General features: G+C 49.4%; 1 protein-coding gene across 4 annotated transcripts; it reads right to left on the bottom strand.

The window, feature by feature from the left end:
* Nucleotides 1–98,635: 98,635 nt before the first annotated feature.
* Nucleotides 98,636–442,027, bottom strand: c16h10orf90 (chromosome 16 C10orf90 homolog). Of its 4 annotated transcripts, none has more exons than XM_072479205.1 (10): nt 441,880–442,027; nt 430,344–431,100; nt 420,374–420,467; nt 251,578–251,657; nt 238,088–239,249; nt 216,303–216,511; nt 177,535–177,739; nt 111,662–111,725; nt 100,506–100,605; nt 98,636–100,422 (listed from the first exon to the last, which is right to left on the bottom strand). In XM_072479205.1, the coding sequence occupies exons 2-10, from the start codon at nt 430,956–430,958 to the stop codon at nt 100,366–100,368; spliced, it is 2,586 nt and encodes an 861-aa protein (XP_072335306.1). In that variant the 5' UTR covers nt 430,959–431,100; nt 441,880–442,027; the 3' UTR covers nt 98,636–100,365. The 4 variants fall into 4 exon arrangements, with proteins under 4 accessions (XP_072335306.1, XP_072335309.1, XP_072335310.1 ...); XM_072479208.1 differs by having other exon boundaries at nt 238,088–239,246; XM_072479209.1 differs by having other exon boundaries at nt 430,359–431,100.
* Between the last annotated feature and the right edge of the window lie 134,689 nt (nt 442,028–576,716).

The raw sequence follows: 576,716 nt of genomic DNA, 5'->3' as shown, positions 1-576,716 counted from the left end.
AAGTAAGGTGACTCTGCAGGGTGTGTCATTATTGTTTAGATCAAAGATAGGTTGTCCATCTGATTTCATTCCTTTTGAGCTCTTTGTCACGATTTAGTGAGTTGTTCAGCCATTTCAGGGGGCAGTTAAGAGGTGGGTTTGGAGTCATCTGTAGGCCAAACCAGGCAAGAATAGCAGTATTCCTTCCCGAAGCAGGCATTAGCGAACCAAATGGGTTTTTCTTGTTACACCAGTAAAGTAGCAATAATGACAATCAATGATGATAGATTCATTACGGAGATCAGTTTTCAATTCCAGGTTAATTGATTGAATTCAAATTCCACCAACTACTATTTGGGATTTGAAGCCTTGTTCCTAGAGTACTAATCTCTGGATTGCTAGTCAAGTGATATTACTAGTCTGCCATCTTGTTGGCAGTGATGATTTAACCTCGATGAAATCATCTTTATGGCTGGATAATATCTTTTTCAAACCACATCCAACTGCCTCCCAAATTGTGACTCAACGCTGACCTGGCGAGACTCCAATTAACACAACACGAGCTTGGATTTGTTGCATCATTTTTCTGAAGGTTCAAATATTTGAAATGTTGTATTATACAGCAGTTGTCTACAGTACTATATATGTAACTTTATAGATTCAAACAGTTTAACAGAAAATTGAAAGACCGATTAAAAATCCCAAAAGATGCCTTGTTGGCAGTGAGAGATCAGATGTAAGCAGCATTTGGACGGCGGCAATATCCTGCAATTGAAATGTGGCACCAATTCAGAAAAACCTGTAAATGGACTGTCAAAATTTCACAATTGCCCCTGTGGCACCTAATCAGCTGTCTGGAAAAGTTAATATCCAATATTAGTTGGATTTATACCTTTAAATATTTGCCTAAAAATGAAATGAGCAGAAATAACTTTCTACAAAACTCAGTTTTGCATTGCTGATGTTATTGTTTAACATCCATGGACATATACACAGAAGCAGATGGTTTCCAATACTCCCTTTTCTCAAACCTAAAAAATAGTCACAGTGGGAGATGGAATCTGGAAATTGTGGCTATAATAATCCTGACATGTAAAGAGAACATATTCCAAGGTAAATATTCAAATGAAAGCCAAGAGGAATTAGCTGGGAAACTCAAAGCCAGGTTTTGACAGGCTGTTGCCTGTAGCACAGCTGTTAACAACTCATAATGGTGTGACTAATGCAGCAGGACTTCAGACATGTGACTTAAACTGAAGTAGCAAGATTATTGGCCATGTAATCTGGTACTTAAGCCATAGTTGTTTTCAAGCTGCTTTTAATATGGGGGGGGGGGGGGGAAGAGAGTAAATTCAGAACTATTCTGCCTTAGTGTTTAAATGAAGTTCAGGACAATATCTGGTATTTATGAAGCGGGTTGTGTGATGTTACCAGTGGTAACCAACTGGGTTGCACAATTAGGAAGATCAATGGGGGAGCCTGAGGCTTTGGGTGACTGGCAGCCCTCTTGGGAGTCGTGGGCATTTCCCACACAGGTGGAAGACCACGAGGGGGCTTTAATGTGGACGAGCCCCCTGAATACTTCAAAAGAAAGTTAAATAGACTGTGACCATAGCTGCTGCTATGCATCATTGTGGAACCAACGAGCAGCAATGGCCCTCCTGGGAGTTCACTTTGAGTCACCTATTGGGCTTTGTGCTCAACAGGGGGTGCTATATGCCATGAGTAAGAGCCTGGTGGTGTTGCCACTTTGAGCTGAGGTGGGCAGCTAATTGCACATAGTTACCTGCCACTGACGAACAAATGGCTGTGTCTTATACCATTTTGCCTCTAGTATGATCACTCAGAGGTGTGATTGCATTGGGTAGAGGTTGGGCCTGCACAATAGTACAGTGGTTAACACTGCCTCACAGTGCCAGACACCCGGGTTCAATTCCAGCCTTGGGTACATGTTCGTGTGGTGTTTGAACGTTCTCCCCGTGTGTGCGTGGGTTTCCTCCAGATGCTCTGGTTTCTTCCCACAGTCCAAAGATGTGCAGGTTAGGTGGATTCACCATGCTAAATTGCCCCTTAGTGTTCAAAGATATGTAGATTAGGTGGGGTTAGGTTACAGGGATAGGGTGGAGGACTGGGCCTAGGTTGGGTGCTCTTTCAGAGGGTCAGTGCAGACCCGATGAGTCAAATGGTTTCTCTCTGCACTGTAGGAATTCTAAGACCTAATGTGCATGTTTCAAAAGCTCTCCAGCCTCTGACCCCTGCTGAACTGATAATATTCTGTCCAATATTTCAGAGTGAACGATCAAATTATGGAACAGAATCTCCAGGTAGACAGTGGAAACAGCCACTATTGATTCATCTACAAGTAAGATCTATAGACATCAATTGCCCACTGGTGCTGTCATCCGTGACCTTAATTAATGTACATCCCTTGACAGTGTGTTTCAGTACACTACTCAACGAATGAGCATTGCACCAAAACACAGGCCTGTCTTTGCACAACACATGTGTACGTCCTATGGAGATCAAGAGAAATAACTGACTGCCCAGATCCTTAACTGACTGGTCCAGACCCTGAACTGACTGGTCCAGACCTTGAACTGACTGGTCCAGACCCTGAACTGACTGTTCCAGGCCCTGAACTGACTGGTCCAGGCCCTGAACTGACTGGTCCAGGCCCGGAACTGACTGGTCCAGGCCCGGAACTGACTGGTCCAGGCCCGGAACTGACTGGTTGTAGCCACCTAGGTTGGCCAAGTCCCGACGTAAAATGGAGAACAGCAAAGGCTGAAGGGAAATTCAGCCAACACAGGCAGAAACTAGCAGGTGCAAGTTTACTGAGTATTAAACTCTGCAAAAGCCAGACAGCATCGATACAAGCAGCCTTCTGCATAATAATGTAGCAGCCATCTACATACTAATGAGCAATCCCCGGGAACAATCAAAACATTTGGGATAAACAAAGCCAAGCCAGACTCCTCGGCACCAGCAGGAGCCAACACAAAAGAGGTTAACGGACACCTCAAGACCGCCCATCGATCAGGGAGCCGCTCCAGTATTGGAGAAATCGAACCAAGCGATTGCAACAAAGTCCAATCACTTGGAACCAGGTACAGGGTCCGCCCCGAAAGACGGGAAGCCCCTGGGGACTATAAAGTTAAGCCCCCAAGTTCAAATATTCCTTCTTGACTGGGTCACTCAGCAACGCGAACCAACCCTTGACAGTGACTGGTTCAGCTGCCGTCCAGGCCCGAAACTGACTGGTCCAGACCCTGAACTGACTGGTCCAGGCCCTGAACTGACTGGTCCAGGCCCTGAACTGACTGGTCCAGGCCCTGAACTGACTGGTCCAGGCCCTGAACTGACTGGTCCAGGCCCTGAACTGACTGGTCCAGGCCCTGAACTGACTGGTCCAGGCCCTGAACTGACTGGTCCAGGCCCTGAACTGACTGGTCCAGACCCTGAACTGACTGGTCCAGACCCTGAACTGACTGTTCCAGACCCTGAACTGACTGGTCCAGGCCCTGAACTGACTGGTCCAGACCCTGAACTGACTGGTCCAGGCCCTGAACTGACTGGTCCAGGCCCTGAACTGACTGGTCCAGACCCTGAACTGACTGGTCCAGACCCTGAACTGACTGGTCCAGGCCCTGAACTGACTGGTCCAGACCCTGAACTGACTGGTCCAGGCCCTGAACTGACTGGTCCAGACCCTGAACTGACTGGTCCAGACCCTGAACTGACTGGTCCAGACCCTGAACTGACTGGTCCAGGCCCTGAACTGACTGGTCCAGACCCTGAACTGACTGGTCCAGACCCTGAACTGACTGGTCCAGGCCCTGAACTGACTGGTCCAGGCCCTGAACTGACTGGTCCAGGCCCGGAACTGACTGGTCCAGGCCCGGAACTGACAGGCCCAGACCCTGAACTGACTGGTCCAGCCCCTTAAGTTAGCAGAGAGTCAATCTCACGGAGAACTGTGCTAACTGTGCTATTAGTTCAATAAACCTGATTGATCTAACTTCAAGGTCTGGAGTATCTTTTGATCTAAGCTGCATGCAGTTTCAGCCAGTGTTAGACCAGTGTACCTTTTCTTTAAAATATATTTAATCAAATTTTTCAACAAATTTTCAACAAAACCCTCCCCCAACAAAAAGAAAGAAACAAGAACACAACAATCAGAAGTTATACATTGGATTTCTCCCATATACAATAACCCCCCATATAACATTTAAAAACACAAATAGGGAGACCCCCCCCACCTTCACCCAAACGGCACCCCAAAAGAACCCCCCCCCCGCCCCTGGGCTGCTGCTGCTGCTGACCTCCTAATGCTCCGCGAGATAGTCTAGGAACGGTTGCCACTGCCTGAGGAACCCCTGCACAGACCCTCGCAAGGCAAACTTTATCCTCTCCAGCTTGATGAACCCTGCCATGTCATTGATCCAAGCTTCCACACGAGGGGGCTTCTCATTTTTCCATAGTAGCAAAATCCTCCGCCAGGCTACCAGGGACGCAAAGGCCAGAATACTGGCCTCTTTCGCTTCCTGCACTCCCGGCTCGTCCGATACCCCAAATAATACCAATCCCCAGCTCGGCTTGACCCGGGCATTCACCACCTTGGACATAGTCCTCACAAAACCCCTCCAAAACCCATCCAGCGCCGGGCACGACCAGAACATATGGACGTGATTTGCCGGGCTCCCCGAGCACCTGCACCCCAAAGAACCTACTCAACCTCGCCCCTGTCATATGCGCTCTGTGAGTAACTTTGAACTGTATTAGGCTGAGCCTGGCGCAAGAGGAGGAAGAATTAACCCTACTCAGGGCATCAGCCCACAGACCCTCATTTATCTCCTTCCCAAGCTCCTCCTCCCACTTGTCCTTTATCTCCTCCACTGAGGCCTCCTCCTCTTCCTTCAGCTCCTGGTAAATTGCCAAAACCTTGCCTTCTCCAACCCATACACCCGAAATCACCCTGTCCTGAATCCCACGTGCCGGAAGCAGCGGGAATTCCCTCACCTGCCGCCTCACAAACGCCCTCACTTGCATGTACCTTAAAGCGTTTCCTGGGGGTAGCCCAAACATCTCCTCCAGTGCCCCTAGGCTCGTAAACGTCATATCGATGAACAGGTCCCCCATTCTTCTAATCCCTGCCTGATGCCAGCTCCGAAACCCCCCATCCATCCTTCCTGAGATGAACCGATGATTCTCCCGAATCGGGGACCAAATCGAGGCTCCCACCTTGCCCCTGTGTAGCCTCCACTGCCCCCAGATCTTCAGCGTCGCCGCCACCACCCGACTCATGGTGTACCTTGTCGGCGAGAGCGGCAGCGGTGCCGTCACCAGTGCCCTCAAGCTCGTGCCCACACAGGACGCCATCTCTAGCCTCTTCCATGCCGTCCCCTCTCCCTCCATTACCCACTTACGGATCATCGACACATTGGCTGCCCATTAATAGCCACACAAATTCAGCAGCGCCAGCACCCCCCGTCCCTGCTACGCTCCAGAAACACTCTTTACCCTCGGGGTCTTATTCGCCCACACAAATCCCACGATGCTCCTCCTTACTCGTTTGAAAAAGGCCTTGTGAATCATAATGGGAAGGCACTGGAACACAAAGAGAAACCTCGGGAGGACCGGCATTTTGACCGACTGCACCCTACCCGCGAGTGAGAGTGGCAGCATATCCCATCTTTTAAAATCCGCCTCCATCTGCTCCACCAACCGCGTCAGATTGAGCTTGTGCAGGGCCCCCCCAACTCCTAGCTACTTGGATCCCAAGGTACCGAAAGCTACCGAGGGCATCATAATCACATTGGGGAGCCTCCGCATATTTGTGTTTAGCTGCCTATCCTTCACAATTCCCGTCTGGTTTCATGAATCACCCCGGGTACACAGTCCTCAATTCTCGTAGCCAGCACCTTCGCCAGCAACTTACCGTCAACATTGAGGAACGAGATCGGTCTATACGACCCACATTGCATTGGATCCTTGTCCCGCTTCAAGATCAAAGAAATCAGTGCCCTAGACATTGTCGGGGGCATGGTCCCCTCCTCCCTCGCCTTATTAAAGGTCCTTACTAGCAACGGGCCCAGCAGGTCCATGTATTTCCTGTAGAATTCAACCGAGAACCCATCCGGCCCCGGGGCCTTCCCCGCCTGCATGCTCCCCAATCCTTTAACCAGCTCCTCCAGCCCAATCGGCGCTACCAAACCAGCCACCTCCTCCTCCTCCAACCTCGGGAACCTCAGCTGATCTAGGAATCGTCGCATCCCCTCCTCCCCCGCTGGGGGCTCAGACCTGTACAGATCCCCATAGAAGTCCCTAAATTTAGGGCAGCACGGTAGCATTGTGGATAGCACAATTGCTTCACAGCTCCAGGGTCCCAGGCTCGATTCCCGGCTTGGGTCACTGTCTGTGCGGAGTCTGCACATCCTCCCCGTGTGTGCGTGGGTTTCCTCCGGGTGCTCCGGTTTCCTCCCACAGTCCAAAGATGTGCAGGTTAGGTGGATTGGCCATGATAAATTGCCCTTAGTGTCCAAAATTGCCCTTAGTGTTGGGTGGGGTTGCTGGGTTATGGGGATAGGGTGGCGGTGTTGACCTTGGGTAGGGTGCTCTTTCCAAGAGCCGGTGCAGACTCGATGGGCCGAATGGCCTCCTTCTGCACTGTAAATTCTATGATATCTTCTATGATATCTATGATATCTAATACCTCGTTTATTCTCACCGCACTCCGCACCGTATTCCCCCCTCTATCCTTAACTCCACCAATCTCCCTCGCTGTCTCCCTCTTACGAAGCTGATGTGCCAGCATCCGACTAGCCTTCTCCCCATACTCATACGTCACCCCATGCGCTTTCCTCCACTGTGCCTCTGCTTTCCCCGTGGTCAACAGGTCGAATTCCGTCTGGAGGTTCCTTTGCTCCCCAAGTAGCCCCTCCACGGGGGCCTCTGCATACCTCCTGTCTACCCTTAGAATCTCCCCCACCAACCTCCCCCTCTCCCTCCCTCTCTCTTCTCCCTGTGGGCCCTAATGGAGATTAGCTCTCCCCGATCCCCGCCTTCAATGCCTCCCAGACTACTCCCACCTGCACCTCCCCATTGTCGTTGGCCTCCAAATATCTTTCAATACACCCCCGCACCTGCCCGCAACCCCCCTTAGCCGCCAACAGTCCCACATCGAGGCGCCACAGCGGGCGCTGGTCCCTCTCCTCCCCCAACTCCAGCTCCACCCAATGCGGGATGTGGTCCGAGTTGGCTATGACTGAATATTCCGTTCCCTCCACTTTCGGGATTCGCGCCCTACTTACAATGAAAAAATCTATCCGGGAGTAGGCTCTATGGACGTGGGAAAAGAAGGAAAATTCCCTGGCCAGTGGCCTGGCACACCTCCATGGATCCACTCCCCCCATCTGGTCCATAAACCCCGAGCACCTTGGCCGCAGCCGGCCTCTTACCCATCCTGGACCTAGAACGGTCCAGTGCTGGGTCCAGCACCGTGTTGAAGTCTCCCCCCATTATCAAGCTTCCTACCTCCAGATCCGGAATCCGACCCAGCATGCGTTTCATAAATCCGGCATCATCCCAATTCAGGGCATATACGTTCAGCAGTAACACCCGCACCCCCTGCAACCTACCACTCACCATCACATATCGACCTCCATTATCCACTACAATATTCAGTGCCTCGAACGACACCCACTTCCCCACCAGTATTGCAACCCCTCTGTTCTTCACATCCAGCCCTGAATGAAAGACCTGCCCTACCCATCCCTTTCTCAGCCTAACCTGATCTGCCACCTTCAGATGTGTCTCCTGGAGCATAACCAAGTCTGCCTTCAGTCCCTTTAAGTGCGCGAACACTCGGGCCCTCTTGACCAGCCCATTCAGGCCCCTCACATTCTAAATTATCAGCCGGATCGGGGGGGGGGGGGGGCTACTCGCGCCCCTCCAGTCCCCCAGGCGGCGGACCCCCACCCCGACTACCTCTCCTACTTCCAGCTCCCTTTTAGCCAATGCAGTAGCAACCCAGTTCCCCCCCACCCCCCACTCCCCCCCGCCCCCCCTCCCCCCCGCTAGATCCTCATCGAGCCATTTTGTTCCCCCCATGACACTCCCGTAAGTCAGCTGACTCGTGCTGACCCCGGCTTCTCCCGCCATTCCATCAACCCCCCAGTGTGAGATTCCCCCCACCCCTTGGCAGTCAGTGTGCACTCCTCTCGTGCACTGCCCCTCCCCCCCCCCCCCCCCCCCCCGGCCCCACCCCCATCCTTCCATAACGCGGGAAAAAACCCACGCTTTCCTGAGCCGGCCCCGCCCCCTCTGGCGCAGCTCCTTTTTGCGGCCTTACCCCAACTCCCATCCCTGGGCCACCAGCCCCCCCTCTTCCTCCGTGGGGCCCTGCCCCTCCAACACCGACGCCCACACTCTCCCACAGCCCCCACATCAAATCCATTTACCCATCCCCACCCAGCACTCAAACAAAAAGAACATTCCCCAAACGCGGTAAACATAGTAAACATCCCCCCACGACAAACTCTCAGTTTGAGTCCAACTTTTCAGTCTGTATAAAGTTCCATGCCTCATCAGGTAATTCAAAATAGCGGTGCCGATCTTGGAACGTGACCCACAATCGCGCTGGCTGCAGCATCCCGAACTTCACCCCCTTCCGATAGAGCACCGCCTTAGCCCGGTTGAAACCAGCCCTCTTCTTAACCACCTCCGCACTCCAGTCCTGATAAATTCAGATCTCAGTGTTCTCCCACCAGCTGCTCCGCTCTTTTTTGGCCCATCTCAGGTTACACTCTCTGTCCATAAAGCGGTGGAACCTCACCACTACAGCCCTTGGCAGCTCATTGGCTTTGGGTCTCCTTGCCAGGACCCGATGAGCCCCATCCAGCTCCAGGGGCCTCGGGAAAGCCCCTGCGCACATCAGCGAATTGAGCATCGTGCTCATATATGCCCCGGTATCGGGCCCCTCCACTCCTTCAGGGAGACCCAGAATGCGAAGATTCTTCCTCCTCGACCTATTCTACAGGTCCTCGAATTTTTCCGCCCACCTCTTGTGCAGCGCCTCATGCGCCTCCACCTTCACCGCCAGGCCCAAGATCTCGTCCTTGTTCTCCGAAGCTTTTTGCTGCACCTCCTGGATCGCCACCCCTTGGTCCTTCTGGGTCTCCACAAGCTTCTCAATCGCCGCCTTCATTGGCGCCAGCATTTCTGTCCTCAGCTCCTCAAAGCAGCGTTTAAGAAACTCCTGCTGCTCCTGCGACCATTGCGCCTACGCTGCTTGGTCTCCACCCGCCGCCATCTTGCTTTTCCTCCCTCGCACTTTTCGCTGCACCAGGATCACTTTTTTAACCGCTCCATTCCTGGTCCAATCCATATGATGTCGGGGGGGACCTTGCTGTCACTTTCCCACACTGGAAGCCGTCGAACAATTGCCGTTGGGGCCCCTCTGAAGAGCCCAAAAGTCCGTTCCCGGCGGGAGCTGCCGAACGTGCGACCTACCTAGGCATAGCAGCAACCAGAAGTCCTTACACCAGTGTACCTAACATGACATGATGCCAGGAGACTACTCATTTAAGGTGGCTTACCTCAGTCCATTCTGTGATGACCAGCAAATGTATTCCGGCACCATGGAGAAGATTCAGGCTCCTCACCAGCTCAGGACCTCCAGCAATCTCAGTGCCAACTGGCAGATATTCAAGTAAAAGTTTCTGCTGTACATCAAAGCTTCAGACCTCGAGGGTGCGTTTGATGCAAGAAAGATCACGATTCTCCTCTCAACAGAAGTGATCAAGCCATCGAACTCTTCAACTCGTTTAACTTCACTGAACTTTGGTGATATTGCTGACTCCATGATCAGAGATCAAATCGTGTTTGGAGTTCACTCTGATCCTCTGAGAGAGCAGTTCTTAAAAATCAAGCATATGACCCTGCCAGTCGCGATTGAAACATGTACAGTGAATGAGCACGCAAAAAATTGGTAATCCCAATAGAAATCGGCTGAAAATGAGAAAGTTGCCTCCCACAAGGCAGAGAGTGTGCAGGCCATCTCCCGGATGTAGTGCCTCAGCATTGAAGACAGCGGCCATCTCGCACGCTGTTCCCGGAGTCCCATGCATGTGCGATGCGAACGGGATAACGAAGTGGCCGGCACCCACACTGTGCAGGTGCAGGCATCTGCCGACTGCACTGCGCATGTGCGACGACGTACAACGCGTCACGACGTCGATGTCATGACGTGCCCTAATTGCAGCAACGCCCACTTAAAGGGGCACTGCCCTGCAAGAGGCAGGCAATGTTTAAACTGCGGGAAGCCTGGACACTATGCAGCCTTGTGCAGGTCTGCACCACCAGTCAGTGGCCAGCAGTCCCAATTCTGATGGTGGCCCGTCCAGAATGGGCAACGATGATTACAGGACTCTGCTCCTGGCAGTACAACGGATCCAGAGGACGAGTACCTGGAGTCCGCCTACCGAGTGGGCATCATTATTACATGTGAACATGCCACACCTAACTCATCTTGCATTCAGTCCATCCTCGCTGTGGATTCGGAGGACGAATGTCGTGCGGTGATGCAGGTCAACCGCTGCTCCATCCAGTTCAAGTTGGACACAGGTGATTCTGCCAACCTCCTTTCACAGGCAGACTTCAAATGCATCAAGAAGTCCCCCAAGGTCCTTCCAGCAGCCTGCCAGCTCCTGGACTATAACGGTAATGCCATCACGGCACTGGGGACCTGCCATCTACTCGTCTCCAACCGGAGCACCCATGCACGGCTAAGGTTTGAAATTGTCAAGCTGGACAGGGAATCCCTACTGGGCGCGCATGCCTGCAAAAAGCTAAACCTGGTGCAGCGGGTCTATTCAACGACATCCTTCAACGTGGATATCCAAGTTGACATTGACGACATCCTCGCTCAGTATCCAGATGTGTTTGATGGGATGGGCACTTTGCCATATCGGTACAAGATCCTACTGCGACCTGATGCCAAGCCAGTGGTCCAGGCACCACGCCGGGTCCCGGCTCCGCTGAAGGAGCGCCTGAAGGAACAGCTCAAGGAGCTGCAGCAGCAGGGGATCATTTCCAGGGGAACTGACTGACTGGGTCAGCTCGATGATGGTGGTTAAAAAACCCTCTGGAGACCTGCGCATCTGCATTGATCCCAAGAATCTCAACCGGGATATAATGCGTGAATACTACCCCATCCCAAAGCTTAAGGAACTCACCAGTGAGATGGCACATGCAAAGTTTTTCACGAAGTTAGATGCGTCACATGGATTCTGGCAAATCCAGCTGGATGAGTCCGGCAGAAGGCTCTGCACCTTCAACACACCGTTTGGCAGGTACTGCCATAACCGTATGCTATTCGGCATCGGAGATATTTCATCACATCATGGAGCAGATGATGGAGGGCATCGAAGGGGTTCGTGTGTACATGGACGACGTCATCATATGGTCCACGACCCCTGAGGAGCATGTTTCCCATCTCCAGCAGGTATTCCGCCGTGTCCACGCCAATGGCCTGAAGCTGAACAGGGCCAAATGTTACTTTGGCATGTCGACACTCAAGTTCCTAGGAGACCAGATCTCTCAGCACGGCGTGCGCTCGGACACAGACAAGGTCAAGGCCATCGCAGCCATGATGGTCCCGGAAGACAAGGCAGTATTGCGCTTCCTGGGCATGGTCAATTTTCTGGGCAAGTTCATCCCAAACATGGCCTCACACACCACGGCCCTACGAAACTTAGTGAAGAAGTCCACTGCCTTTGAGTGGAAGACGGCCAACAGGCAGAGTGGTTGGAGCTGAAAGCCAAGCTCACCACTGCACCCGTATTGTCATTTTTCGACCCAGACAGGGGAACGAAAATCTCGACAGCTGCGAGCCAGGATGGCATCGGTGCGGCCGTGCTGCAACGTGGTGACACTTCATCCTGGGCACCGGTTGCCTACGCATCAAGGGCAATGTCGCCCACCGAACAAAGGTATGCACAAATCGAGAAGGAATGCCTGGGCTGTCTCACTGGCATTCTCAAGTTTCATGAACGGCCTGCCAACATTCACAGTCGAGACGGATCACAGGCCCCTGGTCCACATTTTCCAAAGGACCTTAATGACATGATGCCTTGGTTCCAGCGCATCCTCCTCAAACTCAGAAGGTACGACTTTGACCTGGTCTACATGCCTGGCAAGGAGCTCATCATTGCCGATACACTGTCCCACTCCATCACCGTGCCTAGTGAACCACTGAACATCATCCGGCAAATTGAGTCACAGGTTGAGTCACAGGTGCAGCTGTGTGCTAGCACCCTCCCGGCATCTGATGAGAAGGTGATTCGTGTCTGTGAGGAGACAGCCAAAGACTCCCTCTTGCAGCGTGTTATGCAACACCTCACCAGTGGCTGGCAAAAAGGACAGTGCCCTCAATTTTTCAAAGTAAAGGACGACCTGACGGTGGTTGATGGCATCCTCCTCAAACTGGACCGGATTGTAATTCCACACAGTCTCCAGAGCTTGGTGCTCCGTCAAATCAAACAGCTCTGGAGACTGTGTGGAATTACAATCCGGTCCAGTTTGAGGAGGATGCCATCAACCACCGTCAGGTCGTCCTTTACTTTGAAAAATTGAGGGCACTGTCCTTTTTGCTGCACCTGTGACTCAACCTGTGACTCAATTTGCCGGATGATGTTCAGTGGTTCACTGGGTGTGGAAAAGTGCAGACACAGAGCCAGGCAGGCTGTCTACTGGCCCGGGATCAGCCAGGACATTGAGAACATGGTCCTTAACTGTGCGACCTGTCAATGCTTCCAGCCAGCGCAGAGTAAGGAGACACTTCAGCAGCATGAAATCAAAACCTCTCCATGGTCCAAGGTTGGCATCGACCTCTTTCATGCAAATGTTCGTGATTACCGTGTTAATCATTGATTATTTTTCCAATTACCCTGAAGTCGTGAAGCTCTCAGGCCTCACATCTCGGACCTGTAAGGAGACGTTCTCCAGGCATGGTATCCCACTCACAGTCATGAGTGACAAAGGCCCGTGCTTCAGCAGCCATGAATGGTCTCTGTTTGCCCAGTCCTATCAGTTCAAACGTGTCACTTCCAGCCCACACTATCTGCAGTCAAACGGAAAAGTTGAGAAAGGAGTGCACATAGTGAAGCAGCATCTGCAAGGCCGTGGATTCTGCATCCGACATTCACCTTGCGCTGCTTGCGTACAGGGCGACCCCACTGTCCACTGGCATGTCGCTGGCTCGACTCCTGATGAACAGGGACCTGCGAACGACACTTCCAGCCATACACGTGCCCAACCTGGATCACCTCCTGGTGCTGCAGAAGGTGCAGCAACTCCGAGACTGGCAAAAACAGGGCTATGATGCTCATGCCACCAATTTACCCACGTTATCCCCATCCGACACTGTTCGGGTCAAGATCCCTGATGGAGCCTGGTCAGCTCCAGCTGTCGTTGTTTGACAGGCTGCCCCCCCCGCACGTATGTTGTGCGTCTGGCTGATGGTTCTGTTGTGCGACGAAACAGACGGGCACTGCGCAAAGTTGCCTGCCCGCAACCACATTCTTCTTCATTCCCTTCTGTTGTTTTGCCACCTCCTGATACCTCGACTCACGAGGCCACCAGTCAAGCTTCAATCCCGCCCATCAAGGCGCTGTCGTCCCCACCACCACCTCTCCGGCGGTCAACCAGGATCAGACGCAAGCCACAGAGACTGGACTTATGAACATTTGTTCTGTTTGCTATGTTCTTTGTTCTCGCATTAGACAGCTGTTTTCACATGTACATATGTTCACATCCACTGCATGTATATATGTTAATATTGGCCTATTCTTGTAAATACGTTCACAATGTCATCCAAACATTAAAAAAAGGGGAAATGTCATGATATGCGGACACACACATAATGATATACAGACAAGAAGCTAATGGACACAGAGAACAGGACATGACCAATAAGCAGGCAGGATCTGACTATAAAAGACACGAGGCACTCACACTCCGCCTCTTTCCACTGATGAACATCTAGAGAGTCAGTCAAGGGTGTTGTTACAATCTCACACCCCACCATGTGGCTAAGAGCTAGCCTGGTTCAGTCAGACAGAGTAACCACACTTAAGTTAGCAGAGAGTCGAACTCACAGAGAACAGTACTAACTGTGCTATTAGTTCAATAAACCTGATTGAACTAACTTCAAGGTCTGGAGTATCTTTTGATCTAAGCTGCATCCAGTTGCAGCCAGTGTTATACCAGTGTACCTAACAAGACATGGTCCAGACTCTGAACCGACTGGTCCAGGCTCTAGATTGACTGGTCCAGACCCTGAACTAACTGGTGCAGGCTCTGAATTGACTGGTCCAGGCTACGGAAAAAGCCATACACCCTATGAAGTATATCCTGCAGCTCCTACATGCCCTCCAGATACTGCCATATTTGTCTCTCCATGAGATTGGCCACTCTCTTGTGGGTAGTGTGGAAGACCCAAGACATGGTTGAGCTCATCTACAATTGTCTTCCGCCATCTGCTTACAGATGTGTTTGCCTTGTCCTGTGTGCAACTCCTCCTGCATACTTGTGATGGGTTCCTCACCCAGTGCCACCAATTCTAATATCCCACTTGGACCCACCAAGCTGCACCTGGTGAGTTAGTCTGGTGTGACACTGCTTCCTCAGGCATGTTTCCCTCCTCCTGATGTCCAAGCCTCTCCTTGACTCCTGGAGATGTGCATAGTGCTGGGACCAGTGCGAGGAAGAGAATTTTATGAGAAATAGGCATGGAGTCTCTCGATATTCGTCACTTACTCCACTACACAGCAGTGCTCAGCATGCCATCAAACTGGGTTTTCCTCACAGGTTGAATGGCAGCCTTCCACTTTTCAACCCCTCCACCACACCCCCTAACCATTCCCCGAAGATACATCACAATGACAATGATTTGCACAAATGCCTCTTCCAAGTCAATGTACACCTGGAATGGGAAATTTGCCACTAACAACATGCTCCCATGTTGGGCCTTAGTGATCTCTATGGTCCTCTCCTCTACAGGCATTACTAACCTCTTGTGGGTAAGTTTGCAGACGACACAAAGGTTGGTGGAATTGCGGATAGCGATGAGGACTGTCAGAGGATACAGCAGGATTTAGATTGTTTGGAGACTTGGGCGGAGAGATGGCAGATGGAGTTTAATCCGGACAAATGTGAGGTAATGCATTTTGGAAGGTCTAATGCAGGTAGGGAATATACAGTGAATGGTAGAACCCTCAAGAGTATTGAAAGTCAAAGAGATCTAGGAGTACAGGTCCACAGGTCACTGAAAGGGGCAACACAGGTGGAGAAGGTAGTCAAGAAGGCATACGGCATGCTTGCCTTCATTGGCTGGGGCATTGAGTATAAGAATTGGCAAGTCATGTTGCAGCTGTATAGAACCTTAGTTAGGCCACACTTGGAGTATAGTGTTCAGTTCTGGTCGCCACACTACCAGAAGGATGTGGAGGCTTTAGAGAGGGTGCAGAAGAGATTTACCAGAATGTTGCCTGGCATGGAGGGCATTAGCTATGAGGAGCGGTTGAATAAACTCGGTTTGTTCTCACTGGAACGAAGGAGGTTGAGGGGCGACCTGATAGAGGTCTACAAGATTATGAGGGGCATAGACAGAGTGGATAGTCTGAGGCTTTTCCCCAGGGTAGAGGGATCAATTACTAGGGGGCATAGGTTTAAGGTGAGAGGGGCAAGGTTTAGAGTAGATGTACGAGGCAAGTCTTTTACGCAGAGGGTAGTGGGTGCCTGGAACTCGCTACTGGAGGAGGTGGTGGAAGCAGGGACGATAGTGACATTTAAGGGGCATCTTGACAAATACATGAATAGGATGGGAATAGAGGGATACGGACCCAGGAAGTGTAGAAGATTGTAGTTTAGTCGGGCAGCATGGTCGGCACGGGCTTGGAGGGCCGCAGGGCCTGTTCCTGTGCTGTACATTTCTTTGTTCTTTGTTCTTTGTTCAACATTGGCATCCTAACCCTGCTCCTTTCTTTTCCACAGATGTTATGTGTCCGTTTCCCCTGTGAGGATGAGAACAGCGAGACATAAGGAGGTGCAAAACTGCATCGAGAAGGGAGGTTCCTACATGATTTGAGACATAATTTATTCTTCCACAGCCTTACCCTTGGGCACCAGGTACTGCATCAGTTGCCAGGGATCACTCAGTGTTTGGCCTTCTCTGTTGAGGCCATAAGTAGAAAGGTTGCATGATTTTGGGGTGCAATCCTTAAGCTAAGCTGTTGTGTCCAATTGTACAGATGCAATGTGACCTGCTGCAAATTCATTTGGCAGAATGCAGCCACTTGCAGGGGTGTGCAAAGAAAGAGTAGGCTAACTGATTGCCCGAGCTGGGTCTTCTCAGACAGCAGATCATGGCAGAAACGAATCACACAATGGGTTGGGAATATGCTGAGAGTTCATTCATGGGCCAACCTTTACAGAAGCAAGAAACTATTAGTCAGCAATGACTTTAGCAATGACAGTATATATGCATGAGTCAAATTTCAGCAAGCTGTCCAAACCACAATGGGAAATTTCACTGAAAGCCATCTTTTCCTTGCAGCACAAAGATGGGTGTGTTGGCGGCACTTTATAAATTCTGAGGGAGGTTTGATCAGCCTCTCCATTCTCTTCAATTCCCACCATTGATTCAGGTTTAACACCAGCCTGTTCCGCCTCCCCCGCTGAAAATCAATTTTCAAGTATTCTGATAGGAACAGAAATAATAAAAAATGTTGAAAATATTTTTATTCACGACCTACTCCATTTTACCGCTTGGTGATGACTACCAATTCTTAAAGAAGAAGATAAACAGTCTCCAACTTGAATAGAAGAGTTTAAAAAAGGTAAAGATGTCGTAGTCCCAGATGTCCATAGGCTGCTATTCCCATAGAACCCCCTCTTCCGATCCCCTAATGGCGTTATTAATTTTCTCCAGGTGTAAAAACACCGATAGGCCCTCCCCACCCAAGTGGTCACCGTAGGCAGCTCCAATGCCCACCACCCTACCAGAATCCTCCTCCGGGCTATGAGGGCTAACACATCAACATTTTCCTCCTCCTGCTGCTCCACCTAATCTGATACCCCAAAAATCGCCCTGCACAGGCATGGTGTCATCGTTACCCCCAGAATCTCCAACATAATCTCGAAAAAGGAAGCCCAGAACTTCCCCAATTTAGGTTCGCCGGCCCCCTTGAACAACATCTGCATGTATCTTCCACCCCGGAAAGACTCATCCCTGTCTTAATCATGTGCTTTCTGTGCATCACTTTAAACTGTATCAGGCTCAGTCTCGCACACGAGGAGATAGAGTTTACCCTATGTAGGGCCTCACTCCACACTCCCTCTTAAATACACACCCCAATTCTTCCTCCTAGTTTCACTTTATCTCCTCCAGTGAAGCTCTCTCCCTCTCAACTGCCATATATATATATCAGAGATCTTCCCTTCCCCTATCTCATTCAAAGACACTACCTTATCAATCAGAGAGGGGGCGGCAACCAAGGAAACATGGAAAGCTCCATCCGAACAAAGTCCCTCACAGGTAGATACCTTAACCCACCCCCCCCACCCCCCCCCCCCCCACCCCACCCCCCAGAGGCTGAAACCTTTCCACCAGTTCCTCGAGCCCCCAAACCTACCCTCCACAAACAAATCCCCAAATCTCTCCACTCCATCCTGTTCCGAGACCCTGCACAACTAGTCCAATCCAGCTGGGATAAATCTATGGTTCTTACATATCGGCGCTCGTTACGACAACGGCTTCAACTTAAAATGTTGCCTCAACTGGTTCAACATTCTGAAGGAAACTTTACCACCGGGCTCGTAGATTCTTCATCTTGGGAGTCCCCCAGCATCGTGATGACTTGCTTCCACCTCGAGAAGGTGGGTTATGCAGTGGCTGAATAGTCCGATCCTGGATCCGCAGGCTCTGCCACAGGTTTTGCAGGTGATGCTTGATGAGGTGGGTGGAACGCTCTGGATCGTGTGCTCTCGTTTGGCTGTTTTTGCTTGGCATCCTTGTGCTCCACCCTACAACGCTCGAAGTGATTGGCGACTTTGCGGATGCTTTTTCTCCAGCCTGTGTGTTCGAAGGCAAGCGATTCCCACGTGTCGGTGGGGATGTTGCATTTATTTTGGGAAGCTTTCAGAGTGCCCTGGTAGCGTTTCTTCTGTCCTCCTACTGATCGCTTGCTATTACAGAGCTTGGAGTAGAGCACTTGTTTAAGGAATCTTGAGTCGGGCATGCGGGCAATTTGGTCCGCCCATCGCAGCTGGTCGAGCGTGACCAGTGCCTCGATACTGCGGATATTGGCGTGGGAGAGGACACTCATGTTGGTACGCCTACCCTGTCAGTGGATTTGTTGGGTTTTGCGGAGGCAACATTGCTAATATCTCTCCAAGGATTTGAGGTGTCTGCTGAACATTGTCCATGGTTCTGATGCATTCAGGAGGGTGGGGACCATGACTGTTCTGTAGACTATGAGCTTGGTGCTGAATGAGGTCTTGGTCTTCAAATACTCTGCTCCTCAGGCGTACCAATGCTGCATTGGCTCATTGGAGTCGCTGCTAGATTTCATTGTCAATGTCTGCTCGCATCGAGAGGAGGCTCCCAGGGTATGGGAACTGATCCACATTGTCCAAGTGCGCACCGTGGATCTTGATGGTTGGGGAGGAGGTGCGGGATGGAGTTGTGTGGCAGAAGCGGGCTGGTAGAGAACCTTTGTTTTCCGGATGTTTAGTCTGAGGTCCATTCTCTCATATGCCTCGATGAATGCGTCAACAATGATTTGTGGCTCAGCCTCTGAATATGTGCACACACGGATCGCCTGCACACTGCAGCTCATGCAGGAGCAGGGCCCGTGATGTGGCAGCATTGCCTGGTAACAGCAGCTCAAGTCCGGGATTGGCCACCAGTTTCTCCAGCCCCCAAACGTGCCCTCCACAAACAAATCCCTAAATCTCTCCACCCCATCCTGTTCCTAGACCCTGCACAACGAGTCCAATCCAGCCGGGATAAATCTATTGTTCTTACATAGCGGCACTCTTAACGACATGGGAGGTGGAACTAATCCAGATCCCCACATTGGGTACCATTCATACCATTCCTCCTCGTAAGGGCATCGAGAACTTGGAGGCACATTGTCAAAATAAGGAGAATCCAATCGAAGATGGAGATGAGGAGGAATTGATGAGCAGAGCCAGGAGGATAAAAGAGCAAGTGGAGGAATGAGACTGAGAGCGGAGCCAGTGCAATAAAAGAGCGTGAGAAAGAGCAAGAGTGGAGCCGGAAGGATAAAAGAGCGCGCCATAAACCGAGACTGAGAGAGGAGCCGGGAGAATAAAAGAGCGTGTAAAACGGCACGACTGAGAGCAGAGTTATGAGGCTAAAAGAGAGCAAGAAAGAGTGAGTTTGAGAGTGAAGCCAGGAGGATAAAATAGCATGAGAAAGAGTGAGTTTGAGAGCTCGTATAGTACCTGGTCAGCGAGAATGGAAGAAGAGCCGTCACCAGTGCTCTCTTTTGTTTTAAATTTAGAGTAACCCATTCTTTTTTTTTCCAATTAAGGGGCCATTTAGTGTGGCTAATCCACTTAGCCTGCACATCTTTGGGTTGTGGTGGCGAGACCCACGCAGACAGGGGGAGAATGTGCAAACTCCACACAGACAGTGACCAGGGGTCGGGATGGAATCCGGGTCATCAGCGCCGTGAGGCAGCAGTGCTAACCACTGTGCCACCGTGCCACCCACCAGTGCTCTCTAACTCAACTCTGTGCAAGAGGCCTCCTCCATCCGCCCCAGACCGAACTTTCCTCCACAACCCATCTCTAAGCTTTCTCAATATTCATTGCCCGGTAGTTATTCATTAAATTAGGCAATGCCAACCCTCCTGACTGTCTATCTGTCTGTAGAAATGCTCTCCGGACCCGAGGAGTCTTGTCCACCCATAGAAAGGACAAAATCAGTTTGTTAATCCACCCAATAAATGACTTAAGCAGCAAGATTGAAGGACTCTGAAACATAAATAAAATTTTTGGAAGCACTGTTATTTTCACCGACTGGTCCCTTCTCACCAACAATAACGGGAGGGCATCCCACATTTTCAAATCCCCCTTCACCCCTTCACCAGACAGGCCAAATTGAGTTTATGCAGCAAGGCCCACTCATGAGCCACCAAATATCTAAAGCTCGATCTGGCCAGCCGAAACGCCAATTTCTCCAGGTTCGCCCTCTTTCCCAGAGGATTCACTGGAAATGCCTTACTCTTGCCCACATTGAGTTTATAACCCAAAAAGGAACCAAACTTACTTAATACCTCCAAAATCTTTCTTAAACTAGAGAGAGGGTTCATTACATACAACAGTAAGTCGTCTGCATCAGTGGACAATCTATACTCCATACCTCCCCTCTCTATACCTTTCCTCACAGTTCACAACCTGAGTGCAATAGCCAATGGCTCAATTGCCAATGCAAAAAGTAACAGGGAAAGTGGACACCCCTGCCTTGTTCCCCAAAACAGCCGCAAGTACCCCAAGCTCAGTGCGTCAGTACGTATGCCCACTGTGGGGCACTATACAACAACCTAATCCATGAGATGAATCTAGATCCAAACCAAAACCTCCCCAGTATCTCAAAAAGATAATCCCACTCCACCCAGTCAAAAACCTTCTCCGCATCCATGGAGATTATTACCTCTGGTTTGGCACCTGACGAGGGTGACATCACACATTCAGGAGTCTCCTGACAATTGTCAACCCTTCACAAATCCCGTCTGATCCTCAGAAATTTCCCCCGGTAGATATCCCCCCAAGTGAGTTGCTAGCAGCATCGCCAACGACTTCTCATCATCATTCAACAGAGAGGGCCGATATGACCCACACGCCTCTGGATCTTTATCCTTCTTCCGGGGATAGAGAGATGGAGTGTGGCTGACAGCACCTACTGGGATAGTGAATCCTTGAATATGCCCAGCAGATGCGGCCCCAGTTCTGTCACAAATGTTTGTAAAATTCCACTGGGAATCCGTCCGGGCCCAGTGCTTTCTCAGACTGCATGGAACTAATGCACTTCATAATTTCCTCCAACCTGAACTCGAGCCTGTAGCCCCTGCACTTTCTTCCCTCTCCACCACCTGGAAGACCAACCCATCCAAGAACTGTATCATAGCAGAGTCTCCCCGCGGAGGCTCTGACTTGTACAACCCCCGGTAAAAGGTCTCAGAAGCCCCATTCACATGTTTGTGAGAGTTGCGGGGTAGAAGGGTGGGGTTGGGGGGGGGGGGGTGCGGGGGGGGGGGGGGGGGGGGGGGGGGTGCCTGAAAACCACATTCATATGTTTTAGTCCAGTCCAAAGCTGGAAGGGCATTGGAGGGAGGATTTCAGGGTAACTTCGAAGGTGGTACATGTGAGGCTTGAGCCAGGTCCTCTGGAGGCCACATTCGGGGTGTCAGATTGGCCGGGGTTGGGAGCGGGTGCGGAGGCAGATGTTTTAGCCTTCGCCTCGCTGATCGCCCGATTGCAGATCCTGTTGGGGTGGAAGTCAGTCTCTCCACCCTGTGCCCTGGCGTGGCAGGGGGATCTGTCGGAGTTTTTAACACTCAAGAAGATGAAGTTTGAGTTAAGGGGAAGGATGGAGGGGTTCTACAATTCATGGGCTTTGTTCATTATGCACTTTCAAGAATTGGATGACATCGAATATTAGGGGGGGAGCGTTGGTGGGGGGAATGGTGGGGGGGTTTGACTGTGTATGTTGTTGATGACAATGTATGGGTGGATGTGGATTCCTGATAACTTTTCTTTAATGTTTGTACTTAAAATGTTGGGGGTTGTTTGCGGGTTGGTGGGTGGAAGGGATTGTTGATCAGGGGTTTGACATTATATTTGTTACTGTTGATTGTTTGTTGTTGGGTTTAAATTTGGATGAAAATGTGAAAAAGGAGGAGAATAAAAATATTTTTAAAAAAGAAGGCCCATTCACCCCTTTTGGATCGGAAACCATCCCCCACCCCATCCTCCTTAACTTGAACTATCTCCCGAGAGGCTGTCCGCTATCTCTAGTGGTGAGCCAATAACCAGCTGGCCTTCTCCCCATGCTCATATAACATCGTTCTCACACGTCGTAATTAGTCAACCGCCTTCCCCTTCGATACCAACTCAAACTCCATCTGGAGCTTCTTCCTCTCTGCCAACAACTCCTCATTTGGGGAAACCGAGTATTGCCTGTCCACTGCCTGAATAGCCTTGACCAGCTTTTGCCGCCCCATCCTCCCCATCTTGTCCCTGTGAGCTTTAATTGAGGTCAACCCCCTGTTTTTTTTTTAATATGTTTTATTTAAATTTTTTTCCCAAACAACAATTTTTCCCCTCTTACAAAGCAAACGCAACAATAACAATACAGAAACTTTTAACAATACACAAGTAACAAAACCCCTTTATCTTTGACCTAAACTAAATTAAACCCCCCCCTCCTCCCCCCCCCCCCCTCCCTTCCCCCTGGGTTGCTGCTGCTGGTCATCTGTCTTCCCTCTAACGTTCCCCTAGGTAGTCGAGAAATGGCTGCCACCGCCTGGTGAACCCTTGAGCCGATCCTCTCAGGGCAAACTTTATCTGCTCCAGTTTAATGAACCCCGCCATATCATTTACCCAGGCCTCCAGTCCGGGGGGTTTCGCCTCCTTCCACATGAGTAGGATCCTGCGCCGGGCTACTAGGGACGCAAAGGCCACAACGTCGGCCTCTTTCGCCTCCTGCACTCCCGGCTCTTCCGCAACTCCAAATAAAGCTAACCCCCAGCCTGGTTTGACCCGGGCCTTCACCACCCGCGAAATCACTCCCGTCACTCCCTTCCAATACCCTTCCAGTGCCGGGCACGCCCAAAACATATGTGCGTGGTTTGCTGGGCTCCCGCCACACCTCCCACATTTGTCCTCCACTCCAAAGAACCTGCTCAATCTTGCTCCCGTTATGTGTGCTCTATGTAGCACCTTAAATTGAATCAGGCGCATGAGGAAGAGGAATTTACCCTGCTTAGGGCATCAGCCCACATACCCTCCTCTATCTCCTCCCCTAGTTCTTCTTCCCACTTTCCTTTTAGTTCGCCCACCGACTCCTCCCCCTCTTCCCTCATCTCTCGGTAAATCTCTGACACCTTGCCCTCTCCGACCCACACCCCTGAAAGCACCCTGTGTCGGGAGCAACGGAAATTCCCTCACCTGTTGTCTAGTAAACGCCCTCACCTGCATATATCTCAAGAAATTTCCCCGGGGCAACTTATACTTTTCCTCCAATGCTCCCAAGCTCGCAAAAGTCCCATCTATAAATAAATCTCCCACCCTCCTAATTCCCAACTGGTACCAGCTCTGAAATCCTCCATCCATTCTTCCTGGGGCGAACCTATGGTTGTTCCTGATTGGGGACCCCACCAGGGCTCCCCGCACCCCTCTCTGTCGCCTCCACTGTCCCCAGATATTCAATGTTGCCGCCACCACCGTGTTCGTGGTAAACTTTTTAGGTGAGATCGGTAGCGGCGCCGTCACCAGCGCCTCTAAACTCGTCCCTTTACAGGACTTTCTCTCCAGTCTTTTCCACGCCGCTCCCTCACCCTCCATCATCCATCTACGCATCATTGCCACATTGGCGGCCCAATAGTAATCACCCAAGTTCGGTAGAGCCATTCCTCCTCTATCCCTACTACGCTGAAGGAACCCCCTCCTTACTCTCGGAACTTTCCCTGCCCACACGAAGCTCGTGATGCTCCTGTCTATTTTATTAAAAAAGGTCTTGGTGATTAGTATAGGGAGACATTGAAATACAAATAAGAACCTCGGGAGGACCATCATCTTAATTGCTTGCACCCTGCCCACCAGCGATAGAGGCTGCATGTCCCACCTCTTGAAGTCCTCCTCCATTTGTTCTACCAACCGTGTCAGATTAAGTCTGTGCAAGGTTCCCCAGCTCCGAGCGATCTGAATCCCCAGGTATCGGAAGTTTCTTTCCACTTTCCTTAGAGGCAAGCCTTCCATCTCTCTACTCTGGTCCCCTGGATGTATCACAAATAATTCACTCTTCCCCATGTTTAGCCTATACCCCGAGAAATCCCCGAACCCCCTCAAAATTTGCATAACCTCTATCATCCCCCCCGCTGGGTCCGACACGTATAACAATAGGTCATCCGCGTATAACGAGACTCGGTGTTCTTCTCCCCCTCTAATCACCCCTCTCCATTTCCTGGAGTCTCTCAACGCCATGGCCAGAGGTTCAATTGCCAACGCGAACAACAATGGAGACAGCGGGCATCCCTGTCTTGTTCCCCTATATAGTCGGAAATACTCCGATCTTTGTCGACCTGTAACTACGCTTGCCGTTGGAGCCCCATAAAGAAGTCTAACCCAGCTAATAAACCCGTTCCCAAACCCAAACCTCCTTAACACTTCCCATAAATACTCCCACTCCACCCTATCAAATGCCTTCTCAGCGTCCATTGCCGCCACTATCTCTGCCTCCCCCTCCACTGGGGGCATCATTATCACCCCTAATAGTCATTGCACGTTAACATTCAGTTGTCTCCCTTTTACGAACCCTGTCTGGTCTTCGTGCACCACCCCCGGGACACAGTCTTCTATCCTCGATGCCATTACCTTTGCCAACAATTTGGAGTCCACGTTCAATAATGAAATGGGTCTATAGGACCCGCACTGCAACGGATCTTTATCCCTCTTCAAAATTAACGATATCGTCGCCTCCGACATCGTCGGGGGTAGAGTCCCCCCTTTCCTGGCCTCATTGAACGTCCTCACCATCAACGGGGCCAACAAGTCCACATATTTTCTGTAATACTCCACCGGGAACCCGTCTGGTCCTGGGGCCTTCCCTGCTTCCCAGTCCCTTAATAACCTTGTCCACCCCAATCGGTGCCCCCAGGCCTACCACCCCCCGCTCCTCCACTTTCGGGAACCTTAATTGGTCCAGGAACTGCCGCATCCCCTCCTCTCCTTCTGGGGGTTGAGACCTATACAGTTCCTCATAGAAGGTCTTGAACACCTCATTTATCTTTCCTGCCCTTCGCACCGTGTCTCCCCTTTCGTCTCTAATTCCTCCTATCTCCCTCGCTGCTGCCCTCTTTCGCAATTGATGAGCCAACAGGCGACTAGCCTTTTCACCATATTCATACCTCCTCCCCTGTGCCTTCCTCCACAGTACCTCCGCCTTTCTGGTGGTCAGAAGGTCAAATTCCGTCTGGAGTCGTCTCCTCTCCCTGTACAATTCCTCCTCCGGGGTCTCTGCAAATTCCCTATCCACCCTTAAAATCTCCCCCAGTAATCTTTCCCTTTCCTTGGCCTCTGTTTTCCTTTTGAGGGCCCCAATGGAGATCAGCTCTCCTCTGACCACCGCTTTTAGTGCTTCCCATACCACTCCCACAGGGACCTCGCCGTCGTCATTGACCTCCAGGTATCTCTCAATACACCCCCGCACTCTTGCACACACTCCCTCATCCGCCATCAGTCCCACATCTAATCGCCAGAGTGTTCTCTGCTCCCTTTCCTCTCCTAATTCCAGGTCCACCCAATGTGGGGCATGATCCGAAACCGCTATGGCTGAGTACTCAGCTTCTTCCACCCTAGAGATCAACGACCTTCCCAAAACAAAAAAATGTATCCGGGAGTACACTTTATGGACATGGGAGAAGAAGGAAAACTCCCTAGCCCTAGGTCTAAGAAATCGCCATGGATCCACTCCCCCCATTTGGTCCATAAACCCCTTAAGTATCTTGGCCGCTGCCGGCCTTCTTTTGGTCCTTGAGCTGGATCTATCTAGCCCCGGGTCCAGCACCGTATTAAAGTCCCCTCCTAAAATCAACTTTCCTACCTCCAGTTCCGGTATACGCCCCAGCATCCGTCTCATAAATCCCGCATCGTCCCAGTCTGGGGCATACACATTAACCAACACGACCTCCATTCCCTCCAGCCTGCCACTCACCATTACATATCTACCTCCGCTATCTGCTACGATGTTCTTTGCTTCAAATGCTACCCGTTTCCCCACCAAAATGGCCACCCCTCTATTCTTTCCGTCCAGTCCTGAGTGGAACACCTGTCCCACCCATCCTTTCCTTAGCCTAACTTGGTCCGCCACCTTTAAGTGCGTCTCTTGGAGCATAACCACGTCTGCCCTTAGTCCTTTCAAATGTGCGCGCACTCGGGCCCTTTTTATCGGTCCGTTCAGGCCTCTCACGTTCCACGTGATCAGCCTCATTAGGCTACCTGCCCCCCTCCCGTGTCGACTAGCCATTACCTTCTCTAGGCCAGTCCCATATCCCGCCTCCGCGCTCCCGCTCGCTCCCCCAGCGTCGCACACCATCCCCGCCCACCCACTCTTTAGCCATTTCCTTTTGGATTTCCGCAGCAGCAACCCAGTTGTCCCCCCCCCGCCTCCCTCCCCCCCTCCCCGCTAGATCTCTTTCTAGCATGATTGCTCCCCCCATATTACTTCCGTAAGTCAGCTGACTTCAACTGACCCCGGCTACTCCTGCTCACTCCTCGACCCCCCCGTGTGGGGAACTCCCATCCGCCTTGCGCCTGTCTTCCCGCCTTATTCTTTCTGGCGCGGGAACATCCCTTTACCTGACCCGCCTCTTATGGCGCAGCTCCCTTTCCCCTCCCCCTCCCCTTCCCCATTCTCCAACTATGTCCCGTCTTTCCCCCCTCACCGGCGCCCACATTTCCCCAATGTCTCCCCCCTTCCCAATTTACTTCTCAATTAACTTCAACCATAACATGAACAATAACATTTCCTGCAGCATCAGTCCCTCAGTTCCGATCCAATTTCTCTTCTTTGATGAAGGTCCATGCTTCCTCCGCCGTCTCGAAATAATGGTGTCTCTCCTGATACGTGACCCATAGTCTTGCCGGCTGCAGCATCCCGAACTTCACCTTCCTTTTATGCAACACCCCTTTGGCTCGGTTGAAGCTCGCCCTCCTTCTCGCCACCTCCGCACTCCAATCCTGGTATACCCGTACCACTGCATTCTCCCATCTGCTACTCCGCACCTTTTTAGCCCATCTCAGGACCTCTTCTCTATCCTTAAGGCGGTAAAATCGCACGATTATCGCCCTGGGTGGTTCTCCCGCTTTTGGTCTTCTCGCCGGAATCCGATTTGCCCACTCCACCTCCAAGGGGCCCGTAGGGGCCTCAGCACCCATCAGTGAGCTCAGCATCGTACTTGCGTACGCTCCACAGTCCACTCCTTCCACACCCTCAGGGAGACCCAGTATCCGAAGGTTCTTCCTTCGCGCTCCATTTTCTTGGGCCTCGATCCTTTCAGCACACTTTTTATGAAGTGCCTCGTGCGTCTGAGTCTTAACCGCCAGGCCCAGGATCTCGTCCTCAATATCTGTCACCTTCTGCTCCACCACGCGGAGCTCTGTCTCCTGGGTCTTTAATGTCTCCTTGAGCCCCTCAATTGCCTGTAGCAACGGGGTCAGCACCTCCCTCTTCAGCAGCTCCATGCACCGTCTCACAATTTCATCCTGCTCAGGCCCCCATGTCGCCTGCGCTTTCTCCGCCGCCATTTTGTACTTCTCTCTTTCTGACCCTTTGGTCGACGATTCCTCGCGCTGCAGCCGCCGCCGCCGGTTTTTTCCTCCTTCGTTTGGGGGGGGACTCCCTTCTCACACACCCCACACCGGGTTGCGTCGTCGAAAAATTCCCCATTGGGGCTCTTAAAAAAGCCCGAAGGTCCGTTGGAGCTGGAGCCGCCGAAGCGTGCGGCTAGCTAGGCATCACCACAACCAGAAGTCCCTTCAGTGGCCTTGATGAGGTCTTTTCACAGTTGTTCCCTCTGCTGCTAGAATTCACCTTTGATACAGGCCCTCAGGTCAGCTTGCAGCTTTAAGCTTGCCCTTCCCCCGCCTGCATGCTGGAAGAGGCCCTGTTTATCCTGCAGTTGCAGCCAAATCTTTTACTGTTTCTGCCGTGTCTGGCAACCCAGAGACATACCCTTCCTGGGGGACACTGTTGGGGGAATATTGCAGCCTTCTTCCCACACCGGGAAATGTCAAACAAATGCCGTGGGGGCCCTGTAAAAGAGCCCAAAAGTCCGTTCCAAGCAGGAGCTGCCGAATATGCGACCTAGCTCTGCATAGCCGCACCCGGAAGTCCGTCAACCCCCTGTTAATCACGACCATTTGCACCTCCCAGAATGTGGATGGTGAGACCTCTCCGATCTTGTTAAACTCCACGTATGTCCCAATAGCCGAGGCTGTCCTCTTACACACACCCTTATCTGCAAGCAATGCCATATCCAACCTCCACTGGGGTCGCTGAGCGCTTGCTCTTCTCCAAACACAACTTCACATAGTGTGGAGTGTGGTCAGATATGACGATCACTAGCGGGCACGAGTCTGGAAACTCTGTTAACCGCACCTCTGCCGTTCTCGCCGTCTCGGTACTCCACAAGCCCAGTGGTAGTGACAGCCCTGAGAGTGTGGGAGCAATGGAGGCAGCATATGAGACTGGAGGGAGTGTCGGTGTGGTAACCGATCTGTGACAATCACCGGTTCGCTCCGGGGGGGCTGGACGGGGGCTTTAGGAGTTGGCAGCGGGCAGGGATTGAGAGATTTGGGGACCTTTTCATTGAGGAGAGTTTCCCGAGCCTGGAGGAGCTAGAGAAGGTGTTTGAGTTACCGGGTCGGAAGGGATTTTGGTACCTGAAGTTACGGAACTTTGTCTGGAGGCAGGTTCCAAGCTTCCCTCGCCTCCCCCTGAGGGGACTACAGGATAAGGTAATGTCAAAAACAGGGGTTGGGAAGGGGAGGGTTTCGGAAATATATAAGGAATTGATGGAGTGGAAAGGGGTCCCAATCGGGGAGGTGAAGAGGAAGTGGGAAGACAGGTTGGGGGGGGAATTGGACGTTGGGCTATGGGTGAATGCCCTGAAAAGAATCTATGCATCATCGTGTGCCAGGCTTAGTCTGATCCAGTTCAAAGTGGTCCACAGGGCTCCTATGACTGTGGCCCGGATGAGTAGGTTTTTTGAGGAGGTGGAGGACAGGTGTGGGAGGTGCTGGGGATTTCTGGCGAATCATGTACATATGTTTTGGGTGTGTCCGAAGCTATGGGGATTTTGACAGGGATTCGCAGATGTCGAGGTCCTGGAAGGGAGAGTGACTCCGAGTCCAGAGGTGGCAATATTTGGACTGTCGGAAGATCCGGGAGCTCAGGGGGGGAAGAGAGGCTGACGTTTTGACCTTTGCCTCCTTGGTGGCCCGGAGACGGATTTTGCTGGGGTGGAGGGAGGGACTCGGAGCCTCCAAAGTCGGGGGTGTGGGTCAGCGACATGGCAGAGTTTCTCAGGCTGGAGAAGATCAAGTTCGCCTTCAGGGGTTCAATACAGGGGTTCGCCCAGAGGTGGCAGCCGTTCATCGACCTCTTTAAGGAAAACTGACCGTCAGCAGAAGGGGGTGAGGAATTGGGGGGGAAGGGGAGGCATGGAAGTGGAGAATAAGGACATGGAATCTAATATATGGGTAGCTAGGAGTTAGGGCGGGGGGAAGTTCGGCATGCTCATGTGGAGTTTTTGCGTGTGCCGGACGGTTCTTTATTTAGAATGTTAATATGTTAAAACGTTAAAATTATAAATGCCTCAATAAAATGTTTTCTAAAAAAAAGATATGACGATCGCTGAATATTCTGCCCCACGGAAGCAGTGCCTTACCCACTACAAAAATGTCAATCCGGGAGTAGACCTGATGCACATGTGAAAAGAAGGAGAACTCCTTCTCCCTCAGGTGTCTAAACCACAAGTCCGACCCCACCCCCATTTGCTATATAAGCCTGAGTAGCTCCTTCGCTACGATCGACGTCTTAAGGGATTTGGGGCATGACCTATCTAGCCTAGGATCAAACACATAATTAAAGTCTTTTCTCATGATCAACTGATGTGAGTCCAGATTCAGAGATTGCCGCCAACATTCTCTTAATAAAATCCGTATCTTCCCAATTCGAGATGTACGCATTCACCAAGACCACATGAGCCCCCTCCAATCACTTACCATCACAAATCTCTCCCCAAATCCACCATTATGTTGCCCACCGAGAAGGCTGCCTTCTTATTGAAAAGCACTGCAGCTCCCCTCATCTTCATGTCGAAACTCGAACGGAACACCTGTCCCACACATCCTTTCCTACACCTTGTTTGATCCCTAACTCTCTTATGCATCTCCTGTATAAAATCCACATCCGCCATGGACAAACACCCGAGCTCTTTTAACCGGCCCATTTAACCCCTTTACGCTCCTAATGACCAGTCTGGTCAGGGGCCTCTGGTCCCCCCCCCCCCACCTGAAACAAATTTAAATCTTGCACATCATACCACCCCATCCCCACCCCCACTCCCCCAGCATTCCCAATTGACCCCAACATTGTTTTAAAACATCAATAAGCCCACACCCCAAATACAGAGTTACAAATATTATAGAAAATGCAAAACACATGGGGCAAATCAACGGAAAACAAAAATGAAACACGCAGTGAATCCACCTAATACATTCAAATGTCCACCAGTCCTGTCTCCTTGATAAAGTTATTTTCCTCACTCGGCATGTTGAAATAATGTTTTTTGTCCCCATACTTGACCCATAGGCGAGCCGGGTACGCCACTCCGAATTTTACTTTCCTCGTATAAAGAGCTAACTTGGCCTTATTAAACACCACTTGCCTTTTCGTCAGCCCCGCTCCCAAGTCTTGGGAGTGGCCTTCTCTTCTGCACTCTCCTATTTCCTTCGCCCAGCCTCAGGATCTTTTCTTTGTCTAAGTACCTGTGGAGTCAGACTAAGATCGCTCATGGCGACTCCCCAGATCTGGGCTTCTTCCTCAATGACCGGTGTGTCAGATCCACTTTGGGAGGACATGCAAAGACCCCATTCCCCACCAGCTGCTCGAACATCTTTGCCACATGCTCTGTGATCTTTGCATCTTCTTTGCCTTCAGGCAGCCCGACGATCCTCAAATGTTGTCATCTGGAGTGATTCTCCAGGTTGTCGATCTTGACCTTCATTAGTTTCCCCCTCTGCCAACATCGTCACTTCTGCCTCCAAGGAGGCGATCTGATCATCATGACCCGAGACCGTTTCTTCCACCTTCTGGATCGACAGATTTCCAGGGATGCCCAAATTGGCTCAGTCACTTTTAACAGATCATTCGTGATCGCCTGCCTCTGCCTTCTCAATTCCCCTCATTAAAAACTCCACCAACTTCTCAGTCAGCCACTGAGTGGGCAATGACAACAGATTCAACCATCATATTTTCCCCTCCTGTGTCATGTCTGTCTTCTGAGTCTGATGACACACTGCTCGTTTGGTAACCTTTAGACATCTTGCAGCAGAGGAGGAATCCTTACTCTTCCACTCTATCACTTTTTCATCTGCACAGCACCCGTTAAATAGGCAAAAATAGCCTAAAATCAAATTTATTTCAGGTTTGGGGTTTTAAATTTGATTAGAAAAGCAAAAATTGTACATTTAATATTATGGCCGAGAGACTCCAGCCCCCTGTAGCAATATGTATAGTGTAAGGAATACAAAGGGTTTAGAATTTGATGTTAATATTTCTCACCACCAGATAGAGTTAAGGAGCAGTCATATAAATATCATGTAACTCCTGGGATTCTATGAGAAGGTGTTTAGGCGTGAGAGAAATTAGTTGCATAGTTGAGAGATCTGTAGTTAGAGATATCGTAGTAATTTAATAACTTTAACCTTGGAACTTGTTAGACTCTGATTTAAGTAGTGTAAATAAATCAGCTTCTTTCATTTACTTAGCTTGATGTTCTTTGTTGAACACTACGTTCTCAAGACATCCTGATTTACAAAACAGAGAACATCACGCCCCCCCGGCCACATGTTTCTCAGCAACTCGAGGCAGCCCATCGTGCACTGCTGGCAGGATTCTCTGTTCCTGCCACTGTCAATTGGAATTCCCATTGAAGCTAGCTTCTCTTTCCACCCCCCCCCAATGTCGGGAAACCCATGGGCGGGGGGGGGGTGTTGCAGACGGGACCAGAGAATCCCGCCGCCAACGAACAGCCGGAGAACTCCAGCCTATATTCCACCTCTTCAGAACTAATAGACTCAATATTAACTCTTAATTATGTAGTTCTGGATTGTTTTGTCCCTGTAGATTCCTGTTGACTTTTTAAAAGTGAACAGAGACGAACAATATTCCTTTTCACTTGCAGTTTTCCTGGTGCTCCCAGGAAATCAACTATTCCCTGTGCCTGAGCCAACATAGAGTTACTATTTCAAAAAGTTTTTTTATCAAATGTACTGTGTGATCAATAACAGCAGAGGCGTGTCCAATTCCTCATGGTATGATGTGCAGCCAGTTTCCTAGCAGTGAAAAAGCAATAACTCCTCTGGCATGTTAATAGTATCCATTTCCTTTGAGATCATAGCAAGCCAGTGCAGCTGGGAAAATGCCCGGTAAAACAATTCAGCGGGTTTTCCGATTCTTCTCTTAAGTATTTGCGAAGTTGATTCCAATGATCCAATCTTAAAAACTAGATCCTAACACCTGGTGTATAAGGAACCAAAAGCGTTCATCTTTCCATGATCTGATTTGAGAATAAAAGTGCATTCTCATTAAAAAAACAACCAAGATTTAAATTAAAACAATACGCTTTGATTTCAGGATTTCTATGCAATTATTTTTCATTTGTTCTTATGCATTGGCCAGACCCTTATGTTGTTGAGATCCTGGGCGAAATTCTCCCCCAACGGCGGGATGTCCGCCGACTGGCGCCAAAGACGGCGCCAATCAGACGGGCATCGCGCCGGCCCAAAGGTGCGGAATACTCCGCATCTTTGGGGGCCGAGCCCCAACATTGAGGGGCTAGGCCGACGCCGGAGGGATTTCCGCCCTGCCAGCTGGCGGAAATGGCGTTTGTTGCCCCGCCAGCTGGCGCGGAAATGCGGCGCATGCGCGGGAGCGTCAGCGGCCGCTGCCAGTTTCCCGGCGCATGCGCGGGAGCGCCAGCGGCCGCTGTTAGTTTCCCGCGCATGCGCAGTGGGGAGAGTCTCTTCCGCCTCCGCCATGGTGGAGGCCGTGGCGGAGGCGGAAGGGAAAGAGTGCCCCCACGGCACAGGCCCGCCCGCGGATCGGTGGGCCCCGATCGTGGGCCAGGCCACCGTGGGGGCACCTCCTGGGGTCAGATCGCCCCGCGCCCCCCCCCCCAGGACCCCGGAGCCCGCCCACGCCGCCTGGTCCCGCCGGTAAATACCAGGTTTGATTTACGCCGGCGGGACAGGCAATTTCTGGGCGGGACTTCGGCCCATCCGGGCCGGAGAATCCAGCGGGGGGGGTCCCGCCAACTGCTGCGGCCCGATTCCCGCCCCCGCCCAATCTCCGGTACCGGAGACTTCGGCGGGGGCGGGGGCGGGATTCACGGCGGCTAACGACCATTCTCCGAGCCGGCGGGGGGTCGGAGAATGATGCCCCCTGTTAGGGACCAATAACATTTTGTTTAAAGTAGGTAACGTTTGAGATTTAAGATACTTGCTGATGGAATAAAGCCACAAGATTCCAAACGTTTTTAACAAACATAAATAAATCTTACTGAACGGGGGCAGAAAGACAAAACAATTTAAAATATCTATCTATCTCTAACATTTAGGGGAAGTATGAGGTATATGTGAATTAATAGGCACACTGTGGTCAGACACACTGCACTGCACAACAAATGGACAGATGCAACCTAGACAGATTCCATAAATTTATCAGCAACTCACCTTGATATTAATCATATTGTGAGTTAGCCAATCTCATTGAAACTTCAGATTTCACACAAAGGTTTCGAGACTTCGTCTTCAAAGATCTCGCTTTGGAATTCTCTTCAAACCTCTTTCCAACTCGGACAGTTTAAATGATGGCCCGCATCACTGGGTTTCAATCTCACCTTCCGAGATTCCATTTCCCTGTATTGCCAAGTATTCGCTCAAGCATCAACTTACAAGCACAATTTCAGTTCTTCAGCCATGCCAAGCAGAACACTAATACTCAAAGGGATTCCTTTCCCTAACGACCCGCAGCACGGAGTCACCAACATTGTGCTGCCTTCTTGGATCTTCAGGGCTTCTCTCGAGTCCCCGTCAGACTTGGGTGGCATCAACAACAGCCCACTTTGCAAGGTTCCAATCTTGACTTCAAGTATTCCATTCTCCTGGATTCCGGAGTACATACCCAAGCACCAAATTACAGACACAACAGATCTTTGCTTTTGCTCCAAAGGATACCTTTGCCCTAATGGTCCCCTTTACTTAAAGGAGAACCTTTGTTTAACTTGGAGCCTATTTCTTGGCTCCTCTCTTTTAACTGAACTTAGCTGGGACTTATTTCTAGTCCCGGTCTTTGCCTCTTATCTGAGATTTTCTTTTGGGACCTCCCCTGTCCTCTTTCTGGGACACTTGCAGGCCATTGCACCCAGTCACCTGACCTGGGTTTTTGTATCCTTTTTATTCTGCACAACGCTGGGGTAGTCCTTGGCTTAAAGAATGTAAGAGATGTCTATGTCTGGACAGCCTGTTCTTGGGCTCCACATGTGCAGAAAGTCTCACATTGGATTGGATTTGTTTATTGTCACGTGTACCGAGGTACAGTGAAAAGTATTTTTCTGCGAACAACTCAACAAATCATTAAGTGCATGGAAGAAAAGGGAATAAAAGAAAATACATAATAGGCAACTCAAGGTACACAATGTAACTACATAAGCACCGGCATCGGATGAAGCATACAGGGTGTAGTGTTAATGAGGTCAGCCCATAAGAGGGTCATTTAGGAGCCTGGTAACAGCTGTGTCTGTATGTGCGTGTTCTCAGACTTCTCAGATGGAAGAAGTTGGAAGTGTGAGTAAGCCGGTTGGGAGGGGTCTTTGATTATGCTGCCTGCTTTCCCCGGACAGCAGGAGGTGTAAATGGAGTCAATGGATGGGAGGCAGGTTCGTGTGATGGACTGGGCGGTGTTCACAACTCTCTGAAGTTTCTTGCGGTCCAGGATCGAGCAGTTGCCATACCAGGCTGTGATGCAGCCCGATAGGATGCTTTCTATGGTGCATCTGTAAAAGTTCGTAAGGGTTAATGTGGACATGCCGAATTTCCTTAGTTTCCTGAGGAAGTATAGGCGCTGTTGTGCTTTCTTGGTGGTAGCGTCGACGTGGGTGGACCAGGACAGATTTTTGGAGATGTGCACCCCTAGGAATTTGAAACTGCTAACCATCTCCACCTCGTTGATGCTGACAGGGGTGTGTACAGTACTTTGCTTCCTGAAGTCAATTACCAGCTCTTTAATTTTGCTGGTATTGAGGGAGAGTCGCTGCACCACTAGGTTCTCTATCTCCCTCCTGTATTCTGACTTGTCGTTATTCGAGATCCGGCCCACTATGGTAGTATCGTCAGCAAACGTGGAGATGGAATTGGAATCAAATTTTGCCATGCAGTCGTGTGTGTACAGGGAGTAGAGTAGGGGGCTAAGTACGCAGCCTTGCGGGGTCCCGGTATTGAGGACTATTGTGGAGGAGGTGTTGTTGTTCATTCTTACTGATTGTGGTCTGTTGGTCAGAAAATTGAGGATCCAGTTGCAGAGTGGGGAGCCAAGTCCTAGGTTTTGGAGCTTTGATATGAGCTTGGCTGGGATTATGATATTGAAGGCAGAGCTGTAGTCAATAAATAGGAGTCTGATGTAGGAGTCCTTGTTGTTGAGATGCTCTAGGGATGAGTGCAGAGCCAGGGAAATGGCGTCTGCTGTGGAGCGGTTGCGACGGTATGCGAATTGCAGTGGATCAAGGTATTCTGGAGTATGGAGGTGATGCGCTTCATGATCAACCTCTCGAAGCACTTCATTATGACTGAAGTCAGGGCCACTGGTCGGTAGTCATTGAGGCACGTTGCCTGGTTCGTCTTTGGCACCGGTATGATGGTGTTCTTCTTGAAGTAGGTGGGGACCTTGGAGTGGAGTAAGGACAGGTTAAAGATGTCCGAGAATACCTCTGCCAGCTGGTCCGCGCAGGCTCTGAGTGCACGACCAGGGATCCCGTCCGGGCCCATCGCCTTCCGAGGGTTCACTTTCAGGAAGGTCGATCTGACTTCGGAATCTGTGATGGTGGGTATGGGTGAGTTATGGGCCACTGGGGCACTCGACAGCGAATTGTTGGTTACCTGCTCGAACCGAGCATGGAATGCATTGAGTTCATCGGGGAGGGGTGCGCTGCTGCTGGAGATATTGCTCGGCTTTGCTTTGTAGCCCATTACGTTGTTTAGTCCTTGCCACAATCGCCGCAATCGCATTCACTGGGACCTGAAGTTCCTGACCTTTGCACTCAACAGGTAAGCTTGGGTTTCTTAACAAGTGTGCAAGATCACATTTATTTCCTCTCATTAGTTAGAAAAGTGATGGTGAACCTTCCACACAAACTGCTGCAGTCCTTTTGGTGTTGATGATCTCACAATGGTCTTTTTATAGGGACTTTCAGGATACTAGTCAAATGACAATGAAGTAACATTTATGTACTAGAACAATTGGAAAGCATTAACGGGATTGGACAAAGCCAACATGGGTTTATGACAGGCAAATCATGTCTAACAAATCTATTGTACGTTTTTGAGGCTGTAATTAGTAGAATAGATAAGGGAGAACCAATGGAAATGATGTATTAGGACTTTCAGAAGGTTTTTGATAAGGTCCTTGTAAGAGGTTAGTGGACAAACCTAAGACACATGGGAGAGGTGGTACTATATTGGCATGGATTGAGAATTGATTGGCAGATAGGAAACAGAGAGTGGGAATAAATGGATCTTTTTCTGAGCGGCAGGCAGTGACTAGTGGGGTGCCATAGAGATCAGCTGTTCACGATATATATCTAAATGACTTGGGTGAAGGAACTAAATACAACATTTCCAGGTTTGCTGATGACACAAAACTGGGTGGAATTGTGAGTTGTGAGGAGGATGCAAGAAGGCTTCAAGATGATTCAGACAAGTTGAGTGAGTGAGCAAACACATGGCAGATACAGTAAAACACGGTTCAATATGAAGTTATACACTATGGTGTATAAAAAATAGAAAGGAAGAGTATTATTTAAATGGTGATATATTGGGAAACGTGGATGTACAAAGGGATCTGGGTGTCCTTATACACCCGTCAATTCAAGTGGAGAGGCAGGCGCAACAAGCAATTAGGAAAACAAATGGTATGTTGGCCTTCATTGCAAGAGGATTTTGTGATGTTCTGTTTTCCTGGTAAGGATGGCTTTGATGTGTAGTGTTCAACAAGGAACATCAAACTGCGTTGATTAACAAAGCTAATTTATTATTACTACTTATGACTAGATTTGAAAGTCTTCCAAAGTACAAAGGTTGCGAAATAAATTGAGCTAACTCTATTTACAGAATTCCAGAATACACAACTACTCTCTTTCACACTTAAACACCTTCTCCCAGGATCAAGGGTGATCTACGTGATCACCACGTGATCTACGTGACTGCTCTTGATCACCACCTGGTGGTTAGATGTATTAACATAAAATTGTTAACCCTTCATCTACCAAACAATATCCATAGTGCTACAGATTTGAGTTCAGAAGTAGGGATGTCGTACTGCAGTTATACATGGCCTTGGTGAGACCACACCTGGAGTATTGTGTGCAGTTTTGGTCTCCCTAACTTGCCACAGAGGGAGTACAGCGGTGGTTCACTAGGCTGATACCGGGGTTGGCAGGACTGTCATAGGGGAGAGATTAGTTCAACTGGATCTGCATTCACTAGAATTTAGAAGGATCAGAGGAGATCTGATTGAAATGTCTAAAATTCCAGCAGGTTGGGACAGACTAGATTAAGGGAAGATGTTTTCCCTGATTGGGAAATCTAGAACCAGGGGGGACAGTCTCAGGATATGGGCTAGACCATTGAAGACTGAGATGAAGGAAAATTTCTTCACTTAAAGGATAGTAAACCTGTGGAATTCTCTACCACAGAAGGCTGTGGAGGCCAAGTCACTGAATGTATTCAAGAAAGAGACAGATAGTCTTTTTAATGGCATCATGGGGAGAAAGTGGGGATATGGCATTGAGATAGAGGATCAGCCATGATCATATTGAATGGTGGAGCAAGATCAAAGGGCCGAATGGCCTACTCCTGCTCCGAGTTTCTATGTTCCTATGTACAAGTAAGGATGGTGTGTCACTTGGAGGGCGGCTTGTCTTACCCGTGAGTTATTGCTGCTTTTGTCCTTCTTGATGGTATGGAATGTGGGGAGTGGTGGTGTTGCAGGTGAATTACCGCGGAGCATCTTGTCAATCATATATACTATGACTACAGTGCGCCAATGATGGAGGTGGTGGGTACAATGCCAATAGCTTAGCCAAAATATAAATGACAGAATCAACATTTAATGCAAAAAATTCAATGATGAATCCATGGCCCAGATTATGTGGTTGCACAGACAGTGAAATTGCCAGTTGTCATTACTCTATGAAAGTGACTGCAATCACACTCATAAGTAAGCACCGTTGTAGTCCTCACAGATATAAATCACTATGAAATCACTGAATTGGTGTGAACCTCTGCATCTTATGCTATTATTCTCACTGTAAAAACCCGTAAAAAAGTTATGTTTTGTTGAATGAAGTTTAACAGGGTTTTAACTGGCTTTTTAAAAAATGTTTTTTTATTGGAGTTTTCAATTTTTACAGAAATCAAATCAAACAAAACAAAAAGAATAACCATAGGGGCACGGTGGCATGGTGGTTAGCACTGCTGCCTCACAGCACCAGGAACCTAGGTTCGATTCTGGCCTTGGGTGACTGCCCGTGTGGAGTTTGCACGTACTCCCCGTGTCTGCGTAGATTTCTTTGCGTGCTCCGATTTCATCCCACAGTCCAAATATGTGCAGGTTAGGTGGATCGGCCATGCTAAAATTGCCCCTTTGTGTCCAAAGAGGTGTAGGATTGGTGGGGTTAGGGGGATAATGTGGGGCAGTGGGCCTAGGTAGGATGCTCTTTCAGAGGGTCGGTGCAGACCTCAATGAACAAATGGCCTTCTTCTGCACTGTCGGCATTCTATGGAAAGGGGAGCCAGTGGCATAGTGGTATTGTCACTGGGCTAGTAATCCAGAGACCCAGAGTCATGCTTTAGGGACCCGGATTTGAATCCTGCCACGCAAGATGGCGAGATTTGAATTAAATAGAAATCTGGAATTAAAAAGTCTAATGTTGACCATGAAACTATTGTTGATTGTCGTTAAAATCTCATCTGGTTCACTTTTGATAGCCTTTTGGGAAGGAAATCTGCCGGCCTTATCTGGTCTGGCCTACATGTGACTCCACAAGCACAACAATATCGTTGACTCTCAAAGGAGCTTAGGAATGGGCAATAAATGCTGGCCCAGCTAGCTACGCTCACATGCCATGACAAATTTTGAAAAAGGTACAGTGCACAACAATAGTCGATGCAAGAATGGGAACAAATAAGATTGGATAAATCTCCAACATATTCCCTTCATGGTTACAGGACCCACTGCACTAAAACAGGATATAGTCAACATTACAGGCCTACATCACACCCATAGCTACCACTAAAACAGGATAGAGTCAACATCACAGGCCTACTTCACACCCATAGCTACAAAACAAAATGGTAAAACGAAGGAAGCAATATCCTGAGAACCCCAGAGCTAATGGGGGAAATCATTTAACACTCACAGCGTAAATTAAGTTCTCCTTCAGACCCAGGCCAGAACAGGAAGCCATGATATAACCCCAGGATAAACAGGGAGGACCGGGCACCACCAAGACTCAACTCACAACCCAAGGTCTCCCGTGGAAAATAAAGGGTACACCCATCCAAGGAGCAGCAAGATACTGATCACTGGCTCCAGAGGCCAAAGCTCTTTGATTTGATTTGATTTATTATTGTCACATGTATTAGTATACAGTGAAAAGTATTGTTTCTTGCATGCTGTACAAACAATGCATATCTATATAGGAAGGAAGGAGAGACTGCAGAATATAATGTTACAGTTATAGCAAGGTGTAGAGAAAAGACCAACTTAATACGAGGTAGGTCCATTCAAAAGTCTGATGGCAGCAGGGAAGAAGCTGTTCTTGAGTCGGTTGGTACGTGACCTCAAACTTTAGTATCTTTTTCCTGACGGAAGAAGGTGGAAGAGAGTATGTCCGTGGTGCGTGGGGTCCTTAATTTGCTGGCTGTCTTTCCGAGGTAGCGGGAATTGTAGACAGAGTCAATGGATGGGAGGCTGATTTGCGTGATGGTCTGGGCTACATTCACAACCTTTTGTAGTTTCCTGCGATCTTGGGCAGAGCAGGCTCCATACCAAGCTGTGATACAACCAGAAAGAATGCTTTCTGTGGTGCATCTGTAGAAGTTGGTGAGAGTCGTAGCTGGCATGCCAAATTTCCTTCGTTTTCTGAGAAAGTAGAGTCGTTGGTGGGCTTTCTTAACTATAGTGTCGGCATGGGGGGACCAAGACAGGTTGTTGGTGATCTGTACACCTAAAAACTTGAAGCTCTCGACCCTTTCTACTTCGTTCCCATTGATGTAGACAGGGGCATGTTCTCCACTACGTTTCCTGAAGTCGATGACAAACTCCTTCGTTTTGTTGACATTGAGGGAGAGATTATTGTCGTCGCACCAGTTCACCCTCATTCCTGTACTCTGTCTCGTCATTGTTTGAAATCTGACCCACTACGGTGGTATCATCAGCAAATTTGAAAATCGATTTGGAGGGGAATTTGGCCACACAGTCATAGGTGTATAAGGAGTATAGTAGGGGGCTGAGGACACAGCCTTGTGGGGCACCGGTGTTGAGGATGATCGTGGAGGAGGTGTTGTTTCCTATCCTTACTGATTGTGCCTGTGGGTTAGAAAGTTCAGGATCCTGTCGCAGAGGGAGGAGCCGAGGCCAAGGCCTGGGAGTTTGGAGATGAGTGGGAGACTCAGGAGAACTAAGGAGAACTCACGGTAACTGTGATTACCATCACAGCCAGAAGTCAAAGAGGGATACCCATATCAGGGGAAGCGACTGATTCATCCCTAAAGGGGAGCTATAACAGTCCCAGTCCCCAACAAGATAACTTACCATCCGCCTGGGCCTGAAAAAGGAAAGGCGCTAAACAAAAATAAGAGACTAACTCACACTGGGTGGGACCTTCCTCGAACATAGCGAGGACAGAACTAATCCTACCAACCCCTCCGCTCCACCCCTCAACCCTCTCCAGCTCTGCTCGCCCTCCTACCAAGGATACATTAGGATAAAGAGACAATGCACAATTCCCGAACTCAACATTTAGCAGAACATGATGTAAACTTATTGAATAAGGATAACCAACGGTGCAGGACATCACACCCAAATTATTCACTTTGCTGCAAGAAAATATATTGACAAACTTAACAGAAAACACATAATTATCAGGGAGCAAAGACCAGGATAAGAGTTGTGATATGAGGCCGTTATCAGGATAAAGACTTCTCCACTGGTGCCCGAAAAAAGGACAAGCAGGATCAAAAATGGTGAGCAATCTTCAGGACCTTCTTTGGATTCCAACGATCGAAGTATGAAACCTCATTGCTTCCAACATGCCATCTCACCTGAACCCAGGCGTCAACAACCCAGGCCCCAGCAGGGGAGGAACGACCCAGCTGGGTCAGCCATCTCCAACTCCCTGGACTGACATCAGGAACGGAACAACACAGGACCAGGGGTCGGGAGGCCAATCCTACCCCCGGCATCAAAGTCAGGATTAAATGTGCTCCTTCGACAATGCTCACTCTGCACCAAGAACCTCCTCATGTGCCTTCAATGCTTCACAAAAACACCTTGCAACTCTTGAAATTGGGCTTTGATGACCTACACCACAGTGCCGAGACAGTCAGATGGATTATTATCATCATACGCAACCATTATCCATCAGTAAATACTGCACCATCAAGGTGGGAAACCACCCAAAAGTAGTTGCGACATTGAAGACAAGGCCCCACCCCAACTCCCTCCAGCCACCACAGATCAATGAGGATTTAAGCATTTTGTCTTGACTCAATAGTGTCAAAACACTGACCAACACATCTCGGCATATAGTAAAAAACCATGTGAACCAAGAAAAGGCACAAAGGAAATATGCACATGGATTAAAAAAAGTTAAAAGATGAGCAGAGCTGGAGCTTGCGATAATGCTGCCGCTCCCACACTCACTCCCCTTTAACAGCTTATTAAATCACAAATGCTTTCAAACAACCTCTCTGGTCTGAAAAACTAATTTTAAATTTGTGATATGTCAAATTTCTCCGTCTGGTGATAACATTTCTACACATTTCTAAATAATAAAAATTATTATTTTAAAAATTTATGAATAATATTTCCGGGGGTAGTTGGGGTTTAATCCGCCTTCCAGTTGAGGTAAACTTGGGACCTGATTCCTCACCTTGCCCCACAGTAACATCAAAGCCGAAAACATGGTTCAACAACTCTTGAATATCGAGGATGCCACCTGAAGGAGAAGATTGCTATTTTAGCTTCTACTTTAATTCCTTTCGTATGTACCAATTTATATTTTATAAGTTTATAAAAACCTGCTTGTTACTTCCTGGTTTGTTGACTGTAGAAATTCTTCAATGTGATTGGCTGCTTAGCCTCCTTGATGCCATCACCTTCGTGAGATCCCCTATATCTGGCACCATATTGAAATTAATGTTAGGAAAGTGAAATCCACACCTCAGGCCTTGCTGGATCTTTGTATGCAGGTATCTTTGAGGTCATTAGTGAGTGCAGTCAGTTAAGTAGCTGACGGCAAATGCTGCACCAATATCTTTGGTTCAGCCTAGCTTGGAGGGACTCACGACAAAGTTGCCCTGGCTCTTTGTTGCATAATAACTTGCATTAGAATCGTAGAATCATAGAATTTACAGTGCAGAAGGAGGCCATTTGGCCCATCAAGTCTATACCGGCTCTTGGAAAGAGCACACTGCCCAAGCCCACACCTCCCCCCATCCGCGTAACCCAGTAACCCCACCTAACCTAAGGTCAATTTTAGCATGGCATGGCCAATCCACCTAACCTGCACATCTTTGGACTGTGGGAGGAAACCGGAGCACCCGGAGGAAACCCACGCACACACGGGGAGAACGTGCACACTGCGCACAGACAGTGACCCAAGCTGGGAATCGAACCTGGGACCGTGGAGCTGTGAAGCAACTGTGCTAACCACTGTGCTACTGACGAATGTGATATAAAATAGTTACTTTAGAGATACTAGTTAATGTAATGTAGAAATAAGCCACTTTGATTCTTGCAGTTAGGGACAAAGGAATTTGAGACCGCATGGAAAAAGCAGGAAGAGGTGTGTCTATGAGAGTGATGCTGCATTGATAGGGGCCAGAGAAAGGGATTGGAAGTGAGCCAATCAGAATAGATTAAACAGGTCAGGAAGGACATAGGCTGACCTATGTCCGTCGAGTATGTGAAACTTGATACCATTTGAATTGATTTTGCAGAGATCCCTTTGTCTTTTAGTCAGTCGTTTTTCTGGGATGTAAGAGGCTGGATGTCTTTTACGTTTCTGTAAGATGATTAAGCTTGCAAGCTAAATAAATAACTTCTGTTTACGTGCGAATCCGTCTCAACTTTTATTGAGGCCAGACTGACAGAGTAAGAAATTTGGAGATCAACATTTGGTGCCGAAACCCGGGATTTCTCAGGGCGATCCTGATCCAACTGCGAAATCAGAATTAGACTGATTATGAACAGGAGGACGGGGAACAAAGGGCCCTCAATGTAGAAATGGAAAACGACCAGCATTGATTGTTCCCCTCTTCTTATCGTCTGATTAGTCTGGTCACTCGCGGTTGGCACAGAAAGACCGCCTCGACGAAATCACAGGTCAGTCTGGGGATAAGCACTTTAATTGTGAGTTAATTCGGCTGGGGCAGGCTATATTGTTGATGGAACATTTAAGATAAATGGTTCAACTTTAATTGTGAGTTAATTCGGCTGGGGTAGGCTGTACTGTTGATGGAACATTTAAAATATAAATGGTTCAACTGTATTTGTAAGTTAATTCGGTTGGGTTATGTTATGAGAGGTAGATGTAACATTTGAAATTGAAAAAATGATTCACCTCTATATGTCTGTGTGTTAAAAATATAGTTGATTAAGTTAAAGAATTTTCCTTGGACTGTAGTGGCGGAAAAACGCAGTTCCAAGGACTAGTTGAGATTATGGGAAATTCCTTGGATAGCACAAATGATCCAGGCATGCCACTGCAAATATTATGTGATAAGTATCCGGACAAAGCAAAGGACTTTAGAAAATTGTCAGCACAGTTAAGAACTAAAATGGGAGATGAATGGCCACTAGGGGGAACCAAAGACCTAGAAATGGTTAAGAAAATCCAGGGACAGATATGGAAAAAAAATCAAAGTATGAAAACTAAAGAATTAATTGGATTATGGAGGCAATATTGTCAAGAGGAAAAAGATAAGATTATGTTGTCCAGCTGGCAGGATAACGCCCTTAAAATGGGGATTTCAATTAGTGAACAGGGTAACCTAAAAACATTACAGATCTTGAAAAAGGAATGTGCATTTAAAAAAAGAGCAAATAGAGACAGGAAGGACCCGGGTCACACAAGAGGTGAACTACGTAGTTCAATGGCTGGCCTTGAATTGTCAGAAGAAGAAAAATTCAATAAGTCGGAAAAGTCAGTAGAAATTCCGTCTGCACCCATAGTATGGCCTGCGCTCATTCCAGAACCACCAGAGTACAATAATATATACCCAGCCATTGCTCCCCAGATTTCAAATATGCCAGAAACTCAAGCCCTTTTGGGTGATAGTGTGGGTCCTGATTTACCAACTTCACAACCGAAAGAGCAAAAGGAACTTTGTCCCACAAGCCCAGTTAGCTCTAGGACAAGATCTCGGACAGCAAGAGAGGGGCTTGAAGCTCACCAGAAACAATTAAGCATATCACCTAAGTCTCCCCAAACTAAGGAGAAATCACAAGAGTTGGGAACAAAGAAAGCTGAAACAACTTCGGTTGAAGAGAAAGAACTCCCCCTAGTGACAGGGAGAGACGTTGAAGTCTTGGAACAACCAGGGGAAATAGCTAGAGTGCCCCCTGGTGACATTCGGAGACAGTTACCGATTAGGAAGATGCGAAACCCCGATCCAGGGACTGCGGCTGCAAACCCCACAATAGACGTTTACTTCCCATGGACACCCAGTGAGATGATGGCTATTATGACTACAATCCCAGATAGGAAAAAATCTCCTGCTGCCTTTGTGGATTCATTGAGAACTACTATCTCAATTTATCAAGCTGATTCAAGGGACCTCTGGGCCCTAGTTCAGCAGATTTTAACCCCAGCAGAGTACCGCAATTATCTTAACCACCTGAATTATGCTAGTCATGCCGCACTCCAGCAGGCCTATGCGTTAGACGACGATAGAAGGACACAGATCTTAAATGCGTTGAATAGCACATTTCAAAGGCCCATAAATCTTTCTGTTATCTTAGACCTAAGACCTAAGAAGACTGAAGAGCCAGAGGAATTTCTGGGGCGTTTTAATGAAATCTACCGGGGGCAGTCAGGCGATTTGCTGTATCAAAATGGTCAGAATTCCCCTCAATACTGTGCTATGTTAATGCATTGCCTACCACCTTCTGTGGTTACTGCTGTGAAATGTAATAACATGAATTGGACGGAGAACGACCCTTCCCAGATGGCAAGGGCAGTCAGATTTTACTGGAAGGAGGGTGTAGGCCAAGAAGGAGGCTCAGTTACAAAGGTTAAGACTGAGTATGTAATGAAAAAGGATGATCTGCGACCCCCAACAAGCGGCAGAAATGGTAGTTTACCAGCAGGAGCCCCAATATAGTGACTTTGGGTGGGTGGATCAGCGAAGAGGAGGATACCAAATCCACCCAAAAGGACCCTCACCCCATTTTTATGGTCCACTGAACGAATCAACAGCTCTACAACCGCAGCCCCCTCCGAGGGGCCATTGGTCTACTGGAAGACGAGGCCGGGGCAGAAATAGAGGGAACAATGCATGTTTTAATTGCGGCCGTGTAGATCACTGGCAACAGGAATGCCCCTTTAAAAGACAGGCAGTAGAAGGAGATTATCCGACCCAAAGGAGAGGGTACCCACCAAGGGGAGGACAGATGAGATACACTGACTTCTCCCAGGAAAACCCTTTCCCAACACAGGATTGACTAGCTAATTTAGCCATAAGGACTCTCCAATCCGACAGGGAACCTATTATCTCTCTGCAGATAGGAGATCAACATCACTCATTTGTAATCGACACAGGGGCAGCGATGTCTTCTGTGCAATCAACACTTAAATTACCAATATCCGACCACACGCAGCAATTATCAGGGTTCCAAGGACAGGTGTGCGAGTATCCTATTTCTGAACCTGTGACAGTCACTTACGAGAATACGTTTGCAGAACATCAGTTTGTAGTGACTACTGGATTGGACTGTAACTTGTTGGCCCGAGATTTACTGTGTATCTTCCAGCTACAGCTAGAATGCGGAGATGAGGGGGTAACGGTTACATCATGGAGGATGAGACAACAGTGCTATATTTCTATCACCCCCCAGTGGTGGACGTTAGACATTGAACAGTCACTGCATCACGTTACCCTGGCCTATGACAGAACTGGACGAAACAGGGAGTTGGAGGACAAATACCGGCCATTACTTGAGACCGAATGGCCAGTCAAGGTTACAGCCACAGTCACGGGAAAAGAAGGTACAGCCGATTTTGTTACAATATCACCACATTTATGGCCACAGTCAGCTTCGGTAAGCCCTCATATTACACGTCAGGTCTATGACCAGTACCATGCCAGGGATATGGGACGAATGGTCAGGAGGGCAGTGGATCATTCAGATCCAACAGACTACGCACTTCAAGCCATGCCAGACGGCACTACCATAAAATATTTTGAGGTCCCTGAAACGATTAACACTCGACTGCAGCATCACAGGGGACATGATGTGTTGGAATATGTCAATCCACAGGTCTGGGCGGAATACCCATCACAAGTGGGAAAGACAAATGTTACACCTATCAAGGTAATGATTAAGGATCATGCAAAGCTACCTTCCATTCGGCAATACCCCCTCAAATCTCAAGCTGCTCCATCAATAGATAAATTAATTCAAGAACTGTTGAAACAGGGTATTTTGGTCCCTTGCCAATCAGAATGTAACACCCCCATACTTGCTGTGCCTAAACCAGCCAAACCAGACCAGTACCGATTAGTACAGGATTTACGTTCAATTAATGCCATCGCACAGCCGTTACATGCTCTCGTCCCTAACCCTGCCCACATACTGGCTCAAATTCCAGCACAAGCCCGGGTCTTCGCCGTAATTGACCTTCAGCACGCCTTCTTTGCCCTCCCACTTGCGACTGAAAGTCAATATTTGTTTGCCTTCACTTACAATGGGCAGCAGTATACCTGGACCCGACTGCCACAGGGGTTTGTCAATTCACCTACACTCTTCTCCATATGTTTGCAGACCCAACTCTAGGCCTTGACATTGGAGCATGGTTCCACTCTAGTGCAGTATGTAGATGACATATTGGTGGCAAGTCCTGACGAGCCCAGTAACAGGGATGATGTGATCCAATTACTGAACCACCTATCCTCGTTGGGTTATGTTGTTTCACAAGCAAAGGTCTTGGTGGCTCAGAGAAAAGTTAAGTTCTTAGGAGTTTTACTTACAGCCACAGAAAGAAGTCTCGACCCCAGTAGGATTGAACCAATATGCCAATTCCCCGCTCCTACAATAGCCAAAGAGGTTCGTCATTGGCTGGGTATGGTGAATTATTGTCGGCAGTGGATACCAAACATCGCTGTCTCTACAAAGCTGCTGACACCTTACACGAGTAAAGAGGGAAACTTTACTCTCACCACCGAGGCACTCGAGGCCTTCCGTTGCCTGAAGCAGGCCTTGCTACAAGCACCGGCCCTCGGTAGGCCCCTATACGACCGACCATTCCAGATATACTGTACTGTTCTGGAAGGATGTTCAACAGCGGTACTCACTCAGAAACATGGGGACAAGCACCGGCCCGTAGCATATTACTCTTCCAAACTCGACCCAGTGGCGTTGGGCCACCCTGTTTGCACCCAGATCCTGGCAGCGATATACAATAGTTTGCAGGCTGCTGCCAACATCACTCTACAACAGGATATTATGGTGTATAGCTCCCACTCGGTAATCGCACTATTGGGGCAACTGCAGACTCAGCATCTTACCGCAGCTCATCAGAATAGGTATGAAATATACCTTTTGAACAATCCACGTCTGACATTTAAATATTGTACCACTATCAATCCAGCCTGTTTTCTTAGCGGTCCCCCTGTCCATGAGGATGCGCCTGGTCACGACTGTTTAGCCTTGATTCAGGAAACTACAACAATAAGGGACGATCTGAGTGATATTCCGTTAGAACAACCTGACATGATTATGTATGTTGATGGCAGTGCATTAGTAAGCCCCACTGCCCGGAGACTGTCCGGTTATGCAATCATAGATCAGGATGGTCTGATTTTAGAAGCAGCAGCTTTCCAGACCCCTTACTCAGCACAACAAGCCGAACGTTTTGCCCTCACCCGTGCATGTATACTTGGGGGAGATCGCTGGGTAAATATCTACACTGACTCCCGATATGCTTTCGGGGTAGTTCATGACTTCGGACAACTCTGGAAGAATAGGGGATTCCTTACCTCGGCTGGCACAGAAATATCCAACCGGGGTTTAGTTAATGACCTACTGCAGGCCCTCCTTCTGCCAGCGCAGATTTCCGTTATTAAATGCGCTGCCCACACGAATGGTACAACCCCAGTTGACGTTGGTAATGAACGAGCAGATCGTGCAGCGCGCACAGCCGCACAAATTCAGCAAGTGATGGTGCCTAAAATGTTAAGTCAGACTAAACGATCTACTATGAATGTGTCTGCTTCTGACAAGCCAATGCCAACCATCCAAGACGTCATAAGGTTACAGGAGGACGCTCCTGAGAGTGATAAACAAATGTGGAAACGGTTAGGTTGTACATATGATTCTGTTTCCTCTTTATGGACCACGCCAGCACATCAGACTTGTATGTCTGATGTACTGGCTTTATGGGTCATCGAATGTGTACACTTTGCAACTCATTGTGGGGCTCGAGGGACTAGTGATTTGTTGCTGGACACTTGGTGGCACCCTAAAATGCAGGGGTTGGCCCAAAGTATCAGTAATCGGTGTTTGATTTGTCAGCAATATAACACCGGAAAAGGTATCCCTTGTGGGAAGGGGCAAATCCCGTTGCCCAGTGGTCCCTTTGAGACGCTCCAAATGGATTACATTGAGTTGGAAAGGTGTCAATGTTACAAATATGTTTTGGTCATTGTGGATGTGTTCAGCAGATGGGTCGAGGCGTATCCGACTATCGATAATAAAGCTGCTACTGTGGTTAAAGTCTTGATGAGGGAAATCATTCCCCGGTACGGAATACCAGCTCAGTTAAGTTCTGATAATGGGCCTCATTTTATTGGACAAATTAACAAGGAATTTTGCTCCCAGTTGGGCATACGCCAGCAGTTACACTGTGCTTACAGACCGCAGGCAGCCGGGTTGGTTGAGAGACACAATCAGACCCTCAAAACTAAATTGGCTAAATTAAGAGCAGACACGGGACTGACATGGCTTAAGTTGCTCCCCGTTGCCTTCTTCCAGCTGCGGGTTACACCTGCGGGACCAGCCCGGCTCTCTCCCGCCGAGATTCTCTATGGCAGGCCTCTTAGAACTCCTTGGAGCCTGCAGGTTCCCAGACGGGTTCAGTTTCATCAGATGACTGAAGAAATGACCACCTATGTTCTAGCCCTTACGCAAGTGCTCAAGGAACTCCATGGCCAAGTCCGCGCGGCTCACGAGCCATTGCCCCCAGTACCTAGCTCACTTTCAGTCCAGCCCGGTAGTTATGTCATGGTCAAAAATTGGACTAGGAAGGGGTCGGAGCCGCGATGGGATGGGCCCTTCCAAGTTCTCCTTACCACCCCCACAGCAGTTAAAGTGGAGGGGCGAAGTGCTTGGGTCCACCTACATCACTGTAAATTGAGTCCATCTCCACTACTGTAAAAGGTCGGATACTAACCTGCCTCCCTTCTCCAGTGCTATTTTCCAGGTGTGGAGCATGATGGAGTGGCTACGCATCGTCTGTCTGATATTTGGCCTCACTTCGCTTGGCGTGTTATTGGCGATGGACATGGAAAAGGGGAATATTATGTATCTGTGTAGCCCCAACCAATCTACAAGGATACATCACCTATGCACAGGTGATGTTCTTCACTGCCCCCATATACGAGGACATGGTATCGACTCATGGAAGGTCATCAAAGTTAAGGAGAATGCGGGAGTCATGAAGCAGCTGCACCGGTCCCAGCGATGGGAAGGGAACATTATATGGACATTGCCTTGTTTTTGGAATACATGTAAATTTGATTTTGGATGTGTTAAAAGTGGTACAATAAAGGTAACATCAGGCTGTCAGAAGAGTGTAGGAAGAGACCATGAGAAAGAGAAAGGGACTAGAGAGAGGACGGGGCGTGTGAGAAGGGAAGTACAGCTAGAACGTAGGTTACCGGGAGATGCACTTAAGTTAATTAAAGGCCAAACTGAGGAAAACCCGGGTAGTATGAATCTCTTCTACCAGATTTACCACCGTCTGTATGGCCAGGGACGGGTTGTCTGCTACCCAAACCCCGCAGCGGTGTCTAGGTTATTTTCTGTTTCACCGCTTTGGGGCACTCCCCAAACGGTGGTTCATTGTCAGCGTTCCGAGCCATTGCCCGAGCACGTCACTCTTCCTTACGATCCGGATTCAGCACCACCGGCTATTTGCCTTCCCCTCCCTCGGGATAATTCCCATTCACAGTACGATAGGCTGCGACGGTGGAGGGCGTACATACCTAGCCACTTCACTCCCAATAGGGATTCCCGGTCGTACGAGAATTGCTTCAGCAGTGAAGGATATGGCTGTTTGCTGGTAGAGGTGGACACAAATATAACATGTCTGTTTCCCACCTGTACGGACAGGAGGTGCCATATCACCCAGGCGTCTGGCCAATGCGTTTGTTATAACACCACTTGCGTTCCATTGAACGCTGGCCTCCAGCTCCTTTGTGGCTGGGCGAATGTCTCTCATATCACTGTTGGGAATAGGGCTTTCCGCATTGCTGGGCGGCCCGAATGGGCATTTCAAAATTGGATAAACTGGGCTACTGGGAGGTCCTTACGCAACCGATATGCTGATTGTGATGCTAGTCTCCACACGGAACAAGGATACTACTTTTTATTTAATGGTACGGTGACCAACGTTTTGTCACCCCCATTTCCCTGCCGAATTGCTATAGGGACTCTAGTCCCTACCACAGTCCCCTGCCCTTCGGCGTGGAACCTGCATAATCAGTTAGCACGCCGGGCAGTCTCTGCTGAATTTTGCGAGAACTGGAAAAAACCTCAGGTTCTTGCACCCAACCGGGGCCACTCAGCCGGGTGGGGCATTCTGAGCGTATTGACACTGGGAGGTGTGGGGGGTTCCTTGGCTGTTAGTGATCGGAATTATTTTATTTGCGGCCTTACCATCTTAGGAAATGAAACCTTGGGAGCCCTCGGGGCAATAACTAAGGAGTTGTCTCAGCTACGGTTGTTTGCAATGCAGAACCGGTATGCTCTTGACTATCTTCTGGCCCGTGAGGGTGGGGTATGCGCCATAGTACAGGGCAAGTGTATTATGGGGATTCAGGACTTGACCGCTAACATCACTAAATTTATGGATCGCATACGGGGTCACTTGGACGGGATGCAGGATCCTGGCTCTTGGGGTGACTGGGGATTTGGAGGATGGAAGGACTGGTTGATAAATATGGCCATGTATCTAGTGGTAGCTATCGGCTGCATCTTTGTGGGCCTGGCCATCCTTAAATGTGTGATGGGTAGAATGCGGGGTGCACTAGATCAGATCACCGCCCCAATCACCGAAAAAAAAAAATTTAACTGTTAAAATCCATGAGGGTGAAGCAGATGAAGGGGGGCTAAGACAGGAATTGGAAATGCAGCGACGGATCTTTTTAGATGAGGAACCGTAGCTATAGATTGGATAGTTCGGTTATCATGGAATGATAAAAGGAGGGAATGACGAATGTGATATAAAATAGTTACTTTAGAGATACTAGTTAATGTAATGTAGAAATAAGCCACTTTGATTCTTGCAGTTAGGGACAAAGGAATTTGAGACCGCATGGAAAAAGCAGGAAGAGGTGTGTCTATGAGAGTGATGCTGCATTGATAGGGGCCAGAGAAAGGGATTGGAAGTGAGCCAATCAGAATAGATTAAACAGGTCAGGAGGGACATAGGCTGACCTATGTCCGTCGAGTATGTGAAACTTGATACCATTTGAATTGATTTTGCAGAGATCCCTTTGTCTTTTAGTCAGTCGTTTTTCTGGGATGTAAGAGGCTGGATGTCTTTTACGTTTCTGTAAGATGATTAAGCTTGCAAGCTAAATAAATAACTTCTGTTTACGTGCGAATCCGTCTCAACTTTTATTGAGGCCAGACTGACAGAGTAAGAAATTTGGAGATCAACACTACCCTGCCTCCCTAAATAAAGAAACTGTTGGAGAACACTCCTCCCTGCATGTCATTTCAAATAAATCTCTAATATCAAGTGAACTTTTGATTTTCTGTTTAAAAAAAGTACTGAACTACCTATGGCTGTAGTTGTTGCAAGGAGAACAGTCACTGAATTAATAGGCTAGATCACTCAGAAAAAGGTGGAATTGAAGTCATAGTTGAATAGTGATCACTAAGCAAGAAACAGATAACGAAAGAGAAGGGTTGTCAGAGAATTAATAGAACTTAGAGACCAGCTGAAGTGCAGCTTGGCGGTCAATATGAATATGGATTGAAAACATAAATATGAATTCAAGTTGATTTAATTCTTTGGCAAACTGATGTTAGCCTCAAGTAGCCTACAGTTTGTGAGAAGGCAGAAATTACAAAATAAAGTTAGTTGCATTATTTAAAAAAAAGTAGAAATGCAATCTGCAAAAATTAAAATACTCAAATCAAACACTCATAATCTGTCCGATTATTGCCAGACTGAAAATATAACTTAAGTGTTAAAGATAATCAAAGTGGCGTTTGCATACCCTACATATTCCAGTCCAGGTTGAGCACGGCAGCAAATGATTGCTGTGAGTGAACTAAACACCAACTTAGCCAATTATTAGAGGGTGGGTCCTAATTAAATCATGCAACTGAAACCATATTCCAATCTTTAAAACGACGTACAGGAGTTGGTGCATGGTGGTGTAATGCAGTGTTCTTCAAACTTTTTTTCCGGGGACCCATTTTTACCAACCGGCCAACCTTCAGGACCCAATCCGGCTGACCTTTGGGGCCCAACCCGGCCGACCTTCGTGACTCACGCCGGCCGACCTTGGCGACCCACGCCGGCTGACCTTTGTGACCCACGCCGGCCGACCTGAGTGACCCACCATTTTCTCTGACCTTGTTTGCTGCTGATAAAAATGGAGGAAATGGTTTTGGGTCCCTTTGGCCCTCGTACACTCTCCTCCAATGGATCCTGTTGGATGAAGGTAAAGCCTTCCGGTGTCGGATAGTATGGAGTCTCCATCTGTCCAAAGTTCTGCATTTTTTTCCATAAAATTATATTAAATAAACCCCCCCCCCGAACTTGTAAAAAGATAAAATAAAATGAATAAAATGAATAACCCCCCCGAACTTGTAAAAAAAATGAATAAAATAAATAAAAATTAAATGAATAAAATAAATGAATAAAATGAATAAAACCCCCCCAAACTTGTAAAACAAAAAGCTGCGACTGTTAAAAAATAGCGGCCGCACTGCGCATGTGCGCCCGATCATCGGCGCGCATGCGCATAGTTTTGCGCATGCGTGCCGATGATTGTGCGCACATGTGCAATGCAGAATTTTTTTTACATGTTCGCAGCCATTTTAAAGGCCGCTTGCAGCCGGCGTTATTAAAAGCTGGCTGCTGCGCGGCGATTTGTGCGATCGGGAGCGCCGCGAAGGACTGCTCCACGAACCTCCCGACACCCGTCCGCGACCCACTCGCGGATCGCACCCCCGAGTTTGAAGAAAGCTGGTGTAGTGGTATTGTAACTGGATGGGTAATGCGGGAAGCAGACTAATGCTCTGGTGATCAGGTTTCAAATCCCATCATAGCATGAATCTAATCACAGCTGGGCCAGTTTATAATAACGAAGTCAAAATTATTGAAATGAGACATGCTATACAAGATACCTCATTGTTTGGCTCTACCACCAATTGTCTTGTCTGAAGGGGAGCAGAAGAATTGGAGAATTCTTGCATGGGATTGCACTGACTATTGTGAGTGGGGTGATTGATGTTGCTGTGGCACAGTATATTTGTTTAATACTAGACAGTCAGTCACACAGGGCAAGATTTTACAGGTGGTGGCGTTCCCCCCAAAACCCACCATGAAACCTGTCTCCATTGTGATAGTCTGCCCCGCAGCCATTTAACACTCTGAGGAACATTAAATGGCTTGAGGCAGGCCTACCGCCCATATAAGAACTAGGAGCAGGAGTAGGCCATCTGGCCCCTCGAGCCTGCTCCACCATTCAATGAGATCATGGCTGATCTTTTGTGGACTCAGCTCCACTTTCCGGCCCGAACACCATAACCCTTAATCCCTTTATTCTTCAAAAAACTATCTATCTTTATCTTAAAAACATTTAATGAAGGAGCCTCTACTGCTTCACTGGGCAAGGAATTCTAGAGATTCACAACCCTTTGGGTGAAGAAGTTCCTCCTAAACTCAGTCCTAAATCTACTTCCCCTTATTTTGAGGCTATGCCCCCTAGTTCTGCTTTCACCCGCCAGTGGAAACAACCTGCCCGCATCTATCCTATCTATTCCCTTCATAATCTTATATGTTTCTCTAAGATCCCCCCTCATCCTTCTAAATTCCAACGAGTACAGTCCCAGTCTACTCAACCTCTCCTCGTAATCCAACCCCTTCAGCTCTGGGATTAACCTAGTGAATCTCTTCTGCACACCCTCCAACACCAGTACGTCCTTTCTCAAGTAAGGAGACCAAAACTGAACACAATACTCCAGGTGTGGCCTCACTAACACCTTATACAATTGCAGCATAACCTCCCTAGTCTTAAACTCCATCCCTCTAGCAATGAAGGACAAAATTCCATTTGCCTTCTTAATCACCAGTTGCACCTGTAAACCAACTTTTTGCGACTCATGCACTAGCACACCCAGGTCTCTCTGCACAGCAGCATGTTTTAATATTTTATCATTTAAATAATAATCCCTTTTGCTGTTATTCCTACCAAAATGGATAACCTCACATTTGTCAACATTGTATTCCATCTGCCAGACCCTAGCCCATTTACTTAGCCTATCCAAATCCCTCTGCAGACTTCCGGTATCCTCTGCACTTTTTGCTTTACCACTTATCTTAGTGTTGTCTGCAAACTTGGACACATTGCCCTTGGTCCCCAACTCCAAATCATCTATGTAAATTGTGAACAGTTGTGGGCCCAACACTGATCCCTGAGGGACACCACTAGCTACTGATTGCCAACCAGAGAAACACCCATTAATCCCCACTCTTTGCTTTCTATTAATTAACCAATCCTCTATCCATGCTACTACTTTCCCCTTAATGCCATGCATCTTTATCTTATGCAACAACCTTTTGTGTGGCACCTTGTCAAAGGCTTTCTGGAAATCCAGATATACCACATCCATTGGCTCCCCGTTATCTACCGCACTGTTAATGTCATCAAAAAATGCCACTAAATTAGTTAGGCACGACCTGCCCTTTATGAACCCATGCTGCGTCTGCCCAATGGGACAATTTCCATCCAGATGCCTCGCTATTTCTTCCTTGATGATAGATTCCAGCATCTTCCCTACTACCGAAGATAAGCTCACTGGCCTATAATTACCCGCATTCTGCCTACCTCCTTTTTAAAACAGTGGTGGCACGTTTGCTAATTTCCAATCCGCCGGGACCGCCCCAGAGTCTAGTGAATTTTGGTAAATTATCACGAGTGCATTTGCAATTTCCCTAGCCATCTCTTTTAGCACTCTGGGATGCATTCCATCAGGTCCAGGAGACTTGTCTACCTTTAGCCCCATTAGCTTGCCCATCACTACCTCCTTGGTGATAACAATCCTCTCAAGGTCCTCACCTGTCATAGCCTCATTTCCATCAGTCACTGGCATGTTATTTGTGTCTTCCACTGTGAAGACCGACCCAAAAAACCTGTTCAGTTCCTCAGCCATTTCCTCATCTCCCATTATTAAATCTCCCTTCTCATCCTCTAAAGGACCAATATTTACCTGAGCCACTCTTTTTTGTTTTATTTATTTGTAGAAACTTTTACTATCTGTTTTTATATTCTGAGCAAGTTTACTCTCATAATCTATCTTACTCTTCTTTATAGCTTTTTTAGTAGCTTTCTGTTGCCCCCTAAAGATTTCCCAGTCCTCTAGTCTCCCACTGATCTTTGCTACTTTGTATGTTTTTTCCTTCAATTTGATACTCTCCCTTATTTCCTTAGCTATCCATGGTCGATTTTCCCTCTGTTTACCGTCCTTCCTTTTTGTTGGTATAAATCTTTGCTGAGCACTGTGAAAAATCACTTGGAAGGTTCTCCACTGTTCCTCAACTGTTTCACTATAAAGTCTTTGCTCCCAATCTACCTTAGCTAGTTCTTCTCTCATCCCATTGTAATCTCCTTTGTTTAAGCACAAAACACTAGTGCTTGATTTTACCTTCTCACCCTCCATCTGTATTTTAAATTCCACCATATTGTGATCGCTCCTTCTGAGAGGATCCCTAACTATGAGATCCTGAATCAATCCTGTCTCATTACACAGGACCAGATCTAGGACCGCTTGTTCCCTCATAGGTTCCATTACATACTGTTCGAGGAAACTATCGCGGAACTCCTCAAGGCTGCCTTGACCAACCTGGTTAAACCAATCAACATGTAGATTAAAATCCCCCATGATAACTGCTGTACCATTTCTACATGCATCTGTTATTTCTTTGTTTATTGCCTGCCCCACCATAATGTTACTATTTGGTGGCCTATAGATTACTCCTATCAGTGACTTTTTCGCCTTACTATTCCTGATTTCCACCCAAATGAATTCAACCTTATCCTCCATAGCACCGATGTCATCCCTTACTGTTGCCCGGATGTCATCCTTAAATAACAGAGCTACACCACCTCCCTTACCATCCACTCTGTCCTTCCGAAAAGTTTGATAACCTCGGATATTTAACTCCCAGTCGTGACCATCCTTTAACCATGTTTCAGTAATGGCCACTAAATCATAGTCATTCATGATGATTTGCGTCATCAACTCATTTACCTTATTCCGAATGCTACGAGCATTCAGGTAAAGTACACTTATGTTGGCTTTTTTACCTCTGTTCTGAATCTTAACACCTCGATCAGTAACCTCTCCCAAGTTATATTTCCTCTTAACCTTTCTCCTAATTTTCCTTGTCGTTGAACCCATATCTTCATGTAACAACCTGCCGTGTCGCTTACCATTAATGTTTTCACTTCCCGTTTTATTTCTTTTAGTATTCCTGGTCCTATTCACTGAGCTCCCCTCAGTCACTGTATCTTGTACTGTTGCCCTTTTTGATTTTTGACTATGGCTTCTCTGCCTTACACTTTCCCCCTTACTGCCTTTTATTTCTGTCCCTGTTTTACTACCTTCCAACTTCCTGCATCAGTTCCCATCCCCCTGCCACATTAGTTTAAACTCTCCCCAACAGCTCTAGCAAAAAAAAACCTTAGGACATCGGTTCCAGTCCTGCCCAGGTGCAGACCGTCCGGTTTGTACTGGTCCCACCTCCCCCAGAACCGGTTCCAATGTCCCAGGAATATGACTCCCACCCTCTTGCACCATCTCTCGAGCCACACATTCATCCTCTCTATCCTGGCATTCCTACTCTGACTAGCTCGTGGCACTGGTAGCAATCCTGATATTACTACCTTTGAGGTCCTACTTTTTAGTTTAACTCCTAGCTCCCTAAATTCAGCTTGTAGGACCTCGTCCCAATTTGTACCTATATCGTTGGTGCCTATGTGCGCCACGACAGCTGGCTGTTCACCCTCTCCCCCCCCCCCCCCCCTCAGAATGTCCTGCAGCCACTGCGAGACGTCCTTGACCCTTGCACCAGGGAGGCAACATACCATCCTGGAGTCTCGATTGCATCCGCAGAACCGCCTGTCTATTCCCCTTACAATTGAGTCCCCTATCAGTATAGCCCTGCCATTCTTTTTCCTGCCCAGCTGCGCAGCAGAGACAGCCACGGTGCCATGAACCTGACGGCTGCTGCCTTCCCCTGGTGAGCCATCTCCCTCAACAGTATCCAAAGCGGTATATCTGTTTTGCAGGGAGATGACCGCAGAGGACACCTGCTCTGCCTTCCTACTCTTGCTCTGTCTTTTGGTCACCCATTTTCTATCTCCCTCAGTACCTTTCACCTGCGGTGCGACCAACTCGCTAAACGTGCTATCCACGATGTCCTCAGCATCGCGGATGCTCCAAAGTGAGTCCATCCGCAGCTCTAGAGCCGTCAAGCGGTCTAACAGGAGCTGCAACTGGACACACTTCTTGCACGTGAAGGAGCCAGGGACAGTGGACGTGTCCCTGAGCTCCCACATCACACACGAGGAGCATGACACGGGTCTGAGGTCTCCTGCCATGTCTTAAGCCTTCGGTTAACTTCAACAAGTACAATTTTAACAAAAAAAACAACAAAGAAAAAATAAATAAATATATCAATGAAAAGAAACAGAAACACCACTTACCAGGGATAAAAAGCACTTCCTCCCCACCCAGCTTTGAATTCCCACCTAGATTCAAATTCCCAAACTCACTCTTTGCTGTCTCACTCTGTCTTCTCTGGCTCACTGGGAGAACTCACTGGGAGTGAGTTTACAAGTTGCTCTTTTTAAACTGTCCTGAATTGACTCCCCTCCCCCACCTGCTTTTAGATCAAGGTAGATTTAAGTGACTGACACTTACCTGCCAACCAGTTATGTGAGTGGGTGGGGCAGCCCTTGTTAACCCACACTGCACAATACTAGTTTAATTTAAATTAATTTAAACTCCTGAAATTTAAAAGGAGCTGCCTTACTGATTTAATTCAATTCCCACCTAGATTCAAATTCCCAAACTCACTCTTAGCTGCGTCTCACTCCTGGCTCTGTCTTCTCTGGCTCACTGGGAGAACTCACAGGGAGTGAGTTTACAAGTTGCTCTTTTTAAACTATCCTGAATTGACTCCCCTCCCCCACCTGTTTTTAGATCAAGGTAGATTTAAGTGACTGACACTTAACTGCCAACCAGTTATGTGAGTGGGTGGGGCAGCCCTTGTTAACCCACACTGCATATAGAGAGAAAGCCCTGCTTCTGAGAGCTGCTGACCAAATAAATCTGTCCCTTATTGGCCTCAGTCCATTAAATCACAGCCAGGTCAGGGATGAATAAATAGTTGATGGGAAAGACACCATGTCCCTTCAAAGGAACCATAATGTAATAATAATAATAATCACTTATTGTCAAAAGTAGGCTTCAATGAAGTTACTGTGAAAAGCCCCTAATTGCCACATTCCGGCGCCTGTTTGGGGAGGCTGGTACGGGAATTGAACCCGCACTGTGTTTTGTTCTGCTTTACAAACCAGCTATTTAGCCCACTGTGCTAAGGCCCTTCTGCCCATACAACCGGTCCCACATTTAAATGCAGTGTCAGGCACCTTTCATTGGGCGCGATCTTCTGGAAAAATTTCCAAGTGTTTTGGCGAGCGGGATTTGCCAAGAGTTTCCCGGCGCTCGGCCCAGAGAAACCGGCAACGCAATTCAATGTTAATCGATCCACTTAACAAGGCCTCACGGGCTTCTCGCTGCAAATAACGCCTCGCCACCGATTCGCCAGGACCGCGCTTGCCAGCCCCCGCTAACAAGGTCGAGCAGCACTTAAGCTGCAGTTGTTCAGCCAACCCCAGCCAGCTCGCAACAATGGCACCGAGGAGGCCGGCCCCAAGATTCGGCGGCGCTGACCTGGGGAGGCTCCTGCACGCGGTGGAGACCAGGAGGGATGTCCTGTTCCCCCGAGGGTCCTGGAAGTGCTGTCTGGGAGGAGGTAGCAGCAACCGTTAGTTCCAACAGTATGACCAAGAGGACTGGCCCTAGTGCAGGAAAAGGTCAACAACCTTCACCGGGCAGCATGAGTGAGTAGACCCCCCTCCCCACCCCCCGACGAGACAGCAGTTGAAGGCTGCTGGATCCCAGGACCCAGCTGGGTCCCACCCCCCAACTCTCCAAGTGACCCGCAGCCCTCCCTCCCCCTTCCCCCCCAACCCCGCCTTCACACTCCCTCTCCCACCACTGAATCACGCCTGTGGCTAACAATGCTCTCTCTGTGTCTCCTCAGGAAAAGTTCTCCCACAATTGGCAGGAGAGCCCAGACTGGCGGAGGGGTGCCGGACTTGAGAATCCTCACCTCCTTTGAGGAGCAGGCCCCGAAGGTGATCGGCGTGGCCGAGGACAGGGCAGAGACTGGCGGACGCCGCAGAGGTGAGGAAGCACCGGGTTCCACCCAGGGGACCTGTCAAACGTGAGTAGTGGTTGCCTTACTGACTGATCCATCCCTTTCACCGACCACATGTCTATTCTCCCGCAGATCCTCCGCCCGATGGTGCTGGCCCATCCGGGTGGGCCCCTCTCCTGACTCCAAGGAGGTCTCCTCCGAGGATGCCACCATAATAGTCGCAGCATAGCTGTCATCCCCACCCACCACCAGCGCAGATACACACAACTCGGTGGCATATCTTAGTGGTCAGGCTCCTGGGGTACAATCTGGTGAGCACCACATTGCTGCAGGGGAGTCAGGAACCCCCAGACGAGACAACAGTTGAAGGCTGCTGGATCCCAGGACCCAGCTGGGTCCCAGCCTGATGCTGAGCCCCTGGAAGTGGGTTACCCGGAGCTGATGGAGACGATAGTGAGCGGTTGGGACGTTCAGATGACGTTAATCACTCCAGCTGATCCATAGCCGCTGGAAGGAGTCCCAGAGGCTACGGGTGCAGGAGATGGCATCGGCAATGAGTGTCACCGAGGCCAACACTGTGGGACATGTCCTGCTCTCAGATGCGGAGCTTGTCCCAGTCGCAGGTGGGCATGGCTGAGGCGCTGCAGAGCATGCCCCAGTCACTAAGGAGCATCTCTGAGGGTGGCGACACCATGGTGTGGACCAAGGGGAACCGTCAGGGCTGGCAGAGCCAGACGATGCAGGGCAGCCGGGGCTCGAACGAGCTGCCCGTCCGACCCAAGGTGAACCCCAGGCCCTATGGGCACATATCGGGAGGAGGGGGCGCTGGGTGCCAACCCAGACCTGTCCCATGGAGTGGCGATGGGAGCCACCAGCTCCCCCGAGTTCCACCCCTCTGTTGAAGCCACATCTCCGGGGTCAGCACATGGGACAGGGCGGCACGGCTGTGCATGTGCCACCGGCAAGTGAGCCGAGGTCCTCCAGCCCCAGAGCTCCCAGAGGACGCTCACCAGAAGCATTGAGGGCCACGAGACTAGGTAAGCAGCTGGGTGCCTCCACCTCAGATGTGCATCTTGGGGAAACACCAAGACATAGTGGTAGAGCTAGGTGGACCAGGCACGTTGAGCATCACTGAGAGCACCGGGGTAGGAGGGATTTGGTGGTGGGGGTTAGGTAGGGGGTGGGTGGGGATGGGGCTAGGGGCTAGGGTGTAAGGAGGGGCGGCATGATCGGGAATGGGGTATTGTACAGCACATTAACAACCTTTTGCCCAACCATTATGATGCCTCTGTCACCTTCTTCTGCAATGCGGGCTGACGGCCGGACTCATTGCCCACCTCTCCAGGCATCCCCCGCACCCTGCAGCCGTGGACATGTCCCCGGAAATGGATATTTGGATGTTGGCTGCTGCGTGTGTGGTGTTGCCTCCTGCAGTGTCCAGGCATCAAGGTGTAATTGGAATGCTAGGCAATGACTCCCACATGCTACATGGCCATCCTACCCTTGGGAACCCACTTGGCATGTGTCAAGTGCGCATTTAACCACGATTGCCTATTCCCTATTAGCGATAGCCTTCATCCGTGCAGTCAGAGTCCTCAGCGGTCGTGGGGGTTATGGGTAAACAGTGGGGCAGACAAGCAGGGACAAGTGTTGCCCCGAAATGGGGTTGGGGTTCCGATCCGGAGGTTGGCATGGTGATGCCGTGAGCAATTGCCCCCCCCCCCCCCCAGTGCCTCCCCTCCCATTCTCCCATGGCGGCTCACTCCTGCGGAGGGTTCCCCAAGCCCCGTCGGGCACCAGGGTGGCAAGCCCAGCTCACAGAAGCTCTTTGCCTGTGAGCAAAGATTGCTACTCACCTCCTTGGCTCCCCACAGAAGTCCTTCTGCCAGGTTCACGTTTTTCAACAGGAGTACTAACCAGCACCAGCGTGACCACTTGCTGGGGAGGCCAATCAATGACGGGAGGCCATAGGATATGAGGTCGCTCTCGTTGATTGTATGGAAATGGGCTCAAGTGGTGATAATTGGTTTCTTGCCACCCTATGGCGAGTTTACGATTTTCCTACGAAAGCGGGCCGGTTGCATCATAAACTGTTTGGGGCAAGGCATGGATCTCGAGGGCGATTCTCCGAGCCCCGCGGCGGGCCGGAGAAGCAGCGCAATCGCGCCACGACGCCGGCGCACGATTTTCCGAGGCGCGGAGAATCGGCTCCATTTGCGCCGGCGCAGTTGGCGCGCCGCCAGCCGCTGGAATCAGCGGGGCCGCCGATTCTCTGGCCCGGATGGGCTAAGCTGCCGCGCGGATACGACAGAGTCCCGCCGGCGCCATTCACCCCTGGTCTGCTGCCGGCGGGAACTCTGCGCGAACAATCGGGGGGCAGCCTGTGGGGGGGAGAGGGGGCTCCGTCCCCGGGGGGGAGCCTCCGATGGGGTCTGGCCTGCGATCGGGGCCCACCGAACGGCAGGACGGCCTCTCACCCCCGGGCCTACTTTCCTGCGCGGCCGGCCCCTGAACACCTACGCCATGTTGAGTCGGGGCCGGCGTGCTGAAGAAGTCCCCCGCGCATGCGCAGGTTGCTGTGGCCCAACGGCACATGCATGGGTTGGCGCGGCGCCCATTGAACCGCTCCAGCGCCATGCTGGCCCCCTGTGGGGGACAGAATCGGTCGTCCCCGTACCCGTTTTGTTCCGCCATGAAATGCGACGGCGTTCACGACGGCGTGAACACTTGGGCTCCATTTGGGAGAATCGCCCCCCCCCTCGTTTTTGCCCTCTCCCACTATTCACTGGCATCGTTTGAGGGCAAGTGTTTCAAGGCTGGAAGATCGCGGCCATTATGTTGGCATCATTACATTGGATTCAAAGTCATTTCAGATTGTTGTACATGCTGTTGACGATGATACAAAGATATTCTCTCACACCTCTAAATAAAACATTTGACCATACTTCAACCAATTGGATTTCAGATAATGTGCTGCTAAATTGGACAAACCAGAGAGGGGGCAACTTTTTCAAATATTGGAACATTTTGAAACAAATGGGCTCTGACGTCACCGAGGATGATTAACTAAAGGATGGATCAATACCTGTCAAGGACATCATGAACCCTGTGTGCAATTTGTATTACTGCGCCTGGCCATACCGTACACTGATGTAATTTAAATTACCTCATTGCTAATGCATGCCAGAAGGACACATTACATCTTAAAATATGGGTAAGAATGGAAAACTGGACCGGTAATGATTCTTGAAGACTTATGGCATAAACTTTATTATACATTTGAATCCAACCAAAGTTCTATGTATATGTGTCACTGTAATCACTGGAAATTAGAATAAATTGTTGAAAATAAAAGCAAAAGGAGTAACTTCATTGTACTTCAGAAGTCATGGAGGTGCACTTCATGCTTCAGTACAACGGAGATATCAAAGTAATCTTTTATTCACTAGCAAATCTCTCATGGCATAACACACAGTAAATCAGATATGTGAAGGCTGGAGCTTATCACTTCTCTGCTCTTCAATCCACCATTTTCTGCTCATTAATTTTAATGGGTGTAAAGTCACAGGCTACTGAGCACAGAATAGGACAATCTCATAGTCTCTGTTACCAGTATATCATCTTCATGTTGCTGTGTCCCATATCTTTATCTGTACTATTCTGTTGCTGTGTCGTCTCTTTGTTTCAGTGTAATTCTTACGGCCTGTCTCCCTACCCTGTCCAGCATTGTCATAATATTTGTTTCTTTCTTTATAGTTAGGTGCTGGTAGCTAAGTCAGTGAGCGCTGTAAGCCATATTTTATGGTAGTGGACATGATGTAAACATGGAGCGCAATGATCAATGGGTTTCTTTGCACCCCTTGTGCGAGTTCTAGCTGTTGCCACAACGTGGGCACTACAATCTGTTTAGTCTTCTGGCACCATCAAACTCAAGCCTTGTTCTTGTGCTGTGCACTCCTCTGTTGCATCTGTAAATTCTCTCTTACCATGTCTTGCTGCTCCATGCTACATGTACGGCCATGAAAACTCTGCCCAGTAATGTTCTGCTACCACTGTATTTTTATTTAACACAAATAGCCCACTAGCTCTGGCTAATACCCCCAAAACCTTCTCGCTCCTACATTTACAATTATGCACCTTTATGCCCTGTCTCCCAGATACCCGGCCCTTTTATCACATGTTACATTTATCAAATCTGAGGTTAAAGACTTGCACTACATTTTATAGCTGTGAAGAATTTTAGTTTGAGAACTTGCAGTGAAACACCTGGACACAAAGTTTCTTTAAGTTTTATTTCATGGGCAAAATCATATTGTACACTATTAATCTCAGAGTTACCTGTAACTTTAGTCTATCAGTTGTCTCTTCTTGGGATAGGCTCAAATCAAGTCACACACACTTTTACCATTTTAGCTCTACAATTGCATTGGTTTCCCGCTAATGATAACTTAGTATACTTACACACCATGGGATCATACTAGAATGAGAAATAAACAATTCTATTCAAGGGAAAACTAACAAGACAAAACTAAAAACTACCTATGACCAAATCTATAACAACCAGTAGCAGAAGCAAATTATATGAGTTCTTTTAGTTTTGTGGTGAGATTGATCTTGGTATGAGTACAATCATGAAGTTATTATTGTATTCATATGCAGACATTGTGGTTTTATTTGTCTGGCGTATTACTTACTCAGTTTACTGCAAACCATTGTCAATTGTTAACACTTAACAATCACCCTTAAAGCTCCACTGTCCTTAAACCCACCCGATTGGTCATGTCCTCTGATGCTTATTGGAGCTACAGATAATTGTTATTGTCATATGTCTCGCTTTGCTGGGATCCCAGGGTGATAGTGTGGATGCTCAATCACTTCTTAGGTGCTCATTACGATACATTGACCTGTCCATCTCATTCAATGGCGAATGATGAGTGAGTGCCCACTAACTCCATGGTCTGCTCCTCAAAGGTGGGCTGCCAAAAAGACCAATTATACCCAATGCCCGAGACAGCCGAAATGAAAAGTGAGGCTGTTAAAGTGGAGGGGCCAGTCTTTTTGCATTATTTTCTCAAAACCAGGAAGCCTCCTCAATCTCAGTTCCACAGAAATGGAACTATCAGAATGTTTTCTTATCTTTTTGTCAGTATCCCGACAGAGATTCCGTTAAGGGTCACTGGTTAGGTTGCTCAAAACATGGAATAACTGTCTGTTTGATCAGTTTTGCACTGTGGTCTTTTAACCAGTATTAAAGACTCTGATTTGCAAATGGAAGATGCCTTAAGCCTGTTTCCAATCATCTGTTTTCACCTAGAATTTGGAAGCTGCTGCACCTCTGGGGCAAAGGAGTGTGAGCAGGCTTACAGTTTCCTTTTCTTAAAGTTAATGGATGGGAAGACACAGATCAAGGTGTGTGATTTCCCAGCATGTAGGCCCAACCTCACCTGCCTCACAGTGGCAGGGACCCGGGTTTAATTCCGGCCTTGGGCGACTGTCTGTGTGGAATTTGCACGGTCTCTCCATGCCTGCGTGGGTTTCCTCCAGGTGTTCTGGTTTCCTCCCATTGTCCAATGATGTGCAAGTTAGGTGGATTGGCCATGCTAAATTACCCCTTAGTGTTCAAAGATGTGCGGGTTAGGTGGGGTTACAGGGATAGGGCGGGCGAGTGGGCCTGGATGGGCTGCTCTTTCAGCTGGCCAGTGCAGACTTGATGGGTCAAATGGACTCCTTCTGCACTGTAGGGATTCTATGGACCAGAAATGCAATTTGAAAAATGTCACTGCCTTGTCTCCATTTATGATGCTCCTGCTCTTACCAGGTCACCCTTTCTCAGTCCTGCAATTTCCCTGTACAGTTTGATATTTTCTCTCTTCTGGCTGAGGGCTTCAGGAGAAGTGAAGTTGTATGACTGGCCTCGTCATTCATTGCCATATTTGTTTGATCATGTTAAGTTCCACTGAACTTTAGCATCTTTAACCAACTCGTTCCGTTTCTTCAAAATTAATCCTGGAGCGCCAAGAAATCCCGGGCTTCTATTCTGTATGACAACCTCTTTACGTTTCCTCCCTAATCCTTATCTCAAACACCATTTTCACTTCAGAAATGGGAATTGGGAGGCAGGTTCAATTCTGGGCCTCGAACACAATTCCATCACATGCAGCCCACTGGGAAGTGGGATTTTCTAAGGATTAGGCCTTAATGACCGTAGAGACAAGTCTTTCACCCTATTAATATGGATGGATATAAGAACATAAGCACTAGGAGCAGGAGGAAGCAAATCAGCCCCTCGTGCCTGCTCTGCCACTCAATACCATCATGGCTGATCTCATCTCTGCCTCAACCCATTACCTGTCTGTTCTCCAGAACCCTTCAATCCATTACTAATTATAAATCTGCCTATCTCCTCCTTAAATTTATTCAATGTCCCAGCATCCACTCTGGGGTAGTGAATTCCACAGGTTATAGAGAGTCATAGACGTTCACAGCATGGAAACAGGCTGTTCGGCCCAGCTTGTCCATGCCGGCCAGTTTGTATCACTAAGCTAGCCCCACTTGCACGCATTTGGCCCATATGCCTCTTTACCCACCCTGCCCATGTAACTGTCTAACTACATTTTAAAGGAAAAAATTGTACCTGCCTCTACCACTGTCTCTGGCAGATGTATCAGATGCTCACCACCCCCTGTGTGAAAAATTTCCCCTCTGGTCTCTTTTGTATCTCTCCCCTCTCAGCTCAAACCTATTCCCTCTAGTTCTCGACTCCTCTATCTTTGGGTAAAGATGTTGACTCTCTACCTTATCTATGCTCCTCATTATTTTATAGACTTCTATAAGATCACCCCTAAGCCTATTACGCTGCAGGGAAAAAGTCCCAACCTATCCAGCCTCTCCTTATAACTCAGACCTTCAAGTCCTGGTAGCATCCTTGTAAATCTCTTCTGCACTCTTTCTAGTTTAACAATATCCTTCCTATTGTTGCTAATTTTTGGTTGGTTCACTTGACTCTGTTTTATAACCTTTGCTCTCGAGTCGCCAGGTATCTTTATGATACAGCCACGAGGTTCAAGTTCGAATAATGACCAATAACTCAATACACCAATTAGTAAGATTTAAATCAAAGCACATTTATTATACACCGTAATCGCTACTCATGCACAAATTCTATGTCTAAGCTACTTCTACAACTAACAGGCCTATACTTAACTTCGGACTAGCCCACCAGGTCAGGGGAACAAATGGCCTTTCGTTCGGGTTCTGAGTCTGCGGGATTCGAAGTTGGTACGGATTGATAGCTAGGAGCGCCTATCTCGTAGCGAGCGTTGACTTAAGACTTACGATCTCTCGGCGGCCGTTGAACCGGTCACGGTCAATGTTGGTTCGCGTTGCTGGGTGACCCGGTCAAGAAGAACGATTTGAACTTGGGGGCTTAACTTTATAGTCCCCAGGGGCTTCCCGCCTTTCGGGGTGGACCCTGTACCTGGTTCTAGGTGATTGGACTTCGTTCCAATCGCTTGTTCGATTTCTCCAATACTGGAGCGGTTCCCTGACCGATGGGCGGTCTTGAGGTGTCCGTTAACCTCTTTTGTGTTGGCTCCTGCTGGTGCGGGGGAGTCTGGCTCAGTTTTGTTTGTCCCAAATGTTGCTATTGTTCCCGGGGATTGCTTATTAGTATGTAGATGGTTGCTACATTATTATGCAGATGGCTGCTAGTATCGATGCTGTCTGGGCCTTTGCAGAGTTAAATACACATCAAACTTGCACCTGCTGGTTTCTGCCTGTTTTGGCTGAATTTCCCTTCAGCCTTTGCCGTTCGCCATTTTAAATCGGGACTTGACCACCTCAGGTGGCTGCACACCCTCCTTGTGATCCTAATGCGAAGCGTGAAGGATCATATAACTGCGTTGCTTTCCATTCCCTGACCCAGCAAGCACTCTTCAATGGCCTCTACACTGACCATAACTATGCAAGAAAATTTTAACTGACATTCTGAGGGGCGCTATGTCAAACAGGGACATGCATTACAAAACAAGAAAATGGGAACCTCTAACTATCCTTAATAAACTACACTCACTCAAATGTTTCATCACACTAACTTCCTAAACCATACAAACAAAATCATAGCAGTTTTATACACATTTTCCTGGCTTGGCAGTCAAGCTCAGGCTTGGACAATTGCTCATGAACATTTCTTTATTTACAACAAAACGCAAATGAATGCTCTTTATTATAGATCACGGGGGTTGGGGGTCTTGTCGTATCCGAAAATAGGGGATCTTATTCTATATACCGGGGTGCGAGCGTGGTAGGCTCTCTTTCTCCATTTTCTCAGATGAATAGTCTGCACGAGGCAGCAGAGTATCGCCAATACCAATAGGGATTCTATCATGTAGGACAGGGAGTACCAGGTTATAAACCTGTCACACCAAGATGGTGTGGTGTCGCTTGTGACTGGGCTCTGGGTACTGTGGGGAAGTGAATCATTAACGGCTGGGGGAGGTGAGGTCAGGAGGTTCGCGTTCGTGCGCAACCAAATGTCCATTATAACGATGAGCCACGCGGAGGATGTCCTCATGGTTCTTCTTCTTTCACTTCTCTTCCCCGGTCCTGGAGCTTCTAGAGTTCTGTGTGATCAAGCATAGTGTCTATTACTACGTTGTGTTAATATCTCGTACGATAGCCTGTCTGTCCTTTAGTGCCAATTACTCCCTTTATAATTGGTCACTATGTGTGACCCCCTCATTTTTTTTTCAAAAAACGAATTTCAGGACAAGACACACTTACAAATACTGAACCAGTGCGAGCCGTCTCGCAGACTGTGCGGTTTACCATCCCAATGCTTCAGGATGTAAATAGCAGAGGGTTGACAACCTAAGGGTTACCTGAAACAAAACAAAACTTTTTGAACCAAATTTTCCGAAATGAGGTACGTATGGGCCGTGACGGGTAAGAGTTGGATGGAGTCCCCGGGTAGGACGGTGACCAATGCTGTGTGTGCCCTACCCTAGCGTAGCTGACCAGAGGGGGGGGGTTCCCAGGCAAGGGGGGTCCCAATGCCGTTTCTCCACTGCCTGAGCAACCGACAAGAACGGGCAAGAAATGTAGTCATCGTGGAGAGTTGCCATATTGGTTCCTTCCTCGAACCAGAAAGGCAGTTATGAACGGGGCCCTGTGTTTCCGTCGACAGACGAGTTCCGCTGAACTGGCGTCTGGGACCTTAACAAGTCTCTGCGGACAAACGAATTCCTCTGAACTAGCGTCTGGCCAAACTAGTTTCTCTGACTGCCAGTGGGCGTCAGAGGGGTGGTGGCGTGGGGGCGTGGAAATTTTTTTTCTGGTCAAACATACAACATTTAACAAAACACTACAAACAACATAAAACATGCTGCAGGTGCCATCAGAAAGGACACCGTTTTCTCCCAAGCGGTTCCTTTTAAACCATCATCTGGACACCTCAGTTATCGGTTTCGAACAGGGTCGCAAAGGGGTTCTCGTTTTGGGAGTCAGACTCCAAGTCGTCATCTTCTCCCGGATGCCAAACTCTCAAGTGTAACAGGGCTAATAGGGCTGCATGGTGTGATCCGGGATCACTCTCGTCGTTCCGTACGAATTATCTCTGTGCCAATGGGTGGTGTCTAGTTCTGTGGGGACGGAATTGGGGTCGTCATTGTAGGTTGGTGGTGGGGTTTGTTTAGGAAAGTGATCGTGAAGGGATCACTCGAATCGTGCGCAGAATCGCTGGGTGTAGGTCCTGTTGCATGGGGATAGTTGGGAGGTGCGCTGTGGCTATTGTCTGAGTCACAGTCGCTGTCGCTGTTGCTGCAGTCTGTGGGCGTTCCGGGGTGGAGTGTATATTTCGGGGGTGGAGTCGAGGTTGAGTCCGTGGCTGGGCTGGACGCGTTGTGGGATGGTAGGGTTACGTTGGCTGTGGGCGGGGTGTGGTGTGCTGCGTCGAGCATGACATGGTGTGCGTGGTTAGACTGTGTTCCATATGCCTTCAGCTGGTTGATATGGAACCACGCAGTCTTTCCATTGGGGTACTTTATTTTGTACACGGAAGGGCTTACTTTGTCCGCAATGGAGTACGGACCCGAGTACTTTGGTGACAGGAATGTGCTGAGGTTGTATACGTATGACTTGCTGTCCTACACTGAACTCAGTCGCATGCACTGTCTTATCGAAACAGGCCTTGCTCTGTTTCTTTCTTGAGCCCAATTTCACAGCGGCTGCTAGCTGAGCCGTTTTAACATTCGCCACTAATTGTTCTACTGTTTTCTCGTGTGTGAGGGCCGTCACTTCGGGGCTGGTCAAATCTAAACCTAATATAAATTCTGTGCCTTTCATGGGGCTGGGCCCGGTCATGAGGGTGTGTGGGGTGTAACCTGTAGATGTTGAAACTGTATTTCGCAAAAACATCAGCGCAAAAGGGAGGACTGAGTCCCAAGTGGTGTTGATTTGCTGAACCATTTTTCTGATGGTGGATTTTAGGGTCCGATTCATGCGCTCCACGATACCACTTGACTGGGAATGGTATGCAATGTGGAATTTTTGGGTAATGCCAAATATCGTGAGGACGTTTTTTTTAAACAATACAGCGCAGTACAGGCCCTTCGACCCACGATGTTGCACCGAAACAAAAGCCATCTAACCTACACTATGCCATTATCATCCATATGTTTATCCAATAAACTTTTAAATGCCCTCAATGTTGGCGAGTTCACTACTGTTGCAGGTAGGGCATTCCACGGCCTCACTACTCTTTGCGTAAAGAACCTACCTCTGACCTCTGTCCTATATCTATTACCCCTCAGTTTAAAGCTATGTCCCCTCGTGCCAGCCATTTCCATCCACGGGAGAAGGCTCTCACTGTCCACCCTATCCAACCCCCTGATCATTTTGTATGCCTCTATTAAGTCTCCTCTTAACCTTCTTCTCTCTAACCAAAACAACCTCAAGTCCATCAGCCTTTCCTCATAAGATTTTCCCTCCATACCAGGCAACATCCTGGTAAATCTCCTCTGCACCCGCTCCAAAGCCTCCATGTCCTTCCTATAATGCGGTGACCAGAACTGTACGCAATACTCCAAATGCGGCCGTACCAGAGTTTTGTAAAGCTGCAACATGACCTCCTGACTCCGGAACTCAATCCCTCTACCAATAAAGGCCAACACTCCATAGGCCTTCTTCACAACCCTATCAACCTGGGTGGCAACTTTCAGGGATCTATGTACATGGACACCTAGATCCCTCTGCTCATCCACACTTCCAAGAACTTTACCATTAGCCAAATATTCCGCATTCCTGTTATTCCTTCCAAAGTGAATCACCTCACACTTCTCTACATTAAACTCCATTTGCCACCTCTCAGCCCAGCTCTGCAGCTTATCTATATCCCTCTGTAACCTGCTACATCCTTCCACACTGTCGACAACACCACCGACTTTAGTATCGTCTGCAAATTTACTCACCCACCCTTCTGCGCCTTCCTCTAGGTCATTGATAAAAATGACAAACAGCAACGGCCCCAGAACAGATCCTTGTGGTACTCCACTTGTAACTGAACTCCATTCTGAACATTTCCCATCAACCACCACCCTATGTCTTCTTTCAGCTAGCCAATTTCTGATCCACATCTCTAAATCACCCTCAATCCCAGCCTCCGTATTTTCTGCAATAGCCTACCGTGGGGAACCTTATCAAACGCTTTGCTGAAATCCATATACACCACATCAACTGCTCTACCCTCGTCTACCTGTTCAGTCACCTTCTCAAAGAACTCGATAAGGTTTGTGAGGCATGACCTACCCTTCACAAAGCCATGCTGATTATCCCCGATCATATTATTCCTATCTAGATGATTAAAAATCTTGTCTCTTATAATCCCCTCCAAGACTTTACCCACTACAGACGTGAGGCTCACCGGTCTATAGTTGCCGGGGTTGTCCCTGCTCCCCTTTTTGAACAAAGGGACCACATTTGCTATCCTCCAGTCCTCTGGCACTATTCCTGTAGCCAATGATGACATAAAAATCAAAGCCAAAGGTCCAGAAATCTCTTCCCTGGCCTCCCAGAGAATCCTTGGATAAATCCCATCAGGCCCCGGGGACTTATCTATTTTCAGCCTGTCCAGAATTGCCAACACCTCTTCCCTACGTACCACAATGCCTATTCTAATAGCCTGGGTCTCAGCATTCTCCTCCACAACATTATCTTTTTCCTGAGTGAATACTGATGAAAAATATTCATTTAGTATCTCGCCTATCTCTTCAGACTCCACACACAACTTCCCATCCGTGTCCTTGACTGGTCCTACTCTTTCCCTAGTCATTCGCTTATTCCTGACATACCTATAGAAAGCTTTTGGGTTTTCCTTGATCCTACCTGCCAAATACTTCTCATGTCCCCTCCTTGCTCGTCTTAGCTCTCTCTTTAGATCCTTCCTCGCTACCTTGTAACTATCCATCGCCCCAACTGAAACTTCACACCTCATCTTCACATAGGCCTCCTTCTTCCTCTTAACAAGAGATTCCACTTCTTTGGTAAACCACGGTTCCCTCGCTCTACGCCTTCCTCCCTGCCTGACCGGTACATACTTATCAAGAACACGCAGTAGCTGATCCTTAAACAAGCTCCACTTATCCGGTGTGCCCAACACTTGCAGCCTACCTCTCCACCTTATCCCCCCTAAGTCACGTCTAATGGCATCATAATTGCCCTTCCCCCAGCTATAACTCTTGCCCTGCGGTGTATACTTATCCCTTTCCACCATTAACGTAAACGTCACCGAATTGTGGTCACTGTCCCCAAAGTGCTCTCCTACCTCCAAATCCAACACCTGGCCTGGTTCATTACCCAAAACCAAATCCAACGTGGCCTCGCCTCTTGTTGGCCTGTCAACATATTGTGTCAGGAAACCCTCCTGCACACACTGTACAAAAAACGACCCATCTAATGTACTCGAACTATATCTTTTCCAGTCAATATTTGGAAAGTTAAAGTCTCCCATAATAACTACCCTGTGTAGCGCACAAAGACTCCGAGAGACGAATAGAGTGAAGTCGATGAGGCTTTATTAAGCGTGACTGTTCCCCCGCAGTTCAGTAGTAGACTGGCCTGCGGGGGAGGACTCCTGGTTCTCATACTCCGCCTTCAGGGCGGAGCTAGAGGTCAACGGCCAACCAGGACCCGGGATCTGTCAGCCAATGACATCACGGCTTCACAGTCCCACATGACCCCTAATGCATACTACCACATTCACCCCTTGTTAAAAATGAACCCGGCGGGGTGATGCTTTGCATGGTGGTAAGGGTTTACAAGGCTGGTCCTGGGAGGAAAACTTTCGTATGTTATTACAGTATGTACAAGGTTTTTTTTTTGTTTCGAACTATTTACAGTAATCGTCAGGAGAAAAAGACAAAATGTTCTCGTTAAAAGTCCACATATTGTAGTGTTAGATCGACGCCACGAGTCGGTCGGGCGGTCTGGTCGTCCGTGTCGATCGCCTCGGCCCCGGTGGTGGTGGTGGTGCTTGTTACGGTGTTGTCATCTCCGGGAGCCTTACGGTTTCAGCTTGGGCTTCACTCCTGGTCAGGCCTGGGAGGAGGACCGATCCTTCTGGGAAGGGGGCGGTCGCGGGGTGCGGCGGTGGCAGGGAGGGGGTGATTGGTGCCGGGGGGGGTGTGTGTGTTGCCGGCGGGCGCCAGATCTCGCAGGGAGGCCGTGTCCTGTCGGCCGTCGGGGTACTCCACGTAAGCGTACTGCGGGTTCGCGTGAAGGAGGTGAACCCTTTTGACCAACGGGTCCGACTTGTGCGCCCGCACATGTTTTCGGAGCAAGATGGGTCCTGGGGCCGCCAGCCAGGTCGGCAGCGACGTTCCAGAGGAGGACTTCCTGGGAAAGACAAGGAGGCGCTCATGAGGCGTTTGGTTAGTGCTAGTACACAGTAGTGACCGGATGGAGTGGAGGGCGTCCGGGAGGACCTCCTGCCACCGTGAAACTGGGAGGTCCCTGGACTGTAGGGCCAGTAGGACGGTCTTCCAGACCGTGCCGTTCTCCCTCTCTACTTGCCCGTTCCCCCGGGGGTTGTAGCTGGTCGTCCTGCTCGAGGCTATACCGTTGCTGAGCAGGAACTGGCGCAGCTCGTCACTCGTGAAGGAGGACCCCCTGTCGCTGTGGACGTATGCGGGGCAACCGAACAGTGTGAATATGGTGTTCAGGGCTTTAATGACTGTGGCCGCGTCATGTCAGGGCAGGGGATGGCGAATGGGAAGCGGGAGTACTCGTCCACCACATTAAGGAAGTATGTGTTGCGGTCAGTGGAGGGGAGGGGTCAAAGAACAAAGAACAAAGAACAAAGAAATGTACAGCACAGGAACAGGCCCTTCGGCCCTCCAAGCCCGTGCCGACCATACTGCCCGACTAAACTACAATCTTCTACACTTCCTGGGTCCGTATCCTTCTATTCCCATCCTATTCATATATTTGTCAAGATGCCCCTTAAATGTCCCTATCGTCCCTGCCTCCACTACCTCCTCCGGTAGTGAGTTCCAGGCACCCACTACCCTCTGCGTAAAAAACTTGCCTCGTACATCTACTCTAAACTTTGCCCCTCTCACCTTAAACCTATGCCCCCTAGTAATTGACCCCTCTACCCTGGGGAAAAGCCTCTGACTATCCACTCTGTCTATGCCCCTCATAATTTTGTATACCTCTATCAGGTCGCCCCTCAACCTCCTTCGTTCCAGTGAGAACAAACCGAGTTTATTCAATCGCTCCTCATAGCTTATGCCCTCCATACCAGGCAACATTCTGGTAAATCTCTTCTGCACCCTCTCTAAAGCCTCCACATCCTTCTGGTAGTGTGGCGACCAGAATTGAACACTATACTCCAAGTGTGGCCTAACTAAGGTTCTATACAGCTGCAACATGACTTGCCAATTCTTATACTCAATGCCCCGGCCAATGAAGGCAAGCATGCCGTATGCCTTCTTGACTACCTTCTCCACCTGTGTAGCCCCTTTCAGTGATCTGTGGACCTGTACTCCTTTGAAATCCAGACTAAGGCGTTCAAAGGGGCGGGAAGCCTTAATCAGGTGCGCACCATCCGGCCTGAAAAAATGCGGTTTGCACTCTGCGCAGATGTGGCAGTTCCTTGTGACTGTACGGACCTCCTCCAAAGAGTATGGGAGGTTGCGGGACTTAATAAAGTGGTAGAACCGAGTGACCCCCGGGTGGCAGAGGTCCTCGTGGAGTGTTTGGAGGCGGTTAATTTGTGCGTTGGCACATGTGCCGCGGGATAGGGCATCGGACGGCTTGTTCAGCTTTCCGGGACGATACAAGATCTCGTAGTTGAAGGTGGAGAGCTCGATCCTCCACCTTAAGATCTTGTCGTTTTTGATTTTGCCCCGCTGTGCATTATCGAACATGAAGGCTACCGACCGTTGGTCCGTGAGGAGAGTGAATCTCCTGCCGGCCAGGTAATGCCTCCAATGTCGCACCGCTTCCACTATGGCTTGGGCTTCCTTTTCCACTGAGGAGTGGCGGATTTCTGAAGCGTGGAGGGTTCGGGAGAAAAAGGCCACGGGTCTGCCCGCTTGGTTAAGGGTGGCCGCTAGAGCTACGTCGGAGGCGTCGCTCTCGACCTGGAAGGGGAGGGGCTCGTCGATGGCGCGCATCGTGGCCTTTGCGATATCCGCTTTGATGCGGCTGAAGGCCTGGCAAGCCTCTGTCGACAGAGGGAAGGTCGTGGTCTGTATTAGGTGGCGGGCCTTGTCTGCATACTGGGGGACCCATTGGGCGTAGTATGAAAAGAACCCCAGGCAGCGTTTTAGGGCTTTTGAGCAGTGCGGGAGAGAAAATTCCATGAGGGGGCGCATACGTTCGGGGTCGGGGCCTATTATCCCATTGCGCACTACGTAGCCCAGGATGGCTAGCCGGTTGGTGCTAAAAACGCAATTGTCCTCGTTGTACGTGAGGTTCAAGGCTTTAGCGGTCTGGAGGAATTTTTGGAGGTTGGCGTCGTGGTCCTGCTGATCGTGGCCACAGATGGTTACATTGTCGAGATACGGGAACGTGGCCCGCAGCCCGTGTTGATCAACCATTCGGTCCATCTCTCGTTGGAAGACCGAGACCCCGTTTGTGACACCAAATGGGACCCTTAGGAAGTGGTATAATCGCCCGTCTGCCTTGAAGGCTGTGTACTTGCGGTCACTTGGGCGGATGGGGAGCTGATGGTAGGCGGACTTGAGGTCCACGGTGGAGAAGACCTTCCATTGGGCAATCCGATTGACCATGTCGGATATGCGGGGGAGAGGGTACGCGTCTAGTTGTGTGTACTTGTTGATGGTCTGGCTATAGTCTATGACCATCCTTTGCTTCTCCCCTGTCTTTACTACTACCACCTGTGCTCTCCAGGGACTATTGCTGGCCTGGATTATGCCTTCCTTCAGTAGCCGCTGGACTTCGGACTGAATGAAGGTCCAGTCCTGGGCGCTGTACCGTCTGCTCCTAGTGGCGACGGGTTTGCAATCCGGGGTGAGGTTTGCAAACAAGGATGGGGGTTGAACCTTGAGGGTTGCGAGGCCGCAGATAGTGAGTGGGGGTATTGGGCCGCCGAATTTGAAGGTTAGGCTCTGTAGATTGCACTGGAAGTCTAATCCCAGTAATGTGGGGGCGCAGAGTTGGGGAAGGACGTAGAGCCTGTAGTTTTTGAACTCCCTCCCTTGCACCGTTCGGGTAACTATGCAGAAGCCTTTGAATTTACGGAGTGGGATCCTGCAGCTAGGGAAATCTTTTGTGCGCTGGGACGGATGGTCAAAGAACAGCGTCTTACCGTGTCGGGGTGGATAAAGCTCTCCGTGCTCCCGGAGTCGACCAGGCATGGTGTCGCGTGCCCGTTTATCAGCACCGTTGTCGTCGTCGTCTGGAGCATCCGGGGCCGTGCTTGGTCCAGCGTCATTGAAGCCAGACGTGGTCGTAATGGTTGAGCGTCTTCTTCGAACCCCATGGAGCCGTCGACACTGGGGTCCGTTGTTGCCGTCCAAGATGGCATCGGGGGTGAACAAGATGGCTGCCCCCATGCATCGCACATGGCTGGGGGGTCACAAGATGGCGGCGGGGGTGGACAAAATGGCCGCCCCATGCGTCGCACATGTCTGGGGTGGTCCAAGATGGCGGCGCCCCTCCTCCCCTCGTGGTGGCCGGGACCCAAAATGGCGGCGCCTGCGGGTCACACATGGGGCGCTGGGGGGGGTTGGGGAGCGTTAGGAACACGCAGGACTCCCTCTTCTCTGGGGACAGCGGTGGCCGGGACCCAAAGTGGTAGCGCCGGCGGGTCATACATGGGGCGCGGGGGGGGGGGGGGGTTGGGGAGCGTTAGAGACGCGCAGAACTCCCTCTTCTCCGGGGAGGGCGATGGCCGGGGCCCAAAGTGGTTGCGCCTGCGGGTCGTACATGAGGCGCTGGGGGGGTTGGGGAGCGTAAAAGGCGTGCAGGGCTCCCTGTTCTCCTGGGACAGCGGCGACCTCCCGGGACCGGCACACAGCCGCAAAATGGCCCTTTTTCCCGCAGCTCTTACAGATCGCTGCGCGGGCCAGGCAGCGCTGCTGGGGGTGTTTCGCCTGGCCGCAGAAATAGCAGCGGGCTCCCCCGGTGCGACTTGGCGTTTGAACCGCGCAAGCCTGTGGGGTGTCCGGGGGGGGGGTGGGTTTGTCGCGACGGGTGCGTACGGAGCCCAATGGGCTGCCGTGCGGTCGGGGCCGTAGGCGCGGGCGTTTCGCGCGGCCACGTCCAGGGAGGCTGCTAGGGCCCGTGCCTCTGAGAGTCCTAGCGACTCATTTCCTAAAAGTCTTTGGCGGATTTGGGAGGAGTTCATACCTGCCACAAAAGCATTGCGCATTAACATGTCCGTGTGTTCATTTGCGTTCACCGGCGGGCAGCTGCAGGCCCGTCCCAAAATTAGTAGCGCGGCGTAGAATTCATCTATCGATTCTCCGGGACTTTGCCGTCTCGTTGCGAGTTGATAGTGAGCGTAGATCTGGTTTACTGGGCGAACATAGAGACTTTTTAGTGCTGCGAACGCCGTCTGGAAATCCTCTGCGTCTTCGATGAGAGAGAAAATCTCCGTGCTTAACCTCGAGTGCAGGACCTGTAGTTTTTGGTCTTCTGTGACCCGGCCGGGGGCCGTTCTGAGGTAGGCCTCGAAACAAGTCTGCCAGTGCTTGAAAGCTGCTGCTGCGTTCACTGCGTGGGGGCTGATCCTCAGGCATTCCGGGATGATCCTGAGCTCCATAGTCCTTTAGTTACGCTTAATAAATTGTAGCGCACAAAGACTCCGAGAGACGAATAGAGTGAAGTCGATGAGGCTTTATTAAGCGTGACTGTTCCCCCTCAGTTCAGTAGTAGACTGGCCTGTGGGGGAGGACTCCTGGTTCTTATACTCCGCCTTCAGGGCGGAGCTAGAGGTCAACGGCCAACCAGGACCCGGGATCTGTCAGCCAATGACATCACAGCTTCACAGTCCCACATGACCCCTAATGCATACTACCACACCCTGTTACTTTCGCTCTTATCCAGGATCATCCTCGCCATCCTTTCCTCTACATCCCTAGAACTATTTGGAGGCCTATAGAAAACTCCCAACAGGGTGACCTCTCCTTTCCTGTTTCTAACCTCAGCCCATACTACCTCGGAAGATGAGTCCCCGTCTAGCATCCTCTCCGCCACCGTAATACTGCTCTTGACTAGCAGCGCCACACCTCCCCTTCTTTTGCCTCCTTCTCTGAGCTTACTACATGAACGTTCTTCATGGCACGTCCCGTAAAATGGGAACCTTGGTTGGATTCAATGCTGCGGGGGAGTCCCCATCTTGTAAAGATGTGGTGGGTTAAAATCTTGGCTGTGGTTTTTGCCGTGTTAGTTCTGGATGGGAATGCTTCCACCCATTTGGTAAACGTGTCTATCACCACGAGTACATATTTATAACTATTCCTACAAGGAGGCAGTGGTCCTATAAAATCAATCTGGAGGTTAGTCCAGGGGCCATTGACGGGTTGGGTGTGACTGAGTTGAGCTTTTCTGGCATATCTGTCCGGAATATTCTGGGCGCAGATAAGACGATTCTCAATGTAATGATTTACATCGTCTTTTAAACTCGGCCACCAGCAGAGCTGCCTGAGGTGGGCTGTAGTGGGATCGATTCCCTGATGTCCATGACTGTCATGGAATAAACAAATCAGTTGATTCCTGTCCTGTTCAGGAACCACATAAAGGGTGTCTTTTAACACCACACCGTCATGTGTGGTCAGTGCATTTCTAAACCTATCATAGGGGGCTGGATAGTTTCCTTTCAAAATCTCCTTGAGATTGCTGTCCTGCTTCTGGGCCTGCACTCGATCCTCGATCTTAGTCTGCGAGACCTGAACTGCACTCACTGGTGCGCTTTCGGGGGGTGTCCAAAAATACCCATGCCTGGAAACTGCTTTAGCCAATGCGTCAGTTTTTACATTTCCAGGGGGGGAGGAACGATGGTGACTTCGAACTTTGACTATCCCAAAAGTCCTGTTCTGTGCTCTCTCTAAGATGTGATGGAGCAATGGGGCTGAAGGGAGGGGTTTTCCGTCTGCGGAAACAAATCCTCTTGCTTTCCACAGGGGTAGGAATTCCGTAAGGCTGTTTGTGACATAGAGGCTGTCCGAGTATATGTCTGCTGGGCTGGGGAAGGAATCTGGGTGTTCCACTATGTATGCGATGGCCGAAAGCTCTGCCACCTGCGCGCCTAAGTGTCCTGGAAGTTTTATTGCTATTTCTTCTGGGGCGTGTCCCTGCTCGTCCTCGACATGAATACCGCATCCTGTTATGCACATCCCTTCTAATATTGTGGAAGATCCATCCACCTATATCCTTATGGATTCGCATGTGTCTGTGTGCTTGGGGCTCTGGGTTGAACTGCCTATCTTTCTGGGGGGAGTTTTAGCAATAAAGGGGTCTGTGTTGTGGAGATATAAATTCACATTCATGGGGGGTTCCGGGGTACTGTAAGTTGTCGGCTAAAAAAATGTGGGTCTTTATCCTTTTAATAGTGATGTCCCGTCCCTGCAAAAGAAGAGTCCATCTGGCTGCTCTTATCTGACTAACTGTACCGTCCTTGAGTCGTCCGTCCAGTAAAAGTTGGGTGGGGGTGTGTTCCGTGAGGATGGTGATGAGGTTCAGTCCGGTAATGTATGAAAAATACTGTACTGCCCAGAATACTGCGAGCAGGTGCCTTTCACAGGCCGAAAATCCCTGATCCACAGCATCTAAAACTCTGGAGGCGTAAGCCACGAGCCTTAACTGTTCGTGCCGTTCCTGAAGGAGCTCGGCCGAAAGTGTGCGGTCTGTGCTTGCTACCTCTATCGCGTAGGGGGAAAGCGGGTCTGGAACTTGTAGTGCGGGGGCTGCTATGAGTGCTTGCTTCAACGCATCCACAGCATCCGTACGCTGCGGAAGCCATTCCCAGGGGGCTCCTTTATTTATTTTGCTGGCAAAACAGTCAATGTGGTTTCGGCAGTAGCCAACCAGTCCTAAAAACGACCGGAGTGCTGAAACGTTCTGGGGAAGGGGCAATTTGGCAGTCGAGTCAATCCTTTTATGCTCATTCTCGCGTTTACCATGTGTGATAATTGTTCCCAAATATATCACTTTTTCTTCCAAAATCTGGGCCTTTTTGGGGTTAACTTTACAACCAATTGAGTGTAAGAGTTCCAGGAGTTCGGACAGTAGCTCAATGTGCTCTTCCTTGGTGTCTGTCTGCAGTAGTAGGTCGTCTACGTACTGGACCAGACATTTGGGGAGAGAAAATTTTGATAAACCATTTGTCAGCTGTCGGTGGAAAATGGAGGGGGAGTTGTGGAATCCTTGTGGAAGACACGTCCACGTGTACTGTTGGGTTTTAAGGAAAAGGCAAATTTGTACTGGCACGCCTTTGCTAATGGAATGGACCAGAATCCATTACTGATGTCCAAAATCGTAAAGAATCGGCAATTGAGTCCCTGTATTGAGCATGGTCTCGGGACTTGTGGCTACCGTGGGGGCTGCTGCGGGGGTGATTTTGTTGAGTTCCCGGTAATCGATGGTCAGTCGCCATGATCGATCGGGCTTTCTCACTGGCCAAATCGGGGCATTATTAGGGGAGGCTACTGATCTAAGTACGCCCTGGTCTAATCAGCTTTCTATTACTTTTGCGATTTCTCCCTCTGCCTATTGGGGAAATCCATACTGTTTTTGGGGTCTTGGGTCAGGTCCTGTGATTTGTACGGAACCAGCCGTCCGTCCACTGTCGTGTTTGTGGGTCGCGAATGCTGTCCGGTTTTTCTGTAAAACTGCCCTAACCTGCTTGTCCGTGCTAAGCGTGGTCGGGTTGAACCAAAATTTGCCTATTCACCTATGTTGAGCATTGCGGGGGCTCTTGCGGATTTTGCCATCTTCCAGACACACTGGTTGACTGGATCAAATGATAGATTGTGGGAATTCATGAAGTCTACCCCAGAATGTGTTCTGCTGTGTAGGGCAGGTCAACTAAAACTACGGGGTGCTTGGTGGTGATGTTGCCGATTTGAATGGGTACAGGGGCTGTGATGTGTCCCTGCTGTGAGTGGCCTGTAAAGCCGCTGAGGGTGATGGTGGCTGTAGTGGGCCACGTGTCTTTCTGGAACATGGTGGAGGAATTTATTGTGGTGCGGGACCCTCCTGTGTCCCAGAGAAACTCGATGGGCTGTCCCCGTATTTTCGCTGCGACTACCGGTCGTCCGGACCTATCCCAAAGGGTGTCGCAGACCCAACTGGGGGAGCCCGTACACCGTCAGTCCGTTCCGGTCAGGTCCGTCTGATCTGAACGGGTGCTAACACTATGTATGGGCTCTGCCTTATTCTTACTTAGAGTGCCCGTCTGCTGGGCTCTCTGTGGTTTTCGTGGGGCATTGCATTCCCTTGCAAAGTGTCCCAATTGTCCACAGTTGTAACACTCCTGTGACTTTTGTGGGGGTCTGTTCTTTCCTTCATTTACCCATGCGGGGTTCTGGTGTGTTTTTACTGCCTGCATATCTGCATCGGCCTGCTTTTCTTCGGGATTTTTAACTGCGGGTTTGCTTTGTACAGACTGCTCCCAGGTTCGGGACAATCTTTTTACGACCCATTTTTCATTATGAGCTTCCTCTGAGGGATCATAATTCGTGCAAGATTTTTGTCCTGTTTCTGTGGCATGGGAGATAAGGGTGCGGGTCCATTTGGCCATGTTGTCTGGGGACAAATGGGCGCGGTCTAAGTCTCCAAAAACTGCTGCAAAGTGGATCCACAGGCGTCCAGCAAACGCTGTGGGGTGCTTGGTTTTCTTTTGCCTCCATTTATTGAGGCCATCTACGGGGTCACCCCGGTTATACCCGATCGCGTCTAGGGCTGCGGTATGCATTTCTGCAAGGGTGCCTCCTCCTACATTCTGTGGGTCGGGAAGGGCTGCTACGACTGAAGGGTCTAAACTTAAAACTGTGAGCTTTACATGCTCTCGCTCATCCAGACCGTACATGGTCGCCTGCTGCTTTACTCTGGCAAAGAAATGGTGGGGGTCTGAGGTGGGGAGGAACGGTGTGATTTTCTCGCACGCGTCCCGCAATTGGGTCACTGTTAAGGGGTTGGTGTACAGAAATTCCGTATCGTGGGAGGTATCTGCTCTATGGGAGGTTGGGGCGCTTTCCTCTTTTGGGGCTTTCCCTGCGCACATGTTCCCTGAACATATCTCTGCGCTGTTTCATTTAACTCTTCCCAATCAGGGCCGTCTTCCTCATCTAATTTTGCTCCAAAGGTTTCCTGAAATCCTTTTTGGACTGAAAGCAGAGATTGCAGTTCTGCAATCTGCTTCCGGCACTTTGCGTGGTCTAACGAGCTTTGTCTTTGCTCCATGGTGGCAGCATGGAGTGCTGTTAACGCTGCCTTCAGGTCACTACACTCCCTCTGCAATGCTTCTACCTGCTTCTCGGTTTCTTCTCGTACCAGGACTGCACGTTGTGTGTCCTGATAGGTCTTTTCATACTGGGACTGGAAGCTGCTTAAGTGCGCCAGACAAGACTGGTGTGCCCCCTTGGCATCATCCACCTCTCCATCTTTTGCTGCCAACTTCCTCCTCAACTCTAAGTTCTCTCTTTCTACCTCATTTACATCGACCTTACTCATTCGATGTATGCCTTCTACCTCTTTCCGGAGCGTCCTAACGACCTCCTCTGTGCCTCGCAACTGTGCCAAGCAGGACACGTTTGCCATCGGCTTGCGAGCTTTCCCTAAGCTCTTCTTGTGGATCTCGCTCAGGTTCTCCCACCAAGTATGTCCTATACTCCCGGGACCTGTTTCCTCGTTGTTACAGAATTCACTCCAAAGGGGCCATCCTTTCCCTTTGAGGTACTTCCTAATTTCTTCCTCCCATACGGGACACTGTCCTACTCTACTGCTGCTGGTCGCTGCGACCGCAAATTCCTCTGGGTTCATGAGGCGTTGCATTGCCTGCATTGCCATCTTTCTTGGCTGGATGCTTCTTTTAAATTTGGAACAGGGGAGCTGAGGCGGTGCTATAAATACGGATACGGCTTTCGCTAATTTCCAAAGTACAAACTCCCGACAGTTTTGTCGCAACAAAAAAATCTATCAGTTTACCTTATAGCCCTGTTAGTTACGCATGCATTCACACACTTCCGAATTCAGAACTGCTTGAACACTTGTGGTTTTCTGTTCCCAATTGGATCTCTAATTAACATTTTTGGGTTCTCCTGGAGTGGTGAAGCCACTTCTAGTTCGGGTCCCGTCAGAATGTCGCCAGTAATATGTTGCTAACTTTTGGTTGGTTCACTTGGCTCTGTTTTATAACCTTTGCTCTCGAGTCGCCAGGTATCTTTATGATACCGCCACGAGGTTCAAGGTCGAGTAATGACCAATAACTCAATACACCGATTAGTAAGATTTAAATCAAAGCACATTTATTTATACACAGTAATCACTACTCATGCACAAATTCTACGTCTAAGCTACTTCTACGACTAACGGGCCTGTACCTAACTTCGGACTGGCCCACCAGGTCAGGGGAACAAATGGCCTTTCATTCGGGTTCTGAGTCTGCGGGATTCGAAGTTGGTATGGATTGATAGCTAGGAGCGCCTATCTCGTAGCGTGCGTTGACTTAAGACTTACGATCTCTCGGCGGCTGTTGAACTGGTCACGGTCAATGTAGGTTCGTGTTGCTGGGTGACCCGGTCAAGAAGAACGATTTGAACTTGGGGGCTTAACTTTATAGTCCCCAGGGGCTTCCCGCCTTTCGGGGCGGACCCTGTACCTGGTTCTAGGTGATTGGACTTCGTTCCAATCGCTTGGTTCGATTTCTCCAATACTGGAGCGGTTCCCTGATCATTGGGCGGTCTTGAGGTGTCCGTTAACCTGTTTTGTGTTGGCTCCTGCTGGCGCCGGGGAGGCTGGCTTAGTTTTGTTTGTCCCAAATGTTGCTATTGTTCCCGGGGATTGCTTATTAGTATGTAGATGGTTGCTACATTATTATGCAGATGGCTGCTAGTATCGATGCTGTCTGTGCCTTTGTGGAGTTAAATACACATCAAACTTGCACCTGCTGGTTTCTGCCTGTGTTGGCTGAATTTCCCTTCAGCCTTTGCCGTTCGCCATTTTAAATCGGGACTTGGCCAACTCAGGTGGCTGCACTATAATAGGGTAACCAGAACTGAACACAGTATTCCATGTGTGGTCTTACCAATGTCTTGTACAACTTCAACACGACGTCCGAACTCCTGTATTGAATATTCTGACCAATAAAATCTATCATGCTGAATGTCTTCTTCACCACCCTGTCCACCTGCGACTTCACCTTCAAGGAGCTATGAACCCCTACATCTCTTTGTTCTGTAACTCTCCCTAACTCCCTACCATTAACTGAATAGGTCTTGCCCTGATTTGATCTACCAAAATGCATCACCTCACATTTATCCAATTAAACGCGATCTGCCATTCATCGGCCCACTGGCCCAATTGGTCAAAGTCCTGTTGCAATCTTAGATAACCTTCTTCACTATCCACTATGCCACCAACCTTGGTGTCATCTGCAAACTTACTAACCATGCCTCTTACATTCTCATCCAAATCATTAATATATGTAACAAATAATAGTGGACCCAGCACCGACCCCTGAGGCACACCGCTGGTCACAGGCCTCCAGTTTGAAAAACAACTCTCCACAACCACCCTTTGACTTTGGTCGCCAAGCCAATTTTGTGTCCAATTGTCTATCTCACCCTGGATTCTGTGAGATTTAACTTTTTGCAACAACCTACCATGCGGTACCTTGTCAAAGGCCTTGCTAAAGTCCATGTAGACAACGTCGACTGCACTGCCCTCTTCTACCTTCTTGGTTACGCCTTCAAAAAACTCAAACAAATTTGTGAGACATGACTTTCCCCTTATTTTCCCGAATTAGCCCTTGCTTGTCTAAATGCCTGTAGATCCTGTCCCTCAGAATACCTTCTAACAATTTACCCACTACAGAAGTAAGGCTAACCGGTCTGTAGTTTCCAGGCTTATCCCTAAAGCCCTTCTTAAACAAGGGCAAAACATTCGCTACCCTCCAATCCAGGCACCTCTCCTGTGGCTGTCGATGATTCAAATATCTCAGCTAGGGGGCCGGCAATTTCCTCCCTCGCCTCCCACAACATCCTGGGATACATTTCATCAGGTCCCAGGGATTTATCTATCTTGATGAGCTTTAATACCTCCAGCATCTCCTTCTCAAAAATTTACATTACCCAATCTGAGCCAACTCGAAACAACCCTCTCTCCCACCCAGACAGGTCTGACCCAATGCCCCCTGACCTGACCAGCACCCGCCCCCAAACCTACCCACTTACCTTACACACTTACCTTCTCAAAGACATTTAAACCTGGCTGAATCTTTAAACTTAACTGGTTTACCGCATCTAATGCTATAAAAAAGGGGGTGGGGATAACTTACCTTTGATTCTGCAGCCTTTCAATATTAGGCCTTGACGACGCGGTGCACTAACCAGGTCTCGCCCAGTCAGAGTCAGAAGGTCAGGTGGAATAGGATCGCTTGCACTTTAAGGTAAGAAGTTTCGAGCGGAGTGATAATTCGACTCACTTGCCACTCCATTGGGAGCTGTGGCCCAATTTCTTTCACTTTTCCATAATGCTCAACAAGATGCATTGCACCGACTTCCAGTTGCGGCTATGCGGAGCTAAGTCGCACATTCGGCAGCTCCCGCAAAAAACGGACTTTTGGGCTCTTTTCAGGGCCCCAACGGAATTTTTTTCGACGTTTCCCACTGTGGGAAGGAAAGTACAATAATTCCCCGACAGTACATGGCTTTTAGCAGGAGCGGAGTGACTAAAAACGTGGTGGTGGACCCGAAGAAGGTGCGAGGGAAGAACAAAATGGCGGCGGGCGGGGACCAAGCAGCGTGGATGCAGTGGGCGGAGGAGCAGCAGGAGGGTATCCAACGCTGCTTCAGGGAGATTAAAGCGGACCTGCTTGAGCCGATGAAGGCTTCTATCGATAAGCTGCTGGAGACACAGACGGCCCAGGGGGTGGCGATCCGCGAGGCCCGACAAAAGACCTCCGACAACGACGACGAGATCTTAGGCCTGGCGGTAAAGGTGGAGGCGCACGAGGCGCTCCACAAGAAATGGCAGGAGCGGTTCGAGGAGATGGAGAATCGGTTGAGGCGGAAGAACTTGCGGATTCTGGGCCTCCCGGAGAGGCTGGAGGGGCCGGTTGTGGGGGCCTATGTGGTGACCATATTGAAATTGCTGATGGGAGCGGGGTCCTTCCAGGGGCCCCTGGAGCTGGAAGTGGCCCATAGAGTGCTGGCGAGGAGGCCCAAGGCTAACGCGCCTCTGCAGGTGGTGCTGGTGTAATTTCATCGGTTCGCTGATCGGGAGTGTTTACTCAGGTGGGCCAAGAAGGAGAGGAGCAGCAGGTGGGAGAATGCGGAGGTTCGAATATACCAGGACTGGAGTGCGGAGGTGGCGAAGAGGAGGGCCGGGTACAATCGAGCGAAGGCGGTGCTGCAAGGGAAGGGGGTGAAGTTTGGCATGATGCAGCCGGCACGACTGTGGGTCACCTACAAGGACCGGCACCATTATTTTGAGTCTCCGGAGGAGGCGTGGACCTTTGTTCAGGCCGAGAAGTTGGACACATATTAAGGGTCGGGATGGGCGTTTGGGGATCGCGGTTGATATGTTACTTTTTGAGGGGGAGTCCTTTGCTCTAGTTTTTTTTTTTTCTTTCTGGTTCGGTGAGGGTGGTTAGGGCGGGTTGGGCACTGTTTTGGTTGGGTTGGTCGGGGGGGGCTCTTGGAGGGGGGTAAGCAAATGGAACAGGGGTGGATGACCGCCAGTGAGATGAGGCCCCGTGGTGGAGGGTGAGGCCTGAGTCGGGGGTGAGGGACTGGGCCTGTAAAAGGAGCTGCGTCAGAGGTGGCAGGGCCGGGTAGGTGGAAAGCGCGGGCTGCTGCGCACAGTACAGGACAGGGTGCTCTCGGGGGGTGGGTGAGAGTGAGTAAGATCTCAGAAACGTACCAGGTGATGCAGGAGGAGGAGGAGGCCTCGGTGGTGGAGATGAAAGGTAAATGGGAGGAGGAGTTGGGAGAGGAGATCGAGGAAGGGACGTGGGCGATGCCCTACGGAGGGTGAACTCTTCCTCTTCGTGCGCGAGGCTCAGCCTCATACAGTTTAAGGTGCTGCACAGGGCACACATGACCGGGACAAGGATGAGCCGGTTCTTTGGGGGCGAGGACAGGTGTGTTAGGTTCTTGGGGAGCCCAGCGAATCACACCCATATGTTCTGGGCGTGCCCAGCGCTGGAGGAATTTTGGAGGGGTGTAGCGAGGACGGTGTCGGGGATGGTAGGATCCAGTGTCAAGCCGGGCTGGGGGCTCGCAATATTTGGGGTGGCAGAGGAGCCGGGAGTGCAGGAGGCGAAAGAGGCCGGTATTCTGGCCTTTGTGTCCCTGGTAGCCCGGCGGAGGATTCTTCTTCAGTGGAAGGATGCGAGGCCCCCAAGCATGGAATCCTGGATCAACGATATGGCGGGGTTTATTAAGTCGGAGAGGGTGAAATTCACCTTGAGAGGGTCGGTACAAGGGTTCTTTAGGCGGTGGCAACCGTTCTTAGACTTCCTGGCAGAACGGTAGACATTGGTCAATGGCAGCAGCAACTCGGGGGGGGGGGGGGTTACTTTATTTTTGTTTTTGTTTATTTACACTGGGGGGTCTGAGGGGGTGTATACATTTGCTATGTTTGCTTTGTGTTCAGTCGGGGTGTTAATTTATTATTTATGTACAGGGAGGAGGTGGGTAGAGGGTTGTTTGTTTTTGGACTGTGTTTTGTCCTTAACCCTGTTGGGTTCCTTTTTCATTTTGTTACTGATATTCTGTGAAAACCTTAATAAAAAATTTTTTTAAAAAAAGATGAATTGCACCATATCCTTTGAATGCTTTTCCTCTGTCCAACTCGACAGACTGTTCCTGTGTGCAATTTTAAAAATGATTTATTCAAAGATGTGGGCGTCGCTGGCTAGATCAGCATTTATTGTCCATCCCTAATTGCCCTTGAGAAGGTGGTGCTGAGCTGCCTTCTTGAACCGCTGCAGTCTATGTGGTGTCGATACACCCGTGGTGCTGTTAGGGAGGAAGTTCCAGGAATTTGACCCAGCAACATTTAAGAACAGCGATACATTTCCAAGTCAGGATGGTGAGTGACTTGGAGGGTAACTCCTAGTGCTGGCTTTAACTTTTTCCCTGTCCCAAGCCAAAGAACTGAAAAACCCACTTGACTGTATCCTCTTCTGAATTTGCCTTAACTTCTATGTTTGCTGATCAACTCTGGCTTCCTGTCCTTACTATCACCACCCACACCATCCACCACTGCATTAAATTTAAGCTCCTGCCTTCAAATGGTTTGGTTTTGTCTTGTCTTTGCAACATTTCCCAGTTTGATTTAACCACTCACAATCTCAAGACCGTTGATTCTGGGATTGTCTGCAATTTTCCCTTGCCCTCATAGAACATAGAACATAGGACATACAGTGCAGAAGGAGGCCATTCGGTCCATCGCGTCTGCACCAACCCACTTAAGCTCTCACTTCCACCCTATCCCGTAACCCAAAAACCCCTCCTGACCTTTTTGGTCACTAAAGGCAATTTATCATGGCCAATCCACCTAACGTGCACGTCTTTGGACTGTGGGAGGAAACCGGAGCACCCAGAGGAAACCCACGTGGACACGGGGAGAACGTGCAGACTCCGCACAGACAGTGACCCTCACTTACACCTCCCCACAACCCAGCCCATGCTCCCTACTCCTTACTTCGCTCAGTCATTCCCTACCTAAAATTCTGCCTCTCGACTTCCCCCCCACCTTTAAAAAGCTTTTCAGCTAAGCTTTCAGTCAGCTTCCCTAACTCTTCCATCATGTCCCAGATCCTTTATGTCTGCAGTATTGAGTCACAACAACAAGAGATACTACTTGACCCATTTTTAGCTGAAGTGGGAGATTATCAGGCAATGATAGAAAACTGCACAGAGCATTCATACGCCTGGACTAGGGAGAGAAAAATTGCTCTTGAATATCATTCAGCCACATCTGCTGGAAATATGTGTGTTCTTGTCTGGACATTGTATATAGATAGGACTAGAGTGTTGAATAGCTTGCTGACAATGAATGCACACATGGAGAAAGATCACTTGGGTCAGATACCAAAAGGCTGTCAGCACCTGTGGAGCATACCTCATATGATTCAACGCTTTCAAGAAATAAGGGGAGAAAAAGAAAGAGAACACGACTATTGAGAACCTCTGACACAACAGTCAGAGTTATGCAAATACACATTTACTTTTAACAAAGAACAGTCTTGTGAGAATATACGTTGCGTGCCACACAGAGGAAACACCGTATCAAGGGAGAAAGTATAGCGTATGCACTTTTCACAAATGTTTCAGGCACTATGGATACTAAGAGCTGGATTCTCTGTTCCTCAGACTAAGTGTTGACGCAGGGGCAGGATTCGTAGACTTTCACAACATCAAAACTGGCGCTGCCCCTGGACCGACTCAACGACTGTTGAGGGGCCAGCACTGGCGGCATGTGGAACACAATCGACTCCAGTGAGAAAAGGTGCAAGATTTGCCGGATTTGCGCTTGGCACTCAGGAGGTTGACAAGCTGCTGCCGCATATCCACATTTCACTCCACACAAACACCATCCTAGCCAACAAGATGGCGGCAAGGTGAGCGGCAGCCCGTTTCACGGACGCCGAGCTGGAGACCCTCATGGACGCGGTGGAGGAGAGGCGGGCAACGCTGTACCCCAGCCCAGGAAAAAGGCTGCCAGCCGCCACCATTTGCCGTGCCTGGGCGCAGGTGGCAGAGGCGGTCACGCAACGAACAATACCATCTGGACTGGCCTGCAGTGCTATACAAAACTGCACAAACCCCACAGGGCAGCCAGTAGACAACTCACACCTGACCCACACACCTGTAACCCGATCCCAACTCCCCACCCCCACCCATGGACATCCGGACCCCCACACTGCACTACATGGCGTCACCCATCCCGGTCACCATGGCTGGGTGCCCTGGCCACTGAGGCCACCAGCTACCCGTCCCCTGGGCATTCATCAGATTATCTAACAGTGTCATTTCCGGTACTCCCCCACCCGCCCTCCCCCACCCGCCTCCTCCCACCCCTAGGAGAAGGCCGTCCATAATGGCAGGGAGCGGGAAAAGACTGGAGGGGATCACTGGACCTGCGGGCCCTCACTGTGGCTGAGCAGAGGGCCCTGGATGTGGTCAGCAAACCAGAGGAAAGGGTGGTTGCCGGGGTGGAGATCGGCCACGGGCAAGGAAGTGAGACCCTGCTGAGGAGCAACGGTTCCCCATGCCACATGTGTCAAGTCTCCCCAACACCATCCCCACACCACCTCCACCCTCACCCCCACACCACCCTCACCCCCACCCTCACCTTCTCCCCTGGCCCACAATCTAATCATGTGTCTTGTCTTGTTTCTTGCAGGACCTGCTGGAGATAGGGGGTCTATCTGGACTCCCCTTCCCCCAGCCAGTGCCACAGCCAGAGGCTCCACCGTGTGCCGACCTGCGATGAGGACAGCAGCACGGATGGCAGCCCTCGCAAGAGACCAAAGACAGCCCGAATCGAGTCCGGGTATGACACGGATTTCCCGTCACAGCTTTCTCCAACACCCTCCACCATCCCAGAAACACTCACCTCGGTTGGGCACTTCAGTGAAGAGTCTCCTGGGACACTATCTGGTGCGCATCACACAGCTGATCCTGTACAGCAGGTGGAGGTAAGGGGTGGGATTCTCCAATAATGGGGCTATGTCCCCACTCTAGTGGCAAAACACAGGCGAATCACTCTGGACTTTCCTGAAGAAAGTCCAGAGTGATTCTCCTACCAGAAGGGGACTAGTAGGGCCCCGGAGGTGTCCTCGCAGTTCCAGCTGCCGATACGGGGCCCTGCACTTCCGGTCGGGGTCCACGCATACGCATGGCGGCAGCCTGCGTCGGTCGCCCCGCGTGACATGGTGGACCCACACCCCGGACCGGCACCAAAAAGATAGGCCCCCCCCGAGATCACATGCGCCCGCAAATCGGTGGCCCCCGATCGATAGCGTGGCTGTCTGTGAGGACCCCCCTGGTGAAAGATCTCCCAGCCCCCCACCAGGGCGGCCACGGACTGAGTCCTCAGCTGCCACGCCGAGTCCACGACGAGTGAGACCATGACAGACCCACGCCGTCGGGAACTCGGCCTGTTACACTTGGAGAATCGCCACGAGGGCCTCTATCAATGGCCCCCTACCCGCGCAGTGAAGACCGCACTTGGGCGATTTGCGACGATTCTCCGGGGTCCGGATTTTGGCACAGAGGCTCGGAGAATCCCGCCCAGGAACTCCTGAGGGGGCGGATGGTCGGAGGGCAGGCCGACCCTAGGATCTAGCTGCTGTCCAGGCGGGTTCGGGATTCTGGAACGGACAGTCCCATTGATTGTGGAGATGCAGTTGCAGAGCTAGGGACAATATGAAGGGTTGTTGGCGAGCATCCAGTATCTGCATGTGCAGTTGGAGTCCAATAACGTGCAGGAGCAGGAGGTTGTGTCGACCATGCAGGCCAACACAACATGGGTGGCGTCCATGGTGGAGACATTGGGGTGCAGGTTTTGGCTATGGATCAACATGCCCAATGCCTGGTGCGTTCTGCGCAGGTGCTGGTTGAGACACAGGACAGGTTTGCTGCCTCAGTGGCAGCTATGTGCCAGAGCAACCTGAAAATTGCAGTGCTGCTTCTGAGCGTGGCCCAGTCACAGCAGGCTGGGAATGTCAGCAGCATTGCCTGGGCGCTGGCCAACTTGGCACAGACACAGAGGGAGGTGGCCCAGTCCCAGAGGGAGATGGCGCAGTCACTGGCTGTGTGACACAGGCCCAGAAGGTGGCGGCACAGTCAATGGATGATGTGGCATGGTCCCAGACGGTGATGTGTTCCATGGCCGTGAGCATGCAGACTCTGGTTGAGACCAGAGTGGGCCTCCAGGACTGGCAGTGCCAGGTGGTATCGGACCCTCAGGGGATAGCTCCGCTCGCACCTCCGTCCCATGAAGTAGCCTGGGGACCACCGGGCACCCAGATGGAGGAGGAGGAGATGATTGGGCTCATGCCCTGGCCGAATTCCCCCCCCCCCTGGAGGCGATCAGAGTGTCCCATGTGCATTGGCCCTGGTTCACATGTCATGCAGCCTCCCATGCCTACCTGGGCCCCATGTCCTGCCCACCTTTGCCCTCCCCCACATCCTCCTCATCGGCTGAGGACTGGTATTCATCCTCCTCCAGCACGTCACCCCTCTGCTGTGCGATGTTGTGGAGGATGCAGAAGCCTGCCACGATGCGACCCTTGACTTCCAAAAGGCCTTTGATAAGGTGCCTCACGGGAGACTGCTGAGTAAAATAAGGGCCCATGGTATTCGAGGCAAGGTACTAACATGGATTGACGATTGGCTGTCAGGCAGAAGGCAGAGAGTTGGGATAAAAGGTTATTTTTCGGAATGGCAACCGGTGACGAGTGGTGTCCCGCAGGGTTCAGTGTTGGGGCCACAGCTGTTCTCTTTATATATTAACGATTTAGATGACGGGACTGGGGGCATTCTGGCTAAGTTTGCCGATGATACAAAGATAGGTGGAGGGGCAGGTAGTATGGAGGAGGTGGGGAGGCTGCAGAAAGATTTAGACAGTTTAGGAGAGTGGTCCAAGAAATGGCTGATGAAATTCAACGTGGGCAAGTGCGAGGTCTTGCACTTTGGAAAAAAGAAGAGAGGCATGGACTATTTTCTAAACGGTGACAAAATTCATAATGCTGAAGTGCAAAGGGACTTGGGAATCCTAGTCCAGGATTCTCTAAAGGTAAACTTGCAGGTTGAGTCCGTAATTAAGAACGCAAATGCAATGTTGTCATTTATCTCAAGAGCCTTGGAATATAAAAGCAGGGATGTACTTCTGAAGCTTTCTAAAGCATTAGTTAGGCCCCATTTAGAATACTGTGAGCAATTTTGGGCCCCACACCTCAGGAAGGACATACTGGCACTGGAGCAGGTCCAGCGGAGATTCACACGGATGATCCCAGGAATGGTAGGCCTAACATACGATGAACGTCTGAGGATCCTGGGATTATATTCATCGGAGTTTAGGAGGTTGGGGGAGATCTAATAGAAACTTACAAGATAATAAATGGCTTAGATAGGGTGGATGTAGGGAAGTGGTTTCCATTAGCAGGGGAGACTAGGACCCGGGAGCACAGCCTTAGAATAAAAGGGAGTCACTTTAGAACAGAGATGAGGAGACATTTCTTCAGCCAGAGGGTGGTGGGTCTGTGGAATTCATTGCCACAGAGGGCGGTGGAGGCCGGGACGTTGAGTGCCTTTAAGACAGAAGTTGATAAATTCTTGATTTCTCGAGGAATTAAGGGCTATGGAGAGAGAGCGGGTAAATGGAGTTGAAATCAGCCATGATTGAATGGTGGAGTGGACTCGATGGGCCGAATGGCCTTACTTCCGCTCCTACGTCTTATGGTCTTATGGTCTTACGGACCCTCTCAGCGTCATACTGGAGGTCCCTCCAAGTGGTCCAGGCACCTGAACTGCATCTTCCGGAGGTCGAAGCACTCCTCGATCACACCCCTGGTTGCTCTATGGGCGTCATTGTAACGGGTCTCCATGTCGGTCTGCGGCCTCCGGATAGGCGTCATAAGCCACGACCGCAGCCGTTAACCCCTGTCGCCCAGGAGCCAACCCCCCAGCCGGGGTGCACCTCAAAGTGGCTGGGAATCGGTGCCAGATCGAAGGTGTTGTTTACACTGCCCAGGTATCGGGCGCAGACGTGCAAAATGCACATCTTTCTTTTCAATTAAGGGGCAATTTACTGTGGCCAATCCACCTAACCTGCACATCTTTGGGTTGTAGGGGTGAAACTCATGCAGACATGGGGGGAATGTGCAAACTCCACACGGACAGTGACCCAAGGCCGGGATTCGCACCCGGGTCCTCAGCGCCGCAGTCTCAGTGCTAACCACTGCGCCACATGCCGCCCTGTATGGATGGATGGCATAATGCACATCTGATGGTATCAACTGCAGATTCATCACGTGGAACCCCTTTGTGTGGAACGGCCTGCCATCTGCAGGTGCTCGCAGGGGGGCATGCATCCCGTCGATCAACCCCTGGACCCAGGGCATCCCATCGATGGCCCGGGCATTCTGGTGGGCTCAGTCCACATTGAAATGGATGTATTGTGCCGACTGGGTGTATAGGACCTCTGTGATGGCACGGATGCACCTGGGCACCGAGGTCTGTGAGATCCCAGATAGGACTCGCCGCCTGGAAGGAGCCCGTGGTGTTGAAGTTCACCTTGACGATCACCAGGAGCGGGTGTCCTCCCCCATTTCCCCGCGGTGCCAGGTGCGCCATGATCTGGCAGATATGTCGCACTATCTCCTTGCTCAGCCAGAGCCTTCGATGGCATGCTCGTGCGGCACCTCCTTTATGTGGTTATATGCCTGTGGGCTATCTCACAGTTGGATGGTGTGAGACCGCCAACCAGCAGCTGGCGGTATGACACACAACGTGGTCTCAAGACCAAGGTCATGTGACCTGGAGACCTGTATATAAAGTGAGCTCATCCGGCCATCTCCAGAAGAACATGAGGTAGAGGGTAATAAGACGTACATGTAGCAGGTCAGCAGAAGTTGTAAGTTCTAGAGTAGCAAGACTCTATGATAGCGTGCTCAGTATCCTACTGCGCGAATCACAATTAAAGGATCATGGTTGGACAGATCCAAGTTCATCTAAAAGTACAAGGGACCAAACACAACACTTTACACCTCCTCTTCCTCAGGCTGTTGAACAGCCGGTTCTCCATCCTAAGCGGCTGTCTCCTGTTCCATTGCTGTACGGTCCGCTGCTGCATGGTCCGCTGCTGCACGCTCCCCTGCTGCAGCATCCTCCTCCTCGAGCAGCGCCAGCTCGTACAGCTCCAGGGCTGCGACAACTAGCAGGAAGGCCACCATTGTGGTGTACCACAAGGATCTGTTTTGGGGCCACTGCTGTTTGTCATTTTTATAAATGACCTGGAGGAGGGCGTGGAAGGATGGATGAGTAAATTTGCAGATGACACTAAAGTCGGTGGAGTTGTGGACAGTGCGGAAGGATGTTACAAGTTACAGAGGGACATAGATAAGCTGCAGCGCTGGGCTGAGAGGTGGCAAATGGAGTTTAATGCAGAAAAGTGTGAGGTGATTCATTTTGGAAGGAATAACAGGAAGACAGAGTACTGGGCTAATGGTAAGATTCTTGGCAGTGTGGATGAGCAGAGAGATCTCGGTGTCCATGTACATAGATCCCTGGCAGTTGCCACCCAGGTTGAGAGGGTTGTTAAGAAGGCGTACGGTGTGTTAGCTTTTATTGGTAGAGGGATTGAGTTTCGGAGCCATGAACATAGAACATAGAACAATACAGCGCAGTACAGGCCCTTCGGCCCACGATGTTGAGGTCATGTTGCAGCTGTACAAAACTCTGGTGCGGCCGCATTTGGAGTATTGCGTGCAATTCTGGTCGCCACATTATAGGAAGGATGTGGAAGCATTGGAAAGGGTGCAGAGGAGATTTATCAGAATGTTGCCTGGTATGGAGGGATGATCTTATGAGGAAAGGCTGAGGGACTTGAGGCTGTTTTCGTTGGAGAGAAGAAGGTTAAGAGGTGACTTAATTAAGGCATACAAGATGATCAGAGGATTGGGTAGGGTGGACAGTGAGAGCCTTTTTCCTTGGATGTGGATTTCTAGCATGAGGGGACATAGCTTTAAGTTGAGGGGACATAGATATAGGACAGATGTCAGAGGTGAGTTCTTTACTCAGAGAGTAGTAATGGTGTGGAATGCCCTGCCTGCAACAGTAGTGGACTCGCCAACACTAAGGGCATTCAAATGGTCATTGGATAGACATATGGACGATAAGGGAATAGTGTAGATGGGCTTTAGAGTGGTTTCACAGGTCGGCGCAACATTGAGGGCCGAAGGGCCTGTACTGCGCTGTAATGTTCTATGTTCTATTGCTGGTTGAATTCCAATATCCGTTGTCTGCAGGGGGTGAAAGGCCGACGTGTTAGCATAGTGCATATTCCCATGCCCAACCAGATGCACCAGGCTACATGGTGGCCCCGGTTGGCACTGTCGGCTCTGCTCCCGCATGTTCCCCCCTCCCTCAGCCCCGCACCCCTGGTCCCGTCGGTCCTGGCGCCCGTCCCTGCAGCCAGCGGTACTGAGTTTGCCATCGGTGCCCCCATAAGAGCTACAATGGGCATTACCCTGGATTAGCCGCCTGATGCCCCACCGTTGGGTAGTGGCTGGTTTGGTGGTGGGGGTATGACAGAGGGTGGGGGGTAGGATTAAGGGCACCCAAATGGGCGATGTCACTCTGCAGAACCAGGGGCCAAGGTGGGTGGGCGGTGGGTGGGCAGCAAGTTGCCGCAGTGATGGCGGTCTGTGACTGGGCACCGCCCAGTTGCATGGGGGGGGGGTCACCCCGGCCACACTGCTCTTTTCCCCATTACTCCCCCCCTCCCCCCACCCCCCACCCTGGCAGGCTACCCCACCCCAGCCAGGCCAGCCAGTGTCCAGTTCAGCAGCCCACGGCTGTGCCCCTCCATGTCCTTCCTCCTCTCTCTCCCTAATCAGCCAAGACTTTGGTTTCACGATTTTTAAAAGCACAAGTGAACCTCACCGTCGGGAATTCAGCCCATTGGAGGCGGAGAATCACGGCGGCCTCGGAGAAGACCGGGTCGGACCCGCTAATAATATGCAAACGGTGTTTACGCTTCTGGAACGCGTTGACGCTGCTATGGAGGCGACGGAGGATTGCGATCTAGCGTCAAACTGGTGCCTGCCACGATTTTGCCGTCGGAACCGATTCACCGCCCAATCACGTTTCATGATTTCGGCGTCGGCCGATGGAGAATCCAGCATCATATATCTTCACTACATGGAGGAGAAACAATTTTTGCAATTGTATTTGCCCAGAAATGTAGCGTAAGTTCAATTGTGCCATGCCATAATTAGAGCTTTGCCTCGTATTTATAACCTGTAATAGTTTTTATTTAAAAATTACAAATACAGCTGAATAAAATAATGGTTTGTTTAATTGTCAAGTGCATCAGTTCTTTAGCTAAACAATGAGCAGAATTAAAATATGGAGGATGAACTATCCTTGGATATAAAGACAGAGCCAGCCTCAGGGTGTAATATTTATTTTGTCTTTCATAACATGATTTTTTCAAATTGTTCTTCAATTGTATGAAGGCTGTAAGGCAGAAGGGCCATGATATTAAAGCAAAACGCATTACATATTCTTCCTTATCTAAATGAACCAAAAATAGAATCTAGTAATATAATACTTTTCGACAACTGATCCAAACACAGAAAGGAAAAATAAAGGTTAAGTTAATCGAGTTTTAATTCTATTTGGTATGATTAACAAAGGGTAACAGTTTGACCTGGCTGTAGATAGACATTTAAATTCAAACACCCAACTTGATGAACAAAGTGTTGCTTATTTTTGATTAGTTGTGCAATTTTAAACTATCTAATTCGATGAATAAATTTTTCCACATCTCCTGTCAGTTTATATTGTTACAAGGTCTGTGCAATAAATGTAAGCCTTGCTTTGTGACCTATTGCTTGCTACACTAAGCTCTATTCGAACATTATTTATGAACAATTGTTCACCAGAGAATTACAAAACTATATAAAAAAAAACAGTAGCAGCCTTGTTTCAATACATGAATTCAAATGTATATGACTTTAACATGGTTTGGTCTTTTCAGCAAATCAGAAAGCACTTTTCAAAAAGATGAAGCACAGCAAAATTGTAAAGCAGTAAAATAATCAGTGCTCAAGTTGGTACTTGTGCACTAGGGCACATTATTTTTGGAAAGATCGCTCTCTATTCCTTGCGTCATTCCTTTTCCTTTATATAGCCTTGTTTTCAGGCCCTTTCAAGATTACTAAGCTTCATAAATATCACTATCCCTTCCTGATCATTGCTGCAAGGTGTCAGGTCAGAAGGGTATTCTCCACATCCTCGTGTTGTGTTCCTGCATCTATTGATGTGGAAGGCGATTCACGATGTCACAAAGATAATCATAAATTCCACAGGTTGCTGCCTTACTCTGCGTATTCTCATCTATTTGACATATTCCAATCAGAATGAGTGATGTTCGGCCTCTGCCTGTAATTAAGTAAATGCTAAATAATCTGCAGCTATTTCTGGGAGCTCACTCAATATTTCAAATCATGCCTAACAGTGAGACAGTAGACCAACCAGGGGCACGTTAATGCACCTGTACGGGTGTAGAGAAGCTGTGCCATGGATCCCAATCAAATATGGCTGACCGCCAAGGGCCGCCTACAAATCAGTCATATTAAAATTCCATTTCACTATAGTTTGTGATACAATTTGCTTTTATATTAACGCAGTCTTTAAAGTTTCGACAGCCTAATTTCTTCATGCATATCTGTGTTTTAATGGTCAGCGCAGGGAGCAAAGGGGAGTAAAGGGTGTGCCCTGGGGCCTGAGAATTCTTAATCCGAAACTAAGTTAAGAAACAAAATGCATCCAGGATGGCGATCATAACCGTCCAGCGCAGTAGATGGACAAGAAATCTGGTTGAACTGACTCCAATGGATTAAGATTAAATGAAATGCTTGAACTATTAAATACACATTATTCCTGATACGACTGCAGCTCTGACTAATGTACCAAAGGACCCGACTGCTAGTCCTGTGCAATAATAATGAACAATGGCTCCACAAAATATGAATCTCCATGCAAACTCAGGAAAATGTAATTTAAAAACTAATGGGTTCTAACGTGAAGGAGTGGGGATATGAGAAATGAGCATTTTAGCAAACTGCAGTGGCTTCAATTATGACATTTCTCTGGGAGCTTCACGTAACCGTTCTTCATGATGATTCCTGCATACTCTCGTTGTTTCTCTGCAGTATTTGGTCAAGCAATTTCTGGGAGGAAAAAAAAAGATGTTTCAACACCTGGGATATTTTGATGGATGCTGTGACCAGCAAGTCTCTGTTCGTTGCCGTACCTTTTTGAACAGCTCAGCACGTAATCGATTTGTTTGAGAAACAATTTTCTTCTTCTCTTCTTCCTTTTTTCTTTTCACCTCTGGCAGCAGGTTATAAATTCTGTGGTGCAATTTTCACATGAAAGCAGGCGTTAAACGTTATCAGCGTTTACACATTTGTGCATTGGAAAAAATGAGTTTGATGACCATATTTTAAGTTTTACAGGCAGAAAATATTCTGTCACCAGGAAGGGAATTGGCTGTGATTCAGTAGTTCAGTATCATCAAGTTCAGCAGCATCTGACTAAAGGTAACCTCAGGTTATTGAAACCACTGTCATAATCAAAACATTTCTCTGCCCCACCATCACTATGATCTAAATCACCTAATTCAGTATCAACTCATCAGAAGTAACAAACCCACAGCAAACCTGATGCTCACAAATCTCCATTTGAGTTCATCCCATCAAGAACTCCCTCAAATGTTTCTCCTCCTCTGCCCACAACATTTGCCTCTGAATATGTTCAAACTAAAATTCTCCTGTTCTATAACATTAGCTACAAAAGTTTACAATTTGTTTTGCAGATGTCCCTGACCCAACCACAGTGATGGCAACCATATCCCATCATATATTGCAATCTTTTATATTCAAATTTACTTCAACTGTTGAAATGTTTACAGAAGTCAGGATACACAAAGTGAAAAGAAGCTCATTAATAATGTACTGTGACCTGGTTTGGCATGGTGAACACGTGAACAGAAGAACCAGTGGTACCCCAGCCTGACCATCATTCGCCACTTCAGAAAAATACTTCAACTACCTCCATGACACCTCGAAGATTACATGACATGACTCAGGCTACATTTGTCTGCATTGATCTTATGCTGCACATTCACTAAAAGGACATTTTAGACTGCAGCAGGTCAGCCTCGAACATGAGAACTGAGTGCCTCATGCGCAGCTCAATCCAATGTGATGGGTAGTATACCGCTAGCAGGGAATAAGTGCATGCATATCACCTGCCATACTCTTAGGTTCATTCAAATTTCTAAGCCATTCAGTGAGTGGTGTCAAGGCATGGAAGTGTTTTGATATATACCCCATGTACTCCATGAAGGTATCCTGTTGCACTTCTTAACTGGGGCACACAATAACTAGAATGGAAGATAAGAAATTAAAATAAAATGTTGGTTAAAATAAAGTAATTTTATTAAAATTATGGAAAATGAGTTGAAAGACATAGATTACGGGGCTGTTTGCTTGCAGTGTTGCACTGTGACCTGTCCACATTCCAATTGCTCGCCAAAATAATAGAGAACATAAAATTAAATGTTATTCTTCTTTAATCTTAACTGGGGATCTTTGAAATGTAAATTGTTAATTTAAATTGATTTTGATTGATCTGGAAAATAATTGATACCTTGGAGTGATTACAAAGCAGCAAGTTCATCAAAAGGCTTAAGTGATGTGATAAACCACAGGATTGGAGCTATCATGATTTAAAGCCATTACAGTGTAAACCAAGATTAAATTACAGCCCTGGACATCATTTCATGATACCTATTTTCATTTATAATGTCTGCTGCATCAGTTCAATATGACATTCTACTTTTTTAAAAATGCGGTAAACCCTTCTTCTTCTGCATATTTTCTCTTTTGTTTCAGTAAAGTGTTTGATAAGGTTCCCCACGGTAGGCTATTGCAGAAAATACGGAGGCTGGGGATTGAGGGTGATTTAGAGATGTGGATCAGAAATTGGCTAGCTGAAAGAAGACAGAGGGTGGTGGTTGATGGGAAATGTTCAGAATGGAGTTCAGTTACAAGTGGCGTACCACAAGGATCTGTTCTGGGGCCGTTGCTGTTTGTCATTTTTATCAATGACCTAGAGGAGGGCACAGAAGGGTGGGTGAGTAAATTTACAGACGACACTAAAGTCGGTGGTGTTGTCGACAGTGTGGAAGGATGTAGCAGGTTACAGAGGGACAGAGGGACATAGATAAGCTGCAGAGCTGGGCTGAGATGTGGCAAATGGAGTTTAATGTAGAGAAGTGTGAGGTGATTCACTTTGGAAGGAATGCAGAATATTTGGCTAATGGTAAAGTTCTTGGAAGTGTGGATGAGCAGAGGGATCTAGGTGTCCATGTACATAGATCCCTGAAAGTTGCCACCCAGGTTGATAGGGTTGTGAAGAAGGCCTATGGAGTGTTGGCCTTTATTGGTAGAGGGATTGAGTTCCGGAGTCAGGAGGTCATGTTGCAGCTGTACAAAACTCTGGTACGGCCACATTTGGAGTATTGCGTACAGTTCTGGTCACCGCATTATAGGAAGGACGTGGAGGCTTTGGAGCGGGTGCAGAGGAGATTTACCAGGATGTTGCCTGGTATGGAGGGAAAATCTTATGAGGAAAGGCTGATGGACTTGAGGTTGTTTTCGTTGGAGAGAAGAAGGTTAAGAGGAGACTTAATAGAGGCATACAAAATGATCAGGGGGTTAGATAGGGTGGACAGTGAGAGCCTTCTCCCGCGGATGGAAATGGCTGGCATGAGGGGACATGGCTTTAAACTGAGGGGTAATAGATATAGGACAGAGGTCAGAGGTGGGTTCTTTACGCAAAGAGTGGTGAGGCCGTGGAATGCCCTACCTGCAACAGTAGTGAACTCGCCAACATTGAGGGCATTTAAAAGTTTATTGGATAAGCATATGGATGATAATGGCATAGTGTAGGTTAGATGGCTTTTGTTTCGGTGCAACATCGTGGGCCGAAGGGCCTGTGCTGCGCTGTATCGTTCTATGTTCTATGTTCTATGTTTATCAGGTAATCCTTGGACCAAATACTAGCTGTGACTTACGTCTGATTGGTAATGTGCAAAATACTGAGGAACACAATAAAGACCAATTTTTCCTCCCCAAATGGGAAGCATTTGCTCTCTATTCAGTGGCTCCATATATTGGCATAGCTGAAATGAGTAACAAAACAGCCTGGAGGTTAGTGAGGGAAGGAACGTTTCACCATACAGTGTCAGGTTGAATCGATGCTCCAGTCACATGTGGAAACTCGCTCTTATTTTGCCTAGTTTTCATGTACGCGTTGAATGTCTATGAGCAGCCAAGTGTCATGTGCGAATTAACTGTGACAAAGCAGATTGATCAAAAAATAATCCACAGCTAATTCATCAAAATTCTCAAATATATTATGGTGCTCACGCAGTATCTGTATTTCTTGGAGGATTCAGTGGGCTTCATTTAAATTAAATGGATAGGCAGAAGACAGTGTGCCTGTGCCTTCCAGCTATAGGAGGCCTGGTGGTTTCTATGGTCGGATCTTCAGTGAGTTGCCCACCTCAAACAGTTGTCAGAAGTGGGCCAATGCAAAATTGGGTGGAGCGGCTTCCAATGCAGATAACAGGAAGAGAGGCCTGTGGGAAGCAGGCAATCACAATGTTGTGAGGATTGAGAGGCTGTGTGGGAGCCTGGGATGGCAGTGGCCTATATTACTCATGTGGAGCTGATAGGAGTATTCATGCTACTCTTGGCCTCACAGGAATAATTTTTCATGTACCTTTCTGGGATTTCTTCTTATCCACAAACCTGGTACAATTGGGCAAAGTGCTCGGTATGCAATCCCCTTAGTTGTCCTTCAAAATTATCTGATGTACAGTATAGTAACCCAGTTTGAATGTAGTCTTGGGGCTTCTGCACAGTTCAGATTCACCTCTGTCGCCCAGCAGAAGGGTTAGAATCTGGCCAATTGGTCCACCATAGCTATTTTAACTTTGTCACAGCCTCATGTGAGATAAAATCAGCCATAAATCATTTTGTAACTTGTAGATCTTATTCTCTTCAGATATCAGTTATCAAGAATACTTCATTACATGCCAACCTACTTATACTGGCGCAGAATTTGCAATTAGTGGTGAAGGAACAGCTTGCCATTCATCTTGCTCAGAGTTGTCCATGAAGGGAAGAGTAACCATAACATGATGGAATTATTTTTAAAAATGTATTTTTATTAAATTTTTAAATTTACAAGTAACACAACAAGCAACATTTTCAATGCAAAACAGGTACAGTATAGAAGAATAATTATTGCAGAGAATGGCTGTGATACGTGTGATAAGTCAAGGAACGGTTGCCACCGCCGGGAGAACCCCATCAAGGACCCTCTCAAGGCGAACTTTATTCGCTCCAGGCTGAGGAACCCCGCCATATCGCTAACCCAGGTCTCCACACTCGGGGGTTTTGAGTCCCTCCACATTAGCGAGATCCGTCTCCGGGCTACCAGGGAGGCAAAGGCCAGTACCCCGGCCTCTTTCGCTTCCTGCACTCCCGGATCCTCCGACACCCCAAATATCGGTACTGTTGGACTCGCCTTCACCCAAGTGTCCAAAATCCTAGACATCGCCTTTGCAAAACCCTGCCAGAATTCTTTAAGCGCCGGGCATGCCCAAAACATATGGGCATGATTCGCCGGACTCCCCGCACACCTCAGGCACCTGTCCTCCACCCCAAAGAACGTACTCATTCTCGCTGCCGTCATGTGAGCCCGATGCAACACCTTAAACTGAATTAAGCTGAGCCTGGCACATGATGAGGAGGAGTTCACCCTGCCCAGGGCATCGGACCACAGGCCCTCATCCAGCTCCTCGCCCAGCTCCTCCTCCCACTTATCCTTCAACTCCTCCACTGAAGTTTCCTCCGCCTCCTGCAGCTCCTGATATATGTCCCCTCCACTCCCCTACCCAGATGCCAGACACAACCCTGTCCTGGATCTTACGCGGGGGTAGCAGCGGAAATGTCCCCACCTGCTGGAGGTACCTGAACGCATTCCCCGGGGGCAGGCTGAACTTCTCCTCCAGCGCCTGTATGCTGGGGAAAGTCCCGTCTATAAACAGGTCTCCCATTCTCCTAATACCTACCCTATACCAGCTTTGGAACCCCCAATCCATCCTACCCGGAGCAAATCTGTGGTTATTCCGTATCGAGGTCCACACTGAGGCCCCCTCCTCCTGCCTATGTCTCCTCCACTGCCCCCAAATCCTCAGTGACGCAGTCACCACTGGACTTGTGGTGTATCGCGCCGGCGAGAATGGCAGCGGCGCTGTGACTAATGCCCCTAGGCTGGTGCCTTTACATGACGCCGCCTCCAGCAGCCTCCATGCCGCCCCCTCCTCTATCATCCACTTCCTAATCATGGCCACATTGGCCGCCCAATAATAGCTGCAGAAGTTCGTCAGTGCCAGTCCTTCCCCTCCCCGGCTACGCTCCAAGAATGCCCTTTTAACTCGCGGGGTTTTATTCGCCCACACAAATCCCGTAACAATCCTATTCACCCGCTTGAAAAAGGACTTGAGGATAAAATGGGAAGGCACTGAAAGACGAAGAGGAACCTGGGGAGAACCGTCATCTTCACAGTCTGCACCCGTCCCACCAGGGAAAGCGGGAGCATGTTCCACCTTTTAAAATCTCCCTCCATCTGCTCCACAAGCCGGGTTAAGTTGAGCCTGTGCAGGGCATCCCAGTTCCTGGCCACTTGTATCCCCAAGTACCGAAAGCTCCTCTCCACTATCTTGAGCGGGAGCTCCCTCAGTCTCTCCTCCTGGCCACTAGCATGGACCACGAACAGCTCACTCTTTCCCACGTTCAATTTATACCCCGAAAAGCTCCCAAAGTCCCTCAGGATCCGCTTGACCTCCCCATCCCCTCTAGCGGGTCCGGAATGTACTACAACAGGTCATCCGCGTAGAGGGAGACCTGGTGTTCCTCCCCCCCTGCGCACCAGCCCCCTCCAGTCCCTTGAAGTCCTGAGCACAATGGCCAATGGCTCAATTGCCAGGGCAGACAGCAACGGGACAGGGGGCACCCCTGCCTCATCCCCCGGTGCAGCCTGAAATACTCCGACCGTAGCCGGTTCATGGACACACTCGTTACAGGGGCCTGGTACAGCAGCCTGACCCACCCTATGAATCCCTCACCAAATCCAAACCTGCTTAACACTTCCCACAGGTACTCCCACTCCACCCTGTCAAAGGCCTTCTCTGCGTCCATTGCAGCCACCACTTCCGCATTCCCCCCCTCCGAGGGCATCATGATAATGTTCAGGAGCCTCCTCACATTCGTGTCCAGCTGCCTGCCCAAGACGAAACCCGTCTCTCCTCCCCAACCACTCCCAGGACACAGTCCTCTATTCTGGTGGCCAGAAAGTTTACCAGCAGTTTGGCGTCTACATTCAGGGGCGATATCGGCCTGTAGGACCCACACTGAAGCGGATCCTTCTTCTTCTTCAAAATAAGCGAAATCAATGCCCGCGACATCGTCGGAGGGAGCGTTCCTCTCTCCTTTGCCTCATTAAAGGTTCTTAGCAGGAGTGGGCTCAGTAGCTACGAGAACGTCTTCTAAAATTCTACAGGGAAGCCGTCCGGACCCGGGGCCTTGCCTGACTGCATGCTTACCAGCCCCCTAACTACCTCCTCCAACTCAATCGGGGTCCCCAATCCCTCCACCCGCTCCACTTCCACCCTCGGGAACCTCAACCGGTCCATAAAACTGCCTCACCCCTTCCCCTCCCCTCGGGGGTTCCGACTCGTATAACTTCCCGTAGAATTCCCTGAAGACTTCATTGACCCTCTCTGGGCTCAACACCATGTTGCCTTCCTTATCCCGCACTCCTCCGATCTCTCTAGCCGCCTCCCTCCTGTGCAGCTGGTGCGCCAGTTGGTTATTGGCTTTAATATTTACTGCACTGCTGGTAATAATAAATGGTTTGTAAAAAGAAAGGTACATTATAATATGTTCAAGATTTAGGAATATTATAAGATATCAGAAAATGCAATGATTAGTATATATCATAATGTTAAACTGAAAATATTAAACAAATAAAACAATATTACTACAATGTTACCTCGTTGCTTCTTCACTTTCAATTGGTTCAAAAACAATTGTTCTCACCCTCTCCATATTCCATAGTGGCTGGGGCACTCATTCTCACCCGCTCCATATTCAGCTTCACCACCATTAAACTCCTCAGATAGATTTATATCATTATAAAAACTCAACAAAATACAGTCCAGGCATGTTGTAGAGCGTGAACATCAGCTCAGTTTACTGGTCTGCGTAGCGTTGAACTGCTCAAAATGCAGGAGCAGTTTAGATATTTTTTTCCCCCTCAGCCTTCTGAGGGGATCACAAGATTCCATTCCTGCACAGATAGCAGCTTCACAGGTGGATGAAGTTGATAATGTAATCCTGAACTTTGTCACCATTTCAGGGAAGATTTTCCTTTGCCAAGCACCTGGAAAACACTTAATTGCCAGGTTCAAAACAAAGAAATAAAGTAAAGATCCAAGATGGGGGAAGCGATGCCATAACCAGAGATCCAGGGTAATGCTCTGGAACCTGGGTTCAATTCCCACCATGGTAGGCAAAAGAAAAAGAAATCTGGAACTAAAAGTTGAATGATGACTATGAAACCACTGTTGATTGTTGTGGTTAATTCATGGCCTTTAAGGAAGGGAATCTTCTGGTCTACACATGATTCCAGACATACAACAATGTGGCTAAGTCTTTAAAAAGGAATGGGCAATTAAGCCAGCGCTGCCCACCTAAATGAAAAGGCTCGGCAGGTTAGATGCAGGAAGGATGTTTCCCCTGGCTTGGGGAAGGTCTCGAACCAGGGGACACAGAATAACAGGTAAGACATTTAGGACTGAGTTGAGGAGGAATTTCTATGCTCAAAGGGTGGTAATCCCTATCACCGAGAGCTGTGGCGACTCTGTCAAGATGGCGATCAATAGAAAGATATCAATCAGAGGTGGACTTATAATGAAACACACAATGCTGCAACGTGAAGCCTCGGCCAATGGGGGAAGGGTGGGGCCCCATGCTGAAAGGGGTGGGGCCCAATGCTGAAAGGGGTGGGGCCCAATGCTGAAAGGCGTGGGGCCCAATGCTGAAAGGGGTGGGGCCCAATGCTTAAAGGGGTGGGGCCCATGCTGAGCGGTGGCTGGGGCCCCATGCTGAGAGGTGGCTGGGGCTCCATGCTGAGAGGTGGCTGGGGCCCCATGCTGAGAGGTGGCTGGGGCCCCATGCTGAGAGGTGGCTGGGGCCCCATGCTGAGAGGTGACTGGGGCCCCATGCTGAGAGGTGGCTGGGGTCCCATGCTGAGAGGTGGCTGGGGTCCCATGCTGAAAGGGGTGGGGCCCATGCTGAGAGGTGGCTGGGGCTCCATGCTGAGAGGTGGCTGGGGCCCCATGCTGAGAGGTGGCTGGGGCCCCATGCTGAGAGGTGGCTGGCGCCCCATGCTGAGAGGTGGCTGGGGCCCCATGCTGAGAGGTGGCTGGGGCCCCATGCTGAGAGGTGGCTGGGGCCCCATGCTGAGAGGTGGCTGGGGCCCCATGCTGAGAGGTGGCTGGGGCCCCATGCTGAGAGGTGGCTGGGGCTCCATGCTGAGAGGTGGCTGGGGCCCCATGCTGAGAGGTGGCTGGGGCCCCATGCTGAGAGGTGGCTGGGGCCCCATGCTGAGAGGTGGCTGGGGTCCCATGCTGAGAGGTGGCTGGGGTCCCATGCTGAGAGGTGGCTGGGGCCCCATGCTGAGAGGTGGCTGGGGCCCCATGCTGAGAGGTGGCTGGGGCCCCATGCTGAGAGGTGGCTGGGGTCCCATGCTGAGAGGTGGCTGGGGCCCCATGCTGAGAGGTGGCTGGGGCCCCATGCTGAGAGGTGGCTGGGGCCCCATGCTGAGAGGTGGCTGGGGTCCCATGCTGAGAGGTGGCTGGGGTCCCATGCTGAGAGGTGGCTGGGGCCCCATGCTGAGAGGTGGCTGGGGCCCCATGCTGAGAGGTGGCTGGGGCCCCATGCTGAGAGGTGGCTGGGGCCCCATGCTGAGAGGTGGCTGGGGCCCCATGCTGAGAGGTGGCTGGGGTCCCATGCTGAGAGGTGGCTGGGGCCCCATGCTGAGAGGTGGCTGGGGCCCCATGCTGAGAGGTGGCTGGGGCCCCATGCTGAGAGGTGGGTGGGGCCCCATGCTGAGAGGTGGCTGGGGCCCCATGCTGAGAGGTGGCTGGGGCCCCATGCTGAGAGGTGGCTGGGGCCCCATGCTGAGAGGTGGCTGGGGCCCCATGCTGAGAGGTGGCTGGGGCCCCATGCTGAGAGGTGGCTGGGGTCCCATGCTGAGAGGTGGCTGGGGCCCCATGCTGAGAGGTGGCTGGGGCCCCATGCTGAGAGGTGGCTGGGGCCCCATGCTGAGAGGTGGCTGGGGCCCCATGCTGAGAGGTGGCTGAGGCCCCATGCTGAGAGGTGGCTGGGGCTCCATGCTGAGAGGTGGCTGGGGCCCCATGCTGAGAGGTGGCTGGGGCCCCATGCTGAGAGGTGGCTGGGGCCCCATGCTGAGAGGTGGCTGGGGCCCCATGCTGAGAGGTGGCTGGGGCCCCATGCTGAGAGGTGGCTGGGGCCCCATGCTGAGAGGTGGCTGGGGCTCCATGCTGAGAGGTGGCTGGGGCCCCATGCTGAGAGGTGGCTGGGGCCCCATGCTGAGAGGTGGCTAGGGCCCCATGCTGAGAGGTGGCTGGGGCCCCATGCTGAGAGGTGGCTGGGGCCCCATGCTGAGAGGTGGCTGGGGCTCCATGCTGAGAGGTGGCTGGGGCCCCATGCTGAGAGGTGGCTGGGGCCCCATGCTGAGAGGTGGGTGGGGCCCCATGCTGAGAGGTGGCTGGGGCCCCATGCTGAGAGGTGGCTGGGGCCCCATGCTGAGAGGTGGCTGTGTGCCCCCAAAAGTGAAGTCCGCCTCTGCTGCAAAGCCTTCAGCGAGGCTAAGAGAAAGCGCTGGCCAACAGCCATCGAGGGGCGCAGTGGGTCAACGTTCGGCCTCAAGACCAGGGCTGAGAAGGGTGGACGGGTGGGCTGCCGACCAAGAAGAACAGAGGCCACCAGGTCAGATAGCCAGCAGCCGCAGCTGGGCAGTCAGCCAGGAGCACACGCAGTCGTCGAGGCTCAAGGCCTGGCCACCTGGGCAAGAGCTGAGGTGTAAGCAGAGTAGCGGGAGGTGCGAAGAAGGTCAGGCAAGTGTTGGTGCCATATCTTAGGGAATCGGAGAGCATCGGCCATTGGGTGTGGGGTGACTCAACCAGAGCCAGAGGCTAGTCAGGCAACACGGCTAAGAGTGAGTGGACTGGACTGGGCAGCAACCGGACTGGGCAGTGGGGTGCGATTTTGGGTTTCTGTGCCTTGCATTGTGTGAGCGGAGGGTGGACAAGGCCAGGAGAGCATTGTCATCATTGGGGTGGGGCTCAATGTCATTGGGGTCAGGGCTTGGCATCATTGGGTTCAGGCCACCACTTGATCGGGGAGGGGTGTGACGTGGAGCGGGGAAATGAATTTGAAGTCGAAGGTCAACCGTGTCCTAGTTAGATGGCCTACTCCTGCTCCTGTTGCCTATGTCCGTACCTTTTGCCTTCTTCCATTTTTGGACATGGTTATCAATCTGAGAATACGAATGTTCGCAACTAAAGACAGTTTGCTGTCCTTAAGGCTAGGAAGGAGAATGGATAATGTAAGGATTGAAGTAAACAAACAAATATGATGGGGAGTTACTTCTGATAAAGTATAAACGTAATTTTAAAAGGCATACCTTTCACAGAAAAGAAGTGAACAAATTTACATCAAAATAAGAAATATGTTGCTGCGATAGATTGTGAACAGTTTCTTGTCTTCTGAAACACATTATGAATAATTTTAAAGTATGCTCAATCTTCAGAATGTACTGGTGTACAGGTACTGGGTTTGGTTTTGTTTAAAGTTAGGTAGATTATGTTTCACTGCTGATTATTTCTTACATCTTGTGTTGCTGAGCAAAGAAAAACCATTTGGTATAAATTTGTGTAGATTTAACTCTCAGCACAGAGTTTTGTTTGATAAAACTGTCAATTAGAGATCGGGAACAGACGTCAGTTCACCCAAGTCACAAAGCTTCTCATTTTAAACACTAAAATTAATGACGCAAAGTGTGGAATGTGCAAATATGTTGTGTTGTGTTCCCAGTTCTCTAATTCATGCTCTTGTCGAACTAACTCCTGTACCAGAAGTAGAATCACTGGAAGGTTAAACCAATGGGCAATGTCAGCAAGGATTTTGTTTTGAAGGTATCTTTGCAATGTCTAAAACCTGTTTGAAAATGACCTCTCATTACCTTTTGGATCTCATCTGCATTTCTTTCTCTGGAATCATCCTTTCCCTTGGTTTAAATAAATTATCTAAAAAAATTGACAAAGAGACGTATACATGAGAAAATGCCTTACTCATCACATTTTACACATTTTATAAGCAAGTACAATTTGCAAAATGCAACATTTGTAGTTTCATCCCGATAAAAGATGAATTTAAAAAATGTCAGCCAAGCAAATGATAATTGATTGAAGACCCAAGGGTCCCTGTCACTCAACAACCACTTTTACTTCTGTAGCACTTTTAACATGATTACAACAACTTAGATCAGACCACGAGTTGATAGGTCGGCCACAGTTGCGAGCACTGTTGACCACACTGTGAGGGAAACCATGATTAAGGACGAATGAGGAATGTCAGCAGCACCGTTTTGGAAAGTGGCATCATCAGAACTGATGTGAAGGAGGCGAAGGAACTGGGATGGAATCCTTACAGGATGTGGGGTTTGAAGAACTGTAGTTGAGGTAGCTGTGAGATTTTGTGGGTTTGTAATGGACATTTGTGGATAGTCTATCCCCAGAAATTGAGATAGAAAGATTAAGGAAGGGAAGGGAAGTATCGGAGATGAACCATGTGAAGGTGATGGACGGGTGGAAATTGGAAACAAAATTAATTTAAATTTTCCAGGTCCAGACGGGAACATGAAGCAGCACCGAAACAGTCGTCGATGTATCAATAGAAGAGTTATGGGGTGGGGCCGGAATAGGACTGGAACACAGAATGTTCCACATACCCCATAAAGGGACAGGCAAAACTGGGACCCATGCGAGTACACATAGCCACACCTTTGGTTTGGAGGAAATGAGACATGTTAAAGGAGAAATTGTTTAGTGAGAAGACAAGTTCAGCCAGACGGAGGAGAGTGGGGATTGATCAGGGTTCTACTGTCAGACTTGCTGAGATTGTCCAGTATTTTCTGTTTTGTTTCAGATTCCAGCATCTGCAGTAATTTGCTTTTATCTTCTTGGGTAAATAGAAGGTTTGGGAGACAGATACTTGGTGATAATGAAGGCGTCAAAAGTAGAATCTTTGTGAGTAAGTTAACAGAGGTACTCAAGTTTGTGTGCCATTGTGGAAGAATTTTACTGATTATCTGACTCGGATCATGGATAGTTTATCATTCAATCGTTAATCAATCAGTTACTGGGGAGAAAACAGATGGGATTAAATGAGAATATCTCCTTGATCGGTCAATTTAAACATTTTGATAGACTGCAGCATGGAGGCATCTATAACCAAGCTATCTCACAGTCCCAGGTGAATAAAGCTGCACAAAGGCAAACAGTTTGCACAAGAAAATAAAAATAGGACAGCAGGGACCACAAATAAAGTAGGTTTCAAGAACAAAAAAAAATTAAATCATAAATCAAACAGTCAATAATATGCTGAAAGCAGCTTTTGCAAAATTGCTGTCATTTTGATATGAGTGAATTGACCAGAGAAGCAGTAAATATTTTTATAACAACCAATTTTTAAATGGTGTTATCCCAGCACCAATCTGAGAACTGGCAGCTCAACCTCAACCTATAACTGTGTCAGCTCCAATCAATTATACACATCAACCATTCTGGTGAATACATTTCCGTGCCTGAGAATTTATGTAGTTCTAAAGCTTTCACTGGTAATATTCTCCTGATCAAATGCAGAAAACTCTGTTGTGCTAAAGTCTTCAAGGAACTTTAATTTTACATTACAGTTCTATAATTTATGACCTCCCCAGACGATTTAATCTTCATATATGTGCATTAAAATGTATGGACAGCAAATGGAACAGGTGCGGATGGCCGGCGGTGAGATGGGGCCCCGCGGGGGAGGGGGAGGCCCGAGTCAGGGGTGAGGGGACTGGGCCCGTAAAAGGAGCTGCGTCAGAGGTGGCGGGGCCGGGTAGGTGAAAAGCGCGGGCTTTTACCGCGCTGAAGTCTGGAGGGGGCGGGGCCGGGGCGGGGAAGCGAGGGTTGTTAACCGCGCTTAGAATGGGAGGGGGAGGGGGAGAGCCAATGGATGGGGATGGGAGAGGAGGGTGTGTCACACAATGGGAGGAGTCGAAGGAGAGGTGGGAGTGGCCGGGGTCAGCAGGACTTGCGGAAGTGCAATGGGGGGAGTAAACCAGCTAGGATGGGTCCTAGCCCGGGGGGGGGGGGGGGGGGGGGGATCGAGTTGCTGCTGCTTGCTGCTATGGTCAAGGGGGAGCTGCAGCGAGTGGGGGGGGGTCAAGACGGGGGTCTGCCGCCTTGGGGAACGGGCCGGGCATGGGGTGCGGGCGCGTGGCTGGCCGAGGAGGAGTTATGGCTGAAGTGTTGGGTGCTCTGAGACACAGACGAACCAACTCGGTTGCGATTGGTACAACGCAGTTTTATTTCTTTTGACTATTTATATAACAAAACTCGGGTACTCAGCACATGGTGACTGTCTGAGTGTCTGGCATGGAGGTCCTTGCCCTGAGCCATCTCCTGCTGGATTGCCCAGGAAGTGTTGTGTTCCTTGTTTTGTACTGTGTGTGCTCTTGTCTGTGATTGGCTGTCGTGTTGTGTGTGCTAATTGGTCCGTTGATCTGTCCATCATTATGTATGTGTGCATGTGCTGTGATGTTCACTTGAATATCATGACATCCCCCCTTTTTTTACAAGATTATGTGCCTACGTGGTTATAAATAGAGATGTGTACTGAGTGCAGCTAAATGTGTGTGTGTGTAATATTTACAGCATGTACATGGGGCTTAACTATATACAAGGGGCGATGTCGGGTGTGACATAATAACAAGGTTGTACCATAACAAAGAACGTGGAAATGTGGAATGATAAAACAAATTCCTGTAACGATAAGAACATGTTAAATGTTAAAACAGTGGTTGCATGAGTTCAACGTGTAAACAGTCTCATAAGTCCAGTCTAGTAGGTGGGTGACGAATTTGGGTTGACCACCTCAAGGGTGGGTCTGGAACCACCGGCTGAGGTGCGGGCCTGACCACGGGCGGCGACGGAAGGGGCATGGTAGCAGGCAGCTCCACGAAGTCGCTATAAGGAACCACAGGAGGACACGGTGTCAGTGTAAGGTCTCGTTGCGAGCGTGGAAGTAGGCAAAGAGCCCGGCGATTGCGCCTACGCATGGATCCAGCAGGCATGCGAACCAGGAACGAGCAGGGAGCCACGCGTCGGAGAACTTCGGCAGGTGCTGACCAGCCACCTTCTGGTAGGTGGATGCGGACTTCGTCTCCAGGGGCCAGGGCGGGAAGATCAGTTGCCTGTGTGTCATATGACCTCTTCTGGCGACCGCGCTGCAGTTGCATCCTGTGCAGTACCGGAGCATGGTCTATTGTGGGTGCCAGGATGGAAGGCACAGTGGTCCTGAGGGCACGACCCATCAGCAGCTGGGCTGGTGAGAGACCAGTGGCTAGTGGGGCCGAGCGATAGGCCAGCAGAGCGAGGCAGAAGTCCGCCTCGGCAGCAGCAGCCTTGCAGAGGAGCCGCTTGACAATGTGAACGCCCTTCTCCGCCTTTCCATTTGACTGGGGTGCAGAGGGCTGGACGTCACGTGTGTGAAGCCATACGAGGCAGCAAACGATGACCATTCCTGGCTGGCGAAACAGGGCCCATTGTCCGACATGACAGTCATCGGAATGCCGTGGCAAGCAAAGGTGTCTTTGCAAGCCCTGATGACAGCGGACGACGTCAAATCGTGCAGGCGTATGACTTCTGGGTAGTTGGAGAAGTAGTCAACGATGATGACATAGTCCCTGCCGAGCGCGGGAAATAGGTCCACACCCACCTTCGCCCAGGGGGACGTTACCAGCTCATGGGGCAGAAGCGTTTCAGGAGGTTGCGCCGGCTGAAACATTTGGCAGGTGGGACAGTTGAGCACCACGTTGGCAATATCGTCACTGATGCCCGGCCAGTATACCGCCTCTCGGGCCCTCCGTCTGCACTTCTTGACCCTCCGGTGGCCTTCGTGTAGTTGGTCGAGAACCAGTTTGTGCATGCTGTGCGGAATCACAATCCGGTCCAGCTTCAGAAGGACACCATCAATGACGGGCAGGTCGTCTCGGACATTGTAGAACTGCGGGCACTGCCCTTTGAGCCACCCTCCCGTCATGTGGCGCATCACACGTTGTAGAAGGGGGTCGGCCGCAGTCTCTCGGCGAATACGGGCCAGACTGGAGTCGTCAGCTGGCAGATTTGCCAATGTGAAGATCATCTGCGCCTCGACCTGACATACGAACCCCTCCGAATCTGACGGCGTGCTCACTGCTCTGGATAGGGCATCCGCAACGATGAGTTCCTTCCCTGGGGTGTAGACCAGTTGGAAGTCATACCTCCTGAGTTTAAGTAGGATGCGCTGGAGGCGAGGGGTCATCTCGTTCAGGTCCTTGTTTATGATGCTGACCAGGGGGCGGTGGTCAGTTTCGACAGTGAACCGGGGAAGACCATATACATAATCATGGAACTTGTCTAAACCGGTTAGCAAGCCCAGGCACTCCTTTTCGATCTGTGCGTAGCGCTGCTCTGTGGGGGTCATGGCCCGCGATGCATAGGCAACTGGGGCCCATGATGACATGTCATCCCGCTGCAGGAGCACTGCTCCAATGCCGGATTGGCTGGCATCAGTCGAGATTTTGGTGGCACGAGATGTGTCAAAGAACGCCATTACCGGGGCAGTGGTGAGTTTGAGTTTGAGCTCCTCCCATTCCAGCTGGTGTGTGTGTTGCCACTGGAACTCTGTGGATTTTTGGCGCAGAGCCGTCATGTGGGAGGCAAGGTTGGGAATGAACTTCCCCCGGAAGTTGACCATGCCAAGGAAGCGTAGCACTGCTTTCTTGTCTGCCGGCTGCGGCATGGCTGTGATGGCGCTCACCTTGTCTGCATCCGGACGGACCCCTGACCGGGATATGTGACCCCCAGGAACTTCAGCTCGGTTTGGCCAAAGGAACACTTGGCTCGGTTGAGGCTCAGGCCTTTTTCCCGTATGCGGGCAAAAACGCGTTGGAGACGATATAGTGCTCCTGTGGTGTGGTGGATCAGATGATGACGTCATCCACGTATACGTGCACCCCTTCGATGCCTTCCATCATCTGCTCCATGATCCTATGAAAGACCTCGGATGCCGTGATGATGCCAAATGGCATCCGGTTGTAGCAGAACCTGCCGAAAGGGGTATTGAAGGTGCACAGCTTTCGGCTGGACGGATCGAGTTGGATCTGCCAAAACCCCTTAGAGGCATTCAGTTTCGTAAATATTTTCGCCTGGGCCATTTCACTTGTGATCTCCTCCCATTTTGGTATGGGATAATGTTCCCACATGATATTGTTATTGAGGTCTTTTGGGTCAATACATATGCGGAGCTCGCCGGAGGGCTTCTTGACATACACCATGGAGCTGACCCACGGCGTGGGCTCCGTGACCCTGGATAGGACCCCTTGGTCCTGGAGATCCTGCAGCTGCTGCTTGAGGCGGTCTTTGAGTGGCGCAGGGACTCTGCGAGGTGCGTGAATGACCGGGATGGCGTCTGGTTTGAGGCGAATTCGGTAGGTGTATGGCAGTGTTCCCATGCCCTCGAATGCCTCCTGGTTGTGGGCGAGGAGCGATTGGAGCTGTGCGTTGAACTCTGCATCCAGGAAGTCAGATGTGCCATCTGGAGAGAGAGAGTGGACTCGTTGCACGAGGTGGAGAGCCTTGCATGCCTGTGCGCCTAGCAGGGAGTACTTCGATGAGCCGACTATCTCGAACGAGAGTGTGGCCATGTGTGTGTTGTGTATCACCTGGAGCTGTCAGGGTCCCATAGCCGGGTTAATGTTCCCGTTGTAATCAACCATCCTGCACCGGGACGGCCGGATTGGTGGTCTGACCTTCAAGGCGTAGAATGCTGACCATGCTATGAGGTTGGCGGAGGCGCCAGTGACCACGCGGAAAGTGATCGGCGATCGGTTGACCGTCAGGGTGGCGCACCATTGGATTGATTGTGTTGACTCGGTTCCCATCAATGACCGCAACCCGGAAGGCGTCTCGGTCATCTGTGTCATCGGTCTGGATGTCGTAATGTGGAGGCTGAATGGTCCGCATGTTCCTGCGAGGTTGTCGGAGATGTGGAAGATCGACAGGTTGAGCTGCTCGACAGTAAGCAGCGTAGTGGCCCACCTTGCCACAGCGTAGGCATTGTCGGGTTTTTGCGGGACATTGCCCTTTTAAATGTGCAGCTCCTCAGTTGCTGCACGTCGTGATGTCATGGCGTTCGTTGCGCCACTGCGCATGCGCAGTTCAGTTTTGCGTCGAGCGCGCCTGCGCATCACGTCCCTCAGTGTTGCCGTAGGTTTTGACGCGCACAAGCGCGGGAGGCCTCGAAAAGCGCGTGAAACGCCCGCCCTCGTCCGGGCTGCGGGCCGGGAGAAACCCGATCGCCTGGACCCGTTCAGCCTCGTGGGGCACCTGGCTTGCCGATCCGGTCGTGTAGGACCCCCTCCGCGCCGATTCGGTCGCCTGAAATTGGGCATAGCGGCTAGTCGCGTTCTCGAGCAGGACAAAGGCTTCAACTGCAGATGCTAAGGTTAGGCCTTTTATTTTTAAAAGCTGCTGGCGTAGGCTGCCCAAGGCAACCCCAAAAACGATCTGGTCCCGGATCATGGACTCTGAGGTGGTGTCGTAACCGTAGGACTGCGCGAGTATGCGGAGATGCGTCAGGAATGCCTGAAAGAGCTCAACCTTACCTTGCAGGCGCTGCTGGAAGACATACCTCTCAAAGCTCTCGTTGACCTCAACATTGAAGTGTTGGTCGAGCTTGAGGAGGACCGTGTCGTATTTAGATTTGTCCTCGCCTTCCGTGAACACCAAGGAGTTGTAGACATGGATGGCGTGCTGACCTGCGGTGGTGAGGAGGATGGCGATCTTTCTTTTGTCCTAGGCGCTCTGTTTTTCGTTGGCTTCCAAAAAGAGTTCGAAGCGCTATTTGAACAGCGTCCAATTTACGTCAAGGTTCCCAGCGACTTGCAACGGCTGCGGTGTGTTGACGGTGTCCATGGCGCAGGAAGGCAGATTTGTGGGTAGGTTTTAATTTACTTCTGGTCCCATGAAGTGTTGGGCACTCTGAGACACAGACGAACCAACACGGTTGCGATTGGTACAACGCAGTTTTATTTCTTTTCACTATTTATATAACAAACTCTGGTACTCAGCACATGGTGACTGTCTGAGTGTCTCGCATGGAGGTCCTTGCCCTGAGCCGTCTCCTGCTGGACTGCCTAGGAAGTGTCGTGTTCCTTGTTTTGTACTGTGTATGCTCTTGTCTGTGATTGGCTGTCGTGTTGTGTGTGCTAATTGGTCCGTTGATCTGTCCATCATTATGTATGTGTGTATGTGCTGTGATGTTCACTTGAATATCATGACAATGGCTAGTCAGCGGGGGAGGGGGGCGGGTAGCCCCCTGATCCGGCTGATAACCTGGAACGTAAGGAGCTGAACGGGCCGGTTAAGCGGGCCCGGGTGTTCGCACACCTGAAGGGGCTGAAGGCGGATGTGGTCATGCTCCAGGAGACACACCTGAAGGTGGCAGACCAGGTAAGATTGAGGAAAGGGTGGGTCGGTCAGGTGTTTAATTTGGGGCTGGATGCCAAAAATCGAGGGGTGGCGATCTTGGTGGGAAAGAAGGTGTCATTCGAGGTGTCGAGCATTGTGGCAGACAATGGCGGTAGGTACGTAATGGTAAGTCGTAAGCTGCAGGGAGAGAGGGTGGTACTGGCCAATGTGTATGCCCCGAATTGGGATGATGCGGGTTTGATGCGGCGCATGTTGGGTCGGATCCCAGACTTGGAAGTGGGGGGCCTGATAATGGGGGGAAACTTTAACACGGTGCTGGATCCGGCACTGGGCCGTTCCAGGTCTAGGACGGTAGGAAGCCAGCGGTGGCTAGAGTGCTGAGGGGGTTTATGGACCAGATGGGAGGGGTGGACCCTTGAGATTTGCAAGGCTGGGGGCTAGGGAATTTTCATTCTTCTCACATGTCCATAAGGCTTATTCCCGAATCGACTTTTTTATTTTGAGCAGGGCGCTGATAGCGAGAGTAGAGGATACCGAGTATTCGGCGATATCCATTTCGGACCACGCCCCGCATTGGGTGGACTTAGAGCTGGGGGAGGAGAGGGACCAGCACCTGTTGTAGCGCTTGGAGGTGGGGCTGTTGGCGGACGAGGAAGTGAGCGAGCGGGTCCGAGGAAGTGTAGAGAGGTACCTGGAGGTCAACGATAACGGGGAGGTCCGAGTGGGGATGGTATGGGAGGCGCTGAAGGCGGTGGTTAGGGGAGAGCTGATCTCCATTAGGGCCCACAAGGAGAGGAGGGAGCGGGGCAGAGGGAGAGGCTGGTGGGAGAGATGGTGAGGGTAGACAGGAGATATGCAGAGGTGCCCGAGGAAGGATTGTTGAGAAAGAGGCGCAGCCTCCAGGCCGAATTCGACCTGTTGACCACCAGGAAGGCGGAGCTGCAGTGGAGGAAGGCCCAGGGGGCAATTTACGAGTATGGGGAAAAGGCAAGCCGGATACTGGCGCATCAGCTTCGGAAGCGGGACGCAGCTAGGGAGATCGGGGGAGTTAAGGACAGGGGAGGGAGTGTGGTGTGGAGTGGGGTTGGCATCAATGGGGTCTTCAGGGACGTTTATGAGGAATTGTACCGGTCCGAGCCCCCACGGGAGGAGGGAGGAATGGGCCGCTTCCTGGACCAATTGAGGTTTCCAAAGGTGGAGGAGGGACTGGTGGCAGGATTGGGGGCACCGATTGGGCTGGAGGAGCTGACCAAAGGGATAGGAAGCATGCAGGCGGAGAAGGCACCGGGGCCGGACGGTTTCCCAGTCGAATTCTATCAGAAATATATGGACCTGTTGGGCCCGTTGCTAGTTAGGACCTTCAATGAGGCAAGGGAGGGGGGGCTTTGCCCCCGACGATGTCCCGGGCACTGATCTCCTTGATCCTGAAGCGGGACAATGATCCCCTGCAGTGTGGGTCTTACAGACCGATTTCACTGCTAAACGTAGTTGCCAAGTTGCTGGCAAAGGTCTTAGCCACGAGGATTGAGGATTGTGTGCCGCAGATCAACCACGAAGACCAGACGGGGTTCGTGAAGGGGAGCCAGTTGAACGCGAATGTGCGGAGGCTTTTGAACGTTATCATGATGCCGGCGAGGGAGAGGGAGGCGGAGATAGTGGTGGCGATGGACGCTGAGAAAGCCTTCGATCGGGTAGAGTGGGGGTACCTGTGGGAGGTGCTGAAGAGGCTTGGGTTTGGGGAGGGGTTTGTCAGGTGGGTTAGGCTGTTGTATGAGGTCCCGATGGCAAGTGTGGCCACAATCAGGAGGAGGTCCGAGTACTTTCGGTTGCACCGAGGGACGAGGCAGGGGTGTCCCCTGTTCCCCCTGCTCTTCGCACTAGCGATTGATCCCCTGGCTATGGCACTGAGAGAGTCGAGGAACTGGAGGGGGTTGGTGCGGGGTGGGGTGGAGCATAGGGTGTCGCTCCAAGCGGACGACTTGCAGTTATATGTGGCGAACCCGGTGGGGGGAATGCCGGAGGCAATGAGGATCCTTAGGGAATTCGGGGATTTTTCGGGGTACAAACTCAACATGGGGAAGAGCGAGCTGTTCGTGGTTCACCCAGGGGACCAGGAGAGGGGGATTGGCGAGCTCCCACTAAAAAGGGCGGAGTGGAGCTTCAGGTATTTGGGGGTCCAGGTGGCCAGGAGCTGGGGGGCCCTGCATAGGCTTAATTTCACAAGGCTGGTGGAGCAAATGGAGGAGGAGTTCAAGAGGTGGGACGCGTTGCCGCTGTCCTTGGCGGGTAGGGTGCAGTCAGTCAAAATGACGGTGCTCCCAAGGTTTTTGTTCCTGTTCCAGTGCCTCCCCGTGTTTAACCTGAAGGCCTTCTTTAGGCGGGTTAACAGGAGTATTGTGGGGCTTGTGTGGGCGCGAGGGACTCTGAGGGTGAGAAAGGTGTTCCTGGAGCGGAGTAGTGATAGGTGGAGGCTGGCGCTGCCCAACCTCTGTGGGTACTAATGGGTCGCCAATGCGACGATGGTGCACAAGTGGGTGATGGAGGAGGAGGGGGCAGCATGGAAGAGGCTGGAGACGGCGTCTTGTGTTGGTACGAGTCTGGGGGCGCTGGCAACGGCGCCGCTGCCGTTCCCTCCAATGAGGTATACCACAAGCCCGATGGTGGCGGCTGCCCTCAAAATCTGGGGGCAGTGGAGGCGGCACAGGGGGGAAGTTGGGGCCTTGGTGTGGACCACAATACAGGGGAACCACCGGTTCGTCCAGGGAGAACAGATGGAGGGTTTTTGGGGTGGCACAGGGCAGGGATATGAAGGTTGGGGGACCTGTTTGTTGATGGGAAGTTCGTGAGCCTGGGTGAGCTGGAGGATAAGTACGGGCTCCCCCCGGGGAACACCTTCAGGTACTTACAGATAAGGGTGTTTGCCAGGCGGCAGGTGGTGGAATTCCCGCGGCTGCTGCCACACACAGTACAGGACAGGGAGCTCTCGGGGGGGTTGGTGGGAGTGGGGAGGATCTCGGAAACTTATCGGGTGATGCAGGAGGAGGAGTAGGCCTCGGTGGTGGAGGTGAAAGGTAAGTGGGAGGAGGAGTTGGGAGACGAGATTGAGGAAGGGACGTGGGCAGATGCCCTAGGGAGAGTGAACTCTTCCTCATTGTGCGCCAGGCTCAGCCTCATACAATTTAAGGTGCTGCACAGGGCACACATGACCGGGACAAGGATGAGCCATTTTTTGGGGGGTGAGGACAGGTGTGTTAGGTGCTCAGGGAGCCCAGCAAATCACACACATATGGGGCGTCATTCTCCGACCCCCCGCCGGGTCGGAGAATGGCCGTTGGCCGCCGTGAATCCCGCCCCCGCCCCCGCCGAAGTCTCCGCTCCCGGAGATTGGGCGGGGGCGGGAATCCAGCCGCGCCGGTTGGCGGGACCCCCCGCTGGATTCTCCGGCCCGGATGGGCCGAAGTCCCGCCCAGGAATTGCCTGTCCCGCCGACGTAAATCAAACCTGGTATTTACCGGCGGGACCAGGCAGCGTGGGCGGGCTCCGGGGTCCTGGGGGGGGGCGCGGGGCGATCTGACCCCGGGGGGTGCCCCCACGGTGGCCTGGCCCGCGATCGGGGCCCACCGATCCGCGGGCGGGCCTGTGCCGTGGGGGCACTCTTTCCCTTCCGCCTCCGCTACGGCCTCCACCATGGCGGAGGCGGAAGAGACTCTCCCCACTGCGCATGCGCGGGAATCTTTCGGCGGCCGCTGACGCTCCCGCACATGCGCGGGGAAACTGACAGCGGCCGCTGACGCTCCCGCGCATGCGCCGCATTTCCACGCCAGCTGGCGGGGCAACAAACGCCATTTCCGCCAGCTGGCGGGGCGGAAATCCCTCCGGCGTCGGCCTAGCCCCTCAATGTTGGGGCTCGGCCCCCAAAGATGCGGAGACTTCCGCACCTTTTTGCCGGCGCGATGCCCGTCTGATTTGCGCCGGCTTTGGCGCCAGTCGGCGGGCATCCCGCCGTTGGGGGAGAATTTCGCCCATGTTCTGGGCGTGCCCAGCGCTGGAGGAATTTTGGAAGGGCGTAGCGAGGACGGTGTCGACGGCGGTAGGATCCAGGGTCAAACCGGGCTGGGGGCTCACAATATTTGGGGTCGCAGAAGAGCTGGGAGTGCAGGAGGCGAAAGAGGCCGGAATTGTGGCCTTTGAGTCCCTGGTAGCCCAGCGAAGGATTCTTCTTCAGTGGAAGGATGCGAGGCCCCCAAGCATGGAATCCTGGATCAACGATATGGCGGGGTTTATTAAGTTGGCGAGGGTGAAATTCGCCTTGAGAGGGTCGGTACAAGGGTTCTTTAGGCGGTGGCAAATGTTCTTAGACTTCCTGGCGGAACGGTAGACATTGGTCAATGGCAGCAGCAACTCGGGGGGGGGGGGTTACTTTAGTTTTGTTTTTGTTATTTGCACTAGAGGGTCTGAGGGGGTGTAATTCCTGTTGTGTTAAGTCAGGGTGTTAATGGTAATTTATTATTTATGTACGGGGGGAGGGGGGTATGGAGGTATGCTTTTCTAGACTGTGTTTTGTACTTAACCCTGTTGGGTTCCTTTTTCATTTAGTTATTGATATTTTCTGAAAACCTTAATAAAAATTATTTTTCAAAAAAGTATGGACAGGATTTACTGATCACCCCACCGCTTGGTTTGCGACGGCAGAGGCAGCCGGCCAGCGGGATGAACCGGTCCCGCCGTTGTCAATGGGATTTCCCATTGACTGCACCCCTCATTGCCGGGAAACCCTTGCGCAGGCGTGGGACCGGAATTTCCCGCCGTAAACAGCCGGGAAATCCTGCCTGAGATATTGCATTTTACACTATTTATAAAACTTTCTTTAAATAAGGACACGGGGAGTCCACACCGAGGAAAGAAATAGATTTATTTACAATACGGTACATACAGTGCCAGGTCGACCCCCACTGTGCCTGACTGGCTGACCTTTTATACATTGGTTAATTAGAGTTTTCCCGCCCCAAGCAGGGAGCTCATATTCTGCCAGTACCACAGGGAAGATAATCATTCTCACCCCGTAGGTCCCGTGCAGGATATTACACTTTCTTAAAATACTGGTTTGGTATTGTGTCACGTTCCGGGCACCAGACTTCAGGAAGGATATGAATGCTTCAAAGAGGATGCGGAAATGTTTTAAGAGGATACTGCCAGTGATGAAAGTTACATGGAATGTTGGCGAACATGGGAGAGGAGATTTGACAGAAGTGTTCAAAATCATGGGGGGTCTGGAGAAAGTAGGTAGAGAGAAACTGGTCTGTTGGGCCAGGTTTTTAAAGTGTAGTTGGCTGCCCATCGGAGGAGCCATGAACCCTAGTCTGCATGAGGGCACATTTAAAATGCTAAGTTAAAAAGGTCCTCCTCATGCCCCCAAGTCAAATTCTGCCCTTCCACCTACCCCTCATAGCCCCCCATGCGCTCAATGCCAACCAATGACACTTCCATGCCATTGACTCATTATACACTGTATAGAACCACACAGTAGGGTGTGTAAAAAATGGTTTTAGACCAAGTAATTCATTCATAACATTTTCCAATGTTGAAAAAGTCATCTCACTACAAGCTAAGGCCTCAACTGATAACATTTATAATTTATATGAACATAGAGCAGACAGCTTTTCTCACAGCATTGCTGTCCGCGCGCCCTTCATTCGTGATGTTTTCAGCTGCGTAAATGTCATTTCTCCTGAGCAGTTTGTTACCATTAAATTCAGAAAGAGCCCGCTATGTTGCTTCTACATTAGGGAAAGCCAACTGAGTTTTACCTTGTCTGAATAATTTTCCTTGATATAAGCTTGGAAGTGCTTTATTTCTCCAACGAGGTTAACATCAACACCGTCAGGATAATTATTCACCAGAAACATTACACCTTCACACAGTTGCTTTTCTGAGGCAGCAATGTTTTTTCAAACTTTTTTTCCCGGGACCCACTTTTGCCATCCGGCCGACCTTCGCAGCCCACGCCGGCCGACCTTCGCAGCCCACGCCGGCCGACCTTCGCAGCCCACGCCGGCCGACCTTCGCAGCCCACGCCGGCCGACCTTTGCAGCCCACGCCGGCCGACCTTCGCAGCCCACGCCGGCCGACCTTCGCAGCCCACGCCGGCCGACCTTTGCAGCCCACGCCGGCCGACCTTCGCAGCCCACGCCGGCCGACCTTCGCAGCCCACGCCGGCCGACCTTCGCAGCCCACGCCGGCCGACCTTCGCAGCCCACGCCGGCCGACCTTCGCAGCCCACGCCGGCCGACCTTCGCAGCCCACGCCGGCCGACCTTCGCAGCCCACGCCGGCCGACCTTCGCAGCCCACGCCGGCCGACCTTCTATCAAATATCTCTCTCTCTCTCTCATACACACACCCAGACCCACAACCTGTGTAGTAACTCTTTCTTACACAGCTATTCCATCTATTCCACTTGTGTTGGAACTCGTGGGTGAATTCCATACAATGACCAGATCACAATCTTTGTCTGCAAATCAGCTCAGTACAGACTACGAAAATAATAATTCTGACAAAAGGATTTCATTTATCATTGGAAGTGGATGGAAATAAATACATCTCAATTTCTTCAAACTCAAAGCTGATTTTCTGTCAAATTCTGTACATTGCATTTCTGGAGATGTGGCGAGTGAGATCGGTGTTATAATCTGGAGAGGTGTGCATGTACACAAGGGAAGGGATTATATCAACCATTCCGGAATACACTGGTCACCAGCAGACTCATTGGCAACCAGGTCTCACCGGTAACCGGCAAGACCATCCCAAAAATGACACAGAACCCAGTGGCATTTACACAATCAACGTTTGGTTCCACAAAGTGCCTCCAGAGTATGGAGTTAGCTGGAGCTTTGAGGGATCGGATTCAAGCATCATTGTTCCAAAACAGAGTCTGACTTGATTTTGCATCTAAACAGACTGCATTAATTGTGTCCCATTCACTCATGCGATGCTGCTGACTCCAGGATCTGCTGACTGTAATATTCCAACTCCACCTCCTCAGAAACCTGCTTGTCACTTTGACCTCTCATCGCTATTGGGAAATGGGCTGTTCCCCTGTGACCAATGTTCATCTGCGTGATCTTCTGGGGCATCATTGAACCTTTCTCCACCATCATCTGTTCCAGAGTCTAGGCCATGCTCTTCAGTTGGAGCTGCCTCCGGAATAAAATGACAGATAGGTTTAGTCCTTTCAATAGCACTCACTTGAGCTTTTGCTTTTTCCAGAGTTCCATTGGCTAACTCTACTTGATGGTTCAGAACTTTGTCAGGTGTCTGACATTGACAACATGCTGCACAGTCCGGAGGCCCATCCGGCCCTTGCTTTAGTGATGCCAGAAAACTGTCCTGCTCTGGTACATGCTGAATTGAGCCTCCATCATGAGCCATCTTCTGAATTCAGCATGTGAAAGAACAGTAATTGCTTCACGGTGTGAGGATTTGTCGTGCGCCTCTACTCAGGAACAAGAGAGTGATAAGACTGAAGACCGACCCTGGCTTGAATAGTGCAGCTCATTCCATTTTAATAAATATGCTGGTAGCGGACATTGGGTGCTTCTCCCCGGATCAGATCGGGATCACTGCGGGAATGCTGCGATCGATTGCTCAGCGACCCTCCTGACATCCGTCCGTGGGTCATGACCCGCACTTTGAAAAACCCTGATCTAAATCAACTAAAAATGAAAAGTTCTTTGCAACATTTTCACATGTGATTGCTCTTTGCTTCAAGTTGGCTTCCAGAGCATCCATCAGAGGAATAAAGGATTTCACTTGAAACTCGTCTCTTGGAGAAAGCATTTCATCAGCATTTGGTGCATCTCCATCATTGACTCCTTTTTTTCCTGTTTTTTCATCTTATTCACACATTTGTTGTCTGCATTAGGCAGGTTTAATTTTGTATTGAGCTCAATTTCATCAAATCTTTCTCAGGTTTCTTTTAAGAAAAGAGTGTGAGGTATAAAGCTTTGCTTGTGTATGAGGGACTATCTGTGGATTCTGTAGGGCCTTGTTGGTTTGGTGGGATTCATATAACAAACTATTCCAAAGTTCTAACATTAACACAGTCTCTAATTCCTGCATTTTCTCCCTCAGAATGCCAACGTCTCTCTTTGTATCTCGTTTTTCATTGTCATCAGGATGAAGGAAGAGCATCAATAATTGAACCATAACTCTATGCTCTGGCTTAAGTTGCCTTTGTTTGTGCTTCCCACTTAGTGTCAGAGAGATGTTTTAGTACTATGGAATCAAGATCCAAGAATGATTAGAGTATTCTCCAGTGTTTTGTAGAGGTAGAGAAGAATGTGTATATTTTTTACACAACCGTAAAGAAATCTACTGCATCTAGGCAGCAATCAACTGCTGCGCAGCAAGATTCAGTGAAAGTCCGGCACATAGAACAAAGAACAAAGAACAAAGAAAAGCACAGCACAGGAACAGGCCCTTCGGTCCTCCAAGCCTGTGCCGACCATGCTGTCCGTCTAAACTAAAATCTTCTGCACTTCCGGGGTCCGTATCCCTCTATTCCCATCCTATTCATGTATTTCTCAAGTTGTCCCTTAAACGTCACTATCGTCCCTGCTTCCACCACCTCCTCTGGCAGCGAGTTCCAGGCACCCACTACCCTCTGTGTAAAAAACTTGCCTCGTACATCTCCTCTAAAACTTGCCCCTCGCACCTTAAACCTATGCCCCCTAGTAATTGACGCCTCTACCCTGGGAAAAAGCCTCTGACTATCCACTCTGTCTATGCCCCTCATAATTTTGTAGACCTCTATCAGGTCGCCCCTCAACCTCGTTCGTTCCAATGAGAACAAACCGAGTTTATTCAACCTCTCCTCATAGCTAATGTCGTCCATACCAGCCGATATCCTGGTTAATCTCTTCTGCACCCTTTCTAAAGCCTCCACATCCTTCTGGTAGTGTGGCGACCAGAATTGAACACTATACTCCAAGTGTGGCCTAACTAAGGTTCTATACAGCTGCAACATGACTTGCCAATTTTCATACTCAATGCCCCGGCCAATGAAGGCAAGCATGCCGTTTGCCTTCTTGACTACCTTCTCCACCTGTGTTGCCCCTTTCAGTGACCTGTGGACCTGTACACCTAGATCTCTCTGACTGTCAATACTCTTGAGGGTTCTACCATTCACTGTATATTCCCTACCTGCATTAGACCTTCCAAAATGCATTACCTCACATTTGTCTGGATTAAACTCCATCTGCCATTTCTCCGCCCAAGTCTCCAAACAATCTAAATCCTGCTGTATCCTCTGACAGTCCTCATCGCTATCCGCAATTCCACCAAACTTTGTGTCGTCTGCAAACTTACTAATCAGACCAGTTACATTTTCCTCCAAATCATTTATATATACTATGAACAGCAAAGGTCCCAGCACTGATCCCTGCGGAACACCACTCGCCACAGCCCTCCAATCAGAAAAGCACCCTTCCATTGCTACTCTCTGCCTTCTATGACCTAGCCAGTTCTGTATCCATTTGCCAGCTCACCCCTGATCCCGTGTGACTTCACCTTTTGTACCAGTCTGCCATGAGGGACCTTGTCAAAGGCCTTATTGAAGTCCAAATAGACAACTCCACTGCCCTACCTGCATCAATCATCTTTGTGACCTCCTCGAAAAACTCTATCAAGTTAGTGAGACACGACCTCCCCTTCACAAAACTGTGCTGCCTCTCACTAATGCGTCCATTTGCTTCCAGATGGGTGTAGATCCTGTCTCGAAGAATTCTCCCCAGTAATTTCCCTACCACTGATGTAAGGCTCACCGGCCTGTAGTTTCCTGGATTATCCTTGCTACCCTTCTTAAACAAAGGAACAACATCGGCTATTCTCCAGTCCTCCGGGACATCACCTGAAGACGGTGAGGATCCAAAGATTTCTGTCAAGGCCTCAGCAATTTCCTCGCTAGCCTCCTTCGGTATTCTGGGGTAGATCCCATCACCCCTGGGGACATATAGAATCATAGAATTTACAGGCAGTAGGAGGCCATTCGGCCCATCGAGTCTGCACCGGCTCTTGGAAAGAGCACCCTATCCAAGGTCCACACTTCCATCCTATCCCCATAACCCGGTAACCCCACCCAACACTAAGGGCAAATTCTGGACACTAAGGGCAATTCAGCTTGGCCAATCCATCTAACCTGCACATCTTTGGACTGTGGGAGGAAACCGGAGCACCCAGAGGAAACCCACGCACACATGGGGAGACCGTGCAGACTCCGCACAGACAGTGACCCAAGTCTACCTTAATATTTTTCAAGACGCCCAACACCTCGTCTTTTTGGATCTCAATGTGACCCAGGCTATCTACACACCCTTCCCCAGACTCAACATCTACCAATTTCTTCTCTTTGGTGAATACTGATGCAAAGTATTCATTTAGCACCTCACCCATTTCCTCTGGCTGCACACATAGATTTCCCCGCCTGTCCTTCAGTGGGCCCACCTTTTCCCTGGCTACCCTCTTGCTTTTTATGTACGTGTAAAAAGCCTTGGGATTTTCCTTAACCCTATTTACCAATGAATTTTCGTGACCCCTTTTAGCCCTCCTGACTCCTTGCTTAAGTTCCTTCCTACTTTCCTTATATTCCACACAGGCTTTGTCTGTTCTCAGCCTTCTAGCCCTGGCAAATGCCTCCTTTTTCTTTTTGACGAGGCCTACAATATCTCTCGTTATCCAAGGATCACAAAGTTTGCCGTATTTATCCTTCTTCAGGACAGAAACATGCCGGTCCTGAATTCCTTTCAACTGACATTTGAAAGCCTCCCACATGTCAGATGTTGATTTACCCTCAAACATCCACCTCCAATCTAGGTTCTTCAGTTCCTGCCTAATATTATTATAATTAGCCTTCACCCAATTTAGCACATTCACCCTCGGACCACTCTTATCCTTGTCCACCAGCACTTTAAAACTTACTGAATTGTGGTCACTATTCCCAAAATGCTCCCCTACTGAAACTTCTACCACCTGGCCGGGCTCATTCCCCAATACCAGGTCCAGTATAGCCCCTTCCCTAGTTGAACTATCTACATCTTGTTTTAAGAAGGCCTCTTGCATGCTCCTTACAAACTCTGCCCCGCCCAAGCCCCTAGCACTAAATGAGTCCCAGTCAATATTGGGGAAGTTAAAGCCTCCCATCACAACAACCCTGTTGCTTTTACTCCTTTCCAAAATCTGTCTACCTGTCTGCTCCTCTATCTCCTGCTGGCCGTTGGGTGGCCTGTAGTATACCCCCAACATTGTGACTGCACCCTTCTTATTCCTGATCTCTACCCATATAGCCTCGCTGCCCTCTGAGGTGTCCTCCTGCGGTATAGCTGTTATATTCTCCCTATCCAGTAGCGCACTCCTCCACCCCTTTTTTATCCTCCTCTGTCCTGCCTGAAACATCTAAATCCTAGAACGTTTAGCTGCCAATCCTGTCCTTCCCTCAACCAGGTCTCTGTAATTTCAACAACGTCATAGTTCCAAGTACCAATCCAAGGTCTAAGTTCATCTGCCTTCCCTGTTATACTTCTTGCATTAAAACATGTGCACTTCAGGCCACCAGTCACACTGTTTTCAGCAACATCTCTCTGTCTGCTCTTCCTCAGAGCCACACTGGTCCAATTCCCTAGTTCTCCCTCAATTTTTTCACCTTCTGACCTATTGCTCTGTTACCCACCCCCCTGCCATACTAGTTTAAACCCTCCCATGTGACACTAGCAAACCTCGCGACCAGGATATTTATGACTCTCCAGTTTAGATGCAATCCATCCTTCTTATACAGGTCACACCTGCCCCGGAAGAGCTCCCAGTGGTCCAGATAACAGTAACCCTTCTCTCCTACACCAGCTGTTTAGCTGCTCTATCTTCCTATTTCCAGCCTCACTGGCACGTGGCACAGGGCGTAATCCCGAGATTACAACCCTGGAGGTCCTGTCTTTTAACTTTCTGCCTAGCTCCCTGAACTCCTGCTGCAGGACCTCATGCCCCTTCCTGCCTATGTCGTTAGTACCATTATGTACAACGACCTCTGCCTGTTTGCCCTCCCCCTTCAGGATGCCCTCTACCCGTTCGGAGACATCCTGGACCCTGGCACCAGGGAGGCAACATACCACCCTGGAGTCTCTTTCATGTCCACAGAAGCACCTATCTGTGCCCCTGACTATAAAGTCCCCAATGACTATTGCTCTTCTGCGCTTTGACCCTCCCTGCTGAACATCAGAGTCAGCTGTGGTGCCACTGCTCTGGCTGCTGCTGTTTTCTCCTGATAGGATATTCCCCTCAACAGTATCCAAAGTGGTATACCTGTTCGAGAGGGGGACAACCACAGGGGATTCCTGCACTGACTGCCTGCCCCTTCTGGTGGTCACCCATCTCTCTGCCTGCACCTTGGGTGTGACCACATCTCTATAACTCCTATCTATGACACTTTCCACCACCTGCATGCTCCTAAGTGCATCCAATTGCTTCTCTAACCGAACCATGCGGTCTGTGAGGAGCTGCCATTGGTTACACTTACTGCAGATGTAGTCGACCGGAACGCTGGAAGCATCACAGTTCTGCCACATCTCACAGTTGGAGCACTGCATTCCGCTGAGTGACATTCAAGCACTAGTCAAATAATTTAAAATAAACACTTGAATTATTGTTAGATTGAGTCACAATTAACTATATGGCCCTGACACTGGATGATTTTTGCTGTAAAATTAAATGCTAAATACCGATCTCTGCCCTCAGGTTTAGTTACTCCACTATCTAGTTAATCAATTAGATTTCTTTTTGCAATATTATTTTTTTCCCAAATTTAACAGATTCCCAACCCGCCAATCAGGTCACAGCGTTACTGTGATGTCACTTACAGTACCCCCCCCCCCCCCCCACACACACACACACACACACAATTTGAAAAGGTAATAAAAATAAAATAAAAATCACTTACCTTCCCAGGATGCTCTCTGGTTCTCTCCCTGCAGATTAACAGTTACAGGCCAGAAGAAAGAGAACAAAACGGTAGGGAAAAAGCACCTTCTCCCACTCTGCCCAGAATTACCTCAGTGCACCAAATTACCAAGTTCCAATTCCCACGCTGAATGTGTCTCACTCACTCAGGATGTGTCTCCTTCACCTACGCAAATATATATAGATTTCTTAATTTACTCTCGAAGTTTTTGCTGCCATTGTAGCTTCCTCCCATGTTAGCTGCATTGGCATATAACTCGCTTCTGCGCAAAGTCATCTTTGCAGTCATTGCCTAAATAATCCAGCACTATTTGCCATACTTTCACCACTATGGTTTTCACACTCAAGGAAAGTTAGAAAATGTTCAACGGCAACCAACTCCTGAAAGTGCATAATAAATAAACCCCAAGCACCTGGCCGCTCAAACTTCAACTTCTCCAGTGTCAAAACCTCCTGCAAGTCCCCCGCCACACCGAGGCACAGCGCGGAAAAGCTGACCTCCACCCCAATAAGACCAGCCTACGAGCGATCAGTGAGGTGAAGGCTAAAATGTCTGCCCCTGTACCCACCTGCAACTAGGGCCGGTCCGACACCTTGAAATTGGCTTCTAGGGGACGAAGCTCCATATTCATATGCAAAACCCCAAGATAGTGCTAAATACCTCCCGCCAATACCTTTCCAGCTTTGGGCAGGACCAAAACAAATGAACATGGTTTGCGGGGCCCCTCCCACATTACTCACAAACATCCTCCACCACCTCACACAGCTGCTCATCTTTGATTTTGTGAGGTACGTCTTATACACAACCTTCAATTGTATCAGCCCCAACCTCGCGCACGAGGTTGAGGCATTCGCCCTTCGCAGCACCTTACACCGCAGCCCCTCTTCCTCCCACTTCACCTTAACCCCCTCCATGAACACCCTATCCTCCTCCAGAATCCTCATATAAATCGCCAAAACAACCCCGCTTCTCCAAACACTCCCCCTCCCCCGACAGTACCGCGTCCAACAGCACGGACGCCCGTGTTATCGGGAAGGTCAGGAAAATCTTTCTTGCAAAATCTCAAACCTGTCGATACCTAAACCCTTCCCCCTCTGCCAACCCTGCTCGTCCAAGCTCGCAAATCGTCCCCAAGGAGCAGATCCTTCATTTCCTTAATTCCCCTCTCGTCCCAACTCCGAAACCTCACATCCATCCTCCACGGCCCGAACCCATGACTCCCCCTAATCATAGCACCAGATGACTATAGGCCACTTTCCTCTTTGAGGGGGAGAGCTGACTGGTGGTGATTTAACCTGAGGGTCACCACACATCAGGCGAGAGGCAAGGTTGAGAAGGCGGGGCCTTCATAAATAACCTCAACCGGTATGGGAATTGAACCCATGCTGTTGGCCTTGCTCTGCAACACAGTCCAGCTGTCCAGCCAACTGAGCTAAACCACTAGGGGAGGGAAATGCGGTTTGCTGATGACCTAGCAACACCCTCACCACCTGACATCTCCATCGATCTACACTAGGGGGCCAGCACTGAAAAGCCGAGGAATCATTACAAATCTATACTGAACCTTGGTTAAACCATTCTTAGCCAGTGTGCAGTTCTGGTCGCCGTATTATTAAAAAGGATATGGAAGGACTGGAGAGGGTGCAGAGAAGATTTATGAAGTTGACAGAAGAATTGCATGGTTATGCAGATCAGGATAGAATTGACAGGTTACATCTCTTTTCTCTTAAGAAGGCCGAAGGGTGAGTTAAGAGAAGTCTTTAAAACTAAGAAAGGTTTTGACAGACTGGGTTCAGAGAGAATATTTCTTCTTGTTACTTGATGTCACTAATGCAAGAAATTTTATCGGGAATTCAGAAGAATGTGGAACTCGTTTACACAGGGAGTGTTTAAAGTGAATACTCTCGATGCATTTGAAGGGAAATTAATCAAGCATGTGGTTATGCTGGTGGATTTAGATGAAGAAAAGTGGGAGGAGGCTCGAATGGAACATAGACACCAACATGAACTGTTTGGGCTGAATGGTCAGTTTCTGTGCTCTATGTCCTATGTAATCCTATGTCAGGACAATATTTTTTTAAATCTGGCTATTAATTTTACTTTTTAAAATTAAAATCTACAACCAGCAGGAAGGACCACTCACTGTGCTACCGCATCTGAGCTTTAATTTGTGACAACAACTGAAATTAGAAGTAATCAGCATAATTTTAATGATCCGCCCTCTAACTCTGCCAAACATAATTTTATTATTCCACTGCCTGATTAAAATTTGAAATATATGGATCATTTTGCTACTTTTTCAAAAAGCGTTTGCATTATAATTAGCACAACCACAAAAAAACTGGAAAATCTGCTGGAAGTTACTTTATAGCATCTCAAGGAATGGAATTTAGATATAAATGTGCATTTTTAGGAGATTCAAGATGAACAAATTAATGCAAAACTCACAGTGGATTCAATCTTATTTGCTTTCACATTTGAAATAGGCACTGCGGTTCCCAGATGTGTGACAATGTAAGAATGTAATGAGTTTTTTTTTAAAAGGATGGCTGCGTTGGAGGTCATACATTGTCTGACAGTGCATATCTTACAATGCAAGTTGGTATGACTACCATTCAATTTCTTGGGGTCCCCAAATGGTTTTATCACAGCAAATCTACTTTGCTCAGCATTTGTAGTTTCTTGAGGTATCTTGGTGTGCTGCTGTATATTGCCAGTAAAATGCGGTCTGAATTTTACAATCGGCACAAGATAAAATTTGTATGTAGTGAACATCTAAGTATAGGGTGTAGGTCATTGAAATGCTCAGTGAAATACAATACATCCTTTGTAGTGACTCTGGACTGCAGACTTCTGCTGTCATCATTACTTTTCTGGAGGGAAACGGTTACTTTTCTTTATTTGGGTTTGAGTAATGAATGATTGGTTACTGACATCACCCAGGATTAGAATCAAACAGTTTGCAAATACAAGCTGAGATCCCCATTCTGCCCATGTAGGGGAATGGTGGTGTAGTAGTACTGTCACTGAACTAGTCATCCAGAGGGGCAGGCTAATGTTCTGGAGCCATGGGTTCAAATCCCACCATGGCAGTTGGTGGAATTTAAATTCAATCAATAAATCTGGAATATAGAGCTAGTCTCAGTGATGGTAACCATGAAACGTTCATCAAATTATCATTAAAAGTCATCTGTAACTGCCCTCTGTAATGGCCTAGCCAACCATTCAGTTCAAAGGCAATTTGGAATGGGCAACAAATGTGGACCTTGCCGGTAATGTCCACATCCAAATAAAGAAACAAATCAGGATGGCTTTCTTAACATGTAATTTTAAATTGTACACAGCAACTTTCAGATTGTCAAGAAACCAGACTGCTTAAATGTTTTTATTCCCCTTATTCTTTTGGGCTATTTGCTATTTAATTTATCTTGAATCAGAGCTGACATCCCTGCCGCTGCCATTTATACCAATACTGAATTTAGTTTGGATTCTGTCCTGTTCTTGCCAGTACATATTGGTCAACTTGCACACAATAGGAGCTTTATGTTTACTTATTTATTATGACACTTTATGAATGGAACTTTTTGAATTGGAATCTCATCTCAATTTTGTTGATTTGATGTCTTCAACGACTCTGGTAATTGTCGTTTCTTCATAGCAAATAATGATTGGGAGTTTTGTTCTTTGCTTTAAATTTTGGTTGGAATGCGAGTTTCTGGATGAATACCATCGAAGGATTTTAGTAAAGGTGATAATCTTCATACATACACACATGCACACACACACACGACAGGCCTACGGTTTCTTGAATGAATTTGATGCACTGCAGGAGCTCACCAAGGCTCCTTAGACAGCACCTTCCACGACCACTACCATCTAGATGGACAAGGGCAGCAGTTGTATGAAAACAGTACCGCCTGGAAGTTCCCCTCCAAGCCACTCACCATCCTCACATGGAAATATATCGCCATTCCTTCACTTTCACTGGGTCAAAATCCTGGAACTCCCTCCGTACAGAGCTGTGGGTGTACCTATGCCACATGTTTAGGAAGGCCCCGGGGAGTCCAAAGTGAGTAAATGTAATGGACATTTATTTTACAACAGTTATATAAATGAGAACTGGCAGAAGCTCACCAGGTACTCTCTCCTGTCAGTTAGTTCCACACTGGCCGACCTTTTAAATACGTACTTGATACTGTCTGCAGTTCAAATGCCAAAAGTCAGATGATTCGCAGCAGCCATTTAACAGCACGTTTGTGTTCAATTGTTAAAAGTAAGTTCATAATATGACATGCCTGTACCTGTGTGTGACACAGCCTAGATGATCTTGCTCTTAAAGTGAAAGAAAAACTGCAGACTACACTCAGGCTCAATTATTTGAAGTTTTTGATACAAACATTTGTTTATCTGTATATTCCTGTCTTTTCCCTTGGTTCAACATAAGTGATAGAAGGGCAGACCGTGTCTAGTTGCAGGTTTTTGACGATGGATCAAAGAATTACCATCTTATTTGATGTAAATTGTTTTGTCTGATAAAATGTGAATTTTGTTAAACACCTTCACTTCACTTGTTCACAGGCTAACTTCAGTCCCCCTATTTTTTAGAATCCTCCGCTGCTTCATCCCTTCCTCTAGCCCACTGGGCAAACTATTTCTAAAGCTCCCCCTTGTCTGAGCCATGAATTCTCATCTTTCTCCATCCAGCCTCCACACACCCATGAGTTCAGACTGATGTGCTGGGGCCACAATTCGTTACAACATATATTAATGATTTGGACGAGGGAAGTGAATGTAATATTGCCAATTTTATGGATGACACGAAAATAGATGGGAAGGCAAGTGGTGAGGATGATGCAGGGTCTACAGAGGGAGGTTGGCAAGGTAAGTCAGTGGGCAAAAACTTGGCAGACGGAATATAATTCAGGAAAGTGTGAAGTTATGCACTTTGATAGGAAGAATAAAGGAGGCTGAATATTATTTAAATGGAGAAAGGCTGCAGAAAATTGCAGCACAGAGAGATTTGGGGTCCTCTTGCATAAATCACAAAAAGCTAGCATGGAAGTTCAACAGATAATAGGGAAGGCAAATAATGTTGGCCTTTGTGTCAAATGGAATAGAATATAAAACTGGATAAGTCTTGCTGAAACCAAGCAAGGCACTAGTTAGATCACACCTAGAATACTGTGAATAGTTTTGGTCCCCTTATCTGAGGAAATATATGCTGGCATTGCAGGCAGTCCCGAGAAGGTTCACTTAGGTTGATCCTGGGTATGGAGTGGTATCCTTATGAGGAGAGGTTGAATATGTGGGGGCCTTTACTCATTGTAGTTTAGAAGAATGAGAGGCGACCATATTGAGGCATAAAGGATTCTCAGAGGGCTTGGCTCGGTTGATGCTGAGAGGTTAATTAATTAATCAATAATCTTTATTGTCACAAGTAGGCTTACATTAACACTGCAATGAAGTTACTGTGAAAAGACCCTAGTCCCCACATTCCAGCGGCCTGTTCGGGTATAAGAGAATGTCCAAATTACCTACGTCTTTCGGAACTTGTGGGAAGAAACCGGAGCACCCGGAGGAAACCCACGCAGACATGGGAAGAACGTGCAGACTCCGCACAGACAGTGACCCAAGCCGGGAATCGAACCTGGGATGCACTATCAATTACGACGAGATGAGAGTAGAGAGTAATCGAGGCTTTATTTAGCAGAGATGCGTTGCATCCTGCAGCTGCTACCGAAATGGCTGCAGCTCGGTGAGCACACACATTTATACTCTGCCTACTGGGCGGAGCCAGCAGGCAGGGATCTACCCCTGTACCTGTAGTACAGGAGCCTTACCATATTACTTCTTATATACGTAATATATACAAACAGTGGTGACAACCACATTCACCCCCTGTTAAAAAGGAGTCCAGCGGGGGTGGTGGAAAAACTATTTACATGTATGTGAGCATATTTAAAGTGAACAGTTTGGGGAAAGTTCATAAATTTAGCCGGTCAGGTGCCTTGATCCTCCATTGTGAGTGCCGCAGTCCCGGTGGCGATGCAGGCGCCGGCTTGGTCGCTGGTGACTCCGAGAGCATGTAGTCCTCATCTTCATCCCCAGGTGGGACCAAGGGGAGCATGGATCATCCTGGAGCGGGGCTGTGGTGAGGTGCGCTGGGGGGAGGATGGGTGGTGCCGGGGCAATTGGGGGTGGGGTGGGGAACAGCTGGTGCCAGGTCCCTCAGGGAGACTGTCTTGGTGGCCGTCGGGGTACGACACGTAGGCGAACCGCGGATTTGCATGGAGTAGCTGTACCCTCTCGACCAACGGGTCCGCCTTGTGGAGCCGCACGTGCTTGCGGAGGAGAACGGGTCCTGGATCTGCCAGCCACGTTGGGAGCGAAACCCCGGAGGTGGACTTCCTGGGGAAGGCAAGGAGATGTTCATGGGGGGTTGCTTAGTCGCAGTGCAAAGTAGCGATCGGATGGAGTGGAGGGCGTCGGGGAGGACCTTCACCAGGTGTGCTCGGTCTGGCCGGTAGAAGTGCGGTTTGCACTCCGCGCAGACCTGGCAGTCTTTGGTGACCGCCCTGACTTCCGCAATGGAGTAGGGTAGGTTGCGGGCCTTTATGAAGTGAAAGAACCGGGTGACCCCTGGGTGACAAGAGACCATTGTGTAGGGTCCGGAGTCGGTCCACTTGTGCGCTGGCACATGTACCTCGGGATAGGGCATCAAGGGGCTCGTTGAGCTTACTGGGGCGATACAAAATTTCATAATTGTAGGTGGAGAGCTCGATCCTCCACCTCAAGATTTTATCATTTTTGATCTTGCCCCACTGTGTGTTATTGAACATGAAGGTCAGTGAGGAGAGTGAATCTCCTGCCGGCCAGGTAATGCCTCCAATGCTGCACAGCTTCTACGATGGCTTGGGCCTCCTTTTCGACAGAGGAGTGCCGAATTTCAGAGGCGTGAAGGGTGCAGGAAAAGAATGCCACGGGTCTGCCTGCCTGGTTGAGGGTGGCGGCCAGAGCGACGGCTGATGCATCGCTCACGACTTGAAAGGGGATGGTCTCGTCGAAGCAACAGTGCTAATAACCACTGTGCTATTGTGGGTAAATGTTCAGTCCACCATTTGAACAGAGGAGAATCACAAGGCAACATGGATGCACTCCAGTCGTATATAATTACAACAACCTGTACTTATATAGCAGTTTTAATAAATGTCCCAAAGCAATTCACAGGGGCGTTATAAAGTTGAATTTGACACCAGGGCATTTGGCACGGGGCCATAATAATGATCAAAGAGCATAATACTGTGAATGCTGGAGATCGGAAATAAAAAGATAAAGTGCTGGTCTGGCAGCATCTGTGGAGAGAGTTAGCGTTTTGAGTCCAATATGATTCTTCTTTGGAACTGAGTCAATAACAATGTCTCCCTCTCCACAGATGCTGCTAGGCCTGTGGCATAATAGTCAATGGTTTTACAGTGTGTCTTACAGAAGTGAGGCGGAAAGCAAAACAGTAAGTAATTCCAAAACTGACAGTTGAAAGCCTGACCATCAAAAGTGGATTGATTAAAATGAAGGATTCTCAAGAGGCCAGAATTTCAGAAGCACAGACCATGTTGAAGATTGTCGTCAGATCAAGGATGAAGAGAACAGCTTAACGTTATCATGGTCACATTGAATGTAATCCGTGACTCTATGAGCCATGTCGCTACTGTAGCAGCAACTGAACCTTGATTGAAGGATTCAAACATGATATTCTGGAAAAATGGGCACAGTTTTGGCAGGTAACAACATGTTCAAGGCTTTTATTGAGGAAATGGTGGAAGCTTAAAGGTTTTTTTTGACAGGGTGATAACAGAATATTTACAGAAGCGGAGGTTAGTACCTGGAGAGAGAACAATGAACACAATCTTCTATCATGGGAGCCAGGTAGAGAAACTGATTGGTCACGAGTGCACTGGGGAGAGGCGGCATGGTGACACAGTGGTTAGCACTGCTGCCTCATGGCGCCCTGGTCACTGTGTGGAGTTTGCACATTCTCCCCGTGCCTGCGTGGGTCTCACCCCCACAACTCAAAGATGTGTAGGGTGGGTGGATTGGTCACATTAAATTGCCCCTTAATTGGATATTTTTTTAAAAAAAGGAGTACTCTGGGGATAGGATCGAGTGAGCAGGAGGTGGACAGAATGAGATCGTATGAGGCGAGATAGGCGAGAAGCTTGAGAAATATACATATTTCAGGCTAGGGTGGGGATAGCCGAAAGGAAGATTTTCCTGTGGGCCAGGAGAAGGGAGGAAAGCTACAGAGGCAGCTAATCAGATGGATAAAGAAGTCAGTGAGTTCCTTCCACACATTGCTGGAGGTGAAGGTGGAAGAAACTGACAAACTAACTTTAATTTGTATTTCCTATTAACTGACTATTCACTGAACTTAGTTCATTTGTAAATGTTCTCTGTTGGTTATTCTTTTTGTCTACTGATGCGCGATCAATTACAATCACAGACAAAGTAGTAACATAACTGAAGGCTTTAATCGACTAGAACTGTTCCCCAGCAGATTCTTTACAGAAATGAGGGCTGCTGGGACGGCACCGGTTCTTATACCCCGCCTGTCAGGGCGGAGCTACGTACCAACAGCCAATGGTAAACTCCTAGGTTTAACCAATGGTCTTCAGGCTCTTGGGTACTGTAATACTGTAATACCTGATAATACCACATTCACCCCCTGTTAAATAAGAGTCCGGCAGGGGTGGTGGCCAGTGGTTACAATTTCATCTAACATGGTATGATCAGATATGATTACAGAGTTGTCGAGAATATTTACAAGCGTGGACGATATCTACATTCATTGTTCGTTAACAGTTGCAGTCACAGTGAAGCAATCAGTCGGTCAGGTGGCCTGGTCGTCCTCCTGGATCGTCTGGGCTTCGGTGGTGATTCTGGTGGGGGTCCGGGTGTCTGCGACTCCGGGAGCGTGGCTTCTGCCTCCATGGCAGCTTCGTCACCCCTAGACGCTGCTGGTGGGGCAAACGGTTGACATGAGAGAGGGGCGCCTGCAGGGGGTGACGGTGGGTGGGAGGGCCTATATAGGAGTGGCGGGAGGACTGACCCTCCAGTGAGGTGCTGTGGGGGGGAGGGGTAATGGTTCGGGTGCGCGTGGGGTTCCAGCGGGCACCAGGTCCCGAAGGGAGACTGTATCTTGCCGGCCGTCAGGGAACGCCACGTAGCCGTACTGGGGGTTAGCGTGCAGGAGGTGGACCCTCTCGACCAATGGGTCCGACTTGTGCGCCCGCACGTGCTTCCGAAGCAGGATAGGTCCGGGTGTTGCTAGCCAGGTTGGGAGTGAGGTCCCGGAGGACTTCTTGGGGAAGACAAGGAGACATTCATGAGGTGTCTGGTTGGTAGTTGTACAGAGCAGAGACCGTTCTCCCTCTCTACCTGCCCATTTCCCCGGGGGTTGTAACTGATCGTCCTGCTTGAGGCAATGCCCCTGTTGAGCAGGAATTGACGCAGTTCGTCGCTCATAAAGGAGGACCCCCTATCACTGTGTATGTACGCGGGGAAACCGAACAGTGTAAAGATACCCTGGAGGGCCTTGATGACGGTGGATGTGGTCAAGTCTGGGCAGGGGATGGCGAATGGGAACCGGGAATACTCGTCAATCACGTTCAGGAAATACGTGTTGTGGTCGGCGGAGGGGAGGGGGCCTTTGAAGTCCATGCTGAGGCGTTCAAAGGGACGGGAAGCCTTTATCAGGTGCGCCCTCTCTGGCCGGTAGAAGTGCGGTTTGCACTCCGCGCAGATTTGGCAGTCCCTGATGACTGTCCTGACCTCCTCGATGGAGTAGGGCAGGTTGCGGGTCTTAATGGTGGAAAAAATGAGTGACCCTCGGGTGGCAGAGGTTCTCGTGGCGGGCTCGGAGGCGGTCCACTTGTGCAGTGGCACATGTGCCGCGGGACAGGGCATCAGGAGGCTCGTTTAGCTTCCCAGGACGGTACAAGATCTCGTAGTTGTAGGTGGAGAGTTCTATCCTCCACCGCAAGATCTTGTCGTTTTTTATTTTGCCCCGCTGTGCATTATTGAACATGAACGCCACCGACCGTTGGTCAGTGAGGAGAGTGAATCTCCTGCCGGCCAGGTAATGCCTCCAATGTCGCACAGCTTCTACTATGGCTTTTGCCTCATTTCGCCCGAGGAATGGCGAATTTCGGAAGCATGGAGGGTACGGGAGAAGAAGGCCACAGGTCTGCCCGCTTGGTTGAGGGTAGCGGCCAGAGCTACGTCGGACGCATCGCTCTCGACCTGGAAGGGGAGAGACTCGCATCGTGGCCTTTGCAATGTCTGCCTTGATGCGGCTGAAGGCCTGGCGGGCCTCCGTCGACAGGGGGAAGGTTGTGGACTGGATTAGGGGTCAGGCTTTGTCTGCGTAGTTAGGAACCCACTGGGCATAATAACTGAAAAACCCGAGGCAGCGCTTCAGGGCCTTGGAGCAGTGAGGGATGGGGAATTCCATCAGGGGGGGCATGCGTTCAGAGTCGGGGCCTATAACTCCATTTCGCACCACGTAGCCGAAGATGGCTCGGCGGTCGGTGCTAAATACTGTAGCCACCTAAATTGGCCAACTCCCGATTTAAAATGGCGAACGGCAAAGGCTGATGGCAAAGTCAGCCAACATAGACAGAAACCAGCAGGTGAAGGTTTGCTGTGTATTTAACTCTGCAAAAGGCCAGACAACATCGATACCAGCGACCATCAGCATAACAATGTAGCAGCCATCTACATACTGATGAGCAATCCCCGGGAACAATAAGTAACATTTTGGACACACAAAGCAAAGCCAGACTCCCCGGCGCCAGCAGGAGCCAACACAAAGGAGGTGAACGAACACCTCAAGACTGCCCATCGATCAGGGAACCGCTCCAGTATTGGAGAAATTGAACCAAGCGATTGGGACAAAGTCCAATCACTTGGGGCCAGGTACAGGGTCCGCCCCAAAAGGCGGGAAGCCCCTGAGGACTATAAGAGTTAAGCCCCAAGTTCAAATCGCTCTCTTCACCTCGTCGTCCTGCCCGGGTCACCCAGCAACACGAACCAACATTGACCGTGACCGATGCAGTGACCGCCGACAGAAGTAAGTCTTAATTCAACGCACGCTACGAGATAGGCGCTCCTAGCTACCAATCCGTACCAACTTCGAATCCCGCAGACTCAGAACCCGAACGAAAGGCCATTTGTTCCCCTGACCTGGTGGGCCAGTCCGAAGTTAAGTACAGGCCTGTTAGTTGTAGAAGTAGCTTAGACGTAGAATTTGTGCATGAGTAGCGATTACTGTGTATAATAAATGTGCTTTGATTTGAATCTTACCAATCGGTGTATTGGGTCATTGATCATTACTCGGACTTGAACCTCGTGGCGGTATCATAAAGATACCTGGTGACTCGAGAGCAAAGGTAATAAAACAGAGCAATTGAACCAACGGAAAATTAGCAACATTATTTGGCGACTCTGCCGGGACCGAATCTAGAAGTGGCATAACCACTCCGGCAGAACCCAGAATTTGAATTAGAGATCCAATTGGGAACAGAAAACCACAAGCGTTCGAGCAGTTCTGATCAATACTCATAATTCGGAAGTGTGTGCATGCATGCGTAACTAACAGGACGATAAGGTAAAATTGATAGATTTTTTTGTTGCGACAAAACTGTCGGGAGTTTGTATTTCGGAAAGTAGCGAAAGCCGTACCCGTATTTACAGCACCGCCTTAATACCCCTGTCCCAAATTTGAAGAGCAGCATTCGGATAGGAAAGATGGCAATGCAGGCAATGCAAAGCTTCATGAACCCAGAGGAATTTGCTGTCGCAGCGACCAGCAGTAGTAGAGTGGGACAATGTCCCATTTGGGAGGAAGAAATCAGGACGTACCTCAAAGGGAAAGGTTGGCCCCTCTGGAGCGAATTCTGTGACAACGAGGAATCAGGCCCCGGGAGTATAGGACATACTTGGTGGGAGACCCTGAGCGAGATCCACAAAAAGAGCTTAGGGAAAGCTCGCAAGCCGATGGCAATCGTGTCCTGCTTGGCACAATTGCGAGGCACAGAGGAGGTCGATAGGACGCTCCGGAAAGAAGTAGAAGGCATACATCGAATGAGTAAGGTCGATGTAAGCGAGGTAGAAAGAGAGAACTTAAAATTGAGAAGGAAGTTGGCAGCAAAAGACGGAGAGGTGGAGGATGCCAAAAGGGCACACCAGTCTTGTCTGGCGCACTTAAGCAGCTTCCAGTCCCAATATGAAAAGGCCTATCAGGGCATGCGACATGCAGTCATGTTACGTGAAGAAACAGAGAAGCAGGTAGAAGCATTGCAGAGACAGTGTGGTGACCTGAAGGCAGTGTTAAGAGCACTCCATGCTGCCATTACAGAGCAAAGACAAAGCTCACAAGACCACGCAAAGTGCCGGAAGCAGATTGCAGAGCTGCAATCGCTGCTTTCAGTTCAGAAAGGATTCCAGGAAACCTTTGGAGCAAAGTTAGAAGAGGAAGACGGACCTGATTGGGAAGAATTAAACGAGACAGCGCAGAGACATGTTCAGGGAACATGTGCGCACGGAAAGCCACAGAAGAGAAAAGCGCCCCAACCCCCCACACAGCAGATAGTTCAGGCTCCAATGAACCCAGTCACCACCCACCGCACAGCCACATCGGACGATGCGGAATTTCTATACACCACCCCCTTAACAGTGACCCAATTACGGGACGCGTGCAAGAAAATCACACCGTTCCTCCCCAACTCAGACCCCCACCATTTCTTTGCCAGAGTAAAGCAGCAGGCGACCATGTACGGCCTGGATGAGCGAGAGCATGTAAAGCTCACAGTTTTAAGTTTAGACCCTTCAGTCGTAGCAGCCCTTCCCGACCCACAGAATGTAGGAGGAGGCACCCTTGCAGAAATGCAGACCGCGGTCCTAGATGCGATCGGGTATAACTGGGGTGATCCCGTAGATAGCCTCAATAAATGCAGGCAAAAGAAAACCGAGCACCCCACAGCGTTTGCTGGACGCCTGTGGATCCACTTTGCAGCAGTTTTTGGAGAATTAGACCGTGTCCATTTGTCCCCAGACAACATGGCCAAATGGGCCCGCACCCTTATCTCCCATGCCACAGAAACAGGACAGAAAGCTTGCGCGAATTATGATCCCTCAGAGGAGGCTCATAATGAAAAATGGGTAGTGAAAAGATTGTCCCGCGCCTGGGAGCAGTCTGTACAAAACAAACTCGCAGTTAAAAATCCCGAAGAACAGCAGGCAGAAGCACAAAACCAGCAGTTAGGAAACCCGAGGAAGAGCAGGCAGACATGCATCCAGTTAAAACGCACCAGAACCCCGCATGGGTAAATGAAGGAAAGAACAGCCCCCCCCCCCCCCCGCACTGAAACCACCGGAGTGTTACAATTGCGGACAATTAGGACATTACGCTCGAGAATGTCAAGTCCCCCTGAAACAGCAACGGAATCAGCCCACAAATGCCGCCCGAACCGGCAAAGACACCAACAGCCCCGACCCCCCACCCAGGGACCCATACCCAAGGGAACAATGCACCAGAGAGCATGCTCCACCTTATGTGCCCCAGGGGTCATGTTACAACCGTGGGCAGTCAGGACACTTCGCCCGAGATTGCAGGAGACCCCCACCAGCTAGACTTGCCCCCAGATATGAAAGAGAACACCACCCACAGCAGCTACAAGGTCCCAGCTGCCCCATGCAAACTGTGAGCGCTTACCCACCACTTCTCATGACAGGGACACCTCAGCAAGGCCACTTCATTTTTGTTTCACTCCTCCTTCCTCTCTTCTTCGGTCACGCTGCACTCCCTCCACATGCTAGTTACACCCCAGCCCAAATGTGATTTACGATGTCCCGTATTCTGATGGAACCTGCAGCATGCTTTATGTTGTTTGTAGTGTTTTGTTAAATGTTGTAGGTCAGACCGGAATTTTTTTTTCCACCGCCCCACGCCCTTTCGGCCGAAACCTCTAAGAACTTGTCCGCGCGCTCATCAGCAGAAACCTCTGAGGACTTGCCCACAGGGACTTGTTAAGGTCCCAGATGCCAGTTCAGCGGAACTCGTCTGTCGACAGACACCCGTTCGTAACTGCCTTTCTGGTTCGAAGGTAGAACCAATACTGCAACCCCCCACGATGACTACATTTCTTGCCCATTCTTGGCGGTTGCTCAGGCAGTGGAGAAACGGCTTTTAACCTGCCCTGCCTGAGAACCCCCCTCTGGTCAGCTACGCTCGGGTAGGAGAGACACGGCATTGGTCGCCGTCCTACCCGGGGACTCCATCCAACTCTTACCCGTCGCGGCCCATACGCACTTCATTTTGGAAAGTTTTAGTTCAAAAAGTTTTGTTTGTTTCAGGTGACCCTTAGGTTGCCAACCATATGCTATTTACATCCTCAAACATTGGGATGGTAAATCGCACAGTCTGCGAGACGGCTTGCACTGGTTCATTATTTGAAAGTGTGTCTTGTCCTAAAATTCGTTTTTTGGAGAAAAGAAAATGAGGGAGTCACACATAGTGACCATTTATAAAGGGAGTAATTGGCACTAAAGGACAGACGACTATCATACGAGATGTTAAACCAAGATAGTTACAGACACTATGCTTGTTTCCACAGAACTCCATAAGCTCCAGGACTGGAGAAGAGAAGAGAAGAGAAGCGAAGTGAAAAAAGAAGAACCATGAAGACATCCTCCGGATTGTGCATCGTGATAATGGACATTTGGTTGCGCGTGAACGCGAACCCCATGACCTCAAGCCCCCCAGCCGTTAATGATTCACTTCCCCACAGTACCCAGAACCCGGTCACCAGCGACACCACACCATCTTGGTGTGACAGGTTTATAACCTGGTATTCCCTGTCCTACATGATAGAATCCCTATTGGTATTGGCGATACTCTGCTGCATCGTGCAGACTATGCGTCTGAGAAAATAGAGAAGGAGAGCCTACCGCGCTCTCACCCCGGTATATAGGATCAGATCCCCTATTTTTGGATACGACCAGACCCCTGACCCCCGCGATCTATAATAAAGAACATTTGTTTGCGTTTTTGTTGTAAATAAAGAAATGTAAAGAAATGTTCATGAGCAATTGTACGATCCTGAGCTTGACTGCCAAGCCAGGAAAAATGTGTACAAACTGCTATGATTTTGATTGTATGGTTGAGGAAGTTAGAGTGATGAAATGTTTAAGTGAGTGTAGTGTATTAAGGATAGTTAGAGGTTCCCATTTTCTTGTTTTGTAATGCATATCCCTGTTTGACATAGCGCCCCTTAGAATTGTCAGTTAAAACATTTTTGCTTAGTTATGGTCAGTGTAGAGGCCATGAAAGAAGTGCTCACTGGGTCAGGAAATGAAAGCAACGTAGTTATGTGATCCTTCACGCTTCGCGTTAGGATCACAAGGAGGGTGTGTAGCCACCTAAATTGGCCAACTCTCAATTTAAAATGACGAACGGCAATGGCTGATGGGAAAGTCAGGCAACATAGACAGAAACCAGAAGGTGAAGGTTTGCTGTGTATTTAACTCTGCAAAAGGCCAGACAACATCGATACCAGCGACCATCAGTATAACAATGTAGCAGCCATCTACATACTGATGAGCAATCCCCGGGAACAATAAGTAACATTTTGGACACACAAAGCAAAGCCAGACTCCTCGGCGCCAGCAGGAGCCAACACAAAGGAGGTGAACGAACACCTCAAGACCGCCCATCGATCAGGGAACCGCTCCAGTATTGGAGAAATCGAACCAAGCGATTGGGACAAAGTCCAATCACTTGGGACCAGGTACAGGGTCTGCCCCGAAAGGCGGAAAGCCCCTGGGGACTGTGGTGTTGGGTGTTCTAACACACAGAAGAGCCAACACAGTTGCATATGGTACAACACTTGTTTATTTAAACTTGCTATTTACAACTTGGTCTTTGCACTCTGCACGTGGGGGGCTCCCTGCTTGTGGTGTTTCAACAGCTCTTTCATGCTTCCTTCTCCCCAGACCTACTGACCTCCAGGTGTCGTGCTCGTGCTTTTTATGTGGTTGGTGTTCTTGTCTGTGATTGGTTGTGGTGTTGTGTACTCTGATTTGCCTGTTAGTGTGTCCATCATGATGTGTGTGTTTGAATATCATGACATCCCCCCTTTTTACAAAGATATGTGCCTACGTGGTAATAAATATGATCGTGACGTGAGTGCATCTAAGAGTGTGTGTGTGTCGTGTGCAGCATGTGTCTATGACGGAACTATGTACATGGGGCAATGTCGAGTGCGTCACATGAATCCAGTTGTACCATAACATAACAGAAATGCGAACGAGAGAAGAAGAAAAAAAATTTTGAACAGTTGTCCAGTCAGACGACATCTGGAACGATAACCAACAACAGGTTATCATGTAAAATTGTCCAACTTATTAAACATATGAACTGTATTATAAGTCCATTCTAATGGGTTTGCGACGAATTCGGGTTGACCGCCTTAAGGGTGGATCAAGAACCACCGGCTGCTGTGCAGGCATGGCCATGGGTGGCGATGGAAAGGGCGTGATGTGCGGCAGCTCCACAAAGTCATCCTCGGAAGCCTGTTGAGGATCTGGCGTGTTGTGTGGCTGTGAACGTGGAAGTCGGCGAAGGGCGCGCCGATTGCGGCGACGCACGGAACCATCCGGCATGCGAACCAGGAACGAGCGGGGAGCCACTTGTCGGAGGACTTCGGCCGGTGCTGACCAGCCACCATACGGTTGATGGACGCGTACTTTGTCTCCGGAGGACAGGGGGGGCAGGTCCGTCGCTCGTGTGTCGTACCGACCTTTCTGGCGATCACGCTGCAGTTGCATGTCCCGAAGAACCGCCTCATGGTCTGTTGTCGGTGCCAGGACGGAAGGTACCGTCGTCCTGAGGGAGCGACCCATTAGTAGCTGCGCTGGCGAGAGGCCCGTGGATAACGGGGCCGATCGATAGGCCAGCAAGGCAAGGTTAAAGTCCGATCCGGCATCAGCCGCCTTGCACAGGAGCCGCTTTGCGATGTGGACACCCTTTTCAGCCTTCCCGTTCGATTGTGGATGCAGAGGGCTGGATGTCACATGAGTGAAACCATATGCTGCGGCAAAGGACGACCATTCACGGCTGGCAAAACAAGGTCCATTGTCTGACATGACAGTCCTTGGAATGCCATGGCGAGCAAACGTTTCCTTGCAGGCCCCAATGACTGCGGACGACGTCAGATCATGGAGAGGCATGACTTCCGGGTAGTTTGAGAAGTAGTCTATAATAACAATGTAATCTCTGCCGAGCGCGTGAAATAGGTCAACACCCACCTTCGCCCAGGGGGACGTCACCATCTCGTGTGGTAGAAGTGTTTCCGGAGGTTGCGCCGGCTGAAACCTCTGACAGGTTGTGCAGTTGAGCACCATGTTGGCTATGTCTTCATTAATACCCGGCCAATATACCGCCGCCCGGGCCCTTCGTCTGCATTTTTCGACACCCAAGTGGCCTTCGTGTAGTTGACGAAGAATCATCTGGCGCACACTGTGTGGAATGACGATCCTATGCGATTTCATAAGGACCCCGTCTATATTGGTGAGATCATCTCGCACATTGTAAAACTGGGGGCACTGCCCTTTTAGCCACCCTTCCGTCATGTGGCGCATCACTCGCTGCAGCAGAGGGTCAGTCGCCGTCTCTGCGCGTATGTGGGCCAGACAAGGATCATCAGCTGGCATATTTGCTGCTGTCAGAGTCACGTGTGCCTCAATTTGACGCACGAACCCCTCCGCATCTGGTGGTGTGCTCACTGCTCGGGAAAGAGTGTCCGCCACTATGAGTTCCTTCCCCGGAGTGTAGATCAGTTCAAAATCGTACCTCCTGAGTTTGAGTAAGATGCGCTGGAGGCGAGGAGTCATGTCGTTCAGGTCTTTGTTAATGATGTTGACCAGGGGGCGGTGGTCAGTTTCGACCGTGAATCGTGGCAGGCCATACACATAGTCGTGGAACTTGTCCAGTCCAGTTAACAAGCCCAGGCATTCTTTTTCGATTTGCGCGTAGCGCTGTTCGGTAGGGGTCATGGCTCGTGAGGCATACGCAACCGGGGCCCATGATGACGTGCTGTCTTTTTGCAGGAGTACCGCTCCAATACCAGATTGGCTGGCGTCTGTTGAGATCTTTGTAGGGCGAGTCGCGTCAAAGAAGGCCAGCACTGGTGCCGTGACCAGTTTGTGCTTGAGCTCCTCCCATTCCTGCTGATGCGACTGGTGCCAGTTGAATTCCGTCGATTTTTTTACGAGATGGCGCATGTTTGTTGTATGAGAAGCCAGGTTGGGAATGAACTTCCCAAGGAAGTTGACCATGCCCAGGAATCTTAAGACAGCCTTCTTGTCAGCCGGTCGTGGCATGGCTGTGATGGCGCTAACCTTGTCTGCATCGGGACGGACCCCGGACCTTGAGATGTGGTCCCCGAGGAATTTCAGCTCCGTCTGGCCGAAAGCACACTTCGCACGGTTGAGACGCAGGCCATTTTGCCGTATGCGGGTGAAGACACGTCGAAGACGATGCATGTGTTCCTGCGGAGTGGTGGACCAAATGATGATATCGTCCACATATACACGTACCCCTTCGATGCCTTCCATCATCTGCTCCATAATGCGGTGGAATACTTCAGATGCCGAAATGATGCCGAATGGCATCCGGTTGTAGCAGAATCTGCCAAAAGGGGTGTTGAATGTGCATAGTCTTCGGCTGGCCGGGTCCAGTTGGATCTGCCAGAATCCTTTGGACGCATCCAATTTAGTGAATATGTTGGCTCGCGCCATCTCGCTGGTGAGGTCTTCTCGTTTTGGGATGGGATAGTGTTCCCGCATGATGTTGTTGTTCAGATCTTTTGGATCTATACATATACGGAGCTCGCCAGAGGGCTTCTTTACACAGACCATGGAGCTGACCCATGGCGTGGGCTCCGTGACCTTGGATAGGACCCCTTGGTCCTGAAGAATCTGCAGTTGTGCCTTGAGGCGGTCTTTGAGAGGCGCAGGAACCCTGCGAGGTGCGTGAACGACAGGGATGGCGTCCGGTCTGAGTCGAATCTTGTACGTGTGTGGCAATGTCCCCATGCCTTCAAAAACCTCCTGGTTGTGAGCGAGGAGGGAATGGAGATTCGCGTGGAACTCAGCATCCGGGAAGTCGGATATCTCATCTGGAGAGAGAGACATGATGCGCTGTACCAGGTGAAGGACCTTACACGCTTGTGCGCCCAGTAACGAGTCCTTTGATGAGCCCACAACTTCGAAGGGGAGTGTGGCCGTGTACCTCTTGTGAGTCACCTGTAGCTGACAAGATCCTACGGACGGGATAACGTTCCCGTTATAGTCAACCATCTTAAGCCGGGATGGTGTGATGAGTGGTTTGACCTTCATGGCCTGGACTGCAGAGTAAGCAATCAGGTTGGCGGATGCGCCGGTGTCCAGACGGAAGGCGACGCGCGATCGGTTGACCGTCAGGGTGGCACACCACTCATCGTCTGGATTGATGGCATTGACCTTATTGACATCAATGACGGCAACTCTGAAGTCATCCTGGTCATCTGCATCACTTAACTGGAAGTCTTGATGCGTGGGCTGGACGGTCCTGACTCGTGTGCGAGGTTGTCGAGGATGCGCCGGATCCATGGGTTGAGCCGCACGACAGCGGGCTGCGTAGTGGCCTATCATGGCACATCTGTTGCACTGTTGGTATTTTGCAGGACATTGCCCTTTTAAGTGTAGACCTCCACACTTGCTGCACGTCATGACGTCACGGCGTTCGTTGCGCCACTGCGCATGCGCAGTGCGATCTTGCGGTGGGCGCGCCTGCGCAGTGCGTCCCTCGTTGTGGCCGTTATTCTTGGCGCGCACCTGCGCGGGAGACCGCGAAAAGCGCGGGAAGCGGCCGCTGTCGTCCGGGCCGTGGGGCGGGAAGAAATCGACGGCCTGGATGCGTTCAACGTCGTGGGCGGCCTGGCTTGCCGATTCGACGGCTGGGGACCCCCTCCGTGCCAACTCGGACGCCTGAAATCGGGCAAAACGGCAGGTCGCATTTTCATGGAGGACACAGGCTTCCACAGCAGACGCTAAGGTGAGGCTCTTTATTTTAAGAAGCTGCTGGCGTAGGCCACTGGAGGCAACGCCAAAAACAATCTGGTCCCTGATCATGGACTCTGTGGTGGTGCCGTAACCGCAGGACTGCGCTAGAATCCGGAGGTGCGTCAAAAAGGGTTGAAAAAGCTCCTCCTTACCTTGCAGGCGTTGCTGAAAGATGTATCTTTCGAAAGTTTCGTTTACTTCAGTTTGAAAGTGCTGGTCCATTTTGAGGATGACCGTGTCATATTTGGCCTGGTTTTCGCCTTCCTCGAACACCAGTGAATTAAAGACATCATTTGGGTGGGGGCCTGCGTAGAAGAGGAGCATTGCAATCTTCGAATCATCCGAGACATTCTGTTTTTCGGTGGCACGGATGTACAGGTCAAATCGCTGCCTGTAGAGCTTCCAGTTGGTGCCTAGGTTCCCCGTGACTTGCATCGGCTGCGGTTTGCCGGTGTGGTCCATGTCCAGAATGGCAGGTTGGTAGGCAGGTATCGATCCACTCCTGTACCATGTGGTGTTGGGTGTTCTAACACACAGAAGAGCCAACACAGTTGCATATGGTACAACACTTGTTTATTTAAACTTGCTATTTACAACTTGGTCTTTGCACTCTGCACGTGGGGGGCTCCCTGCTTGTGGTGTTTCAACAGCTCTTTCATGCTTCCTTCTCCCCAGACCTACTGACCTCCAGGTGTCGTGCTCGTGCTTTTTATGTGGTTGGTGTTCTTGTCTGTGATTGGTTGTGGTGTTGTGTACTCTGATTTGCCTGTTAGTGTGTCCATCATGATGTGTGTGTTTGAATATCATGACAGGGACTATAAGAGTTAAGCCCCAAGTTCAAATCACTCTCTTCACCTCTTCGTCCTGCCCGGGTCACCCAGCAACACGAACCAACATTGACCGTGACCGGTGCAGTAACTGCCGACAGAAGTAAGTCTTAATTCAACGCTCGCTACGAGATAGGCGCTCCTAGCTACCAATCCGTACCAACTTCGAATCCCGCAGACTCAGAACCCGAACGAAAGGCCATTTGTTCCCCTGACTTGGTGGGCCAGTCCGAAGTTAAGTATAGGCCTGTTAGTTGTAGAAGTAGCTTAGACGTAGAATTTGTGCATGAGTAGCGATTACTGTGTATAATATATGTTCTTTGATTTGAATCTTACCAATCGGTGTATTGGGTCATTGATCATTACTCGGACTTGAACCTCGTGGCGGTATTATAAAGATACCTGGCGACTCGAAAGCAAAGGTAATAAAACAGAGCAATTGAACCAACGGAAAGTTAGCAACAATGCGCATTTATCCTTATTATACGTTAAGTTAAGGATGTTCGTGGTCTGGAGAAATTTTCGGAGGTTGGTGTCGTGGTCCTGCTGGTCATGGCCACAGATGGTGACGTTATCAAGATACAGGAATGTTGCGTGTAAGCCGTACCGGTCAACCATTCGGTCCATCTCTCGCTGGAAGACCGAGACTCCATTAGTGACACCAAAGGGAACTCTTAAAAATTGATAGAGCCGCCCATCTGCTTCGATGGCAGTGTATTTGCGGTCACTAGTACGGAGGGGTAGCTGATGGTAGGCGGACTTGAGATCCACCGTGGAGAAGACCTTGTATTGCGCGATCCTGTTTACCAGGTCGGATATGCGGGGGAGAGGGTACGCATCCAGCTGCGTAAACCTGTTGATGACCATCCTATGTTTCTCCCCGGTCTTTACCACCACTACTTGAGCTCTCCAGGGACTGTTGCTAGCTTCGATGACCCCTTCCCTCAGTAGCCTTTGGACCTCTGACCTGATGAAGGTCCGGTCCTGGGAACTGTACCGTCTGCTCCTGGTGGCGACGGGTTTGCAATCCGGGGTGAGGTTCGCAAACAGGGAAGGCGGGTCGACCTTAAGGGTCGCGAGACCGCAGACAGTAAGGGGGGGTATAGGGCCGCCGAATTTAAAGGTCAGGCTTTGCAAGTTATATTGGAAGTCGAAACCCAGGAGTGTAGCCACGCAGAGGTGCGGCAGGACATCAAGGCGGAACTTGTTGAATTTCCTGCCTTGGACAGTGAGGTTTGCTAGGCTGAACCCCTTTATCTCCACTGAGTGTGACCCGGAGGCCAGGGAGATTCTTTGGTTTACAGGGTGGGTAACAAGTGAACAGCGCCTTACCGTGTCGGGGTGTATAAAGCTTTCCGTGCTCCCAGAGTTGATCAGGCAAAACGTCTCGTGGCCGTTGATGAAGACCGTCGTCGTTGCTATTGCGAGTGTCCTAGGTCGATGTTGGTCCAGAGTCACCGAGGCCAGATGAAGCAATTGCATGTTTTGATCGGGCAGCGTGTAGTCGGCCGTGCTGGGGGCCTGGGGCCCCATCCAAGATGGCGTCTCCCATGGGTTGCCCATGGTGGTCGGGGATGGACAAAATGGCAACGAGGATGGACAAAATGGTGGCGCCCATCTGTCCAGCGTGCTGTCCGAGGGGCAAGACGGCCGCGCCCGTGGGTCGCACGTGGCCCTAGGAGGGGGGTGGCGGTGAGTGCTGGCCACCTGGGGCCCGAAGGGAAGGTTGTCACGGCGGTCCGGAGTCGCTGGAGACCGCAGCCACGGCTCGTGCCTGGCAGACCCCCACAAAATGGCCCTTCTTGCCGCACCCTTTGCAGGTGGAGGTGCGGGCTGGGCAGCGCTGGCGGGGATGCTTCGCCTGCCCACAGAAGAAACAGTGGGGCCCGACGGAGTTAGCGGGCCGTGTTACAACGCAGGCCTGCGGGGACACGGGGAAGGTCTGTGGGGCTGCCGCTGCGGGATGCCATGCTGCCCACGGGGCCGCCACGCGGTCGGGCGCATAGGACTGCGCATTTCTGGAGGCAACATCCATGGACCCTGCCAGGGCCCGTGCCTCTCTAAGTCCCAGGGTGTCTTTTTCTAAAAGTCTTTGGTGGATCTCTGAGGAGTTCATACCTGATACGAAGGCATCCCGGATTAGAAGTTCCGTGTGCTCGCTCCCCAAAACCTGCGGGCAGACACAGTTTCTGCCCAGCACCAGTAGCGCACGATAGGACTCCTCCAACGATTCCCCGGGGGTTTGCCGTCTAGTTGCAAGCAGGTGACATGCGTAGACCTGATTTACAGGGGGAATATAATGTCCTTTTAACAGTTCGACCGCAGCGTCAAAGTCCTCCGCCTCCTCGATGAGGGTGTAGATCCCAGGGCTTACCCTTGAGTGCAGGAGATGCAGTTTCTGTTCTCCTGAGGGGGTGCCTCCGGCTGTCTCGACGTAGCCTTTAAAGTACGCCAGCCAGTGCTTAAATATTGCCGCTGCGTTCTCCGTGCGGGGGCTGAGTTGTAGACACTCCGGTTTGATTCGGAGATCCATCCTTTCAGCTTAAGTCTCGGTTAAATTGATGCACGATCAATTACAATCACAGACGAAGTAGTAACATAACTAAAGGCTTTAATCGACTAGAACTGTTCCCCAGCAGCTTCAGTACAGAAATGAGGGCTGCTGGGACGGCACCGGTTCTTATACCCCGCCTGTCAGGGCGGAGCTACGTACCAACAGCCAATGGTAAACTCCTAGGTTTAACCAATGGTCTTCAGCCTCTTGGGTACTGTAATACTGTACTGCCTGATAATACCACATCTACTATGTACATACTGTGTACGTTTCCTCGGCCGCAGAAAAATACTTTTCACTGTACTTCGGTACATGTGACAATAAATCAAATCAATCAAATCAAATCAACACTTCCCAAACTGTGTGTCATGAACTCTGTTGGAGTCACAAAAACAGTGGATTGGATAGTGGGCTTCAAATCCTCCAAGGATGCCTCAACATTGAGGCCCAGACAGTGGCCAGCCCTACCTTGCCACTTCCTCAATTTCTCTTTGAGGTTTAGCAGAGGAGAGCAATGAATCTGGTGGGTGGCTTCATCAACATATTACGTAGGCAGCAAACCCCGAATAAGAAGCTACCAGTTCTGCATCTGTACCACGTGGGGTGGCAGCTCTGGGGAGAACGTGCAGACTCCGCACAGACAGTGACCCAAGCCGGGAATCGAACCTGGGACCCTGGAGCTGTAAAGTCACAGTGCCACCCAGTGTGCTACCGGGGCAATGTGCAGCTATCCTGAGCCAGGAAGCAAGAGGCAAGGGCCGTCACTGAGTCTTCTGTCACCAGGGAATTTGAAGAACTCGACTGAAACTTACATAAGTACATGAAATAATAAAACTTTAACAACATAGTTTAAAACACAGATTATCATATTTGTATAATGTACTATAACACGCAAACTTTAATTTACTTTTTAAAATAAATTTAGAGTGCCCAATTCATTTTTTCCAATTAAGGGGAAATTTAGCATGGCCAATCCACCTACCCTGCACAACAGGGAGAATGTGCAAACTCCACACGGACAGTGACCCAGGGCGGGGATCGAACCTGGGACCTCGGCGCCATGAGGCAGCAGTCCTAACCATTGCGCACCGTGCTACCCTGCATACTTTAATTACATATTGAATGTTACGATGTTGTTTTTTTGTTTTGTTGGAATTTGGGGTCACACTAATTTTCACATTGGAAAATCATTTGGGAAGCACTCACTTTTAGAGATTCTATATGCCTGTGACTTACCCTATCACACCTATTTCAAGGCTGACATAATCACCCAAATGGAGTTGTGAGCTTGTAGAATATACAACAAGAGTTAGTTTTCAAACAGAGACTATTTCAATGTGTAACAATAGATAGGATTGATGGTTCAATGAACGTGGAATAAAGGGAGACAGGAACAGGCTGGGCACAAAAGATTTGGACTATTCCTCAAGTGAAGGACAACAGCACGGCTCTGTGCTGTCATTTCTATGTAGGTACGAATAAAACTAGATAATTGTTCTGCTTGCCCTGCATCATCCTCTCTGACCTGCCTATGATAATTTTTTAAAATGTCAGTCTGGTATCTGAACAGAACCTTTAAACTATCCGCATTGGTAGAATTTCTGTGCGGCCAACTTACAGTGCACGCTCCCCTTACAGTCAGCCGGTCTACTGGAACCATTTCCGCATCCAGGAAGTTTTGGAATATTCTAACCAATGGATCCATTATCTCTGCTGCTATTTCCTTTAAGATCCTAGGATGTACGCCATCAGGCCCTGGGGACTTGTCTACCTTCAATTTCAAAAGTTTGTTTAGTACTTTTCCCCCTATTGATGATGGACAGTGGTTGCCCACCTAAATATACAGCTTAGTAGTACAGAGCACTGATATTTCCCATTGCTCAAAAATAAGAACCCTTGTCGGGACACTAGTCTTCAAATCACCCAGAATGGAGTAGAAAGAATTCAGTCTGAAATTATAGTTCGATCTCTTTAATGGGCCATGCTGGATGTCAATCTTCAGCAGTGCCCTGAAATGGTAAATCTGTCTGCAGCAGCTATCAAATTTCTTAGCCTGCCACAGATCCAATACCAATTGTCATACTGGAGCCACCTCAAACTCAAGAGACTTTGTATAACATGGAATAATGCAAAGGAAACTCAGAATTGGTGTAAAACAGACCGCCAATCTAATTCTGATAGTTCAGACCTGACCGGAGTTGAAAGTTGCAGCCATCGCTTCGACAAATGTCACCTCTGTTTGCTCGACCTCTTAGGTGAATCATTCCACATCTAAATACAGAATTTACCAGGCCCAATGACAAAATGCACAGTGGCCCTAAATACACAGATATTTGGCTTACTTGTCAAAACGTATAAATTACAGACACCATCCCAGTCATCTCCAATTAGATGAAAGCAGACCAGTGTATTAGTAACTGAATCCAAACAGCACTCTATTGTAACCATCCAAAGCCAGTCACTAGCACTGATCTATACAGCACTTCAACAAAGAGACAACAAAATACAACACGGCAAGGATTATCCAAGTCCTTTCAAGTTACTTTGGATGTAAAAGCTCTGCTCCAGGTCACCATATCAGCAGCTCGCAGGTAAAGTTCACACAAGAATCTCCCAGTAGCATTTCACTCCTCAGCCTGTATTTCGCGTTGTGAGAGTGTGTAGAACCAGAGGACATGATCTCAGAGTAAGGGGCCGTCAATTTAAGGCAGAGATGATGTGGAATTTCTTCTCTCAGAGGGTTCTGAATCTGTGTAATTCTTTATCGCAGAGAACTTTGGGGGCTGGGCCATTAAGTACGCTCAAGGCTGAGATAGATAGATTTTTAATCAGTAAGGGAATCCAAGGTTATGTTGATTAGACGGAAAAGTGGAGTTGAGGATCATCACTTCAGATCACATCATATCAGACCACCAAGGTGGCATGGTGGCACAGTGGTTAGCTTTGCTGCCTCCGAGCGCCAGGGATCCGGGATCAATTCCCACCTCGAGTGACCGTCTGTGTGGAGTCTGCACTTTCTCCCCACATCTGCGTGGATTTCCTCCGGGTGCTCCAGTTTCCTCCCACAGTCCAAAGATGTGCAGGTTAGGTGGATTGGCCATGCTAAATTGCCCCTTAGTATCCAAATGGTGAGGTGGGGTTACGGGGATATGGTGGGGACATGGGCTTAGTTCACGTGCTCTTTCCCAGGGCCGGTGCAGACTCAATGGGCTGAATGGCCTCCTTCTGCACTGTAGAAATTTTATGATGATGATCAGTCATGATCTTGTTGAATGACAGAGTAGTCTTGATTGGCTGAATGGCCTACTTCTGCTCCCATGTCTTATGATTTAATAACATTTATTCCATCGCCTGCTTGGCCAAATCACTGTGGCGATAGTCTGGTCTTTACGACCAAGTCTTGGCTTCCCCCATGATCCATTTGTCCCTTTTTCTCCTTAGAACACCTTGCTTAATACCAACCATCTCACCGCATCTTTCAAATTGTCCTGCTTTATCTTTTCATTTCATTCTTGTGCCCCTCCCTAATTTCTCACTAAGATATTCTTTCACCTTTCCTCCCACAGCTTCTGCACAGAATTATTCCATATTGGCGGTGATTTCTATCTTCATTTCAATTCACTTTACCCTCTCTCTGCTGAACCCACGATCCTCCTGCACTGTCTAAACTTCTCGGAAAGAAAGTGCTTGCATTTATAAATAGTCTCTGTGCCTTTAACACTCACTAAAGCACTTCACAGCCAATGAATTCACTCTGTGACTACTGCAATGTAGCAAAATATATCAGTCAACGCACACACAAGACGTTTTTACAAGCAATGGTGAGAAAAATGATTACATTCTGTTTTTCAAAGTGTTGCTTGAGGGAAGAATATTGACCAGCTCACTAGGAAAACACCCCTGCCCTTCTTCAAATACCATTATCGATCCATAGCATTTACCTGAGACCACGGGCAGGAACTTGATATAATTCAAAAGAGACATTCAAATCTCAACCCAGATGACATGCTCAAGGAAGGTTTTAAAAATTAAGAATAGGCTGTGGGCAGGATTCTGTCATCCATCGGCTAAGTGTTGATGCCGGTGTCAAAACGAGTGTTGCACGCCGGCTTCAACGGTCATTTCGGGGCCCCATTCTCCGGTTCAAACGGGGGCTAGTACGGGCGTGGCTTAAGCACGGGGGCGCAGCCTCAGAGTAGCGTCAGAGACATGGGGCGTCATTCTCCGACCCCCCGCCGGGTCGGAGAATGGCCGTTGGCCGCCGTGAATCCCGCCCCCGCCCCCGCCGAAGTCTCCGGTACCGGAGATTGGGCGGGGGCGGGAATCGAGCTGTGCCGTGGCGAGACCCCCAGTTCAATTCTCCGGCCTGGATGGGCCGAAGTCCCGCCCAGAAATTGCCTGTCCCGCCGGCGTAAATCAAACCTGGTATTTACCGGCGGGACCAGGCGGCGTGGGCAGGCTCCGGGGTCCTGGGGGGGGGGGCGCGGGGCGATCTGACCCCGGGGGGTGCCCCCACGGTGGCCTGGCCCGCGATCGGGGCCCACCGATCCGCGGGCGGGCCTGTGCCGTGGGGGCACTCTTTCCCTTCCGCCTCCGCCACGGCCTCCACCATGGCGGAGGCGGAAGAGACTCTCCCCACTGCGCATGCGCGGGAAACTTTCCGCGGCCGCTGACGCTCCCGCACATGCGCCGGGAAACTGTCAGCGGCCGCTGACACTCCCGCGCATGCGCCGCATTTCCGCGCCAGCTGGCGGGGAAACAAACGCCATTTCCGCCAGCTGGCGGGGCGGAAATCCCTCCGGCGTCGGCCTAGCCCCTCATTGTTGGGGCTCGGCCCCCAAAGATGCGGAGCATTCCGCACCTTTGGGCCGGCGCGATGCCCGTCTGATTGGCGCCGTCTTTGGCGCCAGTCGGCGGACATCGCGCCGTTGGGGGAGAGTTTCGCCCATGGTGCCACGCAATCGACGCGGCACACATAAGGCGTCGCGAGAGCACAGACCGCCGACGGAGCAAGGTGGCACCACGCCGAGCAGTGCCCCGGTTTACGGACCACGACCTAGAGACGCTCCTGGATACCCTCGAGGAGAGGAGGAGGGGCCATCTGTACCCCGGTCCCGGCCAGAGGGTCCCAGCCAACGTGGCCCGGCGTCTGTGGAGGGAGGTGGGCGTGGCCGTCAGTGCCATGGTGGTGAAACCCAGGACTGGCGAGCAGTGTCTCAAAAAGGTGAACAACCTACTCAGGGCAGCCAGGGTAAGTACCCAGCAATGTGCCCATGGCACCAACCCCCCACACATGTGACAACCACCCCCTCCCCAAGGGTACGGTACAACCACAGCCGAGACCCACATGCCTGCAGCCACCCATGTAAGCTGCGTTGGCGGTGTGCCCTGTGCAACCATGCCGACATAGACCTAACTGCCGGGCTGCATGTATCAGACCGCCTAACAATGCTGTTATTTGTGTGCCCCCCCCCCCCCCCCCCGCCCAACCAGGAGATGAGAGCCCAGAACCAACGAGAGCGTTCCCAAACCAGAGGGGGTGAGCTTTACTTGCGGACTCTCACCGTGCACGAACAAGGGCATAGCTTGTGCACCCGAGGACCGGGAGATTGCCAATGTCGAGATCGGGGGCACGCCACCAAGTGAGATCCCCCCTGCCTGGCCCTGTTCCCCTCAGCCCTCTCCCCTCAGCCCTCTCCCCTCAGCCCTCTCCCCTCAGCCCTCTCCCCTCAGCCCTTTCCCCTCAGCCCTCTCCCCTCAGCCCTCTCCCCTCAGCCCTCTCCCCTCAGCCCTCTCCCCTCAGCCCTCTCCCCTCAGCCCTCTCCCCACAGCCCTCTCCCCTCAGCCCTTTCCCCTCAGCCCTCTCCCCCCAGCACTCTCCCCTCAGCCCTCTCCCCCCAGCACTCTCCCCTCAGCCCTCTCCCCTCAGCCTTCTCCCCTCAGCTCTCTCCCCTCAGCCCTCTCCCCTCAGCCCTCTCCCCTCAGCCCTCTCCCCTCAGCCCTTTCCCCTCAGCCCTCTCCCCTCAGCCCTCTCCCCTCAGCCCTCTCCCCTCAGCCCTCCCCCCTCAGCCCTCTCCCCTCAGCCCTCTCCCCTCAGCCCTTTCCCCTCAGCCCTACCCCTCAGCCCTCTCCCCTCAGCCCTCTCCCCTCAGCCCTCTCCCCTCAGCACTTTCCCCTCAGCACTTTCCCCCCCAGCACGTTCCCCTCAGCACTTTCCCCTCAGCCCTCTCCCCTCGGCCCTCTCCCCTCAGCCCTCTCCCCTCAGCCCTCTCCCCTCAGCCCTCTCCCCTCAGCCCTCTCCCCTCAGCCCTCTCCCCTCAGCACTCTCCCCTCACCCCTTACTGCGACCCACACCCTCGTCCACCTGCGTAACCATGATGGTGTATTGTGTCTTGCAGGGCCATGCGGCCACCAACCCGGCACACCGGGCAGACACCACCAGCGCCCAGCGCCTGGCCGGCCAGCTGACGCAGATCAACCGGGCCCACCTGGCAGACACCGCCCGCGGGAAGTGCCTGGGTGGGCAGTTGACGCAGGTCGACCTGGCCCATCAGGCTTACACCGCCCCTGGCCAGCGCCTGTGCGGGCAGCCCACAGGGACTCGAGCAGCGACGGGGAGGGCAGCTCCAACAACAGCCCTCCAGCCCAGTCCAGCGATGCCATGACGACACAGGACACCAGCACACAGGGGACAGACAGACACGACACGACGACACAGGACACCAATGTGGTGATGTGCATCACTGTAAATACATGTAAGCTAGACAGGCACTAGAGGGAGCACCAGGAACATCACACACACACACTCAACCAATAGATAAGTTAGATGGGAGGCGACCAATGGACATTCACGATACACAAGGAGGTGACATGACCACAGGGGGGCATTACACCATTACACCCACCACGTGGAAGACAGCAGATGGTTAGTCAGTTAGGTAGCTACAATAGGATTAGCAGTAGTGTCGAACTCAAGTTACAAAAGTGTACATAGTGTAAATAAATGAGTTGAAGTTATTTACACGTCTCGACCTTCCTTGACAAATGCAACACAAGGAAGCCGCTTATGTTACAAAGGAAACATAACAAAACAAGGTACCAGTAGTGAACTGCTTAAATCCAGATAGCCATACCTCAGCGTACAGTGACAACCAGTAATACCCAGGCAAGATGTACGAGCTCCTGGTTCCGCAGCCGCTCCAGTGCCACAGCGATCTCCGCGAAAACTGGCAGCGATTCCGGCAAACGTTTGAATTCTTCCTGGTGGCAGCCGAACTTTAAGACCTGGCCGATCATGAAAAAATAGATTTCTCCTCCCCATCGCCGGTGCAAGAGCAGAAGAAATCTTTTAAAAATTCAAGTTCTCCAAGGGGCAAAGCAGGTACGACTTCCAGGCAGTCCTGGACAAATTCGACAAATACTGTGAGGAAAACACACTCCAATCAGCAAGGAAAGGTAAGAGAAGCGCCAGTACTCACCTCGAGGCCGAAATCCCGGACCAGAGAGCGATTTGGGTCGAGGTCGGTGGCCATCTTGCTAAAGGGACTACACTAGCGCAGTTGCGCGAGAAGTGCGCAAACGAACCGGGAGGCATGCAAGACGGCGTGCATGCGCAATCAAGAAAACGGCCATCGGTAAAGGAACAGCGATCTGCGCATGCGCAATTGCTTCCTACGTGCTACGTCACGCACGTCATGACGTCAGAGGCCCCAGACTGCACCAATTTAAAGGGGAAACGTCCCAAATCCAATTTAAAGGGGAAATGTCCCAGATCAAAGAAAAAATCTTTTAAAGCTGTAAAACAACCTTCTTTCACCTGGAATGACAGCACAATGCCTCAAATAGAACCAGGAAATGAATTTAACCTCCGAAGAACCCTGCAACAAGCAGTTACCTACGCACAAACCGATGATTCCGACCTTGAATACTTCGATACCGACCTTGACATTTTTTCTGGACCTCGTGAGCCCAATGACAGCTCCATGGTCCTAGACGACTACGACTCGGACGAAACCTTCGTGTTGCACATTGGTTGCCAATGTGCAACACCCCCTCATTGAATCCGACGCAGATGTGGATTCATTTTTCGGATTTGAGGATCTTCAACCCAGCAGATATGACGTCCCAACTCATCAGTGCAGGATGATGCTGCAGCCTGAAACCAAGAGACAGAAAGCGGTACAAGCCCACAGAGAGCGGCCTGCTGCCACACAGAGCGTGGTCCACGCCCCGCTTAGGGTTCCCGACTCTACGAAAGAAGACATGCAAGACTCCACACCGCAGTCCTTGCAGGAACAAGACGTGGCTCCAGTGTCACAAGACTCCACAGCAAGCTTGTGGACAGACTCCACAATTGCAGAAACGCATGAGTCTGATGCGCAGTCCTTGCAGGAACAAGACCATGAGGGTCTAGCAACCTCCTCTGACCAACTAGCAGCAGACTACCACGCTCCACTGCACAGCAGGACGACCATGACGGTCTATCATGCTGCAATGAAGGGCACAGCGCTGATTACTGTTCAAGCCCAAATGAAGACAAGCCAAAGGAATCGCCTCTTCCAAGCCCGAAGAAAAAAGGATTATGCGCTGACCTTCAGGATCATTCTAGCCGAAGAGATATTAATAATGCTGCACAGTCACAGAAGGATGCTGAGGATTTGCGAAATAAATTGCTTGTATGTCTAATTTGCAAGTAGCAGACTGAAAATTGCCATTGCTTTAGTACGGATCGAAAAAATGGACAAGACATTGATCCTCATTTAATGGAAATAACACAACCTGAATCATAGTCCACCCACCTTGTTTGCACCACCAGATGAAAACTCTGACAATTTACCCAACCCTAGTGAACAGCAAGCAGCTACTGAGGATCTACCCACGGTATGTGAAACGAGTGACGACAGCATCCCACTTCCCATGCAAAAGGTGCGAAGTGACAGACCTCAGCTAGTGTGTACAGAGACACTCGACGATCACGGTGAGACCACTGGTGACTCCGGTGACACCACACTACTTCCACCCTCAATTGCTCGAACCTCTCCACTAGTCAATGCATTCCTGCATGTTCCGACTCCAGACGTGCAGCTTCAAGAAATCTCAGCTGACTCCAGTGAACCTGCTAAGACTCCGGACGAGGAGCATCAACAAAAAACAGACCAGACACCAGATGGGGAGCAACCAAATGCCGACTCTGATTCACGTAAGCCAGACTTTACTCCAGACAGGCAGTGTCGCAACCTCCGTGATGGCATGCTCAGGGTGACAGCAGATGACACAACGACAGGAGATGGATCATGTGACAATCACACTGGGTCAGCAATAACAAGCAGCAGCTACAGTCCAAGACGAATACACCAATTTTCACCACAGCTATGTCCACACATTTGTTCCACACCGACAGTGCGGCCAATGACAGCTCATGCTGGACAAACCCAGTATTCAAGCCTGCGGCAGCCAGCAGTCTATGCAGCATATTCTCAAACAGGCCAGCACTACGGATTGCCCACTAATGGAATCAAGACCGAAGGAGGACTACCGCCAGTGCAGTCTGCACTACAGACTGGATGCCTTAGTTACTGCCCAGGATTTGCTGCACCACAGCCTGGCCAGACGGCATATTCCTATCAGTTGCAAGGTTCTAGTTTCACACCATCACCAGACATTGATGCGAGCAGCAATTCTGTCTCCAAATCGACATGCTTCAACGCTTCTCAGCAGAATCACCCTTCCAGCACAGCATGTGGCCAGAACCAGTATGCACAGTCTCATCCGACTTCAACATCTGGTACATCCATGACCTCGAATGATACCTCTTCAATGTCAACGACCTATCAGCTACAAGATGCCATCCGACAGCACCACCACAAACATAAAAAGAAAAAAGAAAAAGACTCCAAATCGGACAGCGCAGTGATTCGACCACTTCTTGGTTCCTGTTGATGGCATTCATAACCAAGAGAGACATTTGACCATGATGATTGATGGTTTATGGACTCACATGAATGATTTGGACTTATTGTTTAATCACCGTTCCCATAACTTGTATATACCTTACCTTCTCTACCTGTTCTTTGTTCAGTTTTTCTTAAAGTGTACAGAAAATATGAACATATAAAAAGGGGAGGATGTGGTGATGTGCATCACTGTAAATACATGTAAGCTAGACAGACACTAGAGGGCGCACCAGGAACATCACACTAACACACTCAACCAATAGATAAGTTACATGGGAGGCGACCAATGGACATTCACGATACACAAGGAGGTGACACGACCACAGGGGGGCATTACACCAAAGAACAAACAAAGAACAAAGAAATGTACAGCACAGGAACAGGCCCTTCGGCCCTCCAAGCCCGTGCCGACCATACTGCCCGACTAAACTACAATCTTCTACACTTCCTGGGTCCGTATCCTTCTATTCCCATCCTATTCATATATTTGTCAAGATGCCCCTTAAATGTCCCTATCGTCCCTGCTTCCACTACCTCCTCCGGTAGTGAGTTCCAGGCACCCACTACCCTCTGCGTAAAAAACTTGCCTCGTACATCTACTCTAAACTTTGCCCCTCTCACCTTAAACCTATGCCCCCTAGTAATTGACCCCTCTACCCTGGGGAAAAGCCTCTGACTATCCACTCTGTCTATGCCCCTCATAATTTTGTATACCTCTATCAGGTCGCCCCTCAACCTCCTTCGTTCCAGTGAGAACAAACCGAGTTTATTCAATCGCTCCTCATAGCTTATGCCCTCCATACCAGGCAACATTCTGGTAAATCTCTTCTGCACCCTCTCTAAAGCCTCCACATCCTTCTGGTAGTGTGGCGACCAGAATTGAACACTATACTCCAAGTGTGGCCTAACTAAGGTTCTATACAGCTGCAACATGACTTGCCAATTCTTATACTCAATGCCCCGGCCAATGAAGGCAAGCATGCCGTATGCCTTCTTGACTACCTTCTCCACCTGTGTAGCCCCTTTCAGTGATCTGTGGACCTGTACTCCTAGATCTCTTTGACTTTCAATACTCTTGAGGGTTCTACCATTCACTGTATATTCCCTACCTGCATTAGCCCTTCCAAAATGCATTACCTCACATTTGTCCAGGTTAAACTCCATCTGCCATCTCTCCGCCCAAGTCTCCAGACAATCTAAATCCTGCTGTATCCTCAGACAGTCCTCATCGCTATCCGCAATTCCACCAACCTTTGTGTCGTCTGCAAACTTACTAATCAGACCAGTTACATTTTCCTCCAAATCATTTATATATACTACAAAGAGCAAAGGTCCCAGCACTGATCCCTGTGGAACACCACTGGTCACAGCCCTCCAATTAGAAAAGCATCCCTCCATTGCTACCCTCTGCCTTCTATGGCCTAGCCAGTTCTGTATCCACCTTGCCAGTTCACCCCTGATCCCGTGTGACTTCACCTTTTGTACTAGTCTACCATGAGGGACCTTGTCAAAGGCCTTACTGAAGTCCATATAGACAACATCTACTGCCCTACCTGCATCAATCATCTTAGTGACCTCCTCGAAAAACTCTATCAAGTTAGTGAGACACGACCTCCCCTTCACAAAACCGTGCTGCCTCTCACTAATACGTCCATTTGCTTCCAAATGGGAGTAGATCCTGTCTCGAAGAATTCTCTCCAGTAATTTCCCTACCACTGAAGTAAGGCTCACCGGCCTATAGTTCCCGGGATTATCCCTGCCACCCTTCTTAAACAGAGGAACAACATTGGCTATTCTCCAGTCCTCCGGGACATCCCCTGAAGACAGCGAGGATCCAAAGATTTCTGTCAAGGCCTCAGCAATTTCCTCTCCAGCCTCCTTCAGTATTCTGGGGTAGATCCCATCCGGCCCTGGGGACTTATCTACCTTAATATTTTTTAAGACACCCAACACCTCGTCTTTTTGGATCATAATGTGACCCAGGCTATCTACACCCCCTTCTCCAGACTCAACATCTACCAATTCCTTCTCTTTGGTGAATACTGATGCAAAGTATTCATTTAGTACCTCGCCCATTTCCTCTGGCTCCACACATAGATTCCCTTGCCTATCCTTCAGTGGGCCAACCCTTTCCCTGGCTACCCTCTTGCTTTTTATGTAAGTGTAAAAAGCCTTGGGATTTTCCTTAACCCTATTTGCCAATGACTTTTCATGACCCCTTCTAGCCCTCCTGACTCCTTGCTTAAGTTCCTTCCTACTTTCCTTATATGCCACACAGGCTTCGTCTGTTCCCAGCCTTTTAGCCCTGACAAATGCCTCCTTTTTCTTTTTGACGAGGCCTACAATATCACTCGTCAACCAAGGTTCCCGAAAATTGCCGTATTTATCTTTCTTCCTCACAGGAACATGCCTGTCCTGTATTCCTTTCAACTGACACTTGAAAGCCTCCCACATGTCAGATGTTGATTTGCCCTCAAACATCCGCCCCCAATCTATGTTCTTCAGTTCCCGCCTAATATTGTTATAATTAGCCTTCCCCCAGTTTAGCACATTCATCCTCGGACCACTCTTATCCTTGTCCACCAGTACTTTAAAACTTACTGAATTGTGGTCACTGTTACCGAAATGCTCCCCTACTGAAACATCTACCACCTGGCCGGGCTCATTCCCCAATACCAGGTCCAGTACCGCCCCTTCCCTAGTTGGACTGTTTACATATTGTTTTAAGAAGCCCTCCTGGATGCTCCTTACAAACTCTGCCCCGTCTAAGCCCCTGGCACTAAGTGAGTCCCAGTCAATATTGGGGAAGTTGAAGTCTCCCATCACCACAACCCTGTTGTTTTTACTCTTTTCCAAAATCTGTCTACCTATCTGCTCCTCTATCTCCCGCTGGCTGTTGGGAGGCCTGTAGTATACCCCCAACATTGTGACTGCACCCTTCTTATTCCTGATCTCTACCCATATAGCCTCACTGCCCTCTGAGGTGTCCTCTCGCTGTATAGCTGTGATACTCTCCTGAACAAGTAGCGCAACTCCGCCTCCCCTTTTACATCCCCCTCTATCCCGCCTGAAACATCTAAATCCTGGAACGTTTAGCTGCCAATCCTGCCCTTCCCTCAACCAGGTCTCTGTAATGGCAACAACATCATAGTTCCAAGTAGTAATCCAAGCTCTAAGTTCATCTGCCTTACCCGTAATGCTCCTTGCATTAAAACATATGCACTTCAGGCCACCAGACCCGCTGTGTTCAGCAACTTCTCCCCGTCTGCGCTGCCTCAGAGCCACACTGTCCCTATTCCCTAGTTCTCCCTCAATGCTCTCACCTTCTGACCTATTGCTCCCGTGCCCACCCCCCTGCCATACTAGTTTAAACCCTCCCGTGTGACACTAGCAAACCTCGCGGCCAGGATATTTATGCCTCTCCGGTTTAGATGCAACCCGTCCATCTTATACAGGTCACACCTGCCCCGGAAGAGCTCCCAGTGGTCCAGATAACAGAAACCCTCCCTCCTACACCAGCTGTTTAGCCACGTGTTTGTCTGCTCTATCTTCCTATTTCTAGCCTCACTGGCACGTGGCACAGGGAGTAATCCCGAGATTACAACCCTCGAGGTCCTGTCTTTTAACTTTCTGCCTAGCTCCCTGAACTCCTGCTGCAGGACCTCATGCCCCTTCCTGCCTATGTCGTTAGTACCAATATGTACAATGACCTCTGCCTGTTTGCCCTCCCCCTTCAGGATTCCCTCTACCCGTTCGGAGACATCCTGGACCCTGGCACCAGGGAGGCAACATACCATCCTGGAGTCTCTTTCACGTCCACAGAAGCGCCTATCTGTGCCCCTGACTATAGAGTCCCCTATAACTATTACTCTTCTGCGCTTTGACCCTCCCTTCTGAACATCAGAGCCAGCCGTGGTGCCACTGCTCTGGCTGCTGCTGTTTTCCCCTGATAGGCTGTCCCCCCCGACAGTATCCAAAGGGGTATATCTGTTCGAGAGGGGGACAACCACAGGGGATTCCTGCACTGACTGCCTGCCCTTTCTGGTGGTCACCCATTTCTCTGCCTGCACCTTGGGTGTGACCACACTTACATAACTGCGATCTATGACGCTTTCCGCCACCTGCATGCTCCTAAGTGCATCCAATTGCTGCTCCAACCGAACCATGCGGTCTGTGAGGAGCTGCAGTTGGGTGCACTTTCTGCAGATGAAGCCATCCGGGACGCTGGAAGCCTCCCGGACCTGCCACATCTCACAGTCAGAGCACAGCACCCCTCTAACTGACATTGCGTCAATTAATTAAAATTAAAATTTGTCTTTTTTTTTTTATAAATACTTTTTTTAAATTTCAAAGTTACTGTCAACTATCTGTTTCCTAGCACTAGATTTCTAATAGAAATGCGATAGCCAACTATAATATTCTCCGATCTCTGGCTTAGATATCCTCTAAATTATAATTAAGTTATTATGTTTAATTAGTTCCCAAATACTCAAAAAAATTTAGGTTAGAATCCCAACCAGCCACTCAGGTCACAGCTTTTCTGTGATGTCACTTCAGTTTCCCCCCGACGCACACAATTTGAAAAACAGGTATAAAAGTAAAAATCACTTGCTTACCTTCTGAGATGTTCTCAGGTTCTCTCGCTGACAGAGACTGCTCCTCCACCTCCAATCCTTGACCTGCACAATGCTAATAATATAATAATATAATATGGCACTTACCTTACACCAATGGGTCTTATTATTAGGTTAGAGGAGGAGGGTGGGTGGGAGACACTACACGTGTAGTGTCTCGGGTTTCCTCTCCACCAGAATTTATTGGTTGGGGGGGGGGGGGGGGGGGGGGGGGCTTGCCAGAGGTCGAACTTCCGGTTCCCGCCGAAATCCAAAGGGCTGCTCCTGTAAAGGTAAGTGCTTTTAAACTAACTACTCACCTCCCAGAAGGCCCCTGCGCACCGCTGCCGCCGAAATCCAAAGGGCTGCTCCTGTAAAGGTAAGTGCTTTTAAATTCACTACTCACCTCCAAGAAGGCCCCTGCGCACCGCTGCCGCCGAAATCCAAAGGGCTGCTCCTGTAAAGGTAAGTGCTTTTAAACTAACTACTCACCTCCCAGAAGGCCCCTGCGCACCGCTGCCGCCGAAATCCAAAGGGCTGCTCCTGTAAAGGTAAGTGCTTTTAAATTCACTACTCACCTCCCAGAAGGCCCCTGCGCACCGCTGCCGCCGAAATCCAAAGGGCTGCTCCTGTAAAGGTAAGTGCTTTTAAACTAACTACTCACCTCCCAGAAGGCCCCTGCGCACCGCTGCCGCCGAAATCCAAAGGGCTGCTCCTGTAAAGGTAAGTGCTTTTAAACTAACTACTCACCTCCCAGAAGGCCCCTGCGCACCGCTGCCGCCGAAATCCAAAGGGCTGCTCCTGTAAAGGTAAGTGCTTTTAAATTCACTACTCACCTCCCAGAAGGCCCCTGCGCACCGCTGCCGCCGAAATCCAACCCATACATAAAGGACACCACACACATGATCAGCCCCTTCGGCCAGTGGAGACAGTCAGTGAGGAGAGGCACAGGTTTGATTCAATATTACACCCACCACGTGGACGACAGCAGATGGTTAGTCAGTTAGGTAGCTGTAATAGGATTAGCAGTAGTGTCGAATTCATGTTATAAAAGTGTACATAGTGTAAATAAATGAGTTGAAGTTATTTACACGTCTCAACCTTCCTTGACAAATGCAACACAAGGAAGCCGGTTATGTTACAAAGGAAACATAACAAAACAACCAGCATGCAGGGGATAGACGGACACGACACAACGACACAGGACACCAGCACACAGGGGATAGACGGACACGACACAACGACACAGGACACCAGCACACAGGGGACAGACAGACATGAAAGAACACAACACCAACATGGAAGGGACGGATAGACAGGACACCGCACCCCAGGGGTTCCCTGACTACAGGTCCGATGAAGACACTGAGGTTGCGTCACAGCTGTCTCCCCACCCTCTGCCTCCGCAGAGACTCTCACCTCGGTTGGCCATTTTAGTTGTGAGGCTTCTGGGACACTAACTGGTGCGCACCACTCAGCCGCTCCGGTACATCAGGTGGAAGTAGGAGCAGCCGAGGGGCCATACGGTCAGAGGGTAGCCCGGCCCTACCAAACAGCTGCCGCCCAGACGGGTCCCGAGTTTCTGGAATTCCTTCACTCACCTATAGACCCGATGCAGTCAGGGACCCAGATACGTGAGAAGGGGTGACGGCCGGTTTCCAGCACTTGCAGACTAAGGTGGAGGAGTGCATCCACGTCCAGGAGCAGGAAATAGTGCCGGTCATGAGTGCCCCACAGGCCAGCACCGCACGGGTGGCATCCGCGGTGGAGGCAATGGTGGCGACGGTGTCGAGCATGGGTCTGAGTTTGCAAGGCCTAGGGCTATCTGTGCATGCGGCCTCCGCGGCCCAGGACAGGGCTGCCCTCTCACAGGCAGCCATGAGCCAGAGCCAGCTGAATATCACAGAGGCGCTCAACAACCTGGCCCGGTCTCAGCAGGCCATCACTGAGAGCATCAGCGTCATTGCCCGGGTGCTAGCTGGTGTTGTACAGAGCCAGACAGGGATGGCCAAATCCCTGAGCTCCAAGGTGGCAAACGTTCAGACCCTGTTTGATACCATCGCGGGCCTCTAGGACTGGCAGCGCCAGGTGACAGGGGGTGCCCCGGGTGCTAGACCCGCTCGCACCCCTGTCCCATGGAAAGCCCTGGGTGCCACTGGGCACCCCAAGGGAGGAGGAGGTGATGCGGCCCATTCCGGGTCCCCCTGCAGGGCGGTGCCAGAGCTCCGCCTCACCTCAGACTCCCCCCTCCCCCCTACTGTCCCTGGTGCATCTGGTGGGCAGCGGGCAGAGCAGGGCGACATTGGTTCAGCCCGGCCCATCCAGGCTGGGCCGCCACAGGAAACAGCCGCCAAAGGGGACCATAGACACAGGGCAGGGTCATAGGAGTCCGCCTCCAGTTCTGCTGTAGCATCTGGGGGAACACCTAGACATAGTAATAGGGCCCGTAAGGCCAGAAAGGTAGACACTGATGAGTAAGTTGGCATGGATGCAGGGCACAGAATAGTTAACTGGGCTAGGGTACATGTACAGGATGTCCATTATTAAACACCTTTCACACCTATGTCGGCTGCCTCTGTGGGCTGTCCGATGCGTGCGGGGGGTGGGGGGGGACTGGATGCCAGTGTGGGTGAGGGGTGCTGTGATGGAGTGTTGTGCTCCGGTGAGTGTGACATGCAGCCCCGCGCCCCCCACGGTTCCCCCACGCCAATCTGCCCCCAGCCATACGACAGGGCCATGAGGTGCTTGCTGGCCCAGATGGTGGCGTCGGGCATTGGTGGAGACGGACAGCATCTCCTGTTGCTGTCCAACCCCCATGTTCCGTGCATTGGCCCCCTCCCTCGCCAACCCCCTCATCTGGAGAGGAGTGCCCCTCGTCCTGGTCCTCACCCTCCAGCACATTGCCCCTCTGCTGGGCTATGTTGGGCAGGAAGGAGCAGGCCACAACGGTGCGGCCGACCCTCACCGATGGGTACTGGAGGGCCCCTCCAGAGCGGTCCCGGCACCTGAAGCGAATCTTGATCAGCCCAAAACACCTCTCGACCACATCCCTGGTCGCTCTATGGGCATCATTGTAGCGGTGCTCCGGGGCGGTCTGTGGCCTCCGTATAAACGTCATCAGCCACGACCGCAACGGATAACCCCTGTCGCCCAGCAACCAGCCCTGCAACCCGGGGGGGGGGGGGGGGGGGGGGGGGGGGGGGGAGGGAAGGGGGGGGTCTCTCGAACATGCCAGGGCTGAACATTGGGCCAATATAAAAGAGTCATGCACACTGCCAGGGTACTTGGTGCAGATGTGCATGATCGTCATCCCGTGGTCACAGACCACCTGCACGTTCATTGAGTACGTACCTTCCTTTTCATGCACCTGGCCCTTTCAGCCGATGTGGGCCGCATGGCGATGTGCACTCCATCGATCGCCCCTGGACCATGGGTATCCGTGCAACAGCGGCGAACCCCGCTGCGCAGGCATCCTGATGGGCGCAGTCCTCAGGGAACTGTATGTTTCGGTCCGCGATAACATACAAGGTGCCAGTGACGGCCGGATACACCTGTGCACCGATGGCTGTGAGGTGCCAGACACGTCACCACTCGGAGACTGGAACGACCCCGTCGCGAAGACGTTGAGGCCGACCGTCACCTTGACGGCCACTGGGAGGGCATGTCCACCCCCAGTCCCACGTGGTGCCAGGTGTGTCATAAGGTGGCATATGTGGGCCACAGTCTCCCGGCTCATCCGGAGTCTCCTCCTGCAACACCCAGTGCGGGAAGTCCTCAAAAGACATGCGGCGCCGGTAAACACGAGGCCTCATTGGACGCCTGTGTGGCCGTGGCACACCCTCCTCCTCAGTATCCTAATGCTGTGGCCCCCCCACGTCGTGGTGCTCCTACTGCACCTCTCAGGCGTTTGGCCCTGCGGCCTGGGTGGCTTGCACGTGCCGCACTGCAGCCCACTCCTCTGCAGCAGCCTACACCACCTCCCTGACACGTCCCTGCTCCAGCTCCCACTGGGCCTCATGCAGGGCAGCGGTCAACAATGCTGGAAGGTGGCTAAACATTGTACAATCTGCAGGGGGTGGGTGTAGACAGGGTTTCATCATTGGCATACCCCCCTCCACAACCAGGTGCCATGGGCTACATGGCCGGACCTGGTTGCCAGCACGCACCCCATCCCTGCCCCCTCGGTGCCCTGACACCTGTCGGCCATTATTCTGTCAGGGCCACCGTCTGGTGGCACAGCCCTCACCGGGGGCTGCCATGTGTGCTACCCTGGACCTACCCGCTGGTGGGTGCCGGCAGCTAGGGAGGGGGGCATAGGAGGTCTGGCACACGTGATGACAGCCAGAACACTTGAGCCGCGGCAGCTAACGGGTTGGGTGGACATCCACGTGTCCGCCGTCATGGCGTCTGGGCCGTGGGATCCGCCCGCAGCCTTTGTCACCCCCACCGCATCTTCGCCAACCCCGCCCCCCCCCCCCCCCCCCGGCAGCTTTTGTGTGGAACCATCCCACCCCCCCCCCCCACCCCCCACCCCCTCCCCACCTCCCTGGGGACCTCCCCCACACCGCCCACAGCCACGGTCGTGCCGCTCCCCCTCCCAGGGTCCCCAACCCCAATGCTGTCAACTACCACCCACCCCACTCCGCCCTCCCCTCCCCTCCGGGGGCCTCCCCCACACCGCCCACAGCCACAGCCGTGCTGCTCCCCCTCCCGGGGTCCCCACCCAACGCCGTCAACCACCCCATCCCGCAGCGTCAGCCAGCACGACCGGTTGATGCTTTTTTAGACCATATTAGAATGGCGCCGGTGTGACATCCGGTAACGCTGGCCGGACTTCAGCCCATCCGGCCCGGAGGATCGCTGGCCCACCGGAGAATCGCCGCTCTTGCCGCGATTCTCCATGCGGCGGGGCGCCATGTGCGCGCGCTCGTTTTTTTCCGCATCGGCATGGCGGGATTCGCGCGGCCCCCCCGGGGATTCTCCGACCCGGCGCGGGCTCGGAGCTTTGCTGGCCTTGTCAGCGATGCCCACACACCAGAGTTTATTTTTAAAATAAAATTGTTCAGTGCAACCCCAGCACGCCATGTGTGCCATTTTCATAGTGTGTCTGTGTTCCAGTTTCAAGAGTTTGGACACCTCATTATAATATTTTACACAGCCCTCCATTCCCCTCCTTCCAAATCCATGCGTTGCGACCACTCCCAGTCTCCTCTCCCTTCCACTTTACAGTCCAACACCCCAACATTCTGCTCTGCAATCTTTCTCAGCCCCACCTCCCTCGTCTGATATATCCCGGTTGCCGGGGGCAGCCCCCAATATTTCCAGCCTCTGGCCTTCTACCTCTCGTTTCCCTGCCTGGCCTCAGAAGATTCAGGCTCTCGTGGTGAGCATGCATTGGTAATGGTCGGGGTCATGCCCGTGCATGCTCACCTGCTCCACTGGAAGATAGTCTGGTTTCAGGAGGCTTAAGATGTCAATAGCAACCTGCCATGAGAGGCTGGTGCTCAGACAGGTCGGGAAAACGGATTCTCTGCCTGCAGATCTTATATTCGGGGGTCCCACTTGTTTTCACTCGATCTCGGTGTTTGTCCGTTTTGAAGGGGCATATGGCTAAGAAGAAGGCTGTTGCTGGTTTTGCTTCTGCTCTGGCCCCTCGTCAGAGGTTTGAAGTGGAGCTGTATGAACTGTTTCCGTGCTGCGATGTGGGCTGGCAGCAAAGAAGTGCAGCTGAAGGCCAGTTAAGTGCTAGATGGGTGAGGGTTGAATGCTAATTCCCTTTGTGAGGTCTGTGTAGTTGCTTTCCAATGATGCACATCTGCTGGTATGATTTACTTGATGCCTATGATATTCCTGCTGCCAATAAAATGACCGTCTCTTTTAATGGAATCTGCAGATTCTCTATGAGCTGTATTTGTGCTGGATTCCCTGTCTACCACCCTTTTTCGCAGACTCAATTCTGGTTGGGAACTGGCAATGTATTTTGAAACACGGACAATCCCAGTAGATTCAATGGGTTTCACAATTTCTGACTTGTGAAAATACAAAACTCACACAGTTCACTGATCCTGCAATCATAATATGGGAATCAAACACTTATTTCTCATTTTTTAAAAATTATACTGTAGCAAAATGAACTTCGTTACTATGACTCAGTCAGAAATGATTATCAGCTTTTATTACACAATAACTGTCTGCAATACATTCAGTTGTGATAAGTTAGTAAGGCACTGCATCGCATGAAATAGACCTGAAAGCAAATCCCATTTTAGATTGGGTGTGCCCAACATAACATTTCCAAAATCCTTCACAAAAATGTTGGCCTGGCTATTGCTGACCTACCTCAAGAAGGCACTCACACAGCAGCCCCAGTAGAATCATTTCCATATTTAAGTATTACTGCGTGCCTGTAGTGGAATGCTAGCTATAGATTCAAGTATTCCATTAAACTTAAGTGCTCTATCTAAATTGTTGGTTGCACAGGAAACTTTGCAGAAAATTGTTGCCCTACAGAGAAAACCAAATGAGATTTACAGACAACTTAGAAATCAAACAAACCAAACCTCTCAGTGTGAAATTTTGATCAAGTGAGGAAAGTATCTAAAGTTGGCCAACTTTTGAAAAAAACAATGGGCAGGAGTCTCCGGTTCCCCAGCAGCGTGTTTCTTGTCGGCGCGCCATTCGCTGGAGGTGGAATCCTTTCTTCCCACCGCTTGTGAGATTTCCACTGTACCCACCCCACACCGCCAGAAACCCCGCAGACGGGGGGTGCGCCGCCAAGAGGGCAGCACGGTAGCATTGTGGATAGCACAATTGCTTCACAGCTCCAGGGTCCCAGGTTCGATTCCGGCTTGGGTCACTGTCTGTGCGGAGTCTGCACATCCTCCCCGTGTGTGCGTGGGTTTCCTCCGGGTGCTCCGGTTTCCTCCCACAGTCCAAAGATGTGCAGGTTAGGTGGATTGGCCATGCTAAATTGCCCTTAGTGTCCAAAATTGCCCTTAGTATTGGGTGGGGTTACTGGGTTATGGGGATAGGGTGGAGGTGTTGACCTTGGGTAGCGTGCTCTTTCCAAAAGCCGGTGCAGACTCGATAGGCCGAATGGCCTCCTTCTGCACTGTAAATTCTATGATTAATCGCAACGCCCAGAGAATTAAGGCCGATATTCTGTTTATTCCCTGTAAGGTATGAGTCAGGTTTGTAATGAGAAAGAACCTACCACTCAAAGGGTCTGGTACAGTGCATTGTCGTTTTTTAATTGGAGAAGGGAATGGCGTATTTTGTACTGGTGCTCCCATTCTTTTTCTTGGCTGCTTCATTGGCTCAACCAGTTGGACTTTCCTCTGCTTTGCCTTAACCTCAAGCTGCTGTAGACGCTTTTGTGACCGAGAGATAAAATCTGGTTTATACATCTCCAGTGCCTCCTGGTGACAAACAAAATAGGAAAAATATAAGTTTTCAGCAATAATTCACACATGGTGGTATCATACACTGCTGAATCTATCACGGTTTTCCTTCAACAATGTTTTTCTGCATATATTAAGAAACAAATGGGTGGACCAGTCAAAAGACTTCTAACATGCACATAATGGGCGGATAGAAGTTTGTATGATTTCATTCAGACTATCACTGATATTGAAATTAAAGTTATCCTCCATTATAAAGAAACTCAAATTAAATGGCGACTACAGGTTTTTCATAGAATTTACAGTGCAGAAGGAGGCCATTTGGCCCATCGAGTCTGCACCGGCTCTTGGAAAGATCACCCTACTTAAGCCCACGCATCCACCCTATCCCCGTAACCCAGTAACCCCACTTAACCTTCTTGGATGCTAAGGGCAATTTATCATGGCCAATCCAACTAACCTGCACATCTTTGGACCGTGGGAGGAAACCGGAGGACCCGGAGGAAACCCACGCAGACATGGGGAAAACGTGCAGACTCTGCACAGACAGAGACCCATGCTAGGAATCGATTCTGGAGCTGCAAAGCAACTGTGCTAACTACTGTGCTACTGTGCCGCCCTTATTTCATTTGATTACTCAATTCTGTGTTCTTTTCTTACATTGCTTTTTGTGAAGTTTCATATAAATATTGCCAACACATTTTGGCTAGTTGGAACGTCTCTTTCTTATTATAAATTACGTTTATTACATTAATAGCATTCCTCACCATTTACCCACCCATTTTGTAAGCTATTTTCTCTCCTTGTAGTTTTGTTGCAATGCCATTCAGTAACATTTGGTGTCTCTCCCAGATCACTCAAAAAAATATTTTTTCAGGATTTGGGCAAGGCCATATTTGGAGAACAATAGGAATTAAGCAAATACAGCATCGAGGAAGATAGTATAAATGTAGTGGGACCTGAATGAACCAATTGGTATTTTACCAGATTTGTTGAATATAATGCCAAAATCCATCATGGTGTATTATTAATTCACAGCCACTGGATTGCTAATTCAATCTATAGTCACTTGACAATCCAACTGTTCTGGGTATTATAAACTGACTCTGTGCAGAATTATTCAAAAAATGTTCCATCTTTCTGCTTGACTACACAGTACACCACTAGTCCATGGGGTGAATTTCTGTGGGGATACCCACTTAACTAGTAATACAATTTGTAACAACAATACCTACTTAGAAAGTGTCAGGAAACAGGTAGTTTTAAGAAACCATTATTTGTATCTGTGGGTATTAGAAATAAGGCATAGCTTTAAGTAAGTTTAAATTTGTGGTTTTGTATTTGAAAGGGTGAATAATTACAGTTTTGTTTAGATGCTTGTATAGTAATGATAGTTTATGATTTGAAAACAAACAGGTTTTAAAGAAAGACCAGGCTGCTGCTCAGCAATCAGCGGACAGCTAGACTTGAAATAACTTTTGAGTTGAGTTTTAAGCTGGACCCAGAAGAAGCTGGACAGGAAAGAGAGCTGCAGGGAGAAGATTTCCCAAAAGAACAAAAGGAATTCCAGAAACCAGGGAGTTGGGACAAAAGAATGTCTCAGGAAGACAGTTAAGTTCAAGGGACAAAGAACAAGAAGTTGAACAAGATCGTGTTGGGCGAAGTTAAAGTAAAAAGCAGAGAAAATACTCTGAGTTAAAAAGTCAACTGCAAGAACCTGATTTAAAGTTAGAAGCCGGACATCTGAGGTAAATCAAAAGTTTGGTGACATTTTAATACAACCTAGAGCACTAGTGCTCTGTTGACAAGGCTGGACACCTGAGAGATGGTGTGGAAGCTTGAATTCATTGGTAATCCAAGGCAGAGGAACACTGGAAGGAGAGCTCAAAATCGTGGAAGTGGATCCTTGATGAAGGCATTTGAGAGAAAGCGTTGTTTGAGAGGAGAACCTAAGGCAGCTTTTTTTGAGCGTGAAGTTTGGAAACACTTGTTTGGAAGTCAGAGTTCTGGTGAAGCCAGTTGGCTGGCAGCACGGTAAGCATCTGGGAAGTGGTGGGGGGGGGGGGGTGCACTGCCTGGAAATGTAATGGAGACAGGTTCAATTGAGACATTCAAGAGGGCATTAGGTGATGAAATAAATAAGAAACAATGTACAGGGTATGGGGAAAAGACAGGGAATGGCACTAAGCCATGATGCTCATTTGGATGAGCCAACGGAAACAGAATGGGCCAAATGGCCTCCTTCTGCGCAGTAACAATTCTATGATTCTGTCATTGAGCCAGGGTTCCATTATGGAACCTGGCTGTCCAGTAGTAACATCAGCTGAGTAACATCAATTAATCCCGTTTCTCTACTCTTATCCCATAGCCATTGAATTTGTTCCCTTCAATTATGGATTCAATTTGGCTTTGAATTCCACTACCCTTTCAGGCAATGCATTCCAGATCACAGCTCACCAAGTAAAACAATGTTTCCTCACATCACCTCAAGTTTGTGTGCCAATCGGCTAAAATTTGTGTCCTCTGGTAAGCCATCTTTCTGATGCTGGAATCGGTTTATCATGTACTCGATCGAAGCTATCCATAATTTTGAACCCCAAATAATTCTCTTAACCTTCTCTGCTCTAGGGAGAACCCAGCTTTTCTGGTCTCTCCACATAAATGAAGTCCCTCATCCTTGGTTTCATTATGGTAAATATCTTCTTCCCCCAATCCAAGCTTAACCTCCTTCTTAAAGTGTCATGTCTAAAGTTTAGTTGTACACACAGAACTGCTGTATAAGTCTCATTAATGTCTGCTTTTATCCAAGTTAATCATATATTTATGGAATTTCATTTTAGTTCTACAATCTGCAATATTTAGGATATAAAGAAGGGCACATTTCCTCTTAATTGTCTGTACCAGCGCTTAGAAAGCACTATCTCATTTCTATTCTTGTCACCATACATGTTTAATTTTTTTCCTTTTCAAATATTTATCCATGTCCTTTAAGAAGATATTCTTAATTCTTCTTCCAAGAAGGTTTCTAATTGCATGTTTTGTGAGTCCTTACCACACTCCTTGTGAAAAAAATGTAATTTGTTTCTTTTGATTATGATTTTTAATTTATGCCTTCTAATTATCCCAACAAGAGAAAGTAGGAACACAGGAACTCAGCAAAGTATAAAATTGGTCTCGAGGGGGTTATTAGATAATATCATACTCACAAAACCTGTCATACCTTTCCCCAATCCTCTCTCCTATTTGCTAATGTAATCTGGCCCACTGTCCCATTTAAGATCTGAAAGAGTAGTCATCAACCTACATCCACTGCACTTCACAAATCAGTACTCGATGCTTGCAAAGAACTTATTAAAATAGCCAGATACAATATGCCTTTTACAAAGGGAAAATATTGTGGATGTTGGAGCTCTGAAATAAAAATAGGAAATGTTGGGAATGTGCAGCAAGTGAGGCAGGATCTGTGGAGAGAGAAATGGGGTCTCAGATCAATGATCTTTCATCAGATTGTTCCTAGATAGTTGCTTCATTTCCTCCTCTTGAAGTATACCAATGTTACTATCATTCGCTTCTTGTTATTAAACTGAGACAAAGTACTCATTTTGCATCCTTGCCAATCCTTCATTCTCCATAAGATTATCTTTTTCATTTGCATGAGATAAATATCTTGCTATTTTACTTTTTATGCTTTGTCAGTCTTTCTTCATCGGGCACCATTCTCTCAAATGGGAACGAAGTCCCTTAGCGAGCGTGCTTAGCCACGTGTTTCCCGGCGCTCCCAGTGTATAAGGGACCTCAACAGGCAACGCACTGCCAAGACCATACATAGCCCCGTTTTGTACAGGAGCGGAGCTCCCAACTTTTAAATAGCATTCCGATCTTTGAGCCCCAAAACGATCCCAACCTCCCCTCCAGCTCAAACACACTATGGGAGGGTTCTCCCGCAAAAACCCACGCAGGGCACACCCAGCCCGATCACACACACAAAAAAAAGCTAGATTGGCACCTTGGCAGTGCCAACCTGGAACCATGGCAGTTTCAGGGTGTCAGGCTGGCACTGCCAGGGTCCCCAGGTAGTGCCAGGGCACAACCCTGCCCAAAGGGCATGCAGCTGGTGCCCTCTGAGCTCAGGGAGATTTCCACAATTGTCGTTCCGTCTGGTCCCCAATTGTGGGAACTAGTGCTGAACGGCACTTGCCTGAGGTGTCTGAGGAAAAGGGGATAAATCCCAAAGCCTCAGGGACCTCAGGAACCTGCATATTAGAGTGAAGCTCCAATATGCAGATTTTGGCCAAAAGTGATCGATTTACATCACAAAGTCTCGCAAGATCGGGTTGGATCTTGTGAGGGATTGCGACGGGGGTCGATCCCGTGAGTGTGGTCTACCAGCTTTCATCGGCCATGCTTCACCGTGGCAAGCTGTGTGCAGTGCAGCGTGTCTGTTGGATCTCGCCCAATGGTCTTTTTAACCATTTTAATCATCACGACACTGTTAATAGAAATAGAGAACTTCCAGTCGTATGATACCTTAAATGATGATAGGATATCCCAAAACATTCTCACAACAAATGAATTGTCAATGAAATGCAGTTGCTTTCTGGGCAAATGTGGCAGTTGTGAGGCCTTAAACATCTGCCCAAACAGGCAGATGGGCCATCAGTTTAATGCTTTATCCAAAGTCAGCACCTCTGACAATCAGTACTGTATTGAAATGTTGGCCTAGACTGTGTTAAGCAACACTGACGGCAGGAGGAAGGTAAAATCAAATTCTCTTTGTACATTAGAAACAATATTAGAAAGGAATATGCCCAAAAACATTACAGGGCATTCTTCAATTTGCCAGGATTAATTACTTTCAAGATTAACATGGTACAAGTGGTGTGATTTTATTCATACATGAGGAGTAGTCTGGGCAAAATCAAACCAACATAATTGGAAGGAAATTGAATCAGCAAAAAGAACATTATTGATGTTCTTCCCTTTACATCTGGGATATGAGTCATCTGCTTATGGCAATGTGCTCTGCAACATAAGTGGCAACTCCCACAGAATTATTTGCTCTGTTACATTATACCACAATGATTAGAACAATACAATTCAGATAACAACAGAAATTAAAGGGCACGTTCAGAAGGGTTTGTACTGAAATATCATGCAGTAGTGAAACTCTCAGCTAGACTTTTCCTAATGGGAATTATGGTTTCAAATGTAACACTCTCTGCTTTAGCAATTTATTTTTCAAAATAACCTATGAGGCAGCAACAGCTGATTTTCCATGAATCGTAGTATATACATATAGCACAAACATTGAAGCATCATTGAGGCATGTTCTAATCACAGAGAAGCTCTCAGAAAATTACAATAGAAAGGGGAAACAGTATTGGTATTGGTTACAAATTATTTATGAAAATTGTTTAAATCAAATTTTTTTAAAAAATCACTGTAATGAATTGCAGAATGATATGACGGGGAACAGAGAAACATTTTTTTTTTCAATTGCTAGTGATTAACATTGAGCATAACTTTTACTTTCACCATGAGGAAGGGATGGTGATTTACTGGAATGGTCCCAGGGATCAAGGACTTGGATTACATGGGGAAGTTGGGAAAGTTGGGGTTGATCTTGAAGAGGTTACGGGAAAATTTAATAGGCATGAAGGGTTTTCTTAGAGTAAATAATGAGGTACTGTTTCTGATAGAAATAGGGTCAGGAACCAAAGAATACGGGTTTAAGATAATTAACAGAGGAGAATTATTTTTACAAAACAGCTTATGATCTGAAATTCATAGTATTTTATAAGCAGATCCAATAGAAACTCATACTTGAAGGGAAGAAAACTGCAGAGCTTTGTGGAACAAACAGGCGAGTGGGATTAATTGAATAGCTCTTTCAAAGAGATGACAGTCATGATGGGTTTGATAGCCTCCTCCTCTCCTTTATGAGTTTATGATAATAATTATTGATGTCAACTTTGACTCAGTTTCTAATTTCTGAGTCAGAATGTTTTAACTCCACTTGTAAGGATCCTCCTGTTTCATCTTTGTTTGCTCCCTGTTTCTCCTCTTAATTTTGTTATTCTTTTGGCTATTACAATTTTCGTCCATGGACGAGTAATGACTTTAAGGCCAAGCAGTTTGCCTTTAATTTCAAACAGAGGGCTCCAGAAGGATGTGCTGTTTTGGTCTGACATTAGTGATGATCCAGACTGACTGACTTGACTGGTGCCCAATGAACTGACCACAAGGACTGGGTCCTGTTCGGGGACAGGCAATGATTGATGCTGCTGTTTCTGAGACTGAGTTTTTCCTTACTTTCGTTTTTGATTTAGAAGCCTGGAGGAAGCAGTCGGATTCTCATTCTGTCTGTCTCTCTCTCTCTCTGAACAGCTACAAAAATCTCATGTGGAAAACTCTGTTCTTTCCTCAGTGAGGCTGGAGAGCATTCTGGTGAAGCTGGAAATAAAGTAAGATTAAAACTCAGGCTGGAGCTGGGCTGAAGTAAGCCAAAGAGCCTTAAGAATTAAACAGGTTTGAGTCTGTTCCTTTGAGTGAAGGCTGAGGTTAAAAAAAGTTAAAGTGACTCTCCAGAGGGAATCTTATTGTCTGGGAGTGCTGACTGAATGCTACTGTCGGGTGGTCATCAATGACTTTGAGCACTCGTCATCTTGGGAGGACAGCCTGCTACAAATACTTCAACATTGGAAGCAAGGATTTATGTCTTTCTTTTTCATCTTAATACCTATTATTTTATCCTTCACTCTCCCTCGGTGTTTGTCTTGTATGTGTGGGTAATAGGTTAGCTGGCCGTTATTCTGTTAAAATTGCTGTACGTTTCAACTTTATTTCTGTTATAAATAAACAGTTATTATGATCAACTTACAAAACTGGTGACTATATATTATAAGGCAGTCAAGGGCCAAAAATGTTGGGAGTTTTACAAGAATTATTGGCTAATTCACTTGTGTTGGGACTCCAGGGCATGTGGGGCTGGAATCGACAGCACACTAGCTTGGGTGTCACAATACATTCCAGAGGCTTCACTATGAAAGACACTATTTTGTGAATGACACAATAAGCTGAGGCCATATATGCCTTCTAAGTTGGATGTGAAATATCCATGCAGTTTTTGAAGAAGAGCAGGGAGAATCTCTTGACTGCCACCATCAAAATGATCTGGTCATTATATGTGTAACCTTGTGAACAAACTGGTCACTCCATTTTCCTAAATCACAACAGTAACTGGACATAAAAAGTACTTTATTGCCGGAAAGTGTTCTTGTGAAAGGTGCTATATAGTTTTTACTTCTTTCACAGTGGCATGGTGGCACAGTGGTTAGCACTGTTACCTCATAGTGCCAGGGTCTCGGGTTCAATCTGGCCTCGGGTGACTGTTTGTGTGGAGTTTGCACTCTCGCCCTGTGTCTGTGTGGATTTTCCAGTTTCCTCCCACAGTCCCACAGGTTAGGTGGATTGGCCATGCTAAATTGCCCCTTAGTGTCCAAAAGGTTAGGTTGGGTTACTGGGTTATAGGGATAGGGTGGAGGTGTGGGCTTGAATAGGGTGCTCGTTCCAAGGATCAGTGCATACTCGATGGGCTGAATGACCTCCTTCTGCATTGTAACTTCTATGATTTAAATTTACTTTTATTTTCTCCCCTTCCCCCCTTTATATTTTGCTGAGTACTGAGCCATCCTGCAGCTGAAGGGGGATACAATTGAAATTGGTCTTACCCATCTGTCAATTGTGTGTTTGAGCTACATATTAGATGCAGCATAAGCATGTTTCAGGGTGCTAGGTGTACAGATTGACTCTCTTCCTTAGCTAACATTTGTTCACTGCCTCACGCTACTGCACAACCAATGCAATGGTTTGACTAGGCAAGCAAAAAAGAACATAAACACACCATTTGACACTGTGTAGCATTAGAAACACAGTTTATGCATGAAATAGGTATTTAGTGTAACATGTCTGATAGCCAGGTGGTGAAAGATGAAACCCGAGCCAGTCTTTACTATGAATAGAATTATTTACAGTGATACAATCTTCATAGAGACCAATAAATTTGAAGTAAGAATCTGAACTTGCAGTTAATATTTTACTGTAACAAAAGACTAAAAGACTATTGACTAAGCAATGGGCGGAATTCTCCCCCCCACGCCGGGTGGGAGAATCACCCGGGCGCCGCGCGAGTCCCGCCACGCCGTCCCAGCGCCCGCACATGATTCTCCCACCCTCCCAAACCGGCGCGCCGCGAATCATGACTGGCCGCTGGGAGAATCGCCGCTTGCCGTTGGTAATGGACGAGCGGTGATTCTCCGGCCCGGATGTGCGGAGCGGTCTGCGCAACACGACAGGTTCCCGCCGGTGCCATCCACACCTAGTTGCTGCCGGCGGGAACAGCGCGGGAACGCTGGGGGGGCAGCCTGTGGGGGGGCGAGGGGGGTTCCTGCACTGAGGGGGGCACAAAAGGGGTCTGGCGCGCGATCGGTGCCCACCGATCAGCGGGCCGGCCTCTCTGAAGGAGGACCTCCTTTCCTCCGCTGCCCCGCAAGATTGATCTGTCATCTTCTTGTTGGGCAGCCGCGGGGAGGACGGCAACCGCGCATGCGCGGGTGACGTCATTTACGCGTCGCTGGTCGCGTCATTTACGCGCCGCCGCTTTTACGTGGCGCCAAGGCCCGGCCCGCGTAAATGACGTGGTGCCACTCCTCGCCCCCCCCCCCCAGGGATGGGAGAATAGGGGGCTGGGAACGGCCTCCGACGCCAGAGTGAAACACTCCGGTTTTCACTGGGGCGTCGGGACTTAGTCTCCCAATGGGAGAATTATGCCCAATATCTTTGTGAACAACATGTATTTTAAATCACAAAACAGAACATTCCCTTATTTTCTTTTAGCACAACTGAAAACAAACTTTACTTAAAGGACAGTATGAAGTATATCTGTAGACATTTTGGGCAAGACATTTCTGTCTCTCCGCGCCACATTTCTTCCTCACTCCGCCGGCGGGATGCTCCGTCACGCTGGCCGGTAGTGGGCTTTCCCATTGTGGGGCTGCCCCACGCTGTCTGGAAACCCCCGGGCTACCTGCAAAATGGAGCATCCCGCCGGCGGAGAATCCCGCCCTCAATTCTCCCAGAACCAGTCCAACGTGATTCTTAGCTCCCATGAGTTTACTTCAGGGGCGTCATTATCTGACCCCCCGCCGGGTCGGAGAATGGCCGTAGGCCGCCGTGAATCCCGCCCCCACCCCCGCCGAAGTCTCCGGTACCGGAGATTGGGCGGGGGCGGGAATCGGGCCGCGCTGGTTGGCGGGACTCCCGCTGGATTCTCCGGCCCGGATGGGCGGAACTCTCGCCCATAAATTGCCTGTCCTGCCGGCGTAAATCAAACCTGGTATTTACCGGTGGGACCAGGCGGTGGGGCCCACCGATCCGCGGGCGTGCCTGTGCCGTGGGTGCACTCTTTCCCTTCCGTCTCCGCTACGGCCTCCACCACGGCGGAGGCGGAAGAGACTCCCCACTGCGCATGCGCGGGAAACTGACAGCGGCCGCTGACGCTCCCGCGCATGCGCCGGGAAACTGTCAGCGGCCGCTGATGCTCCCGCGCATGCGCCGCATTTCCGCGCCAGCTGGCGGGGCAACAAACGCCATTTCCGCCAGCTGGCGGGGCGGAAATCCCTCCGGCGTCGGCCTAGCCCCTCAATGTTGGGGCTAGGCCGCCAAAGATGCGGAGCATTCCGCACCTTTGGGCCGGCGCGATGCCCGTCTGATTGGCGCCGTGTTTGGCGCCAGTCGGCGGACATCACGCCGTTGGGGGAGAATTTCGCCCCTGTTCTTTTCCTTTTATTGCCTCGGAACTTTTAATCTCAGAACTCTCTTTCACAGTGAAGACTTTTCCTCAGAGATCCTAATTGGTCAAGGCAATCTGAACATGCTGTTCGATAGGGCCCACCAGTCTCTGGGAATTACGGCCTACATATCTAGGATCAGACTGGCACTGAGATGCATATATCACATTACTCAACTGTGTTATGCACAAAACATTTTTTTGGCTTGATGGCAGCATTTTATGGTGAATACCACTCAGATTACAGAGTTATGCTGCATCGTAACAGTGTGAAACATCTAGCTTCACCCGTTGTTCAAACATTTGAGGTTCATTACTCTGGAAAGGCAAGTTGAGGTAGACTGGACACTCCTCAGGGTCGAACATGTCAAGCAGCATTTCTCTTCCTCCATAACAAATGAAATACAGACCGTACCCAAGCAGCCGTGTTGCAAAACCTAAAACACACTGTCCAACATTAAATGTGATTCTGTGATTGGACAATTTGCGATTGGACAATATTTGGTAAATAGGCCACAGTGTGCTAAAAAATGAGCTGACAACCAATTTGAGATTGTCAGTCAGGCTTGAAGTGTGGTACATTTGCCTGTACTGGAAGTTACATTTGATAATATACAGGGCCCTGTTCTTTGCAGACAGGAGGAACATAGCCAGCCATTGTGCCTATTTCAGCTAAACAAACTATGCAAAGCATTTTGCTGATTTATTTCTCAGGGCAATGTCAAGCTGCCAGGTTTAAATTTCAAACAATGCTCGGCAGTTAACTTTCAGACACCATCAACTGGTGCATTCTCCATGGTAAAGCTTCCACCAATCAGAGTCCACTTGTCAACAAATCAATACCTTCTTCTCATACATTATTTCATAGAATTTCATAGTATTTACAGTGCAGAAGGAGGCCATTCAGCCCATCGAGTCAGCACCGGCTCTTTGAAAGGGCACCCTACCCAAGCCCACAGCGCCACTCTATCCCCATAACCCAGTAACCCCATCCAACACTAAGAGCAATTTTGGACACTAAGGGAAATTTAGCATGGCCAATCCACCTAACCTACACATCTTTGGACTGTGGGAGGAAACCGGAGCACCCGGAAGAAACCCACGCACACATGGGGAGAAGGTGCAGACTCCGCACAGACAGTGACCCAAGCCGGGAATCAAACCTGGGACCCTGGAGCTGTGAAGCAATTGTGCTAACCACTATGCTACCGTGCTGCCCATGGTAAGTAAAGTTGTTTCCCCCTGACATTATTGTTCTTGCAATTGTCCTCATGAATGCAAGACAAAAAGCTTCAACAACATTTCTTTTTCAGCAATACCCAAATTTTGTACTACCAAACCTTCATTTTACCTTAAATCAAAGACACAGTCCCGAAACGTAATTGTAACAACAGATGGAAGCATTACATGTATGCATCTTCCGATTCTACTGAATCCCTGTGTATAAATGAACTAAGTAACCACCCAATCAATGCCTTCCACCTGTATGTAGTTAACATTAATTGATACAGTTAACATTTAGTGATAGATTTTGCACATAATAATCAAGGAATTCCAATGGTCCAATTGTAATCAATATTTTTGTCAGATTATAATTAAAAGCTTTATGAGATGGTGACTATTTCATAATGTAAGTACACATTTGCACCGTGTACCTATACTGCCTATGTTGGTCATTTAAAAAAAAAGAAAATTGTACTTTGTCTTGAAGAATGAACAAACTACTTCAAAGAATACTGAGAAATCGGGTTGCTCACACAACACCCCAGAAACTGATTTTCTAATCTAAACCATGTCACCTCCGGGCAGCGTTAAATGGAACCTCAGCACTTCCCCACATGGAAAGGAGAAAATAAATCAGATGAGTCATACTGGGCAGCTTTTCCATGTCTCCTGGAGACCAGTTTTAATGCTGCAATCGTTGCGCATCATGCATGTCCAAGGAGACCACAAAGAGGAAAGGAATGAAAAACACCTTTTATGCTCAGCCTCTGAGCAAAATGGTTTTGTTTGTTGCTTGGTGTTGTAGCAGCACTGAAAAACAACAATATTATTTTTAACGGATTTATATTATACCTATTGCTGTTCATATTTCAAATGTATTCATCAACAATTGAAATTTCATCGAACTATTTAATTCCTCTTCCTCACCTCCCATTCTCGAGTAAAATGATATATATTGTTAGAGAAATGTGATTTTAGAGACCTGACCTGCGGCTAAAAGACGTGACAAAATTACTAATGTGCTCAGTTCAGTTCCTTCTTGATTCCCTATAATCCGAGCATAGTGCAGAGCCTGATGATCAAATGTTCCTCTAAGTGGCAAAAGAGCAGTTTTATTTGCTATGCTGAAATGTGAACTCCATTACTGAGCATCACAGGACTAATAATGGATAATTGAGTGTGAGAGTCATTTTCATATACTTGAGCAATTTTATTTTCAATAACAAGAACAGTTAAATAGAAAATAATTGATTTCATTCATGGGAATAATTCTATTTGCTCAATATTTTGCTCAGCTATAACAGGGATATTTCTCAAATTATTTTTCTAGTTAATTAAAAATAAAATGTTATGATTGGAAATTTGGCCTTGTTGATGTTCAAGTGTCTCATTGGGAAGGTGCGAAGTTTAGCAATCAGGATTTTACTTAGTTTTAACGACACACCAAATTTGCAGGATGCAGGTTGAGCTAAGCTAATGGTACGTTTAAATTATGTAATGGTTAAAGATGGATTTTGTTGGCCTTTACCACTGCGGCAAGCTCCAGTTTTGTCCGAGTCATTGAGGAGGTATTCAGCAGGGAGGGATTAACCTTTGTCTCACAGTGAGAGAAGACATGTTTGAGATCCAATTATCATGCTATTCTTGTGCACATAGAGGCTGACACATCCCATGGTGGCCACAAATTCTCGGGAGATGTCAAAAACAGAATTTACAACAGCGTGATTCCGATCGCGATGTTCCCGGGCCCACCCCGATGACATGATCATGTTTCCGTCCAGGAAGGGCGGGAACCCAGATTTTAATGAATTTGAATTCATATTATTAGCGAGGCTATAGTTAAATCTTCAGACTTCATTGAATCTTCCCACCCACCAGCGTGATGGCACAAACCACTGCTGCTTTTTAAAAACGGGAACCAGGCACCATGACCTCGGAGAGGGAGGGTGGAGATGAGGACCTACCTCCACCTTGTACCAGGGAGTACAAGATGGCAATATCTGCTGGGCAGGTGTGGATGGGGCCGATTCAAAGATGTTGTGTGAGGGGGTTGAGGGTAAGAGGGGGTGGTTGGGGTCCTCCTCAGGGATGTGAGTCGCAGCTTGTGTGTGTTGTCCTGAAGCCTTCAGCCTGTCAGTTTTAGTAACTGTGCACAGCCCTGAGTGAGACTCCTACCTGTGTGCTCACTCAGTGAAAATGAGCGTTTAGTTTACAACTGTTCGTGGCATGGGGGATGGGGTGTCTGTGGGTGCAGGGCTCATCAGATGAGGGGATTGGTGCATGGGAAATATTACAACACCCGTTAGGATCTAACAACTGCAACGTTTATTTACATAAAATTACAATGCAGAGGCCTGCAGACTCGTGGTTGCAAGTTAGCTTCCAGGATTGAACTGAGACAGAAAGTCTCACATGCCAGCGTGATACTCCACCACGGTGCCTGATTGGTTACCTGGGTCACATGACCCACTCGGCAGATCACCCCGTGATGGGCGAACAGTAAAACAGCCTGTCAGAACCCCGTGATGTTCACATTAAGGGTGGGAACAACCAGACAGGAGGTCACAGGTGACTCTAAAGGGGCAAGGGTAATGGCCGGTGGTGGTCAAGCAATGAAGGTGAAAGGGCAACCGACATGTGAGTAAGTGCTGGCTGCCAGAGAAGCTGAAGGAATTACACCTTCCAGGACCAGGAGGACAAGGTGTGTGGGGAGGGACTGAACGCAATTGGCTGGAACACCAAGCTGATTGTCTCTCTCTCTCTCTCTCTCATCCCTTGCAGAGGTCAGAGAGATCTCGGGATGGAGCCAGTGCAGCTGGCAATTCCATTAATAACTGTGTTGGAGGAGCACAGACTCTATCAGCTATGAGAAGCTGCACCTTGGGAGAACCCGACACCAGGAGGCCAGGGGGGCGCAGGGCAGGCTCAAGGGCTGGCCACAGTTCGAGCTAAACAGGGGGTTCAAAGGCGAAGACGAAGGGGACTGAGTGTCTTTTACGGAGCTGTCAAAGACTCCGCCTCACGAGAGACAGTTTGACACCTGTGGGTTCAGGATGATACTTTGGGGGTGACGGAAGGGTTGAATGCCAAGGGGAGACAAGGGACACATATCCTTAAAGATTGTAGGAGGTAATTTATGTTTTTCCGCATTGAGCCCCTGATACACCATCAATAACACACGACGAGTGATGAACGTAACTGAGGCTTTAATACACTAAACAGCAAGCCTCCTGCCTCTGGACCCAGGAGCCACAGGCAGAGCCAGCCTGGACAAGCCCAGGCATGCACAAGCATGCACAATAAAATAAAATTCATATAATGCAATAACGTGGTTTACCACATTCACCCCCTGTTTAAAAAAAGAGTCCGACGGGGGTGAAGTGGCCTTAAAGGTCAAGTTTGTCGGGGGCCTTGACCTTCCACCGTGATCGCCTTTGTCCTGGCTGTGGTGTGGGTGCCGGCGTCGAGACCTGCGCGTCCAGGAACGTGCTGTCTTCTTCTTCTTCACCCAGATGTTGAGTCGGCGAAGCGGGGGTGGGGGGGGGGCGGTGTATGAGCGGAGGTGGTGGTGCTTGTTGCTGGTGGGCCTGTGGGTGTCAGCTCATGAGGAAGGTGGGCAGGGGTGAGGGAAGATGGTGTAGGGTGGGGGGTGGTGGTGATGGTCACCGGGGAACCTGCAGGTGCCAAATCCCGAAGGGAGACCATGTCCTGCCGCACGTCCTGGTGTGGCAAGTAGGCATACTGGGGGTTTGCATGGAGGAGCAGGACCTTCTCGACGAGGGGGTCAGTTTTATGGCCCCTCTCATGCTTCTGGAGAAGGATGGGCCCCGGGACTGTCAGCCAGGACGAGAGCGAGACCCCGGAAGTGGACTTCCCTGGGAAGGCAAACATACGTTCATGAGGAGTCTCGTTAGTGGCTGTACATAGGAGCGATCGGATGGAGTGGAGCGCATTGGGAGGACCTCCTGCCACCGGGAGACTGGGAACTTTTCGACCGTTGGGCCAGAAGGACGGCCTTCCAGACTGTTGTGTTCTCCCTCTCCACCTGTCCGTTTCCCCGGGGGTTATAGCTGGTCGTCCTGTTGGAGGCGATGCCTTTTCTGAGCAGGAACTGACGTAACTCCTCGCTCATAAAGGAATGTCGTGTTGGGTTTTCTGGTTCACAAACAAGCCAACAATGCTGGCAGTGGTGTAACGCTATTTTATTAACTGTTCAACTATGCTAACATACTGTAAACGTGGGTATAAGCAATACCAGCTTAACTGTGGACCCTTTCCTATCACCAGCTTTGTAATGTACTGATGTATATTGTGACAAAGAGGAGCCCCGATCACTGTGAATGTAGACGGGGAACCCGAACAGGGTGAAAAGACTGTGCAGGGCCTTGATAACGGAGGCAGAGGTCATGCCAGAGCAGGGGATGGCGAAGGGGAATCTTGAGTACTCATCAACAATGTTGAGGAAGTACACGTTATGGTCAGTGGAGGGAAGGGGCCCTTTGAAGTCCATGGTGAGGCGCTCAAAGGGGTGGGGGCCTGTACCAGATGTGCTCTGTCTGGCCGATAGAAGTGCGGTTTGCACTCCGCGCAGACCTGGCAGTCCCTGGTCACGGACCTGACCTCCTCGATGGAGTAAGGCAGGTTGCGAGCCTTGATGAAGTGGAAAAAACGGGTGACCTCCGGGTGACAGAGATCGTTGTGGTGGGCCCGGAGTCGGTCTAGCTGTGCGCTGGCACATGTACCGCGGGAGAGGGCATCTGGGGGCTCATTGAGCTTCCCTGGTCGATACAAGATATCATAGCTGTAGGTGGAGAACTCGATCCTCCACCTCAGAATCTTGTCATTCTTGATCTGCCCCGCTGTGTGTTATTAAACATGAAGGCAACCGACCGTTGGTCCGTGAGGCGAGTGAATCGCTTGCCGGCCAGGTAATGCCTCCAATGTCTCACAGCTTCTACGATGGCTTGAGCTTCCTTTTCGACAGAGGAGTGTCAAATCTCGGAGGCATGGAGGGTATGGGAGAAGAAAGCCATGGGCCTGCCCGCCTGGTTGAGTGTAGCGGCCAGACAAAGTCCAACGCATCACCCTCCACTTGGAATGGGATGGATTCGTCCACAGCGTGCATCACGGCTTTGGCAATATCTGCCTTGATGCGATTGAAGGCCAGTAGGGCCTCAGCCGTCATTGAAAAATCGTGGATTTGATCAGTAGATGGGCCTTGTCCGCATTGTTGGGGACCCATTGGGCATAGTACAAAGAAGACCCCCAGGCATCTCTTCAGGGCCTTGGGGCAGTGGGGAAGGGGGAGTTCCAGGAGGGGGCGCATGCGGTCGGGGTCGGGCCCTAGGACTCGGTGTTCCATGACGTAGCCGAGGATGGCTAGGCGGGTTGTGCGGAAGACGTATTTCTCTCTATTATAGGTTAGGTTCAGGAGTTTAGCAGTGTGGAGGAAGCGCCGGAGGTTCTCGTCATGGTCCTGCTGGTCATGGCCGCAGAAGGTGACGTTGTCTAGATACAGGAACGTGGCCCGCAGCCCGTACTGGTCAACCATTCGGTCCATTTCCCTTCGGAGGACCCGTTGGTGACGCTGAAAGGGACCCTGAGGAAATGGTAGAGGTGGCCATCTGGCTCGAAGACAGTGTATTGGCGGTCCTCCGGGGGGATAGGGAGCTGGTGGTACGCGGACTTCAAGTCGACTGTAGAGAAGGTTCGATACTGCGCAATCTGATTGACCATGTCAGATATGCAGGGGAGGGGGTACGCATCGAGCTGCGTGTACCGGTTAATGGTCTGGCTGTAATCGATGACCATCCGGTGCGTCTCCCCAGTCTTGACGACCACCACTTGGGCTCTCCAGGGGCTGTTGCTAGCCTCAATGATCCCCTCTCGCAGGAGTCGCTGGACCTCCGACCTGATTAAGGCCCTGTCCTGGGCACTGTAGCGACTGCTTCTGGTAGCGACGGGCTTACAGTCCGGGGTGAGGTTAGTGAAGAGCGAGGGTGGGGCGACCTTAAGGTTCGCGAGGGTACAGATGGTGAGTGGAGGCAGGGATCCGTCGAACTTTAAGGTAGGGCTCTGGAGATGGCACTGGAATTCGAGCCCCAGTAATAGGGCAGCGCAGAGGTGGGGGAGGACGTAGAGCCTAAAGTTAGTGTACTCTACACCTTGTACAGTAAGGGTCGCGACACATTACCTCCGGATTTCTACTGCGTGGGATCCGGAAGCCAGGGAGATTTTCTGGGTCGCGGGTAGGATGGGGAGGGATCAGCGCCTTACCGTATCTGGGTGCATGAAGCTGTCTGTGCTCCTGGAGTCGAAAAGGCAGGCTGCCTCATGCCCGTTGATCCAGATGGTCATCGTGGACTTCACGAGGTGGTGCGGCCGGGACTGGTCGAGTGTGTCGGAAGGCGGTCGGTAGGCCGGTCGGAGGTAGCGGCAGCCAGTGTACGGTCAGGTGAGCTGGGCTCCCGGGAGGCTGCGGAGTGGTCCCAAGATGGCGGCCCCCATGAGTCGCTCGTGGTGGGTGGCATCTGCGATGGCGTCCAAGATGGCGGCCCCCATGGGTCGTGCGTGGCGGGTGTCAGCGGCGATGGCATCCAAGATGGCGGCCCCCGTGGGTCACACGTGTTGGCCAAAATTAAAGATGGCGCCGCCCACGGGTCGCACATGGCGGGTGACGCGGCAGCTGGGGGCGGCCCCGACAGGCAGCAGGCAGTGCTGCTGGGCCTAGAAGATTTAGGGGGGGATCGGGCCTGGCAGGCTTTTGCGAAGTGGCCCTTCTTCCCATATTCGTTACAAATTGCGTTCCATGCCAGGCAGTGTTGTCAGGGGTGATTATGCTGGCCGCAGAAGTAGCACCTCGGGCCTCCGGCGTTGGCGGGCCGCTGCGCGTCGCAGGCTTGTGTCGCACCCGGGTCGGTTGATGGCTGCGCCCACGAGGCCCATGGTCGGAGGTGTAGGCCCCCATGTCCTGGGAGGCCACCTCCAGCGAGTTGGAGAGTTGTACTGTCTCTGGGAGGCCGAGTGTCCCTCCTTCTAGTAATCGCTGGCGGATATAGTTAGAGTTCATGCCTGTGACATAAGCGTCCCTGATCAGCAGCTCCGCGTGCTGGGTAGCCGATATCACCCGGCAGTCACAGTTCCGGCAGAGGATGCGCAAGGCACGCAGGAATTCTGCGAGTGATTCTCCAGGGCTTGCCGTCTCGTGGCGAGGAGGTGCCTGGCATATTCCTGGTTAACGGATTTCACGTATTGTCCTTTTAGCAGCGTTACTGCTTCCGCGTATGAGGGGGCGTCCCTGATGAGGGGAAAGACCCTTGGGATCACCCATGCGTGGAGGACCTGCTTCTTCTGGAGGTCTGTGAGGTCTTCGGTGAAGAATGTGAGGTACACCTCGAAGCAGCTTAGCCAGTGTTCAAACGTTTCTGTAGCGTCGGCTGCCTGTGGGTCCAGCTCCAAGTGATCAGGCTTGAGTGATGAGTTCACCTTTCGGAGTTTAGTGTATTAAATTGATACACCATCAATAACACACAACGAGTGATGAACGTAACTGAGGCTTTAATACACTAAACAGCAAGCCTCCTGCCTCTGGACCCGAACTGGGTCGGAGGCGGAGACTTGCCACCTTTATACATAAGCCCGAGGGAAGGAGCCACAGGCAGAGCCAGCCTGGACAAGCCCAGGCATGCACAAGCATGCACAATACAATACAATACATATAATGCAATAATCTGGTTTACCACAGCCCCCGTCCTCTTGGCCACGCTGCTGGCACTGACCAGTACTGCCACTGTGTCCCAGGCGGGATTGGTGACCTTCCTGGAGGGCCTTCTGCCAACCCGCGGGTAGATTGTGGCCCACCCCTCTTCCATAGCATCCAGTAATTGAGTGAGGGCGGTCTGCGAGTTTCTGGGAGCTGATATCCCAGCTGCCATCCTCCTGGCTTGAATGAGAGCGAGTGCTCTGGAGTTGTTCAAATGCAATATCCCCTGATTGAAGTGTTCAGATAACCCCTGTGGCGGGCGAATGAGATGCTTTGTCTGTGGCGTTCTTCACGTGAGGAATTTTTTTTTCAAGGGACCTAAAGATTGCGATCCGGATCACACTGCCGGGGCTGATGGGAATTGCACCGATTTTCACACCGGAAATGACACTTTGTTATTTTTTGGGAAAACTCCACCCAACAATTATAAATAAGGTTGAAGAAGAACACAACAGGCTACACTAAACAGCAAATGGAAAGAAAATCAAAACTGTCCCTCCGCTGCCTCGGCCTGAGCATATGCCAATACTCCCCATTAGCAGCTCATTTTATCGTTCTATTGTGTACATTAAGCTCCTCACTTTTAGTATTACAATCCAAATTTTTACTTTTTATATAGGTAAAATGAATTGAGACCATATGGATAGGATGTGCAAACATTTGTTTTGATTTAAACTTAATTTTATAAAGGATTGATATGTGGGCTGGAATTTTGTGCTTGTCGTGCACGCGTGATCGGCCAGCCTGTAAATGTCTGCTTCTGCCCACAAATAAAGGAACAACCTAATTTTATGGTGCCTTGCCAATCAAGGGACAGTGGCACTGGGTCCAATGGTGCCCCGGGAAGGGGGGGTTGAAACGGGCCCAGGCAGATCCCTGAAGGCAAAAGGAGTTGTGGAAGAGGAATACAAAACTATAGAGAAGAAAATTCAACACCTGGAGGGCTCAGCAGGTGGGAGGGCAGTGCTGCTGGGCACTGTGCCCCATGATTCTCTGATGACTGTCTGCACGCTCTGGTCGAGGCAGTGAGTGCCCGCTTAGAATAGGAGGAGGTGACAGCGGTTTTGTACGTAGTGAGCACCGTCTGAGGCTATCCCATAACCGTTCAATTGTGAGGCATAGCTGTGTATCCTGACCATTTGACCAGGTGCTAGAGAGACGAGTCTGTGGGCATCGCGATCATAGTGCATTCTGCTCCTCACTCGGCATTCATTACATGAGGGCATCATTCACATTGGTTTCAAGTTTGAGTTGCAGCAGATCCTTATCAGTCGGAATTCTGGTCCCGGTGCACCTGGAAAAGAGTCGTTGTGCTCAGAAGGGCAGGCCCTATCATGCAAGATGTTGCAGGCTGAGGGCTGCACGGTAGTTTCTGCGGTCCCCTGCATATTTCTCTAGATGTTGGGTTGAGCGTACCATCCGTTCCTCCGGATTGTTTAACTCTGGATATAGTGGGCTACTCATGATATGCTCAAAGTCCCTTATGTGTGTTCTAAGTTTTGAAATTCAGTGGAGACAAATGGGCTAGCGTTATCTGTAATGAGTCTCTGAGGGATGCCATGTGAGGCGAAGTGTCTCTTGTGCTTGATCATGACTCGTCACATTTGGCAGGTCATCAAGTTCAAACCACCCGGAATATCAATCAACTAAGACTAAATGTTGTTTTCCATTCCATTTGAATATGTCAGCTGCTGTGACTGGCCATGGGCGGTCTGGGACCTCATGTAAATGCAGTGTTTCTTTTGCTTTACGCGGCTTGAATGCATTATATGGTGCACAGCTGGAAACCTCCTTTTCCATGTCGGCATACATGGAGGGACAGTTTAGTGATTCCTGGCCCTGTATCTGGTTGCTTCCAACCATGGTGCCCCTGATGAAGTTGCTCGGTCTACTACCTCTGAAGACAAGTAGGGATGATGAATCGCTGGCCATGCGGTATCAGTCCATCCTGCATGGTTAGTTCATCTCTGATGGTGAAGAATGTGCGGGGCTGATGGGGAAGCTCCCTTGAGGACTCTGGTGATTATGCTGTGCAGTTTTCTACATGTGATGCCCACTTGGAAGGTACCGTTGAGTTCCTGGATTCTGAGGCGAGCACCTCTATTGTCATAGCATCTATGTCTTTCTCACGATCTGCCTGGTCTGTAGTGGGTAGGAAGGCACTGGAGAACCTTAACACGGTTGCAGATGACACTGAGATTGTCACATTGCAGCTTTGGCATCATGCATTGCAGTCCTGCAGGAGCAGTGTGACGAGGTTTTTTAAGATAGTTATGAGTGGCTAAAGGTCCATTTCAACAGTTGCAGGACCATCATATATGGAGTCATTAAATTTCTGACAGATGAAGGCTAGAGCAAGGTGTTCCTTTTCAATCTGAGCATGAGTCTCGCTGTCAGTTGCAAAGGCTATTGGTCTGTGCCTGGAGTCGTCTGCTGATATAAGTGTGGGTGCTTGAACATCAAAGTATTGTAGCATCGGTGGTGCTGTGAGCACTTGTTTGAGTCTGTTGAAGACCACTTTGTGGTACTCTTACTATCACTATTCAACACCTTGGTGAAGTTGATATGGGATTAACTTAGAAAGATAATTTGCCAGACCAAGGAAGTGCTGTAAAGTGTGATTGTCCACAGGGATGGCCATCTGTCATATAGCTGTTATCTTGTCTGGATCAGGCTTTACAACATCAGCTGTGAGTGGATGGCCCACATAAGGAATTTGGTCGACTCTGAATCTACATTTTTGCAGGTTTACATTTCAGCTGTATGCTGCTGATTCTGTCGAGGGCGAAAAATAACGTGCATCATGTTCTTGGATAGTATGACCCCAAACCGGGATGTCATTTACAATGATCTTGCATGATTGGCTTGCAAAGTGTTTCTCCATACACTGCTGGAAGACCTCGCTGTCAGTGGAGTTCCCATAGGACAGTATTTTTCAAACTTTTTTTCCGGGAATCCATTTTTACCTATCAGCTATCCTTCGGGACTCATGTCGGCCGACCTTCGGACCCACGGCAGCCGACCTTCGAGATCCACCCCACCCGAACGTCTTGACCCATCATTTTTGCTTACCTTTAACGTGACAGGTGAGTCTGCTTGGCCCTCACGGTCTCACATGCTTTGTTATTCAATGTTACATTTCTGTATGAATTGTTAATCAGGAGTCTTGGAGCTCACACCGGAACTGCTTGGTCCTGCCGTGGACTCTCCTGAGAAGCTCACTCCAGCAGATTCAGTTGTGGGATCCTGGCCTGTTTGTATCTCTGGCCTTCTCTTCCTTATTCCAAAATGATCCACCTTCAGTTCTTCACACAGTCTTGTTGCTTGCAGCTACAAAATGGAGGAATCTCTCCTCAGTAATTTTGTGCCCAGAGCACTGACATCAGTGTACGGGGCACGTGACCTGCTCTCTGCCACCACTTCTGGCATGCTGAGGAGGTGGTCTGCACCACTGGGCTCCAGGCCTGCGCACTGCTACATCCGGCTGAGGGAACACGCATGCGCAGCACGGTCGGCATTCTGAAAGTTGGTCACACCGTTGGGAACTTCTTCCTACGATCAGGAATGCTGCGACTGTTCACTCCACGACCCTCCTGACGCCTGCCCGCACCCCGACCACGGGTCGCGACCCTGAGTTTGAAAATGACTGTCATAGGACCTATGGAAAAAGCGATATCTGCCTACCGGGGACTTGATTGTGGCTAGTTTTGAAGATTCATCATCGAATGGGATCTATCAGAAATCTCATTTTGCATCAAGGATGTGAAACACCTTACCATTTGGAATGTCTGCTTTCACCTGTTCCATTGTCTTCATAGGGTGAGGAGATCTGAATAGTGCTTTGTTCCAATGCACTGGTTCAATGCATATCCTGACCATGCCATCTTTCTTCACTGCGGCCACCATTGCTGAAGTCCATTCTGTGACCTTGTCTATTGGAGTTATGACACCTTTTAATGTTGTAATCAGATGCAGCTTATCGATTATTTTCTGCTTCATGGCTACTGGGACTCTTCTCGGATCACAAACTGCTGATGGTATTGAATTATCTAGTATATAACTGGTGGCTTATCAATGGTGTCTTTGGGGAGCACTTTGAATGCTATTATTTCTGGGACCTGGTGTTGTAAAAGATGCACATCTGGGTCAAGTTGAATAAGCCCCAATGCAATGCTGCCTGAAGACCTAACAGTGGTGTGATGAATGTAGGAAATATTTTTACATATTGTATCATGTGTCTGTTGCAGTAATGTTGTTAAAAGAGCCTAGGTTAAGGTAACCAGATTCTGGGCGGGATTCTCCGACCCCCGTCGGGTCGGAGAATCGCCAGGGTGCGGCGTGAATCCCGCCCCCGCCTGCTGCTGAATTCTCCGGCGCCGGGGATTTGGCGGGGGCGGGAATAGCGCTGTGCCGGTCGGCGACCGCTGGCAGCCTGGGCTGGCGGCCCCCCTGGTGATTCTCCAGCCCGCGAGGGGCTGAGTGACCGCCCGTTTTCGGAGGGGTCCCGCCAGCGTATGTTACGACAGTTACTTACCAGTGGGACCTGGCTGCGAGGGCAGCCTCCGGGGTCCTCGGGGGTGCACGGGGGGATCTGGCCCCGGGGGGGGTGCCCCCATGGTGGCCTGGCCCGCGATCGGAGCCCACTGATCCGCGGGCAGGACTGTGCCGTGGGGGCACTCTATTCCTCCGCGCCGTATGGTGTACCGGTCCACGATGGCCGGCGCTGAGATGAACCCCCCTTGCGCTGGGATGATGCCAGCACACACTGGCGCTACCGCGTATGCGCCAACTCGCGGTGGATGGTGGAGGCCCTTCGGCGCTGGTCTGTAGTTAGAATGAAGGGTGAGGTCTTGCATCAAGAATTCAGGGAGCTAGGTAGCAGATTTAAAAAGCAGGACCTCAAAAGACTTTAATCTCTGGATTACTCCCGGTGTTGCATGCTAGCGAGTACAGAAATAGGAGAAGAGGGCAGATGAATGTGTGGCTCGAGTTGGTGCAGGAGAGCGAGTTTTAGATTTCTGGATGTTGGGAATATTTCTTGGAAAGGTGGGACACATACAAGTGGGACGGTCAGCGCCTGAACCAGAATGGGACCAATATCCTTGTGCGTGGGTTTACCAGTCAGTAAGGACCATAAGATTTAGGAGCAGAATTAGGTCACTTCGCCAATTGAGTCTGCTCCGTCATTCAATCATGGCTGATATTTTTCTCATCCCCGTTCTCCTGCCTTTTTAAGACTTTACAGCTTAAAAATTGTAAATAAAGAGGTGTCTCGGTGAGAGCGGGAAAATAATGCAGAGTTTGATCAGAGGAATAGGGAGCTTGGGAGCATCGAGAGCATGGCTGATATTTTTCTTATCCCCATTCTCCTGCCTTCTCCCCATAACCCCTGATCCACTTATTAATCAAGAACCTATCTGTCTCTGTCTTAAAGACACTCAGTGATTTGGCCTCCACAGCCTTCTGCGGCAAAGAGTTCCACAGATTCATCACCCTCCTAAAGGAACCTAGACAGAGTTCAGCCATGTTGAGTTCCAAGGAAGCAAGGTGAAGCTGGATGGCCACTACTTTGGAGCAAGGCATGCACTGTATTGTGATTACTTCTGTTTCCCACCTAATACTGATGGCTGTTTGTAATGTTAACTCTTTCTCTTAGACTATCATGGAATTTACAGTGCAGAAGGAGGCCATTCGGCCCATCGAGTCTGCGCCGGCTCTTGGAAAAAGCACCCTACCCAAGGTCAACATCTCCACCCTATCCCCATAACCCAGTAACCCCACCCAACATTAAGGGCAACTTTGGACACTAAGGGCAATCTATCATGGCTAATCCACCTAACCTGCACATCTTTGGACTGTGGGAGGAAACCGGAGCACTCGGAGGAAACCCACGCACACACGGGGAGGATGTGCAGACTCCGCACAGACAGTGATCCAAGCCGGAATCGAACCTGGGACCCTGGAGCTGTGAAGCAATTGTGCTATCCACAATGCTACCGTGCTGCCCACTAATAATAATCTTTTATTGTCACAAGTATGAAGTTACTGTGAAAAGCCCCTAGTCGCCACATTCCGCTGCCTGAAGCAGCAGCTACTTGGAGACCAGATCGTTGTGGATCCTGCAGACTATTTGATCACTGACTAGCTCATCTGTAAGGGTTGCAAATGCGCATTTCTTTGCCTAGATTTTGGAGGTGGACACATAAGATTGGAATGATTTGTCTGCTCTTTGGTTTGTTGAATGCACGTCTGTCGAGGATTATATTTTTTAATGCACATGTCTCGACCATTTTTAGAATTATTTCTTATTCCTCCTACATCTGAAAAACAAATGGCTCGAATTTCTCGATAGCTTTGAGGCCCTCTAAGGCTGTACCTTTTTGACTTGTCACATAATCCAACACCACAATAAATACGCTACTACTGCTCAAACATTTCACAACTGTCTGCAATGTTTTCATCAAAGACGAGTGGGTTGATGTGGCGAAGTTCTTGTGCCATACTGCCAACTCCTGACACCATGTAAATATGTTGGGTTCCCAAACACTGACAACAAGGGCTTATAACAAACAATAGCATTTCACTAGCTGAGAAGCTGCTTCATCTTTATATTCTGCCCCACGCTCTGGGGAGAAATCTCCCGCTCCCAAAAGGTGACCCTTCTTGTAACCATGTAATCGCGTGACCACTCAGTCTACACTCAGGACATGCCGCTGACCCCAAGGAGCCTCCTTTGCCACCCGAGGGGGAACCGCAGAGCGATGCACCTGCATCACATCCGCTCTCCATACCAAGCCCCAGTACAGATGCAAGCACTTTGGTGGGCTATAGCTCATTGGCTCTGTTTGGAGTGCACTGCAGTGAGGGCACATCACATTCACAGAGGTAGAGTGTACCCAGGGCATCAGTAGTTGGAGGACTGCTGGAGACCAGGACCATGCTGAGTCTGAGGCAGATGACAAGCCTTTGGAGTTGTCCATCAGATTCTGGAAGTCCAGCGGGATGCTCGGGAAGATCTGGCAGAGATCCCTAGTGATCTGCTTGCCCTGGTGATCTGCTTGCCATTGTATCTGTCATGAAGGAGTTCATGAGGAGCTTGAGCATTACATTGATCCGGAGCACCGAGCGCAGTCTCCTCCATTGAGAGAGAGAGAGACGCCTCTCATGGTGACGCAGCTCGAGGAGCAGAATCACGGGTTCCTGGGATGACATTCCGGCCTGCAAGACCTCATATATGCGATGACCTCAGGAGGTTATCGCCAGTGTGAGAGATGGATGAGACTCTCTGCTAGGTGCCTGTCTATCATTGGTGAGCAGGGAGGTCCAGACGTACCTTAAATTGGCAGATGTGCTGCTTGTCATGTCTGTGTACTCCTCTCACAGTGCTCCAGACAAGGGCAGCAGCACCTCCATTCCTCTGCCAGCACCATCTCAGGCAGTGCAAACCTTTTAAAAGATGCATTCACAGATTTGGGCTCTGCTGGCTCGGCCATCATTTATTGACCATCCCTAATTGCCTCTGAGAAGATGGTGGCGAGCTGCCACCTTGAACCATTGCAGTCTCTCGAATCGGTACATCACCAGCTAGGGAGGAAATTCGAGCATTTTCACCCAGCAACAGTAAGGAACAATGATATATTTCCAAGTCAGGATGGTGAATGACTCAGAAGAAAACATCCAGGTGGTGGTGTTCCCACGTATCTTCTACCCTTGACCCTCTAGATGGTAGGGGTCGTGGATGGAAGGTGCTGTGGACGGAGCCTTGGTGAGTTCCTGCAGTGCATCTTGTAGATGGTACACATGGCTGCCACTGTTCGTCAGTGGTGGAGGGGGTGAATGTTTGTGGAAGGGCTGCTTTGTTCTGGATCATGTCGAGCTTCTTGAGACTTATTGTAGCTGCACTCATTCAGGCAAAAGGACAGTATTCCAACACACTCTGATTTGTGCCTTGCCAATGATAGATAGGTTTTGCGGAGTCAGGAGGAGAGTTCCTCGTCACAGGATATCTAGCCTCTGACCTGCTCTTGTCGCAAGAGCATTTATATGTCTTGCCCAGTTCAGCTTCTGGCCAATGGTAACCCCCAAGGATGTTGATAGTGGGGGATTCATCTATGGTACATCCATTGAATGTCAAAGGGCAATGGTTAGATTCTTTTTTGTAGGAGATGGTCATTGCCTGACACTTGTGTGGTGTAAATATTACTTTCCACTTGTCAGCCAAGCCTGATATTGTCCAGGTCTTGCCACATTTAGGCGTGGTCTGCTTCAGTACCTGAAGCGTTGGGAATGTCACTGAATATTGTGCAGTCATCATCAAACATCCCTACTTCTGACCTTAGGATGGAAAGAATGATAAAGCGGCTGAAGATGATTTGTCCGATTTGTCCTGCAGTGATGTCCTGGAACCGGGCTGATTGACCTGCAGCCATCACAACCATATTCCTTTGCGCCGGGTATGACTCCAACCAGCAGAGGATTCCCCCTCCCCCCTCCCCCCTCCCTCCCTCCCCCCAATTCCCATTGACTTGGGTTTTGCTTGGCTCCCTGATGCCATACTCAATCAAATGCTGCTTTGATGTCAAGGGCAGCCACTCTCATCTCACCACTGGAGTTCAAGTCTTTTGTCCATGTTTGAATCAAGGCTGTAATGAGGTCTAGTGCTTTGTGACCCTGGTAGAACCCAAAGTGAGCGTCTGTGAGCAGGTTATAGCTAAGCAAGTGCTGCTTGATAGTGTTGTTGATGACCACTTCCATCACTTTATTGATGATCGAGAGTAGACTGATGGGGTGGTAACTGGTCGAGTTGGATTTGTCCTATTGCTTGTGTATAGGACATACCTGGTCAATTTTCCAACTTGCCAGGTAGATGTCAGTGTTGTAGCTGTACAGGAGCAGCTTGGCTAGGGGTGCGTCAAATTCTGGAGCACATGTCTTCAGTATTATTGCCGGAATATTGTCAGAGCCCATAGCCGTTGCAGTATCCAGTGCCTTCAGCAATTTCTGGATAGCACATGGAGTGAATTGGATTGGTTGAAGACTGACATCTGTGATGTTAGGGATCTCTGGAGGTGGCTGAGATGGATCATCTGCCTGGCACTTCTGGCTGAAAATTATTGCAAATGCAATGTCGCTGATTACATTCTCCCAAGCAGAACCTGCTCAGGCCCCACTGGCTAGTGGACAACCACCAATTTCATCAGGGCCAACATGGCAGCAGAGTCAGCAACCTGCCACCAATGCCGCTGCCAAGGGGGCACTAAGACGTAGCAGTCATGTAAGTTTCGGGCACTGTAAGCACAGGATAGGTTTTCACGGATGACATTTGTTCATTTCATCAAAGTAATGTTTTGTTTCTGTGTAACTTGCCAATCATTTTATTGTCTGTTCCTTCTTTACAAGTCTGTAAAGATATAAATAAGTATTGTGTTGCAATGATCTGTAGGTCCTTCATGATTTTCATAGATGCGTTGGTGGCTTATGATGGACAGTTGGGGCACAAAACATTATTACAGAGGTTGTGAGGTGACATTGGGTCATGGCATTGCCATCTCAGAAATGTATGTGAAGGATGCGGTGTGTTAGGAAAACAAAGATAATTTTAAGGGATTTATATTTTTATTGGTAAACATTAGAAATAAGGTGTACTTTTAAGTGGGTTTAATTTAATGTTTCTATAGTGAGCTTGACAAATGTGTTTGCATATGTGGTGGTTGTCTCAGTTCCAACTGTGCATCTATTCTGCTTAGAGAGGGTGACAACATAAAAAATAAATAATTTTTCAGAAGTATAAGATTGTTGCTTAGCAACTATTTTCCCTTTTAAGGTAGAAAAGTTTTTTGATTGTAGTTTTAGCTGAATTTGTTTGCAGTTGGCTTAGGAAAGCTAGAGAGTGAACATCTCCCTCAGCTTTGCTGGAAGAAAACCATATCATGGAGAAATGGTTAAGAAAAGAGAGCTGAAGTCCAGCTAGTTAAGCAAACTAAAGAACTGAAAATAAGTTTCCAAGAGGCCTGAGGTTTATAGTACTAGAACAGAGAACTGTTCAGTAAAGACACGCAGAGTTGAGAAGAAGATTGAGTTAAAGAGACAGCTGTATTAACCAGATTTAAAGTGGGAAAGTAGACTTCGGATGTAAATCAAATTTTTTTAAAAAGTAAAGCGACCTTATTAACTGCCAAATTTATAGCAAGTAAACAGAGCAACATGACCTATCCCCTTAGAGTGAATTGGTCACCCACCTACCTTCTCAGCTCAGTTACTGTTGGAAGTAGATGGGTGGGGTGGATATGAAGTATGATTTTGATTTTTAAGACTTCAATCCCCCCCCCCCCCACCTGACCCAAACCCAACCACTATTCACGTTAAAGCATTCCCCATTGACAGTGAAACATAAATAGTTAAGCTCAAATTCATATTTAGAATACTTTAGTTATAAAAAATACTGTAAAACATTTAGTTTACTAACCTCAAGAAGGTTAGCTATCAGCAATATGTTGTAAACAAGCTTAGCTCAGTTTTAACTCCAGTTTTCGGTGGGTAGAAACTCATCTGCTCCAGAAATGAGTATTGTATTGCCTGTAAATTTAAATCCCATTCCAGGTGGATGTCACCAGGAAGCAGTGGAACATCCGAGTCTCAGAATCCATCTGGCAACAAGAACCAATCCACAGGGTTCTTGCAGCTGTCGAGATGTGGGGAACATGATTGCAGTAACGGAGGCCTAAATTATCGCATGCGGGGTGCAGAGGAGCATTTTGCTCCCTCAGACCTTACAGGGAAAGCATAGAAAAATATTAAAAACATCTGATTTGTCTTGCTGTGGTGAAAACTTAGTCCGAGAGAAAGTATTTTGGCCATCTTATTTTCTTTAACTACACAAAGAGTCCTGCTGGTTTTGGGCAGATGTCAATGTGTTATGGGCGAGGTGTTTTCAGAACCCCAAAATGTATCATGGAGTTCAACCAACCTCTCCCTTTAATGGATTGCTGCTTTTGAAGCACACGGCCTGTTCCCCAGGTGTGATATTACAATTATGGACACGTGGCTTTTAACACAAAACAATGTTTATTCTATGAACTCAACTTAACCTTTTAAATAAACATTGGATCCCTTAACACCCCTTACTTCAAAGATAATCCCAAAAATAATACATTAAATAATCCCTCAAAATGATCCTTCAAACATCCAAAAGGCTTCAAAACAGTAACACACCAGGTCACAGTTAATACATATTTTCTGTTGGGTGGCAGAGATATATCAGCTTAGTTGACTTCAGCTCCAGCACCTTGCTTTTCTTCCTGCAGCTCTCTGGAAAAACACAGACACACACAAGCTGCTTTTTCAAGCTGGCTTTCTCCCTTCAAGCAGCTCACAGCAAACCAGAACTTCTCAAGCTGCTGTCTCAAACTGCCTTTCTCCTTTTAAGCAGCTCACAGCAAAAACAGCCAGGCACTTTTAAGCTGCTCTCAGCAAAACCAGCCAGGCACTTTTCAGCTGCTCTCAGCAAAACTGAAACCAAAAGCAGAAGTGTGCTCAGCTCCCCCCCAACCTCTGACATCACTTCAGTAATATGATCAACTCCATTCCTTAAAGGTACATTAGTTAAACATCCATTTCTTAAAGGTACTCTCACATGACACCTCCCCATAAGAAAAAAAAATAAACCATCAACTTCAAGATGGTTTCATTTTTCACTTTTGCACCATCCACTAAGAAATGCACACAGTAAAAATACTTTTGTTTCACAAAAAAAAACACACGCAAACAGGCGTAATAATATAGTCCATTTTTCTTTGCTCTTCTTCCTCCAACCGAAATCCTTCTCGATTGACAGTCTCTTTGAACAAAGTCTCTGCACGATCCATCCATTCCTCAACTCCTCGGCATTTTTCTTTAGAATCAGATACTTTAGTTCAATCTGACCACAGAGTCCCTTGCAATTCTCCAATACAGGAACATTGGTGATCACAGCTTTCAGGCAGTCAGATGCCTGTTGAAAGTCTGCTGTCCATTGAAATTTTTGACGTTTCTTTAGCAAGTCCATCAGTGGAGTAATCACGCCACAAAACATTTGCACAAAGGTTCGATCAAATTCATTCATGTTAAGCGATCGCATTGTCTCCCTTCGTCTTGAGGGTATCAGAAACTCCTCAAGGAAAGTGATTCGGGCTTCTCCAAATTCACTTTCGGCTAGGTTCATCACCAAACCCGCCACCTGAAGTCGATCGAAGCACTCCATACGATGTTTTAAATGTTCTTTCCATGTCTGGAAGTTGGAAATAAAAGCAGATTGCCCCACTTTCGCAATGCAATCCTTCAAACGTGGATTAGGATAAGAGTCCGTTTTTGTAACTGCATTCACCTTTCGATAGTCCACACACAACCATTGGATACCGTATGGTTTAGGTACCATCACTATGGGTGAGCTCCATTGGCTGCAACCCACTTCAATTATGCCATTTTTAAGCATACTCTCAATCTCTCTGTTAACCTGTGCCAATTTTAAAGGATTAAGTCTATGTGGATGTTATTTGATAGGAACAGCATTTCCCACATCTACATCATGTATAGCCATTTTAGTACTTCCCAATTTATCTCTACAAACTTGCCCATGTGATATCAATAACTCTTTCAGGTCAGTTCGTTTTTCCTCTGGAAGGTAACTTAACAATTCATCCCAATTTTTAAGAACATTCTCATTTTCCAATTTAATTTGAGGTATGTCAAATTCACAGTCATCTGGATTTGGTTCGTCACTTTGAGTTAGAATCATTAAAACCTCCTTTTTCTCTCCTTCCCTTTCAAAGTACCTTTTAAGCATATTCACATGACACACTCGGTGAGTCTTCCTTCTATCTGGTGTTTTTACCACATAATTCACCTCACTTAATTTCCTTTCAAGCTAGCTTTTAAAGGCTCACCTATCACTGGTAACAACACTAAAACTTTATCCCCCCTGGCAAAACTACGAACTTTGGATTTCTTGTCCGCTACCTGTTTCATCACATTTTGTGCAACTTTCAAATGTTGTCTAGCCAATTCACCTGCTCTATTTAGAACATAGAACATGGAACATAGAATTTACAGTGCAGAAGGAGGCCATTCAGCCCATCGAGTCTGCACCGGCTCTTGGAAAGAGCACCCTACCCAAGGTCAACACCGCCACCCTATCCCCATAACCCAGTAACCCCACCCACCACTAAGGGCAATTTTGGACACTAAGGGCAATTTATCATGGCCAATCCACCTAACCTGCACATCTTTGGACTGTGGGAGGAAACCGGAGCACCCGGAGGAAACCCACGCACACACGGGGAGGATGTGCAGACTCCGCACAGACAGTGACCCAAGCCAGAATCGAACCTGGGACCCTGGCGCTGTGAAGCAATTGTGCTATCCACAAGGCTACCGTGCTGCCCCACGTTCCCTAAACCTTTAATCGTTCCCTAAAATTTGACACATAATCCAATAGTGTAATTTCCGATTTCTCACCTACCAATTTTTCCTTAATCAATTTAAGTGGTCCTCTTACCTCATGACCAAAGATTAGTTCAAAAGAACTAAATTTGGTTGACTCATTAGGTGCATCCTTAATTGCAAACAATACAAATGGGATTCCTTTATCCCAAACCTCTGGATAATCTTGATAATACACCTTCAACATTGTCTTTAATGTCTGATGCCACCTTTCTAACGCTCCCTGCGATTCTGGATGGTACACCGTTGATTTAAATTGTTTTATTCCTAAGCTATCCATAACTTCTTTGAATAACTTTGAAGTAAAATTTGATCCTTGATCCGATTGAATTTCTGTAGGTAGTCTATATCTAGTAAAGAATTTAAGTAAACTCCTCCACAATCCTTTTAGCTGTAATATTACGTACTGGAATGGCCTCTGGAAACCTAGTAGACACATCCATTATAGTCAAAAGATATTGATTCCCACTTTTGTTTTAGAAACCGGTCCTAAACAATCAATTTGGATCCTTGTAAAAGGTTCCTCAAATGCTGGAATGGGTATTAAGGGCGCTGGTTTTATCACTGCTTGAGGTTCCCCTATCACTTGACATGTGTGACATGATTGACAAAATTTAACTATGTCTTTATGTAGTCCAGGCCAATAAAAATGTTTCTGGATTTTAGCTTGAGTTTTCCTAAATGACCTCCCACTGGTACCTCATGTGCAACTCGCAACACCTCCTTTCAATACCCGACCGGCAATACTACTTGATGAACTTCTGCCCACTTTTCATCCGCCTGCATATGTAAAGGTCTCCATTTTCTCATCAAGACATCACTTTTACGGTAATAACACCCTGGTATACTCTCAGATTCCTCTTCCGTATATGCTTTCTGATATATCTGTTTTATTTCTACATCTTTCTGTTGTAACTCCACCAATTTTCCTGAACTAAAAATATCCACCTCATCCTCCACCTGTTCTTGTTCTTTTTCAACCATCTGATCAAAAATCGTTTCTCATAATTGCACTTCAACTTCATATTCACTCTTTGATTTCTCCTCTTGTCTTAACCTGTGACTTTGCGACCTTGTTACTACACAATCCGGAAAAATCCCAGGATATTCATCCTTCAACCCTTCAGTTGCCTGATTTTCCACTGGCGCATCAACCACAGTAGGCATCACTCCCACCTGCGATCCAGCTATATCATTACCCAAGATAAACTGTATTCCTGGACCAAATAGTTTATCTATTACTCTACTACCACTTCACCACTCTTCACTGGACTTACCAACCTTACCTTATATAATGGAACGCTACTCCTCTCACCCTGAATTCCACATATCACCACCTTTTCTGGCAACATTCTTCCCAAACTACTTAATTCCTCATCTCTTACCATTAAATATTGACTAGCCCCTGTATCTCTTAAAATTGTGACTTCTTTACCTGCTCCTCCTGATACACATGAGTAAACTTTACCCACACAAGTAAATTCTTTAAAGACATCTGGCACCTTCTTAACAATCACTTCTTGAACAGGCTGTGCAATCATTTGCACCTCCTTCGTTTCCCTTGGGCTTTCCTTTACTACTCTAATAAATCCCACTGTCTTATCCTGTTTTACCACATCAGCCTTCCCAGTGCTTTTCTTCAACCACCAACACTGTGACTTTACATGGCCTTGTTTATTACAGTGAAAACATTTGAAACTTTTCATCTCTTTTCCACCGTCCTGGATTTCTTTTTTAATCTGAGGTACACTCTCGTTATTGTCTCCCATCAGATCACCCTTCCCTTTACCACTTGAGTTTTTCTCATGTCCCCAGTTTCCATCCCTCACCGGCTGAAACTGATGTTGGAAACCAATCTTTGATTTATGAACTAATTCATAATCATCTGCCATTTCTGCTGCTAACCTCACAGTTTTAACCCTCTGTTCTTCCACATGAGTTCTCACTTCATCAGGAATTGAATTTTTAAACTCCTCCAAAAGTATAATTTCTCTGAGAGCTTCATACATTTGGTCTATTTTGAATGCCCTTATCCACCTATCAAAATTACTCTGAGCCTTTCAAACTCCATGTATGTTTGACCAAATTCTTTCCTCAAATTTCTAAACCTTTGTCTGTAAGCTTCAGGCACTAGCTCATATGCACTTAAGATGGATTTCTTCACCTCCTCATATGTTCCAGAAACCTCCTCCGGTAGTGATGCAAACACTTCACAAGCCCTACCTACCAGCTTTGTTTGAATCAGTAATACCCACATGTCCTGTGGCCATTGCATTTGTTTAGCTACCTTCTCAAATGAAATAAAAAAGGCTTCTACCTCCTTCTCGTCAAACTTTGGCAATGCTTGGACATATTTAAATAGATCCCCACGACGTCTTTGACTATGACGCTCTGTCTCATTATCCTCACCCATCTCCTCCAACTGTACGTGTCCCTTTGCGTCTGCCAATTTTAACTGATTTTCACGTTTCAGAGCCATTGTCTGAAGTTCAAACTCTGTCTCTTTTTCCCTTTCCTCTCTATCTCTTTCTTTGTTTCTTTCTTCTCTCTCCTTTTCTTTTTCCTCTCTATCTCTATCTCTTTCTTTTTCTATCATTGCATATTCAAGCCGCTTTAATTCTTTTTCATGTTCAAGTTGCTTTAATTCTTTTTCCTGTTCAAATTACTTAATCTGCAACTGGAGCGTTGCCATATCTAATGAGTCAGAATGTATCACAGGCAAATGTAAACGCGCAGATACCGCGTTAAGTACCTCATCTTTTTGTATTTTGCTAGGGAGTGTTAACTGCAATGCTTTTGCCAAACCTAACAGCCTGTCTTTACTCTCTGTCCGTAAGGTATCACGTGTTACCGCGTCCACCCCCAAAAACTTCTGAGCCTCTGAAAGAGCCATTGTTCACAACACTCTTAAACTTGTCCACTTAAACTAAAATACCACACCAGAAAAACAACAATCCTTCACTGTCTTTAAGTTCACAAAAGCCAATCCAATAGATAGACTTTTATCCCCCTCGAGCCCCCAATTGTTATGGGCGAGGTGTTTTCAGAACCCCAAAATGTATCATGGAGTTCAACCAACTGCTCCCTTTAATGGATTGCTGCTTTTGATGCACCTGGCTTGTTCCCCAGGTGTGATATTACAATTACGGACATGTGGTTTTTAACACAAAACAATGTTTATTCTATGAACTCAACTTAACCTTTTAAATAAACATTGGATCCCTTAACACTCCTTACTTCAAAGATAATCCCGAACATAATACAACACTAAATAATCCCTGTTCCTTCAAACATCCAAAAGGCTTCAAACCTTCAAAACAGTAACACACCAGGGGCGAAATTCTCCCCCAACGGCGCGATGTCCGCCGACTGGTGCCAAAAACGGCGCCAATCAGACGGGCATCGCGCCGGCCCAAAGGTGCAGAATGCTCCGCATCTTTGGGGGCCGAGCCCCAACATTGAGGGGCTAGGCCGACGCCGGAGGGATTTCCGCCCCACCAGCTGGCGGAAATGGAGTTTGTTGCCCCACCAGCTGGCGCGGAAATGCGGCGCATGCGCGGGAGCGTCAGCGGCCGCTGACAGTTTCCCGGCGCATGCGCGGGAGCGTCAGCAGCCGCTGACAGGTTCCCGCGCATGCGCAGTGGGGAGAGTCACTTCCGCCTCCGCCATGGTGGAGGGCGTGGCGGAGGCGGAAGGGAAAGAGTGCCTCCACAGCACAGGCCCGTCCGCGGATCGGTGGGCCCCGATCGCGGGCCAGGCCACTGTGGGGGCACCCCCCGGGGTCAGATCGCCCCGCGCCCCCCCCCAGGACCCCGGAGCCCGCCCACGCCGCCAGGTCCTGCCGGTAAATACCAGCTTTGATTTACGCCGGCGGGGCAGGCAATTTCTGGGCGGGACTTCGGCCCATCCAGGCCGGAGAATTGAGCGGGGGGTCCCGCCAACCGGCGCGGCACGATTCCCGCCCCCGCCCAATCTCCGGTACCGGGCGGGGGGTCGGAGAATGACGCCCCAGGTCACAGTTAATATATATTTTCTGTTGGGTGGCAGAGATATATCAGCTTGGTTGACTTCAGCTCCAGCACCTTGCTTTTCTTCCTGCAGCTCTCTGGAAACCCACTGATACACACAAGCTGCTTTTTCAAACTGGCTTTCTCCCTTCAAGCAGCTCACAGCAAACCAGAACTTCTCAAGCTGCTGTCTCAAACTGGCTTTCTGCTTTTAAGCAGCTCACAGCAAAAACAGCCAGGCACTTTTAAGCTGCTCTCAGCAAAACTGAAACCAAAAGCAGAAGTGAGTTCAGCTCCTCCCCAACCTCTGACATCACTTCAGTAATATGATCAACTCCATTCCTTAAAGGTACATTAGTTAAACATCCATTTCGTAAAGGTACTCTCACATGACAAATGCCACATGAAATTCTCAACTGGTCATCTCCAGGTGATTCCAGGATAGCCTAAGCAGGTTGGCCAGGTAGGTTGGGTTGGATTGATATACCTTTGTATTTTCCTTTCCAAAGGTTCCTTCAAATGCATATCTTGATGGTCAGTTAATAATAAGAGAATTGGAAACTCGATTAATTTACAGCTCGGGGCACTGAAATCTATTTTTCTACTGAATTCTGAAAATTACAATTAGCTGTCAATTGCTTCAGTGCATTAAATAAAGCAGTTTCAATTCTGGGTGGTCTGTGACAATTCAATCATAAATTATAATTATGTGTATTCTTTTGCGATCATTAAGACTTGCCTAAAGGTTTCATGCAGTTGCCTCCCAAACTCAATTAAATGTTGTAGAGTAGGACAATCGAGTCCCAGCAAAGCAGAAGGAAAGTGTGAGGCCCAAAGTTAAGTTGTGCAGTGAAGCACACTGAAAGCCTGTTGCTAAATATGATTTTCTTTCATGGACGTGTAAACTGAGGTGTGTTTTAATGTGATCAAACTTATTTCATATATCAAAGCCAGCAAAGAGAGGACATTTTCAGACCATCAGTCTGTTATTATCAGACTCCGCTCTCTTAGAGGTCAAACAATTATGTACTAACTTATTGCACGCTCAAGACTTCCATTTCACACCAAATTTCTCCCCTTCCTTCCTCTCTGTAGATGCAGATAATTCCAAAGCATCACACAGCCTCAATATTCGCACTATTATTCCTGTGTGAGCTTTGACAGTGAGTGTTGGAAGAGCATTTGACTATGCTGGGTGAGGGGCATCACAATCTAGTCCATCTGATGAAGGAGCTACGCTCCGAAAGCTCGTCATTTCAAATAAACCTGTTGGACTTTAACCTGGTGTTGTAAGACTTCTTACTATGCCCACCCCAGTCCAACACCGGCATCTCGACATCATAGTCCAATCCAATCCACATGTATGCATTTTGGCTGGGGTCACTGGATAATGATCAAGAGCAATGCCTACTTTTTCTCATTCTAACCTAACGGCACCTGGGCCAATTATACTGCAACTACTACCACCTGCTTCCCTCTTTGTGATCAACAGATTGAAGTGGTTGACTAAACCTGGGGTCTGAAAGTTTCATTTATTCGTTTAATAAACTCACCCTTTCAGTAGGTTTTTAAAAAAATTGGGTGGGATTTTCAGGCGTGTTTTCCTGTGGTGGAGGTGCCTTACCATTGGCCGCTGGCAGGATCTTCCGTTCCCGCCGATGTCTACAGCGTTTTGCATGGTTCGTGCATCCCATCGCCGGGAACCCACCTCGGGATGGAGGTGCGGGGGAGGATGGGGGGGTGGGGGGGTGGGGTGGGGGGAAGGGTTGCCTTCAGCGGGACGGATGAATTCCACTGGCAGGAAGGGTTGGAAAAACCTGGCCACAATGTCCTGGGAAAAACTATGCTCAATTTAAGTGATGACTAAAATATATCTTTGTGGGAGTAGAAAAATTCCAGCTTCATTGTGTGAAACAAGCACGGTGAAGAGCACATAATGCTCCAGCAGTGTGCTTTCTCAATATGCTAATTTAAATAGCTTCTCTCAGGCAAGGGAGAATGTAAACGTTTTGTTTCCCACAGTTGGTGAATATTTTCCTTAACTATACTTGATTTCCAGCTTATTTTCTTTAACTACACACATGGTACTGAGGAACATGGTTTAACATTTTAACATTAAAATATTCCAGTATGTTTTTGTTATTGAACATTGCGCACACCAGTACTGTGTATCATCCTTGAATCGGGTACAGTCTATAATATCAAATCGATTTTTCGATCATATCGCTTTATCCAGTAACAGTAATGGGGTTTGATGCCTCTTACCTGCAATGTGAGCAATTGCAATGCAGTTTTCCCACACACAGTGTTGAGCTCTGATTGATTAATCTCAGTATCTTCACCTTGAGTAACAGTGGGGGATCCTGTTGTGGACTTTGCTATCATGCTGAAGGCGGGTTTTTTTCTTTCCTCTCTCACCGTGTCTTTCAGCTTTCCATTTAATTCAACATAATTGTTGTGGAATGCTATATCAGCTGGAATGAAAATCTCTCATTAATTCAGGCAATTGCTGTCATTGAATCTCTAACGGTGAACTCCAAACTGTTTTACATACAGAATTGTTGGCGTCAGAGGATGCACTTCACCATGGAAAGGAGAATTCAACTTTTCTTTTAATAAATGGTAAATTTCAATATCTTGCTCAGATTTGCCCAGCATTCTAAAAGTGTCACATTTATTTTTCAGATAAACAGCAGCACTTTATCTTTTGCTGGCTGGTTTCACAAGTTTCCTCAAAACTGTTTCTGGGGGGAGAGTTGGGGGGGGGGGCAATGAGGGTGCAGGAGGACACATTGTGGGAATTTTAATTTGAAGGTGCATGTGTGGAGGAGGTTTTAAAACTGGAAAAAATGTCAATACATTGAGATGTTGCCTCCAATCCACCAACTTCCACATTTAACCTGTCTACATTTGGGCTGCTTGGGTTCAACTCCCTTGGGAGTGGAAGGTATGGAATGGTTTTGCTCAGTGGGCTAGACAGCTGGTTTTTAATGCAGAACAAGGCCAGCAGCGCGGGTTGAATTCCAGTACCAACTTACCCGAACAGGCACCGAAATGTGACGACTAGGGACTTTTCACAGTAACTTCATACTTGTGACGATAAAAGATTATTATTATTAAGCTGCCAATAACATTGATAATCACTCAGTTACAGAAATAATTCAATTGACTTTCAAATGTAATGCTGCATCCACGGGTTTCCTGCGTTCCCTGAACACTCAACAGTGAAAGCAAGCTGAGACACCGTGGCAACTGAGGAGGCTGAACAAAACTCAAGGAAATACTGCATTAAATATTCTGCTCTTGCAACTGCTTTCTTGCCTGCTGGTGAGAAAGGGTTTGTTCACAGATGTTTTGCTGAGAAATTACTTTCTACATGCAGCAGGGACTCTGGCAGTAAGTGACAATGGTGGGGGAAGAGCACTGTCAGGGGAACTGGTCCGTCCCTGTGGGCCCCGCTCTAAGGAAGCAATGTTATTGGCAAGTTGAGGGAGAAAGCCAGGTGCCATAAGGCGAGGGAGAAAGCAGCAAGGACCGTCCAGGACTTGTGAGTTGCAATGTGGCAGAAGCCAAGGCTATGAATAGGGTCGATGAAGCCTCTGATGGTGGCAAAAGAACTAAGAAAAGGGGAGCAAGGCAGCAGCAAGGAGCTGGAGCAGCAATTCCCAGACTGGTGAGGCACTGCGTCGAGGAGCCGAGGCCACAAGTAGGATCAATATTTCGAGCATCAGCCATGAATATTCACAGTAAATAATCTGTTCCTTGTGTTAAGCTTTCATTTGAGAATTTATACAGTTTTGATGCCGGTGGAATAACAGATCCCTATATTATGACCTTCATGCAGTCCATGTGCTTAAATCTCACATTACACACTTTGTCAATTTCTCAATTTTTTCAATTTTATCATGGTCTTAGATTGGACCTTAAACAAGGCAGCAGCCCCAGCGCCAGCCTCCTGTTCAGAGGTGTTTCGCTGGACAGCAGAGAAGGAAAGGACAAAAATGGGATTGTTTGCTCAGCATTTTGAACAGAGTACTAACACGCTGCATTTTATTTACCACATGATGTCTTTTGTTGGCTAACTTCATTGTGCATTGGTTTCCTCACACAATTACCTGTGGATGAACACATTGGTCCCAAAACCCAAACCTCATCCAAAACCCATTCACTTAGAGTTACAATCAAGGCCAATTGTAGGAAGTACTTTCAAATCACTCTAGATCAGGGCAGAAGAAAAAATCTTTTAAGCTGGAAATACACTAAGTATGAATGGTTGGAAAAACACAGTTGCTATTCCCGTACTAGTATGCAACCACTCCTGGTATCATGATGTGTTGGGTGTTCTGGATCACGTACAGGTCACCAACACTTGAAGTAGTGCAACACTATTTTATTAAAAGGTTGACTATTTAAACATACTTGAACTGTGGGTAAAAAAGATACTAGCTTTAACTAAAGACCTTTGCCTTGTCCTAACCAGTTGATGCACTCAGCACATGGTGAATGTCTGTGTTGCAGGCTATGAGCTCTGTGCTCCTAGCTAGATGCTACTCGAATGAGTAGGAACTCTGATGCCCCCTGCCTTTATAGTGTGTGTGCTCTCACTGGTGATTGGCTGCGGTGTTGTGTATGTTGATTGGTCCTACTGCGTGTCCATCAGTGTGTGTCTGCTCCATGATATACTGGTGTATATTATGACAAACATAAGGATGAGAATTATAAAATTAAGGTGTTGCTGAACCAAGAGCCAATGTATGGCAGTGAGAACAGGGATGATCAGGAGATGGAACTTGAAAAATCAACATTGTAGGTCTGTGACCTTTTATCAAACCAGAGATTTGAAATGCTATCTCTGGCCGAGGACTGTGCGTGCAAAGTTGGGAGATCCCCTGGGTCAGAGAAGCTAAAGTTTAAAAATGTCCGCTTGCGGGAGGAATGTCGGCGGAGGAGGAGTGTGGGGGGGTGTGAGGGGGTGTGGGGGGGGGGGGGGTGAGGGGGTGGGGGGGGGTGGTCGCAGGCTTAAATTTGAGTCAAATTGTGCAACCCTGGAAATGAAGAGGGTTTGAAGGCAGACTTGGCGCAAGTTCAGCAGCACAGACATGGAATATTTTATTAAGGTATTTGAAATTTTTTATAACATAAACAATGACATCAACATGGTAAAATAAACATTTCCCCCCCCCAGTCCAATCTTCACGCACATCAACCAAACAACAACAACCCCCCCCCCCTTCGGAATACTGCATCTGCTGACATTTTAATTTTCCCCGAGAAAGTTGACGAGCGGCTGCCCCCTCCGGGAGAACCCCAACATTGACCCTCTTAAGGCAAACCACATTTTCTCGAGACTGAGAAGCCCAGCCATGTCACTAACCCAGGTCTCTACACTCGGGGGCTTCGAGTCCCTCCACATTAACAAGATCCGTCTCCAGGCTACCAGGGAAGCAAAGGCCAGAACGTCGGCCTCTTTCGTCCCCTGAACTCCCGGATCTTCCGACATTCCAAAGATCGCTACCTCCGGACTCGGCACCGTCGTGTTTTTAGCACCGTGGACATTGCCTTAGCAAAATCCTGCCAAAACCCTCTAAGCTTGGGCATGCCCAAAACATGTGGACATGATTTGCTGGGCTTCCCGCGCACCTCGCACACCTGTCCTCTACCCCGAAAAACTTACTCATCCTAGTCACTGTCATGTGTGCCCGGTGGACTACCTTAAATTGTATCAGGCTAAGCCTGGCGCATGATGATGAGGTATTAACCCTGCTTAGGACATCCGCCCATAGCCCTGCCTTTATCTCTCCTCCTAGCTCGTCCTCCCACTTGACCTTAAGCTCTTCCACCGGAGTTTCCTCCGCCTCCGAAAGCTCCTGGTAAATATCCGATACCTTCCCCTCTCCCACCCAGGTACTGGAAACTACTCAATCCTGCATCCCCCATGGTAGCAACAGCAGAAAGGCCAGCACCTGTTTTCTCAGGAAGTCTCGCACCTGCAAATACCTAAAACCATTACCTGCTGGCAATTTAAATTTATCCTCCAAAGCTTTCAAGTTGGGAAAGCTCCCGTCTATAAATAGATCCCCCATCCTTATAATTCCTGCCCTTTGCCAACTCCGGAACCTGCCATCTAGCCACCCGGTACAAATCTGTGGTTATTATAAATCGGGGTCCAAATCGATGCTCCCTCCACTCTCATATCTCCTCCATTGCCCCCAGATCCTCAGTGCCGCCACTACCACCGGACTTGTGGAGTATTGGGCCGGCGAGAACCTCTGAGGTGTTGTTACCAATGCTCCCAGACTGGTGTCTTTACATGATGCCACTGTCGTGTTATTCACCCTGGGGTAACACGGACTGCAACAGGATGCAGATGAACAGTAAAGCATACACCAAACGTAGGCGTTGGTTTATTGATTTACATACGATTTATTGTAACAATGCACACAGCTGGCTGTGGGTTGACAGTCTACTACTCTAAGTGTACTAACTCTAACTTACTAGACCAGGTTAGCTCTGATCCACGTGTAGAAGGTGCTGACTGATATATACACCCTGACTGTCACTACAGTTATCACCAGTGGAAAGAGACGGAGTACTGGTGCCTTGTGTGTTTTATAGTTGGAAGCCCCACTCTGGTGTTCTGTCTGGTGATTGGTTGTGTTCTGTCCTGTATGTTGATTGGCTAACCTGGGTGTCTGTCACTGCCTGTTTTTACCTCATGATGTGCATGGGTGCATATTATGACAGCCGCCTCCATCTGCTCCCATGCCTCCCCCTCCCCCACTATCCACTTCCTAATCATGGCTATATTAGCCGCCCAGTAGTAATTGCAGAAGTTCGGCAGCTCCAACCCGCCCTCCCTTCGACTGCGCTCCAGCAACACTTTCTTCACTCGCGGGGTTTTACTCGCCCACACAAAGCCCAAAATAATCTTATTCACCCGCTTGAAAAAGGCCTTAGGGATGAAGATGGGGAGGCACTGAAAGACAAACAGAAATCTGGGGAGGACCGTCATTTTCACGGTCTGTATCCTCCCCGCCAGTGATAGCGGGAGCACGTCCCATCTCTTAAAGTCCCCTTCCATTTGTTCTACCAACCGGGATAGGTTTAACTTGTGTAGTACATCCCATTTCTGGGCCACCTGGATTCCCAGATATCGCAAGCTCTTCCCTACCATTCTAAGCATCAGCTCTCCCAGTCTCTTCTCCTGTCCTCTTGCCTGGATCGCAAACAACTCGCTTTTACCCATATTCAATTTATATCCCTAAAAATTGCCAGATTCCCCAAGATTCGGATAACTTCCCCCATCCCCTCCAACGGGTCCGAAATGTACAAGAGCAGGTCATCTGCATAGAGCGAGACCTGGTGCTCCACCCCTCCCCCGAACCAGCCCTTTCCAGTTCCTAGAAGCTCTTAACGCCATGGCCAATGGCTCTATGGCCAGAGCAAACAGTAACGGGGAGAGGGGACACCCTTGCCTCGTCCCTCGGTGTAGTTCAAAATACCCCGACCTCGTACACACACTCGCTACTGGTACCTCATAGAGCAACCGCACCCAGTCAATAAAGACCTCACCAAACCCAAACCTTCCCAGCGCCTCCCACAGGTAATTCCACTCCACCCAATCAAAAGTCTTCTCCGCATCCATCGCTACCAGCACCTCCATCTCCTCTCCTTCTGAGGGCATCATAATAATATTTAGAAGCCTTAAGTTGTCTGCCCTTAACTATTCCGGTCTGGTCTTCCCCATCACCCCCGGGACACAGTCCTCTATCCTTGTGGCCAGTATCTTAGCCAGCAGTTTGGCATCCACATTCAGTAGAGAAATCGGACTGTGTGACCCGCATTGCTCCGGATCCTTCTCCTGGTTCAGGATCAATGAAATTGAGGCTTGCGACATTGTTGGGGGGAGGACTCCCTTCTCTCTTGCTTTGTTAAATGTCCTCACCAGCAGTGGACTCGATATCTCTGAAAACGTCTTTTAGTATTCCGCCTTGCCCGACTGCATGCCCTCCAGCCCCTTGATTATTTCCTCAATCTCAATTGGAGCTCCCAGCCCCTCTACCAGGTCCTCCTCCACCCTCGGGAACATCAACGGATCCAGAAATTGCCTCATCCCCTCCATCCCAGCCGGGGGTTCCGACTCATATAATTTACTATAAAAGTTTTTAAACACCTCGTTCACCCCCGCTGGGTCCAGGACAGTATTACCATCTCTCCTCTTTACTTTACCTATCTCCCTAGCCGCCTCTCTTTTCCTGAGCTGGTGCGCCAACATTCTGCTTGCCTTTTTCCCCGTACTCATAGATCGCCCCCTTGCCTTCCTCAACTGTTCCACTGCTTTTCCTGTGGTCTACTGCCCAAACTCCACCTGTAGCCACGTGTCCGGGGCCTCTGAGTATCTCCTGTCCACCTGGAGTATCTCCTCCACTAATCTATCCCTCTCAGCCCGTTCCACCTTTTCTCTGTGGGCCCGTATCGAGATTAATTCCCCTCTGATTACTGCCTTCAAAGCTTCCCAGACCGTCGATGCAGAGACCTCCCCCGTATCATTTGCTTCCAGGTAGTTCTGGATAGACTTGTTAATCCGCCCACAGATCGCTTTAGCCGCTAGCAACCATACATCCAGTCTCCACAGTGGGTGTTGCCCTCTCTCCACACTAACCCGTAGATCCACCCAGTGCGGGGCATGATCCAACACTGCAATGGACGAATACTCAGTATCGACCACCTTCGGTATTAGTGCCCTGCTCAGAACACAAAAGTCGATGCGAGAGTATATCTTGTGGACGTGAAAAAAGGAAAACTCCTTCATCCTCGGCCGTGCAAACCTCCATGGGTCAACTCCCCCCGCATCTGTTCCATAAAACCCTTCAATTCCTTTGTCGCAGCCGGCCTCCTCCCTGTCCTGGATTTTGACCGGTTTCCATTGAGCTGGTAACATACAGTCCGGAAAGTCGTAATTTAATAATTCAAGCAGGCTTACATTAACATTGCAATGAAGTTAATGTGAACATTCCCTAGTCGCCACACTACAGCGCCTGTTTGGGTACAAGAGTTCAGAAGGTCAAATTCACCTAATAAGCACATCTTTTGGAACTTGTGGGAGGAAACCGGAGCACCCGGGAATCGAACCTGGGTCTCTGGCACTGCGAAGCAACAGTGCTAACTGTAACAATATGTGTATTGTAAGGAATACACGGGTTACCAATTTTATATTAATACTTCTCACCACCAGATGGAGATAAGTAGCAGTTATATAAATATCATGTGACTGCTCGCATTCTGGGAGAAGGTGTTTAGGCATGAGATAGATTAATTGCATAGTGTAGAGTTCTGTAGATAGAGATATTGTATAGTTTAATTTAGTAACTTGTACCTTGTGACTTGTTCGAATCTTATTTAAGTACTGTAAATAAATCAGCTTTGTTCAGTAACTCAGCTTGATGTTTTTTGTATAACACTACCTTCTCAAGACATCCTGATGGACACAACAGTGAACGTCACACAAACCACTGTGCTACTGTACTGCTCTGTAATTTGATATGGATCTGATGTGATATGATCAATACTAGTAACCATTTGTATCTTATTGTACTGATCTGGTCACGAACAATAAAATACTGTGCATCAATTAAAAAGTGTTAATATGTTTGAACTGGTGCTGGCTTGGTTTGTTGAAACACTGACATATGAGGCCTGAGTTTAACTCACTCAAAACCCATTCTATGTATATGAAGTGAATCCCCTCAGTTCAGTGCAACCAGTTTATTTCAGTTTGTGTTTAGCATTTCCACTTGTGCTCCAAAAGTCTTCAAATTCTAGTTTGTGACATTAGCATTCGAGTACATGACATGCTTGTTTGACTTTCCTCTGCCAGCTATTTTAATTGAAGTACTGACCCATTTCTTCAAATTTGTTAATGCTTCCATTAGAATAGGGAATAGAAATGGTCATTCAACCATGTTGAGCATTGCTATGTGAATAGCACAAGTAATAATTTATACTGCCTGAGTCATTAATCTGATGTATTTGAAGGTTTTGAGCAAAATGAAGCAGCAGACTTTTACTGATGAATAAAATATGACGGGCTGTGGAAGCCAATTCGGCCTGAATTCTGCATTTAAGCAGTTAACTCCCGAGGAATTTTATCATTTCCACAGCCTGCCCACTAACTGCGTGTCAAATTTCCACTGGCTCCATTTGAACATGTTAAAGCGAGAGCCGGCGATGAAGGAGCTCTGGGTTTCTTGGGGTTGGACTGCTGTGGTGCCTAACTAAATTGGACACAGGTCAGCAAGATGTAGTGACTTAAGGGTCAGCTGCCTGAAACACAGATTTCTGCAGGTTACAAATGATTTTTCAAAGTGCTTTGGGATTTAATTTCCCATTCTGCTGACAGCTCTAATTCAGTCTGCTCCTCACTGGACCAAGCCAGAGGCAGGTTCATACCTCCACAACCCCCTTTCATCCTTACCCTCCTGCAGGGTTTCTCAGCAGAAGGTGTGGCATTTCCAATGGGGCTCAGGTTCTTCTGCTTTTTCAGGATGCGGACTGAGGGTCTGAATTATGGGCGGCGATTGACAGTTTATGCTCTACAGAAGGATTATGGAAGAGAGGTGGCCCTCATCTCTTGTCAGCTTGTTCCTTGGCACTTGGTATCATCTCCCATATCCCACTGCAGGGGGCGCTTCGAGGCCTTCCATGTGTTCCTGCCCTCTTTAGTACCACAGAGCTGCGGCTATTGGATGGCTTGGTCCTCATCATCTTTACCATCAACATTATCTTCCTGCTGTGCTGCCCAATGCAATTCTAAATCTGCAGGAAAGAAGATGGGGAGCTACAAATTGGTGAGCATTAATTGGTGGGATAAGGAAACGATTATGGTTGTGGAGTGCTTCATGAGATGTCAGAGCGACAGTTTGAATGCTTAGACAGTAATGTGTGAGTAATTCTAAGTGGGGATTCCCCTGCATTGGCCTGTCTTTAGCAGGCATTGTGTGCCACTGTGTCCTGCAAGAAAACTGAATTCTTCAGGCTAAGGCCAGCAGTTGAGGGGTGTGTGTCACATGGCATGATTGAGTTTAAGTTGGATTTGAAAATGAACAGACTTATGAAACATGCACATATCTCCATTAAGAGATTTTTTTTCATTCTTTCATGGGGTGTGGGCATCGCTGGCTAGGCCAGCATTTATTGCCCAGAGATGGAGGTGGTGAGCTGCCATCTTGAATCGCTGCAGTCCATGTGATGTAGGTACATCCACAATGCTGTTAGGGAGGGAATTCCAGGATTTTGACCCAGTGACAATGAAGGAACGGCGTTATATTTCCAAGTCGGATGGTGTGTGGCTTGGACTGGAACTTGCAGGTGGGGGTGTTCGCTGTATCTGCTGCTCTTGTTCTTCTAGGTTGCATGTTTGGGAGATGCTGTCGAAGGAGCCTTGGTGAGTTGCTGCAATAGAACTTGTAGATGGTACACACTGCTGACATTCTGCAGCGGTGGTGGAGGGAGTGGATGTTGGTGGTTGTGGATGGGATTCCAGCCTAGTGGGCTGCTTTGTCCTGGATGGCATTGAGCTTCTTGAGCTTTGGTGGAGCTGCACTCATCCAGGAAACTGGATAGTATTCCACCACACTCCTGACTCAATGCTTATACGGGCTTTGGGGAGTTAGGAGTGGGTTACTGGCCATAGAATTCCCAGCCTCTGACCTGCTCTTACAGGCACTGTATTTATGTAGCTGATTCATTTCAATTTCTGATCAATGGTAACCCCAAGAATGTTGATATTGGGGGATTCTTGGATGATAATGTCATGATATCAAGGGGAGAGGCATTTTAACAGCCCAAGCCTGAATGTTGTAAATGGGCACAGACTGCCTTAGAATCTTGGGAGTTGCGAATGGTGCTGGAAACTATGCAATCATCTGCATACCATGAGGAAGGTTATTAATAAAGCAGCTGAAGATAGTTGGGCCTAGGATCCTACCCTGACCTGCAGTGATGTCCTGGGATTGAGATGATTTACTTCCAACTATCACAACAATCTTTCTTTGTGCTCGGTATGACTCCAACCAGTGGAAGGTTTCCCCCTTGATTCCCAATTACTTCAGTTTTGTTAGGGCTCCTTGATGCCACACTCAATCAAATACAGTCTCGATAGCAAAGGCAGTCACTCTCACCTCACCTCTTGAGTTCAGCTATTTTGTCCATGTTTGAACGAAGGTTGTAATGTGGTTAGGAGCTGAACGGCCTTGGCAGAACCCAAATTGAGCGTTATTGAGCAATTGTTGCGTACAACACTTTCTTCTTAATTGGTGCAGTATAACAGGAACCTAATTTCAATTTACTTTTCTCACAATTTTCCATCTTTAGTTCTCCTGGAAAAACACCATTTTGATAATAGATTTTTAGGTCAGAATTCCCATTGTGAATTCCTGCCATAACTCCAGCATATGGTATGGAAAATCAGGTGAGGAGCCATTTTGCCAAATCTTCACGTTCCTCTGTTACTTCCTGGATTTTTGTTTGAAAGTGATGTCAAATCTCATATTGCTCCCACAATAAATATTCCTGACATAAAGTCCAACAGAATATCCAGGAAAAACATATTCCAATTAAAGGTTAATGAAAGAAGATTTTCATATTACATACTTTTTGTTATTAATAATGCCATAGCAACACTGAATGCTAGAAATACTGGATCACTCCAGGCATCTAGCATTGTTGTGACGGGTGATTTAAAATTAAGCTGATCATTTATCTGATTGGCTGGTAGAGGGGTCTTACTGGGTGCATATTGGCTGCTGCATTTGCCAACATGCAAGTAATTCATGGGCAGCAGACCACTGAGAATGTGAAATGTTAAATAAAGTTTAAACTCTTCTTTCTTTCTTAATGCCCATGGTAATTTGTTAATTAGATGTTGCTTCATGTAATTTCCATCAAACAAATTATCGGAACAGGGTGGCCCTTTCAACCCTAAGCAGCAACCACAACTTGCATTTAAATATATTCTCTAACGTAGCAAAAAGCCCCGAGCCACTCCACAGGAATGTTATCAAACAAAATGTGACATTGAGTCGCATGAGATATTAGGACAGGTGACTAAAATTTTGGGCAAAGGGATATTTTTAAGCAATGTCAAAGGTTTCTAGTGTACAGCAATGATATTTTGCCAGTATTAAGCATACAAGGTTGCATTTCCATTCATAGGAAGAAAAGAATTGTTTATGGGGTGATCCCTTGTCACTGGCCACAACAGACTGGTCCTGACTGGAAAATCATAAAATTAATATCTTGAAGAGTAACCTTCCAGAGTGAAGCAGCAGAAGTTCAAGTATGGTAAGAATGACATGAGATAAACTGGAGTGGAAATGAAGATGGCAGAGGCCAAAGTGGGGAGATTTGATATGAAGCACTTCACACCCAGATGAGAGAACCATGGGCTCGATACTCCATTTGGGAGACTTTGGGCTGGATTCTCCGATTCTGAGGCTATGTCCCCACGCCGGCGTGGGAACAGTGGCGTTTTACGACTGAATGGCGCACCACGGCCACTGATCCTCTGTTTGGCCGGAGGCTAGCATGCCGGCAGGGTAGAGCACCCGGCTCTAGCTGCCGATACAGCCCGTAGAATTGCCGGGTACGTGGCCGCGTACGCGCATGGCGGCGGCTGTACCATGCTACGTGGCGGAGGTTGCTCGTGGACCCGGCCTGTGAAATAGTGCCCCCGCCCCCCCAGGCCGGCTCGCGTGCCCCGGACTAGATCATAGAATATACAGTGCTTGGCTCAGATATTAGATGCCGGGAGATCCCTCTTCCAGGATGTACCCACCTTGCCACACCTTGCGAGATCTCGCGAGATATTAAAATGTGAATCCCACCCATTGTGGACGGGATCACTTTCTGGCAAATCTGCAGATTAGAATGAGACAGCTAGTCTCACTCTAATATGCATTCCGAAGTGGCAGCATGGTCGCACTGCTGCCTCACGACGGGGAGGACCCGGGGTCAATCCCAGCCCCCAGTGACTGTCTATGTGGAATTTGCACGTTCTCCCTGTGTCTGCATGGGGCTCACCCCCAGAACCCCAAAAGAAGTGCAGGTTAGGTGAATTGACCACACTAAATTGCCCCTTAATTGGAAAAAAAATTGGTTCTCTAAATTTATTTTAAAAATGTGCATTCCCGAGATCTAACCAAGGCATGGGACCTCAGGCAAGTGCAGTTCAATGCTAATCTCCACAAATGGGGACCAGGCAGATCGACACTGGTGGGGCTCTCCCAGGGGATTGGAGGCCCCCCAGGTGTTGCCCTCTGGGCAGATTGGCATGCTGACCCTGCTGATGCCTCCTGGCCACCCTGGCACTACCAAGGTGCCCAGGTGGCATTGCCAGCTGGGAGGAGCACTGCCAGGGTGCTAGCCTGGCACTGCTAAGCTTGCATTTTCTGCACTATGGGGCTCGGGCCCGGGGGTGTCCTGTTGTGGGGGCTTGAGGGCCCCGTTACAGATGAGTTGGGAATTGGGGAGGGGTGGGGGGGTGGATTCGGGGTCTGCGTCATGGAGTCGAGAGATCTGGATGCCATTTAAAAATGGCTTTCTGACCTCTCCTTGCACTGGGCTCCAGCTAACGGTGCTCCTCAGTGCAGAAAACGGGACTAAGTATGGCCTCAGCCTTGCATTCCTCACTGAGTTCCCTGGTCTACCCGAATGGCCGCCGTTCGATAGCGTGGTGTTTCTCAGCTCTCCGAGCACCGGGAAACACCCAGATAATCGCATGCTCAATGAGACTCTGTTCTCATTCGTTAGATCGTGCCCTTGATTTCTGTCTGGACTGCTCTCTAGTTTCCAGGCGATGGTCTCTGTAATGAGGGGGTCTCTGGTGGGGGACTCTCTTATGGGGGATCTCTAGTGAGGGTCCCTGTAATAGGAGGGTCTTTGGTGAGGGTCTCTCTTATGGGGGGGAGGAGGGGGGTTTTGGTGGAGGGGGGCCCCAGATTGACTATGGTGGCAACTCCTGAGGTTAGCAAACATGGGACCTGCAATGGCAAACATTGGTCCAACCAGGGATGTATGCCAGCGATTCTCTTATCTAGAGATCTAGAAAGGCAATGCTGGGGGCCCCCTTGCATGTCCCAGGATATTAGTGCTCACATCTATTAGATTCTCCAGGATGATCTGCTGTTGCAAGGACTCTGGAAGAAAACAGCAGAGCTGATAGCTTACAACGAGTGAATGTCTGTCCAGGTGCATTTAAAATGCTACCAGGACCTTTAACCCCATGAAGTAAGTGCGGGGCGGGTGACTTCCTGCCTTTTCCACCATCAGGTTTGTCAAACTCCTAACTGATGAGTAACTAATGAGCTGAAAAGTGGAAGTTTCAGTTCAGCGAGATCATGCTAACTTTCCCACCTGCCAGCACTGTGTGTCTATTTCTTTTTCCAGTCTGTCTAGGCCCTCCTGAATCTGTTTTTATCCTCCACTCTTTATACTACATTTCTGTGTTTCATGCCATCTGCAACCTTTGAAGTTATGTTTTGTTTTGGTTATTAATATATATTAATCTGGATGCGCAGCCCCTTTAAGGGGGTGGGCCTGGCGGACCACATGACTGGCTCGAGGACAATGTGCGGGAGCCACGAACTTCGGCCAATAGGGAGTTTGTGCTTAGCCCTGGGAGCAGGACCCCGGACAATGTGGATCAGGGAGCCAAAGAGAGAAGACCCAACCTATTGCGTTCTGTGCCTGTTTATACAAGCCTTTCCCTGTCATCAATAAACACCTTTATTACTACTGGAAGCTTCCAGTCTGTTTCTTCAGGCACCATATTAGCAACAAAGTGAAAGGTTCGGTCGCAGGCTGCAGAACTTCATGATTCGACTGGGAAAGGAGAAGCAATTGGAAAGGGAAAGAAGGATAAACGAGAGTCGGGAACCATTAAAATGTGAGTCAAGATTTAACAGGGAACTGGACCCTTTTGACCAAGGGACTGAAGATTGGAAGTACATTGAACAGCTCTGCTATTTTCTTTACCGTGAATGAGATCACAGGGAAAGACAAGCAGAAGGTGATACTTCTAATGGTTTATAGGCCCAAAACGTTTAATCTAATTTGGAATCTCACGTCCCCAGAGACACCTAACTCAAAGACCGTTGATCAGATAGTCAAGTTGGTCAAAGAACACTTTAATTCAAGGACCTTGATTACCTTCCAATGTTATAAACTTAACACCGTGGTTAGGGACCATGAAGAGTCCATTTCAGCCTTCATACCCAGGCTTCATGAGTTCACTGAGAACTGCAAGTTCAGGACTGCATTTAGTGATATTTAGTGCGACCGATTGGTTTGTGGGACCCATGACTTCAATATTCAGAAGAAACCCCTGGCTGAAACTACCATAACATTGGAAAAAGCGATTGAGAGAGCTCAGCTGATGGAGTGCACTGAAATAGCACAACTCAGCTCCACAGCAAGGCTGAAAGAGAGGTCAATCAAGTGTGGGGCGGTATGTCTGCGAGATGCATGGTAGGATCAACAGACACAACAGAGAACTGGACATGGTCCTCAGACTGGACCGGAGTCAAAGAACCCAGAAAAGGACGGGGCAGCAACCCAAGACAGAGGTGGACAGCTATTGTTTGAAGGGGGACCATCCCCAAGAGAGCTGCCATTTTCGGGAATTTGTGTGTTTCTGGTGCAATTGTAGGGATCACATTCAAGCATGTTGCTGCGCAAAGCAAAGCAGGACAATATTTAAAAAAAACAATAGCAGCAGCATCCACAGCGCCAATGAACATACTTCATATGGATGCTAAAGAAATTCAGTATGTCTGCATCGACTCTCTCAAACTTCCACAGAGAGAGTATCCTATCCGGCTGCATTACAGTTTGGTATGGCAACAGCTCGGTCCAAGATCGCAAGAATCTGCAGAGTGTGGTGAACTCAGCCCAATGCATCACTGAAGCTTGCCACCCTCGCATTGATTCTGTATACACCTCCCGCTGCCTCAGGAATTATCAGCATTATCAGAGACCCCTCCCACCCAGGCATTGCCTTCTTCCAGACCTTTTCATCAGGCAGAAGGTACAGAAGACCCATACATCCAGACATAAGAATAGCTTCTTCCCCACGGCTACAAGACTCCTCAACGACTCCCCATTGGACTGATCTATTCCCTGTAAGAACACTATTCACTACGCCTTATGCTGTTCTTGCTCATGTATTTGCTTTGTTTGGACCCTTGTTCCACACTGTAACCAATCACTATTTGTCGATGTACTATTTGTAAATGTTCTCTGTTGATTATTCTTTTTGTCTACTGTGTACGTACTGTGTACGTTCCCTTGGCTGCAGAAAAATACTTTTCACTGTACTTCGGTACATGTGACAATAAAATAAAATAAAATAAAATGAAATCAAAAATCATAGTGGAAAAGACCTCTGAAGAGGACCATGCAATGTATCGTATGAATGCAATTCAGTTGAATAAGACGGCCCCAACTGAAATTGTCCTGAAGGTGAACAGCAAACTTCTGAAAATGGAAGCCGACTAGGGCCTTGGTGACCATTGTGGGGGAACAGACCTTCAAGAATATCCTGATGGGACTCAACCTTTAAGTTTGAGCAGCACCACAGCCAAGCTTCCCAGGAAACCCTGAAAGCCTTTGGGACCACCAGCACACCATGGCTGAAAAGAGCAAGGGGCCCATCTGCTCTTGGTCGTCATGTGAGGGATCAGATGCAGCATCATGGGAAGAGACTGGCGACTAAAGATCAAACTCAATTGGCTGGAAAATGTTGTAATTTCCAACAGTGTCCTTCCAGATGTCCTGAGGACATTTTTCACAGTGAACTAAGCCAGATTAAGGTGCCAAAGCCAAAGTCTATGTCGATCTAGATTTGTCACCCAAGGTCTTTAGATCCAGACCAGTTCCCTGCATCAGAAGTTGATGCTAAGTTTAAGAGGTTAGAAGAGCTGGGTATAAACAGAACGGTTCAGTTTTCTAAGTGGGCATTTCCTATAGCCCCCGTTCTCAACAGATCGTTCAATAAGAATTTGCGGGGGACAACAAACTACCCATAAATCAGGTTGCCCAGATGAATAAGTCCTTGATTCCCTGGATCGAGGACCTCTACGTCAAGTTGATGGGAGGCCTCACCTACTCTAAGTTAGACCTCGACCAAGCATACCCTCAATTAGAATTGGATGAAGAGTTCCAATGTTTGCTACAATAAACACCCACAAGTGCCTATTTCCGTGCACAAGGCTACCATTCAATGTTTGCGCTATTTTCCAGCTTATGATGGAAAACCTCAAAGGAAATCTCACAGTGATGGTTTATCTCAACAACGTTCTAGTCACCTGCCCCACCCCTGAAGTGCACATGTCTAGCCTCGAGGAAGTGTTAAGAAGGTTTTGGGAAGTGGGGATCTGCCTAAATCGCGATGCAGGTACATTTCAGGCCTCAAAAGTGACATCTCAAGGATTTTGCGTTGATGCGATAGGGTTCCATCCGTTGAAGGTGAAAGTGAAGGTGACGTCCGAGCACCCACAAATGTAAGCGAGCTCAAATTTGTCCTTGGCATGGTAAATTATTATGGAAAATTCATTTTGAATTTCGCCACAATTTAGCCAGTCAGGGCCTGTGTCATACGTGGTGAATGGCACCATTAGACCAGCTACTAAAGAAGCATCAGTGGTGACAATGGAGGGAACCCCAAGAAGAAGCTTTTCAAGTGATGAATCAAGCTTTGCAATCCTCAAACCTTTTGGTTCATTCGACCTGAGGAAACTGATCATGCTCATATGTAATGCATCCCCTTACAGTTTAGGGGCAGTATTATCCCACAAGATTGGAGATGGTTATGAGCACCCCATCGCCTTTGCCTCAAGGACTCTTTCAAAAGCTGAGCAGAGCTCTGCCCAAATGGCGAAAGAAGGCTCAGCAGTCACATATGGGTGTGAAGAAATTCCACCAATGTGTGTACGGATGCCGATTTGAGGGAAGATGAGGCAATACCACCAAAAGCCTGGGCTAGGGTGCAATGTTGGGCCTTGCTGCTGGTGGCCTGCAATTATTCTTTCCAGCACTGGCCAAACACACAAATTGTCAATGCAGCTGCATTGTGCCGACTCCCCCTGCCGAAGAACACCCCGCCTCCATCAGTATCCTAGGAGACCGTATTGGTCTTGAATTTCCCAGACACGTTGCCAGTGTCGGTCGGACACATTCATAACTGGACCCAGGGGGACCCCATACTATCAAAGGTAAAGAGGATGATACAGGCCGAGTGGCACAATGAAAAATTGGAACATTTGAGGCCCTATTTTACCCATGATGAATTAACTTAACCTGTGAGGGTGTTGTGATCTACTGGGGACCAAGAGGCATTGTTCCACCACCAGCCAGGGGACTCCTCTTACAGGAGTGGCATAGTGCCCACCCAGGGTAGACAAAGATGGCTGCTGGCACGCAGCTACATCTGGTGGCAAGGCATTGATAAAGCCACTGAAGAATGGGTATAACAGTGTCAGCCCTGTAAAACGCATCAGTCCCTGCCTCCCTTGGGAATGGCCAGGCCGCCCGTGAACCCGGGTCCAAGTTGACTATGTGGGACCTTTCATGGGCAGAAAGTTTTTAGTTTTGGTGGACATCCACTCCAAGTGGCTGCCTATACAGGAGATGGGACCATGACCTCAGTGGCCACGATGGACACCTGGTGCCGAGTATGCACTATTCATGAACTTCCGGAGTCATTCGTATCTAACATTGGCACCCCTTTTACAGGCGATGTCTTCTGGGTTTTTGTTCAAGCTAATGGCATGTGCCACAGTAGGATGGCTCTGTACTACTGAGACTGATGGATTGGCTGGCAGAACCGTTCAGACTTTCAAGAATGCAGTGCAGATACAGTCTCACAAACCGCTATGCCAACAGCTTGCCAATTTCTTGTTGTCTTACAGTTTATCTCTCCCACACATCACGGGGGTCACAGCTGCGAAGTTGCTGATGGGCCGTCACCTCAAAATCCACTTGGACCTCATGTTTCTATCATTGGCAAGGAGAATGGAGGTCTGTCAGGCCTCCCGGAGAAGTCAACGGGCTACGTGGAGGGGCGACAGATCGTTCCAGGTGGGGGACTCATTTTGGTTTGTAACTTTATCTCGGGCCACTTTGGTTAGCTGGACGGATTATGTCCCAGTCAGGGCCTGTGTCATAAGTGATAAATGTAAATAGGAGGACTGTCAAAAAACACATTAACTATTTGAGGAGCGTGGGAGGGCGAGGGGGTGATGACCCCCAATTTGGAGCAAATGAGTCCCACTGGTGTTGTCAACACTCCAGTAAATGTTCCTGACCAGAGGAAACTGAGGACTCTCGAATCCACCTTGTCAGGTGTACTTGTGGAGGCTGGTGAGGCCAGTTCTCTATCATTGAGGCAGTGCCTCCTGAAATTTTACCAGTCATCGATACCTTGACTACCTTGAAGGATGCCAAGCCTGTGGGTGGACTGCGGAGGTCTGGAAGGACGTGAAGGTCCCTAGACTGATTGACTCTTTGACCACTCTCTTTCCTCTGTGGTCCTTTGCCATGTGCATAGTTCTTGTGTAAAATGTTTCAATGGGCTTAAGGGGGAAGGGATGTGGTAATGTGGCCCCTTTAAGAGGGGGAGGCCTGGCAGATCATGTGACAGGCTCGGTGCCAATTGCGCAGGAGCGCATGAACCCTGGCCAATAGGGAGTTTGAGATTAGCCCTGAGAGCAGGACCACAGACAATGTGGACCCTGGATCTCAAGAGACAAGACCCATCCTATTGTGTTCTGTGTCTGTATTGTTACCAGCCTTTGCCTTTCATCAATAAGCCCCTTTGTTATTACTGGAAGCCTTCAGTGTGTTTCTTGAGTCACCACAAATTTTAACTGTGACCAGCTGCCGAGTTGTACAATACAAACTCCACCCTCCCTGTTAACTTCATGAAAGAAAATTCTGCTTGAATGTTCCATGATATTCAAAGGTAATTTTAAAAATTGCTGACTATTCCATATCCTTGCTGATCACCTGCTAACCTTGCTGACACTTCCTTTACCTCCTTTCCAGCCACAAGAGTCATGACACACCAATGGAGTATTTGACCTTCTGAGTCTACAACTATCCCATTCACCTGCAAATCTAGCCCAGCCAGATACTTGTTTAGCACTTTTCTGCATGAGGTAACTGTCCATGTACTACACAAATCCCCTAGTTATGACCACTGTGCTATGCAAAAACTTATCCATGAAGGCAGACAATTTCAAATGCCATTTAAAGTTAGGATTCTAAGTCACAATTATCAAGAAAAAAAGTATATTTTCCGAATGCCGCAGTTCCCAAACTCAATTTCTTTGTCAAAATGTTCTATAAGGGATAATAATAGTTCATATGAAACATTTAAAAGTGTAATTTAAAATTTGAATCACTCCAGTAACCAGACATCATAAAATATTACAGCCTGACTAATTGAAAGTCTGAAACTGTACCCTTCATACTTAACTTTTAGTTTAATTTACATTTCAAATATTACGATTCTAACAGTTCGTAATCATTTTGGTTTCAATTACCAAAATTCATCGATGTTCAGGGGCTAGATTCTCCGCACCCTGACGGCGAAATCACGTCCGGGGCCGGGGCGGAGAATCCCGTTCCAAGCATGGAATCTGGACCGGTGGCGGTGCCTCGATTGTCTGGCCCCGAAAAAGCAGCGTACACGGGGAGTACGCCGAGCCATGTATCTCCCACCTGCGGCCATTGCCAGAGGCCCGCCCCGCTATTCTCCGCCCCTGACCCGCCGAAGTCCCGACGGCGTGGATCTAATCTGGTCCTGCCATTCGGGATACTCGCTTGGTGGCGGCAGACTCAGTCCGCGGCCGCAATGGTCGGGGGCAGGTCGATCAGAGGACAGGGGAGGCCTCATACAGGACCGGGGTATTTTTGAGCGGGCAGTCCGGGTCGGGCATGCGGCCGATCGGGGACACTATTTCTATGGTCCAGGTCTGCGGTCTGAGTCCGCCATGGAGCATGGCGCAGCCACTGGAGGTGCGGGGGGCCATATCTTCAGCTGGAGCTCCGACCTTCACGAAGGCTCATTGCTAGCCCACTGCAAGGCTGTGAATCTGTGGTCATTTGATGCCAGTTTTTCTGGCATAAAAGGCCACAGTTTACATAACAGCGTGGGGACATAGTCACTGAAACAGAGAATCCAGCCCCCGTGCTAAGCTCATAATATCTAGAATGCTTAGTTATACTTCAGATAATTGTTCTCAATTTTGCTTAATGTTTTCATATCAATGCAAAATTGTTCAAATCACAAACCAATGGATATCTAGCACTATTCCTCAAATAACTGAAAATCATAATGTGCAGCAGATCCATCAGCATCTGAAAGAGAAATGACAAGTTAACATTTTGAATGTCAATGATTGGTGGAATGCCAGAATCATTGATTTAACTTTACTCCCATGTTGGCTATGGATGAGCTGTTAGCAATCTCAGCTTGGAGTGGGAAGCTTGTGGGGTTCTGACCCATCTGGGAACTGAGCACAAAAGTCAAGGCTCACATTCCATCGCAGAACTGAGGAAGTTTCACCGTCGAAGGTGCTGTCTTTCGGATGTAAAACTGTTCTCTCAGTTTGATGTAAAATATTCCATGCGACTATTTTCAAAAACATCATAAAACAGATTATTAGGTCATTATCTCATTGCTGTTTGGGGGAGTTGCTGTGCATAAATTAACCATACCATTTCTGACATTACAACAGTTTTAGCAGTGACTACACATCAAAAGTGCTGTAAAGCACTTTGAGATGTCCTGAGGTCATGAAAGACTCTAAAAATGTAAATCTTTCTTTTTTTTCAGATTCTGATGGACCTGAAGTATTTTCACAGCATTGTCTGTTTGTACTTCAGATTTTCAACATTTACAGTCTTCATTCCTTTTACCTCCACCACTACTACTTTCTGTTCTATCCTAATGTCTTCAGAAGCTATGGGCCGGGATTCTCCGAAATCCCGGCCAAGTGTTGACGCCGGCGTCAAAACTGGCGCGAGCGACGCCGACATCAACAGACCTCCAAGCCCAGTCATTCACCCCTTCCTCGGGGGCTAGAAAGACGCCAGAGTGCTGTGCGCTGCTCCGGCACTGAATGCTGCCCCCACACGGCCACCGCGGGTCCACGCATCCGGCCTGGCGTCGGAGCAGTGTGGCGGGATTCGCGCGCCCCCCCCCACAGCGATTCTCCGACCCGGCGCAGGCTCAGAGAATCCCGGCCATGATGTGGGTCGAGTTTCCATTAGTTACATTAGTGCCATCTCTGCAGAATCACTGAACCATGCAAAAGATCTAGGAATTTTAGACAAAGGTGAGTTTCAGCCAAAGTCACTTATATTTCTGTTTCCTGCAATCTTTTTGCCTTGGTTACAGATTCACTTTGCCCAGACCAGACCACTCCCTCAAACCTAATCATGCATCCCTGGTCGAAGCTGTGAATTCTGCCAATTGTGCTGGTTTGGGAAGCCTTATCAAATGTATTCATTTCCTTAGTCATACACAACCACCAGTAAGCATGCTTTAAAGATTTTCATTTTAAAAAAAAAGTAATATACCAAGAAACTGATTAAACTAATTAAACTATGAAATGACTCTGCATTTTTAAAGTCACATTGAATTCATGAAACTAAGAGGTGGAGGCATTGGATTTCTTGAATAAAAATGCATACTTTTTCATGGTGAAGCCATTTTCAGCTGTATTGATAAAACTGCACCAAAATTGCCATTCTTAATTACAAAGAATACTTTTTAATGGAAAAAAGAATTAATTATTCTATTGACACTGTCAGATTGCACTGGTTCATGGAATATTTTACATCTGTGACTATGCAAAATATAATTTGGCAGAAATTTACAAAATAAGCTAAATAGTGTATTTTTACACAACACTTTGGTGCAATTTACCAAGCAGAAACTCTGTCCTCTAATGTACTTTTAGGAAAATAATATATTTTCTGGCACATACCTGATTCCCTAATAATCTCAGAGAATGCACTCTGCACTTTGTGGTGTTGGCATTTGTACTTCGGTTCAGTTGTGTCATAATTGGTTCCTTTATTCATATTTGAAAGAAAAATAAAGAGATGAGCAGACCCTTCAGTTAAACTTGGAGTATCCTTTTTTTCAGAATGTGCATGCCCATTATGTTGGCATTCAGTTGTACAATCTTTCTGAGCAGTTGATATTTGTCCCTGAATGAAGTCATTGGTTCTCAGGGATACATCCACCTGTTTCTTATCCGACATTGTGAAAGCGACTTTTTGCTTTACGTTTCCAATGAATGAAATAAGCTTAACTGTGCCATTGTCACCATCTGCTGATGCTATGGAAGAAGTGCAGTTTAGTTTCAAAGATAGAGCTGCTTTTCGTATTAATCCAGATGAGCTGCTGTTTGTAAGAGAGCAAAGATCAACCAAAAGGGATTTGTCTAAGTAGTAAGTACTCTTAAAACATTGTGCTGGGACTTTGAAATGTGAGAAGGAAACAACGGACTGAACCTGCTGAGCAAGGATACAGGTTTTGCCATCATTGTTGCTGAGCAGCAAAGTTTCAGGAAGCCACCTGTCAATTTTTAAAGAGCTTGGCCTGTCTTCTGTTGAATGTAACACTGAGCGAGGCTCAGAGCACTTTCCTGAAGCAGTACATCCATCACTACGGAACTTGCTGATATTATCTGTGTGGAAATGAATGTGCATAGTATCTTCGCAACTCTTGAAATTTTTCAGGACTTTCACAGATCTGTCATGTGCTGTTGAATTTTTCTCATTTGTAGAAGCACTGACAGTTCTTTTAGAGAGTTTATTAGAAGGGCTTATTATTCTTCGGGCAGTAATTGTGATGGAGGAAAACCCTCTCCTAGATTTAGTCAGGGTTTTACCTTTCCTGCAATGTATAGTCGAGTCCAGAATGCTTTTCTCAACTGGTGTTGTTGTCAGTGCTGCTGTGTGTAATCTATTAATCAGAGATACATTTTGATTGCTTAATGGTTGATGGGAGTGTCCAGCTTGGGCATGCTGTAAACAAATAGATGAAGCAGATGAATGTTCTTTGCTTGCTTCCCCTCCGATTACTGGTGAGATTACAGCTGATGGAGCTGGTGCGTTTGCTTTGCAGGATGTTGTGTACTGCTGAAAAGAGAAAAAAATTGCAAATTAATCTAGAGTACTATGGAGAGCACTGTATAATTAAAGTGCTAAAATCCTTTATTTCACTTTACCATGCATAAATTGCTTAAATATTTTCCAGCTCAATTCCTATTAATTGAATGAAAATGAATATTAAATCTTTAATCCTGTTAAATAAGACAAAACAAAGCATGTATAATTGAAGGCTTGACTTTAATTGCAACATTCAGACAGCAACATTAGTACTCATATATAAACCTGTCGAGGCTCTTTTGGTTCAGCTAGGTGGCATGCATTTACAAGAAATTCACTTCCTATGTATCATATAATATGCTTTCAATTCAATGTGTGCAATGATTAATTTCCAACATGATGGGGGGGGGGCGGGGAGAGGCAGGAGTAGTACCTAAAGTCATGTGTTCATTGCATGTGGTAATGCATATCTTCTACTTAGTAAAGTAAATTAAATGATATTAGAAAACTCCCAATGGTAATAATTGAATATAAATGTCAAAATTTATGATGTTTCACATTATATGCACCACACATATTCAACCATCTACATAATTCAATAGCTTTGTTTGATATAATTTTTAATAAGTTTATTCTTTGAAGGGGAACATAACCTGAAATTAGAATCACAGATATCTGAGAGATAGATTACCATTTTTCTGATTTGATTTGATTTGATTTGGAGATGACTGAGAAAAGCCAATGGCTTCAGAAATTGGGGTGTTTTGCTTTTCTTTTTCAGGTCTTTGGCTAGAATCAGACGCGCAAGATCTTGTCCTTTTGAAATAACTATGAACTGTAGTGATCGTGTAATTAAATCCAATGTTACTTGGCGCTTTAGCAATCATCATTTTTGATTATTTAGAAATTGAAGGGGAATTACACCACAACTTATCAGCCGAACAACACAATTCATGGCCATGTCTCTGCAGAAAAGACACCACAAACTGGAAACATGGGAAAGATCTTCAATGCAGCTAAAATATTGCATCAGCTGATCTTCCCTCTTCCCTTGCATTAACGGTACTTTTATTGCAATGTTAGCAATACTATTTCTGCATTGCAGAACAAGTATTGCTTTTCTCTACAACTTAGCAGCCAGAGGCAGTCGTATTTTGCATCAGGCAATTAACACACATGCAGATCTAAGCGAAATGTTTGAGTAGGGTACAAATTACTTCTAAATTTAAATGCCTCTGGAGTATTTTTTCTGTAATTTTTAAATTGCAGTTTCTGCAGACGGGCCACACAGTAGCTGCAAGGCAGTACAGACAGCCAAATATTGAGGTGTATTTATTTGCGAGCTAGATCTTTGGCAATTGATTCTTCCACTCCCAAATCACCCATATAACGAATAAAAGGCTGAAAATTATCATTATTAATATGCAGCCTCTCGGGTCCAAATGACATTTAAAAAGTATTTAAATGACATCCACAAAAGGATTGTCCACCATATTTCACGGTATAAAATTGAATAGATGTGGGCACAGTGCTCTGACAGGGAAAGTGTAATTGCTTGTTTCAGAACATGTGAAAAATGATGTGTTGGAATTGTTGGTTCTAGATGAAGATTTAAGTTTAGAGTGACATTCTTTAAACATGCTATTTGATGACTTATTTATGAGTTTGCATTTTATGTTAGACACGCAGTTCAAATAAATATGGCATTTTGAGGTCTGTCTGCCCCTGGGTTAACCTTGTGTGAGGAACATGGGGCGTGATCTACCGGTCGTGCTGCGCCCGAAAAGCAGTGCAATGCGACCGGTAGATGCCGGGAGATCCCATTTCTGGGATCTACCCTGCGCGCCACACCTCGCAGTATCTAATGCGATCTCGCGAGATGTCAGGATGCGTATCCTGCTCATTGTGGGCGGGATCACTTTCTGAAAAATCTGCATTTTAGAGTGAGCTAGTTAGTCTCACTCTAATATGCATTCCCGAGATCTAACCAAGGCGTGCGTTCTAACTCTCTCGCCTTGGAGACCTCGGGCGAGCGCCATTCAATGCTGGTCTCCACACATGGGGACGAGACAGAACGGCACTCGTGGGGGACTCCCAGTAGATTGGATGACTCCAGGTGTGTGCCTTCTGTGCAGGGTGGCATCCTGGCAGTGCCACCTGTGTGCCTGCCTGGCACTGCGAAGGTGCCCAGGTGGCACTGCCAGGGTACGAAGCTGCCATTTATTGTGCGGCGGTGAGTGGACCAGGTGCCCTGCACGGGTGTGGAGGGCGGCCTGGGGACCCCCTTATAGTGAGTTGGAGCTCGGGACGGTTCAGAGGTTGCATCGGTGGCTCAAGAGTTTGGGGCACCACTTAAAAATGGCGTCCCAATCTCTCACTGCACTGAGCAGTTCCGGCAAACGGAGCAGGTGGAAAATGGGGCTAAGTGTGGCCTCGTCGGGGAGTTCCCCACTGAGGCCCCGATCTATCCGGATGGGCATTAGATAGCAGGGTGTTTCTCAGCCTCCAAGTGCTGGGAAACACTCGGCTAATGTCACACACTATGATACTCTTCCATTCGGGTAGGATTGCACCAGCCAGAGAGACCTGAAATATCTACAGTAGTCAGTCTGGATGCAATGAAGGTTCTGGCTTCAAATATTGTTCAGTCTTGTCCTGTAATTTAACACTGGCTAAAGCATCCAAATAAATGATCCTAAAATTCTGTTTTACGAGCTCATTAAGTTTTAAAAATGGAATGAATATCCATTCACTTAAGTTGGCTTTTCTTCTGACCCTGGCAGGAATGATCTCGTATTCATCTTCACAAATCTGCTGTGGTTGTTTACATTGTTTTTTGTTGGACACCATCCCTATATTAATAGGAAATTAACCATTATTATCAGTGTTAGCGATTGATGTTAATATCAGGTTGGAGGAAGGCGGAAATATCTGCAGAAATAATAAATAATACCATTTTAAATAAATATGACCAACAAAGTGCATTTCATCGGTATTCAAGCTTAGTTAATGACAAATAAAGGCACATGTGTAACTAACATCCAGGAAAGGTGATCAACTGTCACACAATGACACAAATTGGACTTTTAATATTTCACTAAAAAGACAATCGAACACACGGATGTGAATCGACATCAATCTGGTGACTCTTAGTCAAAAGGATAATTTTTAGGATCAAACTCCAGACAGTCTTCTGTAGGGCAGTGAGTTTATTTCCCAATTCTCAGTATTGCTGGAATTGCTTATTTAGAACCTATCAATTGACTTGAGTTGAACTTCACATTGATGTTCAACTATTTTCAGGTCGTAGCTCAGAATAAGCTGCTGATGCATCACCTTAAGTCTGAGCTGATCCAAATGGGAAACTGAAATCAGACCAAGTTGTATCAGATTCGAAAGCTACTCTGTTATCTGTTTTTATCAAATCATCAGTTCCCTGGGAGTTCTAGAGCAGCTTTTTGTCGATAAATCGGAGACCTGGGGCGTCATTCTCCGACCCCCTGCCGGGTCGGAGAATGGCCGTTGGCCGCCGTGAATCCCGCCCCCGCCCCCGCCGAAGTCTCCGAAGGGAGAAAAGTCGGCGGGGCGTTAATGGCGCCGCTGCCGCGGAGAATGTCACGGGTCTGCGCAAGGCAGCCGATTTTCGGCCTGCCGATATTCTCCCTTCTGGATGGGCCGAAGTCCCGTCGACGTGATGACCGTTCACGTCGACGTCAATCAAACCTCCTTTTCATCGGCGTGACCCGGTGCTCCAGGCTCACGCCGACCAGCGAGGAGGTGAGTGACGGCCTGGGGGGTTGGCTCTGGGCAGGAAATGGCGTGGCCGCAGACTGATTGCGTGAGGAGAGGTGTGTCTCGGCTTGTGTGTGTGTGCGGCGGGGGGGGGGGGGGGGGTGGTTAGAGTAGGCTGGGGGAGTGCCGGGAGGGGGTCCGTGCCGGGATGGAGGTTGGGGGTTGTGGAGGGGGTCCGTGCCGGGGTGGAGGTTGGGGAGGGGGTCCGTGCTGGGGTGGAGGTTGGGGAGGGGGTCCGTGCCGGGGTGGAGGTTGGGGGGGGGGGTCTGTGCTGGGGTGGGGGTTGGGGAGGGGGTCCGTGCCGGGGTGGAGGTTGGGGGGGGTCCGTGCTGGGGTGGAGGTTGGGGGTTGGGGAGGGGGTCCGTGCCGGGGTGGGTGATGGGAGGGCAAATGAGTTGGTCCACCTGGCCAGGTGCCAGCCTCCAACAGTTGGACCCATGCGGTCCATGCCACCTGGCTGGGGGGAGGAGGGGATATGGGCAATGATGACATGTCGTCGTTCCCCTCCCCCCCACCAGGCCGTCACGTTTTCAGACCATCCAGCGATGTTGGCCGCCGTGGTGGCAGCCGCTCATGTCTATGTTGCCCTGGATGAGGAGGAGGAGGAGGAGCGTGCCAGAGAGGCGGCGCAGGCTGCCGCAGAGGGGCAGGCGGCAGCCGCCCAGGCTGGAGGGACACCTGACCGACAGGACGAGGAGGGGGAGGAGGACGTCGTGGCCCCACGGCAACGGAGGCACCCGAGGGCGCCCCGTGTGTACCGGCCCCGGCAGTCATACCAGGACCTCACGGACCGGGAATGCAGGAGGAGAATCCGGATGAGCCGGGAAACTGTGGCACACATCTGCCACCTGCTGGCACACCTGTCACCGCGTGGCACTGGCGGGGGACACCCTCTCCCCGTGTCCGTCAAGGTTACGGTGGCCCTGAACTTTTATGCAACGGGGTCATTCCAGGCACCGAGTGGGGACCTGTCCGGCATATCGCAGACATCGGTGCATCGGTGCATCCGGGCAGTGACAGATGCCCTTTATGCCATGGCGCACCGCTACATCCGCTTCCCCGTGGACCGGGCCAGCCAAGATGCCCGGGCCGTGGGCTTCTCTGCCGTTGTCGGGTTCCCCATGGTCCAGGGCGCGATCGATGGGATGCACGTCGCCGTGCGGCCACCTGCAGGGAACAGGGCAGTGTTCACTAATAGGAAGGGGACCTATTCAATGAACGTACAGGTGGTCTGCGACCACCGCATGATGATCCTGCACGTCTGCGCCCGTCACCCAGGCAGTGTACACGATTCATTCGTGTTGTCGCGGTCATCCATCCCCAGCATGTACGAGGGACGCCAGCCCCGGCTGAGGGGCTGGTTGCTGGGCGACAGGGGCTACCCATTGCGATCGTGGCTGATGACGCCTATACGGAGGCCACGCAATGAGGCGGAGAACCGCTACAATGATGCCCATGTAGCGACAAGGGGAGTGATTGAGAGGTGCTTTGGCGTGCTGAAGATGCGTTTCAGGTGCCTGGACCTCTCTGGGGGCGCCCTCCAGTATCGGTCAGATAGGGTCGGCTGCATCATTGTGGTGTGCTGCGTCCTGCACAACATAGCCCAGCAGAGGGGCGATGTGCCGCAGGCCGAGGAGGGCGGAGTGGAGGAGCAGCAGGAAGAGGCCCAGTCCTCCCCAGATGAGGGGGATGGGGGCAATGGTCAGGGCAGATGGGGTAGACACAGGCGTGTGGCTGTCCACCGTTACCGGCTGGCCCAGCGGGCACGGGACAGACTGATAGACGCCCGCTTCACTGACTAGATGGGCGTGGGAATCGGGTAGTATGGCCACAGACCGCACACCATGACAACAGCCGACCACCCACACCCCCCACCCATCCACCCACCCAGCACCCTCACCCCCCTCCCCAACCCCACACACCCCACCCGCATGCACACCACCCCCCCACCCCCAATTGCCGATCCACCGGCGGCACAACGGGCCGGGCTCACCCAGTTGCGGGTGGACGCGTGTCTATCGCAGGCCATGGAGGATGATGACAACCCGCCTCCGATGAGCTCCTAGCTCTACATCGTTGGACGATGTCTGACCCATGGCCACAGTACCACCATCCACCCGGACCATCCCTGCATGCGGCTGTGACACTGCAGCGCACGGTCCCGTCCTCTGCCCGGGGGATGTTGATGGCGGCCCAGGGGGAAGGGGGCAGACTCACCTGGGGCTGAGGTAAGACCACCCGTCACACACACACTTGCGCTCAACGTACATGACATGCCCGCACACTTTGGACAGAGCACAAAGGCAGCTTCGGTAGGTGTAACATTGACTTTAATAACCAAAGGAGTTCATGCACATGCCCTAGCCCCTAAAACTCATCTGTGCCCTGCACCCGTGCCAACTTACTCAGTGTCTAATTGTTTGGCCTTACGGGCCCTTTGACTACGTCTACGTGGTTCCCCAGACAGTACAGCAGAACTGGAGGTGGACTCCTGTGATTCCTGCCCTCTGACACCGGATCCCTTTGGCGGCCGTTTCCTGAGGCGTCCTGGCCTAGATGGGCCAGGCTGCGGCCCGGGCGACTGGGATGGCGAGCTGCCAGCCTGTCCTGCCCGTTGCCCACCCGATGCACCTGGGACGGAAGGGGGGGAGTCCGAGGTGTCGCGGTGTACCGGGACCTCCCCTACAGAGGGAGCCGGGACGGACCACACCACCTCCTCCTCCCTCGGGGTGCCCGATGGCCCCCAGGCCTCTACATGGGTGGGGGATGCGAACGGACTGGCCATCCGACGCGCCCCCGACATCTGGCGCTGCCAGTCCTGGAGGCCCGTGCTGGTATCGACAGGGGTCTGCAGGTTTGCAGCCATGGAGCCCAGGGGGTTGCCGAACCCTGTCTGCGACAGTGCGACGCCAGCTCGCACATGGCCACTGGCGCCGATGCCCTCAGCGATGGCCTGCTGAGACTGGGCCATGGCCTGCAGAGACTGGGCCATGGCCTGCAGAGACTGGGCTATGGCCTGCTGAGACTGGGCCATGGCCTGCTGAGACTGGGCCATGGCCTGCTGAGACTGGGCTATGGCGTTGAGCGCCTCTGCCATCTGGCGCTGGCACTGGCTCATGGCCTCCTGTGAGAGGGCAGCCATTTCCTGGGCCACAGACGCCGCCTGCACGGAAGGCCCCAGGCCTCGCAAACCGTTCCCCATGTCTGACACCGTCGCACCCATTGCCTCCACCGCGGACGCCACCCGTGCGGTGTCAGCCTGGGTGGCACGCATGACCGGGACCACTCCCAGCTCCTGGACGCGGGTGGACTCCTCCACCTGCGACCGCAGCCGCCGCAAGCCACCCGTCACCCTATTCGCTCGTCTCCGTGTCGGTGGTTGCATCGGATCTATGTGTGTGTGTGGTAACTGCAGGAACCCGGGATCCATCTGGGTGGCAGATGTTCGTTTGGCCTGGGCTGCCCTCCGACCGCCCGGTCCCTCTGCTGCTCCTACCTCCACCTGCTGTACCGGGACGGCTGTGTTGTGCGCACCAGTGAGTGTACCAGACGCCTCATCACTAAAGTGCCCAACTGTGGTGAGTGTTTCTGCGATGGTGGAGGGTGTTGGTGACAGCAGTGGCGTTGTGTCGTGCTCTTCGTCCCACTCTGAGTCCATGGCACTTTGGGGTGGGGGTTCGTCTCCACCCATCCACTCTGAGTCACTGTCCGGTATTTCGTCTTCCCGGGTAGGGGTGTCCTGGGTAGTGCTGTCCCGGGTAGTGCTGTCCCGGGTAGTGCTGTCCCGGGTAGGGGTGTCCTGGGTAGTGGTGTCCCGGGTAGGGGTGTCCTGGATAGTGGTGTCCTGGGTAGTGGTGTCCTGGCTCGGATGTGACGGGGGCCTGTGGCTGCCCCCCTCATCGCTGGGTGGTCGCTCCCGCACGTGACGGGGGTGTCGTCTCCCTGTTGCTCCAGGTCTCTCCGTCTCCCGTGGTGTGCGAGGGGCATCCTGCGGGCGTCGCATGCTGGAGGGTGCGGGTCTCTCCGTCTCCCGTGGTCTCCGAGGGGCATCCTGCGGGCGTCGCATGCTGGAGGGTGCGGGTCTCTCCGTCTCCTGTGGTCTCCGAGGGGCATCCTGCGGGCGTCGCATGCTGGAGGGTGCGGGTCTCTCCGTCTCCCGTGGTCTCCGAGGGGCATCCTGCGGGCGTCGCATGCTGGAGGGTGCGGGTCTCTCCGTCTCCTGTGGTCTCCGAGGGGCATCCTGCGGGCGGTCTGCATCTGCGGGGATGGGTGCCTGGACGTTTGGTCCTGCGATACACAATGAAGCATGCATGGTTAGACATCAGGCAGTGATCAGGTGATACGGGGGAGGGGGATATAGGGGAGGGGGGATATGGGGACGGGCTGTTGGTGGCTCACTTGCTCTTGGGGCCCCGACCTCTGCATCAGCAACCTCCCGGTCCTCAGGTCCGCCAGCCAGTTCCAGGGCCCTTTCCTCGTGTACGGTCAGTGGCCTCTCATCAGCGGGCCCTCCTCCAGTCCTCACATGCTCCCTATTGTTGTGTGCGCGCTTCTCCTGTGGGGGGGGGGGTGGTGGCAGGGGTAAAAGGCAACAGTGTTAGGCAGGTATATGAATGCACGCCATCGGTTGCGCGTGCATTGCAGAGGTTAAGGTTAGGGCTGGATTCACTTGGGGATATGGGGGATATGGGGGAGGGGGGATATGGGGGAGGGGGGGATATGGGGGAGGGGGGATATGGGGGAGGGGGATATGGGGGAGGGGGGATATGGGGAGGGGGGATTTGGGGCGGGGGGATATGGGGGATATGGGGGAGGGGGATATGGGGGAGGGGGGGATATGGGGAGGGGGGATATGGGGAGGGGGGGTATGGGGGAGGGGGGATATGGGGGAGGGGGGATATGGGGGAGGGGGGATATGGGGGATATGGGGGAGGGGGGATATGGGGGAGGGGGGATATGGGGGAGGGGGGATATGGGGGAGGGGGGATATGGGGGATATGGGGGAGGGGGGATATGGGGGAGGGGGGATATGGGGGAGGGGGGATATGGGGATATGGGGGAGGGGGGATATGGGGGAGGGGGGATATGGGGGAGGGGGGATATGGGGGATATGGGGGATATGGGGAGGGGGGATATGGGGGATATGGGGAGGCTCACCCTGCCTGCTCTGACGAGGTCGTTCACCTTCTTGTGGCACTGGGTGCCTGTCCGTGGTGTTAGGGCCACAGCGGTGACGGCCTCTGCCACCTCCCTCCACAGACGCCGGCTGTGGCGTGGGGCAACTCTGCGGCCGTGCCCAGGATACAGGGCGTCCCTCCTCTGCTCCACCGCGTCCAGGAGCGCCTCCACATCGCGTGACTCGAACCTCGGGGCTGAGCGACGGCCAGCCATCAAGTCGGGTGTTGCGGTCGGGTGTTCCGGTCGGGTGGGGGGGAGCTGCGCGGCCTTATGAGCCGTCACGCCGTGCAGCGCGTATGACGCTGCACGGCGTGAACCACTGCGCAAGCGCGGATCCCGTTACGTCGCTGCTAGCCCATTTCGGGCCGCAGACTATCGGCCCATTTTTATGACGTGACGCAAGTGGGATTTGCGCCGTTTTTTGCGCCGATCGGCGGAGTTTCCGCCGATAACGGAGAATTTCGCCCCAGAATAGAGAAATAATAAACTAGAAAGCTGGTCCAGTCTGGAGTCATTTCCAAAAAGAGCAGGTATGATGCATTGCAACAATGCAAGGATGAACACTCGGTTGAAATTGGTCACTCAAATTAGTGTTCCAAATCCACATGAAAACTGACAAATAAAACAATGTGCATGCAAGCAGGGAAAATGCAATCAGGAGCCACCAGGAAATTATTGCATATCTGTTCGTCGTTTTATTAGAATGCCAGAGAACTAAAACAAACAATTTTACCAGGTAACCAGAGATGACTGTGCTGGCAATTCCTGCAGATAGTAATTCACTTCCAATCCACAAAACACAAAAGCATAACCGAGCAGGAACACAATTGGCCCTCTGTGGATCTGCACTGACACTTTCTTAAACCAACAAGTGGATTCGATTTGGACTACAATTTTGAATTTTTCTCAATTTGGATCATGTCAGATTTCTTATTTGGATGTAGTACTGATCCCTACAGATACACCTTACTGGCTCAGTAATAACATTTAATCGCTGATATGGCACTTAAAGATTCCAATGTCTGGTTTTAAAAATCAAATAAATCTGTCTGTTTCACATTACCTGATGTAAGATATGTGTCAAACATCCTTGCATTGCTTCCATTAGGCAAGTAGAAGCTGCTCCCCTTAAAAGAACTTACGTGAACTCCCATGTTGAACTGGCAGCTCCTGGTTTATTGTTCAGCCTTTTGCTGTATTCCCAGGGAAAATGACCCAGAAGGGTCAAAATCAATTTCTGTATCTTTATTTGCTATCACTTTTTAGAATGAGCAGTATTTCCATAAAATATACCTTTGTGGCAATTTTATCAAAGCAAACATAAACACACACACATGCACACCACACACAGTAACTTTATTACTTCCATCTATCAGTATTTCATCCCTTATTTTAGCCCAAATTATTTTTTCCTTTAATACAAAATCAAAACATTGCGGATGCTGGAAATCCCGAATTGTTACAATACAGAAGATGGCCATTCAGCCCATTGTGTTTGCACAGCCTTTGAAATAATACAATAACCTGCTAGAACTACTCTGCAGATCTAGTAACATCTGTCAAGAGAGAAACAGAGTGAACTATTCACCTTTCAGAACTGATGAAAGATCATAACCTGGAATATTAACTCTATTTCTCTCTTCAGTTTCTGCTGGACCTGCTGTGTGTTTGCAGCGTTTTTTGTTTTCGCTTTGGGTGGGACCTCCCAGTCTCCTTGTGCCTAAAAATCAGCGTTGGGATATCCCACTTCCAGGATCTACCCGGTTCACCACGCCTTGCGAGATCTGATGCAATCTTGTGATGTGAATCCCGTTTTTGGCACATCTGCATATTAGAGTGAGGCAGCTAGTCTCACTCTAATATGCGTTCTCGTAATCTACCCAAGGTGTAAGATCTAACTCCTTTGGGTGAGCGTCATTCAGTGGCCCCGAGCCCCCTGAACTATAGTAAGCTGGGGCTTGGGTGAGGTTCAGGGGTCTCTTCAGGGGCTCGAGAGATCGGGATGCCATTTAAAAATAGTGTCCTGACCTCTCACTGCACTGGAGAATTCTGGCGAGTGGAGCTCCTCAGTGCAGAAAATGGGGTTAAGTGCAGCCTCGGCTGTTTTCCCCGCTGAGGCCCCTGATCTACCCCGATGGGTGTTGATAGCGGGGCGCTTCTCAGCGCTCTGAGCACCAGGAAACACCCAGCTAATTGCGGGCACTATGAGACTGTTCCTATTCAGGTAGATCGTGTCCTTTTCTTGCCACACTGTGACTCTATGGTTTTCAAACTAGGAAGAAAGCTCATCGACAGGATAGAAAATGTGAGCTGATCCTATGCCAGTGGGTGGCAGGAATCTGGGAAAGCATTTTGCTGGCAGGCGGAATCACTGTCCAATAGAGAATGGAGGCTCACCCCTCAGAACTGCCAACCCAATTGATGAGTCAGTAACTCAGCATCTGCAGCTGCACCAAAACTAGTGGTAGCCATTGAATGGGGAAGAGTGTACCTCCATGCTGAGGCACCCTTGAAGACAAGGTCAGTTATTTTGAGCAAACTGGGACCATGCAGTCATGCCCTGGTGGTCAGGTGTGAGGGGGACATATTTCAGCAATAGTGCCTTAGCTATGGGAAGCCCCCACCCCCTCTGGGCTATAGAGTGGCCATTAAGGAAGACCCCCGTCCCATGGTTTACCTGACAGTGTGCCGACACAGTAGTGGCTCGTGACAATGCCAGTAAATTGACATCGGGGTGGGACGTGATCCTTAATTTGCATCAATTGGCCACCCGTTACTGGCCGTGCCACTGGCAATGTGGATTACCTTCCCAATGCCTTCCACCCCCATGTTATTAAAAATCCATCCCAATCCATCCAATGATCCCTTCTCTAAAATGTCTGCCCTTAATAGTTACAATTGTTATTCCTGCTCTTTAATATAGCTAACATAGTACATCATCAAAAATATTAGTTGTAATCAATTATCCTTCCATCACACCTAACTACAGATAAAAACCCAGTCATAGCTCTGAGAGCATTTTCATAAGCACTGGTAATAACTATTGTTATCAGGACTTCTCCATATTATTTCCAGTATTTCAGATTGAATTTTGCAGCTTGAATAATAAAAATTATGATCAATTCCTCTGGAGCAACAGATTGCCTCCCTGTAGGTGGATTGAGCAAACATTAAACAAGAACAAAATTCTCTTTGTTGCCAACATCATCTGATCTGACCTGTCCTTTAATAGATTAATGAGGCTTCTGGTGAGAGTGCTGACCAGTTAAATCAAGATTTGCTTGAAAATTGGAACATACAGTTCACCAGAAAGAAGTTGGTAAATGTGTGGTAGCAGGACAAAAATTAAACCCCTTATAATTATAATACTTTCTTATTCATCTTTTACCTCAGATTTTGGTTCTCTGAAGCGAAAATATGGCAGAGAAAAATAACCTTTAGCACTATTGCCAGCTTCTTCAGATAAACCTGAAAGACAGAAAAGGTAAGATATTACAAGCTTTATTTAGAGTACCATTAACAAAATAATCCCCTGTTCCACAAAAATACCTTGAGCATGAAAATAGCACAAGATTACAAGACAATATGTTCTGATAAAACATTAAAAATTAAGAAATATGGATGGGCCTTGAGTCCATATTTTCTCAAATTTGGTTTTTCTTTTGTCTTGGAACCATAGAAAAGTTACAGCACAGAAAGGGGGCTATTTGGTCCATTATGTCTATACCAGCCTGAGGACACCCAGGCGTTCTAATCCCACCATACTGCACACGGTCCATAGCCCTGTAGGTGCAGATCCATGTACTTTTTAAAGAGTTTAGTGCCTCCACCACCAACTTGGGCAGTGAATTCCAGACACCCACTACCCTCTGCGTAAAAAGGTTCGTCCTCATGTCCCTCTTACACCTTCTGCCACCTATCTTGAATCCATGTCCCCTGCTTCTAGAATTCTCTACCAAGGGAAACAATTTTATCCTGTCCACTCTATCCCTTCCCCTCATCATTTTGTACACCTCAATCAAGTCACCCCTCAGCCTTCTTATATCCAAGGAAAATAACCCCAACCTGTCCAATCTCTCCCGGTAGCTTCATTGCTTCTAAAATGTTTTAACTTACTAAATTACTGAACTAGCTTATTCAGAGAATATTGATTAAGTTTAGTGAACTCTAAAAGGACCAAAATGATTTTGAATCCATGTTAATGCAGAATTAATAAAGGTCACAGGCCCATAAATCTGTTTGGTAAATAACCCAATGTTGAGTCAATGTTCATGGATGGACAGAGAGTTTGATAGATATGAGCACAGTAGACTCTTGTTTAGTGGTATGGAAGAATCAAAAATTAAAATTAAAATGATGACCTAATAAACTGTGATGCAACGTCTTGGTATCCTGATGGTGCGGCATGTTGATGTACTGGTGTACTATCTGCATCGATTTCAGACTAATTTGAACTGCCATATGGTGACTGTCAAATTGCAAGAGGCAAGTGAGGAAAGAAACAGGGGTTTACTGACAGCCTTTTCACCCACCTCTTGGTAAACAGCTAAAGAACATATGTGAAACAGAATTAGCCTGCCAGTTTGCTTGAGGGTAAAATCTTCTCATTTTATAAAAACACAGAGAATGTCTATTTCTCCAATCAGTGACTAACTAATGAAATCCCAAAGACAGTTGACTTTGAAACCTGATTTCTGAGAATGTAATTTCATTCGTAGGTTATTAATTACGAGAAAAGGACTTCCGGTTGCGGCTATGCGGAGCTAAGTCGCACATTCGGCGGCTTCCGCTAAAAACGGACTTTTGGGCTCTTTTCAGGGCCCGCAACGGCACTTTTTCGACGTTTCCCGGTGTGGGAAGGAGATTGCAATTGTTCCCCGACAGTGTATGGCTTGGACCAGGAGCGGGGCGACTAAAAAAGTGGTGGTGAACCCAAAGAAGGTGCGAGGGAAAAAGGGCAAGATGGCGGTGGGCGGGGACCAGGCAGCGTGGATGCAGTGGGCGCAGGAGCAGCAGGAGGTTATCCAGCGCTGCTTCAGGGAGATTAAAGCGGACCTGCTGGAGCCGATGGAGGCTTCTATAGACAAGATGCTGGAGACCCAGACGGCCCAGGGGGTGGCGATCCGCGAGGTCCGACAAAAGGTTTCCGACAACGAGGTCGAGATCTTAGGCCTTGCGGTAAAGGTGGAGGCACGAGACGCTCCACAAGAAATGGCAGGAACGGTTCGAGGAAATGGAGAATCGGTCAAGGCGGAAGATTTTGCGGATTCTGGGCCTCCCGGAGGGGCTGGAGGGGTCGGACGTGGGGGCCTATGTGGTCACCATGCTAAACTCGCTGATGGGAGATGGGTCCTTCCAGGGGCCCCTGGAGCTGGAAGGGGCCCATAGAGTGCTGGCGAGGAGGCCCAAGGCTAACGAGCCACCGTGGGCGGTGCTGGTGCGATTCCATCGGTTCGTCGATCGGGAGTGTGTGCTCAGGTGGGCCAAGAAGGAGAGGAGCAGCAGGTGGGAGAACGCGGAGGTTCGGATATACCAGGACTGGAGTGCGGAGGTGGCGAAGAAGAGGGGCGGGTACAATCGGGCGAAGGCGGTGCTGCATAGAAAGGGGGTGAAGTTTGGTATGCTGCAGCCGGTGCGACTGTGGGTCACCTACAAGGACCGGCACCATTACTTCAAGTCTCTGGAGGAGGCGTGGGCCTTTGTTCAGGCCGAGAAACTGGACACAAACTGAGGGTCAGGATGGGTGGTCGGGATTGTTGTTGGGGTGTTATACTTTGAGGGGGGCGTTCTTTGCCCTTATTTCTGTTTGGTTCAATGAGGGTGGTTAGGGTGGGTTGGGCACTGTTTGGTTGAATCTGTCGGCTGGGCTCGGAGGTGGGTAAGTATATGGAGTAGGGGCGGATGGCCGGTAGGGGGGATGGGGCCCCAAGGGGGAGGGGGAGGCCTGAGTCGGGTGTGAGGGGACTGGGCCTGTAAAAGGAGCGGCGACAGGGGTGGCGGGGCCGGGCAGGTGGAAAGCGCGGGCTTTTTCCCGCGCTGAAGGCTGGAGGGGGTGGGGCCAGGGCGGGGAAGCGAGGGTTGTTTCCCGCGCTTGGGATGGAAGGGGGAGGCGGAGAGCCTGTGGATGGGTAATGGAGGAGGAGGATATGTCTCACAATGGGAGGAGTCGAAGGAGAGGCGGGAGTAGCCGGGGTCAGCAGGAGTCAGCTGACTTGCGGGAGTGCAATGGGGAGAGTAAAGCAGCTAGGAGGGATCTTAGCTGGGGCGGGGTGGGGGTTGGGGGGGTGGGAGGGGGTGGGGGTGTGGGGGAGGTGGGGGGAGGCAGGGGTGTGTGGAGGGGGAGGGGGGTGTTGGGGGGGTGGGGGTGTGGGGGGGAACCGGGTTGCTGCTGCTATGGTCAAGGGGGAGCTGGAGCGAGTAGAGGGGGTTGGGACGGGGGTCTGCCGCCGTGGGGAACGGGCCGGGCGTGGGGTGCGGGCGCGTGGCTGGCCAAGGAGGGGTTGTGGCTACTCGGTGGGGAGGGGGCCGGGTAGCCCCCTGATCCGGCTGACAACCTGGAATGTAACGGGACTGAACGGGCCGATCAAGCGGACCCGGGTGTTCGCGCACCTGAAGGAGCTGAAGGCAGATGTGGTCATGCTCCAGGAGACACACCTGAAGGTGGCAGACCAGGTAAAATTGAGGAAGGGGTGGGTAGGTCAGGTGTTTCACTCATGGTTGGATGCCAAAAATCGGGGGGTGGCGATCTTGGTGGGTGTCGTTCGAGGCGTCGAGCATTGTGACAGACAATGGCGGCAGGTACGTAATGGTAAGTGGTAAGCTGCAAGGGGAGAGGGTGGTTCTGGTCTATGTGTACGCCCCGAACTGGGACGATGCGGGTTTTATGCGGTGCATGCTGGGTCGGATCCCGGACTTGGAAGTGGGGGGCATGATAATGGGGGGACTTTAACACGGTGTTGGATCCGGCACTGGATCGCTCCAGGTCTAGGACGGGTAGGAAGTCGGCGGCGGCTAAGGTGCTGAGGGGGTTTATGGACCAGATGGGAGGGGTGGACCCTTCGAGATTTGCAAGGCCGTGGGCTACGGAATTTTCTTTCTTCTCGCATGTCCATAAGGCTTACTCTCGGATCGACTTCTTTATTATGAGTAGGGCGCTGATAGCGAGAGTAGAGGATACCGAGTACTCGGCGATAGCCATTTCGGATCACGTCCCGCGTTGGGTAGACCTTGAGCTGGGGGAGGAGAGGGACCATCGCCCGTTGTGGCGCTTGGAGGTGGGGTTGTTGGCGGACGAGGAGGTGAGTGAGCGGGTCCGAGGAAGTATAGAGAGATACCTGGAGGGCAATGATAACGGGGAGGTCTGAGTGGGGATGGTCTGGGAGGCGCTGAAGGCGGTGGTTAGGGGAGAGCAGGGGCGTCATTCTACCACCCCCCGCCGGGTCGGAGAATGGCCATTGGCCGCCGTGAATCCCGCCCCCGCCCCCGCCGAAGTCTCCGGTACCGGAGATTGGGCGGGGGCGGGAATCGGACCGCGCCGGTTGGCGTGACCCCCCGCTGGATTCTCCGGCCCAGATGGGCTGAAGTCCCGCCCAGACATTGCCTGTCCCGCCGGCGTAAATCAAAGCTGGTATTTACCGGCGGGACCAGGCGGCGTGGGCGGGGTCCGGAGTCCTGTGGGGGGGCGCGGGGCGATCTGACCCCGGGGGGGTGCCCCCACGGTGGCCTGGCCCGCGATCGGGACCCACCGATCCGCGGGCGGGCCTGTGCCGTGGGGGCACTCTTTCCCTTCCGCCTCCGCCACGGCCTCTACCATGGCGGAGTCGGAAGAGGCTCTCTCCACTGCGCATGCGCGGGAAACTGTCAGCGGCCGCTGATGCTCCCGCGCATGCGCCGGGAAACTGTCAGCGGCCGCTGATGCTCCCGCGCATGCGCCGCATTTCCGCGCCAGCTGGCGGGGCAACAAACGCCATTTCCGCCAGCTGGCGGGGCGGAAATCCCTCCGGCGTCGGCCTAGCCCCTCAATGTTGGGGCTCGGCCCCCAAAGATGCGGAGCATTCCGCACCTTTGGGGCGGCGCGACGCCCGTCTGATTGGCGCCGATTTGGGCGCCAGTCGGCGGACATCGCGCCATTGGGGGAGATTTTCGCCCCAGATTTCCATTAGGGCCCACAAGGAGAGGTCAGAGAAAAGGGAGAGGGAGAGGCTGGTGGGGGAGATGGTGAGGGTAGACAGGAGGTATGCAGAGGTGCCGGAGGAGGGACTGCTGAGGAAGAGGCGTGGCCTCCAGGCCGAATTCGACCTGTTGACCACCAGGAAGGCAGAGGTGCAGAGGAGGAAGGCCCTGGGGGCGATTTATAAGTATGGGGAAAACGCAAGCCGGATGCTGGCGCATCAGCTTCGGAAGCGGGACGCAGCTAGGGAGATCGGGGGAGTTAAGGACAGGGGAGGGAGTGAGGTACGGAGTGGGGTTGACATCAATGGGGTCTTCAGGGACTTTTATCAGGAATTGTATCGGTCCGAGCCCCCACGGGAGGAGGGAGGGTTGGGCTGCTTTCTGGACCAAGTGAGGTTTCTGAAGGTGGAGGAGGGACTGATAGCGGGATTGGGGGCCCCGATTGGGCTGGAGGAGCTGGCCAAAGGGATAGGGAGCATGCAGGTGGGGAAGCCACCGGGGTTGACGGTTTCCCGGTCGAATTCTATCAAAAATATATGGACCTGTTGGGCCCGTTGCTAGTTAGGACCTTCAATGAGGCAAGGCGGGGGGGGCTTTGCCCCTGACGATGTCCCGGGCACTGATCTCCTTGATCCTGAAGCGGGACAAGGATCCCCATACAAGCCGATTTCGCTCTTAAATGTAGATGCTAAGGTGCTGGCGAAGGTCTTAGCCACGAGAATTGAGGATTGTGTGCCGCAGGTGATCCACGAAGACCAGACGGGATTCGTGAAGGGGAGGCAGTTGAATGCGAACGTGCGGAGGCTCCTGAACGTGATTATGATGCCGGCAAGGGAGGGGGAGGCGGAGATAGTGGTGGTAATGGACGCTGAGAAAGCCTTCGATAGGGTAGAGAGGGGGTACTTGTGGGAGGTGCTGAAGATGTTCGGGTTTGGGGAGGGGTTTGTCAGGTGGGTTAGGCTGTTGTACGAGGTCCCGATGGCGAGTGTGGCCACGAACTAGAGGAGGTCTGAGTACTTTCAGTTGCATCGAGTGATGAGGCAGGGGTGTCCCCTGTCCCCTCTGCTCTTCGCACTGGCGATTGAACCCCTGGCTATGGCACTGAGGGAGTCGAGGAACTGGAGGGGGTTGGTGCGGGGCGGGGAGCAGCATATGCGGACGACTTGATGCTGTATGTGGCGAACCCGGTGGGGGGAATGCCGGAGGTAATGAGGATCCTCAGGGAGTTCGGGGATTTCTCAGGATACAAGTTCAACATGGGGAAGAGCGAGTTGTTCGTGATTCACCCAGGGGACCAGGAGAGGGGGATTGGAGAGCTCCCACTAACAAGGGCGGAGAGGATCTTCAGGTACTTGGGGGTTCAGGTGGCCAGGAGCTGGGGACCCTGCATAAACTCAATTTCACGAGGCTGGTGGAGCAAATGAAGGAGGAGTTCAAGAGGTGGGTCGCGTTGCCGCTGTCCCTGGCGGGTAGGGTGCAGTCAGGTAAGATGATGGTGCTCCCAAGGATTTTGTTCCTGTTCCAGTGCCTCCCCATTTTTATCCCGAGGGCCTTCTTTGGGCGAGTCAACAGGAGCATAACGGGGTTTGTGTGGGCGCAAGGGACTCTGAGGGTGAGAAGGGTTTTCCTGGAGCAGAGTAGGGATGGGGGGGGGCTGGCCGCTGCCCAACCTCTGTAGGTACTATTGGCCCGCCAATGCGGCGATGGTGCGCAAGTGGGTGATGAAGGGGGAGGGGGCTGCATGGAAGAGGCTGGAGACGGCGTCTTGTGAGGGTACGAGTCTGGAGGCGCTGGCAACGGCGCCGCTGCCGTTCCTTCCACTGAGGTATACCATGAGCCCGGTGGTGGCAGCTACCCTCAAAATCTGGGGGCAGTGGAGGCGGCACAGGGGGGAAGTTGGGGCCTCGGTGTGGACCCCAATATGGGGGAACCACCGGTTTGTCCCAGAGAAAATAGATGGAGGGTTTTCGGGGTGGCACAGGGCAGAGCTAAGAAGGATGGGGGACCTGTTTGTGGATGGGAAGTTTGCGAGCCTGGGTGAACTGGAGGAGAAGTATGGGCTCCCCCCGGGAAACGCCTTCAGATATTTACAGGTGAGGGTGTTTGCCAGGCGACAAGTGGTGGAATTCCCGCTGCTGCCGCCACGCACGGTACAGGACAGGGTGCTCTCGGGGGGGGTGGGTTGGAGTGGGGAAGATCTCGGAAACTTACCAGGTGATGCAGGAGGAGGAGGAGACCTCGGTGGAGGAGTTGAAAGCTAAGTGGGAGGAGGAGTTGGGAGAGGAGATCGAGGAGGGGATGTGGGCAGATGCCCTAGGGAGAGTGAACTCTTCCTCTTCGTGTGCGAGGCTCAGCCTCATACAGTTTAAGGTACTGCACAGGGCACATGACCGGGACAAGGATGGGCCGGTTCTTTGGGGGTGAGGATAGGTGTGTTAGGTGCCCAGGGAGCCCAGCATATCACACCCATATGTTCTGGGCATGCCCAGCACTGGAGGAATTTTAGACGGGCGTGGCGTGGACGGTGGTAGGATCCAGGGTCAAACTGGGCTGGGGGCTCGCAATATTTGGGGTTGCAGGGGAGCCGGGAGTGCAGGAGGCGAAAGAGGCCGGTATTCTGGCCTTTGCATCCCTGGTAGCCCGGCGAACGATTCTTCTTCAGTGGAGGGATGCGAGGCCCCCAAGCGTGGAATCCTGGATCAACAATATGGCGGGGTTCATTAAATTGAAGGGGGTGAAATTCGCCTTAAGGGGATCGGTACAAGGGTTCTTTAGGCGGTGGCAACCGTTCTTGGACTTCCTGGCAGAACGATAGAGAATGGTCAGCAGCAGCAGCAACCCGGGGGGGAGAGGGGGGGAGAGGGGGGAGAGGGGGGAGAGGGGGGGGAGGGGGGTTCAATTTTATTTTTGTTTATTTGCCCTGGGGGATCTGAGGGGGTGTATATATTTGCTAGGTTTGCTTTGTGTTAAACTCGGGCTGGTTAATTTATTATTTATGTATAGGGGGGAGGGGGCACGGGGGTTGTTTTAATTTGTTCTTTATTTAATTTTGGGTTTCTTTCCCATTCTGTTGTTGATATTTTGAGAAAACCCTAATAAAAATGATTTTTAAAAAATAAAAAAAATTAATTACGAGAAAAGCAAGCAATCTCTCATTTTTCATGAAAAGAGGTGTTTCACATTCATTGGCGGAGAAGTAACTGAAAATTGTGATTAAAAGAAAGAGAGGGTAATAATATATGATAATAGGTTACACAAGTGTCATCCCTCAATCAACATCTTTCAGAAATGTCATTTTCTACATTAGCCAGGAAACCTGGGTCTATTCATTAATGTGACAATGTGGTACTTTCAGTATTTTTGTTTGCCTTAACATAAACTTATAGAAAAGAAGGGAAGGTGGAAGGGGATTGAGTGAACATTCAGGTCTGTAGTTTCACCATGATGGACAGTATAAGTGGATTGCCTGACAACCATAAGACCCACCCGGAACACAGTAGTTTCCATTTTCATGGGGAAACTTTGCATTTTCCACTTGCGTGGTTTACGGAGATAGCTGACCATTTAAATCATCAGCTGCGTTCAATGAAGTCGGATTTGGTAGATGAGGGGCGAAATTCTCCGTTATCGGCGGAAACTCCGCCGATCGGCGCAAAAACCGGCGCAAATCCCATTTGCGTCACGTCATAAAAATGGGCCGATAGTCTGCGGCCCGAAATGGGCTAGCAGCGACGTAACGGGATCCGCGCTTGCGCAGTGGTTCACGCCGTGCAGCGTCATACGCGCTGCATGGCGTGACGGCTCATAAGGCCGCGCTGCTCCTCCCCACCCGACCGCAACACCCGACCGCAACACCCGACTTGATGGCTGGCCGTCGCTCAGCCCCGAGGTTCGAGTCACGCGATGTGGAGGCGCTCCTGGACGCGGTGGAGCAGAGGAGGGACGCCCTGTATCCCGTGCACGGCCGCAGAGTTGCCCCACGCCACAGCCGGCGTCTGTGGAGGGAGGTGGCAGAGGCCGTCACCGCTGTGGCCCTAAAACCACGGACAGGCACCCAGTGCCACAAGAAGGTGAACGACCTCGTCAGAGCAGGCAGGGTGAGCCTCCCCCATATCCCCCATATCCCCCCCTCCCCATATCCCCCATACCCCCCTCCCCCATATCCCCCCTCCCCCATATCCCCCCTCCCCCATATCCCCCATATCCCCCCTCCCCCATATCCCCCCTCCCCCATATCCCGCATATTCCCCCCTCCCCCATATCCCCCCTCCCCATATCCCCCATATCCCCGATCCCCCATATCCCCCCTCCCCCATATCCCCCCTCCCCCATATCCCCCCTCCCCATATCCCCCATATCCCCCCCTCCCCCAGATCCCCCCTCCCCCATATCCCCCCTCCCCCATATCCCCCATATCCCCAAGTGAATCCAGCCCTAACCTTAACCTCTGCAATGCACGCGCAACCGATGGCGTGCATTCATATACCTGCCTAACACTGTTGCCTTTTACCCCTGCCACCACCCCCCCCCCCCCACCCCCCCACAGGAGAAGCGCGCACACAACAATAGGGAGCATGTGAGGACTGGAGGAGGGCCCGCTGATGAGAGGCCACTGACCGTACACGAGGAAAGGGCCCTGGAACTGGCTGGCGGACCTGAGGACCGGGAGGTTGCTGATGCAGAGGTCGAGGCCCCACGAGCAAGTGAGCCACCAACAGCCCGTCCCCATATCCCCCCTCCCCTATATCCCCCTCCCCCGTATCACCTGATCACTGCCTGATGTCTAACCATGCATGCTTCATTGTGTATCGCAGGACCAAACGTCCAGGCACCCATCCCCGCAGATGCAGACCGCCCGCAGGATGCCCCTCGGAGACCACAGGAGACGGAGAGACCCGCACCCTCCAGCATGCGACGCCCGCAGGATGCCCCTCGGAGACCACGGGAGACGGAGAGACCCGCACCCTCCAGCATGCGACGCCCGCAGGATGCCCCTCGGAGACCACAGGAGACGGAGAGACCCGCACCCTCCAGCATGCGACGCCCGCAGGATGCCCCTCGGAGACCACGGGAGATGGAGAGACCCGCACCCTCCAGCATGCGACGCCCGCAGGATGCCCCTCGGAGACCACGGGAGACGGAGAGACCCGCACCCTCCAGCATGCGACGCCCGCAGGATGCCCCTCGCACACCACGGGAGACGGAGAGACCTGGAGCAACAGGGAGACGACACCCCCGTCACGTGCGGGAGCGACCACCCAGCGATGAGGGGGGCAGCCACAGGCCCCCGTCACATCCGAGCCAGGACACCACTACCCAGGACACCACTATCCAGGACACCCCTACCCGGGACACCACTACCCAGGACACCCCTACCCGGGACAGCACTACCCGGGACAGCAATACCCGGGACAGCACTACCCAGGACACCCCTACCCGGGAAGACAAAATACCGGACAGTGACTCAGAGTGGATGGGTGGAGATGAACCCCCACCCCAAAGTGCCATGGACTCAGAGTGGGACGAAGAGCACGACACAACGCCACTGCTGTCACCAACACCCTCCACCATCGCAGAAACACTCACCACGGTTGGGCACTTTAGTGATGAGGCGTCTGGTACACTCACTGGTGCGCACAACACAGCCGTCCCGGTACAGCAGGTGGAGGTAGGAGCAGCAGAGGGACCGGGCGGTCGGAGGGCAGCCCAGGCCAAGCGAACAACTGCCGCCCAGATGGATCCCGGGTTCCTGCAGTTACCACACCCACACAAAGATCCGATGCAACCACCGACACGGAGACGAGCGAATAGGGTGACGGGTGGCTTGCGGCGGCTGCGGTCGCAGGTGGAGGAGTCCACCCGCGTCCAGGAGCTGGGAGTGGTCCCGGTCATGCGTGCCACCCAGGCTGACACCGCACGGGTGGCGTCCGCGGTGGAGGCAATGCGTGCGACGGTGTCAGACATGGGGAACGGTTTGCGAGGCCTGGGGCCTTCCGTGCAGGCGGCGTCTGTGGCCCAGGAAATGGCTGCCCTCTCACAGGAGGCCATGAGCCAGTGCCAGCGCCAGATGGCAGAGGCGCTCAACGCCATAGCCCAGTCTCAGCAGGCCATGGCCCAGTCTCAGCAGGCCATAGCCCAGTCTCTGCAGGCCATGGCCCAGTCTCTGCAGGCCATGGCCCAGTCTCAGCAGGCCATCGCTGAGGGCATCGGCGCCAGTGGCCATGTGCGAGCTGGCGTCGCACTGTCGCAGACAGGGTTCGACAACCCCCTGGGCTCCATGGCTGCAAACCTGCAGACCCCTGTCGATACCAGCACGGGCCTCCAGGACTGGCAGCGCCAGATGTCGGGGGCGCGTCGGATGGCCAGTCCGTTCGCATCCCCCACTCATGTAGAGGCCTGGGGGCCATCGGGCACCCCGAGGGAGGAGGAGGTGGTGTGGTCCGTCCCGGCTCCCTCTGTAGGGGAGGTCCCGGTACACCGCGACACCTCGGACTCCCCCCCTTCCGTCCCAGGTGCATCGGGTGGGCAACGGGCAGGACAGGCTGGCAGCTCGCCATCCCAGTCGCCCGGGCCGCAGCCTGGCCCATCTAGGCCAGGACGCCTCAGGAAACGGCCGCCAAAGGGATCCGGTGTCAGAGGGCAGGAATCACAGGAGTCCACCTCCAGTTCTGCTGTACCGTCTGGGGAACCACGTAGACGTAGTCAAAGGGCCCGTAAGGCCAAACAATTAGACACTGAGTAAGTTGGCACGGGTGCAGGGCAAGGATGAGTTTTAGGGGCTAGGGCACGTGCATGAACTCCTTTGGTTATTAAAGTCAATGTTACACCTACCGAAGCTGCCTTTGTGCTCTGTCCAAAGTGTGCGGGCGTGTCATGTACGTTGAGCGCAAGTGTGTGTGTGAGGGGTGGTCTTACCTCAGCCCCAGGTGAGTCTGCCCCCTTCCCCCTGGGCCGCCATCAACATCCCCCGGGCAGAGGACGGGACCGTGCGCTGCAGTGTCACAGCCGCATGCAGGGATGGTCCGGGTGGATGGTGGTACTGTGGCCATGGGTCAGACATAGTCCAACGATGTAGAGCCAGGAGCTCATCGGAGGCGGGTTGTCATCATCCTCCATGGCCTGCGATAGACACGCGTCCACCCGCAACTGGGTGAGCCCGGCCCGTTGTGCCGCCGGTGGATCGGCAATTGGGGGTGGGGGGGTGGTGTGCATGCGGGTGGGGTGTGTGGGGTTGGGGAGGGGGGTGAGGGTGCTGGGTGGGTGGATGGGTGGGGGGTGTGGGTGGTCGGCTGTTGTCATGGTGTGCGGTCTGTGGCCATACTACCCGATTCCCACGCCCATCTAGTCAGTGAAGCGGGCGTCTATCAGTCTGTCCCGTGCCCGCTGGGCCAGCCGGTAACGGTGGACAGCCACCCGCCTGTGTCTACCCCGTCTGCCCTGACCATTGCCCCCATCCCCCTCATCTGGGGAGGACTGGGCCTCTTCCTGCTGCTCCTCCACTCCGCCCTCCTCTGCCTGCGGCACATCGCCCCTCTGCTGGGCTATGTTGTGCAGGACGCAGCACACCACAATGATGCGGCCGACCCTATCTGACCGATACTGGAGGGCGCCCCCAGAGAGGTCCAGGCACCTGAAACGCATCTTCAGCACGCCAAAGCACCTCTCGATCACTCCCCTTGTCGCTACATGGGCATCATTGTAGCGGTTCTCCGCCTCATTGCGTGGCCTCCGTATAGGCGTCATCAGCCACGATCGCAATGGGTAGCCCCTGTCGCCCAGCAACCAGCCCCTCAGCCGGGGATGGCGTCCCTCGTACATGCCGGGGATGGATGACCGCGACAACACGAATGAGTCGTGGACACTGCCTGGTTGACGGGCGCAGACGTGCAGGATCATCATGCGGTGGTCGCAGACCACCTGTACGTTCATTGAATAGGTCCCCTTCCTATTAGTGAACACGGCCCTGTTCTCTGCAGGTGGCCGCACGGCGACGTGCATCCCATCGATCGCGCCCTGGACCATGGGGAACCCGGCAACGGCAGAGAAGCCCACGGCCCGGGCATCTTGGCTGGCCCGGTCCACGGGGAAGCGGATGTAGCGGTGCGCCATGGCATAAAGGGCATCTGTCACTGCCCGGATGCACCGATGCACCGATGTCTGCGATATGCCGGACAGGTCCCCACTCGGTGCCTGGAATGACCCCGTTGCATAAAATTTCAGGGCCACCGTAACCTTGACGGACACGGGGAGAGGGTGTCCCCCGCCAGTGCCACGCGGTGACAGGTGTGCCAGCAGGTGGCAGATGTGTGCCACGGTTTCCCGGCTCATCCGGAGTCTCCTCCTGCATTCCCGGTCCGTGAGGTCCTGGTATGACTGCCGGGGCCGGTACACACGGGGCGCCCTCGGGTGCCTCCGTTGCCGTGGGGCCACGACGTCCTCCTCCCCCTCCTCGTCCTGTCGGTCAGATGTCCCTCCAGCCTGGGCGGCTGCCGCCTGCCCCTCTGCGGCAGCCTGCGCCGCCTCTCTGGCACGCTCCTCCTCCTCCTCCTCCTCCTCCTCATCCAGGGCAACATAGACATGAGCGGCTGCCACGACGGCGGCCAACATCGCTGGATGGTCTGAAAACATGACGGCCTGGTGGGGGGGAGGGGAACGACGACATGTCATCATTGCCCATATCCCCTCCTCCCCCCAGCCAGGTGGCATGGACCGCATGGGTCCAACTGTTGGAGGCTGGCACCTGGCCAGGTGGACCAACTCATTTGCCCTCCCATCACCCGCCCCGGCACGGACCCCCTCCCCAACCCCCAACCTCCATCCCGGCACGGACCCCCTCCCCAACCTCCACCCCGGCACGGACCCCCTCCCCAACCTCCACCCCAGCACGGACCCCCCCCCCCCCCAACCTCCACCCCGGCACGGACCCCCTCCCCAACCTCCACCCCAGCACGGACCCCCACCCCAACCTCCACCCCGGCACGGACCCCCTCCCCAACCCCCAACCTCCACCCCAGCACGGACCCCCCCCCCAACCTCCACCCCGGCACGGACCCCCTCCCCAACCTCCACCCCGGCACGGACCCCCTCCCCAACCTCCACCCCAGCACGGACCCCCCCCCCAACCTCCACCCCGGCACGGACCCCCTCCCCAACCTCCACCCCAGCACGGACCCCCCCCCCAACCTCCACCCCGGCACGGACCCCCTCCCCAACCTCCACCCCAGCACGGACCCCCCTCCAACCTCCACACCGGCACGGACCCCCTCCCCAACCCCCAACCTCCACCCCAGCACGGACCCCCCCCCCCCAACCTCCACCCCGGCACGGACCCCCTCCCCAACCTCCACCCCGGCACGGACCCCCTCCCCAACCTCCACCCCAGCACGGACCCCCCTCCCCAACCTCCACCCCGGCACGGACCCCCTCCCCAACCTCCACCCCAGCACGGACCCCCCCCAACCTCCACCCCGGCACGGACCCCCTCCCCAACCCCCAACCTCCACCCCGGCACGGACCCCCTCCCCAACCTCCACCCCAGCACGGACCCCCCCCCAACCTCCACCCCAGCACGGACCCCCTCCCCAACCTCCACCCCGGCACGGACCCCCTCCCCAACCTCCACCCCAGCACGGACCCCCCCCAACCTCCACCCCGGCACGGCCCCCTCCCCAACCCCCAACCTCCAACCCGGCACGGACCCCCTCCCCAACCTCCACCCCGGCACGGACCCCCTCCCCAACCTCCACCCCAGCACGGACCCCCCCCCCCAACCTCCACCCCGGCACGGACCCCCTCCCCAACCTCCACCCCAGCACGGACCCCCCCCCCAACCTCCACCCCGGCACGGACCCCCTCCCCAACCCCCAACCTCCACCCCAGCACGGACCCCCCCCCAACCTCCACCCCGGCACGGACCCCCTCCACAACCCCCAACCTCCACCCCGGCACGGACCCCCTCCCGGCACTCCCCCGGAGCCTAGCCTACTCTAACCACCCTCCCCCCCCGCCGCACACACACACAAGCCGAGACACACCTCTCCTCACGCAATCAGTCTGCGGCCACGCCATTTCCTGCCCAGAGCCAACCCCCCAGGCCGTCACTCACCTCCTCGCTGGTCGGCGTGAGCCTGGAGCACCGGGTCACGCCGATGAAAAGGAGGTTTGATTCACGTCGATGTGAACGGTCATCACGTCGACGGGACTTCTGCCCATCCGGAAGGGAGAATATCGGCAGGCCGAAAATCGGCTGCCTTGCGCAGACCCGTGACATTCTCCGCGGCAGCGGCGCCATTAACGCCCCGCCGACTTTTCTCCCTTCGGAGACTTCGGCGGGGGCGGGGGCGGGATTCACGGCGGCCACCGGCCATTCTCCGACCCGGCGGGGGGTCGGAAAATGACGCCCGAGGAGTGTGAAACCTGAAATGCATGAGAAACAGATGGTCGGGGGACTGGAAAATCCTGCCCATTGGCTTCAAATTACAGTGAAAAATGCACAGGGTCAGTTTCTCCATCGGCGGGATCCTCTGCTTTGCCAGCAGCGTACTCACACCCGCAGATTTCCTTTAGCGTGGGGGTGCCCAAAATAGGAAAATGCCATTGGTCGGTTGCAGCGACGGAGGATCCCGCTGCCAGCGGGGGGTGGGGGGGTGCTGCACCTGAAAATGGGTGTGGCGGGATGGAGAATCCCACCCATAGTATTTGCTCAGTCACCCATGTAACCTGCTAATTGTTGCTTTCATTGATTGCAATAAGAGAGTGATGCTTATAGGGAGAGGGTTTAAGGGGAGGGGTGGGTAAGAAGAGGGAAGTTTAAGGGCAGGGGAGCTTAAGGGTAGGGGAGTTTAACAGGAGGACTATTTTATTAATGTTACAGACCATGCTGCTCCATCAAGAAGGATTGCATTTTAACTTGCAGGGGCACCAGGGGTTGGGGGGCTTTATGTTAGGGAAATTGATAACACATCATGAAGCTGGGACATGCCAACATTCGCATGATAAAGACAGAAAGTGGTACCATATTAATTAGTTAGAAACTGAAAGAGCAAATACAAGGTGGGGTGGTGGGTGGGCAGGCATGGGGGTGTGTGGGTATGAGCCTCGTCTCCACTTCCACGTCCCCTCTTCACTATCATCCCTCTCATGGCCCTGTTGTACTTCCTGCTGGCAACGAGTTAAAGAACATAATATTGTAGATCAATGAAATGCCCAAGGCTATGGAACCAAGAGCCCTATTTAAAAGTGGCAATTGCGTCAAACTACCACTGCTCAAATGTTCTTACTTTAAAATGTAGCCGATCCTACCTCATAGAACATAGAACATAGAACAATACAGCGCAGTACAGGCCCTTCGGCCCACGATGTTGCACCGAAACAAAAGCCATCTAACCTACACTATGCCATTATCATCCATATGTTTATCCAATAAACTTTTAAATGCCCTCAATGTTGGCGAGTTCACTACTGTCGTAGGTAGGGCATTCCATGGCCTCACTACTCTTTGCGTAAAGAACCTACCTCTGACCTCTGTCCTATATCTATTACCCCTCAGTTTAAAGCTATGTCCCCTCGTGCCAGCCATTTCCATCCGCGGGAGAAGGCTCTCACTGTCCACCCTATCTAACCCCCTGATCATTTTGTATGCCTCTATTAAGTCTCCTCTTAACCTTCTTCTCTCCAACGAAAACAACCTCAAGTCCATCAGCCTTTCCTCATAAGATTTTCCCTCCATACCAGGCAACATCCTGGTAAATCTCCTCTGCACCCGCTCCAAAGCCTCCACGTCCTTCCTATAATGCGGTGACCAGAACTGTACGCAATATTCCAAATGCGGCCGAACCAGAGTTCTGTACAGCTGCAACATGACCTCCCGATTCCGGAACTCAATCCCTCTACCAATAAAGGCCAACACTCCATAGGCCTTCTTCACAACCCTATCAACCTGGGTGGCAACTTTCAGGGATCTATGTACATGGACACCTAGATCCCTCTGCTCATCCACACTTTCAAGAACTTTACCATTAGCCAAATATTCCGCATTCCTGTTATTCCTTCCAAAGTGAATCACCTCAAACTTCTCTACATTAAACTCCATTTGCCACCTCTCAGCCCAGCTCTGCAGCTTATCTATATCCCTCTGTAACCTGCTACATCCTTCCACACTATTGACAACACCACCGACTTTAGTATCGTCTGCAAATTTACTCACCCACCCTTCTGCGCCTTCCTCTAGGTCATTGATAAAAATGACAAACAGCAACGGCCCCAGAACAGATCCTTGTGGTACTCCACTTGTGACTGTACTCCATTCTGAACATTTCCCATCAACCACCACCCTCTGTCTTCTTTCAGCTAGCCAATTTCTGATCCACATCTCTAAATCACCCTCAATCCCCAGCCTCCGTATTTTCTGCAATAGCCTACTGTGGGGAACCTTATCAAACGCTTTGCTGAAGTCCATATACACCACATCAACTGCTCTACCCTCATCTACCTGTTCAGTCACCTTCTCAAAGAACTCAATAAGGTTTGTGAGGCATGACCTACCCTTCACAAAGCCATGCTGACTATCCCTGATCATATTATTCCTATCTAGATGATTATAAATCTTGTCTCTTATAATCCCCTCCAAGACTTTACCCACTACAGACGTGAGGCTCACCGGTCTATAGTTGCCGGGGTTGTCTCTGCTCCCCTTTTTGAACAAAGGCACCACATTCGCTGTCCTCCAGTCCTCTGGCACTATTCCTGTAGCCAATGATGACATAAAAATCAAAGCCAAAGGTCCAGCAATCTCTTCCCTGGCCTCCCAGAGAATCCTAGGATAAATCCCATCAGGTCCTGGGGACTTATCTATTTTCAGCCTGTCCAGAATTGCCAACACCTCTTCCCTACGCACCTCAATGCCATCTATTCTATTAGCCTGCGGCTCAGCATTCTCCTCCACAACATTATCTTTTTCCTGTGTGAATACTGACGAAAAATATTAATTTAGTATCTCGCCTATCTCTTCAGACTCCACACACAATTTCCCATCCCTGTCCTTGACTGGTCCTACTCTTTCCCTAGTCATTCGCTTATTCCTGACATACCTATAGAAAGCTTTTGGGTTTTCCTTGATCCTTCCTGCCAAATACTTCTCATGTCCCCTCCTTGCTCGTCTTAGCTCTCTCTTTAGATCCTTCCTCGCTACCTTGTAACTATCCATCGCCCCAACTGAAACTTCACACCGCATCTTCACATAGGCCTCCTTCTTCCTGTTAACAAGAGATTCCACTTCCTTGGTAAACCACGGTTCCCTCGCTCGACGCCTTCCTCCCTGCCTGACCGGTACATACTTATCAAGAACACGCAGTAGCTGATCCTTGAACAAGCCCCACTTATCCAGTGTGCCCAACACTTGCAGCCTACTTCTCCACCTTATCCCCCCCAAGTCACGTCTAGTGGCATCATAATTGCCCTTCCCCCAGCTATAACTCTTGCCCTGCGGTGTATACTTATCCCTTTCCATCATTAACGTAAACGTCACCGAATTGTGGTCACTGTCCCCAAAGTGCTCTCCTACCTGCAAATCCAACACCTGGCCTGGTTCATTACCCAAAACCAAATCCAATGTGGCCTCGCCTCTTGTTGGCCTGTCAACATATTGTTTCAGGAAACCCTCCTGCACACACTGTACAAAAAACGACCCATCTATTGTACTCAAACTATATCTTGTCCAGTCAATATTTGGAAAGTTAAAGTCTCCCATAATAACTACCCTGTTACTTTCGCTCTTATCCAGAATCATCTTCGCCATCCTTTCCTCTACATCCCTAGAACTATTAGGAGGCCTATAAAAAACTCCCAACAGGGTGACCTCTCCTTTCCTGTTTCTAACTTCAGCCCATACTACCTCGGAAGAAGAGTCCCCATCTAGCATCCTCTCCGCCACCGTAATACTGCTCTTGACTAGCAGCGCCACACCTCCCCCTCTTTTGCCTCCTTCTCTGAGCTTACTAAAACACCTAAACCCCGGAACCTGCAACATCCATTCCTGTCCCTGCTCTATCCATGTCTCCGAAATGGCCACAACATCGAAGTCCCAGGTACCAACCCATGCTGCCAGTTCCCCTACCTTGTTTCGTATACTCCTGGCATTGAAGTAGACACACTTCAAACCACCTACCTGAACACTGGCCCCCTCCTGCGACGTCAAATCTGTGCTCCTGACCTCTATACTCTCATTCTCCCTTACCCTAAAACTACAATCCAGGTTCCCATGCCCCTGCTGCATTAGTTTAAACCTCCCCCAAAGAGCACTAACAAATCTCCCCCCCAGGATATTTGTGCCCCTCAGGTTCAGATGTAGACCATCCTGTCTGTAGAGGTCCCACCTTCCCCAGAAAGAGCCCCAGTTATCCAGAAATCTGAATCCCTCCCGCCTGCACCATCCCTGTAGCCACGTGTTTAAATGCTCTCTCTCCCTATTCCTCATCTCACTATCACGTGGCACGGGCAACAACCCAGAGATAACAACTCTGTTTGTTCTAGTTCTGAGCTTCCATCCTAGCTCCCTGAAAGCCTGCCTGACATCCTTGTCCCCTTTCCTACCTATGTCGTTAGTGCCAATGTGGACCACGACTTGGGGCTGCTCCCCCTCCCCCCTAAGGACCCGGAAAACACGATCCGAGACATCACGTACCCTTGCACCTGGGAGGCAACATACCAAACGTGAGTCTCTCACGCTCCCACAAAATCTCCAATCTGTGCCCCTGACTATAGAGTCCCCAATTACTAATGCTCTGCTCCTCTCCCCCCTTCCCTTCTGAGCAACAGGGACAGACTCCGTGCCAGAGGCCCGTACCCCATGGCTTACCCCTGGTAAGTCCCCCCCCCACAAGTATCCAAAGTGGTATACTTGTTTCTCAGGGGAACGGCCGCAGGGGATCCCTGCACTGACTGCTTTTTCCCAGTCCCTCTTACAGTTACCCACCTATCTCCAATCTTTGGTGTAACTAATTCCCTGAAGCTGCTATCTATGACCCCTTCTGCCTCCCGAATGATCCGAAGTTCTTCCAACTCCAGCTCCAGTTCCCTAACTCGGTCTTGGAGGAGCTGGAGATGGCAGCACTTCCTGCAGGTAAAATCAGCAGGGACACTAACTGCATCCCTCACCTCAAACATCCTGCAGGAGGAACATTGCACTCCCTTCCCTGCCATTCCTCTAACTTTCTACCAAGATCTGGCTAACAACTAAATTAAAATTTTTATAAAAAAACAATAATAATATAATAAAATATGGTACTTACCTCAGACCAATGGGTTTTATTATTAGGTTAGAGGAGGAGGGTGGGTGGGAGACACTACACGTGTAGTGTCTCGGGTTTCCTCTCCACCAGAATTTATTGGTGAGGGTCTTCCCAGACGTCCGCGGGTCGACTTCCTGTTCCCGCCTAAAACACTAATTTAAAAAAAAAAATTCTCAGCTCCTGCTGAAATTGACTAACCAGCCAGCTCCACTCCCGCCGAAATCGACTGGCCTGCCCCTGCAAAGACAAGTGCTTTTAAAGGACACACTTACCTCCCAGCAGCCACTTCCGCACTGCTCCCGCTGAAACTGACTCACCAGCTGATTCTCCCGCCGAAATCGACTGGCCTGCCCCTGCAAAGACAAGTGCTTTTAAAGGACACACTTACCTCCCAGTAGCCACTTCCGCACTGCTCCCGCTGAAACTGACTCACCAGCTGATTCTCCCACCGAAATCGACTGGCCTGCCCCTGCAAAGACAAGTGCTTTTAAAGGACACACTTACCTCCCAGCAGCCATTTCCGCACTGCTCCCGCTGAAACTGACTCACCAGCTGATTCTCCCGCCGAAATCGCCAAACCTTTGACTCAGACTGGATGAAATCTGGGTAGTGCAGTACATCCCGCGCATCAAAGGGTTTTAGAGCAAAAGGTAAGTAAACCTGCCCCTTTTTTAACGGCACTAGTTGCCATAAACCAGGTACATTAAAAGTCCAGCCAAGTTAAAGGTAATTGGCAAGGTAAGTAGGTAGGATTTGGGCTGGGAAGGGGGTCAGGTGAGGTGGGGCAGCGAGGTGTCAGGATAGGCCTTGCGTGGGAGGGGCGGCGTCAGGCCTCAGGACTGGGAGAGGAGCAGGATAGGCCACTCGGGCTCATCGAGCCTGGTCCACCTTTCACTAAGGTCATGATTGATCTAATTTTAACTTAACTTTACTTTCCTGTCTACTCCGATAACCTTTTACTCCCTTGCCTCGTAAGGAACTACCTAGTTCTGCCTTAAAGATATTCAAAGACGTTCCCTCAACCACTTTTTTGAGGGAGAGTATTCCAAAATCTCACAACCCTCAGAGAAAATCTGTCTTAAATTGGGGAACCCCTTACATTTAAACAGTGACCCCTAGTTTTAGATTCTTCCACAAGAGGAAACATCGTCTCCACATTCGACCTGCCAAGTCCCATCAGGACCTTACATGTTTCATTTAAATCGCCTCTTCTGAATTCTAGTGGACAAACATAACCTGTCTTGCCTTTCCTCATCTGGGGCGGAATTCTCCGCAATCGGCGCAATGTCCGCCGACCGGCGCCAAAAACGGCGCGAATCAGTCCGGCATCGCGCCGCCCAAAGGTGCGGAATCCTCCGCATCTTGAGCGGCCGAGCCCTAACCTTGAGGGGCTAGGCCTGCGCCGGACTGATTTCCGCCCGCCACCTGGCGGGAAAGGCCTTTGGTGCCCCGCCAGCTGGCACAAAACTGACTTTGCCGGGCGGCGCCTGCGCGGGAGCGTAAGCGGCCGCTCACGGCATCCCCGCGCATGCACAGTGGAGGGGGTCTCTTCCGCCTCCGCCTTGGTGGAGACCGTGGCAAAGGCGGAAGGAAAAGAGTGCCCCCACGGCACAGGCCCGCCCACGGATCGGTGGGCCCCGATCGCGGGCCAGGCGACCGTGGGGGCACCCCCCGGGGCCAGATCGCCCCGCGCCCCCCAGGACCCCGGAGCCCGCCCGCGCCGTCTTGTCCCACCGGTAAGAGAGGTGGTTTAATCCACGCCGGCGGGACAGGCATTCCAGCAGCGGGACTTCAGCCCATCCGGGCCGGAGAATCGCCGGTGGGGGGGGGCCCGCCAACCGGCGCGGCGTGATTCCCAGCCCGCCGAATATCTGGTGCTGGAGAATTCTGCAACCGGCGGGGGCAGGATTCACGCCAGCCCCCGGCGATTCTCCGACCCGGCGGGGATCGGAAAATCCCACCCCAGATAATCTGGCCATTCCGGATATTAGTCTAGTAAACCTTCTCTGAACTGCTTCCAATGTATTTACTTCTTTCCTTCCTCCTAATTAATCTCTCAGTCATTTATGGCTGTTATTTTACCTTCTGTCCAATCCTCTGACCTGCCACCGATCTTTGCACATGAATACTTTTTTCTTAAGTTTGATACTTCTGAAAACATTTTTTGTTAACCACAGATGGTGGGTACCCACCTTGGAATTTATATTTCTTGGTTGAATATATTTATTTTGTGAATTCTGAAATACCAATTAAATGTCTATTGATCCATGCCTTAACCTAAATTGCTAGTTAGCTCTGCTTTCATGGTTGCCCTTATTTAAGTTTAAAATATTTGTCTTAGACCAACTCTTCTCTCCCTCAAATTGAATGTAAAATCCAATCATATGATCACCTAGGAGTATTTCCACTGTGAGATAATTAACTAATCCCATTTTATTGCACCATACCAGGTCTGGTATAGCGTACTCCCTGGTTGGCTCCAAAATGTGCTGCTCTAAGAAATTATCCCCAAAACATTCTATGAATTCATAATTTATGCTACCTTTGCCCATATAATTCTTTCAGTCTATATGCAGATTAAAATTCTCGGGTGAAATTCTCCGGTATCGGCGCGATGTCCGCCGACTGGCGCCCAAAACGGCGCAAATCAGTCGGGCATCGCGCCGCCCCAAAGGTGCGGAATGCTCCGCATCTTGGGGGGCCGAGCTCCAACCTTAAGGGGCTAGGCCTGCGCCGGACAAATTTCTGCCCCGCCAGCTGGCGGAAAAGGCCTTTGGTGCCCCGCCAGCTGCCGCGGAAATGACATCTCCGGGCGGCGCATGCGCGGGAGCATTAGCGGCCGCTGACGGCATTCCCGCCCATGCGCAGTGGAGGGAGTCTCTTCCGCCTCCGCCATGGTGGAGACCGTGGCGAAGGCAGAAGGAACAGAGTGCCCCCACGGCACAGGCCCGCCCGCGGATCGGTGGGCCCGATCGCGGGCCAGGCCATCGTGGGGGCACCCCCGGGGCCAGATCGCCCCGCGCCCCCCCCCCAGGACCCCGGAGCCTGCCCGCGCCACCTTGTCCCGCCGGTAAGGTAGGTGGTTTAATCTACGCCGGCGGGACAGGCATTTTAGCAGCGGGACTTCGGCCCATCCGGGCCGGAGAATCGCGGAGGGGAGCCCGCCAACCGGCGCGGCGCAATTCCCGCCCCCGCCGAATATCCGGTGCCGGAGAATTCTGCAACCGGCGGGGGCGGGATTCACGCCAGCCCCCGGCGATTCTCCGACCCGGCGGGGGGTCGGAGAATCTCGCCCCTGATGTTAATCAATATCTTTCTGACAAGTTCTTGCTATTCCTTCAGCAACAAAAGCAGAAAATGCTGGGAAATCACAGCAGATCTGGCAGTATCTGTGGAGTGAGGAAATAGAGTTCGCGTTTTGAGTTCTTATGATTCTACTTCTTATCCTGACAGTTCTTTTTTAATAACCCATCCAGCTATGTGGTTACTGTTAAGAGGCCAGTACACCACTCTCACAAGTGACTTCTTGCCTTTATCACGCCTCATCTCCACCTAAACCACTTCTATATTCTGGGGTGCGTTTCTCCGGAAACATTTCCAAGTTCATTGTGGCAGGTTTTTCAGGGAGTTTCCCACCAGCTCTGCCGGTGAGTTCCTCACCTCTATTCAATGACACTTCGTCACTTTTATTGGGCCCTGGGAAGTTTCTCACTGGATCAGACACACATGGGCGCGATTCTCCAGAAAGATTTCTAAGTGCTGTAGCGAGCGGGAATTGCCGTGAGCTTCCCGGTGCTTGGCCCAGCAGTGCCGTCAAGATGATTCAACGTTAATTGGTCCACTTAACGAGGCCTCACGGGCTTCTTGCTGCAAATGAAGGCTCACCAGCTGATTTGCTGGCACCGCGCTCGTCAGGCCCCGCTAACAAGGTCGAGCAGCACTTAAGCTGCACTTGCTCAGCCAACCCCAGCCAGCTCGCAACAATGGTACCGGGGAGACCGGCCCCAAGATTCGGTGACAGACCTGGGGAGGCTACTAGATGCCGTGGAGACCAGGAGGGTCAGCCATAGGGCAGTCAGTGTCACTTGGGATGAGGTGGTGGCAGTTGTGAGTGCCGGGTGTGTGACCAGGACGACTGGCCTCCAGTGCAGAACGAAGGTCAATGACCTACACCAGGCAGCACGAGTGGGTAGACACCAACACCTCCTCCCCCACCGCCCCCTGTTCCCCGCACCCCCCCACCCCAATGGGAGCATCCACCCCGCAACTCTCCATACAATCCCTCAACCCTCCCTCTACCCCCTTCTCCTTCAACCCCACCCACCAACCCTCTCTTCACACACCCCCTCCCACCACTGTGAACCATGCATATGGCTAATGATGCCTTCACTGGGCTCCTCAGGAAAAGCTCTCCCACAATCACTAGAATGGGGCCCAGACTGGCGGAGGAGTGCCAGACATCAGAATCCTCACCAACTTAAAGGCGGGTGCTCTGGAGGTGACCAGTGTGGCCGAGGACAGGACTGTTACCAACGCGGAGGTTGGCGGACACTGCCAAGGTGAGGAACCACTGGGCTCCACCCGGGGGACTGTCAAGCATGAGTTATTATTGCCTTACTGACTGACCCATCCCTCCCACTGACCACGAGTCCATTCCCCCCCAGGTCCTCCAGCTGACGGCTCCCCCACTTAGCCCTCTCCGCTAGATGGAAAATTGAAATCAAGCCCAAAGTCTTAGATGAGGCACTGAAGGAAGCACATATCCTATTGCATCAGATGTCTAAACACCCTTAAACACAAAAAACAAGTAATAAGACAGATCTTGTAACAAAGAACAGTACAGCACAGAAACAGGCCTTTCGGTCCTCGAAGCAATGCGCTAATCACATGCCCTAACTACACAAACCCCTTGTATCCTTCTATACCCCATCTGTGGGCGGCACGGTAGCACAGTGGGTAGCACTGTTGCTTCAAAGCTCCAGGGCCCCAGGTTCAATAGCTTGGGTCACTGTCCGTGTGTAGTCTGCAAGTTCTCCCTATGTCTGCATGGGTTTCCTCCCACAAGTCCCGAAAGACGTGCTGTTAAGTGAATTGATCATTCTGAATTCTCCCTCTGTGTACCCGAACAGGCACCGGAATGTGGCGACTAGGGACTTTTCACAGTAACTTCATTGCAGTGTTAATGTATGCCTACTTTTGACAATAAAGATTATTATTATTATTCATTTGTCTATCCAGATAAGACTTAAAGGTCGCTAACGTATCTGCCTCAACCACCTCACTTGGCAGTGCGTTCCAGGCCACCACCACCCTCTGTGTAAAAAACGTCCCCCGCACATCTCCACTGAACCTTTCCCCCCCTCACCTTGAACTTGTGCCCCCTTGTAATTGTCATTTCCGCCCTGGGAAAAAGCCTCCAACTGTTCACTCTATCTATACCCCTCATAATTTTATATACTTCTATCAAGTCGCCCCTCAGCCTCCTTCTCTCTAGGTAGAACAATCCCAGTTAACTCAATCTTTCCTCATTGCTAATGCCCTCCTAACCAGGCAACATCCTGGTCAACCTTTTCTGTACTCTCTCCAAAACCTCCACATCCTTCTGGTAGTGTGGTAAACAGAATTGGACACAGTATTAGGATCTCTGGACCTGCACACCCAGATCTCTCTGTGTCTCTTTGCTCCTGATGGTTCTGCCATTTATCTTAGAGCTCCCATTTGAATTGGATCTACCATTGGACTTCATCTTTAAAATTAGAAACAAATTAATTACATTGTTCATAACATAAATATATTCCATTAGATTACAGTGCATTACTACGTTTCTGAATCCATTTAACTCAGCAAGTGTTCGACTTGATCTTTTCAACTTCTGAAAAAAAATTCAATGGAATGATAGTGTCAAAACACCTTGGGCTGGATTCTCGGCATTCCGACACCGAAATCGCGTTTGGCGACGGGGCGGAGAATCTAGTTTCCCGCATGAAATCGGCGATTCTCCGCCTCGAAAGGCGGCGTACTCGGGGAGTATGCCGTGCCGATTATCCACCAGCTGAGGCCATTGCCGAATTCACGACGGCGTAGACCACTCATGGTCCCGCCATCCGTGATACCCGCATGGCGGCTGCGGACTCAATCCGGGGCCGCCACAGTCGGGGGTGGGCCGATCGGTGGGTGGGGGGGGAGGGGGCCTCATTCGGGACTGGCGCTTTCTCGTACGGGCGGTCCGGTTCGGCCGAGTGGCCGATCGGAGCCACTATTTCCGTGGTCCAGGAAAGTCCTGAGTCCGGTCTGAGTCCACCATGGAGCGCGGCACGGCCGCTGGAGGCCGCCGGCTTGCACATGCGAGGTCTCTGACCCGGACGTGCGGTGGGGGCTGTATTGGCAGCTGGAACTATGAGCTCCACGACAGCTGCCTGCTAACCCCCTGCAAGGCTGTGAATTTGTGGCCTTTTGACGCCAGTTTTCCTGGCATAAAAGACCACAGTTTTCACGACAGTGTGGGGACATAGTCCCTGAAACAGAGAATCCAGCCCTTTAAATTTAGTGAGTATAAATGTATCTAACGCATAAATAATTTACATTCCAGTATGTAAATGTAAGGTCAAATAGTGAACTTTTTAATCTATTCAAGAAGCTTGAGAATTTTCATCTCTGTGTCTTTCCTGTGGTGAAAGCGTGATTGATTCAGGATGTTTTGGTCTTCTATCTCAGGACTTCATCTGCTGTACTACAAATTTGCTACAACTGATGAAGCTCCAAGATAATGGGCCTATGTAGCATGAATTAATTAAATTTGAGTTCTGAAGGGAAAAGCAGGGTATTTGTAGAGAAAAGAAAAAGGGACAATAAAATAACTGTCTAATACATTACACTGTTACCTTCTTCAGTAGTTTTATGGACATACACATACAGAATATACTTGTAATGTATGCATAGATCATAAAATATATCATTATAATCCCTCTATTTAACATTTTCCTATATAACTATAGCCTAGAGTTATTTAACTGATTGTGGCTTGATTTAGGGTATCCTTCGGCTATGATGCTGTGTCCTATAATGCACATTATTTTTACTGTATCATACAAACTAAAGGGCAGGATTCTACTGTCCTTCAACTGTGTTCTTCTCGCAGGCAGCGGGATTCTCTCTTCCCGATGCTTGTCAGGTATCACAGCCTGGTACGGCAACTGCTCGGCCCAAGACCGCAAGAAACTTCAGAGAGTCATGAATACAGCCCAGTCCATCACACGAACCTACCTCCCATCCATTGACTCTATCTACACCTCCTGCTGCCTGGGGAAAGCGGGCAGCATAATCACCTCCCACCCGGCTTACATTCTTCCAGTTTCTTCCATCGGGCAGGAGATACAAAAGTCTGACAACACGCACCAACAGATTCAAAAACAGCTTCTCCCCCACTGTTACCAGACTCCTAAATGACCCTCTTATGGACTGACCTGATTAATACTACACTCCTGTTTGCTTCACCCAATGCCGGTGTCTATGTATTTACATTGTGGATCTTGTGTTGCCCTTTTATGTTTTTATTTTATTTTATTGTCATGTACTAAATGATCTGTTTGTGCTGCTCACAGAAAAATAGTTTTCACTGTACCCCAGTACACGTGACAATAAACAAGTCCAATCCAAGCCACCCGGCCTTGCTGGGAAACCCGCTGGGAAGCAGGGATGCGCTGCCAGCAGGAAAAGAGAATCCGAATAGCCAGAGAATCCCGGCCAATGTCTGATTCAAATGCCATTCTGTGCAACTAATCATCGAATCAACAGTGCAGAAGGAGGCCATTCGGTCCCTGGAAAGAGAACACGACCGAAGCCGACACCTCCACCCTATCCTCGTAACCCCCCCCCCCTTTTTGGAAACTAAGGGACAGTCTAGCATGGCCAATCCGCCTAACCTACACATCTTTGGACTGTGGGAGGAAACGGGAGCACCTGGAGGAAACCCACGCAGACACGGGGAGAACCTGCAGACTCCGCACAGACAGTGACCAAGGCGGGAATCAAACCTGGGACTCTGGCGCTGTGAAGCAACCTCTATAGATACGCAGTTTGTGGTCATGACAGTAGGAAAATTGTGCTTCAGATCTGCACCTCGAGGCAAGAAGCTTATTTTATTTATAGTTTAAGATCAGCAAATTAACATTCAGTGATGTTACTCATGGACAGTACCATTGGATGCCAGCAATTCTTTAAGGATTGTTAGTCACAGCATAAAATACTTTGAAAAACCTCAGGATGGTGCAGAGGCAGATGGGAGTGCTTCAGTAAAGGGAATTGTTGCAGAGCTTTCCAATATAAAATATATTAAAAAGTAATCAGCATGATACAATTATCTAAAGGAATAGTTGCAAGCAAATAAATACTGGTCTTAAGTCACTCAAGTGAAGCTAAGGACCCACTATACTGGAACTAACCCCATATGGCCACTGTGTGTTGGCAGAATCATTCAAATGCTTCAATTATTAAATGGTCTCCAAATCCGAACAAGATTCCGGGCCCTAAACTTGCAGAGTGCATAGAGGTTGACAGGCTGTGAGACGCACTTATTCAGTCACATTCCAACAATGCACAGGAGGCACTGAGCTAACCTCCATTTTCACTGCTCAACGTTCAGGGGAATTGCTACCTGCTAAGCATCATATTACCAATCCCTATTTGCGCATAATAACATAATGGTATGTCAACAACAGCAACTTAGATTTATGTAGCATCTTTAATGCAATGAAACATTCCAAGAGGTTTCAGAGGAGCATTATAAAATAAAATGCGACACTGGAGACACATGTGGAGATATTCAACAGATGACCAAAAACTTGGGGTGAAATTTTCTGTCTGGCCCGGTTGCCAGAGTAGAAATGAGTGACTTCCACTGGACAGCAGTTGGCTGAAAGTGTGTGATTTTGCGCTGTCCAGCTAATTAATTATGCATCCATGAGGAGTACGCAATATCACGTGGTGAGGCGGGCAGGAAGTGGCCTGTCCCGCTGTTACTTCATAAATCTAAGGGCGCAATTCTCCGGAAAGATTTTTAAGTGTTGTAGTGAGTGGGAATTGCCGTCAGCTTCCCCGCGCTCGGCACAGCAAGGCCGGCAACGATATTCAATGTTAATTGGTCCACTTAAAGAGGCCTCACGGCTTCTCACCGTAAACGAAGGCTCACCAGCTGATTTACCGGCACCACGCCCGCCAGCCCGAAGGCCGAGCAGCACTTAAGCTGCACCTGCTCAGCCAACCCCAGCCAGCTCGCAACAATGGCACCGAGCTGCATCCTCTCCAGCCTCCCAGGAGACCACCTCGGAGGAGAGCTCCGAGGCTGTCACCATAATAGTCGCGGCACAGCTGTCACCTCCACCATCCACCAGCGCAGATGCACAGCTCAGTGGGAAATGTTAGTACTCAGTCTTCTGGGGCATAATCTAGTGAGCACCACACTGCTGCTGATGTACATCAGGTGGAGGCAGGAACCCTGAGGCAAGACAGCAGTCGGAGGATTGCTAGATCCCAGGACCCAGCTGGGTCCCAGCCTGATGCTGAGCCTGTGGAAGAGGTCATCCCGGAGCAGATGGAAACATTAGGGAGCGGCCGGGACATTCAGAGAGAGATGTCAGCATTGCCCCAGCAGATCCATAGACGATTGGAGGAGTCCCAGAGGCTACACGGGCAGGATATGGCACCGGCAATGCGCGGCACTGAGGCCAGCACTACTAGGGTGGCGACCACAGTCTGGTGCACGATGTCAGCACCATGAGTGAAGGTGTCCAAGGCATCGCGCAGTCGGAGACGGTCATGGCTGAGGGTCTTGACAGAATGTCCGCCTCACTGGGGAATGTCACCCAGTACCAAGCTGACCGTGATGAGGTTCTGTGGGACATGTCCTGTTCTCAGATGGGAATGGTCGAGGTGCTGCGGAGCTTGTCCCAGTCGCAAGTGGGCATTGCCGAGGCGCTGCAGAGCATGCCACTGAGGAGCATCGCCGAGGGAGTCGACATGAAAGTGCAGACCATAGGAAACCGCAGGGCTGGCAGAGCCAGATGATGCTTGGGCAGCTGGGGCTCGAACCAGCTGCCCCTCCGTACCAAGGTGAACCCCAAGGCCCTATGGACACCAACTGGGAGGAGGGGGTGCTGAATGTCAACCCAGATCCATGAAGTGGGGATGGTTGATATCAGCTCCCACACGTTTCACCCCTCTGATGAGGCTGCATCTCTCAGTCAGCACACGGGACAGCGGGGGGCACAGCTGTGCATGTGCCGTCGGCAAGTGTGCTGGGGCTCTCCGGACCCAGAGACCCCAGAGGACACCCGCTGGGGGCTTCGAAGGCCACGGAACATGGTAAGCAACTGGCTGCCTCCACCTCAGATGTGGATCCTCGGGACACACCTAGAAGTAGAGCTAGGAGGGAAAAGCACATCGAGGATTAGAGGCCTCAGCAATCAGTGGGGGTTATGGGTGGTTGGTGGGGCAGACAGGCAGGGACAAGTGTTGCCCCAGGAACAGGTACACAAGATCCAGGGGTTGGCATGGTTGTGCCATGAGAAGTTGCACCTCAGTTGCCCCCCAACGCACCCCTCCCGGTCCTCCCATGGAGGTCCACCCCTGTGGATAGTTTCCCACCCTCAGCTGACGGTCCCCCACCGGGTTCTTTGCCTGTGAGCAAAGATGGCTACTCCCCTCCTTGGCTCCCTATAGACGCCATGTTTACGCTTTCAAAAGGAGTGCTAATCGGCGCCAGCGTGACCACTTGCTGGGGAGGTGCTGAATGACAGGGAGTCATTGGATATGGGGTGGCTCTCGTTAATGGTATGGAAATGGGGCTTAAGTGTGTGGTGATTTGCATGTGCACATCAATGTATCAATGTATATAGTTATCATTACGGACTCCGACCAGCATGTGGTGATAGAGATTCAGCAAATGACAGAGAGATTCAACAACTGGTAGTAAGTCGTACTAGAAGACATTTACACAAGATGTAGTTCCAGGAGAATTCACGGAATTCAACCATTAGCCATCACCTGTATTATAGTCTGTTCGTTATCTTTCCACGTGTTAGTTAATAAATCATCTTACTAGTTAAAGAACTAGATGTTCTGTGTACATCATTAGCACAGCCATAATACAGAACGCAACAAAGTGGTGATAATTGGGTTGTCGCCACGCTACGGCGAGATCCCGATTTCAGCGACAGGTTGCATCGCAAACTGGAGCCTGGCGCAGTTCTCGTTTTTGGCCTCTCCCGCTATTCACTGGCCTCGTTTCGCTTGAGCGGGAGGGTAATGAGGCTGGAAAATCGTGCCCTAAATTACACCCGGACCACAATCCATTCTTCCATTTTGCTCCTTGACTAGCACCCTACCCTCACCACCTCACCTTCCCAAAGTCCTGATTCTGTCTCACCCCTTCCCTGTGCCCAGCCGTGGTGCAGCTTGTGCTACAAGCAGCTGATCTCTCTCAGTGAAGTTGTGAAAGACAGTTGAAAGCAGCGTCGACTGCCCTGAAAGTCCAGGAAGAGGGCTACCTCACCAGCTGCATGCCACTTATGTATGGTCATGAAAGTGAGCATTTTAAATTCCTGCTCGCAGACTCTTAACCTGGAAGGAGATCAAGATTCTGGTGTAACAATAACAGAGGAAGCTGGACAAACCCAGCAGGCCTGCCAGCATCAACAGGGGAGAAACAAAGTTAACGGGGGCGAGAGACTAGCGGGAGAGCCCCTAAACAGTGTTTGCACCGGCCACTGAAAGTGTGATGCCCTGGCCCGCGGCACCTGGCACAATCTGGTTCAGGCCTTCGCTGGGCATAAACTATATTATCATTTTAAAATAACTGTTTAAATATGCTTGCTGAGTTTAAAGCCAATTTCTCCAGGCTCCCGGTATTCTTCCCCTCCCTGCCAGTGCAGCAGAGGATGGCAGGAATCACTACTGGCCACCAACATGGGAGATCAGACGGGATGACCATTCTGGAGGGGCTCGGAGACCATTGGAGCCCCCAGGTGGTCAGGGACATGACCGGCACTACTAACCTGGCAGCCAAGTTGGCACTGCCAGGGTGTGAGGTTGGCACTACCAGGGTGCAGTGCCATGGGGCAGGGCCTGAAAGGGGTGGACCTGAAGGGAGTAGGACCATGAAGGAGTGTTTTAGGGGAGGCATGAGGGGGGGAGAGGCACGGCGGAGGCAGAGAATCTAGCATCCCCCAGAGCAGTGTGTCGCTCATCTGTGGGGAGAGGCTTGATGCCGATGAGGATGGTTGGGGGGGTGCTTTTACTATCACTTAAGATCGGGGTGCCATTTAAAAACAGTGCCCTGATCTCTGTGACACTGGGTCCACCGGCATGTTTAGATCCCACCCCTCTTCGTGCCAGTGCAAAATTCGACCCCCTGCAAAACAATCTCTAAGTGTGGGTGGATTGTGATCTGAATCGCATCTTAACCAAGTCCCTCATATCTGCACAATGCCATGGTAAAATAGTGTGATTAAGATGGAGTAAACCAGCTACTTTGGAGTGATAGCCGCTACATCCATGGCACAATGCGTATGTGCAGAACCATTTTCTCCACTTAAGTGTGATGATATGTTGAAAATGGTTAATTCCTTTAAGCACACAAAATGAATGTGAGCACTGTAATCAGAATGGCTCACTTCCACTTTTGCTTTATATTATTAGAATATCACACAGAGGAGCCACTAGGGAAGGGATGGGTCCAGTTGCCCCAAGCTTCTCACATCAGGATCTGCAAGTTTTAACCAAAGATGACAGCTCCAGGGACCTGGGTTCAATTCCCGTCTCGGGTGACTGTCTGTGTGGAGTTTGCACTTCCTCTCCGTGTCTGCTTGGGTTTCCCAAATGCTCCGGTTTTCTCTCTCAGCCCAAGGATGTGAAGGTTAGGTGGATTGGCTACACTAAATTGTCCCTTAGTGTCCAAAAGGTTCGATGGGGTTACTGCGTTACGGAGACACGGTGGAGGTGTGGGCTTAAGTAGGGTGCTCTTTACAACAGCCGGTGTAGACTGGATGGGCCGAATGACCTCCTTCTGCACTGTAAATTCTATGATTCTATGATTAGGAGATTAGTCCTGTATTCTGATGGTCTGCAAAATCCACCAGCCATCACAAAGAAGGCCTGAATTCAAATTGTGGCTGGGGTGAGCATAGCATGAGACCACGAGAGGTCATGGATACAGTGCCCCAAATATTCAATGACCTGCTGCGTTCTGGCATGGTGTATAACTTGGATCATCCTCACAAATTTCCAAGCAAAGGGTCGCATCTGCATGCTGCAGCTAAGGTGCGAAACCTGCACATTCCTGTACAACAATGAAGCTTGTATGTGTAAGCTGCTCATTTAGATGTGCCCTGAACATGTTAATGCGCACTGTGATGCACTGATGCAGTAAAGAGAAACATCCCGGCATGTCCTATATATCAGGCTCACATGAAATCATGTTGTCAATGTTATCGAAGAGGGTGAAGAACATCAAGTGGTGGCCAAGACAGGGGGTGGGTCAACTGGCTGAAACCAATATCTTTCAGTGGAGCACTGACAATGGAAATAACCAGGGTGTCAGAGCAGCTGTCAGTTGGTGATGGTGAATCACTGATAGGAGATGATAAAACCAGTGTTAAGTACACCTTGGCGTATTGTGATAATGGTGAAAGTCATACGTCACTTCACTGAGCAAAAGAGGATGCTGGCGTGAGAGGGAGTGCATCAAAAGGGCAGCACAAATATAGTTATGGCAGTGTCATGCATCAGAGCATGATTTCACAATGAGAAGGGTTATAACTAAATAGCCCATTTCGTCTCTCACACAGGTCGAGCTCTACTCGCTCATTGCCACCCCAGCCAACCACCTCCCTGCACCCCTCCTCACCACTGCCAGTCCCATCCCCACTAGGTCAGATCTTACACAGCAGGAGGAGGAAGTGATGTCCCAGGGTTCAATGTTGTTGAAATTTTTGTCGGATAACCTGATTTATATTATAAGAACACTTGTAGCTAAAGCTATAAATGATTTATTGACATTAACTGTGGGTCAAATATATACAAAACAACAGATGATTAACAGTATAAACATGCACAAGCAAACTCTCTCCTTGCTCCCTAGTCAGTCTGAGGTCATCTGACTCTAACATTCACCTATATACTAATGAGACTCCTAGTGGTCAGTTGGTGAATTACAACACAACCCTGATATCACTACATCCCCTTTCCTTTGAAGGAATAAATTAACATATTATTATCAGTATATTTGCATGTGATATCATTAGCCTGTGAGTCTAACAGTATTATTATTTTTTTAATTTTTAAAATTTGTTTAACAAATATATATATATGAACAGCAAGCATAGTATGTTCAAATCGACCAAATTTACAAATTGAGTCGATCAAGTTTTCTTCTGACTCTGGTTGATCTTCTCAAAGTTTGACCTTGCTGCTCAGAACTTGTAGATTTAATGTTCTCCATGACATTCTCATGTTGAGGAACTGCTGAACTATCTGACACTGCAGCTGACGTTGGTTCGGGTGTAGATTTGTCATCATTGTTGTGAAAGTCTTGTCCAGTTTTCAAGAGTGCGCGACGATTTCTTCTGAAAACCAACCATACCTGACGATTTATTCTTAAAACCAATCCTTCCTCTGTCTGTACATTACAGGAACGAGGTGATACCTCTTCAAGTACAATGGATTTTCTCAACCAATTGCTTGAATCTTCTATTCTCACAATGTCATCACTACTCGTTTGTAAATTTAAGCGTAATAAGCCCAGCAATTGCTTCGGGCCCTGCTGCTGTTTGGAGCATCGCTATCTTACACAAACTTAATTGATCTCCTAAATTTACTGCAGTAAGAAACAGATTAAATTGTTGTTTAAACACAGGCCAGTTGCTGTCCATGTTATCATTAAATCTGAGACTCATTGGAGACTTCAACGACTCCATGTAGTTCCTTCTTGAAGTCTGCAAAATCTTCAAATCTCTGTGGACCTCATGGCAGGCTTCACTTGATGATGTGATAGATTTTTCTCAGTGTTTAATACCATCTAACCTTGGTACCATGTGATGTTCTTGTCGCATGGCCTGATTTATATTACACGAACACTGGTAGCTAAAGCTAGAAATAATTTATTAACATTAACTGTGGGTCAAATGTATACAAAACAACAGAGGAATAGCAGTATGACATGCATAAGCAACCTCTCTCCCAGCTTCTTCGTCAGTCTGAGTTTACCTGACTCTAACATTCACTTATATACTAATGAGACTCCTTTTTTAAAAATATATATTTTATTAAAGTTTTTCGATCAAAAATAATTTTCCATTTTTACAACTTTGTAACATAATGTACATTGACCGCTATTTAAACAATATATTAACTAACAACAAGTGCAGAAAAAGAAATAATAACATTGAAAAAACAACTAGCATGGAAAAGAACAAAAAAAAACCAAGGACCCACATGTACCCTCCCCCCCCCCCGCCCCCCCCCCCCCCCCAACCACCCCAACCCCCCTCCCCCCTGGGTTGCTGCTGCTGTCTTTCCTGTTTTCCCTTATCGCTCTGCGAGATAGTCAAGGAACGGTTGCCACCGCCTGGTGAACCCCTGAGCCAAACCTCATAGTGCGTACTTTATTCGCTCCAGTTTTATGAACCCTGCCATGTCATTTATCCAGGCCTCCACGCCCGGGGGTTTAGCTTCTTTCCACATAAGTAGAATCTTTCGCCGGGCTACTAGGGACGCAAAGGCAAAAACATCGGCCTCTCTCGCCTCCTGCACTCCCGGCTCTTCTGCAACCCCAAATATAGCCAACCCCCAGCCTGGTTCGACCCGGACCCCCACCACCTTTGCGATCACTCTTGCCACACCCACCCAGAACCCATGCAATACCGGACATGACCAAAACATGTGGGTGTGGTTTGCCGGGCTTCCCGTGCACTTCCCGCACCTATCCTCCACTTCAAAAAATCTACTCAGCCTTGCTCCAGTCATATGCGCCCTGTGTAGAACCTTGAATTGAATCAGGCTGAGCCTGGCACACGAGGACGAGGAATTTACCCTACTTAGGGCATCCGCCCACAGCCCCTCTTCAATCTCTTCCCCCAGCTCCTCCTCCCATTTACCCTTTAGCTCCTCTACCATCGTCTCCCCCTCATCTCTCATTTCCCTGTATATATCGGACACTTTACCATCACCGACCCATGCCCCCGAGATCACTCTGTCCCGAATCCCCTGCACCGGGAGCTGCGGAAATTCCCTCACCTGTTGCCTTGCAAATGCCCTCACTTGCATATATCGGAAGGCATTCCCAGGTGGCAACTCGTATTTTTCTACCAGTGCTCCCAGACTCGCGAACGTCCCGTCCAAGAACAAGTCCTTCAATTTCACAATGCCTGCTCGTTGCCAAGATTGGAATCCCCCATCTATCCTTCCCGGGACGAACCTGTGGTTGTTCCTTATCGGGGACCACACCGAGGCACCCGTCACCCCCCTATGTCGTCTCCACTGCCCCAAAATCTTCAAAGTCGCCACCACCACTGGGTTTGTGGTGTATTCTTTCGGGGAAAACGGTAACGGCACCGTCGCCAGTGCTTTTAAACTTGTTCCCCTACAGGACGCCATCTCCAGCCTTTTCCACGCCGCTCCTTCTTCTTCCCTCATCCACTTACATATCATAGACATGTTGGCGGCCCAATAGTAATCACTCAGGCTCGGCAGTGCCAATCCCCCTCTGTCCCTCCTACGTTGCAGGAACCCTCTCTTTGCCCTTGGGGTCTTTCCAGCCCACACAAAGCTCATAATACTCCTATCCACTTTCTTGAAGAAGGCCTTTGTAATCAGTATGGGGAGGCACTGAAACATGAAAAGAAACCTCGGAGGACCACCATTTTGACCGCCTGTACCCTACCCACCAATGACAGGGGCACCATGTCCCACCTTTTAAAGTCCTCCTCCATCTGCTCTACCTGTCGTGTCAAGTTAAGTTTATGCACGGTTCCCCAGTTCCTAGCCACCTGGATCCCTAGATATCAAAAGTCCCTTGCTACTCTCCTCAGCGGCAGATCGTCTATTCCCCTGCCCTGTTCCCCGGGGTGCATCACAAATAGTTCACTCTTTCCCATGTTCAATTTGTATCCCGAGAACTCTCCAAACTCCCTGAGTGTCTGCATTATCTCAGGCATCCCCTCCACTGGGTCCGCCACATATAGCAGCAGATCATCCGCGTATAATGACACCCGATGTTCCTCTCCTCCTCTAAACACCACTCTCCACTTCTTAGAGCCCTTCAGCGCTATGGCCAATGGCTCGATTGCCAACGCGAACAGTAACGGGGACAAGGGACACCCCTGTCTTGTGCCCCTATGTAATCGGAAATAGTCGGATCGTTGCCTGTTTGTAACCACGCTTGCCACCGGGGCCCCGTACAGGAGCTGAACCCATCTGATGAACCCCTCTCTAAATCCAAATCTCTTCAGTACCTCCCACAGGCAGTCCCACTCCACTCTATCGAATGCCTTCTCTGCATCCATCGCCACCACTATCTCCGCCTCCCCCTCCGGTGGGGGCATCATCATTACCCCCAGCAACCTTCGTATGTTGGCATTCAATTGCCTCCCTTTAACAAACCCTGTCTGGCCGTCATGTACCACCCCTGGGACACAGTCCTCTATCCTAGTCGCCATCACCTTGGCCAGTAACTTGGCGTCTACATTTAGGAGGGAGATGGGCCTGTATGATCCGCACTGCAGCGGGTCTTTGTCTCGTTTCAGGAGCAACGATATCGTCACCTCCGACATCGTCGGGGGTAGTATCCCCCTTTCCTTAGCCTCATTGAAGGTTCGCGTCAGGAGTGGGGCCAGTAGGTCCACATATTTCCTGTAAAATTCCACCGGGAACCCATCTGGCCCCGGGGCCTTTCCTGCCTGCATGTTCCCGATTCCTTTTACCACCTCCTCCACCTCAATCTGCACTCCCAGACCTGTCACCTCCTGCTCCTCAACCCTCGGGAACTCCAACTGGTCCAAGAAGTGCATCATTCCCTCTTTCCCCTCCGGGGGTTGGGACTTATACAGCCTCTCATAGAATGACTTAAACACCCTGTTCACCCTCTCCGCCCTCTGTTCCATCCTTCCCTCCCCGTCCCTAATTCCTCCGATCTCTCTCGCCGCCCCCCTCTTCCTAAGTTGTTGGGCCAGCAGTCGGCTCGCCTCTTCCCCATACTCGTATTGTATTCCCTGTGCCTTCCTCCACTGCGTCTCCGCCTTACCCGTGGTCAGCAGGTCAAACTCCGTCTGTAGTCTCCGTCTTTCCCTGTATAACCCTTCATCCGGGGCCTCCGCATATTGCCTATCCACCCTCAGAATCTCCCCGATCAGTCTCTCCCTTTCTTTACCCTCTTCTTTCCCCTTGTGGGCTCTTATGGAAATCAGCTCCCCCCCTAACCACCGCTTTCAGCGCTCCCATACTACTCCCACCTGGACCTCTCCATCATCATTGACCTCTAGGTGCCTTTCAATACATCCCCTCACCCTTCCACATACCCCCTCATCTGCCAACAGTCCCATGTCTAATCTCCAAAGTGGGCGCTGCTCCTTCTCATCTCCTAGATCCAGATCCACCCAGTGTGGGGCGTGATCTGAAACGGCTATAGCCGAATATTCCGTTCCTGCCACTTTCGGGATCAGCGCCCTTCCCAGGACAAAAAAGTCTATCCGGGAGTATACTTTATGGACGTGAGAGAAGAAGGAAAACTCCTTACTCCTCGGTCTAGCAAATCTCCAGGGATCTACTCCACCCATCTGCTCCATAAACCCCTTAAGCACCTTGGCCGCTGCCGGCCTCCTCCCGGTCCTAGATCTGGACCGGTCCAGCCCTGGGTCCAGCACCGTGTTGAAGTCCCCCCAATACCAAATTTCCCATCTCTAGGTCCGGGATGCGCCCCAACATATGCTTCATAAAACCCGCGTCATCCCAGTTCGGGGCATATACGTTCACCAGCACCACCGCCTCACTTTGCAATCTGCCACACACCATCACGTACCTGCCCCCACTGTCCGCCACTATGGTCTTAGCCTCGAACAGTACCCGTTTCCCCACCAGTATTGCCACCCCTCTATTTTTCGCATCTAATCCTGAGTGGAAAACCTGTCCCACCCATCCTTTCCTTAATCTGACCTGATCCGCCACTTTCAGGTGCGTCTCTTGAAGCATAACCACATCCGCCTTCAGCCTCTTTAGGTGCGCAAATACCCTTGCCCTCTTAATCGGCCCGTTCAACCCTCTCACGTTCCACGTGATCAGCCGGGTTGGGGGGCCCTTTACCCCCCCCCCCCATCGTCGACTAGCCATCCCCTTTTTTAAACCAGCTCCTCGCCCGGGTCCCACGCACCCGTTTGTCCCCCAGACGGCGCCCTCCCGTCCTGACCATCCCATCCCATATCAGCTCCCCCTTACCCTCAGCAGCAGCAACCCAGTTAATCCCCCACCCCCCGCTAGATTCCCTTCTAGCTTGATTGCTCCCCCCATATTGCTTCCGGGAGTCAGCAAACTCTGGCTGACCTCGGCTTCCCCCGTTTACCCTTGGCCTCCCTGCATGTGGGGCCCCCTTCCTTCCTGCGCCCACTTTTCCCGCCACAATTTCCGTAGCGCGGGAGAAAAGCCCGCGCTTCCCTCTCGGCCCCGCCCCTGATGGCGCAGTTCCCTCTCCCCTTCCCTGTCCCCTTCCCCACCGGCGCCCACATTTCTTCATGTCCCACCCCTCTAGGGGTGGGGGAGAAAAAATTCTCCCGTCCAACATTTTTACAGATAAGCCCTCCCCCTCTCCCCCCTTTACAATTCCTTGCCACCACCTCGCTACTTCTTTCCAAACATCCATTCCTCAAATCTAGTCTAACTTCTCTTCTTGAATAAATGCCCACGCCTCCTCCGCCGTCTTGAAGTAGTGGTGTTTGCCCTGGTGTGTAACCCACAGTCTTGCCAGCTGCAACATTCCAAATTTCACTTTTTTCCTGTGGAGCACCGCCTTGGCCCGATTGAAACTCGCCCTCCTTCTCGCCACCTCCGCACTCCAATCTTGATACACGCGGATCACCGCGTTCTCCCACCTGCTACTCCGTGTCTTCTTAGCCCATCTCAGGACCATCTCTCTGTCTTTGTAGCGGTGGAACCTCACCACTATTGCTCGCGGTATTTCCCCTGCCTTCGGTCTTCTCACTAGGACCCGGTATGCTCCCTCCACTTCCAGGGGGCCCGTCGGTGCCTCAGCTCCCATTAAAGTATGGAGCATCGTACTCACATACGCCCCAACATCCGCTCCCTCTGACCCTTCGGGAAGACCCAGAATCCTTAAATTCTTCCTCCTTGAGCTGTTTTCCAGGGCTTCCAGCCTTTCTATGCACCTCTTGTGTAGTGCCTCGTGCGTCTTCGTCTTCACCACCAAGCCCTGCATCTCGTCTTCATTCTCGGCTGCCTTTGCCTTCACTCCACGGAGCTCCATCTCCTGGGTCTTTTGCGTCTCCTTCAATCCCTCATTCGCCAGCAACATCGGCGCCAGCACCTCCTTCTTGAGCTCCTCCACACATCGCCGGAGGAACTCCTGCTGTTCCGGGCCCCATACCATCTGGGCTCCCTCAGCCGCCATCTTGCTTCTCCCTTCTCTTCTCTGCCGCTGCTCCAGAGGATCCTCCGCAATCTGGCCACTACTATCGCTTCTTTCCATCCACACCCGGGGGGACTCCTTCCTTTATCGCCTCACACTGAGTTTGGCTATGAAAAATTTCCGTTGGGGCTCCCGTTACGAGCCCAAAAGTCCGTTAAAACGGGAGGTGCCGAAACGTGCGACTCAGCTGGTCATCGCCGCAACCGGAAGTCCTAATGAGACTCCTAATGGTCAGTCAGTGAATTGCAACACAACACAACACAACCATGATATTAGTTACGTGAAATGACCCCACAATCCACCAACCAAGATATCAGCACATTAGAGGGACGTAGAATATGTGTAGAGCCTGTGACAGAGGCTGAAAAGCACCACACCAGAGTGTTGGAGGAGATGTCAGAGTTATCTATGCACAGTCACCTGGGAGGAGGAAGGCAAGGCATGATAATGTTCCAGTGGGCTGCAACATGGAGACTCAGGAGATACCTTTTGTACAAGTATTTGGACAATCTGTGGATACGTGGACATCTGGTGGAGTTCCTTGAGGCAGTGGGAGCTCTTGGACTGTAAATTGAGGAGCCATAACTATTATGAGCTCCATATTGTCCTGTGGGCTCAACCGTATGAACTCCAACCATGGGAGGTTGGCTAGCCTCATGGAGAGACACATGTAGCATTGGTTGGAGTGAATGCAAGAGCAGTGTCTTGGCCAGGAAAAGATGCAACCCTCGCTCAGCAGCCTGGACCAGCCTGCTTAGAATTTAAGTGTGGATATCCATAGAATAGAGGATGCCTGCATGGTTGCTGGAATGGACGACTGCTACACACCAGCAGTCAGCCCCATTAACCCACGAAGGCCAACCAGGGCTCTGGAGGACACTGAGGTGAAATTATCAAGGCCTTCTCAGCACCCTCAATGTTTTCCATCTGCCAAGATTTTCTTTATCTTCCCCACAGGTGCCAATGACCATGGCTGCCCATGCAGAGATGCAGAGGCTGCAGTCTCAAGGGGGTTCAAAATGGATAGCTGCATGATGAGTCTAACCACTGTCCTCATTATCATATAGATTGAGAAGTAAACAGCCTGCCTCCACTATAGGGGTCTTCGCAAGCAAAGGGCGCTGTATCGGCTACAGCACTAACAATAATCTTTATTAGTGTCACAAGTAGGCTTCCATTAACACTGCAATGAAGTTACTGTGAAAATCCCTAATCGCCACACTCTGACGCCTGTTCAGATACACTGAGGGAGAACTCGGAAAATCCAATTCACCTAACAAGCACGTCTTTCAGGACTTGTGGGAGGAAACTGGAGCACCCGGAGGAAACCTACGCAGACAAGGAGAGAACATGCAGACCCCAGACAGACAGTGACCAAGCCGGGAATAGAACCCAGGTCCCTGGAGCTGTGAAGCAACAGAGCTAACCATTGTGCCACCATGCCACCCAACTAATGGGTGGTTACACTTTCATATTGTAAAGATCACATTTGAACACTTTTTCCATATATGTTTATGTACACTCACAGCTAACTCAGTGTGTGTTTGTACACCACATAACTTGAAGGTGGCATGCTGAAGTCCATCTCGCAATGGCATCATCAGGATCAAGGTTGTGACCATATTTGTGAAGCATTGGAAAGCTTCACCCCTCTTTTGTGTAACACATAATAATCCAGTGTTCAAATGGTCAAGAATTACGATGTTTCTTTCTGCATGGGTCTCCTCCGGGTGCCCCGGTTTCCTCCCACAGTCCAAAGATGTGCGGGTTAGGTGGATTGGCCATGCTAAATTGCCCCTTAGTGTCCAAAAAGGTTAGGTGGGGTTACTGGGTTACGGAGAGAGGGTGGAGATGTGGGCTTGGGTAGGATGCTCTTTCCAAGGGCCGGTGCAGACTCGATGGGCCAAATGGCCCCCTTCTGCACTGTAAATTCTCTGGTCCTATGGTTCTTGCTTCTTTCATTGTCCGGTCATGCTTAAATTCACGGGAGGAAACTACGGCACACAGTTTAAAGATTAGGGATTTTCCTTTTAATACTGAGATAAGGAGAATTCTTTTGTCTGAGAAGGTTGTTGATCTGTGGGCCTACCTTCCCCAGAAAGCAGTGGAGGTTGGGTCATTGAATTAATTCAAAGCTGGAGTAGATCAACAAGTAAGATAGGTTAAGACAGTGGTCATAAATTTAGCAGACGGAGTATATTGTGGGAAAATGTGAACTTCTCTATTTTGGCAAGAAGAATAGGAAATCAGCATATTATTTGAATTGAAGGAGACTGCAGAATGCTATGGTTCCGAGGGTTCTTGGTGACCCGATGCATAAATCACAAAACGTTAGTGAACAGGCCCAACAAATAATTAGGAAGGCACATGGATTGTTGACATTTATTGCAAAGGGAATTAAGGATAAAACTGGGAAAGTCATGCTACAGCTATACAGGGCCTTAGTGAGTTGGACCGCATCAGGAATACAGTGTACAGTTTTAGTCTCCTTACTTAAAGAATATAACTGCAATAGAAGCAGTTTAGAGGCGGTTCATTAGGTTGATTCCTGTGATGAAGGTACTGTCATATGAAGGAAGGTTGAGAGTGTTGGCCCCATAAAGAGGTGATCTTATTGATACATAACATCCCGAGGGGATGATTGATCTGATTATGGTCAGAACTCCACTTTCCTGTCTTCCCCATTGCCCTTGACTCACTTGTTGATCAAAAAAGTAACTCAACGAACGACCCACCTCCATTGCTTTCTGGGGATGATAAGTCCACAGCCTAACTACCCTCTGAGAGAAAGTCATTCTCCTCATCTAAGTGTTGAATGGGAGCACCCTAAACTTTAAACAGTGACCCCTCAGTTCTACATCTTCCACAAGAGGAAACAGCCTCTCAGCATCCATTCCATCAATCCCCTCGGGATGTTATGTATCTATAAGATTACCTCTCTATAGGATACAGTATGCTTTATTAACTGTGCTCTCAACCTGTCCCACCACTTTCGATGATTGATGCACATTTACACCTGAGGTCTCTCTTGTGCTTTTGCAACCCCTTAAGAGTTGTATCCTTTATATTGTCTTGTATGTTCTTCCCACCAAAATGAATCAGTACACATTTCTCTGTATTGAACTTTGGGCGGAGAATCGCCGGGGGCTGGCGTGAATCCCACCCCTGCGGATATTCGGCGGGGGCGGGAATCACGCCTCACCAGTCGGCGAGCCCCCCCCTCCCCCCCCCCCCCCCCCGGTGATTCTCCGGCCCGTGATGGGCCGAAGTCCCGCTGCTGGAATGCCTGTCCCACCGGCGAGGATCAAACCACCTCTCTTCCCGGCTGGACTAGGCGGCGCGGGCGAGCTCCGGGGTCCTGGGGTGGCCTGGCCCGCGATCGGGGCCCACCGATCCGGGAGCGGGCCTATGCCGTGGGGGCACTCTTTTCCCTCCGCCTCGGCCACAGTCTTCACCATGGCTGACGCAGAAGAGACACCCCCTCACTGCGCATGCGTGGGGATGACGTCAGCAGCCGCTGACACTCCCACGCATGCGTGGACTTCCGCTGCCCGGTGAAGTCCTTTCGTCCCCAGCTGGCATGGCACCAAAGGTCTTTCCTGCCGGCTGGCAGCGCACCACCCACTCCGGCGCGGGCCCCTCAAGGTGAGGGCTTGGCCCCTAAAGGTGCGGAGAAATCCTCACTTTTGGGGCGGCCCGATGCCGGAGTGGTTCACGCCACTCCATCCCGCCAGGACCCCCCGCCCCGCCGGGTAGGGGAGAATCCCGCCCTTTGTCAGATTTGATGCCGACATTCAGTACAGTAAACTTACCAATCAGCCGGTGCTGGAGTGCAAATAGCCCAGGAATATGAATGAACTACTCACATTCAGTTTAATAATTTTAAACAGAGTTTCTGCTAAATTTACAGTAGCAGATTGAGAAACGGCAGAAAATAAGAAAATTCCCAACAACCTAATTCACAAACACCCTTACCTACATGCACAATATTATTAATCGTCCCTGAGGGAATGAAACAGAAACATTTTGGTAGAATAGTTGGAAACGCACAGAACAAATGAATAGATCAGAAAGCAGACAGGTAACAAATATAGAAGAAAGGACAAAAATGCTGGAAGCAAAAGTAGCTGCTCGAAGCTCAGGGAAAAAACCCCTCTACCATCAGCATTACGTGTCGGAAATATCAATGTTTTAATCAGATTTATAGACTGAAATATAAGCATTTCACCTCCCCTGATGTTTATTCATGTTTGATCAATCTCTCCAATCTATTCAAATACATTATTCTATATTTAACTATATGCAACAAACCTGAAAATCTTATCCTACAAATGCAATCGAGGATTTTATGCCTAATTTTCTTTGCATTTTGTGTTTTATTAACCAAGTGATTGTAATCTATTCATATTATTGGTTGTCTCGACGTCAGTGGTACTAAATAAAAGGTACATTATCCAAATTCTCTTATTCTTGATCACATCTTCAATCAAGACTCTACGACTCATTCCCAGCACCTCACAACTTAAATCCCTGCTCTCTCTACCTTCTTATAAAACACAGATTTGAAATCAATCACTCCTGCCTGATATACTTCAATCTCATTTTGATTTCTTCATCCTCGGTTGCCGCCTTTACGATGGGTCTTGTGGACTTCTCATTAGAAATTCCATTCAAAGATGTCACAAAGTTGACTGAAATGGATAATGGGAATGTAACAGTGGGCAGCTCTGCTGAAGCTAAGAACAGAACCTGACCAATAAACAGCAAAATGTCAGTCCCGGCAAGAAAATACTGAGTTACTTCTCACGGAATCTTACGTCTCTTAAAGAAAAGTTTTTCTCCCCTCAAGAATCTCGCTGCGCTCTTGGTACCCTCCCGCCGTTCCGCTCACCAGCAGTTAACACCCATGCTGCTCGATAGTATGTCAGGACCCGTAGGGTCCAGGCTGCCCTGGGGTTACCCGCAAAAGTGATCTCAGGCAACAGGACATGGAAGGCAGCACACCACCTCAACCATAGCTGGACAGACACCTGGATGTAGAGTGTGGGTGAGAAAGAGTACTACACTGTAGAACCTAGTGGGCATGGGTGAACCTAGGTACTAGTTGAGATAGGCCATCATTGTAAATCGGCACTTGTAATTAAACATCACTTTGCTCACCAACAGATCCTCCACCCTGTCCTTTCATGATGCCATACTCCGCAAAACTCTGTGTACACTCGGTGTCTCATCCCTGTGCAGTCTGAGCGTGGCAATGCTATGTCTCTGCCAACTCCCACACTGCTGACTCAGTGAAGTGGTGCTGCTGCAGGCACCTCCTGACAATAATGTTCAGGCCTCCCATTGCAGCCACTCTTCTCCAGTGATGAGGATACCATGAGCTGAAGTGTAAAGAGGCTGACCCACCCCGGAGGTGAGTTGGAAGAACACACCAGGATCCCGGCCTCAGAGGGGGCTGTCGTAGATGAGAGCTCATCCTGCATCTCTAAACCCCTTGATCAACCCTTTCCTTGACAGGATGCATTCAGCTCTCTGTCAGGCAGATGTCAGACGTTTCACTCAGGAATAGAGGAGCATCGCTCTGTCCTCAATGCAGGTCATCATTTTTCTACAAAGTCCGGCCAATGATATTGGGATCCATCATGGAAATGTACGATTGGCACCACAGTGAGTTTGAGATAGCAGACCCCATGGTTGGAGATATCCTCACCCCTAGCCCTGCTCATCCCCAAACTTAGATGCTACGAGGGTGTCCCTAACCAGATGGCCAAGGGAGCACTGGCCATGGCCCAAGGTCCTTCCTCCTCCTCCTCCGTGGTTTACCCCTCGCCACCCTTCTCTCTCATCTGAGGAGATGTGGCGCTCCTCCAACTCCTCCTGATCCATGTGATCTCCCCTCTGCAGTGGCAAGTTGTAGAGAGTGCAGCAGACCACAATAACGCGGGACCCTGTCTGTACTGGAGGGCACCCCCCGATTGGTCCAGGCACCAAAGCGCAACTTTAACTATCCAATCGGTTGCTCGAGCAGTTTGCACGTTGAAGCATGAGCCTCGTGGTAACGGGTCTCTGCCTCAGTTGTGGCATCCGTACAGGGGCCATCAGCCACCTCCTATAGGGTACCCCTTGTCCCCGAGGGGTCATCCCTCCAGCTGCTGCTCTCCTGCAAACACGTCTGTGAACTGCGAGAGCCCCAAGATGTAACTATCACGAACCCTTACCGGGAAATGGGCACACACCTGCATGATTCACATTGTGTCGTAACAGATGATCTGCATGTTGATGGAATGGAATCACTTGCAGTTCATAAATGGCACCGCATGATGCCATGGAGACCGCAGGGCCACGTGGGTGCAGTCTACCAAACTCTGCACTTTGGGCATGCCTGCTAAACAGGCAAAGCCCATGGCTCAAGGGTCTTGGCTCTTCTGGTCCCTCCAAGTTAATATACACGTATAAATGGCACCTGTCACTTCCTTAATGCATTTGCAGCTGACAGAGAGATGCCACACAGATCACAGGTGCTGCCCTGAAATGAGCCGCTGGCAAAGATGTTCAGTGACTTTATGAGCCATGGGCAGTGGGTGTCCTCACATTCCATATGGTGTCAGCTCTTGGAGGACATGGCAAAACAATGTACACCACTCCCGGGACAGGCACAGTGTTCTCCGGTACTATGACTCCAACATTTATAGAAAGGAAGATCGATGTTGGAAGACCTTGGTCGGCACAATTTCAAATGGGGCTGTTCCCTCTGTGGTGCTACTCCTTGTAAAGTTATGGGCCCAGCCTTCCCCTCCTCAAGAGGGCATTGGTCCTGGCCCCGTGCAACGGCTTGTCTCTGTCTCTGCCACTGAGTAGAAATGCCAACTCAACAGGTTCCATATTCTCCGGAATCATGCATTAAAAAGAGAAGGAAACCAAAGTGAGCGGTGAATATTCCTGAGAAAGGCCTTCCTGTGGAGCTGAGCCCACAAAAGATCAGCCATGATCTCATTGAATGGCGGAGCAGGCTCGAGGGGCCAGATGGCCTACTCCTGCTCCTAGTTCTTATGTTCCTCCCCAACCCTCCACTCCTCTGGGACCTCCAGCATGCACTTCACCCATCAGTGAGTGCCTCTCCATTAAGTCTCACACCCTCTCTCTCTCACACTGGCACACTCTCATCCCGTCCCTCTCAAGTCCACCAGGATAATGGGGCTGTACATTCGAAAGTCTCACTGACACATTTCTCCTGGTAATTCCCAAGCTCCACCCCTCTTTCCACTCTTTGCATTAGGTAATATATCTATTGAGTGGATGCCTGGGACCCACGTCTGCATCACATCTGCCCCCTGTCATGATATCTAAGATAAAGTAAAGTCGCTATAGTCCCAGATGCGGGGAAAGAGCTGACTGGTGGTGATTTACCCTAAGAATCACCAAAGGTGAGGGACAAAGTTGAGAAGACAGGCCTTCATAAATAACCTCAGCCGCTAAGGGAAGTGATGTCATGACATCACGACAGAACTTGTAATGGGGTGAGTGATAATAGACTTCACCATGATGCTTTGCTTTGGGGGTCACATCAATGAATCCTGTGTGATGTAAACTCTTGATTAAGTATTGATGTTCAATGCCTGGGACTCAAATCAGTTGCGTTTCGCTTTAGCTTTAGCTTTGCATATCTCATTGGCACTGTTGCATTGCCAATGAAGAGTAAAATTGTATTCCAATCAATAGAATGCCTCTTGTGACAGATGAGGCATAGCTGATTAGAGTAAAGCCTGCAATGAGCATGACAAGTACACATCTAGAATGCACCCTCATTCTCCCATTTCACAGCCCTACACACTTATTCCGGAGAGACAAACCTCCCAGTCAAATGCAATTGATATTCAATAGAACTCAGGTCCTTGGCCCTCAGAATGCTCCCTGCGTGTGGCGTCCTACACAGAGTTCAATTTGTGTTTCCCCAAGTGTGAGGGTCTTCATTACTCATGAGGCAGCAGTGCAAGCTATTCCTGAGGCACCCACTCTGACCTTGCAGCCTGGCTTCTCATGGGACTCCACCTAGTTACCTCACAGTCGCCCCCAGTTCTGACCCTCAGTATTCATCTCCTGACACCTACATTCTTGATCCCACTAAAGACAATCACTCTCTCAATGGTGACTTAGCCACAAGTCCAGCAAGGAGGACACAAGAAGCTTTGCCTGCAAGCCAGTCTCCAGATCCCCTAAAAACCAAGGGCTGCCCCAAAATGACTGGAAGGTAAGGCCTGCTACCGATCCCCCTCCCACCCCACCCTACCCCCCTGGCCTGAGAATGGGTGACTGACCCTAGCCCCATCCATGTGTTGAACTTAAATCTGTGTTGCACATGTCTTCTCCAGTACACCCTGAACAGTGAAGTGCCTGGCGAATCATGGTTGCCTGAGCGTTTACCTCAAATATCCCTCTTGGAGGTGAAGCCACCAGGTTCATGCTTTGTCGACCTGTTATAAATGATGCCAGCGTGCCCGGTGAATATTCCATGAGGGGTGAAGGTCTTGATACAGTGCTCACTGACAACAGGCCAATGTATTAAAATTAGGTTCCCAGGCTCACACAACGCGATTTGCACCACTCCATTGGTGATCCAAAATCCACCCAGTGCAGGAAATGATCTGAAGTGCACATTCACTCTGTGCCTGCATGGGTCACTACCCAAAAATATGTGCAGGGTATGTGAATTGGCCATGCTAAATTGCCACTTAATAGGGAAAAAAAGAATTGGGTACTCTAAATTTATTTTAAAAATAAAATAAAGTGCGGCCTCAGTGGGTGTTCCCTGCTGGGGTCCAGAATTAAAACAGCGTGTCGTTCGATACCAGGCCTGTACCCGGCGCTTGCCCAGAACACAATCTGTTTTCTTTCAGTTAAATTGCGCTCATTGGCTGACAGAGTTAAAATTGGTCCATAGGCCAGAGGCAAGTTTCTAACATTGGGCTCTCAATGGAGAACTTGAGTATCAATCAAACCTGAAGTTGCAATGTGTATTTTGGCCAAAAAGGCTCCATACTGAGAACACAAAGTCAGGTAAATCTATCCATAGTGGATTTCAATGGTCCTGGCAGGAGCCCCAAAGGCATTAAATCTTAAACTAGGCAGACTGCCAGCTGCTGTTAGCAATAGGTCCCAAGGAGGAGGATCATTGTTGGAAGTTCAGACAGAGATACATGGAGTGAGATGGCCAGGGCTAGTCAGAGAGAACCTGACAAAGTGGTGTTAGGGACTTGGCTAAAGAATGGCAGGCATTGTTGCTGGAAGGCTGTTACTTGCTGCCAGCAGGTCCCTCTGTCCGGCATAGGGGAAGAGTTGGGAAGTCAAGGCTCTTCCCCTTTGGTCTTCCCGCTATATCTTAGCCCATTACAGTCTCCCCGTTCCCGTTGTGGGGCGTGAGGGGTGGCACTGGTACAGGGCGGGGGGGGGGGGGGGCGCTTTAAATTCAGCTCAACATTTCAGTTCAATGATCTTTTATCTGAACCAGAAAAGGTTAGCAATTGAATATGTTTTAGGCAACTGAAAGAGCAATGGATGGTGGGTATAGTCCAAAAAGGAGGGTCTGTGATACGGTGGAAGACAAGAGAAATTAAACAACCAAAGTGTTGGTGGTGTGGGATCAAAGGGAGTGGTAATGGGACAAGTAAGAAATAAAAGATGCGTATACAGCAGGGTCTAGACCCAGGGGTCAGGAAACCCAGCAATGAAAAGGAAAGGCAATCATTCAGTTCCACATTAAGCAACATACTTTGTGGGCCAAGAGCAGCAGGAGTGCTTGAGTAACTTAAAAGGAATGACTAGTGCACAGCCTGCACAGGCACTCTCAGATTGCTCTATCAATGTGTAGCTTAGAGGCAACATTGGTTCGCATTTCCTTTAAAATAGTGGAGAAAGAATTGTCAAAGAAATAAATGAACCATTTGTCCATTAACATCCCCAATTCACATGAGTTACTTATGATTTTATGACAAACATTGCATATGGTTTTTCCTGTATTTGTCCTTCCGAGAATAAAAATGATTTGCCAGACCATTTTTCAGTAAAAAGGTAGCCCTTGAAGTGTATTGGAATGTAACGTTTCCCTTAGTATCTCTAACAAATCATTTAAAATTTTGGCAGATGGTAGACTTGACTGTGCTGCACCCTCAGCGCCCCAAAACAATTCTGGTCTCTGCACTCTCAATGTACAACTTAATGCGTGATATTAAAAATAATCAAAATGGAAATAATAGCTTGAGGACCAGAGCAGCAGTGTATTCTGGGGCGGGATTCTCCGACCCCCCCCGCTGGGTCGGAGAATCGCCGGGGTGCGGCGTGAATCCTGGGCGAAATTCTCCGTTATCGGCGGAAAGTCCGCCGATCGGCGCAAAAAACGGCGCAAATCCGACTTGCGTCACGTCGGAAAAATGGGCTAGCAGCGACGTAACGGGATTCGCGCTTGCGCAGTGGTTCACGCCATGCAGCATCATACGCGCTGCACGGCGTGACGGCTCATGAGACGGCGCTGCTCCCCCCCACCCAACCGGAACACCCGACCGCAACACCCGACTGGATGGCTGGCCGTCGCTCAGCCCCGAGGTTCGAGTCACGGGATGTGGAGGCGCTCCTGGACGCGGTGGAGCAGAGGAGGGACGCCCTGTATCCCGGGCACGCCGCAGAGTTGCCCCACGCCACAGCCGGCGTCTGTGGAGGGAAGTGGCAGAGGCCGTCACCGCTGTGGCCCTGACACCACGGACAGGCACCCAGTGCCACAAGAAGGTGAACGACCTCGTCAGAGCAGGCAGGGTGAGCCTCCCCATATCCCCCCTCCCCCATATCCCCCCTCCCCCATATCCCCCCTCCCCCATATCCCCCTCCCCCATATCCCCCATATCCCCCCTCCCCATATCCCCCCCCTCCCCCATATCCCCCCTCCCCCATATCCCCCATAACCCCCCCTCCCCCATATCCCCCTCCCCATATCCCCCATATCCCCCCTCCCCCATATCCCCCTCCCCCCTCCCCATATCCCCCATATCCCCCCCTCCCTCATATCCCCACCTCCCCATATCCCCCTTCCCCCATATCCCCCATATCCCCCCTCCCCCATATCCCCCTTCCCCCATATCCCCCCTTCCCCCATATCCCCACTCCCACATATCCCCCCTCCCCCATATCCCCCCTCCCCCATATCCCCCATATCCCCCCTCCCCCATATCCCCCATATGCCCCCCTCCCCATATCCCCCCCTCCCCCATATCCCCCCTCCCCCATATGCCCCATATCCCCAAGTGAATCCAGCCCTAACCTTAACCTCTGCAATGCACGCGCAACCGATGGTGTGCATTCATATACCTGCCTAACACTGTTGCCTTTTACCCCTGCCCCCCCACCCACAGGAGAAGCGCGCACACAACAATAGGGAGCATGTGAGGACTGGAGGAGGGCCCGCTGATGAGAGGCCACTGACCGTACACGAGGAAAGGGCCCTGGAACTGGCTGGCGGACCTGAGGACCGGGAGGTTGCTGATGCAGAGGTCGGGGGCGTACTAGCGAGTGAGCCACCGACAGCCCGTCCCCATATCCCCCCTCCCCTATATCCCCCTCCCCCGTATCACCTGATCTCTGCCTGATGTCTAACCATGCATGCTTCATTGTGTATCGCAGGATCAAACGTCCAGGCACCCATCCCCGCAGATGCAGACCGCCCGCAGGATGCCCGTCGGAGACCACGGGAGACGGAGAGACCCGGACCCTCCAGCATGCGAAGCCCGCAGGATGCCCCTCGCACACCACGGGAGACGGAGAGACCTGGAGCAACAGGGAGACGACACCCCCGTCACGTGCGGGAGCGACCACCCAGCGACGAGGGGGGCAGCCACAGGCCCCCGTCACATCCGAGCCAGGACACCTCTACCCAGGACACCACTACCCAGGGCACCACTACCCAGGACACCACTACCCAGGACACCACTATCCAGGACACCCCTACCCGGGACACCCCTACCCGGGACAGCACTACCCAGGACACCCCTACCCGGGACAGCATTACCCAGGAAGACGAAATACCGGACAGTGACTCAGAGTGGATGGGTGGAGACGATCCCCCACCCCAAAGTGCCATGGACTCAGAGTGGGACGAAGAGCACGACACAACGCCACTGCTGTCACCAACACCCTCCACCATCGCAGAAACACTCACCACGGTTGGGCACTTTAGTGATGAGGCGTCTGGTACACTCACTGGTGTGCACAACACAGCCGTCCCGGTACAGCAGGTGGAGGTAGGAGCAGCAGAGGGACCGGGCGGTCGGAGGGCAGCCCAGCCCAAGCGAACATCTGCCGCCCAGATGGATCCCGGGTTCCTGCAGTTACCACACCCACACATAGATCCGATGCAACCACCGACCCGGAGACGAGCGAAGAGGGTGACGGGCGGCTTGCGGCGGCTGCGGTCGCAGGTGGAGGAGTCCACCCGCGTCCAGGAGCTGGGAGTGGTGCCAGTCATGCGTGCCGCCCAGGCTGACACCGCACGGGTGGCGTCCGCGGTGGAGGCAATGGGTGCGACGGTGTCAGACATGGGGAACGGTTTGCGAAGCCTGGGGCCTTCCGTGCAGGCGGCGTCTGTGGCCCAGGAAATGGCTGCCCTCTCACAGGAGGCCATGAGCCAGTGCCAGCGCCAGATGGCAGAGGCGCTCAACGCCATAGCCCAGTCTCAGCAGGCCATGGCCCAGTCTCAGCAGGCCATGGCCCAGTCTCAGCAGGCCATGGCCCAGTCTCTGCAGGCCATGGCCCAGTCTCAGCAGGCCATGGCCCAGTCTCAGCAGGCCATGGCCCAGTCTCTGCAGGCCATCGCTGAGGGCATCGGCGCCAGTGGCCATGTGCGAGCCGGCGTCGCACTGTCACAGACAGGGTTTGCCAACCCCTTGGGCTCCATGGCTGCAAACCTGCAGACCCCTGTCGATACCAGCACGGGCCTCCAGGACTGGCAGCGCCAGATGTCGGGGGGCGTCGGATGGCCAGTCCGTTCGCATCCCCCACCCATGTAGAGGCCTGGGGGCCATCGGGCACCCCGAGGGAGGAGGTGGTGGTGTGGTCCGTCCCGGCTCCCTCTGTAGGGGAGGTCCCGGTACACCGCGACACCTCGGACTCCCCCCCTTCCGTCCCAGGTGCATCGGGTGGGCAATGGGCAGGACAGGCTGGCAGCTCGCCATCCCAGTCGCCGGGCCGCAGCCTGGCCCATCTAGGCCAGGACGCCCCAGGAAACGGCCGCCAAAGGGATCCAGTGTCAGAGGGCAGGAATCACAGGAGTCCACCTCCAGTTCTGCTGTACCGTCTGGGGAACCACGTAGACGTAGTCAAAGGGCCCGTAAGACCAAACAATTAGACACTGAGTAAGTTGGCACGGGTGCAGGGCACCCCAGCACGGACCCCCCCCCAACCTCCACCCCAGCACGTCACGGACCCACCCCAACCTCCACCCCGGCACGGCACGGACCACCCCAACCTCCACCCCAGCACGGACCCCCCCCCCAACCTCCACCCCGGCACGGACCCCCCCCCAACAACCTCCACCCCAGCACGGACCCCCCCCCCCCCCCAACCTCCACCCCGGCACGGACCCCCCCCCCAACCTCCACCCCTGCACGGACCCCCCCCCCCAACCTCCACCCCAGCACGGCACGGACCACCCCCCAACCTCCACCCCGGCACGGCACGGACCCCCCCCCCAACCTCCACCCCAGCACGGACCCCCCCCAACCTCCACCCCAGCACGGACCCCCCCCCAACCTCCACCCCGGCACGGACCCCCCCCAACCTCCACCCCAGCACGGACCCCCCCCAACCTCCACCCCAGCACGGCACGGACCCCCCCCCAACCTCCACCCCGGCACGGCACGGACCCCCCCCCCAACCTCCACCCCAGCACGGACCCCTCCCAACCTCCACCCCAGCACGGACCCCCCCCCAACCTCCACCCCGGCACGGACCCCCCCCAACCTCCACCCCAGCACGGACCCCCCCCAACCTCCACCCCAGCACGTCACGGACCCACCCCAACCTCCACCCCGGCACGGCACGGACCCCCCCCAACCTCCACCCCAGCACGGACCCCCCCCAACCACCACCCCAGCACGGACCCCCCCCCAACCTCCACCCCGGCACGGCACGGACCCCCCCCCAACCTCCACCCCGGCACGGACCCCCTCCCGGCACTCCCCCGGAGCCCAGCCTACTCTAACCACACTCCCCCCCCCCCCCCCGCCGCACACACACACACACAAGCCGAGACACACCTCTCCTCACGCATTCAGACTGCGGCCACGCCATCGCTTGCCCAGAGCCAACCCCCCAGGCCGTCACTCACCTCCACGCTGGTCGGCGTGAGCCTGGAGCACCGGGTCACGCCGATGAAAAGGAGGTTTGATTCACGTCGACGTGAACGGTCATCACGTCGACGGGACTTCGGCCCATCCGGAAGGGAGAATATCGGCATGCCGAAAATCGGCTGCCTTGCGCAGACCCGTGACATTCTCCGCGGCAGCGGCGCCATTAACGCCCCGCCGACTTTTCTCCCTTCGGAGACTTCGGCAACCGGCGGGGGCAGGATTCACGGCGGCCAACGGAGAATGACGCCCCCTGCCCCTGCCGGCTGCCAAATTCTCCGGCACCTAAAATCTGGCAGGGGCGGGAATCGCCGTGTGCCGGTTGGCGGGCTCCCCCCGGCGATTCTCTGGCCCGCGATGGGCTGAAGTCCCGCTGCTGTCATGCCAGCCCACCAGCGTGAATCAAGCCACTTACCTTACTGGCGGGACTGGCGGCGCGGCCGGGCTCCAGGGTCCGGGGGTGGGGGGGGGGGGGTGCGGAGTGATCTGCCCCCGGGGGGTGCCCTTCCCCGCTGGCACACCAACCACTCCGGCGCGGGCCTAGCCCCTCAAGGTGAGGGCTTGGCCCCTAAAGGTGCGGAGGAATCTGCACCTTTGGGGCAGCCCAACGCTGGAGTGGTTCCCGCCACTCCACCCTGCCGGGACCACCCGCCCCGCCGGTAGGGGAGAATCCCGGCCCTGGCGGGAATCTCCCCTACCCGGCAGGACGGGAGGTCCCGGCGGGATGGAGTGGCGGTAACCACTCCGGCGTCGGGCCGCCCCAAAGGTGTGGAGAAGGGGCCTTGAGGGGCTAGGCCCGCGCCGTGGTTTCCGCTCCACCGGCTGGCATGGAAGGCCTTTGGTGCCACGCCAGCCGGGGTCGAAAGGACTCTGCTGGCCGGCGCGAGACCGCGCATGCGCGGATGCGTCAGCGGTTGCTGACGTCATCCCCGCGCATGCATGGGGGGGGGTCTCTTCCGCGTCGGCCATGGTAAAGGCTGTGGCCAAGGCGGAGGGAAAGGAGTGCCCCCACGGCACAGGCCTGCCCGCCGATCGGTGGGCCCCGATCGCGGGCCTGGCCACCCTGGGGGCACCCCACGGGGCCAGACCGCCCCGCGCCCTCCCCCCCAGGGCCCCGGAGCCCGCCCACGCCGCCAATCCCGCCGATAAGGTAGGTGGTTTGATTCACGTCGGCAGGACTGGCATGACAGCAGCGGGACTTCGGTCCATCGCAGGCCGGAGAATCGCCGGGGGGGGGTGGGCCCGCCGACTGGCGCGGCACGATTCCCGCACCCACCGAATTTTCGGTGCCGGAGAATTTGGCGGCTGGCGGGGGCAGGATTCACGCTGCCCCCCCACCCCGGCGATTCTCCGACCCGGCGGGAGGTCGGAGAATCCCGCCCCAGATTCTTCATCATACTTACCCCACCACCTTCATTCTTGTGACATCCATTATTACTGGTACAGATATTGGTAATAGAATTCCAAATGTAACTTTAATTTTTTTTTGTGCACTTGCATGTAAGGAATTATCATGTACCAAATAAGCTGTGTGTGCCGTTACAAATCTTAGGAAAATGGGAGCCGGTATCTTTTTGCCTTTTATAACAGTCAAGCGTTCAGTCAAATCAAGTAAAAGTAATGCCTAGAATCTCCCAGTAGGCTAAGCTTACACTTCAAATAACACCATTGATTTTCCAGATACTTCAGATGAACCTCACGGTTATCAATCTCTAGCACAATGGATTCACTAATAATAATTTGATAAATGGAAGTCAGTTTCCCCCCGATGCAGGATTAATTGTCAGCTGAGTTGTGAGATTTGTACAAGAAGCTGCGTTTGTTTCATTCCTGTAGTCAAACCTGCACAGAATTCTTTTTATGTCAGTCTTACAATATGCAGGAGACCTCTGGCAATTTCTGCCAGATAAAATGAGAGTTATAATCAGGTAATCAACCATCATCTCTGTTCTGAATTTCATAAAATACCCAGTGCAGCATTTCAGACAGCACTTTGGAAATTCTAATGAACATTTTCAGAGGGTTGGAGTCTTATAAAAGGCATGCTGAGGAGATCATGATTGCTGCATTAACTGTTTTCTGTGACAGCAAAGTAAGGTCAGAGAGATAGTTCTCCACCTCTATTGAGAGATGGAATATGCTGCACAGAATTTTAGCTGCACAAGTATAAGGAATTTGATGGCAATGCAATTGTAGGGTTCGGAAAATGACATAAATTGCATTTTGTTTTATAATGGTTAGCATTCACAGATATATTAGTTGTATAATGGGCATTTTTAACAACCAAAATAACCATTTTAATTTTACCTTTTACTGAATGCTGAATGTAGTTACAAGATTGAAGTGCCATGATTTAAGAAAAATTGTGATACATCTATTTGTAACTTCTGGCATGAATGTAATGTTATTGGTGCTGTAATCATTTTTTTCCAAGCCATTTACCAGTCTATCTGCTCTTTTAATGTATTGTTTACTTGTTAATTCACGAATACAGGGTTTTATTATATACATATAAATATATAGAAATATTGCAGAGAAATGAAATCAGGTAACTTCTTTGAAAGAGTTTTTTTTTATATTGCAACCTAAGAAACGGAGTCGCTCATGTGACACCTTCATAAACATGTCTGAGTATCATAAAACCTGTTGCTTAGCAACAAAAATTATAGTGAGATTCATCATGGCATTTATTAGCATAATGAAAACAGAAGCCGCTGATCAGAACCAGAAAGTAACTTAAGTAAATCTCTTTAAAAGCACAAACTAGCAGAAAGATATTTTATCTTTCTTACTGGGAATGCAGCTTTCCTAATACTTATAATTTAAAGAGCTGGCTTTTCAATTCTGGCCATAAATTATGCCTTTCAAAAGAGCTATGTATTACTGGAACTGCGTAATCTGTAATTCTGTTTCCACTCAATCTTTTTCATATGGTTGTGTGACCAGTTAAGCAAGAATGAACCAGAAATTTCAGACAGGACCCATTTACAGGAGCAACTGAACCCATTTACACTGCCCCTTTATCGTCCAGAGGTCAGGCCATATGGATTGTTCTTCTACCAACCATCGCACTCCCAAAGCTCACATTCTGTGGAAGAATATTTTAAAATGCTACCTGCTCTGTAACCAGCACTTTTTGTTTTTATTTCAGATTTTCCACTTTTGTCGAAGTTTACTTTTGCAATATTGGACATAGATCTTGCTTTGTAATTCCTGGATATTCACCGAGCACTTTAGAAATGATGGGTGGGTGCCCATCTCTTGGCTGTCTGATTTTCAGGAGTATTACTGCAGGATGCAGGCTGGATCCTGTCAAATCCACGCATCCAGCACTCCCAACTTTGCCAGCTCAATTTCAAAAAGTTATGTTCTACTATCTGCAAATTTCAGGGAATCGTACCAATTTTTTCAAGGGCCATGGCTCACATCCCCTCAGAGGAGGCGTGAGCCATAGGCCGCGATCAACCGGCCTCATTGCGCCCAACACAGGATGCAATGAGGCCGTTAAATCTCAAGAGAAGCCTCTCGTGAGGCCTAACATGATCTCACGAGGTATCGTGATCTGGCTATTCTATATCTAGTATTATGTAATGAGGAAGGGTTGATAAATAGTTTTGTCGTTCAGGATCCTCTTGGGAGGAGTGATCACAGCATGCTAGAATTCCAAATTCAGATTAAGTGAGAAGACAGAGTGCCATACTAGAGTTTTAGCGTTGGGCGGAGGTAATTATACAGGCCCGAGGAAAGAGTTGGCCCAAGTAGAATGGGCACAAATAATTGAGGGTGGGACAGTTGAGGAACAATGGTGGGTGTTCAGGGAGATATTAAATATTAATTAGAGGATATTCTTTAGAGGAAGAAGAATTGCAAAAGGGAGAAAAACGTTCCATGGCTAAAAAAGGAAGTCAACGAGGACATAAAGGTAATAACTAGGGCATACCACATTTCAAAAGCTAGTGGTAAGATGGAGGATTGGGAGAACTTCAAGGTTCAGTAAAAGGCTACTAAAGATAAAATTAGAAGAGCTAAGATGAACTATAAAAGGAAACTAACAGAAAACATGAACATTGATACCAAAAGCTTCTATAAATGTGTAAAGAGGATTGGGATAGTTAAATTAAATGTTGGCCCTTTAGAACACAATACTGGTGAGGTAATAATGGGGAACACCGAGATAGCAGATGGACTGAACCAATATTTTGCCTCTGCCTTCACGGTAGAGGATAATAAAAGAAATCCAAAAACTGCAGTTAATGCAGAGGAACTTGATGCAATAACCATCACTAGGGAGAAGGTATTGAATAAACTAATGGGATTAAAGGCAGATAAGTCTCCGAGACCTGATGGCCTGCATCCTAAGATATTAAAGGATGTGGCAGCAGGGATAGTGGATGCATTGGTTATGATATTTCAAAATTCCCTGGAAAGGTACCGATAGTTTGCAAACATGCTAATGTGACACCCCTATTCAAAAAGGGAGAGAGGCAGAAGGTAGGAAACTATAGACTGGTTAGCTTGACCTCTATGATGGGGAAGTTGTTGGAATCAATCATTAAGGAGGAGATGACTGAACATTTGGAAAGACAAGGTTCAATCCACCATCGTCACCATGGTTGTATGTAGGGTAAGTCATGCTTGACAAACTTTCTTGAGTTCTTTGAGGATGTAACCAGCAAAGTGGATAATGGGGAACCTGTGCATGTTGTATGTCTAGACTTCTAGAAGGCGATTGACAAGGTGCCGCATAAGAAGACTGTACAGTAACTTCATTGCAGTGTTAATGTAAGCCTACTTGTGACACTAATAAAGGTTATTATCAAGACTGATCCGGAAGGTGAGATTACAGGGGATTGTGAGTAGAGTACTAGATTGGATTGATGATTGGCTGACTTTCAGAAAGCAGAGAGTTGGGATAAATGAGTCCTTCTCTGGCTGGCAAACTGTATCTAGTGCGGTGCCACAGGGGTCAGCCTTCTATATAAATGATCTGCAAGCAAGGGTAGAGTGCAAGATAGCAAAATTTGCGGATGATACTAAATTAGGTGGGAAGGTAGGCAGTGAAAAGGAGATAAAGAGTTTACAGACGGATATTGATAAGCTAGGAGATTGGGCCAAAATTTGGCAGATGGAATTTAATGTGGATAAGTGTGAGGTTATCCACTTTGGCGGCAAAAATAGAAAGGCAATTATTATCTAAATGGAAAGCAGATTCAAAATTTGTCTGGGCAGGGGGACCTTGGGTGTCTTTGTTCGTGAATTGCAGAAAGTTGGTGTGCAGGTACAGCATGTGATTAAAAAGGCAAATAGAATTTCAGCGTTTATTGCAAAAAGACTGGAGTACAAAAGTAGAGAAGTGTTGTTGTAAAAGTATAGAGTGTTGGTGAGACCACATCTGGAGTATTGTGTCCAGTTCTGGTCTTCTTATTTGAGGAAGGAAGTGGTGGCATTGGAGGCAGTTCAGAGGAGGTTCACCAGATTGATTCCGGGGATGAAGGAGTTGACGTATGAGAAGAGATTACAGTTTGGGCTTATACTCGCTGGAGTTGAGAAGGGGATATGATTGAGGTATATAAAATACTAAAAGGGATTGATAAAATAAATGTAGACCAAATGTTCCCCCTTGTGGGGCAATCTAGAACAAGAGGTCACAGATTGAGATGCGGTAGATTTAAAACTGAGATGAGGAGGAACTACTTCTCGCAGAGGGTAGTGAATTTGTGGAACTCACTGCCCCATAGTGCGGTGGAGTCTGAATCATTAAATGATTTCAAGAAGGAGATAGATATATTTCTGATAAAAACAACAGGTTAAATGGATACAGGGCCCAGGCAGGGCGGTGGAATTGAGACCAGGAAGAGATCAGCCATGATCTGATTGAATGGCGGAGCAGGTTCAAAGGACTGAATTGCCTACTTCTGCTGCTAATTCCTATGTTCCTATGGATCTCGACCATTGAGGTCGCGATCCAGATTTTCATATTCAAGTGTGCAGTCAGGTTCACTTGAATATGCTCTCGCCAGAGTTACCCAAGGTATGGGCTCTGACCCCCGTGCCACGGATACCCTAAGGGACTTGGTGTGCCTTTGGCTGGGCGTTCTTTGCTGAGGCCCCGAAATGAAGCAGAGTCCCGTTTAATAATGGGGTAATTCTCAGTGCTGCGAAACAAGGGAAACTCGACAAGCAATTCTGTTTCATTTCCGTTAAATCTGCATGAGGAAATCTTTTAAAAAGTAAGTTTAAAAGATTTTCCTTATGTCCCCAATGCAAGCTTTGCCTTCCACCGACCCCCTACGTCCCTTATGCCATTCCCATTGACCCATTATACACTTGCCTTAAACCTATTCATCGTGCAGTGACAGTTGAATGTGTTTTAAAACAGCTTGTTAATAATTTTCTATCATGTTGAAAAAAAAATCTTTTCACTACAAACTAATAAAAATGTCAATCATCCAACCCCTTTAAAGTATCACTAACAAAAACCACAAACCTTTGAAACCACTTAAAGTTGTGTAAAGAAACATTGTGTAATAGGCCACACAGACCAGAGAGCCCGATCTGTCAATCAAATAAAGGTTTCCATGGGGCGGGCATGCCACTGGGAAAGTTCCTAACTCTCGCAGCCCTCTTCGAGGATGAAAATACAGGCCATTATTAGGCTCTGACTAATTCCCATTCAGAGAAAGTTTGTCCATGAGAGGAGAAGGGAATGCGGTGAGAGATATCTGGAATGAAAAAGAGTGAGTATGGGCGGGATTCTCCGACCCTCTACCGAGTCGGAGAATCGTCGGGGGGGGGGGGGGGGGGGGGGGGGTGAATCCCGCCCCGCCGCCGGCTGCCGAACTCTCCGGCGGCGGTTTTCGGGTGGGGGCGGGGATCACGGCGTGCCAGTCGGGGGCCGTTGGCAGCGGCCCCCCGGCAATTCTCCGGGCCCCGATGGGCCGAGTGGCTGCCCGTTTTCGGCTAGTCCCGCCATCACGGCGGGTCCTGGCTTGTCGGCCATCTAGCGGGGACCTCAGGAGGGTGTGGGGTTATCTGGCCCCAGGGGGGGACCCCACGGTGGCCTGGCCCGCGATCGGGGCCCACCGATCTGCGGGTAGGCCACTCTTTCCCTCTGCGCCGGCCTCTGTAGGGCTCCACCATGGCCGGCGCGGAGAAGAGCCCCCTAGCGCATGCGCAAGAACACGCCGGCAGTTCTGCGCATGTGTGGGACCACGGAGGCCCTTCGGCGCCGGTTGGCACGGCGCCAATCTCTCTGGCTCCCTGAAGTGTGGAGGATTCTGCAACTTCCGTGTGGCCCAACGCCGGAGTGGTTTGAGCCGTTCTTGGCGCCGGCATCACGCCAAGTGCGGGAGAATCCAGCCCCACATGCTTGAAGGCCTGAACATCGGGATTGCTCGGTGACAAACCAAAGTCCACCTGATTTATCTTCTATCATTGTGGTTGGGACGATACATTAATATTGGAGTAATCTCTATTCTATAACAGGCCCCAGGGACAAGAAATGAGGAAAACCTCCAGCAAGTTATGACGTCCCTGAAGTTATGCATAGGTTAATAGCCCAAAATAATTGGATCCAAATAAAATCCAAACTCAGAGAACAGAGCACATAGCAAGCTCAAAGCTGCTTAAAACAGGGCAGACTTGTGGGGAGAGAGTTAATTTTTTAGGCAGTTGTGAATAGTGATTTTAAGCCCCACTCTAGGACCTGCGAGCACAATTCTGCACTCCTTCTGTGCGGTATTGCAATGTCATAGCCACCCTCCTTTAGATGAGGCAGTAAACTGAGGCCCAGTCTGCTGATCATATGGATGTTCAGGATGGCACAACGCTACTTAAAAGAGAACCTACTGGTCCAGTCAGAAACACCAGCAAAATAAATGGGTATTCAACTAATTGTTGCTGTTTGTGGGATGCTGCTGTGTGCAACCCTTTTAATGTTTATTAATCTGCATTAAAGTAACTGGGTTATGTTTAGTATTTGCAACAGAAAAACAATGTGGAACCTTTGTTTACATGCTATTTTAACCTCAAACTATAGAAGTGTTACGGTGAAGAACAGAGCCATTCAGCCTATCATGTCCACACTGGCAAAAAAAGATAAAGAACCGTAGAATCCCTACAGTACAGAAGGAGGCTATTTGGCCCATCGGGTCTACACTGATCCTCTGATGAGCACCCTGCCAACGCCCACTCCCCCACCCTATCCCTGTAACCCCATAACCCCACCTAACCTTTTGGATACTACGGGCAATTTAGCATGATCAATCCACCTAACCTGCACATCTTTGGAGTGTGGGAGGAAACCGGAGCACCCGGAAGGAACCCATGGAGACACAGGGAGAATGTACAAACTCCACACGGTTACCCGAGGCCGGAATCGAACCCGGGTCCCTGGTGCTGTGAGGCGGCAGTGCTAACCACTGTGCTGCCTTGCCGCCCCGAATTGATCAGTGAGCAACTGACTAGCTACAGAAATCCCCAAAGTTTTTTGAGGCTAAAAAAAGCGACAAAAAAGAAACTAGCTATTCATTTTAATCCCACTTTCCATCAGCTGGCCCATAGTCTTGCAGGTTAAAGCACTTTAGATGCAGATTGTGATTTCAGCCTCAGCCGTCATCTCAGGCAGTGAATTCCAGATGGCCACCATCCTCTGGGTGAAGAAGGTTTTCCTCATGCCCCCTCTAAATCTTCTACTAATCACCCAACATCTCTGCTCCCTGGTGACCAGACCCCTCAGCTAGGGGAAACAAATCTTTCCTGTCAACCCTATCTCGGCCCCTCATCATCGTGTATACTTGAATTATGTCACCCTTTAGCCTCTTCTGTTCTGAGGAACACAACCCTACCCTGTTCAATCTCTCCTCAAAGCTGCAATTTTCAGACATTGGCTTGAAAACTACCTCTTGTAGTGGCAAAAACAGTATCACAACAAAGAAGTTAGCAGTAAGAATGTTACCTGGAATGGAAACATTAATATAACATGAATGTCATAACAGTAAAAGCTGTACCATCAGTCACTTTAAATTTAAAGTAACTGATTTGCTGCAGAAATTCTCTGTCAAAGTTTTTTTGAGACTAAAGAAAGCCACAAATGAAAAGTTAGCCTGTGTAAAGGCCCCGACTTCACGGTACATTTGCTTCATTCTTGTAGTAAGTTAAAATGTCAGTCTGTGCTGAAATCCGCTGGGATTCTAGTGAATATGTTGAACTTGCTAATTGCCTTCAAGCTCTACTCTAAGCCTTTGGTAGCTCTGAGCAGTCCTTAAGATATTGAAATATGATGACGGCTCCATTCTTTATTACTGCTGGAAAAGACACTGCAATACATTAATTAAATTATGTAAAAAAATGTCTGGGAGTTTTCTGCAGAGCGTTCACTACAATAATCTGGGGATTAAAATAATTTAAGAATTTAGACTGATTGAACATCAATTTAATCGCCCCATTAGGTGAGCATAATTGTTTGCAGCTGAATTGGAAGCATTATTAGGTGCATTTCTTTCTTGGGGAAGGTGGGCTAAATTTTATTGTGTCACTGTTTTATCCTCTTTCACGTGATGACATGAGAACATAAGAAATAGGAGCAGGAGTAGACAAGTTAGCCTCTCGAGCCTGCTCCGTCATTCGGTAAGATTATGATTGATCTGATCATGGCCTCAACTCCACTTTCCTGTTTTCCCACATAATCCTTGACTCTCCTCTAGTTCGACATCGACAAACTGCTAACTACTCTCCTCTGATAAAACATGAAAAACATGAACAGACAACCATCATGCAGGGGGCAATTAAAATGGTGCTTATCATCAGAATTAGTCTTATGCTCTGCATGACGGCTATAATGGAGTTACCTATAATGTTGGAAAGAGGAATGTGAGATGTGTGTGTCACCTAAGTGCCTGAGTCATCAGCCACCCTCCAGGATTCTCTAAGCATGCAGCATTTAGGCTCCTTTTACATGTGTGGTATAAAAGTGTTCGACATAACAAGAATTAATGAAGGACCGGAGAACTGTATGGTGTAGAGAGTCACACGGCATTAGACAGGAGACAGAATTGCATGGAGAGACTCCAGCAAGAGTCAATATGGAGTTAGCGGCTAGTTTGGGCTATAATTTGTACATATCTAAATAATTATGTGTTACCAATAAACACTGGGCGCGTTTCTTCATTCTCATTACGCTCTCACTCAAGTGAAACGAGGCTGCGAAATAGCGGAAGAGGCCAAAATCGAGAACTGCGGCAGGCGCCAAACAGCGACGCATGTGGGGGAAATCCTGATCTCACCGTAGCGTGGCGAGTAACCAATTATTACCACTTAAGCCCTATTTCCATACAATTAATGGTAGTCACACCATATTCAACAGCCTCCTGTCATTCAGTGGCCACTCCAACAAGTGGTCACACTGGCGCATATTAGTACTCCGTTTGAAAAACATGAACCTGGCGGAACGGCTTCTGTGGGGAGCCGAGGACACGAGTAGCCATCTTTGGTCACACGCAAAGAGTCCGGGGTTGCTGGGCTTGCTGCCCCCATGATCGACGGGGCGTGGGGAACCCTCGGCAGGGGTGGGCTGCCATAGGAGTGTTGGGGGAGGCACTGGGGAGGGGTAACGGGGGAACAATCTCTCGGGCACCACCATGCCAACCCCTGGATCGTGTGTACCCATTCCAGGGGCAACGCTTGTCCCTGCCCATCAGCCACAATTACTACCCATAAGCCTAATGACTACCCATAACCCCCGCCAATTGCCGAGGCCTGTGGCCATGCAGCTGAAGGCTATTGCTAATAGGGAATTGGCAATCGTGGTTAAGTGAGCACTTCACAAGTGGATTCCCATGAGTAGGGGAGCCATGTAGCATGTGGGAGTCATTGCCTAGCATCCCAATCACACCTTGATGCATGGACACTGTGCCTGATCACTTCGGGAGGCAACACCACATAAGCAGCAGCCAACATCCGAACACACAGTGAGGGGGAGATGCCTGGAGAGATAGGCCAAGCGTTCAGAGGTTGGCCTGCATTGCAGAGGAAAGTGACAGAGGCGTCATAATAGTTGTGCACTGGGGTGTTTAATGTGTTTGATAATTCCCCACTCTGGTGCCGCCCCCCCATCCTCCCAACCCCCACTTCCCCTCAACCCCCACTCTCTACCTACCCCCTTCAGTGATCCTCGATGTGCCTGGCCTTCCTAGCTCTACCACTACATCTAGGTGTCTCCCCAGGATGCACATCAGAGGTGGAGGCAGGCAGCTGCTTACCACATCCCATGGCCTTCAATGCCCTGAGCGGGTATCCTCTAGGGGCTGTGAGGCCAGAGGGCCCCGGCTCATTTGTCGGCTAAGCCAAGCCGCTGTGTCCCGTGTGCTGACTGTGAGATGCAGCCTCATCAAAGGGGTGGAACCCAGGGAAGTTGGTGACCACTGATGACACTCCATGGGACAGGTCCCGTTTGGCACTCCTCCCGCTTGGTGCGCAATGGGCCCTGGGGTTCACCATTGGGACGGAGGGGCAGCTGGTACGAGCCCGGCTGCCCCTGCATTATCTAGCACTGCCAGCCCTGTCGTTTCCGCACCATCGTGTCGACGCCCTCAGTGATGCTCCTCAGTGACTGGGACAAGCTCTGCAGTGCCTCGTGTGGTGAATGTATAGTACTAGTAATTCACCAGTGTATTAGTATCATGTTCTGCCATTGTGTTACAGCTATGTTATGTTGTTGACCTTGTGGGCTCCACCTATGGGCCATTGCGTGGCTTCACCCACATGGGGGTATGTTGGGGCATGTACGGGCATCGCCCATGGCTCCTCCCCTTGAAACGAAGTATAAAGAGCAGTTGACCTGTAGGCAGTTCACAGTATTGTACCAGTCGCAGGCAGGCACTGTTCTAAGCTGATTAAAACCACGGTTTACTTCTACTCGAGTCTTTGAGTGAATTGATGGTCGCATCAATTTAATCAGCTTAAACACAACTATGGAATCAGCCCTCAAACCTGATTGACTGGAACTCGATCCGCAGGCTACGGAGGCGGAATACATTTTTTCGCACTGGCTTTGATGCTTCAAGGCCTATCTCGCTGCCTCTTCCACGCCTTCCGTCACCGACGAACAGAAGCTCAGCCTCCTCCACGCACGGGTGAGCCATCGCATTTCTGTTCAGCTGGATGAGGCCTCCTCCTATGCAGATGACCTCGCCATGCTTGAACGCCTCTACGTGTGGCCCATGAACGAGATCTATGCGCGACACATCTTCACCACTCACCGCCAGTGCCCCGATGATTACCTACGCGACCTCAAAGCCCTCGCGCGCAACTGTAACTACCAGGCCGTTACGGCCACTCAACACATGGAACTCGCCGTCCGAGACGTCTACGTGGCGGGAATCCGGTCAAATAATGTGAGACAGCGTCTGCTCGAAAAGGGGGCCCAGGATCAGGAGGTTGCGTTTCAGAGCCTTACTGCGTTCCTGGCTGACCACGCGACCCCCTCGTGGGCCCCCTACCAAAGACTACCCCAGGCCTGTGCCGCGCGGCCGTCCGCCCATCATGGGGGGCCACCCTGCTATTTTTGCGGCCAGTCTCAACACCCCCAACAGCAATGCCCGGCCCGCAACGCGAATTGCAGCAGCTGAGGGAGAAAAGGACATTTCGCCAAAGTCTGCCTGGCCAGGTCTAAGAACTCTAACTCACCGACCCGATCCTCAGACTCACAGGCCCGCAGACCCCGCAGGGTGGCAGCGTGTCTGCCGACTCCACCCCCTGCAGATGCCTCAGCCTCGTGCTATCTTGGGGCAGCCATCTTCCAGCCTTCAAAGCACGTGCGACTCATGGGGGCCGCCATCTTGGCCACCCTCCCCCACGCGGCCAGCCACGTGTGATCCATGGGGGCCGCCATCTTGGATGCCATCTTCCTCACCACCCGCCATGCTCGACCAACGGGGGCCACCATCTTGGCCGCCACCTGCTCGCCACTCGATGCGTATGATGAATATGGACAGTCATCGCGGGGCCGCCACAGCACCTCCAACCACGCCGCCGGCTACCCGCAGCTCAGCGCGGTCACCCTGGACCAGTCGCGACCTAAGCACCTCCGGAGCTCCGTGATGGCCGTCCAGGTTAACGGGCACGAGACGCCTTGCCTCTTCGACTCCGGGAGCACAGAGAGCCTCATTCACCCGGAAATGGTAAGACGCTGCTCGCTCCTAATTTTCCTGGCGCAACAAACCATCTCCCTCACCTCTGGGTCGCACTCGGTGCAAATCCAAGGGTGCACTACTGCAGCCCTAGCGATACAGGGCGCTGAGTACGCTAACATTAAATTATATGTGCTCCCAGACCTCTGTGCTCCTCTCCTATTGGGACTCGACTTCCAATGTAACCTCAGGAGCCTAACCCTGAAGTTCGGGGGGCCCCTGCCCCCACTCACCATATGCAGCCTCGCGACCTTAAAAGTCGACCCTCCCCCTCTCTTCGCAAACCTCACCGCCGACTGCAAGCCAGTCGCCACCAGAAGCAGGCGGTATAGCAGGACGTTCATTAGGTCCGAGGTCCAGCGTCTCTTGCAGGAGGGAGTCATCGAGGCCAGCAATAGCCCCTGGAGAGCTTAGGTGGTGGTCGTCAAGACTGGGGGAAAGTTCCGGATGGTGGTTGATTACAGCCAAACCATTAACCTGTTTACGCAACTCGATGCGTACCCCCTTCCCCGGATTGCAGACATGGTAAACCAGATCGCACACTACCGGGTGTTCTCCACGGTGGATCTGAAGTCTGCATACCACCAGCTCCCAATCCGCCTGGAGGACCGCCACTACACGGCTTTTGAGGCAGACGGCCACCTTTTCCATTTCCTCCGGGTCCCCTTTGGCGTCACGAATGGGGTTTCGGAGTTCCAAAGAGCAATGGACTGAATGGTGGACCACATTTGGGCTGCGGGCCACATTTCCGTACTTGGACAATGTCACCATCTGCAGCCATGATCAGCAGGACCACGACGCCAACCTCCACCGATTTCTCCAAACCGCCCAAACCCTCAATCTTACCTACAACAAGTAAAAATGCGTTTTCCGCACAACCAGACTAGCCACCCTCAGCTACGTCATGGAGAACGGGGTCTTAGGGCCCAACCATGACTGTATGCGCCCCCTCTTGCAACTTCCCCTCCCCCACTGCCCCAAGGCCCTGAACAGGTGCCTTGGGTTCTTTTCATATTACGCCCAGTGGGTCCCCAATTATGCGGACAAAGCCCGCCCACTAATAAAGGCCACCATCTTTCCACTGGCAACTGAGGCCCGCCAGGCCTTCAGCTGCATCAAGGCGGACATCGCCAAAGCTGCGATGTGCGCGGTGGACGAGTCCGTCCCCTTCCAGGTGGAGAGTGACGCATCAGAGGTCGCTCTCGCCGCCACCCTCAACCAAGCAGGCAGACCGGTAGCGTTCTTTTTGCGCACCCTCACCTCCTCTGAAATTCGATACTCCTCGGTCAAAAAGGAAGCCCAAGCCATCGTGGAAGCCGTGCGGCACTGGAGGCACTACCTCGCTGGTAGGAGGTTTACCCTCGTCATCGACCAACAATCAGTAGCCTTCATGTTCAACAATACACAGCGGGGCAAAATCAAGAACAATAAGATCTTGAGGTGGAGGATCGAACTCTCCACCTTATAACTACGATATAGTATATCGTCCTGGGAAGCTCAACGAGCCCTCAGGAACCCTGTTCCGCAGCACATGTGCCAGCGCGCAAGATGACCGACTACGGGCTATCCACGATGACCTCTGCCACCCGGGGGTCACCCGGCTCGCCCATTATATCAAGGCCTGCAACCCAATAGTTCGACAGGGCTCTGATCACTGTTGATTTCGGACAATAAAGGGGCGGGTGCCTTGGTGGCTGGGCGGGTCCTGAGTGGTCATTGACCTTGGCAGTTGTGCTTTCAGAGTAAGGGGAGTGGCGCCGATCAGTCTGTGGCTGTACCGGTTGCTTGATTGGAGTTCTATTGTCCTGGGAAAATAGGCCATTAAAATGCAAACGAGCGGGGGTTTCGATCAGGTCTGGTTACCTGTGTTTTAGATACACATAGGCTGTGTATCTGTCTGAGTCTTGGGTTGGCCATAATTTCCATGGTCCTTTGCAGGTGGCCATCTTAGATGGCTACACTCACATAATGAAAAATGCCAATTCCTAATTAGCAATAGCCTTCCGCTGTGCAGCTAGGGTCTGCCCACAGTCAGTATGTTTGCCAAAGTTTCTCTGTTGGTCCCACTTCAAAAGATGCAAAGCTTAGAAATAACCAGCAATCTTCCCATTGGAGACAGGTAAAACAGCATTGGGACAAGTGCAGATGCGTTGTTACCTCACCCATTTCTCAGGCAGCCATGTAAGGTATACATTATTGAACCAAGAGCTGTACCACTACAAACATAATTAGACAATTTTAGTAACTGGGCTCCACTGTGACTTAAGAAAGCAATAATTGGAATAATTATGTGCCTGCACATCTGGTTAAATTTTAAGTACACGTGAAAGAGGCAGAATTTAATTGGGGTAGCTAATTGCTTTCTAGTACCCAGCCTAACAACAGATGTCCTCTAAATCAGCCACACCATATGTGCTATGTCTGACTTATTAAAGAGAAAATGAACACGAAGGATTTTTAAAAGGCAAACTACTGTATTGTATCGTCGTGGGCTGAATTTTCTAAATTGAGTCGGGAGCCTGGTGCTGGACTGATTTCTCCATCGCAAACCTGTGTGTGTGTGTTGGGACATTGGCCGTGATCTTCCGAGAAAATGCCAATTAAAAATCCGTCTGCAGGATTCCCATCCAGTAAGGGATGGGAATGGTGGTTGGGGAGCTGTCATGGATTGGGGGAACTCATTACATGAGGCACGTTGTGATATGACTTTAAGGGAATATGCAAATGAGCGAGTCAGCAGGATGTAAAGCAGCACGTGGCCACCAGCGAATCGTGAATATGTAGTATTGCAGCTGTGAGTGATAGTTGCTGAATTGATATATTAGATTTGTCTGTTGAGCGACCCTGTACTATATCTTCAAATAAACTGAACCTCTGTCTCACTTCACAGTCCTGTGCCTGAGATTGGAAAATTTGTGTAAAGCAGACAACAGGCCCACAGCCTTCACTGCGTTGCAGTGGAAGTGCAGCTCTGGTGACCTGGACACAAAGAGAGCAATCCGAGTAATGGGGGATGGGCTTGAAGATGCAAAAAGGCCTTTCTTTGACCTGATCACTCTCAGTGGCAGCAGTCTCTGTGAGAGAATTCTGCAAAGGCAGGCCCATGCCTGGGGATGATCGCTGACTTTCCATTTTCAGCAAGTAAAGGTCAGATTGGAGGTAATTGACAAGCGGCTAAGACCTCCTGCTGTTTATTTGCCTCTTGTGAGCTTTTGAGTTCTGCACACTATGGGGATTCTGGTCACCTCTCAGAAGATTGGAAAGTCCAAGAAAAATCTCTATTGATTACCCCCATAAATAACTTAATTGGCTTCATGCAATTGACAGGTTCTGAAGCTGCCTCCAGTAAAAAGTCTGAACTAACATCCTGATCCATTTTTTTGCCATTCCCCTGCACCTCCCCCCTCAAACCCAAGGTGCAAAGAAAACTCACATCAATGTGTCTATATCACTCAAGGAATAGTCCCAATTACTTTTCATACATTGAGCAGGATATAACCATTTTTGTTTGATTCCATAATATCACAATATACAGTTTGTAAATAGCACATTGTTACTAGTAGTTTTCCTTTTTAATAATCTGCCACTCAAAAATCAGTTTGTCCATGATGCAGCATTTCAAGCATCACCAGTAGGATTCTTTCTGCTTCCAAATCAACAATTGATGATGTAGGGGAAGTACTGTGCTAGCAATTTCCATCATTAATTTCTAAAAGTTAATTATACATGAGTGAAGTGTTGCTAATAATATAGAAGTCTAGACCTCATTGCATCCCTTTAAAAAAATGTTCTAGACATTGCGATCGGCTCGTGGGTGGAGAATGTGCGTCAAACCCGCGATCAGGTCCAATGCCGTTCCCGCGATTCTCCGGTCCCTGGACCGGGTGTAGGGGCATAGCCCCATTATTGGAGAATCCCACCCCAGATAGGGAATAGCCCAGACTTACTAACATTGTTCTCTGCATTTGGCATGATGGGCATTCATGGTACAAATAATGAAAGATAATTACCCACTGTTTGTACCCTTTGGCTGCAGAAATTGTTTCCTGTGCCAGCCCTGCTATGGGCTCGTAAAAATCAGTTAATGAGGAGGCATATTGGTTAACATCTCTTAAGGGACATAACAGCCTTAGTTACTTGTATAACATAGATGTGGCTGCGGATGTGGACAGTGGAGGTTTTCATGTGCAACAGGTACCAATGTCTCCTGTGTTTTGAAACACTCAGATAAATTATTGGACTGACAGGATGGGTTACCTTTAAGTTAGAGGGTAGTATGATAAGTAAGGCACAAAATAATACCTGGAGAAGCCCACTGTTATAACCTGCCCAGTTACCACATGTTCCTTGGTGAATATGAAGCCCAATGAGGGGAGGGAGGGGAGCGGGGGGGGGGGGGGCGGGGGGAATCATTCGCAGTGCAACTGTATAAATAGAGCTGGCCAATGGGGTACCGGTTAGAGAGGGAACCAGTAGTGAACTGTTGGTAATATGTACATAGTGTTGTAAATAAAGTTACTTTCTGTTTGACTCTACAAAGTCGTCCTGGAATCTTCGTGACCCTCATGAAACCCACCAAGAGAATATATGTGTGTCCTCAAGCTAAAAACTAACAAGTTAAGTGAACAATATGCAAAACTTAATTCTCATTGTATTACATAATGGTGCCCAATGTCTAGAATTGGAAGCATATAGTATTCTCAAAGGGAGAAAAAAACTAACTTAGTTCATCTTAATGCCAAACCCTATTAAGCAGAAGGAGTCTGAAGCGGGCGGCTGTCGGGAGGGTCATGGAGCAATCAGCCGGGGCATTCTGGATCACGGGAAAAGCACCCAATGGCCTTGACCGACTTTTAAATACAAACAACGGAGTCTTTCCACCATGAAGACGTGGCAGAAAGCAGGTCACATGCCCGGCACATACACTGATGTCATGCGTACGTTCGTGCTTTGGACACAAAATCACGGAGGAGTGATTCCTCCATTTTGTAGCTGCCAGCAAGCAAGGCAACAGGACTGTGTGAAGAACTGAAGATGGGTCATTTTGTAATAAGGAAGAGGGGACCAGAGACACAAACAGGCCAGCATCTCACAACTGAATCTGCTGGAGAGAGCTTCACAGGAGAGTCCACGGCTGGACCAAGCAGTGCTGGTGTGAGCTGTAAACAGAGCTCCAGGACCTCTAGTTAACACCCCATTCAGATGAAACTAAAATCGAGAACAAAACAGTACAAAAATGATTTCTTGAGGTGTGGCTTTGATAATTATGCCAATGCAAATCAGGATGCAAAGTCCATGTGCATTATATGCAGGGAAGTACTGGCAAATGAAAGTTTAAAACCCTCAAAACATCAAAGGATTTTGAAGACTAAGCATGGCGAGGACAAACCTCTTGATTTTTTTCAAAGGATGCAGCAAGAACTTAAATGGTGAGCTGAAGTCCTCAGCAGAAATGTAATATTGAACGACAAAGCAAGTGAGATCATAAGGACCACGCAGGCTCATCTGTCGCATTAAAGATAAGCAATAATGGTGTGCCGTGAAGGCCAGCAGCAAAGGTCGCGAAGGTCGGCCTGCGTTGGTCTCAAAGGTCAGTCAGCGTTGGTCGCGAAGATCGGCATGCATGGGTCCCGAAGGTCGGTCAGTTGGTAAAAGTGGGCCCCACGAAAAAAAGTTTGTAAAACACTGGTATAGATTATGTAAAATCCTGCGACAGAAAAAAGCTGTTGGCTTTATGAATATGTGAGAACAAACTGTATTATGAAAGTTGGCAGCTATTCTATGCACAAGATATAGAGAATTCTAAATAATAAAGTAGTACTGCTGAGGAGCTGCAGAGTGATTGTCTAAATCGCAGACTTGCACCTAAGTATATCAAAAGCGTAAATGTGTGCAAACTGCTTTACAGCGACAGAATCTTTACTCTATTTGTTGCAGGCCAAGACTCCCAAACCACAAGGCCACAAGTGGGAACTAATAGTGGTCCGGCTAATATTAAGACCAACTTGAAATTGGGGGAGAGAACTGTCACCCTGAAGTCTTAAAAATTGATTTTGAGAAGCATTATTGTGGTTATTTTGATTGTGTTTCACTGCCAAACATTGCTTTTGCTGTGATATGGGAGGTTTCTTACAGAATCAAGGTGAATGAATTTTCAGACAGTTATTCATTTGATTTTTTAAAAGAATATAACTGATGAAAAACAATTTTCCACGGAAACTTAACTGCCTTCATGTACCGAAGCATACACATGTCTGCATGATCTTAATTTTATATATTGATCATTTAAGCAGATAATCCTCTGCCCATTAGTTTTTTTTAATTAAATATTTTATTGAAAATTTTTGGTCAACCAACACAGTACATTGTGCATCCATTACACAATATTATAACAACACAAATAACAATGACCTATTTTATAAACAAAAAATGAATAAATAATAAATAACAAAAATGAAAACTAACCCTAATTGGCAACTGCCTTATCACAAGTAACACTCTCCAAAAATATAATTTAACAGTCCAATATATAATTATCTGTAGCAACGACCTATACATACTATACAGTATATATTAACAATCCTGAGAGTCCTTCTGGTTCCTCCCCCCCCCCCCCCCCCACCCCCCACCTATCCTGGGCTGCTGCTGCCTTCTTTTTTCCACTCCGTCTATCTTTCTGCGAGGTATTCGACGAACGGTTGCCACCGCCCGGTGAACCCTTGAGCCGACCCCCTTAGGACGAACTTAATCCGCTCTAGCTTTATAAACCCCGCCATGTCATTTATCCAGGTCTCCACCCCCGGGGGCTTGGCTTCTTTCCACATTAGCAATATCCTGCGCCGGGCTACTAGGGACGCAAAGGCCAAAACATCGGCCTCTCTCGCCTCCTGCACTCCCGGCTCTTGTGCAACCCCAAATATAGCCAACCCCCAGCTTGGTTCGACCCGGACTCCTACTACTTTTGAAAGCACCTTTGTCACCCCCATCCAAAACCCCTGTAGTGCCGGGCATGACCAAAACATATGGGTATGATTCGCTGGGCTTCTCGAGCACCTCGCACACCTATCCTCCACCCCAAAAAATTTACTGAGCCGTGCTCCAGTCATATGCGCCCTGTGTAATACCTTAAACTGAATCAGGCTTAGCCTGGCACACGAGGACGACGAGTTTACCCTGCTTAGGGCATCTGCCCACAGCCCCTCCTCGATCTCCTCCCCCAGCTCTTCTTCCCATTTCCCTTTTAGTTCATCTACCATAGTCTCCCCTTCGTCCCTCATTTCCCTATATATATCTGACACCTTACCATCCCCCACCCATGTCTTTGAGATCACTCTGTCCTGCACCTCTTGTGTCGGGAGCTGCGGGAATTCTCTCACCTGTTGCCTCGCAAAAGCCCTCAGTTGCATATACCTGAATGCATTCCCTTGGGGCAACCCATATTTCTCGGTCAGCGCTCCCAGACTCGCGAACTTCCCATCCTCAAACAGATCTTTCAGTTGCGTTATTCCTGCTCTTTGCCACATTCCATATCCCCCATCCATTCCCCCCCGGGGCAAACCTATGATTGATTCTTATTGGGGACCCCCCAAGGCTCCAGTCTTTCCCCTATGCCGTCTCCACTGTCCCCAAATCTTCAGTGTAGCCACCACCACCGGGCTTGTGGTGTAGTTCCTCGGTGAGAACGGCAATGGGGCTGTCACCATAGCCTGTAGGCTAGTCCCCCTACAGGACGCCCTCTCTAATCTCTTCCACGCCGCTCCCTCCTCCTCTCCCATCCACTTACTCACCATTGAAATATTAGCGGCCCAATAATACTCACTTAGGCTCGGTAGTGCCAGCCCCCCACTATCCCTGCTACGCTGTAAGAATCCCTTCCTCACTCTCGGGGTCTTCCCGGCCCACACAAAACCCATGATGCTCTTTTCAATCCTTTTAAAAAAAGCCTTCGTGATCACCACCGGGAGGCACTGAAACACAAAGAGGAATCTCGGGAGGACCACCATCTTAACCGCCTGCACCCTCCCTGCCAGTGACAGGGATACCATATCCCATCTCTTGAAATCCTCCTCCATCTGTTCCACCAACCGCGTTAAATTTAACCTATGCAATGTGCCCCAATTCTTAGCTATCTGGATCCCCAGGTAACGAAAGTCCCTTGTTACCTTCCTCAACGGTAGGTCCTCTATTTCTCTACTCTGCTCCCCTGGATGCACCACAAACAACTCACTTTTCCCCATGTTCAATTTATACCCTGAAAAATCCCCAAACTCCCCAAGTATCCGCATTATTTCTGGCATCCCCTCCGCCGGGTCTGCCACGTATAGTAGCAAATCGTCCACATACAAAGATACCCGGTGTTCTTCTCCTCCCCTAAGTACTCCCCTCCACTTCTTGGAACCCCTCAACGCTATCGCCAGGGGCTCAATCGCCAGTGCAAACAATAATGGGACAGAGGGCATCCCTGCCTTGTCCCTCTATGGAGCCGAAAATATGCAGATCCCCGTCCATTCGTGACCACGCTCGCCACCGGGGCCCTATACAACAGCTGCACCCATCTAACATACCCCTCTCCAAAACCAAATCTCCTCAACACCTCCCACAAATAATCCCACTCCACTCTATCAAATGCTTTCTTGGCATCCATCGCCACTACACATTCCGTTTCTCCCTCTGGTGGGGCCATCATCATTACCCCTAACAATCTCCGTATATTCGTGTTCAGCTGTCTCCCCTTCACAAACCCAGTTTGGTCCTCGTGGACCACCCCCGGGACACATTCCTCTATTCTCATTGCCATTACCTTGGCCAGGATCTTGGCATCTACATTTAGGAGGGAAATAGGTCTATAGGACCCGAATTGTAGCGGGTCCTTTTCCTTCTTTAAGAGAAGCGATATCGTTGCTTCAGACATAGTCGGGGGGCAGTTGTCCCCTTTCCTTTGCCTCATTAAAGGTCCTCGTCAGTACCGGGGTGAGCAAGTCCACATATTTTCTATAGAATTCGACTGGGAATCCATCCGGTCCCGGGGCCTTTCCGCCTGCATGCTCCTAATTCCTTTCACCACTTCTTCTACCTCGATCTATGCTCCCAGTCCCACCCTTTCCTGCTCTTCCACCTTGGGAAATTCCAGCCGATCCAAGAAGCCCATCATTCTCTCCCTCCCATCTGGAGGTTGAGCTTCATATAATTTTTTATAAAATGTCTTGAACACTCCATTCACTCTCTCCGCTCCCCGCTCCATCTCTCCTTCCTCATCCCTCACTCCCCCTATTTCCCTCGCTGCTCCCCTTTTCCTCAATTGGTGTGCCAGCAACCTGCTCGCCTTCTCCCCATATTCGTACTGTACACCCTGTGCCTTCATCCATTGTGCCTCTGCAGTGCCCGTAGTCAGCAAGTCAAATTCTACATGTAGCCTTTGCCTTTCCCTGTACAGTCCCTCCTCCGGTGCTTCCGCATATTGTCTGTCCACCCTCAAAAGTTCTTGCAGCAACCGCTCCCGTTCCTTACTCTCCTGCTTCCCTTTATGTGCCCTTATTGATATCAGCTCCCCTCTAACCACCGCCTTCAACGCCTCCCAGACCACTCCCACCTGGACCTCCCCATTATCATTGAGTTCCAAGTACTTTTCAATGCACCCCCTCACCCTTAGACACACCCCCTCATCTGCCATTAGTCCCATGTCCATTCTCCAGGGTGGGCGCCCTCCTGTTTCCTCCCCTATCTCCAAGTCCACCCAGTGTGGAGCGTGATCCGAAATGGCTATAGCCGTATACTCCGTTCCCCTCACCTTCGGGATCAATGCCCTACCCAGCACAAAAAAGTCTATTCGCGAGTAGACTTTATGGACATAGGAGAAAAACGAGAACTCCTTACTCATAGGTCTGCTAAATCTCCACGGGTCTACACCTCCCATCTGCTCCATAAAATCTTTAAGTACCTTGGCTGCTGCCGGCCTCCTTCCAGTCCTGGACTTCGACCTATCCAGCCCTGGTTCCAACACCGCATTAAAATCTCCCCCCATTATCAGCTTTCCCATCTCTAGGTCCGGAATGCGTCCTAGCATCCGCCTCATAAAATTGGCATCATCCCAGTTCGGGGCATATACGTTTACCAAAACCACTGTCTCCCCCTGTAGTTTGCCACTCACCATCACGTATCTGCCCCCGTTATCCGCCACTATAGTCTTTGCCTCGAACATTACCCGCTTCCCCACTAATATAGCCACCCCCCTGTTTTTCGCATCTAGCCCCGAATGGAACACCTGCCCCACCCATCCTTTGCGTAGCCTAACCTGGTCTATCAGTTTCAGGTGCGTTTCCTGTAACATAACCACATCTGCCTTAAGTTTCTTAAGGTGTGCGAGTACCCGTGCCCTCTTTATCGGCCCGTTCAGCCCTCTCACGTTCCACGTGATCAGCCGAGTTGGGGGGCTTCCTACCCCCCCCCCTTGTCGATTAGCCATCACCTTTTTCCAGCTCCTCACCCGGTTCCCACGCAGCTGTATCTCCCCCAGGCGGTGCCCCCCCGCCCATCCTCCCCCATACCAGCTCCCCCCTCTCCCCAGCAGCAGCAACCCAGTAATTCCCCCCTCCCACCCCCCCCCTCCCTGCTAGATCCCCCGCTAGCGTAATTACTCCCCCCATGTTGCTTCCAGAAGTCAGCAAACTCTGGCCGACCTCGGCTTCCCCCCGTGACCTCGGCTCGCACCGTGCGACGCCCCCTCCTTCCTGCTTCTCTATTCCCACCATGATTATCATAGCGCGGGAACCAAGCCCGCGCTTCTCCCTTGGCCCCGACCCCAATGGCCAACGCCCCATCTCCTCCACCTCCCCTCCTCCCCCATCACCACCTGTGGGAGAGAGAAAAGTTACCACATCGCAGGATTAGTACATAAAACTCCTCTTTCCCCCCTTTTTAACCCCCCTCTTTGCCCCCCACATTCGCCCCACCACTTTGTTCAAACATTCTTTTTAATAACCCACTCATTCCAGTTTTTCTTCCACAATAAAAGTCCACGCTTCATCCGCCGTCTCAAAGTAGTGGTGCCTCCCTCGATATGTGACCCACAGTCTTGCCGGTTGCAGCATTTCAAATTTTATCTTCTTTTTATGAAGCACCGCCTTGGCCCGATTAAAGCTCGCCCTCCTTCTCGCCACCTCCGCACTCCAGTCTTGATCCGCGTTCTCCCATTTACTGCTCCGAGTTTTCTTCGCCCATCTAAGGACCATTTCTCTATCCTTAAAACGGTGGAACCTCACCACTATGGCTCTGGGAATTTCTCCTGCTCTCGGTCCTCGCGGCATCACTCGGTATGCTCCCTCCACCTCCAACGGACCCGCCGGGGCCTCCGCTCCCATTAACGAGTGCAGCATCGTGCTCACATATGCCCCGACGTCCGCTCCCTCTACACCTTCAGGAAGACCAAGAATCCTCAGGTTGTTCCTCCTTGCGTTGTTTTCCAGTGCCTCCAACCTTTCCACACATCGTTTCTGATGTGCCTCCTGCGTCTCCGTCTTCACCACCAGGCCCTGTATGTCGTCCTCATTCTCGGCTGCCTTTGCCTTCACGACCCGAAGCTCCCGCTCCTGGGTCTTTTGTTCCTCCTTTAGCCCTTCGATCGCCTGTAGTATCGGGGCCAACAGCTCTTTCTTCATTTCCTTTTTGATCTCTTCCACACAACATTTCAAGAACTCTTGTTGTTCAGGGCCCCATGTTAAACTGCCACCTTCCTACGCCATCTTGGTTTTTGCTTGCCTTCCTTGCTGCTGTTCTAAAGGATCCACTGCAATCCGGCCACTTTCTCCTCCTTTTTCCATCCGTATCCAGGGGGGATTCCCTTCTGGTTTACCACACAGTGTTTTTAGCCGTCAGAATTGCCGTTGGGGCTCCTATCAAGAGCCCAAAAGTCCGTTTCACCGGGAGCTGCCGAAACGTGCGACTCAGCTGGTCATCGCCACACCCGGAAGTCCTGCCCATTAGTTTTGATTGCATCAAGGAGCCCTAGCAAAACAGGAGTCATTGGGAATCAGGAGAAAATTCTCCACCAGTTGGAATCATACCTGGCACAAAGGATTGTGGTTGTTCGCCAGTCAGTTCATTTCCAGGACAATACTGCAGGAGTTCCTCATGGTAGTGTCCAAGGCCAAACCACCTTCAGCTGCTCCATCAATGACCTTCCTTCCACCATAAGGTCAAAAGCGAGGATGTTCACTGATGATGATTGGACAATGTTCAGCACCAATCGCGACTCCTCAGATACTGAAGCAGTCCATGTCCATCTGCAGCAAGACCTGGAAAATATCCAGGCTTGGGCTGTCAAGGGGCAAGTAACATTCACGCCACACAAGTGCCACAGCAATGACCTTCTCCAACTAGAGAGAATGTAACTATCACCCTTGACATTCAATGGCATTACCATTGCTGAAAATCCAATGATCAACATCCAGGGAGTTACCATTAACTGGAAACTGAAATGGTCCAGCCATATAAATGGTGTGGCCACAAGAGTAGAACAATGGTTTAGGATTTTGCGGTGAGTAATTCACCTCCTGATGCCCAAAGCCTGTTTATAATTTACAAGGCACAAGATAGGAGTGTGAGGGAATACCTTCCACAAAGTAACCTGCTTGATTGGCACCTCATCTACAAAATAGTTACTCCCTCCACCACCAACACACAGTAGCAGCAGTGTGTACCATCTAAAAGATGCAATGTGTCATAATATACACACAAGTATATGATGGTGCACAGACAGACAGTGATTGACACAAAGGATGACCAATGAACATACAGAACACAGCAGCCAATCACCAGACAGGACACAGCCACTATATAACCAGGGGCACTAGTTTTCCCGCTCTCTGGGGGATGCAGCCTCTGAGACAGTCAGAGCCTGTGAGCAACAACTTGAACATACACCATGTGGTAGTAAGATATTCTGGTCAGATTAGCCACAGGTCTCCAGTCAACTCAGCATAGTGGCAACCCACAGTTCAAGCATGTTTAATAGTTAAGAGGTTAATAAAATAGAGTTGCATTTCTTCAAGTGCTGGAAGCCTGTCTCTCTCTCTCTGCTACAGTAAACGCAGTCCTCGCAGACCCAGCTTACCCAACACATCACAATGCAGCAACTCACCAAGGCTCCTTAGACAGCACGTTCCAAACCCACAAAGGTGGGTAGAAGGTTGAGGGCAGCAGACACATGGGAACAGCACCACCTGAAAGTTCCCCTCCATGCCACTCACCATCATGACTTGGATATATATTGCATTAAACAATTTCTCCAGTAAATTTCTCTTTAAATTTATTAAAAACATGCTGCGGGATTCTCTGCCAGGGGGATCTTCCGCTTCGCCGGCAGCGCACCCACATCCGCGGGTTTCCCGATGGCGTTGGATGGCCACAATGTGAAAGCCCATTGGCCGGCTGCCGGCACGGATGATCCAGCTCCCGGCAGGGGCACGCTGCGCCATGCCGGAAAATGGGGCTGGCAGGACGGAGAATCCCACCCATAGTTTTTATTGCCTTTGATCCTTTATACATTGGAAATGTGCATGTCGTTTGCAATTTCACCATTTGCGAGGTTTTGTGGGAACGTTGCCCCCCACAAATGGCAAGACTTTACAGAATTTGAAATTTAAGGTACAAATCAATTATTTTGTTGAACCTCCTATGCTACTCTAAACATAGAGCAAACAGGTATTTTCAATATTTTGTCTTAAAATGTCCTTGATGTTTCCATAATAAATTCAAATTCTTCTGAAATATGAGTCATGCTCGTTTTAACTATACGTTACTAAAAGGGTAATCCAAAAAAATTCCCTCGGTTTTGAAAATCTGCTTGTAGTTATCTTAAGAGCTTACGGAGCCGATTGCACAAGTGTCCAAAAATACAACTTAACTATATTTTACAGATGATGTGGAGATGCCGGCGTTACACTGGGGTGAGCACAGTGATGCACGATCAATTGCACAAAGACTAAAGTTGGGTACAATTGTGGCTTTATTACAGTCAGATGTGTGGCCTCCTGTGGCAGTTAGTGAAATGGCAGGGCACTGGAGGTCATGCATATTTATACAGTTCTCCGTGTGCGGAGCCAGCCGGCAGGAGCTACCGGTGAACCTGTACTGCAGGTCCTACCTTATATCACCTAGTACAGTGGTTTACCACACACAGTAAGAAGTCTTACATCACCAGGTTAAAGTCCAACAGGTTTGTTTCAAAGAGATATTTTACAGAGACAGAATAACAGGATTCACAAAGGCGCATTGAAAAGTGCGAAAGAATACAACAAAAGAAGGAATTTTTCTCCTCATCTCCTTCTTTCTGCCTTATTAGCAATCATTGGGTGCAATTTTGCAGATCTATTAGTCGCGGTGCAAATCCCATCATGGCCGCAAAATATCGCGAGGCCAAAAATGGTATTTGCGCCAGTGAGATTTCCGATCGTGATCTTCCCGGGCAGTCCCCGCTGAAGTGATCAGGAAGGGCAAGAACCTGATTTGAATGTGTTTTAATCTAATTAGGGAGTTTAAAGTAAAATCACCAGACCTCATTGCAATCCGCCAGCATGAAGTCATCTGGGTCTGAATTACTCCTGGTTTTTAAAAATGGGAATGAGGCACCACGACCTCTGAGAGGGAGGAAGGTGGTGAGCACCCCACTCTGTCACAATATGTGAATATTGTAAAGCACATAAAGGGTTAATATAATGTTACTACTTTATTCACTAGATGGTGCTATAGAGCAACCATATAAATATCACATGTCTCCTTGACGTCTGGGAGAGAGTGGAAGGGAGCCAGACAGAGTCGGTATGAGAAAGGTTAACTGATAGCATAGTTTAGTATTGTAGAAGTGTACTGTAATCTTTACTTATCTGATTCCTTGATAATATATTCAAATTTAATTCAGTGTAGTAATAAATTAGCTTTATTTGTTTTTTTTTAAATAAACATTTTATTGAGGTATTTTTGGAATTGTAACAACAAAACAAACAATATACATGAAACTATAAACATAGTGCAAAAGCCATCTCCCTTCCTTACAGGTCCCACCTTTATTAACCCCCTTCTCGAAGCTAAACTAACCCCTCCCCCCCCCCCCCCCCCCTTCTGCTGACGATTAATTTTCCGCGAAGAAGTCAGCTGGGTCGACAAACCAGAGGTCCGGTCCTCCGCCATGCTGTCTCCTGCGGCAGCTTCAGCCCAAGCCTTCTCTGTCTTTCTGTTTCTGTCTTAACGAGCACTTCTAGTCCTTCTCTCCATGCACCGATGTGGGAATTCAGTGCACAATTGCCTCTGTCATCAGTTTTACAATTCAAGTCCGGTAGAAAATTGGGGGGAAAGGTCCAAAAGTCCGACCAGAGCGGGAGCCACCAAATGTGCGACTTACTCCTTCATAGCCGCCACCGGAAGTCAGCTTTATTTGTTAAACACTGCTTGCTCGTCTTTGTTAACACAACAACCGTCACCATCCTGAAAGAACAATACAAAGAACACAACACTCTCCACCTTGTATCAGGGTGCACAAGTGGAAAATTCCTGCTGGCTCCACAGGGTGGGGGGTCTCAATGGTGGGGAGGGGGGGGGGGGGGGTTGGGAGGGGCAGGGGTTGGCAAACATCTAAAATTCATTGTGTGGCTGTCAAGGAATCCTAAGAGTAAATGCCTGACAGCATTGAGATCACCTGATGATGCAGCCTTGGTGAGAACGGTGCCTATTAGCCTTGCCTAGCCCTGATGCTCAGAATAATTGTGCTTTCTTCTTCTTGGGCAGTTCCTCAGGGTTGAGGATAATTTGCTTCCACCCCGAGGCGGTGGGTTCTGTGGTGGCTGAATAGTCCAATACCGGATCTGCAGGCTCTACCACAGGTTTGCAGATGGGGCTTGATGAGGTGGTTGGGTGGGAGGCTCTGGATTCTGCACTCTCTTTCTGCTATATAAGTTTGGCCTCCACGTGCTCCAGCCTGTGACGCTTGAAGTGATTGCCGCTTTCGTGGATGCTTCTTTTCCAGTTTGTGCATTCTAAGGCAAGCGATTCCCATGTATCGATGGAGATGTTGCATTTATTTAAGGAGGCTTTCAGAGTTTCCTTGTAGAGTTTCTCTGCCCTCCTAGTAATCGCTTGCTTTTGCGGAGCTCGGAGGAGAGCACTTGTGGCCCACACATTGCAGCTGGTGGAGCATGACCACTGCCTCGTTACTGGGGATATTGGCCTGGGAGAGGAAGCTCATGTTGGTATGCCTATCCTGCCAGTGGATTTGCAGGATTTTGCGGACGCAATGTTGGAGATATCCCTCCAAGGTTTTGAGGTTCCCGTGGCGCAGAGTAGGGGATTCCTAATTTCCACAGTCGGACATGTCTCCTTTTTGGAAGATGGTCACAATAGAGGCATCTCACCCGGCATGTTTTCTTTCTTCCATATAAGGGTGATGAGGTTGTGGGTTCTTGTCAAGAGTGCCTCTCCGTGCATTTTAATACTTTTGCGGGAATTCTATGTGCACCAGAGGCCTTGTTGCTCTTCTGCTGTCGGTCGGACCGATAGTCCTGAGACTCAATCTAGTCAAATAATTAGCCACCATGAGTTGACCCTTAACAATGTCAGCTGTCCACATTCGCAGAGTCAAGCATGTGGGTGAAAACTCATGTTTCAAGGATAAAAGGTTGTGTGCAGGGGGTTAAGAGGGAATGTGTAAGAATAATTGCTGGACCTTAGCGCCTGCCATAGAAGATCCATTATCCCTCAAGGCCTAAGTAAGATCTCAGGCAAGTGACCATTTGGAAGCGATGACTGTTGAAAGGTTTTAATTTATTCTCCCTTCTATTCACAACTCCTACTCCCTGAAGGGTCTCCCGCTGCCCAGCCCACACCCGGGCCGGGGTATTTATATCTCAACAGTCCTAGGACAAGGGGATAGCCCTGCCCCATTCATCTAGGTACATCATACTCAGGTGAGGCTAGAGGGACTCTGAGGTTGCAGTATACATAAGTGTCCAATTGACCTTGCCCATGAGGGATGGGTGACCATTGAACCAACCTGTCAGAACATCCAGTGATTTATATATTAAGGGAAGAGACTGCCTTCCACAGCCCTATTGCCTGAGATGCCCTTGGCAAGCGTCTCTGGAGGGCCGGGACTTGGAGGGTCCCAGCCTACTTTCGGGTGGTACTGATGTTGCAGCATTACCCTGTTCTGCCCGCTGTCCTTTTGATACACTGGTATTAGGAAGAGTGGATTGGTATTAGGAAGGGTGGATTCAGAAAGGCTGGTCACTCTCAGGGGCTCCTGGCTGGAAGGCCCTGGGATTTGTGACTGCTCCATTCAACCTTGCAGTCACAGGAATGTTGGCGACAACCCCTCCTGGTATTTGTAGTTCTGTCTTTGTATCTCAAACAGAGAGGAACGTGTCCAGAGGCATGGCACCTGGCTGGGGCACAGCTGAGTCCAGAGATCCAGCAGACCTCCAACTGATCCTTGGGACATCACTGTCTCCACCTGTTGTGCATTAGAAGCAGCGTAGTGCTCACCAGGTGGTGAGCCAGAAGCCAGTCTGCTAAGTTCGCCCACCGAGGTGCTTGTCTCTGCGATGCTGGATGGTGCGGGTGGTAGCTGTGATGCATCATTTATATCCTCCTCTGAGATCTCCTCCAAGGTGCTTTCAAGGCGGTGCGGTTCTTGCAAGGCCAAGGCAAGTGACATGGTTTTAGTACATGGCCTGGTCAAGAGTTTGGACAACAAAAACGTACTTGAGACTGGTCAGCTGGATGAAGGTGCAGTGCCTCCTCACTTTTCTGTCACGGGCCAACCTCACTCTCTGCGCAGGCCCACTCCTGTTCCTATTTTACGAGCTACATGGCCCTCTCTACGAAAGGAGTCAGGTTTGGGCATTCCACCGACCATCTTCTCGCTCTCTCTCTGCAGTTGTGGGCAATATCCCAAAAGGGATATTGTGTGCAGGACACATGGTGGGTCATAGGACAACTGACATCTGTGGGCGCTGCGCTTAAGCAGGAAAAGGTTCTGATGAGTGCGGGAGTGGTAGGAGCAAATGAGGATGGTGCTGGTAGGTTGAATGCTGGGAAACTATGAGGTGACAGCATGTGGGTTCAAGGTGGCATTCCTGACGGAAGAGTGGAGTGCCAAGGGCAGACAGGGGACACTTATGCTTTCAGATCATAAAAGATCATCTTTTTCTTACATTGAACTGCTGTGCTCTTGGTCCAGCTGCTGGCACTGACTAGTACTGCGATCGCCCAGCGCGAGGCCTTGCTGGAGGACCTCCTGCCAACCCATGGGTAAATTGTGGTCCATCTGTCCTCCACACATCCAGCAATCCAGTGAGGGCCTGCTCCGAAAATCTGGGAACTGGTCTGCGAGCTGCCATCCTCCTGGCTTGAATGAGATCAACTGTTTTGGAGCCGTTTAAATGCCCCACCCACCTCATTGAAGGGCTCAGATGACCCTCGGGGTGGGCAAATCAGACGCTTTGCACCTCAGGTGCAGCGTTTTTCACGTGGGGAACAAAATTGTTTTCTAAGTGCCTGAAGATTGCGATCCGGATCGCCGCTGGTGCCAGCAGGATTTGCCCTGAGTTTGGCGCCAAAATTCACGCTTTGCCATTTCTTTGGAAAATTACACGTGCTAATATCTCTGATCTAAGTAGTTCATTTTAAAAACATTGATGAATGTTAGTAGTTTGTTCTGCTAACCCAAAAATATCAGTTCTGAGGGCAGCACGGTGGCGCAGTGGTAGCACTGCAGTCTCACGGCGCCGAGGTCCCAGGTTCGATCCCGGCTCTGGGTCACTGTCCGTGTGGAGTTTGCACATTCTCCCCGTGTTTGCGTGGGTTTCGCCCCCACAAACCAAAGATGTGCAGGGTACGTGGATTGGCCACGCTAAATTGCCCCTTAATTGGAAAAAATGAATTGGGTACTCTAAATTTATATATTTTTAAAAATATATCAGTTCTAAAGATTTTTTGATGTGGGCTCAAACCTACCTAATGATCCAGTCTCTAAGGGCATGATTTTCAGCCTCATATGGGTTGTGCCAGTGTTCATGCTCCTTCTATGTCCCACGTCATTTTCCAGGAAGGTGGGGCAAAGTTGGCAGGGCTACCCACTCTAAAGCCTGTGTAACCAATTAACCAATTCAAGGCCTAATATCAGTGCCCAACTCAAATTTTCCAGTTGGCCTGTAAGCTTCCGACTGTATCCGGGGCTAGATCCTAGATCAGCTGCTTGGAAGTGGTCTCTTACTGGCAAACCAGCATGTCAGCTCTCCAGGCAGGAGCTGAGGTCATCCCGCCCGTCTGGCCTCAGTTGTGGCTATAGGCTGCTCTGTGGACATGATTCATTCCCCCCCCCCCCACAACCCCTTCCCCCACCCACCAATGCCCCCTTTCCCTCCCACCCCTTCATCCTCCCTCGATAATGGAGGCCAGTTGCTGAGAGAATTATTAACTTAAAAGTTAAAGAACTGCAGGCTGCCGCTTCCTCTGATCTGGGAGGACTCCTATTAGCCCTCCAGCTTTGAAAGCCCACTCAATGTTCTCAATTGGGGAGGCGATCCCACCCCTGTCCAGCAATTGGCTAATTCAGGGAAAACCACTGCCGGGTGACTGTTTCCCATGGAGTATGGGGTTCTGAGCCCCATTTGATGGCAATGTTGGGTCCTGACACAAGGGGTGAAATCCTGCCCCATGTTTCCCATTTAGTTATGGGTAGATGTTTTGTAACAAGCAGATATGTTTAGAGCTATAGCCGATCAGGATTTCTGGCTGTTGTTCACCCTGGCATGTCTTATTTCATGCACTGCCATTGCAAGCATAATATACTGTGATTGGAGTGCTTCCGAACAAGCGTCCAACTTCACAGTTAATCAGGCATTCATGTAATCTACTGGTGCCATTAGGTTTACTTCTTTCTGCAGATCTGTTTTGCAGCGAGTGGACAAGTACCTTTCCTGCTGTCTGACCTGCTGTCTATCCCTCCTTTCATCCATCTTTTCATCAAACTGGGAGATTCTTAATAGAAAATCTATTGGTACCATTGATAGGGCAAGATACAAAATTTTTAGAACTATCGGCAAAAGGATTTACGACAGCATATAGAGGAGAAGACAAGCTCCATAAATTGCTTTGAAAGTGTTGAATCAATTCAAGTTATACTACCTCTTAAATGATTGTTCATCGTCATAAATATAATTCCGCATACACACTTAAACATGAAGGTGATAGGTATTTACTGCTTTGATGAAATTTCCATCTCTTTCAGGCAGGTGACTCCTGTCCTGATTTCTGCCTCCCTCCATCAGGCAATGCATGCATTTCACAAAGTGGCCCGAGTGGTATTATAGATCCTCCAGAGATCGGTATTATAGATCCTGCAGAGTACTATAGATCCTCCAGAGATCTGGTACTATAGATCCTCCAGAGATCGGTATTATAGATCCTGCAGAGTACTATAGATCCTCCAGAGATCTGGTACTATAGATCCTCCAGAGATCGGTATTATAGATCCTCCAGAGATCTGGTATTATAGATCCTGCAGAGTACTATAGATCCTCCAGAGATCTGATATTATAGGTCCTCCAGAGATCTGGTACTATAGATACTCCAGAGATCTGGTACTATAGATCCTCCAGAGATCTGGTACTATAGATCCTCCAGAGATCTGGTATTATAGATCCTCCAGAGATTGGCATTGGAGATCCTCCAGGGATCTGGTAACAGAGATCTCCATCCACTTTTCTCATTGGGTTCACTTGATTTACACTGAAAGTTGTGAAGCCAATCAGAAAATCAACGCAAATACTGACTCACGGCTAGAAGAATACTAGTTCAATTGCTGCCACACTTTAGACTTCAGATTTTCAGTGTAATTACTTTTCTATATTACAAATATTGTACATGAATTTAACAGTGTGATAAGGTTATCCTATTTCATGCTGATTAATCCTGCTTTTTTTTTGGACCCATTACTCTTTCTCTCTCACTCGCTCTGGCTGTCCCCTGGTACAGTCCTCATCTTCACTTCCTTAAGTCCAAAGGATGCAGGTATAAAAGGGTATGGATGATACCTGTTTAGCCATCCCCTACCTGATCTGGCTAGATTACTTAACACAGTGAGCGGGCTTCTCCGTAGTCCGATGCTGAAATCGGGAACGGTGATCGGGTGGAGAATGGATCCCGACGTCGAAATCGGGACAGGCGCCGGTTTGACGCTGGTTCGAGATTCTCCGCCCCCCCTCCAAATCGGCATCATCGGGACACACGCGCAGTCGCAACGCCGTTGCCGCATCATTAGTCGGCCTACCCGTGATGATCCGTCTCCGATGGGCTGAGTTCCTGACGGCGCGGGCCACGTGTCATCCCAGCGGTCATGAGCCTGGAATGCCGGCCGTGTGGACAGTGTCCACTGGCCACACTCGGCCAGATCTGTGCTGCTGACCGGTGGACTTCAGCTGGGGCTGGGTGGGGTGGTGGGAGGTGACCAGGGTGTGGGCTGTGGTGTCGGGGTGGGCGGTATGCGGTCGAGCACGGCCGGTGCCATGATTTCTCCTGCAACCGGTGCATGTGTGGGGGGTGTAGGCGTACGCTGCTGCAGCTTGTCAGCCCTACGCGTGCATGGCCTGGAATGCGCCGATTCTCTAACCGTTTTCTGCGCCTTCCGATGGTGTTTCACACGGTGCTGGTGCTAGCCCCTCACCGGTACCAGAAGCTGTGAGGGTTTTACGCCGACTTTCCCGTCGTGAAACACCGCAGATGTTCCGTTGGCAGCGGCCGGCGGTTACTGGCCAGTCCCGCCGGGGTGAATTGGACATGGTCCCACACGGCGGGAGGCCAGCTAGTGCGGTCCTCGAGGGGGGACCCTGGGGGATCCAGCCCCGGGGGGGCCCACACGGTGGCCTGATCCGCGATCGGGGCCCACCAATCTGCGGGCAAGCCTGTGCCATGGGGGCACTTCTCCCTTCACGCCGGCCCCTGTAGGGCTCCGCCATGGCCGGCACGGAGAAGACACCCCCCCTGCACATGTGCTGGGATACGCCGGCCGGCCTGCGCATGCGCGGAATCACGCCGACAGTTCTGCACATGCGCTAACTCGCTCCTGTCCTTTGGCGCTGGTTGGCGCAGTGCCAACCCCTCCGGCGCCAGTGCAGAGGATTCCATAACTCCGGCCGACGCCGGAGTAGTCCGCACCGCTTTTTACGCGGCGTCGGGCCATCGCGGGAATTCGGGAGAATCCCGCTTCACAAGTCAGAAGGTGAGTTACTCGTTGCAGAATTCCCAGTCTTTGACTTGCTCTGGTAGCCACAATATTTATAAGGCTAGTTTAGTTCAGTTTCTGGTCAATGGTAACCCCCATGATGTTGATCGTGGAGGATTCAGCGATGGTAATGTCTTGAATCTCAAGGGGTTATGGGTAGCTCTTCCCTTGTCATTGCCTGCACTTGTGTGGCACAAATGCTACTCACCACTTGTCAGCCCAAGCCTGGATATTAAGACCATAAGACATAGGAGCAGAATTGGGCCATTCAGCCATCGAGTCTGCTCTGCCATTCAATCATGGCTGATATGTTTCTCATCCCCATTCTCCTCCCTGCAGTTTTGCTAGCGCTTATTAATGCCCTACTCAGTCAAATGCTGCCCTGATGTCAAGGATAGTCATTCTCACCTCATTTCTGATCCTCTTCTTAATCAATATCCTTTCTATCTCTGCCTTAAAGACACTCAGTGATTTGGTCTCTACAGCCTTCTGCGGCAAAGAGTTCCACAGATTCACCACCCTCTGGCTGAAGAAATCCCTCCTCATCTCTGTTTTAAAGGATTGTCCCTTTAGTCTGAGATGGTGTCCTATGGTTCTAGTTTTTCCTACAAGTGAAAACATCCTATCCACGTCCACTCTATCCAGGCCTTGCAGTATCCTGTAAGTTTCAATAAGATCCCCCTCATCCTTTTAAACTCCATGAGTACAGACCCAGAGTCCTCAACCGTTCCTTATAGGACAAGTTCTTCATTCCAGGGATTATTCTTGTGAACCTCCTCTGGACCCTTTCCAAGGCCAGCACATCCTTCCTTAGGCCCCAAACTGCTCACAATACTCCAAATAGGGTCTGACCAGAGACTGATACAGCCTCAGAAGTACATCCCTGCTCTTATATTCTAGCCCTCTCGACATGAATGCTAACATTGCATTTGCCTTCCTAACTGCCAACTGAACCTGCACATTAACCTTAAGAGAATCTTGAACTAGGACTCCTAAGTGCTTCTGATTTCCTAAGCCTTTTCCCATTTAGAAAATAGTTTATGCCTCCATTCGTCCTCCCAAAGTGCCTAACCTCACACTTTTCCACATTATATTCCATCTGCCATATTGTGCAGACCATTTGGACATGGACTGTTTTAGTGTCTGAGGAGTCGCAAATGGTGCTGGACATTCTGCAGTCATGTGCAAAAATCCCCACTTCTGACCCTATGATGGAAGGAATGTCATTGGTGAAGTAGCTCAAGATGGTTGAGCCAATGACACTACCTTACAAAATCTTGCACGGATGTCCTGAAGCTGAGATGATTGACCTCCAACAACCACAATCTTTGTTTGTGCCAGGTATGACTCCAAACAGCGGAACATGTTCTCCATGCGCTTATGGACGCCATATGCGGTCAAATGCTGCCCTGATGTCAAAGGCAATCATTCTCACCTCATTTCTGCCATTCAGCTCTTTGATCCATGTTTGCACAAAGGCTGTAATGAGGTCAAGAGCTGAACGACCCTGGTGGAACCCGAACTGAACGTCCATGAGCAGGTTGTTGCTGAGTATGTGCCTTTTAATAGCGCTGTTGATGACCTCTTCCATCACTTTTCTGATGATTGAGAGTAGACTGCTGGGACGATAGTTGGCCAGGTTGGATTTAGAACATAGAACATAGAACAGTACAGCACAGTACAGGCCCTTCGGCCCACAATGTTGTGCTGACCATTTATCCTAATCTAAGGTCAACCTAGCCTACAATTTACTGCTGTCCATGTGCCTGTCCAAGAGTGGCTTAAATGTCCCTAATGACTCTGACTCCACCACCTCTGCTGGTAGTGCATTCCACGCACCTACCACTCACAGTGTAAAGAACCTACCTCTGACATCTCCCCTATACCTTCCTCCAATCACCTTAAAACTATGTCCCCTTGTGACATTTCCACCCTGGGGAAAAGTCTCTGGCTATCCACCCTATCTATGCCTCTCATCACCTTGTACACCTCTATCAAGTCACCTCTCTTCCTTGTTCGCTCCAGTGAGAAAAACCCTAGCTCCCTCAATCTTTCTTCATAAGACATGCCCTCGATTCCAGGCAGCATCCTGGTAAATCTCCTCTGTACACTCTCCAAAGCATTCACATCCTTCCTATAATGAGACGACCAGAACTGGACACAATATTCCAAGTGTGGTTTAACTCGGGGTTTATAAAGCTGCAGCAAAACCTCGCGGCTCTTAAACTCAATCCCCTTGATAATGAAAGCCAACACACCATGCGCCTTCTTAACAACCCTATCAATCTGCGTGGCAACTTTGAGGGATCTATGTACGTGGACCTCAAGATCCCTCTGTTCCTCCACACTTCCAAGAATCCTGCCTTTAACCCTGTATTCAGCATTCAAATTCGACCTTACGAAATGAATCACTTCACATTTATCCAGGCTAAACTCCATCTGCCACTTCTCAGTCCAGCTCTACATCCTGTCAATGTCTTGTTTTAGCTGCAACAGCCCTCAGCACTATCTACAACTCCACCAACCTTCGTGTCATCAGCAAACTTACTAACTCACCCTTCCACTTCCTCATCCAAGTCATTTATAAAACCACAAAGAGCAGACACCACTGGTCACCGGTCTCCAGGCGGAATACTTTCCATCCACTACCACTCACTGTCTTCTTTCGGCCAGCCAATTCTGTATCCAGACAGCCAAATTTCCCTGTATCCCATGCCCCCTAACTTTCTGAATGAGCCTACCATGGGGAACCTTATCAAATGCTTCACTGAAATCCATATACACCACATCCACTGCCCGACCTTCATCAATGTATCTCGTCACATCCTCAAAGAATTCAATGAGACTTGTGAGGCATGACCTGCCCCTTACAAAGCCATTCTGACTATCTTTAAACAAACTGTTTTTCTAAATAATCATAAATCCTATCTCTCAGAATCCTTTCCAATATTTTGCTCACCACAGACGAAAGACTGATGGGTCTGTAATTCCCAGGGATTTCCCTATTCCCTTTCTTGAACAAGGGAACAACATTCGCCTCCCTCCAATCATCCAGTACTACTCCGGTGGAGAGTGAGGATGCAGAGATCATCGCCAACGGCGCAGCAATCTCCTCCCTCGCTTCCCGTAGTAACCTTGGGTATATCCCATCAGGCCCAGGGGTCTTATCTATCCTGATGCTTTTCAAAATTTCCAGCACATCCTCCTTCTTAATATCAACCTGTTCGAGTCTATTAACCTGGTTCACACTGTTCTCATGAGCAACAAGGTCCCTCTCTCTAGTGAATACTGAAGCAAAACATTCATTTAGGGCCTCCCCCATTTCCTCAGACTCTAGGCACAGGTTCCCTCCACTATCCCTGATCGGCCCTACTCTCACTCTGATCATCCTCTTATTTCTCACATAAGTGTAGAATGCCTTGGGGTTTTCCCTAATCCTTCCCGCCAGGTCTTTTTCATGCCCCCTTCTAGCTCCCCTAAGTCCATTTTTGAGTTCCTTCCTGGCTACCTTGTAACCCTCTAGAGCTGTGCCAGATCCTTGCTTCCTCAACCTTACATAAGCTCCCTTCTTCCTCTTGACTAGAAGCTCCACTTCTCTGGTCATCCAAGGCTCCTTCACCTTACCATTCCTTCCTCGTCTCAGTGGGACAAAACTATCCAGCACTCGCAGCAAGTGCTCCTTAAACAACTCCCACATTACTGTCGTGCATTTCCCCAAGAACAATTGTTCCCACTTTATGTTCCTGTTATTTGTGTACAAGACTTACCTGGGCAGTTTTCTACATTGCCAGGTAGATGCCCGTGTTGCCGCTGCACTGAAACAACTTTGCTAGGGATGTGGCAAGTTGTGAAGCACAAGTCTTCAGTACTGCTGTCAGAATATTGTTAGGACCCATAGCTTTTGCAGTATCCAGTGCCTTCAACCGTTTCTTGATGTCACGTGACGTGAATCAAATTGGCTGAAGACTGACATCTGTGATGCTGGGGACCTCCAGATGGATCATCCACTCAGTGCTTCTGACTGAAATGGCTGGGTGAACTATCCCGGTTCAAAGAGAATTAGGGATTGGCAGCAAATGCTGGCCCAGCCAGTGATGAATTAATTTTAAAAATCTGTTAGAGCCTACTCAAACAGGCTTCTTTGTTTTATTCATTCATAGGGTGTGGGCGTCGCTGGCAAGAACAGCATTTGTTGTCCTTTCCTAACTGTCCTTGAGAAGATGGTGATGATCTGAATTCTAAAATCGCTACCACCCACAGTGCTGTTACGGTGGACGTTCCAAGCTTTTGACCCAGCAGTAGTGAAGGAATGGCGATATATTTCCAAGTCAGGATGGTGATTGGCTTTGAAAGGAATGTACTGCTGCCCTTGTCCATCCAGTAAGAAGTCTTACAACACCAGGTTAAAGTCCAACTGGTTTGTTTCGAATCACTAGCTTTCAGAGCGCAGCTCCTTCCTCAGGTGAATGAAGAGGTGTGTTCCACAACCACATATATACACAAAGTCAATGATGCAAGATGATGCTTTGAATGCGAGTCTTTGCAGGTAATTAAGTCTTTACAGGTCCACATGTTGCCACTGGAGAGAGGGATAATCACAGGTTAAAGAGGTGTGAATTGCCTCAAGCCAGGACAGTTAGTAGGATTTGGCAAGCCCAAGCCAGATAGTCGGGGGTGAATGTAATGCATCACGAATCCAAGGTCCCGGTTGAGGCCATGCTCATGCATGCGGAACTTGGCTATCAGTTTCTGCTCAGCAATTCTGTGTTGTCGCACGTCCTGAAGGCCGCCTTGGAGAACGCTTACCCGAATAAGGCCTTCAGGACGCGCGAGGGAGTGAATATTTGATGATGGGATGCGAATCAGGCATGCTGGTGTCAAGCTTCTTGAGTGTTGTTGGAGCTGTACACAACCAGGCAAGTGGAGAATGTTCCATCATACTCCTGTGCCTTGTGGATGATGGACCTACTCTTGTAGCCACAGTATTTATATGGCTAATCCACTTCAGTTCCTGGTTAAACAGAAACCACAGGATGTTAATAGTGGGGGATTCAGCAAAGGTAATGCCATTGAATATCAAGGGCTGATGCAATGGTCGTTGCCTGGCCCTTGTGTGGCACCAACATTACTTGCCTCTTGCCAGCCCAACCCTGGATATTGTGCCGTGTTGATGCACTGCAATCGCTCAGCTTATGGGGAGGGGGAAACTCATTCCTGTGCATAGGTTTTTAACACTACCAGTGGGAAATTCATTGATATCCAGTGCATTCAGTGGCTTCTTTAATGTCACGAGCAGTGAACCAAATCAGGAATTCAGCCGTCACATAAAATATATTCGTAAACAAGGCCCTTTTACAATCAAGCACATTCCAGACAAAACAAAAAAATGTCAAGACACAAAATAAGTATACTCACAGAGATCAGGTATTAGGTTAACATGCATGTTGACAAAAATCTGTACAGATTGTAATTGTAATGATTTAGAAATATATAGACTCATTTTGACTCCTTCTAAAATGCGAATTTTTGTCTGAAAGATAATGCATTTTAAAATGAAAAGTCAATTCACTTTGTGAAAAATGAGAAAATGTAATTCAGATAAAAGGGAACAGCATTAGTGAATATTAAAAAAACAATTTCTGCTTGAGTGGAATTTGATGAGAACAATACCAGGCATTTACATATGTCTTTAAAATCTAGACACTAAAGTATTGTTGAACTGCCAGCCAACACTTGAATACAAAAGTGTGTTATTCAATTTAAGAACCAGGAACATAATGAACTATCAGGATTATCTTGCAAGCAGTTTTGTGGTCAGATTCAGACAGTCTAATTTTGGACTCATTGTAATTACTCTTCAAATGTCAAATTTGAATGTCAATCAAACCTTTTGAATTGAAGTTTGCAATTCTAACAGTCACAATTAATTTTCCATTTCAAAATTTTTGATTTGGAAACAAATTAAATTTTGTTTTACAATCTTCTCCCTTCTGAAGGTATTAATTCTGCTTGAAGTCTGCGAGATTTAGCAGCCGGGTCATGTCCCACGTCGGGCGTGACACGGCTGTTAGACCGCGCCCCTTAACTTTAGGTGGTTTTGGAGCTGGCCCAACTCCTGTTTTCCATCTCAGGAAAATGTCAACCCTGACTGACTGTCATAATGACTTCTCTTAAGGTCAATTAATTCTACTGTGGTTTCTGGAACCATATTCTACACTTTGCCAAGAGGGTAGAATGAGTTTCTATTCCAGTGCCTCATCAAATACCTCAACTGTCAGAGAGTCGGCAGAAGGTCAATTGTACATGGAACTCTATTGTCAACATTTGTAAACTGAAGAGAATGTAACTGTCTTAACATCAATGAGCGCATGATGCAGCCACTGTAAAAGAGAGTGTGTGAGGGCATAAGTATATCTTATGTCAGAAATACAGGCATTAGAAGATCCAATGCAAGTATTTACCTTTACTCTAATGTCTTATTTAAGTGAGGCTGAGCGAAGCCAATAACTTCTAAAAATTGTCCAGAGAATTTCACCATCGACAGACTCGGGAGGGTTGTTTTGGCAAAAGGACGAAAACAGAGACTAAATGAGTTCTGTGTTAGGTGGACATGCCTGTTTGAAAATTTGGTTTTAGCCAACAATTTTGGCCCTAATTGCCGATTACTGTAATTGAACATTCCCCGAAAGCCTAAAATAGTCACCTACACTTTTAACATTCAAGGGTTGATTATACTGATTTTTGATGTAAGAGTATGTAGGATTTCCACTAAAGATGTGGACGATGCTGGCTAACCTGCAGTGGCAGGTTTTAGGAAGGCTGATGGAATGGACTGGGAGGCTGCACAGTTGCTCGAACAGATGCTTGAACATGGCATTGGGGGTCCTGGCAGAGGCGGTAGAACAGAGGAGGAATGTCTTCTACTTCAAGAAGGGAAAGAGTCCATCTTGCTCTATTATCCATCCCACCTCACTGCGCTAAATCACTGGCTTTTAAAGCAGACCAAGGCAGGCCAGCAGCACGGTTCAATTCCCGTACCAGCCTCCCCGAAGAGGCGCCGGAATGTGGCGACTAGGGGCTTTTCACAGTAACTTCATTGAAGCCTACTCGTGACAATAAGCGATTTTCATTTCATTTCATTTCATACCTTATAAGAAACACCATGCTCTTTTTAGGTCCTCAGAGCATATCTGAAGTAAATGTTTTTTTAAAAATATTTTTATTCTCCTTTTTCACATTTTCTCCAAAATTTACACCCACCAACAATAAACAATAATCATCAACAAATATGTCAGTCCCCATAACAATAACAACGATCCCATCCTCCCATCAACCCCCAAACATTAGCCCGCATGTTTACATAAACAAATGACGAAAGGAATCATAGTCACCCTTAATACACACAGCCCCCCTACCGCCCAACCCTCCCACCCATCCCCCCCAACTAATGTTCGATGTTATCCAGTTCTTGAAAAGTGCATAATGAATAATGCCCATGACTTGTAGAACCCCTCCGTCCTTCCCCTCAGTTCAAACTTAACCTTCTCAAGTCAAGAATTCCAACAGGTCCCCCCCCGCCACGCCAGGGCACAGGATAGAGAGGCTGCTCTCCATCCCAACAGGATCTGCCTTCAGGCGATCAACGAGGCGAAGGCTACGATATCTGACTCCGCTCCAGTTTCCAACTCTGGCTGGTCCGACACCCCGAATATGGCCTCCTGGGGACCCGGGTCCAGTTTCACACGCACCACCTTGGAAATTACCCTAAAAGCCTCCTTCCAGTAATCCTCTAGCTTTGGACAGGACCAAAACATATGAACGTGATTTCCCCCCCCCCACCCCCCGTTCAGACACATCTTCTACTCCTTCAAAGAATCGGCTCACCCTCGCCCTCGTGAGGTGTGCTCTATATACCACCTTCACCTGTATCAGCCCCAACCTCGCACATGAGGTGGAGGCGTTTACTCTCCAGAGCACCTCACATCAGATCCCCTCCTCTATACTCTCTTCCAACTTTTCCTCCCACTTTGCTTTGATCCCTTCCAGTGGTGCCTTATCCTCTTCCAAAATAGCTCCGTACACCACTGACACTACCCCCTTCTCCAGTCCCCTTGTTGTCAGCACCTACTGCAGCAATGTGGAGGCCGGTTCCTCCGGGAAGCTCTGTATCTCCTTTCTGGCAAAATCTCGAACCTGCATGTATCTGAACATTTCTCCTTGCTCCAGCCCATACTTCGCTTCCAGCTCCCTCAATCCTGCAAACCAACCCGTAAGAAACAAATCTTTTAGTGTCTTAATCCCCTTCTTCTCCCTTTTCTGAAAATTTCCATCCCATCTCCCTGGCTCAAATCTGTGGTTCCCCCGAATTGGCATTTCCCTTGACCCTGCCCCCAACCCGAAGTGTTGGCAAAACTGCCTCCAAATTCTCAATGAAGCTATTATTACCGGACTCCCTGAGTATTTCCCCGGAGCTATCGGGAGTGGCGCTGTTACTCGTGCTTTCAATCCCGACCCCCAGCACAAACTCTCCTCCATTCTGACCCACTGGGAATCAACCCCTGTGACCCAGCTCCGCACCTTCTCCACATTCGCCGCCCAGTAGTAATACATCAGGTTCAGAAGACCCAAACCCCCTGCCTGCCTTACCCTCTGTAGCAGCACCTTTTTCACTCTGGCCACCTTCCCTCCCCATATGAACAAGGTAATCCTTCCCTCAGTCTCCCTGAAAAAAGCCTTTGGCAGGAAAATCGGCAGGCATTGAAAAATAAACAGAAATCGCGGCAACACATTCATTTTAACCACCTGTACCCGACCTGCCAGTGACAGAGGAAGGCCGTCCCACCTTGCCAGATCGGCTTTCACTCTTCCCACCAAACTAGAGATATTGTACCTGCGAAGCCTTCCCCCACTCCTGGGCAACCTGCAACCCCAGGTACCTAAAGTGAGTCCCTGCCCTACGGAATGGCAGCTCCCCAACCCATGCCCCCACCCCCGGCCGAGACACCACAAAGTATTCACTCTTGTTTAGGTTCAGCTTGTACCCCAAGAAATACTCGCAGTAGCTCCAATATCCCCCCTATCGACACACTCGGTTCCGACACATATAACAGCAAGTCATCAGCATATAAGGACACCCTATGCTCTATCCCGCCCCGCACTATTCATTTCCATGCTCCCAAACTTCTTAATGCGATGGGCAATATCGCAAGTGCCAACAGCAGGGGGGACATAGGACATCCCTGCCCCGTCCCACGGTGGAGTGAAAAGTATCTCAAGCTGATGTTGTTTGTGTGGACACTCGCCTTCGGCTCCTTATAGTAGCTTTACCCAGTCCACAAATCTTGGTCCAAACCCAAACCGCTCCAGAACTGCCATTAAGTACCCCCATTCTACCCGGTCAAACGCCTTCTCGGCGTCCAACGCCACAACCACCTCTGTCTCCTTCCCTTCCGCCGGTGCCATAATGACCCTCCTAATGTTCGAAAAATGCTGCCTCCCTCTCAGGAACCCCGTCTGATCCTCACCTATCACCTTCGGGAGGCACTCCTCCAGCCTACCCGCCAGTACCCTCGCCAATACTTTTGCGTCCACATTCAGAAGTGATATGGGCCTATACGACCCACACTCCGTCGGATCCTTATCTTTTTTTAGCAACAGTGAAATCGATGCCTGCCCCAAGGTTTGTGGCTACATCCCCTTCCCTATCACCTCTTCAAACATCCCCACCATCAGGGGTGCCAGCTTATCCTTGAATTTTTTATAATATTCCACCGGAAACCTATCCGGCCCTGCCACCTTCCCCGACTGCATCCTCCCAAACGCATCCTTTATCTCCTGCTCCACTATCGCTCCTTCTAATGTAGCCCTGTCCCCCTCCCCTAACCTCGGGTACTCCAACCCATCTAGAAATTCCTGCATCTCACGGTCTCCCCCGGTTGGCTCTGACATGTACAACCTCTCATAAAACTTGCCTGTAGTTCCTTCCTCTTTATCTGAAGTAAATGTTGATGAGTGTTGGTGAGTTCTTGACAAAGTGTCCATAAGACCATAAGACATAGAAGCAGAATTCGGCCACTCGGCCCATCGAGTCTGCTCCGCCATTCAATCATGGCTGATATTTTCTCATCCCATTCTTCTGCCTTCTCCCATTACTCCTGATTCTCTTATTAATCAAGAACCTATCTATCTCTGTCTTGAAGACACTCAGTGATTTGGCCTCCACAGACTTCTGCAGCAAAGAGTTCCACAGATTCACCACCCTATGGCTGAAAAAAATTCTCCTCATCTCTGTTTTAAAGGATCTTCCCTTTAGTCTGAGATGGTGTCCTGTGGTTCTAGTTTTTCTACAAGTGGAAACATCCTCCCCACGTCCATTCCATCCAGGCCTCGCATTATCCTGTAAGCTTCAATAAGATCCCCCCTCATCCTTCTAAACTCCAACGAGTACAGACCCAGAGTCCTCAACCGTTCCTTATAGGACAAGTTCTTCATTCCAGGGATCATTCTTGTGAACCTCCTCTGGATCCTTTCCAAGGCCAGCACATCCTTCCTTAGATAAAGGGGCTCAAAACTGCTCACAATACTCCAAATGGGGTCTACCAGAGCCTTACACAGCCTCAGAAGTACATCCCTGGTCTTGTATTCGAGCCCTCTCGACATGAATGCTAACATTGCCTGAACCTGCACATTAACCTTCAGAAAATCCCAGCCTCACACCCAGGTGCAAATGTGGGTTAAGATGCTGGTTGCCAGGTTTAGACACCGGTTTGGAGACGTTGGCTCAGTACTGCTTCATCTGTCAAGAGCACCAGAAGCTGCCCACAGCAGACTCCCTATACCCGTGGGAGTGGTCGGGGCACCCTTGGACTCACGTACACATCGATTACACTGATCCATTCCTGGGTTTGACGTTTCTCGTCTCACCCCAAGTTGGTGGAGGTCCACAAGATGATGACGACCACCTCCCAAGTGACCATCTAGCGACTGCACATTTCTTTTTCGATCCATGGAATCCCGGAGGTGCTGGTAACAGATGACGGGGCCTCTTTCAAGAGTGCAGCGGAATTCGGCATGTACGCACTTCTTCAGACAATCTGGCATCAAATTGCTTGTCAGAGAGGGCCATGTAGACGGTTAAGCAGGAGCTAAAGAAGCAGACTTTAGGCTCGACGGACAGCAGGCTAGCATGCTTTTTGTTATTGTATCGGATTACTCTGCCCCCGCTGAGACGCTCATGGGTTGTCGGCTTCACACCTGACTTAGTTTGTTTCTCCCAGACACTGGCATGAAGGTGCGTCGTAATCAGGATTTGCAAGGGTATTCCCGGTTCAACCTTTATCGCCTCTGACGCTTCACACCTGTTGACGTGGTGCTCGTTGTAACTTCACCAACAGTGCTTGCTGGCTCACTGGCATTGTCATCCGTCAAATGGGACAAGTCTCTTACCAAGTTACGATCCGGGGGCAACTGATGTGATGGCATTTAGATCATATTCGCTCGCGGAGGTTGGCCCTGCGTTCGGTTCCTCGGAAGAATCCTGTCCTGGATCTCCATCTCCATTGCCGTACCAGCCTGCTGTGATGCCTCCTGTCTGTGGCGATGGCGACATGGCCGATGTTGTATCTTTGGTTTCATTCATGGAGATGAAGACGTCTGAAATCTTGGGTGCAGATTCATCGGTTCAGCCACTTCCTGCTGATCATCCGCCACGGCATTCCTGCCACAGACAACGTTACCCTTTCAGGTATACGCCTCCTGATCCAGCCCTTCAGGGACTTGACGTTTCACTGGAGCTGAAAAGGGTCTGATATCCTCCACCTATTCCTTCTTCTCCTCATCGACATCAAAAGTGTCTTTGGACTTTGGGCGGGGGGGGAGAGAATGTCATATCCTGCACGGGACTTACTGGGTGGGAATAATTACCTTCCCAGTGGTGCTCACGTAGTACGAGCTCTCCCGCTGAGGGGTGGAGGAACTCCATTCAGCTATGTAAAATATGTTGACCAATAAGGCACCTAACGAGGAGAGACCCGGTAGGTATCTACCGAGAGTTATATATAATGTAATTGTAAATAAACCAAAGTTCTTTATTCTTACTCGATGTGGACTCCCGGGCCTGAATTCTCTGACCCGGCGCCTGGTCGGAGAATCCCCAGGGAGACGCGAGAATCGTGCCCCGCCAGCCCGACGCCGGCTTCCCCATTCTCTGACACCGATTCTCGGGCCCCAGCGGGATTCCCGCCGCGCCGGTCGGGGGCCATTGACAACGGTCCCCCCAGCGATTCTCCGGGCCTCCGAGCGGCCGACAAGTTTGGCCAAGTCCCGCTGGCGTGGGTTACTCACCTGCCACATGGCGGGACCTGGAAGGTGAGTCTGTGGCACCCGACCGGGGGGGAATCCGACCCCGGTGCCCGCAATCGGGGACTACCGATCGACGGGCGGGCTGGTTCCTTAGGGGCCTATTTTACTCCGCACCGGGCCCCCGTAGGGCTCCTCCATACTGCCCGGGGGCCAGCGTGGAGAAGGGAACCCCCGCGCATGCACGGAATTACGCCGGACATTCCGCGCATGCGTGAACTATGCGGGCCGTTCCGTGCCGGCTGGAGCTGCGGGGACCACTCCGGCGCCAACCTAGCCCCCTCGAAAGGGGAGAATTCCTCACTTTCGGGGACCGTTGACGCCAGTGTGGTTGGTGCCGCTTTTCACCCCCTGTGCCCTTATTAAATTACCAATGTCACATTTTGATGTTCGTTGATTTGCCTCATTCAGAGTGCAGACATCATCTCAAAAATGTTGTTATTGTCTCTCTTGATGTGAATTACCTTTTGAAACTGGTGCCTGTTTATAAAAATCTGTATTTAAGCTGGAATTTCCTGGAAGCTCTACTGCTACAAAGACAGTGGGCAGGATTCTCTGATCTCCCGCTGCATGTTTCCTGGCGGAGGGAGGCAGCCTGCCATTGGCTGCTGACGGGATGTTTTGGTCCTGCCACTGCCAATGTGATTTCCCCTTGATTCCACCCCCCGAAGCCAGGAAAACTGCATTGGGGGTGCGCCGTCAATGGAAAATCCCACCGGTGTGAATAGCTGGAAGGTCTCGCCCAGCGTTCCTGCCACGGTAAGGTAGCACAGTGGTTAGCACTGTTGCTGCACAGCTCCAGGGTCCCAGGTTTGATTCCCGGCTTGGGTCACTGTCTGTGCGGAGTCTGCACGTCCTCCCCGTGTCTGCGTGGGTTTCCTCCGGGTGCTCCGGTTTCCTCCCGCAGTCCAAAGATGTGCAGGTTAGGTGGATTGGCCATGATAAATTGCCCTTAGTGTCCAAAAAAGGTTAGGTGGGGTTACGGGAATGGGTTGGAGGTGTGGGCTTAAGTGGGTGCTCTTTCGATGGGCCGATTGGCCTCCTCCTGCACTGTAAATTCTATGATCCAGAGAGGTAATGATAGCAGAGCAGCAGTAGCTGCAAGGGAACTGAATGGTGGGTGCAACCTGAATGAAGTAAACATGAAACACAACAGTCAACAGAGGATATAATGATCAGAAAATGATTCACACCTTCTCTCTTCAGCGTCAGGCATTTGCTCCAAGACATTAATCCAGCAACTAAAGTCCAGTTGGCAGCAAGTCTGAGCACAGGCTGGCCTCTTAGAAAATGAGTTGAGAAATGATGGGGTCTGGCACCAAAATGCTCACCCACCCGCCTGCAATACAGATCCCGATCTGTTTAAAAAACCCAGTGCATGGTCTGTTTTAACTGCTCAGAGTGAATAAGATGTAATTGCTGTGCAGGAGGTAGCAGTTCTTAAACCACTAGCTTTCATTACTCCATATGCATTCAACGAGAAAGGCCAAGCTGATCAGAAATTCAATCTACATTTACCACTTTGAATTGAGAAAAATGTTAATCAAAGCAACTCCAGGGAACGACAGCATTAATTTAGAAATAGCGGGTTACATACTAATAAGTAGGCTGGGAAAATTTACCTTTCTCAAATCGTGTCCCCTTATCACTGCTCATCAGTCCCTCATCGATAAGGTCAATCATATCTACCTGATAGAAATGTTCAAAAAAATCTATGCATATGAGCTGTGTGCTGAGTTATACTTGACATAAAATTGAATTTGAAAAGTACATAATCTGTCATAGATATATCCTGCCTTATAAATAAAGCATGTCATGTTGCTAAGCTCTGAAATTGGGACAGGTTTCAATATTAACACGGTGTAGGCTTAGTGACCTATTGGACTCCATCTTTTGATTGTTAGTTTAAGAAAAAGCTAATTGGTATTCAGTTTGTGCATCTCACTTCTTGTCATCATAAAACCCTTGACTAGACTGTAAACAATTGTTTCTTGACTTCTAAGAGTATTACCAAACAGTGCTCAAGTTTTACAATACTGCAGGTATCCTAAAGGGGATAGGAAATTGAGCAACACATCATGGTTTTGGCAGGTAGCCAAGCAATTGTTTAAATTGCTACTCCTGTTGAAGTGAAAGCAAAGAACCACAACACTTAAATGGAGCAAGTATGGACCCAATAACAGGAACAAATGAAGCAAGTACAAGCTTTGTCCCTTTTTAGATTCTAGCGATATATCAAAGCTTTCAAGGTTAATTTACAGTTTAATGCAAGTTGCTGCTCTCAGCACTGCTCAGCTGAGCAATGCTTTGCTCAAAGTGGCAGCTTTTAGTTTGAACACTGCAGCACAGGACACATCAAACTTTTCCATGCAATCATCATTTGTTTAAAGTGATCATTTTGGGACCGACCTAAATCGATGACTTATAGCTATCGGATCTGTTATGAAACTTATAAGCTATTTGGATACTTGCAATGAACTGACTGTTGCAGGTGCAAGCAATCACTTGGAAAAGTCCCAGAACTCAAAATGAGAATTCTGATGCTGAATTGCTTACTGAGGCCCAAATTTCCACCGAGATGGAAGATCTCCGCACCTTAGTCAAAATGGCGTAGGAGTCCTGAATCCAAAATTATTGCCAGGGAGGGAACAAGGAGCGACATATTTCACACATCCACGATTCACAGAGGCAGCGGTACATTTTAAAGTGGAGGTGTCTGTTGTGCTATCTCTTCAAGAGAGATGATGCTAATGAGTAAGTAGCCAGAAGGTAAATCATGTGACCTGCAGACATTGTGACATTTTTCAAAGGAGCTTCCTGTGTAGCTAGTAGCATGTGATGCGAAGTGATTGCAGATGTACTTTCATGTTAACAATAGTTGTTGGATCCTTATATTAAATCGGCTATTGAGCAATCCTAGACTACAACTTCAAATAAACCTATGTTTAACTTACCAGTCCTGTGTGAGATTGATAAATTTGTATTAAGAAAGCATGGAAATATAATAATATTTATTATTGTCACAAGTAACACTGCAATGAAGTTACTGTGAAAATCCCCCAGTCTCCACACTCCGGAGGGAGAATTCAAAATGCCCAATTCATCCAACAGCACGTCTTTTGGGACTTGTGAGAGGAAACCGGAGCACTCCGAGGAAACCCATTCAGATACAGGGAGAACATGCAGATTCCACACAGACAGTGACCCAAGCCGTGAATCGAACCTGGGACCCTGGCACTGTGAAGAAACTGTGCTAACCACTGTGCCACCCATAACATGAATGCTGAAGATTTGAAGAACACAGGAAAAGCCACAGACAAGAATTTATGCTATACAAAGTTGATGTATGCATTCAAAACCCCGGGAGGCAGATTTCCTACACAGACAGTGTTTTACAGAGCTGTGAGGACATGACTAGTGAGGCACTTGGATTGGTGGCGAGTCAGGCAGTTTATTTTGAATCTGGTAGCAAATTTTGGGGTGGGCAGCACAGGCCGCTGGGCCATCGTGACATCTTCAGGAGCCATTCCAAAACAAAAGACAGAAAGTGTGTGAAACAAAACAAACCCAGAACTCCAGCCAGCAAAAAAAAACAGAGGCCGTGATTCTCCGAACTCCCGGCCAAGTGTTGACGCCGGAGTCAAAACCGGCGCAAGCGACGCCGGCGTCAATGTGTCTCCAGGCCCAGGCATTCACCCCTTCCTAGGGGGCAAGAACGGCGCCGGAGTGCTGTGCACTGCTCCGGCACCGAAAGCCGGCGCGGGGTCACGCGTGCACGCCACGGCCTGCTGCGCATTGGTCCCTGGGCAATATGCGGAGCCCTACTGGGGCTCGGCACGGAGTAACATAGGCCCTCCCCGGAATGAACCCGCCTGCCGATCAGTTGCCCCCGATCGCGGGCCTGGCCACCGTGGAAGCCGCCCCCCGGAGTCGGCTCCACCCGCCCCCCCCCCCCCACCAGGATGGCCCCCGCAGCCAGAATGCCGAGGTCCCGCCGGGTAGGACAATGCGCAAATGACCCCGGCGGGACTTGCCGGAACTCGGTGGGCACTCGGGTCGGTGAGCACAGAGAATCGCCGAGGGGGGCGCTTTCAACGGCCCCCAACCGGCGCCGCAGCGACCGCGCCGGTGCGATTGGCGCCGATTCTCCGGTCTCCAGAGAATCGGCAGCCCGGCGTCGGAGCGGAGTGGCGGGATTCGCGCCCCCCCCCCCGGCGATTCCCCGGCCCGGCGCGGGATTTGTAAAGGACATGAAACATCAGGATGGTGACTACTACATTTTCCACCATGAATTGGAAGGCAACGGATGTCCTATCTGAATTCCGGATTTTGAAACAAAGGATCGAGCTACGCTTTTTAGATATATCCATCATAGATAAACTAGCAGTGATAATAAAGATAGTCATTCTAAATAAGTGGCTACGCAAAGTCAACATTTTGGGCCTATCGAACATGCTGGAGAATTTCTGCAAAGGTGAACTTTGGAAGACATAATTTAGAGCTGACAACAGACACAAGAATCAATTGATCAGTTCATCAGCAGGAGCCGTGATAAGTGTAAGAACTGATTTCTTCAAAGCTGAGCATCTAAACAAATAATGAAGTTGGTTACAGTGTCAATGCCAATTGAAGCTTTCCAAATCGATCTTTGGAAAAGAAATGTCACAATATTGGCACACTTCCAAAAGGTGGCAGAAATTATAGAGCTATTTTAGCTAGCATGCAGAAAACAAGCAAGTCATTTGGGAAGAACGGTCTGTTGTACCCATTGCGAAATTGTCTTGCGTTCCAAGATAGATTAATATGATGTGCATGCAAGTTATGTGCTGTAAAAGGACATTGGGCTCACCTCTACAGAAAATCCGGTCTCATAGGTGTGACCAGAGATAAGATACAACCAAACAATAAATATGTGTACCATACTGGCAGCAACAACAGGGAAAGAATAAAAACAAACTTTTCAATCATTTTATACATACCAAAATAAATATGAGTACATACAAGTGGAGATTAAGGTAGACGGTGAAATATTATAATTAAACTATGAAAATAAAATAATTCTTGTCTTAAAACCTTTTATCATAATGGAGAAATTTGACATTCCACAAATACAAAATTTGTGGACAAGAAAGATCGTCCAGCAGTTATTATGATCTTAGTACACTGCCTAGTTACAACTTATTCAACAAGGCATAACTTTTCAAAGGTTTTTTACAGAGAGATTAGTCATATAAAATTGGAAGTTTGTGTCAATTTTAATTTTTTTCCACCTGCTAAAAAATCAACAGTACCCTCTGTGGAGGAACAGGGAATCACCGACAGCAACTTCCCAACTTCTCCCCCCAGACTTGGAACTATATTGCATTCTTGCACTGATGCTGGGTCAAGATCCTGGAACTCTATCCCCAATAGCACTGTGGAGTACCTACACCACATGGACTCCAGCAGTTCAAGGAAGTGACTCGTTGAAGTGGGAAATGGTTCAAAAGGGCACTTGGCACAGAAGGTGGCTGCCTGACACACAAGATGGAGACACAGAGAATAAAGCAGACATAACTGATGGCTGGAGTCCAGCGGGGTGCCAGTAGGACAGATAGGAACAGATCCAGGACAAAGGGAGCCAGACAAGAAGATTAAGAAATGCATAAATGCGGGACACCACTTGAATAAAGCTGACTTCAACTAAGGTGTACACAATGAGATGCTAATACGAATGTCTTGGGCCATTTCCTAAAACAAAGGGACAATCGATACTGCTTTCCTGCTGCTGCCTGTAACCTGTAAAACCCCTTTAACTATAACCATCTGTAAATGGCAAAACACTTACAAATAGCGATGTACAATCTATAAAATGTTTCAAGATAACAAGGTGATAATTGTTTTGTATCTGGGCTCATTGTGAACCCAAAGTATAAAATGAATGACTGCCATTCAAACCGGGAGAAAGGCTGGCTACCGTACCGCGGGGTACGTACGCTTTCTCCCGAAGCTTCGTGTAACAATAAAACTGCACTGATTTGAACGCAGCAAGTCTGACTCCTGAAGTGGTTGATTTTTCCCACAACACTCACCGACACCTTTTCAAGGACAATTAGAGATGGACAATGAATGTTTACGAGTGACGCTCACACCCCATGAGTGAATTAGAAAAACACTTCTGGATTTCGGTGCTCAACTGCACATCAGGAGATGCCAGAAGTTGCTGTCAGTTTCACAGTTGCAATAACGGTAAATGCTGACAGTTTTGCCATTAATACAACACCAAATTTTGGACTAAGAAAATGTCTGACACTTAACAGGAACTAATTCATGGATATAATTGCTAGATATAATATCTGGCAAGAGTTCTGGTTTAGCTCAGTGGGCTAGACAGCTGGTTTGTAATGCAGAACAAGGCCAGCAAGTGGGTTCAATTCTGGCTTACCCAAACAGGCGCCGGAATGTGGCGACTAGGTAACTTCATACTTGTGACATAAAAGATTATTATTACTAGTCTGTCAATATATGGAGCGTCCGCTGCTTAATTTTGTCATGCATTCTTAAAAACTGACATTCTTGTTGTGTTTGTGGAACTATTGCCTGTTTAAATGGAATCCTTGTGGTAGCTGCCAGCCTGTATGTATTTGCTAAACATACAAGTTGAGGATCTTGCAACCAGTTCACACAAAATAAGGTGCGTAACAGCAGTGTATGTATGATATTATGCCTATGAGAATGGGCTTGCTTAATTAAAAGATGGCTTAACATTTTTTTAAATTTGTAATGGTTAAGAAAGGGAATTCTGCTCGAATCTGTATGAAGCTGAAGGAAAAGTCTGTATTTGGTTTTCTGAATATTTAGTAACAACAGTAATATCATTTTGCTGTTTAAATAAATATGTTTTAGAGCTGGAGGTTAAAGGAACAGTAAGAAAATATCTGCATTAATTATATCCATATTCTATTTAAGCCACAGAAGTGCCGATCTTTAAAGGAGCAGTACACGCTCATTTTAATTTTAAACAAATTAATTTAATGGGTAAGTATAGCTCATTAAAATTTTTCATAAGATTTTCACTAGCATAAATAGTTCCATAACTACACCTTCATCACCTTCAGAGTCAACCATATTCAGAATCACATGGACAGGACTGCAGCCTGTACCCACCAATAACTATAACTCATTCAAAATTCTGCTACCTTCCTCCGATCCTTTACCGATTTCTGCATATCCATTGCCTCAATCTTTGCTGACTTATTTTGTTTTCCATAGCCCCAAGACCTCAAATTTAAAACCTCTATCCTTGTTTTTAAAGTCCTTCATGCTTTCACTCCCCTCTATCTCCATGGTATCCACTAATCTTACAACTCCTGCCCCGCTATGAACTCTTCGATCCTCTGCCTCTGACCACTTGTACATCCTCTGTCATTACCCTACCATTGGCGGTCCTGCCGCCACGTCATCCAGGCCTCATATTCCTGAAATCTCTCCTTGATTCCCTCTTCCTCTTCTTCGTCGACCCTGCTTTGGTCACCCTTCCTGATATTTTATTATAATTTTTTAAAATTAATCTACCCAGCGCTTGACTCACCCAGTAAATCGTGGCCACAATAGGCTCCAATATCATTTAGGAGTGCAGTTTGAATGACAGAGCAGTTTGCTTCCTGGTTTCATCTCAGACTGCCGATTAATTTCTGAGCCATTCATTGACTATTTTCTGTGCTCATCAACTGAATTCTGCTAACACATTTTTGCTGACTCTGGACTGCTTTTTCCGACACACATTGACTTGCATGCTCTCCATTTTTGCGAGTTGCAACAGTGAATTTCATGCATTCCTTGTACAATTTCTTGGCCTTTGCCTCTGTTTTACAATGTTGATTGTTTATTATGCCAACCGATCTTCAATTTGGGATTTTGAGTGAGATCATTCAAATGTTGGCACCGAATTGGATGTTCAATTATATCCAAAGCCACACCCACATAGGCCAGACCAAAGTATTTTTTTCTCAGTTTGGTAGTCAATGAACTTAGAGCATGTTTAAGAATTTGTCACATTTCTCCTGACTTCGATGTGAAAACAAAATTAACAGCATAGTCAATCCCAAGGCTGTCGAATCTGGGTCAGATTTCCACCAGTTAGGCAGTATTCTTTCACTCCTGTTGCACCATATTGCATTCTGCACTGTTACTAACCTAGTTCAAAGCCAAATTTATAATTTCCATGAGCAAACACAATGGGCAGAATTCAGGACGAAGTGCGGTGGCAGGTGGCTCTGGCAGCAGCTGTCTGTGCTTAATTATGCACAGGCAAATTCCCCTCCCATTTTCCTCACAGGCCAGCAGCTGATTCAGCCACCCACCATCAGCTGGCAGGTTCAAAGGTCCCACTGCCATAGTTAAACACCATTAGCACTTTCATATCACTCTCTCCAGTCCATCTGTCTTCACCAGACCATGCAGGGCACCAACAACCCTGAGGTAAAAGGCTAGCAGCTTCAAGAAGAAGGCATCACTGGCTTTCTCTGCCAGGGCCTCCCTTATTTGGGGAGTAAGGGCCCATGTCCGCTACCTCAGGGGCAGCTCAAAGAACCAACCTCACCTCTCCGCTTATCGTTGCCCGGGAGGTCAGTATGAGTACCCGACCACGAAGCCACCGATCTGCCAGCAATCCTGCCGGTCCACGCGCCCACCGCGATGCCAGCGATCCCGCCTTTCCAAGCGCAGGCAGCTCCTGATCCGCCTCTGCAGTGATCAACAAGAATTTGTTGCCCACCACAAAGACTAAATCTATAGACTGAGCTTTTGTACATTTTTGTGACTTCACCAATTGGACCTCTGTAAATATTGTTTCGTTTGCCATGTATCTGCACTATCGCAACCTTCCTATGTATGTATGTTTGTTTAGACATATTTCTGTATATAGTCTGGCACATATATATATATATATATATATATATTTAAGCATCCACACCCTAGTATATATTTTAACAAAAAAACAAAAAAAGGGGGGTCGAAGAATGCTAGGACCTAGGCTGTCGTGAGTTCTGCTTTCAGCTCGCGCTATTCCTCTTCGCTCGTGGGCAGCCACTGGAATTCCGTTGACTTTTTGATGAGATGGCGGAGGGCCGTGGTGTGGGATGCCATATTGGGATGAATTTCCCGAGGACGTTGACCATTCCGAGCAAGCGGAAGACCGCCTTTTTGTCCTCCAGGGTCTTCATGGCGTTGATCGTCGAGACTTTGTCGGCGTCTGGCCGTACTCCCTGCTGTGAGATGTGGTCACATAGGAATTTGATCTCCGATTGACCAAATGAGCACTTGGCCCTGTTGAGCTGAAGACCATGTTCATGGACTTTTTGGAATACCTGCTTGAGGCGAGCGATGTGTTCCTGGGGCATTGTGGACCAGATAATGACATCGTCAACGTATACTCACACCCCTCGATGTCCTCCATCGTCTGTTCCATGATGCAATTAAATACTTCGGAGGCAGATATGATGCCAAAAGGCATCCTGTTGTAGCAGTAATGACCAAACGGGGTGTTGAAACTGCACAGCTTGTGCGACTGGACACGTCCAGCCATATTTGCCAAAAACCCTTGGAGGTGTTGAGCTGAGTAAAGAATTTGACATGAGCCATCTCACTGGTCAACTCTTCTTGTTTTGGTATCAGGTAATGCTCCCTCATGATGTTTCGGTTTAGATCCTTAGGGTCAATGCAAATGCGAAGCTCCCCTGACGGCTTCTTGACGCAGGCCATGGAGCTGACCCAGTCTGTGGGCTCTGTAACCTTTGATATGATGCCCTGGTCTTAGAGGTCCTGTAATTGCTTCTTCAGATGATCCTTGAGGGGCGCCGGCACCCGGCGTGGTGCATGAATTACAGGGGTGGCGTTCGGCTTGAGTAGGATTTTGTATCGGTATGGGAGCATGCCCATTCCGTCGAACACGCTGTGGTACTGCGTGATGATGTCATCTATGTCGTTTGCAAGTTTCCATCGGGCGAGGCCGTCGCCGGTGATGATGACATGGTGTGGACGTGTTGAACAAGGTTCAGGAGCTTGCAGGCATGAGCACCGAGCAGAGATGCTCTGTCAGGCCCAACGATTTCAAACCGCAGCGTTGTCTTGATCTCCTTATTGGATACCCCCAGTTGACACGAGCCACTGGCAGCTATGGCTTTGCCATTATCGTCAAGGAGCTGGCAGGCCGGTGGAAGAATGCTTGGTTTGGCGGCGATTTTGTTGAGGTCGGATTTCGAGATGAGTTTCGCCGATGCGCCGGTGTCCATTCTGAACCAGATGCGAGCCTTGTTCACTATGAGGACAGCAGACCACTCGTCGACGTGATCCACACTGAGGATCGAGAGGTGTTGCTTAGGTGTGGCGGAGGGCAGCGCATGTGTAGTTATGATGCCCACCTGGTATTGGGACTTGACGCACTCAGCATCAGGGTCTGTTGGGCTGTTGGGATCGGAATCTGGCATGCCTTGTTGTATTGAGCGGACACTTCTGCGCCGCAGCTAGGATTGCTGGCTGCTGAGCGGTGGAGCAGATCTGCAAAGGGCTGCGTAGTGGCCAAGTTTGCCACACTGTCGACACCGGCGTCCTTTTGCCGGACATTGCCGTTTTAAATGGGCGGAGCCACAATTCGGACACGTCATGACGCCGCCGTCAGCGCGTTCCATGCGCCATCGCATATGCACAGTGCGGTCGGTCGACGTACGCACCTGCGCAGTCGGGTTGTCCACTCGGTCGTGGCGCGCATGCGCAGGGACCTGGGAAAAGCACGCGAAACGGCCACTCTCCTCGATGCTCAGGCCCTGCATTTGTGCAACAGCCTGCACCCGTTCCGCCTCGTGGGAGGCCAGCTTCGCAGTTTCTGCCGCCCTGATGTGGGAGTAACGATTCTTAGCGTGCTCATGGACAACGCACGTCTCGATAGCGATAGAGAGGATCAACTGTTTGACTTTCAGGAGCTGCTGCCGAAGGGAGTCGGAGTGGACCCCGAAAATGACCTGATCCCGGATCATGGAATCAGCCGTCGAGTCATAGTTACATGACTGCGCTAGGATGCGGAGATGGGTGATGAAGGACTGAAAAGGTTCATCCTTACCCTGAAGCCTCTGCTGGAAAACATACCGTTCAAAACTCTCATTCACCTCAATGTCGCAGTGGCTGTCAAACTTCAGCAGGACTGTTTTGAATTTTGTTTTGTCTTCGCCGTCAGCGAACGTGAGGGAGTTGGAGATGTGGATGGCGTGGTCCCCCGCGGTGGAGAGAAATAGCACGATCTTCCTGGCATCCAATGCTGCTTCGAGGTCGGAGGCCTCGATGTACCAGAGGAACTTTTGATTGAAGAGCTTCCAATTTGCGCCGAGGTTGCCGGAGATGCGGAGCTGTGGAGGAGGCTGGATGTTTTCCATGTCACCAGGTGGCTGCTTGCTGGTCAATGCTGATTCACTCGAGGTAGGTCCGTCAATTATCAGTATCACTCCGTGGTACCATGATGTGTTAGGCAGGTCGGTTCGGTGTGGACTGCACTTGATGCAGTGATGCGAGAAACAGACCTCTAACACTGTAGAAGATCCAACACGGTTTTATTGAAGACAGAACTACCATACATATTTAACTGTGGGTCGACACTATACTGAACTGACTGGAGACCTTGTACTAGCCTGACCAGACTTACTAGCTACCGCATGGTATTAGCACTGCACTAGCTCGTGGACTCTGACTGTCTCAGTGGCTGGGTCCCGAGAAAGCGGGAAACCTAGTGCCCTCTGGCTTTATAGTGGTGGTGTCCTGTCTGGTGATTGGCTGCTGCACCGTGCCGTGTGCTCACTGGTCCTCCTTTGTGTCAATCACTGCCTGTCTGCACTTCATTATATACATGCGTGGATATTATGACCCAACCTAGTATGGAACTTAATTTCATCACTTCACCCAATCCTGCAGTTCACACTAAGCGCTATGAATTCTGAATCAACTTCACTAAAACTGTCCTTTTGTCTTTTGCAGGTACAAGCAGACCAGGGCAGCCAGCCAGCCCAACAGCTCTCTGAGCCCACAAGACCACGCCCGAGGATGAAGGGACACTGGAAGAACCATCACATTGCTCACCCGCACCCGCCACCAGCGCAGATAGACACACATTTCCATTATGTCTGATGTCACGGCACTGACATCCGAATACCTTGAGGCCATCATGGAAAGGTTGTCAATCACCATGGAGACCTTGGTCCAGCAGATATGCCGGATATTCGCTTGGCCATGTACCCGATGGCCATACACTCTGGTGGGCACCATCAGGATGTAGGCCACATGGGGCCAGGCATCTTGACCTCCCATCAGGTGTCCCACTCCTGCAGGATGTACAGAGAGGATGAGCCTCTGCCGGATACCCCAGAGCCTCCAGCCAGGGCATTCCAAGGTATGCAGGTGCTCTCTGCCTGTGTCTGCACCAACTCCAGAAGTACAAGCTGCCAAGGGTGCTTCTCCCCTGAGCCTTAGACCCTCTTGAGGCGCTGGTCAGTGAGATGTTGTAAATCTTTATTTGGAGTGTATGATGGGTGAGTTCTCAAGTATTAGTCATCAAGGGAACGCACTGGCTGATGGGGGCTCAGCAGATATGTGACTGTCTGTGTCTGGTTGCCAAACTGAGAGTGCCCCAAACCAAGACATACACTTTAGGATGACAGCCCTATGCTGGCCCTCATTTCCTTTGCAGCAGTGGTTGCATCCTTACATGGCATGGGAAGTGTCCAGCCTCCACTCACATTGCTGTGTTTCCTTGCTGGACTCTAATTTGACACAGTGTGTACATTAGCAGGACACCGATAACCACAACTAAGATCTCATCCACGTGAACCATGAACACTTAAGGTCCAAGTGTGAATGCAGGACCTCTCAGCAATGGCTCGGTTATTCCCCCAGAAGTCACAAAATGGCTTGGAGGGCTTGAGGAAATGTCTTCCGACCATCGGACATTTTTGAACTCCTCTTGGAACATTTCAGCTATGAGGTTATCATAAGCATGCCTCCCAAGTCCCCCATCCACAATGGCAACAGGGAGACTCATATTGCCTTCAGCACCTCCCAGGTCTTCCTGCACACCCTCAGCTTCATTTCCAAGGAGGCTCTTCCTCTAGTTCACCCTCTGGCAGGGCCTCACCTCTCTGCATAGCCAGACTTTGAAGGGTACAGCGAACTGCAATCATGCGACAAACCTTCTCCTGTCCATATTGCAGAGAGCCACCTGAGCAGTCCCGGCATCTCAATCACATCTTCAGCAGTCTGTTCTGTGAGGAAACGTATGGTGTCATGAGTGGTGTTGTACCTTTCCTTGGCTGGAGTTTGAGGACAATGCACCAGAGTCATGAGCCAATGTTTAAATAGGGAACTATTATTCTCCATCAACCATCCCTGCAGAAATTCTGGCCTCTCAAAGCTTCCAGGCACCTGAGAGTGACTGAGGATGTAGGAGTCATGGCAACTGCCAGGGAATCATACACAAATGTACAGGATGTGCTTTCGATGGTTGCATGTCAACTGCACGTTGACAGAATGGGAGCTCTTGTGGTTGATGAATATCAAGGGGCAGCTGCCTAGGAGCCCCTATAGCCACATGGGTGCAGTCTATTCAGAACATAAGAACTAGGAGCAGGAGTAGGCCATCTGGCCCCTCAAGCCTGCTCCGCCATTCAATGAGATCATGGCTGATCTTTTTTGGACTCAGCTCCACTTTCCGGCCCGAACACCATAACCCTTAATCCCTTTATTCTTCAAAAAACTATCTATCTTTATCTTAAAAACATTTAATGAACTGGGCAAGGAATTCCATAGATTCACAACCCTTTGGGTGAAGAAGTTCCTCTTAAACTCAGTCCTAAATCTATTTCCCCTTATTTTGAGTCTATGTTCCCTAGTTCTGCTTTCACCCGCCAGTGGAAACAACCTGCCCGCATCTATCCTATCTATTTCCTTCATAATTTTATACGTTTCTATAAGATTCCCCTGCATCCTTCTAAATTCCAACGAGTACAGTCCTCGTAATCCAACCCCTTCAGCTCTGGGATTAACCTAGTGAATCTCCTCTGCACACCCTCCAGCACCAGTACATCCTTTCTCAGGTAAGGAGACCAAAACTGAACACAATACTCCAGGTGTGGCCTCACTAACACCTTATACAATTGCAGCATAACCTCCCTAGTCTTAAACTCTATCCCTCTAGCAATAAAGGACAAAATTCCATTTGCCTTCTTAATCACCTGTTGCACCTGTAAACCAACTTTTTGCGACTCATGCACTAGCACACCCAGATCTCTCTGCACAGCGGCATGTTTTAATATTTTATCATTTAAATAATAATCCCTTTTGCTATTATTCCTACCAAAATGAATAACCTCACATTTGTCAACATTGTATTCCATCTGCCAGCCCCTAGCCCATTCACTTAACCTATCCAAATCCCTCTGCAGACTTCCGGTATCCTCTGCACTTTTTGCTTTACCCCTCATCTTAGTGTCGTCTGCAAACTTGGACACATTGCACTTGGTCCCCAACTCCAAATCATCTATGTAAATTGTGAACAATTGTGGGCCCAACACTGAACCCTGAGGGCCACCACTAGCTAACGATTGCCAACCAGAGAAACACCCACCTTTGCTTTCTATTAATTAACCAATCCTCTATCTATGCTACTACTTTACCCTTAATGCCATGCATCTTTATCTTATGCAACAACCTTTTGTGTGGCACCTTGTCAAAAGCTTTCTGGAAATCCAGACATACCACATCCATTGGCTCCCCGTTATCTACCGCACTGGTAATGCCCTCAAAATATTCCACTAAATTAGTTGGGCACGACCTGCCCTTTATGAATCCATGCTGCGTCTGCCCAATGGGACAATTTCCATCCAGATGCCTTGCTATTTCTTCGTTGATGATGGATTACAGCATCTTCCCTACTATCGGAGTTAAGCTAACTGGCCTATAATTACCCACTTTCTGCTAACCTCCTTTTTTAAACAGTGGTGTCACATTTGCTAATTTCCAATCCGCCGGGACCACCCTAGAGTCTAGTGAATTTTGGTAAATTATCACTAGTGCATTTGCAATTTCCCTAGCCACCTCTTTTAGCACTCTGGGAGCTAATTGCTCCCTACACTCTTGGGAATCCAGAGGTAGCTGCAAAGCCTGTGAATCTCTGAGTTTGACTATCTTCGTCAAGAGCAAAGATCACACAATGTTGGGCCCTCCTGTGATGTGGGCCCTCTTGTAAAGGACTTTGGTCACCTCCTGAATGCACCAACATATTGCAGACTGTGAAGTTCCGCACAGGTTCCCAGTTGTTCCCCTGAAATACCCAGAGGCAAAGAAATTGAGTGCTGCCGTCACCTCAGGGCCACTGGCAGGGGGAAGTCTCCAAACCCACATAGCGTTAAGTCTTTTTGAAGCATTTAACACATGTGGTGGACCAAATCTATGGACAATCTCAGCCTTGCCCTGCACTGCCTGTCACTCATTTGTAGAAGGGAGACTCAAGAATGATATAGATCCTTGATGTTGCCAATCATCTCTGCAATCTGAATCTCTGTTCCTCAACCTCCAGTTGATAATCACGCCGCCCCTGGTCTTGTCCCACATTCAGTGTCTCCTGCTGGAGCTGCACTTCCAGGCACCTTTCCCTTCTTTGCCTCCTGCCTTGAATGAAGATTTTTATAAAAGCTCCCTGGATCACTGAATCCATGCTCACTTCTGCCTCCTCTCTGAAAAGAGAGATATTGAACACTGGAATGGTGAAAGGGTGCTGAGTCCAAAGGTGTGAATGGGCAGCTAAGCTTTGGCACCTTCGATTGCACTTTTCCGCACTCTACATTACCCCAGGGACTCACACAGAGGTTAGCAGCATTCCAATTCATCCAGAGCCCTGTGGCGGCAGAGAACATGTGATTTACATCATTGAATCTTTTTTTTTAAATTTAGTGTACCCGATTCTTTTTTTTTCCAATTAAGGGGCAATTTAGCGAGGCAATGTAGCATGAGCAGTCCGCTAGTCTGCACATCTTACATCATTGGATGATCATTTGGTTGCTCATGGTGAATTAATGGAATCTGTTTGGCCACTGATGAATGGCCTTAATTGTTAACCCGTGACTCTCCTTCACTGATTGCATGGCACAATTTTGTAGCTCTGCCACATCATTATAGCCTTCTCTTTCCGAGGTTGCACTAATTTCTTCCACTATCTCACTTTTTCAATTTTGATGTGAGGTTACTTAGTTGTGCCTATCCCTTTAAAAGCAAAAATTAAAAAATCTGGCTTGCTGTTGCTTCTCGGGCAACGGGCTGTGCATCCTTTGTGATTGATCTGGACCCTGTCCACTGTAGCATTTCCAACAAGTGAGTGTTTATTTCAAGAAGGAGGCCCAGAGCCCAGCTTAGCGGTCCTCCCACACTTCTGACTTCTCACTGTGAGTTCTCATTGTTATGCATTTGCATTCATTCTTATTAGCTCTAGTGAACATCTGTTGTATTAATGTATTCACTGGAAGTGACGTCATATGTCCTAGCCCAGGAAACAGAGAGAGAGAACAGCCATATAAGAGAAACACCCTGTGAATAAAGCTCCATTGTTTCAAATCTCTGTGCTCCCTAGTATCACACCTACAAAATGAACACACATAGCCCCTGGACTGTCTATCATCTATGACTTCTTTCCATTCCAGCAGGAATGTCTGCAATCTGTGACTTCTGACTGCCAGCCCCTGAGCTTAAACGAGAGCCTTTACATTTCCAAAGAGGACTAAGGACAACAGCAAATCTCACAAATCACTGAAGGCGACCTGCTCAATGTTCATGTAAAACTTCCCTCATCCGCCATACTGACAGGCCCCCAACCCTTAATTTACAGCCTGTGTTCATCCCCTTCCAGTAATACATGTGCTATACATTTGACCCCCTTGTTGGTCTGCATTTCATGCAGCCTTGTTGGGGTTCAGCTTCCTTCTCCTCAATCTTCCCTCTGCCTTTCATCATGTTCAACCCTTCATCAACCCCCTTGCCCCTCTGCCTGCCTTTCTGAACCCTCACCTTTCCCCCACCCCCACCTTGCACAGCCGTCCTTCCACATAATCTCCAAGGCTTCACTTGTTTTCCACCGATCCCCGGCCTCATCTCACACTCCAGCTCCGGATGAACGTTGGACCTTTGTTGCGGTTGCTGCATAGGTCTTGCAGAATAGTGTAGTCCAGATAGACATTGGTGTGTGGTGTCAAGGGAAAGGAGACCTCTGTACTCCCCAACCCTAGCCACAGTAGTGAACTGAGACAGTGACACAGGAGGGTCCATTGGTTCAGCAGCATGGTATTTCATGAATAGAATTTACAGTGCAGAAGGAGGCCATTCGGCCCATCAAGTCTGCACCGGCTCTTGGAAAGAGCACCCTACCCAAGGTCCACACCTCCACCCTATCCCCATAACCCAGTAACCCCACCCAACACTAAGGGCAATTTTGGACACTAAGGGCAATTTATCATGGCCAATCCACCTAACCTGCACATCTTTGGACTGTGGGAGGAAACCGGAGCACCCGGAGGAAAACCGCGCACACATGGGGAGGATGTGCAAACTCCACACAGACAGTGACCCAAGCCGGAATCGAACCTGGGACCCTGGAGCTGTGAAGCAATTGTGCTATCCACAATGCTACCGTGCTGCCCATGAGGACCAGTGTGGCATGGAGGTGGAGGGCAGGAATAAGTTACTCTGGCAGAGTGGTGTTCAGCGCATCAAGAGCAGCAAAGCACTATGGCAGGTATCCTTGTACTCACTTCATCGGGTGGGATTCTCCATTAATGGGGCTGTGTCCCCACCTCAGCATCAAAACATGGGTGTTTCACTCTGGGGGCTAGTAGGGCCCAGAGTGCTCCTCGCAGCTCTGGCTGCCAAGACGGGTACTGCACTTCCGGTCGGGAATTCGCGCGTGCGCACGGTAGCGGCCTCCGGCAGCCGCCCAGCGTGAGATGGCGGACTCACAGCGCGGACCGGCCCCGAAAACATACCCCCCCCCGAGATGCGCATGCCCAGGGATCGGTGGCCCCCGATCGCTAGTCTGGCCATCCAAGAGGCCCCCCCCCCACTGAAGGATCCTGCAGGGCGGTCGCAGACTTACTCTGCAGCCGCCACCGGCCGTTCCCGACAGACAAAACCTGGTTCAAACCACTCCATCGAGAACTTGGCCAGTTTTCGTCGGAAAATCGCCATGGGGGACTCTGTCAATGGCCCCCTACCCGCGCCGCATAGACCGCGTGCGCGCAATTCTCTGGGGGCCGGAGAATCATGGGAGCAGCGTCGGACCAGGGGCGTCATTCTCCGCCGGCGGGAGTCTCCGTTTTGCCGGCGCCCGGGGGTTTACCGACGGCGTGGGGCTGCCCCACAATGGGAAACCCCATTGACCGGCCGGTGTTACGGAGACTCCCGCCGGCCGGTCGGGGCAGAAATGTGGCGGGGCGGGTAGGAGAATTTCGCCCCTGATTTCGGGATTGATGCCCATTATCTGCCCCCACGCTGAGGCTCGGAGAATCCCGCCCATCTACCTGCCCGCTGGGTGACTGACCCACCATTTAAAGAATAGAATATGGGCCGGAGGTTTTCCGTCATTACGATTCACATTTGCCGCTGGCAGCGCACCCCCGCCTGCGATTGTCTTGGCGGAGTGGGATGGTTACAATGGGAAATCCCACAAACAGCGGGAAGATAGAATCCCACCACCAGCGAGTGGCACGCTGTCAAGGGGACCGGAGAATCCAGCCCATGATTTTACGCCAGTGGGTTTCCAGCTTTTTGGCTCCTGCCAGATGCTCCATGTGCATCCATCACTAAACCTGCCTCATGCAGGTTTGGTGAATTCCAACCAATGATTCCATTCTTCAATACAATTGTTTCTTGCAGCTTCCCAAAATGTGATTTGCCTTCAGTCTTCATTTGAACAACCTTATTCATATTTTCCATTCTAGTGGTTGAGATGATTTTATGTCTGACCGTCAGAAAGTGCTTGTGCCTCACAGCTGCAAAATTGCCTGTATTTCTCGGTGCAACGTTTTGGATTCAAAATGGTGTCCAAGGCACTACCTCATGCTGTGATGGGCATCATAATGTGGGGATGGGGTTTGAGAGTTTTTTTTCTGTTGAATATGTGTTCAGCTGTGAATTTTTAAGCATTGGCTAAAGTATTGTGCTTCAAAATGTCACAGCTGGATTCAAATCATCAATACCCTTTGACTAATGTCAAAATCTGCCTACTCTTGTATATGTTCGGTGGACACTCCCTATGTGCATGTGAAAGCAAATACCCTCACAAAATGAAATTGGCTAATGGGTGACATGAGCTATTAGTTAACCACATGGCTCATGAATCCAGTGCACAACCCATACATGTGTGGGCAACAGACACACAACGAAAACCATGCTGCCATTCAAAATCTGATAGAGCAGGCCCTTGGCAAGCTGAAATCCTTCTTTGAACATAGAACAGAATCCCTACAGTGCAGAAGGAGGCCATTCAGCCCTTCAAGTATGCACCAACCCTCCGAAAGAACACCCCACCTGGGGTCACTCTCCCACCCTCACCCCATAACTCCAGCTAAGAAATGAAATGAAAATCACTTATTGTCACGAGTAGGCTTCAAATGAAGTTACTGTGAAAAGCCCCTAGTCGCTACATTCCGGCGCCTGTTCGGGGAGGCTGGTACGGGAATTGAACCATGCTGCTGGCCTGCCTTGGTCTGCTTTAAAAGCCAGTGATTTAGCCCAGTGTGCTAAACCATCCCCTAAGCTGCACATCTTTAGCATGGCTAATCCATCTTACCTGCACATTTTGAATTGTGGGAGGAAACCAGAATACCCGGTGGAAACCCACGTAAGCCATGGGGCGAACGCAAAGATTCCACACAGTCACCCAAGGACGGAATCGAACTGTGGTCACTGCCGCTGTGAGGCAGCAATGCTAACCACTGTGCCGCCGTGCCACCCTAAAACAATGGTGTCCAACGTGGAGTTGGGCCATCGTGGGTCTGCCATCTGGACCGCTCTGGTGGAGCACTGCAGTATTTAGCAGAGTGGATGTCAAGGTTTGTATTAGTCTGCTGCACAAGTTGACCATTACAAGAGAACAGCCCTTCCCACGTAGCTATAACGTAAGCAGTTGAGGAGCAAGAGGAAGAAGAAAAAGAGAAGAGTCATTGTACACAACCTCTTTCTGTCCATGAACAGCTCATCTGACTGTGAAAACAATAAACGCAACCAATTCCCCATTCACTATCAGTTTCATACATTGCCTTTCTTGTCACTGACTGTCACAGCATTCATTTGGCAACATTTCAATTATAAAAACTAACACAAAATAAACATTCCAAACCAAGTTTATAAATCAAATATTCCAAAATAACTTCAGTCTAAGCTTCCACTGTGCACACAGATATTTACTCGCGTTGCAATGAAAGCTGGGACATTGGTCACCACATCATGATTGGGTTCACCAATAGAACTGGCCACAACTTCCATGATGCACGGGATGGGCCTGAATGTCCAAGCATAGCCCCTTACAAAGTAGATACCACATATTCCTCACGTATGAAAATCCCACTCCAAATGTTATCATGGACAGAGCTCTATTTGTGTAGAAATTAGCAAAAGGTAGACATTCTGTTATGTGGTAGTTTTATCTGAGGAAGTAAGGTTAGTGTGGAATATTTTTCAGACATTTCTGTACTATCATCAAATGCATACAGACTTGTTGGCAGATGTTTTCTGGGGTTCAACCCATCGAAATGTATCTGAATCCCCTGCGGTAGAAGTAGTGTAACTTCCCCTCTGGCAAGCTGGCAACAATGTTCCTATATCCCCTGCCCTAGCACCAGGCCACTTAGGCTCAGAGCTTCATCATGTGCAGATCTCACCTCTATGCTGTGCTCTAAATTAGCTGTAGTGTCAGTATATGAGCTGGTGGCTGTGATGGTGTTTCCTCTTCATCACCTGCTGCTCTTCCATCACTGTCAATCTAGGTTGCATTTCTTGGGTATCTGAGAAAAGAGAAAGGCCTAATGGTATGGTTGCGGTGATGGGGGTGGTGGTGGTGGGGTGGGGGGGGGGGGGGGGGGGGAAGCACGAGGTGCAGTTTGTAAATCAGAAGAGATTGTGATATGAGAGGGAAGTGGGATGTGAGAAGAAGGATTAGGTAGGAGGATATTGTCATCTTCTCTAGTCTCAGCTTACTTGCTGGTCACAGTTTCAGCAATTGATGCTCCAATAATGGCCATATCCTCCATCGTGCAAAGTCATGTCACCATGCCTGTCCCCCACCAGTTAGGTGCTGCTGTCTCCGATTATGTGCAAGGGAGAGGAAGTGTAACGGTGAATGTGGTCCAATGGGTTAGAGTGTTTTGGATGAATAGCTAGCAGTCTGCACAAGCTGTGAGATATGTGTTTGAGGCTTGCACTGATGCTACGTGTGTGAGGGTAAGGTGAAGCTATGACTGTCAGGTATGAATTGTGATTGTCAGAGATTGCTGGCAAATGAGTGATGGAGGCGTGATGCACTACACCACAGTGTGTGACGCAAGTGGTGACGTTTGTTGGGTTTGGCATTTGAAGATGTACTCATTGACCTTGACCATTCATGTGAGGTCATTGAATATTTTATGGTACTACCGCCAAGTCTTTGGGGCTTAACTCCTGAGCTTGATCACAACAGTAATCTAATCCCACAAACTTCTGAGAGCTTACCTACTGAGCTCTATGGATAAATGGCCTCTTTTTTCCTTTCCAATTCCTTCATCGCAGTGTCAGAGCATCTTGAGATATGTTAAATGGGAATCTATTGAACTATAATTCACTTTTCTTTCTGCTCAGAATCTCTTCCATAAACACCTCCCGCACCTGTTCCATCTCCCCTTCAAGTGGTGCAGGCTGGTTTTATGTGATACCAGCCTTGCACAAACATGAAGCCCCTGCTGAGGTGTGCATCTGTATATTTGACACTGGCTGTGCAAACATTGCAAATTAGCAAACAGTGCAATGTTGGCATTTGTCCATATTGGAAGCAACATGCATGGGTGAATGATACATTGGGACCCCCATGCCTGTTTTAGGAAGCTAGGGAATTTTGCTCCCTTGGTTTTGAATTGACCAAAATGGAAAACGCACAAATACCGATGTAGCTTTCAAGCTGGAAATTCTCACCATGGCTATGTGATCTCTCAAATCAATCGTAATTTCAGCATCTCAAAACACTTCCACTGTTGTAAATCTAACCTGCATTCAACAGGTTTTGGTTAATGACAATCAGCGGTGTACATCTAAAGTTAATATTCAGATTGAACAGCTGTTGCTCCACATCAAATTGTGTTGCTGCATTTTTCATTATTAACAAACAAAATATGAGACAGCCAGGAGACATAAATTTAAAGAGGGAGTAGTCAAAGCATGTGCATGACTGATTTACATATTAATTACCACATTAATAAAGAGATTCTTCTATCACAAAATATTCTAATGTCGAATGTTTCGGAAAGTTATAATTAATTTAAAGAATTAATTGCATTACCTAAGCAGCTGTCAGAATTGCACATGGATCATCTATTTCGAAACTCTGGCCACTTCAACAAAATAGTTCTCTGAGGTAATGAAACACTACTGTGAACTATCCAAACACAGTCTGGTGGGTTCAGTTTTGTCTGCTTGACCAGTGCATTTTTCCAGCAAAGCTTACAGGACAATACAGAGACCAGGGGCTGGATTCTCCGGTCGCCGACGGCGAAATCACATTCGGCGATCGGCCGGAGAATCAAAGTTCCCAACCAAATCGGGCACGGCGCCACTTTCGCGATGCTCCTCCCCCTCCAAAGCAGCATACCGACGGCCTCAGGACATTGCCTGAGACCCGTCCCTCCGATGCTCCGCCCCCGACCGGCAGAGTTCCCGACGGCGTCAGCCGCATGTGGTCTCATCTGTCAGGAACCCGGCGTGGCGGCTGTGGACTCAGTCCAGCGCTGTCAGAGTTGGGGGAGGGCCGATCTGCGGGTAGTGGGGGACTTTATCAGGGGCTGAGGGCAGGCAGCGGCCCTGCGCATGCGCGCCCACAGACCCAGCAATTCTCCGGGTCGTATGGGCAGCTAGAGCCGGGTGCTCTACACTGCCAGCATACTAGCCCCCGGCCAAACGGAGGATCAGTGGCCGTCTTACACCATTTTTTCTATCGTAAAACGCCACTGCTCCCATGCTGGCGTGGGGACATAGCCTCAAAATTGGAGAATCCAGCCCCAGGATTTTCCAGTCCGGGCCCAAGTCCTGCGGCGGGGTGGGATGCAGGAGTATTTCGCTCCTTGAAGTCCAGCAGGAAATTGTGCTGAATCACATGATACTGGTTTTATTAATTATGCAGTTGGGGTTTCCCAAAATCTTATGTGGTGGGGTAGGCAGGATGTTTCGCCGTTGTATCCGGTGACCACATTTAAAAGATGCCTGGGTAGCTGCTGCTCTCGCCAAATGTGAACAACACTCCAGGAGTATCTGGAGACAGCAAGATGCACTGGCGCCCAGATTTAGTGACGCTTCCCTGGAGGTACCACTGAATGCAGTAGAGGAAAGGAGGGATATCTTGTACCCCAGAGGTGGAAGGAGGAGGTCCACTCAACCCACCAGCCCTGGATGGGACGCAGTTGCCAGGATGGTGCATGCAAACAGCGCACACCAGCGGACAGTCCTGCAGTGCAAGTAAAAGATGAACGACCTTATCTGCGCTGCCAGGGTAGGTGAACACTCTACTGCTCCAACGCACCTCACCAAGTGGGAATTGTGATGGGCCTCAGTGGACAGGCTGTCATTGTCATTGTCACATGAAGGGCTTATTAGCATGAAGCCTCATAGTCATACTGCAGTCCATCTAGTCTGCACACAGAAGTGATTACGTGTCACTGACCCTGCCACACAGAGAGCTCCTATTGTAGAAGTGGGGGCTATGGCGTCTGGTGTACAGGACATCAGCAAACACAGCACCTGCCATACCTCCTCATGCCTATTCCATCTATGAGCATGAGCTCACCGTTCTGGAGGGTACTGCCAGAGAATCCTAGTGGTCCAGTTGCAGTGGAGCTTTCACATGGTATACAGTAGCTGAGGGTTATTGCTATCAACTGACAGCATGTATAAGCCACCTGCTTACCAAATGCTCCCAGTCTATTTTCTCTCCTTGTGCAGGATAAATTGGTGCACGACAAGTGAGAGAGAGGAAATGGAGAAGGGTACGACTGTATTCGGGCATCTGATGCCGTACGAAGTGTGGGCTGCCGAGCTAACAGGGGAAGACCAGGAGCAGGCATATGGAGACTGCGAGGTTGGTGTCTGGCCCCCATCCAGCAAGGAAAAATTTAATGTCTCAACTTAGAAACTTAAGGTTCATGCATGGTGCCACTCACTCTCTCCTGCGCAATTGCAAGTGCCACCAAGAAGAGGGTGAGGGCAGACCTGGAGGCCCAGTCCACCACATCCTGCAGCCGACAGATGAGCGAGCAAGTTGAGTGCGAACATTTTTCACCCGTAGATCCATCACAGCAGTCACTTGCACCCTCCACCAGCCCAGAGAAACATACATCAGTGGGTTTGTTAGTTAGTTCAGGCAGGGTTTCACATTCTGGCGGTCACAGCATGGACACGTTTCTACAGCAGGAGGAGGCAGGTGATGTGCCTTCCTTTTACTGTCTTTGCCTGAGGTTCTGTTCCAATTATGGAAATCAGTGAGGTTGCCCTCCTTTCTTTTGATATCTATATTCTAATACTCAGAGTCGCCAGGTATCGAATGATACCACCACAAGGTTCAACCGGCTATCGATCAAAGAGCCAAACACCAGTTAGTTAGTTCAAGGTCAAGGGTCCTTTATTTACACACAATTAATCATGCAACATAAACACTACTAGTTAACTACACCTATCGACTAAGACAACCTGTACTTAACTTCGGGCACCCGGCTTAGGTCAGAGGACAGTGGCCGCTGTTCGATTCTGGATCTATCGAGTCTGGAGAAGTAACTGCTGCTCAGCTAGACTCATCCGTCTGGTAGCGAGCGTTGAACTTGGCATTGCTTCTGGTGTTGCTGCACTTGGAGATGGTCGTGACCGGGGCGCTAGATCCAAGAGAGGATGAACATATGGCGAACTCTCTTAAACTTGGAGGTTTTCGCGCTCTTTCGGGCGGTCCTTCAGTTTGGACTCCACTAATTGGGTGATCCCTGATCACTCTGTTCGATTCCTAACCAATAAATGGGCGGGGATCTGGATGGCTGGGCGTGTCCCAAGCGGTCACTGACCCCGTTGTTTACGCTTCCCATGAACAGGGAGTGGCAGCGAAATGTCTGGGACTGTACCGGTCGCTCGAGTACCAGTCCTTTGTTTTGGTGAAGATGGGCCATCAAATGCTAATCGGCCCCACTAAAATGCTAATTGGTCGGAGTTTTGATACCGTCTGGACTTCTTGCTTACAAACATACATTTCAGGCCCTGAGCCTGCCTGAGTCTTGCCTTGTCCATTTTACCCACTAGGCTTTGTGCGTTTCTATGTTCCTAGTTGTAAGTGGCCATCCCAGACGGCTACACAATGACGGCCAAACTCACTGGCACTCGGGGAACCGCTGGGGAAGGAACCTCTGGAAAGTCTAAGTTAGACGGCGAGCCTCTTGGATTGGTCCTACAAAGAATGCTCGACATGCTGCAGGAAGTGGGGGAGCATTAAGCAGAGGTGTCAGGCCTTTAATAGAGTGGCAAGTGAGGTGGGGGAGTCTATCTGCCTGCTGTCTGATGAAGTGATACCAACATATGCGTACATTGAGGTCATTATGGTGCTACGATCCCAGTTGATGTTATAACTGGACAGGGAGATCCCAGTTTAGAACCTTGGTTCAAAAGACCCTGGATGGAATTCTATGAGCCTCCGTGCCGAAATCGCGCACACGGCGTGGGGTCGGAGAATGGGGTCTCAGACCCGCGGAGCCGGGACGTGATTCTCCACGGCCTGGAGATTGCCGCCAGCCGTGCGCGCGGTCGATGCGCGCCAGTCGGGGGTCGTTGAAAGAGGCCCCCGCGGCGATTCTCCGCGATGACCCGCCGAGTTCCGCCGGCGTGGTTATAACCTGGTTCCACCCGGTGGGAGCTCGGGCTCGCAGCCGCGCTGGCCATCCTAGTCTTCTCAGAATTCCTACAGATGATTGTCAGGTGAGAGTTTCCACACTCCACTCCCAAAAACACACTTTAAAATCTTTTTTAATAATTCTGTTTTCCCTTAGCGGTGTTCATTCCAAAATCTAGAGCAGGTTTTCCAAGTTACACTTTTGAAAAAATCCACTTTTAATAGTGAATCCAATTCAAGATTTTACACCACACACATGGGTTTCCTTTGGGTGCGATTGAACGACCTCATCGCTCCCGACCCGGTGGCGCGATGTGGCCGCTAAATCTTGTGGGAGGCCTCTTGCGAGGTTTGCAAAGCTCGGAATGCCTCATGCAAACCAACGAGATCTGACAAGATGTCGCAATCTGGATCTCGCGACAGCATTAGTCTGGACTGGACATGTTCTGGACCAGCATGGTATCGTGCCAGTGGGTGGGGGAGTGGTCGATGCGCGCCAGTCGGGGGTCGTTGAAAGAGGCCCCCGCGGCGATTCTCCGCGTTGACCCGCCGAGTTCCGCCGGCGTGGTTCCAACCTGGTTCCACCCGGTGGGAGCTCGGGCTCTTTTACTGTGGGGGTAAATTGCAGTCAGGGGTTCATGTGTCCCGCCATTATCCCACCATGGCGGTAGGGACCATGGGCAGGATTCTCCGACCCCCTGCCCCGGGAGGTGCCCCCGCGATCGGGGCCCACCAATCCACGGGCGGGCCTGTGCCGTGGGCATACTCTATTCTTCCGCATCGGCCGCTGTGGTCCTCCGCCATGGCCCACGCGCAGAAAATCCCCCCTGCGCATGCGCTGGGATGATGCCAGCACACGCTGGCGCTCCCGCACATGCGCCAACTCGCGCCGGCCGGCGGAGGCACTTTGGTGCCGGTTGGCGTGGCACCAAGCCCCTTCCCCGCCGGCCGGCGCGGCACAAACCACTCCGGCGCCAGCCTAGCCCCTGAATTCCGCACATTTGGGGTGGCCCGACACCGGAGTGGGTCACGCCACTCCTTCGCGCCGGAGTTGCCCACCCCGCCGATTCCCGCAGAATCTCGCCCCACATGTTCCCACTGTCGGGTAAATCAATCTCACAGTTCCTGTGTGAATATCTGCCACCTCCCCACCAGCCCACCTACCCGGTGGCTGGGCTGGAGCGGGGTGGGGGGGGGGGGGGGGGGGGTGATTCCGCTCAATGAATCAGACTCAACAACAACATTCCAAGCTAACCGCGGTTACAGCAAAAATGTTCAAATTATTTGTTCATAATTCACTGCCACATTCTGAGCTTCAGCATTTTCTTTTGAAGCTAAATGACAAAATCTTGCTCATTGTTGTTTTTGTCTCCCTTCCATCACATCAAGATTATCGAGCCACCTGTTTTCAGGTTTTAATGAAAAGTAATTGTCACGCAACTACTCACCTACAAATTCAGACTTAATAAGATCCAGTAATTGGAGCCATAAAATTGCAATCCCATGGGTTGCAGAAAGGTTAAGCTGGCTTCCATCATATACAATGTCACAGCTATTGGGTTGGCAACCTGGGCAGGTTTGAAACCAGTGCTCACCCAGTCCAGGCAGTTTCTCACCAGGCAAATTCAGTGAAAAAGACAAACGTTGTACTGAGTTAGCAAGAAAACAGTGATGCTGAGAAGGCTAACTGGAAGTACAGCACTGGGCGGGAAGCCATTCAGCCGATTGTAACAACGGTGGTGCTCGCTTTTCGGCTGGAGCTATCCGCAGTAATCTCATTTCACTGCCCTTTCCTACATTCTTTTATGTTCCACTTTTCAAGTAATTATTCAGTTGACATTTTAATATTATAATCGCGGCCCCAATAGTAATTTGCAATAAAGCATCTCCAGTCCTACTAAAAATCTGCATGAAGAAAATTATTTGAACTCCCCCACCCCCTCCCTCCCCTTTTCTCATCAGCACGATTCTCCGGAAAGATTTCTAAGTGTGGTAGCGAGTGGGAATTGCCACAAACTTCCCGGCACTTTGACCAGCAAAGCTATTGAATGTTAATGGGTCCACTTACCGAGGCCTCACAGGCTTCTCACCGCAAATGAAGGCTCACCAGCTGATTCACCGGCAGGCCACTAACAAGGTTGAGCAGCGCTTAGGCAGCACTTGTTCAGCCAATCACAGCCCGTTCACAACAATGTGCCCAGGAGACCGGCCCCATGATTTGGGGACGCAGACCTTGGGAGGTTGTGAGACGCTGTGGATGCCAGGAGGGATGTCCTGTTCCTCTGAGGGTCCAAGAGGGTCAGCCTTGGGCAGACAGTGCTGCTTGGGATGAGGTGGTGGTGGCTGTGTGCACCGGGCATGTGGCCAGGAGGACTGACCTCCAGTGCAGGAAAGAAGGTCAATGACCTAACCGGGCAGCACAAGAGTAGACACCAATGCCACCCCTCCCATCCCAAGACCTTTCCGCCCCCACGGGCGCATCCTCCATGAAACCCCCAACCCTCCCTCCACCTCCATGCCCCCTACATCCCCCCTCAGTCCTTTCTTCACACCTCCCCCTCCCACCTCTGTGAACCACGTGTGAGGCTAACGATGTCTCGTCTGTATCTCCTCAGGAAAAGCTCCCACAATCGTTGGGAGAGGGCCCAGATTGGCGGTAATGTAATGGACATCAGAATCCTCACCACCTTCGAGGAATGGGCCCTGGAGGTGACCTGTGTGGCTGAGGACAGGGCGGTCACCAACACAGAGGTTGGCGGACGCCACAGAGGCGAGGAATCACCAGGCTCCACCCGGTGGTCCTGTCAAATGTGAGTTGTTATTGCCTTACTGACTGATCCATCCCTCCCACTGACCATATGTCCATTCTCATACAGGCCCTCCAGACGACGGTGCCATCCCATCCTGGGTCGACCCCTCTCCAGCCTCCCAGGAGACCACCTTGGAGGAGAGCTCTGTGGAAGCTGCAATAGTCGTGTCACAGTTGTCATCCCCACCCTCCACCAGTGCAGATACACACACCTCGGTGGGAAATGTTAGTGGTCAGGCCTCTGAGGCACAATCTGGTGAGCACCACACTGCTGATGATTTACATCAGGTGGAACCCCCAGATGAGACTGCAGTCAGAGGGCTGCTGGATCCCAGGACCCAGCTGGGACCCAGCCTGATGCTGAGCTTGTAGAAGAGGTCATCCCGGAGATGACAGAGATGATAAGGAGCGGCCAGGACGTTCAGAGGGAGATGTCAGCGTAACTTCAGCAGATCCATAACCGCTTGGAGGCCTCCCAGATGCTACGGGTGCTGGAGCTGTCATCAGCAATGAGTGGCACCGAGACCAACACTGCTAGACTGGCGACCGCAATTGAGAACCTGGTGCACGACAACGACACCATGAGTGAAGGTGTCCAAGGTGTTCACAGTCGGTGATGGAATATGACCCAATGGGAATATGACCCAATACCAGGCTGACCTTGATGCAGTTCTGCGGGACACGTCCCGCTCTCAGATGGGCATGGCTGAGGCACTGTGCAGCTTGTCCCAGTCACAGGTGGGCATTGCCGAGGCACTGCAGAGCATGTCCCAATCACTGAGGAGCATTGCCGAGGGCGTCAACATGATAGTGCAGACCATGGGAAACCACTAGGGCTGGCAGAAACAGTTGATGCAGGGGCAGCCAACTCCCTTGTTCTACGGTGAACCCCAGGGCTCTATGGGCACCGAGTGGGAGGGTCACATGGAGTGACGATGGTGGACACCAGCTCCGCCAAGTTCCAATCTCTCTGATGAGGCCGCATCTCACAGCAAGCACACAGGACAGGACATGTGCCGCCGACAAGTGAGCCAGGGCCCTCTGACCTCAGAGCTCCCAGAGGATGCCCACCAGGGGCATTGAAGGCCATGGGACATGGCTGCCTCCACCTCAGATGTGCATCCTGGGGACACACCTAGACGAGGGCTAGGCGGGCCAAACACATCAAGGATCACTGAGGGCATGGGGGAAGGGTGTGGGGAGGGTAGGTAGAGGGTGAGGGGGCTGGGGTGGGGAGGGGCAGCATCATTAGGAGGGTGGGGAATTGTAAAACTCAATAAACACCTTTGTGCACAACCAGTATGACGCCTCTGTCATTTTCTTCCGCAATTCGGCCCGACCTCCAAACGTTTGGCCGATCTCTCCAGGCACACACACACCCCCACCCTCCCCATGGCACTCGCCCACGCTCCAGCCATGGACATGTCCCCGGAGCTGTGTCCCATTCCCTGGGTGTTTTGATGTTGGCTGTTGCGTGTGTGGTGTTGCCTCCTGCAGTGTCCAGGCATCAAGGTGTGATTGGGATGCTAGGCAATGACTTCCACAAGCTGTACGGCCTGCCACCCACAGGAATCCTCTTGGGTTGCGTGAAGTGCTCACTTAACCACAATTGCCAGTCCCCTATTAGCAATAGCCTTCAGCCACACGGCTAGAGGCAGTCTGTGGATTATGGGTGGTCGGTTGGGCTGACAGGCAGGGACAGAAGCTGCCCCCGGAATAGGTACACACGATCCAGGGTTGGCATGATAGTGTCATGCACAGTTATCCCCCAGTTGACCCCCCCCAGCACCTCCCCCCCGCACTCCCATAGTGGCCAATCCCTGCAAAGGGTCCCCCCACCCCCATTCATGGGTCACCTACCCCTCACCAAGCACAGGCAGGTCCAGCGCCCCCGAGCTCTTTGCCCATGAGCAAAGATGGCTTCTCACCACCTTGGCTCCCGACAGAAATCCTTCCGCCAGGTTCACGTTTTTTAAAAAGAGTACTAATCGGCGCCAGCGTGACCACTTGCTGGGGAGGCGGTTGGATATGGGGTGGCTCTCGTTAGTTGTATGGAAATAGGGCTTAAGTGATGATAATTGGTTTCTCGCCACATTACGGCGAGATCCCAATGTGACCTATGGGAGTGGGCAAGTTGGATCGCAAACTGGCACCTGGCACGGTTCTCGTTTTCAGCCTCTCCCGCTATTCACAGGCCTAGTTTTGCTTGAGTGAGAGCATAACGAGGCCGGAGAATCATGCCTTAAATGACTTATTGCTAATTTCAAAACAAGCAGAGTACGCTTTCACTTTTTGAACTTTTTTTAAAGTTTAGCTTCTCATTTTTGGCATAGTCTACTCCTGCGAATTCAAAGTCTTTATACAGTAACTTGAATTAAGCAATTTCATTAAACGAATACAACTGTAGCCCAACTCATATCTTGTATAAATTCAACGTTACTTCCAAGCTTTTACATTCAATGTCCTGTGTGAAAGAGCCAGAATTCTACTCTATCATTTTTCACTGTTAATTCTACCTGCACCTTTCAATCAACATCCGCGTCAATTTTGACTCCCCTCGCCTGGTGGAAATTAGGCTTAAAAGGGGGAAATTAGGCTTAAAAGGGAGATGGTGGGAGTTAACAAGTAAAATGGAGTAGGGAATTTATCCACTCAATTCCCACTCTTTTCTCATTAACCTTTCCGTGCAAGTAAAGGCGATCCAACACCTGCCCTTAACTTCTTTGTTTCCCACCATCCAGAGCCCAAAACATTGCTTGCAGGTGAACCAGTGTTTATTTGTACTTTCAATTTAGTTGTACTGTATTCCCATCTCCTCGTGTCGTCTCCTCTACCAAATGCAGATTGAGTGATTGCTTTAAGGACCACTTTTTTTCAACCTGCAATGTAACACTGAGCTTCCGGCTCCCGTCATTTTAATTCTCTGCTCCACTCCCAATCTGATCTTCCTGTCTTTGATCTTCTGTACTTTTTAATGGATACTGAGAGCAGATTGCCAGTTTAAGACATTGGGTGCAATTCTCTGGCCGCGTCGCACTCGAGTGAGAGCACAACGCAGCCGGAGAATCTTGGGAGAGGCCTCTCACAGGCTTATGGGCAGCCTCTGCGTCTCACGGGATTCACCCAGGTTCTGCGAGGTGTACCATGCAGAACTCCGTACAAAACGGGCAGGACCAAACAGCGATCCCAGAAGTAGGTCTTAAACCTACTTAAGACTTACTTACCCAGATACACCGGTCTCCCTTGATTCTCTGGCCTCCCCATGGAGACTGCAGCCCAACGCCGATCAGTGCTGGTCTACAAGAGCATGGACCAGATGGAACAGCACTCGGGGATCTCCCGTGTCATCAGAGACCGCTGGGTGGTCAGGGGAAGTGCAGGGTGGCCCCCTGGGCCTTCTCCTGGAACATGGGCACCTTGGCACTGTCCAGCTGCACCTTGGCACTGCCACCCTGGCACAGCCAAGGTGCCCAGGTGGCACTGCCAAGCTGGCTGGAGAAATGCCCTGGTGCCAGTGCAAGGGTACCCAGGTGCTAGGGGGGCACTGCCAAGGATCAGCCCAGTGTTTACAAATATTCTAAGGGCGCGATTCTCCAGAAAGATTCCTCAGTTCATTTGTGGCGGGTTTTTCAGGGAGTTTCCTGTTGGCTCTGCCGGCGAGTTCCCCACCGCTATTCAATGATACTTAGCCACTTTTTTGAGCCCTGGGGAATTTGTCACTGGTTTAGCCAACACATAGGACTGGATTGTTCCACCCTGCCAGCCACAATATCACCACGGGCGAGACGCGGACCATGGAAATGTCCATTGAACTCGGGTGGAATTCTCTGGTCGCCTGTCAGGAAAATCCCACCCTTAGAATATTTTTTAGGACTGGGGAGCTGAACTCACTGATCGGGCTGCCATATTGAAAGGGTGTCCCGATCTCTAAGTGAGCTTGTGGGCACCCCCCAGCCATGGGAAATGTCACCCCCCACACATATGGACACCCGGTTATGGCCCCCCCAAGTCCCCTTACAGCACCCCTCCCTTCCAGGACCGCCACACATCACCCCTCCAAAATTCCCAGAGGCCCCTACTTACCTGCCCTGCACACCCCAACTCTTCAAACACCCCTCCAGCCTCATTTCATGGGCATGGCTCATCTTGCCCCATGGCACTTGCACACCCTTGCACTGCCACCATGCCACCCAGGCATTACTCCTGCCAGCTAGATATCTCCAGGGTGGCAGTGCCAAGTTGCTAGCTGGGTAATGCCAAGATGCCCACATTCCAGGGGAAGGGCCAGGTAGTCACCCTGCACTTATCTTGATTACCCAGGGGTCTTCGATGGCCAGAGAGACCCCCTGGTTGCTGTTCCACCTGGCCCATGCTTGTGTGGACCAGTGCTGAATGCTGCCCTGGTGCGTCCTCGCTGGGGAGGCCAGTGGATCCCATATTGTCGGTGGATACCGGGTAAGTTCGCCGAAGCCGATTTTAAACCGGCTTCGGCGCGCGCCGTTTGGTCACGCCCCTTGTGGGAACCGATGCAAGGAATCAGAGGAGGAAATAAGGACAAAAACAAATGACTGAAAGGGGAATAATAAAAGTGCTAGGCAGATAAACCAAGAACCAGATTCAAACAGGGCCACATTGCAAAATATTGGGAATGGGCCAACTAATGTTAAAAAGACAAATTTAAAGGCTTTGTGTTTTAATGTGTGGAGCATTTGCAATAAGGTGAATGAACTAATTGCACAAATAGACGTGAACGGGTATGATTGAGTCAGGATGACGGAGACATGGCTGCAGGGTGACCAGGGATGGTAACTGAACCTCCAGGGGTACTCAGTATTTAGGAAAGACAGACAAAAAGGAAAAGGCAGTGGGTTGCATTGCTGGTTAAGTAGGAAGCTAACACAATAGTGAGGGAGGATATTAGCTCTGACAATGCAGAATCTGTATGGGCAGAGCTGAGAAACCAGAAAGGGACAACAAAGCATGAGTGGCCGTCATATATAGACCCCCAAACTGCAGTGATATTGTTAGGAATGGCACTAAACAGGAAATTAGGGTCGCACATGATGAAGGAACAACTGTAATTATGGATGATTTAAATCTGCAGAGAGCTTGGGAAAATCAAATTAGCCCCAATACCATAGAGAAGAAATTCCTGGAGTGTGAGATGGTTTTCTGGATCAATATGTTGAGGAGCCAACTAGAGACCAGGCCATCCTAAATTGGGTACTGTGTAATGACAACGGAATCATTGGCAATCTAGTTGTGCGCGACCCCTTGGGGATGAGCGACCATAATATGATTGATATTTTCATCAAAATGGAGAGTGAAGTAGTTGATTCTGAGACTAGGGTCTTGAATCTTAAAAAAGGAAACTACGAGAAAATGAGGCGTGAATTGCCTATGATCAATTGGGGAATGTTACTTAAAGGGATGACAGTGGATAGGCAATGGCAAACATTCAAAGAGCGAATGGAGGAACTAGAACAATTGTTTATTCCTGTCTAGCACAAAAGTAAAACAGGAAAGGTGACCAATCCATGGCTTGCATGGGATATTAGGGATAGTTTTCGATCTAAGGAAGTAGCATATAAATTGGCCAAGAAAAACTACAGGTCTGAGGATTGGGAGCTGATTAGAATTCAGCACCAAGGGATTGATTAAGAAGGGGAAAATTAAGTACGAAAGTAAGCTTGCATGGAACATAAAAACTGTCTGTAAACGTTTCTATAAGTATGTGAAGAGAAAAAGATTGGTGAAGACAAATGTAGGTCTCTTACATTCAGAAACAGGGGAATGTATTATAGGGGGCGAAGGAATGGCTGATCAACTAAACACACACTTTGGTTCAGTCTTCACAAATGAGGACACAAATAAGATACCAGAAATGTTGGGGAATGCAGAGTTTAGTGAGAAGGAGGAACTGAAGGGGATCAATATCAGTAGAGAAATGGTGTTGGGAAAATTGATGGGATTGAAGGCAGATAAATCCCCAGGGCCTGATAATCTACATCCCAGGGTACTGAAGGAGGTGGCTCTAGAAATAGTGGATGCACTGGTGGTCACCTTCCAGGTTTCAATAGACTGCGGAACAGTTCCTGCAGATTGGAGGGTAGCTAATGTCACTCCAATATTTAAAAAGGGAGGTTGAGCGAAAGCAGGGAATTATAAACCAGTAAGCCTGATGTCAGCTTGGCGGTGCCACCCAGGCACCTTGGCAATGCCAGGGCAGTGCCAACGTGCCCATGCTTCAAGGGGAGGGCCAGGGAGCCACCCTGCACTGACCACCCAGGGGTCTCCGATGCCCGGGAAACCCCTCGGTGTCATTCCGCCAAGTCCACGTTGGTAGGGACCAGTACTGGTCGGCATCCAGCTGCAGCCTCCCTGGGGATGCCGGAGAATCGATGGAGGCCAGTGAATCCCGGGCAGGTAAGTCATAAGTAGGTTTAAGGCGCACTTCCGGGAGCACCGTTAGGTCATGCCCCGTTTGGGCGGAGTCCCGTCTCTGACGTCTTGGGTAAATCCTGTGATGCGCGGAGGCTGTCGGGAAGCCCGCCGGAGGGCTCTCCTGGGATTCTCCGGCCGCATTGTGCTCTTGCCTGAGCGCAACGCGGCAAGAGCATCATGCCCTTGTGTGGGCTAAACTGGTGAGAAACTCCCCAGGATCCAAAAAAGTGACTAAGTGGGCTGGATTCTCCATTGGCGGGATCTTCCGTTTTGACGGCAGCGCACTCACACCCACGGATTTCCCGGTGACGTGGGGGTGCCCACAATGGGAAACCCCATTGGCCGGCTGGTGGGACGGAAGATCCCGCTGCCAGTGGGGGAGCGCCATACAAGGAAATGGGCGCAGCGGGATGAAGAATAGCCCAGTGTCATTGAATAGCGGTGGGGAACTCACCAGCAGAGCTGGTGGGAAACTCCTTGAAAAACCCGCCAAAATGAACTTGGAAATTTTGGGGGAGAATCGAGCCCATTGAATCGATGGATTTGTTTTTTTTTCAATTTAGAAAACAAAAAGATATGGGCTGGATTCTTCTGCCCTGCCTGCGGTAAGATTGCCATCGCGAGACGCCGACAATGGAGAAATGACTTGACCTCGGGCGGGATTCTCCGGCCACCAGGCGGACGCGGACGGAGAATCCTGCCCGATGTTTCTCTCCAATAAGCCTGTTAAAGGACGAATATCACTAATGGAGATGATCAATTTATCATTTAACAAAGTCATTTTAAATAGGTACTGTTTAAATAGGTATTGTTCAAGCAGAATTCCTGATATTAGTAATCATAAAATCACGATAGCCAAGATTTAAGCAAATTCTTTATCTTTGTGAAGCAGAACAATTTTTTATTGATTTTATTTTGCATTCAGATTGTTAAATTAATGAAGCAGTGTCCCATGATAAAGCTAGGGAATATGATCATTGAATTGCTGCTTGATCGTTCGGGAAAATTTGCTGAAATAATCCTTTGGAGTTTCCCAACAGCAGGAAAGTGCAGTTCGAGATTTCCCAACTGAGATTCAACTGAGTCATGGTGTGACAGCATTTGAAGTTAATTAAGATGTTAAGAAGACATCAGGTAGAGCAGCGAGGGTGTAAAGCTAATTAGTTTTGTGCAGGAACATGGCAAAATGGAGCAAAAGGAGGTGCCTTAAGGCACTACATTATGCAACAATTACAGAAGTTCAGCCCAGGAAAAATGGATTTTCCCTCATTGGACTGCAGGTAACCTGTTCTCAGAGATAGAGGGCACGATCTATCGGCCTCACCATGCCCGACTCGGGATGCGTCAAGGCCGGTAAACCAATCTAACAAGATCTCACGAGCATTGCAATCTGGATCCTGTCCATTGAGGCCTGGACACGGATTTGCGTATTAAAGTGAGTGGTTAGTCTCACTTGACTATGTCTACACTGGACCTACCCAGTGCTCGTGATCAGAGACCCTGAACGGATGCCGTTTAGCATTGGTTTCCAAAAACGTGGATCAGACATATTAGCACTTGTGGGGGGAGGGGGAGGGGGGTTCTCCCAGGCAATCGGGGGCCACTGGACAGTCGGGCTCTGGACAGGATGGTTCTCTGGCACACCCAATTCCACCTGGACCTTTGCACTGCCCATCTGTCCAGGTGGCACTGTGAGGTTGGCAGGGGCACTGCCAGGGTGCCAGGCTAGCAGTGTCAAGGTGCCCGGGCAACATCATGCCCATACCGGGGTTTGGGCCAAGGGGTGTACTGCGCTTATGAGGTGGGGGGAGAGGGCCCGAGTGGAGCACCTTATTGCAGGAAATGGGACAAAGTGCAGCCTCAGCGGCAGGTTCCCCGATGAGGCCCAGAAATGAAGCGGGGTCCTGTTTAAAGCAGGGTTGCAAGCTCGTTTATTATGATCCGAGACCAGACCCCATGGTTTTGGTAAGATCTGGTTAGGGAACAACAACATTTTGTTTAAAATAGGCAAAGTTTGAAATTCAAACACTTGCTCAGTGAATAAAGACATACGGCCGGATTCTCTGCTCCCCGACGGCAAAATCGCGTTCGGCGATGGGGTGGAGAATCAGTTTTGATGCCGAAATTGGGGGCGGAGCCATTTTTCATATTCTCCGCCCCCTGAAAAGCGGCGTACTCTAGGAGTATACCGCGCCACATATCCGCGGCCTCAGGCCATTGCCTGAGGCCTGCCCCGCGGTGCTCAGTCCCCGACCGGCCGAGTTCCCCACGGCGTGAGACTCGTGTGGTCTCACCCGTCGTGAAATTAACGCGGCGGCTGTGGACTCAGTCCGGTGCCGCCACAGTCGGGGGAGGGCCGATCTGTGGGAAGGGGGTGCTTTATCAGGACTGGGGGCACTGTGGGCGGGCGGTCCGGATTGCGCGAGTGGCTGAAGGGGGCTACTATTTTTGCAGTCCGGGTCTGCGGGCTGAGACCCCATGAAGCATGGCGCAACCGCTTCAGGCTGCCGCCGTGCGCATGCGCGCCCACAGACCGGGAAATGCTCAGGACCGTATCGGCAGCGAGAGCTGGGAGCTCTACCCTGCCCCCCTACTAGCCCCCAGCAAAACGGCGAATTGGTGGCCATTTTGCTCCCGTTTTCCTGGTGTAAGACACCACCGTTTTCACACCGGCGTGAGGACTGTCTCTAAAACGGAGAATCCAGCCCTTAAGATTCCATGAGTTTTGAACAAACAAAAATAAACTTTACTATACAAGGTCAGAAAAATAAAACAATTTAAAATATCTACCTTACACTCTCTAACATTCAGGATTAATAGGAACTACATATGAATTAACAGGCCAACTGTGTTGAAGTCCATAAATTTCTTAACAACCCACCCAGGCATCGGTAAATACTGAGTCAACCGATCTCACTGAAACATGGCCTATCTCACAAGGGATTCCCATCTTCACCTTTGAAGATTTTGCCTGGGAATTCCCACCGCAAGTCACTCCAACTCAGATGGCCTACTGAGCAGGGGTTGAATCTCCTCTCCCGAGATTCCATTCACCTGGATGCCCGCGGATTACTACAGGTATCACCAAACGTGAACCTGATGTGATTGACCTCACTCGGGGCCAAGGGGGTAACTCCTTAAGTAGTTTCCCTCAAAGTCCATCCGATGGCCACCCTCCCCACCCACAATGCACTATCTGCCCACCCCTCCCCTACGACCCCCCCACCGCCTTCCCGAGACGCCCTCAAGTGGGACACCCTCACAGACACCCTTGAACTAAAGGGGCCCCTGAACTAAAGTTATCCCCCCACCCCGGAAAGGAGACCTCTGTCTGGAAGCTAGCGTGCAGTCCAAACAGGGGCAGTCCCTGTGTCCCAACGAGTAGCCTGGGAGCTCTTATGGCTGCACTGCGTAGGACACTACTGCTCCAAAGTGTTACTTTCACCCAACAGGCCACAATGTCACCAATATTCTTGAATTTTTACGGCTTCTTCTGAGATGTCTCCGATCACAAGGGCTTCTCCTAAGTTTCTCCTCAGTCTTCTAACTACAACTCTCTTCCTGCTTGAAGTCTCTTTCTCTACTCCTCTCTTTTTAACTCAGATGTGACCGGTTTCTGTCTCTGTTCTTCAGTCTGGGATGTTCTTTTTGGGGCCTCTTCTGTTCCCCCTCACTTTCGGGCCTCCTGCTGCTCCCTCTCCTCTGCTGGGGGCTGTTGTTTTCAATAGTGCCCCTCTCACAGTCTCTTGATCTGGGTTTTCACTCTGCTTTCCCTTATGCAGAGGCATGCTGGTGCCAAAGAACATATAAATGCTGCATTGCGCATGTGCAGCCAACTTCTGGTCTGTCCATGCACAGAAACCCATGACTTGAGGTTCCTGACTTCTGCTTTCAATGAGAAGGTAAGCGCACAAACCTTCAGACAACTCGCTCACCTGACCCTTCAAGCAACACCTGTCCCATAGGTAGGTTGGCTTTCATAAGATGCTACATGTGCCAGATTGATGAAATAATGAACAGTGCAGAATGTATGTTGATGAAGATCAATTATGTATGAATTAGATTGAATAATTTAGAAAATATCTTCTTCCTATGCAGTTCCTTGGGATTGAGGATGACTTGCTTCCATTCTGAATTGATGGGTTCTGAGATGACTGATAAGATCCAATACATGTTCTTCAGACTCTGATACATGTGGGTCAGGTGCTGCTTGAAGGGTCAGGTGAATGAGACGTCTGAAAGTTTGTGCGCTCTCTCACGCACCTGGATCTTACCACTTCATGCTCCTGACTAAGACTCTTGATGTGATTTGTGCCTTTCTGCATAAACCTTCTCCATTTTGTTCAGTCACAAGCCAGGAACTCCTATGAGTTGGTGGAGATATTTGAACTTTTCAGGTATGCTTTGAGGACATCCCTAAAGTACTTCTCCTGTCCTCATAGGTCCTCTGGTCCTCAATTATTCTTTTCCTCAGTGAGTATGTGGGAGTAAGCACAATAGAGACATTTCAGTTTTCCCTAGCCATTCTCCTGCCTCATGTCAGATGTACTGACAGAATGACAGTTCCAGAAAAAAAAGCTTTCAACTTGCAAAAGCTACCACAATCCAAGGAGCAGATGTCAGATGAAACCATATTAGCTTGAATCAGTCTGCAGGAAAATTAATGAGGTCTTAATTTCGCTTGACTAGTTCCTTCTTAAAAAGACTTTGAAACCTATCAACATTAATATCTCACACCAAATTATTTTATGCAGCAGAGAAATTGCTGCCCTGATAACAAGTACAGCCCTTTAATAGCTTTTTAGGAGTGAATTGAGATAGTTTATTACCATTGAGTATTGATTCAATTAAAAGATTAATAAGATGTTGCAGGATAGATACACTCTTACTGATATTTTCTTAAACACTTTGGAGTTAGAGGCAGTGCTGAAGAATACGCTAAAGAGAGCACTAATCTTGTATATAAAAATCGATGATCTTGTCAACTTACAAACCCGACCATCCATGAACAAATCTCTAAGAGAAACTAACCTATGACTTTCCTCAAGCTGCACTGACATTGAAACTAACCTATGACATTCCTCAAGCCCACACCCCAGAGCAAAACAGAGCACACAGCAGTCTCTTACTTCCATCCGAAAGGTAAGTCTAGTGTTAAGCTTTGCACATGTAATAGGGGTCTAGCTTTGCACGCGCACTAGGGGCTACCTGTTGCTCCTGTAAGGCCTGGCTGGTTATGTTGCGAAATGTGATCCGGCGGAGAATCACGTCGGAAATCGGGGCCAGTGCCAGGCCCAACTGAATGCCATACACCGGAACTTTGACAGCGGTGTGAAATTGGCCAGCGTGGGCATGGAAATTGTACAGTAAAGGCCATTGGCATATCTTTTCAGGCACGACCTGGCATTCTCCAGGCCACCTGCAATGCTCCGCCTCCACTAGGCAGAAGTGACAAAGGCAAGGTTCGGGAAATAGGCACCTGCTGAGGGAGAGAGGTATGACGTTCCCAAAGGCGCAGCCTTGGACTGCCAGTCCTGCCGCTGGCTGGGGGAGGCATTGCTAGGGCTGGGGAGGTAGGGAGGGACAACCAGGGGATGGGTTGTGGAGTCGGGGTGTCCCTCCAGGGCGGGGTGCCCAGGCATAGACTACCATTGCTGTGCCCAGCAAGGCAGCCATCCAGCTGTGCAGCCCACTGACCGCCCACCATGGCCCATGGTTGTGCATAGCGTCTCCGGCCAAGCCCCAACAACTGTTGGTGGACATCACATGGCCCACCCAAGGAGGATGCCCACAGTAAGTCCCACAGGAAGGCGCATGACAGGGACCACAAAGAATACTGCGCCAGTCACCAGTACCCCTGGTACCAGCCATCAACGGGCCAGGGGTGTGTTGCGGAAGGCCAAGTGTCTGGGGCAATAGCTGCGGGTGGGGGTGGGAATGGGTGTGGGGGGGGGCTGCATGTGGGGGCAGGGGCTGCAATGCAGCCCGCTGGACCTAGTTGGGTACGAGGATACCCTCCATGCTAACTTGTCTGCCTTTCACCATCTGCAGACAATGGATTTCAGTATCCAACCAGGAGTGATTGGCATCTGTCTGGCCTCCGCAGCACTGGCGGATGCAATGGGACTGTACGAGCATCAACTGCTCGGGGAGGGCCCTGCTGCAGCGGAGCCTGCCCCAGACGAACAGGAGCCAGCCGGTGAGGATGGAGAGCCAGACGGCCAACAGGCCGAGGTTGAAGTGGGAACGAGGCCTCGTATATACTGGAAGCGCCTGCAGATCGAGGACCTGCCAGACTGGGCATGTCACTGAAGACTCCGGCTGACCAGGGAGACCGTACGACATATCTGCCACATCATGGTGGACCCAGAACCGCAGGGGTAGGGGGGACAACACCCACTCCCGGTTGCCGCCAAGGTGACAGTTGCCACGTGGTCCTGCCAGGTGCTGGGTGGGGACCTGTTGGGGATCTCCGATTCCTCGCTGCATAGCTGCATCCGTGTCACAAAGGAAGTCCTGTATGCCCAGGCGGCGCATTACACCTGAATATGGACCGAGCCACCAGGTTGCCCAGGCAGCGGGGTTCAGCGCCATCAACGGGATGGATGTCCCCTTGCCAGCACCTTTGCATGAGGGAGTACCCTTCACAAACTGAAAGGAGATCCGCTCCATGAACGTACAGTTGGTGTGTGACCACGAGCTGCACACCATGCACATCTGTACCCGATTCTCAGGCAGTGTGCACAATGCGTTCATCCTGGCACACTCGACAGTACCCAACACCTTTGAGGCGCTCCCCTTGATGAGGGTTTGGCTCCTGGGTGACAGGGTTTATCTGCTGCAGTCATGGTTGATGACACCCATTCAGAGGCCACAGACCAATGCGGAGAAGGGCTGCAACAACACCCATGCCGCAACAATGAGCGCCATGGAGTGCTGCACGGGCATCCTGAAGATACAGGGACGGTGTGCAGTGCTGTGTCATACACCAGGTAGGCCCTACAACATGGTGCCCCCACAAATCTGGCCCATGCCCTGCCACCTCCATGGGCGATACCAGGTGTGGCTTTCGACTACCGTGGGGCCCCGGCCCATGCCCAGCTCCAACATCTGCACCCTACGCCAGCGGCCTCCCACTCCCCCACCCGGCAGACTCTCTGCACCCAGCCCAGCCCATCCCTCACACCCTGCTGACAGAGTACTGAGGCAAGTCAGAACATTGGTGATCATGTGTATTGTGATATATACAAATGTTGTACCCAAGCCCCAATCGCTTCACCCGTGCCAACTTAACTGCTATTTAACTTTCTAGCCTTATGTGCCTTAATGCTCCGTCTAGGTGGGTCCCCAGGCGGCACATTAGAAGTGGAGGCTGCCTGCTGCGGTCACTGCCCTGTGACCGGGGTTCCCTTTGGTAGCCCTCTCCTGGAGCGACCAGGCCCGGAGGATGTCACAGGTGACATGGTGTCACATTGTTCTGCACGTTGTCCACCAGATGTGCCAGGGACTGGCGGGGGGGATTCAGAGATGCTGCAGTTTTCCGGCACCTACCCCGAAGGAGTGCCCAGCATGGGCCCCATCACCTCCTCCTTTCTTTGGGTGCCCAATCGCTCCCAGGCTACTCGTTGGGACACAGGGACTGCCCCTGTTTGGACTGCACGCTAGCTTCCAGACAGAGGTCTCCTTTCCGGGGTGGGGGGATAACTTTAGTTCAGGGGCCCCTTTAGTTCAAGGGTGTCTGTGAGGGTGTCCCACTTGAGGGCGTCTCGGGAAGGCAGTGGGGGGGTTGTAGGGGAGGGGTGGGCAGATAGTGCATTGTGGGTGGGGAGGGTGGCCATCGGATGGACTTTGAGGGAAACTACTTAAGGAGTTACCCCCTTGGCCCCGAGTGAGGTCAATCACATCAGGTTCACGTTTGGTGATACCTGTAGTAATCCGCGCCCGTGTGACTCCTGGCTGGAAGACCGGAGAATCACGAGGGTCCAAAGACTCTGGTTCCAGGCTCAATAAATGAGTGCAAATGGGTCATTAGGAGCCATTTGCATCCATTAGCCTCCTCCCGCTGGTGCACGGGCGAGAAGCCAACCCTGCCGCCAGTGGGGGGCCGATGCATAGCGGTCACCTTGGCGCCTAACACGATCCCCGATTTTGGGTGGATGCCCGATTCTCGTCTTGATCACGATCCACGTTGCTGCCGTCGCGTGGCGAAGAATGCAGGGGTGGGATTCTCCCAACGGGCGGCTAAGTGCCGAAGCCGGAGTAAAAACTCCGAGTGTTTTACTCCGGCATCGGCGCCCATTCCGGGACCCCATTCTGCAGTCCACAGAGGGCTAGGACGGCGCTGGAGCAGCCTCCGCCACCCCAGCTGCCGATCCCGGCCTGAACCCGGCGACGCGGGGTCCGCGCATGCTCAGTTGAGCCGGCACCAACTAGTGCATGCGCAGTGGCCTTCTTCCCCGTGGCGGCCAAATTGCGCAGGGCTACAGGAGCCAGCGTGGAGGAAAGGAGGCCGGGGGGGCAGAGAGGCCGGCCCACCGATCGGTGGGCCCCAATCGCGGGCCAGGCCACTATGGAGGCCCCTCCCTGGGGTCGGACCATCCTCCCACCCACAGGCTTAACCGGACCCTTCAGCGCTGAGTCCCGCCGGACCACAGCAGGTTAGAACAGCACTGGCGGGACTTGGCTTTTTGTTGCCAGCTGCTCGGCCCATCTTGCCCGGAGAATCCGCGTGCCGGCCCGGGCCGGAGAGTCTGCGCATACCCGACCGACACCGCTTCGACTACGCAGGCGCCGATGGCACCGATTCTCCGCATTGCGGAGAATTGCGTCGGGGCAGCGTGGCGCGATTCACGCGGCACCGCGCTGATTCTCCGACCCGGCAGGGGCTCAGAGAATTCCGCCCCAGGTCATATCTGCTGAGCAAGCCAAGGGGGAAACTTGGCTTACTGATCACAACCTTTTTTGTATTTTGGAAACAAGGAAAACAAATACTGATCCTAAGAGTATTGAATCCAATAACACTTTTGAGATTTTAAAAATTAAAAGATTCATTAACAAGAGTAAAAAAAAATTTACACACAAATGATTAAAGTTACAGAATTAAATCAGTTTTATGAAACCTCCCCAAAAGAACCTATCTGGTCAGAACACACAAGCAAACATTCTCTTGGCAAAATTCTCTAATAGATTTTTTACTCTAAAGCTCTAGGACCCAAGGCACGAACTGCTGTGACTTTAGTAAAGGTATACCACATGACTTCTCACTTCTTTCCACTCTGTTGTGGAAAGCCAAGAAAGTTCAGAAACAAGACTGCTTTCTGAAGTTGGCAGGATTTTCCAACCTTTGCTGCCGATGAGATCTTTCAGTCCCACCGGTCAAACCCTGCGGTAGTTTCCCCAGTGGTGGGTGAGCCATGCAAACAGACCAGAAGATCTTTCTGGTGGCCAATGGCGCGGCCACAACTGTTGTTTGAAAACCCATTGTGGGCGGCTGGAAAATCCAGGACAAAGATTTTTATGGTTTCTGGATGGCTGCTTCAGATTTCACACCATCTCTCAGTACAGAACTATTCCCAGGATTCTTCTCCACAAAGCCAACATAATTAGGCTCAATCTCTTTCCTTAAATATCTTTTTTTCAGTTTTTCCAATTAAGGGGCAATTTAGCGTGGCCAACCCAACTGTCCTGCACATCGTTCGGTTATGGGGATGAGAGGCAGCAGTGCTAAATATCCTTTTTTTCCTTCATCTTTGATTCCATTTTCCTCAGCACCTCTTTGAACTCAACTTTTCGAAAATATACACATTTTTCATGTTTCCTATTCCCTCCTTCTTGCGTCAGATAACATTTAATACATTTCCCTTGTTTGCTTCGGAAAAGTTTGTAAGTTGCAAATTCCCCTTTGAAATTTAGCAGCTGTGAAGCCAAGTCCCTATCTTTCTCCTAATATAAATGTCTAAACCTAATCTATTCATTTGTAAATGCACTTCACCATGACCTCTTTTTACAAATGTATATATTTAGCTCCTTAACTACTTTCATTCCAACTCTCTCAGATAAGTTGTCTCTATTAATCTTTCTCCGGCTAATTAAATCAATTACACAGACACAGACACACAGCATTCTTTACAGAATAACAAAATATTCCCCACAAGATATGAAAAAAATAATATCCTTCCTCACAAGTTGAATACTAATGTTCAATAATACTAATCCAATTTTACGTGCAAATTTGTTAACAAACAACCACTTGACTTGTAACTTGCCTTCAGTAACCAACAAACAAGCACCTTTAACCAAACTGATCAGATTAACTTAGCAGTTGACAACTGCATCTCTTAAAGACTCATGCTTACCTTTTCATGGGGTTTTAAAACTGTCCTAGTCCATAAAAGACAGAATCGGTGGAATGTAATGATTTCCCTTGAAGCAAGTTTGGTGGCTGGGAAACATTTAATCAGGTGGCAGGGTAGCAGGTGGGCACCCTGACACCTTTCTGAATCTGCCCTGGTTAAGTCCAGGACAGGAAGGCATGTGAACAGCCATCCCATACCGCCACTAATTGAGGCCCTTAAGTGGGAAACGAAAGCCCACGTCAAGGCCTTATCCCATTGCCATTGGTATTAACCCAGTCATCACATATGAGCACTAAAAACAAACCCTTGTCTGTTTGCTTGCAAGCTACCAGGGAAGACTCTCTTTGTCAGGCACTCAGTGCCTAATCGAGAGGCCCGACATTGGGAAGTGATTGTCCTGTTAATAAATTATTGAATATTGGCATCTCATGGCTGAGAGCCAGCCACCTGCCCGTTCTGCCATCCTGTGACTCCCACCCTATGACCTCACATCTTGCCCTTCCTCAACTGCTGTTTGGGTGCCTCACCCAATCCTGGATACAGGATTGGCTGCTACCACCTGCTCCCATTGGCGTGGCATGCCATGAATTGCTGCCAGCCACTAATTTGGACAATAGCTCTGGGAATGAAAGGAGAAAATTTGGGCATGTTTAGTGGGTGTTTCTCAGGCCTGCAACACCGAGAATGATGCCACTATCAAATGAAACTCTGTTTTTTTCTGGTCTCAGTGAGGAATGCCCCACTGAGGCCACGTTTAGCTTCATTTCCAGCACTGATGAGTCTTTTTAAATGCCGCCCCAATCTGTCAAACCCCAACATGGCCTCCGGACCCTCCAACGTCCAAACTTACTTGTTAGGGGGTCCTCGAGCCTCCTGACCCCACCTCATAAGGGCATTGCACCCCTAGGCCTAATCTATGACACCCAGGCATCTTGGCACTGCTAGCCTGATACATTGGCCGTGCCCCTGTCAGCCAGGCAGTGCCACCCAGGCACCCTACCAAAGCCAGGGTGGCACCACCAGGGTGCCTGAGTGCCAGGGTGCCCGGGTGGCAGTGGGAGTGCCGGGGTACAATCCTGCCCTGAACCTAACCACCCGGGAGTCTCCGATGGCCTGGGAGACCCCCACCCCCCCAGGTGCCTTTACGCTGGTCAACGTTTGTGTTAAATGGCACCACAGCAAGGCCTCCCGGTGACGGGCGTTCAATTCTGGGCCTTGGGAGACTCCACATAACTTAAATATGCAAATCTAAATCCCACCCAGGGAGGGCGAGAACCAGATCATGACGTTTCGCAAGATCTCATTTGGTCTCACGAGGCGTCCCGAGTATCACAAGTCTTGCGAGACAACTCTTGAAGATTTAACGGCCTTCTCACATTTCGTTATCCAGCCGAGCCTGGGCCATGCACTTCAAAAGATGTTCAGGAGCACATTCACTAAATTGATGACATTATTCTGTTGGCAAGCTTGTTTTAAATAAAAACAGCTCTCAATACAATCTCAATGGACATGATGACTTCACAATATTTTCTAACATTTTTGGTTCAAAAGCTGAGCCATAGAACACAAAGGACTTTGATTTCTGGGGACAATGCTGTCAGATTCTTAATAGCATCAAGATCTTCAGTAAAGGTAATGACAGATTTGCTATGTAACACTCAGTTCAAATGTCAGTTGGGCATTGATCACTGTTAATACATTCTGACAGGAAACAGAACTATCAAAAGTAGCATTCTGAAATTCGTAACCAAGTAATTTCAAAAATATGATTGAAACAGTAATTTCAAAATATGATTGAAATGGAGTGCTGGAATCAAACAAGGAGATGCAGTTCATTTCATTTGGACTTTAATGTAGGCAAATAAGGAAGAAATTATGTAAATATTGGACATAAAAATGAATGTACTTATCATCTTTATAGATCCACATTAAAGTTAAGGCACTCAGCTTGGCATCACAATTTTTATAAATACCACTTGATGTAAAGCAACTTGGATTCTGGATGCCTTATTCTCAACTGAAAGCCATGTCCATCCCACTCAACAATTACACAAATCCTCACAATTCAACGTGACAAGACTTCTGTCCCCTTTATAAATCTGAGTTGCAAGTACTGAAAATCAAACCCAAGTGAATTCGTCCTTGTATTGAACAGACATGCCAACCAGATGGGATTCAAGCCAGCTAATCTGCTTGCTTTTCTCTCAACATCATGACAAATAACGATTAATGCATAACACCCAGGTAAGGCACGGCTATAAAAATCTAATTTCAAACGTTGTTATTTTTCAATGGAAGACAGGAAAAATGTAAATGAGACTGACATTCTTGCTCTTGAAACATCCAAATGTAATGTTCAAGGTCTGAAGACTTCTTAGGCAGATGGGAATAACAAATAATGCACATTTTTATAGCACTCATGTGGGAACAGATAATTTAATATTTTCCATATTTTTTTTTCTTTTCTATAATTTTCTCAGCTCTGTAGGCCAATATTATTTTACAATGATGTGCACAAATGGTCAGAACAACTCTAGGCAAGGCTTTACTTGTCACTAGCTCCAGGTTGCATTGTGGTGTAAATATCACTGAATTGTGGCGTAAATATCACTGAAATCTAAATTAACATTAGAATTGTCAGGTCGGGCAGCACGGTGGCGCAGTGGTTAGCACTGCAGTCTCACAGCGCCGAGGTCCCAGGGTCACTGTCCGTGTGGAGTTTGCACATTCTCCCCGTGTTTGCGTGGGTTTCGCTCCCACAACCCAAAGATGTGCAAGGTCGGTGGATTGAACACGCTAAATTGTCCCTCAATTGGAAAAAATGAATTGGGTACTCAAAAAAAAGAAGAATTTTCAGGTCAACAGAATTGGATGCAGAGTTTACCAGAATTTAGTGGCAGGGTTACTTTATAACATTATTAGAATAAGAATAACACATTTTAAATGTTGATATTCCAAAAGATAAGAATCTGGGGCGAAATTCTCCGTTATCGGCGGAAAGTCCGCCGATCGGCGCAAAAAACGGCGCAAATCCGACTTGCGTCACGTCGGGAAAATGGGTCGATAGTCTCCGGCCCGAAATGGGCTAGCAGCGACGTAACGGGATCCGCGCTTGCGCAGTGGTTCACGTCGTGCAGCGTCATACGCGCTGCACGGCGTGACGGCTCATAAGGCCGCGCTGCTCCCCCCCACCCGACCGGAACACCCGACCGCAACACCCGACTGGATGGCTGGCCGCCGCTCAGCCCCGAGGTTCGAGTCACGCGATGTGGAGGCGCTCCTGGACGCGGTGGAGCAGAGGAGGGACGCCCTGTATCCCGGGCACGGCCGCAGAGTTGCCCCACGCCACAGCCGGCGTCTGTGGAGGGAAGTGGCAGAGGCCGTCACCGCTGTGGCCCTGACACCACGGACAGGCACCCAGTGCCACAAGAAGGTGAACAACCTCGTCAGAGCAGGCAGGGTGAGCCTCCCCCATATCCCCCCCTCCCCATATCCCCCCTCCCCATATCCCCCTCCCCCATATCCCCCCCTCCCCCATATCCCCCCTCCCCCATATCCCCATATCCCCCCTCCCCCATATCCCCCCTCCCCCATATCCCCCCTCCCCCATATCCCCCATATCCCCCCTCCCCCATATCCCCCCTCCCCCATATCCCCCCTCCCCATATCCCCCTCCCCCATATCCCCCCTCCCCCATATCCCCATATCCCCCCTCCCCCATATCCCCCCTCCCCCATATCCCCCATATCCCCCCTCCCCATATCCCCCCTCCCCCATATACCCCTTCCCCCATATCCCCCTCCCCCATATCCCCCCTCCCCCATATCCCCCATATCCCCAAGTGAATCCAGCCCTAACCTTAACCTCTGCAATGCACGCGCAACCGATGGCGTGCATTCATATACCTGCCTAACACTGTTGCCTTTTACCCCTGTCCCCCCCCCACAGGAGAAGCGCGCACACAACAATAGGGAGCATGTGAGGACTGGAGGAGGGCCCGCTGATGAGAGGCCACTGACCGTACACGAGGAAAGGGCCCTGGAACTGGCTGGCGGACCTGAGGACCGGGAGGTTGCTGAGCAGAGGTCGGGGGCATACTAGCGAGTGAGCCACCGACAGCCCGTCCCCATATCCCCCCTCCCCTATATCCCCCTCCCCCGTATCACCTGATCACTGCCTGATGTCTAACCATGCATGCTTCATTGTGTATTGCAGGACCAAACGTCCAGGCACCCATCCCCGCAGATGCAGACCGCCCGCAGGATGCCCCTCGGAGACCACAGGAGACGGAGAGACCCGGACCCTCCAGCATGCGACGCCCGCAGGATGCCCCTCGGAGACCACAGGAGACGGAGAGACCCGGACCCTCCAGCATGCAACGCCTGCAGGATGCCCCTCGGAGACGACGGGAGACAGAGAGACCCGCACCCTCCAGCATGCGACGCCCGCAGGATGTCCCTCGGAGACCACGGGAGACGGAGAGACCCGCACCCTCCAGCATGCGACGCCCGCAGGATGCCCCTCGGAGACCACGGGAGACGGAGAGACCCGCACCCTCCAGCATGCGACTCCCGCAGGATGCCCCTCGCACACCACGGGAGACGGAGAGACCTGGAGCAACAGGGAGACGACACCCCCGTCACGTGCGGGAGCGACCACCCAGCGATGAGGGGGGCAGCCACAGGCCCCCGTCACATCCGAGCCAGGACACCACTACCCAGGACACCACTACCCAGGACACCACTACCCAGGACACCACTACCCAGGACACCCCTACCCGGGACAGCACTACCCAGGACACCCCTACCCGGGACAGCACTACCCAGGAAGACGAAATACCGGACAGTGAGTCAGAGTGGATGGGTGGAGATGAACCCCCACCCCAAAGTGCCATGGACTCAGAGTGGGACGAAGAGCACGACACAACGCCACTGCTGTCACCAACACCCTCCACCATCGCAGAAACACTCACCACGGTTGGGCACTTTAGTGATGAGGCGTCTGGTACACTCACTGGTGCGCACAACACAGCCGTCCCGGTACAGCAGGTGGAGGTAGGAGCAGCAGAGGAGCCGGGCGGTCGGAGGGCAGCCCAGCCCAAGCGAACATCTGCCGCCCAGATGGATCCCGGGTTCCTGCAGTTACCACACCCACACATAGATCCGATGCAACCACCGACCCGGAGACGAGCGAAGAGGGTGACAGGCGGCTTGCGGCGGCTGCGGTCGCAGGTGGAGGAGTCCACCCGCGTCCAGGAGCTGGGAGTGGTCCCGGTCATGCGTGCCACCCAGGCTGACACCGCACGGGTGGCGTCCGCGGTGGAGGCAATGGGTGCGACGGTGTCAGACATGGGGAACGGTTTGCGAGGCCTGGGGCCTTCCGTGCAGGCGGCGTCTGTGGCCCAGGAAATGGCTGCCCTCTCACAGGAGGCCATGAGCCAGTGCCAGCGCCAGATGGCAGAGGCGCTCAACGCCATAGCCCAGCCTCTGCAGGCCATGGCCCAGTCTCAGCAGGCCATGGCCCAGTCTCTGCAGGCCATCGCTGAGGGCATCGGCGCCAGTGGCCATGTGCGAGCCGGCGTCGCACTGTCACAGACAGGGTTTGCCAACCCCCTGGGCTCCATGGCTGCAAACCTGCAGACCCCTGTCGATACCAGCACGGGCCTCCAGGACTGGCAGCGCCAGATGTCGGGGGGGCGTCGGATGGCCAGTCCGTTCGCATCCCCCACCCATGTAGAGGCCTGGGGGCCATCGGGCACCCCGAGGGAGGAGGAGGTGGTGTGGTCCGTCCCGGCTCCCTCTGTAGGGGAGGTCCCGGTACACCGCGACACCTCGGACTCCCCCCCTTCCGTCCCAGGTGCATCGGGTGGGCAACGGGCAGGACAGGCTGGCAGCTCGCCATCCCAGTCGCCCGGGCCGCAGCCTGGCCCATCTAGGCCAGGACGCCCCAGGAAACGGCCGCCAAAGGGATCCAGTGTCAGAGGGCAGGAATCACAGGAGTCCACCTCCAGTTCTGCTGTACCGTCTGGGGAACCACGTAGACGTAGTCAAAGGGCCCGTAAGGCCAAACAATTAGACACTGAGTAAGTTGGCACGTAATCTGCAGGGCACAGATGAGTTTTAGGGGCTAGGGCACGTGCATGAACTCCTTTGGTTATTAAAGTCAATGTTACACCTACCGAAGCTGCCTTTGTGCTCTGTCCAAAGTGTGCGGGCGTGTCATGTACGTTGAGCGCAAGTGTGTGTGTGACGGGTGGTCTTACCTCAGCCCCAGGTGAGTCTGCCCCCTTCCCCCTGGGCCGCCATCAACATCCCCCGGGCAGAGGACGGGACCGTGCGCTGCAGTGTCACAGCCGCATGCAGGGATGGTCCGGGTGGATGGTGGTACTGTGGCCATGGGTCAGACATAGTCCAATGATGTAGAGCCAGGAGCTCATCGCAGGGCGGGTTGTCATCATCCTCCATGGCCTGCGATTGACACGCGTCCACCCGCAACTGGGTGAGCCCGGCCCGTTGTGCCGCAGGTGGATCGGCAATGGGGGGGGGGGGGGTGGTGTGCATGCGGGTGGGGTGGGTGGGGTTGGGGAGGGGGGTGAGGGTGCTGGGTGGGTGGATGGGTGGGAGGTGTGGGTGGTCGGCTGTTGCCATGGTGTGCGGTCTGTGGCCATACTACCCGATTCCCACGCCCATCTAGTCAGTGAAGCGGGCGTCTATCAGTCTGTCCCGTGCCCGCTGGGCCAGCCGGTAACGGTGGACAGCCACCCGTCTGTGTCTACCCCGTCTGCCCTGACCATTGCCCCCATCCCCCTCATCTGGGGAGGACTGGGCCTCTTCCTGCTGCTCCTCCACTCCGCCCTCCTCTGCCTGCGGCACATCGCCCCTCTGCTGGGCTATATTGTGCAGGACGCAGCACACCACAATGATGCGGCCGACCCTATCTGACCGATACTGGAGGGCGCCCCCAGAGAGGTCCAGGCACCTGAAACGCATCTTCAGCACGCCAAAGCACCTCTCGATCACTCCCCTTGTCGCTACATGGGCATCATTGTAGCGGTTCTCCGCCTCATTGCGTGGCCTCCGTATAGGCGTCATCAGCCACGATCGCAATGGGTAGCCCCTGTCGCCCAGCAACCAGCCCCTCAGCCGGGGATGGCGTCCCTCGTACATGCCGGGGATGGATGACCGCGACAACACGAATGAGTCGTGTACACTGCCTGGGTGACGGGCGCAGACGTGCAGGATCATCATGCGGTGGTCGCAGACCACCTGTACGTTCATCGAATAGGTCCCCTTCCTATTAGTGAACACGGCCCTGTTATCTGCAGGTGGCCGCACGGCGACGTGCATCCCATCGATCGCGCCCTGGACCATGGGGAACCCGGCCACGGCAGAGAAGCCCACGGCCCGGGCATCTTGGCTGGCCCGGTCCACGGGGAAGCGGATGTAGCGGTGCGCCATGGCATATAGGGCATCTGTCACTGCCCGGATGCACCGATGCACCGATGTCTGCGATATGCCGGACAGGTCCCCACTCGGTGCCTGGAATGACCCCGTTGCATAAAAGTTCAGGGCCACCGTAACCTTGACGGACACGGGGAGAGGGTGTCCCCCGCCAGTGCCACGCGGTGACAGGTGTGCCAGCAGGTGGCAGATGTGTGCCACGGTTTCCCGGCTCATCCGGAGTCTCCTCCTGCATTCCCGGTCCGTGAGGTCCTGGTATGACTGCCGGGGCCGGTACACACGGGGCGCCCTCGGGTGCCTCCGTTGCCGTGGGGCCGCGACGTCCTCCTCCCCCTCCTCGTCCTGTCGGTCAGGTGTCCCTCCAGCCTGCGCCGTCTCTCTGGCACGCTCCTCCTCCTCCTCCTCCTCCTCCTCCTCCTCCTCCTCATCCAGGGCAACATAGACATGAGCGGCTGCCACCACGGCGGCCAACATCGCTGGATGATCTGAAAACATGACGGCCTGGTGGGGGGGAGGGGAACGACGACATGTCATCATTGCCCATATCCCCTCCTCCCCCCAGCCAGGTGGCATGGACCGCATGGGTCCAACTGTTGGAGGCTGGCACCTGGCCAGGTGGACCAACTCACTTGCCCTCCCATCCCCCTCCTCGGCACGGACCCCCCCCCAACCTCCACCCCAGCACGGACCTCCCCCCCAACCTCCACCCCGGCACGGACCCCCCCAACCTCCACCCTAGCACGGACCCCCCCCCAACCCCCAACATCCACCCCGGCACGGACCCCCCCCAACCTCCACCCCGGCACGGACCCCCCCCCCCAACCTCCACCCCAGCACGGACCCCCCCTCCAACCCCCAACCTCCACCCCGGCACGGACCCCCCCCCCCAACCTCCACCCCGGCACGGCATGGACCCCCCCCCCAACCTCCACCCTGGCACGGACCCCCTCCCAACCTCCACCCCGGCACAGACCCCCCCCCAACCTCCACCCCGGCACGGACCCCCTCCCGGCACTCCCCCGGAGCCCAGCCCACTCTAACCGCCCCCCCCCCCCCCCCCCCCCCCCCCCCCCCCCCCCCCCCCCGCCGCACACACACACACACAACCCGAGACACACCTCTCCTCACTCAATCAGACTGCGGCCACGCCATTTCCTGCCCAGAGCCAACACCCCAGGCCGTCCCTCACCTCCACGCTGGTCGGCGTGAACCTGGAGCACAGGGTCACGCCGATGAAAAGGAGGTTTAATTTACGTCGACGTGAACGGTCATCACGTCGACGGGACTTCGGCCCATCCGGAAGGGAGAATATCGGCAGGCCGAAAATCGGCTGCCTTGCGCAGACCCGTGACATTCTCCGCGGCAGCGGCGCCATTAACGCCCTGCCGACTTTTCTCCCTTCGGAGACTTCGGCGGGGGCGGGGGCGGGATTCACGGCGGCCAACGGCCATTCTCCGACCCTCTAGGGGGTCGGAGAATGACGCCCCTGGTGTTGATATTAATGTAGGTGTCAAAGTCTCACCCACCTGCTGGAGAACCAGTGAGAGCACCCATCTACTCTTTTTGGGAAGGCTGACTGCATCATGTGCCAATCAGACACTTTAACAGGCAGTGGCAGGCCTGCCCCAGACTCCAGGATCCCAGGGGCAGAGGTCCTCACTTTGCGAATTGTTGGTTAATCAGAGGTTAACATCTCTTCATTGCTCAGCAGCACCATAAGGGAGTTGGAGGATAGTAACCCACCTGAGACTCAGGATTGCTGAGGGACCTAGCCTGTGGGTTAATGATTGTGAGGTGGAGGGATTGCAGGTCCTGGGGAGAGTGGAGCGGTTTTGGCAGATTCCCTTCCCGATGTTGGGTCCCTTGATCGGGCACTAAGTGAATGCTAACAGCGGAGAGATGAGTCCTTTAAGTGCATTAATTCCCCACTTAATGGCCTCAATTAGCAGTGGGATCTGAAGGCCATCCACAAGCCTTCCCACCACAGACTTAATTGAACCACAGGCGAGAAAGCTGTTGGCATTCCAACCTGCCACCCTCCTGCCTGATTAAATTACCCCACTGCCAAACTCACCATGGGAGAGGGTGCTAAATTCCACCCAACACTAATACATTAATTTGAAAAGTTAATAAAATAAACAGCAAATGGGCCTTTATCTATCTATAAATTCTGATTTTAATCCCACATAACATATTGAACAGGAGTAGGCGATTTAACTCCTTGGGCTTGTTCAGTTATTCAGTGAGATCGTGCCTGCTCTGCGAGTTAACTCCATATATTCATTTTTTCCCCTGTATCTCTTAATACCTTTGGTTAACAAAGAATTATCGATCTCAGTTTTATAATTAACAACTGATGTAGAATCAATTGCCGTTTGGAGAAGAAAGTTCCAAACATTACCACCCTTGTGTGAAGAAATGTTTTCTAATTCACTCCTGAAAGGTCAGCTGTAATGTTTAGGCTGTACCCCTACCTGGGCACCCAATTTTGTTTGGACCTCCACTGTTTCTAGATTTCCACAAAGCATGCTGATCTATCCTTTTTAGGTCTCACATTTTCCTACATTGAAATCCATTTGCCAGTTTTGGGCATTCACTTAATCTATTAATAGTTATTTGTAACTTTACACTTCCAGTTACAGTGCTAACAATATTGTCTACCTCTGTGTCATCAACAAATGAATAAAATCTTATGAGAAACCTTGAAAGTAACTTTAGCTGAAGACATGAGGATGCTAAACCAAAGTCACAACTTTGAATGGACTGAATTGAAGTCAATTGTATTTTTCATTGCACTTATAGTTAAGTGTTGGATGATCAAAACTTCTTTATACTTACGCTGATGGAGTTTTTACTTTTTAACGTGGTAACTTACATTTCCATGTTGTACACAAACAAAATTTAGCTTATCAAAGAAGATAAGCATTACAAGAAGGATATGCTTGGACCATGATTTGGCAGCTTGATGTATTTGTTCAGCAATATGAAGAAAAGTAGATCTCGTTCACTTTAGAGATGTTTTTAATCATTCCAGATTGTCAGTCATAAATCCTGTTTGGATAGAGCAATTCACGCTGGAAGGAATCCAGCGTTGTTTCTGCCTGAAATATTATACTCATTGAAAACCCAATCAAAGATTACATTTCAGATAGTACTAGCTTATTTTTCTACTGCAGATTGATTCCAAAAGCCCACTCCAGAATAAAGAATGGCCTGTCATCAGTTTGATGGTATGAAATATTTACATTTTATGACTCATTCTACATTAATATAAAGGAAACCCAACACTGGAATAGGTTCCATTCTATTATAAATTTATATAACCTATCAATGCAAAAAGATGAAACTTGTTCTACATTAGGCATCCAAGCTACTTCCAAATTGGGGCTATTGATAGCTCGTGGACATCAAGCAAATGCTATCATCCTCAAATACGACACAATCACAAACGTATTAATACTACAATTAGTCAGTTATTTTAAAAGCTTGTGTGTTGGAACAAGCCATCTTTACATAATTTATCTCTCCAAATGAGGCTGGTTTTGGATTATAGCCCCTGATATACAAACAAGAAAAATGTAGGGTGGATATTTACACTGGTAGGATTGTACAGTCCTTCTGAAGTCAATGATATTTGAGTGGCTCGCCACATTTTACAGCCCTGCTCCCGTTGCAGAGGGGCTGTGAAATTCTGCCCATGTGGTTGGACTTGTTGTTGTAATGTGTAGGTACACCTGGATGTCCAGTTCATTAGGCTGGTCACCTATTCTTACAATACACACCCTACTCCCCATTTCTAATAGGCTACAGGCACCTGAAAACGGCCTAGAGAACTTTGCATGCAGTATAACATGCTGCAGAGCATACCTTCCCCTGAGACTAGTTTATGTTCACTTTGGTTCTCCATACAAGAGAATCATAGAATTGTTGCAGCGCAGAGGAGGCCATTCAGCTCATATGTCTGTGTCCGTTTTTAGCAAGAGCAACTCACCTGTCTTCTCCCCGTAGACCTGCAAATCTTCTTCCTCCAGGTAACTATTTAATGCCATGCTGAAGGTGTTGATTGAATCTGCCTCCACCCCACTCTGAGGTAATGCATTCTACGTACTGCAGAAATACATTTTTCCTTTTGTCGTCATTGCTTATTTTTCTATTAATCTTAAACCTGTTCTCTGCTTCTTGATGCTCCGCCAATGGAAACAGTTTCTCTCCATCTACCTTGTCCAGACCCCTCATGATTTTGAACACCTCTATCTAATTTTCTCTTAATTTTCTCTTCTTCAGGTCGAACGTTTCCAGCCTGTTCAATCTGTCCACATTGCTGAAGGTCCTCATCCCTGGAACCATTCTCATTAATCTTTTTGATATCCTCTCTCACACTGTCACATCCTGAATATAGGTAAGTCATTTTAATAGTGAAATATCTGTTATGTAATTTGGTATAGCAGCCTGCGGCCTAATTCCAGGTTCCAATTGAGCTGGGGAAGTGGGAATTCTTTATATAAGAAGTTTTATGCCCCCCCCCCCCCCCACCCCAGCCACAAAGATACCACCTGTGGTATCACTTGTCATGAAAACAGTGGGTGGATGTCCCACCCTTTATAGGCTGATTAGAAAATCTCAGAAACAGCTTTTTAAGTTAGTTTAGTTTCAAACCCCTGTTGAAGCAATGAATGTTGGAGGGGATCTTTGCTTGCCAATATGCTGGGAATAGTCTGGGGTAGGCATGGTGGGTCCCGTTAGCACACGGGAAATTTGGAAGTCTGGGTTTTCCTGTATGCTGTGGAACTTTAACTGCTTGACGGACATGATGTCCAATTGGACAGGAAACAGCCTCGAGAAATCTACAGGACGAGGTGGGCGGCACGGTGGCTTCATAGCGCCTGGGACCTGTGTTCGATTCTGGCCTTGGGTGACTGTATGGATTTTGCATTTGGATCTCTCCAAGTCTGCGTGAGTTTCCTTTGGGTGCTCCAGTTTCCTCCCACAGTCCAGAGGTGTGCAGGTTAGATGGATTGGCCATGCTAAATTGCCCCTTAGTGTCAAAAGATGTGTAGGTTAGTTGGGGTTATGGAGTCACAGATATAGGGCGGAAGAGTGGGGCTAGGTAGGATTCCTCTTGGTAGGATTGGTGCAGACTCAATGGGTCAAATGGCCTCCTTCTGCACTGCAGGGATTCCATGGATTCTAAAGGGATAAATGGTCAACTTAAAAATGTTTTAAAGATCAATTAATGCATCTTTTGAAAATCATGTAACCACAACCATTAGCTACCTTTTCATAAGGAAGATGAGGACAAGAATGGATCCTGAATGGAAGTCCAATCCTTGACCTTGATGGGGATAGCAGAGTTGTCCCAGTCCAGGGTGGGGGTAGTTGAATGAGGTGGAGTGCTTGAGCAGGCCATGAGTAAGCACTCATTGCTCTTCCTGACACAATGGGAGTCCTGTGAAAGTTTAAAAGCAAAGTACTGCGGATGCTGGAACAAGCCCTTCGGCGCTCCAAGACTGCGCCAACCATGCTGCCCGTCTAAACTAAAATCTTCGACACTTCCTGGGTCCGTATCCCTCTAATCCCATCCTATTCATGTATTTGTCAAGATGCCCCTTAAACGTCATTATCGTCCCTGCTTCCACCACCTCCTCCGGCAGCGGGTTCCAGGCACCCACTACCCTCTGTGTAAAAAACTTACCTCGTACATCTCCTCTAAACCTTGCCCCTCGTATCTTAAACCTATGCCCCCTAGTAATTGACCCCTCTACCCTGGGAAAAAGTCCGTGAGAAAAGTCTGGGAGAAAATACTGGACAATCTCAGCAAGTCTGACAGCGTGTGTGGAGAGAGAAAGGAGCCAATGTTTCAAGTCCGGATGACACTTTGCAAAGCTGTGAAAGTTTGTCTTCTCCCAAAGTTGCTCCTGCTGCAGCTGCCGTGTTCCCCAAGGGCCAGGATGTCTGATTGTCTCCAGTTTCCTGAGGAAGGAGCAGTGCTCCGAAAGCTAGTGATTTGAAGGAAACCTGTTGGACTTTAACCTGGTGTTGTAAGACTTCTTACTGTGCTCACCCGAGTCCAACGCCGGCATCTCCACGTCTCTCCAGTTAAACCTGGAGCAGATTCGAACTGAGGCATCCAGCCTTATTCATGTATTTAAAACGTCAACCCTGGGAATGGGTTGACTGAACACCATTTGTCCCACAGTAAAACCCGAAGTCAGTAGGTTGGAGTTTGGTTCCCTGATCGGCTTGGAATATTTTTCCACTTAATCCCCACCGTCACCCAATGTTACTCGCTCATCCATTTTCAAACTCCCCACATAATCTCTGGGAATGTTACACAGAAAAAGTGTCCTAGAGAGATGAAGGGATTGTCATTTGATGATTTATTAATGCAGGAAATAACCTTCTCTTTGAGGGCCAGAAATTGCTAGATTTTTAAGTATTTCTGAGGAAATGAGTTACCTAGCCATCAAATAGTATTTTGGAGATTGCTTGTATTTTTCCTTTCAATCCAGTCTGACTGCAAAGAGCTTTGCTAAAAAATCATCTCCGAAACAATAACCACATGAATGGTCATGCAATAAAAATGTTCTTGCTCCTGTTCCAAATATTTACAAATAGCAATTAACTTTGATAGTAACACTCAATTTGAACTGTCTTTGAATATGATGAGCATAACCTTACAATTCAAAAACCAATCAATTCTCCATTCATTTCGATAAGGATTCTTGTATAATACTTTCACAAATAACCATAAATATTGCAGTGTGCAATGCCTGCTGATATTTTCTTGTCCTCATCTTCTTCATGAAAAAGTAGGTCATGGTAGTGGTTACATGATTTTCAAAAGATAAACAATGCATTAATTGATCTTTAAAATATTTTTATGTTGACCATTTGTCATAAGCCTTTGCTAAAGAATTGTAAGTAAAACAGTTCTGTGCAATTCAATTTCTATGATATAAATTCACCAGTGTGACACTGGTTAGTTGGAGTCAGTCAAAAGAGACTTAACTACATCAACTATGAGAATTGTGCATATTTGGCAGTGAAATTGTTTTTAATTATAGCAATCAAGATGGCCTCGCAACCCAAGCAGTCAGTACTTGATTCCCAACCAGAAGGTCAATGAGCTGCCTGTCACTCTCACTCCTTTGTCTTATTTGGATAAGATTCATCAGGTCTTATCAACCTAAGTGACAAGAGATGGGAGACATTCCAGCCTGGAGGGAGGCAGATGAAATTATTATTGATGGCAGCGAGAGGAATTCTTGACCATTGTGCTGACCTCCCAGACAAAGAAAACATCTTGGCTAATGGACTAGCATATGAGAAAAAAAATGAGTACGTTCCATGGGGATTATATGTTTTTAAGGGTTGACTTAGCTCAGTTGGCTGGACAGCTGGTTCGTGATGCAGAGCAAGGCCAACAGCGCGGGTTCAATTCCCATACCGTTTGAGGTTATTCATGAAGGCCCGCCTTCTCTACCTTGCCCCTCACCTGAGGTATGGTGATCTTCAGGTTAAATCATCACCAGTCAGCTCTCCCCCTCAAAGGGAAAGCAACCTTTGATCATCTAGGACGATGGCAACTTTACATTGCATGGTATGTTTGCAGTAGCTTATTTCCCTGAGATAGGTATTAATTTTGTAGGTAATTCTTCTTCAGTGTTGCATATAAGGACAGATTTCCTATGTCAACTGTGCTCTCTTATACAAGAGAATGTTCATCTATACAGTATTACAAATATGTTTATTTATAAATCTGGAACAGAAATAAGGAAAGCTGATAATCAACAACGAAATGAGACGATAAAAGAGAGAGAGACATCCTGGAAATCCATTAATAGGTAGCAGGGATTTTAAAACTTTTTATACGGTATGTGAAACAGAGCAGATTAAATTTGTGTCTCTTGGGCGGCATGGTGGTGCAGTGGTTAGCACTGCTGCCTACGCGCTGAGGACCCAGGCTCGATCCTGGCACCAGGTCACTGTCTGTGTGAAGTTTGCACGTTCTCTCCGTGTCTGCGTGGGTTTAACCCCCACAGCCCAAAGATGCACAAGGTAGGTGGATTGGCCACACTAAATTGCCCCATAATTGGAAAAACATAATTGGGTACTCTAAATTTATTTTAAAATTTGTGTGTCCTCCCTCGAGGATCATTATGAGCATAAACACTGACATGGGCTATTTGGGATGAATGGCCGGTTACTCTGCTGTAAACACTATGGGTGGGATTTTTCTGACACTTCCCACCAGTAGGATCTCTGGTCCCATCAAAGGCAAAACCCGCAGCGTGTATCCCAGCAGTGGGACGGGTGAGCCACACAAAATGCTGTTGACATGGGTGGGATCAGAAGATCCTGCTGGCAGCCAATAGCGGGTCAACTCCACTGCTGGAAAACACGCCATGGGGATGTTGGAAAATGCTGCCCTATGTAAGCAATCAACCATCATTACACAGGCAATTTTATTTTTCTTTCATCGCTTGAAAACAGTAGTATGGATTATCTCTCGATGCTAGTTTAGCAAAGCAGTGAGAATATTGCCTGCCAACATAAATTTGCCACTAATCTTCTTCCACTTAAGGACGTGGAGCAGGAGGAGAGCAGCTAAAAGGAGAAAAATTAATTTCTGGTAGTCTTGAACAATCTGAAGTAATTAAAATCAGGGAAGTGGTAGAGAAAATTAGTGCTACCACCAACACCTCAAGTACTGCTACACTGTGTCAGAAGTGGTTCGATTACCTCACAAGAGTATCTATGTTATGCCCAGATACTTGTGCCAAAACATGCATAAGACTGAGAAAACTTTCAAGACCTCCTTGAAGAAAATAAAGACTTGCATTCATGTAGCACCTTTCACAACTTTAAGGTGTTCCAACATGCTTTACATCCAATTCAGAACATTTTTAAAATGTAGGCACTACTGTAATGCGAGAAATGTAGCAGCTGCCACTGAAATTGCTTTTCAGTTCCAAGTGACAAAGAAATGCATTGGACCATACTTTACAGTTTTAATACCGGCAAAACCATTATCTATCGTTACCAATAATCTTCTGGGAAACTGAAAGCATGCTCAGTTAAACAGAAAAATCCAGACGCTGATGTCAGCTATTCCTTGTTCCTACATAAGGTGCACTGTTCAATCCTTGCTGATGGAAAACAATTAGTAATAACTTAATTGATATAAGCTTCTACTTTTTACGCTAATATCATTCTCGATGTTATAAAAATCCTTTACAAAGTTATGCCTTGAAGAATGAGCTTTCACTGGATTTTACCTGCGGACTATGTTCATAATTAGTGCTGAACTTCTCTGACCTCAAAAAACTAATTTTACATTCACGGAATGTCAAATTTCTTCATTCAACGATAAATATTTCATCAATAAAATGGGGGCTGGTTAATTCAGTTAGCTAGATGGTTAGCTTGTGGTTCAGAATAACACCAACAGCATGTGTATGATCCCCATTCCAGATGAGGTAGATTTAGGAACTGCCCCCTTGCCATCCATCTGAGAATGGAAGGCAATGGCAAACTACCACTGGCAAAAATCTGCCAAGAAATATTCTCGGGATGAAGCATCAGCAAACAATGAGCCATGGACATGCCTTCAGACAAATCATACATGACTGAATGTAAATTATAAAACCTACGTGTTACTTCCTGATTTTATGGAGGCGGGAATTCTGCAATTTCATTGGCTGCATAGTTTGTTTGATGACATCACTGTTGTAGGATATGAGGGACCCCCTACAGCTGCAGAATTAAGTTAACATTGGGAGAGATACAACTCATACCCCACGTTCTCTAGACCTGTGTTGACATCTTTCTTTGAGATCTACAGCAAGTGCAGTCACTTTTCCACTGTCTGAATCATTGAGGTCATTAATGGAGAGTACCCTTTGAAAACATTCAAACACCAACTAACCGCCTTAACGAGCAATCACTGAAATTATATCAAATGAAACGTTTCCAATAGACAGCAATATCAATTTCTATGGGCCTGACTGTTTAACCTCTCTATTTTTGTCCAGAATTCTCTCATGCTGTGGAATTGCTGAATCAGACCAATGGCAGAAAGAAAATGGGCACTGAACCCTTATTATCGTCCAGAGTTCTGAGAAAGGCACTCAGTAATTAATCTTTAAACTGTCAATTTTGAATACATTGTGTTAAGGCTATATTTGATCATTGATATACAAGTTTAAAAATCATTCAATTAGAGCAATACGGTCCACCTTTTTTTCATGTCCAACATATTTTCATTAACATTACATAGGTTATAGCATACTGAAACAAGCCATTTTGCCCAACCAGACCGTGTTGGCATTTACACTCCAATCAAACTTCCTCCCACCTTTCATCATCTAAATCTACCATTGTAACACTCTATTCCCTTCTTCCTTATATTCTTCCCTAGCTTTCCCTTAACATTGATACTATTCACTTCAAGCACTCTCTGCGATAGCAAGTTCCACATTCTCATCGCCCTTTGGGTAACAAAGTTTCTTCTGAATTTCCTATTGGATCTTTTGCTGACTATTTTATATTGATGGCCTTAATAATGGACTTTATTCGTTAGACTAATATGGGGCACCTTATCGAAGGCCTTTCGAAATTCCAGGTAAATAACATCTACTGCATTACAACTGTCTACACTCTCTGCAATGACCTCAAAAAATTGAAGAAGATTGGTTAAGCAAGATTTTACCTTTTGAAATTAATATTAACTATTCTTTTTTTTTGTTTTAAATGTTCTTCTATTCTCTCCTCTAGTAGGGGTTCTACCATGTTTCCTACCACTGAAGTTAAGATGACTGGTCTATAATTCCCTTATTAAATATAGAGTGTGGGATTCTTTGATTCCGAGGTTAAGTGTTAATGCCGTCGTAAAAGCCGTCGCGTTTCACAACGGCGCCAACATGCCCTCAGGAGCAGCAATTCTGACCCCTACAGGGGGCTAGCATGGCACTGGAATGACCCACACTGCTCCAGCTGCCGATGCCGGCATCAAATGGGCCCCGCAGGTCTGCTCATGCGCAGTGCGGCCGGCGCCAATGCGCACATGCGCAGTGGCTCCCTTCTCCGCAACGGCCCCGATGCAACATGGCGTAGGGCTACAGGGGCCAGCGCAGAGCAGAAGAAGCCCCCAGTCTGAGAGGCCGGCCCGCCGATTGGTAGGCCCCGATCGCGGGCCAGGCAACAGCGGAGGTCCCCCCGGTGTAGCCCCCCCCCCCACCCCCCCACCCCCACCCCCACCAAGCTGCCCCCGGGTGCATGCACTCTGAGGTCATGCCGGGTAAGACCACACATGGATGGCACCGGCGGGATTCGGATTTTTTGTGCGGCCGCCGGGGGGGGGGGGGCGGGTAGAATGGCCCCCAACCGGGGCGGCGCCGGTGTCAATGGCGCCGATTCTCCGCTCTCCAGAGAATCGGTGGACCAGCGTTGCGCGAATCGCGCCCGGTCCGGCGATTCTCCGGCCCGGCTTGGGCTGAGAGAATCCCACCCCGAATTATATTAGCTATTCACCAGTCTTCTGGCACTACACTTTTTTGAACAAATGATTAAATATGTGCATTATTGTCTCTGCTATCTCTCCCCTAGATTATTTTAAAGTACAATTCTTGATAATGAGTAAAGAACACAGAACAGTTGGATAACAAAAATATTTTTTCAAAATTGTAGACTTTTCTACCTTTGAAATGAAAAATGAAATGAAAATCGCTTATTGTCACAAGTAGGCTTCAAATGAAGTTACTGTGAAAAGCCCCTAGTCGCCACATTCTGGCACCTGTTCAGGGAGGCTGGTACGGGAATTGAACCGTGCTGCTGGCCTGCCTTAGTCTGCTTTCAAAGCCAGTGAGTTAGCCCTGTGCTAAATCAGCCCCATCCGTTTTGCATATTAGTAACTTTCTTGTTAAATATCAGTCTTGACTAAGTGTTAGAACTCTTTTTACATCTGAGTCAAAAGGTTTATGCCCATTCCAAAGGCTTGAGTACATAATCCAGGCTGATATTTCTGAAGGACTGCTGCACCATTTGAGATGCCAATTCTCGGACGAGTCGTTGAACCAAGTCTGTCTTCGCGAGTGGACATATAAGGTCCCATGGCCCTATTCAATAAGAGCAACGAGTTTGCCCTTGTTCCGGCCAACACATAAAACAGTAATTCTTTACAATGCTGTTTGTGCGACCTTATGTGCAAATTGACAGCTGTTTTTACTATGTTACAACAGTGACTACACATCAAAGGCACTTCATTGGCTGACTAACTACTTTGGGACATCTGGAGATCACGAACGGTTCTATAGAAACGTAAGTTATTCGTTTTCTTTCTGACTAATTCGAACCTCTTGATGTTCAAAGATGGTTGTTTGGATTATTTACAATTACTGTGTTATTTCAGAGACTCCCTGATCAAAGAAATCAAAACCAACTATAAATACATGGCATCATTTTTTAGAGGGACAATTTAAGTAGAACAAATCAGAGTATGATATCAGGGTATGCTCCAGGAATCATCCTTGTTCTAACATGGTTGGAAAGCCATTGGAAGTCTATTGTACAGTTATACAGTATTTTTTTAATTAAAATTTTGGGCAAATTTTTCATTACCTTGAACAACATGGTCTTCATTCTGGGTGTTCAATCTATTGCATTTTATGCTTTTGGTTGGGACTGATAAAAAAGGAATGTTTACTTTTTCATTCTGTTAAAACAAAATTAGAATTATATCAACACGTATCGTTGCAGCACTTTGATTACTTTTGAAACATATTAACTAAGGCTTTAGCTAGTTGTTCAACATTGCATTAAATAGAAACAGGAGCTCTCAGTACAGCATTGCAATGAAATCTTGCATCACTATAAATATTCCCTTATTTTAATATTTTCTGTTTCAGGATACAGTCATCTCCTTCCAATCATTCCTCACATTTGAAGAAGTTGGTGGTTTGCAGGCAACTATGTAACCAGCAACTAAGAAGTGAAAATATTATCCACCATTAACCTGCTTGACAAGTTTTGCTTTCGGGCATCTGGAAATAACCTCACCTCTACAACCTTGATTAGAAGTTCGAGCCTGAATTTCATGGTCCCTGAAGGATATCGATGGTGGGGTGCAGTGGAATGGAACCTCCATCCAGCCTATGTCCACAGGCACTGGTCCTTCCATAATTTCCCAAGTTAGCCTTAAGTAATGACTTTTCTCAGTGGTCAATCGCTTGTTGCAATAGCTTGAACATAATGTGATTGACACTTCCCGCAGTGCTGAGGGAGTGCCGTATTATTCAAATTGGAATGTTTTAGATCATGTCTTAAACCAAACTCCCATGGTAAATAGATTAGATGGCATTGAGGTACGTAGGGAAGAGGTGTTGGCAATTCTGGACAGGCTGAAAATAGATAAGTCCCCGGGTCCTGATGGGATTTATCCTAGGATTCTCTGGGAGGCCAGGGAAGAGATTGCTGGACCTTTGGCTTTGATTTTTATGTCATCATTGGCTACAGGAATAGTGCCAGAGGACTGGAGGATAGCAAATGTGGTCCCTTTGTTCAAAAAGGGGAGCAGAGACAACCCCGGCAACTATAGACCGGTGAGCCTCACGTCTGTAGTGGGTAAAGTCTTGGAGGGGATTATAAGAGACAAGATTTATAATCATCTAGATAGGAATAATATGATCAGGGATAGTCAGCATGGCTTTGTGAAGGGTAGGTCATGCCTCACAAACCTTATCGAGTTCTTTGAGAAGGTGATTGAACAGGTAGACGAGGGTAGAGCAGTTGATGTGGTGTATATGGATTTCAGCAAAGCGTTTGATAAGGTTCCCCACGGTAGGCTATTGCAGAAAATACGGAGGCTGGGGATTGAGGGTGATTTAGAGATGTGGATCAGAAATTGGCTAGCTGAAAGAAGACAGAGGGTGGTGGTTGATGGGAAATGTTCAGAATGGAGTTCAGTCACAAGTGGAGTACCACAAGGATCTGTTCTGGGGCCGTTGCTGTTTGTCATTTTTATCAATGACCTATAGGAAGGCGCAGAAGGGTGGGTGAGTAAATTTGCAGATGATACTAAAGTCGGTGGTGTTGTCGATAGTGTGGAAGGATGTAGCAGGTTACAGAGGGATATAGATAAGCTGCAGAGCTGGGCTGAGAGGTGGCAAATGGAGTTTAATGTAGAGAAGTGTGAGGTGATTCACTTTGGAAGGAATAACAGGAATGTGGAATATTTGGCTAATGGTAAAGTTCTTGAAAGTGTGGATGAGCAGAGGGATCTAGGTGTCCATGTACATAGATCCCTGAAAGTTGCCACCCAGGTTGATAGGGTGGTGAAGAAGGCCTATGGAGTGTTGGCCTTTATTGGTAGAGGGATTGAGTTCCGGAGTCATGAGGTCATGTTGCAGCTGTACAGAACTCTAGTACGGCCGCATTTGGAGTATTGCGTACAGTTCTGGTCACCGCATTATAGGAAGGACGTGGAGGCTTTGGAGCGGGTGCAGAGGAGATTTACCAGGATGTTGCCTGGTATGGAGGGAAAATCTTATGAGGAAAGGCTGATGGACTTGAGGTTGTTTTCGTTGGAGAGAAGAAGGTTAAGAGGAGACTTAATAGAGGCATACAAAATGATCAGGGGGTTGGATAGGGTGGACAGTGAGAGCCTTCTCCCGCGGATGGAAATGGCTGGCACGAGGGGACATAGCTTTAAACTGAGGGGTAATAGATATAGGACAGAGGTCAGAGGTAGGTTCTTTACGCAAAGAGTAGTAAGGCCGTGGAATGCCCTACCTGCTACAGTAGTGAACTCGCTAACATTGAGGGCATTTAAAAGTTTATTGGATAAACATATGGATGATAATGGTAGAGTGTAGGTTAGATGGCTTTTGTTTCGGTGCAACATCGTGGGCCGAAGGGCCTGTACTGCGCTGTAGTGTTCTATGTTCTATGTTCTATAACATTTAAGAAAGAGAGGGGATTCCAATAATTTTCTGCCCGACATTTTCTTTAATCACAAGTGACTGGCTGATAATTTACCTCACTTGCTGTTTGTGGGATCATACACTAAATTAGTTGATGTATCCGTCTACAGTGGCAACATTTCAGAAGTAATTCCCTGGTTGTGATTTGATACAAGATATCCTGATGATGTGCTTTTTAAATTTAAGTAATTCCTTCTTTCTTTAATGTGGGTGTTGGAAGAGTCTGGTTCAAGAGGTTTCCCACAAGGACAACAGGAAATGTAGTTTACATAAATCATAATTACATTTTCAGCAAACGGGTGTAGAAGATTTGAAAGCTGTACGGGGTATGAGTTTCAGAAATTTAGGAAAGTAAGCTGAGGGGTCATTTCATGGATTTTTAAATTTGTAATGCCAGACTAATTTCCAAAAAAGTATTACCATTGAAAAGCATTACTCCTAACAATGGGCTGTATTCTCCACTGCCCGCCACAGGTAGCGGAGTTCCCGATAGTGGTGGAGAATCCAGTGTCGGGCAAAAGCAGAATCGGCACCTGCACCGATCCTGTTCCGATGCTCCTGCCCGACGCTGGTATCAAGGCTCCTATTAATGGGCCAGGCACCATATTCTCCGGGCTCTGGGCCAGGAATCATGTGGGTGAGAATTGGTGCAGGTCTTGACAATCGTGGCGCTGACATGGTGGACTTTGCAGTGGACCAAGCGGATAACTCTTTAAAGGGGTTGCCCCCAAAGTCCATTGGAGGGCCACCCTCCTCCCCCACACAATGCAGGATCTGCCCACCAGACCCCACCACTCCAACGGCACTCCTCACCAGCGACCCCAATTAGAGATACCCCACCAGAGACTCCCTAATTACAGAGATACCCATCAGAGTATCCAGCTGTGAAATTAACGCAATGTTTATAAAGATTTAGCTATGATTGACATCTCCTGGACCACATCAAAGACAGTTAAGTCCTTTCTGCAGAGAAAAAGAGGAAGTGAGAGCACTTAAAGCACTTAACTGGTTAGTTAAAGCCACTCAAGCATGAAGGAAGATGAATGAAACAATGCTGATAACTGGATGTGTGTCAATCGCAGCCTAGTGAAAGCAATTTCATAGAGAAATTAATGAAAGAATGAAAAATTAATGCATTTCAAAGGGGTGTTTGCTAGAGCTGTTGGGGAGAGTTTAAACTAATGTGGCAGGGGGATGGGAACCGATGCAGGAAGTTGGAAGGTAACAAAACAGGGACAGAAACAAAAGTGTAAGGCAGAGAAGCCATAGTCAAAAATCAAAAAGGGTGGCAGTACAAGGTACACTGAGGGGAGCTCAGTGAATAGGACCAGGAATACTAAAAGGAATAAAACGGGAAGTAAAAACATTAATGGTAAGCGACGCGGCAGGTTGTTACATGAACATATGGGTTCAAAGACAAGGCAAATTAGGAGAAAGGTTAAGAGGAAATATAACTTGGGAGAGGTTACTGATCGAGGTGTTAAGATTCAGGACAGAGGTAAAAAAAGCCAACATAAGTGTACTTTACCTGAATGCTCGTAGCATTCGGAATAAGGTAAATGAGTTGATGGCGCAAATCATCGTGAATGACTATGATTTAGTGGCCATTACTGAAACATGGTTAAAGGATGGTCACGACTGGGAGTTAAATATCCAAGGGTATCAAACTATTCGGAAGGACAGAGTGGATGGTAAGGGAGGTGGTGTAGCTCTGTTATTTAAGGATGACATCCGGGCAACAGTAAGGGATGACATCGGTGCTATGGAGGATAAGGTTGAATCCATTTGGGTGGAAATCAAGAATAGTAAGGCGAAAAAGTCACTGATAGGAGTAGTCTATAGGCCACCAAATAGTAACATTATGGTGGGGCAGGCAATAAACAAAGAAATAACTGATGCATGTAGAAATGGTACAGCAGTTATCATGGGGGATTTTAATCTACATGTTGATTGGTTTAACCAGGTCGGTCAAGGCAGCCTTGAGGAGGAGTTTGTAGAATGTATCCGCGATAGTTTCCTAGAACAGTATGTAATGGAACCTACGAGGGAACAAGCGGTTCTAGATCTGGTCCTGTGTAATGAGACAGGATTGATTCAGGATCTCATAGTTAGGGATCCTCTCGGAAGGAGCGATCACCATATGGTGGAATTTAAAATACAGATGGAGGGTGAGAAGGTAAAATCAAGCACTAGTGTTGTGTGCTTAAACAAAGGAGAGTACAATGGGATGAGAGAAAAACTAGCTAAGGTAGATTGGGAGCAAAGACTTTATGGTGAAACAGTTGAGGAACAGTGGAGAACCTTCCAAGCGGTTTTTCACAGTGCTCAGCAAAGGTTTATACCAACAAAAAGGAAGGACGGTAGAAAGAGGGAAAATCGACCATGGATATCCTAGGAAATAAGGGAGAGTATCAAATTGAAGGAAAAAGCATACAAAGTAGCAAAGATTAGTGGGAGACTAGAGGACTGGGAAATCTTTAGGGGGCAACAGAAAGTGATTAAAAAATCTATAAAGAAGAGTAAGATAGATTATGAGAGTAAACTTGCTCAGAATATAAAAACAGATAGTAAAAGTTTCTACAAATATATAAAACAAAAAAGAGTGGCTAAGGTAAATATTGGTCCTTTAGAGGATGAGAAGGGAAATTTAATAATGGGAGATGAGGAAATGGCTGAGGAACTGAACAGGTTTTTTGGGTCGGTCTTCAGAGTGGAAGACACAAATAACATGCCAGTGACTGATGGAAATGAGGCTATGACAGGTGAGGACCTTGAGAGGATTGTTATCACCAAGGAGGTAGTGATGGGCAAGCTAATGGGGCTAAAGGTAGACAAGTCTCCTGGCCCTGATGGAATGCATCCCAGAGTGCTAAAAGAGATGGCTAGGGAAATTGCAAATGCACTAGTGATAATTTACCAAAATTCACTAGACTTTGGGGTGGTCCCGGCGGATTGGAAATTAGCAAACGTGACAAAACTGTTTAAAAAAGGAGGTAGGCAGAAAGGGGGTAATTATAGGCCAGTGAGCTTAACTTCGGTAGTAGGGAAGATGCTCGAATCCATCATCAAGGAAGAAATAGCGAGGCATCTGGATGGAAATTGTCCCATTGGGCAGATGCAGCATGGGTTCATAAAGGGCAGGTCGTGCCTAACTAATTTAGTGGAATTTTTTGAGGACATTACCAGTGCAGTAGATAACGGGGAGCCAATGGATGTGGTACATCTGGATTTCCAGAAAGCCTTTGACATGGTGCCACACAAAAGGTTGTTGCATAAGATAAAGATGCATGGCATTAAGGGGAAAGTAGTAGCATGGATAGAGGATTGGTTAATTAATAGAAAGCAAAGAGTGGGGATTAATGGGTGTTTCTCTGGTTGGCAATCAGTAGCTAGTGGTGTCCCTCAGGGATCAGTGTTGGGCCCACAACTGTTCACAATTTACATAGATGATTTGGAGTTGGGGACCAAGGGCAATGTGTCCAGGTTTGCAGACGACACTAAGATAAGTGGTAAAGCAAAAAGTGCAGAGGATACTGGAAGTCTGCAGAGGGATTTGGATAGGCTAAGTGAATGGGCTAGGGTCTGGCAGATGGAATACAATGTTGACAAATGTGAGGTTATCCATTTTGGTAGGAATAACAGCAAAAGGGATTATTATTTAAATGATAAAATATTAAAACATGCTGCTGTGCAGAGAGACCTGGGCGTGCTAGTGCATGAGTCGCAAAAAGTTGGTTTACAGGTACAACAGGTGATTAAGAAGGCAAATGGAATTTTGTCCTTCATTGCTAGAGGGATGGAGTTTAAGACTAGGGAGGTTCTGCTGCAATTGTGTAAGGTGTCAGTGAGGCCACACCTGGAGTATTGTGTTCAGTTTTGGTCTCCTTACTTGAGAAAGGACGTACTGGCACTGGAGGGTGTGCAGAGGAGATTCACTAGGTTAATCCCAGAGCTGAAGGGGTTGGATTACGAGGAGTGGTTGAGTAGACTGGGACTATACTCGTTGGAATTTAGAAGGATGAGGGGGGATCTTATAGAAACATATAAAATTATGAAGGGAATAGATAGGATAGAAGTGGGCAGGTTGTTTCCACTGGTGGGTGAAAGCAGAACTAGGGGGCATAGCCTCAAAATAAGGGGAAGTAGATTTAGGACTGAGTTTAGGAGGAACTTCTTCACCCAAAGGGTTGTGAATCTATGGAATTCCTTGCCCAGTGAAGCAGTAGAAACTCCTTCATTAAATGTTTTTAAGATAAAGATAGATAGTTTTTTGAAGAATAAAGGGATTAAAGGTTATGGTGTTCGGGCCGGAAAGTGGATCTGAGTCCACAAAAGATCAGCCATGATCTCATTGAATGATGCAGCAGGCTCGAGGGGCCAGATGGCCGGCTCCTGCTTCTAGTTCTTATGTTCTTATCTCAGGGGGTTTAAATCCAGCTGATTGGTTTCCTCTTTCCAGGAATTAACAGATGCTATTTCCTCAGCCTGAGCCAGCAGGTGTATTGCACAGGTGAGTTTTAAAGCAGTGTTTTATTTCACTGTGTCTGTCTGGACTGATCTCTAGCTTCCAGCTAGAGTCTGTCTCATGGGGGACTTATCGGCAGGGGTTTTGTTATGGGGGGGTCTATGCTGGGAGTATGTCTAATTAGGGGGCCTCTCTGGTGGGGGCCTCTCTCATAGCGGTCTCTGATAAGGTAAGGAGGTCGGGTCACCCTGGTCTGTGACCCAGAAAATGCCTGGGCGGGGTCTGAATTTCTTTGAGGGGGTGACCAGTTGCCGGACTTCATTAAAGGGTCACCCACTATGGAATCCCTCTCAATACTCGCCATGCATAAATTTGCTTCCTGATTTGTGCTCCCAGCGTGAGCGCAATCTGGTGTGATTCAGGTCCGGCGGGAGAACATAGGGTGTGAATTAATCAAAATAAAATTGAATGCAGTTCTGGGCAGGGTTAGCAGGGTCCTTCCCGGCACTTGTAGCACTGGGAGGACCTCTGGGCAGAGTGGCACCCTGGCATTGCTCAGTGCAGGAAGGGATCGTGATGCCATTTTCAAATGGCACCTCAGGCTCACGACCCTCTGACACAACACCCGTACCCGCCCAATGCCCTGTCAGGAGATTCCCAGGCCCCCCATAGCCACCATATATGGACAGGGCACCCCTGGGCTCATTCCCCGGCTTGGGCACAATGCCAGTTTGGCACCATGGCACTGCCACCCTGTCAGCCTGGCAGTGTCACCTTTGTACCCTGGTAGTGCTAGGGTAGCACTATCAAGATGCCCAAGGTGCAATGCTGGGAGTGTCAAGTGGCCAGGTGGCACCAGCAATGTCAGGTTGCCATTCTGCCCAGAAGTTAACCACCCAGGGGCCTCCGATCGCCAGCATAGAATGGCACCCGGCTGGGGTCTCCCTGGCATGGCCATTTGGTCCCACAAAGGCAGAGGTAAGTCAGCTTTTAAGTCACCTTCACTTTGCAAAACTGGATCCTACCCATTGGTTAAATCTCGCGAGGTGGAACAGCTATTGGGAAGCACAGAGAGGCCTCTCCTGGCATCTACCAGCCACCTCGTGACCCCATTCGGGCACAATACACCCAGTAGATCATGCCCATAGTCTCCCAAACTGAGAATCCTAGTCCAATATCTTTTTCTTCACCATAGCTCACTGACCAATGGTGTTTTTCAGCACTTTCTGGTTTCATTGCCTGAGTCTTTGGAACATTAGAATAGCTACATTCTATTTCTGAGATTAGGCATTTAGTTTAAATGGACATAAACAATACTTCAGCATAATGATAAGTGACCTTTGAGCATATGCACAATTCCAATTGTGACAGTTCTCTCCTTTTGAGATTTTGAGGGATTTTGTATGCCTTGATTAGCTAAGGGATATTAATAGTTGTGGTTGTGTACTGAGTAAGCTGACAAAAGGATTATGAAGCCACGGCCCTATTTAATAATATTCCTATATTAAAGGTTAATTAAAGGAAACAGTATTTGACGGGGAGGAAACACTTTTAATCTAAAATACCACAGTGTCAACCAAAAAATGCTAAGCAACCTCTCACCTTGATTATTTCTGTTGGAAAATGCAGATTGCTAGAAACCCCCAATATTGGATCACACGGTCAGAAACTTATTAAGCTTCCATTTTCCAGTTAACTTGCACAGAACTTAACAATGCCAAAGTCCTCAGTATTGATATGCTTCTGAAAATCCACAGCCATGTCAGAATACTCCCCCATAAAGCAACCAGGGATGTATTGGAACTGAGGCAAGGATCTGAAATGCCAGATCCTTGTCTAACATGTGAGTTTCAATCAGAGCCTTTGTCCACCACAAACAAAGCAATCAGTGGAAATGGAGCATTACTTGGAGCACAGACTCCTTAAGTTAGGAGATCCCAGGTTCTCTGTTCTAGAATGAAACTGACATTGGGTCAATTGAGGTACAACTAATAAGATGAGTTGTACCATGTCACCAACTAACTAAAGTGAGGCCTTCTTGAGGTTCCAGCCCAGAACTGAAACCAAGATGACACAAGGATGAAGGGGACGTCCTTGTAAGGAGGGCTGTCAGGGCGATTTCCAACTTGTTTCAAGAGAGGGGACATCCTTCCAGAACCCTAAACCTCCTTTCTAATTGGTCCAACTTGGTGAAGCGTCGAGGCCGTTGAATCTAGCAAGAGGCCTCTCACGAGATTCACGACGTACGAATTGCCTCACGAGGTTTAACGAGCTCTCGCAGGACGTGGTAGGGTGGTACCCTGGCACTCCTGCTGGCAGCCATGCACCCTGGCACTGCCAGCCTGGCACCTGGGGTGCCAGGCTGGCGCTGCTTGGGATAGGTCCAGTGATACCTTGCCCTTAGGAGGTGGTGCGATGGGAGCTCAAGGACCCCCTAAGAGATAGGTTGGTGCAGTAAGGGGTGGGGTCTGGAGGCCATGGGCGGGTGGCTGAGGGGTGGGGGGTCAAAAGATTGGGGTGGCATTTAGTATTGGCACCCCAATCCACGAGTTGTCTTCCTGCACTGGCATGTTGAACTTTACAGTGCAGGAAATGAGTTAAGTGCAGCGTTGGCGGTACATTCCTCACTGAGGCCAAGAAAAACGGCAAAGTCCCGTTAAATAACAGTGTCATACTCGCCGTTGCAGGTGCTGGGAACCACCCCACTAAATGGGCCCAAAACTGGACTCTGTTTTTGTCCCATTAAATCGCACCCTTTGTTTCCAATTTTGCTAGCAATACGGTCGAGAGACATCTGGATGGACATACTTCAGTATTAGTGCGAAGAAACAATTCTCTATGATAGTAGCAGGCAGATACATCCACACCCTGGGGTCAGGGTTGTCAAAGTGCTTTGGATCATCTGTTCACTTTCAGATTAGACTTATTCCCTATCACCCTGCATTTCTGCCTCATGTACGTTTCAGCAGCACTGTGCCAAAAATGTATAAATATATAACAATGTATTATAGCAAGAAACAGTGGCATTAAAAATAAGTTAGAATGTCTTCTGAAGTTGTAAATGGTGCTCTGATTAGTGGGGAGCTGTGTCATTACATTTTAATATAATTGAAGTAATATCAGCATTTTAAAGTTATTGTCTTACCTCTGTGTGTCTTACCTCTTTGTTGTTGCTTTGGTTTTCATCAACAATATAAACTGCAACAATTCTTCGCTTGGGTAATTGGTGGTATTTTACAATATCAGATGTCACTAGAGTAATATACTCCTTCTTTTGCATGGTAGCATTTTTTATTCGCACTTTTTCAATGCTTGAACCAAAGGCATTTTCAATATTAGCTGCTCTGTAAGCTGAAGAATCTTGTATTCTCTGGGCATATGCTGTAAAAGAAATATCTGAGTAGTTCAGGTTGGGTGTACATTTTGTAGAGCCTGAATAATACTGATTTAGTCCTTCTTTGCAGCCAAATCTGTCATTTACATTCAGGTTGTTCAAGCTTGGTGTGTGTACGACGTGCTCACTAGACAGTTCTGGCATTGATGCAGTCCTGGAAGCTGGTGGAGCTGCTCTTTTCTTAAAGTCCCCCGTGACTCTTCTCTGTGTTTCTTGATCCTGGAATGACATGTTTTCCAAAGTACTGTTTCCCATAAATTGTCTGGATGGCAAAATCTTTACCTGCGACATCATAAAGTCCCAGTAGTTGCCCTCACATTTTTCATTTGTGTGAGTTGTAGGTACTTGTTGAAAAGACAGCTCCATTGTTTTACATTCATCAGCTAACCGTATTTCTCAGACATCACCAGGTCCGGCAGTGTATTTCACTTTCTGCTATTTGACTCTTCCAGTTGGAGATCCAGCTCACATATTTCACTCAGGAACAGAATAGCAATATCCAAAGAACCTGAGAAGAGTGAAAAACCCACAATTTTACATTATCAGTAAATGCTAACCTTGTTAAAATTGTCAAATCCAACAAAGACAGATATTGTGAAGGGTCATTTCCTGAAAAATCAACAATCTGTGACTCTCCAGCACACGTGCCTACCTTCATTTCCATTGCAGTGCGCATTTCTGTTTTCTGTTGTATGAAAAAAGAGACGATACAAATAAATGTTTTATAATGTGCAGAAGCTTTGTAACCCAATCTGCTTGCTCACTTCTGGATTGATTACAGTATGTTAGCTTTACAGCTTTGCCTCAGCCTTTTCGAGTATTAGGCACGTTGACCCAGTAAATTATAAACTGTTTTTCAGCTACAAATACACTTGAAATCTGTTTGTTAGTCATACTTTGTCACCATTGGAACATTTTCAATTCATGCATGAAATAACTGAGAAAGTCTCCCCTCAAAGTGGACAAAGGACAGCTCTGTTAGAATTCAAGGCAGAGATCGCACTGGCTCCATCCAGAAGAATAGAGCTGTTATCTTTTCGGATTGAATTACTTCTTTATATTGTGGTGTTATGCCAGTTTCTACCCATGCCACGAGCATATTCTGTGATCGTTTTGCAAAATCATATGAATTTTGCTAGAAATAAATAACCTATTTATTATGATAAATAGATTTTATCTATTTAAAGAGCGCGAGGAGAGCGGCAGAGACACAGGATAAAAGCGCGAAGAGAGCGGCGGGGACACAGGATAAAAGAGCGCGAGGAGAGCGGCGGGGACACAGGATAAAAGAGCGCGAGGAGAGCGGCGGGGACACAGGATAAAAGAGCGCGAGGAGAGCGGCGGGGACACAGCTGCCGGAGAAGCGGCCTTAAGATTTACGGCGGGAGCAGTGGCCAGGGGTCTGTCGGGAAGGTAAGTTTACCTCTTTAAAAACTTTAAAAACTTTAAAATTTTACCTTGAAGAGTGACATCACAGCAAAGCAGTGACCTGATTGGCTCGTAAGGAAAGTGCTCCAATTAGCAGTAGCTGGGAGAAATTTAACTCTTCGTGTGTTGGTAAGTATTGTGATTGGTGAGTAAAATCTTTATTCCTTTCACTTATTCATTATTTTATATTATATTTGTAATCAGTTACGGTAAAGTGTAAAAATGGCAGGAGATCCCAGACCCGTGTTATGCTCCTCGTGCTCAATGTGGGAGTTCAGGGACGCAGCCGATGCCCCTGACTCCTTCATGTACGGGAAGTGTGTCCAGCTGCAGCACCTGTTAGACCGCATGACGGCTCTGGAGCTGCGGATGGACTCACTTTGGGGCATCCGCGATGCTGAGGAGGTCGTGGATAGCACGTTCAGTGAGTTGGTCACACCGCAGATTAAGATTGGTGAGGGAGACAGGGAATGGTGGCCAAAAGGCAGAGAAAGAGTAGGAAGGCAGTGCAAGTATCCCCTGCGGTCATCTCCCTCCAAAACAGGTATACCGTTTAGGATACTGTTGGGGGAGATGACTCACCAGGGGAAGGCAGTAGTAGCCAGGCTCATGGCACCGTAGCTGGCTCTGCTGCACAGAAGGGTGGGAAAAAGACTGAGGGCTACAGTCATAAGGGATTCAATCATAAGGGGAGTAGACAGGCGTTTCTGTGGTCGAAAACAAGATTCCCGAATGGTATGTTGCCTCCCGGGTGCACGGGTCAGGAATGTCCCAAATCGGCTGCAGGACATACTGAAGGGAGAGGGTGAACAGCCAGTTGTCGTGGTGCATATAGGCACCAACGATATAGGTAAAAAACGGGATGAGGTCCTACAATCAGAATTTAGGGAGTTACTTAAAACGTAGGACCTCAAAGGTAGTAATCTCAGGATTGCCACCAGTGTCACGAGACAGTCAGAGTAGAAATTAAAGAATAGTCAGAATTAATACATGGCTTGAGAGATGGTGCAGGAGGGAGGGGTTCAGATTTTTGGGACATTGGAACCTGTTCTGGGGGCGGTGGGACCATTACAAATCGGATGGTCTACACCTGGGCAGGACTGGAACCAATGTCCTAGGGGGTGCTTTTGCTAACACTGTTGGGGAGGTTTTAAACTAACATGGCAGGGGGATGGGAAACAGATTAGGAAGTTAGAGGTCAGTAAAGAGGCAGCAACTAAAGCCAGTAAGGTACTAGATAATAAACTCAATGTGACTCAGGGGAAGAGTAGATAGGGAAGAGATGATGAACGCAAATGGATAGGTGGTCTGAGGTGCATTTGTTTCAATGCGAGAAGTGTAGCAGGTAAGGCAGTTAACTTAGGGATTGGATTAGTACCTGGGAATATGATGTTATTGGTATTACTGAAACTTGGTTGAGGGAAAGGCAAGACTGGCAACTAAATATCCCAGGGTATAGATGCTTCAGGAGGGATAGAAAGGGATGGAGGAGTTGCATTACTGGTCAGAGATTATATCACAGCTGTGAGTAAGTAGGGCACGACGGAGGATTCGAGCACTGAGGCAATATGGGTAGAGCTAAGAAATAGGAAGAGTGCAGTAACATTGTTGGAACTTTACTACAGGCCTCCGAAAAGCGAGCGTGAAGTAGAGGTACAAATATGTAGACAGATTATAGAAAAATGTAGGAGCAATAGGGTGGTTGTGATGGGAGATTTTAACTTCCCCAACATTGAATGGGACTCATGTAATTTTGGAGGCGTAGATGGAGCAGAATTTGTAAGGAGCATCCAGAAGAGTTTTTTAGAACAGTAAATAAATAGTCCAACTCGGGAAGGGGCCATACTGGACCTGGTATTGGGGAATGATCCCAGACAGGTGGTTGAAGTTTCAGTCGGTGATTACTTTGGGAATAGCGATCACAATTCCGTAAGTTTTAGAATACTCATGGACAAAGACAAGAGTGGTCATAATTGAAGAGTTCTAAATTGGGGAAAGGCCAAGTATAACAAAATTCGGCAGGAGCTAGGGAATGTGGATTGGGAGCAGCTGTTTAAGCATAAATCCACATTTGAAATGTGGGAGTCTTTTAAGGAAAGGTTGATTAGAGTGCAGGACAGACATGTCCCTGTGAAAATGAGGGATAGAAATGGCAAGATTAGGGAACCATGGATGACGGGTGGAATTGTGAGACTAGCTAAGATGAAAAAGGAAGCATACATAAAATCCAGGCGACTTAAAACTGTTGAAGCTTTGGAGGAATATCGGGAAAGTAGGACAAATCTCAAATGCGCAATAAAGAGGGCTAAAAGGGGTCATGAAATATCTTTGGCTAACAGGGTTAAGGAAAATCCCAAAGCCTTTTATTCATATATAAGGAGCAAGAGGGTAACTAGAGAAAGGATTGGCCCACTCAAAGACAAAAGAGGGAATTTATGCATGGAGTCAGAGGAAATGGGTGAGATTCTTAATGAGTACTTTGCATCGGTATTCACCAAGGAGAGGGACATGATGGATGTTGAGGCTAGGGATGGATGTTTAAGTACTCTCGGTCAAGTCGGCATAAGGAAGGGGGAGGTTTTGGGTATTCCAAAAGGCATTAAGATGGACAAGTCCCCAGGTCCGGATGGGATCTATCCCAGGTTACTGAGGGAAGCAAGGGACAAAATAGCTGGGGCCTTAACAAACATCTTTGCAGCATCCTTGAGCACGGGTGAGGTCCCGGAGGACTGGAGAATTGCTAATGTTGTCGATTTGTTTAAGGAGGGTAGCAGGGATAATCCAGGGAATTATAGACCTGTGAGCTTGATGTCAGTGGTCGGCAAACTGTTGGAGAAGATACTGAGGGATAGGATCTATTCACATTTGGAAGAAAATAGACTTATCAGTGATAGGCAGCATGGATTTGTGTAGGGAAGGTCATGTCTTACAAACCTAATAGAATTCTTTGAGGACGTGACAAAGTTAATTGATGAGGGAAGGGCTGTAGATGTCATATACATGAACTTCAGTAAGGCGTTTGATAAAGTTTCCCATGGCAGGTTGATGGAAAAAGTGAAGTCGTATGGGGTTCAGGGTATACTAGCTAGATGGATAAAGAACTGGCTGGGCAACAGGAGACAGAGAGTAGTGTTGGAAGGGAGTGTCTCAAAATGGAGAAAGGTGACTAGTGGTGTTCCACAGGGATCTGTGCTCAGACCATTGTTGTTTGTGATATACATAAATGATCTGGATGAAGGTATAGGTGGTCTGATTAGCAAGTTTGCAGATGATACTAAGATTGGTGGAGTTGCAGATAGCGAGGAGGACTGTCAGAGAATACAGCAAAATATAGATAGATTGGAGAGTTGGGCAGAGAAATGGCAGATGGAGTTCAATCCAGGCAAATTCGAGGTGATGCATTTTGGAAGATCTAATTCAAGAGCGGACTATACGGCCAATGGAAGAGTCCTGGGGAAAATTGATGTACAGAGATATCTGGGAGTTCAGGTCCATTGTACCCTGAAGATGGCAACGCAGGTCGATAGAGTGGTCAAGAAGGCATACAGCATGCTTGCCTTCATCGGACGGGGTATTGAGTACAACAGTCGGCAGGTCATGTTACAGTTGTATAGGACTTTGGTTAGGCCACATTTGGAATACTGCGTGCAGTTCTGGTTGCCACATTACCAGAAGGATGTGGATGCTTTAGAGAGGGTGCAGAAGTGGTTCACCAGGATGTTGCCTGGTATGGAGGGTGCTAGCTATGAAGAAAGGTTGAGTAGATTACTCTTGTTTTCGTTGGAAAGACGGAGGTTGAGGGGCGACCTGATTGAGGTCGATAAAATTATGAGAGGTATGGACAGGGTGGATAGCAACAAGCTTTTCCAAGAGTGGGGGTGTCAATTACAAGGGGTCACGATTTTAAGGTGAGGGGGGAATGTTTAAGGGAGATGTGCGTGGAAAGTTTTTTTACGCAGAGGGTGGTGGGTGCCTGGAATGCTTTGCAGCGGAGGTGGTAGAGGCGGGCACGATAGCATCATTCAAGATGCATCTAGACAGATATATGAACGGGCGGGGAACAGAGGGATGTAGATCCTTGGAAAATAGGCGACAGGTTTAGATAAAGGATCTGGATCAGCGCAGGCTGGGAGGGTCGAAGGGCCTGTTCCTGTGCTGTAATTTTCTTTGTCTTTGTTCCTGCAATTTTTCAAATTCATTAACAACAGTGATGGATAATAGTGCTATCTGTAGTTACTCAGTTATTACAATAAATAGCTTCTTGTGTTATCAGATTCGACAGGAATTCATTCTTCTGAACATTATTTCCTCCAGAACATTTAAAAAATACTCACTGTATAGTTTTTATCAAGAAAACTTCCAGTTTGGAAAGTATTTTGTCATCTTTATATCCTTGCCAAATGTTTTTACTCGTAAAGGGCGGTATTTCACCCCCACACCTAACGTTGCACTATTGCTGGTCTCCAGTATATGGCCCTTCCATCACTCTCCAATTTCCCCTGCATGAGAGACTGCTTTTACAGTCTGACATATATCTTCCCACATTGGAGGATCACAGAATTGACATGTATTCTACAAATGAATGGAGCTGTTTTTTGAAGCACGAGCACCATTCAGCCTTAACCTGAACAATACTATTCTGGGGGAGCAAACACACCAGAGCAAACATACACTCCAGCATCTGGAAACAACTCACAGTCATACGTTTATGATATTGAAGGGGCTGAAAAATGAACTTTGCAGACAACTTTCATCAGAAAACCAGAACCCCAAAGTTCAACAGGGGCTGCAACCGAGCACAAGATTAGGGATCAGCATGTCAAAGTTTGCAGGGTCAAGGAAAGGTCTGTTGAAAAGAAATTCTGCTTATCTTCAATGGTCTAAACCATGCAAGTAGAATTGATGTAAACTCAGTACATTATTGAATGGTGAAGCATACTGGTATGGTCTATTCCTGCAACCTTTGCTTATTCTTATCCCAGCTGAGAGGAATGTTAGCTGATCCTTCCCTATAGTGATGGCATATCAGGAGTAGGCATAGGCTCTGTCCCCGACAGGCTATCCCAGACACTTTAGCACAAAGTCATGATCCAGTTTAGCCGGGTCCTTGACTCGGTTCTCCGGGTCCTTGACTCGGTTCTGACCATTCTTGCCAATTTCACCTGCCAGTATTTGGGGACCAGTTGTTATTTGAAGTTGCTCACAGTTCAAATCTAGATAGTAATGGCCAGGAGCACAACTACCTTAAGTAAGAAAAATAGTTTTCATTGTTTTGAGAAAAATATGAAAAAAATAGACTGTACACAAATATATCTTTAATAATAGGGAGAAAGACTTGATATATCATGAAAAATACGGTGAGCAATGATTGTGTTTAACTATTGCCATTAAAATTGCATCTTATATGTCAATGTTTGTAGGAGAATTAATATTATTATGATAAAAATGCTTTTTACATTTGAGGAACTTTAATATCTATTATATTTCTGTTTGTTTCAATTTAGCAGTGGAATGTTTATTATCAGATTCTACCTTTCATGAAATAACAGTCAAACGCCTCCTGCTAATTGGTATTTGCTTAGCCTTGCACTTTGGACTTGAATCAACTGCAGAAACTAATTTAACTGTTAATACAGGGTTTTTATTTTTATAGCTGCATACCAGTGAGTTTGTCAATAAAACTTAATTTACGGGATGTGGGCATCGCTGGCTAAGCCAACATTTATTGCCCATTGAAGAAATTGCATTTATATAGCACCTTACACATCCTCAAAGTGCTTCACACCTTCATGAGGCACTGGAGTTTGCTGTTGCATGAAGGGTTACCTGCTTCTAGGATATTCATTCTGGTGGGAATGTCACAACCCAAACGAGACAGGTAAAAGGATTGGTTTTCTTTGCCAGGAATGTTTTATGTTCATCCAAGATAGCACACAGGACTTCAGTTTATCCATTTGTGCATAAGATGGCACCTTGGACAGTTTCCCATCACTAAAGCATTGAACTGAATGTCAGCTATATTATGTATTTGCCCGCAGAATGGGGTTTTGAATCCTCAATCTTTAAAGCTCAGAAGCAAGAACATTGCCACTGAGTCAAGGGTGGCACCAGTTGATTAATTAGGTTACTATATTAGATGACTGAAAATGAGGATGTGGGCTACAGCATTGTTGACATTCCAAGCTTCAGAAGTTGCTTCTTCCCATGTCACCTTTATTTCAGCCAAGTGGTGTGATTATATCGATAACTTGAAATTACATGCCAAAACTTGAGATTACGTGTTCTATTCAGCGATCAAGTTGTGCCCGGCACAGAGCCTGGTGCTCCCGGTGAATCCCGGGGAACCCCAAACTGGGCTCTTTTCACGCCACAGGCTGATTAGGCTCATTTAAATACGCAGATGCCGGATTCACCCAGCGCTCAGGAGTCAATAGCTGCATCTGTGAAACCTCCCCAGGGTGCTATTTAGTACTGGCCTACACAAACGTGGACCAAGCATAACGGCACCTCGGGGTCTTGCAGCTCATTAGAGACCCATGGGTGGTCAGAGACAGGGCAGGGTGGTATCCTTGCACTCCCCCTGGCACCTGGGCACCTTGGCACTGCCAGGATGTCCAGGTGGCACTGCCAGCGTGTCAGGCTGCAGTACCGGGGTAACCCGAAGTCTCATTGGCACTGCCAGGAGACAGGCCTGGTGGGGCCAGTTGGGGAGGGCTCCCCAGAGTAACAAGAAGAGGGCCTGAAAAGGGGTGAGGGGGGGGGATAAGGGCTACTGTTCAAAATGGCGCCGATCTGCAAACAGCCGTTCCTCGCGAGCAGGATATCTCTCTAATTGTGGCATTGGCAGGGAGAAATGCCTCGAGGCCAGAATAAAATGGCAAAGTGCTGTTAAATAGCAGGGCGATCCTTGGCAGTGCAGCTGCCAAGAAACACCCCGCCAAAGCACCCAAATGTGAACTTAACCCTTTGTCCGCTGAATTATACCCAACACCAATTGTTCAAGTTTAATATATATGCAATGCGAATGGAAATAGTGATGAGAGGGCAGCACAGTGGCGCAGTGGGTTCGAATCCCGGCTCTGGATCACTGTCTGTAATGGAGTTTGCACATTCTCCCTGGTTTGCGTGCATTTCGCCCCCACAACCCAAAGATGCGCAGGGTAGGTGGATTGGCTACGCTAATTTGCCCCTTAATTGGAAAAAATGAATTGGGTACACTAAATTCTTTTTTTTGAAAAGAAATGGTGATGAGCAAACTAAATTTAAAAATCAGTGTATGCCTGATCAGGATCTTGGGCGAAATTCTCCGGAAACGGCGCGATGTCCGCCGACTGGCGCCCAAAACGGCGCCAATCAGATGGGCATCGCGCCGCCCCAAAGGTGCGGAATGCTCCGCATCTTTGGGGGCCAAGCTCCAACATTGAGGGGCTAGCCCGACGCTGGAGGAATTTCCGCCCCGCCAGCTGGAGGAAAAGGCCTCTGTTGCCCCGCCAGCTGGCGCGGAAATGACATCTCCGGGCGGCGCATGCGCGGGAGCGTCAGCGGCCGCTGACAGTTTCCCACGCATGCGCAGTGGAGGGAGTCTCTTTCGCCTCCGCCATGGTGGAGACCGTGGCAGAGGCGGAAGGGAAAGAGTGCCCCCACGGCACAGGCCCGCCCGTGGATCGGTGGGCCCCGATCGCGGGCCAGGCCACCGTGGGGGCACCCCCCGGGGCCAGATCGCCCTGCGTCCCCCCCCAGGATCCCGGAGCCCGCCCACGCCGCCTTGTCCCGCCGGTAAGGTAGGTGGTTCAATTTACGCCGGCGGGACAGGCAATTTATCGGCGGGACTTCGGCCCATCCGGGCCGGAGAATCGAGCGAGGGGGCCCGCCAACCGGCGCGGCGCGATTCCCGCCCCCGCCGAATCTCCGTTGCCGGAGACTTCGGCAACATGCTGCCAGCACCCGACGATTCTCCGACCCGGCAGGGGGTCGGAGAATTTCGCCCCTTATTTCCAATGCTTAATTTATTCTTTGTTAGTTAATCTCAGTTGAGTTGAGAGCCGATACAATTGGCCAAAGGATACTTTATTTAACAGCGGAGAAATCAATCGGTTCTCACGCTTGATTACTACTCAATACCTCTCGACTGGCGCAACATAATTATGTGGGCAATGGTTCTGGTTAGTAGATATGATAGCCCAACAAAAAGATAAAGATTGAGGAGTGCAAACTTGGATACTGAGGGAAAATCTAGTTAGGTTTGGCTGTGAATACCCTCAAGGTGAAACAGCTTGTTAACACTGACTGACAAGGTTGTCAAATTCAGAATAGTTGTCATGATATCCACATCAGCATATCATGGTGCAATCACACACACACTGATGGACAGGCAGTTGGACCAACCAGCACACACATAACATCGCAGCCAATCACCAGTGAGAGCACACGCACTATAAAACAGGGAACACCACAGTTCCTGCTCATTCTACCAGGAGATAGCTCAGAGCACAGAGCTCACAGCGTGCCACTCAGACATAGACCATGTGCTGAGTGCCTCACTAAGGTAGTGATAGGGCTGGGTCCACAGGTTAGCTGGTGAAGCATGTACCCAAGCCAGCAGTCAGTTGTTACAGTTGTTTAGACAATAAAACAGAGTTGTACCATCTACAGCCGTGTTGGATCATTTGTGCATCAGAACACCCAACACGACAAGGAGTGCAAACTTGGATACTGAGGGAAAATCTAGTTAGGTTTGGCTGTGAATACCCTCAAGGTCAAACAGCTTGTTAACACTGACTGACAAGGTTGTCAAATTCAGAAAAGCAAATTGGGCACAGCAACGGAGAACTCTGCAACTTATGGTAAGCACAAAGAATGTTGCAGGGAATCATGAGGGAACAAAATACAAATTATTTAAAAAGAATAAATTAGGTGATATTAAAATGTACAGAAAACATACATTCAAAACATTTACTTTAATTTAAGACCAGTGTACAGAATCCTTCTTTTTCCCCTTTTGTTTATCGGCTGTTTTGCTTTGCACTTGCCACAGCCAAAATGGTGGGAACAACAGCTTTTCTTTCAAGGCTGTCAAGCTGCTACCCATTAGAAGCATACAGTGGCTTCCTCATCACAATTTTCCCTCTCATTTGCCTCCTCCAAAAAAAAAAGGCACCTGAACACTGCGTGATGGTTCACCATAACGAAAAAATTGAAATCAGAAATTTAGCTAAAATGGCCCTGAAACCTGCATCTTTACAAACAAAAGTTCAGATTTACCCTGCTGGACAGAACGATATCCAAATACCAAAACCAGGAACATTTTATTGATTTTATTTAGAAAGAATTTATCATGTTTTGGAACAATATTGTTGTTATTACCCATGAAGAAATCATAGTTAAACCCGTTTTATTCTCATGCCTGACACTGATCCATGCTCGTGACTTTCTTTAATAATCACAAAAGCCAAAGCAGTGTGGCTCACAGTTTTTAAGGTTAGGTCATCCAGCTCAGATTTTTGAAGATGTGTTTAGGAGAGCTACCTTGCAATTATCATGGCCATGATCATATCAATAGTAGTCTGATCCATATGACAACAAACTGTTTGTCTAAAATTATTTAAATAGTGCACTCTGAGAGCTCAGGTAATCCACTGTCAATCATTAAAACTAATTCCGATTCAATGGGCTTACTCCATGAAACATGTAGATGAAGTGTAAGAAGGGAACATATACTCCCACAAAATGAAGCATTCAGCTATTACATCCAATGTTTCCAATAAAACAGCTTACTCGTCAACGCATTAACTACATCTAATTAGAGACTCATAGCGAACTGAAAACATTCCTGACTTCTTAATTCCAGGAAATAGCTTACCCGTGTAAAGTCTGGTTTAGTGGCTGTCCCCATATTTAATAATCAGCATGAAAGTATCCTCCTTCTCACATACAGCGAGGTACATACTGGTAAATTTTCTGAAGTTTCCAATCATGAGGCACTGTTGATTTTTGGAAAACACTAAAACAAAATTCAAGCTTCGTAAAGTTCCTTGGAAATGGTTTGATGTCAATACTGTCTGTTATGAGGAATGAGTGCAATCAATCATGCATTCAGAACATTTAAGGGTCACTTAATAATTAACATTGAAAAGCTTGTTTGCAGTAGAAAACTGAATTGAGCTTTCTGTTGGACTGCTTTTAAAGAGTAAATTCACAGGATTCTAATTTTCTGAAGTTGAGCCGTTACAATCTTTTTACTTTGTGCTTAATTCCCCTAAACTTGGTCAATTTTACCTTTGGTGAATGATCACATGATAAGTGTGAATTCAAGTAATGTAATCGTGCAAAACGAAACAATCTAGTCCCATAAAATATATGTTCATCTATATTTATGTGATGTTTTGCTTGAATATTTTCAAAGTCCTTTCATTGCTTTTGTTTTCAAACAGCTATTCACATTTTGTTGCCAATTAAAAAATATAATATTCATTGTAAGGGTTTATAACTTCAGTATTTAAGAAAGGTGGGGGAGAGGGACAGAAACCAGGATGATAAAGACCTATTGGTTTATCATCTGTTGTGGGGGCGTTATTACAAAAGTGACTTAATATTAGACAATATATGTTTATTATCCATGCTCAACATATGTCAGCTATGTGTTTTTCTTGCCTTTTGGTTCCTAGATTCGGTAATAATTACACCTTAGGCTTGGAAAGATGAGGGTTCTTCATAGTTAATGGTGTGATTATCCGGAAAGATTTCCAAGTGTGATAGCAGGAACTGCCCCGGGTTTCCCAACCCTCGGCCTGGCGAGGTCAAAGACGCTATTCAATGTTAATTGGTCCACTTAACAATGCACCACGGACCTCTCACTGCAAATGAAGGCTCTCCAGCTGATTCACCAGGACCACAATAGCCAGCACCGCCCCCCCACCCTCCGCTAACAAGGTTGAGCAGCACTTAAACAGCAGTTGTACTGCCAGCCCCACTCAGCTCGCATCCATGGTGCCTAGATGACTGGCCCCACGATTCAGGGATGCAGACCTGGGGAACCTCCTGATGAGGTGGAGGTGAGGAGCGATGTCCTGTTCCCCCAAGGATCCTGGAGACAGTGCTTCCTGGGACGAAGAGGCGACGCCGTGAGCTCAGGGGCTGCTTCCAGGAGAACTGGCCTCCAGCATCGCAAGAAGGCCAGTAACCTACACCGGACAGCATGGGTGAGCTGACCCCAATGCCCCCCCACCCCTCCCCCGGAGACCATTCTGCCTCCACGTGAGCATCCACCCTCCCAACCCTTCCTTCACACACTCCTTCCCACCACTGTGAACCACGCATGCGGTTAACGATGCCCTCTCTCTACCTCCGCAGGAGAAGGTCTCCCACAATCACTGGGATAGGGCCCAGACTAGCAGAGGGGTGCCGGACAAACCAATCCTCACCAATGCGGAGGTCGGCGCATGCTGCATAGCTGAGGATCCACTGGGCCCCACCCGAAGGACCTGTCACACGTCCGTTATTGGCATATCGACTGACAAATCCCTCCCACTGACCACATGCCCATTCTCCCGCAGGTCCTCCAGACGCCGGGCTGACCCATCTCGTTTGGGCCCCTCCCCTGCCTCCCACGAGACCACCTCGGAGGAGAGATCCAAGGATGCCACGATCGACGCATCACAGCTGTCCTCCCCACCCTCCACCAGCGGAGTTACACGCACCTCGGTGGGAAATGTTAGTGGACAGGCTTCTGGGGTACAATCTGGTAAGCACCACACAGTTGTTGATGTACATCTGGTGGTGGCAGGAACCCCCCCCAGGTGAGACAGCAGCCGGAGGTCTGCTGGATCCCAGGACCCAGCTGGGTCCCAACCTTAAACTGAGCCGATGGAACAGGGTTATGAAGAGCTGATGGTGATGTTCGGAAACGGTCGGGACATTCAGGGGGAGATGTCAGCAACACTCCAGCAGGTCCATAGCCAATTGGAGGAGTCCCAGAGGCTAGGGGTGCAGGAAGTGCTGCAGGATATGTCCAACTCTCAGCTGGGAATGGCCAAGGCACTGTGGAGCTTGTCCCAGTTGCAGGTGGGAATGACGAGCTGCTGCAGAGCATTGCCCAATCATTGAGGAGCATCGCTGAGGGTGTCGATACTATGGTGCAGGCATCGGGGAACTGCCAGGGCTGGCAGTGCCAGATGATGCAGGGGCAGCCAGGGCTCAACCAGCTGCCTTTTGAGCCAAGGTGAACCTGTATGGGCACCGAACAGGATGAGAAGGCACTGGTTGCCAACCCAGACCAATCCTATAGAGTGGTGATGGTGGCCATCAGTTCCACCGAGTTCCACCTCTCTGATGAGGCCGCGTCTTGAAGTCAACACACGGGACAGGGCGGCACAGCTGTGCGTGTGCCATCATCAAGTATGCCGGGGCCCCCCAACCCCAAAGCCCCAGAGGGCCACCCCCCATCGCACCCCTCCATCCCCAGCCCCCAGGCAGGTGATGGATATGAGCGAGCACTCAGCAAATAGACAGGGGTCAGACTGCCATAGATAGAGGAACACTGGCGCTCAGCTCTTTGCAGGTTATCATCACTCGCCCTGCCCTCGACTGTGACCCGCTGACGGTGCCGACACAATCCCAGCACCCTGATGTGACAAACCCTGAGAGGGTGGGAAATGGGAGTGGAGGGTGGGTAAGGTATCAGTTATGGACCAGGCCACGTCCTATGTGAAGGGCTGTGTAGGAGGGCCTCCCTGGCCCTCTGGGCTTGCCTGACACTCATCACTGCCGCGTGCACTGCAGCCTCCATCTGGTCCTCCGCTTCCTCCCCGGGATTGTCCTCCAGCTCCTGCTGGTCTGCGCCTCCCCATCACCCTCATCCTCCTCTTTAGAGGTGGGCGCATGATCCTCATTCTGAACCTACAGCACGTTGCCACGCTGCTTTGCCAGATTGTGGAGGACACAGCTGTGGACCACAAAGCGGGCAACCCTCCGGGCGGTGTACTGCAGAGCACCACCAGAGCAGACGAGGCATTGGAACCGCATTTTGAGCAGTCCGATGCACTGCTCATGACAGCCCAGGTGGCCACATGGACATTGTTCTATTGGGTCCCCGTATTGGTCTCTAACCTCCGTACTGGCGTCATTAGCCAGGTCCTCAGCGGGTACCCCTTATTCCCCCAAGAATGAGCCGCCCATCCTGGGGTAGTCTTTGAAGAGGCCGGGGATGTCTGACTGCCCCAGGATGTCGCTGTCGTGTACACGCCCTGGGAAGCCTGCACACATGTGCATGATCTTCATTTGGTTATCATACACGAGCTGAATATTCAGGGAGTGGAACTCCTTCCTGTTGATCTAGGGCACTCCCAGGTTGCACAGTAAGCACAAGGCAACATGCGTGTAGTCTATCAATGCCTGGGCCTGGGCATCCCAGCGATGGCAGAGAATTCTGCCTGGGCACCTTGTTGGGTTTGGTCCATATCAAAAGTTTAAAAGAGTTCCGCCCGGGTAAACAGGGCATCCGTGACCTGTTGGATGCACATATGGGCTGTGGTCTGCGAGATGCCACACAGGTCCCCGCTTGAGCCCTGGAATGATCCTGAGGCGTGAATGTTCAGGGCTACAGTGATCTTTACTGCCACCGAGAGCGGGTGTTTTCCTCCTCCACGTGGTGCAAAATCCATGAGGACAAGGCACAGGTGCCGCAACGTCTCCTTGTTGATGCGGAACATGCTGTCCGGCATCTGCTCGAACCACCGTTGAATTAGAATTCCTGCTGTGCAGAAGGAGGCCATTCGGCCCGTCCAGTCTGCACCGACCCTCTGAAAGAACATTCCACCTAAGCTCACCACCCCCCTCTATCCCCATAACCCCAAGGCTTGAATTAAACCCAGGTCTCTGGGGCTGTGAGGCAGCAGTGCTAACCACTATGCCACTGTGTAGCCCCTGTGAAACCGTGCCGCCATGTTGGAACAATTTTCCAGATGCACCTCAACGAGACCCCACTGCAGTATAATGGTGTCAGGCCCACGCCCTCTCTGAAGAGCAGTAATTGTTGTTTTAAGCAAAGTCACCACAGTCCCAGGTGACCATATGCTGCATTCCCCCTTTGAGCTGACTGATGGTATTTTAACCTGAGGATCATTTTAGCCTGTATACCCTGGGCCATCGCGGGCCTCCCCCTGGCCTGATGGGTCCGGGTCCTCAGGGTGTGGGGCGGAGTCAGGCACGTCAGCCGCCGCCTCGAGAATCTGCAGACACTGCTGCTGCCGCCACCTCCGGCGTCTGGCTGCCCGGCCTAGCAGCAGCACCACCAGGGCATGTTTTGCGGGGTCCAAAATAATGTCCATACCGTTCAGTATCTGTAAGGAGTTGGGAGAGGGTGTTAGCATGACAACAGTGGTGGTTCCCACCCCGGGACACTCATTTCCCCATTGATTCCCCCCCCCCCTCCCCCATGCCTGGCCAAACACTCTCGGCCGAAGCGGGCCCACCGCACCGGACCTCAGACCCTGCACCCCAGGCACCCACACATAACGTCACCTGGACCGGGAACTGGTCCCCTCCTCACTGTACTTATCCACCCTCCGGCTGGGGATATGTCCCCGGAGCTGTATCACATCCCCTGGGAGTTCAGATATTGGCTGCTGCATCTGTTGTGTTGTCTTCCGCAGTGTTCAGGCACAGTGTCCAAGCATCATGATGTGATTGGGTCATGCTTCCCACATGCTACATGGCCCGCCCACCCAGGGAAATCCACTTAGGTTGTGTGGTGCTTACTTTACTACGATTGCCAATTCCCTATTAGCAATAGTCTTCAGCCGCACGGCCGGAGGCCTTGGCAGTCGATGGGGGTTATGGGTGGTGCAGACAGGTGAGGGCAAGGGTTGCCCCCGGAAAGGGTGCGGCACGGTAGCACTATGGTTAGTACGGCTGCCTCAAAGCGCCAGAGACCCGGGTTCAATTCCAGCCTCGGGTCACTGTCTGTGTGGAGTTTGCACTTTCTCCCCACCTTGGCGTGGGTTTCCTCCGGGTGCTGCGATTTCCTCCCACAGTCCAAAGACATGCAGGCTAGGTGGATTGACCATACTAAGTTGCCCTTTGTGTCCAAAGGTAGGGTGCTCATTCAGAGGGTCAGTGCCGACTCGATGGGCTAAAGGCCCTCCTTCTGCACTATTGGAATTCTGTGGTTCTATTCTATTCTGCGGGTACACATGGCCCAGGAGTTGGCATGGTGGTGCTGCGTGCAGTTACTCCCCCCCCCCCCCCCCCCCCCCCCGCGCCTCCCCCTCCCCACCTTTTACATGGCAGCCCACCCCTGCGGAGGGTGCCCCACCCCCAGCAGAAGGTCCCACACCCCTTGCCGGGCACTGGGCCGGCTAGCCCAGCGCCCTGGGCTCTTTGCCTGTGAGCACATATGGGTACTCACCTCCTCGGCTGCCCACAGAAGCCCTTCCACCAGGTTCTCGTTTTTCAAAAGGAGAACTAATCAGCTCCAGCGTGACCACTTGCTGGGGAGGCCGATGAATCACAGGAGCCTGTTAAATGAACGGAAATACAGGGGGGTGCCGGACAAGGGCAGCAAAGTGTACCACTGGCAAGGGCAGTGCCAGCTGACAGTACCCCGGCAGCTGCAACAGGCGCCATGCGCAGAGACCACCATGGTGCCGGGCACCAACAGAGCCAGGGATCTGGAGAGGAGAGGGAGAGGGGGACATGAGGGGGCAGAGTCCCAGTGCCAACTGGGTAGCCCATTGGACCTGGTTGGGCACAGGGGTACGCACCATGCTAACATGTCGGCCTTTCACCCTCTGCAGACATTGAATATTGGAATCAAACCAGCATTTGTGGCCTTCCTGCTGGTCGCCGCAGCCCTGGGGAATGCCCTGCGGCTGTACGAGCTGGAGTTGTCGATGAGGAGGAAGCTGCAGCAGTGGAGTGTGCCGCAGAGGGTCAGGAGGCAGCAGCTGAGGATGGAGAGCTGGCCGCCTAACAGACCGAGGAGGAGGAGTGCAAAGGAAGTGCCGAGGTCTCATGTGTACCGCCGGAGCATGGTCAGCTCGCATGCAGGGGTCACTGTCATTCGGGGACTTACCGGACCGGGCATGCCACCAAAGACTGCAGGGGAACAGTGCAACATAAACTGCCACATCATGGCGCACCTGACACCGCGGGGGAATAGTGGAGGACACCTGCTCCCGGTTGCCGTCAGGGTTGTCATGATATTCAAACACACACATCATGATAGACACACCAACAGACAAATCAGAACACACACCACCACAACCAATCACAGAAAGATATAAAAGCACAAACACGACACCTGGTGGTCAGTATTAGCTGGAGAGGAGGACCAGGACAGACCTGCTACGCGACACACTCAGGGAGACAGCACGTGCAGAGTATCCAGAACGAACTGTATTATAAGAGTTAAAATAAAATAGAGTTGTACCACATACAACTGTGTTGGCTCATCTGTGCACCAGAGCACCCAACACCACATGGTACAGGAGTGGATCGATACCTGCCGGCATACCTCAGTGTACACAGACAACCAGCAGTGCCCAGGCAAAATGATAGAGCTCCCGGTTCCGCAGCCGCTCCAGTGCTACGGCGATCTCCGTGAAAACTGGTGGCGATTCCGGCAAGTGTTCGAATTGTTCCTGGTGGCAGCTGAACTCCAAGACCTGGATGATAGCGAAAAAATTGAATTTCTCCTCACCATCGCCGGTGCAAGGGCAAGAGAAATATTCACAAGGTTCAGGTTCTTCAGGAGGCAGCAAAGGTACGATTACCAGGCAGTCCTGGACAAATTCTCCAAGTACTGTGAAGAAAACGCAATCCAATCGGCAAGTAAAGGTAAGAAAAGCGGCAGTACTCACCTCGTGGCTGGGATCCCGGAGCCCGAATTCCCAGAGGCCGAAATCCCGGGCCTGAGAGAGGGCTGGGTCGAGGTCGGCGGCCATCTTGCTAAAGGTATCACGCTAGCACAGTTGCGCGAGCAGTGCGCAGAACCGGAAGTTTTGTTTGCGCATGCGCGAGATGCTGCGCATGCGCAGTCAAGGAAACGGCCATCGGTAAAGGAACAGCGATCTGAGCATGCGCAGTCGCTTCCTACGTGCTACATACCGAGCGTCAGGATGTCAGAGGCCCCAGACCGCACCAATTTAAAGGGGAAACGTCCCAAATCCAATTTAAAAGGGAAACGTCCCAAATCAAAAAAACAAAAATCTGTTAAAGCTGTAAAACAACCTTCCCTCACCTGGAATGACAGCACATTGCCGCAAATTGACCCAGGAGATGAATTTGACCTCCGAAGAACCCTCCGACAAGCAGTTACCTACGCACAAGCCGATGATTCCGACCTCGAATACTTCGATGACGATCTTTACAGTTTTTCCGGACCTCGCGAGCCCAATGATAGCTCCGTGGTCCTATACGACTATGACTCGGACGAACCTTTCGTGTTGCACATTGGCGGCCCCCACATTGAATCCGACGCAGATGCGGATTCATTTTTCGGATTTGAGGATCTTCAATCCAGCAGATATGACGTTCCAACTTATCAGTACCGGATGATGCTGCAGCCTGACATTAACAGACAGGGAGTGCTGCAAGCACACGGAGAGCGCCCTGCTGCCACACAGAGCGTGGTCCACGTCCCGCTCAACGTTCCCGACTCTATGAAAGAAGACATGCAAGACTCCAGAGCGCACTCCTTGCACGAACAAGAAGTGACTCCAGTGTCACAAGCCTCCACAGGGAGCTCGTGGACAGCCTCCACGATAGAAGCAACGCAAGACTCCAGAGCGCAGTCCTTGCACGAACAAGAAGTGACTCCAGTGTCACAAGCCTCCACAGAGAGCTCGTGGACAGCCTCCACGATAGAAGCAACGCAAGACTCCAATGTGCGGTCCTTGCAGGAACAAGACCATGAGGGTCTAGCAACCTCTCCTGACCAACCAGCGGCAGACGATGCAAGTCTGCCATGCTCACGTGAACAGCAAGAAGGCTATAACAGCCTACCATGCTCCACTACACAGCAGCATGACCATGACGGTCTCTCATGCTACAATGAAGGGCACAGCGCTGAAGACTGTTCAAGCCCAACTGAAGACAAGCCAAAGGAATCGCCTCTTCCAAGCCCGAAGAAAAAAGGTTTATGCGCTGACCTTCAGGATCATTATAGCCGAACAGAGATTAATAATGCTGCACGATCACAGAAGGATGCTGAGGATTTGCTAAAGAAATTAATTGAATGTTTAACTTGCAAGGAGCAGACTGAGAATTGCCAGTGTTTTAGTACGGATCGAAAAAATGGACAAGACATTGATCCTCAGGTAATGGAAATAACACAACCTCAATCATATCTACAGCAGGGACAAATGTCTCCCTTCAACACAACGCCGCAAAGTCCCAACTTCGGAGATCAGCAGTTAGTCAGTAATGACTCTTCAAACCTTGAGGGGAACATTAATTGCATTGAACCTATACACACTCCACTGATAAATGAGCAGAACATTGGAGCAAGAATCCTGAGGACACCGACATCGAGTAGCCAGATAACGAATTTAAAACCCGCAGCAGTTTCAAGTGAACCAAGTGTGCTTTCCACTAATGGTGAAGATGCAGATAAGGTCGACCCGATTATCCATTGTACCACACTAACCCCAGTGATTAAGCAGTTATGTATGGGGAGTATAATGTGGGCAATTGAGAACAGTAAAAGAGAGACTGTGACCATGCCAGTCCCAGCAAAATCAGACCCAGAGACCATGAAGGCATGTACATTAGACAAAGATACATATGAGGTACCTGAGAAGAAAAGTGAAACGGAATGTTCTTTGGAAAATAGTACAATGTCGATAGAAACATTGGATCCTATATTCGAGACCATACATATGGGAGAATTTGGGGGTAATAAACAAGGTTCTGCAATGTCTGGGGGAAGATTTAAAATGCCAAAGAAGAAAAGCCCAAATGAAGGACAACGGCAAGACAATGACAGTCCACCGACATGGTGTGCACCACCAGATGAAAACTCTGACAATTTACCCAACCCTAGTGAACAGCAAGCTGCTAATGAGGATCTATCCACAGGATGTGAGACGAGTGACGACAGCATCCCACTTCCCATGCAAAAGGTGCAAGGTGACAGACCTCGCCTAGTGCGTACCGAGGCACTCGACGATCACGGTGGGACCACTGACGACTGCGGTGGCGGCGCACCGCTTCCACCCTCGATGGCTCGAGCCTCTCCACTGGTTGGTGCATTCCTGCATGTTCCGACTCCAGAAGTGCAGCTTCAGGGAATCTCGGCTGCCTCCAGTGAACCTGTTGGGACTCCGGACGGGGAGCATCGACGGAAGGCAGACCGGACTCCAGATGGGGAGCAGCCAAGCGTCGACTCTGATTCGCGCACGCCAGACCTTGCTCCGGACGGACGGTGTCGCGGCCTCGGTGATGGCACGCTCAGGGTGACGGCGGATGCCACGGCGACAGGGAATGGATCGCGTGGCAGTCCCACTGGGTCGACAGTGGCGACCAGCACCGGCGGTCCAAGACGGACACACCAATTTGCGCCATCGCCAGACGTTGATGCGAGCAACAATTCTCTCTCCAAGGCGACATGCTTCGACGTTTCTCTGCGGAGTCGCCCTTCCGGCACAGCAGGTGGCCGGAACCAGCGTGCACGGTCTCGGCCAAATTCCACATCTGGCACAGTCATCGCCTTGCATGATATTAGTGATGGTGCTACTTCGATGGCAACGACCCATCGGCTACAAGATGCCGTCCACCACAAACATAAAAAGAAAAAAGACTCCACCTTGTTCCTGGCATGCAGGGTGGATGGATTGGTGCGTAGGCGCAATCAGCGAGCTTTGCGCCGCCTTCCACGCTCGCAACTGAACCGTACGCACACGCCGGATCCTCCACTGGTTCCCAAGGATGACTTCGTGGAGATGCCACGGATCATGCCCCTTCCATCGCCACCAGAACCAAACCACAGCCAAGGCAACACTAACAAAGATGTTGAATGTTATATTTGCACGAATGAAAAACCAAGCACTGCACGAAGTACAACAAATGGAAAAGTAGAGACTTCAGCAACAGCATCACCTCCAACAGTCCAAGGTGAACCAGTGTGAACCCAAATCTCCACAACTGAACCGGCTTGAGGACCAGCCTATTCTTGAGGCAGTCACCCATTAGACTGGACTTATAACGCTGTTCATACGTTCAAAAAGTCAAACACTTCTGTATTATAACCTGTTGTTGTTTATCGTTCCAGATATCGCCTGACCGGACCACTGTTCAAGTTGGTTTTTTTTCTCGCATTCATGTTTTGTTATGGTACAACCTTGTTAGTGTGACGCACCCGACATCGCCCCATGTAAATAGTTACGTCATATACACACGCTGTACACAACACACGCACACACTCTTAGATGCACTCACGACACGATTATATTTATAACCACGTAGGCACATATCTTTGTAAAAAGGGGGGATGTCATGATATTCAAACACACACATCATGATAGACACACCAACAGACAAATCAGAACACACACCACCACAACCAATCACAGAAAGATATAAAAGCACAAACACGACACCTGGTGGTCAGTATTAGCTGGAGAGGAGGACCAGGACAGACCTGCTACACGACACACTCAGGGAGACAGCACGTGCAGAGTATCCAGAACAAACTGTATTATAAGAGTTAAAATAAAATAGAGTTGTACCACATACAACTGTGTTGGCTCATCTGTGCACCAGAGCACCCAACACCACAAGGGTGACGATCGCCCTGAACCTTTATGCCATGGGCCGTTCCGACGCCGAGTGAGGACCTGTCTGGGATCTCACAGAGCCTGGTGCACAGGTGCATCCGCGCCGTCACGGACGCCCTATATGCCCAGTCGGCACAATACATCCATTTCAATGTAATAATAATAATAATCACTTATTGTCACAAGTAGGCCTCAAGGAAGTTACTGTGAAAAGCCCCGAGTCGCCACATTCTGGCGTGCGTTCAGGGAGGCTGGAACAGGAATTGAACCCGCGCTGCTGGTCTTGTTCTGCATTACAACCAGCTGTCTTAGCCCACTGTGCTAAACCAGCCCTGTAATGGACCGAGCACGCCAGGATGCCCAGGCAGCGGGGTTCACTGCCATTGCCGAGATACCGCGGTCCAGGAGGTGATCAGCGGGATGCATGTCGCCCTTCGAGCACTTGCAGGTGACAGGCCATCTCGAACCGAAATGGGTTCCAGTCGATGAATGTGCAGCTCATATGTGAATATCAGATGGACGTCTATGCTCGGTACCCAGTCAGTGTTCATCCTGGCACGCCTGATGATTCCCTGCCTCTTCGAGGCCCATCCCCAACTGGCGGTTGGCTCCTGGATGACGGGTTATCCGTGTGGTCGTGGCTGATGGTGCCTATCTGGAGGCCATAGACCAACGCGGAGACCCACTACAATGACGGACCGCTTTGGAGGGCCATCCAGTATGGGGCTGGGAGGGTCACCGGCATTGTGGCTCATGCTGTGCCCACCACAATATCGTACAGCAGAGGGGCGACTTGCTGGAAGAGGGGGATGAGCACTGGTCCTCGTCCAACGAGGAGAATGCGTGGGAGGGCAAGGATGGACAAGACATAGGGCCCAAGCAGGCACAGGAGGTCGCACAACATGTGTGCCAGGGCCAATGCATACAGAATGCTTTGATCGCCTCCATGTTCATCGACTGGGGGAAGGGAGTGAGACACACTGTATCCCACCACCACAGCCCCCCTACCCCCCTCCCCTGCAACTCTCCCTTTGGCAAATACCTGCTGCCCTATGGGGTGTGGGCCCTGGGTTGGTAGTAACAGCAGGTCTAGTCCATGGGATGGAGGATGATAACAACCCACTTTGGGATGAGCTCTGGTGCTCCGCATTGTTTGACAATATCTGACTCCTTCCTGCCCAACGTAGCGCTTTCCACCATCCACCTAGGTGATCCCTGCATGCGAGCTGGCCATCCATCATATGATCCCATTGGATCCCTGGGTTGGCAGTGGTGGTGTTGGTATGGGGGGTGGGTGGGACACCGGAGCAATGAGCGCTGGCTGTACTGTGATGCCTGAGCCAAGCTCACTCAATGTCCACTCATTCCCCCCCCCCCCCACAAACCGTGCCCCCACTGTGGCCAGGCCAGACCAGCCCACCCCTCCCACTCTTCTGACAGAGCACCGAGCCAGATTGTAACATTATAAACAGGTGTTTAATGTGACAACATATACATAGATGTGTGCCCTAGCACTAAACTGTGCCCTGCACCTCTGCCAACTTAACTGGTGTCTAATTTTCTGGCTTTACGGGTCCTAACAATACGTCTAGGTGGATACCCAGATGGTACATGAGGAGTGGAGGCAGCCTGCTGTGATTCTCGCCCTGCGACCTGGGTCCCCTTGGTGGCCGTCTTTTGGGGAGACCGGGCCTGGATGGGGCCGGCTGCCACTCCGATGTCCTTCAAGTGCTGGATGCTTGCTAACAACTCATGTAGTCCCTGGCTCTGTGACTGCATCTCCACAATCGATGGGACTGTCCAGAGACATTCACCTCAGTTGGGCACTTTGGTGAAGAGGTTCCTGGGACACTATCTGGTGCTCAACGCACAAATGCTCCGGTACAGCAGGTGGAGATAGGAACTCCCAAGGGGACGGAAGGTCGGAGGGCAGGCCAACCCCAGGAACTAACTGCCATAGAATGTCTATGACCGCTTCAATTACTTTGTTGATACTATGAGTTGGCTGAGTGGCAGTAGTTGGTCAGATTGGATTTGTCCTGTTTTTCATGGACAACTTTCCACCTTTTCAGGTAGATGCCAGTGTTGTAGCCGTGCTGGAATCACTTGGTTTTGTGGCTAGTCTGGAGCACAGGTCTTCAGCACAACAGCCAGAATGTTGTTGGGTCCCATGGTCTTTTCTGTGTCCAGTATATTCAGCTATTTCTTGATATGACCATGAGTGAATTGAATTGGCTGAAGATTGGCATCTGCGATGCTGGGGACAGCAATGGCGGGGGGCAAGTTGAGTCATTCACTTCAGGCTGAGAATCATTGTGAATGCTTCAGCCTTGTCTTTTTAACACACCTGCTTGGCTTCAACATTATTGAGAATGAGATGTTCATGGAGCTCTGTCCAAGCATGCTGCTTCTGGTGTTCAGGAACTTATGGTTGGTATATCATTTTCAGGCGTGCCAGGTGCTGTTCCTGGCATTCTCTCTTACTCGCCTCACTGAACCAGGGTTGGTTGCTTGGCTTGATGGTAATGGATGAATGAGGAATATGCCAAACCTGAGGTGACAAATTGTGTTTGACTAATATTCTGCTCCTGCTGATGGATGCAGCATGTCCTGGATGCCCAGCTTTGCGCTGCTAGATTTGTTCAGTTCATGAAAATTAAAGCTTATGGGATTGAAGACAAATTATTGATATTGTTGGGAGATTGGTAATGCAGTAGAAGTCAGATAATTCAAATAATAGATATGTCCTCAAATTGAAAAAAACATGACTTGTAGCATCACAAGGATCTGTGCTGGGCCTCATCTATTCACTATATTTATTAAGAACTTAAATAACAATATAGAGAGCCATAAATCCAAGTTTGCTAGTGACATAAAGATGGATGGTACAGTTAGAAGTATGTATAGGAGCATGAAATTACACTGATAACTTAAATAAATTGGCAAAACTGTGGCAGATGGATTCCAATACAAGTAAGGGTGATGACATCAATTTTGGATAAAAATAGGTTAGATCTGAGTATTTTCTTTAAATGCTGAAAAGCCAGGAACAATGGCGATCCCAAAAGATTTAGAGGTCCATGTAATTCGAAAGAGCTAGAATATAAAAAGGATTGTTTTCCTTCAGTTATACAAAGGCTGGTTTAACCACATCTGGGGTACTGTGCACAATTCTGGGCATTGCACCTTAGAACTTAGGGCAGGATTCTCCCTTCGGGGGACTAAGTCCCCACGCCGGCCGGAGAACCGGCGCCAACCACTCTGGCGTCAACAGCCCCCGAAAGTGTTTTGGGGGCTAGGTGGACGCCGGAGGGGTTGGTGCCACTCCAGCCGGCACCAAAGGGCACCAAAGTTCGCGCATGCGCCGAAGGGCTGGCGTGATCTCGCGCATGTGCGGAACGGCCGGCATATTTTGCCGCATGCGTGGAGGGCTCTCATGGGGCTGGTTTAGCACAGGGCTCAATCGCTGGCTTTGAAAGCAGACCAAGGCAGGCCAGCAGCACCGTTCAATTCCCATACCAGCCTCCCCGAACAGGCGCCGGAATGTGGCGACTAGGGGCTTTTCACAGTAACTTCATTTGAAGCCTACTTGTGACAATAAGCGATTTTTTTTTTTTTCATTCTCCGTGCCGGCCATGGTGGAGCCCTACAGGGGCCCGGCATGGACAGAAGAAGTGCCCCCACGGAACAAGAGATTTGAGAATTTAAGAAAATATCTTTGCACAAAAGGTGGCAAAATTGTTGAACTATCTTCCACAAAACTAGTAATAATGGTTCAATGTTAGGTCTGAGGCTGATAGATGTTTGCCAATCAAGGGCAATAAGAAAAACAAGTCAAGGTGGTGGATGGAGTAAAGACACAGATCACATGGTCTAATTGAAAAGCCGAACTGGATCAAGGGGCTGAATGACTTGCTTCTGTTCCGATGCTCATTATTTTAGAACAAAGGGGCTTTGGGCATCATTTATCCAAAGTATTATTTTGTTCGCAGCAACTGGCAGTCATGCTGCAATAGAAGTGAGATTCAAGCAAAAAAGTAAAACAGACTTGGTTGTCTTCCTCCACCGTGTTTCCTGTTGGATAATGAAGCTGTGTTATTGACAACAGTTGAGGAGGTGTGGAGCTTAGGCTGTTCGTTCTTCCAAGCTGGTATTTGGGTGGATAGGTTGCAAGAGTTCAACAACAACAGGAGAGAAAAAAATAAAATGTATTAACATCATTCAGTACTCAGAGTAATAGAGGCCAGTTCATATTGAAGCTTGCTTCTGCAGGCCTTGATTACAACCAACCAACCAACCTTTTGCGCTCAAAAGAGGATGGTTTAGCACAGTGGGCAACCCAGCTGGTTTGTAATGCAGAACACGGCAGTAGCACGGGTTTATTTCCCGTACCGGCCTCCCCGATTAGGCGCCGGAATGTGGTGACTACGGGCTTTTCACAGTAACTTCATTGAAGCCTACTTGTGACAATAAGTGATTGTTATTATTATCTGCAACAACTCGCAGTGTTATTATTATTTCACTTTGCCATATTAATGGAACGATTGTACAGTGTAACTTGCATTGGTACAAATTTTCTGAATACGTGCGAAAATCACCCCATCCTGTCTACTTACACCATTCTGAAAGTAACTGAACAATTGTGATTGTGCATTCAAGGAACCTACTATATTTTTCATCAAAATAAACAGGTGAACAAAAAAACGAGAATGGTCAAAATAAATGCCAGAATCATACTAAAATTCAGACTGGTATTTTTGTTTAGCACATCAATAGTTTGGCATGATCCTCTACAGAGAGATCGACAGCTTGGTAATGATTTTCTTTCGACCCTCACTAAAAGAAAAGCAGTCAGGTCAAGTGCTTTCTACCAATATTAGTTAAAATAATTTGCCAGATGCTGCTGTGAGTAAGGAAAGGTTTACCCTGTAATAAAACCTGTCAATAAAACAGCTGCCATGATCTCATAACTCCAGTAGAGTGGGATTAAGGTGGTGCACGTGTTATTTTAAATAGAATCAGTGCAATCCGTAGGTATAGAAAGTTCACACAGAACATATTAATCAGACTAGACATGAAATAAGTCTACCTGCTCTATGTACTGCAGCTGGGTATTAATAAATAGCACTGTGCTTTATAAAAAATTGCGCTTCAAGTTTCAAGCTGGGAATTATTCTCACACCAGGGGCTGAATTTTCAGCTCCCACTGAGGGCAGGAATGGAGGCAAACAGGGATTGAAATTATTGACCAATTTACTGGTTTTCCAATCTCATTTCGGGTGAGGCTGTTTGGGGTCAGCAGGGCTACCTGTCCACCGGACTAAAAGCATTCCTTGCCAGTCTGGGTGCAGGTGTAGCCACTGGCCACCCACCCTGTGGAGGAACTTCCCCCACTGACAAAGACTTTTCTCAGATGATGTAAGGAGTTTGCTGCCATTAGCTCAGAGAGAAACAAAATCGCATTCTTCAATCTTTCTCCTGCCTCAATAAAATGCATTTCAACAAGAATACTGCCTTCATAATGTCTTTTGATACAATATGTAATTCCAACATTTGATATGAATCAAAGCCAGTGAGGGGAATTCTCCATCTGAGACTAAGTCCCGTGACGGGACAGGGAGTGTCTCCCATCCCAGAGGCTAATGGGAAACCACGCCATTTCTTCCAATCCCGACCTCATTAGTTATGCATCTGGGTGCTTTGTGCCAAATTCTGTGGCGGGGCAGGCTTGATGGCACACATATCACCGTACCAGCCTCCCCGAACAGGTGTCGGAATGTGGCGACTAGGGGCTTTTCACAGTAACTTCATTTGAAGCTTACTTGTGACAATAAGCAATTTTCATTTCATTTCATTTCATCATATCCAGCCTTCATTTTAAACCGTGGCCAGAATTCTTGCTATCAGTCATTGAAGAGATATCACAAAGGGGAGTTGAAGGTCAGGCACCAAAGTTCAGCAACACCTTCTTCAATCACACTGATGCCAGAGAAATTATAAAGGCAAGAAGTCATTTATGGGGGTGGGGTGTACTGGCCCTCTAATTGTAACTACATGGTAGGGCAGAGTATAAAAGAAGAAATAATGTGAGCTTGTCAGAAAGGTCCTGCAATAATCATGGGCGATTTTAATCTACATATAGATTTGAAAAACCAGATGGGCAAAGATAGCAAAGATGAGGAGTTTATAGAATGTTTTTGGGATAGTTTCTTAGAACAGCACATTCTGGAGCCAACCAGAGGACAGGCTATACTAGACCTATTACTACGCAACAAACTAAGATTAATTGATAACTTCAGCGAAGACATTCTCGGTAACAGCGATATCGAAAGGTGTCCTGTGATCTAAAAAGCTCTCCAGCAAGCGGTCATGTGGGTGCCCTTCATTACACCTATTTAATAACATGAGGCTAGTGAACTGGCTGCTGCGGGGATCCAAGGGCGTGAGCAGCCATCTTTGAAGTTAGGCAGTCAGCTCTGGAGCACTGGGCCAGCTATGCCAATGCTTGGGGAGGGGTGGAGGGGAGGGGGAAGGGGGGGTTGTCATGCTTAGTTGGGGATGGGGGGTCAGCTGCCATCATTAGTGGGGTTGCCCCTGGTCTGGGGAGGGAAGGGGGTGCAGCGCCAGTGGGCCTGTCAAGCCATCCCCCGGATCGTTTATGCCCACAATGCGGTCAGCTCCAGCTGCTGCCTATCCATCCCATCGAACACCCTCATGATAGAGCCCCGTCCATGGTAATATGGTGAAGGTCACTTTAACTCCCACTGACCATGGCAGCCGCTGGCCACACAGCTGAAAGCTATTGCTAACAGGGAATTGACAATTCTAGTAATGTGAGCATTTCACAGCTCCCAAGTGGATTCCAGTGGGTGCACGTGCCATGTCGCAGGTGGTTGTTACTGCCTAGCATCCCAATCAGGCTGTGAGGCCTGGACATGCCCCAAACTCTGGAGGCATCAACACCGCAAGGGCGGCGGGCAACATTAGAACACCCAAGAGCTGGGCCTTAGCACTGGTGACATCCCCATAATCAGAGGGTGGCAGTATTGACTGGGGAGGAAACCAGAGCCAGGTCCAGGTGACATTTCCAGTGGGTGTCTGGGGACGCTCGAGCAAGCCAAGGATACTGGGGTGGAAGCCATAGCTTGTCATGATATTCAGGTAAACATCATGGTACAAACATACGTACATATTGATGGACAGATCAATGGGCCAATCAACACACTCACAACACCACAGCCAATCAGAGGCAAAGGCATACACAGTACAAAAGAGGGAACACGACACTTCCCGGGCATTCCAGCAGGAGACAGCTCAGGGCACAGAGCTCAAAGCAAGCCACTCAGGCATCCACCATGTGCTGAGTGCCACTCCAAGATAGTATTAGGAATAGGTCCACAGGGTTATGATCGAACCTCAGCAACCAGTTTACCACTGTAAATAGATGTTAGTAATAAAACTGAGTTGTACCATTCACAACCGTGTTGGTTCGTCTGTGTAGCAGAGTACCCAACACATCATAGCTGATTGTCAGTCTCACGCCCTCTCCAATTCTTTACAGCTATTACATTATGGATGATGTCCTGGACTCCACAGATTCTGCCCTGCTGATGGCGTTGACAGGCCAGAGTGTTATGGGCCAGGGTTTAGAGAACCCCAAAATGTTTCATGGAGTTCATCTGACCCACAGCTTTTACTAGATTGTGGTATGGGGAGCACATGGCCCACTCTACAGGTGTGGTACAGCAGAAATGGAAAAGTATTTTTTAAAGCAAAACAATGTATTCTATGAACTCAAGTTAACCTTTTTAAAACATACAGTGAACATCTTAGCAACCATTAATTCAAATACAACCCTCAAAGAATACAACACTAGGTAATCCTTTAAGCTTTCCTTTTAACATCTATAAGACTTAAAACACCTTTTACCAGAAGCACATCAGGTTAAAGTCACTACTGTTATTAGTTTTAAATCACCAGGATCGATTTACAGTCTTTAGATTACAGAGAGAGATTCATACACCTTCTGGCTGTGACTGCAGCTATCCAGCTCTGTCTGGCTTCAGCTCCAACACTGAAAACGAAATTAAAACACACCCTGCAGCAAACAACCTAAAACAAAAGTAAAAAGCTGACAGACAACCCAGCTCCACCCAGTCTGACATCACTGATAAGCACCCAATTCTTAAAGATACATTTCTTAAGTACCTATTTCTTAAAGGACTCTCACATGACAAGGGTCCGTGCTGGATAAGGTGGCGGCAGCAGCGTTGACAAAGGCTCAAGGTGGCGGCCCATGTGCAGGAGTCCACCCCACATCCTGAGGACCCGACGGCCCATCAGGCCAGAGTTGGACACAGAGGGGGTGGCAGGCGACAGCCCAAGGTGTACAGACATCGCTGGTCTTTCAAACAGATGACGGACAGCATGTGCCACAGGAGACTCTGTCTCAAAAAGGAGATGGTGTGGTACCTGGCATTGCAGACTTGGCACCAAGTGACGGAGGAGCATACCCCTTCCCGGTGACCATTCAGGTCACCTCAGCCCTGAACCTTTATGCCTCAGGATCACTCAGGGCTCGAGTGGGGACTGGTGCGCTGTAATCCAAACAACTGCTTAAAAAAGCATCCGTGACATCACGGATGACCTGCTTACCCGGGCAGCCGACTATCTAAACTTTGACCTGGACCAATCCCATCAAGATGCCCGGGCAGCAGAATTTTCCACCATCGCTGGGATATCCCAGATCCAGGGGGCAATGGATGGCAAGCATGCCTTTCATCAACAGGAAGGGGTTCCACTCCCTGAATGTCCAACATGTGTGTGAGCACCACCTGAAGATCATGCATGTGCCTTGCTATAACATCTTTAATAATGGCTTCTGATATTATTCCTATGAGAGATGTTAGGCTAACTGGCCTGTAGTTTCCTGTTTTCTGTCTCCCTGCCTTTTTGAATAATGATTTGCTATCTTCCAATCTAATGAAACCTTCCCAAATTTAGGGAATTTAAAAAAATTAAAACCAATGCAGCAACTGGGTGGCATGATGGCACAGTGTTAGCACTAGTGCCTCACAGCTCCAGGTTCACAGGTTCAATTCCAGCCTCGAGTGACTGTGTGGAGTTTGCACGTTCTCCCTGTGTCTGCATGGGTTTCCTCTGGGTGCTCCGGTTTCCTCCCACAGTCCAAAGATGTGCAGGTTAGGTGGATTATGGGGAGAATGTGCAATCTCCACAGACAGTCACCCAAAGTCAAACTCAAACCTGACTCCCTGCCGCGGTAAGGCAGCAGTGCTAACCACTGTGCCCCCATTGGTCCTCGCCCCTTGGAATGTTTCTCTCTTGTTGGAATGTGTCTATCCTATGTATTCTTACATATCTTGACAAGTGTCTGCCATTGATTCTGAATACACCTCCCGCTGCCTCAGGAAAGCAGAGAGCATTATCAGAGACCCCTCCCACCCAGGCATTGCCTTCTTTCAGACTCTTCCATCAGGCAGAAGGTACAGAAGTCTGAAGACCCGCACATCCAGACATAGGAACAGCTTCTTCCCCACAGCTACAAGACTCCTCAACGACTCCCCCTTGGACTGATCTGTTCCCTGTAAGAACACTATTCACAATGCCCTATGCTGCTCTTGCTCATGGATTTGCTTTGTTTGACCCCTTGTTCCGCACCGTAACCAATCACTGTTTGTCAGTATAGCATTTGTCAATGTTCTCTGTTGATTATTCTTTTTGTCGACTATGTACATACTGTGTACGTTCCGTCGGCAGAAAAATACTTTTCACTGTACTTTGGTACATGTGACAATATATCAAATCAAATCATTGAGCCGTTCATCTATCCCTTAAGCATATTTGCCAGTTTACTTTAGCTAGTTCTGCTTTGATGCCCTCATAATTGCCCTTATGTAAGTTTAAAATACTAGTCTTGGATGCAGTCATCTCTCCCTTAAACTGAATGCAAAATTCATAGAGATGTACGTAAAAAGTACGAGAACTACTTGCTGTTAGTCAAGTTAGGCAAACAGTTCTTCAATTTGCCAGGTGGCATATATATTAAATCTATCCATGGAATACAGGCCGCCATGGTGATTTGTTACACAATATACAAGTCCATTTTCGTATTTGATACTGTGTAAAGTTAGAGGTCATTGGGTGATCAGTCTTTCCATAACATATTCAGACCCCATTAAAATGGGTAATTGCATATCATTCTGCTGAAATATGAAATGAGTTTACTCATTGACAGCAGTTTTGTAATCTACAAACAATTTCATAATCAACCTTTGTAATTCACAAGGTACGAGGAGTGACAGTTAGCCGTACAGTGTGATACCATCTGGAAACCTGACAAAATTAGATGGGGAATGAGTTTAGATTAGTCATGAGATGGAGGGATGTTTTTACACTGCAATCATTAAAGTAGCTAGTTACAGATAGAGGAGAGCTGATATGCATGGTCTCTTATTATACTCCAGTCAAGGTACAATATCCCTGGTAAAGTTCCTCAGGTAGAAAGTTGAAGGCTAATTTAATTCTCGCCTATATGTGGCTTAAGAGCAGATAGGTTCTTTTCCCTTCATTGGCGTCAATGTTTAAGCCTGTCTGACCAGAATATGCCTTATTAAAACATTTCTGGATTTCAAGTTTGGAATTACAGAGGCTGCAACAGTATTGTGAACCCAGTCTTCTTAATTAGTTGGAGAAATGCAGCCATTATCACAGGAATAACCATTTGCATTTTAACGACCACACCAAGACTTGTCCAGATATGAAAATTAGCTTAGCTTTCTTACAGTTCCAGAGGTTGGCATAGAAAGGCCTCCTGGTCTCTCAACTCAATTTTGTGTTTGCGACATCTATATTTCAGGATAATACTTCATAAGTTCATAGCTATAATTCATCCATTTGTATTGTGTGAACATGCCAAACTACCCAATGGCCCTACCTATTAATGTGCAAAGACAGGAATTACGTGATACACATTCATATTCACTCCGCTGACATTCATAGAAATGGGCTTTTTCTGAGGAGAAATTGCCGATCTCAGTCATCCTCTGTAAAAAACAGAGGGAATCAGGGAAGAAAATTTTAAAATTATTTCATTTAATGGGCATTACTTTCCATATGTAGCATTTTGCCAAATTGTGGAAGGGAAGTTAATGAATTACCAATTTAGAAGCATGCTGGGAATACTGACTATATTTTAACACTGCTTTTGAGCGAGAATAAGTAGGTCAAGTAATGTAAACTAAATACTGCTTAGTATGTGGTACTCAGCCTTATTATGATAATAGGTTGTTTTTCCGAAGGACAACAAAATGCGTACTCGAATTGTTTTTAACCCAAGAGCAAAACATTCATATTTCCTCTTGCGTATGTTCCCAAGCTTTATCTCTTCAAAGTTGTTTATTTCACACTATAAATATAATGGTTTTCGACTGCATAACTCAGAGTGCAGTGCCTTGGCTTTGCAGCTGAAACACTCTCTCTCCACAAGTATATTTGTGTAAATAAATTTCCTTAAATCGAACCTCAAGGAATTTGCCTTTATTATGATTTCCACGACACAAATAAACAACATAAAATTGGGTTTCTACATTGTAGTAACCTAGTAAATCCAAAGAGGAATGCTGAGTTAGTATCCGAAGCAGAAAATTGGGTGTTAGTGCAAACTGGCACGACCTCACAGAATACATGCTTTGTAAAAGTTTATTGGTATAACCCCCACAAGACCCATGGGGACGACCCAATTAATCTCCCCATATGCCTCGTGGAGTACAAACTCCCCTGCTGAGGGAGGGAAGCCCATCAGTGAGCCAGTTAATTCAGTACCGTTAAAGCCGGCCCAGGTAGGAGCCGAGCTGCAGAGTAGTCCCGATTGGGACTGGGACTGTTACCATGTAATTGTAAATACCTTTCTTTGAGGAAATAAATCATTTTTGGATTCTTCTTTACCTACTCCTCCATGACTACTAAACCTATAAAAAGGATCACGTTCAGAAGGCACCCTAAATCCTACCAAAATAAAACCTAAAACCAGGGACTGCTTACATTACTTACCTAACTGATAATTGGTAGGTTTCCTATTTGTTCTCCAGTCTGTTCAGTAATCTGAGCCAATCAGCATTGTTCATTTCATTTTGTGACAGATATTTTGTATGTATGACAGACTTCAAATTATTTGATGAATTCACTTCCAATGACGGTGTTGTGTTGAGCAGTCACACATCAGGTGGTTCTCCTCTAGAACACAACCAAACAGGCACTTTTAGCCCGAAAATTCAGATTTATTTCACCCATAAAGATGGAAAGGAGAGAATAGGAACAACATGCCAGTGAATGAGAGGTCGAGAGGTCGCAGAGCAGACAGAAGTGGAGCAAAGGGCCAGGGGCAGCAGGGGAACGAGAGGCCCGGCCAATTATGCCCACATATTCTGGGCCTGTCCAGACTTGTCGGGTTCTGGACAGCCTTCTTCGAGGCAATAGCCAAGGTTATGGGGGTGAGGGTGGAGCCATGCCCGAGAGTAACAGTCTTCGGGGTATCGAACCAGCCAGAACAACATTTGGGGAATGTCATGATACGCAGATAATGATATACAGACAGGCACAGACAGGCAGCTAATGAACACAGAGAACAGGACATGACCAATGAGCAGACAGGACACTCAGGGGTGGCATCTCACTATAAAAGGCACGAGGCACTCTCACTCCGCCTCTTTCCATGGATGAACATCTACAGAGCGAGTCAGGGTGTATGTACAGTATCACACCTCCAGCACATGGCTAAGAGCTAGTCTGGTTCAGTCAGACAGAGTAACCACACTTAGGTTAGCAGAGAGTCGAACTCATAGAGAACTGTAAAGGACGACCTGACGGTGATTGATGGTATCCTCCTCAAGCTGGACCGGATTGTCATTCCACTCAGTCTCCAGAGCTTGGTGCTCCGCCAAATCCATGAGGGACACCTGGGCATCAAGAAGTGCAGATGCAGAGCCAGACAGGCTGTCTACTGGCTCGGTATTAGCCAGGACATCTCGAACACGGTCCTCAACTGTGCGACCTGTCAACGCTTCCAGCCAGCGCAGAGCAAGGAAACGCTCCAGCAGCATGAAATCGAGACCTCCCCGTGGTCCAAGGTTGGCATCGACCTCTTTCGTGCGAATGGTCGTGACTACGTGTTGATTATTGACTATTTCTCCAATTACCCTGAAGTCGTGAAGCTCTCAGACCTTACATCTCGGACCGTCATCAAGGCCTGTAAGGGGACGTTCTCCAGGCATGGTATCCCATTCACTGTCATGAGTAACAATGGTCCGTGCTTCAACAGCCACAAGTGGTCTATGTTTGCCAAGTCATACCATTTCAAACATGTCACTTCCAGCCCACACTATCCGCAGTCCAATGGGAAGGTTGAAAAAGGGGTGCACATTGTGAAACAGCTCATCTGCAAGGCCGCGGATTCTGCTTCTGACATCTACCTCGCGCTGCTTGTGTACAGGGCGACCCCACTGTCCACTGGCATGTCGCCGGCTCAACTCCTGATGAACAGGGACCTGCGGACGACGCTTCCAGCCATACACTTGCCTAACCTGGATCACCTCCCAGTGCTGCAGAAGGTGCAGCAGCACCAAAACCAGCAAAAGCAGGGCTATGATGCTCATGCCACCGATTTGCCTGTGTTATCCCCGGCAGACAATGTCAGGATCAAAATACCGGAGGTGGCTGGTTCGTTCCAGCTGTCGTTGTTCGACAGGCTGCGCCCCGCTCATATGTTGTGCGTATGGCTGATGGTTCTGTTGTGCGACGAAACAGATGGGCACTGAGCAAAGTTGCCTGCCCGCAACCGCTTTCTTCTCCGTTTCCGTCCGTTGTTTTGCCATGTTCTGATACCTCGAACTACAAGGCCACCAGTCAGGCTTCCATCCCGCCTGTCAAGGCGCCGTCGTCCCCACCACCACCTCTCCGGCGGTCGACAAGGATCAGACGCAAGCCCCAGAGACTGGACTTATGAACATTTGTTTTGTTTGCTATGTTCTGTTTTCTCACATTAGACAGCTGTCTTCACATGTAAATACGTTCACATATGCCACCGCTTGTAAATATGTTAATATATGCCACCACATGTAAGTACGTTCCCTTGTGCCACAAAACATTTTTTTAAAAGGGGGGGATGTCATGATATGCAGACATGCAGATAATGATATAAAGACAGGCACAGACAGGCAGCTAATGAACACAGAGAACATGACATGACCAATGAGTAGGCAGGACACTCAGGGGTGGTATCTCACTATAAAAGGCACTCGGCACTCACACTCCGCCTCGTTCCACGGATGAACATCTACAGAGTGAGTCAGGGTGTATGTACAGTATCACACCTCCAGCACGTGGCTGAGAGCTAATCTGGTTTAGTCAGACAGAGTAACCACACTTAGGTTAGCAGAGAATCGAACTCATAGAGAACTGTGCTAACTGTGCTACTGGTTCAATAAATCAGATTGAACTAACTTCAAGGTCTGGAGTATCTTTTGGTTAAAGCTGCATCCAGTTGCAGCCTGTGTTATCCCAGAGTACATAACGCATCAGGGAAGAGGGTCAATGCTCTTCCTTTTGCTTCCTTAATCTCACGTCGGAGAGTCCTGCTCAGCTGGCGATCAGCAGGACCACCCACAGCTGTGGGCTGGATGGCAGACCTGTCAGCATTTCTCCATCTGGAGAAGATGACATGCACCATCCGAGGGTCGGACGAGGGCTTCCACAACGTTTGGGCCTATTCATCAGCCTGTTCCAAGACCCGTTCGAGGCCAATAGCGTTTAGGAGGGGAGCGGGGCAAAACAGACAGAAACAAGCGGGGGGGGGGGGCGGGGCTTAAAGGGAGGAACCTAGGGAAATATCAGGAGGGGACATGGGAAAAGAGCAAAGCCAGGGAGACAACAACAGCAAATACAAGACAAAAGACAAAGATTATGACATCTGTGGTGGGCCTAAGACGGATCCCGAATAACACAAAGGGGAGAGGCGGAATAGGGGGAGGGAGTGGGGCAAACGGAGGTGGGAGGGCCGATGAAAGAAAAACATGTAAATTGTACATAATAACCGTCTCAATCACCTGCAGTACAGTGTACAAATGTAAATTTCAATAAAAATATTTAATAAAAAGAATTATTTGATTAATTTGAATTTAAAGTTTCGCACTGAATGGTTCCTGACTATTAATTGGATTCAGACTGCCTAAACTGATCGTACATAGGATGAAGTGCTTTAACTGACTATGAGGTAGAAAGTCATCTCGGCCGGTAGTACAAAACGCGTGACATCGGACCGGCTGCTCATTACTCAGTGTCTGATATTTAATTCAATTGACTCCAGTGGAACTGAATACTAGGCCCTGTGTACGGTGATGATATAATAATGACAGTTGACCCAATATCACCCTATACACGTCATCATCCGAGATAGATTTTTACTCTCAGTTGAAATCCAAGCCCCAGAGGTACATCCCAGTAATGTCTATGTATTCATGTTCCATTCATAGAAGCAGTATAAGGTTACAAGTTGGTCCCCTACCTGCTAAATCTGCTCTGTTTACACCTTTTTGCGTATAACCAAATAAACAAAATAAAACAAACTGAAGAACAAAACCAACGAGCAGGGGCTGGATTCTCCGAGTCTCCATGCCAAAATCGTGTTCGGCGCCGGGCTGGAGAATGGCCGTTTACCCGGAAATCGGGTTAGCGTCGCTGAAGCGATTCTCAGTTCCCCGGAGAATCGCTCGGGAATCCCTCGTGCACAATCTACGCTGCATTGGTATGGGGCCATTGACAGAGGCCCCCCACAGTTCTCCGCACGAAACAGGGCGAGTTCACGACGCCGTGGTTCTAACCCTGAGTCCGCGGCCGCCCTGGTGGGGAGCGGGGGGTCGATCACTGGGGGGGGGTGGGCCTCATGGATGGCCAGGAGAGTGATCGGATGGCAGGGATTCGCAGGCGTGCGCGATCTCGGGGGGGGGGGGGGGGCGTACATTCTGCATGACGTCCGTGGCGCGAGTCCGCCCTCTTGCACGGCATGGCCGCTGCAGGCCGCCATCATGCGCATGCGCGGACTCCCGATCAGAAGTGCGGGGCCCTGTATCCGCAGCTAGAGGCATCATTCTCCGACCCCCGCCGGGTCGGAGAATCGCCGGGGGCTGGCGTGAATCCCGCCCCCGATGGTTGCCGAAGTCTCCGGCACCGGAGATTCGGCGGGGGCGGGAATCGCGCCGCGCCGGTTGGCGGGCCCCCCTGCTCGATTCTCCGGCCCGGATGGGCCAAAGCCCCGCCAATAAATTGCCTGTCCCGCCGGCGTGGATTAAACCACCTTTTGAACGGCGGGACAAGCCGGCGTGGGCGGGCTCCGGGGTCCTGGGGGGGGCGCAGGGCGATCTGGCCCCAGGGGGTGCCCCCACGGTGGCCTGGCCCGCAATCGGAGCCCACCGATCCGCGGGCGGGCCTGTGCCGTGGGGGCATTCTTTCCCTTCCGCCACCGCCACGGTCTCCACCATGGCGGAGGCGGAAGAGACTCCCTCCACTGCGCATGCGTGGGAAATTGGCAGCGGCCGCTGACGCTCCCTCGCATGCGTCGCCCGGGGATGTCATTTCCGTGCCAGCTGGCGGGGCAACAAAGGCCATTTCCGCCAGCTGGTGGGGCGGAAATTCCTCCGGCGCCAGCCTAGCCCCTCAATGTTGGGGCTCGGCCCCCAAAGATGTGGAGCATTCCGCACCTTTGGGGTGGCGCGATGCCCGTCTGATTGGCGCCGTTTTGGGCGCCAGTCGGTGGACATCGCGCCGTTTCGGGAGAATTTCGCCCTCCGAGCTGTGAGATGCACTCCAGGGCCCTGCCGGTAGGAGAATCGCTCAGGACTTTCTTAGGGAAAGTCCAGAGTGAAACGCCAGTGTTTTGACGCTGGCTTGGGGACATAGCCCCGTTTTTGGAGAATCCTGCCCCAGATGCTGAAAGGGATCTTAAACAGAAACAAATCACATTGGAAACTTTAAAGATCAAACCAAAAGGTAGTTAAAAGGGTCAATAAAACACCTCGGTATCCAATGCTGCCCTCTTTATACCAAAAATTGTGACTGCAAAATTTTGCTTGTAAATCACAATGGACAATATCACTGATATCAGGAGAAAGTGCTTGCAGATCAACAAAACTTAGGGTGGCTGACCTGCCCAAGGCAACAACCATTTCACTTTGCTTCTTGCCACATCCCACTGCAAGGTTTATCATATTCTTGTCAAAACTCTATTTGGGTCCCGGAGATGAAAGAAGGATCCGCTGTCTGAGCATGTCATCCAGTCTACCAAGAATTGTTTACTTGAAATTTGTAATTTCAGAAAGAATCTAAGATATTAAACACACATGGAGCAGGTGCACATCATCTTAGCTCTTTCAATTTCTTACCGAGCCCTTTCTATCTTGCAAGGGTAACCATAATGTCATAAAATAATTATTACCAACTTTCCTAGTTAAGCACATATAAATATACTCATAATTTCTAAATCAACAGCCGACTAATTAAAAATGAAACTGCTCAGGGAATATTTTTGAACGATCTAGAAAACTATAATTTGCAATGCCATTGATATTATGCTGTATATAATTTGAGATGATTTGTGTGAGTTCTGATGCATGCAAATCCCCTTGCTGGCAAGAAATAGCTCCCTCTCAGGCATAAAACATTAGGACTTATATATGACATTGCCAATACATTGGGCTTTTCAATCATTAGCTATACATTTTATCCACATGACACATCACTTTAAGAATATTACATCTGTGGGTGTTCTCCTTTTCTAACACGGATGGTAATAATTCAACGTAAATAGAGTGAAAAGCATGTGAAGGCTAATGTCCTCAAAGAATAACAACGATGAAAGAAAGTTGAATTTCACTAAAAACAACCGTGCTCACCACTAAAATTTTGAATGGATTTCAATGGCGGTTCTATAGAATAAGATTCAGTATTGGACGAGGAAAAGCAAAAAAGGCTATTGATAGCAATCTAGTCCATCTAATCATCATCAGAGTGTGATTTGACTGGTTGTGACAAGTGTATTGTTTTCTATCAGGTTTAGTAAAAATGAAAATTCCTTAAAGCTTCAATTTAGCTCCATGCATAGAGCAGAAATACTATAATCAGTCTCCTCATATCCAAGTCTGGCTCCAAACAACTTTTTCATCTTGCCTTGCATTGGTATTGATCTGATATTCAAGTGTAATTACAAAGATCCAGCTTTTACTTTATTGAGGGAAAGGATACAGACAAAATGGTGATTAAAATTGAATTTAGTTCCAAGGTCAATTTATTGCCAGTGTTATTGCCCCCAAGATTATATTGAGAAGGCAAAATGATCAGAGGTTGAATCTAATGCTGACTTGGTCTGCATGATTCCACGCCATAGCATGTGATGAGTAGACCAATCAAGCTGCCAGGAGAATCTTAGATTTCTACATATGGCAGCAATGATTTACAGTCCTTTTGGTTAGCTTCCTTTAGATCTTAATTGCATCCAAAGGGCCTTTACAGTTACTGTGAAGTCATATTCATGGGCTTCACACCAGCAATATAGCATGAACTCAATGCCCTCACTTCCACAGACTAAGATAGATGTGAAACCAGTTTCTGAGAACAGTCTCATAGGCTCCCTGAGCAACACTACACTATTAATTGTGTTTGAAAGGAATACTGGCTTTATGCTAAATGTTTCACAAACTTTCATTTGTTTCCAAATACACAAGACAATTGTGAAAATCTGCTCAGAATATATCAGAACACCACTGTTGTGGGCCATCAACTCTCAGAAAACTGGGCCTCTTTGATTTCCAGTTTTAAAATTTTCAATTCACAGCCATTAATTCTGTAGAAGTGAAGTGTAAGTTACAATCAGCACTCACAATAAAGTAATAATTTTAAAAATACATGATTTATTCTTAAAATAGGTGCACGATTATGTTTTGTATGGTAAATAATTCGTAACCAGCTTCATGAGATGCCAAATTATTGAATGGCAGCAATACTCCATGTACATAGATCCCTGAAAGTTGCCACCCAGGTTGATAGGGTTGTGAAGAAGGCCTATGGAGTGTTGGCCTTTATTGGTAGAGGGATTGAGTTCCGGAGTCAGGAGGTCATGTTGCAGCTGTACAAAACTCTGGTACGGCCGCATTTGGAGTATTGCGTACAGTTCTGGTCACCGCATTATAGGAAGGACGTGGAGGCTTTAGAGCGGGTGCAGAGGAGATTTACCAGGATGTTGCCTGGTATGGAGGGAAAATCTTATGAGGAAAGGCTGATGGACTTGAGGTTGTTTTCGTTGGAGAGAAGAAGGTTAAGAGGAGACTTAGTAGAGGCATACAAAATGATCAGGGGGTTAGATAGGGTGGACAGTGAGAGCCTTCTCCCGCGGATGGAAATGGCTGGCACGAGGGGACATAGCTTTAAACTGAGGGGTAATAGATATAGGACAGAGGTCAGAGGTAGGTTCTTTACGCAAAGAGTGGTGAGGCTGTGGAATGCCCTACCTGCAACAGTAGTGAACTCGCCAACATTGAGGGCATTTAAAAGTTTATTGGATAAGCATATGGATGATAATGGCATAGTGTAGGTTAGATGGCTTTTGTTTCGGTGCAACATCGTGGGCCGAAGGGCCTGTACTGCGCTGTATCGTTCTATGTTCTATGTTCTAATACTCTGTTGCTAGGAAATCCAAATGGATATCTTGATACAAAAGCAAAAAACTGTGAATGCTGTTTTATGGCTAACAAAACTGCAATAGATCTCTGTGGCTATGGAAGCGCAATAGGCCTGTTCTTCACGACAGTTTTGAGGACCATTGCAATTTCTGGGTGAAAAGATCAAGTGCAAAGTTTACATTGACGTCAACAATGTTGGGATTTGGACCCTATAGTAAACCCTATAATACACTATAGTAATTCTTGTTGAGGAATAGTCTTAATGGCTAAAAAGATAAGCATGAATTTGGAATGTAAATTCACAATTTTTATTGAATAAAGATTATTATTAACATTCCACGAGTCAAGGTATGGCATAATATACAAGTTCAACACATGTCAGTCTGTCTTTCCCTGAACCCCAGGACTTCTGGGTCTTCTTCTTGGTTCCCTGAACCTGGTCAATGCCGTTCAAGATTTCAACTTAGTCAACTAAACTCTAACATACGTACAAACTCTTCTGTAGCAATTGCTTGCTGAAAGTTTCTTTCCCTCTCTCAAGCTACATTCACAGGCTGGTTTAGCTTAGTGGGCTAGACAGCTGATTTGTGATGCAGAACAAGGCCAACAGTGCGGGTTCAATTCCCGTACCAGCTGAGAATTCTGAATTTGCCCTCTGTGTACCTGGACAGGTGCCGGAATGTGGAGACTAAGGGCTTTTTCACAGTAACTTCATTGCAGTGTTAATGTAAGCCTACTTGTGACAATAAAAGGTTATTATTATTATACTTTCCAATTGCTGCTAAGTATTTCTCTCTCCCACAATTAGAAAACAGCTTTCTAACAAAGACTATTCACTTTCTCTCAATGCAATTACCTATAGCCCTAATACTGGATTCTTACAGTAGTCCCCAACCTGTACAATTATTTTAGTCACTTGTGGGTTCTTATTGCAACCCCCAATCCATGACAATTACCCGTTGACTGTTGATGCCCTGTGTAAATGCTAACTTCCTAGCAAGTGCTCTGCCATCAACTCCTATCAAATGACCCCAGCAAGTGCCTTGTGACAAATGCAAAGTGCTCAGTGATGCACTCCTATTTTTATATCCTTTCTGCAGGAAGTTTTGTCACATTTAGCCTATGTATGTGCACCTGTGTCAACACAACTAACAACTTCTAACCAAACACTTGCAACTATTGACCGATGGAAAGAGTGTCCTAGCTTCACCACAACACATTGAGCCCTGCAACTTGGAATTCCTTCTAACTGCTAACTACAACAGGAGGTCTTAAAACACCAGGTGCTCTAACTACCTTTGACCACAATGTCAGGTTTTATCCTAAAGCTAGATTTCAATATTTGACACTTAAAGAGATGTTCAGAGGGATTCTCCGCCACCCCCCACCCCCCCCGGGCCGGGTCGGAGAATCCCCGGGCACGCCGCCCCGACGCTGGCTGCCGTATTCTCCGGTGCCGGTTTTCGGGCGGGGGCGGGATTCACGCCACGCCAGTCGGTGGCCGTTGGCAGCAGCCCCCAGCTGGCAATTCTCCGGGCCCCGATGGGCCGAGCAGCTGTCCGTTTCTGGCCAGTCCTGCCGGCGTGGATTAGACATGGTTCCACACGGCAGGGCCTGGCAGGTAAGTCGGCTGGGGCGGTCCTAGGGGGGCGTGGGAGGATCCGACACCGTGGGGGGGGGGGGGGGGGGGGGGGGGGCCAGGTGGCCTGACCCGCGATCGGGGCCCATCGATCTGCAGGTGGGCCTGTGCCGTGGGGGCACACCTTCCTTCCGTGCCAGCCCCTGTAGGCCTCCGCCATGGCCGGTGTGAAGAAGACAACCCCCTGTGCATGCGCCGGATGGTCTGCGCATGCGTGGAACCACGGCGGCAGTTACGCGCATGCGCGTGATCACGCCAGCCCTTCGGCGCATGTGTTAACTCACGCAGTCCATTCGGCACCGGCTGGCGCAGCGCCAACCCCTCCAGCGTCCACCTAGCCCCCAGAGGTGCGGAGAATTCCGTACTTTCAGGAGCTGTTGATGCCGGAGTGGTTCGTGATGGTTTTCCCGCCGGCGTGGGGACTTAGTCCCCGGAAAGGAGAATCCCACCCGTTAACTTTAAGACTTTTTAACAACGTTTCCAAAATTCACAAATTATCCCAATAATATGTACAGATTTAGACTTTTCATCACTAAGCTTAGGTACAGTACAATTTTATAACTTAAGCATTATCAAGTACACAAATGTACCAATGAGGTGAAGTCTGGCATCAAATACTCAGCAAGTAGCAAGGTGATGTAGTTTTATATTGGACACGTTTGGTGTTCAGCCAACTCTTACAGCTGGATTCTCCCATCCTGCCCATGGCAAGGACGCCACGGGCGAGCCCCATACAGTGGAGAATTCTATTGAGTTCGGGCGGGATTCTCCTGTTAACGTGCGAACACGGCCGGAGAATCCCGCCATCAGAAACTCATAGAATCCCTTCTGTGCAGAAGGAGGCTCTTTGGCCCATCAAGTTTGCATCGACCCTCCAATAGGGCTCTCTACCCAAATCCACTCTCCCGCCACCCTGTCCTATCCCCATAACCTAACCTGCACATCCCTGGACACTAAGGGTAATTTAGCATGGCCAATCCACCTAAGCTGCACATCTTTGGTCTGCTGTAGGCTGCATAATATGATTGAACATGCAGTAGAGCTTTACTTTGAATGTTTCCCATGAACACCCATTGCACAGCGGGTCACTCTTTGCAGCAGTATTTTTTCTCTCTACATGCTCCACTGCTCATTTCCCTAAATGCTATATTGCCACTAAATCCTTTCATTTTGCATAATGTGCCATCACGTTTTCACAGCCACTGTGGATTGCATGCTGAAGCATGATCCTTGTATTTGCCGTGACAATTGAGCATTCTCAGCTTTTGTACTACATTTTCAGGAGAAAACTGTGCAGAGAGGGAGTGAAGCGATATCAGAAGCTGTGCAGGTGTCACACTCCTTTTGTCCTCTCAATCCCTCTGAGAAGAGTGTCAGAGATTAAGTGCAGTAAAGCGGCAAAAGAAGTGGGGCCGGATTCTCCGTTCCAGAGACTAAGTGCTCCCACCAGCGGAGAATCGGGACTGGTCTCTGCTGGTGCAAGGAGCGGCTTCCAGGTGCGAGTCACAGTCCTTTGGCATGCAAATATATGCAGAGCGGCAAGTGTGTCGGATTCCCATCACTCTCCGGCTCTGGCTGCCATTCAGAACAGACGCCCCGATCCCAAAGTCCAGCGGCAGGCCCCCCTCCCTACTGCAGCACAAATTATGACCCCCCCCCCAACTGACAAGGGAGCACCCCTTAACCCTCACCAAGTAGGGGCATCCTCGCCCACACTACGGCGATAACCGATAGACCCCCCCCCCCACTACACCATGCACGCATGAGAGTGACGAAGGGTCCTGGGGGTTGGATGGGCTTGGGCTGTGGATGAGAGCTTGACATTATGACCCTCCCCCGGGTTGGAGGTGTTGGGTCTGGACTGCCCCTTCGAGCCCTGGGAACCCTGATGATTACCCTTGGTATGGTGATCTCAGGCAACCCTCTGCTCAACAGCATCATCCTGGCCAGGCTTTTTAAACTCTGAAGTGGCCTCTTCACCCTGAACTGCTCTGCCTGACAGCTGATGAGCGATCCAGCAGTTCAGTGAAGAATCGATGAAGGAACACTTTCCCTTTCCTAACATCTGCTTCCTCAGCCCTATGTCTTTGAAACTGCAACTTTTTCAAGTGCAAGAGCCTTTTAGAAAGCCTTGATCACTTGAAAAGGCATCAATTCCCTGAGATCCTTTGAAATGCTCAGCATCCATTCAATTCACAGAGAAATTCCTGTCACGAGCCTGAGATTGACCGCTTATTGTTCAGATACAGCTGCCAGAGGGGTGTTTTTTCATGCTTGAATGCATCTTAAGTACACTCCATTGATCCTAACCATAATGTTTATAAACAATCATGCTATGATTGACAGCTCCTGACCACTTCAAACATATAGGTGGATTAATTTCCTTCTTTGTAATCACAGAAAGGATTTAGCATTGTTGAATGTCAGAATGAAAAAGTGGAGGCTTCTAATGGGATGAGGGTGACATTCTAAGACATCTGCTGCATGCTCCTTATTATCAATTAAGTTCTTAAATAATGCTTAAATGCATTGTCGAATTTGACTGGGCTACTTCACTGCCAGGTGCCAAGGCAATGCTGGATGTGAAATTGCAAGGTTCCAGAAAAAGGCTGGGCCATGAGTGCTTGTCAATGATCAGTTGATGATGCTGCTGAAGCTCTTGCTGTGCACACAAAAGTGACCTGACTCACAGGCTTGCGTCCATGACTGAGAGTTACAGATCGCAGTATTCTAAAGAACCATCTCATGCTGGGGACTCAGTGTTAGTTTGAGGCCAGATAGTATTCTTGCATGAGAGACGGCCTTTGGAGAGAGGTCGTCATCTGGATTTAGATCAGACCTCAGACAGTCAAGCAAGAACCAGTGACTGGCGATTATCCTCCTTGAGGCACATTGCAACATGCCAGCTATGTTGCCATGAATACACTGATCTTTGCAGTGCTGTTTCTTCCTCTTGAAAACTGGTGATTGAAAGGACTGCACCATATTTACTTGCTTCACAGTGAGCACTGGTGACGTTCTTATCTCATTGTAGAATGGCCACATGCTCCATATGCTTCCTAGCCTTCCAAGGATGAGGCCAACATCATGCAGGATTGTGCCCACTCATGCTGAGGTTGATGTCCTTCATTGCGATATTGAGGATAGAAAAGATGTTAATGTCTACCCTGCATTGAGGGGGCACATTAAGTGGTTTCATATGAGGTGGTTATCTTCATCACTCTGGAACCTTGTTGCTTTAAGAGTCTCACAGGCAAGTCTGCTGCATCCAGCCTCTGCTATGGCTCTTCCTGTGGGGCATCAACATCTTCACTCTCCTCCAGTTCATCCCTTTCATTGTCCTCCTCGTTGGAGGAGATATGCAGCACCTCTATCTCTCCACCTTGCAACTCATCTCCCTCATTGGAGCGCCAGGTTCAGTAGAACCCAACAAACAACGATGATTCAGGACACCTCTCTGGGAAGAATACTGGAGAGCACCATCTGACTGGCCCAGACATCTAAAATGCATCTTCAAATTGCCAATGGTCTGCTCAATTAAGGCCATGTAGCAGAATGAGCCACACTGTCCTTCTCCTCTAAAGCACTTTGTCGTCGCTGCCAGGTACTATCAGCCTCAGTCAGGGCACTGTCAGGCTGCCTCCTTCAGAACAGATGAGAGCCCAGCCTTGCACTAATGCAATGACTGTAATCATTGAGCCATGTAAAAGCTAAACCTAGCTGCAATGTGGTGAGGTGTTGGAGCATTTTGCACATGTACTTCAGCTTTGCCCCTTTATAGTTGGATCCTTCTGACCTTTGCACATTTGTATGAGGAACAAATGGTTATTCATACCCAATCTACATCTGGTCCCAAGTCCTGAATGATTCTTGCAAGAATGCACATCATGAGTTAAGGTGCCAAATTTTTCAATTGGCATTTGAGTCATCCTAGCATGTCTTAGCTGAGCCTTACTCTCCATTTCCTCGAGCAGAAATTCTTAATATGCCCCTTTAATCGGCCCAAATGTGTCGCAGTTAACTCCTCCAACAAACCCTCAAACCTCTCCCACGGAAATTATTTTCCTCGGTTATTTTTGAACTGCGTAATTCCATCGGCTGTTGAAATGGGACTGTTCCGCTTCTACCATGAGACCATCTTCAAAACCCCACCCCCATCACCTTCCAAGTCCCTCTTAACACCCTGGAAGAGCATCATGTGCAAGTATCCCTCTCTCCGATCATTCTCCTATACCCCGCTAACCCATCGTTAAATAATAGATATCCTGGTCCCCCCATCTGAACTGCTTTCTGTGCCTGCTCCCATGCCCCATGTCAACCTCATCCCTCCCAATCTTCAGGTCCTATGCGCAGAGACTTATAGAGACACCCCAATGAGACCATCACATGCCCTCCTCTTACTTACCAGTTCATCATTTACAGGCTGCAGATGCTTCTCCTGTGATTGTGCCATCTGCTGCCAGCATCAAGTCACCAACCCCAGAGCCCAAATGTTTGAGGAACTGACCGTGGTTGCACACCATGCTGGGCACGACTAACGCAGCACAAACAGGTCCTCCACCTCCTTGGACTAGGACCAAAACATGTGCGCCAGGCACAGCCTTGTAGCATTGTGCACACTGCCCCAAGATTGCCTTCACTCTCTGGCCCAGACTACATGGCACACACTGCCTGGACTGTCTCAGACCTATTCCGCCACCCCCCCCTCCCCTTCATTTAAAGCTCTGCCGTCATTTGTGTCTGTCCACCCCTTCCCTCCTGTGCTCTAGCCACCGCTCAACCCCAGCCATATGTATGCCGCTGCACCACCCCCGCCCCAACCCCCGTCACCCTTTCCTTTCTGTGGGCCTTGCCTGAGCAGCCTTGGCACACAGTCAATACAGTGAAAAGTAGGCGAATGCTACACATATTCGATTCCCGGCTTAGGCCATTGTGTGTGTGGAGTCTGCACGTTCTCCCCGTGTCTGCATGGGTTTCCTCCGGGTGCTCCGGTTTTCTCCCACAAGTCCCGAAAGGTGTGCTGTTAAGTAATTTGGACATTCTGAATTCTCCCTCTTTGAACCCGAACAGGCGCCGTAATGTGGTGACTAGGGGCTTTTCACAGTAACTTCATTGCAATGTAATGTAAGCCTACTTGTGACAATAAAGATTATTATTATACAAACCTTGAGTCGCAGGTGAAGTGCAGTTCGTCAGGTACATGTCAGTTATATCTGGTCATGAATTAGACCAGTCTAAATATCAACTGGTGGGGTGATTGGATTTGGCAATTCCGGCAAGCTAGATTTTTAGTCAACTTACATGAGATGCAAAGGCAAGCAAATGCCATTCCTGACATGACGCAGCAGGAAATCCAACCAACTATGAATGTCTGGAGGGGAAAATTGTAATCTGGTGGAAACGTGACTTTAGACTGGGATCCAGATTTTGCGGGCCCATCTGCCACAATCTCCTCCCCTTATTTCAAAGAAGACATTTTATGATTCAAACATCAGCTGCCAAACTATTTAATATTTTAGTACACTAACCCTACAGTACAAGTATTGTAAAGTAGCAACAGACCAACTGGCAAAGATGGTTATATTAGAAGTACCTCAATTACTCTATCATTGCAGAATAAGTAATTCATCAGGTAGTTAATAAGGGTTGGATTCTATTTACTTCTGTTTATCTACTGACATTTTATCCTTGTTTTAAATATAATTGTATTTTGTTGCATTTTCTTGGGGGCTGTTAGAATGTCTGTGGGAAGCTACTACATTATTCCACCCAAGACTCCTATCAAAACAAGCGAGCCTTTACTAATCTGGTGAGTGCCACTAAGGAGTCTACACAGTGTAAGATAAAGAATACATGTTGAAATAATTCATTGTCTTATGTTTAAGGCAAAGTGCACAAATGGCCAGATTGTATAAAATTAACCCTTACAACATTACTGACCAACTGACTGTCAACAACAATTTTAGATCAAGTGGAATGTGCTGCAAGGTTGTAAGTTGTTTCATAAAGAGGTCTGGAGGTTTGTATGGTTGAACAATAACTGTTTATTAATAACACATAACTATATAAATATATATAGGTTTACAGTCCTAACTGGTTGCTATCTTCATACCAACCTCTAACGGGTTTACCACTACATTCTACTGCTTCCATTTGGCTACATCAGATCCTCCAGGGTCCCAGGTTCAATTCCGGCTTGGTTCACTGTCTGTGCGGAGTCTGCATGTCCTCCCCGTGTGTGCGTGGGTTTCCTCCGGGTGCTCTGGTTTCCTTCCACAGTCCAAAGGTGTGCAGGTTAGGTGGATTGGCAATGCTAAATTGTCCCTTAGTTTCCAAAAGATTAGGTTGGGTTATGGGGATAGTGTGGAGGCATGGGCTTAAGTGGGGTGCTCTTTCCAAGGGCTGGTGCAGACTCGGTGGGCCGAATGGCCTCCTTCCATATTGTAAATTCTATGATTCTATGAACTCCGAGTGAGTCTGATCAGATTTTTCCTCTCCCCCCCCCCCCCCCCCCCCCCGCGACGAACAACTCTTCAAACACCCCCCCCCCGCGACGAACAACTCTTCAAACACGGTCACAAACATCCCCCACCTTTCCTCAAACCCCCCCGAAGAGCCCCTTAACTCATACTTTACCTTCTCTAATCACAAGAAGTCGTACTGGTCACCCAACCAAGCCGCTACCCCTGGTGGCGTTGCCATTCGCCACTCCGGCAAAATTTGCCGCCATGCAATCAGAGAGGCGAAGGCCAAGACATCGGCTCCGGCTTCTCTAAGACCCCAAATATCGCCACCAAAGGGTCCAGAGCCACCTCCTCCTCTACTACCCATGCTAAGACTCCCGACCAGAATCTTCCGAATGGTCCGCAACCACAAAACATGTGCGCGTGATTTGCTGGCCCCTGCCCACACATCTCTCACACTCATCTGTTACCCCTGGAAAGGACCCACTCATTCTCGCCCGAGTTATATGCACCCTGTGCACCATCTTAAACTGTATCAGGCTCATCCTACACAGTGCCTCACTCCATGCACCCCAATTGATCTCCCTTCCCATTTCTCTTTGATCTTCACCACCCGTTCGCCTCCCTGCTCCCCCAGCCTGTATATTCTTGTATATTCTTCCCTCCCCTTCCACATCCGGGAGCAGCAGTCGCTCCAGCAGGGTGTACCCCGGCAACCTAGGGAACCCCTTCCAGACCTTTCACGCAAAGTCCCTAACCTGTAGATATAGATACCTGAACTCACTCCCCCTCAGCAGCTCGATCCTCTCCCTTAGCTCCTCCAGACTGGTGAACCCTTCCTCCAAATACAGATCCCTCACTGTGACCAACACCACTTCCCTCCATCTCCTGTATACACTATCCATCCCCCCCGGCTCAAACTCATGATTCTCGTACAGCGGCGTTAGCACCGACATCCCTTCCACCCTAAAATGCCTCCTCAACTGATTCCACGGGCGGGATTCTCCATGAATCGGTGCGATGGCCCGAACCAGGCACCAAAAACGTCGCGAATCACTCCGGCATCAGGCCCCCCGAAACGTCGCGAATTCTCCGGCCGGGAATGGGCTAGTAGTGGCGTGACGCCATTCGCGACGGTGTCACCCGTCACGGATGTGCGCAGCACCACTGCACAAAAGGCCCACCCCCGGAGACCCAGCAAAATGGCCGCCCGCCGCGCAGCACCAAGTGAGACCTGTCCCTCTTACCCCTTCCCCATCACCCTTCCCAAAATCCCCCCTTCCCCCATATCCCCCTTCCCCATAACCCCCTTCCCCCATATCCCCCTATATCCCCCTTCCCCCATATCCCCCATATCCCTCCTTTCCCATATCCCCCTTTATCTATATCCCCTCGTCCCCCATATCCCCCATATCCCCCCTTTCCCCATATCTCCCGATATCCCCCCTTCCCCCATATCCCCCTTCCCCATATCCCCCTTCTCCCATATCCCCATTCCCCGATATCCACGTTCCCCTATATCTTCCCCTTCCCCCATATACCCCCTCCCCCATGCCCCCTTCACCCATATCCCCCGCATCCCCATTCCCCCATATCCTGGGGGATATGGGGGAAGGGGGATATAGGGGAAGGGGGATATGGGGGAAGGGGGATATGCGGAAGGGGTATATGGGGGATATGGGGGAAGGGGATATGGGGAAGGGGAATATGGGGGATATGGGGGAAGGGGGGATATGGGGAAGGGGTTATGGGGATATGTGGGAAGGGGGATATAGGGGATATGGGGGAAGGGGGATATAGGGGAAGGGGGATATGGGGGAAGGGGGATATGCGGAAGGGGTGTATGGGGGATATGGGGGAAGGGGATATGGGGAAGGGGAATATGGGGGATATGGGGGAAGGGGGATATGGGGGAAGGGGTTATGGGGATATGTGGGAAGGGGGATATAGGGGATATGGGGGAAGGGGGATATGGGGGGAATTTGGGGGGAGAGGGGATATGTGGATATCGGGGGATATAGGGGATATGGGGGCAGAGGGATATGGGGGGAGGGAGGATTTGGGGGGAGAGGGAATATGGGGGAAGAGGGGACAGACCCGGCCCATCAGGCATATGACGCCCCCAGGACGTTTCAGGGTGGCCACATCTAGTGCGCTTGCGGCAACGCCAGTGGGTCACCCAGCGATGAGGAGGTCAGCCACAGCAACAGGCCCCCATCGCAGCCGACCCAGGACACTGACGCACAGGACCCTAACACACAGGACAGCAACGCCCAGGGCACTGACGCACACGACACCCACACACAGAGGACGGATGGACAGGAATCACCACTGCAGGGGACCCCGGACTTCGGGTCGGATGAGGAGCACGCCACTACACCACTGCTATCTCCTACACCCTCCACCATCGCAGAGACATTCACCTCGGTTGGGCACTTTAGCGATGAGGCATCTGGGACATTAACTGGTGTGCACAACACAGCCGTCCCGGTACAGGAGGTGGAGGCAGGAGCAGCCGAGGGCTGGGCAGTCGGAGGGCAGCCCGGCGCAGGCAACCATCTGCCGCCCAGATGGGTCCCGGGTTCCTGGAGTTACCACACCCACCCATAGACCCGATGCAGTCACAGAAAAGGAACGACCGAAGCGGATGATGGCCGGATTGCGGCAGCTGCAGATGAAGGTAGAGGAGTCCACCCGAGTCCAGGAGCTGGGAGTGGTGCCGGTCATGCGGGCCACCCAGGCTGATACCGCACGGGTGGCATCCGTGGTGGAGGCAATGGGTGCGATGGTGTCAGACATGGGTCGCAGTATGCTTTCGTGGCCCAGGGCATGGCTGCCCGCTCACAGGCAGCCAGGAGCAGATCGCAGAGGCGCTCAACGCCATGGCCCAGTCTCAGCAGGCAATGGCCCAGTCTCTGCAGGCCATCGCTGAGGGCATTGGCGCCATTGCCCAGGTGTTGGCCGGCGTTGCCCAGACACAGACAGGGATGGGCAACTCCCTGAACTCCATGGCTGCAAACTTGCAGACCTTTGTTGATAACAGGGTGGGCCTCCAGGACTGGCAGCGCCAGGTGTCGGGGGGGGGGCGTTGGGTGCTCGGTCCGTTCGCATCCCTGACCCATGTAGCGGCCCGGGGGCCATCGGGCACCCAGAGGGAGGAGGAGGTGCTGGGGCCCATTCCGGGTCCCCCTGTAGCGGATGTCCCAGAATAACGCGACACCTCGGACTCCCCCCCTTCCGTCCCAGGTGCATCTGGTGGGCAACGGGCAGGACAAGCTGGCAGCTCGCCATACCTGCGCCCGAGCTGCAGCCTGACCCATCTAGGCCAGGCCGCCCCAGAAAACGGCCACCAAAGGGGTCCCTAGTCACAGGGCAGGAATCCCTGCAGGTGTGATTCATCAGTCTTCCGAGGCACTTTAATCAAAACAAACTTTATTCTGAGAACTTAGTTAATATATATATATAAAAACACACAGCAAGAATTTGTATCAATAAAGACACTCACAGCTACAGTAATTTATGTATAACTCTTAATGAATTCCCCATTAACTGTTCCAATTCAATAACAAAATCCAATATACCAAAAACCCCTTTTCAAGGGCGTGGTCCAGCACACTGTATTCCCTCTTGAATGAGACTGGCTTCCCCTGAGATTCTGATCCCGTCTCGACGATCAGATTCAAACTCCTGCCGGAAAGCAAACTACATCTTTTAAGTTACCAAAGCAGGTAGCCACAACCAAAGTTTTTTTTTTACTGGAACAGACATTTAAAATGAAAATAGAGAGAGACAGGCCAAAACACTCCTTTTCTCTATCTGAGTCCAAACTGAAAGTGTAAAAAACCTCACTGCCACAGCCCTGCTCCACCCACAAAATGACATCACTGAAGCCATGTAATAAGACAAAACCTTTCTTCAAGGGACACTCCCATGAGACCTCCCCCCCCAGAAAACCCCCCACCAACTTCAAAGATGGTTTATTTTTCACCTTTTCACTTGCTCATCCCGAAAACCTGACAATAAACATACATGCATTTTCAAACTTCAAAATAGGCAAACATTTACAATAATACAGTCCATTTTAGTTCTTTGTCTTCCACCATCGAACTTGCTTCTCTTCATCACATGCGTGACCAAGAATCGGCTATCACATTTTCTCGTCCTGCCACATGTATAAGTTTTAAATTAAATGGCTGTAATAATAAACTCCATAGAAACAGTCTGGCATTTGTATTCTTAAATTTCTCCAAAAACATCAATGGATTATGATCAGTATATATAATTGTTTCAGACGAATTGCTGGTAATGGAAATGTTCAAATTTTGCAAAGCCAGCACCAAGCTCAAAGCCGCCTTTTCAATTTTTGAATACTTCCTCTGGTGATCATTAACATTTTTTGAAAAATACCCAATAGGCCGCTCTATTCCTGTCACCTTCTTGCAAGAGCACAGCACCTACGTCCACATCACATCAAAGGAGGTAACACAATAATTTATCCCAATTCTTTAAGAACATTCTCATTATCCAATTTAATTTGAGGAAAGTCAAATTCAGCGCTTCTGCATATTAGCCATGCAAATTCTTCGCTGGGAAGTTTTGAGAGGGATCCCCCAGCACATCTTTGGTGCGCCCCCAAATCTGATGCGAGAGAGCCTGGAAGCTACAGGTCTAGATTTCCTTTTGTTGTACTGATCAGTATGAGATGTTTTAAAGTTATTAGTGAAATTAAAAACCATAATAAATCCAACCTTGAGGTTTCAATATTAATATTTGATTTGTATATCTTCCTCCTATATCTACCCATTATGGAACCATCCCTGGCTTAGGATGGGACCATGCTGATCGAAAGCTGTATGGAAAATGTGCACCTGTAACACCAATGCAATAAGAGATGTTGTTCTAAAGTTGCAGCTCAGACATATTGTTGAGGTAAGAGTACAATATTCCTTATCTAATGAGCACAAAATTGAACAAAAACGGCTAAAATTGATCGATATTATTACAAAACCAGATGTTTCTTCTTTAGCTATATGCCTACTTCTTTGGTTAAATCTGGTAGATTGTTGGATCAATACAATTCTTTCACCTCTGGAGCCTACAGAAAAAACAAAGAAAGCAAGACTTAAGTAATACTCTCCATGAAGCTTCAAATCACTGGACACCGTAATATCTTCATGAGGCACGATCAATTTGACTTAAAGACGAAAGTTGAATCCAAACTGAAGCTTTATTGGTATCAGATGTGTGGCCTCCCACAGCATCTGGCGAAATGGCTGCGAGCATATTTATACCCTGCCTCCTGGGCAGAGCCCTGTAGTGCAGGTTCTACCGTACAACCTCTAATTTCAGTACAACAGTGGTTTACCACACTTCAGTGCATTATATTTAATGGAATATTCATTGAATCATAGAATTACAGAATCCCTATTCGAATGAGGCTATTCGGCCCATTGAGTCTGCACCGACCCTTCAAAAGACCACCCTGCCTAAGCCCAATTCCCCCGCCCTTTCCCTGTAACTCTACCTAACCTTTTGGATACTTGGGGGCAATTTAGCGAGGCCAATTCCACCTAACCTGCAGAGCTTTGGACTGTGGTAGAAACTAGAGCACCTGGAGGAAACCCACTCTGACATGGGGAGGAAGTGCAAACTCCACAGACAGTCACCCGAGGTCGGAATCGAACCCGGGTCCCTGGCGCTTTGAGGCACTGTGCCGTCCGTGTTTTTAAATATTAAAATATTAACTGTTTTGAAATATTTTTGAAGTCAAAGGATGTAAAATTTGATCTTACTAATTTTTGTTCATCTTTAAAAGTATTCTACAACTAAATCAAAGTGCAGAAATCATAATTTACAAGACTACCTATTCCCAAATATTCCACCATCAATAATGCCATTATAATTGAAACTATTTCATGGATTGGGTAGGATAGTTATGCTTTATTGAATTAATTCATTATTGAATAATGGCTCGAAATTTCTCTCTCAATCACTTAATATAATCTATTATTGGGATTTCTTTGCAAGAAAAACCAGTTTGCAACAAGTATGAAAGTACTGGTATGAAGTAATTAACTTAACCAGGGATTTACCTTTATAATCTGCTAAAAATTAAACAATTCCTGGGATGACAGGGTTGTCCTATGAGGAGATATTGAGTAGACTAGATTTCTTTTCTCTAGAGGTTAGAAGAATGAGAGGTAGGGCACAATCTACTCCCGAACGCGAAAGGGAGGGTGACATTACTGATAGAAGCCATGTGAGGCCTTCGGCAGGCATCTTGACAGCCAGTACACTTTGCGAGATCTACCCAGGTCTCGGGAGGCGTCATGATCTGAATCACCTCGCATGGCTAAGTAGGTTTAAAACCCTCTGAGGCGTGCTGACCGGATCTATCGGGCTCCCAACATCTAACAGCCTCCCCAGGGAGACCCCAGCCAGGTGCTGTTCATGAATGTGGATCTGGTGGAACAGCATTGGGAGGCCCTAATTGGTCCACAATAGGACAGGGTGGTACCGTGGCTCTCCCCCTGGAATGCAGGCACCTTGGCACTGTCAGGTTGGCACCCTGGTACTACCAAGTTATCTGGGTGGCACTGCAAAGCTAACAGAAACATTACCAGGTTACCAGTGCACCAGTGCCAGGATGCTTGGGTGCCAGGGTGACACTGCCAAGGGTCAGGGCTTCAGGGTGACCATGCCCATGAAAGGAGGGTGGAGGGGGCAAGAAGGGTGGTGGGGGTGCAGGGCAGGCATGAAGGGGCCTCAGGAATGTTGGGGTTTGAGGGTGGGGTCCTGGAAGGGAGGGCCCGAAAGAAGGCGTGGGCAGGCCTGAAAAGGGGGGCCCCTCATCAACCCTACAGCAGGGTGTTATCACTTGGAGGAGGGTGGGATACTGCCTATGTGTGTGGAACTGTCATTGCCCATGGGTGGTGTGGGGGACCCACAAGCCCACCGTTTCAAAATGTTGGCCCGATCTCTGAGGAGCCGTTCTGGCAAGCGGGTTCAGCTCCCCAGTGATGAAATAATTCGAAGTGTGGGCTTGACCGGGTAGAAACTCCCCAGGACCCAAAAAGTGAGTCTGGTTAGATAGCGGTGGGGAAGGCGCCGACAGAGCCGGGGTGAAACTCCCAGCAAAGCCCACTGTGGTAATACCAGGTATTGCAATACCTGAGAGGTGGATGCCCATTGGCTAGACCTAGGAGTCTACCATTGGCCAACGTACATAGTTCCGCCCTGAGAGGTGGGGTATAAGAACCAATGCCGTCCCAGCAGCCTTCACTTTCTGTATCGAAGCTGCTGGGTACAGTTCTAGCTGATTAAAGCCGATTAGTATGACTCTCCTTCTCTCTCGAGTAATTGATTGTGCATCAATTTAATCAGCTATTACTTCTGAAAGGATGGACCTCCACATCAAGCCGGAGTGCCTTCAGCTCAGTCCCCATGCAGACAACTCCGCTGCTATCTTCAAGCACTGGCTGGCGTGTTTTAAGAGCTTCGTCGACACGGCAGCCGACACCCCCACGGAAAGGCAGAAAATGCACCTTCTACGCTCCCGAGTCAGCCCTGCAATCTACCCTCTGATCGAGGAGGCGGAGAATTATGCTGCAGCTATCGAGCTGCTAGAAGGACATTACATCCGTCCTCTGAACCAGGTCTACGCCCGTCACCTGTTGGCAACGAGAAGGCAGAGCCCTGAAGAAACACTGGAAGACTTCTATTGGGCTCTACTAGTGCCGGGCTGGAACTGTGGCTGCAGTCACGGAGAACGAGCACACAGAACTTTTAATTCGGGACGCTTTCGTGGCAGGTATGTCTTCCCCCGATATCCGCAGAAGGCTCCTTGAAATGGACATGCTGGGCCTCACTGAGGCACGGGCCCTGGCAGGGTCCATGGGCGTTGCGTACAAAAACGCACTGGCTTTTGCTCCCGGGCGCACGGCACCCCCCTGGGCTGCGTGGCACCCCGTCGCAGCAGCCCCCCAGACTTTCCCGCTAACCCCACAGGCCTGCGCCACTAGACGGCGCGTTTTCACCGCCAGCCAACGCTGCTTCTTCTGTGGCCAAGCGAATCAACCCCGCGCGCGCTGCCCGGCCCGCACCGCCACCTGCAAAGGGTGCGGCAAGAAAGGCCACTATGTCACGGTCTGCCAGGCCCGTGCCGTGGCAGCGGTCGCCAGCGACTATCAGCAGCCTTTGTTTGAGGTCCCGGCCGTCCAAGGCCCACCGCCGCCCTCCTATCCCCAGGCAATGTGCGACCCATGGGCGCGGCGATTTTGCCCACCGGCCACCACGCTGAATAGGTGGGCGCCGCCATTTTGTCCCTCACCGACGCCATCTTCTGCATCCCCGGACTCCATGTGCGACATGTGGCTGACGCCATCTTGGATGGGGCCTCAAGCCCCCAGCACTGCTGACTCCACACTGCCTGACCAGAACTCCCCCTTCCTGCAGCTGGCCTCCGGTACCCTGGACCGGCCTCAAGCCCCCAGCACCGCCGACTCTACGCTGCCTGACCAGAACTCCCACTTGCTACAGCTGGCCTCCGTCACCCGGGACCGGCCTCAGGCCCCCAGCACTGCCAACTCCACGCTGCCTGACTAGACCTTCCCCTTACTGCAGCTGGCCTCCGTGACCCTGGACCAGAGTCGGCCCCGGACGCTAGCGAAAGCCACTACAACGATCGCCATCAACGGCCACGTGACGTCGTGCCTGATCGACTCCGGGAGCACGGAAAGCTTTGTCCACCCCGACACGGTAAGGTGCTGTTCTCTTGTCACCCATCCCGTAAACCAACGGATCACCCTGGCCTCCGGGTCACACGCAGTGGAGATAATGGGGTTCTGCCTAGCGAACCTCACTGTCCAAGGCAGGGAATTCCGCAATTTCCGCCTGTACGTTCTGCCACAGCTCTGCGCAGCCACCCTCCTTGGGCTGGATTTCCAGTGCCATCTACAAAGCCTGACCTTTAAATTTGGCGGCCCTATACCCCCCTTACTGTCTGCGGCCTTGCGACCCCTTTGGTCGACCCGTCTTCCCTGTTTGCAAACCTCAACCCGGATTGCAAACCCGTCGCCACCAGGAGCAGACGGTACAATTCCCAGGACCGAACCTTCATCAGGTCAGAGGTCCAAAGACTGCTGAAGGAAGGGGTCATCGAAGCAAGCAACAGCCCCTGGAGGGCTCAAGTAGTGGTGGTAAAGACCGGGGAGAAACATAGGATTGTCATCGACTATAGCCAGACCATCAATCGGTTTACGTAGCTGGACACATACCCGCTCCCCCGTATAGCCGACCTGGTAAACAGGATTGCGCAATACAAGGTTTTCTCCACGGTGGATCTCAAGTCTGCCTACCACCAGCTGCCCCTCCGTCATGGGGACCGCCAGTACACTGCCTTCGAAGGAGATGGGCGGCTCTATCACTTTTTAAGGGTTCCCTTCGGTGTCACGAACGGGGTCTCGATCTTCCATCGTGAGATGGACTGAATGGTTGACCGGTACGGCTTACGCGCAACATTCCCGTATCTTGATAACGGCACCATCTGCGGCCATGACCAGCAGGACCACGACACCAACCTCCGAAAATGTATCCAGACCGCGAATCTCCTTAATCTGACCTACAATAAGGAGAAATGCGTGTTTAGCACCGACCGTCTAGCCATCCTAGGCTACGAAGTGCGAAATGGAGTCATAGGCCCCGACCCTGAACGCATGCTCCCCCTCATGGAGTTCCCCCTCCCTCACTGCCCCAAGGCCCTAAAGCGCTGCCTCGGCCTCTTTAGCTATTATGCACAATGGGTCCCTAATTACGCAGACAAGGCTCGACCCCTGATCCAGTCCACAACCTTCCCCCTGTCGACGGAGGCTCGCCAGGCCCTCTGCCGCATCAAAGCGGACATCGCAAAAGCCACGATGCGCGCCATCGATGAGTCCCTCCCCTTCCAGGTCGAGAGTGACACTTCCGACGTAGCTCTGGCGACCACCCTCAACCAAGCGGGCAGGCCCGTGGCTTTCTTCTCCCGCACTCTCCATGCTTCCGAAATTCGCCACTCCTCGGTCGAAAAGAAGGCCCAGGCCATAGTAGAAGCTGTACGACACTGGAGGCATTACCTGGCCAGCAGGAGATTCACTCTCCTCACGGGCCAACGGTCGGTGGCGTTCATGTTCGATAATGCACAGCGGGGCAAGATTAAGAACGACAAGATCTTGCGGTGGAGGATAGAGCTCAGCATGGATTTCAAGGGCCCCCTCCCCTCCACCGGCCACAACATGTATTTCCTGAATGTGATTGACGAATACTCCCGGTTCCCATTCGCCATCCGCTGCCCGGACATGACCACGACCACCGTCATCAAGGCCCTCCAGGGTATTTTTACACTGTTCGGTTTCCCCGCATACATTCACAGTGATAGGGGGTCCTCCTTTATGAGCGACGAACTGCGTCAATTCCTGCTCAGCAAAGGCATCGCCTCCAGCAGGACGACCAGTTACAACCCCCGGGGAAACGGGCAGGTAGAGAGAGAGAACGGAACGGTCTGGAAGACCGTCCTGCTGGCCCTTCGGTCCAGGAATCTCCCAGTCTCCCGCTGGCAAGAAGTCCTCCCAGTGGCCCTTCAGTCGCTGCTATGTAGTACCACAAACCAGACACCTCACGAACGTCTCCTTGTTTTCCACAGGAAGTCCTCCTCCGGGACCTCGCTCCCAACCTGGCGAGCGACACCCGGACCCGTCCTGATGCAGAAACATGTGAGGGCGCACAAGTCGGACCCGTTGGTGGAGAGGGTCCACCTGCTGCATGCCAACCCCCAGTATACCTACGTGGCGTTCCCCGACGGCCTCCAAGACACGGTCTCCCTTCGGGACCTGGTGCCCGCCGGAGCCCCACGCGCACCCGCACCATTGCCCCCACCCCCACCCTCCCCGCAGCACCTGACCGGAGGGTCAGTACTGCCGCCGCCCCTACCCGGCGCCGAACGGGCACCGACACCCCTTACAGGCGCCCCTGCCCACTTTTCACCCCAACAGCGCCGCCTAGGGGTGACGAAGCTCCCAGGGAGGAAGACTCCACGTTCCCGGAGCCACAACCGCCGGGGCCCCCACCAGGATCATCGCCGAAGCCCAGACGCTCCAGAAGGACGACCAGGCCACCTGATCGTCTGTTTGCTGCACCGTAAAACACTAAAAACAAAAATACCCTCGACATCACGGTACCTCAATATCTGGTCCTACCATGCAAAAGGCGACAGTAACGCTGGCCATCACCCCGCTGGGTTATTTTTAACAGGGGGTGAATGTGGTAATACCAGGTATTGCAGTACCTGAGAGGTGGATGCCCATTGGCTAGACCTAGGAGTCTACCATTGGCCATAGCTCCGCCCTGAGAGGCGGGGAATAAGAACCAATGCTGTCCCAGCAGCCTTCACTTTCTGTATCAAAGCTGCTGGGTACAGTTCTAGCTGATTAAAGCCGATTAGTATGGCTCTCCTTGTCTCTCGAGTAATTGATTGTGCATCACCCACCATAAATGATACTTAGAAATCTTTCCGTTAGATTATGCCCGTAATCTAATTGCAACACATAAAATCCTTAAACGGCTTGATAGGGTAGATACTTGCAGAATATTTTCCTGGTTAGCGAGCCTAGAACTAAGGTTCATGGCCTCAGAATAAGAGGGTCAACCATTTAGAACTGAGATAAGAATAAAACTATTTACTCAAAGGATTGTGAAACTACCCCAGAGATCTGTGGATGCTCATACATTGAGTATATTCAAGACGGAGATCAATAGGTTTTGGGTACTCAGGGAATTAAACGATGTGGGGATACTGCTGGAAGATGGGCCAGAATTTTACGTGGTCCGAGTGGGTGTCCGGCACTCCCAACGTGGTGTTAAAACGTGTGTGATGCCGTTGGGTGGGGTTCCCGACGTCATCGTGCCACATTGCAAGATTATGCTAGGTGGTCGTGCGCAAATGTCAGAAGCACTCCTGCATCAATTAAAGGGCCAACTAAGGCAATTGAAGGGCCAATCGACTCCAATTTTGAAAGATCCATTTATTTTTATGCTTGGCACATGGGCGAAACAGGCAGACGAGCATTGCATATTTTCAACTTTCTGGTGCAGGGCTCACTAGAAATAGAGAAGTGGGAGTCCAAAAATGAGTTTGCGTCTGGGGACTATTGATTATTTAGTGAAACATCCTGTTCACTTATTATTTAGTTGGCAAAGCTTAAATCGCTTCATAGGCTTTTTACAGGCATAGGCTCATCATAATAAAGGCTAATCCTCTACAAAGCAGAAGGTTTGAAATGGGCATTGTTTATTCAGCTGGAGGAATTTCCTCAGATGAGCAAGAGAGAGTAAGAAGGGAGGAGAGACAGGCTGGCTGTAGCCAGTGTGAGAGAATCAGCCCTCAAGACAGAGATGTACAAACTGAAGGGGCTGAAGGCAAGCAGCTGTTGCAAGGGAGAAGGGACAGTAGAAAATGCCAACACCCTGCTGGAAGCATCAGTCCCAAAGAAGGCTCCGCCTCTCAAGTGACCTCAACATGTGACCCGAGATAGCTTCCAACTGTATGGGTGGGCATCTAACGAGAGTGGCGCAAATGGTAACAGTTGCCCTCAATCTTTGTGCTTCCGGTCTGTAGCATGGGTCTGTTGAAGATCATTGTGAAGTGTCACAATCCACAGCACATAGCTGCATGAATCTTGTGAAAGGTGAACTGTTCATCTTATGCATTACAAAGTAGTTTAGGCGAGGCAGAGTGCTGCAGAGTATTTGCAGCTATTGCAGGCTTCCCAACGATTCAAGGAACCATTGATTGCACACATGTACCCATCAATGTACCTTCTGGAGAGATGAGGGCCTTTGTAAATTGTATGGTGTTTCCCTCTGTGAACATCCAGCTAGTGTTCAATCACTAACATGAGGCCCTGCATGTACCAGCACGGTACCAGTACGGTTCCCGTACCAGCATCCCCGAACAGGCGCCGGAATGTGGCGACTAGGGACTTTTCACAGTAACTTCATTTGAAGCCTACTTGTGACAATAAGCGATTTTCATTTTCATTTCATTTCATTTCATGTTTGTACCAGATATCATGGGAGCTGCCATGATTCATATATTCTGTGTCACTCCCAAGTGCCAAGGTTGCTCATACGTCTTGACGGATGGCTGGTGGGAGACAAAGGATATCCTCTCAAAAGGTGGTTAATGACACCGATCAGACAACCAAGAATTCCACCAGAAGGGTACAACCAAAGGAATGCCTCCACAAGGGCCATCATTGAGGGGCAAAAAGCCTCCAAAAAAATTAATTTTCACTGTCTGGAACGCTCCGGAAATTCTCCGCAATATTCTATGGAAAATGTTTTACTTATCATGGTTGCATGCTACTTCTGGTGGGGGGCATGAGCTGATGGGTGGCACTCAAGGTGGCTCCCACTTGATTTTGGGATAGGACAGGTGGTGGGTCAGCTTCACCGATCAAAGGGGGGGGTATCCAATATGAATATTGGAAGAAGGCTAGTCAGCTGCTAGCCCATCAGTTGAGGTGGCAGACAGCTTCTCGTGACATTGTGCATGTTAGGGAGTCTGGAGTCAGGGGGGTTGGTGAAAGCGCTGGAAAAAAATCAATGAGGCATTTGAGGCCTTTTATCAGGGGCTATATGGACCTGAGCCCCGGGGGGATTTTTTTGGATGGGTTGGTGTTTCCGGAGGTGGAGAATGGGAGTAGACAGGGATTGGAGGCACCATTCGGGTTGCAGCAGATAATGGAGTGTGTGGGGTTGATGCAAATTGGAAAACACCTGGGTCGGATGGCTATAAGCAGTTTTTGTCAGAGTTGGCGCCCAACCTCCTGGATATGTATAATGAGTTGGTGGCGAAGGGGGAGTTGCCAGCCAAACCTGCGCAACATCTATTTCATTGATACCAAAGAACGATGAAGATCCGATGGAGTGTAGATCTTATAGGCTCATTTGCCTACTAAATACGCGTGTGAAGGTACTGCCGAAGGTTTTAGCAAGGCGGTTGGAAGGGTGTGTACCAGTGGTGGTCTCGAAGGACCAGACGGGTTTTGTTAAGGGGCGGCAGTTGTCAAGTTATATGAGGTTGTTGAATGTGCTATTGACCCCTTCACAAGGCAGAATGCCTGAGGTTATCATCTCAATGGAAGCAGAGAAGATTTTTGACCAGGTGGAATGGCGGTATCTGTTTGAGGTGCTGAGGAGGTTTGGATTTGGGCCGACATTTGTTATATGCATCCCCAACAGCATGTGTGAGGACGAACATGACAAACCCGGGGGATTTTAGGTTATATACGCAACAATTGCTGCTGTGGGTGTTCAAAGCGTGGAGGGAATTGTGAGGGGAGGTAGGGAGTATAGGTGTCTTTATATGCGGATGATTTGTTATTATACATCTCAAACCCACTGGAGTGTACGGGGAAGATAATGGACCTGCTGTGGAAATTTGATGCGCTTTCGGGGCATAAATTGAACATGGCGAAAAGTGAGGTATTCCTGGTGAATGCCCAGGAGAGAAGTGCGAATATAGGAGCCCTGCCATTCAAGATGGCCAGGATATTGTTTTGGTATCTGGGTATTCTGGTGGCCCATGATTGGCCCACGATGTATAAATAGAACCTGGCCAGTTTGGTGGAGGAGGTCAAAGGGGATTGTTAGAGGTAGGATGCCCTGCCGCTGTCTCTGGCGGGAAGGGTACAAACCATGAAAATGAATGTCTTGCTGAGGTTTTTGTTTATTTTTCAGTCCCTCCCAACATTCCTTCCTAACGCAGAGGGTGGATAAGTTGATTTTTAAAAAATTTGGGCACGCAAAAAACTAAGGATTCGGAGGACCTTTTTGCAGGTGGAGGGTGGGGAGGTTGGCGCTCCCAGATCTATTGTATTATTTCTGGGTGGCAAGAAGGTGAGACGTTGGTGGGAAGAGGGGGGATCAGGATGGGTGCAGGTGGAGGAGGCCCTATGTGTGGGGACGAGCTTGCGGGCCCTGGCGACAGCACCATTCTGATTTCTCGGGTAGCTACACCGGTAGTCCTGTCGTTGGGTCATCTCTCAAAATTTGGAATCAGTTCAGGTGGCACTTTAATATCGGACGTATGTCCTGGTATGTTCTATAGACTCCGGAACAGTTCCTGCAGATTGGAAGGTGGCTAATGTAACTCCACTATTTAAAAAGGGAGAAAGCAGGGAATTATAGGCCAGTAAGCCTGACGTCAGTCATGGGAAAATTCTGGAATCCATTATCAAAGATTTTATAGCAGACAGTGGCAGGATCGGACCGAGTCAGCATGAGTTTATGAAGGGGAAATCATGCTTGTCAAATCTACTAGAAAGGGAAAATTTAATGTACTTTTTCATGAAGCTACCATTTAGATTAGTTTATATTGTTGGAAGACTGAAGTTTTCCACTGGAAACTTTACATATAAACATACGAATTAGGAGCAGGAATATGTCATTCAGCCTTTCAAGCTATTTGTTAAGGTCATGGCAGATGGCTATAGTTGGCTATAGTTTCAGTACAGTATTTTTGCTGAACATGACTAAGAATTAAAATCTCATGGGAGGTACTGCCTCCACAGTACTTGCATACCAGGCAAGCTCACAACTGGACCGAGCGATATTGGGCCACTGTCATCCCTGATGCCCACACTAATACTGCAAATGCACACCTGTCCACACTACTGATTGGCTTGGCCTCAGTTTTGCCTCAATTGCAAAACCGGAGCTTAATTTGGCAGAGTTGCTCAGGGAGGCTTAAAGGATGATTAATCTGGGAAATGGAAAAGTATAAGAGATGCAATTTCATTCATTTAGACTATTTTAATGCATCTCATTCTGAAAAGTAAACACAACACCACATTTTAAATGGATCTGCGATTGATTGCACTCTGCTAACCATAAATCTCACTAATAACATTTCTCTGAGAGTTCTGCATTGAACAACTAGCAAAAGCCTGTGTCTCAAGAAGTCTAACTGTACCATTTGTCAATCCACATGCTTACAGCACTTGTTAGTAGTTGGGTGACTTTTTTCTCATTTCTGATATAACGGTAGCACAAGTGGATAGCACTATGGCTACACAGCGCCAGGGTCCCATGTTCGATTCCCCGCTGGGTCACTATCTGTGCGGAGTCTGCACGTTCTCCTGTGTCTGCGTGTGTTCCCCCCGGGTGCTCCAGTTTCCTCCCACAGTCCAAAGACGTACAGGTTCGGTGGATTGGACATGATATATTGCCTTTAGTGATCAAAAAGGTTTGGAGGAATTATTGGGTTATGGGGATAGGGTGGAAGTGAGGGATTAAGTGGGTCGGTGCAGACACGATGGGCCGAATGGCCTCCTGCTGCACTGTATGTTCTATGTTCTATCCCTGATGTAACCACACATCTTCACTTTCATTCAATGTGTTTCTATTTATTTATTTTTTGCCTAATATTTCTCTGTAATCAATGATTCGTTTCGCAAAAATGCTGGAAACACACAGCAAGTCAATCAGAATCCGTGAAGTGAAAAAGTGAGATAATATTCCATCTGCGGACCCTTCTTCAGAACTGTTTTCAGATGCTGACAACTTTTTATGACTTAGTTGAAGATTTCCAGCATCTGTAACATTTTGTTTTTAAGATTGGCAGGTGCTTTGTTTTTGTCCCAAGAAATTGACTTTGGAAGTATCACTGGGGTGGAGATATCCCACCCTCTTCAGAAAATCTGCTACTGAAATCATAAGCCATTTTATTCACAAAATATTTTTTGGTTGTGCTAACAAAGAGGAGAAAATCAGCGACATCCTTTCAAAGTATATGAAGAAACTGCTGCCTCACAGTGCCAGGGACCCGGGTTCAAATCCGACCTTGAGTAATTGTCTGTGTGGAGCTTGCACATTCTCCCCGTGTCTGTGTGGGTTTTGTCCGGGTGCTCCAGTTTCCTCCCACAGTCCAAAGATGTGCAAGTTAGATGGATTGGCCATGCTAAATTGCCCCTTAAGGTTGCAAGAATAGGGTGGCGGATTGGGCCTAAGTTGTTATTGAAAATATGGAAAGATGTGTCATTTGAAATATGGAAGTCTGGCAATATCTGGTCTGAGAGAAACATGAGAGAATGTAGGGAAAGATCCCACAAAGGGTTAACAGCAGCTGCAAAGAGCAGGATTGTAAAATGCAGATAGCCTTGGTCAAGCAGGCTTCGCAAACAAGACAAACAGGATTTTGAATGAAGCCAAAAACAATGGCTCACACCTTCATTGAAAGTAACTATCTTAGTGAGCAGCTGGAAAGAAAAGGATGAGGTTCAGTTGAATTTGGTGATAATTCTAAGTGTGAAATTTTGCTAATACCAGGTAAATTAAAGAAAACTGGAGACTATCAGTCTATGAGAAACATAATTCAAAGCCAAAATCAAAGTCAAAATTATGAGCTGAGGACACAATTGGAAAATAAAACTACAGAAATGATAGGAATTAAAAGTAACACCTCATGAAGTCAAAGCATTTTGAACATCACAAAGGACACAATTGTAATCAGATGTATGAGATGAAGTCATGTCAAAATGAATACTTAGTTGGATTAGAAGGTTTAGAGCAAAGATACTTTTTACAATCAAAGTGAAATAAGTTACTTTGCAATAAAGTCATAAAAACTAGATAACTGTTAGAAAAATATATAAACCTAGAGACCAGAGCAGGAACCAGAACGAGAAACAGAATCAGAACTCAGAGAGAGGCGGAGAAGCAGAGTCAGATTACAGTCAGCTCGGCCATGGGAAAGAGACAGGGTAAAGCAGTCGAGCTAAAATAGCTAATACATCTAAGGAAGACTAGAATTTAAAGAGGAGGCAAAGTCAGCTCAGAGATAGCCAGCAGAGCCAGCTCTCATAGCTCGGTACATGGGAAAGATAGGACACAGCAACCGAGCTCATCAGTGAATACATCTAAAGAAGACCAGACTTTAAAAAGAAGATTGATTGTCAAGTTGGGCCTGAAGTTCCCTTCAACCAACCAGAAGGATCCAGAAGCAAGATCTTGTTACCTTTCTGTAAAGACAGTAATTGCAGCTTTTAAAAGAAAAAAATTTAACAATAAAATAACTTTAATTTCACCTGAAATAGTGGTTATTCCGAAGTCTACTTTACTTACTTAGCAATGCGGGACCCAGGATCGATGCTACTAAGTGGTAAGTAGATGAAATCTTCGGTGAAGGTATGGGTTATACCGGGGGTTAACTTGAAAACATAGTTTGACCTGAATAGCACCCACTGAAGCCTGCATCGGAGTCGGGGAGTTAGAATCCCTGATCACCATTTAGAATGTCGGCCCTTTTTGGTATAGGGGGACTTCTAAGAATAGTGGTGAGTTTTCAAAAACAAAGTAGGTGGTCTTTCAAAGGGTCAGTGCAGACTCAATGGGCCGAATTGCCTCCTTCTGCACTGTAGAGTTTCTATGTTGGATGTTATACTATCTTGTTAAACACATGTGCTATTTTGAAACATCTGATTTTTTTAGATGTATAATTCAAATAATGTCCCGTTCTGTGATGAACAAACATTAACTTAGTTGATAAACCGAGGACTCAAATCACTTCTATTTCGACATTTACACTGTTTCATTGATAGCCACTCTTATAAATAATCTAAACTGGAGTATGAACTTCAATTACTTTGGGGGATGGGAGCACTGTAGCACCTGACGTCTGAATGGCTGATTAATATATTACTTTATATGATTAATAATAAATTTACATATATTTGAAATATGTACATTTTCAATTCACAGCCATACATTGGTAATTATTTGAATTGGTGTAAATTGAGAGAGGTGGATGCTCAGTGAGACCTTAATGTCCTTGTGCATCAGTCGCTGAAAGTAAGCCTGCAGGTACAGCAGGCAGTAAAGAAGGCAAAATGGTATGTTGGCTTTCATGGCGAGAGGATTTGAGTATAGGAATAGGGACATTTTACTCCAATTGCATAGGGCATTGGTGAGGCCAAGGTTTGGTGTACTTATCTGAAGAAGAATGTTCTTGCTATGGAGGAAGTGCAGCGAATGTTTACCAGGATGATTCCTGGGATGGCGGGACTGTCATATGTGGAGAAACTAAGTTGGTTAGGATTATACTCATTGGGATTTAGAAGAATGAGAGGGGATCTTATTGAAACTTATAAAATTCAAACAGGATTAGGCAGGGTAGATTCTGAAAGAATGTTCCTGATGTTGGGGGAGTCCAGAACTAGGGGTCATAGTTTGAGGATCGGGGAAAACTTCTTAAGTCTGAGGTGAGCAGAAATTTCTTCACCTAGAGAGTAGTGAATCTGTGGAACTCACCACCACAGAAAGCAGTTGAGGCCAAAACATTGTGTAATTTCAAGATGAAGTTAGATAAAGCTCTTGGTGCTAAAGTGATCGAAGAATATGGGGGAAGGCTGTCTATTTCTCTGTATGCAAATTATTTTAAAGGTGGTGGGATAATAAAATATTCTAATTTTTAAATTGGTCTGAAAACAAACCCTTCCTTAATAGTGCCAATATTTCGAAAGTCCCCCTTTTGAGACAGTAGAAATAATTTCCTTAGCATAACACGACTCCTTCTATGTGAAATCACATCAGTCAATCAGTTGACAGTTTTCTTTTACTTGAGAGTGTATCCAGTCTGCAGTTTGGAGCTGTGCCAAACGTCACTTCTTTTCCAGTGTCATTCCAGTCATTTATCGTGATTGTGTCTCGGTTTAAAATATGTTTTTTGAAAACTACTAGTCTTCCCCAGTGTCTTCCTTTAATAAAGACGCAAATTGATTTGTTTAACCTACGAACAAATTGCCAACCCATTCGGAACAGTGGTTGACCAGTATTTTAAAACTGAAGGGGAGTACTTTCTGGCTCCCAGCTATTTACTCTGCCTGTCACTAGGATTGTCAAAAGCCTTAATTTATGTTATACATTACATGATGGATAGTGCTTGATTTAACGTGGCAGTGCATTTTCCAAAAGTTTAGCTTTGAAGTAAATACCAGAACTCGTAGTCACTGATATTATTCAATCTCCTACCTCTGCCTGTGGGCCATGTGGAGAAACACTTTATGCAGTGGGTCACATAGTCTGTTTTAGTGATGTAAGATTCTAGACCTATAATTCTGTTTGAAACCAAACAAAAAGAGTCAGAGCCATCAGAGCTAAGTAGATGATGTGTTCAGTGCTGCAGTACAAGCAGGCTGAAGAAGACAGAAGCTAGATCCAGACGCTGAGAATCAGCAAAGATATATTGCTGCAGTTTTCTGTTACTGGAAGACACCGGGCGCTATCTAAAGGCCGTGTCGAGCTGAGCGCAAATGCGAGCAAGCCGGTTAGATTGTGGGAGTGCCAAAAATCGAAAACCGTGCCAGGTGCAGATCGGTTTCCGATCTAACTGGCGCACTTCCGTTGGCAAGATTCGAATCCCGCATGGTGAGAAACCAATAATCACCAATTAAGGCCAATCTCCATCCCATTAATGGAAAGAAGTCCTTATCTAACAGCCTTCCGAGATCTAACCGGCTTCCCAGCGAGTGGTCATGTGGGTGCCCTTTAGTACACATATTTTAAAATGTGAAGCTAGCGGAATGGCTGCTGTGGGGTTCGGGAGAGGCGAGTCGCCATCTTGGAAATTGGGTAATCAGCCCGGCTATTGCCCCAGTGCTCGGAGGAGGGGCACAATGGGGACGCCACCCCCCCCCCCCCCCCCCGGAATGGGGGGAACACACGGGTCCAGTTGGGTGGGGGGGGGGGGGCGGTCGGCTGCCATCAGTGGGGGCGTCACCCCTGGCTTTGGGGTGAGGGGCCCAGTGCCATTATTCCACCCCCCCCCGGATCGTTCATACACATACCAGGGGCAACCCCAACATCTGCTTGTCCATCCCACCAAACACCTCCACGACAGAATCTCATCCATGATAAATGGTGTGGGTCACTTTAACTCCCATTGACTGTGGCAGTCTCTGGCCGTATAGCTGAAGGCTATTGCTAAAGGAAATTGGCAATGTTAGTAATGTGAGCACTTCACACAACCCAAGTGGCTGTATAATGTGTGTCTGTTGACTGCTCCTACTTTGGCTGCACGATACCTAAAGGCCTAGTGTTTGTTTGCTGCTGCCTCTTCTGCTTCTCTATCTTTGACTCAGGCTTGGAGTCTGTTTGCTGCAGCCTCTTTTGCTTCTATGGCCTGGAATCTGTAACCATTGCCAGTGCTAGAGAGGGGGAGGAGTTGCTCTCTCACTCTTCCGCTACCCTCTGTGTCGGTGCGGCGGATGGAGTTGAGGAGGTTCTCCAGCGGTGTACTATTTTTGGGGAAGATATGAAATGAAAAATGAAAATTGCTTATTGTCACAAGTAGGCTTCAAATGAAGTTACTGTGAAAAGCCCCTAGTCGCCACATTCCGGCGCCTGTTCGGGGAGGCTGGTACGGGAATTGAACCACACTGCTGGCCTGCTTTGGTCTGCTTTCAAAGCCAGAGATTTAGCCCTGTGCTAAAGGGAACTTGGGTTGGTTGCGAGCTGCTGTTGACTGAGAAACAAGTTACGAAATGAAGACGAGGAGCTGAAATTCTTTCTAAGGAAAGCAGAGTTTTGGCGGATATTTAAAAAAATAAATTTAGAGTGCCCAATGATTTTTTTCAATTAAGGGTAATTTAGTCTGGCCGATCCCCCTACGTTGCACAATTTGTGGGATGTTTTGACGACCAATATGCTCAGCAGACTGCTGAGCCAATTCTTAAGATCTGTCTTAATTAGAGACATACATACAAATTAGGAGGAGGAGTATCCCACTTGGCCCTTCGCGCTTCTCCGCAATTCAGTGAGATCATGGCTGATCTGATTGTAGCCTCAACTCCACATTTCCAATTACCCACGATAACCTTTCACCCTCTCGCTTATCAAGAAGCTGCCTACCTCTGCCTTAAAAATATTCAAAGACTCTGCTTCCACTGCCTTTTGAAGAAGAGTGTTCCAAAGACTAACTACCCTCTGAGAAGTAAGATATCTCAGCATCTTTGGTCTAAATGGTGACCTCGTATTCTTGAACAGTGACCCTGGTACTTGATTCTCCCACAAGAGTAAGTAACCTCTGCACGTTGACCCTGTCAAGACCCTTCAGGATCTTATATGTTTCATCAAATTGCCTCTTAGTCAAGCATATATAAGCATAACCTATCCAACATTGCCTTAGAAGACACCCCGCTCAATCCAGGTATTAGCTTAATAAACCTTCTCTGAACTACATTTGCATCCTTCTTTAAACAAGTAGACCAATACTGTATGCAGTACTCCAGATGTGGTCTCATCAATACCCTGTCGAACTATAGCATAACCTCTCTAGTTTTGTATTTAACTTACCTTGCAATAAATTATGACATCCTATTAGCTTTCTGAATTACTTTCAGCGCCTGCGTACTCGTCTTTTATGATTCATGCACGAGGACAGAGTTCTGCAATCACTCACCATTTAGATAATGGCCGGGATTCGCCACCCCCACGCCGTCTTCCCCATTCTCTGGCGCCGATTCTCAGGCACCAGCGGGATTCCCACCGCACCGGTTGGGGGCCATTGACAGCGGCCTCCCGGCGATTCTCCGGGCCCAAATGGGGCCGACGTGTTTGGCCGAGTTCCGCCGGAGTAGGTTACTCAGGTCCCACACGGCGGGACCTGGAAGATGAGTGTGAGTAGGCCTTCCTGGAGTGGGGGTGGGGGGGATCCGACCCCGGGGAGACCCCCACGGTGGCCTGGCCCGTGATCAGAGCCTACCGATCGGCGGGCGGGCTGGGTCCGTGGAGGCCTATTTTACTCCACGCCGGGCGCCTGTAGGGTTCCGCAATATTGCCTGGGGCTGGCGCGGAGAAGGGAACCCCTGCGCATGCACGGAAATACACCGGCCATAGCATGCATGCGCGGAAATACGCCGGCCATTCTGCACATGCGCAGAATCACGCCGGCCGTTCCGCACATGCTTGAACTCGCGTGTGCCATTCCACACCAGCTGGAGCTGCAGGGACCACTCCGGCGTCAACCTTACCCCCTAGGAAGGAGAGCATTCCCCATTATTGGGGACTGTTACGCCGGAGTGGTTGGCGCCGCTTTTCACGTCGGCATGGAGACATAGCCCCATTATTAGAGAATCCCGCCCAATATACTTCATTTTGATTCTTCCTGCCAAAATAGAAAAATTTCCACTTTCCCACATTATATTCCATTTGTCAGGTTCTAGTTGTAATGACTTAGACCAGGCCTTTGAGATTGGCCAATTAAAATACGAGTTCCCTGATTAGTGGCCCAATCAGGGAACCCCTTTCTCTGTATATAACAGGGATCCTCTCTGCACTCCCAGTGTAGACAGCAAGCTGAATGCACCTGGTTGTTCGGCTTTTGGTTTTGTAAATAAAGGGAATTCTGGTGAAAGGACTTTTGTCTCTGTGGACGTATAACAGTAGCGATGAGGAAAACGGAACGACCCCAAGGAACCTGCTCATTAGCAGCCACCACATATTGAGGATAAGCCACTGATAGGGCAATGCCTTTATTTGGAAAGTTGAACACTTTTGACCCTGCAGTGGAAGACTGGGCCCAATATGTAGAGCGGATGAAGTATTTTTTTAGAGAAAACAATATAATTCCGGATGTAAAGCAACGGGTCATTCTGCTGACCCCGTGTGGGCTGGCAGCTTTTGCCATTATGCGCAGTTTCACTTCCCCTGAGGCACCGGACACGAAAACCTTCCAGGAATTGACAGACTTTGTAAAGAATACTATGACCCTAGGCTACCTCTGATCCTGCGAATGTACTGGTTTTACTCAGCATTCTGAGACACTGGGAGTCAGTCACTAACTTTTTAACAAGATTAAAGAGATTAGCAAAGGCTTGCGAATTTGGCCTGACACTAAATGAGATGCTCCGAGACCGGTTTGTGTACGGAATAAATAATTTAGCAATACAAAATCGACTACTAGCAGAGGCCGAGCTGGATTGCAAACAAGCATTGCAGCTGGCTTTGTACTTCGAAAAAAAAGGCAAGCGGAGCACATGAGTTAAAAAAAAAATATTTTTGTATTTTAAAGTTTTGCAAAGTTTTTCATAATAAATAGTAATAATCCTAACACAGCAAAATAGAGTGAACATTAACATAGTGCAAAAAGAGAATATACAATAGCAATTGACTAGACGTGACCCCACGCGCCTCAGTCTTCCCACACCCTCCCAACGGAGCACTCACCCCCACTCCCCTACGGGTCGCTGCTGCTGCTGACGTTTTAATTTTCCCTGAGAAGCCATCGGACGGTATTATGCCTCCGCTCAACAGCAGCAACTCTGTACACTTGGCAAAATTATTTACACACATAAGTAGGCATCTGTTCGTGGTGTTGTCGTCCCTTGCTTCTCCCAGATGGAGTTCGCTGCCGTTGTCGTCTCGTTCTGCTTCTGCGCACTTCCGCTTCTGCGGCCCTCCCGTCTTCCCCGTTTTTTCTGTTCCTGTGGACGTTAAGTTTGTTAACGTTTCCCTGCCTCCCCCTCCCCCTCCCTGTCTCTCCTCTATTGTTCCGTCTCTTCCCTCTACCCCCCCCCCCCCCCACTCTTCACGCTCCTGACTCCCCCGTGGTTGGCTGGGCCTCCTTGGCACCGCTCACATCTATCCTCCACCTCCGGGAAGAACCTACTCATACGGGTTCTTGTTAAGTGGGCTCTATGTACCACTTTTAGTTAAGTCAGGCTGAGCCTTGCGCACGTGGAGGTGGAGTTGACCCTATGCAGTGCTTCGCTCCAGAGTCCCCACCCTATTTCGATCCCCAGTTCCTCCTCCCACTTCATTCTTGTTGCATCCAATACGGTGTCGGCCCCTTCTACCAGTTGGTCATACATGTCACCACAGTTTCCTTTATCTAGTATGCTTGCGTCCAGTAACTCTTCCAGTAGTGTCTGTCGTGGTGGTTGTGGCTATGTCCCTGTCTCCTTTCGTAGGAAGTTTTTTTAGTTGCAGGTACCTTAGCTCGTTCCCCCTGGCTAACTGGAATTTCTCTGTCAGTTCGCCCAGTGTATAGGTCCCTGACTGTCAGTGTCCTTCTGTCCTGTCCCCACCTTTTGAAGGTGGCGTCAGTCAGTGCTGGCGTGAACCTATGGTTGTTGCAGATGGGCGCTTTACCCGACATTCTGGTCAGGCCAAATTGTTGCCATAGTTGGTTCCAGGACTGGAGGGTGGCTATTACCACCGGGCTGCTGGAGTGTTTTTTGGGTGGGGATGGGGTTGGGAGCGCCACCGTGGCGAGGGCTCGGAGGGAGGTCCCCATGCAGGAGGCCTCTTCCGCGCGCACCCACTCGGCTTCTGGCTCCTTGATCCATCCCCTTATTCGCTCGGCCATCACCGCCCAGTGGTAAAGTTGTAGGTTTGGGAGGGCTAGCCCCCTCCTGGATTTTGTTTTTTGTAAGACCTTCTTTGGGATCCTCGCATTCTTCCCCCCCCGCCCCCATACGAACGCCATGATTAGTTTGTCTAGTGCTTTGAAAAAGGCCTTGGGATGCAGATTGAGATGGATCTGAATAGGAAGCGGTAACTGGGCAGCACGTTCATTTTGATCGTCTGGACTCTCCCCGCGAGGGAGAGTGGGAGTGTGTTCCATCTTTACAGGTCCTTTTTGTACTTCCTCTATCAGACTGGTGAGGTTCCATTTGTGGATCCCTTTCCAGTCATGGGCTATTTGGATCCCCAGGTAGCGGAATTTGTGTTGGGCTTGTTTAAGCGGCAGTCCCGTTAGGGCTGCCCCACCTACTTGTGGGTGTACCGGGAAGATCTCGCTTTTGCTCATGTTGAGTTTGTAGCCCGAGAAGGCGCCAAACTCTTTGAGGAGCGCGATGATTCCGTCCATGCTGCTCTGTGAATCCGCAATGTAGAGGAGCAGGTCATCTGCATAGAGTGAGACTCTGTGCTCTCTGCCACCCCTTCAGATCCCCCTCCAGCTTTTTGCTGCTCTGAGCGCGATTGCTAGTGGTTCGATCGCTAGAGCGAACAGCAGCGGGGACAGTGGGCATCCTTGTCTGGTGCCCCTGTACAGCTGGAAGTATCGGGAGTTGGTGTTGTTGGTTTGTACGCTCGCCATGGGAGCGTTGTATAGGAGTTTTACCCAGGAGGTGAACCCTGTTCCAAACCCGAACCGCTCGAGTACCTCTATGAGGTATTTCTATTCGACCCTGTCGAAGTTCTTTTCTGCATCTAGGGAGACGATCACCTCTGGTGTTCTCTCCCCGGAGCGGGTCATTGTCACATTCAGCAGGCGCCTGATGTTCGAGGTAAGCTGTCTACCTTTGATAAAGCCCGTCTGGTCCTCTGCGGCCACCTCAGGTACAGAGCACATGAGTTAATTGGAAATGTGGAGTTGAGGCTACAATCAGATCAGCCATGATCTAATTTAATTGGGGAGAAGGCTCAAAGCGCCAAGTGGCATACTCCTGCTCCTCATTCATATGTATGTCTCCAACTAAGACAGATCTTAAGAATTGGCCTAGCAATCTGAACAAAGAACAAAGACCAAAGAAAAGTACAGCACAGGAACAGGCACTTCGGCCCTCCAAGCCCGTGCCGACCATGCTGCCAGTCTAAACTAAAATCTTCTACACTTCCTGGGTCCGTATCCCTCTATTCCCATCCTATTCATGTATTTGTCAAGATGCCCCTTAAATGTCACTATCATCCCTGCTTCCACCACCTCCTCCAGCAGCGTGTTCCAGGCACCCACTACCCTCTGTGTAAAAAACTTGCCTCGTACATCTCCTCCAAACCTTGCCCCTTGCACCTTAAACCTATGCCCCCTAGTAATTGACCCCTCTACCCTGGGAAAAAGCCTCTGACTATCCACTCTGTCTATGCCCCTCAGAATTTTGTAGACCTCTATCAGGTCGCCCCTCAACCTCCGTCGTTCCAGTGAGAACAAACTGAGTTTATTCAACCGCTCCTCATATCTAATGCCCTCCATACCAGGCAACATCCTTGTAAATCGCTTCTGCACCCTCTCTAAAGCCTCCACATACTTCTGGTAGTGTGGCGACCAGAATTGAACACTATACTCCAAGTGTGGCCTAACTAAGGTTCTATACAGCTGCAATATGACTTGCCAATTCTTATAATCAATGTCCTGGCCAAATAAGGCAAGCATGCCGCATGCCTTCTTGACTACCTTCTCCACCTGTGTTGCCCCTTTCAGTGACCTGTGGACCTGTACACCTAGATCTCTGACTGTCAATATTCTTGAGGGTTCTACCATTCACTATATATTCCCTACCTCCATTAGGCCTTCCAAAATGCATTACCTCACATTTGTCCGGATTAAACTCCATCTGCCAACTCTCCGCCCAAGTCTCCAAACAATCTAAATCCTGCTGTATTCTCTGCCAGTCCTCATCGCTATCTGCAATTCCACCAACCTTTGTGTTATCTGCAAACTTACTAATCAGACCAGTTACATTTTCCTCCAAATCATTTATATATATTACGAACAGCAAAGGTCCCAGCACTGATCCTTGCGGAACACCACTAGTCACAGCCCTCCAATCAGAAAAGCATCCTTCCATTGTTACTCTCTGCCCTCTATGACCTAGCCAGTTCTGTATCCATCTTGCCAGCTCACCCCTGATCCCGTGTGACTTCACCTTTTGTACAGTCTGCCATGAGGGACCTTGTCAAAGGCCTTACTGAAGTCTATACAGACAACATCCGCTGCCCTACCTGCATCAATCATCTTTGTGACCTCTTTGAAAAACTCTATCAAGTTAGTGAAACACGACCACCCCTTCACAAAACCGTGCTGCCTCTCGCTAATACGTCCATTTGCTTCCAAATGGGAGTAGATCCTGTCTCGAAGAATTCTCTCCAGTAATTTCCCTACCACTGACATAAGGCTCACCAGCCTGTAGTTCTCTGGATTATCCTTGCTACCCTTCTTAAACAAAGGAACAACATTGGCTATTCTCCAGTCCCGCCCGGGACATCACCTGAAGACAGTGAGGATCCAAAGATTTCTGTCAAGGCCTCAGCAATTTCCTCTCTAGCCTCCTTCAGTATTCTGGAGTAGATCCCATCAGGCCCTGGGGATTTATCTATCTTAATATTTTTCAAGACGCCCAACGCCTCGTCTTTTTGGATCTCAATGTGACCCAGGCTACCTACACACCCTTCTCCAGACTCAACATCCACCAATTCCTTCTCTTTGGTGAATATTGATGCAAAGTATTCATTTAGTACCTCGCCCATTTCCTCTGGCTCCACACATAGATTCCTTTGCCTGTCCTTCAGTGGGCCAACCCTTTCCCTGGCTACTCTCTTGCTTTTTATGTACGTGTAAAAAGTCTTGGGATTTTCCTTAACCCTATTTGCCAATGACTTTTCATGACCCCTTTTACCCCTCCTGACTCCTTGCTTAAGTTCCTTCCTACTTTCCTTATATTCTACACAGGCTTCATCTATTCCCAGCCTTCTAGCCCTGACAAATGCCTCCTTTTTTCTTTTTGACGAGGCCTACAATATCTCTCGTTATCCAAGGTTCCCGAAATTTGACGTATTTATCCTTGTTCCGCACAGAAACATGCCGGTCCTGAATTCCTTTCAACTGACATTTGAAAGCCTCCCACATGTCAGATGTTGATTTACCCTCAAACATCCGCCCCCAATCTAGGTTCTTCAGTTCCCGCCTAATATTGTTATAATTAGCCTTCCCCCAATTTAGCACATTCACCCGAGGACCACTCATATCCTTGTCCACCAGCACTTTAAAACTTACTGAATTGTGGTCACTGTTCCCGAAATGCTCCCCTACTGAAACTTCTACCACCTGGCCGCGCTCATTTCCCAATACCAGTACAGCCCCTTCCCTAGTTGGACTGTCTACATATTGTTTTAAGAAGCCCTCCTAGATGCTCCAAACAAACTCTGCCCTGTCAAAGCCCCTAGCACTAAGTGAGTCCCAGTCAATATTGGGGAAGTTGAAGTCTCCCATTACAACAACCCTGTTGCTTTTACTCCTTTCCAAAATCTGTCTACTTATCTGCTCCTCTATCTCCCGCTGGCTGTTGGGAGGCCTGTAGTAAACCCCCAACATTGTGACTACACCCTTCTTATTCCTGATCTCTACCCATATAGCCTCACTACCCTCTGAGGTGTCCTCCCGTAGTCCAGCTGTGATATTCTTCCTAATCAGTAGCGCAACACCGCCATCCCTTTTACATCCCCCTCTATCCCACCTGAAACATCTAAATCCTGGAACGTTTAGCTGCCAATCCTGTCCTTTCCTCAACCAGGTCTCTGTAATGGCAACAACATCATAGTTCCAAGTACTAATCCAAGCTCTAAGTTCATCTGCCTTACCCGTTATACTTCTTGCATTAAAACATATGCACTTCAGGCCACCAGACCCGCTGTGTTAGCAACATCTCCCTGTCTGCTCTCCCTCAGAGCCATACTGGCCCTATTCCCTAGTTCTCCCTCAATGTTTTCTCCTTCTGACCTATTGCTCCGGTACCCACCCCCCTGCCATATTAGTTTAAACCCTCCTGTGTGACACTAGCAAACCTCGCGGCTAGGATATTTATGCCTCTCCAGTTTATATGCAACCCGTCCTTCTTATACCACACCGACACAGAGGGTGGCGGAAGCCACACTGACACAGAGGGTGGCGGAAGAGTGAGAGATGGAGGTACACGCCCATACCAGTGAAACGGAGTTAAGGGACTACTGCTGGGGGATAGGCAACTGCATAGCCACCCTCAGGAATGACTCAGATACTAAGTTACTCAGGCCCACTCGCAGAACAGCTCCCAAGGAAGGGAAAATTAGGTCCGGACAGCCGGCAGCCTTTCGCCTGGCAAGATATTGTAGTTGTTGACAGAGATCGGAGCCAGAGAGGAGAAATAGAAACCGAAAACCAACATCTTGGAGAAGGACACATAGGTCGGGTTACAGGAGAATGCATACCCTAGAAGCCCCACCTAGCTTCGACGAGGAACAACTAAATTGTGTAACGATGGTTAAATTAAAACCCATTAAATTAAACATAAGGTTGAATGGATTTCACACATTAATGGAAGTCGACACGGGAGCAGCTGTATCAGTGACAGGGGAAACATTATTTAATAAAATTTGCACTGGACCAATCCCTAGCCCTAACCAGGACCTCAGCAAAACTGAGGACATACTCAGGGGAACCACTGAGAGTGTTGGACACAACTTATGTGCCTGTGGCTTATGGAGAGCAACTGGTTAGGATGCCTTTAATGGTAGTGAAAGGTGCTGAACAAAGGTTATTGGGACAAAACTGGCCAAAAGAGATTCAGCTGGATTGGGTAAAGTACTATGCAGATACCCAGAGGTTTTCCGAGAAGGGCTCGGAACAATAAAGAGAGCAAAGGTGATATTATACTAGATCCAGAGGCAGTCCCAAAATTCTACAAGGCCCGACCAGTACCCTTCGCATTAAGTCAGAAAGTCGATTCAGAAATCAAAAGATTGGAGTGTGAAGGAATAATAAAACCGTTCCAGTTTGCAGAGTGGGCGGCACCCGTGGTGCCTATCTTTAAGCCGGACAGCTCTGCCGCCTTTGTGGGGATTTCAAACAAACGATTAATCGCTACATCGATGCCCATGCAGCGACCAGGGGTGTGATAGAGAGGTGCTTTGAGCTGCTAAAGATGCACTTCAGGTGCCTGGACCGCTCTGGAGGGGTCCTCCAGTACCCGTCAGATAGGGGCGGCCGCATCGTCGTGGTCTACTGCGTCCTGCACAACATAGCCCAGCAGAGGGGCGATGTGCTGCAGGCAGAGGAGGGGGAAGGGGAGGAGCAACAAGACGAGGCGCAGACCTCCCCAGATGAGGCGGATGGGGGCAATGATCAGGACAGACGGGCTGGACATGGACGGGAGGCACCCCACCATTACCGGCTGGGCCAGCGGGCTCGGGACAGGCTGATAGCCGCCCGGTTCACGGACTAGGGTGCATGGTTATCGCCGAGTATACAAAGAACAGAAAATTACAGCACAGGAACAGGCCCTTCGGCCCTCCCAGCCTGCGCCGATACAGATCCTTTATCTAAACCTCTCGCATATTTTCCAAGGATCTACTTCCCTCTGTTCCCCGCCCGTTCATATATCTGTCTAGTTGCATCTTAAATGATGCTATCGTGCCCGCCTCTACCACCTCCGCTGGCAAAGTGTTCCAGGCACCCACCACCCTCTGCGTAAAAAACTTTCCACACACATCTCCCTTAAACTTTTCCCCTCTCACCTTGAAATCGTGACCCCTTGTAATTGACACCCCCACTCTTGGAAAAAGCTTGTTGCTATCCACCCTGTCCATACCTCTCATAATTCTGTAGACCTCAATCAGGTCCCCCCTCAACCTCCGTCTTTCCAACGAAAACAATCCTAATCTACTCAACCTTTCTTCATAGCTAGAACCCTCCATACCAGGCAACATCCTGGTGAACTTCCTCTGCACACTCTCAAAAGCATCCACATCCTTCTGGTAATATGGCAACCAGAACTGTACGCAGTATTCCAAATGTGGCCTAACCAAAGTCCTATACAACTGTAACATGACCTGCCGACTCTTGTACTCAATACCCAGTCCGATGAAGACAAGCATGCTGTATGCCTTCTTGACCACTCTATCCACCTGCTTTGCCACCTTCAGGGTACAATGGACCTGAACTCCCAGATCTCTCTGTACATTAATTTTCCCCAGGACTCTTCCATTGACCGTATAGTCCGCTCTTGAATTAGATCTTCCAAAATGTATCACCTCGCATTTGCCTGGATTGAACTCCATCTGCCATTTCTCTGCCCAAATCTCCAATCTATCTATATTTTACTGTATTCTCTGACAGTCCTCCTCGCTATCTGCAACTCCAACAGTCTTGGTATCATCTGCAAACTTGCTAATCAGACCACCTATACCTTCGTCCAGATCATTTATGTATATCACAAACAACAGTGGTCCGAGCACGGATCGCTGTGGAACACAACTAGTCACCTTTCTCCATTCCACCTCTACTCTCTGTCTCCTGTTGCCCAGCCAGTTCTTTATCCATCTAGCTAGTACACCCTGAACCCCATACGACTTCACTTTTTCCATCAACCTGCCATGGGAAACTTTATCAAACGCCTTACTGAAGTCCATGTATATGACATCTACAGTCCTTCCCTCATCAATTAACTTTGTCACTTCCTCAAAGAATTCTATTTGGTTTGTAAGACATGACCTTCCCTGCACAAAACCATGCTGCCTATCACTGATAAGTCTATTTTCTTCCAAATGTGAATAGATCCTATCCCTCAGTATCTTCTCCAACAGTTTGCCTACCACTGACGTCAAGCTCACAGGTCTATAATTCCCTGGATTATCCTTGCTACCCTTCTTAAACAAAGGGACAACATTAGTAATTCTCCAGTCCTCCGGGACCTCACCCGTGCTCAAGGATGCTGCAAAGATATCTGTTAAGGCCCCAGCTATTTTGTCCCTCGCTTCCCTCAGTAACCTGGGATAGATCCCATCCGGACCTGGGGACTTCTCCACCTTAATGCCTTTTAGAATACCCAAAACGTCCCCCTTCCTTATGCCGACTTGACCTAGAGTATTTAAACATCCATCCCGAGCCTCAACATTCGTCATGTCCCTCTCCGTGGTGAATACCGATGCAAGGTACTCATTAAGAATCTCACCCATTTCCTCTGACTCCACGCATAAATTCCCTCTTTTGTCTTTGAGTGGGCCAATCCTTTCTCAAGTTACCCTCTTGCTCCTTATATACGAATAAAAGGCTTTGGGGTTTTCCTTAACCCTGTTAGCCAAAGATATTTCATGACCCCTTTTAGCCCTCTTTATTGTGCGTTTGAGATTTGTCCTACTTTCCCGATATTCCTCCAAAGCTTCATCAGTTTTAAGTCGCCTAGATCTTATGTATGCTTCCTTTTTCATCTTAGCTAGTCTCACAATTCCACCCGTCATCCATTGTTCCCTAATCTTGCCATTTCTATCCCTCATTTTCACATGGACATGTCTGTCCTGCATTTTAATCAACCTTTCCTTAAAAGACTCCCACATTTCAAATGTGGATTTACCCTCAAACAGCTGCTCCCAATCCACATTCCCTAGCTCCTGCCGAATTTTGTTATAGTTGGCCTTTCCCCAATTTAGCACTCTTCCTTTAGGACCACTCTCGACTTTGTCCATGAGTATTCTAAAACTTACGGAATTGTGATCGCTATTCCTAAAGTAATCACCGACTGAAACTTCAACCACCTGGCCGGGATCATTCCCCAATACCAGGTCCAGTATGGCCCCTTCCCGAGTTGGACTATTTACATACTGCTCTAAAAAAACTCTCCTGGATGCTCCTTACAAATTCTGCTCCATTTACACCTCCAACATTACATGAGTCCCATTCAATGTTGGGGAAGTTAAAATCTCCCATCACGCCCACCCTATTGCTCCTACATTTTTCTATAATCTGTCTACATATTTGTATCTCTACTTCACGCTCGCTTTTGGGAGGCCTGTAGTCAAGTCCCAACAATGTTACTGCACCCTTCCTATTTCTCAGCTCTACCCATATTGCCTCAGTGCTTAAATCCTCCATCGTGCCCTCCTTAATCACAGCTGTGATATCATCTCTGACCAGTAATCTAACTCCTCCACCCCTTTTACCTCCCTCTCTATCCCTCCTGAAGCATCTATACCCTGGGATATTTTGTTGCCAGTCTTGTCCTTCCTTCAACCAAGTCTCAGTAATACCAATAACATCATATTCCCAGGTACTAATCCAAGCCCTAAGTTCTTCTGCCTTACCTGCTACACCTCTCGCATTGAAACAAATGCACCTCAGACCACCTGTCGCTTTGCGTTCATCATCTCTTCCCTGTCTCATCTTCCCCTTAGTCACATTGAGTTTATCACCTTACTGGCTTTAGTTGCTGCCTCTTTACTGACCTCTAACTTCCTAATCTGGTTCCCATTCCCCTGCCACATTAGTTTAAAACCTCCCCAACAGTGTTAGCAAAAGCACCCCCTAGGACATTGGTTCCAGTCCTGCCCAGGTGTAGACCATCCGATTTGTAATGGTCCCACCGCCCCCAGAACCGGTTCCAATGTCCCAAAAATCTGAACCCCTCTCTCCTGCACCATCTCTCAAGCCACGTATTCATTCTGACTATTCATGAATTTCTACTCTGACTGTCTCGTGGCACTGGTAGCAATCCTGAGATTACTACCTTTGAGGTCCTACTTTTTAAACTTATCTCCTAACTCCCTAAATTCTGATTGTAGGACCTCATCCCATTTTATACCTATATCATTGGTGCCGATACGCATCACGACAACTGGCTGTTCATCCTCCCCCTTCAGTATGTCCTGCAGCCGATCTGAGACATCCCTGACCCGTGCACCCAGGAGGCAACATACCATTCGGGAGTCCCATTTCCGACCACAGAAACGCCTATCTACTCCCCTTACGATTGAATCCCTTATGACTGTAGCCCTGCCAGTCTTTTTCCCGCCCTTCTGTGCAGCAGAGCCAGCCACGGTACCATGAGCCTGGCTACTACTGCCTTCCCCTGGTGAGTAAACCCCCCCAACAGTATCCAAAATGGTATACCTGTTTTGGAGGGAGATGACCGCAGGGGACACCTGCACTGCCTTCCTGCTCTTACTCTGCCTTTTGGTCACCCATTCCCTGTCTCCCTCACCAATCCTAATCTGCGGTGTGACAAACTCACTGAATGTGCTATCCACGACCTACTCAGCATCGCGGATGTTCCAAAGTGAGTCCAACCGCAGCTCCAGAGCCATCATACGGTCTAACAGGAGCTGCAATTGGACACACATCCCGCACATGAAGGAGTCAGGGGCATCGGCAAAGTCCCTGAACTCCCACATTGAGCACAAGGAGCATAACATGGGTCAGGGATCTCCTGCCATTTTTACACTTTACCTTAACTGATTACAAATATAATATCAAATAATGAATAAGTGAAAGGAATAAAGATTTTACTCACCAATCACAATACTTACCAACACACGAAGAGTTAAATTTCTCCCAGCTACTGCTAATTGGAGCACTTTCCTTACGAGCCAATCAGGTCACTGCTTTGCTGTGATGTCACTCTTCAAGGTAAGTTTTTAAAGAGGAAAACTTACCTTCCCGACAGACCCCTGACCACTGCTCCCGCCGAAAGTCTGAAGGCCGGTTCTCCGGCAGCTGTGTCCCTGCCGCTCTCCTCGCGCTCTTTTATCCTATGTCCGCACAACCATTTCTCCTCAGTGCCTCTCATTTGATTAACACTCTCCCACACCTTTTGTGACACCTCAATACCTGTGTAATTATCCTGGAGCTTTCGTATTGGACAAAACCGCGGAACTCACCTTACAGGCGCAATCGAATGGCCACGCTGCATAATAAGCAGCTCGCCATGGCGATGTAAATCCCGCCCATTGTGGACGGCATCACTTTTAGGCAAATCTGCATAAAACAGCTAGTCTCTCTTTAATATGCAGTTTCCCGAGGCACCCAACGCATTGGGATCTATCCCCTTTGCCCCAGAAACTTTGGGTGAGCATTGTTGAGTACTGGTCTCCACAAACGGGAGCTAAATGGAACGGCCAATGGATTGGAAGCCCCAGGTGCCTGCCCTTTGGGCAGGGTGTTACCCTGGCAGTGCAGCCTGGCACCCTGCAGTGCCACCTAGGTCCCATCCTGGCAGTGCCAAGGTTCCCAGGTCTCCTTGCCAGCTGGCAGGGGGACTGTCAGGTTGGTGGTGCCAAGCTGACATTTTGTATGCAGTGGAAATTGGCCCTGCGCAGGTGTTGGGGGAGGGGGTGTTGGGGGAGGGGGGGTGGGGAGGGCATGGGGGACTCCCTCCCATAGTGCATGGAGGCATGGGGGGGGTCAAGGATCGCTTAGGGAACTCCAGAGATCGGGCTGCCATTTAAAAATGGCGTCCTGATCTCTCGCTATACTGAGGAGCTCCTCAGTGATTTGTTTGTGGGCTCAGCCACGCGTTCCCAGCTGAGGCCCCCTATCCATCCTGGGTATCGTTTTATAGCATTGTGTTTCTGGGCACTGCGAGCGCTGGGAAACTCACGGCTAAATGTGCTCGCTATGGGTGTTTGTTCTCATTTAGTTAAATCCGGTCCATTGTGTTTTAAGCACTTTAGTGAGCTACACTCATAATAATAAAAGAGGAACAAAGCAACATTGCACCAATTTTATCATTGTAAATGTGCAATCCAGTTATTACATTGATTTCCCAACTTGAGTCACAATTTTATTAATGGAGCGCAATATTAAAAAAAATTCAATTCAAATTGAATTTGCTTGTGTAGAATAACTCAGCTAAAAGAGAAAGCAATGCCATTATTCTGTCCTGGAACTTCCTTTCGAACAGTACTGTGGGTGTATCTACACAACACAGACTACAGCAGTTCACGAAGATGGCTCACCACCACCTTCTCAAAAGCAATTAACAATGGACAATAAATGTTGGCCTCGCCAGAGATACACAAATCTGATGAACAAATAGGTTAAAAAAGAATCATAAAGCAGTTGATATCTTGGAAGAAATTAGGAAAAGATTTTCTTTGTGAATTATGTACATTCCCTCCATCTGATATTCCTTCAGAAGAATTGATTGTGAGTCAAAACAGTTCGTACCAAGAAACATACATAGAAAATAGAAGCACGAGGAGGCCATTCGGCCCTGCGAGCCTGCTCCGCCATTCATGATGATCATGGCTGATCATCAAGTTCAATATCCTGATCCAGGCTTTCCCCTCGTATCCCTTTAGCCCCAAGAGCTATATCTAATTCCTTCTTGAAATTACGTAACTACTTTCTGTCATAGCGAATTCCACAGATTCATCACTCTCTGGGTGAAGAAATTTCTCTAGCACAGGGCTAAATCGCTGACTTTGAAAGCAGACCAAGGCAGGCCAGCAGCACGGTTCAATTCCCGTACCAGCCTCCCCAAACAGGTGCTGGAATGTGGTGACTAGGGGCTTTTCACAGTAACTTCATTTGAAGCCTACTTGTGACAATAAGCGATTTTCATTTCATTTCATTTCATTTCCTAAAAGGTGTACCCCTTATCCTCAAACTATGACCCCTAGTTCTGGACTCCACACCATTGGGAACATTCTTTCTGAATCTACCATGTCTAATCCTGTTAGAATTTTGTAAATTTCTATGAGATCCGCTCTCCTTCTCAACTCCAATGAATATAATCCTAACCAACTTAGTCTCTCCTCATATGACATCCCAGTAATCATCCTGGTAAACCTTTGCTGCACTCACTCCAAAGTAAGAACATCCACAACTGCACACAATACTCCATGTGTGGCCTCACCAGTGCCCTTGTGGTAAAACATCCCTATTCCTGTACTCAAATCCGCTCGCTATGAAGACCAATTTACCATTTGCCTTCTTTACTGCCTGCTGTACCTGCACACTTACTTTCAGCGACTGATGCACGAGGACATCAAGGTCTCGCTGAGTATTCACCTCTCTCAATTGATATCCATTCAAATAATAATCTGCCTTCCTATTTTTTCTAACTTTAAATTTATCCACATTATACTGCATCTGCCATGCATATGCCCACTCACTCAGCCTGTCCAAACCCCACTGAAACATTTCTACATTCTCCTCACAGCTCACCCTCCCACCCAACTTTGTATGATCTGCAAATAAGGAGATAATACATTTAGTTCCCTCTTCCAAATCATTAATATGTAATGTGAATAGTTGGGGTCCAAGCACAGACACCCCTATGCTACCCACTAGTCACTGACTGCCAATCATGAAGAGACCAATTTATTCCAACTTTTTGCTTCCTGTCTGCTAATCAGCTTTCTATCCATCTCAAGACACCAGTCGTAATCCCATACACTTTAACTTTACATATTAATCTCCTATGTGAGACCTTGTTGAAGGCCCTCTCAAAGCCTATATATAGCACATCCAGCAGTTCTCCCTGGTTAACTCTACAAGTTACATTTTCAAAGGATTCTAGCAGATTTCTCAAGCATGATTTCCCTTTCGCAAATCCATGCTGACTTTGTCTGATTATACCATTGCTTTCCAAATGCTGTGCTATAAAATCCTTACTAATGAACTCTAACAACTTCCCTACGACTGATGTTAGGCTCACTGGTCTATTTTTCCCTGTTGTTTCTCTACCTCCCTTTTTGAATTACAGGGTTGGATTAGCTGCCCTTCAATCTGTAGGAACCATTCCAGAGTCCAAAGAATTTTGGAAAATGGCCACCAATGGATCTATTATTTCCAGGGCCATTTTCTTCAGTGCTCTGTGATGAGGATTATCAAGCACTCTATCTGCCTTCAATCCCATTAATTGGCACCTTGTCAAAATCTTTCTGGAAATCCAGATATACTACATCCATTGGCTCCCTGTTGTCTACTGGTAATGTCCTCAAAAAATTCCCCTAAATTAGTTCGGCACAACCTTCCCTTTATGAACCCATGCTGCATCTGTCCAATGGGACAATTTTCCATCCAGATGCCTTGCTATTTCTTCCTTTCTGATAGATTCCAGCATCTTCTCTACGACCGAAGTTAGGCTATTGGTCTATAATTATCCACTTCTTGCCTACCTCCTTTTTTAAACAGTGGTGTCACGTTTGCTAATCCAATCCGCCGGGACCACCCCAGAGTCGAGTGAATTTTAGTAAATTATCACGAGTGCATTTGAAATTTCCCTAGCCATCTCTTTTAGTAACCTGGGCTGCATTCCATCAGGCCAAGGAGACTTGTCTACCTTTAGCCCCATCATCACTACCTCCTTAGTGATAACAATCATCGCAAGGTCCTCCCCTGTCATAGCCTCATTTCCATCAGTCACTGGCATGTTGTCTGTGTCTTCCACTGTGAAGACCGACCCAAAAAACCTGTTTAGTTCCTCAGCCGTTTCCTCATCTCCCATTAATATATCTCCCTTCTCATCCACTACTGGACCAATATTTACCTTAGCCATTCTTTTTTGTTTTATTTATTTGTAGAAACGTTTACTATCTGTTTTTATATTCTGAGCAAGCTTACTCTCATAATCTATTTAACTCTTCTTTATATCTTTTAGTAGTTTTTTGTTGCCCCCTACAGATTTCCCAATCCTCTAGTCTCCCACTAATCTTTGCCATTTGTATGCTTTTTCTTTCAATTTAATACTCTCCTTTATTTCCTTAGATATCTAAGGTCGATTTTCCATCTTTCTACTGTCCTTCCTTTTTGTTGGTATAAACTTTTGCTGAGCCCTGTGAAAAATTGCTTGAAAGGTTCTCCACTGTTCCTCAACTGTTTCACCATAAAGTCTTTGCTCCCAGTCTGTCTTAGCCAGCTCTTCTCTCATTGATTGGTTTAATTTATTGTCACATGTTCTGAAGTACAGTGAAAAGTATTTTTCTGCGTACATAGTAGACAAAAGAATAATCAACAGAGTACATTGACAAATGGTACATCGACAAACAGTGATTGGTGACAGTGCGAAACAAGGGACCAAACAAAGCAAATACATGAGCAAGAGCAGCACAGGGCGTCGTGAATAGTGATCTTACAGGGAACTCATTGTAACCCCATTGTCATCCCATTGTAATCTCCTTTATTTAAGCACAAAACAGTATTGTTTGATTTTACCTTCTCACCCTCCATATGTATTTTAAATTCCACCATATTGTGATCACTCCTTCCGAGAAGATCCCTAACTATGAGGTCATTAATCAATCCTGTTTCATTACACAGGACCAGATTGAGGATTGCTTGTTCCCTCGTAGGTTCCATTACATACTGTTCTAGGAAACTATCGTGGATACATTATATAAACTCCTCCTCAAGGCTGCCTTGACCGACCTGGTTAAACCAATCGACATGTAAATTAAAATCCCTCATGATAACTGCTGTACCATTTCTACATGCATCAGTTATTTCTTTGTTTACCCCACCATAATGTTACTATTTGGTGGTCTATAGTCTACTCCTATCAGTGACTTTTTCGCCTTACTATTCCTAATTTCCACCCAAATGGATTCAACCTTATCCTCCATAGTACCAATGTCCTCCCTCATTACTGTCCAGATGTCATCCTTAAATAACAGAGCTACACCACCTCCCTCACCATCCACTCTGTCCTTCCGAATTGTTTGATACCCTTGGATATTTAACTCCCAGTCGTGACCATTCTTTAACCATGTTTCAGTAAATGCCACTAAATCATAGTCATCCACAATAGAACATAGAACATAGAACATTACAGCGCAGTACAGGCCCTTCAGCACTCAATGGTGCACCGACCTGTGAAACCACTCTAAAGCCCATCTACACTATTCCCGTATCGTCCATATGTCTATCCAATGACCATTTGAATGCCCTTAGTGTTGGCGAGTCCACTACTGTTGCAGGCAGGGCATTCCACGCCCTTACTACTCTCTGAATAAAGAACCTACCTCTGACACCCGTCTTATATCTATCTCCCCTCAATTTAAAGCTATGTCCCCTCGTGCTAGACATCACCATCCGAGGAAAAAGGCTCTCACTGTCCACCCTATCCAATCCTCTGATCATCTTGTATGCCTCAATTAAATCACCTCTTAACCTTCTTCTCTCTAACGAAAATTGCCTCAAGTCCCTCAGCCTTTCCTCATAAGATCTTCCCTCCATACCAGGCAACATTCTGGTAAATCTCCTCTGCACCCTTTCCAATGCTTCCACATCCTTCCTACAATGCAGCGACCAGAATTGCACGCAATATTCCAAATGCTGCCGCACCAGAGTTTTGTACAGCTGCAACATGACCTCATGGCTCCGAAACCCAATCCCTCAGCCAATAAAAGCTAACTCATTTATTTACCTTATTCCGAATACTATGAGCATCCAGGTAAAGTACCCTTATGTTGGCTTTTATACCTTTGTTTTGAATCTTAACACCTCTGTCAGTAAGCTCTCCTCAGTTATTTCTCCTTTTAACTTTTCTCCTAATTTTCCTTATCGTTGAATCCATATCTTCATGTAATAACCTGTTGCTTCGCTTTCCATTTATGTTTTTACTTCCCGTTTTATTCCTTTTAGTATTACTGGGCCTATTCACTGAGCTCATCTTAGTCACTGTACCCTGTACTGTGGCCCTTTTTGATTTTTGACTATGCCTTCTCTGCCTTACACTTTCCCCCTTACTGCCTTTTGTTTCTGTCCCCGATTTACCTCCCTCCGACATCCTGCATCGGGTCTCATCCCCCTGCCACATTAGTTTAAACCATCCCCAACAGCACTAGCAAACACCCCCCCAGGACATTGGTTCCAGTCCTGCCCAGGTGCAGACCGTCCGGTTTGTACTGGTCCCACCTCCCCCAGAACCGGTTCCATTGCCCCAGGAATTTGAATCCCTCCCCTTGACCATCTCTCGAGCCACGCATTCATCCAGCTATCCTGACATTCCTACTCTGACTAGCTCGTGGCACTGGTAGCAGTCCTGAGATTACTACCTTTGAGGGCCTACTTTTTAGTTTAACTCCTAACTCCCTGAATTCAGCTTGTAAAACCTCATCCTGTTTTTTTACCAAAATCATTGGTGCCTATATGCTCCACGACAGCTGGCTGTTCAACCCCCTCCCCTCTCCCAAAATGTCCTGCAGCCGTTCGGAGACATCCTTGACCCTTCCGCCAGGGAGGCAACATACCATCCTGGAGTCTCAATTGCGTCTGCAGAACCGCCTGTCTATTCTCCTTACGATTGAGTCCCCTATCACTATAGCCCTGCCATTCTTCTTTGTACCCTCCTGCGCAGCAGAGCCAGCCACAGTGACACAAACCTGGCTACTGCTGGCTTCCTCTGGTGAGCGATCCCCCTCAACAGAATCCAAAACGGTATATCTGTTTTGCAGGGAGATGACCGCAGTGGGCACCTACACTGCCTTCCTATTCTTGCTCTGTCTTTTGGTCACCCATTTTCTATCTCCCTCAGTAATGTTCACCTGCGGTGTGACCAACTCAGCGAACGTGCTATCCACGACATCCTCAGCATTGTGGATGCTCCAAAGTGAGTCCATCCGCAGCTGCAGAGACGTCAAGCAGTCTAACAGGAGCTGCAGCTGGACACACCTTGCACGTGAAGGAGCCAGCGTCAATGGATGTGTCCCTGAACTCCCACATCGTACACAAGGAGCATGACAAGGGTCTCGGATCTCCTGCCATGTCTTAAACCTTAGGTTAACTTACACAACAATGCAAAAGAAATAGACAAATGAAAAGAAAAACTACTCACCAGTCACCACTACTTACCAGCAGGTCCTCTCTTGGCCAATCTAATCACAGCCCTCCTATAACATCAATTTTCAGTTTCTCCACGCTCCTTACTGAACTCCCGCCTCTCTCTCCGCTCCTTACTGAACTCCCGCCTCTCTCTCCGCTCCTTACTGAACTCACGCCTCTCTCTCCGCTCCTTACTGAACTCCCGCCTCTCTCTCCGCTCGTTATTGAACTCCCGCCTCTCTCTCTGCTCCTTACTGAACTCCCAATCTCTCTCCGCTCCTTACTGAACTCCCGCCTCTCTCTACGCTCGTTATTGAACTCCCGCCTCTCTCTCCGCTCCTTACTGAACTCCCGCCTCTCTCTCCGCTCCTTACTGAACTCCCGCCTCTCTCTCCGCTCCTTACTGAACTCCCGCCTCTCTCTCCGCTCTTACTGAACTCCCGCCTCTCTCTCCGCTCCTTACTGAACTCCCGCTCTCTCTGCGCTCCTTACTGAACTCCCGCCTCCCTCTCCGCTCCTTACTGAACTCCTGCCTCCCTCTCCACTCTTACTGAACTCCCACCTCTCTCTCCACTCCTTACTGAACTCCCGCCTCTCTCTCCGCTCTTACTGAACTCCCGCCTCTCTCTCCGCTCCTTACTGAACTCCCGCTCTCTGCGCTCCTTACTGAACTCCCACCTCCCTCTCCGCTCCTTACTGAACTCCTGCCTCCCTCTCCACTTCTTACTGAACTCCCGCCTCTCTCTCCGCTCCTTACTGAAGTCCCGCCTCTCTCTCCGCTCTTACTGAACTCCCGCCTCTCTCTCCGCTCCTTACTGAACTCCCGCACCTCTCTCCGCTCCATCCTGAACTCCCGCCTCCCTCTCCGCTCCTTACTGAACTCCCGCCTCTCTCTCCGGTCTTACTGAACTCCCGCCTCTCTCTGCGCTCCTTACTAAACTCCCGCTCTCTCTCCGCTCCTTACTGAACTCCCGCCTCTCTCTCCACTCTTACTGAACTCCCGCCTGTCTCTCAGCTCCTTACTGAACTCCCGCTCTCTCTGCGCTCCTTACTGAACTCCCGCCTCCCTCTCCGCTCTTTACTGAACTCCCGCCTCCCTCTCCGCTCCATCCTGAACTCCCGCCTCTCTCTCTGCTCCTTACTGAACTCCTGCCTCTCTCTCCGCTCCATCCTGAACTCCCACCTCTCTCTCTCTGCTCCATACTAAACTCCCGCCTATCTCTTTATTGAGGTTCTGGACCCTGGTCTCAGAATCAACTACCTCACTATCCACCTTGATAAAGAATTCCATCATATTATGGTCACTCATCACCAAGAGTTCTCTCACAAATAGATTGCCAACTAATTGTTTCTCATTGCACAGCACCCAGTCCAAGATGGCCTGTTCATTTGTGTTCCTCAACGTATAGGTCCAGAAAACCATCCTGTATACACCCCAGAAATTCCTCCTCTATTTTACTGTGACTAATTTGACTCACCGAATCTATATGCAGAGTAAAGTCACCCATAATCACAGGTGTTCCTTTAACACTTGCATCTCTGATTTCCTGTCTAATGCTATTTCCAGTTTGGTGGCTACGAATGTTTTTTGTTCCCTGGTGTTTCTTAACTTAACCCATACAGATTCCACATCATCTATGTTAATATGTGTGGTAATACCAGGTATTGCGGTACCTGAGAGGTGGATGACCATTGGTTAGACCCAGGAGTCTACCATTGGCTGATGTACATAGCTCTGCCCTGAGAGGCGGAGTTTAAGAACCAATGTCATCCCAGCAGCCTTCACTTTCTGTATCGAAGCTGCTGGGGAAGAGTTCTAGCAGATTAAAGGCTATTAGTTATGACTCACCTACCTCGACACGGCCGCCGTCACCCCCACGGAAGGACAAAAGATGCATCTCCTATGCTCACGGGCCAGCCCTGGGATCTACCCTCTTATCGAGGAGGCGGCGAATTATGCTGCCGCGATCGAGTTGCTCGAAGGACATTATATCCGCCCTGTGAACCAGGTCTACGCTCGTCACCAGCTGGCGACTAGGAGGCAAAGCCCCGAGGAAACGTTGGAAGACTTCTACCGGGCGCTGCTGGTGCTGGGCCGAAACTGTGGCGGCCCGCCAGTTTCGGGGAACGAGCACACGGAACTTTTGATCAGGGCTGCTTTCATGGCAGGTATGACCTCCCCCGATATACGTCAAAGGCTTCTCGAAATGGACACTCTGGGACTTGCAGAGGCACGGGCCCTGGCGGGGTCCATGGACGTTGCATATACAAACGCGCTGTCCTTTGCTCCCGATCGCACGGTGGCGCCCTGGGCTGCGTGGCACCCCGTAGCGGCAGCCTCTCAGACCTATCCCCTGACCTCGCAAGCCTGCGGTGCGAGACGGCCCGCTAATGCCGTTGGGCACCGCTGTTTCTTCTGCGGGCTGGCGAATCATCCCCGCCCGCGCTGCCTGGCCCGCACCGGCTCCTGCAAAGGGTGCAGCAAGAAGGGCCACTATGTGGGGGTCTGCCAGGCCCGCGCCGTGACCACGGTCTCCAGCGACTATCGGCAACCTCCCTTTCAGGCCCCGATCGCCCAGCGCTCACCGCCACCCCTCTATCCTAAGGCCACGTGCGACCCGTGGGCGTGGCCATTTTGCCCCCCGGACACCATGCTGGACGGGTGGGCGCCGCCATTTTGTCCCTCGCCGCCGCCATCTTCTTCATCCCCGGACACCATGTGCGACCCATGGGTGACGCCATCTTGGATGGGGCCCCAGGCCCCCAGCACAGCCGACTACATGCTGCCCGACCAGAACTCTCCATTACTGCAGCTGGCCTTGGTGACCCTGGACCAGAGTCGGCCCCGGACACTGGCGAAAGCTACAACGACGAGTCCATCAACGGCCACGAGACATCATGCCTGATCGCCTCTGGCTTTGTTCACCCTGACACAGTAAGGCGCTGTTCTCTTGTCACCTATCCCGTAAATCAAAGGATCTCCCTGGCCTCCGGGTCACACGCGGTGGAGATAAAGGGGTTCTGCCTAGCGAACCTCACTGTCCAAGGCAGGGAATTCCACAATTTCCGCCTGTACGTCCTGCCGCACCTCTGCGCAGCCACCCTCCTTGGGCTGGATTTCCAGTGCCATCTGCAAAGCCTGACTTTTAAATTCGGCGGCCCTATACCCCACCTTACTGTCTGCGGCCTCGCAACCCTTCAGGTTGACCCGCCTTCCCTGTTTGCGAACCTCACCCCGGATTGCAAACCCGTCAACACCAGGAGCAGACGGTACAGTGCGCAGGACCAGACCTTTATCAGGTCGGAGGTCCAGAGGCTGCTGAGGGAAGGGGTCATCGAAGCGAGCAACAGTCCCTGGAGAGCTCAAGTAGTGGTGGTAAAGACCGGGGAGAAACATAGGATGGTCATTGACTACAGCCAGACCATCAACAAGTTTACGCAGCTGGATGCGTACCCTCTCCCCCGTATAGCCGACCTGGTAAACAGGATCATGCATTACAAGGTTTTCTCCATGGTGGATCTCAAGTCTGCCTACCACCAGCTACCCCTCCGTAATGGTGACCGCCAGTACACTGCCTTAGAAGCAGCTGGGCGGCTCTATCAATTTTTAAGGGTTCCCTTCGGTGTCACGAATGGGGTCTCGGTCTTCCAACGAGGGATGGACCGAATGGTTGACCGGTATGGCTTACGCGCAACGTTCCCGTATCTGGATAACATCACCATCTGCGGCCATGACCAGCAGGACCACGACACCAACCTCCGCAAATTTCTACAGACCGTGAAAATCCTTAATCTGACGTACAATAAGGATAAATGCGTGTTTAGCACTGACCGTCTAGCCATTCTAGGCTACGCAGTGTGAAGTGAAGTCATAGGCCCCGACCCTGAACGCATGCGCCCCCTCATGGAGTTCCCCCTCCCTCACTGCCCCAAGGCCCTAAAGCGCTGCCTCGGGTTCTTCAGCTATTATGCACAGTGGGTCCCCAATTACGTAGACAAAGCCCGACACCTGATCCAGTCAACACCCTTCCCCCTGTCGACGGAGGCCCGCCAGGCCTTCAGCCGCATCAAAACAGACATTGCAAAAGCCACGATGCGCGCCATCGATGAGTCCCTCCCCTTCCAGGTCGAGAACGATGCGTCCGACGTAGCTCTGGCGGCCACCCTCAACCAAGCGGGCTGTCCTGTGGCTTTCTTCCCCGTACTCTCCATGCTTCCGAAATTCGCCACACCTCGGTCGAAAAGGAGGCCCAGGCCAAGTAGAAGCTGTGCGACACTGGAGGCATTACCTGGCCGGTAGGAGATTCACTCTCCTCACGGACCAACGGTCGGTTGCCTTCATGTTCGATAATGCGCAGCGGGGCAAGATTAACAACGACAAGATCTTGCGGTGGAGGATCGAATTCTCCACCTACAATTACGAGATCTTGTACCGTCCGGGGAAGCTGAACAAGCCTCCTGATGCCCTGTCCCGCGGCACTTGTGCCTCCACACAAGTGGACCACCTCCGATTCCTCCACGAGGACATCTGCCACCCGGGGGTCACTCGTTTCTTTCATTTTATCAAGACCCGCAACCTGCCCTACCTCATCGAGAAGGTCAGGACCGTCACCAGGGACTGCCAAATCTGCGCGGAGTGCAAGCCGCACATCTACCGGCCAAAGAGAGCGCACCTGATAAAGGCTTCCCGTCCCTTTGAACGTCTCAGCATGGATTTCAAAGGCCCCCTCCCCTCCACCGACCGCAACACGTACTTCCTGAACGTGATTGACGAATACTCCCGGTTCCCATTCGACGTCCCCTGCCCAGACATGACCACAACCACCGTCATCAGGGCGCTCCAGGGTATCTTTACACTGTTTGGTTTCCCCGCATACATTCACAGTGATAGGGGGTCCTCCTTTATGAGTGACGAACTGCGTCAGTTCCTGCTCAGCAAGGGCATCGCCTCGAGCAGGACGACAAGTTACAACCCCCGGGGAAACGGGCAGGTAGAGAAGGAGAACGGAACAGTCTGAAAGACCGTCCTGCTGGCCCTACGGTCCAGGATTCTCCCAGTCTCCCGCTGGCAGGAAGTCCTCCCGGTGGCCCTCCACTCCATCCGGCCACTGCTCTGTACAGCCACGAACCAGACACCTCACGAACATCTCCTTGTTTTCCCCAGGAAGTCATCCTCCGGGACCTCACTCCCAACCTGGCCAGCGACACCCGGACCCATCCTGCTTCGGAAACAGCGCACAAGTCGGACCCGTTGGTCGAGAGGGTCCACCTGCTGCACGCCAACCCCCCAGTACGCCTACGTAGCGTTCCCTGACGGCCGCCAAGATACGGTCTCCCTTCGGGACCTGGCGCCCGCCGGAGCCCCACGTGCACCCGAACCATTGCCCCCACCCCCACCCTCCCCACAGTACCTAACTGGAGGGTCAGTACTCCCGCCGCCATTGCCTAGGCCCGAACACACACCGACGCCCCCTACAGGCGCTTTCCCCCCTGTCCACCTTTTGCCCCAACAGCACCGCCTAGGGGTGACAAAGCTGCCTGGGAGGATGACATCACGTTCCCGGAGTCGCAACCGCCAGGACCCCCATCAGAATCACCGCCAAAGCCCAGACGCTCCAGAAGGACGACCAGGCCACCCGATCGACTGATTGCTGCACCATGAACACTTTGTTATTACCCTCGACATCACGGTACCTCCATACCTGGTCATACCATGCGAAAGGCGACTATTAACGCTGGCCATCACCCCGCCGGGCTCTTTTTTAACAGGGGGTGAATGTGGTAATCCAGGTATTGCGGTACCTGAGAGGTGGATGACCATTGGTTAGACCCAGGAGTCTACCATTGGCTGACGTACATAGATCCGCCCTGAGAGGCGGAGTATAAGAAATGATGCCGTCCCAGCAGCCTTCACTTTCTGTATCAAAGCTGCTGGGGAAGAGTTCTAGCAGATTAAAGCCTATTAGTTATGACTCACCTTGTCTTGAGAGTAATTGATTGCGCATCAATATGTTTCCTCAATGTTGTATCAATATTTTCTTTAATCAACAACGCAACTCCACCACCTTTTACTTTCTGTCTGTCTGTTCTAAAACCTGAATAGTCCTCCATGTTAAGTTCCTGTCCTTGGTCACCTTGGAGCCATGTCTCCGTAATCCTAACTGTATCATACCCCTTTACACTTAACTGTACAAATGGTCCATCCATTTTATTTTGAATGCTCCGCGTGCTCAGTACAAATCCTTAAGGCTAGTTCTTTTATGTTCCTTGTCTTATCCCTGCTATTTTTTACAGTGTGATTTTCTGATACAGGCCCTTGATTTCTCTGCCTATCACTTTTCTTTTTCTCCTTGCTTGTGTTTTCTCTTGTTCTTGATTCACCTTTCTCTGAATCCTTACATATGTTCCCACTCAAGTGAGGACACCTCGCTATGGGGTTGCTGAATGCACCCCACTTTCAGGTCTTCCCATGCCCGCGTTCAGGTCCCCCCTCCCCCTTTCAGGATTCCCACCCTTCACCCCCCCAAACTTCCTGAGGCCCCTTCATTCCCCCTCTGCCCTTCAATCCCTCTCCACCCTCCTTTCATTGGCATGACCCCCCTCAGGCCCTGGAGTGCCCTTGCTGGCTTTGTGGTGCCACCGGGAACCTTGGTAGTGTCAGAGTGGCAGTGCCAAGGTGCCCACGATCCGGGGGTGGGTCAGGAGGCCACCCTGCACTATTCCAGGGGGCCACCCTGCACTTTTCCTGTCCACCCAGGAGCCTCCAATGGCCCGGCAGACCCCACCCCCTCAGGTACCAGTCCACCTGGCCTACGTTTTTGTGGACCAGTACTGAACACCGCCTAGCTGGGGACTCACTGATGAGGTCATTAGATTCTGGGACGCTGGTAGATCCCGGGTGAGCACACTTAAGTAGGTTTAAGACCTAATTAAGCACAGGAGGTTGGGTCGTGGCCATTCAAGGCGGAATTCTGGTCGCGCCACCTCACGGGTCTCGGGTAGATCCCGTGAGAAGTAGCAGCTACCGGGAAGCCTGCAGGAGACATTGCCCAGCATCTCCAGGCCGCATTGTGCTCCTGGTTGGGTGCAACGTGGCTTGTAGATCACGCCCACCATCTCTTTAGCCATGTATTCATCTGATATATTCTGCTATTTCTATTCTGACTAGCACATGGCATTGTTAGTAATTCTGAGATCACTATCTTTTGAGTTCCGACCGCAACTTTCTTCCCACCTCACTATACACTGCTTTTAGGACTTCATCCCTTTTTTACCAATGTGTGTACCTGTGGCAGTCGGTATTAGAGGTATTACGGTACCCTGTAAAGCTGTAAGACCATTGGTGTAGGAGGTACTGTTTTCATTGGTTAAGCCTGCCTGCTGGATCCGCCCAGTAAGGCGGAGTATAAGAGCCCATGTCTCCCCAGCAGTTGCCTTCTGTACCTGCGCTGCTGGGGGAAACATCTAGTGTAAGAAAGCCTTCAATTGTCTCCAATCTCGCTTCTGGAGTTATTGATCGAGCATCAATTTATTACACTAAATTTTAAAGAATGGAGCTCCGAATCAAGCTGGAGTGTCTGCAACTCAGCCCCCACACGGCAAACTCAGCGGCAACCTTCAAGCACTGGCTGCCGTGTTTCAATGGATATCTCAGGACGAACACAATTACACCCACGGAGGACCAGAAAATGCAAGTTCTGCACTCGAGGGTGAGCCCAGAGATCTACACTCTCATCGAGGATGCGGACGATTTCGAGGCCGCAATGAATCTGCTGAAAGGACACTATATTCACCCTGTAAACCAGGTCTACGCCCGACATCTATTAGCGACGAGGCGACAAATCCCGAGGGAATCGCTGGAGTTCTATCGTGCGCTCCTGGTGTTGGGGAGGAACTGTAACTGCCCGCAAGTTTCGGCCAACGACCACACAGAACTTTTGATCTGGGACGCATTTGTTGCAGGTATGCTGTCCTCCCAAATCTGCCAGCGATTGCTGGAGAAAGAGATACTAGGCCTCAAGGAGGCACGGGCCCTTGCTAGCTCCCTGGATGTGGCCTGTCAAAACGCCCACGCTTACATCCCCGACCACGCGGCAGCCCCTTGGGCAGCGTGGAAGCCCACCACGACCGACTCCGATGCATCCCCCAACAAGCTTCTGCTGCGAGACTACCAGGCAACCCCGGGGGGGCCCGCTGCTATTTTTGCGGGCAAGCCAAGCACCCCCGACAGCACTCCGGCCTGCTCATCCCTCTGCAAAGGATGCGGCAAAAAGGGCCACTTTGTGGCGGTATGCCAGACCCGGGCCATCGCTGCGGTCTCTGGAGGTGAATCGGGACCGCCACCACAACCCTCTCCACAGGCCATGTGCGGCCAGCGGGCACCGCCATCTTGTCTCTCGGACACCACGTGTGATGGATGGGCGCCGTCATCTTGTGCACCCCCAGCCATGCGCGACCAGTGGGCGCCACCATCTTGGCTGGACTCTCAGGACCCCGTCACAGATGACGACACACCACCCGAGGAGAACACCCAACTTCTGCCACGGGTAGCCTCGGTGACCCTGGACCAGTCTCGGCCCCGAACACTCTCGACTGCAACGACGACCGTGCTCATCAATGGGCATGAAACATTCTGTCTGATCGACTCTGGGAGCACGGAGAGCTTCATACACCCAACACGGTAAGGCGCTGTTCTCTCCCCATTCACCCAGTTAACCAAAAAATCTCCCTGGCCTCCGGGTCTCATTCAATGGAGATCAAGGGGTTCTGCATAGCGAACCTCACGGTCCAGGGAAGGGAGTTTTAAAATTACCGGCTCTACGTCCTTCCCCACCTCTGCGCTGCCACACTCCGAGGGTTAGACTTTCTTTTTTTTAAAATATATTTATTAAAGTTTTTTAACACGATTTTTCTCCCTGACAAACAATAACCCCCCCGGTAACAAAAAAAACCGAGAAATCACGCAGAGCAAGATATATACATGGCAAAATGCTATATTTACACAGCTTTGTACACTGGCTCTCACCCGTACGTGCCAGTTTCCCCAACCCTTCATGTTATCTCTTGCTCATCCACCCTCCCAGGCAGTCCCCCCCTCTCCTCCCCCTCCCAGGATGTCTCCCCCCCCCAAAGGTTGCTGCTGCTGCTGACCGACCTTCCTCTAACGCTCCGCGAGATAGTCTAGGGACGGTTGCCACCGCCTGTAAAACCCCTGCGCAGATCCTCTCAAGGCGAACTTAATCCTCTCCAACTTTATGAACCCAGCCATATCATTTATCCAGGCCTCCAGGCTGGGGGGCTTCGCCTCCTTCCACATTAGCAAGATCAATCGCCGGGCTACTGGGGACGCAAAGGCCAGAATGCCGGCCTCTTTCGCCTCCTGCACTCCCGGCTCATCCACTACTCCAAATATTGCTAGCCCTCAGCTTGGCTTGACCCGGACTTTCACCACCTGAGATATTGCTCCCGCCACTCCTCTCCAGAACCCCTCCAGTGCCGGGCATGACCAAAACATATGGACATGGTTCGCCGGGCTCCCTGAGCACCTTCCACATCTGTCCTCTACCCCAAAGAACCTACTCAACCTCGCCCCTGTCAAGTGAGCTCTGTGGACCACCTTAAATTGTATCAGGCTGAGCCTGGCACACGAGGAGGAGGCATTAACCCTACCTAGGGCATCAGCCCACAGACCTTCCTCGATCTCCTCCCACAGCTCCTCCTCCCATTTACCCTTCAACTCTTCTACCAGCGCTTCCCCTCTTCTTTCAACTCCTGGTGTATTTCCGACACCTTGCCCTCCCCGACCCATACCCCCGAGATCCCCCTATCTTGAACTTCTTGTGCCGGGACCAACGGGAATTCCCTCACCTGCATATATCTAAAGGCATTTCCCGGGGGTAACTCGAACTTCTCCTCCAGTGCCCCTAGGCTCGCAAACGTCCCGTCGATGAACAGGTCCCCCATTCTTCCAATCCCCGCCCGATGCCAGCTCTGGAACCCCCCGTCCATCTTCCCTGGGACAAACTGGTGGTTACCCCTGCTCGGGGACCACACCGATGCTCCCATTGCACCCCGGTGCCGTCTCCACTGGCCCCAGATCCTTAGCGTTGCAGCCACCACCGGGCTCGTGGTATACTTTGTCGGCGAGAGCGGCAGCGGTGCCGTCACCAACGCCCCCAGGCTCGTTCCTTTACAGGGCGCCATCTCCATCCTCTTCCATGCCGCCCCCTCTCCCTCCATAACCCACTTGCGGATCATCGCCACATTTGCTGCCCAGTAGTAGCTCCCCAGGTTTGGCAGCACCAACCCTCCTCGGTCCCTACTGCGTTCCAGGAACCCTCTCCTTACTCTCGGGGTCTTATTCGCCCATACAAACCCCATAATACTCCTGCCTACTCTCTTAAAAAAGGCCCTAGTGATCACGCTGGGAAGGCACTGAAACACAAACAGAAACCTCGGAAGGACCACCATTTTGACCGACTGCACTCTACCCGCCAGCGAGAGCGGTAACATGTCCCATCTTTTGAAATCCTCCTCCATTTGCTCCACCAACCTCGTCAGATTCAGTTTATGTAGGGTCCCCCAACTCCTGGCTGTCTGGATCCCCAGATACCGAAAGCTCCCCTCCGCCCTCCTCAGCGGTAGGTCCCCTGACCCTCTTTCTTGGTCCCTCGCCTGTAATACAAAGAGCTCACTCTTCCCTACATTGAGCTTATCGCCCGAAAACTCCCCAAACTCCCTTAGTGTCTGCATGACTTCCACCATCCCCTCCATTGGATCCGCCACGTACAGCAACAGGTCATCCGCATAAGGCGACACCCGATGCTCTTCTCCCCCTCGGACCACCCCCTTCCATTTATTAAACTCCCTCAATGGCATGGCCAATGGTTCGATCGCCAATGCGAACAACAGGGGGAACAGGGGGCACCCCTGCCTCATCCCTCGGTACAGTTGAAAGTACTCCGACCTCCGCCGGTTCGTCACTACACTTGCCATCGGGGCTCTGTAAAGGAGCTTAACCCAGTTGATAAACCCTACCCTGAACCTAAACCTGCGCAGCACCTCCCAGAGGTACTCCCACTCTACTCGGTCAAAGGCCTTCTCCGCATCCATAGCTGCCACTATCTCCGCCTCTCCCTCCTCCGATGGCATCATTATCACGTTTAAGAGCCACCGCACATTGGTGTTTAGTTGCCTGCCCTTTACAAATCCCGTCTGGTCCTCGTGGATTACCCCCGGGACACAGTCCTCAATCCTCGTGGCCAGCACTTTTGCCAGCAACTTTGCGTCCACATTGAGGAGCGAGATCGGCCTGTACGATCCACATTGCAGTGGGTCCTTGTCCCGCTTTAGGATCAAAGAAATTGTTGCTTCCGACATTGTCGGGGGCAGGGTCCCCTCCTCTCTTGCCTCATTAAAGGTCCTCACCAGTAGCAGGGCCAACAGGTCTGCGTACTTCCTGTAGAACTCCACCGGGAATCCGTCTGGTCCCGGGGTCTTCCCCGCCTGCATGCTCCCCAAACCCTTGCTCAGCTCCTCCAACCCAATTAGTGCCCCCAAACCAGCCACCTCTTGCTCCTCCACCCTCGGGAATCTCAGCTGATCTAGGAATCATCTCATCCCCTCTACCCCCGCTGGGGGCTGGGATCTGTACAGCTCTTCATAAAAGGCCTTGAATACCTCGTTTATTTTTGTCGCACTCCGAACCGTAGCTCCCTTCCATCTTTGACTCCCCCTATTTCCCTCGCTGCCATCCTCTTACGGAGCTGGTGTGCCAGCATCCGACTAGCCTTTTCCCCATACTCGTAGGTCGTCCCCTGCGCTTTCCTCCACTGTGCCTCCGCCTTCCCTGTGGTCAACAGGTCAAACTCCGTCTGGAGCCGTCGTCTTTCCTCAAGTAATCTTTCCTCCGGGGCATCTGCGTATCTCCTGTCCACTCTCAAAATCTCCCCCACTAACCTCTCCCCTTCCACACCCTCTGTCTTCTCCCTATGAGCCCTAATGGAAATTAGCTCTCACCTGATCACCGCCTCCCATACCACCCCTACCCGCACCTCCCCGTTGTCGTTGGCCTCCAAGTACCTTTCGATACACCCCCTCACCTTCCCACACACCACCTCGTCCGCCAGCAGTCCCACATCCAGCCGCCACAACGGGCGTTGGTCCCTCTCCTCGCCCAGCTCCAGTTCCACCCAGTGTATGGCATGGTCCGAAACGGCTATACTCCGTCCCCTCCACCCTCGGGATGAGCGCCCTACCCAGAACAAAGAAATCTATCCGGGAGTAGGCTTTGTGTACATGGGAGAAGAAAGAAATTCCCTGGCCTGCGGCCTTGCAAACCGCCATGGGTCCACTCCCCCCATCTGATCCATAAACCCCCAAAGTACCTTGGCCGCCGCCGGCCTCTTTCCAGTCCTTGATTTGGAGCGCTCTAGTGCTGGATCCAACACTGTATTGAATCCCCCTCCCATTATCAGTCCTCCTATCTCCAGGTCCGGAATGGGCCCCAACATGCGCTTCATGAATCCTGCATCATCCCAGTTCGGGGCGTATACGTTTACCAACACCACCCACATCCCTTGCAGCCTACCGCTCACCATTACATATCGCCCTCCATTGTCCGCTACAATAGTCTTGGCCTCAAATGACACCCGCTTTCCCACCAATATTGCCACCCCTCTATTCTTCGCATCCAGTCCTGAGTGGAATACCTGTCCTACCCATTCTTTTCTTAGCCTGACCTGGTCCGCCACCTTCAGGTGCGTCTCTTGGAGCATGGCCACGTCCGCCTTCAGTCCCTTTAAGTGCGCGAACACTCAAGCCCTCTTCACCGGCCCATTCAGGCCCCTCACATTCCACGTTATCAGCCGGATTGGAGGGGGATTCACGCCCCCCCCCCCCCCCCCCACGCCCCGCCGACTAGCCATCTCCCTTTCTGGGCCAGTCCCGTGTCCACGCCTCCCTCACCCTCCAGTCCCCCAGAGGGGGGATCCCCGTCCCGACCACCTCTTCTGTGTCCCATTCCCTTTCGGCCAGTGAAGCAGCAACCCTTTTTCTCCCCCTTTCCCCCCTCCCCTCCCCCCACTAGACCCCTGTCTAGCTTTTTTGCTCCCCCCATGTCACTCCCGTAAGTCAGCTGACGCCTGCTGAGCCCGGCTTCCCCCGCTGTCCCATTGACCTCCCCGCGTGGGAGTTTCAAAATCCATATGCATTCCTTCTTTGCCCTTCCCGCCTTTCTTCCCTAGCGCTGGAAAACACCCTGCGCTTTCCAAAGCCCGCTCCGCCCCCTCTGGCGCAGCTCCTGTCGCGGCCTTGTCTCTCTCCCCCAGCCCATGTAACATTTCCTGCACGTGATTGACCCCCTGTATCCAACACCCATCACACATCAAACCTCAAACGTCCCCCCTACCCTCACAAACCCTCAGTTAGAGTCCAACTTTTCGGCTTGTACAAAGGTCCACGCCTCTTCAGGCGTTTCAAAGTAATAGTGTTGGCCCTTGTATGTGACCCACAGTCACGCTGGCTGCAGCATTCCGAATTTCACTTCTTTCCGGTACAACGTCGCTTTGGCCCGGTTGAAACCCGCTCTCCGCTTTGCAACCTCCGTGCTCCAGTCCGGGTATATTCAGATCTCTGCATTGTCCCACTTACTGCTCCGCTCCTTCTTGTCCCATCTCAGGACCTACTCTCTGTCCGTGAACCGGTGGAACCTCACCACCATCGCCCTTGGCGGCTCATTTGCCTGGGGCCTCTTCGCCAGCACCCAATGTGCCCCGTCCAACTCCAGCAGCCTCGAAGGGGCCTTCGTGCCCATCATCGCCTCGAGCATCGTGCTCGCGTATGCCCCGGCATCAGCCCCCTGCACTCTCTCAGGGAGACCCAGGATTCGCAGATTCTTTCTCCTCGACCTATTCTCCAGGTCTTCAAGTCTTCCAGCCCACCTCTTGTGTAGCGCCTCCTTCTGCTCCACTCTCACCGCCAGGCCCACGTGCTCGTCCTCGTTCTGACTGACTTTTTTCTGTACCTCCTGGATCTTAGCTTCGTGGATCTTCTGGGTGATCCCGAGTCCTTCAATTGCCGAAAGCATAGGCGCCAACATCTCCTTGAGCATCTCCTCGCGCTGCTCCTCGAAGCAGCGCTTGATGAACTCCTGCAGCTCCCCTTTGTCCCTGGCCGCCGCCATTTTGTTTTCTTTCCCTCGCTTCTTCCGTTGCTCCAGTGCCGCTCCTTTGGCCGTTACACTTCTGGTCCGTTTAAAAAATCTATGGAAACTCCTGAAAAAGGTCTGAGAGTCAGTTCCAGGCGGGAGCTGCCGAATGCGCGACCAACTCCTCCATGGCCGCCACCGGAAGCCTCGTCCCTGCTTCTTCAATGGCCTTGGTAGATCTTTTCACAGTTGTTCCCTCTGCTGCTAGAATTCACCTTTGATAGAGTCAAGTCAGATTGCAGCTTTAAGCTTGCCCTTCCCCCGCCTGCATGCTGGAAGAGGCTTTTGTCTAAACCTGCAGCTCAAGCCAAATCTTTTACTGTTTCTGCCGGGTCTGGCAGCCAAAAGACATAACATTCCTGGGGGACACTGTCAGGGGAATGCTGCAGTCTTCTTGCCACACCGGGAAATGTCAAACAAATGCCGTGGGGGCCCTGTAAAAGAGCCCAAAAGTCCGTTCCAAGCAGGAGCTACCGAATATGCGACCTAGCTCTGCATAGCCGCACCCGGAAGTCAGGGTTAGACTTTCAATGCAACCTCCAAAGCTTAACCTTTAAATTCGATGGCCCTATACCCCCCTCACTGCCTGCAGCCTCGCGACCCTCAAGGTCGATCCACCTTCCTTGTTTGCGAACCTCACCCTGGATTTCAAACCCGTCGCCACCAGGAGCAGATGGTACAGTGCCCAGGACCGGACCCTTATTAGGTCGGAGGTCCAGCGATTACTGAGGGAAGATGTCATTGAGGCTAGCAACAGTCCCTGGAGAGCTCAAGTAGTGGTTGTAAAGACCGGGGAGAAGCATAGGATGGTCATCGATTATAGCCAGACCATCAACAGGTATACGCAGCTTGACGCGTACCCTCTGCCCCGCATATCCGATCTGGTCATTGGATCGCACATTACAAGGGCTTTTCCATGGTGGATCTAAAGTCCGCCTACCACCAGCTCCCCATCCGCCCTTGCGACGTAAATACACTACTTTCGGAGCAGATGGGCGGCTCCACCACTTACTAAGGGTTCCCTTCGGTGTCACTAATGGAGTCTCGGTCTTCCAACGCGAGATGGACCGAATGGTTGACCGGTACGGTTTACGGGCCACGTTTCCGGACCTCGATAATGTCACCATCTGCGGCCACGACCAGCAGAACCACGACACCAACCTCCGGAAATTCCTCCATACCGCAAAAATCCTTAATCTCACATATAACAAGGATAAATGCGTGTTCAGCACCGACCGTCTAGCCATCCTCGGCTACGTAGTGCATGATGGAGTTATAGGCCCAGACCCTGAATGCATGCACCCCCACATGGAGTTCCCCCTCCCTCACAGCTCCAAGGCCCTGAAATGCTGCCTAGGATTTTTCTCTTATTATGTCCAGTGGTCCCCAACTATGCGGACAAGGCCCGCCCGCTAATCCAATCCACGGGTTTTCCCCCGTCGACAGAGGCCCGCCAGGCCTTCAGCTGCATCGAAGCGGACATCGCAACGGCCATGGTGCACGACATCGACGAGTCCTTCCCCTTCCAGGTCGAGAGCGAGGCGTTCGACGTAGCTCTGGCGGCCACCCTCAACCAAGCGGGAAGACCCTTGGCCTTCTTCCTCCATGCCTCTGCAATCCGCCATTCCTCAGTCGAAAAGGAGGCCCAGGCCATAGTAGATGCTGTGCGACATTGGAGGCATTACCTGGCCGGCAGGAGATTCACTCTCCTCACTGACCAACGGTCGGTTGCCTTCATGTTCGATAATGCACAACGGGGCAAGATAAAAAACGACAAGATCTTACGGTGGAGGATCGAACTCTCCACCTACAACTATGAGATCTTGTATCATCCTGGGAAGCTAAGCGAGCCTCCTGATGCCCTATCCCGCGGAACATGTGCCACCGCTCAAGTGGACCGCCTCCGAGCCCTCCACGAGGACCTCTGCCACCCGGGGGTCACTCGATTCTTCCAATTCATTAAAACCCGCAACCTGCCCTACTCCATCGAGGAGGTCAGGACATCAACCAGGAATTGCCAAATCTGCGCGGAGTTCAAGCCGTACTTCTACAGGCCAGAGAAAGTGCACCTGATAAAGGCTTCCCGTCCCTTTGAACGCCTCAGTATGGACTTCAAAGCCCCTCCCCTCCACCGACCACAACACGTACTTCCTGAACGTGATTGATGAGTACTCCCGGTTCCCATTCGCCATTCCCTGCTCCGACATGACCGCAGCCACCGTCATAACAGCCCTCCACAGTATCTTTACGCTGTTCGGTTTCCCCGCCTACAAACACAGCGATAGGGGGGGACCTCCTTTATGAGCGATGAACTGCGTCAATTCCTGCTCAGCAAGGGCATTGCCTCGAGCAGGAAGAGCAGTTACAACCCCTGGGGAAACGGACAGGTAGAGAGGGAGAACAGAACGGTCTAGAAGACCGTCCTACTGGCCCTACAGTCCAGGAATGTCCCAGTCTCCCGCTGGCAGGATGTCCTCCCGGATGCCCTCCATTCCATCCGGTCACTGCTGTGTACCACGACCAACGAAACACCTCACGAACGTCTCCTTGTCTTCCCTCGGAAGTCCTCCTCCGGGACCTCGCTCCCAAGCTGGCTGGCAACTCCTGTACCCATCCTGCTCCGCAAACATGTGCTGGCACACAAGTCGGACCCATTGGTCGAGAGGGTCCATCTCCTCCATCCTAACCCTCAGTACGCCTACGTGGCGTACCCCGACTGCCGACAGGATACGGTCTCCCTAGGGGACCTGGCGCCCGCTGGATCCCCACACACCCCCCCCCCCCCCCACCACCAATCCCACCCTGCCTCCCACCGGCGAACCCCACAGCCGCCCCCTTCCCAGGTGGATCGGTCCTCCCACCGGTCCCGCCTAGGGGTGATGAAGCTGCCGATGAAGCCGAAGCCACGCTCCCGGAGCCACAGATGCCCGAGCCGGCGCCTGCATCACCACCGAAGCTACGGCGATCGCAGAGGACGACCAGGGTCGACTAATTGCTTCATTCTGAACTGTAAATAAATTTTGTAAATAATTGCGATGTAACGAGGCAAAACCACTGTACTGATGTATACCAGGTACCTCCATAACCTTAACCTCTACCACTGTGTAATGCGAGGCCACCACCCCCGCCGGACTCTTTTTTAACAGACGGTGAATGTGGCAGTCGGTATTAGGAGTATTACGGTACCCTGTAATGCTGAAGGGCCATTGGTGTAGGAGGTACTATTTTCATTGGTTAAGCCTGCCTGCTGGTTCCACCCAATAAGGCGGAGTATAAGAGCCCGTGTCTCCTCAGCAGCTGCCTTCTGTACCTGCGCTGCTGGGGAAACATCTAGTGTAATAAAGCCTTCAATTGTCTCCAATCTTGCTTCTGGAGTTATTGATTGAGCATCAGTACCAAAACCATTGGCTGTTCACCCTCCCCCTCCAGAATGTCCTGTAACCGCTCTGATCATAAGACCATAGAGGCAATGTACCACCCTGGAGTCTCGTTTGTGGCTACAGAAAGGCATATTACAATCTGAATCCCCGATAACTATTTCATTCCCACACTTTTTACTCCTCCCCACTGCAGCAGAACCAACCATGGAGCAACAAATTTGGCTGTTGTTGCTTTCCCCTGAAAGGTCATTCCCCTCAACAGTATCCAAAGTGATATATCTGTTTTGCAGGGGAATGGCCACAGGAGAAATGTCCAGCTCTGCAACATGAGAGAAATGATGTGGGCTGTTTTAATACCAATTTACAGCAGATGGCCAGTTCTACTCCCTTGGTGAATTAATCATTAAATCTGTTCAAAGGTTGATGTACGACAATGGTTCAACACTGTGAGCCCCTAATCACCTACCTCCCCCCAACAAAAACAGACAGGATCCTTGAAGTCTCCTTTGACAACTGAACCTGCTCCCCAAAGAGGTATTTCTAGCATTTGTTCAACTATGCAAACATCCTCAACGTGACAACATATTCCCTTTCAAATATCATGTTTTGTTACACACTGTGGTGTGAAGAATTATTTGGCTTGTGTACTGATGTTTGTACAGCTACGCTAATGTTATTGCATCTGGTGAACTAAAGCTATCATGAGAATTTATGAAATTTGCAAGCAGATGATAACATGGTAACATCATAATATTTTGGTATGTCTACCAGTCTAACTTTCGAACCCACCCATCAGGTTTCTTACCATCATTATGGAATTAACAGCCCTGTATCAACTTCCTGACGAGCAACTAATTCAGTCATTTTTTCAAAACAACTGGCATAGCTTTGTCCCACTGCCCTATTGGTGATTTATAACTTTATCACCTCTTAGGAAAAAGTCTTACTCAAATGTTCTATTTTATTTTGATGTCCCTAACTCTAAAGGTCTGAAAGATTTAATATGGGTGGTTCATGGGTATGAGGATCATGATGTACAATTACCCCACATTTGATGGAGATGAAACAGGCGCATCAATTTATGTTGCCTGCTATCTCAGTGATTGCAACATGCAGTCCAGCACTAAACATGCTTCTCACTGGCTGCATGTTCATCGGTGGGGCACAGACACATGCAGAACTAGCAATAGTTAGAGCTGGCCTGCACATCTTAAAAGAGAGACGCATTTTTGCAACAATAGGTCCTGTTGGCCCTGTTTGAGAATGTGTTTTTTTTAGAAGAAATAAAGAATTTTAATAGAAGGGCAAGTCAGAGAAAGGGAACCCATGGTTGTCTGATGCAGCGCTGGAAGCCTTAGTCCAGAAGGTAGAAAGGAGGAGATGCATCATGTTTCTATCGGGGTCCAGGGGGCTTCTAGGTATAACAGTGAAGAAAATAAGAGCAGCTAACCGCAGGTGAATGCAAGAAAACTGATCCAATAATCAGACTGCAGTGCGAGAAAAAACACCTTAAGGACTTCACATGAGTGGTCAAGGTTAGGGGGCGCATCTTCTAATCCTATCTCTTACACCATCAACTTCACACTGTTCAATGCACCTGAGCCTCATAATTAATTCATCAATCTTTAACAATCAAGACTCATCCTCACATATCTACCTTTGCTGAAACGATGTCTTCTATCTCACTTGCAGGACACAGGAATACATAATAGGAGTAGTAGCAGAGAACTGGAAGCGATAGGTACAGCTGCATCTTATAAATTTACTGGAGGAAAAGGTGGTTTGAATAATGGATGTGGCAGTGGCTAAAACCATTGCAACTGGCATCGCTGAAGATGTCAGGGATTATATTTTCCTGCCTTATGTACCTTCCCAAAACCAACTTCAGCTTCACCCGCAAACTGATATGATGTAAAAGCTGCATATTGAATGACCATTCACATTTTACTGTTCACCCACACCTCCTTCCTACACCCCACCTCTCCCTTTCTGCAATTATGCCTTCAGACACCAGGAACTGCTGCCTGGCATAATAGTGCAACCTGACGATTGAGGGCGTGAATAACAGCAGGCATCTGATGAAGAAGCATTGTCAGTCGATCTGACTCTTGCTAGCACTAATGCAGATACTGGGACTGCAAATAGTTTGAAGGGCATTGTGGTATTATCAGCTTTTGCTGTACCTAAGAGGCTGATGACCATTGGTTAAACCTAGGAGTTTACCATTGGCTGTTGATACGTAGCTCCGCCCTGACAGGCGGAGTATAAGAACTGGTGCCATCCCAGCAGCCTTCACTTTCTGTACCAAAGCTGCTGGGGAACAGTTGTAGTCGATTAAAGCCTTCAGTTATGAAATCACTTCATCTTGAGTGTAATTGATCGTGCATCAATTTAATCGACTAGACTTAAGCTGAAAGGATGGATCTCCGAATCAAACCGGAGTGCCTACAACTCAGCCCCCACGCGGAGAACTCTGCTGCAATATTTAAACACTGGCTGGCGTGCTTTAAAGGCTACCTCGAGACGGCCGGAGGCACCCCCTCAGGAGAACAGAAAGTGCATCTCCTGCACTCAAGGGTCAGCCCTGGGATCTACACACTTATAGAGGAGGCGGAGGACTATGATGCTGCGATCGAACTGTTAAAAGGACATTATATCCGCCCTGTAAATCAGGTCTACGCACATCACCTGGTTGCAATTAGATGGCAAAGCCCTGGGGAATCGTTGGAGGGTTTCTACCGGGCGCTACTGGTGCTGGGACGAAACTGTGGCTGCCACAAGTTCCGGGGAGCGAGCACACAGAACTTTTAATCAGGGATGCCTTCGTAGCAGGTATGAGCTCCTCAGAGATCCGCCAAAGACTCCTAGAAAAGGACACCCTGGGACTTAGAGGCACGGGCCCTGGCAGGGTCCATGGACGTAGCCTCCCAAAACGCGCAGTCCTATGCGCCTGACCACGCGGCGGCCCCCTGGGCTGCGTGGCACCCCGCAGTGGCAGCCCCACAGACCTTCCCCCTAACCCCGCAGGCCTGCACTGCGAGACGGCCCGCTAACGCTGCTGGGCCCCGCTGTTTCTTCTGCGGGCAGGCGAATCATCCCCGCCAGCGCTGCCCGGCCCGCATCAGGTCAGAGGTCCAAAGGCTGCTGAGGGAAGGGGTCATCGAAGCGAGCAACAGTCCCTGGAGAGCTCAAGTAGTGGTGGTAAAGACCGGGGAGAAACATAGGATGGTCATTGACTACAGTCAGACCATCAACAGGTTTACACAGCTGGACGCGTACCCTCACCCCCGTATAACCGACCAGGTAAACAGGATCGCGCAATACAAGGTCTTCTCCACGGTGGATCTCAAATCCGCTTACCATCAGCTACCCCTCCGTAATAGTGACCGCAAGTACACTGCCTTCGAAGCAGATTGGCGGCTCTATCAATTTTTAAGAGTTCCCTTTGGTGTCACTAATGGGGTCTCGGTCTTCCAGCGAGAAATGGACCAAATGGTTGACCGGTACGGCTTACGCGCAATGTTCCCGTATCTGGATAACGTCACCATCGGCGGCCACGACCAGCAGGACCATGACACCAACCTCCGCAAATTTCTCCAGACTGCGAAAATCCTTACCTTAACGTACAATAAGGATAAATGCGAATTTAGCACCGACCGTCTAGCCATTCTAGGCTACGCAGTGCGAAATGGAGTTATAGGCCCCGACACTGAGCGCATGCGCCCCGTTATGGAGTTCCCCCTCCCTCACTGCCCCAAAGCCCTGAAGCGCTGCCTAGGGCTTTTCAGTTACTACGCCCAGTGGGTCCCGAACTACGCAGACAAAGCCCGTCCCCTAATCCAGTCCACAACCTTCCCCCTGTCGATGAAGGCCCGCTAGGCCTTCAGCCGTATCAAAGCAGACATTGCAAAAGATACGATGCGCGCCATCGACGAGTCCCTCCCCATCCAGGTCGAGAGCAATGTGTCCGACGTAGCTCTGGCGGCCAACCTCAACCAAGGGGGCAGGCCCGTGGCCTTCTTCTCCCGTCCCCTCCATGCTTCCGAAATTTGCCATTCCTCGATCGAAAAAGAGGCACAAGCCATAGTTGAAGCTGTGAGACATTGGAGGCATTACCTGGCCAGCAGGAGTTTCACTCTCCTCACGGACCAACGGCCAGCGAGGGCGCACCTGATAAAGGCTTCCCGTCCCTTTGAACGCCTCAGCATGAATTTCAAAGGCCCCCTCCCCTCCACCGACCGCAACACGTATTTCCTGAACGTGATTGACGATTACTCCCATCGTCATCGCCATCCCCTGCCCAGACATGACCGCAACCACTGTGGTAGTATGTATTGGGGGTCATGTGGGACTGGAAGCCCTAATGTCATTGGCTGACAGATCCCGGGTCCTGGTTGGCCGTTGACCTCATACTCCGCCCTGAAGGCGAAGTATAAGAAGCCGGTGCCTTCCCCCGCAGGCCAGTTTACTATCGGGCTGCTGGGGAACAGACACGCTTAATAAAGCCTCATCGACTTCACTCTATTTGTCTCACGGAGTCTTTGTGCGCCACAACCACCACCATCAAAGTCCTCCAGGGTATCATTACACTGTTCGGTTTCCCCGCGTACATACACAGTGATAGGGGGTCCTCCTTTATGAGCGACGAACTGCGTCAATTCCTGCTCAGCAGGGGCATTGCCTCAAGCAGGACGACCAGTTACAACCCCTGGGGAAACGGACAGGTGAAGAGGGAGAACGGAACGGTCTGGAAGACTGTTCTACTGGCCCTACGGTCCAGGAATCTCCCAGTCTCCCGCTAGCAAGAAGTCCTCCTGGTGGCCCTCCACGCCATCCGGTCGCTGCTCTGTACAACTACCAATCAGACACCTCATGAACGTCTCCTTGTTTTCCCCAGGAAGTCCTCCTCCGGGACCTCGCTCCCAACCTGGCTAGTGACACCCCGACCCATCCTGCTTCAGAAGCACGTGCGGGCGCACAAGTCGGACCCGTTGGTCGAGAGGGTCCAAGGGCCCACCTGCTGCCGCTAACCCCCAGTATGCCTACGTGGCGGTCCCTGACGGCAGGCAAGATACAGTCTCCCACCGGGACCTGGCGCCCGCCAGAACCCCACGCGCACCCGAACCATTACCACCCACCCCGCCTCCCCTCCCCCACAGCACCTCACTGGAGGGTCCGTACCCCCGCCGCTCCTGCCTAGGCCCGCCCACCCACCGATGCCCCCTACAGGCGCCCCCGGTGTCAACCGTTTGCCCCAACAGCGCCGCCTAGGGGTGACGAAGCTGCCAGGGAGGCCAAAACCACGCTCCCGGAGTCGCAACCACCTGGACCCCCACCAGAATCACCACCGAAGCCCAGACGATCCAGAAGGACGACCAGGCCACCCGATTGACTGATTGCTTCGCTGTGACTTTAACTGTGAACGAACACTTTGTAAATATTCTCGACAGCTCTGTAAGGAGGTATCACGGTACCTCCATATCTGATCATACCATGTTAAAGGCAACTGTTACCACTGGCCACCACCCCCGCTGGACTCTTTTTTAACAGGGGGTGAATGTGGTATTATCAGGTATTGCTGTACCTAAGAGGCTGATGACCATTGGTTAAACCTAGGAGTTTACCATTGGCTGTTGATACATAGCTCCGCCCTGACAGGTGGAGTATAAGAACTGGTGCCATCCCAGCAGCCTTCCCTTTCTGTACCGAAGCTGCTGGGGAACAGTTCTAGCCGATTAAAGCCTTCAGTTATGAAATCACTTCGGCTTGAGTGTAATTGATCGTGCATCAGGCATTATATAGTGTTGGGATCAGCATGTAGTGAGGCACGTGGGTAGAAACGGGCTGCGCCATGCCAGGGGAAAGGGTGGTTCATTTGCCAGCACCCTGGAGAAAAGGTTGCAGACAAGTTCTGCTATAGAGGACTTAGGTGAGGACTTTGATGGGGTGGTGTAGAGAAAAAGCCTGAAGGGCACGCACAGAGAAATGTTTGATGCAATTGCAACCCTGTCATGGAGCCTCTTATCACTGTCAAGGAGCCAAGAAGAATTCAGTTCCAATTTGGCACAAGAACCATACAGCATAGAGTCCATTCTTTTCACAGGAAATGGTGTATAGAGAAGGGTGCTCTGGCTCAGTCCAGACACCCAAATCACATATTTGGCACTCCAATGACTCTCTCAATTTGCTTGCTCTTTTTCTAATGTGACTTCACAAGAACACAAAAGTTAGAAGCAGGAGTAGGACACCAGGCTCTTCAAGCCTGCCCCACCATTCAATATGATCATGGCTGATCTATGCCGACCTCACCTCCTTTTCTGTGCCATTTTTCTGTAGCCCTCTCTTCCTCAATCTAGCAAATATTTATCCATCTCCGCTTTAAATACTTCTTTTTTTTAAATAAATTTAGTGTACCCAATTCATTTTTTCCAGTTAAGGGGCAATTTAGCGTGGCCAGTCCACCTAACCTGCACAGCTTTGGGGTGTGGGGGCGAAACCCACGCAAACACGGGGAGAATGTGCAGACCACTTTAAATACTTCTAATACTCCAGCCTCCACCACTTCTGGTGCAGAGAATTTCAGACATTCATCACCCTCTGCGAGAAGAAATTTCTATGCACCTCAGTTTTAAATGACCGGCCCTTTATCTTGTAACTATGTCCCCTTGTTCGAGACTCTCCCACTCGTGAAAACATCTCATCATCTAGCTTGCAAAGTCCCCTCAGATCTTGTATGTTTGAATAAGATCACCCCTCATTCTTCTAAACTCCAATGTATACAGAATCAGACTATTTAGTCTCTCTTGATAGGACCCAGCAATTAGCCAGGTGAATCTCCTTTGGACTGCCTCCAATGTTAATACATCCTTTTTTAGGTAAGGAGACCAAAACTGTACGCAGCATTCCAGGTGAGGCCTCACAACATCCTGTATAATTGTAACAAAACCTCCCTATTTTAAACTTCACCCCCATTGCAATAAAGACCAAAGTACCCTTTGAATTCTTTACTATTTGTTGGACCTGCCTGTTAGCTTTTTGTGATTTATGCACTGGAACAGCTAGATCACTCTGTACTTCACTCACCTTTAGTCTCTCTCAGCTACAACACATCACCTGGTCCTCCATCCCTATTTTATTTCATTATAATTTATTTAATTTAGAATTTCGATCTGTTTTTACTTGTATCACTAATCTTTACTTCCTGCAATTTATGTTTTGGTCCTCTTACCTAGGCTTCACTTCCAAAGTCAGAAAGGTAGAAGAAAGACTCACCTACCAGTCACTTACCTTGAAACTGTGACATCACCTCTGAAAGCTACTGTTGGTGGCCCCAGGACCCACGCTGCAAGGCCACCACTGCTTGCTTTACCTTATATTCCTCTTGCGCTCTTTGTGAACTCCCGACTCCTCTCGCGCTCTTTTAAAACCCCCGGCTTCTCTCAAACTCTTTTTGAACCCCACGGCTTCCCTTGCACTCTTATAAACTCCTGGTTCCTCTCACACTCTTGTCATGTTAGGTACACTGGCTGCAACTGGATGCAGCTTAGGTCAGAAAGATACTCCAGACCTTGAATTTAGTTCAATCAGGTTTATTGAACTAATAGCACAGTTAGCACAGTTCTCTGTGAGTTCGACTCTCGGCTAACTTAAGTGTGGTTACTCTGTCCGACTGAACCAGATTAGCTCTTAGCCATGTGGTGGAGGTGTGAGATTGTAACAACACCCTTCACTGACTCTCTAGATGTTCATCAGTGGAAAGAGGCGGAGTGTGAGTGCCTTGTGTCTTTCTTTTTAAAATTTTATTCTACATTTTCACATTTTCCTTCAAAAATGTACCCCCCACCCACAAACAGTAAATGGCAACAAATACAAAATCAATCCCCTTAACAATACCAATGATCCCATCCTCCCACCATCCCAAACAACGGCCCACCTGTCAATATATGCATCCAATAAACCAAACCCTCCCACGGTGGAAACAAAAAACAAAGGAGAAAAAGAAAAAGGAGTCTGGGACCGCCCATGGTCACCATTGACCTATAGAATCCACTCCCCCTCCCCCCCTACACTCAACGCCCTCCGACCTCTGAAAGAGTACCGTACATGATACCCAAGAGTTGTACCCCTTTGAGCACACACACCCCGCATATCCACCTACACCCCAAAGAGCCCTCATTTCAAGTGAAAGTCCCATCCCTTCCCTTGTCCAAATATATACAACATTGGCTCCTTCAGCCCCTACACCCGCACGCAGTGAAACAAAAAAGAAGAAAATACAGTCATGAGGTTACATCGGCACATGGCCATTTCTCAATTTGTCAGTTCTGCCACAGTCCTTCTGCCTTCACAAACTCCTCCGCTGCTTCCGCCATTCCAAAATAAAAGTCCCTGAGCTTATAAGTCACCCTCAGCTTCGCTGGATATACACTGCCGCACTGTACCTTGCTAATGTACAGTGCCCTCTTCACCCGGTTGAAGGCAGCCCGCCACCTCGCCAGCTCTACCGTAAAGTCCTGGTATACACGTATACCAGCTCCAGCCCACTGCACCACCCGCTTCTGCTTGGCCCAGCTCAGGACCTTCTCCTTCACACTGTACCTACGGAAGCACAGAGTCACTGCCCTTGGCGGCTCACTCGCCTTTGGTACAGGCCTCCACGACCGATGAGCCCGATCCAGTTCATATCGGGAGGGATCCTCCCCCTCCCCCAATAGTTTTGCCAGCATCGCGGCAAAATACTCATCGGCTTCGGTCCTTCAACTCCTTCGGGCAGCCCCACAATCCTCAAATTCTGTCACCTGGATCTGTTTTCCAGGTCTTCCATTTTTCCTCGCAGATCCTTGTTAATGTCCATCACCTTCCGCATCTCCTTCCCCATCGAGGCAAGTTGATCACCGTGCTGCAATAACGTCTCCTCCACTTCCTTCAGCGCCTACCCTTGCTCTCGCACCTCCGCCACTGCACTCGCCACCTCCGTCCTCACCGGGGAAACCGCCTCCTCCACCAGCGCACTCAAAACATCCCTCATCTCCTTCCTCATCGTCTCCATGTATTTTGTAAACTGCCTTTCGAATTCCGCAGCCATCACCTTAGTTATTTCTTCATCCGTAAGCAATGCGGCCTCCCCTGGTGCTCCAGCCTCCATTTTCTTTACTGACCCCACGGTGACCTTTCCACTCCCCGACGGACTCTCAGCTGCCTTTTTCACGGCCGTTCTTTAGCTGGTCTTCGCCATTCCCCTCCTCTGTGCTGTCTCCCGACTTTTACTGCCTTCGCTGGCCCTAGGACCGGGCGTTAACCCCCGACAATGCCGTTCCCGAACGGGAGCCCTCCAACGCGCGGCTGCCTCCCGCCCGCCATCACCGGAAGTGTCTGCCTCGTGTCTTTTATAGTCAGATCCCACCCCTGAGTGTTCTGCCTGCTTATTGGTCATGTCTTGTTCTCTGTGTCCATTAGCTGCTTGTCTGTATATCATTATGTGTGTGTCTGCATATCATGACATCTTCCCCTTTTTTATGTTTGGATGACATATGTGAACGTATTTACAAGAATAGGCCAATGTTAACATATATACATGCAGTGGATGTGAACATATGTATATGTGAAAACAGCTGTTTGATGCGAGAACACAGAATATAGCAAACAGAACAAATGTTCATAAGTCCAGTCTCTGTGGCTTGCGTCTGATCCTGGTTGACCGCCGGAGAGGTGGTGGTGGGGATAACAGCGCCTTAATGGGCGGGATTGAAGCCTGACTGGTAGCCTTGTGAGTCGAGGTATCAGGAGGTGGCAAAAGAACAGAAGGAAATGGAGAAGAATGTGGTTGCGGGCAGGCAACTTTGCGCAGTGCCCGTCTGTTTCTTCGCACAACAGAACTATCAGCGAGACGCACAACAGCGGGGGGCAGCCTGTCGAACAACGACAGCTGGAGCTGACCAGCCTCCATCAGGGATCTTGACCCGAACAGTGTCGAATGGGGATAACATGGGCAAATCAGTGACATGAGCATCAGAGGGGGGATTAGAATCATATGTAAAGGTGTTACAGTTAAATAAAGGTAACCACAGGGGCATGAGGGAGGAACTGACGAAAATCGACTGGGAGCAGAGCCTAGTGGGAAAGACAGTAGAACAGCAATGGCAGGAGTTTCTGGGAGTAATTGAGGACACAGTACAGAGGTTCATCCCAAAGAAAAGAAAGGTTATCAGAGGGGGGATTAGGCAGCCATGGCTGACAAAGGAAGTTAGGGAATGCATCAAAGCAAAAGAGAAAGCCTACAATGTGGCAAAGAGTAGTGGGAAGTCAGAAGATTGGGAAGGCTACAAAAACAAACAGAGGATAACAAAGAGAGAAATAAGGAAAGAGAGGATCAAATATGAAGGTAGGCTAGCCAGTAACATTAGGAATGGTAGTAAATGTTTCTTTAAATACATTAAAAACAAACAGGAGGCAAAAGTTGACATTGGGCCGCTCCAAAATGACGCTGGTAATTTTGTGATGGGAGACAAGGAAATAGCTGAGGAACTAAATAAGTACTTTGCGTCAGTCTTCACAGTAGAAGACATGAGTAATATCCCAACAATTCCGGAGAGTCAGGGGGCAGAGTTGAATATGGTAGCCATCACAAAGGAGAAAGTGCTAGAGAAACTAAAAGGTCTAAAAATTGCTAAATCTCCGGGCCCAGATGGACTACATCCTAGAGTTCTAAAGGAGATAGCTGAAGAAATAGTGGAGGCGTTAGTTATGATCTTTCAAAAGTCACTGGAGTCAGGGAAAGTCCCAGAGGATTGGAAAATCGCTCTTGTAACCCCCCTGTTCAAGAAGGGAACAAGGAAAAAGATGGAAAATTATAGACCACTTAGCCTAACCTCGGTTGTTGGCAAGATTCTAGAATCCATTGTTAAGGATGAGATTTCTAAATTCTTGGAAGTGCAGGGTCGGATTAGGACAAGTCAGCATGGATTTAGTAAGGGGAGGTCGTGCCTGACAAACCTGTTAGAGTTCTTTGAAGAAATAACAAATAGGTTAGACCAAGGAGAGCCAATGGATGTTATCTATCTTGACTTCCAAAAGGCCTTTGATAAGGTGCCTCAGGGGAGACTGCTGAGTAAAATAAGGGCCCATGGTATTCGAGGCAAGGTACTAACATGGATTGACGATTGGCTGTCAGGCAGAAGGCAGAGAGTTGGGATAAAAGGTTCTTTTTCGGAATGGCAACCGGTGACGAGTGGTGTCCCGCAGGGTTCAGTGTTGGGGCCACAGCTGTTCTCTTTATATATTAACGATCTAGATGACGGGACTGGGGGCATTCTGGCTAAGTTTGCCGATGATACAAAGATAAGTGGAGGGGCAGGTAGTATGGAGGAGGTGGGGAGGCTGCAGAAAGATTTAGACAGTTTAGGAGAGTGGTCCAAGAAATGGCTGATGAAATTCAACGTGGGCAAGTGCGAGGTCTTGCACTTTGGAAAAAAGAATCGAGGCATGGACTATTTTCTAAACGGTGACAAAATTCATAATGCTGAAGTGCAAAGGGACTTAGGAGTCCTAGTCCAGGATTCTCGAAAGGTAAACTTGCAGGTTGAGTCCATAATTAAGAAAGCAAATGCAATGTTATCATTCATCTCAAGAGGCTTGGAATATAAAAGCAGGGATGTACTTCTGAAGCTTTATAAAGCATTAGTTAGGCCCCATTTAGAATACTGTGAGCAATTTTGGGCCCCACACCTCAGGAAGGACATACTGGCACTGGAGCGGGTCCAGCGGAGATTCACACGGATGATCCCAGGAATGGTAGGCCTAACATACGATGAACGTCTGAGGATCCTGGGATTATATTCATTGGAGTTTAGGAGGTTGAGGGGAGATCTAATAGAAACTTACAAGATAATGAATGGCTTAGATAGGGTGGATGTAGGGAAGTTGTTTCCATTAGCAGGGGAGACTAGGACCCAGGGGCACAGCCTTAGAATAAAAGGGAGTCACTTTAGAACAGAGATGAGGAGAAATTTCTTCAGCCAGAGAGTGGTGGGTATGTGGAATTCATTGCCACAGAGGGCGGTGGAGGCCGGGCGTTGAGTGTCTTTAAGACAGAAGTTAATAAATTCTTGATTTCTCGAGGAATTAAGGGCTATGGAGAGAGAGCGGGTAAATGGAGTTGAAATCAGCCATGATTGAATGGTGGAGTGGACTCGATGGGCCGAATGGCCTTACTTCCGCTCCTATGTCTTATGGTCTTATAGCCCCGTTTCTACTGGTGTCGGAGTTGCTGCACCTTCTGCAGCACCGGGAGGTGATCCAGGTTGGGCACGTGTATGGCTGGAAGTGTCGCTCGCAGGTCCCTGTTCATCAGGAGTTGAGCCGGCGACATGCCAGTGGACAGTGGGGCCGCCCTGTATGCAAGCAGCGCAGGGTAAATGTCAGATGCAGAATCCGCGGCCTGGCAGATGAGTTGCTTCACTATGTGCACTCCTTTCTCAACTTTTCCGTTTGACTGCGGATAGTGTGGGCTGGAAGTGTGAACTGATACGACTGGGCAAACAGAGACTATCCATGGCTGCTGAAGCACGGGCCATTGTCACTCATGACAGTGAGTGGGATACCATGCCTGGAGGACGTCTCCTTACAGGCCTTGATGACGGTCCGAGATGTGAGGCCTGAGAGCTTCACGACTTCAGGGTAATTGGAAAAGTAATCAACGATTAACATGTAATCACGCCTATTTGCATGAAAGAGGTCGATGCCAACCTTGGATCACGGAAAGGTTTCGATTTCATGCTGCTGAAGTGTCTCCTTACTCTGCACTGGCTGGGAGCGTTGACAGGTCGCACAGTTAAGGACCATGTGTGGTAGTCACCACTATTTGTATATATTACGTATATGAGAAGTAATACGGTAAGGCTCCTGTACTACAGGTACGCGGGTAGATCCCTGCCTGCTGGCTCCGCCCAGTAGGCGGAGTATAAATGTGTGTGCACACCGAGCTGCAGCCATTTCGGCGGCAGCTGCAGGAGGCAACACATCTCTGCTTAATAAAGCCTCGATTACTCTCTACTCTCGTCTCATTGTAATTGATAGTGCATCAATTTATTAAGCAGAGATTTTACAGCGATGGACCTACACATCAGGCCAGATCGCCTGCAGCTGCACCCTCAAGCAGACAACGCCACGTCGGTCCATGACCACTTGCTAGCTTGCTTTGAAGCCTAAATCGGATCAGTGACAGAACAACACTCAGAAGCACAGAAACTCCAGACCCTGTACACACGGTTGAGCTCCGATATTTTTCCCCTTATCCAGGATGCGCCCAACTACGTTGAGGTCATGACACGTCTGAAAGAGAACTACACCCGGCCGATCAACAAACTCTACGCCAGGCACCTCCTGTCCACGCGGCAACAACTCCCCGGTGAGTCATTGGAAGATTTCTGGCGTGCCCTGCACGCCCTGGCAAGGAACTGCGATTGCCAGGCAGTTTCGGCCGTTGAACATACCAAACTCCTCATTGGGGAAGCTTTCGTTACGGATATAGGGTTGGCATACATCCACCAGCGCCTCTTAGAAGGGGGTATGCTCGACATCGCGGCGACCAAGAAACCCGCGACGGTAGCCTCCCGTAATGTACAGGCGTACACCCACAACCGCACTGCGCCCCCGTTCTTCTGGACATCGTGAGCCCCACCAGGGACCGCCCCCAGCCAACCCCAAGCCTACGCCGCGCAGCAGCCAGCCAACCCCGGGGGGGGCCCAAGTGCTATTTCTGCGGGCAGGCAAAGCACCACCGGCAGTGCTGCCCGACGCGGAGCGCAATCTGCAAGGCCTGCGGGAAGAAGGGACACTTCGCCGCGGTGTGCCAGGCCTGGTCGATCGCCGCTGTAACAAAGCCCATTCTTCCTGCACCCCCCCCCCCCCACGTGCGACCCGTGGGCGCCACCATTTTCGTCCCCGCAACCCACGTGCGGCCCGTGGGTACCGCCATCGTCCTCGCATCACAACACATGCGGCCCGTGGGTGCCGCCATCTTCCCCCTTATCAGACCTCGTGCGGCCCGTGGGCGCCGCCATCTTTAAAGCCACCCGCCACGTGCGCCCCATGGGTGCCACCATCTTCATTTTGGATGGCACCTCAGGACCACTGCTCGTCGGGCACCTCATCTGGCCGCTCATCGCCCGCAACCGCCCCCGACCAGCCCAGGGCCCACCAACACCAGTCGCAGTTCGCCTCCACCACGCCCGACCAGTCCCGGCAACACAACCTCGCAACCGCGACAACGACGGTGAAAGTCGATGGCCACAAGACACCTTGCCTTCTCGACTCCGGGAGCACGGAAAGCTTCATCCACCCCAATACGGTACGGCGATGCTCCCTCGCGGTACACCTCATTACCCAACAAATCTCCCTGGCGTCCGGATCCCATTCTGGGGGTACTGCACCGCCACCCTCAACGTCCAGAGAGTAGAGTTCAGCAACTTCCAGCTCTACGTCCTCCCCAACCTCTGCACTGCCTTGCTACTCGGCCTGGACTTCCAGTGCAACCTCCAAAGTCTAACTTTGAAATTTGGCGGGCCCCTACCACCCCTTACTGTGTGCGGCCTCACGACACTTAAGGTCGACCTACCTTACCTGGTTGCAAACCTCACCCCGGATTGCAAGCATGTCGCCAGCAGGAGCAGACGGTACAGTACCCAGGACAGGACCTTCATCAGGTCCGAGGTGCAGCGGCTACTGTGGGAAGGCATCATCAAGGCCAGCAACAGCCCCTGGAGAGCTCATGTGGTGGTTGTAAAGACTGGGGAGAAACACAGGATGGTCATTGACTACAGTCAGACCATCAATCGGTACACGCAGCTCGATGCGTACCCCCTCCCACGCATATCTGATATGGTCAATCAGATTGCACAGTATCGGGTCTTCTCTACAGTGGCCTGAAATCTGCTTACCACCAGCTCCCCATCCACAAGGCGGACCGCCAATACACTGCGTTCGAAGCAGACGGCTGCTTTTATCACTTCCTTAGGGTTCCCTTCGGCGTCACTAATGGGATCTCGGTCTTCCAACAGGAGATTGACCGAATGGTTCACCGGTACGGACTGCGGGCCACCTTCCCGTACCTGTATAACGTCACCATCTGCGGCCACGACCAGCAAGACAACGACGCTAACCTTTTCAAATTTCTCCACACCGCCAAACTCTTGAACCTTACATATAACAAGGACAAGTGTGTGTTCAGCACCAACCGCTTAGCCATCCTTGGTTATATGGTGCAAAATTGAGTTCTAGGGCCTGACCCCGACCGCATACGCCCCCTCATGGAACTCCTCCTCCCCCACTGCCCCAAGGATTTCAAACAATGCCTGGACTTCTTCTCATACTATGCCCAGTGGGTCCCTAACTATGCGGACAAGGCCCGCCCACTCATTCACTCCACAGCTTTCCCCCTGATGGCCGAGGCTCACCAGGCCTTCAATCGTATCAAGGCCGACATCGCCAAGGCCACGATGCATGCGGTCAACGAGACCCTCCCCTTTCAAGTCGTGAGCGATGCATCAGACTTCGCTCTGGCCGCCACCCTCAACCAGGCAGGCAGACCCGTGGCATTCTTTTCCCACACCCTCCAAGCCTCCGAAATTCGGCACTTCTCTGTCGAAAAGGAGTACCAAGCTATCGTAGACGTTGTGCGGCATTGGGGGCATTACCTGGCCGGCAGGAGATTCACTCACTTCACTGACCAACGGTCGGTTGCCTTCATGTTCAATAACGCAATGATAAAATCTTGAGGTGGAGGATCGAGCTCTTCACCTACAATTACGAGATTTTGTATCGCCCCGGTAAGCTCAACGAGCCCCCCGATGCCCTATCCCAAGGTACATGTGCCAGCGCACAAGTGGACCGACTCTGGGCCCTACACGGTGGTCTCTGTCACCCAGGGGTCACCTGGTTCTTTTACTTCATAAAGGCCCGCAACCTACCCTACTCCATTGCGGAAGTCAGGGCGGTCACCAAAGACTGCCAGGTCTGCGCGGAGTGCAAACCGCACTTCTACCGGCCAGACCGAGCACACCTGGTGAAGGCCTCCCGTCCCTTTGAACGCCTCAGCATGGATTTCAAAGGGCCCCTCCCCTCCTCCGATCGAAACACGTACTTCCTTAACGTGGTCGATGAATACTCCAGATTCCCCTTCGCCATCCCATGCCCACGATATGACGTCTGCCACAGTCATCAAAGCCCTCAATAGCATCTTCACTCTGTTCGGTTTCCCCGCTTACATCCACAGCGACCGGGGATCCTCCTTTATGAATGATGAATTGCGTCAATTCCTGCTCAGCAAGGGCATTGCCTCGAGCAGGATGACCAGCTACAACCCCCGGGGAAACGGGCAGGTGGAGAGGGAGAACGGGACGGTCTGAAAGGCCGTCCTGCTGGCCCTATGGTCTAAAAATCTCCCGGTCTCCCGCTGGCAGGAGGTCCTCCCCGACGCCCTCCACTCCATGCTGTTTAGCACAGGGCTAAATCGCTGGCTTTGAAAGCAGACCAAGACAGGCCAGTAGCACGGTTCGATTCCCGTAACAGCCTCCCCAAACAGGCGCCGGAATGTGGCGACTAGGGGCTTTTCACAGTAACTTCATTTGAAGCCTACTTGTGACAATAAGCGATTTTCATTTCATTTCATGCGATCGCTACTTTGCACTGCGACTAATGCAACCCCTCATGAACGTCTCCTTGCCTTCCCTAGGAAGTCCACCTCCGGGGTTTCGCTCCCAACGTGGCTGGCAGCTCCAGGACCCGTTCTCCTCCGCAAGCACATGTGGCTTCACAAGGCGGACCCGTTGGTCGAGAGGGTACAGCTACTCCACGCAAACCCGCAGTACGCCTACGTGGCGTATCCTGACGGCTACCAAGGCACAGTCTCCCTCTGGGACCTGGCACCAGCTGGTTTCCCTCCCCCCCAATTGCATTGGCGCCACCCATCCTCCCCCCCAGCGCACCTCACCACAGCCCCCGCTCCAGGATGATCCGTCCTCCTCTTGGTCCCACCTGGGGATGAAGATGAGGACTACATGCTCCCGGAGTCACTGGCGACCAAGCCAGCACCTGCATCGCCACCGGGACTGCGGCACTCACAATGGAGGATCAAGGCCCGACCAGCTAAATTTGTGAACTCTCCCCAAACTGTACACTTTGAAAATGCTCACATACATGTAAATAGTTTTCCACCACCCCCGCTGGACTCTTTTTTAACAGGGGGTGAATGTGGTAGTCACCACTGTTTGTATATATTACGTATATGAGAAGTAATACGGTAAGGCTCCTGTACTACAGGTACAGGGGTAGATCCCTGCCTGCTGGCTCCGCCCAGTAGGCGGAGTATAAATGTGTGTGCTCACCGAGCTGTAGCCATTTCGGCAGCAGCTGCAGGAGGCAACACATCTCTGCTTAATAAAGCCTTGATTACTCTCTACTCTTGTCTCGTCGTAATTGATAGTGCATCAATATGTTCACGATGTCCTTGCTGATCCCAGGCCAGTAGACAGCTTGCCTCACTCTGCTTCTGCAGTTTTCCAGGTGGCCCTCATGGATTTGACGGAGCACCAAGCTCTGGAGACTGTGTGGAATTACAATCCGGTCCAGTTTGTGGAGGATACCATCAACCACCGTCAGGTCGTCCTTTACATTGAAAAATTGAGGGCACTGCCCTTTTTGCCAGCCTTTGGCTAGGTGTTGCATAGCACGCTGCAAGGGGCCCCATAGCTGTAATAGGCATTTTGTACACAGAAAACACCTCCAACCTTCCTGTCAGATTTCCGCAACATTCCTTCAAAATCTAATAGATCACAAAAACTCTTTGAAGAACGCACCATAGCCTTTGCAAAAGCGGCTCAACTGCAAATTTGATGCCTGTTTTTTTTCCAAATTATGTAGTCGCTTGGGACAAGGGATGTCCACCATATAGCTGAATGCATGTTCAGTTGGAAGTGCTCAGGATCTTCATTGGACCTTCACAGTTCAACTTAGCAGAATATGCATCAAATCACCTGAGAGGCTGTTTGACATCAGAATCTGCCAGTCGTTTAAGCTTCTGACACAAGCATGCTCACCTTTACCAGCATTAAACGGGTCCCGTGAGAAATGACTGGGAGTGCCATTTTCGGCAACTTTGTGTTCCATTGTGCCAGCATCAGCAGTGCCTCAGAGCTAAACCTTTGGCCTTAATGATCCCTTTGCGTGACTAACACAACCAGCTATTGAACATATGCATACATACGTATTCCGCCTGGAAGTCGGTGACCAGTGGTGTCCCGCAAGGATCTGTTCTGGGACCTCTGCTCTTTGTGGTTTTTATAAATGATGGATGATGGACGAAAGTTGGGGGGGTTGTAGACAGTGTTGAGGGTTGTTGCATAACAGGACATTGACAAGATGCAGAGCTGGGCTGAGAAGTGGCAGATGGAGTTCAACCTTGATAAATGTGAAGTGATTCATTTTGGAAGGTCGAATTTGAATGCTGAATACAGGGTTAAAGGCAGGATTCTTGGAAGTGTGGAGGAACATAGATCCCAAGTTGCCGCCCAGGTTGATAGGGTTGTTAAGAAGGCGTATGGTGTGTTGGCTTTCAATTAACAGGGGGATTGAGACCTGGCTATCGGACATGGCTAGCTTTCTCTGTTTGGAGAAAATCTACTTCGTCTTGAGAGGGTCCCTGTTAGGGTTCGCCCAGAGATGGCAACCATTCATCGACTTCTTCGCTGAAAATTAATCGTCAGAGGGGGGGGGGGGGCGTTAGGTTAGTGTAGATTAGGGGGTTAATTAATGGTGGGACCTGTTGGGGAGGGAGGTGGTATTTGCACTATGTTTATATTCTCATGTACATTGTTTATATTGCTGCTGTTACAATGCCAAAAAAATACCTCAATGAAATGTTTATTTTAAAAAAACAGGGGGATTGAGTTTAAGAGCCACGAGGTTTTGCTGCAGCTTTATAAAACTCTAGTTAGACCACACTTGGAATATTGTGTCCAGTTCTGGTCACCTCATTATAGGAAGGATGCTTTGGAGAAGGTGCAGTGGAGATTTACCAGGATGCTGCCTGGACTGGAGGGCATGTCTTATGAAGAAAGGTTGAGGGAGCTAGGGTTTTTCTCACTGGAACAAAGAAGGCAGAGAGGTGACTTGATAGAAGTGTACAAGGTGATGAGAGGCATGGATAGAGTGGCTAGCCAGAGACTTTTCCCCAGGGCGGAAATGGCTGTCATGAGGGGACATAATTTTCAGGTGATTGGAGGAAGGTTCTTTACACAGATAGTGGTGGGTGTGTGGAATGCACGGCCAGCAGAGGTGGTGGAGTCAGAGTCATTAGGGACATTTAAGCGACTCTTAGACAGGCACATGGACAGCAGTAAATTGAAGGGGTGTAGGTTAGGTTGATCTTAGACTAGGATAAATGGTCGGCCCAACATCATGGGCTGAAGGGCCTGTACTGTGCTGTACTGTTCTATGTTCATGTTTTTTGTACACTGTGCACCAAACTGAGATTTCAATTTGGAAAATACTTTTTCTTCTGTTTTAACTTCTGCACTAGTAAAATTAGTTTGCCAGCGAAACAATATAAAAATAACCATAAACATTAAACTGATAAGAGTTTCAGTCTGTGTCAACTGTCATGCACTTCTCCCACTGGCTAATAATTCAAGTAATGAAAGAAGACACATAAGACACAATGAATGGAAATAGGTATTGAACATTCAACAAAAATTGAAGCACACTGCACAAGCTTTGAAAATGTCACCTCAGATTAAACAAATTTCGGGTGAAATGTTGAAGTGAGATTCGTGATGTGCTTGAAGAAGAGAACATTCATTTAAAATATATTTATCAAATATCCTCTGTTACAGTGTGGGCTTCCTTCAATTACTTTCATTTTGTGTTTACAAGAGAAAGCAATAACCAAGTACATGCCAAATCTTCCTTTAACTGAAAACTGCAACCTTCTGTATGTCCTGATAGCTTGGCACCGAGTTAAAAATTACCTTCTTATTATGCTAGAATGCATCAGAGACCAAATGGGCGGCCAACCATAATCTCCTTTCTAAATTGTCTCAACACCACAAAGTTGATCATTATGTTCAGAATAAAACTAATAATCAGAAATATTTACAAATCAGATAATTACACAGACGCAGACATGCACAGCAAGCTAATTTCCTGATTTGTGCTCTGCCCAATGTTACAACAGTTTGATGCTTTCCCTTTCTGTTTCTTAGCTCCACCCAAATTGATTTTGCTTCTGGAGCCTTCGATCTAAGATTCTCATTCACCAAAGTACTGATCTTGCCCCTTAATAACAGAACTAACCCACCTCCTTTTCCTTGAAGTATATCCTTCCTAAATGTCGAATACTCTTGAACATTCAGTTCCCAGCCTCAGTCACTCTACAGCCACGTCTTCAGAATGGCAATTCAATTATTATTTTTTTAGAAAATATTTTATTAAGGCATTTATTATTCTAATTTACTTCTATTTGTGCCTTCAAATCATCTACCTTGTTGTGAATGGTGCATGCATTTAGATAAAGTGTTCTTAACTTAGTCTTCTTAACATTATTTGGCATTCTATTTGGTGCTTGCCTTTGCTTCATCACAGAATCACAGAACTGTAACGGTGCTGAAGGAAGCCACTTGGCCCACCCTGTCGCCACTGGCTCCCCGAAAGAGCATTGTAGCTTAGTGCCATTCCTCTTCCTTTCCCCATACTCCTGTGCATTGTTTTTATTTAAGTAATCATCCAATGCCCTCTTGAATGCCTCAGTTGAACCTGCCTCCACCAGGCTTCCAGGCAGTGCATTCTAAACCTGAACCACTCGTTGTTTGAAGAGGTTTTTTTCTCACATCACATTTGCTGACAGTAAAATCACTCTAAATTTGTAACCTCTTATTCTTGATCCTTTTATGAGTGGGATCTATTTCTCCCTATCTACTCTGTCCAGCCCCTTCATGATTTGAACATCTCTATCAAATCTCTTCTTAGCCTTCTTCTCTCCAAGTGGAGTAGTCCGAATCTCTCCAATCTACCCTCATAGCTGAAGTTTCTCATCCTTGGAACCATTATTGAAAACCTCTTCTGCACTCTCTCCGTTGCATCCTCCCTATAGTGTGGCGCCCAGATCTGTGCACAATATTCTAGGTGAGGTCTAACTAATGTCTTATATAAGTTTAGCATAACCTCCTTGCTCTTCCACTCTATGCCCCTATCAATAAAGCCCAAAATACTATGGGCTGGATTCTCCGCGCCCTCGCGCCATAATCGCGGCCGGCATGGGGGCGGAGAATTGATGTTCCCGCAAGAAGTCGGGACCGGCGCCAGGTCACCGATTCTGCGGGTCCCAAAAAGCGCCGTACTCAGGGAGACCCGCTCACCAATTCTCCGCCCCCAACTGGCCGAAGTCCCAACGACATGGAACTAATGGGCTCCAGCCGGTCAGGATACACGCGTGACGGCTGCGGACTCAGTCCGCGGCCATCCTGGTCGGGGGCGGGCGGGTTGGATGCCGGGGGGTGGGGGGGCCTTATAGGCAGCCGGGGAGTGCTTGTGTGGGGTTGAGGGTTGGGCGCGCAGCCGACCGGGGGGTCTCTTTCTTGGATCTGGCTCTGCGGTCCGAGTCCGCCATGGAGCACGGCGCGGCCGCTGGGGGGGCGCCGCCGTGCGCCTGCGCAGTCTCTGACCCGGAAGTGCGGGGGCACTTATCTGTAGCAAGAGCTGTGAGATTTACTCCGGGTCCCTGCTAGCCCCTTGCAGGGTTGGGAATTCGTGTCCCTTTAATTAGGATTTTCAGGAGTAAAACTCTACCGTTTTGGCGCTGGCGTGGGGACATTGTCTCAATAATGGAGAATCCAGCCTATATGCTTTATCAACTGCTCTCTCGACCTGTCCTGCCACCTTCAATGATTTATGCACAGATACACCCAGGTCCCTCTGCTCCTGCAGCTCTTTAAGAATTTCTATTGTCTCTGCATGTTCTTCCTACCAAAATGCATTACCTCATGCTTCCCCGCATTGAACTTCATATGCCAACTTATGTGTACCTTTTGAAGTTCTACACTGTTCTCTTCACAATTTACAATACTTCCAAGTTTTGTGTCATCAGAAAACTTTGAAATTGTCCCTTATACAGCAAGATCTAGATCATTGATACATATATCAAGAAAAGCTAGGGTCCCAATACTGACCCCTGGGGAACACCACAACAAACCTTCCTTCAGCCCAAAAATATCCATTGACCATTGCACTTTGCTTCCTATTACTCATCCAATTTTTGCATACACATTACTGCTATCCCTTTTATTTCATGAGCTATAACGTTTTTTACACGTTAACCATCAAGTTAGTTAAACATGATTTCCGCTTTAGAAATCCATACTGACTTGTCCTAATCAACCCACATTTTTCCATGTGACTATTAGTTCTATCCCAAATAATAGTGTCTAGATGTTTGCCCACTACTGATGTTAAACTGACTGGCCTGAAATTGCTGGAGCTATTATCGAAACAGTTTGGAACAGGGGCATAACACTTCCAATTCGCCAGTCCTCTGGCATGTCCCCTGAGTCTAGAGAAGACTGTAAAATTATGGCCAACACCCCTACCGTTTCCAATCTCATTTTCTACAATATCCTTGGATGCATCTGATTTGGTTCTGTCCCTTGTTACCTTTCAGTACCGACAGTCAATATAACATTTCCTTCTTATCTATTTTGAACCTTCTAGGGAAATAATTTCCTTGTCTGTCACCATGTCCTGGGTAGCATTTACCTCCTTGGTAAAGTCAGCTGAAAAATATTGGGCGGGATTCTCCGATCCTGGGCCTAGGTGTTGATGCCATGGTAAACACCGGAGCGTTTAAAGATGGCGTCATCTGGCCCCTAGAATCAGCGATCCTGCGCTGCACAGGGGGCCAGTACGGCACTGCAGTGTTTCAAGCAGCTCCAGCTGCTGGTACGGGCGCGGGCATGACTGGCGCGAGATCGCGCATGCGCGTGGGTTCCTGTCTCCGCACTGGCCCCGATGCAACATGGCATTGACCTACAGGGGCCAGGCACGGAGGAACATAGGCCCTCACCAGGATAAGCCCGCCCGCTGATCGGTAGGCCCCGATCGCGGGCCAGGCCACCGTGGAGGCCCCCGGAGTCGCATCCCCCTCCCCCACCAGGCCGCCCCGCAGCATGAATGGCGAGGTCCCGCCGGATAGGACCACACGAGAACGACACCAGCGGGTCTCGGCTGAACTTGGCAGGCTCTCGGCACATCGCGTGGGGAGAATCGTTGTGCCAACCGCTCCGGCACCATTGCCGCCGATTCTCCTGTCGCAGGAGATCGGTGGAGCGGCATTGCGTGATTCGGTGCCCCCCCCCCCCCCCCCCCCCCACCTCCCCCGGTGCGGGATTGGAGAATCCCTCCCATTCATTTAATATATCAGCTATGCCCCCTGCATCCTTCTGTAAATTTACTTTTAGATCCCTAATCAACCCTTCCCCTCCTTTTGCCATGTTTTTATTATTTATATGCCTACAGGAGAATTTGGGATTCTCCTTTAGGTTAGCTGGAACCTTTTCTCACCTCCCCTCTGAACCTTCTGTATTCGTCTTGGTTCTCATCTGTATTTTCTACCTGGCACCTGTCATAAGCACACTTTTTCTTCTTGACCTTAATTTTTATCTCCTTTTTTATCCAGGGAGCTCTGGATTTGTTTGCAGTACTTGACATTTTAAATGGAATATTCATTGACTATGTCCAGACCATTTGTGTTTTGAAGGTAGCCCATTGTTCAGCTACAGTTGTTCTCACCATCCCTTTGTTGCTGCCTAGATAGCCCAGCTCCATTCTTGTCCCACTGAAGTTGGCTCTCCCCAGTTAATTATTTTCACTCTGGATTGCCTATCTTTTCTATCTTCGTCCTGAACCTTGCAATACAACAATCACTGTCTTCTAAATGTTTCCCTACTGACACTTGATCAACTTGGCCCACCTCATTTCCAAGAACCAGGTCCAACAGTGCATCCTTTTAGTTGGACTGCACACATACAGCTGTAGTAAATTTTCTGCTTACTACGTTTTGACCTCCTGATACCAGTTTTGCTTCCCACCAATCTTAGCTTGCTGTTAGATTCCCATACCTCTGCTAATCTAGTTTAAATTGGCAGAGGTGCCTAACTGCACTAGCAAATCTTCCTACAAGGATGTTAGTACCAGATCTGCTGAGGTGCAACCTATCCGTCTTGCACACATCCCACATGCCCCAGAATCGGTCCCAATGCCTCAGAAATCTGATGCCCTCCTCCTACACCATGTATCCAATCACTCAATCAATTTCAATGCTACCTAGCACATGGCACTGGGAGTGATCCTGAGATTACTGCTTTTGAGGTTCTGCTTTTTGATTTATTTCCTAACTCACTAAAATCTGCTTTCAGGATCTTATCCCTCTTCCTACCTATGTGGTCGGTACTGCTGTGGATCACTGTCTGTTCACCTTCCCCCACAATAATGTCCTGCAGCCAATCTGTGATATCCTTGATCCGGCACCACAGAGGGAACACGCCATCCTGGAATCATGTCTCCAGCCACAAAAATGCCTGTCAGTTCCCCTAACTAACAAATCTCTTTTTCAAATTACGCTTCAACTCTTCTTTCTCCTCTCTTCTGCAGCTATGCTACCCATGTGCCACAAACCATTTTTGTATACTTCCCAAAGAGATATTTACTGAACTATTAATTATCAAATTATTGTCATAGTTAGGAAACTGATTGAGTGGCAGGCAATAGAGTGGGAATGATGGATAATTACTTAAATTGGCAAGGGGTGACTAGTGGTGTACCACAGGGATCTGTGTTGGGCCCTCAATTATTCATACTGTTCATACTGTTCATTAATGACTTGGATGATGGCATAGAAAGTCATATATCCAAATCTGCTGATGGTACAAAGTTAGGTGGCATCCTAGACACCCAAGATGACAGCATAAAATTGTAAGGAGATATTGACAGACTAGGTGAATGGGCAAAATTGTGGCAGATGGAATTTAATGTAAGCAATTGTGAGGTTATCCATTTTGGACCAAAAAAGTATAGAGCAGAGTAAATTCTAAATGGAAAGAGGTTAGGTGCAATGGATAGCCAAAGAGACTTGGGGGTTCAGGTGCATAGGTTTTTAAAATGCCAGGAACAAGTGCAGAAAATAATCAAAAAGATTAATGGAATTATAGCCTTTATATCAGACAGTCACCCAAGGTTGGAATTGAGCCCAGGGCACTCGTACTGTGACACAGCAGGGCTAAACACTGTGCCACCATGCCATCTACAATGTTAGATTATGGAAGGCTGCAAAAAGGAATTTTAAAAAAGGTGACCAACACTGAGCTTATGGGCGGCACGGTAGCATAGTGGTTAGCACTGTTGCTTCACAACGCCAAGGTCCCAGGTTTGATTCCCGGCTTGCGTCACTGTCTGTGCGGAGTCTGCACGTTCTTCCTGTATCTGCGTGGGTTTCCTCCGGGTGCTCCAGTTTCCTTTCACAAGTCCTGAAAGACATGGGGCTGGATTCTCCCAAAATGGGACTATGTCCCCACACTGGCGTAAAAACGCTGAAGTTTCCAGCAGAAAAGATGAGGTGATTCAATGACCTGCAGTGGGCTAGCAGGGACCCAGAGTAATTCAGGCAGCGTTAGCTGTGGGTACGGGCCACTGCACTTCCGGTTTTGAGTCCGCGCATGCGCATGGCGGCGGCCTCCATCGGCCACGCCGAGCGCCATGGCGGACTCGGACTGCGGAGGCAGATTGAAAATGTAGACCCCCACCCTGATCTGACCCCGGCCGCCTATAAGGCCCCTGCCCCACCCCGGTGTCCGATCTCCCCACCCCTACCAGGGCGGCCAAGGACTGAGTCTGCAGCCGCCATGCGAGCATCCCGACTGGCAAAAGGTGGTTAGAACCACGCAGTCGGGAACCCGGCCAATCGGGAGCGGAGGATCGCTGGGATGGCCTCTGGCAATGGGCCCTCAGCTGCGCCGAGTACTCCGCAATTCTCGGGTCCCCGAGAATCGCCGGACTGGCGCCGTCCCCAATTTTGGCATGAAATTGGATTCTCCGCCATGGTGGAGTTTGTACATTCTCCCCGTGTTTGCGTGGGTTTCGCCCTCACAAGCCAAAGATGTGCAAAGTAGGTGGATTGGCCACGCTAAATTGCCCCTTAATTGGAAAAGATTAATTGGGTACTCTACATTTTTTTAAAATAAATTTAAAAAAACAATGTGAATGGCCAGATAATATATTTTCTGTGGCATTGATTAAGGGATAGTGCTGGGACAGCAAGGATAACTCCTCTACTCTTCTTCAAAATAGTACCATGGAATCTTTCACATCCACTTGAGCAAGCAGATGGGATCTCAGTTTAACATCTCATCCAAGATATGGCACCTCCAGCACTGCAGTGCTCCCTCAGCATTGCACTAGAGTGTCAGCTCTGATTTTATGTGCTCAAGCCCTGATGCGGGACTTGAACCCAGAAGTTTGTGATCCTGAGACAAAAGTGCCATCAACTGAGCCGCAGCTACCGCAATTTGGATTGGTGGGCAAATTCGCTGGGTGAGATCCACTGTTGATTTTCTTTGCCCACAAGATTAAAATCACTCCTAAAGTGTTTTCCACGGGGAATTTCAAAGTCATGGGGGTGTTGTGATCAGGAAATGTGACTAACATGTGCAATAAATGGGGAAAACTTTAGGAGAGTGCTCTTGCAGCTATTGGCAAATGTAAAAAAGAGTGTAGGCACAATAAACATTAACATGACAAATTGTATTATTTCTAGAGGAGAAAATATAGCAATTTTAATAATATACAAATTTACATGATGATAATAATTATTATTGTCACAAATAGGCTTACATTAACACTACAATGAAGTTGCTGTGAATCTGTTAGTACAACTACATATGTTTAAATTGCATTAAATATCTGAGACAATGTTGAACCAGTGGTATATTGAGAACTGAGTTACATTGTCAATGGAGGGGCCAGTCAATCTAATTTGACCCTGCAAGATCTTCTGACAATAACATTAATGAGCATTAATACCCATTGACCATCCTTGCCTGAATTAAAAATACGAACTCTTAAAGCACTGTTACGATATCAAATGATGTTATAACTGGACAGAAAGATTCCAGAAAGTAACCCTGGCTCAAAAGACTGTAACAATTTTTTTTTTTTAATGGAAGAACAGAGTGACAGGACCGCTAATTAGCTTTAACAACAAGACAAAACATTTATTAAACGTGAAAAAATTGGATTATGTTACAATACGCCTTTACTTCCCCCTTAGAACATAGAACATACAGTGCAGAAGGAGGCCATTCGGCCCATCGAGTCTGCACCGATCCACTTAAGCCCTCACTTCCACCCTATCCTCGTAACCCAATAACCCCTCTTAACCTTTTTGGTCACTAAGGGCAATTTAGCATGGCCAATCCACCTAACCTGCACGTCTTTGGACTGTGGGAGGAAACTGGGGCACCCGGAGGAAACCCACGCAGACACGGGGAGAACGTGCAGTCTCCGCACAGACAGTGACCCAGGGGGGAATCGAACCTGGGACCCTGGCGCTGTGAAGCCACAGTGCTAGCCACTTTTGCTAATGTGCTGCCCTAACTTAACAATTACACACAGGTTTTAGGATTAACACGGATTACAAAGTACATCTTTATTATATATGTGGGTCATTATAGTTGTGTGCAGTGTCTTTTAAGAACCATGTCTTGTGACATGCGTGACATCATCGAGTACTTAGTCGGCTTTTGGGGAGTCGAGTGCCAAATCTTGTACAGTGAAGACCTATTCTTGCATTACAACCCATGTGCTTTAGCATTCTATTTTTTTGTATTGTTAGTCTAAAGATCCAACAGTTTACAAAAATAAAACTGGTGACAAGGAACAGATCAGAGGAAAGAAAAAGAATTTTGAAAGAAAAAATCTAGTGGAGTGGAGCAGCTTCAACAGATCAATCGATCAACAGATTAACAGAAGGTTAGAAATCTCTGGCATCGACTTTGGGGCAAACATTCAAAGGAAGGGCCCATACCAATTTTAAACCGGCAATCAGAGCAGTCACACTGCAGAGCTCACCATATGCAATACAGTAAGACATGGAGGTAGAGCGGGGCAGAGAACAAAAGATTAAGTTAAAGCTGTTACAAATTGGTAATCCATCTTGAATGAACTAGTCCAGTGAATTAAGCGTAGGGGGGAGCATTCCGATCCCGTGAAAACGGGAGGATATTTTGGTGCGATGGGCTTTTTTGATGTGAACTAAAGAGAACCGGAAATCATTTTCAGAGAGATTCCATTATTATATTCTAGCCAATAAAACTTTGGAAGAGATTAAGGTTTGTGCATTCCTAAATATAATTGGAAACATTAACTTGACAAATTGTATTATTTATAGGTGAGAAAACATAGCAATTTTAATAATATACTGATTTACATGATGATAATAATCCTTATTATTGTCACAAGTAGGCTTACAATGAAGTTACTGTGAATCTGTTAGTACAACGACATATGCATAAATTGCATTAAATACCTGAGACAATGTTGAATTAGTGGTGTATTTAATTTGTTAAGAAGCTTAGATTACACGGGTCGGCAAAGATCGGAGTATTTCCGATTATATAGGGGAACAAAACAGGGATGCCCGCTGTCTCCACTGTTGTTCGCGTTGGCAATTGAACCTCTGGCCATGGCGTTGAAAGACTCCAGGAAATGGAGAGGGGTGATTAGAGGGGGAGAAGAACACCGAGTCTCGCTATACGTGGATGACCTACTGTTGTATGTGTCGGACCCAGCGGGGGGGATGATAGAGGTTATGCGGATGTTGAGGGAGTTCGGAGATTTCTCGGGATATAGGCTTAACATGGGGAAGAGTGAACTATTCGTGATACACCCAGGGGACCAGAGTAGAGAGATAGAAGGCCTGCCTCTAAGGAAAGTGGAAAGAAACTTCCGATACCTGGGGATTCAGATCGCTAGGAGCTGGGGAACCTTGCACAGACTTAATCTGACACGATTGGTAGAACAAATGGAGGAGGACTTCAAGAGGTGGGACATGCAGCCTCTGTCGTTGGCGGGCAGAGTGCAGGCAATTAAGGTGATGGTCCTCCCGAGGTTCTTATTTGTATTTCAATGTCTCCCTATACTAATCACTAAGACCTTTTTTTAAAAAATAGACAGGAGCATCACGAGCTTCGTGTGGGCAGGGAAAGTCCCGAGGGTAAGGAGGGGGTTCCTACAACGTTGCAGAGACAGAGGAGGATTGGCGCTACCGAATTTGGGCGACTACTATTGGGCTGCCAATGTGGCGATGATTCGTAAATGGATGATGGAGGGAGAGGGAGCGGCGTGGAGAGAAAGTCCTGTAAAGGGACGAGCTTAGAGGCGCTGGTGACGGCGCCGCTACCGCTCTCACCAAAAAAGTTTACCACGAACCCGGTGGTGGCGGCAACATTGAATATCTGGGGACAATGGAGGCGACAGAGAGGTGTGCGGGGAGCCCTGGTGGGGTCCCCAATCAGGAACAACCATAGGTTTGCCCCAGGAAGAATGGATGGAGGATTTCAGAGCTGGCACCAGTTGGGAATTAGGAGGGTGGGAGATTCATTTATAGATGGGACGTTTGCGAGCTTGGGAGCATTGGAGGAAAAGTATAAGTTGCCCCGGGGAAACTTCCTTAGATATATGCAGGTGAGGGCGTTCACAAGACAACAGGTGAGGGAATTTCCGCTGCTCCCGGTACAGGGGATTCAGGAGAGAGTGCTTTCGGGGGGGTGGGTCAGAGAGGGCAAGGTGTCAGAGATATACCGAGAGATGAGGGAAGAGGGGGAGGAGTTGGTGGGCGAATTAAAAGGAAAGGGAAGAAGAGCTAGGGGAGGAGATAGAGGAGGATATGTGGGCTGATGCCCTAAGCAGGGTAAATTCCTCTTCCTCGTGCGCCAGGCTTAGCCTGATTCAATTCAAGGTGCTACATAGAGCACACATAACGGGAGCAAGACTGAGCAGGTTCTTTGGAGTGGAGGACAAGTGTGGGAGGTGCGGCGGAAGCCCGGCAAACCACGCACATATGTTTTGGTCATGCCCGGCACTGGAGGGGTATTGGAAGGGAGTGACGGGAGTGATTTCTAAGGTGGTGAAGGCCCGGGTCAAACCAGGCTGGGGCTAGCTCTATTTGGGGTTGCGGATGAGCCGGGAGTGCAGGAGGCGAAAGAGGCCGACGTTGTGGATTTGCGTCCCTAGTAGCCCGGCGTAGGATTCTACTCATGTGGAAGGAGGCGAAACCCTCCGGACTGGAGGCCTGGGTAAACTATATGGCGGGGTTCATAAAACTGGAGCGGATAAAGTTTGCCCTGAGAGGATCGGCTCAAGGGTTCACCAGGCGGTGGCAGCCATTCCTCGACTACCTAGGGGAACGTTAGAGGGAAGACAGATGACCAGCAGCAGCAACCCAGGGGGGAAGGGGGGGAGGGGGTGGAAATTTTAGTTCATGTTAAATGATTAGATTACCATGTTGATTAGCCATTTGTTTATTGTTAAACTTTCTTTACTGTTATGTTTGATCTCTAAAGGGAAAACATTTTAATCGAAAAAATTTCAATAAAACATATTTTTTTTAAAAAAAGAAGCTTAGATTAGCCAGACATCCCCGGAGACGAGACATATCAAGAATTGGTTAAAATATTAGAAGATCATTATTCACCAAAGCCGTTAATTGTTGCAAAGAAGTTTTGATTTCATCGATGGGATCAGAAGGGGAAAATATTGCGCAGTTCATTGCAACCCTTAAGTGACTTGCAGAGTTTTGCCAATTTGGCATCTCATTAGATGACACAATTAGAGATTGTTTACGGTTTGGTTTGAAAAAATAGGCCATTCGAAGAATATTATTAAGTGAACAAAATCTAAGTCTGAAGACTGCATTAGATATTGCTGTTTCAATGGAGCTCGCAGATAAGGAGGCTTCTCGGGTTGGAGCAAGCACGAGGATCCATAAACTGACTGCTGTCCAGAAGAAGTCTATCTAGCAACTGGCGTGTCATCGCTGTGCAAAAAAGTCATTTCCTGGCTGAATGCTTGGAGCAAGGACAGTCAATGTAAAGATTGTTGTATAACTCAACACAGAGCAAGGGATTGCTGGAATAAAATATCTTCTCCAGCGACGAACGCTCAAAGCAAGATACAGAACTCATTCAAAGGGGGAAACAAACAAATTCAACTAAGAAAATTCACAATGTGGAAGAAAAAAAACAACAACCATAATGAAACTACAGCAATTAATTTTGATAAATAATTGAAGCTGAATGTGCTCAGTCCAGGGTGAGTCACATCATTTTTGGGTAGAGCCAAAACTGAATAGTCAACTTATTAAAATGGAAGTCGATACAGGGGCTGTATTAACTGTATCCCTGATTCCGGAGACCATTTATATTGGAAACTTAACCTGCCTTTGCGACCATCAAATGCCATTTTGATATACTGAAGGGATAGGCCCACTGAGAGATTACATCACAGTCAAAGTTGATAGAAGTGAACAAACCACAGATTTACCACTCCATGTGGTGCGGGAAGGTTTTCCAGCTCTCTTTAGCTGATATTGACTGGAAAGGATTAAACTGAATTGGAGCGTGGTCAACAACTTAGTTGATTCAAAGTCAGTTTTACAGTCCGTCATGAAAACATACAGCAGTGTTTTTGAAGGCACACTGGGGTCCATGAAAGATGTACAAGTGTCCCTGAAGATTAAGGAAAATAGTCAGTCGAAATGTCTCAAGGCTAAAACTGTACCCTATGATGTACATCCAAAAGTCAAAGCAGAACTACTGAGACCTGTGAAAATAGGAGTCTTAGAAGCCATCACTACTAGTGACTGGGCAACCTCTTTTGTACCTCTCTTGAAACCGGATGGTACAGTTTGCATCTGTGGAGATTTTAAGAAAACAATCAATCCAGTACAACGTGCAGATCAATACCCATTACCATTGATTGAAAATTTGTTTGCAGGCTTAGGAGGACAGAGGTTTAGCAAGATTTACCTCTCACAAACGTACCTGCAAATTAATGTGGTAGCTGAATCTCATCACCTGCTCACCATCACTCACCTTCTATGACTCTATATCTTTCTGGCCTCTCATAATCCACTGCCTTTTTAACTCTTTGTGACTTCACTGAACAGTAATTTGTTCTGGTTCCCAGTTTTGTCTGTTACATAAACTCGAGACTTCTTGGCAACTTCTCTTCATTTCTCTAGTTTCCTTAACTTGCTCTACTTTAGGATTCTGGCATCTTCTTAACCATTACTCCATAGTATGGCTTTTCTCCTGGCAAGGCTGAGAGAGATGTTGCCTCTTTAGCCTTCTAAAACAAGCTGCTTCTAGAAGAGCTGCCAGACCTTCCTACCACTCACTACATATCTCCAATATATCTCCAACATTCCGCTTGAGTCAGCAGCATGTAATTAATTTCCTTATTACCAATATTATCAGCAACAATCTCAGGGCAGCACGGTAGCATTGTGGATAGCACAATTGCTTTACAGCTCCAGGGTCCCAGGTTCGATTCCGGCTTGGGTCACTGTCTGTGTGGAATCTGCACATCCTCCCCGTGTGTGCGTGGGTTTCCTCTGGGCGCTCCAGCTTCCTCCCACAGTCCAAAGATGTGTAGGTTAGGTGGATTGGCCATGATAAATTGCCCTTAGTGTCCAAAATTGCCCTTAGTGTTGGGTGGGGTTACTGGGTTCTGGGGATAGGGTGGAGGTGTTGACCTTGGGGAGGGTGCTCTTTCCAAGAGCCAGTGCAGACTCGATGGGCCGAATGGCCTCCTTCTGCACTGTAAATTCTATGAAAGCAGAGGAATTGGCTTTAAAATATTTGAACATCAGTTGCATGAGAGTATCCCATGAGGAAAGTGTTCATCTTTTCTGAAGGTTCGGCAGCAACAAAACAATATCACAAGAGAAAGTTTGGAATAGAAATGAGAAGGAAATGATAAACCTCTGTGGGAAGCTGCCTACATCAATCATCCTTTGGGGCTCTGCTGGGAATCAGCAACCCCCAGACTGCTGTATTCTTAAACTATGTCCTCCTGCTCATTCTAAATTCCATTTCAATGAAGAGTGTAATTCCCTTTAAATCAGAAATCCTGGAGTATGGCTGCAGTTCAACTTTGTTGGTGACCAGTGAGCTGAAGAATGATATAATTAAGGCCAAAGTCACAGGTTTCACACTTCTATGTTTCAAATTTTTCTCAGGCATACTCTGCTCATTAATGACTTTTCCACCTTAAGACTTTCATCTCGATGTTGTTTTACCATTCCAGAGTTAAGTTCTTCAGTCATCCAAATAAAAAAGCATTTGTGCGCAACTAGCTGCGTTTGGTGTGCCAACACCCTATTTATAGAATGTTCTGCCTGCTTGACTTTGACATGAAGACATCAATATTCAAGATACGACTGCCACTATGATAACCAGGTTAAAACCAATGTCTCTAAATATACATTTCTTGAATTTAGTTTGGCTATTTATTTAACACTTAACAATGTTCTGAAAGATTTTTCCACATTATTATTGCTCTTCTGTTTAATAATTAAATGGACTTGGTGAAGTAATGTATTGTAGCTCAGGTTATGCCTATATGCTATGCTATGCACATGCATGACAAAGTGACCTTCAAATAAAATGGCTGTAAATAATGATGAAATTCTGCATGTAATGAATCCATGTTGTGTAAGAATTGATCGGGTGTTAGCAGCTGAATGTGGAAATGTACTTATTCTTTTTTTCCCTATATTTCAATAGTTTGCTGATGTTTATATTTCCACACATTTAAGTCTAAGTTAAGAATTTATTATCCAGTAACAAATATTGCAAATATGCTTGAAAAAGGAGGATTATCATTAGGATGCTAGTTAAAACTCAAATAATTACAAAAATATTGCACTTCTTATCCTTCTGTTCTGTTTCTATTTATTAAATTTACAATTAACAGCTAATGCTGATAGCTTCATCAAGAATATTGATTTAAGGAATTACCAAGGCTGACTATTAGGGGGCTGTTACTATTACAAATTCAGAGATAAATCAGAAATTGTACAGTCCAATTTAGATTCTTCATGCTCGTAATCCTTTAGATCAACATTTACAAAGATGCCATCATCCCTTATTATTTGACAAAAAACTATTTTAAATAATGACTGAAGTGGAAAAGAATAATCTTTACAATTAAAACTCTTGCTCATTTGAAATGCACCATTTCTGCGAGGATCGTCTAGAACTGTCACCCCCCCCCAATTCATCACACATCTGTAAAGAAAAGTATATCACTGCTCTCTTCAATAACTATTTGTCTATTTTTACTAATCAAATATCCAATCAATAAATTTGAACAAATTAAAACATATTAATAACAAACTAGTAATGACCAGAAAAGCTAAGCAAGCAAATTTCTTATTTGTCTCCAAAGTTACCTTTCAAGGGCTAGCAAGTACCGCTACAATTGACCAATGAAATCACTCAAAAAACTTTTCATACAACTTTCACTTTGTTCATTTCAACTTGCAAAACTTCAGACAACCCTGATTCCTCCCATTAATTACATAATCTGTATCCCACTAAGTTCCATGACCTACTCAGCTACAACTAAACAGCACTCCCCCCCGCCCCCACCCCCCATAAATTATCAACACTCCAGGGAATCCCCAGAGAGCAAAACTCAATTCCATTAGCCCTTCTGCTCTTTATCTGTAACCAAGTAAGTGATTAAAATCAATAATTACGTCACTCTTTTATGGCTCCTTAATTACAGCTTTAGCAGACCCAGAGTCTGGGAACCTTAACCTAGGTTCTTTAATAATATTACTGCAACAAATATAAACCTTAATGCAGGCTTTTTAGAAGCATTACTGAAACAGATATAACATATAATATACAACGGTTTCTATATCCATTACAGGGGCTATCCAATTTATCTCCTGAGACTTATCTTGTATCACCAGATCTATGCAGCAGCACTATATTATTTAAATAAATTTCAGAATAGTATGGTTAAACTTTCAAATCAAGTCTTCGGCAGTCAGGTATGATGATGAAAACTCTTAAATCTGACCATCAGCAGTTCATTTATCCCTTACAGTGGGAACACCCGAATGATGGTGCTCATATATCTCATTACATAATTATGGAACGGAAAGCAGAAAATAGCTGCAGACAGAAATAGGAAGCATTTTTCATTCCATGCTCATTTGGAGCTTTCCTTCACCGAGTCAGGACACCATGAAAGGGATTGTATTAGATTCAATGTGCTGATATACTTTGTCAAAGAATATAATTATTTTACAAAATTGGGCCCAGCTTTGTGACTACCAGCTGAGCAATTTAAGACTTGATGTACAACCACTTATTATGTAAAAGGGCATCTGCCTGTATGAGTACAGAAGAATGCTGCACATGCACTGAATCAAATAGTAACCATGTAAATGTCCAGTATACCAAACAGTTCTAGTAAAGTTGAATAATTAAATTCGAGCAGTAAGGATCAAACTGACATGACATATAGGGTGGAATCTTTTTGAGGCAAAGGGGGTCTCAGACATCGGTTGGACAGCACCAAGACCCATGTGTTTTTTATTTTCAGGAAGGCCCAATCACTTAATAGGCCAGCGGTGGGCCACCCCTGGGATCAATGATCCTGGGGGCGGAAATCCTGCTCACTATTTGCCTGTCAGAGGCCAGCAACTCTACTCTGCTCAATAATGGGGGAGGTGGTGCTGCTGCCAATGCACCTCTTCAAAATCCAGGATTGAGGAGGAACTCAGGCACAGGTGAGTGATGATGAGAAGAAGATCATGGGGTGTGGGTCACTGGGATTTGGGAGGGGAGGAGGATCGGCGTAAGGGACAGTGGGTGACTTTCAGCACCCTCCTCTTCCTGCTGCCGGGTCCCTCAATAAGGCACTGGAACTCTCCCTACTCTGGGAGCACACAAGCAAACATTCCACCTTTTGCTTGTCATGTTCCCTTCTGGGCAAGCCCCTTGCCCGCCATTGTATTAATACCAGTGGTGGCAGTTTGAGGCCTTAAGGGGGCATC

The sequence above is a fragment of the Scyliorhinus torazame genome, chromosome 16, assembly GCF_047496885.1.
Source record: "Scyliorhinus torazame isolate Kashiwa2021f chromosome 16, sScyTor2.1, whole genome shotgun sequence".
Taxonomy (NCBI): Eukaryota; Metazoa; Chordata; class Chondrichthyes; order Carcharhiniformes; family Scyliorhinidae; genus Scyliorhinus; species Scyliorhinus torazame.
The sequence above is the reverse complement of the archived record's forward strand: the minus strand, read 5'-3'. Positions and strand labels throughout refer to the sequence as shown.

Bases quoted from the DNA above. Each gene is read 5' to 3' on its own strand.
- c16h10orf90 (XM_072479205.1), bottom strand. From the start codon at position 430,958: ATGGAGCTGTCTTTTCAACAAGTACCTACAACTCACACAAATGAAAAA. The intron at 177,740-216,302 runs GTAAGAGGCATC...GTTTGTCACCAG, and splicing joins TGCAATTGCTCACATTGCAG to GAGGCACTGGAGATGTATAA. The intron at 111,726-177,534 runs GTAGGTTCTTTC...CAATTTTTTTAG, and splicing joins TGTACCAGACCCTTTGAGTG to ATAATTTATTTAAACCAAGG.